At 39.9% G+C, this 569,433-nt stretch overlaps 1 protein-coding gene across 13 annotated transcripts; it reads right to left on the bottom strand.

Annotated features, from left to right (window-relative positions):
- Positions 1 to 94,503: 94,503 nt before the first annotated feature.
- On the bottom strand, positions 94,504 to 563,018 carry LOC105491716 (ecto-NOX disulfide-thiol exchanger 1). 13 transcript variants are annotated; one of them, XM_024796026.2, is made up of 19 exons: positions 562,953 to 563,018; positions 447,979 to 448,054; positions 445,395 to 445,501; positions 378,241 to 378,384; positions 321,380 to 321,440; positions 308,497 to 308,640; positions 307,577 to 307,714; positions 251,224 to 251,397; positions 249,800 to 250,006; positions 245,887 to 246,120; positions 234,735 to 234,947; positions 216,848 to 216,954; positions 212,795 to 212,912; positions 188,423 to 188,607; positions 160,026 to 160,133; positions 155,952 to 156,008; positions 117,005 to 117,107; positions 104,402 to 104,487; positions 94,504 to 94,844 (listed from the first exon to the last, which is right to left on the bottom strand). In XM_024796026.2, the coding sequence occupies exons 6-19, from the start codon at positions 308,564 to 308,566 to the stop codon at positions 94,713 to 94,715; spliced, it is 1,932 nt and encodes a 643-aa protein (XP_024651794.1). In that variant the 5' UTR covers positions 308,567 to 308,640; positions 321,380 to 321,440; positions 378,241 to 378,384; positions 445,395 to 445,501; positions 447,979 to 448,054; positions 562,953 to 563,018; the 3' UTR covers positions 94,504 to 94,712. The 13 variants fall into 13 exon arrangements, with proteins under 13 accessions (XP_024651794.1, XP_011756649.1, XP_011756640.1 ...); XM_011758347.3 differs by lacking the exon at positions 562,953 to 563,018 and adding an exon at positions 542,142 to 543,746 and having other exon boundaries at positions 307,577 to 307,711; XM_011758338.3 differs by lacking the exon at positions 562,953 to 563,018 and adding an exon at positions 542,142 to 543,741.
- Between the last annotated feature and the right edge of the window lie 6,415 nt (positions 563,019 to 569,433).

Here is a 569,433-nt window from a genome sequence, read left to right as displayed (position 1 = left end):
TTCATAACAATTTTTGGCCTTAGCACTTTTGACTGCATGAAGAACTCTAAACATAGGCAATGGTAATAGAAATGCTGACACATCTGAACCGTCGGCCCCAGAATATATTATTGAATATGACTGCACAAATGCCTGGGAACCTATACTTAGCGTGAAGAATAAGGCCACTGTTTTCAACTTCCAGCAGGAGGAGAGTACAGACAGATGAGCCTTCTGTTTCCCCTCTCTGGCTCTTCCATTGTCTTTCCCTGGCTCTTGTGTGTGTGTGTATGCAGGCAGGCACACACACGTACAAACACATCCTTCCCCATGGAGTGGTCACATCTTAATATCTACTGAGGCCAGTTAGACATTCTGTGGGCCGAGTATGTATTGCAGTTGCTTAACCGGCCTAGAGGTCTTACGATGTCATGGGCACCATCAAGTGATCTGTTTCCAAATCTGTAGAAGGAGGAGGACTGGTAGTGTTGGGCTTACATGACATAAAGGAGCTTGGATTTGTTTTGTCAGGAGATGAATGTGTTTTTCACAGCAGTCTGGTGAATTAAGAACAATACACAGAATCCCACAGCGAGCGTGTTCTATTTGACTCTGTTGATGGGATTTATGTATGGAACAACAATTTTCTGTATAGACATAATTGAATACATATTACCATGATCTGAAACCATGCAAGAATATGTATGGTGTGTGGGAAACCTGAAAACAGACACAACTGATGAAATTATTAGTTTACATTTTTTACTCAAAATATTTGTGAAGCAGCTATTCCCTACATATGCTCTATGTAGAAATGCAGAGACAAGTAGATGATTGTAATGTGTCACCATCTCTTTTTTGGACTGAACTTTTTTTTTTTTTTTTTAAGATGGAGTTTCGCTCTTGTTGCTCAGGCTGGAGTGCAATGGCACAATCTTGGCTCACCGCAACCACCACTTCCTGGGTTCAAGCGATTCTCCTGCCTCAGCCTCCCGAGTAGCTGGGATTACAAGGACTGAATTTTTAATAGAGCAAGAATGCCAAAAGGGAAGTCCCTCAGATCTGGTGTGTGGCTCAGTAATGCCCTCAGCTCCATGCGGCTTCTTCCCTTAGGGCTCTGAGTAAAGTCTGTGGGTGTCAGAAGGTATGAGGGTCTCTTGTATTTAATAATATCAAGGGAGTACAGTGTTCTCCCTCAAATCCTGGCCAGCAGTTACTCCTGGAGAAAGAAGAACAATCTGGCTAACAAATGTGTCACCCACGTAAACTGACCAGAAATATCTGGAGCCGTGAACACCTAGTTAGTGGGGTCAGCAATAGGCCCGGCAGTAATTGCTCAGTGCCTCGTGCACTAGCAGCAGTGGGAATTGCCGTAGTGTAAATTGGTTTTAGGGGCCAAATTGATCAACCAAAAGAGGCTCAGAGATTTTTGGTGTTCGGGTTACTGACAAGGGTTCCGACTTTCTGGATCACGTGATGAAATGCATGGCAGTTGACTCTGCTCTCCTCTAGGTTTTCTGTCTCCCTTCCAACCCCCATCAGCAACCGTTTCTTGTTCTTGAGGCTGCTTAGCCTAAGAACTTTTGGTCTTTGCTGTCTGGGAGTTACAAATCCACAATGGCAGTGAAAGCTTTTCTTTCTCCCTCCTCCATCCTTTCCTACTTTTGGCCTTTTTTCGCTTTTGCAGCAGTTACACTTGGATCCATCTGCTAGACACCCACAACATCAGGGCGCTGGGGCGTGGTTCCTGCTGGGCAGTCAAGGAGCTCTGGGTCCGTGACAGAACTGAGGCAGCTTCCCCCAGGTTGCGTCACCTTGTTTTCCCCTTCTAAAATATCACCCACTTACCTGCCTACAGAGAGAGACAGGGCATAGGGAGTAACAAGAAGAAATGCACAGCATGTTCTGGACTCCTCGAAGAGAAGTGTTTGCTCAAGGCATTATTAATATTTTTGCAAGGCACAGTAACATTGATTTTTTCATCCAAGAAGCATTTTGCATTTGCACAGAGTAGTCACTAGAGTGTTGAACCATTTTCTTTGGTACATGGAGGAAGTGGCTCATCCTCGGCCTAAGAGCACCAAATTTGAGTTGGTATTTTTTATTTCCAGTTCCAGGCGTGAATCTTTACTCCATTTTGCAGGTAGCTGGAAAATCTTCTGTTTGTTTAAATTCACGCTGGGTAATACTGCATCATTTTAAGTTTTCTATCTGGAGCTCGGTATAGGAGTTCACCAATGCCAAGCACGGACTCTGCATAGAATGCCTTGTATAGGCTCCATGCTGCAAGCCTCCCACACTGATGGATTTAATTTTTTTTGACATCCCAGCCAATCAGGTGTCTGACTATAACTTGAAGCCAATTAGTATTTTTCACAGAGCCAGGTGCAAAGCTGCCAGGTAACATCTGCAAGTGACTTGCATTGCTCTAATGGGATCTGCATATGTTCAGCTCTATATGAAGATGTCTTTCACTTGACATGAAGTCATCTTTGGTCTTGTTCTCCCTCGACTCCATGAAGCAGACACACCTACATGTGTTGCCAATTTGATCCACTTTCAAAGGAGGATTGTGCCTAGTGTTTCTTTTCATGATCTAATATTTATGCTGATGCCTCTTGGAAAACTGTATCTACCAATCCAAAGTGCTTTGAGAAGGGAGGGGAGGGGGTATGGCAACACATCTCTCGTTACCATCAAGGCATTTGCTGATAATATGTGGTCTAACCTAAATTATCCAGTAAAGATTTACTTGAGGACTTTGTAAATTTCTTTTAAAAAATAAATCTGATGGAGGCAATTTTTTTTCCCTCAAAGACACAATATATCTGAGTTCCTGTAACTTTGAGTCTCCTAGAATCTATGTGACTATGAATGACTATGTGACTATGAATTCAATGACTATGAATCTAGAGCTATGTGACTCTAGGCAGGACAGCCTTTGCTGAGCCACTTGCATTAGGTGCTCACTGGTGGCCATAGGACCTGTAGAAGGAGCACACGTTTCCAAGTCACACTGACCTAAGTTTGAATCCCCGACCCACTCTGTTAGCACAGTCATCTTGTGGAAGTTTTGTAACCTCTCTTTTGATTTCCTGACCCATAAAATGGGTATGATAATACATACCTCAGAGTTTAATGATTTCATAGATACAGACATGCCTGCTTAGTGCCTGTACATGATAGCTTTTCAAAAACTGCTCATTTTCAGTGCCTATCTTTTTGTCTCCACTGCTTTTATTTTATTTCAAGTACTGTACAAATATTCCAAGTGAATTTTTAAAAGAATGGGTAACTACCAGTATTTCCAACATTTTAACCTCAACTATATTCTTTTTTTCTGGGGTCTCTTCTAGTATATATTCACATAAAGCCTTAGGAATTGATCTTATAGGAAATGCCTGTAGACAAATATGCTCATCTCTAGATTGGAAATTGAACCAAAGTATTTTACGACAACACTGGAATGCAGTTTGAATATTTTTATTAAAGTAAGTAAATGACTATCAATACTTGTGGCTAAATAAGAATACATGTTTAACAGCTGAAAACTTTATCCAAGAGCATTTAGAGAAAAAAAATAAACAGTCCTTTGTCCAGGTTTGTGGCAAAGCAAGGTATGATAATATTAATAGCTGTTCATTACTGAGTGCCTGATATTTGTGTCAAACATTCTTTATGTTATTTCTTTCATCCTTACAACACCCAGTTAGCTATGAGTCTGTTTTCAAATGCATAACAAAAAAAAATTTCACAGGAAGCCAATTACTTTAAAACAGTACTTTTTATAAAACTGAAAAACATTTGTGATATAGTAATGTATATGGCTTATTATTAATGCATTAAATATCAAGATTTATTTCACAAAGAAGGGGTTCAAGAGCATAAGTACTTTTCATAGAACCACATGGTCAGGAAGGGGTAGGATTGGATCTGCTCCCATGTCTTCTACCCCCATAGTCTCCTCTTTCCCCCTTATCCTGCTGCCTTAAGACTTACGGAGCTTAAGACTCTTAGCCTAAGTTCCAGAAAACTTCTCTCCTGGCTTAAAGTGAATGCTGGGTAATTTATTTAGTCTGCTCGGGGTAGTCATTCATTCCAACATGATTGTAGTGCAAGGACCTCCCTTCCTTTCAGAACATTTGTCACTTGTCATGTTTCATTTAGGACACCAGAGGAGGCATCCAGTGAAATGAACAGGAGGCACTTTTGTGACAAATAGACTTCAGAAGCCAAAGCTGGAGCTGGAAAAGACCTTGCAGATCTTCAAGCCTCCTTGAGGTGCTGCCTGATGGATTTCCAGATCCGTGACGTTTTCTAAACACTTGATCACAGCAAAAAGAATAAAGACTGATTTAAAAGGAAGACCCCGGGCCTAGGTGTAAGAGAGAATGTTGCCGTTTTTATGTCCTCTTCACAGGGAAATAGCAGATTTCATGAACTCAGACTTTGGAGAAAGGCTAATGTGGATTTAAATTCCAGGTCATATACTTACTTATTGTGCAGCTTTCGACAATTTACTGTAAAATAGAAGTATATCACCTACTTCACAGGATTGCTGTGAGAATGAAATAAAGTGGTGTGTATCACACACTGAACATAGTACCTGACACATGGCTGGCGCTCTGTAAATGTGTGCACAATTCAATTCCTTTCACTAAACCAGTGATCCTCTGCTCTGCCTGTTTCTTACAATCCCCTGTGTAGCTTTTACAAGTTCTAATGCCCAGGCAGCACCCCAGACCATCAGACTTTCTGGGGTGGGAGCCAGGCAACAGTATTTCTCCATATCCAGCCAACGTTGAGCATCCCTGGACTAGATGCAGGCTGAGTGAGGCCCTGGTACAGAGCCTCACCTGTCTGCAAGGGCTCTGCGGGAACACAGCTCAGGGATCAGGGCCTGGGACAGCGTGGAAGGGACCTCTCAGCTCACTCCAAGGGCTGCAGGCAAGGCCATCCCCAGGGCCTAACTGAGGGCAAATCTCTCTGAGGGCTTTTCTTCTGCCACAGCACTTTTATCCAAGTGAAACAGAACAAAAGGGCAGCCTGGAGAAGGATTATGATCAAAGCAGGCAGCTTAAAAAGCGACGGTAAGGAAAGGGGGAAGCAGACAGTCCAACGCGGTGGTAAGAACAAGCCTGCACCAGCACATCTGACTGCGAAGGCTCTCTGACTGTCAGTGCAACTGTCCAAAGTGATCATCTCTTTCACCCGCTCAGAAGTCAAGGACTGGGTGACTCATTGCTTTGAATAGAGTTGCCCCGAATCATGACTGGGAAGTTCGGTGTGGTCCCAGGGTCAGCAGCACAGCATCATCAGAGAGCTGGTCAGAAGTGCAGAATTTCAGGCCCTGCCGCGGGCCTGCTGAGTCAGAACCTCGAGTGGTAGAGCCCAGGAATATGCATTTTAACAAATTCACAAGTGAGCATGATTGAGAAGCACGGCTGTGTATAGTGAAAACAGAGCAAACTTTAGGCGGCAAACAGCACTTCTGAGTTTGAGCCCTGGCTCTTTCACTTACTGTGTGATCTTTGAAAGATTGCTTAACTTCTCTGAACCCCTGTTTCCTCATTTGTAAATTGGGGATAGAAAGATTTACCTTAATAATGGACATCCAAGGAAATTGTGAATGAAATAGAGGGGGGTCTTCGGGTTTGGATTGGAAAAAAAAAATCACTTTTGTTTTTCACAAATTTCTAACTAAAATTTAGCATTTTCTTTGATGATGAATGTCAGTAACATTTGTTAGCAGCCTATGACTTTGTCACCAGAACAAACCACACATACTTCTATATTACATTACAGTTGTTACAGATAACTTCAAATATCATTTGTATTCATCCGGTTCAAAATTACAGTTGCTTTTAGACTTGCTGCTAGATATGTAATGCATTAGTAATGAGGCACTTACACCATGATATCACACATGTTTTTTTTCATTTTATAAAAACTGCATTTTAAATTAATTGGTTTCCTTTATAATTTTTTTATATGCAGTTGAAAACTTTATTTGACGAGAGGTCCATAGACTCATGGCACAAAACACTTTTAAAAGCCCTCCCTGCCTGGAAAGTTGTTGTGATGATTTAGTGATGGAATCAAATGTGTCCAATGCTTTATAGAGACTCAAATAACAGTGCCCTGATTGTCCTCCCCAACATTGTCATGTCTTGCTTTGTCCTAAGCCTGGGCCAAAGATTCTCTAGACTTTCCTGGGGATATGTCAGAATACCCACTGTCTGGTTAACTTTCCCAGCAGGCATTTCTCTCGCTAATCCTGGTTTTACGGAATAAGAGCTGTTGTGTGTTGAGTGGCTGCTCTTTGCCCCAGTGGCGAAGTGTGCTGTCTTGAATCACACAGCCAGTAAGTGGGAAAGCTGGCGGGTAGTCTCCACACTGCCATTTATATACCTGGGTGGAGCTAAGTCCAGATGTTGGGGGACAGGCTAAGGACTCCTGCATCCTCCTAGTTCAAGAAGATGACAGAAGGGCTATCTGTGAAATCATGAAGCACCTGCACTCTCTTAGTTCTTGTACATTCAATAAGCATTACTTAAGCACTTACTATGTGCCTGGCCCTTTGCTAGTCACTAGGATACGCAGCTGGGTAGGCCATGAGCCTTGGCTCTAAGAAGACTATGGGCCCTGGGAGCAGAGAAGGGTATCCCCTAACCCAGTGGGGCAAGAGGTGGGGACTGAAAGGAGGTTCCCCTGAGCAGATAGTTAATTTGTCAAATTGGCTGGATACTGTAGTGCCCAGGTGTTTGGTCAAACATTATTCTGGATGTTTCTGTGGGATGTTTTTGGATGAGATTCACATTCTAATGGGAGGACTTCAAGTAAAGCAGATTGCCTGCCATAATGTGGGTGGGCCTTATCCAGTCAGTCAAAGACTTTCATAGAACAAATACTGACCTCCTTCAAGCGAGAATGCATACTGCTAGCAGACAGCCTTCCGACTTCAGCTGCCGCGTGACTTCTTCCCTGGGTCTCCAGCCTGGTGACCCACCTGGCAGATTTTCAACTTGCCAGCCTCTATAACCTCCTGAGCAAATCTCTTAAAATGGATTTCCCCTTCTATCCGCACCTCCCATTGATTCTGTTTCTCTGGAGTGCCCTAATACAAAGTCCAACTGGCTATATTCATTTGTGATTATGCGCCTGTGTGCTTTACTTTTTATTTGATTATGTCTCATTACACAGCTCCTGTCCTGGGACTCCGGGCCCCTGAGGGATTTTCATTTTATTACATAGACCCCTTATGACAATGTTATATCTGGGCTAATGTAACCAGTGGTGTTTCATTGGGCATGAACCATTTGGGGTGCACTGGGAAGCATGAGTGTAGGAGGGAAAAGGAAAGACATTTATTGCTGCCTACTGAGTGCCAGGCACTGTGCATTTTACACTCATTTCAGCCTCTAATGCTCGGTGTACAACAAGGTACACAGAATTATTCCCATTGCACAGACAAAGAAACTGAAGTCTGGAAAGGGTAAGTGACGCGTCTGAGCACACCCAGCTAATAAGAAGAATCAAAGATGGCACCCCAATCTCAGTATCTGCTTGACGCCCAAGACACCCGAGACCAGGCTCTTTAAAACATAAAAGGCTGTTTCACACAAAAGGTGCCAGGCCCGGGGAAGAGGAGCCCCTTCTCAGGACAGCCGTGGCTCCATAGCCCAGTAAAGCTTCCCACCACCAAGGGGCCCTGCAGCCACACCACCCCCTCCCATGAGAGATCCTCTGCGCCTTGCTTGAAGCTCATCAGGAAGGTCACCAAATTGTAAACTAAAGGAACCCTTCAGTCTCAGGAGGATCTTTGAAACACTGCACCTCAATCCTTGGCCCCAGAGCCTAGGTTCCACCCAGGGCTCCAGGGCCTCAGGCATTTGGCCCATCAAGTGCTGCTTGACTCCTCTGTATCTCACCCCACTGTGACCCTGCCATTTTGCTCGCCTGATGAGGATATCCGGCGGGCAGCATTGCAGCTGTTGTGCAGCCCGGGAGATTGCATCTATTGCTTGTTTCCTTATCTGTGTGCTCTTTCATTCTATCAGACAAGGAAATTAAATTGGTCTGGCACCATTTGCTCTCTAGAAAGCTACTTTGGCTGCTAAATCCACCAAAGGGGGTGGATTTATTTGGGTGTTTCTTTCCTAAGTGAGTGAACAGGCCTTTTCAGAGCCGCCCACAATTAACTGAAAGGCCTGAGCTGCTGTGCCAGGCCCACCTGTCGTGGGGATGGAAGCCAAATGGGGCAGATGGGATCGAAGTGGGGCCAGAAAATAGCCTCTTAATTTAGCACCAGAGTCCTCTCCCACTCTGCTCCAGCCCCCCTACAATTGGAAAAATGTGGAAGGCACAAATGTGAGTCAGAGAAAACCATCCAGGAACCTGGGTGTTAAAACCCCACCTCCAGACTGCAGCAGGGAATGTTAGGAAAAAAGGGCTGAAAACCAAACGTCAATATTGGTTTTGCTCCTGATGCTTGGAAGGGTCTTCCTTGCCTTGTCCTCTTCATGAATGAACATTCACCTCTTCAGCCTCCAAAGGGGACCCTCGCAGTTTTCCACAGCCTCAGAGTCCCCATCTCTCCAGGCAGAGAGCCCACTGGCCCATCTGCATCTCCGGCATGTTGAAATGACCTGTTGGCATACTTATGGGCTGATACTATTATGTTTTTTTTGTTTGTTTGTTTGTTTGTTTGTTTTTTTGACTTGCCCCAAAAAGGAGCTGAGGTGGATTACAAACCTATAACTGATCTTTAAAATACATCACTCACTTGAAAGTTGGTGCCAAGATCAGGGCAAAAGGAAATACGAAAAATTTATGTAAAATATCTACTCTGGGGTCTTCTTGGTGGGCATTGGCTTTAGCCCTCAGCTTTCCAGCAGCCAACCCGAAGCTGGTGCCTATCAGTTCCTTGATTCACGCTGTTCACGGCTGGTCAGCCAAGGCATGGCATTTCCAGTTCTGAGGCCTAAGAGCAACTTCACTCATCGTTTCTCATAAAAAGGACCCTGTGCAGGGTCATGAACAACGTCCTCAACATGTCGTGGACATTGTTCTTAGGATAGACGTATGTTTCACGGGGCTGTGTCATATAACATCCTTTCTGTCCACCTATGGCACCACATCACCATGCCCTTCGGGAAGGGCAGTTCCACAGGGTGGCCAATACAATGGGCCTTGGCTCTAGTTTCCTGTTAGCCTGCCTACATTCACAATAGGCTTTCCGGAATCTAGAGGATTCAGGATGCAGTTCTCGTTTGCCTCAATGGAGATTTGAATGAGTTTATGCAGTAGTCATGAATGAATATTCATTCGCACCATCGCTGAGCATCTGAGCCCGCTCCTTGGCTTTGTGGAATTCCCTGAGCTAAGGCAGATCTTGCCTCCCATTATAGAGGCTGAAAGTGGCAGCTACTTGCTTTTCTAGCCTCCTTTGCAGCTAGCAGGTGGCCAGATGGCTCAGTCACCACCAAACAGACACATCGCCCCCGAGTTATAACCATGACAAGGGTGCTGGCAGTGGCTGCAGAAGGATAATCTTTTTAGGGCAGCACGTGCAGCAGCACAGTAAATGGGGGCATCCAGTGACTGGAGCTAGCAGTATCAGCAATGGAGACTGTGACCTCCTCACTTGACCCAAGCCACCGTCCAGTCCGTAGGAGCCTGAACTTAGTTCTTCTGCCCTCCTGCTGAATATGTGATCCTCTCGATGTCCTTGTAATGAGTGTATATCCTGCTTAAATCAGCCTGAGTTGGCTTGGTTGCAAGAAAAAAACCTGCTTGATGCAAGCAGCTGTTTTTCTCTGCCCCCCGCCCACCTACATGCAAGGCATAGGGAAGTCAAACTGCTGTGGAAACCAAGGATGCATATATGCATAAGGACATGAGCCGGGTCTTCTCAAAGAGTTCCTGTGATAGACAGATGGATAGAAACTTGTGGGCCCTGCCTGCAGCACAGACTCAGGGGCAGAAAGACTGTCCCAGAGCTGGCTAGCCCGGAATCCACAGTCTAGATTTATACTGTCCAATATGGTAGCCAGTAGTCACATGTTACTGTTTACATATGATTTTTAATTAGTTAGCATTTAGTACTATGGAGAACAGTTTGGAGGTTCCTCAAAACAATGCAACTTGGGCCACCATAGGATCCAGCAATCCCACTGCTGGGTATATACCCACGAGAAAGGACATCAGTGTGTAGAAGAGATATCTGCAGTCTTATGTTTGTGGCAACAGTGTTTACAATGGCTAAGATTTGGGAGCAACCTAAGCATCCATCAACAGATGAATGGATAAGGAAAATATGGTACATAGACCAGGCATGGTGGCTCACGCCTGTAATCCCAGCACTTTGGGAGGCCAAGGCAGGTGGATCTCCTGAGGTAAGGAGTTCAAGACCAGCCTGGCCAACATGGTGAAACTCCATCTCTACTAAAAATACAAAAATTAGCTGGGCGTGGTGGCGGGTGCCTGTAATCCCAGCCAGTCAGGAGTCTGAGGCATGAGAATCGCTTGAGCGCAGGAGGTAGAGATTGCAGTGAGCTGAGATCATGCCACTGCACTCCAGCCTGGGGAATAGAGCAAGATTTTGTCTCCAGAAACAAAAAAAAAAGAAAAAGAAAAAATATGGTACATATATTAATACTTAATGGAGTACTAATCAGCCATAAAAAAGAATGAGATCCTGTCATTTGCAACAACATGGATGGAACTGGAGGACATTATGTTAAGTGAAATCAGATAGGCACAGAAAGACAAACATCTCATGTTCTCACTTATTTGTAGGATCTAAAAATCGAAACAATTGAACTCATGGACATAGACATAGAGACTAAAAGGATGGTTACCAGAGGCTGGGAAGGGTAGTCAGGAGCTGGAGGCGGGGAGGTGGGTATAAAAAAGTAGAAAGAATGAATAAGACCTACTATTTGATAGCACAACAGGGTGACTATAGTCAATAATAACTTAATTGTACATTTAAAAATAACTCTAGGAGTGTAACTGGATTGTTTGTAACTCAAAGGATAAATGCTTGAGGGGATGGATACCCCATTCTCCATGATGTGCTTATTTCACATTGCAGGCCTGTATGAAAACATCTCATGTACCCCATAAAGACATACACCTACTATGCACCCACAAAAATTAAAATATAATTAAACAATAACAATATTAAATTAAATTAGTTTAAATTAAATAGAATTAAAAATCTGTTTCCGCAGGCACATCAGCCACTTATAGATGCTTGGCAGTCACATGCACCTACAGACTACCATTATGTACAGGACACATGGAGAACATGTCCAGCATCGCACAAGGTTCCATTGCACAGTGATGGCCTAGAACCTTGACATTCCAGGCTGAATGGCAGGATTTCTGCCTTTTTGAGTCACACCTAATGCTTCTAGTGGCTGATGAGGCTGGGAGTTCCCAAGCAATGAGGCAGCAGTTCCACCCTCCTGCATCCTGGTGGTCTGAAATCCGCATCAGCTGCCAGGACCACAGAGCACTGGGCCGAGGCTCCGGGAACCCTGTTTTCCCTGCTGCATCTTTGTCTGTGTCCCTTTTGCTGCTTGTTGTTGGCTGCTTCAGGGGGAAACAAAAGTAAAGACAACCTTGGGTCAAGTTCTCACCATCATTCTCATCATCCTGGAACCTGGACCAGGCTCTGCCTCCTGGGCTGGTGCAGAGGTCATCTCAGGTATGCAAATGAGTGTGTTATGCAAATAAGTGCTTTCTACAAATAAATGAGTCATGCAAATGAGATTTTGCATTCTCTGTCTCTCACACTGGGCTGAGCAGGGGCTTTGTACTTACTCCAGGACCTGGCACAGTGCTTGACACATCAAAGTACTCAGCAAACGTTCACTGGGTACACATGGATGTAACACAGATCCCAAGGGACGTGATGTACGACAATCATTTCCATGCAGAGTGTCTTCCTTTCAGTCCAAGGCAAGGGGGGGGCGATACAGTAATAATGATGATGAGAGTGATGACATGTATGTGAAAAAATGAAAATATGGAATATGAGTTTATTATAAAAATGTAAAGAAATTGGTTACATGTGTAAAGAAATGTGGAGATATGGGCATATTTTTCTTTTAAAATTCCTTCAACATTGTTGTTACCCGTATCAGAGTAGTTAAGAATATGCTCTGACAGACATGGTCCTCCTCTGTGAAATGGGAGCTGTTACCTCATTTGGCTATGTAAGGACTAAATGAGATAATGCATGAAAAAATTCAGCGCTGCCTTTGGCATATAATAAATGCTAAGTACAAGGGAGCAATTATTGTTATTTTTGCACTAGAAAGCCGTGTGATAACAATAGAGCGGAGCGGGACTCTGGGCGTCCCTGTCATTTTGTGGCTGTTGCTTCCCTCCCCCCTGGAGTGGGGATGGAAAGCTCTGGGCCTGGGCGTGATTTCTGTATCCTGACAGCCCAGCCCTCTGCCCAGAGGGCAACTGGGCCAAGTCCCCACTGTGTGCTCCCAGCACGAGGGCGCTGCCAACCTTCTCATACTTTTTCATGCTCCCAGGTTTAAGCCATGGGGGTTTGGAGGGATTTTTTTTTTTTTTTTTTTTTTTTAATTTGAGATCTGTCATCCTTGCAAATGAGTTTGCCCTTTGCAGCAAATCCACACCAAACAGGGACACTCTCCAGTTTTCTTTCGGTTGTCTTTTCTCCTCCCTTCTGTTCAAGTCCTGCAGCTACTAATGAGGGCCTCTGTCAGCTCCCTGGGAGGACAGGAAGAGCTGCCTCCACTCTCCTCCCTCTCCCTCTGTCTCTCTCTCCCAAACACACACACACTCAGGAGAGCTGCCCTTCTCATCTGGTCCTCCTTTTCCTCCTCTCCCCCATCTTCTGCCCTTTATCTTGCTGTTTTCACACTTTCTTCCTCCATCTCTCCTGTGACTCTTTTTCTCCGAATCTCATCATCTCTTCTACTTCCTCTCGCATAATAAGTGTGATATAAGTATTTGCTATGATTATGATGTCTCCCTCATCTCTTTCTCTCTTTCCCTCTCTCTCTTCCTGTGTCTATCTTTGTAATCTTTCTGTCTCTCTTGGTAACTGGCTATTTCTGTCTCTCACTGGCTCTGTCTATCTCCCTCTCTGTATGTATTTCTCTGTCGTCATCTTTCTGTGTGCATCTATTTCTGTCCGTCTCCTCTCCCTCGTCTGTGGCTCTTTGGCTGGCTCTTTATGTCCCTTAAATCTTCTAAGCCCCTCTGAGGGCTGTGGTCTGAGCACAGGAAGTAATAAGGAGGAGTATGCCCCACCCCGACCCCAACCACCCCAAGTCCTCACCACAGTGCCTGAGAAGTGGATCCGCTTCCCCTTGGCCTGAGATAAAAATGCATCTCTCTTCTTACAGCCCCTTTTCCTACAGAGAAAATACTGTGTATGGGGTCCTGCCTGGAAAAACTTCTGGTTGAGGAAGTCATTTTGCGATGCTTGCAACACAAACTTTCAAAAACCAAACGTCTTGAAACACAATCTTTGTGGCTGTTCAACTGACTTAGTCTACTGGTAGACACACAGAATAACGAAGAAGAAGAAAGTTTATGGCGAAAGCATTGCATTTTATCTTCACCCTTTCATAATCTACTCTTTGATACTTTAGCCCACTCTTCTTTGATACTTTAGCCACACTATAGCCCAGTATAACCTTTTCATAGTAGGATAGGTGCCATTATTATGATCTCCATTTTTAAAAATGGCAACTGATACTCATAAAGATGCAATGATTGGCTCCCTGTCAAGGAGTTATTTTCAGTGCCTCAGGGCACAGAACACTTATCCCCTACGGACCATGAGCCCCTCTCGTGCCCGTCCACGCCCCTATCAGCTCTAGGACTCTGTGATTTCCGCCAGAAATCCCAAACATCTCCCACCAAACCTGCCCAAGAGAGAATCTGTGTGGCCTTTTTGCACATCGTGTCCTTTGCACATAAGGCATCGTTCCCACTGCACGTGCCCCCACCATCCCCAGGCTGAACAGCTCAGAGATGTAATGACGTTCTCAGACTCAGGCCTTGGCACTGAATCTTACAGCCATGCAGCCAGAGCTGCAGCAGAAACCCTGGCGAGAGAAGCTCTCTGAGGGGTTGGTAGAATACATTACTCAAACACTTGGATTTCTGCAAAAGTAGTGACACTTAATTCCGGCTATGATATTGGGATAAACAAAATGTAATCTGTTGCATTGTCCTTGCCCATCCAAATCTTATCTTCTTTTTCCATCTAAGTAACTGGGGGAAAAAAAATTACAGAAACCTTCATATCATATTAGGACCCAATTTTAAGCAGAATGCTGAAAATTTCATACTGAAGGCAAGTGCATAGTTGCCATAAATGCAGGCGAACTTCAAGGTGAAGGAACTCCCTTGTACAATCACGAATGCAAATGTTTAAAGCTACTCAACAATTTTCCCCTTGCAGCTGCCCGTTTTATCTCTTGCAAAACTAGTAATGATACAAGCAGTTGATTATGGTTTACAATAGCAATAAACCTCTCAGAATTGGTTGTTTCCAAAATAAATAGCCATTCTGTTAAATGTTAAATAACAAGTCATAAACTGCTGAAAACAACCAATTTCTTGTGGATTATTGCCTGAATAAATTTCAGCAGGAACGGCAGATCATTAAGCTGTGAGCGTCACAGATCAAAACCATTGGATTAAAAAAAAAAAAATCAATTTACTTAAATCCATCCAAAGGAATTCCCATTTTACAAACCAAGTCACAGCACACGTTTTTACGTCTTCTTTTGGGCTTTTCCTTTGGTAGTCACGGTTAGCTCAATTCTGGCCAAAATCCTTTCATTCTTTTTCGGAAATTAAGGCATACCTAACCTGGGTGGTTAAATTGGCTCATTCTGAGAGAATGCAGCTTTCCTCAGCTGCATTTTCTACAAGTCTCCGTCTACGGTGTTCCAATTGATAAAACACAGACCTGTCCACTAAGTTAAACATTTGAGTCAAGGCTCAGTGGCAAATATATTCAAACTGCAGCTCTAATAGAGGCTGTTCTGGTAAGAGAAGCCAACTTCATCGGGATGATTGACAGAAGATTCCTCGCCATAGCAACCAGGGTTATCTCTCTGGAATAACAACATTAACCTCCTTCATAACCAGTTTTTCATCCCTGAGTATAAAAGGCAGCTGCATGCATCTTGTATAATCCTTTATTTTTATTTTTGAATGAACAGTTAACACTTCTATAAAAATGGGACAAGATGCAGCAAAATCAAATTAATTTTGAATTCCTCTTGAAAAAAAGCATGGCAATGGATCTTGTAGGCAGAACAGTTAAAGAACAGGAAGGGTTCCTCTCTCTTCTGAGCATAGGGCAATAGCAGGGATATTTCTATTCATCTGCTGCCTCTGAAATAGCCTCCTGCATTGATTTGCTTTCTGCTGCTGTGGAGGGTGGGAAGGGGCAAAGAATTTGTTTCTTGTTTTGTTCCTGTCTTATTCTTTGTCCTCACAACTCCCAACACACACACAGACACACACACACACACACACACACACACAATCTTAGAGGCTCTCAGGTGCAAAGCAATGAATGGTCTATGAGAAAATGGTGGGAAAATGCATATTCTTTCTGAAAAAAATACGCATTTTCCACCACTTTTTTTTGAAAGAAATTGCTAAATGGACCCCAAACCATCTCCTTTGACTTATATCTAATGTTTTGTGAAAGCTGTGGACATTGGTGCCTTGAAATGTCACTGAAGCATCTCACCAGCCCCTCACAGAGATGCTGTGCCATGCTCTGGACCTGACTTCTCATGCCAGTCTCTGCAAGTAGCAAGCATGGCACTCAAGCCACAAGGAATAAAAACTGTGACAAGAAAAGACAGATTGTCCACCTGGATGGACCACTGCCAAGTCATGTCCTTCCCTGCGTCATTCCATCTCGGATGTGTTTCCCATTGGCACCAACTTCATTGCAACTGCCACCTTGAAAGGTGGAGCCATCTTGGTTGAGGCTTCTGTGTCACTTAAGGTCACAATCTTGTTGCCCAAGGCCCTGGTTGTAACCTCAAAGAACGTCAGTCCTCTGCTGAGAAAAGAGGCTGAGCAGGGAAAAGGTGCCACCTGGGCCCAAGCAAGGGGAACCTGGGAACATGGCATTTACAAAGAGCAGGACAGCATGGGGCCTTAGAGGGGAAAGTGGCCATTCAGCAGAACCACTCGGGTGAATCTCTGGCCCGATCTCGATGTAAGCAGACAAACTAGCCAAAAGGCATGACCGGTGGATTTCAAAAGATGTTCTGTGAGAAATGTTGTTATTTCTGAGTTGGAAGTAGGAAGAACTCTTGGAGATCCCCACTGTATTACACAAATGTTGACAGCCTCCTTAGTTTCCTTCAAAACCACCTTATTTCCAGAGGTGCTGCCTCACACCCCTCACCCCACCAACAGCATCACTGTCTTTGCCAAGATCTGGAACCACCTGGAATCCAGCTGGGGCCCTGAGTCCGTGTGACCCTGTTACCAGAAAGCGGTCTCAATTCAGACCCAAGAGAGGGTTCTTGGATCTTGCACAAAAAAGAATTTGGGGTGAGTTCATCGAGTAAAGTGAAAGCAAGTTTATTAGAGAAGTAAAGAAACAAAAGAATGGCTATTCCATAGGCAGAGCAGCGGCATGGGCTGCTTGACTGACTACACTATGGTTATTTCTTGATAATATGCTGAACAAGGGGTGGGTTATTCATGAATTTTCCAGGAAAGAGGTGGGTAATTCCTGGAACCGAGAGTTCCTCCACTTTGTAGACCATACAGAGTAACTTCCCATTGTTGCCATGGCATTTGTAAACTGTCATGGCGCTGATGGGAGTGTCTTTTAGCACACGAATATAACAATGAATATATAATGAGCAGTGAGGATGACCAGAGGTCACTTCCGTCACTGTCTTGGGTTTGGTGGGTTTTGGCTGGCTTCTTTACTGCATCCTGTTTCGTTAGCAGGGGCTTTTTGACTTGAATCCTGTGACACTAGTCCTGCCGACCTCCTATCTCATCCTGTGCCTAAGAATGCCTAACCTCCTGGGAATGCAGCCCAGCAGGTCTCATCCTCATTTTACCCAACTCCTGTTCGAGATGGAGTCACTCTCCATCCCCACTGCTGAGCATCCCCATTCCAGGTCACCTTTCCACTCCAGGATTTGGATAAAATGCCACGGCCATGGGCGTGGGACCTGGCCTTCTGAGCAGCTCCTAAGGAACCAGATGATACCCAGAAATGCAGGGTGTTACCTCCCTGGAGTGTGATCCTGAACCCAGGTAACTGGAGGTGGAGAGTATGTCCTCCCTCCACCCTGAGGTGTGATTCATCCTGGCTAACCTTTTGCAGAAGTCCCACGAGCTGAGTGGACACACTCAGAGCAGCCTCTGTCTCTAGCCACTCACCAAGAAGCAGCATCGAGAGCAGCACCATTGCATCACCTTGATCCTCATCTTTTTTCCTTCCTCACGTCTCCAAGGTTACACCTCTCAAATAAAGCAGCCACACTCTAATCCTTGCCTCAGGCTCTGTATGGAGGACAGGGTTAGAAAAACTAGCTACACGAGTCACACTCAGAGTTCCTCCCTCTGGCGAGCATTTTAGGCAAAGGAGTGGGTGGTGAAAATCATGGCCTTTCTCTATGAATCAATCCAAAGACTCTCCCCTTCGTTTGCTAAATGACCCCTGATGTTACAGCCACCTCCGGAAGCTGCAAGTTTCCTGAAAGCTGAGGTTGAGGAAGGGTTGGTTGGTTGGTTAATTGCTTTTAAGAAGCAGTATAATGGGCCTTATTACTTAATTGACAAAGGGCTTGACTGGTGGAAAATGAAGCCTCCTTGCCTCAAAGATGTTTGCAATTAGTTTTCTTTAAAACAGAAGAGAAATGTTCTTGAATAATCAAAAGAACAATAGCAATAGTAGCAACACCCCGAGTTACAAATGAACTGAGGAGACCTAAAGCCTCCCTTAAACACACACTTAGAGGGGCATTGCCTTTCCCCGTCCGGAGGAAAGAAAACTGATGCTCTTCCCCTCTCACTCAATGCCCTCCTCACAAAGTCTTGCTAACCCTGCCTCTGTAAATATTTCATTATTTACAGGTGTGTTGGTTTATTCATGCACCTGCCCAGCATCCCGTGATCTCTCTGTTTGTGTGGAGCCTGCGTGTGACTAGTTGGTTGCAGCTGGTGCTAATGAGGCCCGAGCCTAGGTTCAATCCCCAAGGGGGCCAGTTAACTTCACCTGCTCCATGGCTAGAGGCTGCACTCAACAGCTCTGAATGAAGCTTGTGTTGTATGTACTGGGCGAAGGGCAAACGGGTAGAGGGAAAGGAGGAGATGGTTCAACGTGTAGTCCCAACGTCTGCTGGAGAAACAGCCACTGCCCTTAGCACCTTCAACCCCTGCAAAGGTCAGCACTGTTTTTTTGTTTTTTTCCCCAAGATTGCTTCTTTTATCCTAAGGTTAGAGGACGTGGGCATGTATGTTTTCAAATTTCCCCTTTTTATTTAATCGGCAAGTATTACATCTTATGAGTTAAAGAGTAAGGCACACTTTTTTTGCCTCAATTCCTTTGGGCATCCATTATTCATTTACTAGAACACACAGCCTATTGGAGAGGTGCATCTGTGGACATCAGAAAAAAAACTAGGTGGAGTTACAGATGGTGGCATAATGTTTAGTGAAAATATTCAAGAAAAAAATTATTCACTCAACAAATATTGACTGCCTATTATGTCTCAGGCACTAGAGATACAATAGTGAACACAATAGATTTTAAATTTTCTGCTCTCTGGAGCTTAAATTCCAGGGGGGAGAGGGTGGTACAATAGATAGTAAATAAGAAAAGGTGGTAAAAAAAATATGTATTTTACATGACCATAAGTTTGAAGAAGAAGAATAGAGCAGGAAATGGACAGAGGTCACTAGGAAGGGTACTCCAACTATAATAGGATGGTCAAGGTAGACCTCAATGAAAAGTGATGTTAGGGCAAGGACCCGAAGTGAGGGAGAGCGAGCTGTGTAGCTAGCAGAGGGAAGAGCAAAGGTGAGAATGGCAAGGAGGGAGCATGCGTAGTGCCTGGCGTGTTTGAGGAACAGCTAGGCAGGGGTGCAGTGTGGCTGAGGCAGAGGGAGTGAAGGGGAGGCGATGTTCCTGAACTGAACTGGGGTCTGCTCACCTGCTGCAATAAGGTCAAACATCCACAGTGAGGTTTGCAGGGGGAGAAAGGAGGGCATTTAGTTGCAGGGCACCAGGTAACGTTGATTGGGCAGCTCATGCTTAAGACGTGACCCCTTGCAAAGGTTTGCAAGCAAGAGTTTTTAAAGGCAGGGGAAATTTTCAGGAAAACAAGTTAATACAGGCAAATTTAAATCAAGACATGGAGGTTGTATATCGGTTTGACCTAAAAAGGTGAGATACCTTGAAGCGGGGGCTTTACAGATCTTAGGTGGGTTCACAGATTTTCTGATTTGCAATTGGTTAAGGAAGAGCAGCTTTGTTTAAACATTTGGGGTTAGCAGAAAAGAATGTTAGCTCTGGTTCACAGGTGTGACTTATTCCAGGCCCATCAGGAAGAAAGAAAGAACGAAGAGCAGCAGTCGGAGTTCAGTGCCCGGTTCCCCCTTATCCAAGGTCTGTGTGCCAGCAGATACATTTGGTGGGGGTCCAGGTTTTTGAAAAACAACTCAGGGACATACATCAAGAATTAATCTTTAGTTTCTCTAGGGAACCAAACATCCCGTGACTCTAACTTCCTTGGCTATTGTTTTAGGCTACTATTACCTTCTTGCTGATCAAATTGCTCATTTACTTCTCAGGGCCAGCTCAGTGCCTGCAATTTTCCTTGAAGGAACTTAAGATTTTTCATTCCATGCTTGTGGTGGTGGTGAGGGGGGCACAGACCCCTAAGAGGGATCCCTGCTCCATCTCAGGATGGGAGATGCAGCCAAGAAAAAAGGGAGGAAGGAGAATCAGGTGGTGTCTACAGGCCCTTTTCTAAGGCTTTGACCTCTTTCTCAAAAAGTTAGAAAAGCCTTCATCAAAGATGTTGCTTCTTAGATCCCAGGGGCTGATTAGTGTTAACTCATTCATCTGCACTCTAGCTGAAGCAGGTGTTGCCAGACTGACCGTGTAATTTGCGAGATAACGTGTGTGTACCAGGCTGTGTTTTCCGACTTGAAGACAAAGTGGAGTTAGCATCTGCTCCTGCCCCTCCCTCACCCTTCCCATCCCCACGCACTCATACACACTACCGGCCTGGGAGTCATATGAGGCTTATATGGTCCCACCCTGGGGGCCCACACAAGGAATGGGATTAGTTTGCCCACCAGCCAAGCAGGTGGGGGCTCAGAACAGATAAAGGGTTGTGTCATTTCTTGAGCCGTAGTTACAGACGTCGGCTCATGCTTGCTAAAGAAACAAATGAAAATTAACCGGCAAGGCAACCTCAGGGCAATTGAATGAAGGCGAAAGCAAACACTTCCCGGGTTCCAAGCAGGAAGGAGCCACGTGGGGGCTACTTTGAGGGGCATGGAGGAAAAGGTAATTATAGAAGACTTTGAGGAGCAGATAAGATTTGAGTGGGTCTTGAAGCACAGGTGAGTGTGAATCTTCAAATGGGAGCGAGAGCATGACAAGTCATTGTCCCTTTGTGAGGGGTGGTAGGAATTTTTGGAAATGTTCAGGAGTCACGAAGAGGACCGTCTAGGCTAGAATGGAGTGGCTGTGTAGGAAAAGGGCTGGCAGAGAGTGAGGCAGATTGTGGAAGTCCCGGAATGCCAGCTGGAGAAGTTTCGACTTTTGCTGAGGGCGATTCTCTGCTTTGGATGGCAGGACTGTAGCAGACAGAACCATGTCTGTTCCCGTATGCATATAAGTGTGTGTGTGGTAGCCTTGCCAGATATAAAATGCAAGAGAAACCCTGTTAAGTTTGGATTTCAGATTAACAACAAATAAGTTTTCAGTATAAGAATGTCCTGTGAAGCCAGGCACGGTGGTTCATGCCTGTAATCCCAGCACTTTGAGAAGCTAAGGCAGGTGGATCACTTGAGGTTGGGAGTTCGAGACCAGCCTGGCCAACATGGTGAAACCCCAGCTCTACTAAAAATAGAATTAGCTGGGCATGGTGGCGGGAGCCTATAGTCCCAGCTGCTAGGGAGGCTGAGGCAGGAGAATCACTTGAATCCAGGAGACGGAGGTTGCAGTGAGCCAAGATCGCGGCATTGCACTCTAGCCTGGGCAACAAGAGTGAAACTCAGTCTCAAAAAAAAAAAAAAAAAAAAAAAAATCCTATGAAATATTTGGGACATAAATACAGGATGCCCAGGTAAATTTAAATTTCACAAAAATAATGTACAATTTATTTTATTTTATTTTTTTGAGACAAGGTCTCTCTCTGTCACCCAGGCTGGAGTGCAGTGGCATGATCTCGGCTCACTGCAACCTCCACCTCCTGGGTTCAAGCTATTCTCTTGCCTCAGCCTCCTTAGTAGCTGGGACTACAGGTGCCCGCCACGACAACAGGCTGATTTTTGTATTTTTAGTAGAGATGGGGTTTCACCATGTTGGCCAGGCTGGTCTTGAACTCTCGACTTCAAGTGATCCGCCCACCTTGGCCTCCCAAAGTGCTGGGATTACAGGCGTGAGCCACCGCACCCAGCCAAACTATGTGCAATTTTTAAGTATAATTATGTCTTGCAATATTCGGGATGTTGTTGTGCTAAAAAAAATTCATTGCTCATATGAAATTCAAATTGAACTGGACATTCTGTATTTTTATTTGCTAAGTCTGGCCATCAGTATGTGATGCTGAATAAATGCTACTTAGCAATCCTGTGAACTCCAGGGCAGAGTCCCCACCTGTTACACGAACTAGCCTGGAGAGTTCTGCCACCAGAGAGCCAATTTCTCAGCCACCTTTGGGTGCTGGCTCAGCTCTGTGATGGCCCAAGTTTATGAGTTACCTGTGAGAATATCTGGGCCCCCAGTTTTCTCAAGAGTCAGCTCCAGATCCCCAATTCTGCCCCCCCCCCAAATCAAGGAATAGGAGCCCTGGATTTTTCCAGCAGCAGCTGGAATCAATAAGCAGCCCTGATGGGTGGGGTGGGCTGGAACACAGCCTGCTACCTTGAGCCCTGCGGTATTGATCGCGCAGGCGGCTGTCCGTAAACCAAGCAGGCATGCTGAAATGGGGTACTGTTGTCAGCCTTCACTTTCACAGGGATGACTCTTCAGATTTCTCTCAAAGCCTGCCGGGCTCAAAGGGAAAACCGTCAAGTTCTTTTTTTTCCCACTAATGTAATGCCTTGGGGAGCTGCTGCATTACATTCTTTTTTTCTTTTTTCTTTTTTTAGTGCATAGTTGCGGGGGTGGAAGGCAGAAACCACAACAATCCTCTGTCTTTTGGGACTCTCTCTCTTAAATGTGGTCCATCATTCAGTTTTAAGAACTGAAGCACAAAATATAAAAACTAAAAAAAGTCATTTTTTATCGAAAGCCTCAAATGTACTGGGCATGAGAGTGAGCAGTTTGTATGTCTTGTGGTGTTTTATCCTTCTGATGATTCTCTGAGATTGATATTTATTACTATTCCCATTTTACAGATTCAGAAATGGAGGCTCACCCAGGCTACGTAATTTGCTCAGGACTGTGCATCCCGCAGTGAGTCTGTGCTATGGTCCAAACCCAGGTCCGTTTGACTTCTAACACTACTGTCTGCTCAGTGAGCCCAAGACGTTGCAGACACGGCTGGCTTGTCATCCTATTTGTCCTTTCAGATTCCTGAGTGATGAACGTCCTCTGAGAAACTGTCGCTAGTTGCTCTGAAAAAAGCCGGTACCTCACTCTGCCCTCAGATGACTTTCTTCCCACCTGTGTGTTGTAGAACCTCCCTGTGGGGTTGTAAAAACACACCCACCTTTCTGTGTCCTCGTTAATCCACAAGGTCCTGCAGGGCAGCAGCAAAGCTGTTTTTCTACCAAGTGTGCTCCTCTCTAGCTGTAGGGACCAGACTATTGTTCAGCACACAAGCTCTGTAAATATCTGCTCGTGGTTATTACTGTTTTGAAATCTCTTTTCCCATTTGTTTAGGGAACTTCAAGGATGCTGTCCTGTAACCATGTTTCATTGTGATGCCGGTCTTCCGCATTCTTACCTATGTTTTTTACACTGAGTTTTGTATTTGCCTATCCTCATTGAGGACTCATCTGGCTGGTCCTTACCAATATTAATAGAAAGTTCTTCCATGGTTGAATGACTGAACAAGTGTGGTTGCCGTGATGATTGTATTTGTACAAATCCAAGTTGGTCTTCTCAATGGTTCTTCCTATGATTTGGTGGAAGGGTATAGCGGTAAATGAACCCAATGGGTAGCCAAACTTCCTGCACTTGGGATCTCAAGGTCATTTTTTTTTTAATCACAGTGATAAAGGCATCTCTTGGTGACTCAAGAGAAAGAGAGTTGTCAATGAGAGAGGGTGAAAGATGACAGAGTGGCTCTGATCCTACCTTCTCACAAAAGCTTCTTAGAAAAGTCAACCTACTTTTGAGAGGAGCACAGGTTCTCACAAAACCCCTTCCAGGAAATGGAGAGGCAAACTTTGCCGTGATTCTGCTTCCAGGAGTAAACATGTGATCTCACATGTACTCTGCCCCTTCAGGGATGAAAGAGCTCTGAAGCTGATGGTTGATCCTCAGGGACAGACATTGGCTGAGAGGATTGGATGGATTTCAGGTCTGCCCACCTGCAGCCCAAATGCTAAGGAAGTCTCTAAATGGGGATTAGAGCATCTAAAATTTTTTTATCTTTATGCTCTTCTGTAGGTCTGAGGCCCTTCAGACTAACAGTGATCCCCCTGTCACATTAATTCTTCTCACATAGACTGTTTTTCTTATAGGTCCTATCTGGGGCAAAGACGACTATGACAGAAATCTCAGCTTGTTCTTGCTGACAGAGTTAAATTTGGTCTGTGTTTCCTCTGCACAAGAAGAAAGCCTGAACTGTGCTCAACAACTGTCTTGAGGGCACATCCAGAGCCGAGTTTGTCTCTCTCATGTTCCTCCTTTTATTGTTTTTGTTACTGTACATATTTCAGTGATGTCAGGATTTTTTTTTTTTTTAAGCCTCCACCTTAGGGGAAGCTCAAGAAATGGTCTGTGTTAGCACTGGTGAGGCCCAGACAGTTTTATGCATATAAGCCTGGCTGTTTATTGATCCCTTGGAATGAGAAACCAATTGGAATATCCTGGCTGTGAGAAATATAACCCTTGACCAGCCAAAGTCATTTGTCTGCCTTCCCTGTTGAAAGAAGCACATTTAAAATTTCTCACCTGGGAGAAACTTCCTGGAAAGATTATTTCATGCAAAAGAATACACTTCTTGGACCTGAGTTGCAATTTGGATTAGAAAAAAATGACCTTGTTATGTCTGAGCATATATTTTTGTTAGAAGCCATTCTGAGAACAAGAGCATGTGGCCGGGTGGTGGTTCATGCCTGTAATCCCAGCACTTTGGAAGGCTGAGGCGGGCGGATCACTTGAGGTCAAGAGTTCGAGACCAGCCTGGCCAATATGGTGAAACCCCGTCTCTACTAAAAATACAAAAATTAGCCGGGCATGGTGGCACACACCTATAATCCCAGCTATTCAGGGGGCTGAGGCAGGAGAATCGGTGGAACTGGGAGGCAGAGCTTGCAGTGAGCCGAGATTATGGCACTGCACTCCAGCCTGGAGACAGAGTGAGACTCCATCTCCCCTTCCCCCCCCCCCAAAAAAAAAGCATGGGTCATGGGTTATTCAAGGGGTTGTTGAGTTGTTTATACATGATCTACAGATTGGAGTAGATTTTGGATGCATTTTGCTCCACATCCCGAATGAGGGGTTTGAAGCTTGAACTGCTCTGTTGATTTAATGCTGTGGTTGCTAGGGAAGAGGCCCCAGCAAAGTTCAGAATGTTAAAATCAAGTGTTAAAATATGCTGGGAGGAAATGGAGAACAGTTCTCAATTTCCATCATGAGAGCTTTAAGGATAGTCACTGGAAGAAAAAAAGAAAAAAAAAAGCTCCAAAAATTAAAGTCAGAGATTTATACTTTGTACACATTTTGAATTTTGGAGAATGTTACATCTTCCTCCAGAGGTTTTGTTTTGCTTTTTAAATTAGCCAGGTTCTATGAAATACATTCCCTAAGGAACGCTGAAGTCATTTCCAATCAGGATTCTTGTTCCTAGTGCTCCGAGGGCAACAATTGTACCCCAGAACTTTCTCTCTTTCTTAGAATCTGCCATTTCCAGAGGCCTGTGCTTGGAAGGCAGGTGACCAAGTGGCATTCGGGTACCTTGCCGGAGAATGGATTTTAGTACCTGCTCTGGGGTAACTAGGGTTGCCAGTTCTGCTAGGCAATTGGTTATGCATCTGTTGCAGCTGTACACTTTGCGAAAGATGGACGATGGGGCATGAGTACAGAAACCTTAGAAATTAAAAAAGATACATTTTATATATATCATCAGGGAGATCTTGAGAAATTGCCATTCAGAGTATGACTGGGAGAAACAAGACTATTTTGAATCCACAGGTTCAAATGCGTCGTAGAAGATGCAGGAAGTGGTATTTGGCCTGATGTTTCTCTCTGTGTCATTGACAACAACAAGGGTATGTGCTAAAACCAGATTGCAGTGCCTTCCTGATTTCTACTGAGGAAAGCTGTGCTTCTCGAATGCTAATGTGTACATGAATCACCAGAGGATTGTGTTAAATTGCAGATCTTGGTGCAGTAGGTTTGGATGGAGCCTGAGATTCTTGTTTCTTGAGCTCCCAGGTGACGTTGGAGCTACAGGTGCAGGATCCGCCTCCTCCCTCACTCTTGCCAGGAGAATACCCAACATCTTTCCAGTGTCTATCAGACTAGGCTGAGCACTTCCTCTGAGATCTGCTGCACCCTGGCTCAGTAAGCTTGCAGCACAAAGGAAGGAACCAAGAGGTGAAACCTCCCCTGGGAAAAGACGGGGTTCTCTGAGTTAGAATGGGGGAGGGAACCCGAAAGGAAGCAGGGACCCTGAAGGAGGGAGCTGGATGGAGAAAACAGAGCATTAGAAAGACAAAGGACAGGGAGGGATGTCTCCATGGGAAGCTGAAGCCCTTTACAACCTCTACCTTCCAAAGACTGGAGTCTGCAAGGCTGTCCTTCCACAATAGAATTCAATGGTTAAATGAAATCTACTTAGGACTTCTATTGCTCACTCATGGTAATGCTACTTTGAGCTACATCTGACCTTTCAATAAATAACTTTCTCCTAGCACCACTATAATCTTGTTATCATACCTATATCAGCAGGACACAGAGGGGTACCCACAGAAAACCCCTTCATTTTCTCTTACTGTTGTCTTTCAACCCCAGTCCTCCCCGGCCTTGGAAAGTATCTAGGGCCAAATGCATCGCTTTTCTGATTACTTCCAGGTACTGATGTACATTCTTATCATCCGATATTACAAACTTCAAAAACAACCTGATCTCAAAACTGTCATCTCTCATCCTGTTTCAAGCTTCTCCTCTCCCTCTAGCTCAGACCAGACTCCTGCAGAAACCTGCAGGGAAAGAAGGTGTGAACAATTCCTCGGCCTCCGCCGCTGCTCTGCTGCTTCAGGTTCAGGTTGGACTGGGAGAGGGCAGAGGAGCAGCAAGGGGAGTCAGGAGCTTTTCACCTGAGCCATTGGAATCTGCAGTTGGGAATCTGCCCTCTGTGTGACCCGAGTCCTAACTCAGCTGTCTGCTAGTTCCCAGGATAATTCCAACAAGAGCACTTACCAAGTAATGACCTAGATCAGCCCTCTTCTAGATGTCACAGGAAATGAACATCCTCAAAGCAACTCTCATTGCGGAGCAATTCGGAGTTGGCAATTTTTTTCTCGTTTTTGGTCTCATAAACGGTTCTCCCTCAAGGAAAGCTGTATAAATTCCCACTAAAAGTGGCCCTTGCGTTGAAGACTAGTTTGCAGGCATGAGACCTTTTCCTGGGTTACTGGCAGCCCTAGAATTCGCCTATGAAGCCTCTCTGTCCTGCAGTCACGGGTCCAAGAAGACAGCTCAGGACAGGCATCCCCACATGATTTTTTTGCTCAAGACATACAGATGACTGGAAGTGGACCCATTCCAACTACTAAAACTTTCAGACCCCTCTTAAGAATTTGTAGGATAGGCCGGGCGTGGTGGCTCAAGCCTGTAATCCCAGCACTTTGGGAGGCCGAGACGGGCAGATCACGAGGTCAGGAGATCGAGACCATCCTGGCTCACACGGTGAAACCCCGTCTCTACTAAAAAATACAAAAAACTAGCCGGGCGAGGTGGCGGGCGCCTGTAGTCCCAGCTACTTGGGAGGCTGAGGCAGGAGAATGGCATAAACCCGGGAGGCGGAGCTTGCAGTGAGCTGAGATCTGGCCACTGCACTCCAGCCTGGGCAACAGGGCAAGACTCCGTCTCAAAAAAAAAAAAAAAAAAAAAAAAAAAAAGAATTTGTAGGATAATGTCTACAAAGTACATTCTAGGTTTCGCATAAGATACCATGGGAAAAAGAAAGAAGACAAAAAGAGAAGGAAGAACAGTCCCAGAAGTCCAACTTCAGAGGCTCCGTGGCTTTGTGGTCGGGCTGCCCTGATGCTCAGAGGACAAAGATCAATGTGGGGCCATGTGAGGTGCTGACCCCTTGGTCAGATGAGCTGGATTATATTGATGCTTCGAGTCCTGCTCGCAGAGTAAGAACAAACCCTTAATGCTTTGCTGCCATTCACAAGAGGGCATCAGGTTTTAAAGATTCTTTTGCCGTGGTTTGAATTGTGTCTCCCCTTCGCTCCCCAAAAAGATAGGAAGTCGTAACCTCCATTCTACAGATGTGATCTTATTTGGAAATAGGGTCATTGCTGTAAACTGTAAACATAAACTGATGTAATCAGTTTAGGTTAGACTGGAGTAGGGCAGGCCCTGAATCCAGTAAAACTGGTGTCCTTATAAGAAGGCAGCCCTGGGCAGACAGAGACACACCGGGAGAGCCCCAAGTGAAAATGAGGCCAGAGCCAAGAAAGCCAGAGGTTGCTGAAGGCAGAGATGTAGGAAGGGACAAAGAAGGATCCTTGCCTAGAGCTTTCAGAGGGAGCGTGGCCCTGCCAACACCTTGATTTCCAACTTTTGGCCTCCAGAACTGAGAGACTACATTTCTGTTGTTTTAAGCCAACTGGTTTGTGGTACTTTATTACGGGAACCCAAGGAAATTAATACACCTCACATGGCCCTTACAGGAGGAAGGTAATTGCATTTGCTTGCGAGCATATCTGATCTCACGCAATAGACTGGAAGCTCCTAAGTTTCCCTGGATCCCATTGCCTAACACAGAACAAACACAGTGCGTGCAGTAAATTTTGGTTGAATGAACAAATGTAGGACTTTCAATCTTAATGGTGGATTAAATACAAACAAAATATAAGAATTAACAAGGGAGGAAGGCCTACCCAGATTGGTGTGTATATTTCATTCATAACAACATTATATAATCTTGTTTATGATCTGCATAAATGAGCTATTATGCCATAATTTGAAACTCAAATCGGTGGCTTCTCCCTGCAACATGAATGAGATGAAACAAGTCTTCCTCTCCTCTCTGCATGTTAAAGACGATTGCTGTGTTAGTCCAATGATAGATCCCTGTCTCCACTGTCTCATAATGTCTCGGCATCTTTTCTGGTTTCTCACTGGGGCTGGAATGGCTGCTGAGGCACTCTTCCTGCCCGTGAGATTTACATTATTTGAGATTTAAAGCAAACACTTTTTCAAAACTAGCGGTAACTTCAATAATTGGCAGAAGTTACTGCCCCAAGGCAGAATCTCAGGTCATCAATTTAACCTACCTGGTTCTTAATCTCCAGAAAACAGCTGGCCTCTGGATCATTGCTGTACACTTCAGAGGCCACGACGGAAGAGTCTTGGGGCCTTGGAAAAGATTTGTGGTGATAATCTCATTGGGACTATTTCTTCCTGGATTCCTTTCTGAATAACAACTTAGCACATACACAATTGAGAGGGATAACTGCATGTATGCGTGTGCATGTGTGTTCATGGATGGAGCACAACCAGCGGAAGAGAAGGACTAGAGGATCCATATTGCAATCACTTATGGAAGGATGTATAAAAAAATACATGGGAGATAAGAAAAAGAAAACCTAATTAATTAGAATTAATTAATTATGTTATTAACCAATTCCTTTAATAATTTTGCCTCTCTTTTCACAATATCTTTTGTATTTAAAGATTCTATTCCATTTGGTGATATCCATTTGCTTCTTATTCCAATGAGATGACCAGGGATAGTTTGAGGGAATTCTTTTTGGACCCTGACAGAGCTCATGTCTTTCAACCCTATCCTTAAATTCACACCCATATCTTCTTCAGTCCAGCCTTAATTCAGCCCAATACATATGGGTTGATTTCCTATCTTGTGCCAGGCTCAGTGCTTGACAGTTGAATACGAAGATGAGTAAGACACAGCTCCAGATTATGAGGAGTTTCTAATCTGGCAAGGGGATGAGATGCATTATCTAGGTGTGACAGGGACCTTTCATTTTCTGTCCTTACGGGTGATCTTTGCCAGTCCCTGGAGGGCAATCAAGAGGTTAAGTCATATTGCCTCCCAAGTCTGGAATCTTCTCTAGCTTCTCCCAGGTTCTGAGTCTCTTCTATGCAGCTGATCCTACAAGTGATCTCAAAAGCATCCCATCCAAAGGGTCGTACAGGCCCATTTCTCCTTGGGCCAACCTATACTGTAGACCTTGCCAAATTCAATACTTGAGACTACAATTTAGACACATGGAATTCTCTACCGAATGGCTATTGGTTTGGAGTTTCCATTTGGGTTCTAACCAATTGAGCAATGGTGCAAGCGTTCCCCAGGGGGAACAAAAAGTGGGATCTATTTTATTGTAGATGCAGCAAGTGCCCAGTGACCTCGAGAACGCAGGGCTCCTGGGCAACACTGGACTGCAGCATTGCAGGGCCCCTGGAACCAAAATCTTCCTTCTGATTCCCTCCACCAGAATTGAAGTTATGTGGCCCCCAGTGACCTCATCAAGTCGTAAATGAAGGAGAAAGATGAGATAGAAGAGAGAGAGAAGCCTGGCTGGGCTTCCCAATAACAGGCCTGTGTGGTTTGTGACCCAGCATGGAGCCTGAATACAAAGGACCCATCCTGCCTGAGCACAGATGGGCCAAAAAAGCAAGAGAGGGGCTGAGCCTGTTTTCTACTTTTAAAGCCAAGCATTCCACCCACGGGAATGTGGGATGTGATCCCAAGAATTTCTGCCTCTCTTGGATCATGAATCAAGCCAGTTCCTCCACCTTTTTTTTAAGAAAGGGAAAACAGTAAAAATGGGGATCAAAATGTACATTCCCATACTTCCTTCTGATCTTGGAGTGGAAATCTCCTTTCCTTTATGAAAACATGGATGTGCTATTGGGTAGGGGAAGCAGCTGAGAATGTTTCTGGCAATGAGACAAGCAAACAACTACTAGACAAAACCTCGCAAGACTATTTCCAAGTACGTAGGGGGGATTCGAGTTGAAGTTCTAGGGAGACATTTCCTTCTCTTGCACCTTCCCATTTTGGCCTTGCATGAGGAGGCTGTCCCCTCAGATGTTCTGTGAGTGCTAGTCCCGAATTTCTTCCCTCTGATCATCCACTCTGCAGCTATATCCTCAAGTCCGTGAGTGCAGGAACACCACATCTGTGCAGAGAAAATGTCGTGCTTCTCTAAGGGTTGATTTAAGATTCTTGTAACGTAGAGCTTCAGCTACATGTATAATTATGTTTTCTGCTCGGTCACCACAGCTGCTGGGTGAGGGTGGGCTGAGAACTCCTAAATGGGACCTAGGGAAAAGCTACAGGTGGGCTTGTCACCTTATGAGTCATCTATGAAGTTGCACCTTGCCTCAGAGATCACACAGCCTGACCCTATAATCCTACATGGAGAAAGGGGCATGTTTCCAATTTGCCTTTCTTTTAGCATTGCCTCTTAGGGACAGTGGACCCCTCGCTGCAGGGCAAGGAAGCACTGGATCCTCTTCGGCCCCTCCCAGGCCTGGCTGCCTTATGAGGCCATCAGAAGAAACTTGTTGTTGCAGAGTGAATGGTGATGTCAAGTGCAGGGCAGTGCCCTGGATTAAATTGTTTGTAGGTCTTCTTCTGATAAAAGCAGGCAGGAAAAGGGGTCTGTAGGTTGCTCCAATATAGACACATAGGTGAATGAGCTTATTCAGGGGAGGGAAGAGTGAGACCCCACAGGAAGTATCAATAAGCTTTTGAAAGTTTTCAAAGAGGAAAAACCTCAAACCTAACAGGCAGTAAGGGAGGCACGCTGGAGGCGGTGCTGGGGGAGGTTGCGGGAGGCAGAGGAAAGAGCAGAGGCCTCGGGTGAAAAAGCAAATTCAGCCGTGGTTTGTGTTCAGGAAAAGGGAGGGTCAGCTTTTGGCTGTGGTATAGAAAATCAGTAAGGAAGTGAGAAGACTGGAAAAGGCGAAGGGGCTGAAAGCCAGGCTGTGGAGTTGATATTTCATATGGGAGTATCCTGCAGTTATTGGAAGTGTCTGAGGAAAATGATTTGATCAAAGCAGCACTTCAAGAAGGCTAATCCGTCACAGTGTGTAGGAGGGACTGGAGGAGAGACAGGCAGGAAGGCAGGGGTGGGGGGACCGTCAGCTAGGACAAGGATGATGATGGTGATGAAAAGATGATGAAGATCATGACAAAGACAAAGACAAAGACGATAGCAACTAAGATTCATTGTTTATTAATGACATTCATTATTGTAAGTACTTTGTATCTGTTACGTAATCCCCACACCCTCCTGTGAGGTGAGACTGTGTTACACATAATAAAACTAAAAACCAGAGAAGTTAAGTAACTTGTCCAGGGTAACCTAGCTAATAAGTGGTGAACCTAGGGTACAATCCAGGTGCTCAAAGTTATTTATCAGGCAAAACGCAATGAGGAGCTGAGCAAAAGTGGAGTGGTGGTCACGGGAAGGTGGAGATGGGTTGGGATATCACAGGGTTGGAGGCCACCTGATCAGATGTGATGACATGAGAGAGGTAGGTGGATTGGGAGAAGGAAAAGTGGAAAGGGCCATCCAGCTTATTGCCATAGGTCACTGGGGACATAGTGGGAATATCAATTAAAATAGGGGTGCCCAGAAGAGGGACTGGTTTCCAGGCAAAGATGGTACACCAGTCAGCCACCAGAATCTCTGATCTGCAGTGCTGCAATTATGTCTCTTTGTCCCTTACAATCATTCTTTACATGGCAACTCTTACATGATGTAAAGTGGATCCTGCTATTCCCCGTTAACATCCTTCAATGTCTCTACAACTCTCGAATTTAAAATCCAGTCTCCTTACTCTGGCAGACAGATTCCACAAGAGCTGCCCCAGCTCTTTCTGGCACTGTGTCATAGCTTGTGGTGGCATCACTCTAACCCCCCGGGCTAGTACCTTCAAATCTCTCTATGCTCCATCATCACATGCTTTCTCCTCCATGTGTCGATGTCAGAATCTTTCTCTGGGCCAAATGTGGTGGCTCACACCTGTAATTCCAGCATTTGGGGAGGCCAAGGAGAGAGGATGGCTTAAGCCCAGAAGTTCAAGACCAGCCTAGGCAACATAGTGAGATCCCATCTCTACAAAACATTTTGAAAAAATTAGCCAGGAATGGTGGTGCACACCTGTAGTCCTGGCTACTTGGGAGGCTGAAGCAGGAGCATCACTTGAGACCAGAAGATGGAAGCTGCAGTAAGCCATGTTCACACCACTGCACTCCAGCCTGGCTAGACAGTGAGACCTCATCTCTTAGAAGAAAAAAATCTCTCTCTGCTTCTCAATCAGAAAGATACCTACGTTTGTACTTAGGGTCCACTCTGAGAATCCAGGATAATCTTCTCATGTCAAGACCCTTATGTAGTCAAATCTTCAAAGACCCTCTTTCCACGTAAGGTGACATGTATAGGTTCCAGAGATTAGGACCTGATATTTTATGGGAACCATTACCCAGCCTCCTATAATTTCTGCTGCCCTCCACTTACTCTGTGGGGGAAATCAGCTGTACCCCAGGTGCCTAGAAGGGCACGAGGCACATTGTAGATGCTCTACTGTGATTTATTAAACTAGCAAATAAATGAATATAGCCAAGTGTATTTTATTCTAAAAAGTATTTTTCCTTATATGTTCATAATTTCATAACAAACATCATATTGTTCTAAATTCTATAACAGTCAAATAGCTTTGATACGACAGTCATCTTATATAATGAAAACATGATTTAATGAAATGGCATTTTATAAGCTTTAGGCAAAGCAAACATTTGAATGATCTTGTTTAAATTAAATGGCTCTCTTGTGTTCAGTAGTCAGCATCACTAAGTGTGTCTATCTTGCTAATACAGTGGCATCATTATATTCTAAATTATACAATTTAATTACAGGTAACTTGAAGCTGAAATATTGATGAGGTACAAGTATGACCTTTATATCCACTTATTAATGTTTTCTCAAATGACATGATACTCAGAAAAATTTAACAAAATCTTATGTTTTTGAATTGGCTAAATAAAACCTTAAGAAACTGACAAACCCAGTTCCAACCTTTGCTTTGCCATTTATTGACTGCATGATCCTGGGTAAGATATTTGAGCACTCTAAGATTCACAGTCCCCACTCTAGAGAGTTCTCAAGAAGAGTGAAATGAGTTAAGCATCTAAAATGTGCCTCCCAATTATTAGCCAATATTAGCTCCCTCTTCCTCCTTCCTTTGTCACATACATACCAGGGAAAAAAAATTCTGTTTTAGATATGATAAATAATTCCTGAAACCCAGCATACCAGACATAAACACACTGGCCTAAAATGCGTGGGCAGCGTAGCGTGCAGCCATCATGAGCCCCGCCTGCTTGCTTTCCCACTGCATTATGCCCTGAGAAATTGCCCCATGTATTTTCTGGCGTCTGATGCCGTGCCAGAGCCATTAGGGTGGAAGAATGAGAAGGAGTTGAGTTGAGCCCTTTCAGAGAGGACACTCTCCTTTGGGCGTCTGGTGGTTATGCGGGAGCTTCTTGCCACAATTCAGGCTGCATGCCGCTGGCAGAACGAATGAAGGGACTGCACTGTCAGAAGGACAGAGACACCGAGAAGCAGACGGAAGCATGGCGATGGCCAAGTGTTCTTCAGGGAGAAACAGGCTACATATGGGGTAAGATTTTTGGAACATGAAAGAAGGGTCACCTGACCAATCTGAGGCTGCTCAGGCAGTGGTGCCAGAAGTCACAGAATATATGGCAAAGCAGAGTTTTTCCTCATGCAGTCATCCCTCAGGATCCATGGGGTATTGGTTCCAGGGCCCCCTCAGATACCAAAATCCATGGATGCTCAAGTCCCTGATATAAAGTGGCACAGTATTTGCATATAACCTACACACGTGCTCCTGTTTAAAACAACGACAGATTACTTATACCTAACACAGTGTAAGTGCGACGCAAATTGTTGTATTGTTTAAAAGTTGTATTTTTATTTTCTTATTGATATTTTTAATTGTTTTTTTCAAATATTTTTGATCCGTGCTTGATTGAATCCAGATCGCAGAACCTATAGATATTCCTTTATTCCAGCTCACTATTTATTTCGTAGAATCTCAGGTTTGGAGAAGTCCTTAGAGATATTTTGGCTCAACCTCCTTCTCCATGCAGAAATCTCCTTTACAACATACGACAGATGGCCATTGTGGTGTTGCTTTGTTGTAATTTATTTTATTTAGTAATTGGTTTTTATAGAACACCATTAAGTTAAACAGTTTATTTTTCAAGTCTCCATGGAAATGGCTCTCTTTACCATCTGTGTGTGCCTCTCATATGAGATTAGACCCTGGGACTTTCTGCCCCTTGATGGCCTGAACTATTAGTAAGGGCCGAAAAGGGAAAAGGACTTACCTCACTTCTCAATCAAGACTCCTGGTCAAGAGTCAGTGCCAGGGAATGGGGAGAGAAGGGTAGGAATGATTTAACAGATATTTACTAGCTTGAGAATGGTCATTCTGACCTTTGGTGTTGTTTCTTTAAAAATAATACTATTTGAGATTTTCTGATTATGCAAGTAACCCAGGTGCACAAATTTTTAAAAATTATTCTAAAAGCACACAAAATTCCTAAGTATTTGGGAGTCCTGGGATGATACTGCTTCTTCAGTTTTATATTCTGCTCTTTTTACATTATAGTATGTCATTACATGTTCTTCCATAATATAAGTCCTAGTTGCACATCATATTCTGTTTCATAGCTGTGGAATTATTTACTTAGCCCCTTCTGGTTTCATCTCACCTCTTGCTTCCTCATGCTGGTCAGAAAAACTGCCTCTGGCATAAGCACTTCTTAATCTGCCTTGACTTTCATCCAGACACATAAACGCTTGTCCCAACGCATTTGGATGGGATGATACAATTCCAGAGTGTTTCCTGGGAGTAATCATGGTGTTGCTGCGGAGTCCATCTTTGGGCTTTGTGTAGTTGATGTGTTAATTACACTCTGTCAAGCCACAAACTTCTATTCCCCAAGCCTCTCTAGGCAAGCACAATCATTTGTGTTTCATGCTGCAAGTGAGGATAAGTCTAAATGGACCCTTTAAATCAGCTTGGCTGCCAACTCTGGCTCTATTGACTTGTCAGGGCCCAGGCGATGGCACGGCCAGCAGTCTTGGCCCATATTGGACCAGAATGGGCTGCAGCAGAGCTACCAGCCTCACATCCTATGACAAACGACCCGGGACAAAGGGTGGCACCTGGGCTCCCGCTCTAGGAGCAGGCAGTCCTGCTCACATACCACTGCTTCCACCCCCGTCTGGCTCTCTGCTGGCCCTGATCCAAATGGGGCATTGTGCTTTGTTTTTGTTGCCATGAGAAATGGCAGCAGGGCCTGGAAGTGCAAGGTAAACACTTACGATGGGATTCCAGGGGCATCTCCATGGCCTGATGCTTTGAGGAGGACAGAAATAGTCAGGAATACTAATGTCCCAGAATCTGAATCTGTCTAGAACTGACTGCTTATTGATGTGGGTTATTCTACTCTGTAAGGGGACACACACACATACACACCTCAACCTTTTAGAAAAAATCCTGGGTCAATAAGACTCCACCTGCTGGTTCCATCTCTGAGTTCCCCACCCTTGGTCCCATTTGGTCCTGACTGAACTGCTGACCATGAGGCTGACCTTGGTCCTTGGTCCTTGACGTTCTTGAGTCTGATGACCTTCACCTCCTCTTCACGTGGCTGCACACCCTGGATATTGCCCTCTTGCTTCCTCTCACATCCTTTGCCTGATATGACTGCTGGTTTCAAGAGGGGCCCTTGGCTGTCAGGCTAGGAGTTGTTGCATAAAATAATTCTCTTTGGTTCTTCTTTGTGACGTGCTTTGTCACTGGGACTTAAGCAGTGCTGCTTGTTCTCTGAGTCTCATGACAGCAATGCCCAGGCTTTACCATGTGGCTCTGGAGGCAGCAGCCATGGGCATTCAGGAACCAGAGCAGGAAAGGAAGACAAAGGACAATGCTGTGGTGGCCTGTGGTAGCAATTGATTCTGGCTTTCCGCTCCTTCCTCCCTAGTTACAGACCTTGTCTCCTAGCTGAAAAGACAGGCTCCTGATCCAGGCCTGGCTAATCACGGTGCCCCTTTCCCTGCACGTAGCAACAGCCCAGGCATGGGTGTGAGTTCCACGTAGAGTTCACCAGTCCGTCCCTGGGATTGATTCATACATGTTGGGAGAGAAAGGTGCTTCCTTTCCATTGGGTTTGCTAAGCAAGGGCTGCCATGTGGTGTGCCATGGGTTACAGAGAAAACAAAGCTGGTACATAAAAGAGAGCAGAGACAGACAGAAATGAGAGACGGGAAAAGAGAAGCAGCACAGCGGAGGCGCTGAGCACTCGCATGGCTCTCGAGGCCACTGTGCCCTCCACTGCTACTTCAATTACATGAAAAGCTGCAGCATCTTTCTCAACAATGGGAGCCCATTATTCTCCTGTCTTTCATAAGTGAGTTTGTGATGGGCTCTGACACACATGGCCGAAAGGGCCCTGCCTAATGCACTTTCTGATGCCAGCAGGTGCCAGTTTGATTTGTGAATACAGATGAGACGTCCCTCCAGGAACTTTAGGAAATAGCATAAGGACACTTTGAAGAAGACCCGTTTCCTGCAGGCAAGCAGGATGAAGTCTTCTGCCATCATAATTTGGATTATAAAAGGGAAGTGTGACTTTGTTTGGTTATCGTAAGCTGGGTGAGCCAGAAATATGTAGGCCATTCTCTCAAAAATTCATACATGTCTCTTACCAGATGGGCTTCCGGCTGGACCTCCTGCCCCCGGCCCAGGCCCCAGGCCATCAGACCTGCTCAGATACTTGTCTGAAACCGAGCCGTGGAGGTCGCCTGAGCTGGACACACCCTATACCTCACCCAACTCTCTACAGAGAGAATTTCCTGCAAGAGAATTGTGAGGTTTTAGTGGACAGATAAATGTAGAGCAGGAGAAATAATCAAGGGTAGCATCAAGATTTGAGACTGGGGAGGCAGGTGTTTGGTGAATCCATTAACATAGAGAAAAGGTTATTAAGGGAAGAGGAGCTATGTGGAAGAGACTAACTCAGAGTTAGACGTATTACACACACAGTAGGTGCAGAATGCCTGGCTCTACTGTGTCTACTGTTTCAGGAGGTGCTTGGAAACACAGGTCTCCATCTCAAGAGAGAGCTCCAGGCCAGCACATAAGTCACTGGAGTGTAGGTGAAATAGAAGCCATGAGGTTGAATTAAGAAGAGCGTTATATTGGTTTCCCAGGGCTACTATAACACATTACCACAAAGCGGGGTAGCATGAAACAACAGAAATTTATTCTCACACAGTTCCGGAGGCCAGAAATTTGAAATCAAGGTGTCAGCAGGGCTGTGCTCCCCCGAAGTCCCTAAAGAAGGACTCTTCCTTGCCTCTTCCTAGCTTATGGTAGTTTCTGTCCATCCTTGCCATTCCTTGGCTTCCAACTACATCACTCTTATGGCTGCCTCCATAGCCACATGGCCTTCTTCCCTCTGTGTCTTCCTATCTCTCTGTACCCTCTCCTCTTCTTACAAGCACATTGGTCACATTGGATCTAGGGCCCACTCTAATCTCACAGGACCTCATCTTAACTATTTATATCTGCAAGATCCTAGGTCCAACTGAGGTCACATTCTGAGGTTCTCAGTTGGACCTGAAGTGCTGTTTAACCCACTGTAATGGTGAAGAGAGAAAAAGAGAAAGCTAAAGGCAGAATCATGAGAAGCACGAACATTCTAGTGGTTAAAAGGGAAGTGTTAGCAAAGGAAAGAGAAAGAGAGGGAGAGACAGACCACATTCATAGCTGCTGAGAGGCCAGGTGGGGATGCAAGCAGGTCACTGTGTATGACCATCAGAGAATACTGGTAACTGCAGTTGGGTGACTGACTAACACACTTTGTCCATGACTAGAGTGGCAGTCCAGGATGCAGAACTTTCAGTGCTAAAACCCAACAGTACCAAGCACACTGGCATGGTTGGCTACTCTACCTGGGCACCAGCGATTCTATTACAACTGAATGTGGGGAGAAGGCAGGGCTGAAGCTTAACAGGTTGGGGCATGAGTGAGCCTTAAGAAATGTACTTGCCTGGGGTGTGATTTTGGTTGCGCTGTTTTTCTGACAATTCAACCACATTTGGAATTTTCTTTTTTTTTGTTTTTTTGTTTTTTTTTTTTTTTTGAGACGGAGTCTCGCTCTGTCGCCCAGGCTGGAGTGCAGTGGCCGGATCTCAGCTCACTGCAAGCTCCGCCTCCTGGGTTTACGCCATTCTCCTGCCTCAGCCTCCCGAGTAGCCGGGACTACAGGTGCCCGCCACCTCGCCTGGCTAGTTTTTTGTATTTTTTTTAGTAGAGACGGGGTTTCACCGTGTTAGCCAGGATGGTCTCGATCTCCTGACCTCGTGATCCGCCCGTCTCGGCCTCCCAAAGTGCTGGGATTACAGGCTTGAGCCACCGCGCCCGGCCTGGAATTTTCTTACTTAGGATACGGGCTTGGGTTTTTAATTTAAAGTCTTCGGTAAGGTCAGCTCAGTCCCTAACCACCGGACATTGTGGAATAACCAAGTTATTTGAGATTAAAGTGTCCCTCAACTGTCGTGAATGCCACTCTGACCCTCCTTGTCTGGAGGGGCCCTCCAGCGCATGCTATTTAAATGAACTCAATTTTGAAAGTTCACCTATCTCTACTGAATGTGATAGCTATCTCGCTCTGCCTTCAGAGCACTTATCTTCAAAGTATTCAGCATCAAGCAAAAGCCTTGATTTTTCCTTGAAAAAGAAATCGTCAGGATGTCTGACTCCATCCACCCTTTGCATGTGTGATTTCATTATTCATAGTCAGCATTCCTCTTCTGGCTTTTGATCTGTAGTTTACAGAATGTGTGCATAAGGAGGCTCTCTTTCCCATAAACTGATCTCTTTACCCTCTCCGCCCGGAATAACTTTCCATTTATTCTTTTGATAAAGCGTTGATGCCGTGAGCCAGCATACATTAAATTTATCATGATACAAACACAGCACTACACTTTTATCCAGCCCAGATCAGCAACCAGATCACTGCCAGTGCCCCTCAAGTGTCTCTGATGATGAACAGCAAAGGGGACCTGTGGAATTTCTCACGACCATCAAATCTGAAGAAGGAATTCTTGTGAGAATGGTTTGCAAAGTCTATCACCAGTATCCAAAGTCTATTATTAGCTTGCAAGGTAGCTAAAGAAATCATCTCAGCCTTGACTCACTAATAAGCACTTTTAAATATATATCGAAAAGCCCTCTTAATTAAAATGCTTCAACTGCTTTCCACCTCTCTTCTGATAAATGCCAATATCATTAACATGGCTGCTTAGAACCCTGCCTGCCTCTCCAGTCTTGCCTGGTCCCAGACTCCTCTTTCCCTTCTGCTACTTCCCCTAAGTTGAATGTTATTCATTCTTCTTTCACCTGCTTATCTCCTACTCATCCTTCTCTTGTCACCTCAATTATCACTTTCCTTAGGAAGCTTTTCCTGACCCACCCCATGTGCCATCCACCTACTTGCCCCTGATCCCCAGGATATGTTAAATACCTTTATTTGCTTTCACAGAACTGCTACCAAGTCAAGATATGCTGACATGTGACCATAGCAAGCACCACCAAAACCTCAGGGTGGATGATGCTTGAGACACTCACCTTCCAAGGCCAAGTCCATGAGCCTGCCCTCTCCTGGGAGCTCATGGTATATATATAGATGTGTATTTATAACCCAATTATTGTAACAAATTATTTATTGGATATAGACATCCATATCTTATCTGCATTTTAAGATAGAAATACTTTGGAAATAGGAAGATACTGTGTCTGTTTCACCTTTGACTCTCCCACAATGCCTGTAATCTGCACTGACAGACATGAGATGTTCCATAAAGTTCAATTAATGAATGAAATCATGAGCAAATGATATTTGAAATCATTTTTTCTTACATATTTTTGAGAAATGTAAGCATCTTTGTCTTCTCCCATCAATATTTTTAGAAAGCTTCATTTTCCAGCAGCTCTGTTTAATCACGTAATTGAAAAGCAAAGATGTCTTTCTAAATATGTACAGTTTAAGTCTGTGATACTTTTGATCCCATAAAGAGTCAGTTCCATTTAGTTCAATTCAACAAGTATTAATTAAGTGTCTATGATGTCAAATGCCTATAGTGTGGCAATAGAATGCTTCATTTCAGTGGGATAATTTGGGATGAAAAACTTCTAAACATGTTTAGCTCCTAAGTCTGACTTCAGCAGTCACAAAGCAATTCTCCCATGTTTAGACTACAGCCATTCATTCATTTGTTCAATAAAACTTTATTGGACATCTATTAGATATGATCATGACTGCTCTGGATTAGAGCTCTTGAAAAGTGTGATACAAAAGAAGAGGTTGTGCAGGGTCTTGCCCACTTGGAAAGAAAAGTTAAACAGATAAAGCTCCTGAGTAAGAGTAAGCACTGAGTAAGAGACCTGGGTTTGGCCGGGTGCGGTGGCTCAAGCCTGTAATCCCAGCACTTTGGGAGGCCGAGACAGGCGGATCACGAGGTCAGGAGATCGAGACCATCCTGGCTAACACAGTGAAACCCGTCTCTACTAAAAAAAAAATACAAAAAACTAGCCGGGCAAGGTGGTGGGCGCCTGTGGTCCCAGCTACTCAGGAGACTGAGGCAGGAGAATGGCGTAAACCCGGGAGGCGGAGCTTGCAGTGAGCTGAGATCCAGCCACTGCACTCCAGCCTGGGTGACAGAGCGAGACTCCGTCTCAAAAAAAGGAGACCTGGGTTTAATTTCCCACCTCATTCTGTTGTTACATAGTGAAGGTGAGCTTAGCAAGTCACTCCATAGCTCCAGACCTCAATTTGTTATTTGTGTAGTAAGGGCATTAGACTGGATGATATCTAAAGAATATTAGGGATTAGAAAGTCATTGTTCTGGATGGCTCACACCAGTTACTGGAGTTGCTTGGCAGGAAGGCATAACAGCATTTTGTACTTCTAGAGCTCTGTTCCTTTCATGGGGCAAATGATGGAAGAAACCAGTGGCAAAGTTAGGTTTAGCAGGAAGTCCTCTCCCAATACCAGGGGCCTGAGTCCTGGTGCCATGCTTTGTTTACGTCCATCACTTGCAAGAATGAAAAAGCATCTCTAGGCCTGGCCCACTGTATGGAATCTAATTCATGGGACTAGATATTTTATTAGCACTTCCAATGGAACAAGTGATTTGGAGTTGGACAATGTGACAGTGAATAGATGATATATTCTTTAACTAGTGAACATGAAACTGCATAGGAATAAGATTTCACAATGTTATGATATTAATGTACTTTCTAATATTTTATATGATCCATATGAAGATATATTTTTTACAGTTTAGGGTAGATGTACATAGGTAACAAAAATAACTGGAGATTCCTTTTGGAGAAATCTGCAACTGGATCAGTTAGCATGCATTCCCTTACAAGTGACTCAAAACCCAACTAGCAGTGATGGAAATCTTAAGAACATTTATTGTTTACCCAGCAAGAGGTCTGGAGAGGGTGGTTCCAGGTGTCAGGGCCGGGATTTGTGTCTCTACCATTCTCTTGCTTTTTCCCAGTCACAAGATAACTAACATAGCTGCAGATATCAAATTCTCATGTGACTGATGACTGTAACTACAGAAAGGAAGCAGGGGAGATGAGCAGACCTCTCCCTTTGTACCTCTCTCCTAGTATTAGAGAGAAAAACACCTTTCCAGAAGCTTCCCCGGCTGACTTCTCCTCTGTCTCAGCAGCAAAGAAAGTTTGAGAAAGCAGAAATCTGTGGTTTTCAGCCTCTGCTGTGGAAGGAAGACAAGTGAAAAGCAAGTTGGGCATGTATGTGGATAGGCTGCCAAAGTGCTTACCAGAATCCATCCCGCAGGCCACCCACCATCTGTAGATATCCTTCCTCTCCCACAGCCACTGTGGGTGGAATGCTGTGGCCCATTATCTGAGAGAGAACAACTCCACAGGATCATCCAGTTACTGTAGCCAGCACCAAATCTTGCACATCTGGGTGATTTGTAGTCTCCACGCCATCACATCTCAGTGTAGATTCCTATGGTGTAGCAGTTGATAACTAAAAGAAAACTCGCTGGGCGCCATGGCTCATGCCTGTAATCCCAGCACTTTGGGAGGCCAAGGCGGGTGGATCACGAGGTCAGGAGATCAAGACCATCCTGGCTAACACAGTGAAACTCCGTCTCTACTAAAAATACAAAAAAGTAGCTGGGCTTGGTGGCGGGCGCCTGTAGTCCCGGCTACTCGGGAGGCTGAGGCAGGAGAATGGCGTGAACCCGGGAGGTGGAGCTTGCAGTGAGGTGAGATTGAGCCACTGCACTCCAGGCTGGGTGATAGAGCAAGATTCCATCTCAGATAAATAAATAAATAAATAAATAAATAAATAAATAAATAAAATAAAAAGAAAACTTATCTGCTTCAAATGCAATGATGCTGAAGTTTAATTTACCTTCCTTTAAAATTTGCAATTGGAAAAAAGAATGATAGGAAACACAATGGCCACTGTTTTTTTGTTTTTTTTTTTCCCACATATCTAGTTTTGTTGATCTGGAATAATGAGGTTGAGAAAGGATTAAACTCCTTGGTTAGCCTATCTGGCAGCCTATAATACCGATCTTTGGGAAAATATTCCTTATTCATGTCCCCTGTGACCCACCTGAGACATTAGAGAAGACACTCCACTTAGAAATTGCACAGCCTTTCCAGCTCACTTCATTTTAGATCAAGGTTTTGGGATCTTGATATTGTCTTAGGAGTTTAACAGAGCTCAATGGTCATAACCTGTTGCGGAGCAGCCTTAGGGTCTATCTGGCAATGCAATTGCTTCAAAATCTTACTGGGCTTTCTGATATCTCGCTTCAAGTCAATTCCTGCAATCAATGTGTCTGTTTGGGTTCTTTAGGAAGCAGAACACTGAGATGGAGTTAGGAGTGCAAGCGATTTATTTTTAGGGGGTGACACTTATGAAAGTTAAAAGTTAAGGAGGCTGGATTGGAACGGGAGAGCTTTCAGACTATGATGTAAATCTCACACCTGTCACAAGAGATGGGGTAGAAGTAGGATTGGGCAGGAAAATCCTCAGACTATGACACAGATCTGGCATAAGTCTTTGCCAACTCAACAGGGAACTGCAGAGCAAAGCAGCTCATTAGGAGAGCTCCACATTGGGCAGAAATAGCCAGGCCCTTGGATGCCTGCTGTACTTGTCATCGTCTAGAAGCTGCTCAGAAACAGTAAGATTTCCACTCCAAAGTGGAGTGGGATCCCAAAGGCTGTCAGCTAACCACTCTCACTGCAAGTTCTTCCTCGAAGGGAGATCTGATTAGGGCACCTCCATGGTGGCCATGGCCCAGGATCTGGTCTGGCTGCTTCATGTCTCGCCTCTTTATCGGCTTAATGGTGGTGGTTCTGAAGCAATTCAAAATAAGAGGTTGGGTGGGGAGGCTCTATTTTGATCAGACCTTTGCCAGCACACTTGCCCTCTTTGCCTGTCGAAGAATACTGGATGAGGGGAATTTGGGAACTTGGGAATGTCGTCAGTCTTATTTCTTGTTATGTCTACACTCCCCTGCTTCTGACTCCAGCATGTCTCCAAATTATGAAACTCTCAGTCAATTCAGACCTCAGACTACTAACAGAGAACATCTCAGAAAAGTTCCTTTTCTTCCCTCCCTCCTGACAGATTTTCTCTAATCTGCATTCATCTTTTTCTTGTAGGACTTTGCCAAAAGCTTCAAGAAGTAGCCAACATAATTCAACATCCAAAACATCTTCCGCCATTTCCCTTAACACTACAGCCTCAGCTGGCACGTGATTGGAATCTCAAGGCATGACAAGCAAGAGTCCAAAGCAAATGTCTTGCTGCCACCCAGCAAGTGTTGCAGACATCCAGCCTATTCTAGCTGGGCCCTCACTGCCCTCTGTCCTGCCACCTCAATTCGGCCATTCTGTGTTTTCAGATATTATCTGTGCTGCTCTATTTACTGCAACTAAATTCAAAGGAATGTGTCTGGCTACAAGTAACAGAGGATAGGACAATAAAAAGGGTTTTATTTAGTCAACAAGAAGTCTGGACAAAGGTGGTTCCAGGGTACGTTTAGCACTTCCATGACATGGAGGCACCAGCTTGTTATCGCAGCTGGTCTCCGGCCTTCCCCTCATGGCCACAAGATGGCTGCCACAGCTTCCGGGGTTATCCTCACCTAACAACATCCAAAGGCAGGAAGGAGGGTCACACAAGAGTGTTATCTTTGCATGCCTCCCACCTGTGATCGGAGAAGAGAAATCCTTCCCAGAGGCCTACTGGCATAGTTCTGTTACACTGCCTTCAGTTGCAGAGGAAGCTTGTAACATGAATCTCTGGCATTTTCATTCTGTAGAGTGGGAGGAGGACAAAGGCAGAGAGGGGTTTGGAGCACAGCCAGACAGCAGTGTTTGCCATGGGATCATGCCTATTGATCTTAGTTTTCCAACCTCCAACTTGGAAATAGATAAACCATCTGTCTTCCCTTCCTGGGGAGTAGCAGGTTATGAATAAATTATGCTGCCAGAGCCCAGAGAGTCCTTAAAACAAAGTACTGTCAATCCAAGGCCCTCATTTCATTAAATCCATATTAGTTTCTATTGCTCATTTGATGGCATCTGATTGTTCTCTAGGATGGGAGGTATTGGCAGAACAGGAAAAAGGGAGAAAATTAGCCCAAATCCACCTTCCCCACCACCCTCTTCCCCCAGTGCTGAATAGTTATGAGGTCCCCAGGTACTTGTTATTTCTGGGGAGCTAGTGAGCTGAGTACACAAGTCCAGGGCTGGGGGATAGATATGTTCCAGAAAACTCTGTGCTGGAGCACTGGAGAGGGCCGTTGGAGAGAAGATATATTACTGATGGAGCAAATTAAGCCACCATGAGGAGGCCGGGACAGTATTGGGGAGCACTACGCCTTCATTAGCCCCTGAACCTACACCTTATAAAGCTGCTGATCCACCTTTCCACACACATCATTGTTTTTTTTTAAAAATTTATTTTAACACGAATGCCACTTGCCAAATAACAGTATTCTTATCTCACAATAATTTTATCTTCCCAATTTCTGTAATCTCAGGATTCTTAAAAATGTTCTGAGAAAAGTCCCTTTAGTTTCCAGAAGATGCTGCTTCTGGAAGCAGGCCTGGCTGATGGCTGGTTGTAGACTCAGAGGTCTAAACCAGTCAGAGTGCCTTGAAAAATCAAATGCAACCATGTAATCATTATTGCCATTTCTGGCGGGAGCCGTTTAAATTGGCCCAGCCTTAACTATGCCAAAGGGCTGGGGAAGCAAATGCAAACAACTCTCACACATCCCTCCCACAGTTCTTGTTTTGGTCTTTGCTCCTTGGGTCCTCACTGCTTCGCCAATATGTCTCCACTACATCTCTCTGACACAAGTTTCTGCTTGCTCCCTGGTGGTTGAGGGCACACCCACAGACCCCCACTGACCACCCCAGGCTTCTAGAGACCCGACTTCTTGGGCCTCCCCAGGTTTCTCAAGTTCATCATTGCAAGCCAAGGAAAGAGGTGGTAATTGTGGAAACTGCCTGGACCTTAGAGGTCCAGCTCAACTTGAACTGGCTTCCTCAGGACTTTCCTGGATCTGGCTTGCAACTCTTCTAGATCAGGGTCAGTTCCTCTGCTCCCCTTTCACATTCCTAACATCTGGCTAGTGCTGGTCTGGCTCCCATAGATGGGAACGATGCACGCCCTCCACGCCAGGGCTGTCCCAATGGGCGCTCTCCTTCACGGGCTAATGGGGCTTCTGTTTGTGAGCACTGATCTGACTCTGGTTTCCAAGAACACGGAAACACTCTGCATTCAAAACTCAGCTCAGCCCCAAGTTCACTCATTTGAAAACTGTTAATCACAAGATATTTGTACCCCAGATATCATCTGGGATCCTTTTGACTTTTGAGATTCAAGTGACATTGGCTTCAGAGTATAGTGAGTGCTAGAGTCCATCCAACAAAAACGTGAGTGCTAGAGTCCATCAGCCCAGATCCTACATTTGGGTACTCTTCTTACTCACCGTGATCTGGTGCAGGCCACTTAATTTCTCTGGGTTTTTTTGTTTTTTGTTTTTTCTGTTTTTGTCTGTAAAATGGGCATAATAATACCTGTATAAGTTTGGGGTGCTGATTCAATAAACTATTGCAAGTGGAGCCTTAAGAACAATGGCGAGCATACAATGTTACCATTCGCCCTGCCCCATGAGGAAGAAAGACCCTGTTTGATGAATTTACATTTCTTCTAGTAACTCTTGGCTCTGAATTTCTGCTGCAACCAAAGCAGACCAGTTTCAGGAACTGTCTTGACATATCGTGCTCTCTGATTCTTTTCTGTATTGTCACCCCTTGTTCAGTGCCACCTTGATTCCTTCACTCTTTCAGACACTTTCTGACTGATAAAGTCAGGAATGCAGAGGCTTCCTGAAGTATTAGGGCAATGAGAAGGATTTCTATTGCGGCATTACACAACTTAGATTTGAATTGAAGATATTTAGTTCTTTTTTTTTTTTTTGAGACGGAGTCTCGCACTGTCGCCCAGGCTGGAGTGCAATGACACTATCTCAGCTCACTGCAACCTCTGCTTTCTGGGTTCAAGTAATTCTCCTGCCTCAGCCTCCTGAGTAGCTGGGATTACAGGCTCCTGCCACCATGCCCGGCTGATTTTTTTTGTACTTTTAGTCGAGATGGGGTTTCATTATGTTGGCCAGGCTGGTCTCGAAATCCTGACATCGTGATCCACCCGTCTTAGCCTCCCAAAGTGCTGGGATTACAGGTGTGAGCCACTGCACCCGGCCAGACATTTAATTCTTAAAAGTCCTTTGACTCTGCAGTCCCCAGCCTCTAGCCCTCTTCTCATCTCTTTTCTGGTTGTCTTTTTCCTTAAATTTGCTTATTTCTCTGTCTACTTAGGATAAAATTATTAGGGCCTTAGTTTCTACACCAAAAAATTTCTAGTACAGCACTTTCTTGCTCTTTTTAAAAAATTTTTTTGTTTTTATTTATTTATTTTAATTTTAATTTTTTAAATATACTTCAAGTTCTGGGATACATATACAGAACATGCAGGTTTGTTACATAGAGTATACACGTGCCATGGTGGTTTGCTGTACCCATCAACTGGTCATCTACATTAAATATTTCTCCTAATGCTATCCCTCTCCTAGCCCCACAAGCCCCCAACAGGCCCCAGTGTGTGATGTTCCCCTCCCTGTGTCCATGTGTTCTCATTGTTCAACTCCCACTTATAAGTGAGAACATGTGGTGTTTGGTTTTCTGTTCCTGTGTTAGTTTGTTGAAAATGATGGTTTCCAGCTTCATCCATGTCCCTGCAAAGGACATGAACTCATCCTTTTTTAAGGCTGCATAGTATTCCATGGTGTATATGTGACACATTTTCTTTATCCAGTCTATCATTGGTGGGCATTTGGGTTGGTTCCAAGTCTTTGCTATTGTGAATAGTGCTGCAATAAACACCTGTGTGGATGTGTGTTTATAGTAGAATAATTTATAATCCTTTGGGTATATATCCAGTAATGGGATTGCTGGGTCAAATGGCTGTTCTGGTTCTAGATCCTTGAGGAATTGCCACACTGTCTTCCACAATGGTTGAACTAATTTACACTCCCAACAACAGTGTAAAAGCATTCCTGTTTCTCCACATCCTCTCCAGAATCTGTTGTTTCCTGACTTTTTCATGATTTCCGTTCTAACTGGCGTGAGATGGTATCTCATTGTGGTTTTGACTTGCATTTCTCTAATGACCAGTGATGATAAGATTTTGTTCATATGTTTGTTGGCCACATAAATGTCTTCTTTTGAGAAGTGTCTGTTCATATCCTTTGCCCACTTTTTGATGTTTTTTTTTTTTTTCCTTGTAAATTTATTTAAGCACCTTATAGGTTCTGGATATTAGCCCTCTGTCAGATGGATAGATTGCAAAAATTTTCTCCCATTCTATAGGTTGCCTGTTCACTCTGATGATAGTTTCTTTTGCTGTGCAGAAGCTCTTTAGTTTAATTAGATCCCATTTGTCAATTTTGACTTTTGTTGCCATTGCTTTTGGTGTCTTAGTCATGAAATCTTTGCCTATGCCTGTGTCCTGAATGACATTGCCTAGGTTTTTTTCTAGAGTTTTTATGGTTTTAGGTCTTACGTTTGTCTTTAATCCATCTTGAGTTGATTTTTGTATAAGGTGTAAGGAAAGGGTCCAGTTTCTGTTTTCTGCATATGGCTAGCCAGTTTTCCCAACACCGTTGATTAAATAGGGAATCTTTTCCCCATTGTTTGTTTTTGTCAGGTTTGTCAAAGATCACATGGTTGTGGATGTGTGGCATTATTTCTGAGGCCTCTGTTCTGTTTCATTGTCTATATGTCTGTTTTGGTATCAGTGCCATGCTGTTTTGGTTACTGTAGCCTTGTAGTGTAGTTTGAAGTCAGGTAGCATGATGCCTCTAGCTTTGTTATTTTTGCTTAGAATTGTCTTGGCTATATGGTCTCTTTTTTGTTCTATATGAAACTTAAAGTAGTTTTTTCTAATTCTGTGAAGAAAGTCAATGGCAGCTTGATGAGATAGTATTGAATCTATAAATTACTTTGGGCAGTATGGCCATTTTCATGATATTGCTTCTTCCTATCCATGAGGATGGAATTTTTTTCCATTTGTTTGTGTCCTCTTTTACTTCCTTGAGCAGTGGTTTGTAGCTCTCCTTGAAGAGGTCCTTCATATCCCTTGTAAGTTGCATTCCTAGGTAGTTTATTCTCTTTGTAGCAATTATGAATGGGAGTTCACTCATGATTTGGCTGTCTTAAAGATAGTTCTAGTCCTGAAAATAACTCAAGTTGCAGCTTTTTAAATAACAAAAATTCTCCTCTATATATGTTGATGATGATAACTAATTATGACAATCAAAGATTTAAATGGCACTAATAATAAAATGGCAACTACCAGTCATCATTAGCATGTGTTTTACAGCTTAGAAAGCACTTTCCAATTCTCTATTATCTCATTTGAATGAATTTCCTTTTCAGTTTATGCCTGGAGGATTTGCAAATAAGGGCTTCATAACAGTGGATGGCTACGCACGCACATGCACACACATGCAGACTCGTGTGCAGCACTGTTTCATGTGATGCTCGCATAAAGCTCCCTGAGATACAAGGCTTCTGTCAACCCATAGACAAAGTCATTGGTTCAGTGTCTATTGATCCTGGGTCCTGGGCTGGTAACCCTGACACAACAGGCCACTATGACGAGACATTACGGCCTTACTTTCTTAGTAGATATATGTATTGAGTTTCTGAAAATTCAGAGAACGGATGGGCTCATCTTCCTCTGGGATTATTGGGTCATTTCTCAGCATGTCTGAAGCCGAACAGGAGTGAGGCCCTGATGAATCACAGTCAGCATGCACAGTTCAAGCAAGAGAAATCTGAAATTTCAACAATGATTTAAGTACTTCCAAGCACACAGCCTTTCATCTTTAAGGACTAATTCACAGTGTGCATTTTATATGTCTTTATAGGGTCATGTTGCCATTCCTGGACCCTTATTTCTTGGCAAATGAGGGGTGGAGTGACATTTATAAGTGAATGCATTCAGTGGGAGAGTTTGCCGTGACATGTATTTCATTGGGAGAGGCCATAAATATTTTTTTTTTTTTTTTTGAGACGAAGTCTCGCTCTGCCGCCCAGGCTGGAGTACAGTGGCCAGATCTCAGCTCACTGCAAGCTCCGCCTCCCGGGTTTACACCATTCTCCTGCCTCAGCCTCCCGAGTAGCTGGGACTACAGGCGCCCGCCACTTCGCCCGGCTAGTTTTTTGTATTTTTAGTAGAGATGGGGTTTCACCGTGTTAGCCGGGATGGTCTCGATCTCCTGACCTCGTGATCCGCCCATCTCAGCCTCCCAAAGTGCTGGGATTACAGGCTTGAGCCACCGCGCCCGGCCGGCCATAAATATTTTTTGCACACATCTGTATATCCACGTGATGCTTCACTTTGGAAAGCAACAATAACAACTGCATCATTAAGCAACAGAGAGGCTAATGTGTCAGCTGGCCTAGTAGGAAAGACAAACAAGGATCATCTTGTCAAATCAAAATGGATTGTGCTTTGGCACCAGCTGACTGCTTGTTTGTAGGTCCCACAGTTCAAGGGTTTGAATTGAACCTGCAGTTGTAACTTAGGATATTACCACATTAGGCAACTCACCATCATTGTTTCTGCCCTCCAAGGTCCCTGCCCTGACTGTGATGGGAAGTTCCTAGAAGTCCGCAGTGTGGGCCAATTATTGCCCAGGCCTTTTCAAAGTGTCCCTAAATAGCTGCTGAAATGGAACACACTAAGGCATGTCCCTAAGGCTCTTGGCTACTGTTACAGCTTTTAACACACTGCGTTGTAATTGTCTTGTTGAGGAGGAAAATATTTTTTCCTCTCTCCATCTTTGGTTTATGGGAGAGTTCCCTATTACAAAGGACAGATTAACAAGAGAAAAGCATACATATTTAATTAACGTGAGTTTTATGTGACACAGAAGCCTTCATAGGGAAATGAAGACCAAAGAAACAGTTAAACTTGAATGTTTTTATAGTCATTTTGATAAAGAGTGGAGCATCATGAAGAAATATGATAGGGCAAGGAGTATGATCTAATGGTAACAAATTGGGGGAACTTAGCAAGGCCTGTTTATTCAGTTTCTTCTCTGTGTCCCTTTGCCTTCAGAGATAAGGATATTCCTTTCCTCCTGGTATAGGGAGGGTGCCTCCTACATGAGGGTCTTATGACCTGCTTCAGAGGAATGTCAAGAAATCCTTCCTAGGTTATATGACCTGCTTCAGGGAAGAAGGGCAGAGGAAGGTGACAGTGATCTTCCTGCTTCTTCAGTTTTCTCAAATGTCTTCAGCTTAAAATACTGTTAAGTAGTGTGTCCTGAACCTCACTGTCAACTGGAGAATCATGGAGTTTGTAAATTTGGAAAGAAGAGCTTTTTTTCTTATAAAGAATTGCAGCTTGCAGGCTGGCTGTTCCACAGGCTGGGAAGTGTAGCCTCCCACAGAAACTGAAAGCAGGCACTTCAAGGGAGAGAAGAATGAGACAGAAATGTATGCTGAATGGGTTAGCTAAGTATATATATTCAACAGGTTTTAAGAGGAGCTATGGGCCAGGCACATTAGCTCACGCCTGTAATCCCAGCACTTTGGGTGGCAGAGGCGGGTGGATCACCTGAGGTCAGGAGTTTGAGACAAGCCTGGCCAACATGGCGAAACCCCATCTCTACTAAAAAAAAAAAAAAAAATACAAAAATTAGCCAGGCATGGTGGTGGGAGCTTGTAACCCCAGCTACTCAGGAGGCTGAGGCAGGAGAACTGCTTAAACCTGGTAGGCAGAGGTTACAGTGAGCCAAGATTGTGCCATTGCACTCCAGCCTGGGTGACAAAAGCAAAACTCCGTCACACACACACACACAAAAGGCTGTAAATATTCATGAGGGGCATACATATGCATAGTAAGCAAACATCCATCCATCCCATGTTTGCTTTGGGGTGGAGAGTTAACATTTAAATGCATTAAAATTAGGCTTTTTACATCAAAAGGTGAAATAGAGGACACAGAAGCACATAGTGTGCAGCCTCTGTAAACCGGCCTGAACCAGTCCATGGTCAGTGGCCTCTTATCAGGAAGGAACGCTGGTTGTTTGTTGTGTTGAAACTACAAACAAGGAGGGGAGTCTGGCAAGTCTTTCAGAAGGACTTAGAAACCCTTGGAAAAGAAAGTTTAACGACTGTTAGTGGAGGAGGGGGTATACGGAGGTGTGTATGACTTCCCATCCTATCATGGCTAGGAACTCAGTTTTAAGGTTACCTTGGGGTTCTCTTGGCCAAGAGGAGATCTGTTTAGTTGGTTGAGGGGGTTAGGATTTTAGTTTTATTTCTCACCATCAATCTGATCACATCTCAGTCTCCATTATTAGATCAAAAACTCCATGAAGACATAGACTATGTCCTATTTATATCCATGTACCCCAGCATCTAATACACTGCCTGGCATATAATAACTAATCAATAGGTTTGCTGGTTGAATAAATGAATAGTCCTGTCCCAACAGGGCAAAGGAATTAATATTTTTTTTCTGAATGAAATTATTTCTCTATGACAAAGTTCACCTCCTCAAACTTCCTTTGGATCACTTTGTCTCTTGCATTGCATGTAGATGATAAATATTGAGAACATTTACACTTCATTTAGTCATTTTCTCCCCAAACAGATATGACAATAATTTTATCATAAAATCAAATAAAAAGTGAAAGGGAAGTATATTGGGTTGGTAGCATAGAAGAAAGAATGCCTGGGATTGCCACGAGGCTGGGCTTGATGGAGATGTATCCTTCAGCTGAGAATGGGCCTCAGTCATCTCCTAGGGGCTATGAAATGTGGATGACTGTGTTTATCATAGAAGGAACTTGTATCTCTTAATCGGTGACGCTCAGGGATGTTAAACATCCTGTAACATTCCAGTCAAATCCTTACGAGGAAGAATTTTCAGACTTAATGCCATTAATATGCAATATGGGAATCATCTTCGTTTGTTTGTTTGAGATGGAGTCTCCCTCTGTCACCCAGGCTGGAGTACAGTGGCGCGATCTCGGCTCACTGCAGCTAACCTCCGCCTTCTGAGTTCAAGCAATTCTACCGTCTCAGCCTCCTGAGTACCTGGGACTACAGGCGTGTGCCACCATGCCTGGCTAATTTTACGTATTTTTAGTAGAGACAGGGTTTCATTGTGTTAGCCAGGATGGTCTCGATCTCCTGACCTCCTGATCCGCCCGCCTCGGCCTCCCAAAGTGCTGGGATTATAGGCATGAGCCACCTCAACTGGCGGGAATCATCTTTTATACTGTAAGTTAGTTTAACTTCAGGATATGCTGTTTGTTTCCTCCCTCCACCTTCTTTATTCTTTTTTCCCTTTCTTCCCTTTCTTCCTTATTTCCTTCTTTTCTTTCCTTCCTCCTTCCAATACTTACTGAATATCTACTAAGGGAAATGGATGGTGATGCTTATGAAAATGAATCAGACATAGGCTTGACCTCAGGGATTAAAGTCATGCAGAGAAAGATGTGACATGTGTTTAAAAATCAAGAGAATTGGGCAGAAAGAAAGTAAGTGGAGGGAAAGTAAAGGTAAAATGTTATAGATCAGAGGAGAGAGAGATGTCCCTGATGTCTTACATGAAATGCATCTTATAAATCAACACTTCATTATGTTTTGCAGAACTCTATAGTGTACAAAGGCCTTTCCTATATGTTCTTTGGTTTACATTAATACTCACAGTAACCCTACAAAGGTACTTTATTTGCCCCCAGATTTATTCCTCACTGTTTCTCTGCTCTGCTTTGTATTACCAGGGGCTAGACCTTGCAAACTATGCCCCCATCCTTATTGGCTGGCTGCCAGTTGGGTTTGGCTAATGGAAAGCAATGGGTGATAGGGCCTTCTCCATTAAGCAGCAGGTAGCTGCTTCTCCTCTGGGAGTCCACTTCCTATGAGACAAGCCTTCTGTGTCTGGACTCCAGAACTCTGCTTCTTCCCTTTTGTCTCCTGCTGAGGAGTAGTATAGCTTCCTGTTGTTGAAATCTCTGGTTTACTTCACCATTTCCTTATGACTCTTAAAGTCTCCACCACCTGAGTAAGCAATGCTTTGTATTAAATTCCCTGGGCTGTAAATATTTGAATGGGATTTTGTTTTCTTAATTAGATACTAAGTAGAAAGAAAGCATTATTCTTACCACGTTAGAGATAAGGAGAAAGTTAAATGACTTTACCAAGGTCAACCAGCAATGAGAGGCAGAGTCCAGGTCTGTCTCCTGACTCCAAATCCAGGCTTTTATCCACTGCCTCATAATGCCTCCCTTAGAGATTATAACAATGAAAACATAATATAAATAAAGACTTTTCCAAGATCATATAAAAGACATATCAGATTGGAGGATTTTTTTTTTTCCCCTGTGTGCTTTTAAATTGAGAAGAGCTTCTTTTGTTTTTATTGTTCTTGGGAAAAGTTAAAATATTAGCTAGATTAGGAGAATGTAATACAAGTACATATGGATATTAGCCTGACATTTGAGAAAGTCATTCACGATAGCCTACTGGAACAATGCATGTTGGTATAGTCACATGGATTAGTAAATGTTTGATGCAACGTTTTAAAAAGTCCACATAGTGCCTTATGCTGTCATATCTCATAATATTTCTATGATTATCATGATGACTTCACCTTGGAATGAGGAAAAGTAAAAGTCATATTGAAAATGTTTTCAGTTTAGAAAGCTTTCATAAATATATGAATCAGAGATACATTTATGGTCCAGGCTACCATACCCTGGCTACAAGGTTATTTTAATTATCAAATATTACTAAATTAGTTACTGAATGTTACCAATCACCAAAATAACTAATTTAATAATAATTAAAAGGTCTGAAAAGACCTTATGGGGATGGACCAGGATCTGAAGTAAGGGCTTGGGGATATGGTCCTGGCAAAGACAGGAAGTGGGGCTCTGTGAAAAGGCTCAGTTTGGAGGGGCTGCTTGTTCAGAGGCTCATTTGGATGGGAGCTGCTTGTTCAGATTTTGCTATGACTTGAATCCTATTATTCCTCCTGGAGAACAAGATTCTACAAATGGGAATCCAGAAGCATCAGGTCACACTCCAAGACTGGTTACTTACACCACATCTGTCATCAGCCAAATCTATTCTGCCTTGAAACAGAGGAGAGAAATAGGAGGAAGGGCATTTGAGCCTTATTTCGTAAAGTGCATGGTGTTGAATGCTAAATTGTCCATGTCTTTGAAGGGTTGAGTTTGAATGAGTTCACATATACATCCCAGTGATTCTCAGTTGTGGATCCTAGATGAAAGTGACAGTTTTCTTTTTTTTTTTTTTGTCTCTCTTCTCTCTTCTCTCTTCTTTCTCTCCGTCTCTCTCTCTCCCCCCGCCCCCATGCCACCATGTAAGATGTGCCTTGACTCCCCTTGGCCTTCCACCATGATTGTAAGTTTCCTGAGGCCTCCCCAGCTATGCAGAACTGTGACTCAATTAAACCTCTTTTGTTTAGAAATTACCCAGTCTCAGGTAGTATCTTTATAGCAATGTGAAAACGGACTAATACAGGTATATACTTAGGAATGGAAATGCTGGGTCATGTGGCAACTCCATTTAACTGTTTGAGGAACTGCCCAGCTGATTTACGAATCAGCTGTACTGTTTTACATTCCCACCAACAATGACAACAGTTTTAATTTCTCCACAAACTGTCCAACACTTACTATCATCTGTATTTTTTATTAGAGCCATCCTAGTGTGTGTGAAGTGGTATCTTATTCTGACTTGATTTGCATTTCTGTAATGATTAATGATGTTGAGCATCTTTTCATGTATTTATTGCCATTTGTATATCATTTTTTGAGAAATGTCTATTCAGATTATTTCCCAATTTTTATTGGGTTATTTGTCTTTTTGTTATTGAGTAATACTTCTTCTAATATTCTGGGTACTAGACCCTGATCAGATATATAATTTGAAAACACTCTATCCCATTTTGTGGGTTCTTTCAATTTCTTGATAGTGTCTTTTGATACATAAATTTTTTAAATTTTGAAGTCCAATGTTATTTTTTCTTTGGTTTCTTATACTTCACGTGTCATCTCTAGGAAATCATTGCTTAATGCAAGGCCATGGAAGATTTAACCTAAGCTATCTTCATTGTCCATAACTTAGGTCTTCAATACATTTTGAGTAAACTTATATTTGAATAAATATATTCTGAGTAAAAATATGGCATAAGGTACATACCCAACTTTATCTTTTTGCATGTACATATTCAGTTCACTATTTGTTGAAAAGACTATAATTTATTTAGACCCTGATCTATTATTTCCTTTCTTCTGCTTGCTTTGGGTTTAATTTACTATTCTTTGTCTAGTTTCTTAAGGAAAAAGATTAGATGATTGATTCAGGATCTTTTTTCTTTTTTAAACTACACTTTTTTAAACTATACTTATAGCTATAAATTTCCTTTTAAGCACTGCTTTCATAGCCTCCCTTAAGTTTTGGTATGTTGTATTTTTGTTTTCATGCAACTCAAATTAATGTCTCTCGTGTTTTATTTTTTAACCTATTGGTTATTCAGAAGTGTGTTGTTTAATTTCTAGATATTTATAAATATTATAAATTTCCCTCTGTTATTGATTTCTAATTTCATTCCATTATGGCCAGAGAATATACTTTGTATGATTTTAATCCTTTAAAATATATTGAAACTTATTTTATGTCCTAACATGTGTTCTATCTCAGAGAATGTTTTATGTGTATTTGCAAAGAGTTTTTATTCTGCTACTTTTGGGTGGAATATTCTATAGATGTCTGTTAGCTCCTGCTGGCTTACAGAGCTGTTCATGACTTCTATTTCCTTGTTGATCTTCTGTCTAGTTGTTCTGTCCATTATTAAAAGTGAAGTGTTGAAGTCTCCAGCTATTATTGTTGAATTGTCTATTTCTTCAATTCCTGTCAGCTTTTACTCCATATATTTTGGTGCTCTGTTATTAGGTGAATATATGCAAAAATTTTGTTTTGTATTGCACTGAATTGATAAATCAATTTAGATAAATTGTCATCTTGACAGTATTGATTCAATATGTGTATATAAAGGTACTTCAAAACATTTGTGGAAAGTATAAACTTTATTTCCAATATAAACTCCATCAAGTTCAAGACACCTTTATAAGTGATGGTATCAGCCATTTAGCTCATCCCTAAAGAGTTGAGGGTCTTGGGAACTTAATCATGTCAATGCAGTCATTTTTTGCAATATTAACTGAAGAATGGTAGGTGCCCTTTAAAGATATTTTAAGATAAGAAAAAAACAAAACAAAACACCTAGAAAATGTCAGAAGTAGCCAAATCAGGTCTGTAAGTGGATGCCTGATGATTTCCTATAGAAATTCTCACAAAATTGCCCTTGTTTGATAAGAAGATAGGAGCATCATCATGGTGGAGAAGAACTCTGGTGAAGCTTTCTCAGGCATTTTTCTACTAAAGCTTTGGTAACTTTCTCAAAATACTCTCATAATAAGGAGATATTATTGTTCTTTGGCCCTTGGGCAACCCAAAAAACTGTTGCCATGACCTTTGCTCTTGGCCAGTCTGCTCTGGCTTTGAGTGAACCACTTCCACTTCTTGGTAGCCATTGCTTTGATTGTGCTTTGTCTTCAGGATCATACTGGTAAAATCACGTTTCATCTCCTGTCACAATTTTGCAAAGAAATACTTCAGGATCTTGATCTCAGTTGTTTTAAAACTTTCGTTGAAAGTTCTGCTCTTGTCTGCAGCTAATCTGGGCACATGGTTTTGGCATCTGTTGAGTGGAAAGTTTGTTCAACGTTATTTTTTTATTTTTATTTTTTAGTCAGGATTGTGTAAGCCGAACCAATTGAGATGGTATTGACTATTGTTTGTGCTGTGGTTGGTCTTCTTTGATTAGAGCACAAACAAGTTTAATTATTTCCCTGAAAGAAGCTCTTTTCAAACTGACATCTTATACTTCTTAGTGCATCAAATAGGATTCGGTTCAGATATGTTATAACAAGTTAGTACAAGTTTATTTTAGTTTTTTCATAATACACATTTTTCATGAACTTTGTGAAGACCCCTTGTATGGTATATCTCTCCACTTATTTAGATATTTTCTAACTTATCTCAGTAATGTTTTATAGTTTCCTATGTAAAGGTTTTACATATATATATTTTTAGATTTTTTTCATATTTATTATAAATGGGATCTTATTGCAAATGGAATCTCTTTAAAAGTTTTGTTTTCCTTTTTTACTAGCACAAAGATATATAATTGGTGTATTTACCATGAAACTAGTACTTATAAATTATAAATTTTAATAGCTTTAGGTTACTTTGAACTTTCTACATATATAATCTTACCTTCTAGAATAAAAAGAAAAAAGCAACTGGTTGTTTTATTTCTTCCTCTCCAACTCTCAAATATTTATTTCTTATTCTGGCTGCATTGTACTGGCTATAACCTTTATTACAACATGAATATAAGTGGTGATGGCAAGAGTCCTTGATTCATTTCAAATCTCAGAGCAAAATCTTTCAACAATTTACCATCAGGTGTGACGATTGCTGTAGGTTTGGATAGGTATTCTTTAATAGATAAAGGATATTGCTTTCTATTCTTTGCAAACAAAGAGGTTTTTGTTTTGTTGTTTTTGATTTTTTTGTTTTCAGTCTCCCCTCTCCGACTGTCATTTATTTCTATAACTCCTTGAGAGAAGCAGTCATAAGTGGCCTGTTCCATCTTCATAACAGAGAAGGGCATAGGATACTTAAAGCCTAGCTATTCAAAGCATGAATTACCATATATTCCACAATGAAAAAGTGATGACTATCTCAATTTTGAAGTTGATTGTTAAACAACACAGGCTTTTAAAATAAAACAAAAACCCATTCCAGGGGTTGTAAACTGGTTACCAGTAGGGTAAATCGGGCTGTAGATGGTTTTATCTGCTCCAAAGTAGTTTTAAGCTTTTGTTTTTTTCTTAATTCTTCACCAAGGATACAACAATTTTACATTTACATCTGTGATTTCTGCCTTCTCTTTTTTAAAAAATTGGTAACAGTGAGCCTTAATGCAAAATCAGCTGGAGAATAAAAACCCCCTTGTTACAAGACGTGTATTCTTAAATTTGCCACTGATACTCACGTATCAAATTTCTCCTTCTAATTATGTTGTATAGTTTTGAATCTGGGCAGACTATCAGGCATTTGGTGAAAATGTTGCTAGGTATGTAAATAAGCAAAAACACCTGAATTTTACATGGCTATAGAATGCTGAATAATATAAATTGAATGAAAATAGAAAAGACGAATTAAAGGATGAGGGGTGGGGGGGGGAAGTTTGAACTTAAAGATTCCAAAGCAAGCGAAACCATGGTACATAGTTTAGAAAACGTTATATGTGTACAACATAAGGTGGACTGTGAGGCTAACTTTAAGAAAACATCAGTAATTTGTGAGGGAAACTGACAGACTACAAAGGTTGCTTCCTTTACCTTCCTAACCTATCAATATCCCACTTTGATATTAATTAAAAATGTTTAATGAAATGACTTCTCTGATAGTTAAGAAAATTTACATATTAAAACACTTATTTCTGTAGGATACAGTCTATCATTTGAATGAGAAGACCCAAAGAATGCCTCACTAAACAATAAACTGCCTTTACGTATATCATCCGTGATCAATTCAGTAAGACTAAGTTTATTACACTTCAATTCCAGGCATAAAATGACTATCTGGTAAACTACAAAGAGCTCCTTACAAAAGAAGTCCATATAATTACAGATATTGTAGAATTCTAGGCTCTTCTCTGAAAAATGCAAAGGAATCGATCTTCGAGTACTACGGTAATCCACAGCTTTCTGAGGTCAGACTATACCATATACTGCAGAAATGTTTAGTCAATTTTGGCAGCTCAGGCTGCCCCACCACAACATCCTGAACTGTTAGAGTCTAACTCTTGGGTCACTGTCAAGAACTGCAGGATCTTCAAGGCTTTCTGGAAAGCTTTGCTCAGTTTGCAAATCACACAAAAGGGAAGAGTTGCCTCTTCCTGTTTGCCTGACTTCCTCTCTGGGTTTGCTTCTCTTAGCAGTTTCAGTCTCTTTGGTATTTCTCTATTTTGAAGATTTCAAAGGAATGTGTAGGGCATGAGTCAAATGACACATATCCACCACCATATGAGGCCTGATGTCCCGCGTAAGGTGGGTTGTCTCAGAATCCAGAAGTCGCTTATAGTCTGTGATAGAATTCCAACCTTCCGCAACTGCGGGGAGCACCACTGAGGAGCCACAGAACGCCTTGTAGTTCTCCAGATCTGTCACCGTAGGCAGGCCCCACAAGCACGCTGCAACTGTATACTATGGAAACACCCTATGAAGGCATCTAAGAATGAGAGGTGAAGCCAACTGGACTTCTGGGTCAGCTGGGGACTTGGAGAACTTTTCTGTCTTACAAGAGGATTATAAAATGCTCCAATCAGCACTCTGTGGTTAGGATTGTAAAACGTGCCAAACAGCGCTCTGCGGCTAGCTAGAGGTTTGTAAAATGGACCAATCAGCACACTGTAAAATGGACCAATCAGCACTCTGTAAAATGGACCAATCAGCAGGAGGTGAGCAGGGACAAATAAGAGAATAAAAGCTGGCCAGCCCCCCAAGCCCCCAGCGGCAACCCTCTAGTCACCTTTCAGGCAGTGGAAGCTTTGTTCTTTTGCTCTTTACAGTAAATCTTGCTGCTGGTTGCTCTTCGGGTGTGTGCCACCTTTAAGAGCTGTAACACTCACAGGGAAGGTCCCCGGCTTCATTCTTGAAGTTAGCAAGACCAAGAGCCCACAGGAAGGAACCAGCTTAGGACACAAGAGCAACAGGCTGCTACTGCGAAGAGGCCCAAACAGCAGAGATCTCAGCACTTCCAGCATGGGCAGACAACCCAGCATCCCATTACTACACGTTGACCCCCGTCTCACCGCCACCCCTGGATGTCCCCTGCCCACACTCCCTCTGCCTGGTTGGAAGTGGTTTGGGGGAAGACGAAAGGATAGCAAATGGTAGACTGTCACTTGATCCTCCAAGCCCAGGAGAGGCTGGCCAGCATTTATTAACCATGTGGTGATCGGCCGGTTGTCCGAACAGTCACCATCAGGTCCTAGCGGCCGGCCAGGTCAGCGTGGTGTCTGGTGTGAGGGCCTGGATTTAGGAAATGCATCCATGGCCAAGGTGAGGCAGCAGAGGCAGAAAAGGCCCAGGCCCAGCAGCAGCCAGCCCTTCAAACTGCAGCCCGCGCTGCTGGTACATAGTCGTGCGCAAACTTCTGCACACGCCAGCGCAGGCAGCACTAGCTGTTGGCTGAGCGCAGTCTCGACTTGGTGGCCGTCCGAAGACAGAACCAGGGGCTCAGGCTCTGGCTTCTGCTTTGCCAGAAGCGTCCATGGGCGTCTGCTTCCGCGAACTGAGCTCCTCCTCCTGCTGGGCAGCTTCGGCGGCAAGGTGAGTGTCCCCTTCCTAGAGGCCATGGTAGCCTCTTTTGGAAGTTATTTTAAAAATACATTGATTTTTGAGTGTGAAACCCAACTTTTTTTCTTAAACCCAAATTGTTCATGGTGTATTATCTCTTTTGTAGGTGGCTACATTTGATTTACTAAAACTTTGTATATCATTTTTTGCATCTGTGTAAATGTGAGCGAGCTGGAGCTCTAATTGTCTTTTATTGTAATGTCATTGGCAAATTTTGGTTTCAGTGTCATGCTGTCCTCAATGATTTGGTGAGGATTGTCTCTTAATACTTTACAGAATTTGTCTATTTTAGGTAATTTTTTTCCATAAATATTTCATGGAAGTCTCTGGTGAAATCTGGATCTAGAATTTTCATTAAGGGAAGGCTTCAATAGATGGAGAACTATTTTGAGTTTGCATTTGGTTTTGATAAGTTGCACTTTCCTTAGGGTTTATTTCATCTAAAATTTTAAATTATTTGGCCTAAAGTTGTTCACAATGATCTCTTATGAGCTTTCTAATGTCTAATAGGACCTGTAATGATGTGCTCTTTCTCAGCCCTAATTTTAGTTGTGTGAGCGCTCTCTCTTCATAGAAACTCACACCCCTGACCACGGCTCATTTTGTTGGGCTGGCCAGCTCCAGCCCTGGGCCAACTCTAGCCTGGGGTCTGTTTTAATAAAATAAACTTTTGTTGGGACACAATCACACTTATTCATTTGTATATTATCTATAGCAGCACCACAATGCCAGAGATAAAGAGTTTCACAGAGACCGTAAAGTCTGCAACGACCAAAAAAAAAAAAAAAAAAAAAAAAACTTCTTCTGTAAAGGACCAGATAAATTTATCTTATTCCTGATCTAGGCTATTAGTCTACTGAATGAACCAACTTTTTCCCTTAGTTTCTCCTCTCCTATGTTTATTTCAGTAATATCTTTTATTTTTTATTTAAATTTAATTTGCTTTTTAAAAACTTCTTGAAATAGTTTCTCAGATAAATTGATTTCCAGTTCTTTTTCTTGACTAGATTATTAGGCCATAAATTTCCCTCTAAATAAGGCTTTGACTGTGATTCATAAGCTTTGATATGTTTTCATTATCATTTAGTTCAAAATATTTTCTAATTTCCATTATAATTTTTTATTTGAATCTTGGGTTATTTAGCATTGGATTTCTTACTTTCCAAATATGTTTTCTAGTTATTTTTTTGTTGTTAATTTCTAGGTGAATTTTGGAGTCCCCTGGGAATATAGCATGTATGATTTTTTTTCTTTGAAATTTTTGAGACCTGCCCTATTCTCCAACATATGGTCAATTTTGGTAAATATTCTGTGTGCACTTGAAAATATGTGCATTCTGAAATTATGTGCAGTGTTCTAAATATGTCAATTAGGCCCGTTTTGTAATCCTGTTGCCCTAATCTGTATCCTTACTGATTTATTGTTTGCTTGTTCTTCTATTATTGAGTTATGTTATAATCTCTCATTGTAATTGTGATTTTTTTGCATGTCCTTTTACTTCTGTTATTTTGGCTTTATATATTTTTCATACAAATATGGGTTAGGTGCATACAATTTCAGAATTGTATATGATCCTGGTGGATTGACCATTTTATCTTGTGAAACATCCTTATTTATCTCTGGTAATTAACCCTGCCTCAGTGTTTATTTTCCTGATACTTAATAAATTGTAGCAGCTAATTCTTTGCTCAGCATTCCAGTATCCTATCTCTTCCTTCTTTTTTTATCTGACCAATGGATTCACACATCACACAATTCTTTACTTTCAATATTTAAATGCTGTTATAATTAGTACCTGTTTCCTATCAGCCGTATATGGCTGATTTTTATTAAGTCTAATCTACCAATCTTTATATTTCAATTTGAGTATGTAATATAGATATACTGTATTTACTGATATATTTTAGTAAAGGCTATTTTTCCCACTTGTTATCTTTCTTTTTCTAATCTTTATTGGCTCTTGTGAATTAATTATTTCTCATAATTCAAATATTCTCTCTTAATATTTATATTCTTTTAGTAGTTATCTTAAATTACTGACTTTTTAAAAAATAAAACAATGCCTTACCTCTCCCAAACAATGTAAGGACTTTAAATCTACTTCCCTCCCCATCAACTTATGTGATATTGTTGACATATGTGTTGATTCTATATACATTTTAAATACTAGAGGATGCGATTATGTTATAGAGTCGGTATTCTTTTACATTTACCCATATTGTCACTAGTTCTCTTGGTTGTTACTCCTTTTGGCATCTCCTTGCTTCATTGAGAAGTCATCTTTCTTCAACCTAAAGAATATGTCAGTATTGGCCGGGTGTGGTGGCTCACGCCTGTAATCCCAGCAATTTGGGAGGCCATGGCGGGCAGATCACCTGAGGACAGGAGTTCAAGACCAGCCTGCCCAACGTGGCAAAACCCCATCTCTACTAAAAGTACAAAAATTAGCTGGGCATGGTGGCGGATGCCTGTAATCCCAGCTACTCAGGAGGCTGAGGCAGGAGAATCACTTGAACCCAGGAGGCGGAGGCTGCAGTGGGCCGAGATCCTGCCACTGCACTCCAGCCTAGGTGATAAGAGCAAGACTCCATCTAAAAACAAACAAACAAACAAAAAGTCAGTATTTCCTTTAGTGTGAAGCTTCTGTGGTGATTTTTTTCCCTTAGTTTTGTTTGACTGAAAAATGCCTTTATCTTCTTTTTTTTTTTTTATAATGAGACTTTATCTTCCTGCCTTTCTAATTTCCTCCTGGCTTTTATTTTCGAAAATGTAAGTGTGATATTTTCTAGGTGCTATTTCCTTCTATGTATCTTTCTTGTGGCTAATGGAGCTTGGTTAGTATCTTTTTTCTGTTGGAACATTGAGGGTCATGGTTATTTCTTCAGCTGTTACTTTTGCTCTATTTTTTCCCCCTAGAACTCCCATTATAGGTCTGTCAGACTTTTCACCATGTCCGTATAGTATAACTCTTAAGTATTTTTCCTGTATTTTCCATCTTTTTGTCCCTTTGTGTCAGTCAATACGTTTTATTTTGGCCTATATTCCACTTTACTAACCATCTTTTTAATAGTATCTTTTTCTTGTATGTTCTTTTTTTTTTTTTTAGAGACAGGGTCTCACTCTATCACCCAGGCTGGAGTGCGATGGTGTGATCATAGCTCACTGTAACCTCGAACTAGTGGGCCCAAGTGTTCCTCCTGCCTCAGCCTCTCAAGTAGCTGGGTCAAGAGGCATGCACCACCACACCTGTCTTGAACTGTACCTAACTGACTTTTAAATCTATCCATTTGGAATCATGCTATGAGGATTTTTTTAAAGCAGCTTTATTGAGACATTAATTCACACACTATACAATTCACCCATTTAAAGTGTATAATTCAGTGGCTTTTAGTATATTTACATGGTTGTATATCCATCACCACATTTCTTTTTTACATTTAGAACATTTTTAGAACATTTTTATTACCTGGAAAAGAAACCCTGACCCCTTAGCCATCACCACTTAACCTCCCATCATGCCCACCTCTGGGCAACCACTAGTCTCCTTTCTTCTATAGATTCGCTTGTTTTTGATATTTTCAGTATGTGGTATTTTGTGGCTGGTTTCTTTCATCCAGCATAGGGTGTTCTCAAGGTGGATCCATGTTGTACCATGTATCAATCTTCATTTGTTTTTATTTCTGATAATAATGTATACATGTACCATATTTTATTCATCTGTTGATGGATTATTATGTTGTTTCCATCTATTGAGTTTTATATTTCACCGATAGTTTTCAGTTTTAGAATGCAATTTGATTCTTTTTTATATTTTCTGGTTTTAACTCTTGTTAGAACTTCTTGTTAATTTATTGAACATATCTAGCTGTGTCTTATATCTACAGTATCTGGATTGTTTTTGTTGTTGCCGCTCTGTTTCTGTTTCTTTTTCTCTCATTTTCTTTTCTCTTTAGCCTTGTTTTTTTTGTATACCTATTTATTCTTTATTGAACTTTTCAGATATTCTTCATGAAAAATGGCAGAGATAATTTGTGGCTCTGGATTATCCTATCCCTTCCCAAGAGGATTTACTTCATTTCTGGAAGGCATTTAGGCAAGGAAGCTGATCACCTTAATCCAGTCATGCTTGCCTTAACTGTGAGGTGTGGTCTATTGCTGGTTAACCCATACATTTTAGGCTTCCAATCCTGAAAGCCCAGGGTGTTTACCAGGGTCCCTCCTTCTTAGTGATTTCCAAGTTTTGACCGTTAAATCTGGAGCTGTTAAAAGCCTTTCTCTGTTTCTCAGACTCTTAGCTGCCACTTTCACTTTGAACATCAGTAACAGCCGTGTATCAAAAACATCAGTAACAGCCGTAAGTATCAAAGTGACCCTGAATTGTGGGTTTGCTTTTTTTTGGTTTTCTCCTCTGCCATATCTTTGCCTCACAAGTCTTACTTTCTTGATAGGTCTCATGTCTTTAAAAATATTTTAAAAACATGTATTATCCTGCTTCTCTGGTTATTCTCAGCCAGAAGGCTTCTTTGAAACAATCTAGTTGGCCGATGCTGGAAACAGAAGCCTACCCACGAATTTCTTTCAAGGATATGGTAAAGCAAGCATTCTTACACATGGCCGATTAGAGTATAATCTAGTTCACCTCTCTAAAAAGCAGTATGTCAGTTAGCCCATGGTCTTAAACACATTATACCCTTTGATTCAGCCATTCTAATTCTGTGAGCAAATCAGAAATAAATTATTAGGCATAAAATATATTTACATACAAGGATATTCATTAAAACTCTTAATAGAGAAAATTGGTTCTGAACTAAATATTCAATGATAAGGATGATAATTATGGTACATCTATGAGATAGAATAGTATGTGGTGATTCAAAATCGTGTATTGAAAAGTATTTATTGATATAGAAGAATAAGAGATATAAAGAGGAAAATGATATATACTTTTCATGTAGCGTGATTCCAATTTAAAAAAAAATTACATGTTTAGGGAAAATGCCAGAAAGATACAAACCAATTTTTAATGAACTTAATGTTAGATGGTGAGATTAAGGGTTTTTAAACATTTTCTTCTTTATACATTTTTGTATTTTTCATATTGAGTATGTGCTATTTTTATAATGAAGAAAAAGTCACAAAAAAACCTAAACTCACTTTTAATCTGGCGGATTACATTCCAGTCTTTTAATATAGACTTTAGCAAGCTAGAAATTCTTTACATTTTTTAAATCTTAGAAATTAAGACAAAGACACTTGCAGAAAACCACATAGGATGTTGCTGGAGAGATGACGGTGAGCACCTTCATCATGCTCCAGGGATAAATTGGCTGCATGAGTCTAGTTGTCCTTTCAATAATTGACAGAGGTTTCAGCCTTTGCAGACTTGGTGGTCTTCAGATTCGTATTGATTGAAAAAATACTTCTCTACATAAGTACAACAGATTGTGAAGTCTTTTTCATTGTGAAAGGCATATATCCAACCAGATTTTATTAGCTACAATTTTTGTTTTTAAAACCTCTTTGTGGTATTAGGGAAATTCTCTTCTTGAAATTCCAAATTGATTTTCCAGCTGAGTATGGTGGCTTACGCCTGTAATCCTAGCATTTTGAGAAGCTGAGGCGGTCGGATCACTTGAGGCCAAGAGTTTGAGACCAGCCTGGCTAACATGGTGAAATCCCATCTCTACCAAAAAATTAGGCGTGGAGGCGTGTGCCTGTAGTCCCAGCTACTTGGGAGGCTGAGGCACGAGAATTGCTCATACCCGGGAGGCGCAGGTACAGTGAGCCAAGATTGTGCTGCTGCACTCCAGCCTGCGTGACAAAGCGAGACTTTGTCTCAGAAAAGGAAAAAACAAAACAGAACAAAAAAAAAACCCCAAAAAAACTTCAAATCAATTTTCTAAGAACCGATTTTTCCCACTGTTCTTTACAGAACAGGTCATTTATGGAGGGATCTTATCTTCGAAGAGGGAGGGTGAGAAGGGGCAGTTTGGTTATTTGACTGATTACGTAGCAACTCCATATGGGATGTTTTATTTCACATTCTTGAGTTAATCCTTAACTGATTTCTTATATCTGACCTCTATTTTCTTTGAAATGTTGGTGAACCAATCTTCTTCCCACCCACCCCAACACTTTACTTTCTTCCCCAGCTTGGTTTCAGATAACTGGCAACCTTATGATGTTTATTGCTTCAGATATGGACAGTTTGGGAACTATCGAAAGTTTCTCATTGCTCACCTGTAATAATACTTTTCATGATGGCACTAGGATCTTAAATTCTGGTCTGATTCAGGAAGGTGGTCTATTTTCATATTTAAATTGGCCTGAAAAAAGTAAGGCCTTCTTGATACAGGTAAGGGTCCACTGCCCTGAAATGTTGCTCAAAAGCACATTTCAATTTTATTCAAAAGCTTCTTTTATGTGTATTCCCCCAAAGCACCTTAGCTGAAAATCACATTTTATTTTAGAGCTTTATACAGACCAATGTCTCTTTCTTACTTCCTGTATACCAATAAAATTGTGTATTTCAATTTAACCTCAATCTGCCTGTGTTTAAAATATAAAGGTAAGGTTAAGGGCTTTCACTGCTAGCAACCCTACCTGGACATCTCTATTTCTAGAGAAAACCTTTTACTGAGAACATTTTATTGGTCCTGCAGCTCAACTCTGCTATATATGCCAGCCTATCCTATTAATCCTTAGCTACAAAAATATCAGAATCATTTATGAGCTAAAGTTTTTTTTTTTAGCTTTTTAATTTTCTGAACCTTTGTGGTATTATTTGGGTCAGTTTGGTTGCTGGCTCTTCCCCGCTGCCCCTCAACCCAGTGTCTCACAGTTGGGGAGAAGAGTCTCAGGACTATGGGGACCAAGAGGCTTTAGGACTGACCACCTACTGTAACTGGCTGTCTCATGCTGGCCCCTTGGCCTGATTTGAGACACAAGATGCCCCATCACTTTCCTTTTGTGTTGTTCTTCAAGTCCTGGAATCCCACACCAGCTCACCTTGTTTTTTTTGGTCTTCTTTGGGGCCTATTGCACTATTTCCAAATTTTATAGTGTGTTTAGTGGGAGGAGCTGGGAGAAATGGCTCTGCACCATTTTGTGTAGACTAGCTCTTTTTAGCTGTGTAAAAGGTTTCTTCTATTCAGACTTCTCTTGTTCATAAAGTGATACTCTACCTTCAGAGACCACATGTGATTTTAATGCCAGGATTCCAAGGCTTGTTCTCTGCTTATATACAAAAGCAGTGATTGGGTTGAGGTGGTGTAGAACCCGTGAAATACTGTCTGGACCAGTTCTCCAGCTGAGACTCAGACTAGGACGCAGTTCCAGATGTCATCTTCAAACTTCAATGTCATACTCAAATGAGTTTGGCAGAAATGTGTAAGTGTGTTAGAATTAGGGCCTGAGGAGCCACTGTCATGCTTCATTTTGCCCTTTCATGGTTAACAAAAACAGACTGACTGCTGAGCCAGGGATCTTTGTTTCTTGGAAGATTTTGCCTCACCTGGGTTCTTGCCTCCTGACAGAAGCTTGGCTGTGTCCACATTTTTGTTCATCAAATCAGGGGTCTCAAGTGAAGTGTGGATGTCACCACTGGGCTTTAGGAATGTTGGTGGCTCCTGGAGAACTGGTAGAACAGACTGGAAACCTGGGTGTCTCCTGGGAAACAACTTCAGTCACGTCTTCTGCTGGAGTTCAGACAGAGGCATATGCTGTTCTTGACTCTTCTCTTTCATTTAGCTTCCATATCTAGGACATCCACAAATCTGTTACCACAATCTTCCAATATATCCAGAATCCAATAGCTTCTCATTATCTCCGTTACTACCTCCCTGACAAGCCACCATCCACTCTCAGTGGACAACTGCACTAGCCCACTAGCTCATCTTTCCTCCTCTGTATCTCCCCTCCCCTAGAAATGCAAGTCAGACCATGAAACTCATCTGTTTAAATCCATCCAATGTTTTCCATCTCATTCAGGGTCAAATGCAAAGTTCTTCAGTGGCCTATAGTGCTTGGCACGATCTAGCCCTGATACTTCACTAGTTTCATTTGCTGCTTCTCTCCTCCTTGCTCATTTCTCTCCAGCAATGTCAGTCCTTGAACGTGCCAAGCACTGCCCCACCTCAGCACCCTTACCCTCAAATCCCCCGACTGCAATGTTCTTCCCCCAAACATCTGCATGGCTAACTCTTCACCTGCTCAAATGGCACCCCTCTCAGGTTTTGCAGACCACTCTGTAAAATTCGTTCTCTACTCTTGGGTTGTTCTTAATCCCCTTATCCTGCTCTATTTTTCTTCATGGCACTTGGCATCACCCAATATAGATAGGTATCTGTTTGCTTCTTTGCCCCTTATGGAAATGAGAGATAGGACTTTAATGTGTCCTTCTTTGTATCCAGAACCTAGAACAGAGCTTGGCTTGTGATGGGATTCCACTGTTTAATGAATAAATGAAGGAGTAAATGAATCAAGATAACCTCATACATCTCTTCAATGTGGAATTGGAAAGCCTTCCACAGGAACTCGTCAGAAAGAAATAAGGCCTACAAGAGTTTTAACCAGTAGCTGAGAAAGGTAATTCTGAAAGCAAAATAATGACTATCTTTAGGCCCAGTGCCCACTGGACACATGTCTGGTCTTTGGAAAACAATGAGGTTGTAAATAAGATCAGAAAGATTCATTTACCCGAACTATAAAATATGAGTGCGGGCACAACACTGCTCTGGGAGTGCTGTTCTTCCCCTTTCGCGAGGCATTAGTTTTCTATCCTGTGTAACACAATACCAGACAGCATCATTACGTCACAGTTCTGTAGGTCAGAAGTGCAGGCAGGCTTGGCTGTGTTCTCTGCTTAGGGTCTCACACAGCTGATGTTAAGGTCTTGGTTGAGCTGGACTCTTATCTGGAGGTTCTGGGGAAGAATCTGGTATCAAGCTCATTCAGGTTGTGGCAGAATTAAGTTCCTTGCAGTTGCAGGGCTGAGGTTCCCATGTTTTTTCTGGCTGTCATCCGGGAGCCACTTTCAGCTTCTAGAGGCACCTGCATTTCTCCCCCACGTTGCCCGTCCATCTTCAAGCAAGCAGTAGCACCTCAAGTCCTTCTTGTGCTTTCGATCTCTCTGCCTTCTCTCTCTACCATTAGCTGGAGAAAACTCTGCTTTTAAAGAGTTCCTTAGGTTTATGTTGGACCCACCTGGATAATCTTTCTTTTGCCAAATAAGGTAGCATAATCACAGAAGTGATTGCTCATCATATTTACAGATTCCGCTTACACTCAGAAGGACCCACACTGTGAGTCATTCCTAGAATTCTACCGCACATCACAATCCAGCTAGGCACTAAGAGGGTTCCTGGGGTCAGAGTGCTACCTGATGGAGGAGCAGTGGTCCCCACTGTACCTGCAAAACGGAGACCGTTTTGCCATGGGGCATATTGAAGGGAAATGGGCTACTTCTGGGAGAGGCAGCAAGATCCTTTAAGCCTGGTAGGCTAGAGGCACTAGCAGGAATAGACCCGTTTATGCACCTGTGATGATGACTTTATAGAGACCTATAGAAAGATTTCCAAAGAATTTCCAAAGGTTAAGTGATCCTGCAGGGCCACAGAGGAATCAAATGTGAGTTATTACTGTTCGAGTGACCATGTTTGTGTGCATTCAGTAGTGAGGACAGGAAAAATGTTCCCCAGGTCAGAGCAGATGTTAGTGACTCAGGGACTGATGACCCTTCTATGGCCTTGTCCTTTCAATTTCAAGATTATAAACCTGGTAAATAGCTAAGCCAGCATTCAACCACAGGTTGTCAAGCTCAAAAGCCCATGAATTTTCTCAAGAACTCTGCCAGGGATGGGAAATGGGTGGCATGCTTACTGTGACGCAGCACTCCTGTACCCTATCACTGACCACACACCACCTTCCTGCAGCCTAGGAATCATCATGACTGCTGTCGACTACCACTGGCAGTTAAACGGAGTTGAAATCCAGCGCAGAACTTAACTCCCATCCCTGGAGACCACACTGTATCTCAAATTCCGGCAATGCCAGAAACAGAAAGATTTCTGCCAATTTCTTACTCAGCTGCAAAATCCTATATTGTAAATGTCAGAGGAATACCTTGACTCCCTCTATTGTGTACCTTTAGTTGAATCTGACTAGGGGAAGGGAATTTAAAAGAACTGAAATCTTTTATACATTTTTGGACTATTAAACTTATAATTCTGGGATTTTCCTCTCCTAGCTTTTCTTTTTTTCTAAGTATTTCACTGATTAAAATGAATGAGAAAGGAATTAAAATGAATAAATGGCAGGAATGTAGACCCAAAGAGGATATACTAAAGCCATTTGTGCTATTAAACCTTCTTAGAGGGAACTGATGATGTTAACATTAAGAGGCTGTGCTCTCTTCCCACAGAGAAGCAGGGCAGCCTTAGGTGAGCTGTCAGGAAGCTCAAGTTAATGGAAGTTACTGGAAGCTCTGAATGCATTGCTAAGAGAGGCGGGCAGGGGTGGGGTGGGGTCTTTTGGATGGTGCAGCAGCTGTATTTGGAACTGAGAAGGTAGGGAAGGGTCTACTGGAGTGTCATGTAGTCCTATATCTTTAAATGCAAAGGTTGTCTTCCTTGTATTGACATTTTTAGGATGCATTCACATGACACAGCCATCTCACAATAAAGATCAGGTACTTCTTTCTAGATATTTCTTGTTCAGACAACCGAGACGAAAAGAAAAACCATACTTGAGACTCAAAGACAGCAAACGGAGCTTACTCTTAAGTTGGCCTTATGAGCCCGTGATCTAACCCCCACATACTCCACCATCACTTCTCAGGATCTGGGTGTGGAAGTCACACTGGCCTCAAGGTTTTCGGTGTGGCTGTTCTCCCTTTGGCCTGCTCTCGCCTACCTCTTTGTCAGACTAACTCCTATTTAGTGGTACATGGTAGACACATCTGATAGCAGTAACATAACTTAAGCATACCCTGAGAATGACCCTTATGGCAGACACATCTGAATGTGGGTTCCAAGCTCAGGAATCTGGGAGTGGCCAACCCGGAGAGTCATTCTTTATCAGTGAGGAACACCTGAGCCGCCAGCCTGTTCCCTGGGAACCTGGGTCATACAGGGGATCTAGGCCCTTTGTGTTGGGTTAAATTAAGGTTGCCAGGTGGGGATTGTTGGGAGAGGGTTCTAAGTGAAGGTGCTGTACAAACGGCATGCTTTTTAACAAGCAGCGTTGGTTCTCTTGTCTAGCCTGCTGCCACCGCCCCATCTCTTTGGGTAAGTTTCCCACTGATAAAACCCCGTGTCTCGTTTGCTGGTTCTGGGACGCTTCTTTGGTTTCTTGAACTTAGTGCCGTCCCTACTGAAGTGAATAGGGATTCAACATGACAAGTTCTCTTGTCTTAATTTAGGTGCGTGCCTTGTGGGGCTCTTCTCTGTCTTGCAAACCTTATCAGATGCCCCAGTTACACACTTGGCCTAGAGCCTTGTACTTTGCCTCAGTCACACTTGTGGTTACTACTCAGTAATCCTTACTGAATAATTAATTTATTGTGTGCTGTAGTTCTTTTTATAAATGAGATTGTCAATTTCTTGAGGCCAGGAATTAAGTTTCTTTCGTTCGCTGCTGTATCTGCAAAAGCTCGTTCAGTATTTAATACTCAGGCGAGGGCTTGGCAAGTATGTGTTGAATGAATTACCATGAGAAACAAAAAACTAGGACCTGGAGCGCTGGCTGTGATAAAAACATGCAGCAGGTGGGTTTTGTTCTGTTCATTCTCCCTCTTGTAGCATCTCTCCTCCTGCATACGTCCACACACGCCAGGTCATGTTGATAGGGTGTAGCTCCCAGTTGACTGTTAGGTTATTTCCTCAGCTAACAAACAGAGTTGATGATGACCAGGGCTGTTTTCAGCTATATTTGGAGAATTTTAAACAACAGAGATGTTTCTAAGTTTCAGCTGCTTGGAAGATTTTAAATTGGTAACCAAGGTAGTGATCGAGGAAATGTCATGTGCTATAAGAAGATTCTCCCCCATACTATTAAAGGAATCTCCAAAATGAGGCCGCATAGCAGATGGGGGTAGGTAGGAGGGAAATTTTTGTGGCCGTGGTGATGCAGGTGGAGTGAATTAGATCAGCTGTTTTTGTTTTTAACAGAAAATGGTGATGGTTGAAACTGACAAGACAGCTGGCATTTTTATTAAAGCCTCCAGCAACTACATACCTTAGTAATATGAGGAGGGACCCTGCCTGGTTGATTGCTAGGTGGATGGGCGGATGGTTAGTTGGTTGTTCTGGTCAAGCTTGACTTTCTAAATGTGTAATAAAGTCATAAGACTTCCATGCCTTTGCCTGAAAGGAGCCTTTCTGGTCAGAATTAACTGTGTACCTTGGTGCTCCCAGAGTGGTCGGTAGACATTTTATTTCTTTTTTTCTTTTTTTTTTTTTTTTTGAGACTGAGTCTGGCTCTGTCGTCCAGGCTGGAGTGCAGTGGCCGGATCTCAGCTCACTGCAAGCTCTGCCTCCTGGGTTTATGCCATTCTCCTGCCTCAGCCTCCCGAGTAGCTGGGACCACAGGCGCCTGCCACCTTGCCCGACTAGTTTTTTGTATTTTTTAATAGAGATGGGGTTTCACCGTGTTAGCCAGGATGGTCTCGATCTCCTGACCTCGTGATCCGCCCGTCTCGGCCTCCCAAAGTGCTGGGATTACAGGCTTGAGCCACCGCGCCCGGCCGACATTTTATTTCATTTTGTGCTCCCCCAACAGGCAGTAGGCCTTTTAGGACAGGAAGCCCATTTCCAGAATCTGTGTCCAGAGTCTCAAGCCCAGTGCATTGCGAGTGTCAGTCCTTAAGACGAATGTGTTCATTTAAACCCAAACGAATGTTTTAGAGGAGCCGCCTGGCCTGGCCTCGCCTCTCTCACTACCAAGCGTTAGTTGACCATAGAGAAACAAGTCTGACGCGTCTGGTGTGCGTGTGCATTCGCGCCCTTTCTCCTCCTTTTTTCCTTCTGAGTTTTTCTCCCCTCTCTCCTGCCTTTCTTTCTCTTCTTCCTTCCTCCTTGGCTCTATCTCAGGCATTTTGTCTGCCCAGAGAAGGCGTCTTTTTCTAACGGACACAGAAGTGTTTTGGGGGCTAACAGCGGCCCTTTCCTTCCCTAGAATATTACCAGGAAAACAGTCATTTTCTACTTTCTTTTTGATCTGGGCTTCCTCGTATCTCAATAAACCCTTCATTACCCACCTTCTCGCATCTGCTGACCAAACCTGGGCAGGTTGGAATTGCATTTCTATTAGAAACATATCATTAAAAAAGTGTTTTACAGTATTTAGGGCTTGTATCTTTTTTTCTGCTTATCTTTTATTTTTGTTGGGCTCTTTTGAGTAGAAGAGCTAAACTTCCAATTATTTTCCTTAGATGTTTCTCTCTAATTTTCTCTTCCCAATTGTCTGTATCACTAAACCCTGCTAAGCTCTTGTTGATCCACTGGCAGTCAAGGTGTGTTTATATAACAATGGTGTTTGTTCCATAGTCTCTGACTGAAAATATTGAGGATGGGAAACCTTTGCATCTGCAAGCTGCCTGACAGTCAGAACTGTAGACAGGGAAGTTTGCGTTTTGGGAATGCTCTTGAGATTGAGGTCCATTTCTAATTATCTTTTGTATCTGTAGTTCCTGGCACATTCTTAGCACATAACAGGCATTCAAAAAGACTGCTGAATGCCTGAAGAAGTGAGTGAATAAATCCTCCCCTAGCCACAGGCTATTTAGGAGACTCACACTATCGTTAGTAGCCAGTATAAATCCAGGTCAGGGCAGGCACTGACCCTTACATTCCGCTGGCCTTAGCTGTAGTGAGATGATACTTGTATTAGGCTCTTGTGAGATTCAAGAAACAGGAGCATGCTAAGGTTAACCCACTTAAAAAACACAAAATACATGGAAGCCAGGGAGACTGGAAACCAGTTCAGTATTTTATAGACAAGGTCTCCGCAAGGCCGGGCAGATCAAGAGAGCAGGACAGATTGTTCCCTGACCTGCCTCTCCACCATTGTGATGACAGTGATTTTGGTCTGCCTCTGCTATTCCCATTGACTGCTTCTTGCTGTTCTCCAACCTCACACCTCTGCCTGGTGTCTGGCCTTGGAGTTTCTCCCAGTTTCTGTAGATTCTCCTTTCTGGTGGCTGTCACTATAGGTCCTATTGTCCAACTCTTCTGACTAGGTTGTCCAGCCATGTCTGAAAGAGGTCCTGCTGTGGAATGCAAAGCCCTTGTATCGGGCTGCATCAGGGACAGTGTCCTGGATGTGTCAAGCCCTGGCAAGTCAGACCGGGACTGTTGGGGCTAGCATTTGAGGCTTCCCAGAAGCACATGGGCTGTGCACTTTGTAAAGATTGTTGCTGTATCTTGAGTGTCAAACCAGAATGCTTTTTCAATTTACAGTCATGCCTGATTCACTTAGGGCTGGCTGTCTCAGGAATACTTTTATGATACACACAAATGCAAATCCATTATGGTGCCAAATCATGTAGTCAGTAAAAAGACAAAAGAAGCCCAGGTTGACAATAGAGGGAGCACTTTAAAAGCTCTCAGGCAGTGACACTTGCAGGTCATAGAGACCTAGCTCTCCTTGATTTAGGGTCACTTTTCCTCAGCTGTGATCTCTCCTTATGTTCTTCACCCACAATGCCTGACAAAAGACGCTAGAGGTGCCTCAAAAGTGCCAGAGGTGGTTTTACAAAGTTTCAGTCTCTTTCAAGAAAATGGTTGTGGAAATAGAATGAGGCTATTAGGGATGGGCAGAAATTCTTTGACAGCATTAAAGAAGGTCATCATAAAACTCGCCGCAGCCTGGGAGGACTGCCTGATGATCATACAGAATTGTAAGGAATGACGTTGGGGTATGTCAAACTTCAGGGTATTTGATGAGGACAGTCACTGTCTCTTTAATGATTATGCTATAAAGATGGTGCGCATTGCTTATCTCATTTTGGGGAATGCATTCTCCCCACCCTCAAGCTATTTCCCAAGAGATGAACACAGGACAGTTACCAGGGGAAGAGCCCTCATCTTTCCTCTGTCTTCACACAACTGGGGCTCGCTAACATTTTCTTTGCCAATGTAAAGAACAAACGGGGCTGAATCTGTTTTCTTATTCCATGGTGTCGCCCTAAGTCCATGTACTGTTTCCCTTCTGGGGACTTGGCATCTAGCCTGAACCTCCTGCCTGGGATTAGCAGGGGCAAGGGGATGGAGGGGAGGCTGCCCAGGTCATTGTCCTTGTTCCCATTGATCTCTCCCTTTAAGCAGTAGACTCAGTCACTGGCACCATCAATCTAGCACATTTCATAAACAGTAAATTCATTTGAAAAACCTGCTGCTGAGCAGCCATCTGTCTCCATTTTTGTCAGTCTGCTGTTGCAGCAATGCTAGTGTACTCTGAGGTTGTCTTTCATTAAAGACTCCTTGATCTGAAGGCGAGCACGTTAAACACGGAGACAAGAGCTGTGGGCAGCTGAGAGCATTTCTGACCACTAGCCTTTCATCACCAGAACCTGGAATGTAAAACTTATTTTTGACCTAAAATGATGATATTGATGGTTTCTGTATCTTGCTGTGCTTGATTTACCTCCTTTAAGATTACCGAGTGTTCTAACATCTTAATTTACTACTGATAGGAAGAAGACTGACAAGTCTTATTACCATTTAAGTATTAAGTAGATAAACCAAGGCACAGAGTAGTAAAGTACCCAAGGTCACATAGCAAGGAGGAGAACTGGGAATATATCTGGAGCTATGGTCTCCCTCCTGAACAACTGAGTCATCTCTCTGTATCTGTGTGTGTGTGTGTGTGTGTGTTTTAATATGACCATTTCACAAAATCTCTACACATGGACATTTTGCTCTCCAGAGGCCAGTGTGAGCATAGCAAAGAGAATTGGAACCAGCTTTGAGCAGAGTTGTAGTAAGAAGCTGACACCTGGATCCCAAGCCAGTTTTTAATACATAACATCCTACAATGTATTCTCTTTGCAGCACACAGGACCTCTCTCCACTAATCATTTTTGTTAGGAGGAAAACATAAACAACGTAAAATCACTGAACAACGTAAAATCACTGAAAGCAAGCCAGGGATGCAGACAGCACCAGACGGGACTGTAGGCAGTGGAAACTCTGTCTTGCAAAGGAAGCGTGTTAACTTACCCTCAGGCCCCATAGGCTTGTCACCAAATGAAATGATCTGAAGGAGCTCAGAGGGTATTTTCCTGTGCTTACCACCCCTAAGCACCCTTACAAGCCATTTTGGATGATAGAAGAGTCTAGGTGGGAAGCTGGTTCAGAGCCCATCAGGATTCCATTATGCCCATGATGTTGGCATGCCCTGTTAACATGTTAACATTTAGACCTACCTAAAATAAGTCAGATCTAATCTCCAAGCATAGATTTCAAGGCAGTAAGCCACCCTGTTGTTCATTCCTGTGGCATCCTGGGTTGTCACTCCCTGCATTGCTCCCCTCCGCCTTCCTTTGAGGAAAGTGCTGGGCTTTGACATGTTCCCTCTAGTGTCTGTGACAATCCTCTTTGTGGTTCTTCTACTGCTTTGTTCTTATTTTTGACACATTGAGCAAAGCACCTGGAATTGAAAGGGTCAGCTTCCCTTTGAGCAATCAGTGGATGCCAAGAATAATACTTCTGCCTTATTCTTATTTCTTGGGGTGATGGTTAGTTCTGTGTGTCAACTTGGCTGGGCTGTGGTGCCCCATTGTTTGTTCAAACACTTGTCTAGATGTTGCTGTGAAGGTAATTTTTAGATGTGATTAACATTTCAATCAGTAGACTTGGAATAAAGTAGATTACCCTCCATAAAAATGGATGGGCCTCATCCAATCTGTTGAAGGTCTTAAGAACAAAGACCAGTTTCCTAAAGCAGCAGCAATGTTTGCTTCAAGATGGCAACGTAGAAATTCTGCCAGTTTCCATCCTGCTGGCCTGCCCTGAAGATTTTGGACTCAAGGCTGTAGCATTGACTCTTATCTGTATTTACTGTCTGCCTACCTGCCCTACAGATTTTGGACTTCCCAGATTGCATATTTGCATGAACCATACCTTAAAATAAATGTCTGTCTACCTATCCATCCAACTACCCACTCAAACTAGTTGTTCTGCTTCTCTGGAGAGAGGCACGAATACATTAAGTGACTAATACACTTAGTTAATTTCAACATTTCCTTCTCTACAAAGGACTAGAAGGTAATTAGAACATTCTGGAGCTTCCCCAGCCCTGCCTCTTATTAGCCCTGCCTCTTGTGTGATCTTGGGGAAGTTGCAAACATCGCGCTGCCTCTGTTTACTCAACTGTTAAATAGGAATAGGGTATTTGCTGCTAGGTTGTTATGAGGATTAAATGAGGATGTGCCACAGAGTAAATGTTATGTTTTTAAAATTAAAATGTGTATATTAAAACATATCCAGCACTTTGGGAGGCTGAGATGGGTGGATCACCTGAGGTCAGGAGTTTGAGACCTGCCTGGGCAAAATGTTGAAACCCTGTCTCTACTAAAAATACAAAAATTTGCCAGGCATGGTGGCACGCGTCTATAATCCCAGGTACTCGGGAGGCTGAGGCAGGAGAATCACTTGAATCTGGGAGACGGAGGTTGCAGTGAGCCAAGATCATGCCACTACACTCCAGCCTGGGCAACAGAACGAGACTCTATCTCCAAAGAAATAAAAAAGAACAATTATTTGATATAATATCAAATCTATTGATTTCATGTTGTAGGCATGTAAAATTGTTCATGTGTGTTCTAGTATGTGAGGACGGCGGGAAGAAATGTGGAATGCCCTTCATGTTGTTCCTGAATCATTGCTTCTCGTTTTCTGGAGGAGTGTGGTTGGTGTGTTGGTGAAGGAAAATGCAGCGGCATTGGAGGTGGATCAATCCACCCTTAAATCCTTGTTCTCCCATCTTACCACTTTATGATTTAAAGCAAAGTATACTACCTTTCTGAGACTCAGGACTTTTTAAGACCCTCAGTTCAACCCTAGCTCTGTAGAGGTGGAGGTCTTGAGAATGTGCTTAGATGGGTCGACGGAGAATTCACCCTGAAAAGGAAGGAACTGGAGGACACATGCTTGGCCCATGACCTTGATTAGTCACCACTAGGACGCAAGACTTCAATGTGCCTATTCCCCAATTTTGCCACTAAATTCATCCCAAATCGGTCAAGAGTCACGGCTATAAAAGCTTGGAGAACATTCTCCCCACTGGAAGCCTAATGAAGAGCTATAAAACCTGGTGAGTAGAGCAGCAAAAGGTGTTGGCAGTCGAGGACAAGTGGAAAAGAGAAAAGAACAGCTGTTAAATGATGAGGGCTTTTAGTGTGAACAGCTGTTGAGATGTCTCAGCTGGACACAAGGGCAGGGGCTTGTAGGGAAGCTTGGCACCCCGCGGTCATTACCTGGTGGTGGTTGGGGGTGGGATCAGTTTTTACCAAAAAAAAAAAAAAAAGTTTTTTTTGTTTTTGTTTGTTTGTTTTTTTTTCTTCTCTCATACTCTGGAGCAGTTGTTCTTAGCCAGTGGAGATTTTGTCCCCCAGGGGACTTTTGGAAATGTCTGGAGTCTTTGATTGTCATGAAGGGGGCCGGGGTTGCTGTAGTCATCTAGTGGGCGTCTGGAGCTGCTAAACATCCCACAATGCACAGGGCAGCCCCACCAGAAAATACTCGGCTCAAAATGTTAGTAGTGCCGAGGTTGAGAAATCCTGCTGTGGCAGCCCTCCGTGCCTTAAAGGAAGAGTAAGCAGCCGTGGTATGGACTGTTACACTGGCGGCAGTAACAGCACAGGAGTCGCATTGCTCCTCAGAGGAGAACAGGAGGCTCAAATGTGTTTTGGATGTTTCCTCCAAGACGATGAATTTGCTTGAATGTCTTGTGTAGTGCTGTGGGCGCTGCCTCACCCAAACCAGGTGTATTTCAGAATTGATTTGGAAATGACTTTGGGACCAGTTCACCGATGGCCTCAGCATGATGGTAACATACAGCCAGGACAGAGTCCATGACGGTGAAATGGCTTTGATGAAGTGACTTTGTTCCCGCTGTTCAGCTGGGGCTTTCAGCTCCTCGTTTGATCTCCCCAGTTAGAGTGCAAACTCAGAGTGTGGCCAAGGGCTGCGGATCCTCCGTTTCCTGGACCTCCTTCCAGTCCTCACAAAGGGCAGGACCTCAAGAAAGAAATGTTTCATAGAGGAAAGTCACCCCCTACTTTAATATACTTCAACAACCTGACAACCTGAAAAAAAAATTAGGACAGGAAGGAGAAAGCCATCTCAGTGATGAATGTTCTAAAATTAGAGTCTACAATGCAGGTATTCTATTTCTTCAGAATATTAATATACCCTCACTGGAATACATCATTGAGATTTCACTGGAAAATTAGAAAGGACAAGGGAAGAGTTTCAGCCCGAAGGCTATTTTGAATATCTTAAGTGATTGAAATAAACAAATTAAAAAATGAATTTGTTATGTTCAGGACTAGATTTATGACAGGGCAGTACCTTGGAGGTCGTTTTTACTGTGGCACATGGGGAAGCTTCAGAAGATTTCTGTGTCCCAAAGACTGTTCACAAAAATCTTTTCCAGATTCTTCTAGCTGTATGGGAGCATAGAGAATGGTGTTTCCTATCGAAAGTGTTTAAGAGGCTGTCACTTGCTCAAGATCATTTAGTCAGTGGCTAAGCCAGGACTAAAGCCAGCTTCCTGGCTCAGACCATCACCCTGTGCTGCTCTGTCTGCCATTTCTCGTGGTGTCTGCCATTCCACCCTTGACAAGTAGGGAGATAAAGAGATGATGGGTGTTTGGAATCAGGCAGATGTGAGGATATAGCACGGCTTTGCTGCTCCTTTTCTGTGGGGCTTGCTTAACTTTTCTGATTCTTGGTTTTCTCATATGAAAGTAGAGAAAAGAATTATTATTAGTGGTTTACTTACCTGTGTCATGAAAACTTCTAGGCCTCGTAAAGCTCCTTATCATAATGCATTTATTACAGTGACTTTGTATAGCATAGACTGGTGTTACTCAGATTGTGATTCATAGAACAGTTCTCAAGATGTGTTTAAGATTTTAAATAACTAATGTGTTTCATGGCTAAATAATTGTAGGAGACACCAGTTAAATCAAGGTAAACAGAATAGGAATTCTTAGAGCCTTTGATAGGCTAATGGGTGTGACTTAATAAGAGAATGTAATAAGCAGCATTTCACAAATATATATGACCATAGAACTTTTTTTAAGTGGAACATCTGATAATGTCTTGTGGGATGCTAGTTTCCATGGGACACAGTTTGGGAATTATGGTAGGTTGATTATATTGATATGTCCACTCCTTTTTTCTGGGCTTAGATATGTGACTTATTTTGGCTGATCAGCAGTTAACAGGCATGATGCAAGCAGAGACTGAGAAAGTCCTTGTGCATTGAGGCTTGCTGTCTTGCTGCTCTTTATAACTACAAATCTTAAACTTCCCTGGCTCCTTCATCATAACTGTTGTACTGAACCCCTATAGACTGCACTGGGGATGGTACCGGGTTCAAGAGGCGGAAGAAGAGACCCAGAGCCAGTGAATGAGACATGAGTTTTACTGGGGGCTTACATACAGGGGAGAGAGTCCAGAGGCGATGGGCTGGACAGAATAATTGCATGGCCTAGTGGTGGTGGGCTGGGCAGGAGAACCACAACCGCTTGCAAAAAACATGTGGCTTATATAGCATTTTCACTTAACACCCTTTTCCTGACAGCCTCCACTTGGCAATTTTCATGCAACCCCAATCTCGGGGTCTCAGTCCCCCATACAGCCCATGTTCCACTGGACAGGCAGGGAGCTCAGATGTTCCTCATAGACAAGGAATGAATCTCCAGATTGGCCACTCCCAAACCCCCTAGCTCAGAATACACATTCAGGTGCACCTGCCGTATAGGGTCATTCTCAGGGTATGCTTAAGTTAATGCTGTCATTTGGCATTTACCATATGCTAACCATGAGTATAGGCTAGGGTTAGCCTGCTGGAAGAATGAGAAAGACGTGGGGGAGAGTGGGATTGACAAAGCTGAGGTCATTTGACCTTATTGCCCCAAGCCAACCACTAGCTAACCACCACCAGAAACGTGAGTCTCAGCTGAGAGCCAACTGACCTAGAAAACATTTAAGTGAGTCCAACCAAGATCAGGAGAAATTTCCAACTTAAATTACAAACTTGTAGGCCTGTGAGCCAATAAATGATGGTTGATTTAGCCACTCATTTTTGTGTGGTCAGTTATGTAGCATTATGTGTAGCAATGTAAGACTGATATAGGAATTGGAATGGAAACTGATAGGAAACGAATGTTCACACTCTGGCCCCAACTCTTTCTTTTATTCTCATGTATAAAATATACTCTCTCCCTCTTCCCAAGATCCTTAAAGGTCTCATCTAATCATAGCATCAGGCTCAAGGTCCAGGATCTCAAGGTGTAAAACAGGTCCTAATGCGGCTCCTTGGGTACAGTTGCTTTGAGTTGAAGATCTATGAGTGAAAAAGACAAGAAATTTGACCTTCAAACCTAATGCATTAGGGTAAGAAAGGACAGAATAAGTATAGTGGACAACCCCATTCAAAAAGTGGAAGAATGGAAAGCTAGTAAGAGGCACTGGCTCATAGCAATCCTGAATTCTATCCCTGAAAATGCTGCCAGGACCTTCTCTTCCAGAGGAGGGAATATTCTTGATTAGGCCTCGGTTCTGCCCCCTGGAAGTGACTCCTCAGTCTGTTGTTTTCTAAGGCTCTGTTCTGTACCATCTGGGTGGTCTTTTCTACCCCCTTGGCTACTCCTGTGTGCTTTAGACAACTTTTTTAGCCTGTTTCTGGATTGTGGAAATTAGAGACCTAGAGGTTTTCTTACATTTTGAATAGTCTCAGTATCTTTTAGTGTAAACTGGTGATCCTTTTGTCAATATAGTACCATCAAAACTTTTGTGAGTTTCTTATAAATCTAATGGGCCAAAAGCAACACCTACAATACTTTCAGAGCTAGGTCTCTCTAGATTCAACCATAGTTATTTGGGCTGTGAGATAGTTAAGTACTGTGAGATAGTGCTCTTAAGACTCCTAGTAGCACATTTCTTGAGCTTAGAGGATCGCTGTTTTCTGTCCTGTTTCTTTCCAGGGTCTTAATAGACGGTCTTAAAGACAAGTATTTGATTAGATCTTTGTCCCAGGCTATGTTTTACTTTGAGACTCTTTTGCCAGCTGAAGAAACAGATGAAAAGCAATTTTCTTTTCCAACCAAGAAGTCCTGTTTCCTCTATGGTCTCTCTCAATTTGCTTATGCACTGGACAGTTATTTTTCTAGCCCTTTCATTTCTTGTAGAATCTTAGCAGTATGCAGCAGACACTTTCAACATTATGCCTGGAAATGTTATTGCTCAAATCCCAAGTTTATTAGGCAGATTTTCGACCATCTGAATTGACACATGTAGCAGTTTTCTCATTTTTTTGTTACTGCATAACCCATGTTGTCATCTTTCCATCCTCTTGTAGCAGTTTCCTCATAATTTTTCTAGCCTCTGCCCATTTTTTTTTGTTAATCGCAGCACCCTAATTCTAAATAACAGTTTCAGTGTTAGTTGTTGCCACAAATAATGTTGCATGACAAGTCACTCCAAAATTCAGTGGCTTAAACAATCATTTAGCTCACAAGTCTGCAGATCAACTATTGAGGCCGAATTGTTCCTCTTGTCTCTGACATATTTTCTTAAGGAATCAACTGGCCATCAGCAGATCCGGATGGGCTTGGCTGGGGCCACTTGACTCAGCTGCACATATGCGTCATGGCTAGCCCAGTGAGCTAGCCCAATGCATTCTCATTAGTAGTGTCTGAGTACAAGAGTATGTAAACCTAACCATGCAAGAGGGCAAGCAGAAATGCACAGGGTCTTCTCCAGCTGTCTCATTGGCCAAAGCAGCATAAATGATCAAGTCCAGAGCTGGAATAGGACAAGATTACAATGTTACAGAACAAGAGGTATGGATATAGATAGACCATTAAATAGTGCCATTAATAACCTCTGTATGCCATAGAAATTATTTCTGTGTAAATATAAGAATTTCTGTCGGTTGTGGTGGCTAACACCTGTAATCCCAGCACTTTGGGTAGGCTGAGCAGGCGAATCACTTGAGGTCAGGAGTTAGAGACCAGCCTACCCAACATGGTGAAACCCCATCTCTACTAAAAATACAAAAATTAGCTGGGTGTGGTGGCAGGTACCTGTTATCCCAGCTACTGGGGAGGCTGAGGCAGGAGAATCACTTGAACCCGAGAGGTGGAGGATGCAGTGAACAGAGATTGCACCACTGTACTCCAGCCTGGGCAACAGAGTGAGACCCTGTCTCAAAAAAAAAAAAAAAAAAAAAAAAAAAAAAAAAAAAAAAAAGAATTCCTGAGTTACAACCTTACGCCGGTGCCTCCCTGGAACAGAGTTCTCTGATGTCCTTGTGGGTTAACTGTGTCAGTTTCTTTGCCTTTTCTGGCTCTTTCATAAATTTGTTAGAAATATTTTCAATCCTCCTACATTTCCTGCCAGTATCATCTTTTTAAAGTAAATTCCATATGTTTATTACCTACAGGGTTGAGTGTCACCTTCTGTTGTTTGTCCCAGGTTAGTCATCCCTATTGGGAAAAGTGAATAGCTGAAAGAAATAGAGGGAGGAGAGGGAAGAACCTGAGGGGTCAAAAATGATTGCCAAACCCAGAAGTATCTGGATGTCAGTGAAGTTGTGAATGTGTGTAAATGTGGCTACATATGTATATGTTTGTACCAGATGTAATATTTACATGAGTGTGTACAGGAATTTTTATTAGTGTGGGTATGTGTGGATGTGTATATATCTGTGTGTTAGCAAATGTATATGTGTGTGGTAATGGGTATTCCTTCCCAGTTCACTGAAAATCACTACACATGACCTGATTAATCAATGAGCCAGTTACATATGTACTCACAGAGCAAAGTCCTATGGGAAAAGAAGGAAGTGTGAAACACGGAGTCAAAAGGGTTGTAAGAACAAAGCAGGAGTTGGGGGCTCTTACACCCCAGCTTAAACTTCCAAGTTTGAGAAATTCCAAATGGCATTAAGAACCTTTTAACTCCTTCTCTCCCCGTGTCCTTCCTCCAGTCTGAACACTGGGGAAATATGGGATAAAGACATCCACGTTGCCTTTCCATAAAGTAATATGAAACCGAGGAGCACAAGATGGATTTTATCCCTTTGATTCTCCCACCAAAGTGTCCCATCCTTACTGGAGATAGAGGACCCAGGAGGAAGATATCTAGTCCCTTCTCTGTCTCAAGAGTGGGATGCTGTTCTGTTTCCTCCGAAATACTTTTATATTTGAGAAAACATACCAGGTATGTCTTTGCCAAGACTCTCTTCCAAGAGGTCTGGTTTGAGTTAGGAGCTTGCCTGTTATTCACTGGTTTCGTGAGTTCTCAGAATCTCTCAGTGAAGTGTCAGGAATCTGGGGTTGTTTGGAAGTCCTAATTCTAGTCCCACACTGGGCACAAACCTCTTTCGACAGGTGGGAGATTTTCTGTTATGTTGTATGGATGCATTTGTTGTTCCAGAGAGGAATCAGAAAGTGGATTCCACTGGATGTATTAGTGGTGATCTCTGAGGGGAAACACTTTTCAATTGGCAGGGGACGGTGAGGCCATGAGATTGAAAGCTGTCGCTTGAAGAATTCTGTAATCTTAGATGACCTAGTACTACTTAGTCAGTGGATCAAATTACAGAATTACTCTATAAGGGTGAGTATTATCCAGTTTCAGGATTAAACTTCAGAGATTAAATCATGTGGCCATGATCACTGAATTGGGATGATTCCAGAAGAATGCTCTTGAGCACCTCACTCTACTGCCTCTCTGGCAGGTGATCTATCCCCTCCAGACCAAAAGGCTGTGTACTTCATTTACCAGTGCCCTGTGGTAGAGCAGCAATAGAAAAATGGGTTGACTAGGCCAGGCGTGGTGGCTCAAGGCTATAATCCCAGCACTTCAGGAGGCTGAAGCGGGTGGATCACAAGGTCAGGAGTTCAAGACCAGCCTGGCCAACATAGTGAAATCCTGTCTCTACTAAAATGAAAATTAGCTGGGCATGGTGGCGGGCACCTGTAATCCTAGCTACTCGGGAGGCTGAGGCAGAAGAATTGCTTGTACATGGGAGGTGGAGGTTGCAGTGAGCCGAGATCGCACCACTGCACTCCAGCCTGGGTGACAGAGCGAGACTTCGTCTCCAAAAAAAAAAAGTTGACTATAGGTTAGCACAGTCTAGATTTCACACTGTCCCCCACTATCCACAGTCTAATTGCATACAAGGCTCAGCCTACAAAACCTTGTCTTAGATACACATTGAACCAAAGTTCCCTTTATCCCCTCAAGGAACAGACAGTGAGGTGCAAAATCCTACCCTGTTGTTGCTCAGCCTTAGACAGTGACAATTAATCTAAGAATTAATAGTACTTCATATTTGAAACTTGATTTACTATGATTGCAAGTCTTAAAAATGATGCATGATGTTGATTTTGATATAATAATGTCTGTTTAATAAAAGACCCACAATGGTTTTCATACATTATCTCCACCTGAAGATAATGTTTGACTTCCCAGACCATACTTGCTATTTTATCTCAAGAAATACTAGAGAAACAAATCCTCACTTATGCATAAACATATTCAAAGGCAAAAGATTTATTTATTGATGAGAGCCTCAAATTGGCCAATTTTTAGCCTTTTCTTCTGAAAAGAAAAATGTTTTCCAAAATGAGATTGCTACCAGATGTAGTGAATTACATAGCACTTTCTCAGATATGGAAAGCAGATGAAATGGAATATTCTGGTTTCTGATTCAGTCCTATTCTTATCTACACATAGCTCTTCTTAAGTGAACTTGACAGTGTTGTGGGCTGATATTAAGATGGACTACTTTAGTAAACAAGAAAAAGGGTTTCACTCCCTGCAATAGCAAATGAGCTTTATAATAGAAATTTCTTTGTGCAGGGGAAGATATTACAACTTTCAACACACACTAAATATATTTGCTAGGCAAAAAATGCATTTCATTACATGCAATGCACTTGTACGTTAACCACTTTTTTGCCTTGTATTGAGGACGTAACATTTTCTACTGTAAAATGTCTGCAATTTATTTTTATGCTTCTGTTTTTCCCATGAAGTGAATAGCCCTGTACTGACAAATGTACATTATATGAGAGGTGAAATGTGCAGAGCAAACATCAGAGCTTGTTGGGTATCTGTACAGTTTTGTGAGCAGGCAACAGTTAAAATTTTGGACCACAACAGCTAATTTTATTAACATAACCAGTCTGTAATTACTAGATTAACTGGAGTCCTTTACTTTGACACTCTCAGCAACTATAATAGATGTGTATGTTCTCTAAAATAATACTATTGCAGCTACAACTATAATTTTTCCTGACAATGTCTCTGCTGGGTTAAAAAAAAAACCATAATTAATACTTTATTTAATCTTTGCATACTGTATACCTAGTTGACCATCATTCAAAATGGCAGTAACCCAGAGCCATAGTTTCTTCACAGTTGAATGTATTTAACCCTAATTACTGCTTATTGGAAATATACCAAACAAGTAAAAAGGGAGCTGTAACAAAGAATTCAGGCTTTAATTTTTTTCTGTGATGAGAGAACTTTGATGGTCACTACTTATTTGTCTATAAGAGTTGCGGAAGTCTTTGCAGGTTAGAGAATTACAATTATCTTGCTAATGTCAGTCTTACACTTGAATATGTTTAATGGACTATTGGTGGGGATTATGCTTGTTTTATACTTATTTTATCTTGTATTTAGAAGCATACGATTGACTATTTGTCAATGGTCAGGATAGGAATAGGCTGATCGCAGGGAAAGGGTTTTTTCCCTTTTCTGGGAATGATGTAGTTTAAGTACTATTTTTGTAGAAACAAATGCCTTCGGTCTGCCTGGCTGTATGTTATGAGGTGCTTTATGCTTGCTTGCTTATTTAATCATCGCCCTATGACATAGGCATTAACGTTCCCATATTATCGATCTGGGACTAGCACCTCGGTGCGGTTAAGGGATGTGCCGTGGCCACAAGGTCAGTGAATGTTGGGCTGGGCTTGACCCCAGTGCAGCCTGAGTGCTCGCCTACACAGTAGGAGACATTTCCAAACATTTGAAGCCTGGGAATGAAAGAAAGTCCACTTGCCAAGTAGAGGAGGAAATTGGAGGTGGTGGAACTAGAGAGACAGTGTTTTAGTGATCTAATATGTAAACACATTCACTATAGCTTGTTGAAAATGCTTATTTTCAGTGTGCTACGCAGGATAGTTTCTTCAGTTACTTATGACGGGCTTATTTAATATACATGTGAACCTTTTACCATTTTGATGAAAAATAAGTCAAGCTATAAGATTTTGAGTGATCTGATGTCTCTATTTTCTCAGTTTATGAGAATAAACTGAGTACTATGGGAAAAGAGGTTTGGAGATAAACCACCTATTATTGAGTCCAATAAATAAATACAGTAGCCATTTTCTGAAAAGGGCTACAACCCCCACCAATAACAAAAAAAACCCCAAGAACCAACCTCAAAGTAAAACATCCCCGACCCTTACCAAGAAAAACAACTTGTTGTGAATCATAATTTGTTGCATGGATATTTGTTGAGTCAGTCTCATTTTCTACACAATTACTACCAACTTTTTTTTTTTCATTTCATTTTTACCCTCAACAAAAATGAACAGTTTATTGAGTTAAAAATAAGCTTCCCTACACTTTCAAATGTTATTTTTGATGCGGTATTTAGATAGTTTCCAACACTGATCAAGGACTTTTTCTTACTGTAATAGGTAAAAAATACCTAAGCCAGCAAGAAGAGTTCTCTTACAACAGAGTATTATTCCTTTTTTTTTTTTTTTTTTGAGACAGGGTGTCACTCTATCACCCAGGTTGGGGTGCAGTGGCGTGATCTCTGCTCACTGCAACCTCCGCCTTCCGGGTTCAAGCGATTCACCTGCCTCAGCCTCCCAAGTAGCTGGGATTACAGAAATGTGCCACCACACCTGGCTAATTTTTGTATTTTTAGTAGAGATGGGGTTTCGTTATGTTGGCCAGGCTGGTCTTGAACTCCTGACCTCAAGTGATCCACCTGCCTTAGCCTCCCAAAGTTCTGGGATTACAGGTGTGAGCCACAGTGCCCAGCCTATTATTCAGCCTTAAAAAGAAATGAAATTCTGATACATGCTACAGTATGAATGAAACTTAAAGTTGTTACGCTGAGTGAAAGAAACTGGACTCAGAAGGGCAAATGCCGTAAGATTCCACTTACAGGAGATACCTAGACCAGGGACATTCGTGGAGATGCAGGGAATAGAAGTTACCAGAGGTTAGAAGGGTAAGAGGATGAGGAGTTATTGTATAGTGAGTACAGAATTTTGTTGGGGATAATGTAAAAGTTTTGGGTATAAATAGTGATAATTGGTTACATAATACTGCGAATGCATTTAATGTCACAGAATTGTACACTTATGACTAGCTAAATTGTTAAGTATTCTATTTTACCACAGTAAAAAAGAAAAATTTAAAAATAAGGGTTCTGCCAAGGCATTACAATGGAGAGACAAAAGTTTTAGCCTCTATTGCTGGACCTAATACCTGAATAGATTCTGATTCAACAACTTCAGAAAGTTCCTGTGTGAGTTCTTCTTTCATTAATGTGATAAATATTTATTTAAAAGTAATGATATGTCATGTCAGACTCTGAGGGACTAGAGGGTTGAGTAAGGGAGGTCTCCTGCCTACAAGAGTGGAAAGACAGCCACATTAAAAAATGATTAAAATACAGTAAATGGGCTGCAATAGATATGTAATGAATAGTAGGGGAAGCCCAGGAGAAGGACTCCTGAGGGAATCAGGACCTCATAGAACAGTTGATAAGTGATCTGGGTTTGAAGTTTGAATAGGAATTGGGTTGCTGATTTTTTATTTCAATAATATGCGGTACATTCTCGCTCACATTTCCCACCTTGGAATCTTGGATCTAAGATATTTGCAGCCTTTTCAAATATTTTGTAGTATTTTCCCTTTGGGTAAGTATAGGCAGATTGGTCCCCGGAGGTAGAAAAACATCTTGGATCATTCTCTGTCCTACTTTCTAAATATTTGTAAACAAAACCACTTCGAGAAATGATTCCAAGTAAATGAGATGTGTTCAGGTCCATCAAAGAGCTTGTAATATAATAGGGCAAGGACAGCTGGGTGGCAGGTGCCTTCAGAAACAGTGTGGGATGGCTGTGTGCAGAGGCAGGAGGAGCGACTTCTGCTGGGGCATGAAGCCTTATTTCACATTTAAGGTTGGGTAGAACTGTGATAACTAGATATGATGAAGGTTGTTTCATTCAAATAGATGAACAAAAGCAGAAAAGCAAGAAAAAGGATGAATCGTTTTCAGGGAAACAGTGAAAAAGTAAGTTGGAAAGGCCCTTTGGGACCAGATCACAAGGATCTCCAAACCTTCAATATTTTGCTTATTCTAAGGAGAGAAAGGCGTGAAGAGTTTTCACCCCTCTACCCATGTGTAAGGGATGGTGGAGAATAAAGGAGGATAAAAAGGGATCCAAAGGCACTGGATGGCACTAGGCTCACAGTTGGGTGGAATGGGTTGAACTATTAATAGAAGTATGACTAGTGAAAAGGAGAATATGTTTTGGAGCCAGTTAGCCTTAGGCTCAAATCCTGATTCAAAATTTACTAACTGCAAAGTTGGCCAAATTACTTAAAACTTAGGAGCCTCGTTATCCTTGTGTGACAAATGGGTACAATAATATTATCTTCATATAGCGTTACCAGGAGGATTAAAGAGAATGGGGTGACAGATACACGTAGTCTCCAGACCACCCTCATAGGCACCGTTGTTAGTTCCTTCCCCAGGTGATCGCCAAAGTCCCATCTGAACTTGAGAGTCTGTGAAATAATTTATAGAGGATAAAAAAAATCCAAAAATCAATTATTCACATAATTGAAGTTAAAATATATAACCAACGTATTTCTAGACAAGTAATAGAATTCATTTCAAGTGTAAATAAAAAAATTACAGTCAAAATAGATTTTCCAAGTGCAGAAGCTTCTCTCCAGCAACGACTCTAATATTTTTTGGAAGCTGAATTAACCGTTTCACTCCCCCAAGTTGCCCCGTAGGGCTCATATCCATGTGTTTGGAAATGATATCTTCTTGTCAGATCTAATATGAGGTCCCTCAGCTTTGCGTGAGCACAGAGCTCAGTGTTAGGGGTTTACGCTGTGCAGGTTGTCTTTCTACTAAAGTGACTGCCAGTAATACTTGAAAGTATCAATGCATGTTTGAAAATATCCACCATGCTTTCCACTAGAAATAGCATAGGCTGTGGTACCTTCCCCTGTGTCCTTACTACACTTCATGACTTTATAGAACTAGCCACTTTACTGAATTCTTTTTTCCTTGTTTTCGGGTGAACGGCTTCGGTTTTCTATTTTATAATAATAGCATCACCTGTAAATGATGTCTTCCACTTTCTGGCTGCTGTGTCTTTATTTGTGTCTCCTGATATGGAGATAAATCTGTCAGGATGACGGTGGTAGTAGGCATGGACTGATGGTAAGGGAAGATGTGTAGGGTTTAATACGATATGGACATATAGTTTGAATGCCATAGCACCTATCATATCTTTCTTGTTACCAGAATCACATCATATAGAACCTTTTGGGAAAATGCCTTTTTTTCTTTTCTTTTTTTTTTTTTTTTTTGAGACGGAGTCTTGGTTCTGTCATCCAGGCTGGAGTACAGTGGCGTAATCTCGGCTCACTGCAACCTCCACCTTCCGGGTTCAGGTGATTCTCCTGTCCCAGCCTCCTGAGTAGCTGGGACTACCGGTGCCTGCCACCACGCCCAGCTACTTTTTAAAAATAGAGATGGAGTTTCACCTTGTTGGCCAGGCTGGTCTCGAACTCCTAAACTCAAGTGATCTACCTGCCTCGGCCTCCCAAAGTGCTGGGATTACAGGCATGAGCCACCGTGCTGGGCTGAAAATGTCTTTTTCACACTGAACTCTGAGCACATTAAGGAAGAGGGTCTTTTCTTACTTACCTTTATATTCATAGTGTTAGCCCTGAGCCTGAACAAAACGCATGTGTAGATATTTATGGGAGGTATGAGTAAGTACCTTAATTTATCAGAGATCAATAAAGGTACTTATCAATAAAGATATCAATGAAGGACAAAAAGTCCAATAGGAAATTATGAGTATCTTTTCATAATACCAGAGAACATAAACTGTTTAGCTGTCTTCCTAAAAAATGTTTCAATTATGGTTAAGGATACTTGTCTTTTTTGTGATTCTTATGTAGGATAGCAGGAAGGGGACAAAATTTTAAGTCATATCCCATTTGTTACTAAAATAAAGAGGGGAAGCCCAAATTCTGTCTAAATTGTTGGTCTGAGTGTAGATTCCTTCGTTTCTTTTCTAATGTGTTTTCCAGTAAACATACAGATACGTAAATCCAAGAATTAATAAGATTAATGGACTACTTTTTACCTGCCCAGGAGGACAAAAAACAAAGTAAAAATTTATTATTTGTGGATTCTATGTTCTACTATTTTAAAAAATCTACTCTAATATTGTATATTAATGCTGTATGATCTCCTTTCTTGGTAATTTCCAGTCCACAATTTTTATATATTCCTATTTGAAATAATGTTTTATCTCTTAATGTCACTCATGTATTTTATCATTTTTAAATGATAGGATATGAGGTGGGACTGAATAATGAGAAAAAGATTTCTTAAGGGAGAAATAAAATGTGTCAAAGAATAATTTGTAAAACCAACATGGTAGAAGTCATATTTATTGAAAAAAATTAACATCTTTGCTATAAAATTTGTAACAGGAATATTTACTGAATGTTTATTTTGATGCATAAACCTGAATGCTACATACCAAGTACAAGACAATAACACTAGTTTCTCCTTTATTTACACTTTATGAAAATTGTTACGCAGTCCCTGTTAAAAGAACTTATGATGGAGAATTGTTACATTAGAAAAATAATATTCTTGATAAAGCATTCTCAATGTGTCCAATCATATTTTCTGCCTTTTCAATAAGGCAAAAGTCCCTGGAACAGCATATAACTTAATTTACAAAATACAATAACTGTTTAGACACATATTCAAGTTTTCTTTTGGTATGATTTTCCCTCACTGTAAAATTATTTTTTCTTTTTTCTTTTCTTTTTCTTTCTTTTTTTTTTTTTTTTAACTAAAACAGAAAGACTTTCAGGAAAATGTCATTTAATGATTTCAGCTATACATTACATATACAACTCTGTAGCCTAGCAACAATCATCGCTACACCATCATTAACTTTAAATATTTTGCTTGGTGAGCTATTCTCAAATGTAGCATATTTTAAGATTTTGCCATCATTATGACTGTGGAATCATTGTTTGGTTTTCATAGGAAACAGATCTGTCACAGTATGAAGCTTTGTTTATTTTAAGGAACTGGTACACAATTACATTTCCACTCACAAGAGAACGCCACACATATAACTAAAGGCAGGCTTCGACGGCTCCACAAAGGTTGCGTGCTGGACCAACCCCACACCTCCTGCTCCCCCATCGCACAGCCCTGGCCAGGTTCACATGGTTTCACTTCCAGAGATGTTTAGGTCTTCACAGTTAGGTAGTTTTAATTCCTTCAAAGGCACACAACTTCCATCTTTTTTCCAGCGTGGCTCCCACACCCGTGAATTCCTGTTTGAACATGCGTGGCAGCCTCATCAAAAGCATTTCTATTTCATTTGCAGATATCTGTTAGAAAGGAAGAAAAGTCACTTTGGGGAAAGGAACTCATCTTAAAGGAGGAATGGATTGGGGAAGGATGAGCTTTCCCAGTGATCTAAACAGCATTTAGTTTTCTACTGGGTTGTCAGGGGACGTCCTTACAGAAGGAACATTCAGAAGTACTGAATATGGGTATCCCATCTCCTGAGCAGCTGGCGGGGTGGGGCATGAGTTGGCTGGGCGGAAAGTGCTGAGTTCACCCTTCATATGGATGGCTACCTTACTGGCAGCACCAGGCCTGAACAGCCCTCCCCTGATATAAAAGGAGATGGGGAGGGAATTTAAGAGGGCTCAGAGCAAATCCATCACTACTCTTGGAAAACTACTAGTGGCTTCATCCTCATCTATGAAGGACAGCAATTTTCTTTAATGCTGCCAGGAGCAGAGGACATTCGGGTGGATTTCTTGCCACCCACATTTCTTTCTCTTCCTTAATTTTCACATGGACTGGACACCATGAAGGTTTCGGAATGGAATCTAAACTCCAAAACCTACAACAATACAAGTCTTGATATCCAGTCATAAAATTCAGGTATATTTTTTAATGCAACTTCTTTCTTCTCCATATTTTTATTAGATGAAGTTTTACACCAATAATTCATTTTAAAGAGCAAATCAGCCATAGTCCCTCTGCTCTAGCACAGTGATTGCTTTTGTTTTCCTGTGTCAGTGTGCCAATCCATGTGTGTGCATGAGGATTTTATATCACAGGGTGGCCAATTTGGGGTCTGATATTCTGTTTGAATATTCCCAGAATTTGGGGTCTGATATTCTGTTTGAATCCTGTATCTTCAGTCTTACAAGTTAAATGACCTTTACAAAGGCAATTAGTCTCTTTAAGCCTCAGCAAATGGAAATAACATTTAATAAGGATAGCATGGAAACGACTGGCTTAGCACAGACTTGGGCACATAGAAATGTTCAATGAATCAGAGCTATTACACTTTTTCATGGTGTAATCACTGTAGAGATATCATTTTAGAGTCTACACTTTCCATTTAACAATATTAGGATTCATTTAAAAGAGACACCAAATAGACCAAGAAATCTAATCAACTGTTCATTTAATGTTCTCATGGAAAAGACTTCATATGATACATTCAATATTCCTGGGCCTATAATACAAAACTTTAGTTAAATAGAGGCAGTCCTGAAAATGGAAATAAATTGTATTCTAAAATTTTTTGTGAATTATTTTGAAATCTGAATGCATTTTCCCATAAACACCATATTAGAAGGATGGTTAAATTCCCAGGTCAACCGACAAAAGCCTGTGAGACAGATTATGTGAAGGTTCATAATAACTGAGAAGTAAATTTTCTTTCAGTGAGCACTGTGCAAAACCCCTTCACCACCAGTGTCCTTTCATCCTCATAGCACTCTGGTGAGATTTGGGAGCAGATACTATGATGTATCTCCACTTTATAGCTCAGAAAACTGTGTGAACTACAGACGGTTAAGTGTTTTATCAAAGACAAAACTTGGGAAAGAACCCAAGGGTTCTTTCATGGGTTGGGGCCTGGGCCTTGATTGGTGTGCCTTAAGCACTTCCCATGATTGTCAACAGCCAGGGGTGGACAACCAGGGGTGTTGGGAGGTCTTTCTCAGTAGCAGTCACCTGGGGCACTTGTTAAAAAAAATCATATCCCTCAGCCAACCTCTTCTCTGGAGACCCTGATTCAGCTGGTCTTGGGGGTAGCCCACATAATCTGTTTTTAACAACCGTCGCAGATCATTCTTATAGTCAGGCATATTTGGGTTAAGAATGGGGACTTATGCCAGGCGTGGTTGCTCACACCTGTAATCCCAGCATTTGGGGAGGCCAGGGTGGGTGGATCACGAGGTCAGGAGGCCATCTTGGCTAACATGGTGAAACCCTGTCTCTACTAAAAATACAAAAAAATTAGCCTGGTGTGGTGGCACGTGCCTGTAATCCCAGCTACTCGGGAGGCTGAGAGGCAGGAGAATCACTTGAACCCGGGACGCAGAGGTTGCAGTGAGCCGAGATGGCACCACTGCACTCCATCCTGGGAGACAGACAGAGACTCTGTCTCAAAAAAAAGAGAATGGGGACTTAAGCCAGACAAGCTTGGATTTTACTCTGGCTAGGCCTCAAGCTGTGTGACTTTGGGAAGATTACTTAACATTTGTAATTCTCAGTTTCTTCAGGTGTGTAATAGAAGTCGTATCAGGGCATTGTAAGAATTATGTGTAAAAGGTAACACAGTGCCTGGCACAAGTTCTCTCTTATGTAGATATGTATATGTGTGTGTATGGAATACTGATAGAAAATGACACTATTATCTAACCTTTTGTGGCATGGAGTGGTATGTGGTCAAACCTAGTTTTTCACTGGTCTAGGAGGACGTTTTCTTTATGCCTTATGAGACCAAGTTACCTTCTCAACGAGTTCCCTTCTTTTGGAGGAGTATAGCACAGATCATCTATGGTGGGCTGTAGTCTCCAAATTCAAGTGCCACCCCTGGCACGTCCTTCCCCAGATCAACGAGAGGCCATAGCGGAACACACAGGCCGAGGTGCACGCCAGCCCACCAGCACCTTGTTTCCTGTAACCGCCACCTCCCTTGGAAATGTAGGGAAGAAGCCCTGTGCCATTCATTAGGAAGGGGAGAAAAAGCCAAGTTCTTGAGGGCAAAATAAATATCTGATTTAAAGATAACGTGTAGGAGGCCAGCTGGGGTCAGGAGGGGCAGTCCCATCCAGCAGCCCTGCAGCTGGCTGTAAAAAGTTTGACAACTTACAACCACCAGGAAACTTTTCCTTGCCAGACTCTTCTGAAAACACTGTTTAATTCTCACCACACTCTCATAAGATAGGGAATAATTTACCAACAAGAAAACTGAGGCTCTGAGAGACCCAGTAAGCCCCACAGGGTAACACAGGCAATAAGTGTGGACCAGACCTCCTGGCTGTGGTGCCTCATTCTTAACCACCCCTGCCCACCTCCACCAGGGAGGGGATCATGAAGTAAGGACAGGAAATAATCCTCTTGGTCACTGCCCCTCTGGCCCTGGGTGGGTGTGGATGCCATGGAAGGCATCTGTGTATAAGAGGGCAGGGCTCTTCTGTGATGAATACTCTCAGACTGATATCAACATCAACAGCAAAACACTGAAAATTTCCAACTCAGCTGGCTCACACACATTCATATTGCTGATGCTTGGGCACCCCCACATGAACGATCCACCAAAACAGTAAGCAAATCGTGGCAAGTCTTGGCCAGCATGTACTGAAATGTGGCAACATCTTGTTTTCCGTGGTGTCTTTTGACCTGAGCCTAGACTTTAACCACAAAGGAATCAGGACAAGGCTTGGAGCAGGAGAGTGGTAGCTACCATCTGCTGAGTCTTCACTGTGGGGTAGGGAAGAATAAGTGCTTCACCTGCATTATCTCATTAGAAAGCTCAATAAACAAGCAATTGCACCCCTTACTTGCTGGAGTGAAGAAAACCAGACACAGAAGATTTGGATCACAGTGATAGAACAATCAGTAACCTCTTCCAGTTTAGTAACCAGTTAAGTAATCAGTCACTTAACTTCTTGGCACCTGTTTTCTCATTTGCAAGACAAGGGAATTGGAAAGAAACATGGGGAATGCCCTGAGGACTTGGTTTGAGTGCTGGCCTCTTCATATCCTAGCTCTAGTCTTAGGACAAGCCATTCAACATTTATCTGTCAGTTAGGTTGTGGCAAAGATCTCAAAATGAGAGGATGTGATAGGTCTTTTGTGCATCTTAAAGCACAAAACAAATGACAGTCCCCACTTTAGTAGCACTTACTGTGTGCCAGATACTGTTCTGGAATGCTTTGCATCTACTAAGTCATTTAATACAAGGATAACCCCCCAAAAACCATTTTACAGATGGTGAAACTTAGGCACAGAGATGTTAAATAAACTGCCTGAGGTCAAACAGCTAAGAAGTAGTGAAACTAGGATTTGAAATCCTCGTAATTACTTAATACATGCTTCAGATTTTGAGAAAGCCAGAAATTAGTACAATGGGAATTAATCTCAAATGTATTAGCTGTAGTTGCTGTTGGTGGTGTAAGGTAACAGCTGGGTTCTGCCACAAAGATGCAAATAATATAGAGTTGTGTCACAATTATGGAACAGACCACTTCAAATAAAAGTCTAAAATATTCATTTAATAAGGCTCTCAGCAGCTGGGCATGGTGGCTCACACCTATATTCCCAGCACTTTGGGAGGCCAAGGTGAGAGGATCACTTGAGCCCAGGAGTTTGAGACCAACGTGGGCAACATAGAGAGACCCAATCTCTACAAAACATACAAAAATTAGCTGATACGGTGGTATGTCCCTGTGGTCCCAGCTACTCAGGAGACTGAGGCAAGAGGATCCCTTGAGCACAGCAGTTGGAGGCTGCAGTGAGCTGTGATCACTCCACTGCACTCCAGCTTGGGCGACAGACTGAGACCCTGTCACAAGAAAAAAAGGGATCCCAGCTAATTCTAGAAGAATTCCTTAAAGTTCTTTAAAGATATTTCTGTCTCATGACAGAAGAAAGATCAGGGTGAAACCTGTATCAAGTAAGTTAGTTTTATGATTTTCAAACTTTTCCCCTACTCTGACAAAATAACCTTTATGATATCTTATCTTTTGGGATTTTTAAGACAAATTCAAGAGAAAATTCAATTTGTCCTTCATTTTCTCCCTATGGCCAAATAATTTTTACTTTACAAATACTTCCACTTACTTCAGTTTTGTTCTCTTCCTAATAATTTGTCAGCTATTATCTTGCCCGTCACAATATCCTTTGCCTTCCCACCAGTACATTCTTTGTCTTCAGAACTGAGACTCTGGAGTCATTACATAAAACCAAGCCCCCAGACCTCAGTGGCTGAGCTCTGAGTGAAGTTTATCCCTTCCTCATCCTGCACGAGAATCACTTCTGAAACCAGGGATTCTCTCTAAGCTCCTACTCCTGTTCACACATGGAGCGCCGGGGTCTAGGGAAGAGCTGTTGCTTGCCCAGCAGGTAAGTGAAGGAGTAGAACTTGGAGCAGGGCCTGTGAATCCAGCCCGGCTTTCAGAGTGACGCATTCCCTCATTCTCAAGCATATTATGAGGAGATTGCAATACATGTGGTTAAGGGAGCACTGTGCAGCACTGTGATATAGATTAGAGATAGATGCCATGACTATGAAATCTTTTTCCCATACACCATGTATTTGGTGCTCTAGCAAGTGCAGAGGATAGTCATAACCCTGAAGTTTTGATTACCCTCTTACCCAGCTGGCTTTTGTTCCAAGAAATTTGTGGCCTATATATTTTCAATCTTTGATATATATTCAATCTTTGATGGAAGTGGATTCTTCCATCTATTTTGTTTGAAACTTTCTTACACTTATTCTTTTAGGAAGGATTTATCTGCTATAAATACAAAAAAAAAAAAAAAAAAAAAAAACAAACATGAGAAGGAAACAGGCTCTGTGTAACCAAGGAGCTTGTGTGCTGTTAATACCACAGAGGTCATTTATAAAATCTGCTTGATATATGTTTTAATTTGCTGACTCTAGGCCAAGCCTACTGCCTCCTTGCCTGGCCTCTAAGCACATGTACAAATGGACACAAGCAGATGCAAATCAATTTGTTCTCATCATGGTTGGCTCCATACCCCATATCATCAGGCAAGGGAAGCCTGGCGAAGAGGGGCCTCTGTTTGGGCTACTGAAAAGACCCCAGCAGAGGCCGGAGCGTCAGGGAAGCCAGTTGAAAACCAGACTTCCTTCCATGGGCAAAACTGACTTTTAGCCTTTAAATGCACATTTAAATCTTGTTCATTCTTCACATCCTGGGCAGGGCACAGTGTTAGCACACACAGACACCTCGCAATAAATGTTCACAGAGAGAAATACAAAATGTAGATGGGGCAAAGGGAGGGGAGGAAGGAAGGGAGAAAGAAGGAAAAAAGGAAAGAAGACAAGAAGCCAGGAATTCGAAGGAGTGAAGCAAGAAACTGGTAGAGGAAGGGAAGGAGGGAGAAAAAATTGTGATGAAAGAAGATAAACAGGAGAGAATTAAAAGGAGCAAAGAATATGGAAGGAAAATGCGAAAGGAAGGAGAGAAGAAAGAGTGGGTAGAAAGGGGAGAACAGAAAGAAATGTTGGCAATGTTAGCTAAAGCATCCCCGAGGGAAGCCACCGGAAGAAGCGTGGACTTGAGGGTACCTTATGTTAAGTATGACTCCCACAGATTTCACCCTTCTTTAACTCCTGGTTCAGAGTATCTTCCCTACCCAGTTTAGCACTTCATTAGTTCATGTCTGATTCTCAAGTCATTTCATAACTAGGTGACAAGCTTGTTGAGAACAGGGTTCTATCTTAGATTTCTTTTGTGTCTTGGCCATCTCCTGTTCTTCTCTGGTCCCTAAGACAGTGCTGGTTACATGAAAAGCAGTGAATGATCCCGGCATTCATTAGGTGTTCACAGAGGTATGCTATTAGTACAGATGATTTTCCCCTCTGTGGGAAATGTAACACATGCCCATGACCTCTCAAGCTGGTCACAGTGGTGTCGTGCCAAAATAGCAGGTCATTCTAGATCCTCCAGCCTTTGTGGTCACATTACGCCAAGTCTGGTTTTCAGAACCGAATCTTCCACACCATGGGCCTTGGGAAGAGGCTGCAGGTGTGTAGAGGGGGCAACCAGACACGCTTGGAAAATTGGGCCTTCATCTCCTAAAGGATACATAAACAGGGAAGAGCAGATGAACCCTCCTCTTGACTGTAAGAAGTATTCACCTGCTAATGCTCCAGTCAAATGTGTCTTCTGGGCTGTTCGGACAGACAAGAGGTTGGACTTGATGGGCCCTGGGGCTGACATGGGAGATTCTATGTATTGATAGAAACCATTTTCATGATAGGGCTGCCTATTTTAAAGAGTTTGCCTGCTGTGCTCTGGGCAAGATTTTTGACTCAGCAAAGCTGCAGAAGCCATGCCCACCCCCCAGCCCTTACCCTGTCTTCCTCTGAATGAATCTTTCCTTTTCAAGTATTTCTGATACAAGAGAACAGGGTGAATGACAGTGGGTAATTTAGAAAAGGCCAAGAAGAGAAAAATATGCAAATATCAAGAGCAGGAATAATATTTAACTGGAAGATAGCTTATTATTGGGCTATATGGGTTTTAGGAAGCCATGTGCAATGTACATGCCCAGCATAATTTAAATTAATTTCTTCCATTCCTAGTCATTCTTATGCCCATATGTAGGCTTGGGGGAAATCCTAACAACAGTGACATTACAGGACTGGGTTAAGCCTGCTTTCCCTGTTCTCGTCAGTACAGGGTGGGCATTGGATTTTGCTGTCTGGATTAAAAAGTCTATCCTCTCGGCCTCACTGGAATAGAAAGAGCATGTGGTCTGATCCCTGGTGCCCAGCAGTTTTAGAGTTCTTTTTCAATATACTTTCTACCCCAGGCATGAGGAGGAACCAGACAGCTCTAGTGGGCATTTCATTCAGAAGATGGAGGGCTATCTGGGGGTAGGCAGGGGACACCTCGTGTGTTTCCTCTGTAAGGGAAATACTTTCTTCATCTTCCAAAATAAAAGTACCAGTCTGTGATGAGATGCACTTCCCTTGACTGAATCCCATCCAGAAAGGCCCATCATCTAATGGCCAGGGACCAGGCATGTGAATTCTCTCTCCTCAGAGACTGGTAAGGGAACATCACAAATCTTACCTGAGCCCTGAGGATAAGAATAGAACAAGAGCTTCCACCATTCCCCGGCCCCCAACCCTAGCCAAAACAAATCAATTCATTACTTATCGATCCCTCCCTGCCCATTCCCAGGAGATGATTTTACACACACACACACATACACACACACACACACACACATGCAGGCACACACACTTGTGATCATCATAGATTGTCAGCCTGCGATGATGGAGTGGAGGAAACAAAGAGTCCTGAAATTCTTCGATAAACGACAAGTGGATTCTTGGCCATTTCGGCTTCTACTAAAACAACAACTGCTTCTCAACAAAGGCTTCCCACTTGGGACTTCCAGAAAGGGGAGAACAGAAATGTCAACAATACAAGGGAAGGATGGTAGCAACAATAGGATTCATTTTTTGAGGGCTTATTGTTTGCCAAACACATTGGTGCAAGCAGTGTTTTGTTTAATCCTCCAGGCAAAGGTGGCGGTGGTATTAAGGAACAAGATACCAGTAAAGAGGAAACAACAGCAGAGAAATCCTTCAAATCTATATGACAACAAAGGAACACTGTGCAGCAAGTCCTTCTCATTTCATCTGAGTTTAACATGAGTGCTTTCTCTTACTTCCCTGTGCATGTGAGGGGAAACTACAGAGAAACAAATAGATGATTCTGAAGCTCCAGAATTTTAAAATTCTCTAACTCCTTTCACCCTGTTTTGTTCTACCCTGTCATGAAAGGCATGGATCTGTATAACTGAAAAGATTCCTCTCAAAGGGGAAGTGTTAGATTTATTGAAGAGGTTAAACACTTTTGGGATCACGTATTGGGAAGATTATTTGAATCAAAATAAGAACACAAGGTAGTCATTTGGTGCATGCTAGCCATTGAAAATTTAGCATGAGGTATCTGTATCTGTTCAGGGACACAGCACTGCAGGCTGCTGGTCTGGTCGTACCAATCCCATGCATTTTGCTGTGCTCTATAGAGGACCTTCTTTCTTTTTTCCATTTTCTTTCATGACCAGAAATTTGACAGGCGACTAGCTGGCTTCTCTAGCTTCTCTGTTTTGCTTCTGTGTCCACCCCGCTCCTGGGCTTCCCTAGTATTGGTTAATGATGTTGTTTTATTTTGTCACGGCCCCTCCCATTGTTCACATGAATTTGACACATAAATCACATTCTTTTTGTCTCTTCTTTTTGGGCACACCAATACTGCAATGGGATAGGAGTACAGCTAATTTGTGGATGGGAAAAGCTGAGCTTCAGGGAGGTGAGGAGTGATGTCTGGCTCTGGATGTGAGCCTGGAGGGGCACAGCTGAGAAGAATTTTGCAGTCACTTTTTTCTACTTAGAGAACAATGCTGGAAAACAGCCATTAATACAGCTTTCTTGAGTCATATCAGATCTTTATGTTATTTGGGATGATTTTTCCTCAATTGTGTGAAGTCTAGAACATGGAATCCTATAATAATATGGTCTGAGGGTGATGCCCTATTAGCCACACTCACCTGATTTCACCCTTATTTTGGGAACTTTCAGGTGAATCTATATTTTTAGATATCTCATAAGCTTTCCAAATTAATTTGGCATCTGCTAAAAGTCATTGTCATTTTGGATAACTGCTCTTCTTTTTACAAAGACAAAAGCAAGCAAAAAGAAGAGAACAATCTGCCAAAAACTGAGGTCCTTGCAAAAGAAAAGGGCTGATCAACCCCCATAGGCTGCTACAGCCCTAGCGCAGCTCATGCAGAGTCCACCTGCAGCCAGCAGTCAACATGCTAAATTTTAGCAATGAAAGTTCACTTGAGCAAAATAATTTACCTTGGAGTCCAGCTGCTGCATGTATGACCAAAGATATTCTATGTTGGCTCCAAAAGGATGGACGTGAAGAAACGTTGATATGATACCTGAATTAAAAAGGCAAACACTGGAAATTATTCAGAGGCAAATGAGAGTCTCCATTAAATAATGCTATCTAACCCCAGTGACTGTTTTCTCATGCTGAGTTATGGTCTTGCCATTTCTAGCAGCACTCAACAAGCATTCAATAATAGCACATTCTGAAGGCAGTAAGAGTAACATGGTAAACAGAACACTTGATCTCCTGGAATGATAGTAGTTAGCAAAGCTAGACTCTGAGATAATATACAGCTGAATAAAGGTATTTCAAAACAAAGACTCCTGGAAGCATTTCAACTACCAATTTTATGCTTGATTTACCAATATAAAATTATAGTTATTGGAAGGATAAAATTATCTTTTCTTTCCCTCAGTGGACTTTGCAGTATGAAAATGGCTCATACAACTGTGTCAGAAATCACACCGCCTCAAATTTTCCTGATAATTACAGTTGCTAGTTATGAAAAGTATTTAATCTCTATTTCCCCCAACTGCCATTGAAGGAAGCCCAAATTCTTCCTGAAACATTTGCTGTTCTTCCTGGTTGTCGCTCTTGTCTAAAAGGAGCCAGCTCTTTCTCCCCTTCTTGCTGCTGTAATTTACAAGATCATTTTAAAAGGTCTGGGAATGGATGGTTTGGCTGCAGTTTGATTATAAATTATAAGGCTTTTCCATTGTGAAAATCAGCTGTCAACATTGTACTGACAAATGAAAAGTTGGATGTTGATGTCAGGAATGAAGTAAAAAGCAGTACCTTCCTCTTCTCCCTGTTCCTGGATCCAAAATCAAAATAGTGAACATGAGGAAGTCAGCTCCATAGACTGCAGACTGCTCTTTGTTAAGAAGCTGTGCACTTGTTATTCACAATAGCAAAAACATGAAATCAGCTCAGGTGCCCATCAGTGGCGGACTGCATAAAGAAAATGTGGTATGAACCATGAATACTATGCAGCCATAAAAAAGAATGAAATCATGTGCTTTGCAGCAACATCGATGCACCTGGAGGCCATTATCCTAAGTGAACTAATGCAGAAATGAAACCAAATACTGCATGTTCTTATAAGTGGGAGCTTAAGAGTGGGTACTCATGGACATAAGGAGGAGAACAGTAGACACTGGGAACTGCTAGAGGCGGGAGAGAGGGATGAGGGAAAGGGCTGAGAATCTACCTGTTAGGGATTATGCCATTACCAGGGGGATGAGTTCAGTCATACCCCAAACCTCAGAGTCATGCAATAGACCTCTGTAACAATCCTGCACGTTGTACCCCTGGATTCTAAAATAAAAGTTGAAAAAGAAAAAGAAAAGTTGTCCTCAGACTGATAGTTTTTAGCTTTCTGTTAAATAGGTTTCATAGGTTTCAAGATGAATTAAATCTGAGGATAAGCCTTCATGTTCGGTTTTTTGTGAGCCTTCATGCTTGGGAGCCAGGGCAGACCCTCACCTGTATGAAATGCCATCTGGGTGGGCACAGGTGCACACAGCATTCTTGTACTACGTCATCCTATATTTGTAGGTGACCTTGGATTGATCTGCCATAGGGTTTCATGGCTCCCTGATGCTATGGGATGAGTGGCAAGTTTTTAAAGAAAAGTTCCCGGTTCATCCTCAGGCTGAGAACAGAGAACCAAAGGGACTCCCCAAGACCTATCCTCAGAACGCTGCGTTTCCAGGGCTTCTAGAGGTTGACGGTGAGATGGGGAGGTAGAAACAATGCCCACATTTCCCCGTAAAGGTAGAATATCTGTTTTTAAAGACTGACTTGTTCTTCCTGAGATACAAAGAACTACCATTTCATTCTGAGGTTATTATATTCTTCCTTTTTTCTTGTCGAAATGTCCTTTTTTGAAATAATGGCAATGGTAGAAGGCAATGATGGTACTTAAAAAATATCTTTAAGTGGAAAAATAGCCACTTTTAATGTACTCAGGGCATTGTGTTGTCCCCTCCCCTTATTTATGTACTTATATTTTAATTTTAGAGACCTGGCAGCTACTTCCCTGGGTCTGAAATTCTCAATTCTGGTGAAGTGGCATTGTAAGTAATTCTATTACTAATAAGAGTTAAAATATAAAAGCTCATGAGTGATTTCTTTAAAAAAATTAGAATATAGTAGAACTATTTAAAAACAATTATTTTCATTTGCATTTCCTTTTTTGTTTTAAAAAATTTTAATTGATATATAATATTTGTACATATTTTTGGGATACATGGCATATTTTGATACCTGTACGCAATGTGTAATGATAAAATCAGGGTAATGTGCATGGCCATCACCTCAGACATTTATCATTTCTTTGTGTTGAGAACATCCCAAATATTTTCTTCTAGCTATTCTGAAGTATACAGTAAATTATTGTTAACTGTAATTTCCCTACTGTACTATCAAATACTAGAACTTAGTCTTTCTATTTTTTGAATGAAAGAGTAAGGGCTGAATCACAGTTCGTGTAGAGGGAATCCCCTGTTTCAGGATGGTGAGTGGGGCTTTCACTGACCATCCCAGGTCCTATGGCCACTGCTTTCCACAGAGAGCCTCCCACAAGTGATGGACAGGAGAACGACAGGGGAGGGAGAAGGAAGAGTCAGCTTTGGCTTTGTGAGCAGGTGAGGGGGTGCTCCTAGCCGGAAGCTTTTTTCTCCTCCTCTATCGCGGGGTTCTCCCAGGGAGGTGAGGGCTGCTGCAAGGTGGGGAGCAGCATTCCTTGGGTGGAAAATACGCAGCAGGGCTGAGACAGGGAGTGGCAGTGGCACTGCAGCCTTTGGGGTGACAAGGGTGTATAAGTCTCCCATGGGGAAAGAGGGCATAAGACTTGAGCAGTCTTAAGTAAACTACCCCAGGCAAATAGGTAACAACATTTTTCATGGAGAGTCTTCAAAATCTCCTGCATAACCTACAGCCTTTTGTAAATGTCCATGGGTGTATGGTTATCAACATAAATGCCTTTAGCAGGATGAATAGAACAAGTCAGAGGAGGATGGGGTGGGTTGGGGGGAGGTTGATAAACCCTTAGCCTAGGAGATAAAGTGTTGACATGGGTCATTTAGGAACACCAGAAATGGGAGGACCTAGAGTAGCCCCTTTTGTTGCCTCTGTGAAGTTGGCACCCTCTGTGAACACGGATTTGCTCCTCCACTGTCTGCTCTCTCTCACCCCCAATCCTGGGTCTGCAGCCCAAGGAGCTGTGCTCTTGGTCTTTGTGTGTTCTGGTTCCATATCCACAACATAGTACACATTCATAAGAGGTATATGTTGAATGTATTTATTTGCCAGAACTGGCAATCGCCAGTATACTTGTTTAAAAATTCTATTAGTCTATTATTGAAAAATGGGAATAAATCAGAACCTTAAACATTTCTACAAGCAGTAACAGATCTTTCAAAAACCAGGTAACTTTGAGGTATTATTCACTGAAAATTCTTATTCTTAACCCGTCCTGTCATGGATTTAGAAGGATGGAGTAACTTGGATGTTTTGAGCAAGGAAAATTTTCATTGAAACTATTTTGCTCATAACTAAGGGGGAAATCAGATTCTAAAATCAGATTAGAAATCCTGACGTGGACCTGAGTATTCTTTTAGGAGGGTATTCAGAACCATCCCTGTGGTAGCTGATATTAAGAAGCCATTAGCTTTTCCTTATAAGAGTTCAGCAGTTGCCACTAGATACATGTAGAGCCAAGGCAGGCAGTCACAAATAGGCTTCCCAAGCTTTTCCTGTGGATGACAACCCAATTATCCAGTGTTGTTAGAGACACAGCAGAAAGGAAAGCATGAGTCATCATCCTCCCCGGTACCTTGCCTCTCCTCAGCCCACCTCCCACTCCTGCATCTGTCCATCCCTGTAGCACCACAGAAGCATCAGTCATGCCACTTGAGAAAATGTTTCTAGGCCCTGTGATTTTGGATCAGGTTCATTTGAGGGGATCTTTCTAAATAAACAAGTAAAGCCTCTTTGCAGCTTTTTTTAAAGGAACTGGGACATTCCCTGCGGATGGAAAAAGGATGGCTGTAACTCAGAAGTTAATGAAAAATACCACAAACCTGGAAAACGGAGACTATTTTATGGTCCTCTGGAATGGACCTAAAGCTTGTGGTAAAAGGAACACTAAGGAATGGAGGGTGGGGGATTTAGCTGTTACTGAACTGGTGGATCTCCAAGGGCATGGCTCAACAATTGGACTTGCTTGTTTCCATGGAGATGTAGAAGGCCTCCATATTTGAGAATGGGTTTCCAAAAGTGGAAAAAAAACATTTTAAGTGCCTAATTTAAAAAGTTTTTTAAAAGAACAAAGGAGGTTATCAGTACTATTGGGCTTTTTGCACATCTCAGAATCTTAAAAAATTACTTTAGAAAGAGAAAGTAACTAGCTCTAGATGCCTGTGGCCAACCTCGTTAGGAAGGCCCATTTAAATTGTCTACCCAAAAGCACTCTGAGTTTCTCTCATCAAAACCATCAAGTTTATTTTCATTATTGGGCCTCACTAAGACTAAGGATGCAGTATTAAATTAACCAAATAGTGCCAGATTTGTGCTGCTTCCTCACTTATTTTAATACTTGAAACACTTAGCAGCCAGGAGGTGGCAAGGTGCTAGAGGCACAGCATTGTATAAGATAGGCAAGGGGCTGGTCCTGTGGAACTTTTATTCTAGGGGAGCAACACAAGACAATAAACACAAAGATGAAAAATAAAAATTTTTAGATAGTGCTTAGCACAATGAAGAACACACAACAGGGAAGAGGACAGGAGAGACAGCAACCTGCAGCTTGCTGGAATGCTACCTTACACAAAGCAATTGGTGTGGTTTGGCTATGTCCCCACGCAAATCTCATTGAATTATAGCTCCCATAATTCCCACATGTTGTGGGAGGGACTCGGTGGGAGATAACTGAATCATAGGGGGCAGTTTCCCCCATACTGCTCTCATGCTAGTGAATAAGTCTCACGAGATCTGATGGTTTTATAAGGGGAAACTTCTTTCACTTGGTTCTCACTTCTCTCTTGTTTGCTGCCATGTAAGATGTGCCTTTTGCCTTCCACCTTCTGCCAGGATTGTGAGGCCTCCCCAGCCCTGTGGAACTATAAGTCCATTAAACCTCTTTTTCTTTATAAAATACCCAGTCTTGGATATGTCTTTATCAGCAGCATGAGAATGGACTAACACAGTGATTATGTGAAGGCCTCTGCCTGAGAAAGCAGACCTTCTCAAGTGTGAGATGAGAAGGAGCCAGCCATGGAAAGCCTGGGGGAGACCATTCCAGGTACAGGCCACAGATAGTGCAAAGGCCCTGAGGTGGAGGTGAGGTGGCGGAATACACTGGGCTGGAGAGTGGCACGTGTTTAGAGGTAGATGGGGGCCAGATCATGCAGGACCTTGTGTGCCAGGTGAGAGTTTGGATTAGATTTAAATTCTAAATATGGCAGGAAACCAAAAGAGTGGTTTTAAGCAGGTGCTTATCATGATCTGAATTACATTTTAAAAACTTCCCTCAAGCTGCTGTATGGAGAGTAGAACAGAGGGGAACTGGGAGGCTAGTCAAGTGTTTGCTTGAGACTGGAGTAGTAAGTCGTGCTCTGGACTGCAAAGGGAGAAGCAGACTCCAAAGGGAGAGCCAGGGGGCTGGTGTGAGAAGTGAGGCTGGGGAAGAATGAAATACGAGTAAACAATTTCTCACTTGAGCAACTGGGTGGGACTATTTTCTCAGATGAGAATATTGGGGCAGGAGCACATTAGGGCAGGAAAAAGGGGAATCAGGAGTTCTGTTTTGTCCTCATTAAACTTGAGATGTGCATTAGCATTTAAATGAAGAATATTAAATGGCACCTGGAGATGGTATACTTTTGCAATGGCAACAAAAAGGGATTTGAAGCCAAAGTATTCATTGAGATTTCCTAGGTAGAGAAGGGGCCTCAAGACTGAAGCCTGAAGAAGCCCAAAATTTAGAGGTAAGCTGAAGAAAACTCATCAGAGGACTCTGAGAAGAGGGTGTGATCAATAAGAAAGTGTGGCATCATGATGGCGGAGAGAAGGAAGTATTTCCGGAAGATGTGAGTAGTCAACCATGTCAAGTAGCTGCCAGGTGGACGGAGTTGAGAAATTGGTGACATAAAATTCTCTGGTGATGTGGAAAAGAATGGTTTTGGTGTGAGGATGCAAGCCAGACTGCAGTAGGCTGGAGAGAGAGGGGAGGGAGGGAATGGTGACCGTAAGCATAATGCGTTGGAGGGATCCTGCTTTGGACAGGGGCAGGAAATGGACTGTCGGTGGAAAGAGGTGATAGTGTCAAGACAGATTTTCCTTCTTGTTTGTTGTAAAGGTATAAGATAGTAGAGTTCATGTTTATATATTGATGCACATGAGCCTCTACTTACATACAAGATCACTAAAGGGCAATGCAGCTTTCCTAATAGTCCTTATATATTAGAGAATTGAGCTGAAAAAGACCATCTAATCAAACCTCCTAATTTTATACAATATGAGGGCTTACACACTTATCACAGTGGTTTGGATAAGTGATTTGTGTTAGATTACCCAGTGGATGAAATGCCTCAATCCACAAATATTTAGGACCCCTCCCACTCCCCCACCGTTCAGGGCTGCTTAGAGATCATTAGGTATTATGGTTTCTCCTTTGCATCCTTATGCAAAAGATGGGAGTGGGACAGGTTAGCCCTGATATAGTTTAATTATATTGGTTACCCGATGAAACTATCACTTTGTGCATTCAGTTTGGTCAGCATATTATTATTCTCTTTGAGTGGAATGAGAAATGGAATCTTTCTAGAATATACTTCCCCCTTCCCCCAGGCTGCTTGGAGTTTTTATTCCAAACTCTCTGTATCAGGTTCTAAAGTTCTGGCTGAGATTAGCTTTCTTTACACCCACACTGGTTGATAGTCTCCTAGGAAGCTTCAGAAGACCCTGGGCCCATCAGCTCACTGGGATAGAGGGGCAGCTTGGGCTTTCCGGAGACCTTGGCTCTGCAGATGAACAGCTGTGTCTCTAGACACAGTCACATCTTGCTGGGAATCACCAGAGGCCTGATGATAAACCAGCCTGAAATAGTCTTGTTTCATGTGGACGCCTATATAAAGGCTCCATGGATGTTGAACTGGAGAATCAGCGGGAAAAAAGCCACGTGAAATCTGGGTCTCCTAGTAAGCCATGAGGGGACAGTTGTCTGTGGGCAGCTGCAGAGTGATGAAGCGCATATGGGAAGTGGAGAAAAAACTGTATGAAACTGATCAAACACTTGTGGTTTGGGCTGATGCTTCTCAGTGCCTTGGGATTCTAAAAAGCTTTAATTTTCCAAAAAAGCAGTTTGTTCCACTTACTTGGTGAGTACAAAACCTGATCTTGTATGGTTGGTTAGTTAGTTTTATTTTGTAATATTTGTCTGTCTTATTTTTTCCATTAAACCCCTCAGACTGTATTTGGGCCTCTTAGTAAGTTATTCCTGGTACCTGAAATGCCCTTAACAACTTCTTTATCCATCCAGTGAAAACCTCTTCATCCTTTAGGACTAGCTCAGCTGTCCTTTCTTCTGACAAGGCATCTGTAACATAAGTAGCCCCTTCTCTGTGTCCCTGATTTTAGTACAAACCACAGTTCATTGTAATTAACTGCGTTCTTTCTCACTATCTATGAACTTCTTGAGGGAGGATCATCTTTCCACCACCAGCTAACGCATGGGTTAGCATAAACCGGCCAGCGTTTCTCAAAAACATAGTACCAGATATGCCTGCTTTAGTATCCCGTCAGGTGTTAGTATTGCAATGAACAGGATCTCTCTTTCTTTTTTTGTTTTTTGACAGGGTCTTACTCTGTCACCCAGGCAGTCGTGCAGTGGTGCTGCTCACAGCTCACTGCAGCCTGATGCTCGTGGGCTCAAGAGATCCTCCCACCTCAGCCCCCCAAGTAGTTGGGATTACAGATGCATGCCACCATGCCCAGTTAACTTTTCTTTTTAAGAGATGGGAGTCTCACTATATTGCCTAGGCTGGTCTTGAACTCCTGAGCTCAAGTGATCCTCCTGTCTCATCCTCCCAAGGTGCTAGGATTATAGGCGTGAGCCACCACACCTGTGTGTGGGGCTAAAGATTCTACCTTTTAAATAGGCTGCCTAGATAATTATTTTGCATGATGAAGACTGATTATTCTTATCGTAGGCTCTTGACAAATGTTTGTTGATTTATTGATATGGACGTTTGTGCCTTGGAAACAAGATTTAGGTCAATGACTCATTCTTTATGGTCAGTAGTTTCCAGAGAGGAACATTCTCCCAAGATTACTTTTCTCAGGTACAGCCTAAATATAGCCTCAACTTTATTCACTGAAATCACCAAAAAGTTATTGCTTGACCTTCTTTAAAAATGTTTTTCCATATTCTATTCAGCTGTTTCTTAATACCCACATTAGGAGGAGCATTCCGCTTCTTGTATAGTCTGGTTTTGTGCATGTGTGAGATGGTGACTGTGATGGAAATGATGTGTATGTCCTGATCTGCAGAGGACTCAGGATATGTAATGAAGTTTGCCCAGTCATTGTCAACCTGAGGACAGTTCTCAGGGGACCAGGGAGGTTTTAGAGAAAAGCTGCTTTGTTACAGTTAAAAGTTGTGGAGAAGTTTTTGACTGTATCTGGATAGTATTTACAATGACTAGCATCAACAGGGTGCCAATCAGAGCTGCTGGGATTGAAATCTATTGTGTTGGAATTATTATAAAAAGCAAGAGAAGATAGAGTGATATGGACCCAGAGAGTTGTACTCTCAGTTTTCGGCAGAACTATTAGCTTATCAATAAAAAAAATCAGATCCATTTTCCTTCATAATATCCAGCCAAACACAGCTCCAAAAATTGGCCCCAAACCAAAAGTAATGACTCATTCTATCCCAAACAACTTCAGTGTATGCCAATCCAACATGTAGGCCATATGTGAAATGAACTAGGAGTTCTGGCATAGACATTGAGCAATGTCAAGCTGACCTTATGTGTGGTTACTATAGCATTAGGAAACATAAAATGCTACCCTGCAATGCCCCCATAAAAATGGAAGTCTCTAAGGTCCAATTGTATGTCAACCTGTCTCCACAAAAATTGATTACAAAACGAATAACCCAGAAATCACAATAATAAAATATTTTCCAGGGGCCTATCTTTAGTTGAATTGGAAGACCCATTAATTGTCAAGAAGAAAGTCCGTCAGAATGGTCGAATTCTAACAATACTCAGGATCCAGATCTGCAAAATTCCAAATAATGTCAGTGAAATCCCACAGATCCTCTCTAATAAGTACCAACTTTATGCCTTGAAATAAAGACTCTAGTTTTATATAATGGTCATGAGACTGTCTGGACAGAATATACTGTTTTGCCCAGTCAAATCAGTGTCACAAATAATTATACGTAACTAGAATTGCTCATTGTTTAGGAAGTTCTAGCCTCCGCTGTATTCTCTCTGTAGATGGAATCCATTTGAAGAGCCTTTTTTCTCACTCCCTTTCTCTTCCAGGGAATGCTTTGTGCCAGTGTGCGTTTCTTATATAACATTTATGTGCCCCAAGAGGGCACTGATCATCTGACTATATTGGCATACAGCATACACTATAAGCATGCAGATGTGATGAAGATTTTGCCAATTAATGTTTCCAAGTTGTGGGAGATTTTCTGCTGTATCCTTGGCCTTCTAGGCTGGCCTAGAGCATGACCATTGTGTCCTCTCTACTGACTTTATTCCAAGGGAAGACTTCAGGGGAATTGCAGAGTATTTATGACTGCTCCAGATGTACCAGAAGGCCAGAGGGCTCCTAGAATCATTCAGTGTATGAGAATTCTTCAGTAAAGTGTAGCCCCAGCACCAGAAAATCCTTTTTCTCTATTCTGGTCCAGAGCAGTTTTATCCCTACCACAGTCTGTATCTAGATTCCAGAAGCTTCAGGGGAGCTCTTTATGGACCCAAGAGTCAGGTATCTACAAAGTATGAATGACCAAACTCAATTAGCAGATAGGATCATTTAGTAGCAGGCAGCAACTGCAGCTTTTGGCAGGATCCATTTTGCCAGTCTTGGAAACTCTTCCCCATTGTGGCATTCTTTTGGAGGGTTTTTCTCTCTTTGGAGGATTATCCTCTTTTGGAGGATTATACAAAAGAGTAGAAGCATATAGATGTTTTGGAAGTGGGTTTGGCCAGGAAATCACATCTGTTGTCAAACTGTCATTAAGAAGAATAAAATAAAATATCGAGAAAGGTAGCAAGGTAATGGATAACTGAAGGGAAAGTTAAACTCCTAAGTTTATTTTAATCAAACACTTAAGTCTCTGGCCTCCCTTCTACCTAAATATTCTCATATATTGATTCAAAATAAGTGTCACCCCCTGTTTCTCTTTTGCTCTACTCCTAACTTCAAATGCGAATATTGGTAAACTAGTTCAAAAGACCAACAGTGAGGGGAAAAGTCTTGGAAAGTTTAGTGTTGGTTGTGTATGCTTTTTATTGGAGATCCTGACTTACGAATATTTTTCTTTCTAACACACTTGAATTAAGTAATTTTATATATTTTTTGTGATACCAAAGACATCAGCAGGCATAGAATGTTACAAATGTAATCTTCCTACTTATTCCTATTAATGTACCGCATATAAAGCACATCATTTAAAAATATTTGAAGTAGCCAACTGAAAAAAGTACATGTATGTGTGCACATATATAAATAAAACCTAATAACTACTTAGAAAACATTGTAAATGAACTGTGTTCTCCAATTAAAACATAAAAGCAGCAGCAATCTCTAGTGAAAGGAAGGAAATAAAGAAAATAGAGATCAGTTCCCATTTTTTTAACCTTCAGTGGACAGAATTATTCCCACTTAAACAAAGAGGGAAAAGTTTACTGCAAATCATTAATTGCTTTGTTCATACCCTAAAAACCTTATAGGGAAAAATCACACCTTGGTCACACTGAGTGACAGAGAAACAGTTGTCAGAGTTAGACATGTTTTCCACTAGAAGAAAAATCCAGTTACCAACTACATATGGGCTCATTCTGGGTTCCTGGAACTGATAGCACATCAGCATGTCTTCTGAGACTCGTGCATGGCATGTTATTACAGCTGTATATCATCAGAGCAAAAAAAAAAATAATTGGTTTTCCTCGGAGTATCTCTAAGTTGATGTCATATTCAATAACCCTGTAGTTGAAAAATCTATATATGATGGATGGACTCTGGACTATCTTTTGAATTTAATTCCTCCTGTGCCAGCTTCTCTAGGCCCTGTCGTACCTGTCATTTTTAGGTGAGCACATGCAGTATTTACAAAATGCAACCAGGGACCAGGCATGGTGGCTCACGCCTGTAATCCCAGCACTTTGGGAGGCCAAGGCGGGTGGATCATCTGAGGTCAGGAGTTTGAGACCAGCCTGGCCAACTTGGCAAAACCCCGTCTCTACTAAAAATGCAAAATTAGCTGGGCGTGGTGATGCGCACCTGTAATCCCAGCCACTAGGGAGGCTGAGGCAGGAGAATCACTTGAACCCGGCAGGCAGAGGTGGTGGTGAGCCGAGATCATGCCATTTGCACTCCAGCCTGGGTGACAGTGAGACTCTGTCTCAAAAAAAAAAAAAAAAAAAAAAAAAAAAAAAAAAGCAACCAGGCACTATTTCTGCCAGATAACGAACTGCTGAAGAACAATTTGTCTTGCACGTACATTGGCCTCATTCAGTCTTAACCATGTCACCACGGAGCCAGTCTCACCTGGCAACCCCACACTGGGGTCAGTGCCGAGGTGCAGCTTGAATCAGTTCTGTGCATCACAGCATGAGGGTGGTGGCTTCCCTTTCTCTGAATTTGAGGGCTTCAAATACAGCCTTAAACATACAGCCATCTAAGATGGGCTTCCATGCGCACTGCCGGCACATCCTCATCAAGAATTCTTCCTTGTGAAAATAAGTACGACATCTGGATCCACTAAGGATGCTTCTTTTGTTCATCCTGGACAAAAGGATCCAAACTTGGACGGGGAAGCCTGGAGCCGACTGTCCTGGATTAGCCTAGCATCAGTACCCTGCATGGCCCTATTTGTCAGCATTGCAGGTCTAGCCTTGGGGGTGACTTTAGGATGTGGCCTCTGCTAAGGGGCTTAGAGTTTAATCTCAGGGTTCAAAGCTGCTCTTGAGCCTGGGGATATGGCTTGTTGGAACTAGATGCAACCTGGCCTCCAGTTGGAAGTGGCATTGCCCAAAATTTGAAATTCAGATTTGTGACACATGAGATGCAAATTAGTGTCTTCTTGAACTCAGTTTTATGTCTGACAATCAGTTAATATATACAGTTACAGAAAGGCAAAACCCCCATTAGTCTGTATGCCACTAATTTGAAATGTATATAATATAATCTTGACGAAATTAATCTCACCTTTTACCAGAAGGCAATGTTGTTTAAATTAATAAGTTAATAACGAAAATATTAAGTTAATTACTAACAATTATTTAAGAGAACAGATGAAGACAACAGAATTTCCTTACCTATTAGCAGAGCTTCTTTCTCTGATTTTAAGCCTTGGCTTCTTTTCTCAATATTATTCTCTCGGTCTTGGTTGACTAATGCAACTGTCAACACATTGATTTCCTATAAAGTTAAAAACCAAAAACCATATATAGGTTTATGTAGATTCTGTGCATGTCAATAAAAAACACCAGATCTCTTAAACTCTATAAATGAGGTCATCATTTCTATTTATAACTAAAGATCAAATCTTTTATACAATTGATCTATTTGCCCAACAGTAGAAAAGTAATTATGCAAAGTTAGGCTCCTAGATACTGCTCCCAGCATACCAAGTAATTCTCTGCACAACTGGCAAATTTGGCACAAATTACCATAGATTTTTGTCCATGTTTTCATTAAACTCTGTTCACTAAAACTGTATTTGACTATAACTACTTTAACATGTTTTATTTCAAATACGAATAATCTTTGGGAAAGCATACAGGAAACTGATTTATAATACCATGCTAAAAATTTGCATGAGTGTGTGGAGAAACAGGGCCTATTGGGGAGCTAAGATAGAACCGTTAGAAGTGTTTTTAAATTGAGTAGGTATGGATCCTCATGAATAAATGCAAGAGGCAGATAAAGCAAAGCTTGGAAAATTCTTTTTTGTTTTTTTTGAAAACTAAAAATGAAGAGTTGTACAACAAGCCAATAACATGTGAAACATTGAGGCTGGACTATTTTTAGTTCTTTCTGTGATCTTTTACATTTAAAAACAGAGATGAAGATTTAACTCATACCATCCTAGACTTTTGATATTAGGACTCAAAATGGAGAGTGACTTAATGGAAAGTCAGATTAACGATCCGCCTATATGACCTGCATATATGGGATAGTAGAATCCTATTGTTGATTGTGTTTCCATTGAGGCTGGCTCCCAATATCCCGTTTTTGATTTGTAAGAGCATCTTTTGTCTCTAGTAACCTTTGATGTACAGCTGGCTCCAGACTTAGCGTAGACCATTCCCCAAACTCAAAAAAGAAGTTGAGTCTTATTGGAGGAAAGTTGCTCACTGAAAGATGGCTCCAAAGAAGGACTAGTATATTGAGCAGTGGCGGGGAACCTGCAGGAATGATAGAGAACAGGTAGGGAGAGGCAAATGGAAGAAGAAGAATTCAGAAGGTTTGAACAAATGGGTTGACAGATGTTCCCAGAACAGAAAGTGGTTATAGGAGAGATATTTAGATAGTTAGTACAAAGCAACAAAACTGGTCAGATCCAAGAATACAGGAAGTATTGGGAGCATGCCGAGCCTGCAAAAAGTGAAAACCACACCTGAAGGCATTCAAAGAAAAATAAACTCAGCACATGCCATCAAAACAGATCTATGAGCTTAATTTAACTTATGAGCTACTACTTTGTAATCCAGGGGTAATTAGAAATTGCCAAGAAAGAAGGCTCTACTGAGAAACTGCAGTTGGTAATATCTGATGAGCATTTTAGAGGCTCCTCTTAAGGTCCCACTTATTTGCTGAAGACCAAGTGATGAAGACTGAATGAGAAATGAAAATGGATAAGGTAAAGAATTGAGAAAATCACAATGATGTGATGATATATCACAGGGAAGACCTTGGTTGGCTAGAGGGTATAACAGGCCTCAGGCTGATGGTAGGAAAATCCCAATAAGGACAGGAGTCAGAAAGAGTTTGGGGAGTGGTCTAAGCTAAGTCTGGAGCCAGCTGTACATCAAAGGTTACTAGAGATGAAAGATGCTCTTACAAATCAAAAACAGGATCTTGAGAGCCAGCCTCAATGGAAACACAATCAAGAATTTTAAAATAGAACAAATCCAAAGGCTTATTATGTATATGGGATTAGAACATTTATAAAGAGGAATTGCAGGAAAGGAAATAGAAATTCCTCCTATAATAAAATAACATTTGGTACTTTCCGATTAGGCTGATTAGGCACTTTCTGGATTGGAGCAGAGCAGGTCTGTGTGTACACATCATCTTTCTGGGGTAGTGGGGTCAGTGGGCCTGCTGAATTCTGTTAGTTATATGCCCTAAGGACAAATAGGTCCCACAGGGACTTGGCACTGGACTTCCGGGCCTGGGAGGTTAAGATTGCTGAGCAGATGCAGGCTGAGGCTCTGTAAGGTCTCCCGAGAGAGGTGTAGGAAGAAAGAGGATGGAAGAACATTAACCAGGATAATGACTGCATCATTAAAAAAATACAAAAAATGAACCCTGGAGCTGAGTGGAAATAATATCTCCAAGACAGGGTGATCTGTTCACAGCCTAGATGATAATTGGGGCCAAATGAAATTATTCAGAATGAGTTTAGCAGATAACAGGCCCACATTAATTGCCAAGACTGAGTGGTGTCCTGGGGCCATCACACAGTTGAAGATCCAGTTTCATTGAGGGAAATGGACTGCAGAGGGCAGGCAGATGTCAGGAGCCAGCAGAGAAAGGCAAGGGCAGAATAGACAGACCACCTGAGAATGCTGTTTTCTTCCCAGGTCCAAAAGTAGAGTCACATAGAAAGGGGCACTCTGAGCAAGGCTCAAAGAAATGCTGCTGAATCAACAGTGTCTACAAGGAGCCAGATAAGACTCAGTGATTCTTGCTTTGATGATGTTTTAGGGTTGGAAAAATTAGTATGGAAAGATAAGAGTCTTAGGGTCACCGTTCTGTGGAAGTATTTCTTGAGATTGGATACTGGAGTGTGTGCTCTGCTGACCACAAATGGTGTGCTCTCACGCAGTCATGGCCAGTGACTGGAGTGGACACATCTCTCTGCATGGTTCCCACAACAGTCCAGCAGGCCTGGGCTTGACGGAGACCCAAGGCTTGGCAGATATCCCAGCTTATGGGGACATCTGTGAGTTTTGTTCAGGTTGGAGACGGAGTTGTTTTTCTGACTCCTCTAGGAGGGAGAAGAGCTATGCTGGAAGTGGTACAGGATCATTGAAGCTGATCAGGCAGGCTCCAAGGAATGTTTGCATCTTATAATAAACTGGCCTTAAGAATCTCCAAAAGGGAAAACATCATTTCCATTAGAATCAAGGGTGTGCCCAAGCATATTAAATAATCTATAGCATCGAGTGAAGTGGACCAACTTGTGACCACTCAGAAGAGTCACTACTGACTAAGCTCTAGATCCTCAACCTGCCTTGGGCATGGTATAAGCCCAGGCTCTTGCTGACAGAGTCACAGAGCTAATTAGATGGGTGAATGCTTATGTCATCCGTTTTGCCAAAGAGCACAGTTAAAGTTCATATAATTGTGTTTCAAGGGATAGAAGACAGGATAGTGATTTTAGACAGCCACATTATATGTTGTGGTTTTACTTTTTCCAACTATTAAAAAAGGAGAGTTTTGTTTTAATGACTTTAATCATGGGTTTAATCATGTGTTCCTTAGAAAAATAAGGTTAATTTGATTTGTTTGTATTTATATTGGTATTGTTCAGTTGAACAAGATAATGACAAGTATTGATAACCTCCAAGTTTGGGGTAGTCTACAAAGTAGATATAAGCAACAACTGTACCCTCTCTCTCTGTTTTTATTTAATGTCTAGAAATAGAGCTCCATCATCATGATTGGTTAAGGTGAAGGGAATACACAGAATGTGGAATTAATTAATTCCCAAACCAATTCCCTGTTGCATTTAAGCTAAGTCAGTTTTTACTTTCAGCTACCGAATAAATATTTATGCTACATACAGACATCACATGCCTACTATATGCCAAGGAGTTCTAAGTTTTTAAGAATATGGCATTCAAAATGATCAGAAGTGCAAGCTTACCCAGGGACCAGCAAGCAATTCTTATAAAAGGTCTAAAAGAAAGAAATATGAGTAGATGAAGCTGGAGAAGTAGGTAGATCATGGTAAGAAGTTTAGATTTTATCTGGGAGGCTTGACAAGTGAAGAGTTTTCAGCTCTGTGTTTTAGGACATTGGTTTGGAGGCAAATGAAACGAGTCAGCCTACTGCAAAAGTGTATCCATTTTTACCTTTTGATGATGACAGTCAAAACCCAAAATCAATGGTATGCAAAGTGCAAACAGCATTTAAGAGGTAGAACTAAAAAAAAAAAAATCTGGTGACCTGGCGGCTGATGAAAACATTGAGAACAAGTAGGTGGCTCAGTGAATAGGAAAATGGAGAAAGAAGTTAGTCTGGAAGAAGATTGCGTGTTCAGTTTTGGAAATGTTCAACTTAAGGTTTCTATAGCATCTTGTCAAAATATTTTGGAGGAAGTAGGATGTGCACGTTTCTGAACTTAGAAGCAAGGCTCTGACAGCTCTTTTTATGGGGCCTTTCTCTGGTTTTGTTTGCAGCAGGAAATCTTGATGTTTTCTTGTGGGACAAAGAGCAGGCTTGCTTACACTTGCTATAAAAAATGTAGATTCCCAAGCTCAGTGTTTCTATCTTGTAACACAAACCACTGCATGTACTGGCATCCTTCTGGGCCCCTCTATGGAGATGCTCAGGTTATAAGATCCATGAGAGTAAGTCTGGTGAAGCCAAAATTCTTCTGGGAACAGTCTCTCAGTTGGATTTAATATTCTCTACACAGGACATTCCAACGAATCTTTTTAGTAATTGGGGAACACATATTATGGGACACTGAATCATAAATTATGCATGGTTTTGCTCCTTTCTTAAAAAATTCATGGTCCTTATTACTCTCTCCACCCCAAGTCTCTAGAGAATGGAAAGGACCTTATCAGAATGGGAAAGTTTTACCATTAGAAACATAAAGTTATGAAGACCCTTTATCCTTTTATCACCTTAAAATTCTTTAGCCTGATAGATGCAACATGCCCAGAAGAATGATGAGTCTACAGATATTCCGGAAAAGAGGTTCCAAATGCCTAGCCATTACAAAGTAGAAGTGAGTGAGCGGGGATGGGATGGGAGGTGAGGAAGGCTACTAAGTACAAATTGTTAGTGGTATACAAAGTACACAGCAGGAAGGGAACATGAGGATGGATACCAAGAGTGTCCTCCCAGTGAGATCTATTGGATTATGAAGTAGTCTCCCAAAGGAAGTGGCAGGAACACAGTAAAAAGCACCCCAGACTAGAAAATGCACTGCAGGTAAGTAACAATTCTGCACTTGACATGAGATTGGAGATTACCTAATAAATCTTTTCTCAGTCTACGTTTTAACTCTAATTTCTGTGATACTTAGAAGGAGTCATTAAAGGGGCTGGAGAAGAGGTTTTCAGTAACTGGAAACTAGATATCACAGACTTTTAAAGAGACTTCTTAAAGAGTTAGCTACTCGAAGGCAGAAATTTCCCTTCTAAGAGTCCTCATCACTTACTTTGAGAAATGATCAAAGTAATTTACCATTTAGAGGAGCTCTTTTTCAATAGTTTACTGAGCTAGAATAGTGCTTTGTTATTTTTTGTTTCTCTCCACCTACCCAAGCCCCTAAGGACCAAGAAAATGGCTTCCCCGGCTTGTAAAATCCTTCTGTTACTGCTTTCACTTAATTATTCCTGTGGTTTCCTTACCTTTAGGGCTGTTTTCTTTCTGTTGCAAAGCTTCTTGAATACATGTTGTCCACCTGTGTGTACTGCCTCATCATCTGAAATCTCAGCTTTTTCATCAGTCACGCCAACAAATCTACTCTGAAATATTTCCAGTGACCCTCTTCTTGCCAAATGATTATTTTCTCAGTCCTCTGACCAAGTGATATTTGACACTCTTGACACTGGCCCCTCTTAAACCATCTGCCTCACATCTGCTACACAGGAGGTCCTGGTCTTTTTCCTCCTAATTTCTTGTTTAGTCTTCACTGGCTTTTTTGTTCCCTCTGCTGGCCCAGTGAATGTAACGAAGAGGCTACTCTCTTCCTCCTCTTCTCTAGCTTTGGCCCTTTCCAAAGTGTGGTCCCCAATTTTTCTTCTCTATTCCCTTTTATTAGAGTTCTTTCATTCTCATGGATTCAGCTATCATCAAACTTAATTCTTTAAGCTTCTGTTATTTACCACCAACTGACCACTGGGCTTGTCTGCTTGAATTTACCAATGCCCAGTTCAAATTCAGAATGGGAGGTGGCCATGAGGCAGTGGAAGAGACACTAAATACTTGGGTTTCAGACTTGGCTCTTCCTGCAACAGCTGGGTAACCTTGGCAAATTATTCAGCATCTTCAAGACCCAGATCACTTGTCTAAAAATGAGGGTGCTGAGTAGGGCTAATCATCTTTGAATAGTAGTTGATGGAACCTCATTAGCTTTATAGAGGTGACATGGAAGGCCCACGGGGACACATCTCTGGAATTCTACTCTTTTATTCCTTTCTTTTGTTTAATGATACAGGGCTCCTATGTAAAGCTTCATTTAAAGAAATGTCCTTAGACGGGGTGCAGTGGTTCACGCCTGTAGTCTCAGCACTTTGGGAGATGGAGGCAGGTGGATCACTTGAGGTCAGGAGTTCGAGACTAGCCTGGCCAACATGGTGAAACCCTGTCTCTACTGAAAATACAAAAATTAGCTGGGCGTGGTGGTGCAGGAGAATTGCTTGAACCCGGAAGGTGGAGGTTGCAGTGAGCTGAGTTCCACCACTGCACTGCAGCCCGGGGAACAGAGTGAGACTCTGTTTCAAAAAAAAAAAAAAAAAAAAAAAAGTCTGAGTCCAGGTCTTTCCTGATGTAATTTTCTAAAATTCTATAATTTTATGTCTAAAACCCAGTTCACCTCACTCATCAAACTGCATCCTCTTTTAACTTTTCTGTTTTTATTAATGTGAGCATCATTCTTCCACTTGCTGGTGCTCAAACCCTCATTTTGTCTTTGGTTCATTCTCTACTATCCCCTAAGTGCTTTTAAGATGTCTCTAAATCCAGATTCTCTCAAGTGTCTGTGAGGTGTCTCTCGTGCCGCATTCCCATCTCCGCAACTGGTGCTCTACTCTCAGTTCTACTTGTTTCATACTTTGTTTTAGGGATGTGGTCTCACTGTGTTGAGCAGGCTGGTCTTGAACTCCTGGCCTGAAGCGATCCTCTTGCCTCAGCTTCCCAAAGCACTGGGATTACAGGTATGACCCACTGCACCTGGCTGATTTCACACTTTGACCACTTTGACTGCTGCAGGAACCTCCTACTTTGTCTCTGCCTGTAGGCTCTTCCTCTTCCGGTCTGTCTTACATAATACCACCGGTCAATTTTCTAATACGTGACTCTTATCTCATCCAACTCTGGTTTAAAACTTCAGATGCTTTCTGACAACCTACAGAAAAAGTCAGATGCTACTGCTTGGCATTTGGGGCCTACTCCTATCAAACTAGCCTATCTTCTTTCTATGCTATGTCCGGAAATGCTCTTAGAAAGCTCTCTCCTTTTCCTTGCCACTTCCTACGTACATTTTACACACAGCACAAGTCCCGTATCTCTCAGAGGCATCTGTTTCAGGCCACTTGCAAGGCTTCCTTATCTGCACACATTTCCTACGCCACTTATATGGCAGTTCATCGCTTATATGTCACATTTCACCTTTTTGTTTCCTCCATAAAACCACTGCCGCCTTTAGACAGTAATCACAGTGATCTAAGCACGTGAGGCAGAATGGCCGAATGGAAGCTGTGTTCTAAATCTGTCATATTATTTACATACTAGATAACTTTAGGCAGGGCATTTCTCTAAGCCTTAACTGTTTTAAATGAAAAACATGGATAATACCCTATACCTCTTCCCCATGGTCGCTGTGAGGACCAAATATAAGTGAGACAGTGCTTTCACAACTATAAATTTCTAGGAATATATTGCGGCATCATTATTACAACCATTACTCACTTTTATGATTCACAGGATTGACTGGATACAGAACAAGCGCTGATATATACTTAGGGTACTGAATCCATGCAATAATTCTGTATAAGACTTTGATTAAAATTATATAAAAATATTTTTGCAAAAATGATAACTGTAGTTGTGTTCAAATAGTCGATATTTTCTATTTTCTCTTTTTCTGTGTCAGTGTTATTATCCTTATAATTAAAGAAGAAAGAAAAAGAAACCAATGATATACAGTTGTTGTTTTGAAGAGCTATATGTAAGGATAGCCAGTTGCTGAATACTTAATTAACATACTGAGTGACACCACCCACCCCCTAAATAGAGAAACCACCGCCAGGTGACTTCGCCTGTGACCCTCCAAGGGCTGGTGGCCTCCATAGCTGCTAGTGCAAGGTGAGTGGGACAGCTGATAAGATCTGTGTGGTAAAGATTCACCATGTCACACCTGACTCTGCCAGCAGCATACCGCAAGGCTCGTTTTCTTTCCCTGCCCGCTTGTTCTGTGGCTGTCTTTTGCTGTTGGCTCAGTTCTGCTAATTGCTCATAGGCCCTACTCTTAAACATCACACTTCTTGAAATATGTGGCCCTATAGATAATTGTCAAGATGTCTATCAGCGACATTCTTATCCTTTACTCCCATTTTGCAAAGTATCAAAAGCAATTCATCAAATGATATGCCAGTTGCCTATAACCTACAAATTATTCCTTATATGATTAGAACTGTGGTTGGGGGAGGATGGAGAATGGAGATACCCCTCACACTTTCCTTTATGAGCCAGAGACTAGCACATAGCAGGTGCCTAGTGGCTGATACATGAAAGAATGAGCCACAAACAATGGCCTGGAATATTGTAAACATGATGATTTGGACATAGAAGACACTGGTTCTATTTGCCACTGGCCTGCTGTGTTCCTTTGTTTCATTTTTGCTCTTTGTACAAAGACAGGATTGAAGTGGATGACCTCCACAGTGTCTTCCTGCTCCCTGATTCCATGCCTGCTCTGTGCCCTTTTCCCTGACTTGGACCTTCCCTTCAGATTCAGGTAGCCAGCTTGGTACAGACCATATAAACTTATCCTTTATTTCTGATGCCAATAAGAATTAGAGAGGAAAGAGGAAGCAGAGTGAGAAAAACAATTAAAAACCAAATGGATGAGGAAAGGATTGATAAGCATGAGTGACTAAGCTTTAGAATTTTTTATGGTTTCTTATGGGAACATAAGAATGCACCCATCCCCAAAGAGTGAGCAGGATCTCAGGAATTTCCTGTGGGGCAGAAATCCTGAGGCCTTGATGATCTGTTGTGAAATCTTGGCACTGCCCATCCCGAGGGTCATGGGCTCTCACCACTTCTGCCCTTTCCTAGAAGCCTTTGATGATCAAGGTCTGTACAAGGGGAGCCTCAGAGGCCCAACAGTTTTCAGCACCAGAGAGACAATCTGAAAGCAGATGTGTGGGGCTCCAAGATGCAGTGATTCATCATGATGTGACCATATTTTACATTCTGAGATGTTCCACCTCATTGGGGTTCAATTGCTGGATCGGGAGCACATACATTATGTCTTCAGACAACTCCAAGAACTGTGTTTTCTAAGATTTCCAATTGCAAAGATTAAAATAGGCGAGAACTAGTTATGGGTCACATAAAGGACCCTTTAAAGAAAGATGAAAACAGTGTAGTTTAGTGCCAGAGATACCCAGATACAGCATTTATCCTGGTGGCCGCCTTTCTAGGTCATCATTGGTTATATTTATTTAACAAACACCTGTACAGTACTTACTATATGTAGGAAGTGTTATAAGCACTTGACAAATATAAACTCACTTAATTGTCATAAGCGCTCTTCGAAGTCAGGCTATTACATTCTCAATTTACAGGTTAAGAAAATGAATAATGAGGCTAATGACTTGTCCGAGGTCACACAACTAGTTAGAAGTAGGCTCAGGATCTGAACCAATGTTGTCTCACTCCAGAGTCCTAACCACCGCACTAGGTTGCCGGTTGCGTGGGTATTGAGTGCCTGTGGCGCTCTGTGACCAAATCCCTCCTGAGGGCTGTCTATAGTCCTAGCTCACTCAGGAGCCAGCAAGGCTCCACGCAGGCCTGGTGAGCTGTGCTTCTTGCACAAACATGAAAGGAAAGGGGAGCAGGGAGGAAGCCACCCAGGGGCTGGCTGAGGAGCAGCATTAGCAGGGACTGAGGGGGCTGGCTGGCTGTTGCTGTTGGTGGTGACGGACTTCTTTAGTGTGACTTTTAACCACAGTCTGTGCAACGGGGAGGGATTTCAAAGGCAGGGTGCTGGGGCCAATGAAGAAGAAGAGGTGGGACACATGCTTTCTTGACTTGAAGGCTGTGGGTGTGGGAAAGCCAAGGTCAAAGCAGCACTCCAAAAGACTGTGGCTGGGCCACATGCAGGATTGGCTGGGCAGGTGGAGAGGCTCAGGAAAGGAGGACCCCAGTGCTTCTCCAGTCACACCCCAAGGATGTGGCAATAAGATGGAACCACAAAGGTGGTGGGAAGAGAGAGAAAAGGTGGATACAGAAGCCATTCTGAAGGAAGAATGGAAAGATTCTATGTGTGAAGCAGAGAGGGGCGAGTTAAAATCATTTAAACAAGTCAAGTCTACATAGCTAGCAGAATATGGATACCTGAATCAGAGATCACGAAGAATTAGAAGTATTGCCTCTAGGCTGGGTACGGTGGCTTGCACCTGTAATCCCAGCACTTTGGGAGGCCGAGGCAAGTGGATCACCTGATGTCAGGAGCTCGAGACCAGCCTGACCAATATGGTGAAACCCTGTCTCTACTAAAAATACAAAAATTAGGCATGGCAGCATGCATCTGTAATCCCAGCTACTTGGGAGGCTGAGGCAGGATAACTGATTGAACCCGGGAGGTGGAGGTTGCAGCGAGCCGAGATCGCGCCACTGCGCTCCAGCCTGGGCAACAGAGGAGACTCCGTCTCAAAAACAATAATAAATAAATAAATAAATAAATAAATATTGCCTCTAATATTTTAAAATATTGGAGTTGAGGTCTTAGAAAGGCAGCTGGAAATAGGGAAGATGAGGGTCATGGGCTCTCACCCCCTGTGCCCTTTCCCAGCAGCCTTCCATGGTCAAGGTCTGCCCAGGGGAAGCCTCAGGAGATTTTTCATGGTGGTACTTCAGGCTGTGAAGGGCGTGGACTTGAGTAGCTACAGCAGTGTGAGTTACATTTTCTACATACTGAAGAGAAACAGCTATTTTTGAGATCGAGTGTATTTTTTCCTTTGGTTATGTCCACAGTGGCATTCAGGCTGGGAATACCCCTTTCTGGCCTGCCTCTTGCATGGTCCCAGTGCACCTGTTGTCCCTACAGAAGTAGCAGCAGTGCTGCCTTTCACCCTCAAAGACATCGGTTTGAATTTTATGTGATCACTGTACCTACAGTCTCTACACAGCAACTCAGTACCTGGCACAGTGCTCTGTACACAGATGCAACTGGTGTTTTTAAAAGAAAAAATATCAATAGTAGACCCTCTAATATTACATCAAATGAATCTGTTACTACATAGAGAGGCCAGACCTCATGGGTGAAAATCACTGGCCATCATAAGGGTTTGGTCAGTACCCTGGGCCTGGAGTCAGCTAGAAGTCTATGAGGAATATATATGTATAGCGGATAGGGAAAAAAATTATGCAGTCACTTTGGGCATGTAATTTTACAGCCTTTTGGTCCCTAAATGCATTTATTGTAGTATCATTTTAGAATAACACAATTTCTTTAATCTCATAGACTGAAGGAGGTAAGGAAGTTAATTTTTCATTTGTATCTACTATTAATGCTTTCAGTGTTTTAAGTATTAACTTTTAATTTTTTTGGAGACCAAACCATAAACTTATAACCTTTTTCCTTTCTTTTCCAAAATATAAGATATATTTCCTACTTGACTTTCTTAGTAATAACCTTTGTTTTCTCATTACAAATAAAAATATGTATTCACTGTAGAAAATATATGAAATAAAGATTAAAAATTAACTGAAATTCTACTGAGATATAAATGCTATTAACATTCAGATATTTGCCTTTTATAGTTTATATATAACCCCCTCCCACATATATATAACATATATATGTGTTTGCATATATACATGTATGTATATATTGTTTAATTCTTATTTGAAAAATAGGATTATGATACATATATAGTCCCCAAATAGAATATTCTACATAAAGAACAGAGACTTTGATAGGAAAGGATCATTTCAATTTCTTAATGTTTCCCATTAAATACTAAGAGGATCACTGCTGCCTGGATCATAACTTAATAATGACTATCACAGTTCACACCATGCTTAAATTGTGGTCTCAAGCTGGCAATTAAATGACTTTCTTTTGGTCTAGTTTTGTGACAGTCATGTTAAAAATGATCTAAAAACGAGAAAAAAAATCCCTTTGTGTCCAGTAACCGCATTCATTATTTAAACTGTTGTAGTATTTTATTTTTAGTTTTACTATATACCACTGTAGACATAACCAAATGAAAAAATACACTTGATCTCAAAAATAGCTGTGTGTTTCTCTTCAGTATATAGAAAATGTAACCCACACTGTTATAGCTACTGAAGTCCATGCCCTTCACAGCCCGTAAAAGTACAAACATGAAAAATCTCCTCAACCAATAAAAATAGAGCAGCAAACAGAAGAAACTAAAGTGAAATACTTTTTTAAAATGTATGTATGTGCATCCAGAATTAGTCGGTTTGATTTATCTTGTATGATACTAACTCTATTGCTGGGAAAGATTAATTGTATTATGGTGCTCTTGGCATGTTATTTTCTCAGTTCATTTCTCAGCATGACATTTCTTCTTTTTCTCTGCTACAAAGCACCCACCATCATAACTTTCACCTGCTGAGTTTGTTACTAATGATAGTATTAAAACTTAGAGGGTTGTTTGACCTTTATAGTGGTAAATTAGGTCATCAAAATAGATGGGACACAATCTGATAAATGGGAAAGAGAAAGATTTGATTATTATTAAAGTAAAATCAAATCTTACATGGTTTTCCTGGCATACTGTGAGATCTTAGTAAATACTGAATATCTTCATTCTCTCACACCCCCAAATTGAATTCTCTCTATTCACCGCTGCCTTGCATATGCCACATATCACAACTGTTTCAAGAACCAAGTGTTCCTGATTGCTCCTGCATGGTGCATTGGAGATCCTCTGATTATAAACCAAATAATACAAATAATAGTGGTGATAATAATACTAACAGCCCTTATTGAGTGCTGGGTAGATGACAGGTGCTGTTCTCTTACTATCTCCATTTTACAGATTAAACACTGAAGTACAAGTATGCCTCACTATTTGATCTGTAAAATGGAGATAATAATAGTAACTTCCTTAAGTTTACACACCTAGAAGTTAGTGGCATCATGACTGGGCCCCAGGCAGTCATACCCCAGGGCCTTTAGTCCATGCTGCCTTCTGAGTGAATGACCTCTCAGGAAACTATAGCTTCTCCACTTGGTTCAAGCCCTTGATCCCACCCCAAGTCTGTTCCTTACTGAGAAGTCTGCAGTCAGTCTTGAGTGAGTCCCTTTTCAGTTGTGTGCCCTCTCTTCATTGGGCCATGTGCTCCTGGAGGACAGTGACTGCTCTGTGATCCAATGTGCTCCCAACAGGCGGCACTGTGCCTGTCATGTGGACTTGGATGGACCTTGTTAGGAGTGGCTAGTTATGGGTACAGTGATTTTTTTTGTGTATTATCCAAATCAATGTGATTTCTTAATATCCAAATCAATGTGATTTCTTTTTTTTTTTTTTTTTTTTTTTGAGACGGAGTCTCGCTCTGTAGCCCAGGCTGGAGTGCAGTGGCCGGATCTCAGCTCACTGCAAGCTCCGCCTCCCGGGTTCACGCCATTCTCCGGCCTCAGCCTCCCGAGTAGCTGGGACTACAGGCGCTGCCACCTCGCCCGGCTATTTTTTGTATTTCTTAGTAGAGACGGGGTTTCACCGTGTTAGCCAGGATGGTCTCGATCTCCTGACCTTGTGATCCGCCCATCTCGGCCTCCCAAAGTGCTGGGATTACAGGCTTGAGCCACCGCGCCCGGCCGTGATTTCTTAAGAACCAGAGTCTCACAATTACTAATGATGTATTTTCTTTTGGGGTTGAATGGCAGCAAAGTGCAACATTTGGATTAAATGAAGTATCTGTACACCTCAGTTCAGTATAATTTAATTGGAATTTATTGAGCCTCCTCCTCTTTTCATTTATTGAGCACCTACAATAAGGGTACATTTTGTGTTAACACAACAAGATTCAAAGATGAATAATAGTGGTTCCTGCTATCAAAGAATGTAGGAGTCTAGAGGGCCGCCAGCTATGTAAAATGTATTAAAATACAGTATGACATAAGCCATGTAAAATATATTAAATACACTATGATACGCGCCATGATAAAGAAGAGCCAGGGTGCTGGGGAAGCCCAGAGGGGCACCTAGCCTGTCCTGGGGTGGAGAGTCTGTGGAAAAGTATGGTCCACAGGCTGGTAACACTGGCATTATCTGGGAGCTTACTAGAAATGCAAATTCTCAGGCCCCAGCTTGGACCTGCCCAATGGAAAACTCTAGGGTGGGGCCCAGCAATCTGTGTTTTAAAAAGCTATCTTAGATTCTATTGCTTATTAAAGTTTGAGAAGTACAACCTCAGAGAACATAAGACTCACAGATACAACAATTAGACAAGAAAACATATCTAATAAAAACCTGTAAAATAAGAAAGTTGGATGATGTGATCTCTACCACCTCAGTTTTAACTGTCAGTCCACAAGACTTTTATACACATCTTAAAGTTAACTGGAGTGATGTGTGTTTATCATCAAGATCACCTGCAGATAATATGCAGAAGGGAAGTTTGTACTTCTCACCTAACCTCTCCAAACAGATTCACAGAGCCAACTGAGGCTGCTGTAGTTCCATCAATGCAATCATCAATCAATGAGTATTACTAATGTACCCACCTACATAGGCTTATTACTGTGTTAGGTTCTGCAAGGAATACATACAAATTCTCCACTTTAAGGAACATGATCTGAGCTGGGGAGATAAGCCTTTCATAAGTGGGTTGTTCAAGGTGGTTGGAATGATGATAAATTGTAGGAATCTGGAGAAGATGGTGATTGATTTGGACTGATTTTAGGGTAAGGACCTAAGAAATGGGAATTGAGCTAGGCTTAAAAACAGGCAGAATTTGCATTGCAGACTAAAAGGGTGATAAGATAGATGGAGAAGCTGAGTTATCAATACAAAATCTAATTATTTAGCATTTTTAATGAATGGTGCACCAAGCTGAATTTGACCTGTTGACTCAAGCCATTTATTCAGGAAATCAGGCCAACATTATTTCTGAATACCAGGCTGATAGTTATTCTGTTTTTACCAAGGGGACTAGTTTGAATACTGTCACATAAAATGGTCAGGAATGGTATATATGCTTACAGCTGTGAGGCTTATATGTTATGCCTATATGTGTGTGTGATTGTGCATGTGTGTGGTGAGGGGGCCAGAGAATTATACTGACACAGGTACTGTGGCTTGATGTAGATTGTACTTGTATATTGTTCCCATAGTTTCAAGTCATCTTCCTAAAATTTGGCATGAAAAGAAATTGCCTTTGCAAATTAGATTCTGCGAGTCTCATAAACATAAGTAGCTCACCAGCATACACTGAACAGTCTGGAAATTGTCCAGACAGAGAAAGCCACTCTATGATCTCATAGAGAGGCTGACAGAACAATAGAAACGACATGTTAGTGAGCATCACGGCCACAAGTCTCCCCTGCAAGGACAGTTTCAAGCTGGGAAAGCTGAGACTTTGAGGTTTTTCTTGGAAAAAAATAATGAACAGATTTCTGTTATATTAAGTGTTCCAAGCCTGGTTGAATGTTTTCAGGGGAACCTAGAGTTTTCAGAGAACGGCCTCCATATACCTGGCAAGGGGCTGCTGCCCAGAGAGGGTGACTGACAGGCAAAGACTTCCCTGGCTCTGACGTCTGCACAGCTTAGAAATGCAGAGTCTTTTTTTTTTTTCTTCCTTCAGGAAACTCTTGCGGTCTTTCTATAAAAACATACTTTAAAACTGTAACAAAACATGTGAATGCCTTTTCCTTTGGGCAACAGCTTTCCTTCCGAATTCAACTTTTGCTCTGCCTGAATTAGGAACATGTGGAGGAGGTGAACACTGAGGTGCAGTTTGCTGAATTTCTGACATTTTGTGAGACCCTAGGTTAGATTTAAAGCCACTAGTGTGGGGTTCATAGTCTTGGAGGTTGGATTTAAATTCCAAGTTACAGGTGGTTACAAACAGGACGTCAGGCCCCCCTGGGCATGGTGGGCAGGGCAGTAAGGAGGGAAGGTGTAGCTGCATTTGGTGGCCATGAACTCACACCTGGGGATACTTCTCACTGTTAGGCCCCAGCAAGAGAAGGGGGTGGGCACGGAGAGGGGGGTCTCCATCAGAGCTGGGAAGAGTTTTGAGGTTGGAAGGATTAGGACACACTTCAGTCTGTAGCAGGAAATGTAAACATATTTATTGCCAAGTCGAATCTTTGTTTCCCCCAGGAAGCCCACCAAAAATGTTACTTGTAGACTGACATTTGAGCTTTTTTGCTTCCAGTTCAAGAGCCTTATTTTAGGATAAGCATTTCATTAAGTGTAGATATTTGTGCAACTGCAAACATACCTTTGATGCAAGCGGATTTCACAGCTAGAGTTGGCAGGGCAGTTGCATGACGGTGAAAACTGCTGCTCTGCTGCCTGCCAGGGTCAATTTAGAAGGGCTGACGTGCACAGCACCATGAAACTTAGGCAGCTCTTCCTGTTCCAGTCTTTCCCACCTTTGTTCCCTTTTTTCTTCATTCTATCTTTGTACCTACTTTTTTCCTTGTCATTTTCCGACATATTTCCTCAAAGAAATGCCATATCCCAGTGAGCTATGTGTCAATGAGATGGATGAGGTTGGAGACGAGCAGTGTGTGAAGAAATAGAGAATGACCGCCCTTTGCAGCACTGCAGAACCATCCTGGGAGAGCTGGAGAGTACCAGGCGAGGAATCCTTGTGGAAGACTAGCATCAAGGACAGAGTCAGACCAGCACTGGCTGGTGCATTTCACAACTGTCCCCTTCCTGGTCTCATGTGTGGTTAGCAGAAATGAAGTGGTGTGGAAATCACTATGGAATATTTAATAATCTAAATCATAAAAACAAATGTCTAGGAAGCCCTGTGGCTCCTGAGTGACATACAGAACTAAGAGGAAGGGGAGTTCACCTGCTGGTGCATCCTTGCTCCTGGTGGTTTTTATACCACTAATCCTGGTGCCTTGTCAGTGGAGACTGAAGGTGCTTGAGGAAATGAGACTCCCTCCCCTCCCCTGCTGTTTTATGAGGCACTAGGGCAATCTTCTGCTTCCGTCTACCTTTTTGGCTCCCAACTCTTTCCATAGATGCTACTGTATGTTCCTCCTGTTCTTTGTTGCTCAGGATATCAGGCAGTGCTAAGCCATACCTCTTGTGCTATCAAAATACCAGTGACATTCTTCATAGAAACAGAAAAAAGTCCTAAAATTTATATGAAACCACAAAAGATCCCAAATAGCCAATGCAATCCTGAGCAAAAAGAACAAAGCTGCAGGCATCACATTACCTGACTTCAAAATATACCGTGAAGCCACAGTAACCAAAACAGCATGCCACTAGCATAAAAATAAACACATAAGACTATTAAGAGTAGAGAACCTAGAAATAAATCCATGCATTTATAGACAACTGATTTTCAACAAAGGTGTCAAAAACATATAATGGGGAAAGGACAGTCTTTTCAATAAGTGGTGCTAGGAAAACAGTATGCAGCAGAATGGAACTAGACCCCTATCTCTCACCATGTACGAAAATCAAGTCAAAATGGATTAAATACGTAAATATAAGACCTGAAAGTATGAAACGACTAGAAGAAAACATTGGGAGAAAATATTTGCAAACTCTCCATCTGACAAGTGATTAAGAACCGTAATATAAGGAATTAATAACATAAGGAACTCAATAGCAAAAAGACAAATAATCTATTAAAAATAGGCAAAATATCTGAATAGACACTTCTCAAAAGAGGACATACAAATGGCCAACAGTTGTATGAAAAGAAAAAAAAAAGATGAACATCACTAATCATCAGAGGAATGCAAATCAAAACCACAGTGAGATAGCATCTCACCTCAGTTAAAATGGCTTTTATCAAAAAGACAAAAAATAATGGATGGCAGTGAGGATGTGAAGAAAGGGGGAACCCTAGTACTCTGTTAGTGGGAATATAAATTAGTACAGTTGTAGAAAACAGTATGGTGGTTCTACAGAAAAGTAACAATAGAGCTACTATATGATCCAGCAATCCCATTACTGGGTATATATTCAAAAGAAAGAAAATCAATATACTGAAGAGATATATTGATATATTGCAGTGCTATTCACAATACTCAAAATAAAGAATCAACCTAGTGTCCATCATCAGATAAATGGGTAAAGAAACTGTGATAGGGGGTGTGCCCAAGATGGCCGAATAAGAACAGCTCCAGCCTCCAGCTCCCAGCGTGAGTGACACAGAAGACGGGTAATTTCTGCATTTTCAACTGAGGTACTGGGGTCATCTCACTGGGGAGTGCCGGACAATCGGTGCTGGTCAGCTGGTGCAGCCCGACCAGCCAGAGCTGTAGCAAGGCAAGGCATCGCCTCACCTGGGAAGCACAAGGGGGACGGGAATTCCTTTTCCTAGCCAAGGGAAACTGAGACACACAACACCTGGAAAATCAGGGAACTCCCACCCTAATGCTGTGCTTTACCAAGGGTCTTAGCAAATGGCACACCAGGAGATTATATCCCACACCTGGCCCGGAGGGTCCCACGCCCACAGAGCCTCCTTCATTGCTAGCACAGCAGTCTGAGAGCTAACTGCAAGGAGGCAGCGAGGCTGGAGGAGGGGCGCCCGCCATTGCTGAGGCTTAAGTGGATAAAGCCACAGGGAAGCTCAAATTGGGTGGAGCCCACCACAGCTCAAGGAGGCAGGCCTGCCTCTATAGACTCCTCCTCTGGGGACAGACCATAGCTAAACAAAATGTAGCAGAAACCTCAGCAGAGGTAAATGCTCCTGTCTGATAACTTTGAAGAGAGCAGTGGATCACCCAGCAGGGAGGCTGAGATCTGAGAACGGGCAGACTGCCTGCTCAAGTGGGTCCCTGACCCCTCAGTAGCCTAACTGGGAGACATCCCCCACTAGGTACAGACTGACACCTCACATGGCAGGGTATACCCCTGAGACGAAGCTTCCAGAGCAAGAATCAGACAGCAACACTCACTGTGCAGCAATATTCTATCCTCTGCAGCCACCGCTGCTGATACCCAGGCAAATAGGGTCTGGAGTGCACCTCAAGCAAACTCCAACAGATCTACAGCTGAGGGTCCTGACTGTTAGAAGGAAAACTAACAAACAGAAAGGACACCCACACCAAAACCCCATCACCATCATCAAAGACCAAAGGCAGACAAAACCACAAAGATAGGGAAAAATCAGTGCAGAAAAACTGGAAATTCAAAAAGCAGAGCACATCTCCCCCTCCAAAGGAACGCAGCTCATCACCAGCAATGGAACAAAGCTGGAGGGCGAATGACTTTGATGAGTTGAGAGAAGAAGGCTTCAGTCGATCAAACTTCTCAGAGCTAAAGGAGGAACTACATAACCAGTGCAAAGAAACTAAAAACCTTGCAAAAAGAATGGATGAGTGGATAACTAGAATAATCAATGCAGAGAAGACCTTAAAAGAACTGATAGAGATGAAAACCATAACATGAGAAATTCGTGACAAAGGCACAAACTTCAGTAACCGACTTGATCAACTGGAAGAAAGAGTATCAGCGATTGAAGATCAAATGAATGAAATGAAGTGAGAAGAGAAGTGTGGAGAAAAAAGAGTAAAAAGAAATGAACAAAGCCTCCAAGAAGTATGGGATTATGTGAAAAGACCAAATCTATGTCTGATTGGTGTGCCTGAAAGTGATGGGGATAATGGAACCAAGTTGGAAAACACTCTGCAGGATATCATCCAGGAAAACTTTCCCAACCTAGTAAGGCAGGCCAACATTCAAATTCAGGAAATACAGAGAACGCCACAAAGTTACTCCTCGAGAAGAAAACTCCAAGACACATAATTGTCAGATTCACCAAAGTTGAAATGAAGGAAAAAATGTTAAGGGCAGCCAGAGAGAAAGGTCAGGTTACACACAAAGGGAAGCCCATCAGTCCACTAACAGTAGATCTCTCAGCAGAAACTCTCCAAGCCAGAATACAGTGGGGGCCAATAGTCAACATTCTTAAAGAAAAGAATTTTCAACCCAGAATTTCATATCCAGTCAAACTAAGTTTCATAAGTGAAGGAGAAATAAAATCCTTTACAGACAAGCAAATGCTTAGAGGTTTTGTCACCACCAGGCCTGCTCTACAAGAGATCCTGAAGGAATCACTAAACATAGAAAGGAACAACAGGTACCAGCCATTGCAAAAACATGTCAAAATGTAAAGTCCATCGATGCTAGGAAGAAACTGCATCAACTAGCGAGCAAAATAACCAGCTAATATCATAATGATGGGATCAAGTTCACACATAACAATATTAACCTTAAATGTAAATGGACTAAATGGTCCAATAAAAAGATACAGACTGGAAAATTGGATAAAGAGTCAAGACCCATCAGTTTGCTGTATTCGGGAGACCCATCTCACATGCAGAGACACACATAGGCTCAAAATAAAGGGATGGAGGAAGATCTACCAAGCAAATGGAAAACAAAAAAAAGCAGGGGTTGCAATCCTAGTCTCTGATAAAACAGACTTTAAACCATCAAACATCAAAAGAGACAAAGAAGGCCATTACACAATGGTAAAGGGATCAATTGATCAGGAAGAGCTAACTATCCTAAATATATATGCACCCAATACAGGAGTACCCAGATTCATAAAGCAAGTCCTTAGAGACTTACAAAGAGACTTGGACACCCATACAATCATAATAGGAGATATTAACACCCCACTGCCAACATTAGACAGATTAACGAGACAGAAAGTTAGCAGGATATCCAGGAATCAAACTCAACTCTGCACCAAGTGGACCTAATAGACATCTACAGAACTCTCCACCCCAAATCAACAGAATATACATTCTTCTCAGCACCACATCGCACTTATTCCAAAATTGACCACATAGTTGGAAGTAAAGCACTCCTCAGCAAATATAAAAGAACAGAAATTATAACAAACTGTCTCTCAGACCACAGTGCAATCAAACTACAACTCAGGACTAAGAAACTCAATCAAAACTGCTCAACTACATGGAAACTGAACAGCCTGCTCCTGAATGACTACTGGGTACATAACGAAATGAAGGCAGAAATAAAGATGTTCTTTGAAACCAATGAGAATAAAGATACAACATACCAGAATCTCTGGGACACATTTAAAGCAGTGTGTAGAGGGAAATTTATAGCACTAAATGCCCACAAGAGAAAGCAGGAAAGATCTAAAACTGACACCCTATCATCACAATTAAAAGAACTAGAGAAGCAAGAGCAAACACATTCAAAAGCTAGCAGAAAGCAAGAAATAACTAAGATCAGAGCAGAACTGAAGAGATAGAGACACAAAAAACCCTCCCAAGAATCAATGAATCCAGGAGCTGGTTTTTTGAAAAGATTAACAAAATTGATAGACCCCTAGCAAGACTAACAAGAAAAGAGAGAAGAATCAAATGGATGCAATAAAAAATGTTAAAGGGGATATCACCAGTGACCCCACAGAAATACAAACTGCCATCAGAGAATACTATAAACACCTCTATGCAAATAAACTAGAACACCTGGAAGAAATGGATAATTTCCTGGACACTTACACTCTCCCAAGACTAAACCAGGAAGAAGTTGAATCCCTGAACAGACCAATAGCAGGCTCTGAAATTGAGGCAATAATTAATAGCCTACCAACCAAAAAAAGTCCAGGACCAGACAGATTCACAGCCGAATTCTACCAGAGGTACAAGGAGGAGTTGGTACCATTCCTTCTGAAACTATTCCAATCAATAGAAAAAGACGGAATCCTCCCTAACTCATTTTACAAGGCCAACATCATCCTGATACCAAAGCTTGACAGAGATACAACAAAAAAAGAGAATTTTAGACCAATATCCCTGATGAACACCCATGCAAAAATCCTCAATAAAATACTGGCAAACCAAATCCAGCGGCACATCAAAAACTTATCCACCATGATCAAGTGGGCTTCATCCCTGGGATGCAAGGCTGGTTCAACATACGCAAATCAATAAACATAATCCAGCATATAAACAGAACCAAAGACAAAAACCACATGATTATCTCAATAGATGTAGAAAAGTCCTTTGACAAAATTCAACAGCCCTTCATGCTAAAAACTTTCAATAAATTCGGTATTGATGGGACGTATCTCAAAATAATAAGAGATGTTTATGACAGACCCACAGCCAATATCATACTGAATGGGCAAAAACTGGAAACATTCCCTTTGAAAACTGGCACAAGACAGGGATGCCCTCTCTCACCACTCCTATTCAACATAGTGTTGGAAGTTCTGGCTAGGGCAATCAGACAAGAGAAAGAAATGAAGGGTATTCAGTTAGGAAAAGAAGAAGTCAAAATGTCCCTGTTTGCAGATGATATGATTGTATATTAGAAAACCCCATTGTCTTAGCCCAAAGTCTCCTTAAGCTGATAAGCAACTTCAGCAAAGTCTCAGGATACAAAATCAATGTGCAAAAATCACAAGCATTCTTATACACCAGTAACAGACAAACAGAGAGCCAAATCATGAATGAACTCCCATTCACAATAACTTCAAAGAGAATAAAATACCTAGGAATCCAACTTACAAGGGATGCAAAGGACCTCTTCAAGGAGAACTACAAACCACTGCTCAGTGAAATAAAAGAGGACACAAACAAATGGAAGATCATACCATGCTCATGGATAGGAAGAATCAATATAGTGAAAATGGCCATACTGCCCAAGGTAATTTATAGATTCAATGCCATCCCCATGAAGCTACCAATGACTTTCTTCACAGAATTGGAAAAAGCTGCTTTAAAGTTCATATGGAACCAAAAAAGACCCTGCACTGCCAAGACAATCCTAAGCCAAAAGAACAAAGCTGGAGGCATCACGCTACCTGACTTCAAACTATACTACAAGGCTGCAGTAACCAAAACAGCATGGTACTGATACCAAAACAGAGATATAGACCAATGGAACAGAATAGAGCCCTCAGAAATAGTACCACACATCTACAGCCATCTGATCTTTGACAAACCTGACAAAAACGAGCAATGGGGAAAGGATTCCCTATTTAATAAATGGTGCTGGGAAAACTGGCTAGCCCTAAGTAGAAAGCTGAAACTGGATCCTTTCCTTACTCCTTATATGAAAATTAATTCAAGATGGATTCGAGACTTAAATGTTAGACCTAAAACCATAAAAACCCTAGAAGAAAACCTAGGTAATACCATTCAGGACATAGTCATGGGTAAGGACTTCATGTCTAAAATACCAAAAGCAACGGCAACAAAAGCCAAAATTGACAAATGGGATCTAATTAAACTAAAGAGCTTCTGCACAGCAAAAGAAACTACCATCAGAGTGAACAGGGCAACCTACAGAATGGGAGAAAATGTCTGCAATCGACTCATCTGACAAAGGGCTAATATCCAGAACCTATAAAGAACTCAATCAGATTTGCAAGAAAAAAACAACCCCATCAAAAAGTGGGCAAAGGATATGAACACACACTTCTCAAAAGAAGACATTCATACAGCCAACAGACACATGAAAAAATGCTCATCATCACTCGCCCTCAGAAAAATGCAAATCAAAAGCACAATGAGATACCATCTCACACCAGTTAGAATGGCAATCATTAAAAAATCAGGAAACAACAGGTGCTGGAGAGGATGTGGAGAAATAGGAACACTTTTACACTGTTGGTGGGACTGTAATTCAACCGTTGTGGAAGACAGTGTGGCGATTCCTCAAGGATCTAGAACTAGAAATACCATTTGACCCAGCCATCCCATTACTGGGGATATACCCAAAGAATTATAAGTCATGCTGCTAGAAAGACACATGCACACATATGTTTATTGCGGCACTATGCACAATAGCAAAGACTTGGAATCAACCCAAATGTCCATCAGTGGCAGACTGGATTAAGAAAATGTGGCACATATACACCATGGAATGCTATGGAGCCATAAAAAAGGATGAGTTCGTGTCCTTTGTAGGGACATGGATGCAGCTGAAACCATCATTCTCAGCAAACTATCACAAGAACAGAAAACCAAATACCACATGTTCTCACTCATAGGTGGGAATTGAACAATGAGATCACTTGGACACAGGAAGGGGAGCATCACACACCGGGTCCTAGTGTGGGGAGGGGGTGGGGGGAGGGACAGCATTAGGTGATATACCTAATGTAAATGACGAATTAATGGGTGCAGCACACCAACAAGGCATATGTATACATATGTAACACACCTGCACATTGTGCACATGTACCCTAGAACTTTAATAATAAAGAAAGTGTGATATATATATATATACACACACACATACACACATACACACACACAATGGAATACTGTTTAGCCATACAGAGAATGGAATCCTCTCATTTGCAGCAACATGGATGAAACTGCAGGTCATTACGTAAAGTGAAATAACCCAGACACTGAAAGTTAAACACCACATGGGCTCACTCATATGGGGGAGCTAAAAAAGTGGATCTCATGAAGATAGAGAGTAGATTGGTTGCCATAGTCCAGGCCGGGCTAGGGTTAGGGATGAAGAGAGATTGATTATTGGGTATAAGAATACACTTAGATAGAATAGATAGAGTTTGATAGTTCAGTAGGTTGATGAGTTAACAGTAATCTATTGTATATTTCAATATAGCTAAAAGAGAAGAATTTGAGTGTTCATAGAACAAAGAAAAGCGTTTAAGGCAATGGATATCCAATTGTCCTGATTTGATCATTATACATTATATGAATATATGAAAATATCATAGATACCTGAAAATATGTACATCTACTATGCACTGATAAAATACATTTAAAAAACCTATTTAATAACATGAGCAAATGCTCATTATTGATAAAAATGTAGGTTGTAAAATTGTCCATATGATATGCTACAAATTTGGTAAAAATGTATATACATGCACATAAACAAAGATAATGGAAATACAAAGAAGTGGAAACTAATTTGTGAGTGGTGAGATGGCAAATGGTTATCTTTTTTTTTTTTCCTGCATTTCTACATTTTTCACAAAAAAAAATGGTACTTTAGTGATAATGGTATTTGTGCATATTTATATGTATGTATATTGGCTCTATGAAAGTTACTAATCTCCATTCTAAACAATTGCTTTTGCATTTATCTCTGGTAGGATTATGAGCCTTTCTGGGGACAGAACATTCTGTCTCCAAAATGGGTAACTTTTGTTCAGATCTTGGTTTTACCTATACAGGTATCCATGTCCATGTCAGACCATTTCACACAGCATTGAAATTTGTTTCCTTTGCCTGATTTTCTCTAACCTGGCCTGGAGGAAGAAGGTGTTTTCAATTCTCTAAACCCAATCTGTCAGCTTTATTAAGCCTGCTAATCCTGTTACATGCTCCAAATTCACTAATGACCAAGCAGGTACCACTAACTCCTGCCCTTATAAAAAGGACAAACTTCTAGCCCCAACCCCCAGCAGTGGAAACATAGTCAGTTGGCATTGAGGTGTCTGGGAAGGAAACTTCTCTGAGCCTTGACTGGATACAAGAGCACTCACCATGAGCCAGCTTCTGTCTGTTTTTGACAGCACTTTCCTCTCTAATCCTTCCTTGGAGCGCTGTACATGCTGGGATGGGAGTGTCCTAACAGGGTCCCTTTGCAATCATTGACCTTTTCAAGGGTGCTGGGTTGGGATGTGTGTGGATTTTTTCAGATGGAACTATGGGTTTCACAGTGAATTGCAGCACATGCAGCTAATTCACAGCAGAAAACGTGGTGAAACAGCTGCAAGAAGGCTGCTGCATAGGGGCAGGGGGTGTAGAGGTGAGGAAGGAAGCACTGGCAGGAGAAAAGCAATAATGTTACAGGGCTATAACTGGGGGAAAAGAGCAAGTTCTGGGTATGAGCATTTAATATGTGGACAGGGTAATATATTCAATAGGGTAAAGGAAATATTAGTCCATGAAAAGTTCACCTTCTTGACTACAGGCATCTGTAGCGCAAAGGTGACCTCAGATATCTACAGATATGGACCCATCCCTCTCTAAAGGGGAGACAAAGTAGCTCCTAATTTTCCAGTTGAGCTTTCTGGAGGCCGTAAAGTTCTCTGTACTGCTCATTGTGCCCCACTCCTACCAGACTCTCCTCCCAAGCCTACCATGGAGCCAGTCCTTCCAAAAACGGTCTCGTCTCCAGAGGATTGCTGGAAAAATACAAATAAATTACTGCAAGCTCATCGTGCCCACGGTGATACTGACCTGCAGGCAGAGGATGAGTCCTGATGGAATCAAACAAGACTAGCTGGTTTTGGTAAGTGAAAGGCATGAGGACATGGAGTCAGCTCCATGCGGGGGCAGAAATCACATCTTTATTACTCACCACGGGGTCTCCACAACCTTGCCCAGTGTGTCCAAGGCTGGGTAACTGTAATGTCTAACATGTGCTGATCACATCAGCACTGCAAAGCAAGGCTCACGGTAACCCTGTGAGGTATGGTTATTACCTTCATTTTGGAGGTGAAAAAAATGGAGGTGCAGGGATTGTATGCCTCAGGGTCACCCACACTGAAACTGGGCTGATTCATGTCTAGATCTGTTCTTAACCTCTACACTCTGCTGCCTCCCTCAATGAATGTTTGTGGGTGTACCAAGTAGAAAGTGATGTCAGGCTGTGTGGGGACACAAATGAGGTCTCTGTACAGGTCGAGGGCAGCAAGGAGGAAGGCTGGAAGGAGAAATGTATGGAGCAGGATGCAAGAGCTGTGACACCTTTGGTCCCATGCCACTGTCTGCTGGGCTCAGTCCTGGTGGGTCTGGGCTCATTTTCCGTTTTTTTTTTTTTGTTGTTGTTGTTGTTTTTTTGTTTTTGTTTTTTGAGATGGAGCTGCACTGTCACCCAGGCTGGAGTGCAGTGGTGCGATCTTGGCTCACTGCAAACTCCGCTTCCCAGGTTCATGCCATTCTCCTGCCTCAGCCTCCCGAGTAGCTGAGACTACAGGCGCCTGCCACCATGCTCGGCCAAGTTTTTGTATTTTTAGTAGAGACAGGGTTTCACTGTGTTAGCCAGGATGGTCTCGATCTCCTGACCTCGTGATCCGCCCGCCTCAGCCTCCTAAAGTGCTGGGATTACAGGCATGAGCCACCGTGCCTGGCCTGGTTTTTTTTTTGTTTGTTTGTTTTAGAGTCTTGCTGTAGCCCAGGCTGGAGTGCAGTGGCACGATCTTGGCTCACTGCTACCTCTGCCTCCCGGGTCCCGGTTGAAGCAATTCTCCTGCCTCAGCCTCCCGAGTAGCTGGGATTTACAGGCACGCGCCACTATGCCCAGCTAATTTTTGTATTTTTAGTAGAGACGGGGTTTCACCATGTTGGTCAGGCTGGTCCTAAACTCCCGACCTCGTGATCTACCCGCCTCGGCCTCCCAAAGTGCTGGGAATACAGGTGTGAGCCACCACGCCCGGCCTCATTTTCCTTTTGATAGAGCTGTGGGTGGGGTGTGAAACCTTACATTTGTCCCTTTCTGTTTTGTCTGCTCCTCTCCCAGTTCAAGATCGGGACCCCTAAGACCAGGCAGCAAGTTCTGGGAAGAAAGAATCCAGCCTGAGTTGCTTTTTCCTTTTGAAGATATGGTCCCATTCTTTTGTAGAAGTGGTCTTTTTCGCCTTGTTTGGTACATCAGTACGTATTCTCTCTCACGCCTCCGTGCCTGAAGGGTGGAAGCTATACTCAGAAACTGAGCAGAGGACTCAGCACGTGCGGAGGTTCCTTACATACATCATTAAAATACATGGTTAACGATAGCCCTCAGCTGTGCTGTACTAAACTTGAAGAATGTTCTTTGCACATATCTCTTCCATACGCTCCTAACGTCTTTACTCTGACAGATTTAAAGACAGCTCCGAGGATTTACTTTCTTAAGGAGGTGACGTGAAAAACTGAAAAGCCTTTTTTCTTTTGTGTTTTTGTTTTATTGGTGGATGGGAAGGGTGTTCTGTTTGGCAGTGGCAACCTTCAGCATCACCCATTAAACCTCTTTACAAATTGCCAGTGATTTCTTTAACCCCAGTGTGGGAGTGTGAATTGAGCAAATAGAGGAATGTGAGGTAGCAGCTTTCCTATAACAGAAACAAGGATGGGAGGAGAGAAAATTCATGGAAAGCTTTTAGATCAAATTCTTTTAAACATTGCTGGCTGAAGCTGTCACTGCATTTCATTCCTCCTAACTGATCCTACAGTTCTTCCTCCCCATCCTTCCCCCGCACAAGACACACACGCGAGGATCATAGGCCGCGATCCTGCTGGGAAGAAGGTCATCCAAAAAGATGCAAGATAAGAATATGATATGTATATATTTTACAATTTAAGATGTTGATATCTGTTATACATAATTACCAGGGACCAGGTTAGTTATTCAACAGTCCTAGGAACGTGGAGATAGCTCAGAGACAGATGAAGAGAAAATTTATAGGTTTGCTTTCCAGGAAAGAAAATTGGGTCTGAAACAACTGAAATCCTTAAAGAAACTGGCATAAAGGTTAGTTTTAAATTTGGTTACACTTAAATGGTTGACTTGCCTGTCTGTCATTAATATATCCAGTTCCAAATACAAAGAGAAAACAACCAGCAGGGTGAGCGTGAACTGCACAAGTCCTCTTGGAGAACAAGGCCTTTGCAGTTGACTTCAGTTTCTGGCCCTCACAGTTTTAAATTTGCTTTCAGAAAACTTTTCTGTTGGTCATGCGTTCACAGAAGATCTTGTGGTAAGTTGGGGCAAGGGTTGGGTTTTTTTAGGGTGTAGCTGTTCTGAGACCTCCAGCATGCTGGACAATGTGTTGGTCATATCCTGGTGGTACACAGTAGAACGTAAAAACAACAGAAAAGTAATACTAACAGACCATAAGCTAGATGAGTCTTGAGACTAAGACAAATGAGGAAATTCAAGACTCCACATATCCTTTAGTGGATTCCTTCAGGACGACTAATAGATACTATAAGTGTGCAGCAGCCGCACCAGCATTCTGAATGCCAGGCAATTCCAGAAGTTTGAAGCTCCCTGCCAGACTCCACCACACAGCTATTAATATACAGAATCCCCCAGAAACAAATATGAGATGCAACCAAGATTTATGGATATGTTAATTACGGAATTATTTATGATAGCAAAAACAGGAAGTTAAATGCCTGACACACAGGCGTGTGGTTCAGTTATTTCATATCTACATTATATAGTCATTAAAAATCATATCTTTGAGGAACATTTGGTGACAAGAAAAATATTTATGCTATAATGAAAAATCAAAAAGGTATAAAACTGAAGACAAGATGATAGTATTTATTTATTCATTTATTTATGGGTTTTTCCCTCTGGTCATATATATGACTGGAAAAACTAAAATAAAGTGTTAATGGTGGTTATCTCTGAGTAATGAGATACCAAGATTTTTTTTCCTTATCCCTGTATTCTTTTCTTTCTATAATTTGCAACCTCCAAACATACTTTTGTTTTTTACTTTTATAATAAAACATACTGGTTTTAAAAAAACAATTGTCAGCTCTCACAAGAACACTCAGCTAAGTTGGCACCAGTCCACTGTATAATTGTTATTAATAAATGATAATGCATAAAATTCCTGCCCCTGATATAAATAATTATAATGAAAAATAATTTATTTGTCTCAGTCAATAGCCTTTGGGCCAGAGGCTTTAAACCTTGCGTTGTGCCTTAAAATTCATCCTGCCAAAAGTCTTGTCTGCTATATTAAATACTTTTTTTTGTTTGTTTCTGAGACAGGATCTTGCTCTGTCACCCAGGTTGGAGTGCAGTGGTGTGAGCTCAGCTCAGTGCAACCTCTGCCTCCTGGGCTCAAGGGATGATCCTGCTTCAGCCTCCCAAGTAGCTGATACTACAGGTGCGCCACGTTGCCCAGTCTGGTCTTGAACTTCTAGGCTCAAGAGATCCCCCCAACCTCGGCCTTCCAAAGTGCTGGGAATACAGACATGAGCCTCCGCACCCAGCCTATATTAAATACTATTGATGCATGAAGAGAGAATTAATACTTGTTCAGTATGTACTCTAGGCTCGGTGTTAATGTACATGGTTTCATTTAACACACAAATGAGGAAGGTGAAGTTCAGAAATAACTTGCCTCAGTCACATCTACTCAGTGATCAAAGTGGATTCAAACCCTCTCAGTCAGGTTTGAAGGCCTCATCTCTTTGAACCACCACAAGGCTGGTGGCAACTTCAGATGAGACTAGACTTCATTTCAGACATTTAAGAATAGATTTGCAAAATATGTTGCCAGTGCTCCTAATGTGAGGGCAAAATAATTGATTATTTCTTTTCTTTCACATACCCTGTGGAGGTATTGGGGAAACTGCCAAAAGGAGACAAAGTTCAGACAGAAAAGAGGATGAGTGAGTAATCCACCAACTGGGAAACCCCTGATAAAACAGGCAGTGATTGTAAAGATGAGCCCAGCCCTCTGCCTAGGGAGAGAGGTGGCCACGCGCAGTGACTGGCAAGGACGGTCAGGCTCTGTTACTTTACAAATATCTCCCCCACCCCCTAGGTCAAGGTGCTGCTCTTCCCTCCTACTGGGCCAGAACCCCATCTCTCAACAGTCATTGCCTTTGAGTTGATTACAAAGCCTATGTCATAGACTCTAGACAGGTATCTGAAAAAGCTGAAACCTTTGCTGTAGAAGGGACAAAGACCTCAAAGATTATCTCACTTCACTTTTTCCATTGAATAACAAAAGACCTTTAAAATTTTTCACAAAGGGCCTACGGGCTAGATATTGTGTTAGGCCTGTCTTTACATGTATCATCTAATTCAATCAGCAGATCAATATATAATCAAAACATCTTAGAAACTCACAATTACAAGTGCTTCCACACATATTATCTCATTTGTTTCTCACAATAAGCCTTAAGGAAGGCAAGGTAGGAGCTATTCCCATTTTACAAACTAGGAAATTGAGGCCCACTGCCACTTTGGCTTATTGGAACAGACAGCAGCTTCCCTGGAAGCCACAGAGGGGCTGGCCCTGTGTGGAGTGGATATGAAGGTTTTGGTTGAGAATGTGGCAGCCATGTGTCCCTGGAAGACAGGGTGCTGAAGACAGGTTTTAGGGTAAGGATGGGGGTCATGAATATCAGAGTGGGAAGATAAACTATATCTCACAACATTGCCTATGGAGAGCTCTATATGAATGTCTTCCTCCTCTGGCTTTCCACTTTCTCAATCCTATTCACTCCCCAAAACCAAACCCAAGTCCCACAGATCCAGGAAACCTTTCTTGATTATCTAGCACAAAGAAACCATACTGGGGGGCACACCCAAGATGGCCGAATAAGAACAGTTTCAGCCTCGAGCTCCCGGTGTGAGTGACACAGAAGACGGGTGATTTCTGCATTTTCAATTGAGGTACCGGGTTCGTCTCATGGGGGAGTGCTGGACAATCGGTGCTGGTCAGCTGGTGCAGCCCAATCAGCCAGAGCTGAAGCAGGGTGAGGCATCTCCTCACCTGGGAAGTGCAAGGGGGAAGGGAATCCCTTTTCCGAGCCAAGGGAATCTGAGACATACAACACCTGGAAAATCAGGGAACTCCCACCCTAATACTGTGCTTTACCAAGGGTCTTAGCAAACGACACACCAGGAGATTATATCCCACACCTGGCCCAGAGGGTCCCACGCCCACAGAGCCTCCCTCATTGCTAGCACAGCAGTCTGAGAGCTAACTGCAAGGAAGTAGCGAGGCTGGGGGAGGGTTGCCTACCATTGCTGAGGCTTAAGTGGGTAAACAAAGCCGCAGGGAAGCTCGAATTGGGTGGAGCCCACCACAGCTCAAGGAGGCAGGCCTGCCTCTATAGACTTCTCCTCTGGGGACAGAGCATAGCTAAACAAAATGCAGCAGAAACCTCAGCAGAGGTAAATGCTTCTGTCTGATAACTTTGAAGAGAGCAGTGGATCTCCCAGCATGGAGGCTGAGATCTGAGAACGGGCAGACTGCCTGCTCAAGTGGGTCCCTGACCCCTGAGGAGCCTAACTGGGAGACATCCCCCACTAGGTACAGACCGACACCTCACACCTCACATGGCAGGGTATACCCCTGAGACGAAGCTTCCAGAGCAAGAATCAGACAGCAACACTCGCTGTGCAGCAATATTCTATCCTCTGCAGCCACTGCTGCTGATACCCAGGCAAATAGGGTCTGGAGTGCACCTCAAGCAAACTCCAACAGACCTACAGCTGAGGGTCCTGACTGTTAGAAGGAAAACTAACAAACAGAAAGGACACCCACACCAAAACCCCATCAGTACGTCACCATCATCAAAGACCAAAGGCAGACAAAACCAAAAAGATGGGGAAAAAGCAGTGTAGAAAAACCGGAAATTCAAAAAAATCAGAGTGCATCTTCCCCTCCAAAGAAACGCAGCTCATCGCCAGCAACGGAACAAAGCTGGAGGGCGAATGACTTTGATGAGTTGAGAGAAGAAGGCTTCAGTCAATCAAACTTCTCAGAGCTAAAGGAGGAACTACATAACCAGCGCAAAGAAACTAAAAACCTTGAAAAAAGAATGGATGAGTGGATAACCAGAATAATCAATGCAGAGAAGACCTTAAAAGAACTGATAGAGATGAAAACCATAACACGAGAACTACGTGACAAATGCACAAGCTTCAGTAACTGACTCGATCAACTGGAAGAAAGAGTATCAGCGATTGAAGATCAAACGAATGAAATGAAGTGAGAAGAGACGTGTGGAGAAAAAGAGTAAAAAGAAATGAACAAAGCCTCCAAGAAGTATGGGATTATGTGAAAAGACCAAATCTACGTCTGATTGGTGTGCCTGAAAGTGACGGATTAATGGACCCAAGTTAGAAAACACTCTGCAGGATATCATCCAGGAGAACTTCCCCAACCTAGTAAGGCAGGCCAACATCCAAATTCAGGAAATACAGAGAACGCCACAAAGATACTCCTCGAGAAGACCAACTCCAAGACACATACTTGTTAGATTCGCCAAAGTTGAAATGAAGGAAAAAATGTTAAGGGAAGCCAGAGAGAAAGGTCGGGTTACACACAAAGGGAAGCCCATCAGTCCACTAGCAGCAGATCTCTCAGCAGAAACTCTCCAAGCCAGAATACAGTGGGGGCCAATAGTCAACATTCTTAAAGAAAAGAATTTTCAACCCAGAATTTCATATCCAGTCAAACTAAGTTTCATAAGTGAAGGAGAAATAAAATCCTTTACAGACAAGCAAATGCTTAGAGGTTTTGTCACCACCAGGCCTGCCCTACAAGAGATCCTGAAGGAATCACTAAACATAGAAAGGAACAACAGGTACCAGCCACTGCAAAAACATTTCAAAATGTAAAGTCCATCGATGCTAGGAAGAAACTGCATCAACTAGCGAGCAAAATAACCAGCTAATATCATAATGATGGGATCAAGTTCACACATAACAATATTAACCTTAAATGTAAATGGACTAAATGGTCCAATAAAAAGATACAGACTGGAAAATTGGATAAAGAGTCAAGACCCATCAGTTTGCTGTATTCAGGAGACCCATCTCACATGCAGAGACACACATAGGCTCAAAATAAAGGGATGGAGGAAGATCTACCAAGCAAATGGAAAACAAAAAAAAGCAGGGGTTGCAATCCTAGTCTCTGATAAAACAGACTTTAAACCATCAAACATCAAAAGAGACAAGGCCATTACACAATGGTAAAGGGATCAATTGATCAGGAAGAGCTAACTATCCTAAATATATATGCACCCAATACAGGAGCACCCAGATTCATAAAGCAAGTCCTTAGAGACTTACAAAGAGACTTGGACTCCCATACAATAATAATGGGAGACTTTACACTCCACTGCCAACATTAGACAGATCAACGAGACAGAAAGTTAACAAGGATATCCAGGAATCAAACTCAACGCTGCACCAAGCGGACCTAATAGACATCTACAGAACTCTCCACCCCAAAGCAACAGAATATACATTCTTCTCAGCACCACATCGCACTTATTCCAAAATTGACTACATAGTTGGAAGTAAAGCACTCCTCAGCAAATGTAAAAGAACAGAAATTATAACAAACTGTCTCTCGGACCACAGTGCAATCAAACTAGAACTCAGGACTAAGAAACTCAATCAAAACCGCTCAACTACATGGAAACTGAACAGCCTGCTCCTGAATGACTACTGGGTACATAACGAAATGAAGGCAGAAATAAAGATGTTCTTTGAAACCAATGAGAATAAAGATACAACATACCAGAATCTCTGGGACACATTTAAAGCAGTGTGTAGAGGGAAATTTATAGCACTAAATGCCCACAAGAGAAAGCAGGAAAGATCTAAAACTGACACCCTATCATCACAATTAAAAGAACTAGAGAAGCAAGAGCAAACACATTCGAAAGCTAGCAGAAGGCAAGAAATAACTAAGATCAGAGCAGAACTGAAGGACATAGAGACACAAAAAACCCTCCCAAGAATCAATGAATCCAGGAGCTGGTTTTTTGAAAAGATTAACAAAATTGATAGACCGCTAGCAAGACTAACAAGAAAAGAGAGAAGAATCAAATGGATGCAATAAAAAATGTTAAGGGGGATATCACCACCGACCCCATAGAAATACAAACTGCCATCAGAGAATACTGTAAACACCTCTACGCAAATAAACTAGAACACCTGGAAGAAATGGATAATTTCCTGGACACTTACACTCTCCCAAGACTAAACCAGGAAGAAGTTGAATCCCTGAACAGACCAATAGCAGGCTCTGAAATTGAGGCAATAATTAATAGCCTACCAACCAAAAAAAGTCCAGGACCAGACAGATTCACAGCCAAATTCTACCAGAGGTATAAGGAGGAGTTGGTACCATTCCTTCTGAAACTATTCCAATCAAGAGAAAAAGAGGGAATCTTCCCTAACTCATTTTACGAGGCCAACATCACCCTGATACCAAAGCCTGACAGAGATACAACCAAAAAAGAGAATTTTAGACCAATATCCCTGATGAACATCAATGCAAAAATCCTCAATAAAATACTGGCAAACCAAATCCAGCAGCACATCAAAAAGCTTATCCACCATGATCAAGTGGGCTTCGTCCCCGGGATGCAAGGCTGGTTCAACATACTCCAGCATATAAACAGAACCAAAACAAAAACCACATGATTCTCTCAATAGATGCAGAAAAGTCCTTTGACAAAATTCAACAGCCCTTCATGCTAAAAACTCTCAATAAATTCGGTATTGATGGGATGTATCTCAAAATAACAAGAGCTATTTATGAGAGACCCACAGCCAATATCATACTGAATGGGCAAAAACTGGAAACATTCCCTTTGAAAACTGGCATAAGACAGGGATGCCCTCTCTCACCACTCCTATTCAACATAATATTGGAAGTTCTGGCTAGGGCAATCAGACAAGAGAAAGAAATGAAGGGTATTCAGTTAGGAAAAGAAGAAGTCAAATTGTCCCTGTTTGCAGATGACATGATCGTATATTTAGAAAACCCCATTGTCTTAGCCCAAAATCTCCTTAAGCTGATAAGCAACTTCAGCAAAGTCTCAGGATACAAAATCAATGTGCAAAAATCACAAGCATTCTTATACACCAGTAACAGACAAATAGAGAGCCAAATCATGAATGAACTCCCATTCACAATAGCTTCAAAGAGAATAAAATACCTAGGAATCCAACTTACAAGGGATGTAAAGGACCTCTTCAAGGAGAACTACAAACCACTGCTCAGTGAAATAAAAGAGGACACAAACAAATGGAAGAACATACCATGCTCATGGATAGGAAGAATCAATATTGTGAAAATGGCCGTACTGTCCAAGGTAATTTATAGATTCAATGCCATTCTCATGAAGCTACCAATGACTTTCTTCACAGAATTGGAAAAAGCTGCTTTAAAGTTCATATGGAACCAAAAAAGAGCTCTCATTGCCAAGACAATCCTAAGCCAAAAGAACAAAGCTGGAGGCATCACGCTACCTGACTTCAAACTATACTACAAGGCTGCAGTAACCAAAACAGCATGGTGCTGATACCAAAACAGAGATATAGACCAATGGAACAGAATAGAGCCCTCAGAAATAATGCCACACATCTACAGCCATCTGATCTTTGACAAACCTGACAAAAACGAGCAATGGGGAAAGGATTCCCTGTTTAATAAATGGTGCTGGGAAAATTGGCTAGCCATAAGTAGAAAGCTGAAACTGGATCCTTTCCTTACTCCTTATATGAAAATTAATTCAAGATGGATTCGAGACTTAAATGTTAGACCATAAAATCCCTAGAAGAAAATCTAGGTAATACCATTCAGGACATAGGCATGGGTAAGGACTTCATGTCTAAAACACCAAAAGCAACGGCAACAAAAGCCAAAATTGACAAATGGGATCTAATTAAACTAAAGAGCTTCTGCACAGCAAAAGAAACTACCATCAGAGTGAACAGGCAACCTACAGAATGGGAGAAAATGTTTGCAATCGACTCATCTGACAAAGGGCTAATATCCAGAACCTATAAAGAACTCAATCAGATTTGCAAGAAAAAAACAACCCCATCAAAAAGTGGGCAAAGGATATGAACACACACTTCTCAAAAGAAGACATTCATACAGCCAACAGACACATGAAAAAATGCTCATCATCACTCGCCCTCAGAAAAATGCAAATCAAAAGCACAATGAGATACCATCTCACACCAGTTAGAATGGCAATCATTAAAAAATCTGGAAACAACAGGTGCTGGAGAGGATGTGGAGAAACAGGAATACTTTTACACTGTTGGTGGGACTGTAAACTAGCTCAACCATTGTGGAAGACAGTATGGTGATTCCTCAAGGATCTAGAACTAGAAATACCATTTGACCCAGCCATCCCATTACTGGGGATATACTCAAAGGATTATAAATCATGCTGCATAAAGACACATGCACACATATGTTTATGGTGGCACTGTTCACAATAGCAAAGACTTGGAACCAACCCAAATGTCCATCAATGATAGACTGGATTAAGAAAAGGTGGCACATATACATCATGGAATACTATGCAGCCATAAAAAAGGATGAGTTCATGTCCTTTGTAGGGACATGGATGCAGCTGGAAACCATCATTCTCAGCAAACTATCGCAAGAACAAAAAACCAAATACTGCATGTTCTCACTCATAGGTGGGAATTGACAATGGGATCACTTGGACACAGGATGGTGAGCATTACACACCAGGTCCTATTGTGGGGAGGTGGTGGGGGAAGGGATAGCATTAGGAGATATACCTAATGTAAATGACGAGTTTATGGGTGCAGCACACCAGCATGGCACATGTATACATATGTAACAAACCTGCACGTTGTTCACATGTACCCTAGAACTTAAATTAAAAAAAAAAAACCAAGAAAAACAGAAACCATACTGGTAACACCTTAAGGTCTTCCCAGGCCTTAGCTCATTACATTATGACATGTTTTTGAGATAGGCTTTGCCATTCTTTTTGCAAGTGAGAAAAAGGAAGCTCAGAGAGGTTAAGTAACTTGTCAGCCTAACACATGTAATAAGCAGCGAAGTCTGGATTTCAAACTACATCATATCATAGCTGCCTCAACTTCCTGTACACTTACCATGTCCTATATATTGTCATGTGTTTCTTAATTCCTTAACTCAGTTATAAGTTCCCCGAGGGCAGACAACTAGTCTTATATTTCTTTGTAACCCCCATTTCTGTTCCCCTAGAACTTAGCAGAGCACTATGAACACGTAAGTCCTCAATAAACATCATATGTTAAATATCTGCTGGGTAGGAACAATAATGATTAAGTGGGATTTTTTTGATACTCTGAATATTAGGCTCTCTGTTGTATATAATTAAAACAAGAGTGAACAAGAAATATATAATTTCTCCTAGCTCTAGTGTAATCAGGCATTCATTATCATGTCTAATTCTGTGTTCTGTGAAAAGAACTGCTTAGTAAGCATTTTCTTTGATGAGGATAATCAAATACATACAGATATCAGAGAGATTTAAAAAAGACAAAATTATCAAACATATGGAGAGGCAATGATCTACATAGTGTAATATTCCATCTGAGACTAAAGAACTTTCAAGGCAAGAAGAATACTTGTTTACTTTTTGACAATTGGATATTCAAGGAACACTAAGAGAGGAAGTCACGGTGTAACTGGGATCTTGTACCATCACACATTATTCTCTATCAAGGAGATGGATGCACTGTGCTACTGTTCTGGGTGAGGAACAGAGAAGGAATACATTTCAAGGGCTATTCTGAGAGAAGGTGTTTGCTCTGAGACCTTTTCAGCATGTCAGTCATTTAGGTACCACCTTCGCTGGCAGGCAAACTTAATGAATATACATGCAATGCACAACTGATTACCCTGTCGGGTCTCTTTCCATTTCCCTCCCAGTATATCATCAGTTACAGTTTTGGAAATACAAAGAGCTCAAACAGACTCACTGAGATTAGAATTTTCGATGGTGGGGATTAACTCATATACTTCTAAATTGACATTTGATAAACCACGCTAACAATAGCAGTGCCTGTCAATCACATTTTCTTGCCAAACCCTATATATTAATCTTAAGCTGCTGAGAGGCAGAGCTTCTGATTTCCTTTATGTGGTAGATAAAGTGCCACATCCCCATGTGTTCAACCAACATCAAGCAAGAAGAACAAATACCAGGTTTGTGGTACCTACATTTGAATCCTCATGGCTGTGGCCATTGGTCTCGACCAATTCCTTGGTACCTTTTAACTGCAAATTTTAAGGAAAAACAACACAAAACAAAAAAATGAATAAGCAAGCAAATCTCTTAAGTACATCATCTTGTTAACTGATTTATCTGAGGTTGTACTTTATAAAACTTCCAATGAGGTAAAACAGATGGAGCACATATTTTTAATGAGCCTTACTGGAGCCAATTTCAGACCAATATTTCATGAAGTTTGATGCCTGGCACAAGAATAAATGGGTCTTGGTCATTATTTTTTAAATAATAAGATTAGAAAGCAGTTCCATAGGCATAAAATGTATAAAATCGGTTCTTAAGAATAATAAATGATTTCATTTCCTAGTTGGATTGCTATTAATTTAAACCCTGCAGTGTTTGCAAGTTGCCACCAGCAAAATGATGTTATATTAACGATTATTCGTGAATGATACATTTTCAGCTGCTTTTAACATGCTACTGTGTTAGACATGTCCTCCTTGAGAATATATTTGAATGACTGACATCTCTGGAGGACTAAAGACGGTTGCTTCTTTGGTAGAGAAAGAGTTTGGATGACATCTCCTTGGCCACAGAAGCATTAGAAGAAACGATATTTCTCAAATGAAATTTTTAACAGTGAATATTTGAAAACACTTCTTTTTCTCAGAGGCTTAGGAGTAATCAGTTATCAGGAGGTTTCAGGAAACCTTTAATTGTCATTTTATCCCAGCCTGACTCAAAACAGATATTTAGTATCAGACAGCAAAGGAAGAGGGTGAGATGTCTTGAAACGGTTTTGCCAGTATTTTTTCCTGATTTAGGAAGCAGCATCTCCTTCATTATCTTGTTTATGCCTAATACAAAGTATTCATGGCAGGAAAAAATACTTAAGATTTGAAAGAAAATCAATGCACATATACCACCAATGTGTTTGCTTCAGAACATTGGTTCCTTCTGGCTACTTGTGCATATTAAAATGAAAGCTTCTTCAGTTTTTGAAGGCCAGTATTAAACTCCCAGCAAAAAACCCTACCCACTCCATGCCAAAGGAGGGGTTTTGCCAAAGGAATGGGAACATGAAGACACTGAGGATCGGGTAGTTGATTATGCACAAGCCTCTTTGACTCATTTCCGTATCACTCCCAATTAAGAAGAAAGTCTGCCCACTGTTCTTTAGGGCAACATCATTGATGTTTCTACACAACGACAGACACAGGGGAGCATGGGCGATGTATGGCATATATGACAAGGCAGAGGTGTGCCACAGTGATAGGAATACTATCTATTATCACAGGACACAAAAGGACTTTTTAAAAATCGCCTCGCTCTTTTCCTAGCTGAGTGTTTCTTATTGAGGTATCCCCTCGTCTTCCTCTTCATCAACCCCTCTGCTCATCCCACCTTAGGTCCTGTAGCTGGTGCTCCCATGAGTTTGAGTGGGGTTAGCTCAGAAGGTCTTGTTCTTTTTCAGCAGAAGTAAAGGGCTATTGTATGAATGTCTGTTCCACCTTTACGTGTTTACCAACATGATGTGCCAGTTGCTCTCCTCCCTTTTAAATAAACTCCATTCTTCCCATTCCATGATGTCATCTAACTCTGCCCTTGCTTTATTCTGCTCCTGTTTCCTCTCCCCTCACTCCCTGTCTCCTGGCATTGTTCACCCTGCTGTGCTCTGTGGCCAGAACCACGGAGGAAACCCCTCCCCGCTGCAGCCCGCCCCTCTCCTTCCTCCAGCTGCAGCTCCAGGACAGCTGCTGCTTTGTTCTCCTCTCTGCCCCCTCTTCTTCTCTCCGTTAGCTGCTCCTCTCCCCCAGGTAGGGCTGCACATCTTGTCTGATGAAACTGAGGTTTGTGAACAAGCTCCAGAGGTAGGAAGCTATCCTCATTGTAAAGGAGATGAGAGGCAGGAGTCAGTGGGGCCTGGAGGGGCCCAGAAAAGCTGCATCTTCGCACATGGGAAGACTGAGAGCGTAGCGGGTAGCCTGGCCTTCCCTGGAGGGGCTGGGGCCTGAGGGTGGGAAAGGTCTGCCCTCAGGATCTGTCCTTGCCTGTCAGGATTCCCAGCACGAGGCAATTGTGTGAATAGCAACATTCCAAGTCTGCAGAGAAGGGTGTATCTTTCCCTGCGTGTGTCCATTTGTTTAGGCCACATCTATGTGGGCACTGAAACTGTTTACACATGGAGTTACTCTACACAAATCCAAAGACAGCCTCAAAGGCCGTGGTCAGTGGAGGTGCGAGGTGCCGTCAGTGCACATCTGTGTGTGGGTGCAGGGGCATGGAAAGAACCTGTACACTGCATGGCCCCTTTTGCAAGAACCACCAAGGGGTAGCAGGGGAGGGGCTCTTGGACAAACAGCTTGGTAATGGCACCAGCACCCACATACATTTGGTGTCTCAGGCTTAAAGATTCTTGGTATCTTTGCTTGGAAAGAGCTATCCCATTTTAATTAATATTTCAGATTTAAAATTCTTCCTTCTCAATTGTATTTTCTAGGTCTTTACTGATTTTAGCTCTTTCGAATCTTCTTCATGTTCTCTGTTTTTTAAATAATGAAGAGGGAAGTGTGATGTTTCACCCATACCTGTGTGTGCTCTTCTCTTTAAAAATGCATGGCATCACAAGATATATCAATACTTTCTGCAAAACTCAGAATCTATTTTTATGACTAGGGTTTGGACTTCAAGATCAAGGATTTGAGTCATTTAGAGAAAAGAGAAATTCACCCCTCCCCAGTCCGGTCAAAGCTATCTAAAAGAAAAAAAATTGGGGTGAGAGAGCAGAAAACAAAAGCTCAGAGCTATGTTAGTTGATTTGGAGCAAATTTGGACCAACTCAGTTCCACTTTGCTGGGAGTCTTTTCATAATATAACAGTGGAAAGGACAGTGATTTCAGGTCTCCTCAACTGCAGGTCATTGTGAATTCAGTCAACTAGATTTTTCACTTCAATCTCTTATATCTGAAATCATACAGCGTCAGCCTCAGTACAAGTTACTGAATCTATATTCATCACATGAAGATAACTATTAGTTTTATAAAGTATTTTCTTCCAAAGCTATAAAAGTTTATAAACTAATATCTGTACTTTTCTCTCACAAATCAATCATACCTTTAGGAGAAAATAACTAAAAAGATATTTCTGGGCCCCAAACCATTAAATAAAATCAAAAATCACTCACAAAGTGACATAGAGCTGACTTTATATTTTCTCAAATGTCACCTTTGAAGTTATATATACCGTGTAAGGTTATTTATACAATGAATAACCTTGATGTGTCAGTGAAAAATTTAAAACAATCTCATTTGATTACCCACAGAGGGTTGGGGTTACTGTATGCAATTTTTTTCCTTCAAATTACCATTCATACATTGTTGGCAGCAAGTGAAGGCCAGAAATAGGAAGGCATTTCAAGAGCTCTCCTGGTTCCTCTCATGTAGATAGTGGGCTTAGATTTCCCTCTGCTGCCTGCCGCGTACTCCATCTTACCCTGCTGTAAGACAATACTTTCCAATCCACTTACCAATGTCACGCCACACTTTTGTATCAAAGAAAACCACAAGGAAATGATCAGATTTACAAACTTCATATAAAAGGTCTGTTGCTCACCACGGTTAGATAAGTACCCTGATGCACAAGGAGGATAGTTTTTAAATGTTGCTATGAATCAGTCCTTGTTCATGTGTCTGCAGGAGTCTCATGGGTTATGCTAAACTCATTTTCCTCACTGTTAGACTTAAGAGGAAACCAGCTGCTTACTTTGAAACATACCTCATTGCCAGTATTTTGAAACTTTTATCAAAATTTGGTTGTCTTCTGGAAGAAACTTTCACACAACACTGGCAGGCTTGGGCAATCTAAACAGGTACAGGAGTGAGGACAGCGATGCTGGAAATGAGGTTATAAATTCCATACAGCAGAGCTGCTAGGAGGTTTGACAGGGTTCAGGCTAACTGTACTGCAGATTACCTTCGTAAATGTTTGCACGGGTGATGCACGAGGCAGGCAGGCATTGGGGTGTTTGGACTGATTCTTAAATCGGAGCTGTTTCATTCACTTACTTGTTCCTGCAGGACTTTTAATAATGCTTGCGTATGGGACTGCTCTTCCTTCGCTTGTTCCAGTTCTGACTTTTTGTTGTTTAACTCCTCCTGGATAGTTAGCAATTGCTGTGAAATTAAAGGATATTTAGCATAAGTAGGGTCGAAGGCCAGGTGATTTAAAAATATCCACAATATCCATTCAGAATTATCAGTAGAAGATGTTTACATGTCTTGAAGCTTAATTCAGACCTCAGTTGACCTCGTGTGTTTCCACACTAAGTATCAGGGGCATTGCAGTTTTGACACACTGTTAGGTTGTTTGTGATAATGATGCACAAAACTCATTTTCATATTTGTGAAGGCATCATTATATTCCTTTGAGCAAATGCCTATTTGTAAAAATATATAGGATAGTGCTAATACATTACATTGACAGACGAAAAAATTACAATATAGTCAACTTGTCCAGTGTTGCTTCATTTTACATATTGCAGTAAAGCTAGCTTTACAGAAACTCTATAAAGCTACTTTGCCAAGTGTCTGGGACCACAGAAGATCCTTTTGCTTTCTCTGTTATGACGGTGATGTTTTATTAGATCAGCAGGACTGAAGTCCAAACTGCAATCAATATATCAGCCGAGAAAACTGCTGATATAAACTGTCAAAACACTAAGCTATGGCCTACACTGCTATTTTTAAGCAGGGCCACTGAAGGGATTTTTGTAAGCCCTGAGCATCCCTTGCCCTATCAACTGTAACTCATGTGAAGGCTTTTCCTTGTCTGCCAAAAGCACAGTGCTGTGCAGTGCGAATTCTTTGGGACCTGTTGATGTGTTAATATATACATAGGCCGGAGAATACATTCAAGAGCTGCAAACCAGGCCCTGGAAACAGCTCTGACTATTCAAAGCTTCTTGACAACAAAGGACTAGTTCGAAGAGACAGAAGTGCATTTCTTCTGCTACCGTGCATAACAACTGCTGTACTAATGATCTGGAAATGTTAGTGGATTCCTGCCATGAAGAGACCTGTCTCCAACAGCCAGGCTACGTCTTCAGGGCCTTGACAAGCGGCTGCAGAGCTGCCTGGCCAGTTCCTAACCATCAAAGCCTGGAGAAACACTGGCACTGGATTTCTCAGGCTTAAACCTACCAACTGGAAGGATTACATTAAATCTCCAAAACTACTGGTTTGGGGGAATCTTGCAGGGTAGGAAATACTCAGAAAAACACACCGCGCTTTCCCTTGGGCTTGCTTGTTCTGCTAACTGCTGTAAGAACCTACTTTGGTCCTGTAGCATAAACAGTGATTTCTTGCAATTTTCTAAAAGCTCAGTGCATCCTATTTTACCACCTGCTCATGAAATAATCAATCACATGTGAGGTAATGTACACATTCCACATTCTCTCACTTAACAATGTATGGGATTTAATTGTGCATCATTGATTAAAGTACAGAAACCAAGGAGCCTATATTGCACTTTGGCATAGTGACAAGTACCTACATTGTGTCTAGACAGTGGGGAATGGCTCTGTTCCTTCATTCACATTCCTGACTGGCCCCAGAACAGTTCCAAAGGGAACTGGTGCCCTGACTTGGATAATGCTGAGTGGATTTTACTTTATGAGACAATTTCAAATCCAATCCTTAAATCTCTTTTGAAAAATGAGCCAAATGAAAGATAGGAAGTTGTCTTCAAAGGTAGGTAGCTTATGTTTGCTTACTGCAGCGCTTGAGGTGGCAAAACCAAATATAACTGATGTCCAGAAGAAGGGAGGTGGACATTAATAATGGTGTATCTGTATTATCAGACATTATGCAGTTCTTTAAAATGAAGTTGCACAAATGTCTTCTAATACACAGAAGCTCAAAAAGCACTGCTCAGCAAAAAATACATTCAGGTTACAAAATTTAACTTTGCAGCATATTCGTAGGAAAGGATCTAGACGCTGTCTCTAGGTGGGTGGGTTCATGGATCTTTCTGTTTTGCTTGTCAATTTTCTGATATATCTGTAACAAACACACACTGGTTTAGTAATGAGAAAAAATCAAATGAATTTCAGATTGGGGAAGAACAAAGAAAGGAATACTACTTGGACACATCTCTCAGCTATTACCAATACTGTGAATAAATAAGAGGGAGAAGTGCATTGGAGTCTTCATTTCATGCACACACTTACAACTCTTCCTTCTACTAAAACACACACACACACACACACACACACACACACACACACACACACACCCACCCCTTTCCCTTGACCACTCTTCTTCTTTTAGTCTCCCTCTTATCTCATCCATTCTTGGATTCACACTTTTTAAATGTAACGTCTTCCCTCTCATCAGTGCTTCCTTTTCTTCTTATGTGTAGGCAATCACTTCAATGATGTAGTGTCTAGATTTTTATTTCAATGTGTTTTTCCAGAACATATATTGTCGTTGTTTTGTGTGTATTTTTATGTGATATGTTTCCTATTGTTTACTATATTTTAAATTAGCATTATGTTCCCAAGATCCATCCATGTTACTATTTTTTTAATAAATGAATTTATTAAAAAACCTAATGGATTTTCCCTTTTTAGTCCCAAAATGTGCTATACATAAGAAAACTTTGAAATTCCCTTGAGATTTTACTGAGCTTGATTTATTATTATTTTTATTATACTTTAAGTTCTGGGATATATGTGCAGAATGTGCAGGTTTGTTACACAGGTATATACACGTTACTATTTTATGTATCTAATCCATGCTTCTGATGGGGTACATCCACCCAATTTTACCCAACCCACTCTCACAGTGAAGGCCATTCAGATTACCCCAGTTCTTCCTGCTGTATACAAGCCTGCAATGGACCATGCTAGTGCAAGTTCCCTTATGGCCCTATGGGAGGATTTCCCTGGGATGCGTATCCAGTGGTAGAACTCTTAGGTCAAAGAGTGAATTTGGCAAAGCTGCTCTCCGGGATGGTCATGCCAGTCTATCTGCCTGTCAGTGGTGTGTAAGAGCTGCTGTACTCCACTGAATAATAACACTAAAAGCATTGTTTAGCTTTCTAATTGTTGCCAGTTTAATAGAACACCAAGATTCTTCATCTTTGAAAAATTTTATACTTCTTTGATTCCCTGTGAATATAAGCATCTTATATGCTTGCTAGCTATGGGGGTTTATTTATAATCCTTAAAACAGTGAAGAGCAGTGGTTTTTAATTCTGACTCTGCATTAATATTATCTGGGAAGATTTTTTAAAAAATACTTATTTCTGGGCTTGACAGAAGACCAATTAACCCAGAATATTGAGAGGTGGGACCCAGGCACTGATCATTTTTAAACACCTTCACAGGTAATTATTCTGATGTGTAACTGGGGATGAAAACCACTGTATCCTGAAATGCTTATTTAATCTTCATTCTACTATAATGTGACTTTAATCCCTAGTACTGTACTCAAACTGCTCTCACTACAGTCACCGGTGCCTTGCTAATTGCCAACTAGTATTCCAGGTTCTTTTCTTCTCACTACATGCTCTCTCCAGGGGATCCTATTCACACCCATGACTTTAACTACATATCACATGTGCTGGTGCTTTACAAGACTGCCTTTACAGCCTCTGCCTCTTTCTTACTACCTACCAGACCCTTCACTTCCTGTGTTTCCAACTGTGCCCATTAGCGCACCTACCCTTCCCACCCCAACCAGTCTAAACCTCTTCCCCTGGCATCCAGAGTTAAAACCGTGAAGTCAACGCTGGCCCTTTCATCACTCTCACAACCTCTTTGCCGGTTCCTTGACCTTTCCTCCATCGCATCCTTGCTGTCGTAGTGAAGGCTACCATCTCCTCTCCTCTGGGTTCTTCCTGTTCTCCGTGCCGTTTACCCGACACTCCTGAGAGAGCTGACTTCCCATGAATTAAAGTGCTCCCATGATTAAAAGTACTGTAAATCCTCTAACCCCTACAGATAAAATCTAAACCACTAAACTCATCGTTCCCCAGACATGCCAGTTGCTTCCATGACTTATGATAAGTTTCCTACTCAGAATTCTGTCTGGCTGATTCCTACTCATGCTTTAAGCACCACCTCAAATGCTGCTTTTGGCCCAAGATCAACTCAGATGATGCCTTTGTAAAATTGAAAAGAGCCCCATCCTCTCTAGGTGGACACAATCCCTCACCAGGCAGATGGTTGGGCACTGGCTTTGAGGCTTGATTTCATTCCCACTTACCCCTTTGGCCTGCTGCTCTTGTCCAGGGCAGAACCTACACTATGAAATGCGGTAGCCTTGGGTTCTTCCTCCATAAAAATGTTCTCTAATCACTGAAGCAAAGTTAGTTCATCTACCTTCTTGCTCCCAAAGCACTTAATACGGTATACCATATTTCATATCTGTCTCCCCAACCAGACTACATTCGCCAATATTAAGGTCAATGATTAGGTTACCTCGAATATATAATAGGTGCTGAATGAATAAATGAAGGGATAAATGAATGTTTGCTCTTGTTTCCCCACTTCTATGGGATTAAACCATGATCCAGCAATAAGAACAACAACAAAAAAACCCACCAAAACAAAAACAACCCCCCACAAAACCACCTGAGGAACGATAAACTACTAATGTATTGTTCTAAACATAGGGATATATAAAACTTTTTGAGGAAAAGAGCAGTTTCATTTAAGACGTTTTGATTCATTACTTGGCAGTTCCAGATATCCTTCTTAATCTGAAAAGAAATATTTCTCAACAGGCTAAGGAAATCTAATCAATGAATTTATAATTATGTAATTTATTCTTCAAGTTTCACCACAATAAGCACAAAATCACCACTATCAGAAAAATAACATCAACACTCCTAGACTGTTTTCTGCATTCTACAAAGTTAATGCGCTCTTTTGTTTTCAAGGTATAAACTCATAATCTAATATTTATATCTTCAAAACAACGATGATTCAAAACTGCCACTCATTTGACTAGAGGTCCTATAAAAACAGGGAGGTAGTTCACAACTAGATCATTTAAGTCAGCCTTTCAGGTCTTTTTCACTTGAAATGTATGAGTGTCTATAATATTCTTTCTAGTTTGAATTTTTAAGTACTAAAGTGCCTCAATTATGGAAGTTCATAAGCAGCTAGAACTTAATCAGAAGAGTCTCTTGGTTGGATTGGCTGATGGCAGCATAATTTTAATTTAACATTTGAGAGTGTGGTGTTAAACAGATGCACTATTACATTCTTTGGTGGTTTCAATTGAGTGTGTTCCGATTAGACAATTATCCATATGCCAATCAAGTGGAAACACTTGGGCAGACCATAAGCAGGTAAATAAATGCTGTACCTGACACATCTTGATATTTCCAGGCCACTGATTTAATGGTATCATCAAAGAGCATTACAAATGTTATTTGGAGACCTAGAATAAGTGAGGTCACATTTCCATTTTTACAGGTTGAAGAATCATGGGCACACAGAGGTTAAGTCAGGTATCCAAGGTCATGCTGTCTGGGAGAGACCCACCACTTGCACTACTCAATTTTCCTCCCTCAACCCGTGGTTTCTAGCCTGGAAATCACACTGCGCTGTGAATTTGGAATGGAAATCAGCACATGCCAAACGTAAAATCCTCCTAGCAACGACTTCTATCTAAACAGTCATCATTTCCACGTAGGAGCCAGGCTCCAGGCTTGTTAGAGACATGCTTTTGTGTATACTTCTGTGAGCGGTGTGGTAAATTTGACGTCCCTTTAAGAATAATAATCCCTTCCTTGTCTTTTTTCTTAAATTGTATAATTTTGTTACCAAGGTGAAGTTTTTATGTAGGTAACAGATTATATAAGGTTGGTTCCATGAAAGTGATAGATGACAGTGCAAATACCCTATGTGAAACACATCAGCCACATCTCGTTGTAAGCTGAAACTCAGGATTGTGATAATTCAGGAATCTTTGGCAGGATAGTGTGGGGTTAGGGGAACTTCTGTGGGAGAGAGGAAGTACCCTTCCTAAATTTAGGTTGGTGGTGGGTCAGGTAAACTAACACAAGGTCACAAGGTAGATATAGACAGTGACTGACACCAACACACACACACACACACACACACACAATTTCTTCTTCTCCTTGTTTCAGGATTTCCCCAGTGCTTGGCTCTTCATTTAGTTCTAAAACAATCTGCTAATATTTATCCATTCATTCCTTTAGTCAACACTGAACTCCTGCTGTGTGCATGGTACGGGGCTGGGCAATGTGAAGGACACAGAGGAAACAACAGTTAAGTAGCCTCTTCTCTAGATGCTGGGTCACAAAGATTCTTGTACGTACATGATAACTAAGTCAGGACAGTACAAAGTACTCTTATAATGGCTATAACTGGTGTGGTTTCCATAGGAATCCAGGAGATTTCTGGGGATCAGTTTAGGGGTCAGGAAAATGAGCTCAGGGGATCCATCTTGAATCACAACTTATTCTGCTTACTGGAAATGAGCCACTGAATATTCACGATAATAGTCTGGAAATAGTTGAACTCACAGAATGTTATCAATTTAAATTCAATGTGTTTTTACTCTTTTGGTTCAGTTTTAATAATTGTTGTTCCATCTCTATAACTTTGCTATAAATCAGACGTCCTACTCAGTGGGATAATCCTTTAAGGATAGTAGAATATCACCTAAGGAAATGAGGCCCAGAGGTTTCCAAAGGGAATTCTCACCAAAGGCGATAGTGGGTGTGACTGTGTCTGATGATCTCATCCCAGCAGTCCTTTTACAATTTGCTCTACGTGGTGATACCCTGAGAGTGTCCTGCCCCATCCTGCCTCTGTACCCTGTTGCCAACCTGATTTTTCCCAGTATTTCAGCCAGAAATCTGAACTCCACCCGTGACCAGCTCTGCCAGATCCCTGTCCTACTGTAGATGGAAGTATCCACCCCTTCATCCCCTTTCTCTTGGTGGGATCCTGTTACATCCCACCACCCACAGCTTACTATGTCTTCATGTCTCCCCAGGACTCTCCAGACCGTCCACTGCTCCATCAAGTTTTGGTTCTCACCGACTTCAGAACTCTTTAGGAATGTCAGCCGTAGGTCCCGCTGATGAGGTTCTACCTATGCTTGTTTTCCATCTGACACTGAATCCTGAGCTAATGCCTGATTGTTAGAGAAAGTTTGAGATGTAAAAAATCAAGTGAACATGATCACAACCTAAGAGCAAGGCTTTGCCTAAAGGCAAACACATCTAACAGGGTTTCTGACAAAGGAGAGAACCTGTCTCCGGGGAAGGACAATCATTTACCACCTGGTATCTACAATGCTCACTTTTCTCCTTGGGAAAAAAGGAATTGAACTAGCTTGAATTTTCTTGTTACATGGGCTGGTAAGACTACTCAAGATCTATTCTGGTTTAAAATGTCATCTGCTTCCACCTGGGGATGAAACTGCACTCGATTTACACTAAGGTATGAGGGTATCCAAGCCTATGGCCAGTGTATTAACCCTGGTGCCCCCCTCTCTGCCTCAGGCATGGTGACCCCTGGGGGAGAAACATCTCTTGGAGAGAACTCCACCATTCAGATGACTGATAACAGGAACGCTGGATCATAGAAATGAAATTGTGTTCAGAGCCTAATATCCTATTACACTAGGCTATACATATTTAATTCCTTGGGTCTTTCCTCATAAATCAATTCCTCTAGGCCTTTAATCTCGTCAATATCTTTTCTGATATTGAATTTTAAATGCCATTCTCATTGCTAGGCAGAAAGGCAATCTCTTGTTCGTGATGAGATCAGGCTTCATTTATAGCTGGGAGATGGTGGGAGAATGGCCCTGTTCTCTGACCCTGCTGTTAAGATCCTAATGTCAGCCAGACCGCACAGCCCAGGTGCAGGCCTGCCTGGGTTGATCTCTGAGAGGTCAAGGCAGTGATCCCTGGGGTCATGCCTATTATTACTCTGGGAGCCTGGGGCAGCTATGGAGAGGAGTGAGAAAGCTCAAGTGTTTCCAAGGGTCTGGCTTCTCATGGGGGTGCCTGAGGTATGAAGGACCCTGCTGCCCCTGACCTGGCAAGGATTCCTGTGGAATGAGGAAGGCACGAGCTGAAGGATGCACACCGTGTGCATACATCCGAGCAGTATCTCCCAGGGCAAGGGTGAAGGGAGGGCACAGGCTGTGTGTTCTCTAGGGGAAGACAGGGCATGGAGGAACTCCAGAGAACGAGGACTTAGAGCTGAAATGTTTCCAGGTTCTAGGGCTGGCCTAGAATGCAGTGGGATTTCCTCAGCTGCAGAGAAAAGGAAAAAAGTCCAAGAATCTTTGAGCCATGAAAAATTTCCAAAGGGAGGAGTGAGGTTTTTAGGACCTCAAGAGGCACAGAGAGGTTGAGAAAACACAGGAAGCCATCTGAGACGCAGATTTGAGGGCCTGAGTCTGCAGGAAGTGGTGGGGCACCAAGGACAGGGCCTGGGCTACCTGCCGCGGTATAGGAGTTAAGCAGGTACAATTGTACAAAATGTAAAAACAATAATAATTCTAAAGGTGTATCCATCTGTCATCACTATGCACCAGCAATTCTAAGCAAAATCATTGAAAAACTGTCCTTCCTCACAGCAATCTTTTGCTGATCTTAATTCTAATTGTTGCCATTCCTGTTGATTTAATAATATGTATGTAATCTTCAAATCAGCATATTCTGTTGCTTGCCTTTTAACAAACATTTTATGTGGAAAGTGATTTGGAAAATTTCTAGCTTTATACAGTCTGCCCCAGCTCTCTCTCACACATGGACTTAGCTGCACACATTTGTTCTGATTTGAGCTTGCTTTGGCTACTGTGTCTCCAGCCTCCTGTAGCACTACATATATTCTGCATTTCTATACTAGATTCAAAATAAACAATGACAGCACAGTTTTGTAAAGACGATGAACTAGAACTTGAGTTACTTCCGTTCATCCCACAACACCACTCTGAGAATTTTTATGTTTAAAATTTAAAACAATGAAACATTTTTAGTTGGCAAGTGAAAATTTTAGTTCGTATGTGAAATATGTTTATGTTTCAGTATTTTTAAAATTGAAATTTTTCTTTATAGATTGCTAGCTTTAAAACTAAAAGACAAATCAAGAAAATGTTACATCAGAGACACAATACTTGTCTAAATTGTGCCCTTTGCATTTGGTTTTATTAATACTTATGATTTACTGGACAATTATTTATATACAGCAATATGTTAACTATAATCAAGAATCAAAGTTCAAACTGGTAGGTAAAGAAAACTATTGAAGAGATAGTTGCAATTTTTTCCTTTTATCACACTATTTTATTTTCTTACTGACATAAATATACATGAAGTTCAAAAGAAGAAAAAATTTAGTCTGCATTTCTTTCTTGGCCATTATTATTCATTCCATTTTATGATAGTTAATGAAAATAATGTTGTCTAAATTTAGAGGAGGAAATATTTAAAAAAGGATCCTCTGAGTGTTAAATTTCACTAGGCACACAATTATCAGGCAGCCAGTGCCTGAGACGGGGAGAGTCATGACCTTGGCCTGTTGGGCTGGGGGCTGGGGAGAACTGTTTCATCAGACAAGATTTTAGAGACCATTTCCTTTGCTTGAATGTGCCCCTGGGAGGGACTGGTGTGAAAGACAGATGCTTCATGGCATTCCCATAATCCACTGGAGTTACTAGTTATGATATACTATATCCCAATATGGCAACATGATTCTGAAAAGAAATATGGTCAAGGACTGGCAAAAAGGCAAAAATGAAGCTGCTTGTCGGCATTTCAAAGGCTAGCATGATTAGCTCTATTATCGGCTTGCTGTGCAAGCTTGAACAAGCTACTTTACTACTCTGGTCTCCTCTTTTCCCTAAGCCTTCTATCCTTACAACTGTCGCATGATGAATTATTGATCATTTGCAAAGCAAGATATCGATGAATTTCTTGACTACAGAACAGAGTAAAGGTGGATGTAAAAGTGGTTTGGAAGGCTCTAAAATCTATTTTCTCTTCTACAGATGATTTTCTTAACAGTGTAATTTGCAGGGTCATCTTAGGTTCCCTTTTTTCACTTTCTTCATATGTTAAATAAATATAAAATGCTTACCAGTGGGATACTGTATGACTAAAGAACATGCGTTAAGTATGTGAGGCTCCTTGAAGGGCAAAGGGTGCCCACTGAGTTAAATGAAAGTGCTGCCATTATCCTCTTTGCAAAAATGGAGACACTAAGACCCACAAGGTGAAGTGACATTTAAGTCATATGAGTGGGCAGTACCGGGGATGAATATTCAGAGAGAAAGGTCGATTGTTCAGCCCCAGCCTAGCCATGCTGGGTGTCCTCCTCCAGCTCATGTTTAAAACATAGGCCAGCCAATTTGAATTAACACCATTCATGCAGTTCACAAGAGAGGGTGTCAAATACCTTGCTGAAGTAGGAACATGTATCAGTGATATTCTGTCCTTTGCCTTTGCTGGCAGTTCTGCTGCAAATGATAATCCAATTTGCTTGGATTTATTTATTCTTATCACTTTTGTTTTTTGCAATTATGTGAGGTGTTCATCACCCAACCTCTGGGCATGTGTACAATTTTTAATGTAGAAATTTAAAATATTAACATGCTTTCCAGCCAGGTTGGCCCATTTACTTCAATCAAATAAGAACCTGATTCAACAGCTGGGTCTTGCACTACGCCCTGAAGGCCAACAGAAATTTATTCTTTCTTTACAGATTTTATAACCTAGTCATGATCAGAGATTACGGCTAGAAAAACCCCTATGGGTGACTTGTAACCAAAGGCCCGTGGCCCTCTTTGGAGGTGCCTTTTGCAGAGCGATCTGGGCCTCATTCAGTTTACATTGGAGAACCAAATAATAACTTGTTTTAGCATCATTAACAACAGATACTACCATCATCACTAGTCTCTTTGGTTGCAGTTTTAGGAAAGAAGCTTTTGCCTTAATGATTATGAGTAAGAATATGTATTGGAGTCCAGAGAGCTTTTAGTTGAATCTTAATGGTGAGAGTTGCAGTGATCTAGCCTGTTTTGCAGATCAGTGAAGAGAGAAAATATAGCTGAAGGTCTGATCCATCAGCCATAGATGTCTGACTAAGGATGGAAAACTTTATTATGGATCTACAAGGTCTGTATCACCTATATTACTTAACTCTTGATAATTGTAGAACTTTAGTGAAGTTAATCCAATGATTACAATATTCCCAATTTTTCTTTGTTAACACAAGTAAACATTTTTATGACTATGAGAATCAGACATTTAGGGGTAGGGTAAAGAGAGAATAGCCCTGAACTTAGCACATTGAATCTTTAGGTGGCTCTGGAACCAGATATGTAAATGGCACATTCATCAATCACTAAGGGAAGTGAGAGGGAGAGGAAGTTTGCTCCTTCCCTCAAAGTCTCCATGTTATTTAAACACATTTAGGCTGGTCTGGAGCCCAACATTTAGTAGTGTCAGAGTAACTAGAACCTTTGGAGGTCTCCAAGTTTCACCTATTCCCTACTCCAGGTCAAGGCCTGGATAGACAGGTGAGGGCTGCATTAGACAGGAACAGTTTCCCCATAGGCTTTCAACCACCTGTAGCAACTACGGAACCTCTGAACTATCTCAGATTTGTCCTGTTTTTGAACTTCAGACTCCTTGTAAGGAAAAAAAAATAATAATAAAAATAGCAGCAGCAGCAGCAGCCAAAAACCTCAACAAATACTGTCATTGTGAAATGTGCCACATATTCTTAATACCTGCTGCTGAAATCTATCTGGCAAAATACAATACAGCAACACCATCTTGCATAGATTCCAAAGTGCAGAAAATTATCTTAAACCAATCTTCTCTGCTTCAGAAACATTAAATATAGAAAGCATTAAAGAAGTGAACTGAGTTAGTCAGACCCTTTGCAATAAATGGTGTCAGCATGGCCATGAATAATAACAGCAAAAAAGGCTTCCAAGATATGAAAATTAAGAGAAATTAGAGCCCCAACTTCACACTTATTATCAATATCCATGTGCCTGTGATGTAGTGCTTCTCTAGCTTTAGCAATCCCCCTACTCTCAGTTGGCAATTGCATACATTTTAACATTGCATGTGACATTTACCCGTGAAAATTTCCAATCACAAATTTTGCTGAAGTCATCTGAAAGTCCAGCTGCTCACAGTGATGGCACAGAAAAGATGATCATTTGTGATATATGGGTACTTAAGTTTTCACTGTAGAAATAGGGGAGGGATAACACCAAGGTTAGTGTTGATGATTTTTCAAAAGTGAAGAATAGGAAGACCACATTTTTAGGGTCTGCTACTAGACTTCATGTAGCAATCTTTTTCTGCTTCCAGGGACAATCTGAAAATGTGAATCATGATATAAATCAAGTGACATAAATCAGTTGCATTCTAGTCCAAGTGATTATATGAGGATTGAGAGAGATTATATTGGGATTAATCTGGGAAGGTTAAAAAAAATCACATTTTGTCACTGAAGTTGCTGGGGATAACCTTTATCAGGATAAGAAAGTCCCTTTCTATTCTAAGTTGTTAAAAACTTCATTTTTCTTTGCTTGTTTTAATTTAAAATCATGAATGGATATTTGGTGGCCATCAAAGTGATTGTATTATTCTGGTTTTGCCTGTTAATGAGATATATTACATTGATAGATTTTTCAAATGTTGAACTAACCTTGCATTCCTAGAATAAATCCAGTTTGGTGATTTATAAAATACCAGATTAATTTTGCTTTTCTAAAGGAATTATAAATCTTTGTTCATAACTGAGCCTGGCCTATAATTTTTCGATTTTAACTTTTAACTGTTCTTGTTTTATTTCAGTATTAAGTATACTAGCCTTATGAATTAGTTGGAAAGTGTGTCTTCCTTTTGTGTTCTTTGAATGAGTTAGTTAAAGATTGGTATTCTTTTTCTCTTTTTTTTTGAGATAGGGTCTTGCTCTGTTGTCCAGGCTGGAATGCAGTGACTCGACTGCAGCCTCAACCTCCTAGGCTCAATGATCCTCCCGAATAGCTGGGACTACAGGCATGTGCCACCATGCCAGGCTAATTTTTAAATTTTTTGTAGAGAGAGTTTTGCTATTTTACCCACACTGGTCTCAAACTTCTGGGCTCAAGTGATCTGCCTGCCTTAGCCTCCCAAAGCACTGGGATAACAGGCATGAGCCATCACGCCTACCCTTGGTATTATTTTTCTTGAATGTTTGGTAGAAGTTGCCTAAAAAGCAATTTTTGGTCTGTTGCTTTGATGTAAAATTTTAAGCTATTGGCCAGGCATGGTGGCTCACGCCTGTAATCCCAGCACTTTGGGAGGCCGAGGTGGGTAGATCACGAGGTCAGGTGTTTCAGACCAGTCTGGCCAATATGGTGAAACCCCGTCTCTACTAAAACAATACAAAAATTAGCTGGGCATGGTGGCACACACCTGTAGTCCCAGCTGCTCAGGAGGCTGAGGCAGGAGAATCGCTTGAACCCAGAAGGTGGAAGTTGCAGTGAGCTGAGATCATGCCACTGCACTCCAGCCTGGGTGACAGAGCAAGACTCGGTCTCAAAAAAAAAAAAAATTAAGTTATTAATTCAAGCTTTTAATTTCTTTCCAATTGAGTTTTGATTATTTTTTCCTATTGAAATTTCTCTGTATCCCCAAAGTTAAAAACTTTTGTCATAAAGCTATTCCTAATATTCTTATATTTCTTTAGTCTCTGTTGCATCTATAGTCATACCTCATTTTTAATACTGTTTTTAGGTTGTTCTTTTTTCTTGACACCTATTGCCAAATATTTTCCATTTTATTTGTCTTTTCAAACATTTGGCTTTGTTGATCTTCTCTATTGTATGGTTGGTTGCTATTTTAGTTATTTTTATTCTTTGTATTATCCCCTCTACTTTGTGTTTATTATTTTTTGTTTGTTTATTTGAGACAGGCTCTCACTCTGTTACCCAGGCTGGAGAATACAGTGGTGCAATCATGGCTCACTACAGCTTTGACCTCCCAGGCTCAAGGGAATTATCCCACCTTAGCTTCCCAGTTATCTGGGATCACAGGCAAGTGCCACTATGCTTAGCTAATTATTATTTTTTTAGAGATGGGGTCTCACTATGTTGACCAGGCTGGTCTCAAACTCCTGGGCTCAACCAGATCCTCCCTCCTTGGCCTCCCAAAGTGTTGAGATTATAAGTGTTAGCAACTGTACCTGGCCTCTTGTTTTTTTCAATAGAAATGAGATGCTTACCTCACTGTTACTTGTTTTCTTTTTTCCTAAAACAAAGTTTAAAATTTTTCCTCTAAGTTCTGCTTTAGCTGCATCCCACAAGTTTTGATATATTATGTTTTAATTATCAATTACTTCTAAGTATTTTTAAGTTAATTCTAATTTCTTTTTGAAGCTGTAAAAACGATGTATGTTTTAAACTTTCCAGATATATGGAATTTATTTTAGTTATCATTTTCGGCACTGATTTCTAACAATTTAGTGTGATCAGAAAATACAATACCATTCTTTTGACATCTGTTGAGATTTGCTTTAAGGCCTAGTATGGGATTAATTTTTGTAAATGTTCCCAGTATATTTGAAAAGTATGATTTTCTTTATATGTCCTACATATTGAGCTTATAGTAGCTTATAGTTACAATGTTATGGACTTTACAGTTAGGCCTTTACAAAAACTTCCTGAAATAAACTGTAAGTGGCACTGAAGATAAGATATACAAACCATCAGGAAAGAAATGTAAACACCAGAGAGAAGAGGACAAGGTGCACAGAGAATGAGAGAACAAAATCATAGCGTACCACCCTATGTTTAAATGACTGAAAAATGCATAACACACTGGCTCCGCAAATGACTTAGTATAAAAATGTAAACCACAGGTGAAAATATACATATAATGCCATGAAGGAGAGTTCCAAAGCTGGCCAACGAAACCCACTCTGACTGAATCCCCGAGTGGTACCTGGTTTAAAATAAATTAAGATGGTAATGGTGGTGGAGGGCATAAAAAATAGAATGCAGTTGTCTTATGGGTCAGCAGGATGAATTAAGAGAACAAAAGGAAGAAGAAAATAAGATAATTTAAAAAATCTCTTTGAAAAGTCACTGTGTTGGTCTTTCATTTATAAGCACTACTTATTACACTCTTCCTGGGAAACTTACTGCCAAAGTTCAAATATACTTTCTTCTTCATTCTCTTTCCCAGTAAATAAGGCTGTTGTGGCTATTTGTGAAAGGGATGTGTGTGTGTGTGTGTGTGTGTGTGTGTGTGTGTGTGAAAGAGAGAGAGGGGAGATAGGAATAAAGACAGAGACACAGAGAAGAAACAGAAAGCACAAAAACTGGAAACTGGAGAGGTAATGAGAGGCAATTATAAAAGAGGAGAAAGAAATATGTAGAGAAGGAGAGTCAGAGACACAGACAGAAGAAACAGAAAGTACAAAAACGAGACAGGTAATTACCAAATGGAAGAAGTTGCATGTAGATAAGAACTTGGCGATGCAGGGTGTATTTACTGATCAATTGAGTGAAATGGGTGGTCTGTAAAGTGAGGACCAGATTGGGCCCTAGCTTGTTTAAGTTTCCCTTGATGACTATTCAGGGTGCTTTGTTAAACAGAGGAGAAAACATAGTCTTTAACTAACCATCTAACATCTTGGAACTGAATTCCCAATTCCACACTTTGGTTCCAATTCCAGACACTTTAACTGACTAAGTTTGGCTGTTTGATTGGACAGTATTTAAAAATGATTAACACTCTACGTTTATATGTATATGGAGAAAAAGACTGAAAGGCTCTATGTAAATGTTAGCAATAGTTACATCTACGTAGTGACACCATGAATGATTTTTATTTCCTTTTATATATTTCTTTTATGTTTCCAAGTTTTGTGCATTGAGCATAAATTCTTTTGTAAAATGAAAAAATAAAACAAAAATTTAAATGACAAACCTAGACCCAGGAAAACTGCTACACCTACGTTTCTCTTCCTCTGTGTTTTCTCTTAGTCATATAAAGAGGATTTTTTTGCCAAGGCAGGCAGATCACCTGAGGTCAGGAGTTTGAGACCAGCCTGGCCAACATGGTGAAATCTCGTCTCTACTAAAAATACAAAAATCAGCCAGGCGTGGTGGCAGGTACCTGTAATCCCAGCACTTGGGAGGCTGAAGCAGGAGAATAGAATAGCTTGAACTTGGTAGGCAGAGGTTGCACTGAGCCGAGATTGCACCACTGTACTCCAGCCTGGGTGACAAGAGTGAGACTTTGTCTAAAAAAAAAAAAAAAAAAGAGTTTTTTCCCCCTCTAATTCTTCTTTCTTCTTTGTTCCAATGCTGTATTTCTTCACTCCCATCAAATTTCTCCCTGCATTTTCTTCACTGCTTTCAATTCTGATGAGAAGGGAATTGCCTGGTCTTCCTAATCCTCATGTTGCCTCTCCTAGCCAGCTGCATGAGAAAGCCCTGGAGCATGAAGACCTCCAACTGTGGTGGGAGTTGAGATGGGTAATTACATCAGTTTGGCTGGGAGCAGGACACCTGCTATAGACAGACAGCCATGTTGCTGGCAGGGTTCAGGGCTTCAGTGTGAATGAGTCGGCTTCTTGGCATTGGTAGACTAGAAAGAAATGAAGTCAAAGCCAGACCACAAGGAATCATTTTAGTGTCTGTAGCTGGAGGGAGAAAGATGACAATGGTCAGCGTGGAAGGCCAGTGTGTGTCTGCAGCAAAAGTCCGCTTTGATGTATTACATTTAAGAAAAGATCCATTTCACTATAAATCTGGTACTCATAATGTGATATAGACTCTAAGTCAGAAGGCAGTTTCCAAAAGAGGCAGTGAAAGGGAAGGTCATTCAAAGGTCATCCAAAGACTGCCAGGGACACAGTGTTGGGAAAAGCAGGGTTCCTTTATCCTGGGAATGGAAGTCTACTGGAGAGTCAGGATTTCCCATTGCAGACATCAGGGAAAGCAGCAAAAGGCAGAAGCCAAATGATTTGAATAGTCTGCAGGGCAATGCCATTATTTCTGCCCCTGGCTCCTACATTGATTCGTCTGCTAGCCTCATTATTTTGAGAAGGAACGATTACTAATGAGGATGCATTTGATTAATGGCAGAGCAGGATAACTAATGATGAGACGAAGCCTCTCATAGTTAAATTTTATTAGGGCTTCTCTTCCCCTTCCCAGAAGTGAAGAGATTTGTTTTCATGACTCAAATTTAATCAATAAAAGCTGCATGTATGTTACTTTCCTTTCGCAGGCTCTTACTCTGCTAATGCAAAGACCGAAGTAGGGGCTATGACACAAAGTCAGAAAACAGGCAATGAGTTTTTGCCAGTAATATTTTAGCGATCTCCAAGCATATGAAGGATGGAACTTCCTAGTCTTCTGCTGTCTTGATGATTGCAGTTCTGAAGCACTGCTTTCAGGGTACACTCTGGAAAGCCATGGTGTGGGGTTATTGAGGGAACAAAGGGGCTGGGGCCAGACAGGCCTAGGCTGCAGTTCTGACTCTACGTGGTATACCTGTGCCCTAGGCCAGTCTCAGGTCTCACCTCTAGGTCTCAGTTTCCTACTTGACACACTGGGATAGCCACATACCCCTGAGTTGTTGTGAGGACCACATAAAATAATGTGAAGGTGCTTTTGTGAGTTAACTATAGAAACTGGGCCTTCCTGTTGTAAGGGGCATTGGAGCAAACAGCACAGGCCACCCTGTGTCAGGAAATTATGACCTGGACTTGTCCCGACTAACTCTGTGATCCTGAGTCTTCTTTTAAGTCTCAACATCTTTTCATACTTTCACCTGGAATATGGCAATGACAGTTCACATTTATTTGTGAAGAGCTTTTCAAAATGTCCTCACATACATGATCGCATGTGATGTATGATTTTATCATAGCAAGCCCTTAGTGAGGTTGGCGGCACCTAGTCTCCAGGAGAAGAATTGGAGGTCCAGATATCCTGACTTTCCCAAAGAAGTACAGAAAACAGTGAAGCTGGAGTCACATTTTTCTTCTACTAGTTCAGTGTTTTCATTTCATTATTCATGCCCTTAGGTGGCATGAGTACAGCTTATCTTCTTCCTTATCTTATGACCTCTGGTCAGTGAAGACGGCAAGATACTCAGTGACCCATCCTCACTCAAAACTGCTAAAAACATATAAGGAGGGTTCCTCTCATCTTCATTTTAGTCTTTGTATCTTGTCCAGAATCAAAAGGGAAAGTGCTCTGGAAACTCCCAAAACTCTAACAGATGTCATGTGTGATCATTTCAAACAGGTAGGGCTTTGTAATGTAAAGCCCTGGGCCAAGAATTGGAGAATTGGTTTCTATTTCTGTTTCCAAATGGAGCCAACCGTTCCTTCAAGAGTCTCACATTGAAGTGAGATACTTACCTTCTTGGGATGTACCAGGAGTGTAATCTGCAAATGTCAGAAAATGCACACACTGCCAGCAGGAACCCTACAAATGACCTTGAACAGCCTAAGGAAAGGTGCCAAGGAATTATGAGAATTATCATCTTGTGGCCTATTATTATAATGCACCATCCCAATATTCTTGGCCGAGGAATGGATAAAAAATGAAATTACAAACCCTGGGGTTGTTAAGAGAAAGGAAGACCATGGTGGACCCCAAATTTGGCAACTCTTGTGAACCTTGATGTTTAAGTCACTGAACCTTTTTAAAGCCATGTAATCTGAGAGATATACATGTTTTATGATTTCTCTGATTCTAGTAAAATGTCAGTGACTTTTAATATGAATGTGGGAAATGTCTTCTGCATTTCCCACATCCATATTCTATTCTATCCTATTCAGAAAGAAAGAAACTTAATTGGGGTTGTCAAAGAATCAGATAAACATGGGGTATGTCTTTGCAGCCATAGCTTGTAAAGACTCCAGGTTTTTATATGTGCATGAGTGTCTATTTATATATACACATTTTTATGTTTTGAACTTTTTAAAGCTGAATATTTGACTACTTGTACACGAGAGTCTAAAAGCTCCTTTCTCTACACTGTAATGAGATTTTCTTGCCCTGTCCAGTGATACTGAATTATTTTCTGTACTGATGTATAATCTGTCATATATTAAAGATATTATGATATCATTCTTTCTGAATGAGCCAATAACCACATCATTATGTATGGGCTATTCCTTCCTTCTAATTGAACATTTTTGAGGTTCATGAACTCTACTTAGAAGGTAGAGCCTCCTGATATACTGCAACTTAATTTCCAAACTTTCTATCTTTGGTTTTTTTTTTTTACATTCTACGTCTAAGTATTTAAATCTTTCATAAAGGACCTTAAAATTAGTAAAGTTTCAGGATACAATAACTGTACAAAAATCAGTAGCACTTCTATTCACCAACAACGTCTAGGCTGAGTGAAATCAAGAATACAACCGCACTTACGATAGCCAGAAAGACGATGAAATACCTAGGAATACAGCTAACCAAGGAGGTGAAAGATCTCTACAAGGAGAACTATGAAGCACTGCTAAAAGAAATCAGAGATGACACAAATACATGGAAAAACATTCCATCCTCATGGGTTGGAAGAATCAATATCATAACAATGTTCATACTGCCAAAGGAATTTACAGATTCACCACTATTCCTATCAAATTACTAATGTCATTCTTTACAAAATTAAGAAAAACTATTAAAAAATTCATATGGAACCAAAAAGCCCAGACAACCAAAGTAACTTTTAAGCCAAAAGAACAAAGCCAGAGGCATCACACTACCCAACTTCAAACTATATACTAAAACAGCATGATACTGGTACAAAAACAGACACCTAGACCAATGGAATAGAACAGAAAACTGGGAAACAAAGATGCACACTTAACAACCATCTAATATTTGACAAGGCTGACAAAAACAAGCAATGGGGAAATGACTCTCTATTCAATAAACGATTATAGGAAAACTGACTAGCCCTAGACAGAAGATTGAAGCTGGACCCCTAACCTTTCACTGTCTACAAAAATTAACTCAAAACAGGTCAAAGATTTAAATGCAGGACCTCACACTATAAAAATCCTAGAAGCCAATCTGGAAATTCTCTTCTCGACTTTGGCATTGGCACAGATTTTTTGGCTAAGTCCCCAAAAGCAATTGTAACAAAACCAAAAATAGACAAGTGGGACCTAATTAAAGAGCTTCTGCAAAGAAAACGAAACTATCAACAGAGTAAACAGACAACCTACACAGAGTGGGAGAAGATATTCACAGACTATGCAGCTGACAAAGGCCTAATATCCAGAATCTCTAGCAAACTTAAATCAACAAGCAAAAACCAAATAACCCCATTAAAAAATGGACAAGGCACACGAACAGATACTTCTCAAAAGAAGACACACAAATACTCAGCAAACATACGAAAAAATGCTCAGTGTCACTAATCATCAGAGAAATACAAAGTAAAACCACGATGAGACACCATCTCACACCAGTCAGAATGGCTATCATTAAAAAAGTCAAAAACAACAGATGCTGGTGAGGATGTGGAGAAAAGGGAACACATACACTGTTGGTAAGGAGTATAAATTAGTAAAGCCACTGTGGAAAGCAGTCTGGAGATTTCTCAAAGAACTTAAAATAGAGCTACCATTTGACCCAGCAATGCCATTACTGGGTGTATACCTAAAGGAAAAGAAATCATTCTACGAAAAAGACACATGCACTCACATGTTCATTGCTATGCTATTCACAATAGGAAAGTCACAGAAGCAACCTAGGTCCCCATAAATGATAAATTTGATAAGGAAGATGGGGCATATATATACCACGGAATACAAATACAATCATAAAAAAAGAATGAAATCATGTCCTTTGCAGTAACAGGGATGTAGCTGGAGGCCTTAATCCTAAGCGAATTAACATAATAACAGAAAATCAAATACTGCATCTTCTCAATTATAAGTGGGAGCTAAACACTGAGTATACATGGGCATAAATATGGGAGTGACAGACATTGCAGACTACTATAGGGGAGAGAGGGAGAAGGGCATGGGTTGAAAAACTACCTGTTGGGTACTATGCTCACTACCTGGGTGATGAGATCTGTACCCTAAACCTCAGCATCATGCAATATTCCCATGTAACAAATCTGTACATGTACCCCCTGTATCTAAAATAGAAGTTGAGGCTGGGTGCAGTAGCTCATGCCTGTAATCCCAGCACTTTGGGAGGCCGAGGTGGGCAGATCACTTGAAGTCAGGAGTTCAAGACCAGGCTGGCCAACATGGTGAAACCCTGTCTCTACTAAAAATACAAAAATTAGCCAGGCACAGTGACACATGCCTGTAGTCCCAGCTACTCAGGAGGCAGAGGCAGGAGAATCACCTGAACCTGGGAGGTGGAGGTTGCAGTGAGCCGAGATCACGCCATTATACTCCAGCCTGCACAACAGAATGAGACTCCATCTCAAAAAAATAAAGTTGAAAATTTTTTTTTAAAAGCTCTTAAAATATAATTTATCATTACAAAATGTTGAATTTCTGCTTTTAAAGGGATTTCGCTTTTTCCATTTTTCTTGTCCTTCTATGCTTGTGCATTTTCCTTTGAAAGCAGTTTTTAACTGGAGAGGAAGAACTGTTTGTTCTTCTGCATCCCTCACTCCTTCTGCACATCCTTCCCACCCCTGCATCTGGAACGGACTCTACTGTTCTGTGCCCTGCACAGGCTTGGGAACTTAGGCGTGCCCTGCTCTGGACCATTAGTTCTGCCACCTTCTCTTCTAGGACAAGGAAACAGAAATAGCGTGGAGAGCAAGTTCACTATTTATGTGTCTTTGTTCCATATTTCAGCCTCTTCATGTCACCTTTTCCTATTTGTCTTCCTTTCTTGCTTTCAGAAACTATTTTACTTTGTGCATCTGCCTCTTCTTGCTGAGACAGCTATCTTCACTCCAAAGTATGCTACCTTAAGTTCCCTTGTCCTTCCTCCTAGACATTCACGAACCTGCCTGCTGTTCCTCCTTTCCCTGTATGTTTCCGGGCAGCCAGAACAATTTGCAATACTCCCCACACTTCCCACTGCACCGCCCCACCCCACCCCGCCCCGGCCACATGGCAACCAAGAACTCATTCAAAGACTGGGTTAAAGTGAAAGGTAAAGGCCCCTGAAACAGGCTCCTGTTCAAGATGTCAGAGGCAATGTGTTTGTATTTTCTTCCTCCAGAGACTCAATTAAAGTGTCTGTCGATGAATACACTTACAAAAACAAGGAGAAAGGAAAGTGAGTTCCAGGAGTTCCTTGTGTATGACAGGTTCTGGCATTCAAGGGATCCCCAAATCTCCTTAAAATGAAGCCTGCCTGACAAAGAGCTCTTGGCTGGCCACTGCCCAGGAGAAAGACGCGGCCATGCAGGAGATCCAGACACAGCAATGAGCAAAGCCACAGAGCTTCACAGAAAAGCAAACCAAGCCCTCCCCACCTAAATATACACAGGCTGCCAGCCATCACCTTGCTCGTGAAGAAGCCTGTACATAAAAGAGAAACTGAAACACAATAGCTAAACAACCAATCCTGAAGTAAAGACACATGATTCAGGAACCAAAAAGATCTTAAAAATTCTACTTAGTATTCTTAAAAAGATTTGAGAAGATACTGCACCCATAAGATACGAATTAAGATTGTATGAAAAGAATGATTAGAGGACAAAATAACCTCTTGAAAATAAAATAATATTATTACCAAGCAGAAACTTCAATTGGAAGGATCAAAGATAAAGTTAAAATGGAAGATAATAGGAAAAAGATGCTGGGCATGGAGCATCCACCTATTAGGTCCATTATCGGACTGGTGGGTATTTCAGATAGAAATTAAAAACAGAAAACAAAAGTGCAAAATGATCAGGAAAAAGGAGAGCCTCCTGTCACAAACTCTTGTGACACTTCTCTGTGCTCTTGCCTGCAGCCCTGCATTTGCTCAGTGCTCTGGAGCACTACCTTGTGAAGTTGGCTGGGAGCATCTGGTCTGCTGCACTTTTGAGGATTTCTACAATTTTTAAGGGACAAGGTTTTAAGAAATAAAAAAAAAATCCCATAAAATATTCATGAATGTGCTCATTCTATCTCTTTCCCTAAGTTTTCTAATCATTAAAAGCACCAATAATGCTACCACGGCCTCCTTCACCACCATAGCCACCAACACAGCCATAGCCACCATTGCCACTATGACCCCCTTCACCACCAGTCATCATCCTCACCACAGCTACCTTCATCACCACAGCCAACATGACCATCACAGTCACCATTTCCACCTCAGTCACCATTTTCCATCACAGCCGCCTTTAATACCATCCTCACCATGGCCATCACCACAACCACAGCCACGAGCACCAACATGGCCACCTTCACCACCACAGCCAACAACACAACCACAGCCACCATCCTCACCATAGCTCCCTTCATTACTACAGCTACTACAGCCATTTTCACTACCATAGCCACCATTCTCACCACAGCCAGCAACACAACGGAGGTTATCATCCCCCTCACCGATGCCTTCATCACCACAGTTGACATTACCATCAGTCACCATCCTCTCACTACAGTCACCATCACTACCACAGCCACCACAGCTACCTTTACCACCATAGCTAACAACACAACCACAGCCAGCACCCCCACCACGGCCACCTTCGCCACCACAGTTACCTTCACGAGCACAGTTACCTTCTCCACCACAGCTACCTTCATCACCACCCCCACCACAGTCACCAAAACAACCACAGCCACCATCCTCACCACAATCACCCTCACCTCCAGAGCCAATATCACTACTGCAGTCACCTCTACCACCATGGCAACCATCACCTCCACAGTCCCTTCATCTCCACAGCCACCATCACCACCACCGCTAACATTATTATGATCTTGATTTTGACATATAACATCAGACTTAATTACATGTGAATTTTGGGAAGGAATTGAATGCAAGCTTTTCTCCTTCTCTTAAAAAAAAAAAAAGTACTTACTAAGCAACTAAATAGTTTCAACAAGATTGCAGAAGACAGGCTGAACTTACCCAAGGGGTCAGATGTAATCACTATGTTTAATTTCAAGACTAGTTTCATTTACTCCTTAATAGATATTCCAAAGTCTGACTCTTACCCAACATGCTGACAAAACTAAATGGGGTTACTTTGTATTTTAGGAAAGTAGTAATGTTATATTTCTTCATCTTCCATAAAATTAGTCTAAGTGGGTGAGATTTTAACAATGCACACACAGAAAATCACACGTATGTTCTACTTTGACTCTAAAGAAAAAAATGCTTGTCACTTAATTTCTAAATGCTTTTGATCATAATCATCCTACTTTTCCCATTTTTTTTTCCTGATCCTCCCTTGCTGAAAGTTGTCAAGACAGTGGACCAGGCCTGCGCCTTACTAATGTCAAGCTAAGAGTGTGAGAGAGCCACTGCACCATATGGGCCAATGGCTTGCCGGTCTAAGACAGCTGGTCTTCAGACTAGATTTAATACTGTTCAAAAGCATCCCCTTAAAGTATTTAGGAAGAAGCCTTCTGACATAATCATCATTAGTCATCCACACTTTCACGATCAGCAGTTTTTAATGGTATCCTGCTGTTATCCAAATATTTATTAGTCCTGTCAATATGATTTACACAAGGCTTCGAAAAGAATTCTGATTTTTAAGCGGATTATTCAAAAATTATGACATGTTGACCTAGCCTCATGAATGAAAATAAAAATACTGCAAATTTACGTGTGAATAAAACCATAATGAGATATCACTACAAATGTACTACAGGGATGGAAAAAGACACGCTGACCCTGCCAGTGCTGCCTGATGAGGACGCAGAACGGGAGTTTGCAGACAGTCCTCAGGGAATGTATGATGGCACAGACACTTGTTTCTCCGAAAGGAAAACATGCTTGCCATATGACCCAACAATCATATTCCTAGGATTTACTCAAGTAAAATGAAAAATTATGTCTAAGCAAAAAGCCTGTAAGTGAATGTTTATAGCAGATTTATTCCTATTTGTCCCAAACTGGAAACTATCCCATCCACTAACTATTGACTAGACAGACAAACCACAGCTCTTTCTTATGGTGGAATACTACTCAGCATCAGAAGGAATGAATAGCCTGATACGTACAGCAACATGGATCAGTCTCAGATGTATTATGCTAAAGAAAGAAGCCCAACTCAACAGGTTGCATACTGTTCAATTCCCCTTATAGGATATTCTGGAAAAAGAAAACCTGTAAGGGTAGAAAACAGAGCAGTGGTTGCTGGGAGTGGGGTTGAATCAAAAGGGGCAAGAGGGAATGAGTGATGGAACTGATTTATATATAGATTGTGGTAGCGGTGGTTATGTGACTGTATGCATTTGTCAAACTTCACAGAACGTATGTCTAAAAAGAATGTATTTCATTGTATGTAAATTTTACCTCAGTAAACCTAATGAAAGAATTCAGCGTGGTAACCTGAAGAAAAATAAGAGTTAAAAATATGTATAGTCTTTCCTTGTACACCTAAAGTTACAAATGAAAGTCAAAAGCCTCACTATCCCTGAGGCAGAGACAAGTTAACTTCACTGCCAGTTTATGATCAGGTAAAGGCTACTGTGTTACCATGGATACAAGCTGTTATTCTCTTTTGTATGAAACCTTTCATATCATTAAATTGTGACTCACATGGTGCAGGGGTAAACTCAGAAACATCCAGGCAAAGTCACCCAAGGGTTTTTCCATGTTAGGAACCCTGCCCATAGCGTTTTCTTCATGAACACATGAAAAACTGTGTGATGTCAGTGATCATATCCTTAAGGGGTTAAAGAAAGAAAGGTTAGAGACTTTTTGGCTAAATTTGAAGGCGATTCCAAAAGCTGTCTGCTAGTCCTCAGGTCATTAAGGCTGTTTCTTTTTTATTGTTTGTTACAGAAATGATTTCCCAAACATAGACTGTGGAAATGGTGACATATGGGAGGCTGACCCCTCCTCTCTCTGTCATCTTTCATGTGAAACCATGATTTTCTGATTTATAAAGTAGATAGTGTGGAGATTGAAGGTAGGTTTTAAAGTCAGGCTAATTCTTTGTGGTGGGATTCAAATTAGCGAATTGTGGTAATTTATTCACACATGGTAGGTCATGATAGAAATAAGACTTTAAAAAGCACCTATATTTTAAAACTCTGTTAAAAATGTTCTGCCGCAGAGATAGCCATACATCCGCCTAACAACCAGTAAATATTAAAATCACAGCAGCCACCAGGGACCTAGTGCTTTCTGTAGGCTAAGGAGGCACCACACACACCTCTCAGGCCTTGGCTCTCCCGCTCCCTGTCTTGCTTTTCATGATCCAGGATCCCACACAGTCCAGAGCTCCCACAGGCACCATGCTAGGCCTGCCTCCAGGCCTTTGTCTATTCATTGCTTCATCTGACATAGATATTTTGACTATCTACTATGTGTCTGTTACGGATTGAATTGTGCCCTGCCCCCCAGCCCCAAATCCAAATGTTGAAGTCCTAGCCCCTACTAGGACCTTATCTGGAAATAAGTCCTTGCAGATATAAGTAATTAAGATGAGGTCATACTGGAGCAGGTGGGCCGCTAATCCTGTATGAATTGTGTCCTTATAAAAAGCAGAAATTTGGACACACACACACGGAGAATGACACAGGATGATGAAGGCAGAGAGCAGGGTGATGTGTCTACAAGTCAAGGAGGGCCAAAGATTGCCAACCAACCTCCAGAAGCTGGGAGAGAGGCAGGAGTCAGACTCTTCCTTACAGCCTCGGAAGGAGCCAACCCTGCTCTTGGACCCCAGATCTTGGACTTGTAGCCTTCAGAACTGTGAGATAATATGTTTCTGTCTCAACTACATTTTTAGTTATATAAAGTACATTTCCTACTGACAAGGAGATGCTGAAAAGAGATAAGAAGCTCCCTTAACTGAATCCCTCGTTCAGGAGGATGGCTCAGGTGGTGATTTGGAACACTGCTCCTTTGCGGACCAGGCACGTGGCTCCTCAGTGCTTCTGCAGCCCTGACCGAGCAGCTCGCCCTCGCCTCCTCTGACTTCTTTTTGATTTGAATCTGCAATAACCTAAAATACTTTATATACCTTTAAAGCAACTGGGGTAATCTTTTCTAGAGGGAAAGAGGGAGAGTTGTGTAAAGTGTGGCATAGTGGCTTTTGGGCTAGGTCTGGCGTCACGGCCTTTGGGGAACTCGATGGTCTCTAATCTTGGCGAGGGCACCGACAAACACCCAATGTTGGGGCATATGGACAACCCCAGAAGTCTCACACAGCAGCTGTTACATCGATTTCCAAGTACAGAGACCTAAGCAATAACTGTAGTGACATTTTCCTGGCTTGCTCTGACCTCTGAATCTCACTGATTAGTCTAACACACACTGTGAACATCAACCAGTTAGGACTCTAAGCCAAAACTCAAAAATTGCTTTAAAATGGCAGGAGATGTTTAAGACATAATTTGTGCGAGTTGGTCATTAACTTTCTCACTTCCCAATCCGTGATTCTTTTTTATACTCTCCCTCTCAATTATTTTTCCCTGTTAGGCTGATGTTTCTGTAGTAGTTACCTCTCATCACTAAGATACTTCTGTAGGCAATCCATGCTCTGGATGTTACAGAGCAGTCAATATGGATGGGGAATTAAAAAAAAATTGACTCTCTGCATATTAACTTTCCATCATTCTACTTATATTTCCCTTGTTTAAATAAAAACAATCTTTTTTAAAGAAAATATTGATTGGATTTGTATATTCAGAGGAGTAATTTAAAAATCCCCATGATGATAATTTATGCTCTATTATTCTAAGGTAACTCAAAGGCCCAAACACCTTAAGAATATCATGTACCAGTTGAGGTTTTCAGATACAAATCTGGCTGTGAATCTTTGATTCTATTCCCTCACTGCCAACAGTCAATTTTCCCCCTTGTCACCATTTTATTTCCCACAGTACCTGTTCGTTTTCCATCCTCCAAAGCCCTCAACTTTCACTTCCTTTCTAACAATTGCCATAAATACACATCTTTAAATTCAGTATGCTAGGATGAAGTCTGGCACTCTTCAACAGAAACACAGCTATTGTCCTCTTTCTAAAGTTACCTGTCTCCCAAAACTCTGATGCTTCATCTGTTCCATCAACAAACATTTCTTAAACACGTAGTGTGCTCACAGAACCTGACTAGATCCTAAGTGCAATACAGGAAAAGTGATTGGCTTGGCTTTTCTCTAGATTCTACCCTTCCACAAACAGTCATTAGCACTTTTCTGTCCTAAGAACTTAGCTTTTTGGTTGTCATTTCTTCTCCTTCACCCTTTCCAGCATGCAGCCTTTCCATTTTCATTTAATACACATATCCCTTTCTCTCACAAAACCATCTGGGCCAGGTACCTGCTGCATGCCTTGCATGGTTTGCTGCAGGAACTGCAATTGCTGGTCCTTGGTGAGGTTCTCTTCTGTTCGGAAAAGCTGTTCTTTTTCTTGTTTCAGCAGCTCCACCTCATTCCTGTAGGCATCCAGCTGCCAGCGGAGACTGTCATTCTCCTCTTTCAGAGCGTAGGCCTGAGCAGCCAGAGCTAAAGGACAAACAGAATGAGTTCAAGTGAGTTACCTTCTTGCTTAGCTTGAGGAGGCCTTCTGTGGGAAAGGGAGTCTGCCACCCAAGTTCTTAATGTTTGCACCAGCTCAGAAATAAAAGCAGAATGCCTTACCCCGGGGCTGTCTGTTTTGTAGTCAGTATGCATCACTTCTCTCGGAACTTTTATCTATTCTGTTTGTCCTGTCTTACGTATGAATGTTTCTTATGGGCACGGGATTAATTCCTCCCAAATTCTTGTCCCTTGACCTCCCTCCCTCAATGCTGGACACCCTCACAGACATTGGTATGTGGTGCTAGGTGGTGACAACATTCAGAATTCCAGGCAACGATCATATCTACTAAATATTGTCTTCCCCCTTTCTACAGGATTGCTTAGCTCCTTGGAGGGCTGCTTTCTGTCAAAGAATCAGCAGTTCTACAGGTTGAGACATGCGGCAGCCTCCCAGGGGACAGAGGAATTTATATGCACACCGTTCCTTCCTGCTCTACTGCTGGGACAAATTGCACAGATTGTTTTCCTCCAACTCTGATCAGAATGGGAACCTAGTTCCATCTGTTTCACCAACAGATTAAAACTCTTTTCCTCTGCAAGGCTGAGTGGTTACTCTAATACCTCTCCCTGAAACCCCCAATTCTCCACATTTAGATTCAGACTTCATTCATATGTCCATCTTGTTAAGAAACCAAGACAGTTAACTCGGGGTCTCACACATCTCAAGGTTTCAGAAATAGCCGAAACTGAAAAAGAAAACAAATGGTACAAAACAAAGATTGAGGGTAGGGAATCCCTTTCCCTAGTTTCTATCTTATTGCTTAGGGGGCTCTCCAAAAATCAACATAGCCTGCTGGGCACTCACAAAGTACTGGACCATGAGCTTTGTATGAACTCACTCACTTCATAGCCCCATCAAGCCTGTGATGCCGGTGCTGGTCTTATCCCCGTTTTTACAGATGAGAAAAATGTGGCACAGAGAAATTACGTAACTCATCCAATCCCACAAAGTAAGTAGCAGAAAGCCTTCACACCCAGGCTGCAGGCAGGCTCCAGAGTCTCTGCTCTTGATTACGTCGGTCCATGTGTTCAGTTCTTACCAGGCTGTTCAAAACCAGTCTCACATTCCCCCACCAACTCTCCCACCAGTCTCCCTTTGATCTTCCCCCTCACAGAAAAGCCATTCCCCACTTGTGTAAGCAAGAGAAAAGTGAAAGCAAATTTGAAACGCTTGTTACCAGAAACTTCAAACATGTAACTTCCAGTAGATAAGGGCACGGTGTGGAGCCCACCACACACCAGAGCGTCAGTGCATTCAAGTTTGCAGCCCGTTTCCCGTGTTAGAGGACCAAATCAAGGTCGCCTCCTGGGTGTTCTACCCGCACATTACAGTTCCATGGTGATAAAGCTTTACCGAGGTGCTCTGAGACCATAGTGAATTCCCTCCTCAAATATCAAACGTCAAATTATGTTAATAATAGTTTTATCGTTGAGTGTTTTACAGTATTCCATCTTGCAAAATAATCTCTGTGTGGTACACACTGAACTACTAATCAAACAGAACATGCAATTACCCAGACATTTCCCTACCTCAAGTCAGTAGGGATCAATTACTTAACAGGCATTTACTGCATATTTACCTGTGCTCAGGTCTGTGTGGGCATCTCAGACCACAAAAAGAGGAGACAGAATACATCTGTTCTCTCAAAGAGCTTAAAATCTAGTAGAAACTGACACATTTAAGAAGAAACGATTGCTTTCAAAGGAAGAAAGGATAATGTGATGTCTGGAATACAGCAGGCACTCAATAAACGTTGGTTGAATGAATAAATGAATAAATGAGTCTAGATGCATGACAAAAAAAAAGTATCCTATAGGAGTTCAGAGAAGAGAAAGAAAAATTCAGACTGAAGGAATAAATGAGGGCTTTGGAAGATGAAAAACCCAAGAACTTGGGAAGGATGTCTCTCAGTCAGGAGCCAGAGCATAAGCAAAAGCCCAGAGATGAAAATCAAAGGTAGAATACTTGGGGCAAGAAGGAGAGAAACTTGAGCAAAAGCCAAGTGTTTGCCTGGCAGCAGTGAGAGAAAGGTGATCCACGTCAGGTGATGGGAGACGATGGGGAAGGTTAGGTTCAATGGAGCGGCCAATTGAGAACCACTGACAGTGCTTGGGGTGCTGGAAGGACATGATGAAATTGGGATTTAGGAACATTAGTTTGGCAATGGTGCATGGAATGAACTGGAGGCTGAGAGAATGAAAAAAGGAGATTTTATTTGGTGTATGTGTGTGCAAAACCAAGGAGCAGCCACTTTTACAGCTTTCAGAGACTTACTCATAAAATCAGAAATGATCCAGCATGTACCCCACGGCATGAGCCAGTGCCTTCTAACACTGTGCAGCCCAGCTTCGGATCTTGTCCACATCCTGAGATACCACCTCCTGACAGCTCCGTTTACCAAGCCAGAAGGAACTGGTTATGAGGAATCATTTGTGAGAGGGATGTTGTAATAGGGCAAAATCACAGAAAATGCAAATGATGAAAAAAGTGTTGGCACTACACAGGCACATTACTACATTTAGTAGCATTCAAAGACACTTAAGTCATTTCCTTAGGAAGCTCTATTTGGCCCTTTTTCAATTCAGAGTGGCATTTTTATTATCATAACTGATAGCAGGTGTTTGTGAAGAAATCGATTAGTATGCAGGGATGGAAATTACATTTTCCAAATGAATTGCATAGTCTGCAAGATATGCTGAAATCTGTATAGCAAAATGCAAGCAGCTATAAAGCATGTGCCAGCAGCATTATTTAAATAAATTATCTGAACATAAATACATACAGGAAAGTATACCATCCATTATTTTAGGGGATCTCTTATAAACCTATGGAATGGCACTGCTGAGAGTTCTTATTCTTGGCTAAGCCAAGTGACCACAGTGCCTGCCAAGCAGGATATAATATTGTTTGCATTCCTGGAATAGGAATGTGATATCATCATATTAAAAAAACCTGTAACAGCTGTAATTCCCCCCACCAAAAAAATAATAAAAAAAAAATCAATACCATAGCAAATCCCATCAAAATTTTTATAATGGGGGCACATAACTGATTTACATTCTTGATTAAATGATTTCAAGCTTGATTTTTACAAAAAAATGTTCGTTACTCATGTGGCAGCAAGTAGTTATTTTCTAAAGGGTGAGAAATTGTATATTGACTCCACTTAGCTTCAGGCCACCTGTTTGTAAACATCACTCAGTGTCATACTGCAGCCCTGAATCTATTCCTCAGACAAGCCTGCCTGGAGGAGCCTATATTATGTTTCTTGGGCTAGAACTCTAACAGAAAAAAATCCTAATAATTTCTGACTTAATGTAATTTCTCAGTGTATTAAAAATTCAGAAATTGGAAAGGGCAACTCTTTCATTTCTCTCTTTCTCTTTAGTTCTTTCTGGAATACTGTACTAAATTAAAGAGTTTTGGAAAAATGTGTCATTGATCTTCCATGATAAAATTTACCTTATAAGACAGTACAACGAATCCACTATCCAAATAAGCATAAGAATTTTTTAAAAAGTACAGCGTGCACCTTTCGGTAGGAATTCCTAAGGAGTGCACCGGGTGCCAATAAATGGAATATCTAAGAGACACCCCATGTTACCAATTTCCGCTAATAAAAGAAGAATAGAATTAGGCCGGGCGCGGTGGTTCACACCTGTAATCCCAGCACATTGGGAGGCCGAGGAGGGTGGATCATGAGGTCAGGAGATCGAGACCATCCTGGCTAACATAGTGAAACCCCGTCTCTACTAAAAATACAAAAAATTAGCTGGGCGTGGTGATGGGCACCTGCAGTCCCAGCTACTCGGGAGGCTGAGGCAGGAGAATGGTGTGAACCCGGGAGGCAGAGGCTGCAGTAAGCCAAGATGGCACCACTGTACTCCAGCCTGGGTGACAGAGCGAGACTCCATCTCAAAAAAAAAAAAAAAGAATAGAATTAGACACCTTAAATGTAAACTGGACTGAAGGTGATTAAATCTTTTGTTGGTGATTTTAAAGGCACTGGTGAATCTAGTGGTGCCTCTGGATTACATCAATTAATTCACCAACCATCCATTTATGTATTTATTAAGAAAACATGGTGAGGAGCTATAGCATTCACAAGAAGCTTAAGGCCAGCATAGTCATCCATTTCTACTTACTGAGTACTTTAGAAAACTTCTGAATACTGGAATTTTCTGATTGGATCAAAAATGAAATAATAATGTTGGAAAAATTTTGCTAGGCAAGATTGTTATACTTCAAAAACTTAGCACTAGACTAAAAAACGACCAAAGTGACACTAGTGTATGAAAATCAATCCAAAGATTGAACTGCACTGCTGAAGAAAAGGCTTAAAGGTATTGCAGCATCTTGTTATATTCTTTACTAGATTCTATATAAACCATTATTCTTTACATTAATTATGGCCAAAGTGACCTCGTCTTCTGTCTCCTTACTGTGTTTCCATGGGAACAGATAATGCCATGCTTAACTTCTTTAAGTAAATAATCTGGTGAAAGCCTTGAAATCTCTCTTACCAGCCTGAGTCAGCCTCAGAAAAATAATTAGCAATATATGAAACATGTAAGTTATTTTGGGTTATGTCCCAGTAAGCTGCCAGTCTGTTAATATTTTTTTCATGCTCAGGCAAGATGTAACTAAATAATAAAACATTTTAACATATTGTTTCTAACAATATCTGTGTTTCTCCAGAACTCTCAGTCTTTGTGTGTTTGGGGAACTCTGTGTTTAACATTCCCCCTCCACTTTGCCAGATGTCCTCCTGAAATGCTGGAAGGACAATGCTGAACTGTAGATTTCTTTCCCACATGCGAAGAAAGTCTTTTTCAAGAATTTCATTGGCTGCTACCCAGGGAGGCAGTTGTACCCATAGCCCCTGAACACCTGAACACAGGAGGACGGAGGCAGGCTGGCCTGGCAAATGCCACCACAATATCTGTGTGCCTTCAACGGCTGCCTCCTCAGTCACGATCCTGCCTCCTGCTCCCCTATGAAAGGGAGCTGTAGTTATGGCCCAGAGACAGGGACTCTCTCCAGCTTCTATCTGCTTCTCTGCATTCCGAATCTTCTTGTGAGGTGCCTTGAGGCCTTTAGATGCAGTTCTGTGGCAGAGACATTATCACACTGTGTGCTCAAACTCATGCTTCTCTTTGTGTACAGCAGCGTTGCTCCTGAGAGGTGACTGCCCAGAGGTTGCCATGTGAGCAGTTCTCATCAATGGAGTGTGAGGGGGAATGGGGATGCCTTCTGCACATTCCCTCATTCTCTGCCTGCTGCTGGAACGAGCTTGGGTCTCTGAGTCACCACATGGAGGAAAGGTGCCCACAGGCCCAGAACATCTGCTTTGGACTGTTGTGTGCTGAAAAAGTAACACTTTTTTTTTTTTTTTTCTTGGTTAGGCCACTGAAAATTCAGGACTTCTTTATCTAGCAGCTGGTGTTACTCTAACCCAGTGTTCTCCAAACATTGGTATGCATTACAGGCTCCTGACGGGCATATTAAAACACACATTTCTGGGCCCTACCCTCAGAGTTTCCAGTTCAGTTTGTCTGGGAGGAAGCCCAAGAATTAGCATTCTTCCAAGTCCCCAGGTGGTGCTGATGCTGCTGGTGCAGAGACCACACTCTGCGAGCCACTGCTCAGACTGCTCCTCATTCTATCCCGATTCCTAAACTGGGGCTGTGGTTGGCTTATTTGGAGAAATGCTTCTGAAAGAACCACATGTTTGGCTTGTCATTCTGGTTTTATTCCTTGATCTTCTTTTGTATGAGCCCCAGCTCCACGTTCTGCACCTGGGAAGGCAGCCCTGTTGCATCCCTGTGCCCAGGTCCCATGAGCTCAGCTTGCCCCGTGCCTTGGCTATCTTCTATGGAAGATTTGGGCAAAAGGCACAGTCACTATTCTGTTTTCCTCAAATAACAGTAGCAGGAATGGGAATAGCAATAGTGGTCGTGACAGCTAATGATTTTTATGTGCCAGGCACTGTGGTAAGCATATTATTTACACAGTATTCTTTCACCCTCATGAAAACACGATACAGTCAATATGATTATTATTTCTATTTTCCAGATGATGGAAGTGAGTTTCTGGGAGACAGAGGTTGCTGGTTGGAGGTACAAGGTGTGGCTCTAGAACTGTATTCCTCGATATATTGCCACCATGGTAGCTCACGTAAGTACTACCCATCCCAGGGAAAGGAGTGAACCAGGGACCCTACTGTAGTGGCTAGTTTGCTCCTAACAGAAGTAAAACATTCAGTTTCTGGCTCTATCCTGGGAGTGTTCTGCTGGAGAGAGACTCTGCTACGAAAGCAGAGAGGATGATCCTCTTTTAAAACAAACATGCATGCATTTTCTGCGGGACAAACTTGGGGATGATTTATGGAGAAGTTAAACTCACCCTTCAGGAAATCTTGAGGCCTGGCTTGAACCACTTAGGGATCCTACTTTCTTCCCTGTGTCTCTCTTCTCTCAAACGGCCACAGTGATACCCACTAATCCCAGAGCTCAAGAGCCTGAGTTCCTAATAATGCTTTATTGAGAGAGTTTTGTCCATAGACCCATGCTGATCTCAGGATTCCAAAGATCCAGTATGAGACTATTCACCCCATCCATCTGAACTCACCTATGTTTGATTTTTAAAGTGTCTGTGCCTTCAGTTAGAATAAAGGTGACAGAAACTCCTCTCCTGTTGTGCTAACCTCCCATGAACTCTGTCTCCTGAGTCTACTTTGCTTGGGCTAATGAAGGCCAAAGACAAGCACCAGTGCCATGCTCAGAAGACCAATAGAGGCTTGGGGTCCCTCATTGTTGGTGGCCTCATTCTCGATGGCTGCTGTTGCCATCAGTGCCTCCCAGTGGCCAGGCACAGAGCTGGAAAGTATCCTGGGATGACATCTGCCAACAGCCAGTCTCGTGCTGGAGAGCCTCTTATGGTACCAAGAAAGTACAATCGACCTGCTTTTCAATAATACCTGTATCACCACTGAAGCAGCAGTCTTCCTCAAATTGCTCACGGAAATTTCTTCTGCTACATTTTTGCAGGATTATTATTATTACAACTTAGCATTGATATAACATTTCATATGTGCAGTGTGTATTCGAATCTGCACATTAGCTATTCTTAGGGAAAGCTAAACAGAAGCACAATGCAGTGTCTATTTTCATCTTTGTGTGAGGCCAGTGGAATAAGGATAATTTGGAGAATGCAGGTAAGTTAGATCCTGTTATTATGATGGCTTAAATGTGAGTCTGGAGGCACAACGGGCAGCAGGTGGCTCAGGAAAAAAAATTCTCTGCTCCTTCCTCCCTAGAGCTCTTCCTGAGGAAGTAGTCTGCACCAGCAGCAAAACTAGGAGGTGCCGCTGGGCTACTGCCACTATGGAGAATTCACGTCAGGCCTTATCACTTTTCCATTTACATTATTATCCTCTGATCCATCCCAAACCATCCCCATTTTCCTCGGAGGAAAAGAAGCAAGGGAAAGAGACATGTTCACTTCTTGCAAAAGCAGGATAAGTCTGTCATTTAAAACGCTGTTGAAGGATGCTCTGTCAGGTGAGGATGCCTTTAGAGACCTCCGGGAAGCACATCAGAAGTGAATGCTGCAAGCATGAGCTGAGCCCCCTACTCTAGATCAAGCCGGGGACAGGGTGGGGAAGCAAGGCTCTGAGCCCCTGCCCGGCCTGGCCTCAGCAGCTCCCAGCCCAGCTGCAGGGAGAGCTACAGATATGGAACCTGGTAGAAGCTGGTTAGAAGGGCTCCAGGAGGGGCCATCCTCACACTGTGTAGTGGGAGTCAAATGAGGGAGAGAAGGCTTCTGGCTGGAACTTAAGAGCTGGAGGAGGCTCTTTCTGGAAGGCAGCGGTTGAGCTCACACATTGAAAAGCTGAAGGGAAGCAGAGTGGGACTGCTGCACAGTGGACACTGCTTTACCAAAAGATTCAGCGATCTCCAGGAGGAGGTGCCACGGCTATGGAGGAGAGGAGAGCAGCCTGCTTCCTACTGAGCCCCAAGGCCAGGCAGGAGCTTCTCAGGAGGGGGCATTTTCCCCCACTCTTCCTTTTCTTTTAATTAGATTTTAGTTTTCTTTGTCACTTTCAGTCCCTATTTTGATTTCCAAGATTATAGGGCCATTTTAAAAAAAATCCTCTAAAGGCTTTAAAGATTCTTTTTTAGGAAAGTCAGACTTAGCTAAGCCAAGCTAGATCATAAAATGACACCGGCTTTCAGGAATGGTACCCCCTCCCCTGCAGACAGTGCACCTCCCTTGGGTGTAGTACTCTACCACGGGCTCAGCCCTGTATGACTTCATCCTAACTAGTAGTTGGTCTTGTCCAAAGAGAGAAACTTAAACAGCAATCCTTCCCTCCAAAACAACTGCTCTGATTTTCTCACCCGTCTGCAGTATAAAAGCAGTGACCTCTTTTTCCTCCCGTCTTACAAATGTCCTTCCTTTTAACAAGTGGTCACTTCTAATTTTCATCAAGAAACTTTCCCCTTAAGAAGTGATAGTTCCCCTCTCCTGCTCTACCCCCGACACAGAAACACACGCATGCGCGCACACACAGTTATATTATATTTGAACGGGTGCTTCTACCGTGTAAAACACATCCACGCTATGAAATGTGAAAGGATGGCCAGCCCAAACCTAAGGTGTCTTCTCAGTTCTATGCATTGCTCTTTGCAAGGAGTAGCATCTTTTTTTTGTAAAGCTTTTATTTTATAATGCCAAAGACTTGTGATAACGAGTTGAACAGAAAACTTTTTTCGAAAGTTACTTCCGCCTTAGGTTAACCCTAACTATCCAGACTACTAACTGGGCACCAAGACTTCACTTTTATTGCTTGGGCACTGACTGTGCTTGGGCTGTCTCTGAGCCTCCTCCTCGCCACTGTTCTCATTACCAACATTGAAACTGACTTATGAATACTTACTTGTGTCTGGCAATAGGACAAAAAGTATCTGCATCCTCTCTAAATGTATAACCAAGGTAGGAGGACCCAGTGTGAACAGCTAGCTGGCATCTGGAGCTATCTGTACCACTCTGGTATCTCTTAAATGAGAAACCTTGGACTCATCCCAGATGTTATGAATCTGAGATTCTGGGATGGGGCCAGGGATGTGCCTTTCAGCAAGTTTCTAGGGTGATTCTGATGCATGCCAACATTGTAGATTCACTTCCCTGGCCTTTAGGGACCAGCTCCCCACTTCCTAATGCTTTCTTCATGACTTTCTTCTAGTCTTAGATTTCTTTCATTAGTTTTCACACTTGCTTTCTTTCAGCCTTTTCCAACAGCTGAAAGGACCTTCTCTCCTGCTTTTACAACCCAGCACAGCCTTCTGGGCTTCTCTGCCTCTGCCATGTCTTCTCACATTCCATTAACCTATCAGCCTGCTCCTTGCTGAATACTTCCCTCTGACTCTCCTGGAATGACACTGCCTGTGACTGAATGCTTTCATAAATCCTACAGGCAGTGTCTCCAAAACACATTGTTCTCATCCGCTCGATGTTGTTGTGCATTACTTTTCTTTGCAGCCATATGTCTGGAGAAAGTTTCTGCTATGGCATGTTTGTGGTTTGCACCCAGGAGAGGCCAGGCTGAGCCTCTGGAACTAATTGCCCTTGACCGGGCCCCGGGATCAGCCTTTTCACTGTGGGAGATGAGGCCGCTCCTGTGTACACGTGCTTACCACACCAGTCTCTAGATTCGCAGAGCCTTTTCTCCTTGGCGAAGGGCCAGGCATGCCTGCTTCCCTCTCTCACTGCTGATGGATGAGCAGACAGTTCCTGTCTATTCTCCTAGAGGTAGAGAAAGGCAGGGCCTCTGTCCTTGGCTTGCATCACCACTCACATCAGGCCGCCCTCCTCCCCAGCCCTCGCTTTTCAAGCCGCCCTTTGTTCCAGTGAGCCAGAGGATACTCCAAATGCACCCGACACAGACCTGTGAGGGGACTTCTCCACCTGGGTCTTGCCTGCTCCACTTAAACTACCTCCCTCTCACTTCTCCTTTCTTTGCTCCTTTATCATTGCCTATGTCAGTCACTTCCTGTCCACTACAGATTTTTATCCTTTACTCCATTTTTGTTTTCTTCTCATTCCCACATTACCTTACCTCAACCCGTTTTGTTCTTCTTTCCCACCTAGGTAACCTTTCTCGCATCCTCACAAAAAACCAGTTTTTGCTTTGTTCATTAAAATGATTTGTTTTGCATTTCTGGTGAGTATAATTTTCCAGGTAGCAATGTTTTATTCTTACCAGTGCCTCCTTAAAAAGCCTCTGCAAGTGCTGAGGTGCCAGTTAAGCACTGTCTGACAGCCATCCATCATCCTCACGTTACAGGCCAGTGGTTTTCAATCCTTTGTGCAGTAGCATCACCTGGGGACTGTTTTAATAACACAGATGCCTGGGTATTAACCCTCGGCCATTGGTATGTGTATAAAGTTGCCCAGTTGATTCTCATGTGCAGACGGGGCCGTGAACCACACATTCACACCTTCTGCTCTACACCAGTATCAACGCTCCACATTGCCACAGTGCCTGGTATTTGCAAGATACCACAGAATCCCTTAATTGTTTATTTCTCACAGCCTTATTGAGAAACTCCCAGGATGAGCCTCATGTCATTGCTGAGAAAGCTGAGGCTTAGAGAAGGGACATTATTTGCCAAGCCATGCCAGAAATAGAACCAAGGCACCTCAAGGGCCCTCTGACCTCATCTGCTCAAAGTTATTTTTAATTTTTTTAATTTTTATTTTTTAGACAGAGTCTCGCTGTCACCTAGGCTGAAGTGCAGTGGTGTGACCTTGGCTCACTGCAACCTGTGCCTCCCAGGCTTACATGATCCTCCTGCCTCAGCCTCCCGTGTAGCTGGGATTACAGGTGTGCGCCACCACGCCTGGCTAATTTTTGTATTTTTAGTAGAGACGGGGTTTCACCATGTTGGCCAGGCTGGTCTAGAACTCTCGACCTCAAGTGATCCGCCCACCTTGGTCTCCCAAAGTGCTGGGATTACAGGTGTGAGTCACTGTACCCAGCCTCATAGTTACTTGTTTACTGCATCAGTGACTCTAAACTCCCCCTGCCAGCAACACTGGTCCTCACTCATAGAGGTCCCTTTCTCAGAGCCATTCTAATGCTTGACCCCCAAGATGAGCCTCTCTTCCAAAGAGATTATCATAGTGAGCTTGGCGGTGCTCAGTCAGGCCCGACAGTGGGGAGGAAATGCAGAAGAAAGCCAAGGACTTATTTTCGGAATTCTGAATATTTCAGTGATTCAGATGGCTTCAGTTCACATTCTTCAACTGGACACATCATCACTTCTTTTTATCCCCAGAGTTTGAGTGCTACAAAATCTTGCTTCGACAAACTCAGCATTAGTCTTCTTGGAGTCCTTGGGCAGGGGAAATGCATGTATTTTATAAAGTGTCTGGATGGATAAATTACAGCAATTTTTCCCTGGGAGAGAGTTGTTCAGACATTTAAACCCTCTGTATATTGAGCATGATAACCTTTCTCATATCCCCACAAAAAACCAGTTTTTGCTTTGTTCATTAAAATGATTTGTTTTGCATTTCTGATGAGTACAATTTTTCAGGTAGCCATGTTTTATTCTTACCAGAGTCTCCTTAAAAAGCCTCTGCAAGTGCTGAGGTGCCAGTTAAGCACTATTAATCAAACACTAAATGCTTTTTAAACAGCTCTACCTTTTTTTTCTAATTGAGAAACAGAGCTGTTTGGGCAAGTTTACGAGGTGACCTTGATTGAATTAAAGAGGTCAGCGATGGAACAGACCTCAAACCCATATTCAATGATTTTTTTAAAAATGACTTCCTTCCAATTAAGCAGAAATTAGCATAAAATATTTTGTTTCTGAAAGGTTAAAAGAATTCCTCTGAGAAGGCAGCTCTCTTGTTACTAGCTTTTTATTGAACATGAGAGGGAAGGGACTATGGATAGTTTCATATAAAGTGCTTTGTTAACATGACACTGATGATCGAGCATCAGTTACAATATTCCTTAGGAGCCTAAGTGTGACTTAGAAGGGTCAAAAAGTCCATTGTAAATTTTATTTCCTATTTCAAAGTCCAAGAACCCAATGACTTTCAATTACGAAGAAAGAAAGGAAGAAAAATTAAATCAAGATATAGTTTATCATTTGCAAAAATTGCAACCTAGTTCTACAGAAAAAAGCTTCAACTGCTACCTATTTCTTTACACATCTTCCTCTTAGCCCCATCCTTCTCCTTGCCGTAGTCCCCCATGTTTTAATGACCTGAAAGAACATCACATTCTTCCTGCCAAAAAAGAGTAACATACAGAGTGTCTGATATATAATGATAGAAGCAGAATTCCACAGAGGGGAAGGGGCACCACACACAGGTGATACTTTGGGGACTACTGGGTGTGTCTGAGGCACAGTCACCCTGAGAGACACACATGACATAACATAGTCCTCTGCATCCCACATATCTACCCCTGCCAACCTCAGAGATTTGAGGGGACATGGATTATATAGAGAAGAGAGGCACAAGTGTGCTAGAGAAAGAGAAGGTGCTCTGAAGCCAGATACCAGCTATGAGGCTTGGGGCAAGAAACTAAACCTCCAAGAGACCTCAGGGTCCTCCTCCAAAAAATGTAGTCAGTACTTTGAGGATTAAATAGGTGATAGGATTTTTTTTTTCTTTAAAATGAAAAAAATATCCCCCAACAGATTAAAAATTAGTTCTTCCTAGTTTTAATTTCCTATCCATTCATTTAACAAAATCTTGCCCCCCTACCATGTACAGTGCAGTGGGCTGGGCATTCTTTATGTTAAAGTTTATGCTCTCACACTTCTTTATGTTAGAGTTTATCTACTAGTTTTTGGCTACGACTTTGGAGGGCACAGTGGGCAGAGACTGTGAGGACCCATGATCTGACACTATTCCAGGAAAAGCAGAACTGATGTTATGCTACGAGGATTTTTCAGAGGAGATAAGTAACCTTCTCACATCCAAGTCTGCGTCTCAGTCTCTCAAGGCTTTGTTAGCTATTCTTTCCCCTTAATCTGGCACTGTAAAGAAGACAAAGGACTGTAATAAAGGACTATAAACTAGTTCAACCATTGTGGAAGACAGTATGGCGATTCCTCAAGGATCTAGAACTAGAAATACCATTTGACCCAGCCATCCCATTACTGGGACATACCCAAAGGATTATAAATCATGCTGCTATAAAGACACATGCACATGTATGTTTATGGCAGCACTGTTCACAATAGCAAAGACTTGGAACCAACCCAAATGTCCATCAATGATAGACTGGATTAAGAAAATGTGGCACATATACATCATGGAATACTATGCAGCCATTAAAAAGGATGAGTTCATGTCCTTTGTGGGGACATGGATGAAGCTGGAAACTACCATTCTCAGCAAACTATCACAAGGACAGAAAACCAAACACCGCATGTTCTCACTCATAGGTGGGAATTGAACAATGAGAACACTTGGACACAGGAAGGGGGACATCACACAGCGGGGCCTGTTGTGGGGTGGGGGGAGCGGGGAGGGATAGCATTAGGCAATATACTTAATGTAAATGATGAGTTAATGGGCGCAGCACACCAACATGGCACATGTATACCTATGTAACAAACCTGCACGTTGTGCACATGTACCCTAGAACTTAAAGTATTAAAAAAAAAAAAAAAAGAAGACGACAAAGGATATGCTCCCATACACATTGTGAGAATTTACTGAATATTTGTTGTTTTAATTTTATCACTGCTTTGTATTATGACATTGTTTAAGACAATTCGTGGAGGCAAAGAACTGAGGGTAGAGAAATGGATGGTTTAGGATGCTCAGTAGAAAAACTGCACTAGAAAAGTCTAGTATTGCAGGTGCAGACATTTCATAAACAACTGACTGGTAAATCACTATAAGAAAAATAAAATCTCTCATCCTACCTCCAAAAGATTTTCCAAATACATGATGTAGATAAAGTTGTGCCTGAAAACTTGTAATCACAAAAAAAATCACAAGTATCCAATATAAACTTGTGGTATTTATTCAGCAGCTCAACTGATCATTATTTGGAGGTACCAAAATTCATTTTTCTCATTAATTTAGGACATTGGGGGAAGGGAGAAGACATATTACTTCCAAAAATCTCTGCCAAATCAGAATTTCCCTGAGTCTGTGAATCTCAAGAAGATTGATATTACTGTAGATGCTGTCCCTCAGACTCTTATTTTTAAGTTATATTGAGAGGTACATCTCATAAAGAAAAGCCTCGGGAGCAGAGAAACAGGGAGAGGCACTTCAGTAAGTCTTGAAATTAGATGGTGAGTCAATAAACTGGTGATCCTCAGGTAGGCTCTCCTAGACCCTGAGGGTGCAAAGAAAACATGGGATGAGACGGGAAATCAAAGGGCTGATATTGTAGCTCAGATCATTTCAGACCAACCATCAAGCATGTGCCTCAGGTTTGAGAAATGTCTTCGTTCTTCTCTTTATCTTTTTGGGGACTTGCTAAATGGAAAACGTGGGTTGTGACAGTGTGTATGGTTACCAAAGGAAACAGATAACACGGCAATGAACATTCCCTATGCACTTCACCTCTTCAAGGCATTTCCTTTTCTTCTTTTTCTTGTCTAAAGCCATACAGCAGACTCTGCTTTCAGGAAATAAATGTCACTCAATTAGGAAATGGGTGGTACCAATTTCCTGAATATTTTTTAAGGGCAGCATTTCTGTTGGGATGGGCTTACAAAGAGTTTGCTGGGTGCGTTGCTTATGTTGAAGCAAATCTCCTTCTAGTTAGTGGGAAAAAAAAAAAGGTTGGGAAGACCAAGCAGAAGCCCCAGCTGGCTTTGTGTGGATGAACATTTTAAGGTAATAAGCATCTCCAGGCTATCTTTGCCTCCAAAAGGCATTATGGCACCACGTACCCTGCAGGCACTCAAAATCCTTGGTTGATTTTATTTGGTTACTGACTCTTATGATGTCACTGAAGGCATTTGAAAGAGATTCTGGAGTCCTTTTCCCATAAAATTCAGTAGTGCCATAAAAGGATTATTAACCTCAAAAGGAGAAAGCTAGTATTGAGCTCTAGACTTTCCACTTACAATCTTGGGTAAATAATGTAACTTCTCATCACCGCTAATCTCTCTGTGGGTAAGAACTCAACATTTCTGCCTGGTTTAGAACTTGAATTATTTCTTGTATCCATTATTTAATATTTATACCAATATGATTAGCTCTTAGAATAGGAAATTGTAAGATTATGTGGTCTGGGAAGGTAAGCATACTATGGTGAGTTAAATGTGGAAATTCCCTAATTTAAAGCAAAAGAAGGCAATTCAATAAACTATCATTATCTGATACTAGTTACTATTCCTTACTATTCTTGACTTTCCAGAATGACTGAAAGTGTCTAGGTAGTATTCCTCAACAAACATGGATTTTTTCATAGATTCTCCTAGGTAATTTATAAATTAATATTTATTGTAGTTTTAATTAAATAATATGTGCATATATTGAGGACATTTTTGAAATGCACAGAAAAAAAAACAAAAGTCACTTGTAATTACACCATTTGGTGATAATCAGTCTGAATATTTTGACCTATATCCTCACATATTTTTCCCTAACATAAACTGTGAATATAACACATACACACACAAATGGAATTATCCATGCTGGTTTGTAACTTCTTTTATCACTTCACAATATATTAAGAACCTTCTCTCATTCCATTATGTAGTCTAAACCATGGTTTCTTTCAAGACTGCTCATGGATATACCATTAATTAACCAATACCCTAGTGTTCAATGTTTAGATGTTTCTAAACTAACTCTGAGAACTGAAAATTTAGGTAACTGCTTCAGGCTGCAGTGACCAGCATGCCCCAAGTAGAAAGCAAGGGCGTTTGGGATACAGCAGCTCTAGAACTTAAAGGGGGCTCATTAAAGATGCTGCAATGCCCTGCCGGAAATGCTACAATTAATAGACTCTGTCTTGCAACTTTCACTCCAGAAATGTTTCTTCCTACTTCTCTGCTAGTGACGGAAGTCTAAAATAAAATTTTCTGTCTCTAGCCACTTCCTAGAAGGCTTCACACATTGTGTCCTGGAACTGGGGAGAAGAGCTGCTGAGCTCTTGCTCCCTCTTTGATATCAAGAGCATTCAGTCAAGTGAAAGAGAAGGGTCTCTAAGCCTTTGAGATGTGGGAGAGCTTAGTATAATAATAATTTCCTACAAATTTCAATTTCCAGGATTTCTAAGTATCATATAACGGCAAGTGGAATTTCCAAGAAAGGGAAGGAAGTACTTACTTTTTAAATTAGTTATGTGGCTCTTAACTACCTATGGTTAACTAGAATTCTACTACACATCATCCTGTCTTCATTTTCTGTGTTCATGCAGTATACCTGCCATCTTCAAGTCTTTGATTAACGAAGCTTATGTGCAACAGCGTTAGGAGTCAAGCTATAATAGCTTTATGTACCTACTGTGTTTTGATGAACAATACAGTATAAAAGCAGAGGAGAATTAGGACAATGATGTTCATAAACAGCACATCACTGTGCTAAGAGGCTGGTAACAGTGTATGTTTTAATATGGCCTAGTATTGATTCTTTTGGTCAGTGTCCTACTTTTAACAATGCTACAGTCACACTTTAGGATTTCAGATGGAGAGGTAGAGAAGAAAATCAATAGATACTATTTTTCCATTACCACCTGGCCTACATATCTATAGCTTCTCTGCCATAATCACATTCAAGGGACCTAAAAAATGCCTTTGGAAAGTCTGGCCCAGTTACCACGCTTTTAATAACCTCAGGAATCTACTCTGACCACCTCAAAGATTTTAGCTTCAACTCTCAAGGTCCACAGCAAAGAGCCTATGACCCAGGAAGAATACAAATTTATTTGTTCTCTATTTTCTGTTTCATTAATATATAAAAAGAAAACTTTAAAAAAAGCCTTGTTACACAAGGACTCTCGTCTGAAACCAAAATCATGTAGAATTTTACTACCGAGCCTTAAAAAAATACACGGAAAAATACTTATATAGCTAACTGTGAAAAGAAAAAAATTAGAAGCCAAACCATTCTTCTGTAATATTATAACACAATTTTGTTTTCTTCTTTATGTATTATTCTTAGTTGTTAGGTTTTTCAAAAATGACCAGGTATTATTTTTATTCAAAAAACAACTTTTATTTTTTAAAATGTGACATGCTGTCAAATGCACTAGAGCGCAATGAGGTGACCTACTGAGTGTTTTCTATAAGCATCTGCTGGAATCACAGGGGAGCATTTGACAACATTCACTGATGTTGTAAAGGATAATCCCTTTTTCATAATCAGAGATTCTTGCATATTGCTTATAAATGAAAATGGAAAATCAGGAATAAATTCTACTGAAGAATTCTCTCCTTTATTTAGGAAAGAACAACAACAACAAAAAAAGCTTACAAACTTGCCCAGATTCTGTCATCTAAACTCCTTCAAAAAATATTCTGATTTTTTCTAGAAGTTGTGCAAACCGCACTTAAATTCCAACAACACTGTGTTAATTTTGCTCAAATGCAAGCTGAAAACATATTTTAACATCCTGTCAGAATGAGATACTAAGAGTGTCGATAAAATGACACTAAAATAAATGTAAATTTAGATTGCTGTTACAAGTGGCTGCTTGGCTCTGGGAAGACGTTAGGTTGCTATAGTATTTTCCATAGCAACTTTGCATCTTATTACATAAATATTCCCTCAGTGTCCTTAAAACCTGCTACAGAAACAGGATTAAATCCACTCTCCTATGTAATGATCCTGCATCAAACCTTACCAGAATGAAATGCCCAGAAAACATAATAATCTGTAATCTAGATAATGGTGTTCCTGGCAGTCAATAAGCATCAGGGTACTTTGGGCTGCACACAGGCGGCAGTGCGGTGACCCTGGACTGCTTCCTGGCCATGTGTCTTAACTTTTCCCAGGTCAAGACCTCGGCGGCTCTCCCTTTCTGAAGATTGGTTGCTAATGTCCTCATTCTTCTTCTCTGTCCCCAACTGCCCATCAGCCCAAGCCCTCCACCAGGCTCAAGGGACTCATGGCGCTAAGCAAGAAGCCAGGGCCTGACAGGAGCTGGGAACATGGTGGGCTGCCACACAGGAAACCTTGTGGAGACCCCATCCAGGTCTAAGCTAGGCTCAAACAGGTATGGATTGTTTAAGAACTTCAGCCAGGCCTCAACTGAGTTTCACGGAGGTGTGGCACAGTTGAGTAGTTAAGAGTATTACAGAAAGCCCTTGGTCCCGTAGACACCAATGTCAGCAACACAGATTAATCTTACATAAAATACCAGATTATGGAAAGTTTGTGCATATATGAGAGAGATGTCAAGAATCATGGCATTGATAGGTGCTACATAAAAATAGGATTATAAAGGGGCTTAGCTTGAAGACAGTTTAGGCTCCAAGTGTGAATTTACAAAACAGTCTGGTTGGGCAGAAGGAATGCTTCCATTGAAATGGAATCTTCTGCGACAGGATCAATTTAAATAGCATGTTTTCTTGCATTTAAAAGGTGAAGCAATTTACAAAAAAAAATGTCTACACTTTTCAGAAGCATATCCATTATGGAAAGGGAATTGTAACTGCACACGAAATTAGGGAACTTAAAAACCCACCCAAAATAAACATTTATTTGAATTCCTTGGGTAAGATTAGCAAGATTTAAAAAAAAAAAAAAAAAGAAAGAAACAGGAAAGCCTTGGCTCCTTTGCAAATGAAACTCTGTTTAGAGTTTAGGAAGAAAGCAGGCTACTCAGCCCACCTTGCAAGATTTCTTTTATCCTCTTTAAGCTACATTAGTTCTGATTCATCACATCTCCTTGTTTGGGCCCCTTGGGTTCCCAGAAGAAAAAGAGCTTGTCTTTAATTCAGCGGTCACTGATGGACACACCCCACTGGTCTATTTCTCTTTCAGGAGATGGTGCCCTGGGCTGTCATTACATGTGAAAACAGCTTATCCTTCTATGCTTCCACTCAGCACAGACACCCCTGCCCTTGGGGTCTGCAGGTGCCCAGAGCTTGGATCCTGGCATGTGGCCTCAGACTGAGCCATCTCACTTCAGTGTCTGAATTCTCTTGTCCTTCTGCCAAGTTCTGAGCCAGTCTTGGGTGAGCCTGCTTTCGGTTACATTCAGTGTTTCCTAAAAGGAAGTTTCTACCAGTGTGAAGGATGGAGCCCCCTGCAGTGGGCCCCTTCAGTCAGCTGCTGCACCCTGGTCTGGTATTTAGTAACCCTCTCCTTCTTCTGTGCATGGCTGGTGATGGGGTAGCAGTGAGACTCTTCTTAAGCTTGTGCCTGATTATAATCTGCCTGATGGGCATTTTTAAGGATCTTTCAGAAGCACTATCACACAGAAAATACTTAATCAGAAAAAATAGGTTGTCCTGCTATTCAAAGAAATCAATGGGATGGTCAGAGAGTCCTATTATTATTATTATTATTACTTATTTTTTTAACATAAAGCTTCCAGCTACATATATAACTATTCAGGTAAGCCGATACTGCTAGTTCCAACCAAACCTAATTATGAGTTCCTAATTTGATTTAGTGGCTGAAAGATTTGGAAAGTCCTTGTTTGAATTCTTAGTGAAATTAAAACAAAATTCCTTTGTACCTATGTTACGGTGAATTTTCATGAAAAATTGACAACTCAGAAAACTTCATAATTAAGAGTGTCTGCTCCTATAAAGAGCTCAGAGTTTAAATGAAATGCAGTTAAAATCCAAAAACATTTGTTTGTGTATTATGGAAAGGAATTATGATTTGTCTACTGAGCAAGGGACTTTTTAGTTTCACTCTTCCAAAATTTGTGTTCAAAGTACTCTCATCAAATATTGGGTGAGGTATACACACTATGTAGTGATGTTCATTTTGGTTTATAATAAATTTAATTTATTGGCTTTAGGACATCCCTAATATTTTTAACTTAAAACACTTTTTATAAATGAGTCTTACACCCTGAGGACAGGGTACCCTGTATCTAACTAACTCTGTGTCCCCTGGGTCCACAGCATCCTGAGCATACAAAATGTAGACAGTCAAAACAATGCCAGGTTACAGCTCTCTGGGCCATGGCCTGTTTGCCATGTGACACTGAATTGTGTACGTATAAAGTTCTGAACATTTTGTTTGAACATGCCTCTTTAATACTTGCCATTTCAATTTAATTAGAGCAAATATTCTCAGGGTTATCATCTTCCTATCAACTTCTGGGATAAAGGCATCAAAAACATTAAGATCAGAAGAAGGGGAATGTGAATTGAAGTCCATAGACTTTTATTGATTACGTACTTGGGGAAAGGCCCAGTGCCAGGTGTTGGAGGATGACTAAGGTAACAAGCAGAGTTAACATTTACTGAGTACTTACTAGATGATCAACACTGTAAGTGAAGTCAGAAGTACCTTACATGCATTGACTCATTAACTCTCACAATGCTAAAATGTATCGGGTTTTGCCATCGGAGACCTTACAATCTAGGATAGCCTTCCTCTTTCCTTTCTCCTTTTTATTTCTTGTGAACACTATCCTGCCCCACAGAGTCAACCTGGAGGGAGAGAGGGAGGAAGGGAGTGGAAAAGGGGAAGGGAGAAGGAGAGAGGGAAAGAGAGGGAGGGAGGAAGAGAGAGAGACAGAAAGAGAAAAAGGAAGAACGGATTTGGATTTTAAAGTCTGGCTTCATTTCAGTAGGAGGCAGACTAAACAACAATAAATTTGAATTTTTGTCAAAAATTATCTTCACAGGCTTCAGAGCAGGATGCCGATCTTCTTGAATGAATGCTTCAATAAATCTGTCATCATTTTAAAATTTATTAGCAAAATTCATTTTCATTTTTATAAGCATCTTAGTTTTGCTCCAGTGAACTCCTTTTCCCCTTTAAGATTCAACTGATGAAGAAGAGTGAACACTCCACCCCCTCAGAATTCTATTGTAGGTACTGGAGAATTATAGCCAAAGATATATTGCAAATTATTATATATGGTAAAAAGCAAAAGTACAATGAAATATTCTTCATAACCAAAAAGCAGAGATATATTGAAACATTCTGATTATTTTTTAAAAAGTAAACCCAAGGTATCATATAAGTCCTTACACAATAAATTGCGACTTTTCTAAAAACCAAGCAAGTCAATTCTTTCCACCTCCTCCCTGTCCCCCCAGATAAAACCCATTACAGGGTACTTTTTGTCTTAGTATGGAGACGACAAGCAAAGCTGGCCCTGGGGGACCAGAGACAGAGCACCCTGCAGTGGGTGCAGCCTCAGCACCTCCTCCTGGCACAGGCAGGTGACAACGGAAGGATATTCTCTTCTGGAATTTCCAAGAATTCCTGGGTCAGCTACTACCCAGGAGGTCTGAGGCCAAAAACCCACTGTTTGAGCAGAGAGGAAATAGGCAGGGGACTCCTTAAAGGATGGAGGGTTTCACTGCCACTTCGGGACTGGCAATTCCCCTGTTAGTGAATTAGAGTGCTACATTTTGAGAGGACTGCTCCTGTGTAGGTGACTGGCAGATGCAAATGTGTACCTAAAAACAAGTGATGTGTCACCTCAGAAGATAGCGCTGGAAGGTGTTTCCCTCGGGCAACGGCCTCCATCCTCCCCTCTTCAAGCAACAGTTAGCAGGGATTTGTCTGAGGTTTGAACAAAAGACCAGATGGGAATTCTTGCTGTCAGGCTGTGTCCTCAAATATGCAGGGCTGAAAGCAAAACAACTGCCTGCCTCTGGGCCAGATCTTCAGGGCCCCGTGGAATAAAAAAGGTTAGTTGCCTTCCTTTCCCTTTAATCAGTCCTGGGCTTTCTTCAGAAACCTCATGCCACATTCTCTGGTCCATCTCATTTTGAAAAGTACGAAAAGACTTTGAACTCCTCGGGGCCTGGCATTTGAACTCCGGTTCTTTCATCTCTTCCCTCAGAACCTGGTCTACAACATGCCCTGCACTTTGCTCATTAATTCTGCTGACCAAGTAACAAGACTGGTGAAAGTTTTTTAAAAGTTCAGGCTCCACTTCACGCTCTCATCAGATGCCTGGGGAATACACCGAGAGAGGTGTCAGGGGATCACATCTCCACTGATGCTTCTGCAGCGGAGGCCAGGCCCTGATCCAAACAGGCATGTATGTGCTGCAAGACCTCCTCAGGGAGCATACAGTTCATTATTCTGGTCCTATCCTAAGCAGACTGTGAAATGATCCACAATTCTTACTTGGGAAATTGACAAGTTATTTGAAAAGAAACATCACCAAAACAAACAAACAAAAAAGCCACAGGTTCAAATGAGAATTTCTGACTGACGCAATTCTTTTCTCCTACACCTACCTTGTCAGGATATTAAGAATCCAAGTTTCATCTCAACTTGCCCCTCATCCAGAAGCTTCACAAAGGATGAAAAGTGCTTTTGATAGAAAGAATTTATTTCTTTATTTGAAGATCTTGTTGAACTTAAGAAATTCACACAAATCCTTGCTCTCTTGTTTTGCTATGTGAAGGTTTGTAGAATAGAAATCTTGTGAGGAAGGTGGTCTCCTCAAATAAACAAACCTGAGAGTAAAGCAGTCCTGAGGAATCTGCTCTGGGTTTAGTAGGAGACATATGTCATTGACACATAAGTGCTGGGTTTTTTTCAGACAAGGGATATATGGCTTCAGAAAATAGTGGCATGGTGCCTACTTGTATGTTAAGCTTCTGAAAGATTAAAATGAATGGAATTTGAGGGTGAAAGGGGAAGTTTCTAAGGCAGTGGTTCTCAAACTTTGGCACGCATCAGAATTTCCTATAGGGCTTAAATCAGATTGATCGATGGATTTCACTTCCCAACACCCCCGTAGCCACTAGACATTTTTGATTCAGTAGGTCTTGGGTGGGGCCTGCTAATTTACATTTCTAATAAGTTCCTAGATGATGCTGGTGCTACTGGACTGAGAACCACACCTTTGAGAACCACTACTTCAAGGAAATTAAAGCCCTTTCTCTATATGCCTGTATGCAGGAGCTTTTTCTTATGATCATCACTCGCACCCCTGACATTCTCTTCTACAGCCCTGGAGAAACAGAGCATCCTGACCACCCTGCGGTCTTGGTGACCTGATCCTTTCAGAATCTTGATTTTGGCTTCTTAATAAATTAGCAAAGATCCTCGATTCCTGGTCACCTGTAATCTTTCTGTTAAAAAGTCTGTAACAGGTGTGTGTTTTATTCACTTGTACAGATGAGGAGACAGATCAAATCTACACCATCTCTGTAATTTTCCTTTTTGGCAATGATGGCAATTATGGTTCTTCCTAGGTCCTTTGGACAATGCCCTTCCACTCAGACAAGCAGTCTCCCTTGGTGTCTCATGTTTTGAATGAGCTTTTCCCTTGCCTGCTTTTATAATACCAATGGATTTATACATAATTCAATTATATATAAAACTCATTGTAAATTCAATTATATATATCCATTGGTATTGTAAAAACAATACCAATGAGCGTTTTAAATCAGCAACTCCCAATAGACAGAGCACACAAAGCAAGGTTCTCTCTAAGCTTCTCTTCTTTTCACAACCCAAGGAGTGACACCCCTAGCTTGGTACCAAATGGGGCCAGGCTTTTAATTACAGGTTAGGTGACAGAAGATTTATGGGAAAAGAAGTCTAATTCCCCAGCATGTTGGCTCGGAAGCTAGAAAGCTTCTTCAGGGATTAAACAATTCCCATGTAAGAAGTACACTGACTAAAACCAAGTTTTACCCATATTTTAGCATCAGCTGTGGCTGCCATACTCTGGAAAAGGATTTTTATGGAAACAGGCAAACTTCCCTGAAAGAAGCATCATGGCCCCAGATCTGCGTACGGAGAAACAACTGGAGCAATTTAAATCACTCTGTTCCCAAGAAGGAGTTTAAAGTTCTATTAATAAAAAGCAGAGTCACTCAAAGATGAAAGTTTAGTATAATTCAAACAAAAGTGAGTTATAGGGCCATTTCCCAATACTTATGCCCCATCTGAGATTTGGAAGATCATGATACCTCATGGGTCTGTGGTAGTTATCAGCGTTACCTGATTCATCGACTCTCATTTTTTTGGTAGGGCTGTCACAATTCTCATCGTCAGACATTTCCATTTCTTCTTCGCGGCGGATGCCCATGAGCTGCTCACTTTGGGCATTCCGGAGCTCCTGCAAGTAGAGGATGCACACAAGTCAGAGTCACAGACACGTACGGCTTTCCCCAATGGTCTTTGGGTATATATGACTGGCATATTAACGTTCAGAATCCAAGGCTTTTATCTCCCAAATACAACCTCACCTAACCTAAAGGAGGTTCTGAGGGGTGTGGGGTAGAGAGTAGACCAAGGTCAGGCTTAGATTAATCCCTGCTCACCCATGACTAGTTAAGGGCTCTTTAGCAAATAATTTAATCTCTCTTGAGTCTCCATTTCCTCATTTGTACAAAGGGGATAATAATTTCCACCTAAGAGGGCTGCAAAGATTACACAGAAATACCTGTTACATGGCTGGCCCATGTGCAGTAAGGACTTAGAAATTATGGTTAAGAACATGAACACTGGAATTTTAAAGAAGGACTGTTCTGCCATTGACCTATGGTGTGACATTAGGAAAGATTCTTCATCTCTATTAACCTAAATTGCTCACTGGCGTATTATGATTAAAAATAGTTTTGAGGATGAAATGAATTAATGCATGTACAATACTTAGCATCATGCCAGACACTTGGTTGGTCAGTTGATAATGCTGGACATTATTATTTCTCATGCAAACATAGTGCCCCTGCATGTGTGTATGTGCTCATGTGTGATCACACACACACACACCATTCAGATATCCAAAATTTAAAATCAGTAAGATGTTAGGGAACAAAACACAAACAGATGCCTTTTCTTTTGTATTGCACATGGTCATGTAGGGGTTATTGTTTTTGTTGCAGTGGTTGCTTTAGCATCATGTTTAGAGCCACAGATCTTAAGATCACATCTTACTTTCTCCACTTATTAGGGGAGTGGCTACAATCAAGTTATTTAATTTATTTGAGACTTTGTCTATTCACTCACAAGTGAGGAATAATAATACAAGCTGTTTGGATGCAGTAGCATATGTGAAAACTCATTGTAAAGAGTAAAGAATCACACAGTACATTTCTTACTACTGTGCCTAAAATCAGAACACTGTAATCACTTATGCTAAGTATTTATATTATTATTTTGTATCAAGGTGTATATTACATATTTGTGAATCCTTCCTTACTCATTCTGTTCTCTCACATCTACTATCTTCAGAAATACTTAAAACAGGGAAAGCCTCCATTATTCTTTTTTCCCTCTGTAAAGTCTCCAAATAAAAATCAAATAGTTAAAATAATTTCACGTTGTGATCAATAAACATATGAGTAACAATAAAACTAAATTATTACAACTAATTTATTAGGGGCGTGACTTTAAACATGGTTCCAGTGCCCATGTGATGGACATGCATATATCACTCCATGTTGTGGGTTCTCTCAATTCTTTTCTCTCCTTAGCTCACAGATTTTAACTACCGCATGATGGAGAGGAAACTATTTATTGCTAACAGTATTTGAATGGTCAGCTCTGTACCCTGGGAATCACCCTTGCAGAGGACAGGGAAGGGAGAAAGCAGAGAGACAAGGTCCAAGATGGGGTGCAGGGGCACCAACCAGAGGCAGCCCTGAGAGGCCAGAGGGATGGCAGACAAGGCCTCCTTATTTGATTATGCCACCCAGAAGAAAGAGGTGCCAATTCCATCTTAAATAACACCATCAGGCATTGGAGGCGGGTGTCACATGTGATTAGTGGGGAAATTTTTAGGCTGTGGACAGCTAATTTTTCTACTGACAAAGAGCCCAATTCCCAAAGAGGTGGCTTGAAAACACTTGAAACAAGGAAAAGTCAGGTGGAAAGAATAAATGAGGCTGAAAGGGCCTGTTGTTTAGTCCCTGCGATTAATGACAAACTGTCATATGGTAGTTGTTCTTGTGGGAAAAGGTGGTGGAAAAGAAAAAAAAAATTGAGGAGAAAATGCTGAGGCTGTTTCCACAGGGTGCCTCTGGTTCAGCATTAAATCACTAGTACACTCTAATAAATCTGTAGAGGTGTTGCAGATAATTAACAGATGCTGTACATGGGAATGTGGGAAAAAATCAAGCCAATTATCAAGCTTATACGCAACTGAGAAATCATCCACAATGTTAAATTACCAACTGGTATCTAATCAATTAAGCGACATGCGAGAGAAAAATCACAGCTAATTTAGAATTCTGGGTCCTAATGTATATCAAAAGAGGTGGGGAAAGTACCAGGAAGGCACAAAGACCCTTCGCAGGAGCACCTTTGACAGCTGCACTCCATGTGTCCCTCTGGAGCATCATTTCTGTCTCCTAGTACCGAACAAAGCAAGCAGGCTTCCTTAGACCTGCATAGAAGCCTTCACACATCCTGCTCCCCACCACACGCACGCGGAGGAGGCAGGGTGAAGCGAAGGTGAGAAGCTGAGGCAGACGTGGCAGGAAGCGTGATTCGGATCAATATGTGACATTTGCTGACACTCACATTCTAATGATGGCCTTTTTATGCTCAGGTTTATTCGGTAGCAGGCCACCGGCCTTTCTCTCAACATTCCTTTTAATCACGTTTGGTTTTTATGTGAAGAAATAAACAATTCACAGATTGATCATTCCCAAATCTGAATCAGAGTTTATGGGCTCCAATTTGTGTTTTCATAACCCTCAGTTTGTATATTGCATCACAAACAGAGGACTCTTTTTTTTTTAATCTTGAAAATCAACCTTGACCTGAGTCTTAAGTCAGAGTCAGGGAGAACATCAGGTAAGCACCCTGCATTTTTCTGGTCCCTGAAAAATTAAAGAGAAATCCCACCTCTTCCTTACTCATAATCTTGAACAGAAAAACAGAACTGAATCAGTCACCAACCACCATAGGCATTAGTGAACAAAATAAAAAATGTCCTTCTTAACAATAAATTGCACTAGCATTTTAAGTGTCACATTATTGTGAAGTCATTCAGTATTCACCATAATAACAGTGATAATAAAGAATTCATTTGGTATTCATGTGGATGTTACATCTAGTGCTATTGGTATTCAACTGTAATTTAGCATTAGTTAATGGGCACTTAAAATGCTACCCAAATGATTGATCCCATAGTACTTTGTGATTCCTCAAACTCTATATAAAATACTTATTTTACAAGTGTGAGTCAAAATCATTAAATAAATAAACCTTACCTTCCGTAAGTTTGGGATTTTGAAAGAGGGGAATATCATTTAGAGAACTTTAATATTAACATGCTAGAGATGGAGCGGCATCCAAATGAAAAACATTCTTTCATTAAAAAAAAGAAGCAAAGACAGTATACTTACTTTTAAATTACAGGTTCAAAGCGTACACTACTCTGTGGGGTTAAAAATAACAGCTGGACGACCAATGACTAATGACACATTTTGGTCCTTCTAAGTGGCAAGGAGGTCAAATTCTCGGCTGTTCTCTTGGGGGTAGATACTCACACTTCACACATGCATGGATGCTGATGGGTGGACCCAGCTGGCCTAGATATTCACTCCCAACACTTACAACACTGGCTCTGGAGAGAAGTGTAATAGGACTTAACGGCTAGCACAGGGGACTCAGATGCTCCTTATGATGAGAAAATATGGACGGAAAGGCATCCTTGTCCAAAGAGCAAACTGTCATCATCGCATAGAACACTAAAAAAAACCCCTCTGTATTTAAAAGCCAGTTTTCTATTGTAAGTTTCATTTTTCTTTAAAATAATTTGCTAGGGAAAGTGTCTTGGTTGATTTCTGAGATCTTTATTATGAATGGGGAAAGTTATTTTCTCCCATTGCAGGGGAGAAAAACACTCTGTTCCTTAAGTGTTAAGTCAGCTGCTTTTCTGGACAAGGAACAAATCTCAGCTGCATTTGGAACTGACAGTGAGATCAGACAATGGCAGGCGGACTGCCCACTGTAACAGAAACCATCATGGCTGCAGCCATGCTACTCTCTGCCAATCCAGCTGTGTGATGGTGGTTAAAAAGTAATAATAAAATCACCAACCTCAGAATGCTTTCGCCAAATGTCTATGTTCTTGCGCTGGGCTTTCGAGAAATGGTCCCAAGCTTTTTGTCTGGTAGAAGCGTTGAAAACGGCCACAATCTGCTCAACTTTGGTGAACAAGGAAGTCAAACAAGACAAGTAATTTATGTTGTGATCACTATAGGGAAGCAAAGCAAAGACACTAGGAGTCTATGGATGATGTCACAATAGAAACAACATCATCAATATCCATCCAATTTGTGCCTTTCGTACTTACATTTTAGCAAGGTTGGGGATGTCTCCCTTCAAGTCTGTCTCCATAACTTTAGGTTAAAACAAATTCTAAGTATGACTGGGAAAAGGGCCTGGGCATCTACTTGCAAGCATTCTTTAGCTGTTGTTTCAATATGTGATTTGGTCTATCTATATACCTAGATCTATAGATATATAGACACTGGTGTTGGCATCCAGATATACAGACAAAGTAATGCCAGGGTTGGGTGCAGAGAAGTGAAGCCAGGGAGAAGTGGCTGAACAAGGAAGAGCCAAACATATATCATTTTCTCTTTTGGTCTCTATCTCAAGGACTCAGTCACAGTCCTCTCAAGACATTATCATGTCCAAGTTCCAAGTTGGGACAATGAATAGCCGTGCCATACCTCCCCTCAATCTCAGGGGGTCATTTTTCCTCCTTGGCTCCTTTTTCTCCCCCTGTTGCACCTACTGCAGCCAGCCCTCCAGCCCCCTGGCAGGGAACAGGAACCATAGCCTCTACCTCAAGACAGACCAAAGCTCACCCAACCAGCGGCAATGGCATGCGGTCTTATTTCAACCACCATATGGCGCCCTCCATAGCTCCTCATGATCACATTCCGTTATCACTTTCACAAGGCTCCCCGCCCTCTGGCTCCCAAACCACTAGAAGTTCTAACTCTATCATCTTGACTTAATTTAATACTTCTGCTGCTTCCAGGCCTGGTGCCACTGGACTGGTAAATGTTGAGGGTTGTGAACAAAACTACATAGACAAAGGTATGGGTTCTTAGTAGTGGGAATTATGGGTGGGGCCAAGTAACTGTGGACTTAATCTTGTTTAAACAGTTACTGATCCAGTAAGCATGAGATTAAGGAAATTAAAGCACTGAATTAATCATATGATTAAACCTGAACTTCTAAATTTTTAGTTAAGAAGGCACACTTAAAATTAGCTTCTCAAAGATTCTAACACCCTATCAACATAAATCTTTCATACGTGATTCCCAAGGCTCTATTATAAAAAAGGACATCAAAGCTCTTCCAAATCTTCTGGTGTCCAAAGAACGTTAAAGAGCAATAGATTAATCCCCACAGAAGAACAACACTTGGTGCCATAATTTTTAAAATCAGCACACAAAATAAGTGTATGATGCAGCAGAAGGAAAAAAAGCAGATTCCATTCACTTACAATATCGTGAATACTTTTCTATGCTGATGAGCAACTACTTCTCAATCTATGGCTGATTTTCACAGCGGGCTTTTATCTTTTTGCTATTAATATTTTTTACTATTTTCCACTTCAGGAGAATCCCAACCCCAAATCTCCTTATTTAGCAAAACCTGTCATCATATCACATGATGAATTTATTTCACTCAATTTTAACAGGAGGATTTGCCTTCGGTTTGGCTCATACTCTCCTTGGGCACACGTGGCTTCCCTCCTCGACCTCAACTGGGAGAACTAAACACCAGACTAAACACCTGGGGCTGCTCTCAGTGCTGGTCTTCAGCTGACCACTGACCCTTAGTGCTCTGGTTGGCTGCCCTGCAGCACAGCCAGCAGAGGAGAGAGAACCTGTTCCAGTGGACTGCTGGGGCTTTCTGCATGTTTTGTCTGTACACAGGCTGGGATAATTGGGAATTTCAGCTGCCTTCTGTAGAGGCAACACAGAACAGTCAGCCCCAAATTTAGGCTGGCAGGGGTGGTGATCAAGAGGTTATTAAAGAGTAATGGGCTTCGTTGCTTATAATAACAGACCTCTTTGGCATCATTTAGAAGAGGAAGAACTATGATGTCCTGACAGCAGTCCTGAGGGGAAAGGAAAATACGGGTTGAGACTGAGTGTTTAGGTGGTAATAGTGAAAATTCTGACATCAATCATAGAAGGCTGTTAATAAAAATGAAACACTAAAGAAAAGTATATCTGTTCATAAAAACGTGTAAGGGGCCACAGAATGAAGGTAAGGAAGACCAGTAATGCACCTGGAGGAGTACAGAAAAGAAAGAACTAAGAAGAAGGACCCAATGGCCCAATAGGGCACAGGTTTAGGGGTAAAAGGAGATTCCCTAATATCTACTCAAGCCATGTGCTATTAGATATTTGCTGTTTGTGGCTAAGTGCCTCAGTTACTTAGAGCACGTTATTACCATATCCCAGGGCATAAGTTCATTCATTCATTCAACAAACATCTGGATTCCTACTAGCTACCAGGAACTTGACTAATTGCTAGAAATATATGATCAAGGCCCAGTCCTGTCCTTGATGCAATCATAGTCTCAGAAGAGAAAGAAAGACAAGCAGATAATTATTCTATGTAAGAGAGGTGCAGACGACAGCTTTGACGACCCAGAGAAGAGAAGAGAGTAACTTAAGTAGATAGGTGGAATGAGAAAACATTCCACAAATAAGGCAACATTTCTGCCAAGTCTTAAATAGTGAAGTAATGCTTGCTTGGCAGAGAAGGCAGGGGTGGCCTGTTCAAAGGCTGGTGTAGAGTTGTGGGAGGAGGAGTGAAAGTAGCTGTGGGGCTGGGGCTGGGGCTAGTGTTAGGTATGAATCAAGAGGGACCATGTATGCTAACTCTGATTGGGAACTTTATATTGTAGGATTGGCTTGGGAGAAATTACAAAGGAATGAATTAAAGCAGAGGCTCTGGCGTGGAGTGTGGCACAGGCAGTCATGTGACAGGAAGACTGGATAGGAGGAGGCAGCTGATTTGCTACATGGGAGGAGGAAGAGTAGTGGGAGGTACCACGATGACTGGAGCTGGGAAGTACATCCCAAACTACGAGAACAAGCACCGGTGGAGGGCTGAGAAAGAAGATAAGGAATTTGCTTTCGGACATGTTGAGTTTGAGATGCCTGAAGACCATCCAAACGGAGCTGAAATATGGATTAGGGGTTCAGAAAGAAGTCAGAATTCAAAGAAATATGTCCAACATTTTCTGGGCCATTCTCAATTTCTTGTATTCTTTTTCAATAGGGTAATGAATTAGATGTAAAACTCAGTGGGATTTAATTTTATACTTATGAACTTACACACTTTTTTCCCTATACCAATCAAAAAGCAAAACAAAAACAAAACAAAAAAACCCAACAAAACCCCAATAACTGTGTAACTCAGCTTATATTTGGAAACCACCCACAGTATTCACAAAGCCCAGTTTGCTTCTCTCATTGCTGGACACATTGTCTCTGAACCAGCCATTTGTCTTGCAATTGAAAGTTCTTGGGCACACATGAAAAAGGACTCTGGAGAAGTGCTTGGATCAGCATTAATTCATCATCATTAGGCAAAAAGCACCTCTAAGAGTATGCCCTAATGAATGTCATTCAAAGACAGCATATTTTTAAACTCATAAATCAAGATGACTACTAGTATTGATGTAAATACACTATTCAGTGCTTATAGCAGGAAACACCAGAGAGGAAGTCCGTGAATTAGATGACCACTTACTACCTCTCTGCTATAATTCATACTACTTACTCTATCTATATACAATAAAACCTGTTAAGTAGTTACTATCTGAACAGGCTCCTCAAAACTTTGCTTCTCAGAGAAAGATATAACCAGCAAACAAGGTGGCACTGGCATTTGTCCAAAACAAGCAGCTTATAGAAGTTGTGCTGCAGGTAGAACAAATTGAAACCAACTCCCTACCCAATGCCTTCACCACCTTAGTGGTCTACAGAGTGGTGGCCAGAGGCCCCACACAATCCTGTATCAGACAAAAAGCATAGATTCTGTTCTGATTGCCACTTACTTATGCAAGAAAGTAAACTCAAAAATTTTGCAGGTAAAGGAATGTTTTTTCTTTGAGGGATAACATTTTCCCACATCTTCTAATAGCAACTGAAAGAGCTCTCCATCAGAAAATTTAAATTTACCCCTCACACTTTGCAAATCTTTCCCCCCAATTCTGTGTTTTAATTGTTTTGCCTAAATTAGGGATTTGAGGATCATAAGAAAATTAAAAATGATAAATTCTTCAGAAGTAGGCCTGAATGCCAGTCTTAGATATCACAGTAGAGTCCCTAGTATACTCAGCAGCTATCAATGACCCTAAGGGCAGGATAAACAGAGCTTTGATGAAGTTGCTAATCACTCCATACAGCTGCAAACCCTCACTAGTGGTTATTTATTAGCTTACACATGTGTATGAGTGGAGATACATACACTCACCTAGCATACATACATTACACACACATATGTATATATTCTTCCAATTTTAAACAAATCCATAAGACTAATTTAACACCTTTTTTTTTGCGCTTTTCCCCACCCCAAAATGTTTGGACATTTGCTGAGTTTAGAGCATACTTCTTACTGATAGAGAAATTTACAGACTATCATGAGAAGCACTGGTCCTTAACCTTCTCAGGGAGGGAAAGCTCAGAACAGGAGGACATCCATTTAGCCAGGACAGACCACACTGAAGCAAGCCCCCTGGGAAAAAGCAGCCACTGGGCACACAAGCTCAGATTTCTGGGCTGCACAAGACTCCTGAATTTTGAGCTCTGGGCAGGAACGCATGGGAAGTGATGAAAGAGGAAGGTTAGGGTCCTCCAGAGAGCACAAATACAGCCCTTTTCCCTTCATGTCCTGCTGACTGCATTGTTTCTCACAGGCCCGGCACCTCTTGTATTCCTTGCTCCAGCTGAAGAGCGGTGAAAGAGCCTTAATTCAGTTCGTGTCCCAAATATCTGGAGAAACTGATCAAGTCCTTACAGGCAGTAGGCTTGCCTAAATAAAGTACCTCAAACAAATCTTCCAAGCTTAATTTTTGTTTTTTAATGCTACTTGGGCTCATGATAGAGCCTCAAATCTGTAGGGTGAAGAGGAAATTTTTTCCCTTTAAGGAATAACCTTTTCCCAAATCCTCTATGAATAGCCCATGAGAGATTTTGAAAGGCATATGACACAAATGAAATTGTTGACCACTCCCACCCCAGCTTGTTTTTGTTGTTTTAAAATACTCATAGCTAGGGAGGAAGGGACAGAAGAAAAGTGTAAGGCTTTAGATGTAGTGCTGGAATCGGTGAGCCTTGGCTCTAGACTGAAGAATTATAATGGAGGGAATGCAGTAAGTGATTCTAGTTCTCAGGATACCCAGAGGAGCAAGACAAAGTCCAAGGGAGGAGCGGTAAGTGTCAGACAGCACGTTACAGGAAGCTGCTGCTGTAAAAGAGATTTCCAGGCAGAGTCCTGCACAGATACTCAGGTCCTGGGTCCTGAGCATGAAGGAGCTGGCAGTCAGCCTGGCAGAAAGCCCAGGAAATAGACAATGAATACGGTCAAACCCATACTTTAAGGAGGCATGGACCGGAATTTCAAATTGAGCAGGAAAAGGGCATTCTGGGGTTTTGTCTTGAGATATGTAAAAAAAGCTTCATGTGACATTGTGAGTCCATTACAGCCCTCTTAAAACCGAGGCCAAAACACCAACAGCAGACATCATATTTCTGAGCTTCCCAGCTAGAGGAGACCAGATACTTGTTTCTTTTAGGGCAGCATCCCCAATGTTTTTGGCACCAGGAACTGGTTTCATGGAAGACAGTTTTTCCATGGACAGGGGGTTGGGGATGGTTTTGGGATGAAACTGTTCCACCTGAGATCATCATTAGTTAGACTCTCATAGGGAGCGCGCAGCCTAGATCCCTTGCATGCACAGTTCACAATAGGGTTCGCGCTCCTACAGAATCTAGTGCCACTGCGGATCTAACAGGAGGCGGAGCTCAGACGGCAATGCTCACTCACCTGGTGCTCACTTCCTGCTGTGCGGCCCAGTTCCTGACAGGCCACAAACAGTACTGGCCCGGGGGCTGGGGACCTCTGTTTTAGGGAATGGAATTTGAATAAAGAGAAACCTACTGATCACAGTATATAAAAAATAGGATGTTTTAAGCAAATTTCAAGCAGGCAAGAAATGATCAAATTGTTCAAATAAAACAAAGATATTAGGCATATAGTGACTTTTAAAGTTTTGCATCGCTCCAAGTATACCCCAGGGAATTGTAGAGCCCTTTATTGATGCATATATTTAAAAATTTTGAAAGTAACAAAGCAATCCATCAGATTATAAATCTAATAGTTCCTCAAAATATATAGCATTTATTAAGCTTTTTAAATCCAATAAATCTCCTGCCTAGATTACCCCTACTGACTAAATGAAAGTAATGTATGTACAGAAGAAAAAAGGGACAATCTAAAAAACAAAAGTCTACGTTCCCATCTTGACAACTCTACCAATTTCTCTTTTTAAAGGTAACCAGTAACCACTATTAACAGATCCTAGCACATCCATCCAGAAAATAAGGTTATGCATCCAGTACAAATGGTGTGTATTTTTCTATGAGAAACCTTTTCACTTACACAAAGGAGCTAATATTATATACACTATTCTGTACCTTGCTTTTTCCACTTAACATATCTTGGAAATCTATTCATATGTATGTTATCAACAAGGCTGCTATAAACATCTTCCAACATATCTTCTGAAATCCTTACATAAATATCTTTATAAAAAATTCTTAGCAGTAGAAAGGCTAGATAAAAGAGCACCTGAAGTTTTCATTTTAAAAGGTACTGGCAAGTTGCACTCTATGTCCCTGAAGTGTTTTTCAGTTTGTTTCTCTTACCCTTTGCCAACAGTGCATAATCAAATTTAACTTTTGCCATTCCTCATAGATGAGAAAAGGCACGAATTACATGGTGACCAACTGTCTGCATCAGTAATATATATGTTTGCAGTTTCCATTACAAATAACAGAAACAAGTCCAGACTCATTGAGCCTGCCCTGTATTCAGTCGTTGGCTCGATGCTAAAAGTCATCACACAGCTGTAGGAGGAGAGACCTGGTTTCTGGGGATCTTTTCTTTTTTGTGACCCTCAAAATGGCAACCCTCATCTCCTCTGGGTCTCCACTAACTCCCTTAATGGTTATGAAAATCATATAATGGTGGTAGGAGATTTCTTTCTTTTGGAGACGGAGTCTCACTGTCACCCAGCCTGAAGTACAGTGGCATGATCTCGGCTCACTGCAACCTCAGCCTCCCAGGTTCAAGTGATTCTCCAGCCTCAGCCTTCCAAGTAGCTGGTATTACAGGTGCCTGCCACCACACCCGGCTAATTTTTGTATTTTTAGTAGAGATGGGGTTTCACCATGTTGGCCAGGCTGGTCTCAAACTCCTGACCTCAAGTGATCCACCCGCCTTGGCCTCCCAAAGTGCTGGGATTACAGGCGTGAGCCACCGTGCCCAGCCCTGTGATAGGCAATTTCTAATTACTTAGCCCTTACTGGGCCAGGCACCATGCTTGATGATTTAAAACAGTAGTTATCAAAGTGTGGCTCCTGGACCAGCATCATCAGCATCACTTGAGAACTCACTAGAAAGGCAAACACTCAGACCCCAGACCTACCGAAGCAGAGACTCTAGGGATGGGGCCCAACAGACTCTGCTTTAACAAGCTCTCTGCATGATTCCAAGGCATGCTGAAGTTTGAGAACCTCTGGTGTAACACATTATCTTAGCTAAGTTTTCCAACAACCCTCTGAGGTAGGTGCTAGTATGAATGCCCATTTCACTGATGAAGAAACTGAGGTTCACTGAGATGAATATTTACTTGTTCAAGCTCATATATTTAGAAGTGGTGAAGTTGGGAATGAAAATTACATCTGTCCAACTTCAAATCATGTATTTATACCCATTTCATGACGGACCAAAGTCTTATGAGCTCTGTGGTATGTGATGTGCTAGACTTTGTACATATTTGGATAAAAAGGGCCAAATATGCAGCTGGTCCTTGAGCTGCTCAGAGTCCCTGGGGAAGACAACACATACATGATTGAATCGCAAGATGAGAACTGCTTAAGAGAGCTGCAGAGGGCACTGAGGGAGGCCAAGAAAGACTTAAAGGACCCCTTGGCTGAAACTTGCAGGTAAGTTGAATTTTCAATGCAAACAAGCCAAACATTGGAGGTTGTGATGGGGCAGGAAGCTGCATTTACCTCTCTACAAAAGTGTATTGAGGAACATGAGAGCCACAGTGCAGAAGAATCAAAGTGTCTGGAAAAAAAGGTCCCTACTTCTTTTGTGTCTACCAGGATGGAACCAATTTCTCTCAGTGTATGCCCTCAGCCTTCTCATTTTGTCTAAAATCCAGTCTGTCCTACTTTTTTTGAAATAAAAGTCACTGAATAAGCCTCAGCAGGTGAAACTTAGACAGGTGGGGCCAAGGGAGTGTTTTCACGAATACAACACTGTTTTGGGGTTGCATGTAGAGGGGAAGAGGGAGTTGGGAAACCTGTGTTGGTCAAGTCTTAGCTCCATCACTAATTAGCTGTGTGACCTGAAGAAAGTGTCCATCTGTTTGAATCCCAAGGCAAAGGGGGCTGGACTAGACCATTCTGAATCTTCTTTCTGGCTCCGGGAGCCTTTAGAACAGGGCTTAGCAAACTTTATAAGGAAAGGAACAGACAGCGATTATTTTTGGCTTTGCAGGTCATACATCTACCTTGCTATAGAAGGTGTCTACCCATAGAAGTAGTTTGTCTCCTTAAATAGAAATCCTCTCACTTTGTCTGTGGCTACTCTTTCATGATTCTCCCCAGGTACAGTTTTCTTTGGTTGGAAAACAAACACTAAGTTGTACTTCTCTTTCGGTTATGCAAAGAGTCAAGAACACATCACCTCTGCTTTAAAGTAACTTTACTAACACCTCACTTTTCCTCAATTTGAAAGTGTCCTGGCTTTAAAAAATCTTTGTAAATTTTTTTTTTTATGCATGGATTTTGTCCAGTGTAACTCAGAGACCGTTTCCCAGAGTCCCCCAATGCTATCAACACACACTCCCCTCGCCTGACGTTGGGCAGTGGCTAGAGTCCAGTCCTAGACCTGGGCTCATATCAAAGTGACAGTTTTCATCTTTAGCTCCCCGAAGTTATACCTTTCCTGAATTGCTGTATTTTACTTAACATGCACTCCAATTCTTTATTGTTCCGGAGTGTAAGACTTGATTTCTATCTTACATTTTGGTTTTATTAAAGATATTTTTTTAAAAACATAATGATTTGACTCAGTATATATATTTTCCATGAGACTGAAAGGAAGGATACCAAAAAAAAAAAAAAAAAAGATTCAGTTCTGGCAGACATAGTGTCCTCCACCATCACCTTTGGCATCCTGTGAAATAGAACATTCTGTGCTCATCCTTGATGTTGGAGTTTCTATACAAATTATTTTCTCTGGATATTTATTCCCTAAGACCAAAGAGGTATTTTTTAAATGGAAATAATGTTTCCAGCACTTAATGCGTTGGCAAATACAGCCATCAGTACAATTTTGAGGAGAAACAGAAAACCTGTCACATTGCTAAAGCAGTTACGGGGAATTTTTTTTCCCATGGATGAACTACAGCAATGACTGCTACAGACATGGGAAAACATTTTAACACTTCATAAAATTCCTTTTTGACAGCAGGGGACATAGAAGCCAAATTTCCCTTGATGGAAATAAAAAATGTTGGCTGAGATGTTCCTAAGAAGTAAATGATTTCAGAAAGCGTTTTCAGGCAGAAGAAATGTGGACGAGGACACCAATCTGCCTAAAAGGGGGATCACAGTACACAGAGATCAGAAACCCCTCACATTTCACTCTAGCACTTAGCACACAACCTGACACTTGACAAATATTTGTGGAATGAATTTAATCATTCATTCAGACACTCGAGGCTTTTACGATTTTACCCAAGAAGATAGATGAGGGCGTGACAGTGGAGAACTGTCAGTGCCCTGCGCAGCTGTCTTTGACAATAATTCTGACCAATCTTCAGCACCTGCAGAATCCAATGCACATAATCTCAGGGTCGAAATGGGGCTTAAAATTCACAGAGTAGCCCAAGAGGAGTAACCTTCACAGCAAGGTATAGGCAGAGCATTTGCACGGATTAATATCTGATCACCTGTTCTATGATCACTTTAGGAGCTTTGAACCTCATGGTTGGGTCCTGGAAGATACATGTATTTAGATATCCAGAGATGATAAAGGATTCACATGGTTGATATGATAAGAACTGTAGAATCTTAAGGGTGGAAAGGAACCTTAGGGGATTATATGATTAAACCCTTTTATTACAGAGTTGAGAAAAAGGAGACTTTAGTTGCTTAAAAGACTTTCCCAAAGTCACAAGGCTAATTAATGGTCAAACTTGGATTAGAACCAGATCTCTCTGCCTAGTCAAAAGTCTTTCCACCATCTGCAGTTTTTAAGACCTAAGATGAGGTTGATGCCATTTCCTATCACAAATGTATAAAGCAAAGTTGCATGATAGTTCTAACCTTTCCAATCTCCAGGTTGAAATAATATTGATAACAGTACTCTAATACTCCTACTGTAAAATTCTCAACTAAAGTATATGCTGTGTGCTCTACTTTAAAGAGAATGGCATATTAGAGCTAAGATCATTGAGATCATTTCACTAATGATCTAAAATAAACAAACAAAAAACACTTAGGTAGTGTTCTGCAATTATTAGGTTCTAGCCCAATTTTCAGCCCCGCCTTCCTTTCCACCTGTGATTGGTCAACAACCAGTTTTTTTTTTTTTTTTTTCCCTGAGGTCTTCTATGTGCTTACAAGAATTATGCCAGGTCCAGAAGTGGCACAGTGAAGTACAAAAGAGAATAGTAAGTGGCCCATATCTCTATTTAGCCTAAAATCTTGCTAGAGGGAAAAGCAAGCAAACAAACCAATAAACTTGACGCACATAAAATAATTAGAAAATAAGTGCTCAAGTAGATAGTCTTAACAAGTGCTGCAGAAGGTAGGGGAAAGGGAGATGATTATGGGTTATAATGGATGAACAAGGTTTCAAGGACGAAATGTGATAGAAGTGGGCTTCAATTTTGGCACTTGGAGGAGGGGAAATATTTCAGGCAAGGGAAACAGCACAAGCAAATGTGTGGAGGTAGGAAAGAGGGTAAGTGCCAGAAGTAAATACTTCATTTTCTAGCCAGATAGCAGCATTTATACTCAGTGTCATGTCAGCACACCTCTTCAACTCTACCTGTAAGCTGTACTTTCACATTTATAATATTCTTAATTTTCATTTTACACACACACACACACACACACACACACACACACACACACACAGCAAACTGTACAAGGAGCCAAGAGTCTTGATTCTAATCTGCCCATAAACTACTAAATACCCAAGGCCTCTCACGTCTGCTCTCTGAGCCTCAGTTTCCTCCTCTGTAAAATGAAAGGGTTTGGCCCAACCCTTTAAAGTCCCTCTTAGCTCTAACATTCTATAATTTCTGCTTTTTATCCATGCTCATTATATGGATGGCACATATTCTTAAATTAATATTAATCAACCCTCTGCACTGCCTCTGGCTTTCCCATTTGCCTTTTCTCCAGTTTGTTCCCTTCTCTCTTACTAGGAAGCATGTTGGGAAAGTAGCAAAATGGGGATATCATGGAGTGTTTAAATTTTTATTAGAGATGTGTGTGCTGTAATTACAAAAAGGCAAGCAAAACTTATCATCTTGGCATGCATATTAATAACTGAATGCGGTAGTCCATGCTTCTTGAACTTTATAAACAGCTCCTGTATGAGCTTTGAAATGACAAGCTTTGTTCATAACTGAGAAACTGAAAGTGGGCAGGTCTGTGGGGAGTTCCTATGAAGCACAAATTTTTAAAAAGCGAAGATCAAAACTCCAACGTCTCTGACTTGGAAAACCTGGGGAAGTTTCTGGCAAATGGACGGGTTAGGAAATGGCAAAAAGATGAGATTAGGATGCTAGTCTAGTGACATGACAAAGATGATTTACCTGTGCCGAATTTTTTTTTCCTCTTTTTTCTGTATCTAGCAAATGAGGTCTATCCAGCTGTCCCAGAAGGGAGGAGAAAGCCCTAGGTGCCACAGCAGGATAGACGATGTCCTGATTTAACGTCTTTCATACTTAACTGGACATCCATGGTCAGAAGTGAAAAATCACCCCACACAGAAGCGAATGGATGCTGTACTCCCCAAACTTCTGGTGGGGTTTAGTTACAGTCCCCTGACACTTTAAGCCAAGGCTTTGCTAAAAACAATGACTGTTTGACATTTAATAGCTGGTCCTGGGGTGAAGACCAGAGATATAAAAAAGGTTAGAACTTTTGCAAATATGGACGAAACTAAACACCATCAAAGTTAGAGCTGCTGGACTTTGATGGAGACCTTTAAATAAATCACAGCTTATTCTGTATGTTATTATTAATGACTTGTGGTGTTTTTCAAAAAACTTTTGTAAAGCACTGAACTTCAGGAGTGGTATCTCAGCTTTCTTTCTCCTCAATGGCTGGAGAGCAATCTAGGCCACACATGTGAGCCTATGGATCCTTTCCAAATGAAAGCAAGAACAAGTACACAAGCACGGAAAGGAGACAGGTGCATCTAATCCAGCTCATGGATCACACCTGAAGTTTCCCTTGTCCTATACGACCAACTGGTTATTTCCAGCAAAATCCATAAGGGGACCCACATGCTTTTACCGTGCTTTGAACTCTGCAATGTACCTGAACTCTGCAATGTACCTGAGGGCTGAGTGAGCCCTCCGTTTGGGATACCCAGCCTGCTCCACTAGTTAGCTAGTTTGCCAATACACGTGCTTCCAAACCACCTAACAACAATTTCCCAACATTCCCCTCCTGTCCCACGAAGTCAGGAGATCAAGACCAGCTTGGCTGTTTAGTGAACAGGCTACCATGGAATGCCATGAAGGATGGCACTGACACTGGAAAGATCTTTTGGCACTGACTCTGAGGAGATCCCTTATGTGGGAGGGAGCAGTCGGGGCTGCTATGGAATAACCAGGAGATTTCCAGCCACCTGGAAGAAGGAAAACTGAGGTGCAATTCCTGAATACTCATGCTTAACAATTCTAATCTCGTTCTAAGGGAAGAAGCCAAAATGTGGTTCCTGTGGTGTTTGCCAGGAATATTAATGCAGACAAATGGGGTGTGACTGGTTCTGCTTTCGGAAAATGCAGCAAGTGTGTCAGTCACTGAGGACTTTGGCAGTTATTGTTTTACCAGCATCCCCAAAGTCCTGACACCAAACACACCTTACCACACTGAAGAGAGCTGTGGAAACAGGAAGTGCAGTTGAAACACAAATATAGCTTCACTAGAGAGAGGGAAACTTGGGACAGGAAAGGAGATGCGTTCGGATTAAAGGATGAAGAGATGTGTATGTACCTACCAGGTTAGTCAGGTTACTGCTAATCTTTTCACAGATTGGGTTCCTTTTGGCAGTCCTTTTTGTAAAAGCACATAGAAGAGAATGGAAAGTTCTGAGGTTGCTCAATGAGATATGCAATCGTTCGGTTCTGCCTCACAGGCTTAATTCTAGCCCAGGCTCACATTTAAGGTATTCCCCATCTTCAAGTCATCCTGAAAGATCTTGGCTGTCAAAGATTCACATGAAGGCTCCTCAGAGTCTCCATGGCTGGGGTGTGTATGCCCTGGTCAGCACTGTAGGATTTTCAGTCTTGGCTATTATCTGCCAACTGCTGAAATACTTCTCAGAACCAAATTACAGGGCTAAGGGGGACTCCCAAATAGTAACAGGCAGATGGTAAATACAGAGCCTGTTGGATGGTTACAATTGGGAATACTACAACATAAATTTTTGATGATTCTTTCACCCAAACTCTCCTGATATTTCCTAGCCTCTGACCAAGAATTTGGTAAAGTGTGGCAATTTCCAATAAAAAGTATAGCTGTTGAGCTTTTTCTCTGATTTGCTTCATTACACATGCAAGTCGAAACCTCGTTTCCTGCAGATGATGCTAACATCAATGCCAAACTACTCAATGAGGTCACCAGAAATTTCTGAACTCACGGTTTCAGGGTTCCCTCCTTCCTGTCATCTGATTTACTCATTCATTCACTCACTCATTCACCCAATATTTCTTGCATATTTCTATGTTATAGGGCTTGATATATATTGATAACTAAAAAAGACATGTCTCTTCCTTTGTGAGGCCTGCTATAATAACTAAAAGCAGACATATCATGAAATCACTACTCATTTGGATAAGTGTTACAAGGGACCCTAATAAAGATGCAGGGGGCGGGGCGCAGTGGCTTACGTCTGTAATCCCAGCACTTTGGGAGGCCAAGGCAGGCGAATCAGGAGATCGAGACCATCCTGGCAAACATGGCAAAACCCCATCTCTACTAAAAATACAAAAAATTAGCCGCGCATGGTGGCACATGCCTGTAGTCCCAGCTACTCGGGAGGCTGAGGCAGGAGAATCATTTGAACCCGGGAGGCAGAGGTTGCAGTGAGCCGAGATTGTGCCACTGTACTCCAGCCTGGGTGACAGAGTGAGACACCATCTCAAAAATAAAATAAAATAAAATGCAGCGATGGCAGATCTACTAGAAGAGGGTGGACCAGAAAGACCTCTCTGAAGGGGTGGCCCCTCATCCAAGACCTACAGGATAAGAAGACGTCAAGCACACAGAGTATGGGAAAGCGCACCCCAGGCAGAGGGAACAGAAAGTGTAAAGACCGAATGGTGGAAGGTGGTTTTGATGGGCTCAGGGGAAGAGAGGTCAATGGGGATGATGCATGGTGAGTCTGAGGATAACTGAAGGTAAAGAGGTGGGCACAGAGAGCTCTGTTGGCTAGGGACAGTGAATATTCTCTAAATGCAATGGGGAGCTACTCAAAGGGTTTAGTGGGGAAGACGTGATCTAATTTGTATCAGATGGAATGTGAAAATAAATCAAACTAGAGTAGAAGTAGAAAGGGAGGCACTCTGTATGACAAAAACTGCAAAATTCTTCCTAGTAGCCATTCTCCCCTCCTGCCTTATTATGAGAACTCCAATTTTACTCTGAAGAGCGGTAGGCCCAGTAAAAATTGTATTTCTCACATTCTTTGTAGTTAGGCATGGCCAGGTATAATAATTCTGCCTAATGAGACCTACGTGGAAGTTAGCTGGGAATGGAATTTTGGGCAAGTTTTGCTTTCTTGCTATAATGACCCAACTCCTTCATGTGTCTTTCTTCCTCTTTCCTTACGTGATTTCAGCCTGGAAAAAGAAGATGTGATGGCAAGTGAAGCAGCAGCAACCATCATAGACAACTATCCAGGTAAAGCGAACAGCACCAGAGAGAGCTCAGCCATGGCAGCCTTGAACCACTGGACCAGTGCCAACAAACCCCACATCTGGATTTTACTGTGTCCCAAGAGAAAATCTTCTACTTGTCTCAGATGCCGTTTGGCAGAATTTTCTGTTACTCACACGTGGGTGCCATGTCTAACTGACACATCAGGTAACCAAAGCCTGACTTGGGTGGTGGCGGTTACAATGAAGAAGAGTGGGCTGAATCGGGGTATATTTTTGAAGGGAGAAACAACAGGACTTCCTGATGACCTAGATGTCGGTTGTGGTGGTGGGAGATGGCAATTATAAAAAGTACAAGACTTTGGCTTGAGAACTTATGAGAATGGGAAGGAAAAACCAAAAGAGGAGCAGGTTTGAAGATTAGAAGCAAGGATTCCATTTTTGATATTTCAAAGTTGAGGTGCCTAAGAGGCAGTCTCTACTCCTGTGGTTTCCAGGAGACAGGATCTTGCTGGCCCTGTTCCACCCCTTCATTCACTCCTTCTCAGGGAGTGATGAGCCAGCCTGCCCAGGGAGAGTGCCTGTTCTGCTCACCTACTCCCTTGCTTAGGCATCCAAAGTGTAGCCTCCAGGAATGTGGCTGGGGTCTTCAGTACCGCCTGAAGCTGGATGCTCAACACAATGTCCAGCATTCAGAAGCCAATTATTGCTGTAAATCTCCACATCACTTTCCAATTTGGTTGTTATACCAAAAAGTATTTGTAGTCCCACATGCTACACTTTTCTGTCCATCTCTCAGTTGCTTCAAATATGGGCCAACTTACACCTATATAATGACAGGTAGACATTTCGTGTTCTTTCAGCCACATCATAGGGGCCTCATTGTAATAGGTGCCTCTTTCAATAGTTACTGCCAAAGAAAATGAAGTTCTCGCCTATTCGTGGCTGCCCTCTTATCTTTATTGTTAGAGTCAAGGGTTGAGTCTTCCTTGCCCGTTGGGACTATAAACTGCATGGGAATTAGAACTTATTTAAAATTGATGCCAGTGAGCAAAAGGTAAACATACTGTAACCATTTCACTGTTCAGGCACATGACTTCTTACTATAACTCTGAAGAAATTGTATGATTAGAATTGTTTTACTGTGCTGTCTCTTATTTTTCTCCACTACCAGTTCACTCTTACCTTCCCTCCATCCACAGATCCATTCTTTCCTTCCCTCCTTTAAAAACTGCTGTTAATGTTGCTTTTCTTTATTCTATCCCTAATAACCTTAGAGTTTCTAGACATACACTGTTAAAGAAAGGGTCATTCATCAGGGCCTGGTGAATCTAGGTAATGTGGTCTGGTATCAGTCTGTGTAAGGACAGAGCAGTCTTATTTTTCCTATTCCTTTTCTTTAAAGACAGATTGGTCTTATACTGGATATTAGATCACTTACCAGAATTTACATTTGGGAATTTGTTATACAATATGCTACGCTGCTGTAAAACCTGTCTTTTGATAAAGTCATATAAGATACTTTTACATTTAAGATCTCGGTTTTGCCCTCTCTTCCATCCCATCCTGACAGATACATTATTCCTTGTGTTTGCACTGATGAAAGAGGTGATAGGCATTTTGGCACACTACATCACAGAAAATAGTACTTATCTTCAGAATGGAAATATACATCCCACATGTCACTATCGCGTAGGGCCCTGCACCTGGTATGGAATGGAGCGTGGCATTGTTACAGTGTCATTCAGTGGCTTTTACCAAGCAAGAGAACATCGGCAGCTGTGATGCATGATGCCGCTGTGACATTAACTACAGACACAGATAGAGTGCCCATAAAAAAAAATACGCCCTTTTTTTGAATAGAGCCCTGGGTAATTACCCTGACTATTGTTCTAAGAGAAAGCCCCATTTACACCCCTTCATCATTTAGACTCTGGACATAAAAAAAAAAATCACTGGCATTAAGTAGTTAAGGCAATTTGCTTTCCAAATGAAGAAAGGACAAAAAAAAAAATCCCTGCTCTTGAGTTGCTCATTTTGACAGCCACAGCTCACCCAAATAAAAGATCCTGAGGAGTTTTTCTGATAGTACCCTTTTCCTACACAGAGCCCAAGGAGAACGTGTTCAAGTTTGCTTTCTGCTGTCAGCACTAGGAGGACACAGGGGGCTGTGTGGACAGCCTGCGGGTGAAGGGTGGCGGCCCTGCAGCTATGATATGAACTGTGGTGGGTCCAGCAGGCACAGATGCATCTAGCTGCCCTGCCCTGGTGGCCAGGCTTGCTGTTCTGAGGAAAAGCTACAGAAACGTTGCTCACCTTGAGAAGTAAACTCTCAGGGCAGGGTCCGTGTTCCTCCAAGGTGCCACAGAACATGAAATAGGTTATGAGGTTTGCCATTCAATGTGGAGTAAAAATGGGAGATTATTGAACTACTTACCCCCAAATGAAAAAATAAAATTAATCAAAAAGAAAAGGCAAAATCACAACAAAAGAGATGGCCCCCAACATTTTACTTACATTGAGTGAGAATCCCAGTTAAGGCATTTTTGAAATTCTCCTTGGCTTCCTCCATCTCCTGCTCATGTGTGGCTTTTTCGTTCATGAGCCGGCGGACGTGGCTGTTGGCCGACTGCACCATGGAATAGAACTGGTTTGCGGAACGCCGATTCACCTCCCCTCGTTCAATCCAGGAAAGCAGCACTGTGATCGCCTCTGAAAACTTGCTATCATCTGGAAATGGAAAATCACCAAGTACAAATCATGCCAAGATGAGAAAATACACTTTATTCGTATTCCTCTCAAAAGACAGAGCATAGTCCAACCTAGTGGATATATTTTCAGAACTCAACAAATTAGCTTTCCTGAGACTGACTGCCATATAATCACTTAATTTCTGTTTTCTCATCTAACTTCAGGGCACCATAGAACCACTCAGGAGGTTCACATTCTCATCTACCAACTCCATGAGCTCAGCTATAGGAGATTCGTTCTGGGCATTCTTAGGAATAAGGTACAGCCTAATTCTTCCACCAAACCTTGTTTTCTCTTTCTTAAGATGGACTTGAAAAACTGTTATTAACCTACTTGGTCTCTACTTCATTTCTTTGTTCCTTTAACAAAAATATGACACAGTGTTACCAGTTTTCTGATTTATAGAATCAGCTGACTTAGTGTTAAAATGTGGAAGAAAGATTGGATTACTTTAAAACTGGTTGTAATGTATGGTACTATCCCTAAGGCAGGTAGTAGGAATAAGTCAATTCTTGTTCTACTGTAGTTCAAAACGAATTCCATTTTAGGGCTAATACCATATATTTAATTAGGCTGAAAAACAGAATATTTCCTAGTTTTCCACAAAAGAGAACATGTTTCCTGAGGTGTTCAGTGTTTGCTTTGGATTGCTATGGAAAGCCCATTTGAACCCAGTTTGAGATGTGTGTGTGTGGTGTCGGGGGGGGACAGGAAGTAGGAAATGCAGTTCCATCTGAAAATAAGTGATAAATTCTATTTCAAAGAAAACAGACTTGCCTCTTTGGGAATGGTTACTGAACAAACCTGTGTTGTGTGGCTTGGAGGTGGAGAAAAAGGAAGTTTGTGGGTGATTAAGTTAATTAGAACTGGAAGTTGTATGTCAGCTGTTACAACATTAATCGATCTGACTACTGCTGAAGGCTCACTGCCTACTTTTCAGGCAAACCTGAGGGGAGAATCCTTTCATTTGTATTCTGCAATCCCTAGAAAATGTGCTTTAGGGGAAAATATCCTACATTTTTACAAGTAAACTAGGTAGACTCTGAATGCTAAAACTAAGGAGCAAAATTAGATTGAAAGATTCAGATTCTTACCCATTCGTTTAAAAATATTGAGGGTCTACTGTGTGCCAGGCACTGTCCCCTCCACTGGAGGGGCATCGGAGACATCCTTATGTATTGTTTGCATATAAACATACATACAGTCCACACGAATAGACAGGGGGAGATTCATACTTGAGAAAAAGATTTCATTTCACTCAGCAGATTTTAAAATCAATCATTGAGTTCTTATTAGTATTTTACACATCATACGAAACCTTCCCACCATTGAATGCTTTGTAAATGTATAGGGTGCTTTACAAACATCTTTAGTGTCTTTTCTCCCAAAGACCTCCTCCCAGACCAGTACAGCTTCCTTAGTATGGCTGCTGCTTGCCCAGGAGGTGCGTGTCCTGAAAGAAGGTAGGGCTGAGCCTAATTCAAGGTCCTGCGGTTGAGCTCTGCCTTCCCCAGGGAAGAAAGCAGCTTTTAGGGATGTGCTCATGCTCAGCCACCATTCTAAGCCCTCTCCGGCTGCACAGCGGCCTTCTAGATTTGGGGATCAAAGCTTTTTTTCTGAGCGAACCTGCCCCCCTGCCCTCACACTTTAACCAGAGGAGACAACTGGCCTGGGAGTGCTCACAAAACACCCTGTGAATGACAGACTCAAGTTGCCTTGAAAATCTCAACCCATAGCCACAGAACACACTTACTGAGTATTGTAGCTGCTTATACCATTTTGTTAACTCGGGAATTTCAGTCTAAGTTCAACCCTCAGTGAACTCCAGCTGCAATGGTTTCTTATCTCATTTCATGGACTGAAGCGGCTTGTATAAGATAAAATCCATCACACAACTTAACATTACGTTCAGTCCATGGAGAGGCCCATAATTTAACATTATGTTTGTGAGAGGCCCACTGCTACCGTTACTGGCGGAATAAATTTTGCCTCCCTCCACACTCTCTACCTCTCTTCCCACCAATATATGTTAGGAGAATGGACCTCAGCAAAGACAGCGGAAATAAACTTAATGCTCAGAAGAAATCTTTTTTTTTCCTCTGAAAAGATAACAACAGAAAAAGAGAACACTGATTTCATGTACTATTTTTTCCCCTTTGCTATGAGTTTCATGTCTACATAACACAGAGAAAGAAAAATCCTTAACATTTTTGTTATGAGCTTTACAGGGACAGAGTGTAATGCTGTTCTCCTCTTTCTCTCATATACAGGTAGTTTTTCCTTCTCTTGCTCGTGGTGGCTTAGTTCATAAATAGACTAACTTTACTATCAGGAAAAAAACACTTCAATTTTAAAAACGTATGTTTGCTCAAATGGTCTGAAAGCCACATTTTATTGCTCGTCACACCTAGACCTAGAGCACAATACATTCACCTGCAGATTATAGTTTCAGAAAGAGGAAACAATATGCTTAGGATTAAGCCACTGAAAATACACGCTTTCAAAAGTAAGTAGCCAAGAGATTTTCTAACATGTTAACAAGTAGTAGGAGACAGAATTCCATTAGCTTAAAAGAGGAATATAGTTTCACAGACTCCCAATTTCATCTTCATTTCTGAACTTTCTGAAACTGACAGGCCGATATATGATTGATGTACTGACATTCAAATTAAATTAAAAAAACATTAGTTAAGGCATGCTTGATAACTCCAGTCAATATTTGTTGCCATGTAAGAAGTGACTTTAATTTATATTAATTAAGACTAAGCCAGTAACTCCCTCTGGATGGCTACAGGAGGATATTGGGAGCGGTCATTTTCAATACTCAACTGTAAATTCAATTTTGTATTCAGTGGAAAGATCACTGAGAAGGCAGAAAACAATATAAACTAATTTAAACAGGATTTAGATTGCAGCATTATTAAAGCTATTCATGTGGAAAGAAATTAACACTGCTCATAAAAATCACATCAAAGACGCACTTATAAAAATTCCAAATACTTTCTGTGAACATGCTCAGGCATAACTCTGAATGTGGATGCAGTTTAGAAGCTAGAATGTGCAGATGTGCTTTTTCCACAGTAAGAATTGGGAAACATTGGTATATTATGGAGGAAATATAAATCATTTGCTCATTAGAAATTGCCCACCGTTTTCTAATCAGGATCCTCACAACCTTAATGCACCTGAGTTAATAGACAGGTTCATTTATGAGTCTTGCTTTTTTCCTTTCCATCCATCCGTCCCGCTTCCTTTTCCAGAGCCCTCTTTGTTAAACAGCACGGCATGCCTCCCTGCATTTGCTCATGCTGTGCACTTATCCTTGGGTCTCTCACACTCCTGGTCCCCCAGGCAGCTTTTATTCTTCCCTGAAGATTCTGCAACCCTAGGATGCATTCGGTGTCTCTTTGCCATGTTTCCACAATACCCTGCATATCCTGCTATTAAAGCATTAGTCACTCTGTACAGTAATTGTTGGTTTACAGATCTGTCTCCAGTTTTGAGGGGCTAATATGAGAATAAAATTTCCAAAACATATTTCAGTCCTCTGGTGACTCTGAGTTTTTTCCTTTGTATTTTATGTCATTGCACTCTACAGTAGTTCCTCCTTATCCACAGTTTTACCTTCTGGGGTTACAGTTACTGTAGGTCTCAGTTAACTGGGGTCAACCGCAGACCAAAAATAATAAATGGAAAATTGCAGAAATAAGCAATTCATCCATTTTAAATTGCACACTGTTCTGAATGGCATGATGAAATGTCACGCTGTCTCACTCTGACCTGACCCGGATATGAATCATCCCTTTGTCCAGGGTTGATTGTCCATCCACATTGTCTACACTACCTCCCTGTGAATCACTTAGTAGCCACCTGGATTGCCAGATCCACTGTAATGGTACAGCAGTGTTTGTGTTCAAGTAACCCTTATTTGGCTTAATAATGGCCCCAAAATGCAAGAGTAGTGATGCTGGCAATTTGGAAATGTCAAAGAAAGGCCACAAAGTGCTTCCTTTAAGTGAAAAGGTAAAAGTTCTTCACAATAAAGAAAGTAAAAAATTGTATGCTGAGGTTGCTAAAATCTAGGGTAAGAACAATTTATCTGTGAAATTGTGAAGAAGTAAAAAGAAGCTTGTGCATAGTATATGTAGTGTTCAGTACTATTCATGGTTTCAGGCATCCACTAGGATCTTGGAATGTATCCCCCAAGGATAAGGGGAAACTACTGTATTCCCAATAGATTTGTAGCAATTGATGCTGGAAAGATACAAATGCAATGGTTAAAAGTTAGGAAACATCATAGTTGATAATAAACATTTAAATTTCATGTCAAAGAGTATTTTCACATATGCCATTATCTACCAGAGATAGATGTTCTCATGACAACTAAGCTGAATGATTCTGTTATATACTTCAGGCTTCAGAAGTCGTTATCACTGGCAATGAAAGTTAAGAGTGATGTCAGAGAATCCCACAGAAGCAAGGCCCTCTGTAGTGAGGCACTAAACGGTTTATCAAATAACTCAAAAATGTTTTTGAAAGCCTTTTTAATTTTGGGAAGGTAATTGCCCTTTAGCTTTGTGAAGAGTAAATAATGTTATAGTGATACTATCAGATGTCACCGCTGGAATCCACGCCCATCTCATTTCATTTCTGGTTATTTCAGACTTTGTTAACCTCCTTCCCTCTCCCTCTCTTCCATGTTTCTTGAGAACTTGGCACACAGTAGGCATTACAAAACTGCATACGGGAGAGCTCTTTGCTATTCAAAGACCAGGCGCGGAAGCAGCCTTTGCGAGCTTGTTAAAAATGCAGACTCTGCCTTTCCCACACCTCCAGAATTGGAATCTGCATTTTACTCCAGGTGATTTCTATGCGCGTGGAGGTTTGAGAAGCACTGAATTAAGGACTCAGTGAAGGCCAGGTAAACTGGTTAGGAGCTGACCAAAGTTAAGAGATAATGAAAACCTGAAGTGGAAAGTAGCAGCTGAGATAGCAGAGACTTTCAAAAGGAATAGATGTGATTCTTAAGAGCTTTGTGAGTCTCGGGCCGGGCGCGGTGGCTCAAGCCTGTAATCCCAGCACTTTGGGAGGCCGAGACGGGCGGATCACGAGGTCAGGAGATCGAGACCATCCTGGTTAACATGGTGAAACCCCATCTCTACTTAAAAAAAAAAAAAAATACAAAAAACTAGCCGGGCGAGGTGGCGGACGCCTGTAGTCCCAGCTACTCGGGAGGCTGAGGCAGGAGAATGGCGTGAACCCGGGAGGCGGAGCTTGCAGTGAGCTGAGATCCGGCCACTGCACTCCAGCCTGGGTGACAGCGCGAGACTCCGTCTCAAAAAAAAAAAAAAAAAAAAGAGCTTTGTGAGTCTCTATCCCTGTCCCCATGACCAATTAAATAGCTGTCACTTCTATTCAGGAAAAAAAAAAGTGTTCAAGACTTGGAAATCGGCACAGAGACTGTTACAGACCCTTTCTATGGAATGCTGGGCATGAATTACCTCGTTCTACAGGGGGTGGGAATCTTTAATTCTTTGGCTAATCTCTGACTAGGCTATTTTACAACTTTGTAGGAGTAGAACATAAATCGTGGCAAACTGATTACAATACAAATAATTCCTCTCTGTAACAATGCAAATTAATTTTTGTTCAGTAGAAAGTGTAAATCTTTATAAAGTGAATTCTCCTTTGAAACAGTTTTAACATTTTCTTGGTCTCCTCATTAATTCGTGAGTTAAATAACATCATTAGCACATGTTCGTTTTATATTTGTAAGACAGTCATGATTTCACTGCCACAGTATCCTTTAACAGAAGACAGGGCCCATGCTACAGTCACATCTGAAAGTCCAGGGCATGGCACAAAGTGGTGGGTACCTGGTGAATTTTAATTAAACTGATATATAGATAATGATGGGGAAAAGGAACCAAATTGGTAAGTGTTTTTTGTTTTTGTTTTTGAGATGGAGTTTTGCTCTTGTTGCCCAGGCTGGAGTGCAATGGCGCGATCTCGGCTCACTGCAACCTCCAACTCCAGGGTTCAAGTGATTCTTCTCCCTCAGCCTCCTGAGTAGCTGGGATTACGGGCATGCACCACCACACCTGGCTAATTTTCTATTTTTAGAAGAGATGGGGGTTTCTCCATGTTGGTCAGGCTGGTCTCGAACTCCCGACCTCAGGTGATCCACCCACTTGGGCCTCCCAAAGGGCTGGGATTACAGGTGTGAGCCACCACGCCCGGCCGTTAAGTGGTTTTTTTCCTCCCACTTTGTGTGCACAGGAAGAGGCAGCCCTGAATTTCGAACAATAGATAGAATAAGAGCCAAGCCGGGAGCACTGAATATGAAACTTAGGTGGGCTATAGTTTCCTTATTTACACCTGGGTCTATAAAGGAACAATGAGGAGACAGGGATTTTATGTTTGAACAGAACGTGGGAAAACAAGGAAGACATTCTAAAATGCTTTTCTTTCCAAAGAAATGGAGGGACACACACATGTGTACACACATACACACACAAGTAAAAGTGTGTCTGTAGTTATCAATGATTTCTGGCTCCAAAGACAGCCGGAAATTGCTCACAGTGTACAGTCACATAGTCATCTAAGCAGATGTGGAATTTCAGTATGGTCAAAGCATTGCTGCTATCACAATCCCCAAATTTCTGTACATGTCCCTAAACAAGTCTCCTTTTCCTGGCTGCTCAATTAACCCTGCATCAACTAACCAGCATAAAAGGCTAAACAGACAGGTAATGTTCCCTTCTACCCCCAAAACACACACGCAATCTTCTTAACTAGTTAGTAGCTGTAAAAATGAGAAAATTAAGGCAGCAATATGGAAATGCACCGATTATTCCTGCTTCAGGGTCAAGCAAAATGTTTCTAAATAAAACGGCCTATCTTACCTCTATGAAGGTCAATAACACATAAGGAAATAATTTGCAAACAGGCTCCTATGTTTCATATTTCCCTTACCCTATGAAGGAAGTCTGGCTTTTAGCTAATGGGACATCCACTTGGCTCATAACATTATTGATTTTTACTTTCATGGAACCATAAATATTGACAACCATCTCAGCAAAATGCTGGTACCACATCTGCCCCTTCCTCTGTCTGGCAGGCTGACATGGGGCCATTCTATATGCAAATCAGAGTCCAGTTCTCTGGAAATTATAAATGTTGATCCCAGGAGGATGGTACTTTTGTTGACACATTAGGGAATCCCAAAGGCCCTGCTTGCAAGGCTTTGTCAGGACTTCACCTGATTCAGAGAGAAACTCTTCATTTCATCACAAAATGAAAGATTATGTGAAGCTTTCTAAGGGGGTACAAAATACACAAAAACTTTTAAATGCTCTTGCCAAGAGAAATCCCAGTGAATTAGAATATAATCCTTCCTCACTGTCTGATCAATCTCTTCCTTCCACAGTCCAAACACAGGGTTCCTCCAGGGGTGGATGGTCTGTGTTAGACACACTGAAATTCATTATCTCATCTGCCTGGTGCCACTGTTTCCAATAAAGTGTAATTATGGTGTTATTGAGCTCCATCTCACTTTCTCAAAGCCATGCTATAAACTTTGGGTTTCTAAGCAGTTGCTTCCCAGTCGGTCTTCATTAAGTTGAACTGTCTCACAACGATGTCTATGTAACCAGCAGGATGCCTACTAATTTTCTTTTTTAGAATTTGCATTAATGTAACAGGCACTGGATGACTCCATGTCTCAGACACTACACAAACACAATAGTGTTACCTCTGGTTTCAGAAGGTCAAGTAGCCAGTGAATGGGATAACCTGGTCCTGGAAGATCCTCCCTCTCTCACTCCAGCACTGCCCATCTGGGCTGGCTCTCTCCCCTGCGACAGCACTTTGCACTTCCACATATAACAAGGGGATTAGTATATTTATTATAATAAATATACTATTATAATAGTGCACTATTATAAGTGGCAAACGCAAGGTGATTTGTTATTGCCTCTGTCACTCAAGACATCTAAACTCTTTGAGGCAGGGGCTTGTTCACTGTTGTCCTTTCCACCACTGGCTAGGTCAGTGCCAGGCATATGGTAAAATACTGATTAATGAATACTTCTTGAGTGATTGGAAGGATGGCTGAGCACACATCGCATCATTTCCATGTACATCCGGTCATGCCCAATAGAACCACTGGCCAGAAATTCAATGTGCTCATAGATCCAAAGAGCAGAAGAAGAGAGAAAAGAATTATTTTACTGAGCACCTACTATGTGCACAGTTTTAGCATTGGACAGGACATGGAGAGGGCATTGTGGGTCGTAAGAAAGACTTGGTTTGTACAGATTTTGCTAAATAAAGCTGAGTTTCAAAGAGAAAATTGTAAGAATAAACAAGTATGATATAAAATAGAAGAAAGTATCTGTAATAAATCTAAGTAAGATTTCTCAGGGGAGGAAAAAAATCAAATCCAATTAGGTATTTTCAGATTGCATTTCCATTTCCTCTCTGACACAGATTTCTTTACCTTAGGTCTTGACTGTATTTTATGTCCCCATATCAATGAAATCATCTTCAGGGAAACAGGGTCCTCAGCATTTCCTGTCTGGCTTTGCAACATTATAAGGAGCATGGAGTGGATTTCCTCTCTAAGGCAGCCAATTTCCTAAGCAATTAAATGCTGTTTATATTCCAAACTCTATGCTTGGGTTGAAATTGTCAAGCTTGATATTACCTGACTCTTGCCTAAGATGTGTCCCCAGCTAGTTCATTCTACTGTAACAGCCATCTATTAAGATTTCCAATCTGTTCTTTCCTCAAGGGATCACACAGTACTTGGCAAAGGTACAGCTTCTGAATTCTGCAAATTATACTCATCTATATAAATATATACTTTTGAAATGGCAAGGCTTGCAAATTACTTTACCAAATTGACATCCCAATCTGTTATCCTCTAAAAGGAGAGGCAAATGCCACATACTTCATACGTGCGGAGACACTTCCGTACTGGGTTCTTAAAAACAACGTAACTAGATGATACACTTTTATGAAATTCCTCCAGGAGGTCACAGATCAAGGTGCTAGTTTTTGTCACTTCTCGGTGTGGACAAACTGAATACAGTTAGTCTGTGTAGATCATAATCTGATACCACAATACATTGGATATTAAAGAAAAATTATTGTTCCAGTGAACACTCCTTGTTGAGAACATTGCTGCTATATCTCATTTTGGCCACTCCTTGCAGTTTCTAGGCTGGAGGGAAAAGTGAGATGATGTCTGTATCTGCATTGCATATGCCCTTTATTAAAGGGACAGCTATGGCCTATGTATTTACATCGGTAAGACATGGTTTCTCAAAGCAGCAGAACACACCACAAGAGCCTCAGCAAGAAGCATTCCTTGGTTACAGTGCGGGTATTTCAGTGGCAACTGCAGTTGATTAAGGATTCTCAAGCCCTGGATGGAAGATTGGAAGCACAGCGCCCCCGCTGCCACCTTTTTTTTTTTTTTTTTTAAAGTGTAGAATGTCAACTTCCTATCTTCCTAAAATAGGTGTTAGGCAGCTTTTCATACATTTTTCTTAGTGAAAACATCCAATCCACTTTATACACTGCCAGCAATACACCAGTTATGTTCTAAAACACTTGAAGGATCAATCACATCCCTCTTCTCGTCAGAAATCTGTGATGGCTTCTCCACTGTTTACGGAATAAAACCAAATTCCAGCAATAGCCTTCGGGGCTCTGCCATCTGGCCCAGACTGCCATTCTAGCTTTACCTCGCTCTAGAAAGGCAGCTTCTATGCTGAATTCCTTTCTGCTTCTGTGGGATTTTATTCTTAGGTTTCCAGCCTCTAACTAGAATGGCTTTATGCCTCTTTTTCTCCTGGGGAAAAACAATCTAGTTTATTCTGCAAATTTCAAATTATGCCTCCTGTATAAAGACTTTCTTGACACTTTCATCAACATTATTTGCACTGGCCCCTGAATCCCCAAAGCACGGTGCATATACGTTGGTTGACAATCATGCCACTGACTTGGTATTACAGTTAATTGTTTATCTGTAGACACCCACATGTGGCCGGCAACTGTGACTTACGTTCTCTCATCAAATCCTGATAGCACTCAATGACCTGAGGAGGGTCTGACCATCATTTTCCTGTAAAATGCCCATATATTTGCTCAGCTCACACAACTTTGGTCAGTAACAGAACTGAATTCACATGTCATCCTAACTTCAAAATCTGGCATCTGTAGTTCACGGGGGCAGGTACTAGAGCCTTCCTATGTCTTTATTTCCCACAGCATAAGACACCAGGGAGGGCCTCAGAAAACATTAGAAGAAATAAAACATACGCTCTTCTCTTGCTAATCGTCCTGTAAATGTTGCATGTATCCCCTCAACTGCATCTCTGAAGCAGGGATCCCATTCTGTGTTTCTTTTCTATTCTCGATGGACCCCAGCACCATGTCTGCAATTTTGCCTGATGAAGGCTTTCGGAGTCTGGTAAACACGCACACTCTACAGGGCTGGAGGAACACTAAGAACGCCCCACCAATGGCACAAATACTTGCCTGGCTCATTAAACACTGGGTCAGAATAGCCTGCTTTGGGGACCTTTCTGTCCCCTCATTCAGTGAGTTTTGTTGAGTGACTGTACATATACACTTTAATGGAGAACATGGGTGAGCATTCTGGGAAGGGGCAGGGTTCTGTCCCAGGCAGAAGATGAAGCCCAGGTGTCTGCAGCTTCCAGGGGACCTCCCAGCGACCCCACCCCAGCTCTGTAAAGAGTCTGTGCTTACACCAGACTCTTACGGCCATCTTAAGGCATAGCAGACATTGTACTGAAGGGACAACGGTGAAGAGGCAGGAGAAACGCACAGGGGTTCCGTGTCTGGGGATCCCTGTGCATGAAGAAAAGCCAGAGTGGGTGGCCCATACCTTTCAGCTTTTCAGCTAGCAGAGCGGCTTCGTGCTCTGAGTAGTGCATTATGGCGGGCGGGGATGGGGGCCGGAGCCGGTCCTCCTCCAGCTTGCGCCGGTGCCGCTCCTCCCGGGCACGCATCCTCTGCTTGCATTCCCACTCATAGAAGTCATCCCTGGCCTGAGCAAAGTCCACATGAAGGCGGCCTGAATCCTTTTTGTCGGTGCTAGACCCTAATCGCATCCTGTAACCTGAAACCAATGGAAACTCTGGTCACACCATAATGTCACAATGGCCACATGTTTTTGGTCCAGACCTTCAAGGCACACTTAGGCAAATGCTCACTTATTTCTTTGCTGTTACTACAGATACATTTCCCATAGGAGGCGGGAAGCAATTATCCTTTTCCCCAGCAACCTTGAAGCTTTGTAAAGTTAGGCCTATTACAGGTTTGGGGATAAACACACCTTGGAGAGTTGTCTCCGAGGGCTGCTTACCCATCATCCAAACCGGTATCCCCAAGAGAAGATGATCTCAAGAACTAGGGTCTTATCATGATCATTCCTTCTTCCCCCTGGCTTCTAGGAAGCTCAGAAACAAATTTGGCATGAAGCATTTTTTTTTTTTTATGTTCTTGGTTTTATTATATTTTCAGTTTACTATAATTCTATTGTATAGGTGAAATATGAGTAACTAAAGAGCATCTATGATATTTAAAAAGATCTACAAAGTGAATTCCAGAACATCTCACTCACAGGCTGTTGCTACATTCCCCCAGAAAATGCCGCTGCTCAGTTCTCTCTCAGCAGCTGCAACAGGCACAATTACCAAGGCAATTTTGCAACGCTGTTTTATTTCCACTTATCCTCTGGGGCACGCGGGAGAATATTTTACCTGCAATCAAGAGGCCTCACCGCTGCCTTCCTCACAGCCCTGCAGCACCTCATCTGGTATGCATCACCACACAAATTGTTCATGTAATATTTTAAGGCCACAGGAGCCCAGTGCAAGAGCCCAGAGCTAGACAAAGAAAAAAATGGGCCTGGAAATCTTTAGGGGATTCACTGTGAGCTACCCAACTTATATAAAGATTATGAGCAGAAACTTGATCTGAGAAATCAACACTAACAGAACTGAAACCAGTCAGCTGGCCTAACTTCAAATGAAGAAGAATTGACTTTGAGGTTGCTCTTCAGTTTGGGGTACTCAGATTTTCAGAACATAAATCCAGGTCCCAGCAGGACCACAGCTGCTGGGGGCTGCCAGAGGAGAGAGCAACATAAGCACTTTTCCAGTGTGGGGGCTTTGCAAATGAGATACAGCTGTAAAATGCTAGGCTGCACTGTGCTGATGTTCAAGATCTCATGGTAGATTTCAATGGATTATTTTAGCATTTGGAGATAAAACTCAGCTGAAAATCTCTGTAGAGGCTGGCTCCTCCCAGGAGGCCACTTCACACCTTTGAAAGTTACAAGTAAGATATTGACCTCACATCTGGTTTCTGTGATGCCACGGAACCCTTCTCACTGCTAGATTTTCAAGTGTTATCTAAAAATGGGAAGACATAACAATACCAATCAAAACCAAAAACATCTGATCACAGATGTGCAGAATTAATGCAAAAGCAAAATGTATCTTGGTTGTGGGTCATGGGAACTTAACAAGTCAGCAGGCCACAGTGATACAGGCATAACAGCTGAGCAGGCAGGACTGTTTCAACTGGCCAGCTATCCCAACTGGCCAAGCACCTTTCCCCTGCTCATTGTCCAGAGAATCCGTTTTCAAACATTTCTGGCTCCAGAAACACCCTCACTTTCACAGAAACATCATCATTAAGGACTTAAAAGAGACCCTGATGAGGCCGAGTCTAAAATTAGCTAGGCCTTCAAATGTGAATGTGGTCCTAAAATTAGACAGGCCTTCCAGCTGGGCTTGGGCTTGCTGGAGCCCACACACAGGAGGGGCCGCCTGACTTCCTTCCTGCCTTTCCAGTTAATTGGCCTTGCAGATCTTCCTGGGACTGATGCTGCAGCCTCTCAAGGGCAGGGAGGCAGAGTTAGGAGGCTCTTCTGCACCCAGGTAGGGAGGCTGGAGGTGAGGCTTAGCTGTGTTCTCCTCTTACAGTAATGGGGCAGACCAAGGAGCAATCAGGGGCTTGCTGAGGGAAGCAGGACCAGCCCCCAGGCTGGAAAATCATAGGATCAAGGTATAATCAATCAAGGAGCACCTTTCATATGCCTAAATTTGGGACTGTTCATCTTTGTCAGTGTCTTACGAGACTTCTGATTGGGTGTGAACATTGTGTTGTATTAGAGTTGAAATGGGCCTTTGATTTACTCTAACCTTCTCATTTAATCAAGTAGGGTAAAGAATACAGTCGACCTGTGAACATGGGTTTAATCTGTGCAGGTCCTCTTATAGGTGGATTTTTTCCAACCAAATGTGTATCCAAAATATAGTATTTGAGGGATGTGAAACCCACATATATGGAGGGCTGACTTTTCATATACATGAGGGTTCCGCAGGATATACATGGGGCAGGGGCGGGGGTTCCTGGAACCAATCCTCGAGTGTACTGAGGGATGATTGCAGTTTTATTGGTACAGCTGTGATTAGAACCCAGGTCCCCAGGACAGGGTTCTTGAGATAGAAAAATCAGTCCTTTATCATGATCAGAATATTTATGTTAAAAACAACCATTTCCTGAATGGTTTCTATGTTGCAGGTGCCCTGCTAAGCACTTAATATCCATTATTTGATTTATTCCTCCTCACAGTCCTACGAGGTCCTACTGTTACTATCTTTATTTTGCAGATGAGAAAACGGAGGCAGGCTCTAGGCCATGAAACCCAGTGCCACGAACTCACCAGAAACCCTATTGTCTAACAGTGGATTGTGTGTTATGAAATGTCTTCATTCTACGCTTTGTCTTCCTTATCCATTTTCAATTGCTTTTAGTTTTTATTTTCTACTTTGTAAGGTTTTACTGAAATAAGGGGTTTTAAAGTTCTCCATATCACTATCTACCTCAGGAGAGTCTCTGCATTGCTGATAACCTCAAGGCTTCTGAGGTTTGCACAGAATTTCGTGGCAATAGAGGCGGACTGCAGAAATTAAGTAAAACCTGGCGGGAATGTTCAGATAGGTACCCCCAACACCACCCCCCACCCCTACTGTTTTCCCACCTTCCCTTATCAGCTTTGCCTCAGGAATAGGGAGGTGAAATGCAGAGGGACGACTGAAAAATGGAGGTGGGGAGTGTGAGGGAAGGGCAGTGAGTTCAGTCTAAGAACGTGTCCTTCCAAAACCAGCCCCTAATTCTTCGATTTGGCAAGGCCTTGTGGACAGACTCCATCCACTTGGCCCAACACTCACAGATGGGAAGGCAGCACGGGGTCTAATCTCAGTATCTGTAAAAATCGCCTATAAACATTGGCACCAAAGGACAAGGCTTAATGAACCACCAACGAGGCAATGATCCTGTGCCTTTCTCCTAGGGCCCCTAAGCCACTTTCCTGCAGGGAACTGACCTTGCTTTGGTACCCTGGTGTCCAGAAAGTGAATCCACTTCCAAAAACCTGAAATTATTCTGAGAGAGTACTTTACTCTCCCAGAGGATTACATCCAGTAAGAATAATGGTCCTTAGTACTCATAATATTGCTTCTCATCTAATAAGCACTTGAGAACATTAATTAGAAACTCGATGGAATTCCTAAAGACTGGATGGTGGGAAATTGCTCCTGCAGTGAGGCACCTTCACAGACTTAGCACAGAGCTTCTGGCAGCCAAGGAAGAAGGCAGAATTCCTCCCTTTCCAGCCCCGAACTGTGAAGACTTTATTTTGCATTAAGGCCAAAGGGAATAAGCTCATATTAACATCACAAAACATAACAAAATGCCTAGAAAACTCCTTATGTAATGCAAAGTACCAGAAAGGTAAATGGCTTTATCAACCATGAATTCCTCTGCAAAGCGAATGTGACAAAAATTCTTCTTGCTTTTCCGAATTGCTGTAATATCACCGCACTGCTCAAAGACTTCTTGAATAATTTCCTCGGTAGCATTTTCTGGTAATCCTCCGACAAACACAGTCTTACACCCAGGAGGTCGTTCTCTTGTGGAAGGAGGTGGAAGATCTAATAATCACAACAAAACAGAAAGTTTTGTCTTTCATTTATTTGCTCTCTCTGGTTCTCCCGGCAAAACTAAAGCTTGCAGAGTAACTTTCTCCAGACGGAGTGACGATCAACTTCTGTGCCAACTTACATTTATCCCAGGCTGTCTTGTTTCTAAGTTCCTCTCCCCTCCCACTCCCAACCTCTACCTTCTGTGTTTATTGCTACGCAGAGTGGCTATACGCTTGTCCATGAACAAACGTAAAGCAAATGTTTGCATAATGTCATTTCTCCTTTATACTACAGAAGCCCAGAGAAGGGAGGGAAAAAACTTCCCAAAGTACAAAACATGATGAAATGACAACATGATGAAGAACCTCAGCGTGTTATCTGCTTTGTCTTGTTTCCAGATAAAGGAGCGGCAAAGCGGAATACAGGAAGCACAACCCACAAAAGCGCGCACAATACTTACTTGGCTGTGCAACACCGGGCCTGAAAAAACCACTTTGTTATTATTCACATTTAAATGAGCAAACGATTACATTTTGGGGAGGCTGTATAAAAAGATAAAATGTACACTCTCACAACGTTTTACCTAGTTTATATGTAGATTACTAAAGCAATCTCCTGAAAAGTCCACTTAAAAAAGGCAACCCTGATTAATATGAACGACCCAAAAAAAAAAAAGTCCTAGCTTTTTTAGCCCATACACTTAGTATCTGAGGCAAAATTAAAAAATAAAATTCTGGCCCATTTACTTCATCAAATGTATGTTTCCTTCAAGCAAATGCAATTTGGTCCAGAAGCTCTGAGATGCAGCCTCCCCTCTCCTCGGCCCCCAAATTGCTAACTGTCAAATTAATTCAATTTTCCATCTAGCAAAACACATTTCGGAGTTTTTCTCCCACATTTGTGAAGATGGATGGAAGTGCTCACATATTTCACACTGTGTTCTCCAGCAAACACTAGGCTTCACTGCATGCAAAAGTCTTACCGCCAGATACACATCCCCAAATCCCATGTACTGGCTTGATAGTGGGGACTCAGCTTCTGGACAGACACGTGGCCACATCCCTGTGTATTTATTCTAATCGAGAGACAAAAGGCCTCCTGTAGAACGGATCCCCACTCTGCGCATTTACGTGTGAGTCACATCTGAAAATGACTGCAATGCCATTTTAAAATTTAAAAAGAAAACAATTTAAAATGCGCAAATAGCTCCCATAGGCGTTACTCACTTGGATTTTGAGGAAAAAGAGTACAGCTTTTGCAGTGGATTATTTCTTTGACAACAGCCACTTCTGTTGGTGGTGGGGGAGGTACCAGTCCAAGGCCTGGGATCATTGGGTTAATGGGGGTGATTCCAGTCATCATGTTGAGGCTTGGATCAAAGCCTGGGACACAGATTGAGTCTGTAAAGTATACAAGATAACATTTTGACTGGAGATTAAATCCATTTTTGTTGTTGTTTTTGCCATTTTCCTGCAAAGATGTTTTGACTTTATACTTTCTATGTTTCGGGAATTTCTCCTGGCATAAGATGTAATATTATAGAAAGCTATGCCAGAAGGGTAAAGAGAAAAAAAGGAAAAGATGAACATAGAAATACACAAAGGAAATTATATTACTTAAAATATTAATACAACAGAAAGAACACAGCATATTAAAGTGTAAAAGCATGCACCATTAAGCTTCACTATTACTGTGAATACAATTTTCTACTTCTTAACATTGGTGTATTGTTTATACCACCTTATGACCCAGAATATGGGGAGAATATCATTTAACATTGAAGTGCCCTGTGAATCTAATTGTCAACGTGGTTTCATCAAAAGAGCCTTCTTACCCAAGTGACCTAGATTTAGGAAAGTTCAATTTATATGTGCATACTTTATAATGATGTATTCAGGTTCCACCTAACCTATTTCCCCCGAAATTTAAAAAAAAAAAAAAAAAAAAGCAAAACAAAGAGTGATTACAATTCCTATGGCTGGGTTAGATACATGCAGGCATAAAATTAGCTATATACATTTCTGGATTCTATTGGATAATTGCACTTTCTTCCTATAATTTAGTCAACAAATAATTGACCCACCCTTTTGAAATCTTTATGCCCTGTATTAAAACGCACACACACAAACTTGAAAATAGAAATAGAAAGTGTGCAAAACAAATGGGTTTTCCAGCATAAACCCGGTTTTTTTTTTTTTTTTTTAGTGTGATAATGAAGCAAGTGATTTCAAAGGTGACATACAGACACTAATAAGTAAGACCTTTCTAACAGCAGGGACTATGAAAACACCGTACTGAGTAGCCACAAGGGGATCCTGTTCAGGAGGGTTTCCCTGTTGGCAGAAAACAGTCTCACGGGTGGCGTGAAAATGTTCCCAGGTAGACAGGCCAGGATAGATCATGGTGCCCTCCTTTACTCTGCAAGGATAAAACTTCCTTCTTGTCTTATACTCTCCTATCTTCTCCCTCCTCATCTTACATCATTTCCATTCTTCCTTCCTGCCCATCCCCCTGCCGCCCCCTACAGCCCCCTTGTACAGTTCTCCTGTACAGCCTGTGCCTTAGGCCTCTACATGCTCTCACTCTTTGCTTACCTGTGCTGAAAGGCTGGAGGAGCCCAGAAGCAGATGTAAGGATAACCACACCCTTTGTTTACTAAGAAGCTCCAGAGGATACAGAAGGTCTAGCAAAAGCGTTTCCTTTCTGGGAAAAGGTTTACAGATTCCGCCAGCTACTTTGGACATTTCCACTCCTCCTCTGGGCTGAACAGAATAAACAGTGTGATTCTGATCTATAACCCCAAGAGGACTGCTGTCCCATTTATTTAAAACTCCATTTAATTTCATAGTGTACCAGTGTGACTTCAATAAGTTTTTTTTTTTTTTTAAAAGAACCCTAAACATAAATGACAAACAAGCATTTTCTTTCAAAGTAGTCACCCTGACGTTCTAGGTACTTCCTCTACAATTATGGCTCTCAGTTTCTTCATCTGCAATATGGGACTGTTTGACTGGATTCTCTCTCGGAGTGCTAGAATTCCAAGACTCCAGGATTCCATGCTGATGTTGCGCAGAACAAACTGACACACAAAAGACATCAAGTTTTGTAAGTGACAGAGATGCCTCTGTTTATTCTGCCAATCATCAGAAAGTTTCACAAGTATGATTTCCATTTTACAGAAGAGAAAGTAAGGCCTAAAGTGCTTAAGTAAAACTTCTAACATTCCAAATCAAACAGATGGCAGAGTCAGAATGAGGGCCCAGGTCTTTGTCTCAGTATTTAAACACGTATTAAGTGTGACGATTTCAAAGTTTCCATCTAGAACGACCCAACCTGATTATTCATCTAATACATGCCACTACTTCTTAAAATGTACCTTACTCGTAAAAAAATCAAGATGGGTCCCGCTGATCAATTCCAAAGAAGTTCCAGAACAGAATGGTTTTCAACATCATCATCATTAAAATAACATATTGGCCTCCAAGGTGAATATATTAGAAAAAGAAATATTGGCAATGGGAATATTGGCATGCTTGTGCTTTTATTTAATCTCATTCTGTACATAGGCTTCATCTGTTTCTTTCCTGGCCTGGCCCTCGCTATTATTTGCCAACACAGGATGATTTAAGGCTGAAACCACTCAGGACTGCAAACCCTGAAATGAGAGCCCTGTGAATTATAATCAGCAGATGTTTCCCGCAAATGAGGAGAGAAGCCCAGTGCTTGCATTCTCTTTAGTTGTTAACAGACTTCTGTTTTCTTTCTGAAGGCTAAGTAAATAAGTATATGTCCAGAAATGGGGACAGACGATACCACTCTTGTACAAAATATTTTAATATACAGCAAGAGTGACTTTGCTTTTTCTGAGACATCAGTATGAGGAGACTATGAGGTTTAATGAAATCTGCATGGCAAGTGCAGTAGCTTCAAAAGAGCTTAGAAAGGAATTAACACGTAAATTATGTTGGACCTCAAAGGATTGGAGATTCAGTATTTTAGAAGAGAAAGTAAGGAAGGATTAGACTTTAAGGGAAAAAAAAGAACCCATTACTTTTTAACAATATATATACAGATGGAAATTGTTTTCTCAAACAGCACAGGAGCATATGATGTACTCGCTCATTAAAGCAAACGCACAAACTGAAAATCGAGGAAGACATAAACACAGGAAGACAAAGGTGAGAAGGTGGCGCAACCCCGAGAGTCAGTTCCATGCCCTAGTAGGAAAAGCTGCCCCTGTGAGCTTCAGAGATAATGAGTTGTAATTCTACTCAGCGCAGAGAGGAGGACTGCTTAAATCACAGCAAGAAAGAATCCAATTACATATACAGTAGAACTTTATTATCAAAACTGTACTGAAACGAGAGGAAGGAAGGGTTATTCATCGCCGACCGTGGCCCTGTCTGGCTCCTCTCTGTGTTGCTGGCTCCAAGCAGAGAGTGGCCACAGCCAAGGCTCGGCAAAGGTTTCTTTTTGGTTGTCTGTTCCCAATTGGACGAGACGAAAACAAAACAAAAAAATCCTTTTTACTGATTCACAGGCCAGTGTTTTATCAATTGGATGAGCATTTTTCAGAAGGCAGGTTGGGGCTTTGTGTTTAGGATTTTAGAGGCATGGCAGTTGAATTAATTAAAGCACTCATTCATTTGAATTAAAGCATTCATTCAGCATTTCCTAGGCACATACGACTGCCAGGATCTGGAGTTACAGAGGTAACAGTAGTAAGTTCCCCACTTGAGTCTGAGGAGAGGATAAAGGATGGGAACCAAACTCAGCAAGAGTCGGGACACAGGAGCTGAGGCTCCGAGGACACAGAGAGAGTCCAGGAAGGGAATTGCTGGGAGAGAGCCTGGTAGGCCTGGGGAATTCCAAACAATTTTTCATGGCTCTTTCATGGTGTGCATCTGGCAGTGTGGCCACAATGTCTGGAGAGACTGCAGGATTTAGATCAGATCAGAGGGACCCTGCTGTGGAAGCTAGTGAGTTTCCACTTTGCTGTCCCTGGAACTCAGAGTCAGAAATGCACCCTGCCAGGCCAGGGCCCCGGTGCCTGGGCTGCCCTTCCTCACTCCTTCTCTCTTTGTCTGCTGCCCGCTAGCCATGGCTTGTTCCTTTTTCTGCCCTTTCTAGTCAATGCCTCAGTTAAGAGTCTCATATTTGAGACAAGAACTAGATTTCATTTGAAAGAAAGGCAGCTGAGGCCTCTTGCCAGGCAAGGCTGGGCATACTAACTAGGTTAGGTGTGGGCAGGGAGAAGGGACACAGATAAGTTGTCAGTACCAGGAACAAGTCTGGCCTGGAAGGAAGAACATCGTGTTTTAAGAAAATAATGAGAAAGAGGCGGTAATCAGCCTAAATGGTTGCATTACAGGTGTAGTCCTGGGCTGAGGGTGTCCTGACAAAGTGGCTGAACACAGAGATTATTAGCAGCAGATAAAACACAGGTCCAGGCAGGGCAGCTGCCCAGAGGACTCTGTCTACAGGTCACAGGGCCTGTACCCCCGGTCCAGGGTTCAGACCTAGCCCAGGGGAAATAAAGTTTGCAACAACATCATGGGGTCACAAGTTGAGAAATACTAGGCCAACTGGCAGGTTACCTAAGCCAGGATTCAGGCAAGAGAAGCAAGACAGGATCCAGACACCAGAATAGAAGCCTGGGGTTTGGGGGAAGGACATAGACCCCTCAGTTATCAGACACGCAGCACAGGTCACAGCCTGACCAGCATAAAGCCTGATTGGAGGCTGAGTCTTAGAATGCAGGGCTCCAGAGCCCTCTTCCTCCTGCCTGACACCAGATGGACCCTCAAGTCCAGGGACAGGGTGAGTGTGTGGGGCCAGATCCCAGGACTTGTGCAGAGCACAGAGACAGGCTGGAAGGGCTCTAACAAACATGCAATTGTGCTGCTTCTTTTTTCAGAATTACTGGGTTAAAATTACTGACCTATCATCACTCTGCAGAGAAGCCATGTGATACATGAGGACATTCTGTTTACCAGTTTCCAATGGAGAAACTTTTTCAGAATAGTCTCCTATTGCAATTGGCAAGTCTTGTTGTTCTATAATATCGTTAAATTTGTGAACTATTAAAGTAATGCTCTTTTTCATTCCATGTTTTCCTTTTTTCAAGCATTTTTAAAAAAACTGCTTTGTGAACAGCAGAGGAAAAGTGAACATTTTATAAAAGGTGATCTTAAAGTCAAGGGATCGGGCACATCTGAATGACCTAAGGCTGACCAGCTTTTTTTTTTTTTTTTTTGAGACGAGTCTCACACTGTCACCCAGGCTGGAGTGCAGTGGCCTCAGCCTCCTGAGTAGCTGGGACTACAGGCGCCCGCCACAACGCCCGGCTAATTTTTTTTGTATTTTTAGTACAGACGGGGTTTCACCATGTTAGCCAGGATGGTCTTGATCTCCTGACCTCGTGATCCACCCGCCTTGGCCTCCCAAAGTGCTGGGATTACAGGCGTGAGCCACTGCGCCTGGCCGGCTGACTGGCTTTTTAACCTCTCTGGGCTTCAGTGTCTTCACCAGGGGAAGGAGAACATGAATACTAGATAGACATACTGGTCTTCATGCTCATCCAAGAAGAACATCTGGGTGAAGGCAGTATATCAAAGTGTGGAGACTCCAAGTCTGCACTGGCTGTATGACTTTGGGAAATTTAACTAATCTTTCTAAGCCTCATTTATAATATCTATAAAATAGAATAATATTTACTTTTTAATGTTCTTGTGAGGTTTTAAAAAAACAAAACCAAAGTGTTTAGCATAATGTCCAGCACATGGTAAATACTCAATAAATGGTAGCAATTACATACAGCATTAATATATTAATATTAATATATAGAATATTTACATAACCTTAGAGAAATATGTTGTCAACATAGAAGACACACAATCATAATGATTAAAAAGTCTTTCACTTGACAAACATGAGTATTAATATATAGAATATTTACATAACCTTATAGAAATATGTTATTAACATAGAAGACACACAATCATAATGATGATTAAAAAGTCTTTCATTTGACAAACATATGAGTGCCTACTAGGTGTTGCGTGTTTTGCTAGGTACTCTGTATTCAAAGACATTGCAATGTCCTTCCTTCAAAGATGTGGAAATCTAGTGACTGAAACAACTTAGCAGAAAATACCAATACAGTAATGACACCTATTTTGAGACATTTAAATAAAGGGTGCTATGAAAACACTGAAAAGGGGACATCTAAACCAGTCTGGGATAGGGTTTGTAAGGGTTGACTTATGTCCCCCCAAAAGATATGTTAAAGTCCTAATGCCCCGTACCTATGAGTGTGACTTCATTTAGAAATACTGTGTTTGCAGATGCAATCAAGATAAGATGAGGTCATACTGGATTAGGGTAGGCATGATCTAATATGACTGCTGTCCTTATAAGACGAGGAGAAAAGACACACACACACAGGGCGAATGCAATGTGATGACTGGAGAGATGCACTTGCAAGTCAAGGATCCCCCAGGATAGCTGGCAAACACCAGAAGCTAAGAGAAAGACATGAAACAGATTCTTCCCTGGATCCTTTAGTGAGAACGAGGCCCTGTCAACAGCTTAATTTTATACTTTTGGCCCCCAGAACTGCAAGACAATACGTTTCTGTTATTTTAAGCCACCCAGTTTGTGGTACTTTGATACAGCAGCCCTACCTAGAAAACAAATGGGGTTGAGGGTCGGGGGTCGGGTGGGTGCCGGGGAAGTGTCAGGGAAGGAATACTAGAGGGGGTGACAGCTGACCAGGTTCTTGAAAGGGATGACATCTATATATGCAATGGACATGTAAAAAGGTATCCCCAAAATACACTTACTGGGATCATAAATACAAAGATATTTCTAAATGTTCTCTTAGGAGAAATGTTCAAAACCAGTGCCCTGGAAGCAGAATAGCTCTTAGGTTTTCCCTTTGTGAAATAAACAAACTCTGAAGATGGCTATATATTTGTTAAGAACAAATTAACCACACAGATTATGTTAATGTAACAGAATACTTTATAAGATGAGTGAATGTCTACAAGCTGGATCTTTAAGAAAGTGAAATTGAAAATGCTTTTATAATCTTTCCAAAGAGTTTCAAAGGCAGTGAGGTATGTTTTCCATCTGAACTCAAGACGTATATCCAGAGTGAGTTCCTGGTGCCCTGCTGTGCACGCTTTATAAACAAAGACCTCATTCCATCAGTAAAACCCTCTGTCTCCTTTGACCAGGATGCAATGCTGGCAGAACTGAGGAATGCAGCCGTCAACAGCTATTCTAAGTATTGTTGACTTGGGTGAGGAGATTTGTGTTCATGTTTGCAAATATGACATGACATGAAGCAAAGAGAATTTCAAAACTCCTGACCAAAGCTGGCACGGAGAAAAACTGACTGCTCAAAGAACTCCATCAGCTCTTTCCAGCAATCTGTGCATGGAGCATGCACTTGAAAAGCAAGCGTGTTTTGAGTGAGCAGGAGGTAAGAGCTCATCAAAGTTTCTGTAAAATTCACTCACACTGCGGGCCAGGAATTCAAGGGCAGAGCGGTTTCTGTGCAGAGGCCTGGGCTAACACACTCAGAGCAAACTGCTCCATGTTTCCTGGATCTGCTGAAACACAGTCTTAAGACACAGTGGGCCTCACAGCTGAGCCGTGAAAACCATGCTGGCATAGGACAACCAGGTGTGGAGGGGTTCATTTTGACAAGCAGGCAACGGACACTGGCCCTAACCAAAGACTAGGAAATTTCAAAGCTGAAAGCAACCTGGGCATTACCTAGTCCTATCGTCTTGATTTAGAGATGAGAAAATGGATGCCCAGAGAAGTGAAGTGATTTGCCCAAAGTTACACGGCTAGTTAAGAGGAGAGCTGGAATTAGAATCAAGAGTCCTGCCGCTTCTTCACTGCACCTGAGCTCTCTGTCTCGATCCAGCCTGCCTTCCTTTGGATGCCTCTAGTGACACTGCACTCATGAACTCCTGACATGGCCCATTCCATTTTTTAACAGTTTTCACAGTAAGAAATTTATTCCTAATATGTTGACTTCGGATTTGATAACCTGTAGTTAAATCCATTGTCCTTATTCAGTATTCCTGGGTTCCTGTAACAAGTCTGATTCTCTTTCCCACCATTCCTGGTCAAACCCATAAAGAAAGCTCGCAACAATACCTGACTCTTCTGTCATTCAGCCTCAGCACCCTCTTCCCTCAGTCCTACTATGACCTAAAATCCACCTTTTCTGAGGTCTAAAAATTCTAAAAATCCACCTTTTCTGAGGTCCAGGGTTATCCACAGAAAGAGGCCAAGCAGAAGCTGATCAACCAATTAATGGTGGTCTCTATCTTTCTTATTTCTGAACTTGTATGTATATATTTTACTAAGTTGTTATGTTATGATTAAAAAGCACGGTCATGTTTACTCCTTGCATTGTGACAGGCCTGTGCTGAAAGCTTCATGTCATCTCATCATGTCATCTTTTTGGCAGTCCCATCACAAAGTTGACAAATGCTAAGTGACCTCATTCTACTAAAACACACACGTCTTGTCTTGCTGCAGAAGGATGAGCTCATGCAACTTTGCAGTTGACATTTTGAAACTAAATGAAGGATTTTGCATTTTCCATTTAATTTTCCAAAATCTGTCTTCTTACTTCTCCTCCTGTCTTGAATTTCTCTTCCCTTGTCCTCAATAGCTGTAAATGGCTAGACAATTGTCTCTTAAAGTTCCTGTCCCTTCTAATTCACCAGCAAATTTCTTCTTGCAGGACAGATTCAGCCACAGAGGGCAAGAAGATCCTCCTGTTGCCACATTTGGAAGGTGAACCATTAGCTGCCTTCCTGGCAGATGCCTACTGGGGGTCTGGAGCTTGGAGGTAGCACATGGAGCATGTTCTCCTCCACTTCCTCTGTCCAGGTGGTTGTTGCTTTGCTTTCATCACAGCATTGTTTCTGTTCTTTCCCCTCTCTACCTTCACCCCTTGGTGTGCGCCAGGTTCCCTGCACCCTCAGGTTTGTGAACTCTAGCATGTGCTTACAGAAATATCTTCTTAAGCAAATCTTCTTAGACTCCTTCCCCAACACTGATTTCTTCTGAATCGTCTGTTGTAAATTTCCAGTTTTAAGGGCCATTGCCAGGTCTCAGGGATGCACACAGGGGTCACTGTCAATTCCTTAGGCTGGAAGCTCATGTGTACTAAGTTATTTTCCCTGCTCCCTCTCACTCGTTTCTCCATCTTGTCTGAATGTACTCCATTCTGCTTACAGTACATCCTGCTTACAGGATCCTGGGCATCTGTCCTACTCCACTCCTCTTAGACACTTTTAGGTTAAGTAACTTTAGGGCTTGGTTGTTTCTTTTAATGGCACCACTTCTTCTCTCAGTCCTGGTTTAAAACCTCTATAGGTAACCACATCTAGTCACCCGCCAAGCCCTTTCAGATGGAGCCACCTTAGAAAGGATTTCTGGATCATTTTCTTTTTTGTTCCCATTGCTAATTTAGGTCCTCATTAGCTCTCATCTAGAGTACCGCGAAAGACTCTTTTTGTCCCCACAAACCGTAGCTTCTATATCTCCCCTGTCCCCGCTCCCTCCTGCTCTTCCTCCCTCCACCTCCTCCCTGCATGCCCTTCCCACACCCCTGGAACTGGGATCAGCCAGCGGTGCACACGGGAGAACCATGAGAACAGGCCCTAATTGGGGCCTCTAAATTACTTCTTTCAGACTTCTTTTCACATCCCTATCTCATTAGCCGATGATTAATTTTCTCTCTGCACGATGTTATGTGACTTTGTACAGCAGGACTGTTATATAATGATAGGGAGGGAGAAAAAGACTGAATTGGCTCTTGGTGTTCTCTGCTTTGTCCTAACTGACAAGCTCATGGTGTGGGAACAGACAGTAGAGGCAAAAAATGATTAAATCTTGAGAAATATTTTTGAACACTGAGTCAAGCCCCTAAGAAGTCTTTAATTTTTATACTTCTACTTCTATCTTTCTGAGGAGTGGGGACACTTCAAATATATGTTGAAAGACTAAATTAGAATTTCTTTCTGGCATTCAATGCCTCCTTGCTCTATAGAACTTCCTCTTTATTTGAAGTCAGGTAATAGCTTGGTGACACCATATAGATATAAAGCCCACTATAGTCAGTATTTATAACAGCAGAGATGGTATTTCACAGCCTGTAAATGTCTTTATAGGAATCTTGCCTTTGAAACCTGCATCTTTCGGAGGCAATATGCAGGTGTTAACCTTTTGATTTTATTTATCAACCTTCATTTCTGTTTACAAAGGCATGTGAGAGATAGGTAACGTCTCATAAATTTTAAAAAGAACAAAGAAAAACATTCAATATTTAGTTTCAAAGAAAACATGCACATCATATTATTTTAAACAATTTATGTAGGTTTCAATTTAAACTTACTGCTTGAAGGGACTGAAACAACACAGAACTGGTCTGTTTAAATAATATCAGTATATAGCTGTAGACTTGGAGAGAAAAAATAGGGCCTGTTTTAAAGGTAAACACATCATGAATATTCCTAAAGGGAACTGCAAATTGTATGTGGTTTGTAAATCATAGACTGATCTAATATTAATTTAATTTTTCTACTAGACTGTGTGGGCAAGGAGAACTGGCTAACATAACTATCACTTATCTCAGCTCCAACATTGCCCTTGGCATAGTGTCCTTTTTCCGGAAAGGTCAAGGTCAAAAGCAGAGACTATCCCCCAGATTTTTCATTTTCTTTCTTTTCTTTCTTTTTTTTCTTCAACAAGTATCAGTGAAATGAATGAAAGAAATTATAAAATTTACAGAATTTACAGAGTTCTTCCTAAAGAGACAAGGCAAAGTGGTATTTGGTTGTTGAATCCACAATGTCATAGCATAAATTCATATAGGATTCTAAGCAAATGACATGTGGTATTCTTTCTATTTGTCTTATTAACTGAACAGTAAGAGCCATGAGCATTCTTGTTAGTTGTTCCTTTATTATAATCAGAAAATTATGGTGACGACGACTTACATTTCACAGATAATGAGGCTAAGAGGCACAAGGAGTAAGAGTGTGTTCACAGAATAAATGGACAGAATTGGTCTTCGAACGCTTGTTAACATGGCATCTGGAAGGCAGACCTCATACTTCCCTTCCCTTCTGGCTACAAGAACCCAGACCTGAGATCAAAGGAATAACATAGAGGGGCAGTCGGGTAAATATGGTCTCATCTAAATCCACACAAAGTCATCTCATACCATTCAGCTTGGCAGTGCTTGAAAAATTCAGGACAGGAACAGGGACAGGAGAGGAGATCGTAATCCCATGCCTCAGGGGAATACTACAACCTAACAGGAACATAACTGAAAGGCAAGCCAACCAAAACAAGTTTATGAAAGAGGCAAAAATAAAATTTCACTCATCTACTATTAAAATTTTAAATAGGAAGCATAAACCATATGCAATAAACTCAATCTTCACTTCTATATTATGGTAAATTAGTGAATTAAGGGAAAAATAGAGAAAATACAGGAGCTGTAGATTCTGAGTAGAGATTAGAAATAAAAGGAAGAAATAAAGTTGAAGATGGAAAGAAAAGAAGTAAGTCAGAGGGAGAGGCAGCAGCAGACAGATGGAGGGACCGTCCGAGTTCTAGTTCAAGGGTAGACAAACAGAAACTGTGCCTCAGTTCTTCATCTGTAAAAGAAAGGACTAAACAGAGTATTTACCCTGACAGCATTGTTCTGAGGATTAGTATTATGAATTAAAACATGTACAAGGCTTCGAAGAATACCTGGTACAGAGTAAGCACTCAACACATATTACTATCACTTTGATGAACATTGTTATCATTTGTGTGTGTGAGTGTATGCATGTGTATATTAGAGTGTATATGTGCTACAAGACTGCTTTCGTGTCCTTCCTTTGAAAAAAAAGCATATCCTACTTCTCGGTGGCTTTTTAAGTTCATGTTTTATTATCTGTCCTAACTTCTTTGGGTGGAAACCAGGAGGCCTTCTAGCAAAACAGCTGAGGAGACAGTGCCATATAGTTTCTCTACAAAAGAAACTTCTCCAAGGGAAATCAGAAACCTCCCCTCTCTTCTCCCCCAGGACCTAAGATATTTTTCATGCCTGGAAATGAGAGTTGCAGCACTGGGAGCTGTTTCTTCTCTGCTTTTTCTGCCAGGAAGATCAGGTGTTGTACCCGACACACCAACTGCACTTGTTCGCATGTTTGGCATACCTGCTTTCCCCTTAAACTGAGTTTTCCCTTTGTAATTCTATTTTATTCAGCCAAATGAATATGTCTATTTTGAGCTTTTTTACACACACACATACACATACACACTTGCGTGCATACACACACACACGTCTTTTTAATAAATTAAAACTGAGCAGTACCAGAATTTTAAAAATACTTCCTTACATCCGAGGCCCTGGCCAGATTTACTTATTTACATGTTGTTTTGCATTTTAATTTAGAAAGCACCAATGCCAACCATATCCCCCCATGGCTTGTCATTTCTGGCAACATCCTGAGTAATTCCAGGGGCGAGTTTTTCAGAGAAGTAAGCTAAGAGGGAATAATTTAACTAACAAATTGCCATTTAAAACTAATTTATCCTTTTGGGCTGAGTGCAGTGTACTTGGAGGAGCATTCCTTAATGACTTGTTTGGATAATGTTTTTCTCCACAGTGTTGATCCTTCAACATTAGAAACTCAGAGAGCTAATTTCTCACATAAAAAACATATCCCAAACGTTTTTTTCTGGAAAGGTCAGGTCAAAAGCAGAGACTATTCCCCCAGATTTTTCATTTTCTTTCTTTCGTTCTTTTTTTTCTTTCTTTTTTTTTTTTTTAAAATTTATTTATTATTATTATACTTTAAGTTGTAGGGTACATGTGCATAACGTGCAGGTTTGTTACATATGTATACTTGTGCCATGTTGGTGTGCTGCACCCATCAACTCGTCATTTACATCAGGTATAACTCCCAGTGCAATCCCTCCCCCCGCCCCCCTCCCCATGATAGGCCCCGGTGTGTGATGTTCCCCTTTCTGAGTCCAGGTGATCTCATTGTTCAGTTCCCACCTATGAGTGAGAACATGCGGTGTTTGGTTTTCTGTTCTTGTGATAGTTTGCTAAGAATGATGGTTTCCAGCTGCATCCATGTCCCTACAAAGGACACAAACTCATCCTTTTTGATGGCTGCATAGTATTCCATGGTGTATATGTGCCACATTTTCTTAATCCAATCTGTCACTGATGGACATTTGGGTTGATTCCAAGTCTTTGCTATTGTGAATAGTGCTGCAATAAACATACGTGTGCATGTGTCTTTATAGCAGCATAATTTATAATCCTTTGGGTATATACCCAGTAATGGGATGGCTGGGTCATATGGTACATCTAGTTCTAGATCCTTGAGGAATCGCCATACTGTTTTCCATAATGGTTGAACTAGTTTACAATCCCACCAACAGTGTAAAAGTGTTCCTATTTCTCCACATCCTCTCCAGCACCTGTTGTTTCCTGACTTTTTAATGATCGCCATTCTAACTGGTGTGAGATGGTATCTCATTGTGGTTTTGATTTGCATTTCTCTGATGGCCAGTGATGATGAGCATTTTTTCATGTGTCTGTTGGCTGTATGAATGTCTTCTTTTGAGAAATGTCTGTTCATATCCTTTGCCCACTTTTTGATGGGGTGGTTTGTTTTTTTCTTGTAAATTTGTTTGAGTTCTTTGTAGGTTCTGGATATTAGCCCTTTGTCAGATGAGTAGATTGCAAAAATTTTCTCCCATTCTGTAGGTTGCCTGTTCACTCTGATGGTAGTTTCTTTTGCTGTGCAGAAGCTCTTTAGTTTAATGAGATCCCATTTGTCAATTTTGGCTTTTGCTGCCGTTGCTTTTGGTGTTTTAGACATGAAGTCTTTGCCCATGCCTATGTCCTGAATGGTACTACCTAGGTTTTCCTCTAGGATTTTTATGGTATTAGGTCTAACATTTAAGTCTCTAATCCATCTTGAATTAATTTTCGTATAAGGAGTAAGGAAAGGATCCAGTTTCAGCTTTCTACTTATGGCTAGCCAATTTTCCCAGCACCATTTATTAAATAGGGAATTCTTTCTCCATTTCTTGTTTCTCTCAGGTTTGTCAAAGATCAGATGGCTGTAGATGTGTGGTATTATTTCTGAGGACTCTGTTCTGTTCCATTGGTCTATATCTCTGTTTTGGTACCAGTACCATGCTGTTTTGGTTACTGTAGCCTTGTAGTATAGTTTGAAGTCAGGTAGCGTGATGCCTCCAGCTTTGTTCTTTTGACTTAGGATTGTCTTGGAGGTGCGGGCTCTTTTTTGGTTCCATATGAACTTTAAAGCAGTTTTTTCCAATTCTGTGAAGAAACTCATTGGTAGCTTGATGGGGATGGCATTGAATCTATAAATTACCTTGGGCAGTATGGCCATTTTCACGATATTGATTCTTCCTATCCATGAGCATGGTATGTTCTTCCATTTGTTTGTGTCCTCTTTTATTTCACTGAGCAGTGGTTTGTAGTTCTCCTTGAAGAGGTCCTTTACATCCCTTGTAAGTTGGATTCCTAGGTATTTTATTCTCTTTGAAGCAATTGTGAATGGAAGTTCATTCCTGATTTGGCTCTCTGTTTGTCTGTTACTGGTGTATAAGAATGCTTGTGATTTTTGCACATTAATTTTGTATCCTGAGACTTTGCTGAAGTTGCTTATCAGCTTAAGGAGATTTTGGGCTGAGACAATGGGGTTTTCTAAATATACAATCATGTCATCTGCAAACAGGGACAATTTGACTTCTTCTTTTCCTAACTGAATACCCTTCATTTCTTTCTCTTGCCTAATTGCCCTAGCCAGAACTTCCAACACTATGTTGAATAGGAGTGGTGAGAGAGGGCATCCCTGTCTTGTGCCAGTTTTCAAAGGGAATTTTTCCAGTTTTTGCCCATTCAGTATGATATTGGCTGTGGGTTTGTCATAAATAGCTCTTCTTATTTTGAGGTACGTTCCATCAATACCAAATTTATTGAGCGTTTTTAGCATGAAGGGCTGTTGAATTTTGTCAAAAGCCTTTTCTGCATCTATTGAGATAATCATGTGGTTCTTGTCTTTGGTTCTGTTTATATGCTGGATTATGTTTATTGATTTGCGAATGTTGAACCAGCCTTGCATCCCAGGGATGAAGCCCACTTGATCATGGTGGATAAGCTTTTTGATGTGTTGCTGAATCCGGTTTGCCAGTATTTTATTGAGGATTTTTGCATGGGTGTTCATCAGGGATATTGGTCTAAAATTCTATTTTGTTGTTGTGTCTCTGCCAGGCTTTGGTATCAGGATGATGTTGGCCTCATAAAATGAGTTAGGGAAGATTCCCTCTTTTTCTATTGATTGGAATAGTTTCAGAAGGAATGGTACCAACTCCTCCTTGTACCTCTGGTAGAATTCAGCTGTGAATCCATCTGGTCCTGGACTTTTTTTGGTTGGTAGGCTATTAATTATTGCCTCAATTTCAGAGCCTGCTATTGGTCTATTCAGGGATTCAACTTCTTCCTGGTTTAGTCTTGGAAGAGTGTAAGTGTCCAGGAAATTATCCATTTCTTCTAGATTTTCCAGTTTATTTGCGTAGAGGTGTTTATAGTATTCTCTGATGGTAGTTTGTATTTCTGTGGGGTCGGTGGTGATAACCCCTTTATCATTTTTAATTGCGTCGATTTGATTCTTCTCTCTTTTCTTCTTTATTAGTCTTGCTAGTGGTCTGTCAATTTTGTTGATCTTTTCAAAAAACCAACTCCTGGATTCATTGATTTTTTGGAGAGTTTTTTGTGTCTCTATCTCCTTCAGTTCTGCTCTGATCTTAGTTATTTCTTGCCTTCTGCTAGCTTTCGAATGTGTTTGCTCTTGCTTCTCTAGTTCTTTTAATTGTGATGTTAGAGTGTCAATTTTAGATCTTTCCTGCTTTCTCTTGTGGGCATTTAGTGCTATAAATTTCCCTCTACACACAGCTTTAAATGTGTCCCAGAGATTCTGGTATGTTGTATCTTTGTTCTCATTGGTTTCAAAGAACATCTTTATTTCTGCCTTCGTTTCGTTATGTACCCAGTAGTCATTCAGGAGCAGGTTCTTCAGTTTCCATGTAGTTGAGCGGTTTTGATTGAGTTTCTTAGTCCTGAGTTGTAGTTTGATTGCACTGTGGTCTGAGAGACAGTTTGTTATAATTTCTGTTCTTGTACATTTGCTGAGGAGTGCTTTACTTCCAATTACGTGGTCAATTTTGGAGTAAGTACGATGTGGTGCTGAGAAGAATGTATATTCTGTTGATTTGGGGTGGAGAGTTCTATAGATGTCTATTAGGTCTGCTTGCTGCAGAGATGAGTTCAATTCCTGGATATCCTTGTTAACTTTCTGTCTCGTTGATCTGTCTAATGTTGACAGTGGAGTGTTGAAGTCTCCCATTATTATTGTATGGGAGTCTAAGTCTCTTTGTAAGTCTCTAAGGACTTGCTTTATGAATCTGGGTGCTCCTGTATTGGGTGCATATATGTTTAGGATAGTTAGCTCTTCCTGTTGAATTGATCCCTTTACCATTATGTAATGGCCTTCTTTGTCTCTTTTGATCTTTGATGGTTTAAAGTCTGTTTTATCAGAGACTAGTATTGCAACCCCCGCTTTTTTTTTGTTCTCCATTTGCTTGGTAAATCTTCCTCCATCCCTTTATTTTGAGCCTATGTATGTCTCTGCGTGTGAGATGGGTCTCCTGAATACAGCAGACTGATGGGTCTTGACTCTTTATCCAGTTTGCCAGTCTGTGTCTTTTAATTGGAGCATTTAGTCCATTTACATTTAAGGTTAAGATTGTTATGTGTGAACTTGATCCTGCCATTATGATATTAACTGGTTATTTTGCTCGTTAGTTGATGCAGTTTCTTCCTAGCATCGATGGTCTTTACATTTTGGCATGTTTTTGCAATGGCTGGTACCGGTTGTTCCTTTCCATGTTGAGTGCTTCCTTCAGGGTCTCTTGTAAGGCAGGCCTAGTGGTGACAAAATCTCTAAGCATTTGCTTATCTGTAAAGGATTTTATTTCTCCTTCACTTATGAAACTTAGTTTGGCTGGATATGAAATTCTGGGTTTAAAATTCTTTTCTTTAAGAATGTTGAATATTGGCCCCCACTCTCTTCTGGCTTGTAGAGTTTCTGCCGAGAGATCTGCTGTTAGTCTGATGGGCTTCCCTTTGTGGGTAACCCGACCTTTCTCTCTGGCTGCCCTTAAGATTTTTTCCTTCATTTCAACTTTGGGGAATCTGGCAATTATGTGTCTTGGAGTTGCTCTTCTCGAGGAGTATCTTTGTGGCGTTCTCTGTATTTCCTGGATTTGAATGTTGGCCTGCCCTACTAGGTTGGGGAAGTTCTCCTGGATGATATCCTGAAGAGTGTTTTCCAACTTGGTTCCATTTTCTCCCTCACTTTCAGGCACCCCAATCAGACGTAGATTTGGTCTTTTTACATAATCCCATACTTCTTGCAGGCTTTGTTCATTTCTTTTTCTTCTTTTTTCTTTTGGTTTCTCTTCTCACTTCATTTCATTCATTTGATCCTCAATCGCAGATACTCTTTCTTCCAGTTGATCGAGTCGGTTACTGAAGCTTGTGCATTTGTCACGTATTTCTCGTGTCATGGTTTTCATCTCTTTCATTTCGTTTATGACCTTCTCTGCATTAATTACTCTAGCCATCAATTCTTCCACTTTTTTTTCAAGATTTTTAGTTTCTTTGAGCTGGGTACGTAATTCCTCCTTTAGCTCTGAGAAATTTGATGGACTGAAGCCTTCTTCTCTCATCTTGTCAAAGTCATTCTCCGTCCAGCTTTGATCCGTTGCTGGCGATGAGCTGCGCTCCTTTGTCGGGGGAGATGCGCTCTTATTTTTTGAATTTCCAGCTTTTCTGCCCTGCTTTTTCCCCATCTTTGTGGTTTTATCTGCCTCTGGTCTTTGATGATGGTGATGTACTGATGGGGTTTTGGTGTAGGTGTCCTTCCTGTTTGATAGTTTTCCTTCTAACAGTCAGGACCCTCAGCTGTAGGTCTGTTGGAGATTGCTTGAGGTCCACTCCAGACCCTGTTTGCCTGGGTATCCCGCAGCAGAGGTTGCAGAAGATAGAATATTTCTGAACAGCGAGTGTACCTGTCTGATTCTTGCTTTGGAAGCTTCCTCTCAGGGGTGTACTCCACCCTGTGAGGTGTGGGGTGTCAGACTGCCCCTAGTGGGGGATGTCTCCCAGTTAGGCTACTCAGGGGTCAGGGACCCACTTGAGCAGGGAGTCTGTCCCTTCTCAGATCTCAACCTCGGTGTTGGGAGATCCACTGCTCTCTTCAAAGCTGTCAGACAGAGTCGTTTGCGTCTGCAGAGGTTTCGGCTGTGTTTGTTATTGCCCTGTCCCCAGAGGTGGAGTCTACAGAGACAGGCAGGTTTCCTTGAGCTGCTGTGAGTTCCACCCAGTTCGAGCTTCCCAGCAGCTTTGTTTACCTACTTAAGCCTCAGCAATGGTGGGCGCCCCTCCCCCAGCCTCGCTGCTGCCTTGCCGCGAGATCGCAGACTGCTGTGCTAGCAATGAGGAAGGCTCCTTGGGTGTGGGACCCCCCCGGCCAGGTGTGGGATATGATCTCCTGGTGTGCCTGTTTGCTTAAAGCGCAGTATTGGGGTGGGAGTTACCCGATTTTCCAGGTGTTGTGTGTCTCAGTTCCCCTGGCTAGGAAAAGGGATTCCCTTCCCCCTTGCGCTTCCCAGGTGAGGCAATGCCTCGCCCTGCTTCAGCTCTCGCTGGTCGGGCTGCAGCAGCTGACCAGCACCGATCGTCCGGCACTCCCCAGTGAGATGAACCCAGTACCTCAGTTGAAAATGCAGAAATCACCGGTCTTCTGTGTCGCTCGCGCTGGGAGTTGGAGACTGGAGCTGTTCCTATTCGGCCATCTTGCTCCGCCCCTTCTCTTTCTTTTTTTTTTTGCAAACAGGGTCTCATTCTGTCACCCAGGCTGGAGTGTAGCAGCTCCATCACAGCTCATTGCAGCCTCAACCTCCCGGGCTGGAGTGATTCTCCTGCCTCAGCCTCCCAAGAAGCTGGGACTACAGGTGTGTGCCACTACACCTGGCTAATTTTTATATTTTTTGTAGAGATGGGGTTTCACCATGTTGCCCAGGCTGGTGTCGAACTCCTGGGCTCAAGTGATCCTCCTGCCTCAGCCTCCCAAATGTTGCGATTATGGGCATGAGCCACCGTGCCTAGAAAGGATTTTTCATTTTCAATTAAGTATTTTCTGCCCAGTTATAACTTCAAAGAACATTTTGTACTTCATTCAGGGGTCTACATTTCATTCTTATTCACAGAAGCATCTAGTTTTGAATTGTTACTATGTTTTTCTGTAGGGCTATATTTTCAAAATCCTTTTTTGGTCATTTAAAAAGCTGGTCCTCATTATATCTCCACAAGATTTTTCCCCCTCCACAGATGAAGAAAGAAGTTGAGGTTTGGCATACTGAAGACATCTGCCCACAGTGTCACTGGAATCATAGGGAAATAGGCTGTGGTTCATGCTATCCTGCTGGTGATGAGAGTCTAACTGTCTGTGGTCTCCAGGGTGGCAAAGAGCAGAGGGGAAGAATCAGGAGGCACAGTATTCAGGGCTTCGCTGAATGTCAAGTTCAGCTTCCTCATCTCAGATGTGAGGCTGCAACCTGCCTACTTACTTCACATTGTTATTGTGAGTGCCAAACTGTATGATGGACGTTTATGTGCCAGCAATTTACAAACAAGCAATCAATACACAAATGTAAATTATAGTCAGCATTTTTTCCTGTTTTGGTGGCTTCTGAGACTCCACAATGGTGCTAAGTTCCCACCTTGTCCAGAAAGAGAATTCGATATATTATTCAGTGTATTATTATGTTTTAACAAGTATACAGAAGTGTGACAGGTGAGAGGCAGAGAGGGAGGAAGGGAGGGGGCAGAGACAGACAGAGATAGTGTCTATGTATGTGTGTGTCCTCAGTGCTTGTAATCCATGGTTCTCAGCAGAACTGTGCCATTCTCCACGTTAGGGTCAGCCAGTTTTTCTAGTTGGAAAAATTGAGAAGCAGAGTGGCATGCCGCCCTAGGTCCTTCTAAGATATTTGTTCAATCAACATGTATTAATTACATACAAGTTTGCTAGGCAAGACGCTGGGGGCATAGAGGTAAGTCAGGATCCCTGACCCTAAGGTACTCCCAGTCCATGGTGATGCAGACACCTGGGCACACAGTTGTGTTAGAAAGTGGCAACATTATTAGCAAGGCACACAAAGTACCTATGTCATCAACCTGAAAAGAGCCTGACCATACTCTGAATTGTATGTGGCCTTCCTCAGTGAAAGCATCTATGTAGCCAAGCCACTGTATCCCCAAAGCCAAGCACAGAGCATTTTGTAAACACACACCTAAGTCAGAGAGTGGCTACCCCATGGGCCCCAGCCACACTTTCAATAGCAGTCATTTTCCTGCATTTATCAAAAGACATTTTGCGGGAAGAGGATTGTTGGGTGTTATATTATTTATCTTTATCTGTATTATTATTTACCTTTCTCCTCTTCTTAACGCAGGAACATTCCAAATCAGTAGGCCTCTTGCAAGCTGAGTCTACACCAAAAGTGCACATGTTGTGGAAGACTGAGGTTATAAAGGATAAATCTGTCACAGAGACAGAGTACAAGGGCTGGCTAATCTATATTTGCTTGTTGTAACTGAACGGGGAATTTACATTTGCCAGAATAGCAGAAAAGAAATATTAGCTTGGGCATTCATGCCCTTATTCAATTATTTTCTTTTTACTGTAGCAAAAACAGATCTTCACATTTTTTCAAATACATTTGGTCAGTCAGTCAAAAGAATTTGAAAAGCATATCACAAGTATTTAACTTCCTTCTATCAGAGAGTGATGGGACTGAGACAGGAGGGAAGTGAATCATTTCAGCATAAAGCTTCTGTTAAACACAGCTAAGTCAAACTGAACTAAAATAGAATAAATTGGATGTATGAAGTGTGTATTATGGGAACTTATCCTGGGACCTCTTCTGTTCAGTGTCTTTTCTTGATGTCTTGAACAAAGAACGCTATAATACACTAAATACCATCATCAAGTACTTGCGCTGAAGCATGTTAGGTGCTAAGAACACAGAAAGTTTGAAGACAAGTATTTAGGCTTCATGCTTCAAGAGAGACAGGAACTTTCAGAGTAAAAGTGACAAAAAAGTACTTTAGTGTATTGAAAAGCATGCTAAAATGAAATTAAAGAGCTGAAACTCTACCCAGAGTTACATGACTGACACAGTCACCATAGATTATAACAGAAAGTCATACATGTAAGAGGTAAATCCTAATTCCACAGGATAATGTCAGGGAAATGAGGTCCTATAAAGCATCCCTCACACTGTTGCCCTTGGCCACCATCTGTCCAGAAGTGGTACCAGGCCAGCTCTTGTTATTACCATAAGAAGCAGAGAGATATGAGTTGGAAGGATCCAGGTCAGATGGACTCCTACCAACCTCTTCCCATTGAAATCTGGGCATTTCTACCCTGGCCTCACCCTTCCACACCTGGCTTGGCTGGCCTGCCTTACATTGGCCTCACCTGTGACCATGCACAAGCTACCTCTTGGACAGACTTTATACTAGCCTGACCAGAAGGTTTTCTTAGCTATGATGCTCACTGCCCAATTTTTCCTTTTGTCCCACTATAGTTTGTATTATAAATTTCATGGTTAGAAATTTAATGTTGCCAAGCATTAAGAGGTGAGGCTTTTCAAAGGTGACTAGGCTATGAGGGAGGTTATGCCCTCATGAAGGGATTAATGCTGTTATTGTGGGAGTAGATTAGTTTTTGTAGGAGTGGGTTAGTTATTGTGAGAGTGGGCTCCTGATAAAAAGATAAGGTCAGCCCCCACTCTCTCTCTGTCTCACATGCTTACTTGCTTTTCTGCTTTCTACCATGGAATGATGCAACAAGAAGGCCCTCACCAGATGGCTGAGCAGATGCTGGCACTGTGCCCTTGGACTTCCCAATCTCTAGAACCATGAGCCAAATAAATCTCTTTTCTTTATAAATTACTCAGTCTGTGGTACTCTGTTAAAGCAGCATAAATGAACTAAGATACTCCCCACCTCACATTTGTGATTGTTTTGGATCACTTTCCCACAAACAAAACTCCCAGATATGATCCTTTTTTTCCTTGAGTGAATTACCCTCCGAGTAAAAATCTAGCTTTTGGGACTCCAGATGAATTGTGGAAGAAGCTATGGGAAGAGGTAGAGTAATCATTTTAACCGAGTATTCTAGGCGCCAGGCAAGGTGCTAGGCATTTTTGCATACCTTATTTAATTTTATCTTCAGGACAACAATGCAAGGGAAGTTAAGATATGGAGAAAGTCAAGTGTCAGCTAGAAGCAGAAGAGTCAGAACTCACACTCAGGTCAGTTCTATTGCAAAGCTTTTTTGTGTCTCACCAGGGCTATCAATGATAAAACCCTAAATTGGATGGATTATAGGGTCTGGCCAGGACACAGGGCAAGATGGACCTTTAGCTGGTAAACACCAGTATGGCCATATCACAGTTTTAGGCCAGCATCTGTTCTGTTTGGTCAGTGCTCAAGACCTATCAGTTGTTAAATATTTAGGCATCATTGTTGCCCATATCAAAATGAAATGTTTGGCAAATACCAAATGTTTGACTTTTACTCTGGCAAGGAGAGAGTAACAGTGACTGGATATGTTCTTCCACCTGAAACAACTAAAAAGTCAGATAAAGTATATGAAACATGGTTTTCAGATACTGGGCATGAGGTAATGCAAGACAATGATTCATGAAAGAAGTAAAACAAACAAAGTGAGCCATATGATTGCCCCAGCTTATTGCCGGGAGAGTTTCTGGACTATAGCACAGAGAAAAGGAACTCTGGAAAAGTCTGACAGTCTCCCCGAGTAAAGAAATAGTTGGCAGTTTAGGAAGGCAGCTTAGAGTTCATAGGGTGAAGTACCAGAGAGAAAAGAATTGCACACACATGTGTGTACACAAACGCATCTCTCCTTGGAGATATAAAGAGGGTCTACCTCAAGTCTTGAGTTGAGAACTAATCAATGTGTGTGATAAAACTACACTAAGCTGAAGAACCACCCAAAAGTTTTAGAAGGAAGAATCCATAAAGATTACAAAAGACTATTCTCATCAGTCAGAGTGTCAGAGTAGAAAAGCCTCATAATTCATGAGGTTATTGGGTAGAATACTCAGAATGGTATCACCTTTGTAGTAGGACAAAATTAGCCCTAGACAAAAGGCTGCTGTAATCTCTCATAACAAAGCTTAAAAGCAAGTCTCAAAAGGTTCAACTGCTTCCCAGTAAGTTAAATGGGTCCTAAAATAAACTTCAAGGATATAAGAATACAAAAATACCCAGCACCTAACAAGGTAAAATTCACAATGTTTGGTAACCAATGAAAAATTACCAGGTATGACAGGATAATTCCAAAACCTCTGAATATATTATTTTACATGTCAAAGGAATTAAGGATACATATGGCATTAAGATTGCTAATCAGCTAACTTTATGACAGATTATTCTGGATCTGTCATAATCACAACATAATCACAAGAGTCCTAAAAAGGGGAAGAGGGAGGCAGAAGAGAAGTCTGGAGTAATTTGATGTATGAAGAATTCAACCCTCCATTACTAGTTTTGAAGATGGAAGAGAGCAATGAGCCAAAAAATGGAGGTAACATCTAGAGGATGGAAAAGGAAAAGAAATAGATCCTCCTCTGGAGCCTCCAGAAAGAAATGCAGCTCCAATGAAATCTTGATTTTAGCCCAGTGAGATTTGCATGAGATTTCCAACCTACAGTACTACAAGATAATAAATGTGTGTTGTTTTTAACCCACTAAGTTTGTGGCTACTTGTTACAGCAATAGTAAAAAATAAATAAAAAGGGAAATTACACACCAGGCATACAAAGAAGCAGGAAAATGTGACCAATAATAATGAGAAAAATAAAACAGTAGAACAAAAAAATAAATAACACATAGATGACAGAATTAGTAGACAAAAATATTAAATAGTCATAACTGTGTTCCATGTGTTCAAGAAGGCAGAAGAAAGATTTAACATATTAAATAGAGAGATGGAAGATTAAAAGGAGACTCAGAATGTACTTGTAGGGATGAGAAGTACAATGTATGAGATAAAAAATATACTGTATGAAATTAACAGCAGATTAGATGATTTATTTAAAAAGTTAGTAAACTCAAAGAAAAGCAATAGAAACTATTCAAACGAAACATGGAGAAAAAAGACAACAACAAAATGAACAGAGCATAAAAGCACTGTGGGACAACTGCAGGGAGTCTAATATATTTGTAATTAAATTACTTGAAGAGGGTGAGGCGAGAACAAATATTTGAAGAAATAATGGCTGAAGATTATCCAAATTTGATAGAAACTATAAGCTCACAGATCTAAGAAACTCGAGAGAAGAAGACAGAAGAAACATGAATAAAAGTATATGAGGGCACACCATAATGAAGTTACTTAAAATCAATGATAAAGACAAACTCTTAAGAGCATCCAGGAAAAAAAAGACATTACATACAGAAGAACTAAGATAAAAATAAGAGTATATTTCTTGTTGGAAACAATGTAAGCCAGAAGACACTAGAATAGCACCTTTAAAGAACTGAAATAAAAAAAAATCTTTTCTTTCACTTTTTCTTTACCCAGTGAAAATATCTTTCAAAATGAAAGTGACAGAAAGACTTTTTCAGACATAATAAGTTGAAACAATCTATCACCAGCAGATCTATACCATAAGAAATACTAAAAAGGAATTTCTCTAGGCAGAGAAAAATGATGAGCTGTAAATCTTGATCTACACAATGGAATAAAGAAGATAGGAAATGGCAAATATATGGTTGAATAGAAAAAAATATTTTTTACTTATTTTTGAACTCTTTAAAAAATAATTGCCTGAAAAGAGCAAAAATACTAACAATGTATTTTAGGTTTATAATATATGTAGAAGTAAAATATATGACAGCAAACATAATACGAGAGTATATAGTTCTTACACTATATATGAAGAGATAAGCCAACAAAGGAGATAAAATTGAAATCATAAAGATACTAAATCCAAAAGGTGGCAGACAAGTAGAAAATTGGAATAAAAAACAGAATAAATAAAATCAATTATTAAGACTGATTTTAACCCAATCACACTGAAAATCACATTAAATATAAACAGTTTAAATAAATATCCAGTTAAAAGGCAGAGATCAATCCAATATATCAGATTGGATGTAAAAACTATATGTTACTTACAAGAAACTCACTTTTAATATGAAGTCATAAATAAGTTAAAAATAAAAGGACTGAAAAAAATACACCATGCTAACATTAATCAAAAGAAAGCTGGAAAGGGGGCATGCTAATATTAGGAAAAGTGAATTTCAGATAAAATATATAATTATGAATAAATGAGTCATTTCATAATTATAAAGAGGTCAATTAAACAAGAAAATATAACAATCCCAAACATTTATTCACTGAATAACAGGACTTCAACATATATGAAATAAAAACCAATAAAATAGAAAGATGAAGTAGATGAACCCACAATTAACAGTAAGAAATTTCAACAACCCTCTCTTAATAATTGCTAGAACAAGTACACAGAAAATCAGTAAAGATATAAAAATTTAAATAATATCAACCAATTTGACCTAATTGATATTTATGGAGTACTTCACCCAACAAAACCAGAAAACACATTCTTCTCAAGATTACATGGGTGTATTTATCAAGATTGGCCATATTCTGGGCATAAACCAAACCTTAATAAAATTACAAAAACATAAATCATATAAAGTATATTCTGAGACCACAATAGTATTAAATTATAAAATAATGATGAAAAAACATCTAGAGAATCAGCAAATAATAAGAAAATACACAACACATTTCTGAATAGCCTATAGGTCAAATAAGGAACCAAAAGGGAAATTTAGAAGTATTGTGAATTAAAATAAAAATTCATGATATGCAGCTAAAACAGTACTTTAAAAATGTTTAAAGAACTAAATGCTTATATTAGAAAAGAAGAAAGGTCTCACATCACTGACCATGGCTTCTACCTTACAAAAAAAACCACTTATATTTAAAAAAAAAGAGCAAATTGAGCCTGAAATAAGCAGAAAAAAAAATTAAGAACAGGAATTAGTGAAATAGAAAAACTATAGAGAAAATCAATGAAACCAAATGCTAGTTCTTTGTGAAGATCAATGAAATTGATAAGCCTCCAGCCAGCCTTCGGAAGGAAAGCAGAGAAGATACAAACTACTAATATTAGACATAAGGAATGTAACATAACTACAGTTCCCATACATAAATATCAAGGTATATTACAAAAATTGTATGTCAATAAATTTAACAACTTAGATGGAACAGATTTCTTGAAAAACACAAATTACCAAAGATCATTGAAAGAAAAATAAATAATCTACATAGCATTGTATCTATTAAAGAAGTAGACTCTGTAGTTACAATTATTCCCACAAGGAAACTTCATGTCTAAATGATTTTGCTAGAGAATCCTACTCTAGTAGAAGTTAAATATTAATGAAAAAATATTACTAATTCTACACAAACTCTTCCAGAAAATTAAAGAAAAGGGTATACCTTCCAATTTGCTTTATGATTCCAGCATTACTTTTGATAATTAAACCAGATAAAAACATTAGAAGAAAAACTTATAGACAATATTCAGCATGAACTTTGATGTAAAATTCTAAACAAAATTTTAGCAAATTGAATACAGTATAATGAATAATACATCATGACCGAGTAGAGTTTATCCCAGAGATGCAAGGTTGGTTTAACATTTAAAAAGTAATTCATGTAATTTACCAAAGTAGTAGACTAAAAAAGAAAAACACACACACACAATCATCTCAATAGATGCAGAAAAAGCATCTGATGAAAATCTGACACCCATTCTCTTAGTAAACTAAAAATCAAAGGAAATTTCCTCAGTAAAGGTCATGTACTTTAAAACTACACAAATGATCATACTTAAAATGGTATTACTTCATAAGGTCAGAAACAAAGCAAGGATATCCACTCTATTTCTATGCAGCCATCAAGATACATGACAATGAGTGACTTTCAGAATAACTATACTGAGTGAAAGAAACCAGAAACTGAGGACATTCTACAGGTATATAAAATTCTAGAAAATTCAAAATAGTTTGTAGAGACAGAAGATCAGTGGTTGTCTCAGGATGGGGATGAGTAAGAGAGGGGGTCTGAGTAGGCAGGAGGAAGAGATAAGAAAGGGAACAGGAAATGTTTTGGTGTGGTTGATACGTCCGTTATTTTGATTTGATGATTTCACAAGTATATACATAAGTCAAAACTTACAAAATTGTAGAATTTAAATATGGACAATTTATTATATGCCAATTCATTAAAGCTATAAAATATAACAGATTCTTTAGGTCATAGGTAAAAATGAAAACACTGCCACAGTGAACCAAGCTATATCCAGCCAAGGTCTTGGTTTCAACTAGGGAATGCATGATAGGAGGGCACGGTTGTCCTCCCTGGCATCAACTCAAAAGCCTCAGATATGTATATATAAAGCTTTTTAGTTTCCTAACAAGAGATACTTAATAGATCTCAAATTAAACAAACACAGCCAGTTATATGCCAATTCTACAGTCTTAGAAGTCAACAAGCAGCATATTGGGGATTATGGATGAATTGAACAAAATCTAGCATAAAACATAGTACCAGATCTCAAAGGGTTTTTGAAGACTAGATGATTTGGTAGAGTGATGCTAATTCTCACTCTCAACACAATCCAAGAGAGGAAATTTCTCCAAAATAACATAAAAACTTGCAGGGTTTTAGGTGTCACTGTATATCTGAATGTACTCCACAGAAATTCTTCTCCCAACTTGTTAATTTCAAGACTTCTCTTTGGAGCCATGAGCAGAATAAGAAAAACACAGATGGCTCAACTTCACGGTAATAATGATTCAAGGCAAGCAAACCTCAAGCTGTTTGTATTTCAGATTAAAATAGAATTGAGGAGAGAAACACCATCCTGGGTGCTGAAATGAATATTAAGATAAAGCTAGTGTAAGTATTATTAATATTGCACTCTTATTATTTTGGGTTTGCAATCCATAGGAAATCCATGTATGCTTCTGTTTGCTTCCCTTAGAACTGGTATTTTAAATAAATTCTGCATGCTCAATAAATAGGGTCTATTTACTCAAAGGCGACAGACCCCATGGTACTCTCCACAAAGACTTCCCTCATGGCCTCCTGCTGCTGTTGTTTAGAGAGCTGCAATTACAGAAAGGATTCTCAGCAAAATGAGCAATGACACCATTACCATCAACAGGAATTCTCCTGGCACTGCGGAGATTCTTTATGGAAAGAAATACAAAGCCAGTGTGTTGCTAGTAGAATGCATGCATTTGTTTGGCAATGGCTTTCTCCTTCTGGACACCACCCTGCAGGTTAATGATTCTCAATTCTGAGCATCCTTCTTCTCTCCTTCCAGCAGGTGTTTTCACACCTTTCTAAGTTAAGTGTCCCAGAATGTAAAGACTGCCGCTACAGGGAGGCAGCAAGACACAATGCATGAGACTGATCGGCAGTGGAGCCGGACTCCCTGTGTTCACATCCTGGCTGCACCACTTACTAGCAGTGAGACTTCAAACAGATTACTTAGCTCCTCTGTGCCCTGGTGTGCTTATTCCTAAAAATGAAGTAATAACAGCACTGATTTCACTGGGTGAGGATTAGATAAGGATTGAGATGCTTACAAAAATGCCTGGCACATACAGAGTAAATGCAAGCAATTATTATTATTAACACAGCTTTGTTGACACAATAACATTTGTGGAGAATGAATGACAGCATCTACTCTAAGCTGCCTCCTTATGGCAAGCACAGTAGGAACAAGAAATAGAAATACCTCCTCTAACAATGCAGCAAAATCTTCTGGGAAAGAGAACCATACAAGACCAGCCTATCAAATAACAATAATTATATTAATACCACCCATTACTGAATACCTTCTACACACTGCAGTGTGTAAAATGCATCTATATATTATCTTATTCATTCCCACAACCTCACGAATTAGATGATATAACTTCCATTTTCCAGATAACGAAACTGGGACTCAGAGAAATTAAATAATTTCCCTCAGTTCACGTGGCTGAGACAAACATTTCTGCATAGAACCACCTGGCTCTTAGCCAGGTTTTTCCACTATGCCATGCACCTTTTCAACCCAAAAGGTAGTGGTGTGTTCTGAGCAAAGGAATTCAGGAGAAAACAGATCTGTCAGGAGGCAGAGTTTCCAACAGCGCACTGTCTTTGAAACTATTAGTTTCGCCCGGGCTAGAGTGCAGTGGCCGGATCTCAGCTCACTGCAAGCTCCGCCCCCCGGGTTTACGCCATTCTCCTGCCTCAGCCTCCCGAGTAGCTGGGACTACAGGCGCCCGCCGCCTCGCCCGGCTAGTTTTTTGTATTTTTTTTTAGTAGAGACGGGGTTTCACCGTGTTCGCCAGGATGGTCTCGATCTCCTGACCTCGTGATCCGCCCGTCTCGGCCTCCCAAAGTGCTGGGATTACAGGCTTGAGCCACCGCGCCCGGCCAAAAGGATAGTCTTAAGTACCGCTGGGTGAAACATAGTTTCCTTGTCACACCTGAACACAGAGATAGCAACCGTCATTGCTGGGTCATCTCTCAGTGTCAGGATAATATACTTGAGAGGATGATCAGTTGTTTCCCGGTTTTTTCCTTGACCCCTATTAGGTACCCTGGTTCAAACCAGGCTGTTCATTGGTTACTTTCTCAAGAAGGACATTGTGCAGAAAGCTCACAGAAAAAAAGTGTGTGGTATGTTGGCATCATGGCATTACTAGAACTGGAAGGACTGTGGCACTGGGATTTAGTGGAAGGTGCCCCACTTTCTGGATGGGAGGGAAAGGTTCTCTGATCCTTAAATGAGTCCTTTTTTCTGCACATTTGGGATATTTCATAATTAAAAATTAAAAAGTAATTATCTATAAGCAGGAGAAAATTTTATGTTATAATATCAATAAGTAACTCTTAGAATACTCTCAAGATTAATTTTGAGAGGAAACTTATAATCATTAACTTTTATATTAAGTAATAATTCTATAAAAACACAACAGTCTAAATCAATTCAAACCTTAAGGTAAAAATGTTTGCTATATATATGACCTATTTTGTAAAGGGGCAGAATCCACAACAAAGAACCCTAGTAAATCAACAAGAAAAAAAGAGAATGTTTCAACAGATAATAAGTAAACAACAAAAGGGAAATTTAAAAGAGAAGAAATAGATATGGTAAATTAAGATTTGAAAAAGTTCAAATAAAAGCAAGATATTTTTCACTCATTAGCAAATATTTAAAGAAACAATAATAGTTTTGGTGAGAATTGGAGGGCTGGGCTAACAATATGTGTAGCTAGCATTCAACGGGTATTTATTGACATGAGAAAGTTTTGCCATTTTTTCTTCATTGGTAAGAAAAATTGATGAACAACTATATATTTGGAATGATATCAAGTTTTTAGGATTAAACACATTTGTTTATACATTTGTAGAAAAAGAAACTGGAAGGAAATACATCAAGATACATGTAGTGGTTATTTCTCCATCTTCAGATTACAATTTTTTTTCTTATTTATACCTATGTGTATTCAATTTTTTATAAAAAAATTATATTATTAAAACTTTCCTTGGGGCCAGGCACCGCATACCTGTAATCCCAGCACTTTCGGAGACCAAGACAAGCAGATCACTTGAGGTCAGTAGTTTGAGACCAGCCTGGCCCAACATGGTGAAATCCCGTCTCTACTAAAAATACAAAAATTAGCTGGGTGTGGTAGCTGGTGCCTGTAATCCCAGTTACTCTGGAGCCTGAGGCAGGAGAATCAATTGAGCCTTGGAGGCGGAGGATGCAGTGAGCTGAGATTGTTCCACTGCCCTCCAACCTGAGCGACAGAGCAAGATTCTGTCTCAAAAACAAAACAAACAAACAAAACTTTCCTTGGTACATTCGAGGTTCTTACAAAAACAAAACAAAACAAAACAAAAACAAAAAAACACTCTTTGATGGAAAATGGAAGAGACAGGATTCATGTTACACATCCTTCTGTGTTCTTACAGGGACGTGCTGAGGATGTATGAAATTTCTTTGTAACAATGTTGTCGTTGTTTTCCCAAGAGCATTATTCAAGAAGAATGGATAGGTCTATGGGAAAATTTAACGTTATACCAAATGATTTTTAGGTCTAAAAAGTCTAGTTCAGCCTGGGAACTCTCTTCTAAAGAACACAAATCACAATATCATATTAAGGTTAGTTTCCTAAGTTTTCCTGTGTTTGACAGCTACTCCCCATTCAGTATATCTGTAAGTGAAGAAAGTCAGTTGAAACTAACGTTCACCAAAGACCACTTTTAGCCACCCATTGTTGATGTGGATGTAAAATGGCAAGCATTTTGTCTGAACAATTAAAAAATCAGAAATAAAATTACTTTTTGATATTATAACCTAAATGGTCCAAGAATGAGATTGTCTTGGGGATTCTTTTTGAGAAATTAACTTTGACATTTCACTCACTTTATAAATAGAAATTTCTCCTTGGATATTTTCTTAAAATGTTTAGAACTGATGTTCGCACACTTTATTCATTGGAGCCAACTTTTGACCACAAGCTTTCAAATTCTGAAGTTTAAATATCAAAACTTGATCTGATAACATTATAGAAAAAAGCTAGTGGAACACCTTTAAAAAATAGAATGTTGAAAAACAACTCCAATTAATTTAGAAATGGGAGAAGAAAATTATATGAAAAGATTTGGAGTCCTCTCAAGCAAGTGATTTATTGAAATATTTTTCACCCAGCAAGTATCAATAAGTACCTTCCATATGCCAGGCATTGTTTTAGGAACTGGAGACAAAACTTTGAACAGGACAGACTTGCTTCTTACTTTCTGGAAGCTTACCTCCCAGTGAGGATTGATAGACATAATCAAAAAGTAAAGAAAGAAGTTACTTTCAGATTGTGCTAAGTGCCACTCACAGGGATGTAGGAGAGTTACCTGGGGTGAGAGAGGAGGGGGGAAGGAAGCTGTTTGGTTGGTTAAGATGGTTTGTCTGGAAAAGAACTTTTGAGTTCAGTTCCTAAAAACAAGGAGCTGGCCTGTGGTGGGAAGATATGGAGGAGGAGATTATAGGCAGAGGGAAGAGAGGGAGCAAAGGCCTGAAGGCCAGAGCAAGCCTAGCATGTTTCAGAACTAAAAGGAGGCCAGTGTGGACAAAGCCTGGTGGGTAAAGGGTACAGTGACAGAGGTGAGATCCAACAGGGGGTTCCCAAGGGCCTCCTCATCCCCACTACTCAACTGGATAACTACTGTCTTTTATGCCTATTGACTTTCTGCTTGAACAGGCATTTAAAAGTTTTGAAAGGTGAAAAAGAAAGGTTTAAAAATCTCTGTAAGTAGTTTTAATTTTATTCTGATTGCTAGAGGAGATATATAAAGATACACATGCACACTCATACATATATATAAACATATATACACATATGTATACAAACATAAATATGTAAATACATATGTACATATATTTAAACATATGTATATATACATATATGAACATTTATAGATACATATATGAAACCATAGACAGACTATTCATAACTGATGCTTTTGAATATTTGACAAGGATTTATACTAGAGAATCAGTGGCATAGAAATTGAAGTATATGAGGTTAGACTGGATATTAATGTTTGGAAGTACTTCAGACTGCTCAGGAAAAGTTAACCATAGGTGGGTGGAAGCTTTTCCCCAGCTGGAGAAGCTCAGTATGTCAATGAAACTGGAGGTTACTAATAAAAACATGAATGACATGAACAGGTCTATTCTGAAAATAGCAGAGTTGGAAAATGCTATCATTAGAGACAGAGTAACAACAATGAAGCCTGCCAGAATTAAGTGGATTGGTGTCACTTAAGAGACATGATCTAAATAGAAAGAAACTCAACCCACTGCATGAGGATGCTTAAGTTATTTTGTTTGAAGAGAAATTTATCTTGCTCAGTGGAATAAGCCAGAAGACTAAACAGGAAAAGACCATCAGGGAAAGATACCTAAAAAGCAAATCAGAACAATATGAAAACAATAATATCTGAAAGCCACCTGTATTAATAAATTTGGTTTGCCTGTTCAGAGTTCGAAAAATGACTTGTGAGGGAGAGTACAGTGTTTCTTTGTACTCCTTTACTCTTTGGGGTAAAACCTGTTTGACAAGGAACTCAGTTCAACGTGACTGACAGTATTAATTATGCACCTATATGTAGCTACCACTGTACCAGGAAGTGTCTCTGCTCATAAACAGTGAAACCTACTAAAGAGAAAAGGCATGATGTTGACACCACCTGGGATATGGAGTGTATCTATTTCACAAAATCCTATCAGCAGAGCAAATAATGGGAACAAATTGACTACAGGCCAGGGCCAAATCCTATGGTAAAAGCAATAACTGCCTACGGGTGCGTAAGAAAGAGCATCTCTGAAATTGGCCAGAGCTACCAGGGAAGGCTATTAGAATGAAGTGGGACTTGAGGCTGCCCTTGGAGGAGCTGGTAAAATTTTGATAGGTGGAGGCAGAGGAAAGTGTCTCTGAATCATTAACAGCTGAACAAGAGCAGTTCAATCTGATCCAACTGTGAGTCTGGAAATACTGCCTAATTATTAACTAGCAGGTGAAAAGAACAGAAAACAAACCACTGGTGCCACTGCCAGGCTTCCATCTGGCTGTGGTATCATTAGGAGGCCCTTAAAGTTATAGTTCTTGGGCAATAAGAAGGCAGCATCTTTTACGAAATTAACAAAATTAACTTACTAAACAACAAAAGCAATTTTAATTACACCCAAATTTAGCAGGGATACTAAAAAGCAAACATTCAAGTCAGTGTCTCTGTTGATAAGAATATAACTAGAAAAACTCTTTTGGAAGCAATTTTGTGATATCTCAAGAGTAACTAAATGACCATGTCATCTGTTGACCTGGCAGTTGACCTTAAAGAAATAGTCCAAATGGGAAATAAAAAGTCAAAGATACTAATTGCAGAGTTATTGATACTATTGAAAAACGGGGAACAGCTCGAAGACGACCAACAGAGTAGTCAAAGTCATGGACACAGACGTGTGATATCATCCATCCATGGAGTTAATAAAAGTTAAAATTATGTTAAACAGCCCCTATTGGTGTGAGTGTAGAATGGGTTTAAATTTTTTACAGGGCAGTTTTGGAAATATCAACATTTAAAATGTGCATTCCTCTGAATCAGCTCCAGAAACGCCGAGAAGGGATTGACAGTTACAATCCTTAATCCACGAAGAGGGCTTTACTGACTCTGAAACATCTCCTTATTTCCTTTTTCAAAAATGACGTTATCCACAATACATACGAACTTTGAAAGAAAAGGAAGAAAGACAGATATTATTGACAGTCCCATTTTCTAATGAGGAAACTGAAGGTCAAAGAGCTAAAGGAATTTAACTTTCTCTAGCCCTAAGTTCATATGCCTGAAAAACCATGATGCAACTGGTTGGAATTTCACAAGGCTAAATACGGTCATCTTGTTTATGTGAAAATATCTATTTAGACATAGGCCCCATTTCATGCAGCCAAGCCAGTAGGGTCTAGGGAAGCAATGGCTCTCCTATTCTTCCTTGGGGATGATAACACTGCTTCTACTACACTTGACAGAGGGAGAGAAAGGGAGAAAAAAAATTTTTTGGTCTTCTGACCTAGCTTGTGTGAAAGAACATAAAAATAACTTATGTGCAAATATAAGATACAGTGTAAATGCTGAAAATGAGGTAAGGATTATGAGAGGCCTAGTATCTACACGTGTTGTATATACTTGGAGAGCACGTTTGAATGGGGGAGATGAGGCATTATTTCACAGCAGGAGAAATAATCATTCTCATCATTTCTAAAAGCCATGCAGCCTTCAGTTTCACAATAATCAATTAATTAGCCAAAGTAAATATTTAGAATGAGTTACGGCACAAAGATATGAAATCATGGCATATAAATGAGCTTTAGACATGTAAACTTACTCTTCAGGAGGAGAAATTACTCAAAAGGGAGAAGTGGTATTGCACCAGATGGCTGCGTCTAATAATAACTTCAATGGACATATACAATACTTGTTTAATTATTTATCAAGGAGAATGCCTGCAAAAATTTAGTAAGTTTATAAAATTTTTGGCAAGTACAAGACTGTGTCAGTCAATAATGCATTGTGAGTTTAAAATGTTCCTTCTTGGTGGCTTATTGGAATACTTAATCCTAGACCAAGGATTCACCATTTTTCTGTCTCAGTTTCACCATCTATATTAAGAACTAAAAAGTCTTTACCCAAATCAGGCAGTTTGGGACTCTTTAGGACTTTACTTTTTATATTAACCCCTGAATCAAATACTTCTTCCTACTTAAACCATTTCCAAAAGTATACTGTCATATCCTAATTTTCTTAATTCTGTCTCATTGCCATTTCCCCTTTAAGTTACCTCCCAATCTATCTGCCTGACTTCTAGACAAATAAGTCCAAAGAGTTGTCTATAGAAGGTTTCTAGTTTTCTTTTTCATTTCCCATTATTCTCTTTCATTTCTTCCTCCCTCCCTCCCTTCCCTTTTTTGGTTTTGTTTTTACTTATTGAAGGAGGGCCAATTCAAAAACAAAATGAAAAATAGCACATCCATTACTATCTGAAGGCACTGGCTACTACGAATCCCTTTTCCTTGTGCAGCCCTTTTGGCTTTTTGCAAGACCTCCCTATGTACCATCTCACCCGTTCCTTATGATATTGTTCAACCTTTAGCCCACCGACCTGCCTTCTATCCCCACAACTCCACCAAAATGGCCCTTGTGAAGGTCACCAATGACCCTGGTCCCCATTGCAGTCTTTCAACTTTGCCACTCAGAAGAAATCAATCATGCTGGCTACTACTTGGCTGAATATGTGACTTGGATCCCATAACGTTGTACACTTCTGTTTCTCTTCTAATTTTCTGACTACTCATTTCTTTTCAAACCCCTTTGCTGGCTTATCACCTTCCTCCTAAACTATAACTGCTGGAAGTTTTCAAAGCCTACTGCTGTTCCCTCTATTCTCTTTATGCCATTTCCCTCATGCCCATGGTGCCAGTCATGCTGATGAACACAGATCTCTCTGGATGCCATTATCTCTGGCCCACCCATCTCTTACTCCAGACCCATATATCCCTGTGTCTACTCAATATCACCACTTAGATTTCCCACAGGAGCTCCAACCCGGGAGGTACCAATCTGAGTGCATGATTTCTCCCTCTATTTGTTTCTCCTGTGTTTCTCACTTCATAAACCCCATTTACCCAGTTGCTTAAGCTAGAAACTTAGCATTCATCTTGATTCTCTCTCTCACTCCCCTGTCATCTAATCCATCACAAAATCTTAAGTCCTCTACCTCAAAAGCTTATCCCAATTTGTCCTTATCTCTCCAACTTCACTATCATGCCCTGAGTCAAAGCCCTACTCACCTGGGACCTGCACATGTGTGGCCTCTTAACTGATTCTCTTGCTTCTACTCCTACCCCACTTCCCAAATCCATTCTTTTTTAACATTAAACTCAATCATAGAATCCCTCAATTTCAGGGAATGAAAAAATAAGTCACCTTCAATCAATCAATTTTAGAATTAAGATCAAACTCTTTCCCGGGACCTGCAAGGCCTCTAACAACCACTTGGAGCTCTTCACATAACCAGTTCCACCTCAACCACCAAGCTGGTTGTCCAGGACTTCTCCAAGCGAGTCAAGCTCCTTCTGCCTCTGGGGTCCTCTTCCATGCTCTTCCTTCCCCACTTTCCATAGCTGGCTCCTTCTCATACCTCAGAATCTCAGCTTAAATTTAGTCTCCACAAAGACCCTGTTCATGGTAAGTTCCCCCGTATGGTCTATTATTGCAGCATTGTATTATTTCCTTTATAGCAATCATTACAATTTCTAATGATACGTTCATCAATCGGTTTACTTGTTTATTACCTGTCTCCACAATCAGAACATGAGCTCCGTGACAGCAGGAATAACTTTAGGTATTCACAATAAAAGATGGCTAATAAATATGGGAGTGAAGGAGGGATACTACTAAACTATGACATTAAAACTAGTATGAGGCTGGGTGCAGTGGCTCATGCCTGTAATCCCAGCACCTTGGGAGGGCAAGACGGGCGGATCCTCTGAGGTCAGGCGTTCAAGGCCTGGTGAACATGGTGAAACCCCGTCTCTACTAAAAATACAAAAAAAAAAAAAAAAAAAAAAAATTAGCTAGGTGCGGTGGCAGGTGCCTGTAGTCCCAGTGACTCAGGAGGCTGAGCCAGGAGAATCATTTGAACCCAGGAAGTAGAGGTTGCGGTGAGCCAAGATCACGCCATTGCACTCCAGCCTGGGCAACAAGAGCTAAACTCCGGAGGAAGAATATAATATTCATTCAAATACCCATTTTTTTTTCTTGAGAATAAAATTTTAGTTTCAATATTTTCTATATATTTTGGTTTCACATTTACACACATTTAAAATCATTAATATGTTTTTCTTTAAAAGCTACTGATTTTCTTATGAATTTGTTTTTTCATTCAAAGTGTAAAATGAATGATTCTCCTTAGAAGTATTTTGAAAAAATATCTTTGCTGTGTTCTTTGTGTTCAGCCACGAGAAATTGGTGTGAGGCTGCTGGAGTGGGACAGGTCCCTATCCTGACAATTATAAGTCAGTATCAAAAAGTCTGAGGCAAAACCAGGCATAGCTCTGCGGGCATTTTTGATATTTTACATTAGTCATTAGAAATAATTCATATAAAAAGGAAGATGACCAATAATAAGAGAAAATAATGTGAAGCATTGTATTTTTTAATTGCTGCTCGAAGAGAGTTCATTTTCAGCCAAAACACAATAGTACTTCACTCCTTTGGTTGGAAGTACAAGTGATTCCAAGAAACTTAAGTATTCTCAGAGCTACCTGCTATGGGTGTTTAGGCCTAAGTCCTGATAAAAGGTAATTACAAGCTTTTAAGAAAGGTATTTTTTAATTTCTTCTTTTCAAATTGGAAAGAAAGTGGGCAAATGGTTTATAGTGTTGTAATAAAACAGATTAGGTAAAAGGGGCAAGAAATCACAGGCTAAAGATTTTTTATTCAGTACATATTTATTGAATACCAATGCATAACAAGAATGGTTCTGGGAGGCATAAGAAACACAAAGATGAATAAAATATAGTTCTTTCCATTAAGTGACTCATCATTAGGCAGAACATACAGATTAGATAGATGGACGGATGGATGGATGGACTAATGACAGGTGGGTGGATGGATGGATGGATGGATGGGTGAACGGACAAATAGATACAGCATAAAGAGAGGATGAATGATTAAGTATGGTCTTCTAGCACAAAGAAAGTTACAAGAATTAAAAATGAAACAAGGAATAATTGAGACTCTACGAATGTAAAGAAATGAATGTGGTTCATTAATTTGATCCACATCTCAGTTGCCTTATTGATATGGTTTGGATGTGTGTCCCCTCCAAATCTCATGTCGAAATGCAATCTCCAGTGTTAGAAGTGGGGCCTGGTGGAGGTGTTTGTGTCATGGGAGTTGATCCCTCATGGATGGCCCCTTCTTATGGAAATGAATGAGTTCTCACTGTTATTCATAGAAGAGTTGGTTGTTTAAAAGATCTTGGCACTACCTCCTCTCTCTCTTGCTCCTTCTCTTGCTAAGTGGGCATACCTACTGCTTTCTACCATGACTGTAAACTTCCTGAGACCTCATCACAAGCCTAGAAGATGCAGGTGCTGTGCTTGTATAGCCTGAAGAACTGTGAGCCAAATGAACATCTTTTCTTCATAAATTGCCTAGTCTCAGGGATTCTTTTACAGCAATACATAATGAACTAATACACTTGTGCAATATCAATAGGCTTTTCCTTTAATATCTACAAAATTCTTACAGAGAATGAATGAAAAATGAAGTCTCCTCTTGATCAGCCCAAGGTTAAGCTGCTCCTGTATGACTAGCCAATTTCACTGAGTGAAAATTCAATGGCATCCTGAACTTGGCATGTTCTTCATCAGGCAAGGAAAGGAATAAGCAAGAGTGCCTACAGTCTTTCTCTCAAATCTATCAAAAGTGGAGAAACCAATCAAGACACATTGCTCTGTAGAACTAAACAAGACAATCTGCAGACCTGTCTCCTTGTCCATCCTATGAAAGTGCTGTGGCAGCCAATGATGAGCGGCAGCCAATGATGAGTGGCAGCCATGGCTCTGCATTACTCTGGGGCCCTGGGCCTCAAACAAGGGCCACGAGGTGACCAAGAACACAAGCTAGCCAAGGCACAGCTGCTGGCACGAACATCCCACCAAGCACACCAAGTTCATGGGAGATGTGATCCGAGAGGTATGTGGCTTTGCCCCATGCAACATGCCATGGAGCTGCCACAAGTCTCCAAAGACAAAGAGGCCCTCAAATTCATCAAGAAAAGGCCAAGGAGGAGGAAGAGAGAGGAGCTGAACAACATTCTGGTCATGGCTTCCATGAGGAAAGTGGCTGCCAAGAAGGAGGAATCCCTCCCCTCCACACGTAATAAAACCTTTACAGGAAAAAAAAAATGCAAGGGCTGGACCAGATCAGTGTTAGCAGAAAGACTGGCAGATAGATTTCTTCACATATGAACTGGTGTTGGCTCCTTGGAGTGCTATGTTGCAATGGAAGCACACATTCTACCTCAGTAGCAAGAATGTCCTCTGATGGACTAGCAACATCTGCCATGTGCACGGGAACAGCGTGACACATTCACTACTGTGGGGCAGATCACTAAGGTTTAAATGAAATATTGTCTCCAGGGCCGGGTGCAGTGGCTCACACCTGTAATCCTGGAACTTTGGGAGGCCAAGGCGGGCAGATCACTTAAGCTCAGGAGTTCAAGACCAGCCTGGCAACATGGTGAAACCCCATCTCTACCAAAAATATAAAAATTAGTCAAGTGTGGTGGTGTGCGTTTGTCATCCTAGTTACTCAGGAGACTGAGGTAGGAGGATCACTTGGATGGCTTGAGCCTGGGAGGTCAAGACGGCAGTGAGCTGAGATTGCACCACTGCACTCCAGCCTGGGCAGAGTAAGACTTTGTCTCCAAACAAAACAAAACTAGCATGAGATATTATTATCTAAAGTCCTTTCAAACTCTCAAATCTTATGATTTCCACAAACATTGAGTTGGTGTGATTATCTTCCTATATAGTGGACAAACATATCACAATACATTCTTAATTATCCATACTTTTGCTATTTTTGCCCCAGTGTTGCTTTCGTTCTCATGAATGTGATCCAAAGAAACATGGCCTTATCCACAAGCATGGAGCCCAGCAGGAAGCTGTTTAAAGCAGAATACTTTGTTTACTCATTCAAAGAAGAAGCCCATCCCACGTAGGCTGCGATGGGCTCAGGACCAGCAAGAGGTTTGCCAAGGGGATGCAGGTGAGAAAATATGCATTTCTTGTTCTTTCCTGCTCATATTTCCACAAAGTTTCTTTACAGAACTGTAAATTCAGTAATCAGATACAGCCATGATGAAAACAATTACAAATGAAAACAAACAATGGCCACTTATTTGAGATTTCAGATAGCATGTACCCCGGTTACCTTTTACTGATAAGAAAATCTCTACTTGTGCTGCTCTTTTCTGAAGATTGCTTGAACTGAGACCATCTAATCGCTAGCATCTAAATTACTATTCATTTTCGTGTTTGTCCTCCGGTACCGGTTACTCAGCAGATGCCACTGCTACGTCAAAAGCCTGGAAACTGGCAGGAAAATGTCCTTCCTTTTCTTGCCATTTGTTTCTTCAAAGCCTGGCAAGATTTGAGTTCCTTACAGTGATTCTCCGGCATCACTCACATGGTTGTATGTGTGACTGACTCTGTAGGAGCTCTCTGCATCCATTAAAGACCAGATATACAAACAAACAATATCATCCCCACCAAAAAGATTACCTTGATTTTTTTTTTTTTAGACAGAGTTTTGCTCTTGTAGCCCGGGCTGTAGTGCAGTGGCACCATCTCAGCTCACTGCAACCTCTGCCTCCCGGGTTCAAGCGATTCTCCTGTGTCAGCCTCCTGAACAGCTGGGATTACAGGCGCACACCACCGTGCCTGGCTAATTTTTTGTATTTTTAGAAGAGACACGGTTTCACCACGTTGGCCAGACTGGTCTTGAATTTCTGACCTCAGGGGATCCACCCACCTCGGCCTCCCAAAGTGCTGGGATGACAGGCGTGAGCCACCAGTCCTGGCCAAGATTACCTTAACTTCAGGAGACACACTCTTCCTGTGGTTCCTGTTAAAAGTCACCATATTGCTTTATTCCTTCCAGACATTAACCAGACGTTAGTCATTTTAGCATTGTGCATATTAATGTCTTATGTTCTTGATTTTTAAGATTTTTCCCTCTAAGTCTTAGAAAGTCAGAGCTTCAAGGGAGCCTGAATACCTGCCTTTGACAGCTAGGCACTGCAAGGCCCTTGAAGTCTGTGTAACTTGCCCACGGCCACTTCGCCACCAGGTGACAGAGCAGGGTAGGAGCAACACCACCTCTCCCGGGCGCACAGACCTGTGCTTTCCTCTTGCCATACTGAGTGGCCTTTCCCGCACTTTCATGCCCTTTCCAGTCTTCTCTGGTGGCTGAGGCCTGCTGCATACTGGGCTCCTCTGGTGCCCCTGCAGAATCTCTGGCCTGCCCCTCTCCTGGCGAAGCCCCAGCAAGAATGACATACAAAATTCAGACAGGGATGAAATCATCGTTTTCCTCTATTATTTTTCTAAATTGCCTTTTTCCTACCCATGACTAGGCAGTATTTTCTCACAGCTGGGGATGAACAAATTCAAAAAGATGTTCTCCAATACATGGTTTCCAAGACAGGCCACTAAGTCTTGAAAGTATAAAATGAACATTTTTGAGTGATTGCACAGTTCATGAAAATGTCTCTGGTTAGAACCTCATCAGCAGTGATTCACTCTGTGCATAGGGTCCCCATGGAGACTGGAGTCACCTCACATTAGGGTATTGAGGCTCATTTTTCCTGCTGAGATGGAATAAATGGCTAGGATGCATTAACTGACGGAGGTCACAAGGCGCCTATCCAGGGAAGTGAGGAATATTTCTTTAAAGATGCCCTTGTGGTCAGAAAGACTTAGTGAACTTTAAGACTACCATATTTCTCCTTCCCCTTAAAGAAAAGGAGTCCTTTTGCCCTATAGGCATAAACATTCGGAAGTAAAGCCTCAAGGTCAAAATTGTATCTTCTATGATAGATAGCAGGATAATGTCCCTGTTAAAGAGGAAAATATAGTTTATTACAGCTCAATCATGTCTGTCTTGATGACCAAAACATCTTTTTTCAAGATAATAGCCAATTAAATGAGATTATATACTGTGTGTCTTAGTCTATGGGGAGCTTCTGTAACTAATACTACAGACTAGGTAGCATATAAATAACAGAAACTTACATTTTGGAGGCTAGGAAGTCCAAGACCAAGGCACTTGGAAGATGTGCCATCTGGTGAGGACCCACTTTCTGGTTCATATATGGCCTCTTCTCATTTCACCTTCACATGGTGGAAGCAGTGAGGGGGCTCTCTTGGGTCTCATTTAAAAGGGCACTGATCTCATTCATGAAGCCTCTGCCTTTATGACTTAATTACCACCCAAAGTCCCCATGTCCTAATATCATCACCTTGGGGGTTAGGATTTCAACATATGAATGCGGGGATATGCAAACATTCAGACCACAGCACAGTGCTCCAGCATAGCAGATACTCAATATACGAGTTTTAATTTGCATATGCAACTATGTTTTAGGTACTTTACAGCTGAGCTACTTTTATTGTAAAATTGCATTGTAAGTAAGACGGCAGAAATGTAGCATCAGAGAAGCTTCCCTACCCATTCCAAGGCCAAATGAGTTTTTTTTTTTTTTTTTGTTTCTCCACCAGCCAAGAACCTGGGGTACTTCAAGGACTCAAACTTTAGTTGCAGTTTCCAGGCCTCATGTTTTAGAAGGTCTAAAATAGGCCCAGAAATCTACTTTCCAGAGGATGCTGAAACAGATGACTAGAAAATACTCTAATATAATTGACTCTTGAACACCATGTGTTTGAACTTTGAAGGTCCACTTATCACCGATTTTCTTCAATAAAAGTTATAGTGAGTATGCCTGCTTCTCCTGCCTCCCCTTCCAACTCCCTCATCTCTTCCACCTCTCACACCTGAGACAGCAAGACCAACTCTGCCTTTTCCTCCTCCTCCTCAGCCTACCCAGCATGAAGACGAGGAGCATGGAGACCTTTATGATGATCCACTTCCACCTGATGAACAGTAAATGTATTTTCCCTTTTCTTCCTTTTTTTTGAGACAGGGTCTCTGTCACCCAGGCTGGAGTATGCTAGCACAATCATGGCTCACTGCAGCCTTGATCTCCCAGGCTCAAGCAATTTACCTGCCTCAGCCTCCTGAGTAGCTGGGACTACAGGTGCATGCCACCATGCCCCACTGTTTGTTTGTTTATTTGTTTTTTCAGAGGCAGGATTTTACCATTATGTTGGTTAGGCTGGTTTCAAACTCTTGGACTCAAGCAATCCACCTGTCTCGGCCTCCCAAAGTACTGGGATTGTAGGTATGAGCCACTGGGCCCAGCCCCTTCCTTATCGTTTCTTAATAACATTTGTTTTTCTTCTAGCTTACTTTACTGTGAGAATATAGCATATAACACACATAAATATAAAATATGTGTTAATCAACTGTTTACATTATTATAAGGCTTTTGGTCAACATCCGGCTACTGGTAGTTAAGTCTTGGGGGAGTCAAAACTTACATGTAGGTTTTTTACTCTGTGGGGTCAGCAGCCCTAACCCTGGCTTTGTCCAAAGGTCAGCTTCAGTGTCACAGAGCTATGATTTGTGGGTGTGCATTGGGTACGTGTGGGTGCCTCCACATGGCTTGTAGAGAATGGTTGTCACTTCTCCTCCAATAGAGGATGTCAGGACAAGGGGATCATTTTTTACAGGGGCCAAGTTTTCTCTCTTCATTCCCTTAAAATAGGAAGTCATCCAAGGTCACTCTTCTCCCCTTCCCCATGCCATCCTAAACTGCTCTCCAACGAGGGTAACATAAACGAACACATTTGATCCCTTTAATATGTACCACACTTTACCGATTCTAGAAAAGCCAACAGTTCTCTGACGATGATTTTCCTCTCCTTTACAGACAAACTCAGAGAAGTTAACTCACTTGCCCAAGTTTACACAGCTAAGGGAACAAGCCTGGATTCAAACCTAAGACCTCAGGTTCTAAAGCCACCATCTGCCTGTTGCAGAGACAGTTCCTCAGTGTTGAAGGAAAAGTTTTTTCTCCTGAAAAGACCGCAGGCAGGATCCCCACATACTGCTGTAATGGGCTAACGCCCCTCTGTCCTTGCACTTTCCCACCTTTCCAACCCTTTGCTTGCCGTCCTCAGTTCTGCCCATCCAACCACCCCTCCACTTTCTTGCCCCATCAACCCAGCCCCTTTTTCATGGCTCCACCCCCACTCTTGTAGGAGTGTGTAGTCCAGCTCCAAAATTACTCTCCTGAAAATGCTCATGCCTTCTTCGTGTTCTTATCCTTTCATTCTCCCCACCTGTTAAAATCCAACCTTGGATAAACCCCACCTTCCCTCTCCGTGCCTGCCTATTTGGAGGACACAAAAGTGCTGGAGAAAACCATGCAGGGCTCTCAAAGAGTGTCCAGACATCTTACCGTATATTTCTGGTCAGCTTCCCGTCTCTCCCCCAGTGAAACCTTCAAGCGTTCTCCCTTCTCTTCCAACTTGCCATTCCTCATCAGCCTACTAATCCTCAGCAGATGACCTTGCCTGTCCTTTTCTGAGAGATGGAATCCATTAGCCAGGAACTCCCTCCACCTGAGTTACCAAATCAGCAATCCCACCTGCTCTGCATTCTGGATTTCCCATGCAGGATGTACGTAGGTTCACTCAAGTCCATCTCATTCGTGTTAAACATTAAAAATTCCAAGTTTCTGTTTTCTTTGAGAGAGTGTTACTTGCTTTCAGACTGCAATGTACATATTCTCTCCCAAACTGATGATCACTTTTTGGTTATTGTCATAAACCTGAGTACATGACCACCATGGTGTTACTCATAGAAGTCCAGTTTATGTTACTAAGTTGTTCCTGGTTCAACTTTAGTACAATATCTAGATCACAGGACCCAGGTTCGAAAACAGAAATCTGCAGCATTCAAGGACAACAAAAAGCGATATGCATAATAATTAAATAATTGAAATCTTTAAATTTCAATGTAATACAAAGAAATCTCTATGATTCTCCCCTACCCCCGCCACCAATGATGTATTTCCACCCAAGGTATTTATTTTTAAAAACAAAAGTGTAAAGATAGAGCTGGCCTAAGGTAAAAAACATAGGAGGTTTTGCTTTAACCATCTGCCCCCAAATCCTGATATAGTGGAAACAGTTCAGGCAGACAAACCTGGTTATCAATTCCAGCACCGTTTCCTTCCAGCTGAGTAACCTCGGGTAAGTTAATTCACATCACCTAAACTCAGTTCCCTCATCTATAAAATGGTGTTAATAACATTTAGCTAGCAGAAGCTTCAATGATGCAAGATGTTTAGAGTATTTGTCACATATTAGGTGCCAAATAATTATAGGTTTTATTGCTATTCTTTTTAGTATTCCCAGTAAAGTCACTCATATCATAGCCTCAGATTTTTAACTTCTTATATCCCTAGGGAATATGTACATTCATTTAAAAAGACTTTGTCTGTAAACTTCTGCTTCCAGCCACCAGGAAGTAACGAGGATAGAATTTATTCTCCTACTTTAAACAACTCAAACATCAAACAAAATATATGAAATGATGGTTTTCAGATACTGTACAACAAGAGGTGCAGGACAGTGATCATTGAGAGAGGAGAAATAAATGAAGTGAAACTTATGATAGTCCCAGCCACTGTCTAGAAAGTTTCCAGGGTTTAATGCAAGGAAGAGAAACCAGAACAGAGCTCGAGGTCTGTCTAAATTTGACATCTGGGAAGACCAATGCGCCTGGAAATTTCAGGGCAGAGTACAAGAGAGGAAGGGGCCAATCAGAGACAGAGAGCTTTCGAGATCTTCAGAGGTCCTCTCAGAGTCTGTGGCTGCATGTTGATCAGGAGAGGCTGAGAGGGAAGTGCGAAGGCTGGGGCAAAAGCCACCGATGGAACCTTTCTGAAACTCACAAAGGGCAGGGAGTAGCTCAAGTTCCCAAGATCCAGAGAGAAGAAACCTTGCAATATACCGGTAAAGAGTTCCCAGAAGTGTTTTGCCTCAGAAATGGGATGAAATTATCTCCAATCTAAAGGCTGCTTAAATCCATTAACCCAAGTATAAAATCAAAGCCTTGAGAGAATCAAACTGTTTCCAAGGAGCCTGACTGCATCTCAGAAAAAAAAAAAATCTTAAAAATATTTTAAGGAAGACAAAAAAGGAAAGAAAAAGAAAAAGTCCAGAACCTGACAACATAAAATTCACAATGTCTGGCAACCAATAATAAATTAGTAGGCATGCAAAGAAACAGAAAAATAAGACCTATCATAAGGATAAAAATCAATCAAGAAAGAGATTCGGAAATGTCGCAGATAATAGAATCAGTAGATAAGTACACTAAAACAGCTATTATAAATATACTCCATCTGTGCAAGAAGGTAGATGAAAGCATAATCATGATAAAGAAAGACAGGAAAGACACATTTTTATAAAAGAAGGAATCTGAAAACATAATGTTCAATTATGAGAAAAATAAATCATGGATGTCAAATAAGGGGGCTGGAAGTCATAGTTATTCTTCGTATCTAACTGATTGAAGACATAAAAACTATAGTTTAGATAGTCTAAGGACCAAGTATAAAAGTGACTTTTCCAGGTATTATGCATTTTATGTAATTATTTATATAAATGAACCAAATTACATATTCATTCAACTATATAGTTACCAAGCACCCAACTTTAATGATAGAGGAAATACAAAGATGATTAGCTACAGTTCTTTCCCATAGAAGAAGTCCAGCACAGTCTATTAGACAGATGATAGAGTAATTATATTAGCACATAAATGACATGTGCTTAGAATCCAAGAATGCAGTATGTAACACATTGTAAACTATAAGGCAGGCTGCAGAATAATAAAAGGAAATAAAAGCAAACAATGGATATGGAAGAGAAGTCCCCTATGTAATTAATCCATAGTTACAAATAAAAGACTTTGACATTGACCCAGTGCAAAAATCCAATATACAACAATTTACATGCATGCACACACATATATACACACACTTATATCAGTATAGGAACACTCAAACTCATTTTAATATGGGAATTTAATTGTCTGGCTTTTCTTTCTATTCTCTGCTGAATTAGAATGTCCACTCTGAGCAGAGGATACAATTTCCTAGTGTGGAATGCAAATATTTTCCCTCAGCTCATCGGGCTATTAAAGATACTGATCAAGAAAATTAGGGAATGTGTGTATTTGTGATATATACACACATAGAAAAATTATATATTGTAGAGTATATATTTAATACATGTACATATATACATGCAATTATTTAAAAATATTTTCTCTAGTTTTAGTCTAGTGAATAAGAATGTAGCCAGCATAGTTCAAAAGGCTAATGAGTAGTACATATACCAGAGTACAACAGAGCAAATAAAGATTAAGCTAATCAAGAGGTGCAAACTAGAATAAAATTTAAATATATATATATTTGTTGTAGTATACATAGGGCAAAAAAATTTTTACATTAATAATTCAGAAGAGGTCAACCTAATATTAAGCAAGTAACTTTATCTTATTCATTACATGGAATAAAAAAATGACAATACTATATTAAGCATTTAACAAGAAGTCTGTAACATCTCTAGCCAACAAGGATATAGGCTTTTGTCATTTGTGGAGAGTTATTTGAGAACAATCTTTGATTTGCTTTAAAAGATGTCAATTACCTTCTATAGTACATGGAACAGGCCAAAGCAAATCTTTTTCTGAAAACAGATTTTACACATTCTCTTATCTCTAGAAATACTGTAGACAGGCTGGGTGCAGTGGCTCACACCTGTAATCCTACCACTTTGGGAGGTCAAGACAGGCAGATTGCTTGATCAAGCAAGCCCAGGAGTGAGAGCCCAGCCTGGGCAACACGGTGTGAATTCTCATCTTTTCTAAAAATACAAAAAATTAGCTGGCACACACCTGTGGTCCCAGCTACTTGAGTAGCTGAGGGGGAGAATCACCTGAGCCCGGGAAGTTGAAGCTGTAGTTAGCTGTGATCATGCCATTGCACTCTGGTCTGGATGACAGAGTAAAATCTTGTCTCAAACAAACAAACAAACAAACAAAAGAAATACTGTAGACACACACACATCAGCTTAGCACTAGAATGCAAGTTCCAGGAGAGCATGTGTAGCACCTATGGCAGTGCCTGCACATGGTAGGTGCTCCATATTCCAGTCCCATTGGATGTATCTAGGCTATCTACCTCTGCCCCATCTACCTCTGCCATCCCTTTTTGGACAGCAGCCTTCTAGACATAAACCCAGCCTCCCCTCTTGCCATTTTTCAACACAGTCTGTATAAAACGAGTCAGATACTTTTTTATTAGGAGAAATAAAGAAACAAAAAACACGAGTCAGAGGTCACTTATCTCCTTAAAACTTCAGTAGTTTGCACTTCAAATAGAGTCTGTACTCCAAGCTTTGGAAGGCATGGCCTGGCCCCAGCCTATCCCACCAGACTTGTGTTAAGCACCAACCTGCAAATCCCACTCCGTCCGAACCATTACCTCTGGCCCACATACACCCACTCTTCTCTTCTTTAAAGGGGCTAAGTTCCTTTCATCTCAGGTCTTTGAACAGGACATTTTCTGCTTTTATAACTTTCTCATCTTTTCAAATTCTCCCTTTCTTCCTGCTCTTCCCTCCTGCTAACTAGATAAGTCTAATTTATCCTTCAGGTCTTAGTTTGAATATTACTACTTTAGAGGAACCTTTTCTGAAGCTTCTCCAATACCTCCAAACAAAGTTAGGCTCCCAATTCCTCTTTATAACATCCCATGATTATAATTAGTCATTTGTATAATTATTTGATGACACCTTCTTTAGAGATATGTGTTCTCCGGAAGAGCGTCACTGGTCGGTCATGCCAATTGCCGTTCCTCTAGTGCCTTGTAAAAAATACTGTAATACTGTGGTGAGTAAATAAATGTACAAATGTACTGTCCTGATGTCCTGGGGAAGAAAGGGTAACTGCATAGAGTGTAACAGAACTGTCACAAGTACATGAAATCAGGTACATACATTGCGAAACATAAGTCAAGGGTCTATTTGTTTTCTGACACTTGATAGTGAGAAATCTTTCAATAAGACGGAAGATAAAAACAAAAGAGAACTTTGAGCATCGTCCTTTAGAGACCCCCACTGGTACCTGCCAGGCTGTCTCTATCCCCTTCATCATGCTTGTGTCAGAGAATGCCACCATTAATATCTGAAGAGACTAAAGAAAGAACCTTTCCTGGTGTGAGTAGGATTTTCATTTTAAAAACAAGCATGTGGGGTGGTTTATCAACGGACAGTCCTGAGTGTATTTGTGAGCTGAAGAGATGGTTTCAGGCAGGATTTCCAGATTCCATTTTTTATTTCTGACCACTTCTCTCATTTCAAATCTTGGAGCCCTGCAATAGTGGGAATGTAGTGGGACACGAGAGAGGGATCTGGAGACCTGGCTGCAGGGTAGGCTGAAACCTGAAGGAGCATCTGAGAGCTTCCTCCTAATTTCACAGTAGAAGTGTGTCTGGGCATTACGGTCCCCAGGGCATCAACAACCATCCCTATGTTGTGGCCACCAAAGCCACACCATCAGGCCTTCCTTCCTGCATGCCAGGACCATCAATCTCCCTGCTCACCACAGCTTTTCTTTCAACAGCTTCCTCAAACTCAACATATCCAAAAGACAATGAGTCATCTTACCCACCCTTCTCTTTCAGCCTTCCCCACCTTCTAAGCAAATGGCTCTATGGTTAACCCAGCTTGCAAGCCTAGAAGCCTAGGGGTCACTGTTGATTCTTCACCCTCCTTATGTTCCATGTGGTCTTAGTCATCCATTCCTGTGGTTTTTACAATGAAATGTCTCACGAGTCCCTTCAGATCACTCCATCTCTACTGCTCAGGATAATCGCTGGCATTACTGCCGTTGCTGTCTCTTGTCTGGGTAACTCCTGTCTGGTTGCCAACCTTTCCACACCCCCATCAGTCCTCTATAGGGGTTACAAACATGCTCTGTAAAAATATAGTTCTGATCCTGCTACTCCCCTGCTTAACTCTCTTCAGTGACATCCTATAGCACCCTTTATCTATTAGTAGCATAACCACTTATCAAGTTGATTTGTATTTGTGTATTTACTCTTTCCTGTTTCTCCCACCACTCTAAAGCATGACAGTAAGGTCTATGTCCTGTATTCCCGGTATTTAGCATAACATCTGGCTCAATAAATCTCAGTTAAAAGAGTGATGCTTGAGGAGATGAAAGGATTTAACAAATCCCTCTTCATATCTGGGCATATTAAAGAGGATGAAGGTGTTCCTGTGAGGATTAAACAACCCAAGAAGGAAATTAGAAAAAAGTACTCTGAGGAAGCAGAGAAGAATGAAAAGAAGTGGAAATACCAGTGAATGGGAGAGGGTAGTGAAGGGGACAGAGAAGGACTTGTAACCTATCTTAGCCTTCCAAGAGTTAGAAAGCTAAGTTCTTCTCAGAATGGCAGGAAACAGAAGCAGCGATAGTGAACCCAGGGCTTCTGAAAGAGAAACGGCGAAGTATGAGCCAAGGAACACTTAAGGGTGCTGATAGATCCTTACAAGTGTGAAGACGTCTTTCGTTGGCTCCAAATTAGTCACTGCTTAAGGATGTGGCTCTATGTTGTTAATTTGGAAGTATGATGTCTTTCTGGAACATGTGTTTAAAATACCACAAATGGCATGCTAAGAAGCTTGGAGTAAAAGATGTGTATCACCCCAGAGTCAATAACGGCTAAAGAAATATTGTTGAGAATAAGAAAGGAGATTTCAAAAAGTTTATAGAAAAGCAAGGTATTATCTCATGGCCAGAGAATATTCAGAAAGCGCTATTAGTTCCCATGCAGGCCTGGGCAAGAAACTTAAAAGCTGGGCACTCAGCTCCTGCTTTTCAGCTCTCCTTCCAGTTGATGATTATAACTTTGGAAAAGAAATTAGGGTATACAGGAAGAGAGCAGCTGGTCACACAAGAGGTGCCAAAGCTCAGGATTTGGTATCCTAGATTTCAACTTGTGACACCAGAGGCGGGGCCCCTGAAAAGGGACAACGTGTGCCACAGAAAACTGAGAAGAAGGTTTCAGGCAACACCTGACCACAAGGGAGTTATTTTGAAATTTGAGATTAGGGAGTGACACTGTTCAGCACAAACATAAACAAACAAAATTGTAAACTAGATCATGCAGAGGATATCATATGAGGCACAGAAGGATGGATGGTAGTGGAGAAGGATCTCCACAGTGAATATTTTAGCATCTCATGAGAGGCTCACAAGTTTGTTTTTTAATTAATTTTTAAATTTTACTTTAAGTTCCGGGATACATGTACAGAATGTGCAGGTTTGTTACATGTGCCATGGTGGTTTGCTGTACCTATCAACCCATCGTCTAGGTTTTAAGCCCCGCATGCTTTAGGTATTTGTCCTAACGCAGGCATTTTTTAAAGGCTAAATTAAGTTAGGAATTCTACAGAGTAGATTCTACTCTTTGAGAACTACTTAGTGCACATTAGCATAGTAAAAGCCTTGGGAAAACCCACAAGGAAAGCAATTTATCTGTGTTTAACCCAGAGTTTGCCATCATTGTTAGGCCACTTAAGTATAATACTTATGCCTCCACTCTACCTTACAACAACAATGGAACACAAATGTTCCAACAGACTAGTTGAAAAAACCTGGATCTACACTAAGGCACACAGTATTGACAACAACAACAAAAGGCAAAGGCAACAAAAAAACTTCACAAAACCAAAACAAAGTATGGGAAATACAACAAACAAGAAACAATAATGGAGGTAAATATCATCTTACAGAGCAGCCAGGACTTTGGAGTATGGGATTTAGGATTAGAGTATAACAGTATAATGGTATATTTGGGATAAAAGGAACAAATTCAATGTAATGATCTCAAGTAGCACTTCCCATGAAGAAGGTAAACAGAGAAATTCATAAAGGTGGGAGCAGAATCACGGTGTGGGGAACATTTGGTGATGATGAAAGGGGAGGGAAGTGGAAGCGGCGTCGCTGGGGAAGTGCACGACAGCGCATCTGAAAGGTGTGCTACCACAGTAATGAGGGATTTGATTTCTTGGGAAACCCTTTTGATAAAATCAGAGGATATAAAACTTTTACGCCTTGCTTTGCTGATAATTTTAACCTCTCAATAAATTGAAGAAGCAGTGAGGAAAGGGATTTAGTGTCAGTTTAATTTCAACAAATATGGGAAGAGTGGTTGGTTATTTAGAAATATCAGAAACTTTGGGAGAAAGCCAAGTACTCATAAAATCCAGCCTCTCCATAATCCTGTCAGAAATGTTTTAAAGAGGATTTCTTGGAAGGAAGGTTATACTAAATAATCTTTAAGTCCCTTCTGAAACATTAAAAGGCTGCCTCTAACATTCTGCATTCACAGTGAAGAACTCCAGAGGTGGCCAGCATGACACCTGAGCAAGCAGTGGCATCCGTGGCTCTGTGGCCATATGGAAAATAAACAATAGTGGGGCACACCAGATATAGTCAAAAGGGCATCAGATATGTCATGTAAACATACCATAGAACTATAAGAACTGAAACAATGTGGTCTTTGAATAAAAATAGATAAATCAGTAGTACAGAATAGATACTTCAGAAATAGATAAAAATATGCCTAAGAATTTAATTTCCAATAAAAGGCAGATTTAAGTCAATGGGGGCATGGAAAATAGGGAATATAACAACTTCCAGAGTGGGCAAACCTTTCTGCATTTAGAAATGGAATAAAGAACTCATAAACGGAAAATTAAATATAAAAACCATAAAAAAGAACTAACATTAGGAGGCAAAACCCGGACTAGATAAACATTTTCAGGAAATATGAAGTCCAAGGATTAAAATGTTTAACAAATGCCCAAATATAAACAACAACAACAAAATTACCAAGTATCCATTTATCAGAGAATAATTATTTGCAAAAGAGAAAATATGAATAGAAAATGAAGGAGAATAAGGAAATAAACAAGGGTAGTTATAGAATAATTTAAGATAAAATAATAGGATGCCATTTTTGCATATCAAATTAGTAAATATTAAGTCCATATGTATATTTTGGGAATTAATCGACCAGTACTCAGCAAGAAACTTGAAAATGCTCATTTCTTTTGACCTACTAGTTCCACATGTAGGAGCCTATCCAATGGAAATAATTCTAACAGCTAAAAAGCCCCATCCATAAAAATGTCTACTGCAATGTTTTAAAGCAAAATGTTACTTGCTTTAAAAAAAGCAAAAAGGAGAAAGGAAGAAATAAGAACAAAGGAGTAAGAAGACTATTTAATGTATGCTTACCAGATGGAGGTTATATAAATTATCCCATTTAAATCTCAGCAGTTCCATGAAATAGATATGATCACCATTTTATAGAAAAGGTAAGATGTTTTTGCATGCTCAGGGAGACTAAGTTCTTTAAGGAAACTTGGCTAGTTAACAGTGAAAAAATGAAAACAGCCTAAATGTAAATAGTAGAATGGTTAAGTAATCTGGAGAGTTGATGAATTATTTAAAAAATTTTAATATAAAAGAATACAATGGAAAAATAGTTTAGGATGGCCGGGTGCGGTGGCTCAAGCCTGTAATCCCAGCACTTTGGGAGGCCGAGACGGGCGGATCACGAGGTCAGGAGATCGAGACCATCCTGGCAAACACGGTGAAACCCCGTCTCTACTAAAAAATACAAAAAATTAGCCGGGCGAGGTGGCGGGCACCTGTAGTCCCAGCTACTCGGGAGGCTGAGGCAGGAGAATGGCGTGAACCCGGGAGGCGGAGCTTGCAGTGAGCTGAGATCCGGCCACTGCGCTCCAGCCTGGGCAACAGAGCCAGACTCCGTCTAAAAAAAAAAAAAAAAAAATTGTTTAGGTAAGATGTTAAAACAGTTGGCTGGTGGCCCTGAGAACAAAGCAAAGTGCAGTTAAATTATCAGGCTGTGTAAATGATGAAGGAAAGCCCAGAAAGACCCTGAAAGGCTCAAAAACAGTTTAAGCAATTTGGCTAACACAGGAGATAGAAAAAGTAATTCAGGCAGATACGGTAAATCTTCTATAACGAGTAGGGCTGTAATTCTTTTCATGGCAAGTTGCTGGGAAAATCGTAAATTGGTCACGGTGAAAATGTCAGAAGACTCAAAATCACAAGAAAAAAATAATGAATTAGGAAGGTTTTGGCTTACTCTAGAAGTCGTACAACATTTTCTGAGAGAAGTAGGAGGTGAGACAAGAGTAACTTACTTCTGCTTTCTGAATATTTCAATTAGGCAACTGGGGAAACTTGGGTGGAAAAATAGAAATCTTTACTCTCAAGTTATTAGAAGAAAGTATCTGTCTAGGTAAGCTTTAGGGGAAAGGGGCCTGGGATAAACACACGTTCAAGCCATAGAAAATGTCATTTATGTATACCCACCTCCCTAGAGCAGACTAATCTTCAGTTGTATGAATTTGATAGCATTTTGAAGACTTTAATAAATATCCTAAATGTAATGTTTTAAAACTCAGCCTTTGTATTTCCTTTGTCTCCTACTTTCCCTAGTCTCTTATCCATTTTCATGTTCTTTCTTGTTATATTAAAAAAGAAACCATATATATATGTGTGTGTATGTATGTGTACACATATACACATACACACATGTACACATACACACACACACATATATATTACTATAATTAATTTGCAATTTTTCATTTGTGGCCACTATTGAACAAAAAACAAATGCTTGGTCAACTCAGCATAAAGTGCACAGGTATGTGGGAGTAAAATTTAGCAACATTCCAAAAGCGATTGGTTTCTACTTAATGAACACCATCTACCCTCACCTACCTTGATGGCCAAAAGTGAAGTCTTCTTCTGCCATTATAACAATGACTACTGCATAATGCCTGGTTGTCACCTCTCCACTATAAATTCTGAGAGGGCAGACCATACCTGTCTTGTTTACTGTGGGAGCCCTTGCACCAGGACAGTGGCTCAATGAATATTTGTTGAATGAATGAATGAGTGAGTGCATATATAAATCCTACTCATGTCTCCAGACTTAGCGCAAGCCCCAGCTTCCTGATAACATCTTTCCTTAAAGCCCCAGTGACTGATCTGATTACTACATTACCAGTCTGCACCACTACTTAACACACCTGACTCTACACATCATTTTTATCATTGTTTTTCAGGTGTTGGTGTTTTGTTTTGTTTTTTCAATTTAAAGAGAAAGGATCTTCAAAGACACTTATATACATATATATTTATTCTGTTTCTCAAAGCACTTTTTACAGGGCACATGTAAAATCCTCAGCAAACACCTGTTAAATTCAATGATTAAATCTTTTAGATGACTTTTGACTTTGTGATATTTCTAAACATTTTCTCTACTGAATGCTTGCATTGTATTATGATTCCACCATGTGGTGGACAGAAAACAGGGAATTTAGTGTCACCTGAGCTGTTTATAGCTCTGCCACTTCAATGTGGAAAAGATACCTAAACTCTGCTCTTCTGTTTCTCTATTTGTAAAATGGAAACATTAACAAGAGCAATAACAAGAAATATCTACCTATCATAAAGGGAAGACAGTGCAATCAAATGGGATAATATAGGTGAATGAGTTTTGCAAATTGGAAAACAAATATTAGCCATTCTATTTACCAATTTTAAGAAATGCAATTGATGTTGCAAGACTGTGTATAGCAATAATAGTTAGCATGTTTTTTTCTGAGAACAGCTATTAGGTACAAGAGAAAGGTGATGAGGAAAAGAATCTCAAGTACAACTTGCCAAACATGCCCCAGTCATAAATAAAAGACCATGTCCAACACTCGCAGTGCAGAGAGATTACCAGGCACCTGTCACCTACACCCTTCGGGACTGCTGCAAGCATCTCTGAAACCAGGAGAAAGCTTACCAGACACGAGCTGCTGTCCAGGCAACCCCACGGGAACCATGCCCAGGTTATTCATGGCTGTAGCCCAGGCTGTGGGATCTGTCACGGACATGTTGAGCTGGGTCGTGTCTATTGCTATACTCCCCAAACCATCAGCTGCTGTGGGGAAAAACAAACCATGATTTAGAGTTCATAGGCAAGGGTGTTTGTTTTAAAGAAAATCACATTTCTAGAGATGTGAGGCTTCATTTAGCACATTCCCAAACTACACAAAAATAAAAAATATAATCTACAGCAATGTTTTCTCCAGACATAAACATAAAGTGTTTCCAAATACTTTCTGGGAGAAAACTTAATGACATGTAGTTTATATTATACACAGCATGCTATTAAGGAGATACCCCTGGAAAAAAATTGAAGAATTGTTTGTTTCTCCCAGTGAAACAACATTAGTTAAGTCACAAGGCTGAGAGGCAAAGCAGTAATACTCTCTTGGTAAAACAAGTTAATTGGCTTACTGTTTCTAGGTGTAATTCTTGAGCAGGCAGGCCTTCTATCTAATAAGAAAATCGTTGTCAAGCAGGAGAACTGGTCCTGACTGAATTTATTAAGTGTTACCTCCTAACCTATTCCCTCCTTTACAAACTTTTACATTATTACGTTAAGAAAATGCAGGTGTCTACCTCAAGTGACTTTTCTGAAGGATTTCTAAATAAATAAACTTTGAAAACAAGTAGCACAAAGCTTAAGAAAACCCAAAACAAAACAGAAAAATGTGTCCAATTTGACTTAGTGCTCTTTCATTGTTACTAGTTCTACAGACTGATTTCTTCAAGGGCCCAGGCTCCTGGTTCAATGCATATTTTTCGAGGTGGGGCAAGTTTTCCACTAAGAACTCAAAAAAGCCTTGTTTGTGTCCTGTGCTGGCCACTGGCATTTACCTGCAGCCATCATCTGAGGAAGCTCCTGGGGAAGCTGGGTGATGTTCTCACCTCCACCTGCATCTACCATTGAATTATGAGCGTCCAGCAGGGCAGGAGCACTTTGATGGCTGAGTGCAGGGTCCCCTCGGAGGTCATCAGATTCTGCAAAACGGGACAGAAGTGTGGTGAGAAACCTTAATAGTTAACTGAGATAAAACGTCAAGGAGCAAACTGTTATCTATTCAAAATCAAAAACAAAGACCGATTTCCAGTCTCGGGCACAGAAGAAAGGCTGCTTCCCACGGCTCAGCGGCTGTCTTGTGGCTCAGTTATTAGAGCCCTGTGAGATGTGTGGGCCAACTCATGGAATCACCAGGAGCCGGGGCTGGCTGAATAAACAGCGCCATTTGTGAGTGCCTCAAAGGCCTTGTGAACTGAAGCACCTTCACAAATGGGGGCTTATCAGTCTCTGCACAGCCTCTTCCACACACGCTAGACATCAATGGAGAGGGCAGAATCAGGGCTAAAGAAGATTTTTTTTAAGTTAAAAAATTAATTGATGCTGTTATTTTGGAAGATGGTCGTCTGTGAAATGTATTCAGAGAGGATCAAAAGTTGGGAGGAGGAAGAAAAAAAGCAAGAACCCATTCACCATGCAGCTGGAAAAGGAGGGTACCTAAATTACAATAGTCCGGAAAGGCAAAAGAGAAGAATGGCATGCTGTCCACAAAGGAAGATCTAGAGGGTGCTAGGGAGGCAAAGGAAGAGCATTTGTTTTTTTTCAGCTCATTGGAAAGATAATTTAACTGGCCACAAGGTTTTTGGTTTGAATTTTCCTTAGAATTGCCCAGCTTATATATATATACACACACACATATATATAAAAAATATATATTATATATAATAAAATATATTCTATATTTATAGATTATATATTTATGTATAATATATAATATATGATATATAAAAGACTATATTATATATAAATATGTATAAATATATTAACATACTTATCTAATAAATATAAGTAACAAACATTAAAGTTACAAAGTTCTTCTCAATCTCACACAATTTATAAAATGCTATGCCTTCTCTCCACCCTTAGAAATGCAAAAACATAGAGCTTTCACATATATTTTAAGTGTACTTTCACCAGTTCAAAACTGGTGACATGACAAGTTTGATCTTATATAGATTAGATATAACAACTAAGTCTAAATATTTATTTTTATTTTAGTATAAATTTAGAAGTTTTTCTAAACTATGTTCCTGTTAACGATTTTATAATTAGATCTTATGGTTTGAAATTTGAAACTTTTATGGCATCTCTAATGTGAAGTTTGAACCTTTAATGGCATGTCTTTTTGTTTCATTCTTAGGTATAAGAATCAGTAATTCCTTGAGTACTGTACTGTCAAAAAGAACTTCTGATCAGTTGAGCAGAAGTTTAATTCAAATGGAAGCTAAGGGTTCAATTCTCAAGGATAGGTGAATAATGAGCAAATAGTTTTTATGGTCTCAACAAATCCCTATCCCTCAACTACAGGGGTATGTAAGATAGTGTGGAATTTTTTTCCAATTGTCTATCAGGAAGACGAATCATCATCATCATCCAACAGTGAATGATTCTAACTTTGGGAGCAAATTGTACTGAGAAGAAATATTTTATTCCTTCCCACTATACTATCCAAATGAACTCAGACCCTGCATGTGTATTGTGCATCGATTACCTTAGGCTATGAGTGCCATCAGACAAAGAGATTCTCACCATAGAAAATAAATTCAATAGCATAAGAAATGCAGAGCTAACCTAAATGTCTGGTCCATTCACCAACGATCTTTCTACGATGAAATCTCAAAGCACTTTTCTCTCTCCACTTTGAACCATTTCAGAGTAGCTTGGCAGAGTCAGGCTAGAATGTGTTCATTCTTTTGTTCAAATGGCCCTGTAGCAGAGCTGTTTCGGATCTTTGCAAGGTCACTATTTGTCTTACTTATCTCCCCAAATGAAGTTTAGCTGGCTAGCCTCCTTCTGCCTCAGATTCTTCCCAAATGGGCATTAATCACACATTTTTTTTTTCTCTCTAATAACTGCAGTTCTGGAACACTGTATCAGAGAACATCCCTCTACTTTGTAGGCTCATGACTTGTGCCTGACCCACCACATTTCACCTTGACTTTTTGCTATACTGTTTTAGGGATGGTTTTAGTTTTCCCTGACTCCATAACAGTCTGTTCCAATGGGAGTTTTCACCTTAGTGATTACAGTCGTATAAAGGGGCATCAAGTGTCCCGGAGACCCATAGTTTCTACCTAACACTTTCATGGCCATCTTAACAGACTGCAAGTGTTTCACTGAAAACAGTAACAAACTGCTACTGTTCCATTGAAAACAAAGCATTGTTCTGTTGGCAAGATGTGGTGTATAAACCTAGATTTATCCCCCAATCAAACTGTTGTGACATTCAATGTATTACATCTCTTCAGTCTCCCAATCCAATGGTTTTAATGACATACAACTTCGTGTAGCTACCATGTGCCTGGGATGGTGATTCTAAAGCAAGCTCTGTCACATCTTAGGAATTTCCAATAGTCTCAAGGCTGCCGTGACATTGTTCACAAAATTTAAATTGATTCGGTCACTCATTTCGGAAGAAAGGTAATACTTTTAATTAATTACCAACTAGTAATTTATGGATAGTTGCAAGAATGATTTTTGTACTTTGTTAGTATCTATTGTTCCCATTGAATACCTGCCTCTTTAAAGGATTCAAGGCCATAATGCCTAATTCATCATTCACATCAATTTCTCTGCCTTAGTTTTACTATTTCTAAAGTATAGAAAAGATTAATCTCCTTAGCGATGTTTATTTACACACAGAGATGTGGGGAGTTAAAAAATTATAGCTAATAAAGCACTCTGAATACAGTAGGTGATAATTATTATTATTTTATTTGGAAATGTAGTGTTTCCATTAAGGTACCCTGGGATCTTTGTGTTCTGGTAGATAATTATGTAATTAATTCTAAAACAGTGAATAACACTTGATATTTCTAAAAGTAAGTGTTGCCCTAGTTTTCCATGCCACACCTCAGTTGGAGCACAATATTTCATTTTCCACCATTCCTTTATAAAATTACATGACGTAGGCTGGGCGTGGTGACTCACGCCTGTAATCCCAGCACTTCGGGAGGCCGAGGCAGGTGGATCATCTGAGGTCAGGAATTTGAGACCAGCCTGACCAAAACAGTGAAACACCGTCTCTACTAAAAATACAAAAATTAGCTGTGTGGTGGCGCATGCCTGTAGTCCCAGCTACTCAGGAGGCTACAACAGGAGAATTGCTTGAACCCGGGACACAGAGGTTGTAGTGAGCCGAGATCACGCCACTGCACTCCAGCCTAGGTGCCAGAGTGAGACTCCATCTCTAAAAAACTAAATACATAAAATAATATAATGTAATTTAAGGCCAGGCACAGTGTGGCTCAAGCCTGTAATCCCAGAACTTTGGAAGGGTGAGGCGGGCAGATCACCTGAGGTCAGGTGTTCGAGACCGGCCTGGCCAACATGGTGAAACGCTGTCTCTACTAAAAATACAAAACTTAGCTGGGCATGGTGGTGCATGCCTGTAATCCCAGCTACCTGGGAGGCTGAGGCAGGAGAATCGCTTGAACCCAGGAGGCAGAGGTTGCAGCGAGCTGAGATTGCACCACTGCACTCTAGCCTGGGCAACAGCAAGACTCTGTCTCAAAAAAAATAAAAATAAAAACAAAATAAAAATAAATAATATGATGCAATTTAAATAATGTATAAATATTTTCTCTCTAGGATTTTTCTGCCTCTGTAACTACAAAAACTTTCAAGTGATTCATGACCATTTATGAAACTGGCAGTTTCTACTTATAGCTTTTAATGAAGTATGAGCACCACAAAACAATCTGATATACGAACTGCCAAGGATAAAAGTACAGCTTTGTTTGGCCTTAACCGATATCTAACCTGTTTCCTGTTAAGATATATTCAAGTACAAAATCTCATACCAATTTCGTAACTGTTCAACAAAATATATTTATGCTCAGTATTTCATTGGGCTAGATAATGGGGCAAATAGTTTTGGAAACTTATCAAGTCTATGAAAATACTATTTGGCTTAAAAAATGGCACAGGTTTGGGAGGCCGAGGCGGGAGGATCACAAGATCAGGAGTTTGAGACCAGCCTGGTCAATATAGTGAAACCCCGTCTCTACTAAAAACACAAAACTTAGCTGGGTGTGGTGGCAGGCGCCTGTAGTCCCAGTTACTCAGGAGGCTGAGGCAGGAGAATCGCTTGAACTCGAGAGGCAGAGGTTGCAGTGAGCCAAGATCGCGCCACTGCACCCCAGCCTGGATGACAGAGTGAGACTCCATCTCAAAAAAAAAAAAAAAAAAAAAGGGGGCACAGGCTACTCCCACTATTAATAATAGAACTTATTCTAACCCTCTCCAATTTCTATAGGTAGCAAGGATACACACGTCATGAAGAATAAAGCCTACCTGTAATTGTCCACAAAACACAGATTCCTATTAAAGGAGGGTAGATATCAGTTAGGTATTGAAAATCCTTCTTATTAAAAAAAAGAAATAGACTGGGTGTGGTGGCTCATATCTATAATCCCAGATATGAGCTCATATCTATAACCCACTTTGGGAGACCAAAGTGGGAGGATTGGTTGAACCCAGGGGTTTGAGACCAGGCTGGGCAACATAGGGCGATTTCATCTCTACAATAACCTTAAAAAATTGGTAAAGCATGGTAGTGCCCTCCTGTCATCCCAGCTGCTCAGGAGGCTGGGGTGGGAGGATTGCTTGAGCTGGGGAGTGGGGGGTGTAGAGGTTGCAGTGAGCTGAGATTGTGCCACTGCACTCTAGCCTGGGCGACAGAGTGAGGCCCTGTCTTAAAAAAGATAAAAAGCATGATTTTGTTTGATCTAAGTCCTTAGGTTTATACCTACTTCAATAACAAAATAATTATAGCAAAAATAAATCAGATTTGTTAATGTCTTGTAAAGAGTTGATACCAGGCCAGGCACGGTGGCTCATGCCTGTAATCCCAGCACTTTGGGAGGCCGAGGTGGGTGGATCACTTGAGGCCAGGATTTGAGACCAATCTGGGCAACATGGTAAAACCCCGTCTCTACTAAAAATACAAAAATTAGCCGGGTGTGGTGACATGTGCCTGTAGTCCCAGCTACCTGGGTGGCTGAGGCAGGAGAATGGCTTGAACCTGGGAGGCAAAGGTTGCAGTGAGCCAAGATCGAGTCACTGCACTATAACCTAGGCAACAGAGCGAGACTCCAACTCAAAAAGAAAAAGAAAAAAAAAAAAAAAAAAAAGATACCAAAGGAAGCTTATTTCATACAGGATCTGCAACTTCCTTATTTTATAAGAACTCTCCATTAGCATTATCATGGTATCTATTTATAGTAAAAGAAAGATACATTTCCATCCAAAGTTCACTCTCCTCTTCCATCACTAAGGAAATACCTAACTTCAATCTTCACATAGTCAGTACCATCCTCTCTTGAGGTTATGGAAATGTTCCACGGTTTAAAACAATATAGAAAACTGTGAAATAGGTATGCTTATGTATTAACTCTTCGATTTTTTAAGCAACTGTCTATGACTAGTAAGGGAGATACTTCTGCTTCCTGTAATGGTAAACTATGTAACTGCAGATCAATCTTCCCACTGAGGAACAACTGAAAATCTTAATATCTTCAATCAATTTTGTAAAATTCTCACTATCATCTCTTCAAATACAAAAGGAGTCCAAAGGACATTCTCTGATTATTGCAGCGGGTTACTAATCTGGCTTCTAAGGAGAATGGGTCCTGTTAACTACTGGTGTTTCATTTTATTGTTAAGGGAGGTGAGTGGAATCTGCAAGTTTAGGGACAGAGTAGGAATTGCTCTGTAAAGTGTGGTAAAAGAAAACACAAAAGCTGAATGTTTTGAGGGGAAAGAAAGAAGGGATGTTTGGTGTCCATCCATGAAAAAAAAGACAACTACAGAGAAGATCAATGACTTATGAACAATTTCAGGTGGTTTCACTGGGAAGCATACAGTGTAAATCTCTCCTCAGTCCCTCCTCAGAAATGTCAGCTAAGTCTACAGATTCTTAGACAGGAGTAAATTTTGGGGGATTGGGGAGCACTTAGAGGGGAGTTTCAAGAAAAGAATGGAAAGGTAGCTAATAATGGGGATTTTTATAACATCCTACATGATAACGCACGATAAAGTCTCAAATCTGTTAAATACAGAGGATGGTGGTTATCTGTTAATGATCAATGTCAGCTGATTAATGGGAAATAATAAGACTGAGGTTTTGAGGAATAGATTTAGATTAGGCATATCATGGGGAATTTCTGATGAGATGACTGTAAAGTAGGAATATTATATCAAATAACATTAAAAAGCTCTTTCTCAGGGATGGCGAGAAAAGCCATTTCTTGGAAACAGTATGGGCAGAAGATGGAGTTGGGCAAAGATCAATTCAGATAGGGGTGAACCCGACAGCACTTAATATCAAACCCATGAAATCAAAAGGTCCTCTTTAGTATCTAACTACATTGCACCTAAAGAGAGATGCCCTTCTTATTCTTTTTCCAGTTTTCTGTTAAAGTAGAAAGATAAAGGAGATATATACTCTTTCCCACATGCTCTCATAGCACTCTGTACCTTGCTCTAGCCCAGCACTTTCACTCATATTCTAATTAGTTTATCTCTATCTCCCTAATAAACTATAAGCTTAGGATGATCAAGGAAACTAGTCATCTGTGCATACCCTGCAGCTAGCAAGCAAACTACCTGAAATGTGGTAGGTGTTAAATATATATATATATATAAAAGTTATATAACTTATATATATAAGTTATATATAATATATATTAGTTATAAATTTATAAAACATATTTTACATTTTATACAAAATATAAATATTTTACATGTAATCTCAAATTAATTCATGCAAGGAGAAGAGAGGAAAGTAAAAATGAAGAAAAAAAAGGAAAAGAAGGAAATAATAAAGGAACCAAGAAAAACAAATCTCAGTTCCAGAGTTCAGTCCCAAAGCTTGGAAGTTTAAAGCTAAAGAACACAATGAGGGTGGAGGGATTTTTCTTGTATACTAGAACAAAGATGAATTCAAAGTGTCAAAGAATGACAATTAAAAAAAAAATCTGTCAGATCTTTCAAGATAAGCTTTAGATGCACTTAACAAGTCACCCTCTAAGCTTTAAGATTCCACACCTCCCTGGCAACCAATGCAGGGTCATAAGCAGGTTACACTGATGTTCACCTTTTGTGAGACTTCTTACAGCTGCTCTTTGAATGAGCTGAAATCTATAAATAACTGCATCTCCAGACCCATTAAGCAGTACATTAGTGTAACAAAGGCATATATGTACAGTACGAAAGAAGTGAAATTGTTGGAAGGAAGGAAAAGTTTCCATTTGGCACGCACCACAGAGGATGAAAAGCAGACCCAACCATTTCTCAAACATGAAATTCCATTATTGGTTTGTGATTACATCCTCCACTTTTCTACTTTGTATGGCAGCCAATTTTAAACTACAAATCATCATCTTTCCGTCTTAGAGAGGACATGGTTACTAAATGGGTAAGGTTTTACCCACGGCATGTCTGTCTTTGAAGAACTCCATATTGAGAGAAAGAGACAGAAAGAACGATGACCTGAAGGCTCCCCTGTAAAATCATGCAATCAAACAAAATGACCAAATTTGCCAAAGAGACAACTCAACTAGCATGGGCAGGACAGCAGATAAGAACAATTTTCTTTTGGCACAAAGAAAAATATCACTTGGCATTACATATGTAAGCATAGAGAAATGACAAGTAAAATTATTTTTCTCAGGAAAACTTTGCTTTTGGAGAAAAATATGCTTTATATTTCTAAATTGAACAAATAACAAAATAAATCTTGAGACCTTACGTATAAAGTACCCTCTTTCCATTAAAAACAGAAAAGAAAAGAAAACAGGCCTTGATGCTACTATGGTAATATGTAGACAAGGATTGGTACCATCGGAGGTTTCCGGAAGCCACTGGAGGTCTTGCCACATATCCCCTGTGGGGAAGGGAGGCTACTGCATGTAATTTTAAAGTCTTTGTATAGGCAGGTTTTAAAACATAGGACCTTTCACATTTAGACTTCTAGAGATTTTCTGAAAAGGGCAACATTAGACTTGAAGACAGTTTATGAAATACGTAATGGCTCAACTCCTTCCCCTCATTCATGGGTATCAATCAACCACATACACAACCTACTGTCATATGTTATTATTTTCTACTTTCCAAAATACACCGACCATAAAAAAAACGTGATCACTGCTAGACTTTGCTGGCGAGTAAATTATTAAAGAAAGCAATATCATCAGTAAACATAAGCCTGGATCTATTAAAGCTAGAAGAGTCCCACTTTATGCAAAGCTTTTCTAAGCCCCTGGGATTCAGGGCAAACACATACAGGTTCATAGAGTAATGCATCAAGGTTTGAAGAATCAGGTAAAATCTGAGTTTATCAATTCCTACTTCTCCCAGATAAACATGTTTCCAAAATGTTTCTGATGGGCAACTGTCCAGCCTCAGCTAGTGATGGGTGTGGCAGCTCACTGTGCCAAATAGTCCTAAGAGTTCACCGTTCTCCCTCCTGAGCACCTATCTGAAGAACAAAAGATCTAAATCTAAATTCTGTCCTCAAATCCTACTTCTGCAGTGATATGTGGCCTTGGAAAGTGACTCTTCTATCCCTGGAATAGGGATACTGAGGCTTAACTACCATCTTACCTAGCCACAGGCAAATTTATGAAAGTAACGGCATATCAGATCATTCTTGTCTCCCCTTGGTCAACTTTTTTCTGTGTTTGTTCTCTTCACATTCACATTCTAAAAGTTCTAAAGAGTAGACAATGTAAACAGAATGTTGTAACTAAATAAAAGCCTCAACTAATATGGCAAAGCTATGGACTCCTGAGCCAGAGCAAGAGAGACGGGAAAGAGCCATCTTGAGGAAGGGATAATGCCTCTGGGACAAGACTTCAGGGGGATGTGAGGCTTCAAAGATGCAGCCATCAAGAGAGGTGAATTCTATAAACCATACGCATGGCCACAAATCAAAGAATAATTTTGTATGCATACACAGTACAGAAAGGCAATGTTGGTCTGTTCAGCTGCACTGACACACAGAAAGCAATTTCTGTAAACATTATTGTCTTCTTACGAAAAGGAAATCAGACAATATATAATTCTATAATTTGTGCTGTTTTGTGCTCAGTTTTTTCATTATGTACTCATTTTACACCTTGACCCAACCGTGGAAAACATATTAAGCTACAAAGTGGAATATTTTAATTGTAGTGGATAAATAACTGACCCTTAAGTGGTGGCAAACCGGCAAATTAGTTATCTATTTTCCCAAATGCCCTGCTTAGAGCCCTTTAATTTATGGAAATCTACCTGCAATAAAACCCAGATCAGACCAAGACCAGCCTGAGCCAGTTGCTCATCCTGTTTAACATTTCTTCTAGTAGGGTCACAAATAACATGTTAGTTACTCTTTAAACAAATGTGCTCTTAATGATGCCACTGCAGCATGATGAATAAAGCATTAGCCCTGCAGTCCTGATCGCCCTGGGACAGGGAGCTTTAGCAGAACACACCCACCTTGCATGGATTGTCCTGGGCCAGAGACATTGCTTTATCTTTCTCTGAATGACCACCCACAGCCCTTGCTCATGCTCTGTAACCAGTAAGCAAGAACAGTGGAGCCTTGAGTCCCCTGTGATGGTCCTTTTTGCTTCTCAGGGCCTCATAAATGGTATGGCTACATTGTTGGGGGTAACCCAGAAGGCATGATGGGGTAGTTAGGGGAGGGCTATGGGAGCACAGGAGCCTGATGCAAATGCCTGCACAGCAGGACATCCAGTTGTAAAGTTCTAGTTCAGTAGCGAGCATTCTGAGGAAATGGGTCAAACCTTTAGTGCTGCTGGTTGTATCCAGCAAGATTTAAATGAAGGTGCTCAGAAGAGAAAAAGGCCTGAGTATCCAAAAGGTATTCAGGCTCCTGAGGCTAAAGGCAGATTAGGGGGCACAGAAAGGTCGTTCCAACCTCCAGGGACATACATGATTCAGAAGCTGAATCCCGGTTATTTCTTGGTAAAAGGTCTTTATGGCCTAGCTGCTTTTGGAGGTCAGGCACCATCAAAAGCAGGAATTGGCTACACCTAGTGATCTCAGCAGGCCCCCATAACCCAGATAACCTCCATGGAGCCTCCTACCTCAACAAAAGAGATGGGAGAATAAATGCTGATGGAAAGGCTCCAGCACTGAAGGCCAAGTTGAAGGGCACTACAAAACACTGCTCCTACAGACCCAAGGCCTTTAGCTTCTGTCTGTCTTGGTCACAGATTTGTATAAAAAAGTCCTCCACCCCTATTGTCCCCCATTAACATATTCTCCTTTTCAATAGGAGGAGATAATTGCCTCTCAAGAGTGCCACATAAAAATCCTTCCTTACAAGGAGATGACATTTGGAGGACTAAGTTCCTCAAATAGTCTCTTTTTCTACTATAGTTTTCCAGACGGAAGGATCCATCTGCCTCTGAGCAACTAGTCTATTTTTCTAACTAGGGCTGTGTTCTCAACTAGGCACTAGAGGCATAGGGTCTACAATAATGATGGAGACCTGAAAATATTTTGTGTCAACATGCAATGAAAAGCACACTATCTAAAACAAATATTTAACTAAATGTCTATAAATTGCATATTATGACAATTCTAATTATCAAATTCAGTATTCACATAAAAGTCATTATAGTTGAAAACCATTTGTAACTGGGCTATCTCACTTTGCAGAAATTACTGAGTCTGTACCATTATGGAGAAATCAGAGCTGGTTTTAAATGAAAGAAATAACTTGTAAGCAAATAATTTCAAAAGCAAAATGATTACAAAAAATCCTCTCCAAAATTCCTATAAACAAACTTACACTACACATCAGATGTGAACGCACTTGTTATGTTTGATCTCATATGGAATAAATAAATCTGCTGCTGCCTAGAAAGGTTTTAAATGGCTGTGTTCTGAGGTACTGTCTCCTTCCTGCCTACTGTGTGTAAGATAAAGCTATATGTCCTCTCAAATCTGCCAAACTCAGTTCAGGATCGAATGCCATTCCATTATTTATTCATGGATTACATAAATAATTGTGGAAAAGAAGAAGGAGGCATGAACAAAAATTGACCTTAAAGAATATAGATGAGAGAGAAAAACATCTGGCTCATGGTACCAAATGCAATTTCATGTTAGCTTAGAGTCATCGTATGTATTTATGGTTTTATTATTTATAAAAAGGAAATCGTGCTGAATGTGCTTTGTGGGAATTGCAGTATATTGCTATTGCTACCATGGTTTATTATTTTCACAGCTAGATGGCTTAAACCCAACCTAAACAAATATTTTAAAAGAATTCCCACCAGCATTATTACTTTTTTTCATTTCTAGTGTTAATGAAAAAGATCTTCTGCTTTTCAAGCCCTCTGATCTCTTTACTCTTGAGCAATTCTCAATTTTATGGCTTATGATGAGATAATGTTTATTGAAAAATAACAACTTAAGAAAATAACCAGCAACTAGTGGTGGTTAAACAGTGCAGTGTGTGAAGCGAGGGCATTTGAGAACTGCAGTGGCTGTCAACTCCAAATATTCACCAGGCCTTGACTATTATGGCAATTAGGATGATGATTTTATTACTTGCACACTGAAGTAGACACATTTTTGTATACCTGTCCAAGTTATCAACTTGACACAATGTCTACTACACACAGAATTTTGCTAATAAGATAAAAATAAGGTAGACGTAACAGTGAGACACACAATCAACATAAAACAAAATACACCATCATGTCCAGACTTCTCACTGTATGATCAAACCCTTACTTTAACAGGGGTCACCACCTTCATTCAAACACACTCCCCAAACTCTTGCTACCATTCTTAACTACTGGCTAATTCACCATCCTTTTCTCTAGGCGTAAAATTTGCACAGAAATGCAATGACACATTTCTCTTCAATCTGAGAATAAATATCAATATACACTAGAGAGGTGGAGAATTTTTTATTTTAAAAGTACTATTGCTGATACATGTAATGAGTTCAAACAAAGCTAAAGTCTATAAAGTAAAAGGGGATTGCCATTCCCTTACTCCTTATCTGCCAGCCAACCATACTTATCAGAGGCAACCGCTGGGAAAATAGCTCACTATATAGCAGCCACTGTGGCAAGCAGCTCACATCCTCAATCTCATGAAAAAGACTCACAACCACCTACGAGATAGATGTTATTCCAACTTTTTACAAAAGAAAATAAACTAAGGTCCAGAAGGCTACTCCTTCGGATTTTTACCCAAGGTCAGAAAGCCAATGAATGGCAGAGTCCAGGACTCAATGTGTCCTAGCCTGGACCTCTGTTTTTATAGATTTGGGGAACTCCAACTTTCTCCAACAAAAAGTCAGACTAGAAGGTTCCTCTGGGTTTAATTGTCTCTAAAGAGAGAAAGAAGTCTAGGGTAAAGGTTAGTTCCATCCCTGGGGGCAGATGCAGTTATGCAACAGATCTTTATAAGATGTTGACTGTATGTAGCACTGTGCTTGATACCAAGAACATGATAGTGAGCAAGACATAGACCCTGTCTTCAAAAAGTTTGCAATAATACAGTTAGGTAGCTAAACAAACTAAAAAGCACCGGCAGATACGAACTTGCTACAGCATGGCAAATTAGATACTCTTAGGAGCGTGTCTCTTACGAGAAAACAACGACGAGATTCTGTATAAAATCACTTACTTGTGTATTACTAGGCTTTCTGCTAGGCTTGGTAAAGGCAACTCTGCTAAGACATCTGCTTCTAAAAAAGAAAGAAAACAAAAAAGTTGGCTGAAACCAGAAAAATGAGCCAGGAGTAGTGAGTTGCTTGAGGGGAAGTGCCAACATCAACAATGCACCAGGAGACAGCCTGCCATGGCAAGGTCAAGCCCTGGTCTGAGGTTCCCACGGCAATCAGGACCTGAAGATTTATTGTACCTTTACAGGGCCCTTATCCCAGTCGGCCTTCTCAAACCCTCGACTTCAGTTCTAGAAGTAGGCAAGTGAAAGAATCTGGGCAAACCAGCAGAAATCACTGCTGAAAGACAACTCAAGACCCATGCTTTATTGACAGGCACATTTTTCTTAAATAAGTCAGAATAATAATTGTGTATTTAGAGAAAGAGAGAGAGAACAAACATATAAAGCGTCTACCTAGGGTTGATCTGTAACCCAAATTGGGCTTCACTCTGTCCAAATATATATATATACATATATTGAGGGTAAATTGGTGGTTTGAGCTGAGGGCTTGGGATAAAGAAGGTATAAACATCATCATTATCAAGGACTGTCCAGGTCCATTCTCCCCGTGTCAACAGCTTCTATTTGCAATCTCTAAATCACTCACAGCCTCACCACAACTGTACTGCCTGAAAGAATGCACCAGTGAGTGAGGTGGATGGCAAGGTAGAAAGGCTGGTCCCAGCATTATGTATAGAAAGGCTGGGAGGTGGAGTCGGGTTACTACTACTTTTTCTTACCTCACCCCCTTTCTGCCAGAACCTTTTTCTGTTCTACTTCTCTTACTTGTACCAAATACACTCTCTCTAACACAAGCTATCTCATCATGTTGGAAGCTAGCTACAAAGAAGGGGCCTGGAATGCAGTTCTCCTTTCTATCTGTCATTGGGAAGAGGAGCTATAGAAACTAGGGTCAGTTGTGAGGGGGAGGATAGGGGTGAGTACTATAGAGGTGGGTAAAGCCACAAGCTGAATAAACCAGAAAACCCAACTTCTAACTCCTATCCCAAGGGATCGCTGACATTCTGGAGGTGCTGAGAGAGTGAGGATAAATGTCAGTTATCACGTGGGACACTCAAATCAAAGTCCCCCCGCATGCTGATTAGAATCATCACCTATTGTGGCAGCTATTTTTTCATTCCCAGTAGCGATAAACTGAAACCCTGAGAACTGATCTGGGCAAGTCGCTTTCTCTGACTCTCCTAAGAAACCTGCACAGCAGTTTGGCAGCACAATTTGCATACCAGAGGAGAGCTCCTGTCACAAGTACCCTGTGGGCCAGTTTCCTGAGCTTTTCCACTTGATGCTTTCAATCCTCATCTCACGAGTCATTGGAGAGGCTAACGTATAATGCCTTTTGGAGGAGCTGAAAGGAATAAAACATTACTAGCAAAACTGTCATATATTTTGAGACTTAAAATCTAGATCCTTTTAGATAGGCCCTCTGAAAGAAATGCTTTTGACTACGACAGCTGCAGCAAAAACTCCATTAAGGACAGCTTCATGAGCACAACTTCCCAGCCACTATTCCCACCTGAAAAGTACATATTCTGGTCTACATTTTTTTTCTACCAGTATTTTGCTTTGATTCATTGTTGATACACATGAGAGCAGAATAATAAACTAGGTAGTTTGAGCCTGTATGTGACCGGGGTTCAGCACAAGCATCATGGTTTTGGTTTGTAAATTCCTCTGGTCCAGTAGATCAAATGGGGAAAGATTTGTGTAATGTGAAATTCAGAGCAATGACCAGCAATGGCAGGGATCTTTTGGATATGTAATCTGCTGTTGGAGCACATGCTTGGGAACCAAAGAGGCGAGCGGGCCATGTTAGGAAGGGCAGCAAGGAAAAGAGAAAACATGAGTTAATATTAAAAATGTGATGCAAAATAAAATGGAGGTTATAGTCATATCCTTCCAATTGTATTGAGCTGAAATTGTTTCTGGATTTGGAAGCTCCTTGCTGAGCTAAACTGCAAAAATAAGATTATATGAGGAGAAAAGGTAATTTCCGAAATATACTAAACATAATACAATTACTGTGCACTTATATATGAAATCCAGAAAGGTGTATTTCCTTCATGCCATGTAATCACAGTTGTGTTACAGTTATATGTTCTTATTTTATGCTATCCACTAGTTTTCTTGACTTTGCATATTCTTGACGCAAACCAGTGAATGCATATAAAGTATAAACAATAGGATCTCAACATAGAGCCTACCCAAACGATTTAACTGTGTAGCATTGATTGTCTTGTCCACTGTGTGAGCAACATGCACAAAATATGCATTTTGTATGTTACTGAGGTCTTGCTGATGTGGATGAAGAAGTGTGAGAATTAGGATGGAAAAGAAGCTAACTCCAACAGTCTACTCTTTAGTGTCCTCCCATTATCTACAACAAAACAAACAACTGATCAGCTGCTACTGAATAACACACTGAAATTTGCTGAGAGGAACAGTTAAATAGCAATACCAAGATGTAGAGGTTAGGGAAGGTTGTTTTGCCCCTGTCCATTGACCTACATATACTGAAGCGAAACTGGAAAACTGCAGCATGTTTGGTCACAAGGTCTTTCTATTTACATTCATAATTTCTTTTCTTTATTCCCTCTTTTTTTTTTTTTTTTTTGTTCTTCAGAGAACACCTTTCTTGATATGGGTGTTTTAAAATTCTGATCAGAACTGGCAGTGGGAAAAGAGCTGAGGAAATAATGGAGACTCATACTTATGTGACACATTCACAAACCCTATGAATTTTTAATGAAGGCACAATGTCCACAATTAGATTTGAAATGAGGTTTTCTTTGTAGGCACTCTTACAGTAAGTGGAGTGCGAGTGAATTTTACTTTATATTCAGTAAACGATACCAAGTACAAAAAACAGTACAATTTAATAGAAAATAAAAACAAATTGTTGATTGTTCATAGCTCCTTTTTCATCTCTTAGATTTACAAAAGTGTAGCAGTTAAAAAAATTGCATTTCGTTTTATTTAAATACCACACGGATGCCAAGGCAACTCAATGGTACAGAAAGTCATTTTCAGTCATGACCTGAAGCTGTCCTTTTGCATTGTGTGGAGAAGTTTTCATTTGTTTTAAACTGTAAAAATAACTTCTAAATGTAGATCTTTGGGGAGAAAGATATTAAGTTTCCCTATTTGCAAACGAAGCCATTTCAAATGAACATAAAAAAAATCTAATAGTGTAGAAAATAAGGAAATAGAGTGGGCTGATGGCTACTTCATTTGCATTTTGATTTTAAAGCTTAACTCTTGTCTTCATAGGGCTTAGGGTTTCAGCTTCGCAGAAACAGACACAGTTTCCCATCCTTCTTGGGTGGTTTCCAAAGTCCTTCAGCTTCTGGCCCCTGGTCACCTTGGCAACATCATTTCCTAAAGCTTCTGCTTCTCTTGGAGCTCCCACAACACAGGTATTTTTACTCTTCCTTGAGCCTAGCAAGTGTGATCTTCTCTTAGTGACTTTGCACTTGTGGTTCCTCCAGATAATTGTGCAACCACCCTGTTCCCTCACCTGGGCCCTTCTCTGACAAAATGTCATCCCTGACCTCTACCTAAAATGCAACTGCAGTTACCTTCTGTCTTTCAACTAACCTTATTTTCTTTCTCTCTAGGATTTCTTGGCATCTGAGGTTATACTACATAGTTATTTCTTTGATAAATTAGTAATTCATGAGGGATTATTTTTAACCTTTTAAAAATGTTTTTCTTGGTAAATTGCCATCAGCCAAAACAGTGCCTAGTACTTAGTAGACACATACCCTTCCCTCCCACATACACAAATTTATTGATTAAATATTATGAGTGAGTGGGTGTATATATACACACACACATAAATATGTAGAAACATGCTGCATTAATCATTACTGTTTGATTTTCTATATTCCTGATGTTCTGACATATGGGTTCTTGCTGACATTGGCGGGATCACCCCTCCCGGGGCTAGCCAATCCAAGAGAGCAAACACCTCACCGGGGAGCACACACGTTAAAGGCAAACCACCCAATCCAGAGCCCAGACCCTCGACCACCTCCTTCACTGGCTCTCAGATTCTCAACCACCATTCATTCCTCTGGCCTAATCACCCCAGAGCCAAGTATCATGTAATAGACAGAGCCCTTATACCCCAGAACTTAAATTATTCAAACTAACCCATCCTGTGCCTGTTTATCCCACCTTGCCTTGTCTCCTCTTTTGCAGAAATCACAATAGAGGTGCTCTCACTTCCTCTCCCTTCTGACTGAGCCTGGCGCCTCCCTGTGTGGCTCCTCATTGTGTGGCATGGCATGCGTCCTTCTCTTGCAAACTGTGAGTAACAAACTATCTTTTCATCTCCTGATCTGTTGGCCTTACCACACCCAATAATAATAAAAACTGCATTTTCAAATGCAAACAAATAAATATTCAAATAAAATTCACTGTATTTTCAAGGACAATGAAATATAGTAATTGCCAGAAGTTATGGTTTCCCTGGACTCACAAGAAATAAAATCAGGCAGGGTGCAGTGGCTCACACCTGTAATCCCAGCACTGTGGGAGCCCAAGGCAGGTGGATCAATTTGAGGCCAGGAGTTCGAGAGCAGCCTGGCCAACATGGTGAAACCCCATCTCTACTAAAAATACAAAAAAAATTAGCCAGGTGTGGTGGCGCATGTCTGTAATCGCATGTCTGTAATCCCAGCTACTTGGGAGGCTGAGGCATGAGAACTGCTTGAGCCTGGGAGGCAGAGGTTGCAGTGAGCTGAGATCGTGCCACTGCACTCCAACCTGGGCAACAGAGTGAGACTGTCTCAAAAAATGAATAAATAAATAAAAATAGAAAGAAAGAAAATTACTTTGACATTTTAAAGATCTGTGTACAGTTTCAATTCTGTCTCAGCCCTGAGATTCATTTATGGATTGCTTTTGTGGTTATTATTGTTGGTTTCTACTTTCTCCCTTTAAGTTTTTTTGTTTATTTATTTATTTTTAAGGGGGATTCAGACACTATTATCTTAAGGGAGCAGCCCTGCCTTATTCTTTTTGCTAGACACAAATCGTTAACCCTATTCACCAAATAGCAATTGTCAATAAAACACGTCTACTCTGTGAACTCTGCTGTTAACGTAGGCTTATCAATAGTAACAGCTCTGAGGGGGATGTTACTATGGGGGAGACCATGCATGTCTGAAGTCTGGGGGGGATCTACTATGGGGGAGACATGCTATGTCTTAGTCTGTTTAGTGTTGCTATAACAGAATACCCGAGGCCGAGTAATTGATAAAGATTTAGCCCATGGTTCTGCAGGCTGTACAAAAGGCATGGTGCCAACATCTGCTTGGCTTCTGGTAAGGCCGTTTCATGCTGCATCATAACATGGCAGAGAAGATCGAGGGGGAAGTGAACATGTGTGAAGAGGCAAAACCTCAGGGGCATCCTATTTATAACAACTCACTCTCATGAGAACATTCCTCGGTGAACTAATTCAGTCTTCCTTGAGCGAGAACTCACTCCCTACTTCAAGAACAACACCAAGCCATTCATGAGCGATCTGACCCCATGACCCAAACAGCTCCTATTAGGCCCACCTCCCAACACTGCCACACTGGGGATCAAGTTTAAACATGAGTGTTGGTGGGGACAAACTCAAACCATAGCAGATACATGGGAAATTTCTGTACCTTCTGCTCAAAATTGCTGTGAACCTAAAAGTGCTCTAAAAGAATTAAGTTTTAAAAAAAAATACACATATATGTTTATTCTCTTTAAATATAAGAAAATAATAAATCCTAGCCATAATTTCTTAAATTATATTGAGCTCTAAATGTAATAAGGACACACATTTCTATGACGTGATGCACTCTGAGTTTTTTCAACACATTTGTTCCTTTTTTATTCCAAAAACTATGGTTCATGTTGTTCCATGGCCAATTTGCCAGATGCTTCAACATTCCCTGCTGGAATGCACCTCAGACAGGGCTAAGTCAGGGCCTTCCAGGGGCATGGCAACCATGGAAACTGATCCTGGGAAACTGACCTTTAATATATTTTTATAGCAAGCGCAGAGGAATGTGCTGGGTGATAACCCATTACTTGCACCTGGTAAGGGCACAGGCCTGAGGCTGAAGTCTTTGCACAGTAGAGATGGGCCAGCAAGATATAAAGATGTCCACAGGAGTGGCCAAGGGAACCTCTAGAATGCACTGGAGGGAGCCTCAATTCAGTCAGTTGCTAACATTGGCAGTAGGGCCTTCCCTGGGATTTGATAGCCTAAGCAGCTGTCTTCATGCAGTTCAGATTCATACCTCCTTTACTTACCTTACAGAGCTCTTGCCAACATGGTCACCCTGGTGACAACCATGTGCTCTCTAGCAGAAGTACCTGATCCTGCTCGAGGTATTCGAAACACTAAGAGAATAATTTTTAGGAGATTTGAGAGAGGCCTTAAAACTGTGCTTATATGCTTTTTTTGAAAACATGGTTTTCAAATAAAAGCAAGGGTTGAGACATCAAAGGAGCTAGTCGCTCTCCCTCTAGTCCTTCGGCCTTCCTTTCTGCCTGGTGTTGCACGCTGCCTCCTACACGCCAGTGCTCACAGCTGCTCCACTGTGGGTGTGGCTGTTCCTTCTCTTCTCTATGCTTCTCTCTTTTTAGGCTCACTTAAAGGCCCACCTCCTCCAAGACACCGTGTAAGATCAATTCTCTACAACCACTTGCTTCTCTAAACTCCAGAGTTCCCCAAGGGTGGTATGTCAGAGGATTTAATGTGGGAACCAACACCATTATTTTAATTTTTAATAGCTATATTTGCTTTGAGTCATGTGAAATCGATGTTTCTGTGGATTTAAAAAATGGTCAAATATTGGCAGTTTCATATAGTTCAACCTAATACGCATCAGGGGAAAAAAATATTAAAAGAAAACCAGACATCATTGTTTAGGATGAGGTTAAAATGAGTACTTTATTGAACTGCGTAAAAATGAATAAGTAAATAAATGTTTTGATGGTACAGATACAGCAAAAATTATTAAGCTTGTATCCACCATCAAACCACTGAACAAATGTATTTTGACAACCACTGTTCTATGTGTCCTTTTAACATGTCTTCTTATTGTGTGTGTGTGTGTGTTTTTGTATATCTATGTATTTGTGTTTTCTCTTCCATTAATTTCCCAGATATTTGTACACAAGAGGCAAGGCGAGATTACAAACCTCTTAGCATAATACCCTGCACGCAGAAGATGGACTTGTCATAGGAATTTGTCTGGTCACTGATGATGAGATCTTACCAGGAAACGCCATTTGTTTTCCTTATGGTCATTCTAAAACTGGAAACTGATGGGCCATACAACGGAGTATGCCATTCCAGCCACGAAACCTACGACCTGGAGCAACTGAAAACGCAGGACTCCTATGGAGCACTCCATGCTGGGAGCTCACCTCACCACTGGGAAGCATTAAGGGGTAGTGTGGTCTGTTGGCCAGAACATGGTTGACCATCTGGACTCATTCTATTCAGCAGTGGGATTGTACATTATATCCTCCCCTTCTCCGTTCCAACTGACAATGCCACCAAGAGCTGAGAAAGCGGAGGCCATGAGAAGCTGGTACGTACTAGGATATCCTATTGGCACCTGTCCTCTCTGCCCAGTTACTGACCACTGCACCAAGCTTCAGATTCTGTTTAATACTGTCCTTTACACAATGGTGCCTGGGTCTTTTGAAATGGATAGGGATAATTATGATTCATATGCTTCAAAAAATAAACCACAGTACTCACACAACCTACATATTTCATTTCGATTTTAAAAACACAAAATACTTACATGCTGTTGGTATTTTGAAAGCTTTTGTCACTTGTGCTTTTTTAAATATAATGGTTCAGAAATAAACTTCTGCCTGCTAATCAGGCTTTATTTCCATTCATAAAAAAATGTGCCTCCATAATACCTTAGAGGTCAATAACTAGATGTTGAAACAAATAATATTAAAGAAAAACATTTATTGTAGAAGTGTGTGGTTGAGGCAGAAGAAAGGTGTTATTTTCATCTGGGGTATCAGGAAAGCACCATGAATAGAGAATAATATGGGCTGAGTCTCCAAAGATTAAAAAAAAAAACAACAAAAAACCTATGTGGGAAGAGAGAGAGGGAAAGTGTGCAGGCAGCTCAGGCAGGAAATGGTAAACTCAAATGTGTGAAATCGGGAGTGTTGGAGGCTGCTGAAAGGACATAGCTGCCTCTTTACTGTTTTACATTTAAGTCAAGTTATTCAGATTATATTGGTCTCCGTATGTATATAATGACAACGGGAGTTTTATTCTCTAAAAAGTTGCTTTGAGAAAAATGTCAAGGGATTTAAATTCATGCTTCCAAAGTACAATGTTTTCCTACATAAAGATGCTGGTTTATCAACTAGAAAACTAAAGTGAGCTTCTTTATAAAAGACTGAAAAGATTAGGAAAGTCTTGACAATATAAACATACATTTACTCACCAACTCATGAAATACTAAAACTAGGTTTTACTGCTCAAAGAAAGCATAAAATAGATCATTTCAGTAGAAAGAAAATAAAGCACATTTTTTTACAACATAGAAAGTAATCTCAGAATTCATTAACCAAGAGATCAAAAACAATACATAAAATATTATCTATTTTAAGAGAGCTTTAAATAAAGTCATGGAGAGCAGATTTACAATGCTTTAATTAAACCAGGATAGGAATGGCAGGAGTCTGTTTACAACCTTTCATGGCAGAGAAGAGCTATATAACAGCCTTGCTATTGACCAGCTGCAAAAAAAGTCAATAACAATATGAAGATGACAGGACTTTTGGAAGAAAGTTACTATGCAGCTTAGAGTTCATAATAGTGAGGATAGAGAACATTAATTCTAATCAGATCCACATCACTGACTTACAGAAAACATTTTTTTAAGGTTCAGAGAAAATATGAGTATGATATAAACACACAGGTAACAGGGCTAATAAGTGTAAGAGAGATTTAGAAAAATAAAATTTTGATTCTATAATTAGATAGTCATAATCCTAGCGAAAGAAAAGGAGGTGCCACTATAGGAATCACTATGACTTACAAAATGACTTCTCTGATGAATTCTGATTCTAAAATGACAAGTAATAAATGGTACCAAGGACACAAGAGTAAAGTCAAACACCAGTGTGTGGGAATAATTCCTAGAAGAACGCTGAAGATGCCTAAATACAGGACTAGGAGTGAACACTTTGAAAAACATACCAACGGGATGTTTATAGAACGTATTTTAAAATATCTTCAGAGGAAGAACAAGGAAAAATAGCAACACTTTTGGGGAAGGCCATTAACAATAAACAGCAAAGATGACAGAACTGTTCAACTCTCATTTTGTGAGTCCTCCCCTGCAAGCAAAATAATCTGCACATTGGGAAGGGTAGAATAAACAAAATACACATGGAATTTCAGGCTGAGGTGGTGATGGGGGGATTTACTCACCAACCCAGAGCTAGCATCAGACATTCACAGAACAAGCCAGTAAGACCCAGTCCTGGAACCAATATAATATGACACTAGGTTAAATGCTTCCACTTTCCTTTCTCGAAAATCTGAGCTTGTGGTAACTTTATTGGGATTCAATCATTTGACCTTGAGAACTTAGTGCAACTATGGAAATGGCCCATAATGACTACCAGAATTCCAAAGAGTTGGTGCCAGGTTTAGAATGACAACTTACTAGGTTTGTGACCTGGGGCCAAAGATACAGGATAAGACTGATCTTCACATATTAGAAGTAAAGCAGATATAGAAGGTGAACTAGATTAGTCAAGCAATTCGCCAAAGAATGGACTTAGTGCCAGTGGGTAGGGTTTACGGCAGACCGATTTCATTCCCATTCATTCAGTGAATACTTAGTAACTTCCACTGTGTGCACCACCATTTTAAATTCTAGGTGAATGAGAAACTCACTCCAAAGAAGGGAGGCCTGGATAAATACGTCAGTATAAAGCAGGTATACAGATACATGGGCAAATGCATTAAAACACAGGTTCATAGGAATAGCACGGAAGAAAAAACAATTAACTTTAAAGGTGATTTTAGATTTTCTCCAAGGTTAAATAGAGGAAAAAATTGGTGAGGAGGGATAATAAAACACCTTAAAATGTGTTTCAGGCATTGACAACACTATGATCAAAAATACTTCTGTGTGAAAAGTATGTGGCATGCTACAGAAAATGAGTGCTTTTGTTTGGCTGTAGTTTAAAGGGAACATGGTGAAAAAGTAGAGAATGATGCTAAAAATGTAGGCAGGATGCTAAGGAGTTTAACTCCCACAGGCAATGGGGACCAAATGGAATGTTTTAAATGGGGAGTGACGGGGTCAAATTTGTAATTTAGAGCGATAATTCTTAGAGAAGTACAGAGTAAGCTCTACAGGAAGACAAGCCCGAGGAGGGTAAATCTATTCGGAGGTAATTATGGGAGACCAGGCCAGATGAGGCAGTGGCAGTGGAAGTGGAGATGAAGAGAGGGAACAGATTTGAGAGGTACTTCTGGAGAGAGAAGAGGCAGCATTTGGTGAGCAACTGGAATGTGGAAGTGAGAGGGCCCAAGAAGGTAACACTCAAAAACGAATCCCAGGTTTCCACCTCAAAGGAATTGTTGGATAAAAATAGGGATTTCCATGGCACAAGAACACTTAAAGGATTAGTTTAGTTCAGGAGGAAAATGTAAGTTTTCCATAGAGCAATCAAATGCTTCAATATTAAACTTACAAACCATACAGAAATGTATCTGTCCTGTGGATGGCTATTTGCTTCTCTCAGTAGCCACAAAGCTATGCTGTGTGCCTGGCACACAGTGGCTCTCAACCTCTGATGGGCATTGCAATTGAATCAAATTGCCTGAGGAGGCTTTTCCAAATGCATATGCCTGGTCTTCACCCCCAGGGGATTTTGATGTCTGATGTGAGGTGCAGGCATTTTTAAAAACAGCTCCAAAGGAGATTCTGATATGCATCCAAATTTGACAGCCACTGTAGTATACAGTCAATCCATAGCTCTTTGAGTAATTAGTTAAAAGGAGGAAGGGAAGGAGAATGCTTCTTGAAATTTTTGAAGCAGCAGCTGGTTGACTTTTATGCTCAACAGTGTAGCACTGAGTGAGAAATTTACAAAATGAACTTTCCTGTCTTTTAATCTTTTTTCTTTTTGAGACGGAGTTTGTCTCTTATTGCCCAAGCTGGAGTGCAGTGGTACAATCTCGGCTCACTGCAACCTCCTCCACCCGCCTCCCGGGTTCAAGAAATTCTCCTGCCTCAGCCTCCCGAGTAGCTGGGATTACAGGCACCCACAGGTCACACCTGGCTAATTTTTTTTTTTTTTAATCACTTTTTTTTTTTTGAGACGGAGTCTCACTCTGTCACCCAGGCTGGAGTGCAATGGTGAGATCTCGGCTCAGTGCAACCTCTGCCTCCCAGGTTCAAGTGATCCTCTCACCTCAGCCACCATGCCTGGCTAATTTTCGTATTTTTAGTAGAGATGGGGTTTCACCATGTTGGTCAGGGTGGTCTCAAACTCCTGACCTTGTGATCTGCCCACCTCGGCCTCCCAAAGTGCTGGGATTACAGGCATGAGCCACGGTCCCTGGCCTTCCTATTTTCTAATCTTAAGGGTTCACAAATGTGATGTTACAGCGTTCCTGGCTTCAACCTGCAGACAGAACACTGGCTGAGAGATCACAGGACTCACTTGAAATTCAATCTTTTCTTACATTTTTTACATTATTGATGAACATCCTTTCTTACAGCAACTCGTTCTTTAACATTTTTTGTGTGCTTTTATATATTTTTCATTTACTTGTTTCTCAATGTCTATTGCTCCCACTAGACTGGCATTCCATGCAAGCAGGCATTCTGTTTCTTTTGTTCACTATCGTACATATAAGCACTGACCTAGCAAAACACACATGTTCAGTCAATAAATGAGCAACGAGCCAGATTTTTCTGGTGAAACATTTTAAGCCACAATGCATTATTTTCAATATGCCTATAGGTATGTCCGTGAGTGTATCATAGATTCAGAAAACGGTTGCAGAAATAATCAAAAGCATACAGCTATAGGCAAAACATGTTTAGATTTTTTTTTTTTTACCTCGAGGAAACGCTCTGACTCCCAGAACTTTGATGTTATGTGAGACAGCCCCTTACATCAGCACATAAAATTAAAAATAGGGAATAAATGTCTACAAAGGGTGAATTAGGCACAGAGGTTTAGCCTGAGAAATAGAAGCTAAACCTTGTTCCTATTCCTTATCTGTTAATAGATCTCAGAAGTCTGAACCTTGAAGTCTGATAAATCTAGAGCTTTCCTGTCATTTATATCTAATGATCAATTCTAACAGTTAGATAAAAAACCACTAAATGAATGAAAAGATGAATTATTGATAAATTTAAAGTGTCTTTTAGCAGGGCAATTAAAGAAGAAACAAGTAGCTAACTTGAAGAGCCAGAAATGTTAAAAATCTCTATATTAATTGTGATTATTGAAGTGTTTTTAGGTTCCAAGTTAAACATTTGCTGACAGTGCTTACTATAATATGTAGATAACTCATGACATTTTTTTTAGATATTTTACTGCCCTGAGATTGAATGTGATTTTTTTTTAACACAAAAATTACCAAAATCAGAATTCTACTTTACCTAAAATTTGCCAAGCAACTACTATCTGCTATCACTTTCTCATGTATCATCTCAGGTAGTTTCCATAAAAACTGTACTTTACCAATCGGAAAACTAAAAATAAGAGCAACCTTAGATGAATGCCTAAAACTAGAATGCTATGAAAAGTGTTAATTATACTACAAATCACTGAAGTATCATTTTATCCACAAAAATTTATACATATTTATAAAAGTGTATTTTTAAAAATACTAAATATGAACCTCAATCATAAGAATGACACAAGAATACTATGTTTGATTAATGATATAATTTGGCTAACTGGAGAAAACATTGTTTCAATTGATGTTATCAAACAGGCAGTAATAAGACACATTGACATGATATGCTTAATACACTTCAGAAGGTTATACCACCTCTGTGGCATTCTTGCCAAAATTTTATAACCTCAATTTAATCATAAGAGAACATCAGACAAACCCAAATCAAGGATATTCTATAAGATAACCAGTATGCTTCAAAAATGTCACAGTCATGAAAGACAAAAAAAGACTGAAGATCTGTCCTATTGATTTCTGATCTTTCTAATGTAAGATTAGTAGTCATTACATACTGTTGGATGTACAAATATAGGCTTAAGAAATTGGAATGATTCCATGTTGCATCCAGGGTATTAACTAAGTGTTATGATGTGAAGTTGTTTTCAAATTAGCTGCAATTTCCCCCAAGACTTATAAGAAAAAAAAATTCCGTATTAACTAATGACTCCAGTTAACTGATTGAAATTTCATTATACTAAGCTAAATACACATGTCATTTCTTACAAGGGGTGTATGTTTTTATAAATCAGTATCTCAGCTCGAATTGTTGGAATGATCATGGTTACTTCCATCGTTCAGAGAGGAAAAAAGACAGGAGGAGTAAAACAAAGGGAGAGGGGCCATTTGAAGCAAAGAGAAAGGAATCATGATTCTAAAACACGTTCATTAACCTAGGACTACTACTAGATGCTCTAGGCTAGAATGACCAGCCTGCTTCTAAACAGATTTTAATTTTTAATTCAGTGGAATAGGTCAGATACAGCTCTCCCACCTGGAGGTCCTGCCCTAGAACCTACCTGCCCCAAGGCAGTACTGCGGGTCTGCTGGTAATCATCATCTTTGGGTATACGCAATCTCCAGCCAGCTACTCCCACTCTGCATGTTGTGATCCCAAGAACCAGTAATAAAAGTTGGACAAGATCCCACAATGAAGTGGAGGTTTTCTCCTTAGATATTTTTTTTTAGGAGCAAGAAAAGACACTTTTTTTTTTTTAAGCCAATAGAAATGTTTTTAAAGGTACAGGTAGAAGGAGGGATGCTGGGGTTTGAAACAAAATTCTAATAAATAAAGATCAGTTTTACCACTTAATTAAAATTGGGTGGAGGCATACATGTGGGTCCAAATTTGATGCTCACCATACAAATGCCCAGACACGAGACAGATCTCCTGGGAAATTAAAACGCCTACATGTAGGGAGAATTGAACAGCCCAGGGCCCCAGAGCCTCTGCACATGGAGCTAAAACAAGCATAGAGGAGCCGAGTCGGACTGATTCCCCAGCTCTTCACAGCCCCCAGATTAGCTGGGTATTAGTGCAGGCTGGTCTCAGCTGCCCATGAAAATGAGAACACATTTGAAAACCTGCATTTGAATTTTAAAGGTACTCAACATTTCTAGTATTGTTTACTGAAAAAGGTCAACACTCAAGTGTTTTATTTATGCAGGGCAGAACCTCAGTCCAAAAGCACTAGGCTTTCCATATGGCATAGCCTGAGAGTGTGTTAAATATGTAGTTCCAGAGCCAAGAATATTATTTTTCAACTTAGTGAATGCATTATTAAAAGACCTCTGCTGTGCCCACCACGGGGAGATAGGGCGAGAGGCAGCAGTGACGCTGCATTCTGAATGCACAGAGACACTGACAGTCACTCACCAACGACAATATCCCCAAACCCACACTACCCTACCCCATGCCTGCTCTGAATTTGGCCAATCTGGAAAAAATGAAAATGAAAACATTTAAATAAAACTCATATAAAAACTTCAGTTCCAAGCACAACAGTTTTGGTTCTTTGGACAATAAGTGTTTCACTGAGATTTATGCCTAGGGTCCTTTTCTATACCCCGGCTCTGCGTCAGCGTTCACATCAGCCCTCAGTGCTTCTTGCCAATCAAGCGTATAATATACTGATTCCTTCAAATAATATTTGTGTTAAAATCATTAAATGCCCACGCCAGTCATCTTTTTGTTAATGGGATGAGAAATAATACATAATACATACCAATTTGATGACAGTAAGAGGAGTTGTCAACTTTAGAATATGTGTTGTATAAATTCAAAATCTTCTTAAGAATAAGTCCCGTGTTTTAAATATACTATGGAAAAACAAAATCAATACCAGGAGAATTTTGACTGGAATATACAAGTGCCTTTATCATTCTGGGAAAAATACTACTCTATAAAAGGCACATTCTCTGATAAGTTCAGAAATTATCCTTTTATATAAATATTATTCACTTGGAAAAATGTTTTCTATAAACAGCTCCCTTAGTGCATTTTCACACACACTTTTATTTACAGACATTAGATTTACACACGTTTCTAGTATAAATCTTTCGTATACAGCAAAGAGAATCTGTGACCAAAAATTCTGTCCAATTCAGATGTGGGGAGCAAATAAATGACCAGTGTCCCCATATACATAGTAATATATGGCTGATTTTATAAAACATGTTCACATTAAAAATAAGAATATAAAAATTTTTAAGTCTTCAGGAAATGTCTTTAGGAAATTTCAGAAGACTATGACTTTTAAATTACTCTTTTACATGATCCACCTTCCAAAAGCTCAGAATCCTTATATTAAAAGAACTGGCGCTGACATAATTTGACTTAATCCCGTAAATATGCATAGAAATCCTGATGCACATCATCTACTATGCTCCGCCTGCGTGATACAAGATGAGTCAGGCACCATCCACTGTCCCTCTTGTTAAGGAGTCCACAACTGTGCTGGCTGGACAGACACGTATATAACCGGTTGTAATGTACTTGAGATAACTGGTATATTCTGGTGGTAGGAATAAGAGGCTCTGGCAGCACGGAGGAGAGATCCTGGAAGGCAACCTGCGCGTAGGGAGAGTGGAAGCTCACCCGAGGAGGTGACATTTGAGCTGGTTGTAAAGGATGAACAGGATCAGACCAGGCAGAGGAGAGGCGTTCCAAGTGAAGAAAAAAACAATTATCCACACATGCCAAGATTTTCAGAGTGGACTTTTAAAAGCGTTTTACTTCAAAAAGGTTTAAGTGTGCAATGTCTAACATGGAGCAAAAATTACCATCTAGATTGTTTCTTTATGACTAGCCTGTTCTTCTCCCAAGGACCCTAGCTATTTAGGAAGTACAGGTAGTAAGAAGAGGATGTGAAGTACTTTGGTAGACACAGAGAAAGTGAGAATGCTGCAGTAACTGAACTACAGATTAGAATTAGCACTGTAGGCCTGTGAGCGGGGAGGGCTACCAGTGAACTGAGAAAAAGCAAAAGTGTTTTAAGCGGACTGCAATAGCACCCCTTTTCAGTCTGCTGAAAACACAGGCCTTAACCTTCTTAAGAAAGAGTCTGCTAAAACATAGTCTGCCAGGCTATCAATTACAGGGTCTGCAGATTTTGCTCTGAGCTGGGACCTGTTAGAAGCAAGGAGAGCAAGGAGAGCGGATCATTTTCTTTCAATAATTTAATCACACTGGTGTGAGTGGAGGTGAAGGCTGAGCTGCAGCCTTCATATTCTACTTCTTTCACAGAGGGCAAAGGAAGTGTAGAAAAGCAAGGTCCCCTGGGTGGACCTGAAGAGAGAAAAAAGTTCTGGGACTTCCCTTGTCTTCAGTTGGGTTCTAGGAAAAGGCCAGGGGTGACAATGGCTCAAGTGAAGATGACCAGTAAATGGCTGGGAAGACCAAGAAGACAGACAGTGACCTGTTTCACAGTGCCTAACTAAACCAGAATTTCAAATTCTTAAGTTAGCTAGAAACATATTTCCTTTATTCACATTTTAAAAAATCAAGTTAATTCATTCATACTGGCATTTAAAAAATGTGTGTAAGAGATGTACAAAAACTGAATTGTGTTCATTGTTCACCTTTCTTTGAGTCATCTACATACAGAGCCAAGTTGTAGGAGGGATGTATTCAGGAGGACAAGCCTTGGGGATTTCACTCTTTTATTATTCTCCGTATAAAAGAAGATGGTTTGTTGGATCCACGTGCCACCCGTACCTCTTCCCTGGGCATGTGGCCATGAGGCAGGCGGCAGGGGCTGCCCTGGGCTAGGGTGACGTGGGTTCTGCCTTCCAGTTCTGGGTCTGCCACTGACCTGCTACGTGAATTTGGGCTGGTCACAGTTTTCTCAAATAAGAATGAGAAGCAAGGACTGGACTGTACTCTTTTCCTGGCTGTTTTCTGCTCCAGTGCTCTCTGATTCTATAGAACAATATTATGTTCTAGAGAAATGTTTTCTTCTTTCTGGGTCTTATACATTTCCTTTTTTTTAAAAAAGCCACTGTAATAACAACAATGCCCCATCTAGTGTTAAAACAGGGAACATGGTCCAGGACTGCAGAATGAGGAATGGCGCTCAGGTCTTTCCTGGCTTGGGGGCTCTGAATGGCTATTGAAGGGTATGGATGCTGCCCAGGTGATTTTTGTTGGATCTCAATGACCCAACTTTGTAAAAGAGGGCATTTTTTTAAAAGACTGTGTTTTACAACTTTTATGTGTGATGTACAACACCAGCACAATAGGACTGTTACCAAGGGCCCATGGAACAATCTTCCCTATTATTTTTACTGGCAGCTGTCACCAAAAGCAAAAGAGCCTCCTGGGGATGGAGGTCATCAGGCAGCCCCTTCCTGATGGGAGATAAGAAGAGATTCTGGGTGTGACGCAAGCAATTCAGCTAAGCTCTGGCTCCTCACTGAAATCATCACAGACATAAACCTGGGAGTTCTGCAAGGTTTAATCACTTCAGCCTTCCCTTTTCATTGCTTTCTTTCTGAAAGCTCCCATGAGGAAACATCTCCAATCTGGGTAATAGCTAACCACACACTCTTAGAACTTTCCAGGCTCCACAGTAGTCTGTCCCCCTTCTTCCTAAATTCCATCCAACAAGAAAGGAAATCAAGGGAGGGAACAAATGTAAATACTGAGACAATGCAGGCATCTTTGAAACAAATGATCATCTTCCTTCTTGTGTGTTTGTCCTGTGCCTTTTTTTTTCATTAAGTGCCAAGACAATTTAATTTGTCTACTGCCATATAAAAATGGCCTCATTTTGGAATCTACCTCCCTTTTGGAACCCAGGTCAATTCAGTGGAATATTTGTGGAGTGACTACAGCATGCCAGACACTGTCTTAATGATGTCTGGGCTGAGAGAACAAAATGAGCCTGGACTCAAATTCTTCATCACACTGCCACTTGCTCAGAGCTTTGTGGCCAAGATTACCAGAATTTTCAGTGGCAAGGATTTCCGTTTTTTTTTTTTTTCTTCTTAAACCTGAGTTTCTTGATGGTTGAACATCCCAGTGGCTCCTTATCTCCTAGAATGCTTAAATGCCTACTGGGCCTAGGGCTTTAACTCACCCGCTTGTAAACCTCCGTTGATCTCTCCTAACCGGCTGCCTCTCTATGCCCTCCATGGCTATTCTGCCTTCTGGGCTTACCAGTATTCTAGTCAAATACTTGGAATTCTCCTGTTTATAAGCCCCATCTAACTTCTGCCCAACCTTCAGCCTTGGCTTGCCAGTTTAATCTGTCTCTACTGTGATCCACAACCCCAAATCAGCTTGGTTCTCACATGCCTCAAATTGCCCTTAACTCCTTCATCCAACAATCCCATATTCCTATTTCACAGTCTTCATGCCCATCCTGGGGGCACAGTACTCTTTGACTAAAGTTTAGAATGAGAGTCTCTGGTCAGTCCTGTCCTACTAGTCAAACCCTAATCTCAATCCAGGTCTGGCAGCTGCGATAATCTTGAGTACAATATGAACTGGCAATCAGCAAGTGGGGTAGCTCAAACAGAACACTGGCAAATGACATTTGCCTTAGAGGGCCATGAGAACAGTGGCCTCTGATTAATACCAAAGAAAGAAAACATCCAGAATATTTCTTGAACACCTAGAGCGTTGCCTAGTACACAACAGGAGCTAAAAAATTTGGCAAATTATAGAAAGATGTCTTTTAAATAACCTATTGCAAATGTTCAGAGATATGATTGCCTATTGTAAGCTTCTTCTGGATAAACTGTCTGATTCACGTGTATATCCCAAGGGCCCAGCACAGTGCCTGACATATAGTAGGTTTGATAAATATTTGTTGAACTGAAAAGACTTTGTTGAGAAAAGTATGTCAATGTCACTTTGTGGAGGATATCTACTTTCCCAGGAGTGTGGATGAGCAGGACATCTTAGGATGTCTACACTAAAGGATCAGCTTGGTTGGGCCCCTAAATTTACATGCCAAGGTGTTCTTAAGGCACTATAGTATGGGAGTCTATCAGATGGACATGGACCACAATAGGAGAGGGGTAGGAACCCTGCAAGATAGTCTGTGCCCTGACTTACCTTCCCCCTCTACTGGAATTCTCTGGACCTTTGGGTTTCATCCAGGATGCAGGAGATCTTTTTGACATCTTTTTTAGTCATTCATATGCAAAAGGAGAGATCTGGGTCTGGCCAAGCATCTCCGATGCTGGAAACATACACGAGCATAAAACAGCCAGCTCCTTCTAATGGAGACCTTCATAGCTGCCATAACAGCTGATGGACTGGTGTAAGGCTAGTGGTTTTGAAGTTATATTTTGTATTTATTGTTGAAGCTATCAGAAATGTAGAGAACACTGAGGTCAATCAAGAGTGTATGATTTTCCAAGTATATTAAAATGTGTTTGTGTTCCTTTCATACAAAATATAAAGCATTCATCTTTAAAATGTTCACAGCAATGTCTTTAATTGAGCAGAAAAGCATACACAGATATAGAAATGTTTAGTCCTAGCTGTGGCTCCTGACAATCATCTTCAGAGATAAATTTCTACAATGGATGTTTCAATTAAGACAGTAATATTTATTGAAAGGTAAGCCATAAATGTATAGCCACTGGAAACATTATTGAACAGAAGTAATTTATGCTGCGCCTGGTGCACTGCATTTTCCCACTGCTTTGATTTTATCAGCATTTGTCAATTAATCAACATGAACCTTGTAAAACATGTTCTCTTATTAGCTGGAACAGGCAATTGCTTGCAGACTTTGCAGGAGAGGTCATTTAATAATTTGCTAATTGTGCAAAGACAGATTTAAATTAAAAATAAAAAAGGTAAACTCTCATTACCACTGTACCTAAATAAGACTTTGTTTAAGCTTGGCCTTGCCAATTTAAATATCGTCAATGGTTTAATTTTTTAAAAAACTTCAAACGGCAAAGAAAGATTAAGACGAAGATCAACTTAGCTCCAGATTTTTAAAATTTAAGAGCATTTTTGTTTAAACCTTTGCCATTTCAAAGAGTTACTAGCCTTGAGGCTATAAGACAAATCGACTATATTTTATTGGCAGAAAAGTGAAGAGAAAAAAGAAAAAGCAAAAGAAACAGGAAATGGCAGCAGCCCAAAGAGCAATCCAGTGGTAAAGTTCTTTCTTTGCTTATTTTCCCTTTTTTGCCTCAACTCATTCTTCATTCCTCTAGATGAGATGTCACCTCCCCACTTTTGACTGCTGGTTCATTTTCAGTTCAGTAAGTGAGAAAGAAGCTGAGTCAAGCCCCCTCTTTGGGTAATCCATGCACCAGCACACTCGCCAACTCTCCTGGCAGCCAAGAAAGTACTTTAACCCTGAGCAGCGTCACCACCAACAAGCATTCTGCAGCCATCTAAACGGACGCGACTGAGTTTAAAACGGGTAACGTACCTTGGAGAGCAATTTCTACACTGGGGTCTGCAGGGCTGAATCGAGAAATCCGCACCATCTTAGAAGTGTCAGTGAAACTTAAAATGAAATGGCATGCCTTAAGGCATTTATAAGAGTAAGAATTTTGCACAGAGTTCACAGAGACAATGTTTGTTGAATGAAGATGGGCCTTGCCAGATACAGTGTGGGCAAAGTGCTTCGCTGCTGAGCTCCTTTTATAAGAGTTGAGAGGCCCAAGTCGCTTTCTGCCTGCTCAAACTGGCTTATCAATCCGTTCCATTCCATTCTGTTCTCAGTTCTAAATAAGTCATTATTTCAGGCACATTTCCCTAAGCAGACGCAAACACTGTTTTCCAGTGTGAGACTCCCTTGGGCAAATTAGGTTTCTTGGAAAAGGGTCAAGGAGTGATCAAACAAAATCCCTCCTAGAAACAAGCGGTTTCAGGGGACACTGTGATTCATGCAGGCTACAAGTCACATTTTATCCACTGCTTGGGCAGTAATGTTCAATCTGACAAGGCCAGTTATGGGGAGCAAAATCCTGCTACCTGCAGTTTCTTTTTAAGGTAATAATAAATGGGTGTATTTCTTATGGAAACAAAACTGATGATCATAAAACAATCAGTGGAAAGTTTCCTTTTCTAATATTTTGAATGAAAAGGTGTTAAACACATTTTAATTTCTTAATAAAACTGTAGTAAAATAACTTTCATAAGGCAAAAGTTCATATCTTCTATTCTCACAGTCTTCCCTAACAAACATGAAATACTTCTAAAATAGATACTTCTTATTGTATTTTTTTTTTGTTTGAGTCACAGAGAGAAAAGTCCCTTTTATGTTCTTTTAACACTTGCTTTTATTAACCTCAGCTTCAGTCAGCTCACTTCCATATATCAAGATTCTTTCTACAACCAAAGAGATAACAGGTAAACGCAAATGTGGGAAGGGAAGGGAAGCTGCTTGGTAACATAATAGCTGCGCCCTGGCAGGAGTTATTTCTCTCTAAAGCATATATGCCATATTAAGAGGCCACAGTGAAAGATGAAAGGATGGAATGGCAGGTTTTCACTTGTTTTTGACATTTCAGAATACCGTAAATAAGTCTGTTTCAATTAAAATGGTTCCATTACCTTGGAGGTAATGGAATCATTGTAATAGCAATGGAATCATTTGTAATAGCAAATGAGCAAAAATTGATCATTTGTAATAGCAAGTTTGGAAGTGTTCAAAGCTTGTGCTTAAGGAGTATTATTGGCATTCAATATAGTCATACGATATTAAGCAGATTTACAACCTTCTGTGCGGTTATCCCTGATCATCTTTATTTAAAAGTAAGTTCCGGCTGATGAGGTAGCTTAGTATCCTCACGGATTTTGGCTTGTTGGCCATCCCCAGCCAGAAAATCGGGCTCTGCTGGACACCCTCACACCTCTCCAAATAAACCTTAAATTTGCAAGGTGAAGTGGGGGGTGGCAGATGGCAGGAAGAGTTCAACTAAGAAGCTTACAAAGGCAGTTTTTTAAAAAAATGTACCTGGGGTTTTGGTTTTATTCAGGTACGACGAGGCCAACAGATGAGGTGACTGCCATTGAGAGGACAGTTTGTCACAGTTCCCAAGAAAAGCAGGCATGTCAGACCATACTGGGCCACCAGGGTCAGTAGGAGGCAGAGGAAAGAAGGGGAAAATGTGGGCAAGGGCCTTTATTATGGTTTCCATGGAAAGAACAGGCAAGACAGAGTAAGCAGCTTTAGGACAGCTAATTTGAGTCATTTCAGCAGGCTCTGTGGTATAGGGGGGTTTCCTAGACATGCAGTACCTGGCCCTGGAGTGATTCAGGGCAGGTAAATAGTGTTCTGGATCGCAGGAGCCTGATAAAAGGAAGCAGGTAGTGGCATGGACTCAGGATTGGTTGGCTTGAATATCAAAGGCGAGCTCATAGGCAAGACGTTTACTGTCTCTAGGAATCAGCTGACCCTGGAAGGTTGAGCATCCCAAGTCCACAAGGCCCCAAGATGTCAAAGCATTGTAAAATACAGAAATTTTTTAAACAGCAACAACATGATTAATAGAAGCCTGTCTGAAACACTGCTATAAGAAACCTGAAAACAGAGCTTTTCAAACTTCACTGTCCCCAGGGATCACCCGGGTATTTTGTTAAACTGCAGATTCTGACTCATTCAATTAGGTAAAGGTTGAGACTTTGCATTTCTCAAACTTCTTGGTGATGTTGGGACCACATTTTGAGTAGTTAGAAGGGAAAATATCACTAAAGGTGTTCTCTCTGGCTCATCTTCTGTCAGGAAAGGGGAAGGATCTTACATACTGAGTCCTACCTTGAACCAGATGCTGCAAGGCATTGAATATATATATTTGGTCTTGTTTTGCTTTAAGGGCAGCCTTTGCTAGTGGGAAAATTATCCCAATTTATAGGTAAGGGAACGCAGGCTGGTTAAGTAACCTGCTCTAGGTCATTTAGTTAAAAGGCAGAAGACATAAATGTTATCTGGCCTAAAAATCCAACTTTCCCCCACCACAATGTAAGTATACATGGCACTGCTCTGATGGAAAATAAAAAGTCTGTTAGTAAAGGCTTCATAAAATATAAAGCCCATAAACTTGAATAGTGGCCCATTTATAACCTGACTTCTGGAAAGAAGAGAAATTAAGAATGCTATTGATTATCCCACAATTAGAAGTAAATGGTGTTTATTAATAAGTTATTATTTTATCACAGCCTTCACAAAACACTTGAAATGGGATTCCCTATAAAACCAGTGTTTTTATTTAAAAAAAGATACATACATGTACATGGTAAGATATATACAAGAAAAAGTTAGTCTTGCTCCTAGTCTCCTACTTCTACTGCTCACAGACAACTACTATGAAGTTTGTATAGCCTTCCAGAACTGTTTCTATGCAAATAATAAATGTTTCTCATATAAATTCATTCATTTGGTTATTCTAGGCACTTGGGGAAAAGCAGTAAATAAAACAGACAAAATCCCTTGTGTACATTATATTCCAGTATGAAGATAGCATCACAAATAAACAAATAAGTTATCAATTATGTCAGATGGGGATAAATGCTAATGGAGAAAAAGGGGAGAGGGGACAAAACGTTTTCAAGTACAAATTCAGTAGTTAAGGAAGGCCTCATTGGAAAGCTGACAGTTGAGTAGAGACCTGAAGGAGGTAATCCTATTCCACACTTACTCTTTCCTTTAACAGTATGTATTAAATGCTTCACCACAGCAGGGCTTACAGATCTTTTTCTTTCTTTCCTTCCTCCTTTCTTTTCTTTCTCTCTCTCTCTCTTTTTAAATTATACTTTAAGTTCTGGGATACATGTGCAGAACGTGTATACACGTGCCATGGTGGTTTGCTGCACCCATCAACCCGTCATCTACATTAGGTATTTCTCCTAATGCTCTCCTCCCCTTGCCCCCCATCCCCGAACAGGCCCCAGTGTGTGATGTTCCCCTCCCTGTGTCCATGTGTTCTAATTGTTGAGCTCCCACTTATGAGTGAGAACATGCAGTGTTTGGTTTTCTGTTCTTGTGTTAGTTCACTGAGGATGATAGTTTCCGGCTTCATCCATGTCCCTGCAAAGAACATGAACTTATCCTTTTTTATGGCTGCATAGTATTCCATGGTGCATATGTGCTACATTTCTTTATCCAGTCTATCATTGTATCTATCTATTTATTTTGAGATGGAGTCTCTCTCTGTCACCCAGGATGGAGTGCAGTGGCATGATCTCGGCTCACTGCAACCTCTGTCTCCTGGGTTCAAGCCCTTTTCCTGCCTCAGCCTCCCGGGTAGCTGGGATTACAGGTGCCCACCACCACGCCTGGCTAATTTTTGTATTTTTAGTAGAGATTGGGTTTCCCTATGTTGACCAGGTTGGTCTCAAACTCCTGACCTCAAGTGATCCACCCACCTCATCCTCCCAAAGTGTTGGGATTACAGGCACGAGCCACCGCCCTAGCCTACCTTATTCTTTTTAAAGTCTCCATTGCACTCCATTGTTTGCATGTGTCATAATATTGCTGGGCTTTTGTTATTTCCATAGGCGGATGTTTTAGATTAATCCTGTTATAGTCTGTTAGATGATCATTTGAATGGTTATAAAAGAGACTTGGGGCTTGTGGTATAAAGCCTGATTAAATAGAAGGAAACCTAAACTAAGCATGGGAAGCTATGATTGAAAGTCCTAGCTGTGCTACGCTTGCTATTATCATTCAGTATTTGTGAACTTCCTTTTTTATTTTCCTGTTCTGGCCTCATGACAGGATTTCCATTTTCCTGCCATATCTTAGGCTGTGCTGTTGTCCACCAGGCCCAGGGTCATATGTAGGTGATTCTTCAGTTGGAGACCTAAGTGACATCCTTCCCACAGCAACATCAGTGCCAAGCTACCTGTAACCTTGCAGAGTCCAATAAAAACTTGCAACCTTTCCACATTCCCCACGAAGGAAGTATAAGCAAACTTTTAGGGTGCGGTTTACCCTCTGGGCTCTGTGCATGCTCTCCATGCTTAGGAGGAAAGCACATGAGCTTCCTTAAAACAAAAACAAAAAGCCATACATTCTAGTGATGTTTACTTTTGCAGATAGAGATGTGTAGCACTGGACCATATGACAGAGTGGATTTCACCTTTAATGCAAGATTAATTTATCCAATTGATTAATATCTGAGGCGATCCCTGGAATATGCCAGCACTCTGCCTGGCACTATAGGAGGAACAAATACCAGTGCAATATGGTTCTTGTCCTCTGGTGTTAAAGGCAATACAGCAGGAATGAAAAGAAAGGGGAGAACACTATTATCTGGGGTCCCTCAAAGATCCCTCAGAGAGCTTTTAGAGCCAACATGTAAATAGGTAGGGAAGTGTGCAAGGGATGGAGGTGCTACAAGGGGACCTTGGTAAAGGATAAGTGTATGTGAGTGTGTGTGTGTGTTAGGAATATGTGTGAATGGAAGGTGAACAATAACTGCACTACAAGCAAAGGCCCAGGTAAAGGAAAATACAGGTGTTGTATAGGAAACATGAAGTAGCCCTGCTTAGCTTAAAGAATGTGGGGAGTAGGTGTAGATGACAGGAAATGTTGATTGGAGTAAGACTGGCAGAGGGTCCTGAGTCCTACTTTGCTATTAGATAGGAGATAGATAAACGAGTTTTAAAAGATTAAAAAATTACCATCAGCTTCTTCCTCTTTTGTTTTTGCTTTATTTGGTGGGGGTAGGGGAGCATTGTGCATGTTGGTTTTATAATTTCTACTTCTTTTTCCAGTAATTTTTAAAAATCAGCTTAGCATTTGTTAAAGTAATATATGCCCATAGTTTAAAAAGGTGAATAGTAATACAAGGTCTATAATCAAAAAAGAATACTCCCTTCCCCCACTTTGCCTACCACTCCCCCTTCCTGCTTCTCAAGGGAAACTTTTTTTTTGTTTTTTTGCTTTTATTATGAAAGATGTTTATTTTCCAGATTATATAGGTAAGACTTTCGCTGCAACCAATTGTTCTTGGTTTGGTTAATCTATAGTCTTGTCCAGCACAGGAAAACTAGCACTGTCCAGCAACTGTAACTAGGAGGTTGAATTTCACCATGGGAGAGGAAACCACTTTGAACTATGCTATCCCTATACTTAAGTACTGTGTGTATACTAATATTTATTAAGTTATCATTTTTAGAGATTATCTGTCTTACTACTATGCAGAATGAGGAAAATTTAGCACTCTGATACTATCACATGCTCCCAAGTTTTCTTCCCTGATCTTTCCAGTGGGTTAAATAGCAACTTGGGTTTAAACTGATATTCTAGTTTACCTTACTATGACCATATAATATTGTTTACTACCGAGACAAGTAGTAAAAGAGTATGTGTTGGATGTTGTTCAACATCTTATTTTTCCTGGTGTTGTCTTTTATTTTGCTTACCTCTTTTGTGTATCTATCATGAACTGTTCATGAACTATCCAAAATAACTATAGAACTTATATTGAAACCATTTTTTTTTTACACAATTAGCCCACTGGTTAGGCTCCTGGATCTCTTTTTCCCTGGAGGAGCCTCCCGTCCAGCCCCTCTGGGGTCTAGGGGTTTTCCAGGCCAGATGCCCGCCTGTTGTCCTGGGACTTCTTTTTAACACCATCTTGCAAAATCCCTGTGCCTCTCTCCTGTGTTGGAGCCTCCGTTTCCGGGATCCCATGGTTTCCTCTTTGTTGGTTTACATCCTCATTTTTGTAGAGCACATTCTCTAGTAGCTTCCTGAGAAAAGGTACATGGGAGGTGAATTTGTTGAGACCTTGTGTGTCTGAAAATGTCTTAATGCTACTCTCATACTTGTTTGTGAGTTAAACTTGTAGTTGAATTTTAAGTAAAATGTAATTTTCCCTCAAAATTTTTAGGCTGTACTTCATTGTCTTCTAGCTTCCAGTCTTGCAGTCTCAGGCCACTACTATTCTTTTTACCAAGTATGATCTTTTACATGTGACCTGTGTTACTCCTCTGGAATGTTTTGGAATCTTCTCTTTAATCCTGGTATTCTGAAGTCTCAGAGTAAAGAACCCTAATGAGCTAACGAGAATCTTTTCTTACCCATCATTTTGGGCACTTTATAGTGTCTCAAAATCTGGAAAACAGCATTGTTCCATTTTGACAATTCTTCTATTATTCTTTAGTACTTGTCTCTGAACCATTTTTTTCTTGTTTTCTCCTTCTGGCATGCCTATGGTAAAATGTGGAACCTCGTGGATTAATCCACTACATTTCTCACCTCACCCCAGCTCCATCTAATATGGTTTGGCTGTGTTCCCATCCAAATCTCATCTTAAATTGTAGCTCCCATAATTTCCATGTGTTGTGGGAGGGACCCAGTGGGAGATACTTGAATCATGGGGGGTGGTTTCCCCCATACTGTTCTCATGGGAGTGAATAAGTCTCATGAGATCTGACAGTTTTATAAGGGGAAAATCCCTTTTGCTTGCTTCTCATTCTCTCTTTGCCTGCCACCATGTAAGATGTGGCTTTGTTCTTTCCTTGCTTTCTGCCATGATTATGAGGCCTCCCCAGCCATGTGAAACTGTGAGTCCATTAAACCTCTTTTTAAAATAAATTATTCAATCTTGGGTGTGTCTTTATCAGCAGTGTGAAAACGTTTGGACTATCTACTTTCTAGAAAGTTTCACCTCTGTACCTCTGAATCATTTCATATTCTTCTATACGTTTAATTTCCAATACCTCCTTCTTATTTTCTAATTGTTCCTGTTCTACAGAATACTTTTTATTTTATATATACAACAGTGTCTCTCATCTTTCTGAAGTTACTATAGGTTTTTAAAAGCTTTTCATTTGCTTCCTGAAATATCTGTATCTTCTCTGAGCCCCTTTAGCCCCTTTCTCTGTTTTGATATCTATATTTTATTCTATATTTTATGTCAGTGGATAGCCTCAAATATCGGGTGGCCCTTCATTACTCATTTATATTTAAGAAATATATATATTTATTTCATATATATCTATTATATATGAAACAAATAATTCATTTATATTTAAAAACGGTGGGTCCAGTTTCCAAGGGAAACCCTGAGTGTAGACAGGGTGTGCTTTTTCCTTGACTGGCATCCCTCTGAGGTAACAGAGTGGGGAATCTTACCATTTCAACAGAGACTCTGCCAATCAGTCATTTTCTGGACTGAATTTCTGCAGATAAGAATCTCCAAACCCTTGCCTAAGGAGCCAGTCCCTAGCTGTAGGTTCCCTGGGAGCTATGTCAGGGAATAGTCCAGGAGGGTTTCACCTGTTCTTTCGGTGGAGTTTCATCCTCTCTCCTGGGCCTAATCCCTGAGTCCAGAGTATCTCTGATTCAATGTAGCCGAAGACTATCCCTGATGCTTCACACAGGGATGGGGAATTGGTAGTGGCAGTGTGAGCTAGGGAGGGCAGGGCCTACCTACTCCATATACTAGGCTGCTCTGAAGCTCCTGGCAATCGATTCTCCTTTTTCCAGTCTCAAAACTCCAAAGCCTCCGCAGCGACCCGTGCATGAATGTGAAGACTTCGCTCAATGCACCTCAGCTATTCCTCCTCCATCACCGCCGTCTTCCACAAATTGCCTGACATCTCACGTTCAGTAGCCTCTCCTCTGTTTGTTCTGTCTCATTTGCTTTGTGTCCCTGCTTTATGGGTTTTGTTTTGTTTTGTTTTTTGGAGACGGAGCCTCCCTCTGTCACCCAGGCTGGAGTGCAGTGGTCCGATCTCGGCTCACTGCAAGCTCCGCCTCCCAGCTGGAGTAGCTGGGACTACAGGCGTCCGCCACCACACCTGGCTAAGTGTTTTGTATTTTTAGTAGAGACGGGGTTTCACCGTGTTAGCCAGGCTGGTCTTGATCTCCTGAACTTGTGATCCACCCGCCTCGGCCTCCCAAAGTGCTGGGATTACAGGCGTGAGTCACTGCGCCCGGCCGTTTTTATTTATTTATTTATTTTTATTTTTTATTATACTTTAAGTTCTAGGGTATGTGCACAACATGCAGATTTGTTACATATGTATACATGTGCCATGTTGGTGTGCTGCACCCATTAACTCGTCATTTACATTAGGTATATCTCCTAATGCTATCCCTCCCCCCCTCCCCTTGTTTTTTAAAATTCCTTACTCATTTCAGTGAGATTTATTTTTTATTATTTACTAATTTTAGTGAGATTTATTTTTTATTCTTTATTAATTTTAGTGAGAGTAATTTTAGTGAGATTTCTGGAACAGGAATATATGAAAGCATGTGTTCAATCTAATAAAACCAGAAGTTTCTAGTGTTATACATTTTATTTTGTAGTTATATGTACTTATGTATTTTGTTTTGGTCTAGTTTGTTCGTCCAGAGAACTTTATGAGTTACCTGAAATCAACTACTAACCACCTCACAACTACTTTTAAGGAGGTTATTGACAAAATCATTTTACTTCTTTGTTATTTTTCAGGGATTATCAGGCAAAGTCAAGTTGACTTTCCATAAATTTTATCTTTATCCAGATAACAACATTTTGTTATCTTGGCTGCAGAAGTTTGGACAAATAATCAATTTGAGGTAGACGCACATCAGTTTATCAAAAGAAGGAAGGAAGAATATAAGGAGGAGGGAAGAAAGAAAGGAGAAAGGGGGGGGAAGGAGAAAAAGGAAACAGACATAAAACATTTTAAAATAGAACAGCAGGAAGACTGGCCCAACTAAATACCTATACTAAGAAAAGCTATGTACGTTCACTTGGTAAGAGGACAAATTTCAGAAAATCATCTGACTTTAAGATAATTCCAAACAATGATCACTGACTTGGAAGGCAGTTAAGGAATTTATGTCATTGAATGTTAATGGTCAAACTACATTTTATCATTCAACAAAATGTACACAAATTCATATGAAAAGCAGTACAGCCTGCAACAAAACCTATCATATAATAAATTCTCACAATTACATGTCCAGATCAACTTTTAACTATATACTGACCCTTATCGCTCTGAATATATCTACTTTTTGGCTCAAGAATGTATGCATATATGTATGTACCAAGGTATATATGTGTGTATTCCTCCCCTCATCTCCCAAAGAAATTTATGTCTGCTTGCAGGTAATCCTTTTACTTGAATGTATGTTTATTTTCCTGATTATATTTCTTATAAATTTGTCTACCTCAAATTATGTAGTCCTCTATCCTCTGTCATACTCAATTGTGGACCAACAACTTTTTTAAAAAAGTTAACTATGTTGTCAACAACATCACTTCCAATGTAGCCATCATCATATCTTTGAGCTTAACAAGATGCTCAACTTTACAGTCAGACTGACCTTATTTTAAATCCCCCGCCTTCCATTTACTAAATAAACTCCTCAATAGGAAAATTGACATATTCTCTATTTTGCAGGATTTTATGAGAATTAAATCATACAATGCATATAAAGAACCTGGCATATTGTAGCTACCCAATTTAAAAAAAGCTATTCAAATCAGAATATGAGATGATATTGAAACCTTAAGCCCTTTAAAAGTACATCTTTTCCAAGTGACTAGTTTTTCATTTCCATTTTTAGGCATCACATCACTGGTAAGCTGGTCACCTGGAAGCAACGCATCAATTAGCCACTGAAAAGGGGTGTGCAGAGCTCTTATAGAAAATTAAGAAAATCATTATATTGATTATATTGATATATTGATTATATTAAGAAAATCAATATATTGATATCTACTTTTATATAAGTAGGGGAAAGGGATGACTGGACAAAAACAATAAAAGAAAGTATTTGTCCCAAAATCAATCAGTTTCTTGACCCCTTTGGAATTCTATTTGTTTAACTACATAATTAGGAGACTAGATGAAGTTCCTCCGAGTGTTCATGACAAAGAGTTCTGTGGTTAGATGATTTTGAAACATACCTTGATCATCTCATGCCTCCCCCTCCCCCATTCTTGAAGCTCTGAAACACATATGAGTATATTCAAGGCATCGGTCCCATTTTGTTTTACCTTCCATTATACAAACTTACTTGACTACAGACTCTCCCCCTTTTTTCTTTTGTTTCAGGTAATATTTATTGACATACTTTGGAAAAGACTGGATGAGATTATCTCAACTTCCCACTCTAACATATTTCTCTGAGTTTCTACAACTTCAGCTAAATGTTTTAAGGAAGAAAAGGAAAACAGAATATGTTATAAATTTTATTGATTGATGCTTTCTCCTATAGCAGCATACAAATTTTAGAATGGGAGAAAAATCTATTATGATTTCAATGAAATGAGCTACTTTTTAAGTATAGCTTAATATCTTGTCCCTATGTGGTACCATCAACATTTTAGACAGATGAACACCAAACCATTGACTGAATTGCTGCGTAGTGGATTTGATTTGATTATAAAGACAGTTAAATGACCGGGGTACCTCTGGCAATTTTGGCAATCAATAAGTAACATGAATCAACTATGTAGTGGTCAGACTGGCTACCCAGTGATCAATCAAAACAGAAAATAACTGAGATAAGTTAATCCTTAGGTTGCCCATGCTATCAGCATAAAACTCAAATGGACATTCATGATGAAAAAATTTTAATGCTATAGTTATACAACAAACTGCTAAAAGTATTTTTGTTAGCAAAACACTTTCATTTTTCTATCAATCTAACAACACTATTTTTATCTGAAAGGAGGGTACTATGCTAAATGTCACTGGGACTGAAAGGATGTGTAGTAGGAAAAGGGCCAAAGATCCTACCAGAAAATGATCTTGGAGCCATAGGTTAGTTCTGTCAGTAATTTTCCATGTAGCTGTCAATAACGCTTTGGTTTCTCTTTGTAAAAATAACTATCCTCAGCTGGGTGCGGTGGCTCCCACCTATAATCCCAGCACTTTGGGAGGCCGAGACGGGTGGATCACGAAGTCAGGAGTCTGAGGCCAGCCTGACCAACACGGTGAAACCCCATCTCCACTAAGACTACAAAAAAATTAGCTGGGCGTGGTGGCGGCACCTGTGGTCCCAGCTACTCGGGAGGCTGAGGCAGGAGAATCTCTTGAACCTGGAAGGCGGAGCTTGCAGTGAGCGGAGATCGCGCCACCGCACTACAGCCTGGGCGACAGAGCGAGACTCCGTCTCAAAGAAACAAAAAATAAAAAACACCCAAAAACAACAAGAAGAAAAAGCTATCCTCAAGGGGCTTATTGTTTAGTTAATTATATTTACAAGTTTGGGATTTTTGCTCCATGCCTTCTTATGTTACAAAATTATCCTTAATTTACCTACATAACAGAGATAAAAGTGAATGAATATGTTGATGTTCTTTAATTAATTACATGCCATAATCCCCCTCCTTCATCTTAACTGCAGAAATTCTATAGAACCTATTGCAATGTTTTCCCTTTTTCTCTTGATATGTCTCTTTCCCCTCAAGGCTGCTAAAGTTTTAAAGTGTTCTATTTTTTTCACTAAAAATTCTATCAGAAACCCCACTTCCTCTCATGGGGGAATTTATCCAAAACCACCTCTGTGGTATCCAAGTAATAAGTGTTGGTAATAGGATGACCAACTGTCCTGGTTTGCCCAGTAATAAGGAGTTTCCTACTACGTGGATCTTTCTGTGTTAAAAAATGGGATAGTGGCCGGGCGCGGTGGCTCATGCCTGTTATTCCGCACTTTAGGAGGCAGAGGCGGGTGGATCACGAGGTCAGGAGATCGAGACCATCCTGGCTAACACGGTGAAATACTGTCTCTACTAAAAATACGAAAAATTAGCCGGGCGTGGTGGCACACGCCTGTAGTCCCAGCTACTCAGGAGGCTGAGGCAGGAGACTGGCGTGAACCCTGGAGGCGGAGCTTGCAGTGAGTGGAGATCACGCCACTGCACTCCAGCCTGGGCGACAGTGTGACTCCGTCTCAAAAAAAAAAAAAAAAAAAAAAAAAAAAGGGATAACTCTCTACAAACCAAGATAGTAGGTCACCTTGGGTGTTAGCTTCAGAGAAGGATCAGATATGGCACGGAAACCAGCACCAGAGAGCTGCAATTTTCATCCTATTAGAAACACTCTTCTTTCATTGCTAAACAGCTGTATATAACAATCAAACACCAGATGGATATATGAATTTAATGACCTTTAAGTTTCCTTTACACTGGTGGTTCTCAATTCTGGTTTCTTACTAAAATTATCTGGTTAGCTTTTTAAAAAGTGCTCCCTGATTTAACTTATTTGAAGGTGAGTCCTTGTCATGGGCATACATGTTTGAAGTTCCCCAGCCAATTCTCATGTAAGTCAGGGTTACGAAACACTACTTTACACACATGCTGAGATTCAAACTATAGGCCTAGTAAGAGCTGCTTAAAGCAAGGAGAAATCTACTTTGTGATCTCTGACTTGTTAATTATTACATGCAAGTTTCTACTTCAACTTTAAAACAAATGTAAACCTGCAAACTGACTTTACGTATTCAACTACATTTATTTATTCACCTAGGATTCAAGATCTATAAGCGTCTCCCTTGTCATGTTTGTATTCTGAACATCAATCACCACCATCTATTGATATATATATTTTTTTCTTACAAGAAACTGTATTAGGCACCGTGGGGTATAACGATTTAAATTGCAAGGTCTCTGTCCTCATAGAGTCTATAAGTAGAATATACAAAAGGTGACTACATGATCAAAGCAAATGACCCCACTGCCAACCAATGAGGACGTGGTCATGGCCTGGGATGGTTAGGAAATCTTCATAGAGCAGGTATGATTTTTAAGGGGCTTTGAAGACTGGGTGGAATGTTAATTAGAGAGCCAAAAAAAGAACTACAAAAAGAGACAAAAGCAGTTTGAGAATGGGTAGGGAGGAATCAGTTTACCAAAGTTAAGTATGTATACAAATAATACAGTTCGCATTCTGAGCCATGCAAACTGTATCTAAGGATGCACAGAACGTTCTATGAGGCCAACTGCTGAGCAAGGGAATGTGATTAGCCCAATCACTTTTTTTGGTGCTAATCACTTAAGACATTGAAAAAGAGGATTAGACTGACGGATGAAACAATTGGTTCTGGATAAACATACAAAGCTTGGTCTGTAATGTGGAGAACAAGCCAATGAACAGCAATAGCCCAAGCCCCTTCCCTCTGGTGCTGGGTCCACCCAAGAGCCCTGATCACACAGTGAGGACCCCGGGGGTCCCACTCCATCTGATCCAGTGAGACGACTTAGGGTTGAAGAAATAAATTTAGAACACAAGTCATGTAAAAAGTACATGTTACTTTATATGTGATGTTATGTGATATCAGTCATTGATTTTCAATTACTTTTATAAGGCAAAAGCCTTTCCTCTGGATTTCAGAATTAAAGAATTTCTGTGCCATTTGTCTACTAAAATAGCTAATTCTCATATTTATTCCAATAGCTGGTCTTCATGTAAGATATTAACTAAATGCCCATTAATGGTCTGGGTATGCAACTCAGGAAGTCAGTTGGCAAAATTAACATTTAGAAGTAGGCACCACTGGTTATTTCACACATTATTAACTTATATTACAATTCAAATAAGCTTACAGCTGGCAAAAAAATCTCTTCTGTAAAGTGATCTCAAACATAATAGGCTTAATCAGAGATAAATTAAATTAGGCAGCCATGCATACTACAGCATATTAATTCTGAGTAGTTATTAAATACATTTTCTGTTATCGCTGGTGTGAACAACATCATATGCAAACAAATTCTTCAAGAGGGTAGCAAATAAAGTTTATGTTTGGGATGCCATGTGTCTGGCATTTTCCCATGTTTTCTTAAAATGTTAAATAATCTTTTTTGCTAATAACGGCACTAGGTTAAGTCCCCATAAATGAGTCAACCTCACTCCTAGGAAATTAAACAAATGAACCTCAGACGAAACTGCTAAGTGTGGTTTTGGATTTTTCCAAAGGGAACTTCTCAACTTTCTCTGGCAGTTAAAAAAAATTTCATTAATGAGTCATAGCTAGAGCAAAATTGTCCAAAATGTAAGGTAGTGAATAGTTGTTACGTTAAAATTCGTGTCTCTCATTCTCTGTTTTGGGTGACCTATGTTGCCTTAGAATACTCAAAGAAGAAAATTATTAAGGTAGAATGCTCTTTTCTAAATAAGATCCTGCCATTATCTCTCTCTTTCTTTAAACGATAGTAATCTAAGCCAGCAAACTAGCACTCAGATCCCACATGCTAGCAAATGATGCTTCGCTAGCAAATGATGCTTTTGTGAAAGAAAATGAAAAGATGCATCTAACCTTTATACACACACACTCATGTTGCCTTTTTTGATGCACTTTTGTCAGATTATTTTATTCTTTGTTAATGAACCAGGCCCTTTAATTTCTGTATCCAGGAGTAATTCAAGTTACTAGGCATGACAGCCACTACCACCCCCAAGTCTGAGAAACATGTTTCACATTCTTTGCGCTTTGCACATTTAAAACTCAATGTAAGGTGACAAGAACATTAAGCTGCCCAGTGAGCAGAATGTGAAACTAATCACTATCTGTTCTACAGATAGTGGGTACAATAATTGGCAAATTAAAGTGCCTGGGAAGAGCTGGGCCACCTGCATCAAAAAGCATCACCTTGGAATGGCTAATGAAGATAAATGTATGCAGCTAGCTTTACTGACAACTACTTCCAACACCAGCAGACTGAAAAAGCAACACTACAGTACCTATTTCATTTACCGTAAAGTACGTACCATGTGAAATTTTTGTTATTTAAAGGAAAAAAATACTCAACCACTCTCAATATGTTGTATACATGCTGGCTGAATTGAGGCTAGTACTTACTCCTAAAAAGCCAATGTTTTTCTTTTAAACCAGCAAACTGGGATCAATTTGCTTATTAAAACGTTGAATTTGTATTTTCATGACAACTAGATTCAAATAAATTAAAGGGCTACAAAAAAAAATCTAATTTCAATAAAATTGCTACTCTTATTCATCCATTCATTCATTTATTTGACAGTTATTGAATACCTACTATGTGCAGGTACTGTGCTTGACATTTGGCAAAGGGAGACGAATGACATCTCCTTAAGGAGCTTGTGGACTATTTGTAGGCAAGAGGTCTACAGGCACACACACACAGACAACTAGAAGGAACTATGTGCTATTATAGAAATGTTTCAAAAAGGTGTCCCTTTGCCTTAGAGCCTTTCAAGAGAAGGCTCACTCTTAAGTTGAATTCTAAGATGAATTCTGAAGAGTTTTTGAGGGTGAATAAGCTTGAGAATGTCTTCCAAGCTGAAAAAAAATAGTATGTTCAAAATCAACAAGAAGATCAGGATCTGCTTGAAGAAAAGAAAGTGCCTTCAAAATATATGAAAGAAATAAATACAGAAATAAATATAGGAGGCAAGAGGTCAACAGATGATGAAGATGAAAGCTAGACAAGGGTGAGAATATGAAGGGCCCCAGAAGACATGTTGAGGAGTTTGCATTTAATTCTGCAGGGCAGTACTTTTCAGAATATGTGACAGAGGACCCTGGGGACCTGGGGAAGGAGGGAGGCAGCCTGGAAGGGAGTGAGGAGTGAGAAGAGGCTGAGCATTCAGGACTCAGGCCCTGCACCCCTACTCATACCACAAGAGCTTCACCAATATCTGTTTCACCTTTTGGGCCTTCTTACTATTACTGTCTTTGACAATTATTTTTATACGAGAATAATCTTAGATTTGCAGGAAAAATTGCAAAGATAATACGAAGAGTTCCTACATCTTCCTCCTCCAGTTTCCCCCAATGTTAACATCTCACATTACCATGGCCCAGCATGTTTGTCACAACTAAGAAGCCAACATTGGTGCATTACTAGTAACTCAACTCCAGACTTTACTTGGATTTTACCAGTCTTTCTACTAATGTTCTTTCTCTGTTCCAGGATCCAGTCCAGTCTAGATATCACATTGCATTGAGTCATCATGTCTCTTCAGTCTTTTTTGGTCTGTGACAGTTTCTCAGTTTTTTCTTGCTTCCCATGACATTGACAGTCTTGACGTGTATTAGCCAAGTATTTTTAAAGCATGCCTCACTTTTGGCTGATTAGGGTTATTGGGAAGAATATCACTGAGGCAAGGTAAACTTCTCATCACATCACATCGGGGGCAGGCAAATGACATCAACCTGACTTACTATCGTGATGTTAACCTTGATCACCTGGTTAAGATAATGTTTACCAGGCTTTTTCACTGCAAAGTTACTATTTCCCCTCTTTGGAAGTCAGTCATAAATCCAGCCCACATTTAAGGGGGAGGGTAAGCTTCACTATCTGAAGGGGGATATATAATTTGAAACTCTTTTAGAAGAAAGACTCTATTTATTTGTTTGATCATTGATTTATATTAGGATGAACTCAGATATATTTATTTTATATTTTGGGTTATAATCAAATACCATGTTATTTATATTGTGACTCAAATTGTTCCAGCTTTGGTCTCTGGGAGCTCTATTAAATTGGTTCCTGTATGCCTTTCACATGCCTACATCCTTTTTGTTTTTGAGCATTTATTTTTTAAGGGCATACCATGTGCTCCAAGATCTTGTATTTTACTGTCCCAGCCACAGAGTCAGTTATTTCTCTGAGGATCCCTAGTTCCTAATATTGGAGAATAATATTTAGAAACCACGGTCTGGGCACTGCATGTGCTTGATGCTACTGAGATATCACTGCTCCCAGGCCCCCTCAGCAGAAAGAGCCAAGAAGTATAAATACATATTCAAACCCAGGTATACACACATATCTATAATTGTTTCTGTATCTGCCCATATGTATATTTATCAAACTAAACAGTAGTTAAGCTAACATGAAGTTAGCTGATATGCCCAACTCTAATCCAGCATTATAGGGTTTATTGCAGCCCCCTCTCCTAGCTTATTGCAATTGCCCTGGCAATGAGAAACCTGGCTTGCACCACCCACCACCCATTCATTTATTTGTTCAACCTCAGTATGTGGGTCTTCTTTTGAAGACAGATTTCTGTTACTTTAAAATAATAATATATAAAAGGGCTTTATTTTTTATTCATTACCATCACTCTAATTGCTCTGTTTTCATCAAATCATTTCATGTTTCTCCTAGGCACCCAGGAAGACTATAATTCTCATGATCCCTTGTATTTAGGTATAGTTCCAGTTAAAGGAATGTGGGTAGAAGTGATACTAACCACTTGTAGCCCTAGCCTTTATAATCTGTTGTGGAATTCTCTACTTAAATTGTCTATTTCTTTGATATCAGGTATAAGACACAGTGGACAATCCCAATATTAAAAGAGAAAAATGATACGACAATTCAATGGAAACAGAAAAAAAAAACTTGAAAAAAGTAAAAATTCACTAAGGATTTAAAAACAAACACACACTCATCAACTGGAAATGAAAGAGAACTTCCCTAATACAATAAAATACACCTCTGAAAATTCTACAGTGAAAATTATACTTGATTGTTAATATAATAAAAAATTCCTCATAAAATCAGGATCAAGACAAAGATGTCCACTCTCACCACTCGTACTCAGGATTTACTCCTCAAACAGGAAGTCTGAATCATTATAATAAAGAAAAAGAACAACTACAAAAATTAGAAAGGAACAAAACTGTCTGAATGGTATATTTTATATAAAAAATCTCATTAAACCTACCAAACAACTATCAGAACTAGTAAGTAGATTTACAAAAATTATAGAGTACAACTTTATTTTTTTATTGGAGATACAATTTATATAATGTACAGTTCACCCTTTTAAGGTGTACAGTTCAATGCTTCCTAGTACATTCGCAAGGTTGTGCGACCATTCTTCTTATCTAATTCCAGAACCTTTCATCACACAAAACGAAGTCTTGTACCCATTAACAGTCACTCCCCATTCCCCCCCAGCCCAGTCCCTTATAACCACTACTCAACTTTCTGTCCCCATGAAGTTGCCTATTCTGGACTTTTCATATAAATGGAATCAGACAATATGTAGTCTGTGTGTCTAGCTTCTTAATGTTCTCAAGGTTCATTCATTTTGTAGCATGTAAATGTATTCCATTCTGATTTTAGGTTGAATAATATTCTGCTGCATGCCTATATCACATTTTGTTCATCCATTCATCAGCTGATAGCTATTTGGGTTGTCTATTCTTTTGGTTATTAGGAATAAAATTGCTATGAACACTCATGTACAATTTTTGTGTGAATGTATGTTTTCAGTTCTCTTAGGTCTATACCTAGGAGTGAGATAACTCTACGATGAACTTTTTGAGAAAATGTCAAGGTGTTTTATCAAAGTGGTTACAGCACTTTACAATCCCATCAGAATGCATGAAGGTTCCAAATTTACCACAGCCCTGTCAACACTGTTACTGTCTGTCATTTTTAGATAATTACATTACTATATACTATATTACTATATTTACTGTCTAAAAATGAGAGACTATAGTAATTCGACAGCTAAAACAGTAACCCAAGTGGGTATGAACTGGTACCACATTGTGGTTTTGATTTACATGTCCTAAGGGCTAATAATGTTGGGCAATTTTTCATGTGCTTATTGGCCATTTATAATATCTTCTTTGGACAAATGTCTGTTCATATCTTTTCCCCATTTCTAAATTGGGTTATTTGTCTTTTTAAATGAATTTTAAAATTTCTTCATATATCTGGTGTACTCGTTACCAAATATAAAATTTGCAAATATTTTCTTCCATCTTTGAGTTTTATTTTCACTTTCTTGATAGTGTCCTTTGAAGCACGAAAGTTTAAAATTTTGATAGTCTGATTTATCTATATTTTTCTTTTGCTGTACATGCTTTTGGTGTTTCACCCAAGAAACTATTGCCTAATCCAAGGTTATAAAGATTTATACCTATGCTTCCTTATAAGAATTTCACAGTTTTAGCTTTTACATTTAAATCTTGGATCATTTTTAAATTTTGTATATGGTGTGACACAAACATTCCAATTCATTATTTTGTATTATTAATACATGTGGAAATCCAGTTGTCCCAGAACCATTTGTTGAAAAGACTATTCTTTCTTCCATTGAATTGCTCTGGCACCCTTTTGAAAATCAATTGGCCATAGATATATAGGTTTATTCATGGAATCTCTATTCCATTCCATCTGTCTATCCTTCTGCCAGTACCAAAGACTCTTGATTACTCTAGCTTTGTAATAAGTTTTGAAATTGGGAGCTGTGAGTCCTCTAACATTGTTCTTTTTCAAGATTGTTTTGGCTGTTTTGGGTCTTTATATTTCCATATGAAGTTCAGAATCATAAATTTCTTTCTTTCTTTTTTTTTTTTGAGACAGAGTTTCACTCTGTCACCAGTTGGAGTACAGTGGCGTGATCTTGGCTCACTGCAACCTCCGCCTCTAGGATACAAGCAATTCTCCTGCCTCAGCCTCCCGCGTAGCTGGGACTACAGGCACATGCCACCACGCCTGGCTAATTTTTTGTACTTTTAGTAGAGACAGGGTTTCACCATGTTGGCCAGGATGGTCTCAATCTCTTGACCTCATGATCTGCCCACCTCGACCGCCCAAAGTGCTGGGATTACAGGTATGAGTCACTGTGCCTGGCCTATAAATTTCTTTTAAAAAGCCAGCCAAACCAGGAGCAGTGGCTCACACCCATAATCCTATCTCTTAGGGAGGCAGAATCAGGAGGATAGCTTGAACCCAGGAGTTCAAGATCTGCCTGGGCAATATAGCAAGACCCCATTCTCCACAAAAAAGAAAAATAAAAAGACAAAAGCCAGATAAGATTTTGATAGGGATGGCACTGAATCTGTAGATATATTTGGGGGGTACTGATATTTTGCAAACTTAAGTTTTCTATGAGCATAGTGTGTTTCACCATTACTTGGGTCATGATTCCTCTTTCAATGATGCTTTGCAGTGTTCAGGGTGCATGTCTTACATTGCTTTTGTTAAGTTTATTCCTAAGTATTTTTTATTGATGCTATTATAAATAATTTTCTTAATTTCATTTTAAATTTCTCCTGCTAGTGTATACAAATATAACTGGTCTTCCTATACTGATTTTATATGTTGCAACCTTACAGAACTCATTTATTAGCTCATAGTCAATAGTACATTATTGACTAGAAGTGGGTAGAGTAGAAATCCTTGTCTTGTTCCCAATCTTAGGCGGAAAACTTTCAGTCTTTCACTAATAACCCTAATGTTAGTTGTGGGTTTTCCATAGATGTTCTTTAGCTGGTTAAAAAGTTTCCTTATATTCCTAGTTTGTTGAGCATATTTATCATGAAATGGATTTTGTCAAATATTATTTCTAAGTTTACTGAGATGATAGTATGTTTTTCTTTCATTCTGTTAATATGGAGTTTACATTGATTAATTTTCAATGTTTAAGTAACCTTGTATTAATGGAATAAATTATATTTGGTTCTGGTATATAATCTTTTTTATATGTTGCTGTATTCAATTTGCTAGTATCTTGCTGAGAGTTTTTCTATCTGTAGTTATAAAGAATGGTGGTCTACAGTTTCCTTTCTTCTTATGTATTTGTCAGGTTTTGCTATCAGGGTAATACTATAATTGTAGTTTCACATATTAACAGGAAACTTTGAAAAATAAAAATTTTAAATTCTATTTTCAATTTTAAAAATAAAATTCTGAGAAATACATATAATAGTAGGTATTTAAGATGTTTATATAAAATATTACTGAGAGGTTTTAAAGAAGACCTATATAAATGCAGAGATAGTGCATGTTCATGGATTGGAAGGCTTGATATTGGAGAGAGGTCAATTCTTCCCAAACTGACCGCTAGAATAAATATATTCCCAATCATAATCCCGTTTGTCTAATTTCTTAGAAACCAGCAAAATAATTCTGAAATAAATACAAAATTTTACAGGAACTAGGATATACAAACCAATTTTGTAAAAAACAAAAAAAGAACAAAGATGGAAGGCTTATACCATCTGACTTGAAGAGTGACTATAAAGCTACAGAAATCAGTGTAGTCTGGTACACTGATACATAAAGAGCTACAAAACCAATGGAACAGAGCAGAGAGCTCAGAAATAAATGCACATTTATGTGGTCATTTGATCTTCAAGAATAACATTAAGAAATTCCAGTGGGGGAAAGGAACGTCTTCAAATAGAGCTGGAAGAATTAAATATCCACACAGAAAATAAAGAACTCCACACTGACCTCACACAACAAATAAAAATTAATATGGATAATAAATCTAAACATAAAAGCTAAAACTATACTAGAAAGCTTTTCAAACTACATATATGTGTGTGTGTGTGTGTGTATATATATAACTTAGAGATAACCTTGTTTTAGACAGGATACAGAAAATAATTAACCATGAAAGAAAAAAAAAGCCCTGATAAATTAGACCTCAAAATTTAAAACTTCTGCTCATCAAAAGACATAACTAAGAGAATAAATTAGCAAGGCACAGATTGGAAAGAAATACTTGCAAAATATACCTCATAAAATACTTGTTTATACATTTATATCCAAATATTTTTATATAGGGCTCATACACATAAAGAACTTCTATATCTCAATAATAAAAATACAAATAATCCAATTTAAAAATGTGAAAATAATTGCAATGAACACTTTACCGAGAAAATTATATAAATGACCAGTAAGCATATGAAAATGATTTCAACATATTAGTCATCAAGGAAAAGGCATATTAAATTATGATTAAACATCACCACAAACCCACCAAAATGGCTAAACCTAAAAAATCAGACTGCACCAAATATGGGTGAGGATGTAGAACAACTAAAACTCTCACATTTTGTTGGTGGGAATATAAACAATAACTTTGGAAAAGATCTGGCAATTTCTTCAAAAATTAAAAGTACACCTATCTATGATCAGAATCCTACTTTTAGATGTTGATCTACTATAAATGAAGACCTATGCCCTCAAAAACATCTGTACAAGAATGTTTATAGAAGCTCATTCATACTAGTTGAAACGTGGAAGAATGGATAAACAAACTGGTAAAATGGAATACAAGTCAGCAATAGAGAACTACCAATGAACTCAAGAACAGCTTGATCTCAAAAACATTATGCTATATGAAAGGAGCCTGACACGAAAGAGTACATAGACTATGGTTCCATTTATATAAAACCCTGAAAGAAGTGATTTACTCTTGGTGGGGTAGGGATACTGGGAGGGGTCTGCAGGAACTTTACGGAGTAATATAGATTTGGGTGCAACAGGGAGATACATTTGTCAGAACTCATGGAAATTCACTCATCAAAGTTGTGTGTTTTATCATATGTAAATTTTACCTCAAAAGAAAAAACAAAGAATCATAAAATTTAAATTCTGGTAATAATGCACATGTCCAAGTATTTAGGAGGATATGTACTAATGTCTAAACTTGCTTTGAAATGTGTCCAAGCTGGGTGCGGTGGCTCACGCCTGTAATCCCAGCACTTTGGGAGGTCGAGGTGGGCGGATCACAGGGTCAGGAGATCAAGACTATTCTGGCTAACATGGTGAAACCCCGTCTCTACTAAAAATACAAAAAATTAGCCGGGCATGGTTGCAGGCACCTGTAGTCCCAGCTACTCAGGCGGCTGAGGCAGGAGACTGGCGTGAACCTGGGAGACGGAGCTTGCAGTGAGCAGAGATTGTGCCACTGCACTCCAGCCTGGGTGACAGAGCGAGACTCCGTCTCACACACACAAAAAAAGCACTCAAGCCTGGGTGACAGAGCGAGACTCTGTCTCACAAAAAAAAAAAAAAAAAAAAAAGAAAGAAAAAAAAAAGAAATGCGTCCAAAAATAAGATTCATGAATGGATAGAGGGATAGAATGATGCATAGTGGTGGGTATATGAATATTTACCGTAAACTTCTTACCGTAAACTATTTGGCATAGTTAAACATTTGCATAATAAAATATTTAAATTAAAAAATCCTTCAAAACTGAGACTTTCGCACACACACAAAAAAAAAAAGAAAAGAAAAATTAAAAGAAAAAAAGAGAAAGCAATCCCAGCTTCGTAAGTTACTAGCCATGCTTCATAAATAGTCTAGGCACAATTTGCTCATTTATAAAATATAAAAAATACCATCTACTACACAGGACTGTTAAAGGACTCTACTTGCCAATATATGTAAAAAACAGTTTCTGGTATAAATAAGCACTGAATAATGTTTTAGCTACTATTTTTAGTAAGCATAGAACGTCTGTAGCCAGAAACCCACAAAAATAAAACTTCTGGAAAAAGAGGACAATGTTTGCACACTTTGTTAAAACAATTGTTATGTTTGTTGCATAGAAAAAAATCAGATTCACCGTGATTTTTTTCTACATGTGAATACTATTTATTAGGCTCCCTAAGTGAATGAGCTAGTAGGAAATATTATATTTAAAAAACCCCATAAGACATATTTTTAGAAATGGTATTTCCTTGACTTTCGTTCCAGGAAAATTCTAACACATGGCATGGAGCATGTGGAGCCCAGAAAAGAAAGCCTGCCAGATGCCACAGCAATAAATAGAGTAGGGCCTTGGAGACGAAGCGTAAAAGGAAAATGTGGAGCATCATATCTGCAGCACCCTTCTCCATCTGGTATTTAGCCCACTGAAGTTATGCGATTTTTGGAAATTCACCTTTGTAGGCTACCTTTAATTATTTTTCTTGTTTATTTGTTCAGCAAACATTTAAATCACAGCCTAATATGAGCAAGTTCTATGCATGTCTTCCAGGACCTCTGGAAAATGAAGTTGGGTATAGAAATTTCAGGAAAAAAAAAAAGTTCTAAGTACAGTGTAATGAAAGGTTAATACTATTTACATCTTGCCATCTCTTTTTACAATATTAATTTCACAAATACAATTTTAGCATTTCCAACCAATAAATTAAGCAACAGCATATTTTCTCAAATGGCAGGAATTCTCAGCCAGGAAAAAAAGGGAGTAGAATTTCTTAAGTGGGTTATGTCTCACTTTGCTAAGAAGGGCAGAAGTGAAAAGAGGTTTTTATGAATTATATTTTCTATGGGTCTTGTATTATCATTTTTATAAACAGATATTTTCCATGCAAGTGGAATTTCTTCACATGTTCTTTCAATTTAGTAATCTTTCTGATGAGCAAACGAGCTGTAGAATGTTGAACATTGTTTCATCCTACTATGACTGCCATCCTTTGGCTTGTTGAATATATATCCTTGTGATAATTCTAAGAAACTATGACTAATGGATTTTTATCCAGAATTTTAAAACAACAAAAAATTCTTTTAAATTAAATGAAAAATACATTCCATTCCCTTAACTTTTCTTTTTTGGGGGGATTACACATTCTCTGCTAAAATTTAGGATGGAATTTCTAACAGTGATGGCATTGTTCAGTAACTAACAGTCTTTTGTGTGTGTGAAAAATTCTAAATGAATGGAAATGATTTCAGAAATTTTATCTTGAAAATGTTTGCCTATAGTATTTATTCAAGTGTTGTCCATATTTTAGGAAAGAATTTCAAAAAATGTCCTTTTCATAAAAATACGCAGTTCTCTCGTGTCTATTTAAAAAGGAAGTCCCTCTCCTACCTCCAGCATACACACTCATCTCTGGGCTATCAATAGAAGCTAAAGAAAAAATTAAAGAAGCACTGGCTACATGTCAAATTCTGGGTTAATAGGGAAGAGAAAGCTGGTTGGCAATCTCCCTTCCTAGTCCTTATCTTTTCCTCCCCTTGTCTCTCCTGTGCTAGGGGTGCTGGGATGTCTGGACTCTGTAACCTCTTCCTCTGAATGGAGACAGAAGCAGGAAATCAGGTGCCCTGCACTTTAATGTCATATTATTCTTTCCCTTGAGTGAAACCTAACCGTTAAGAGGAAATAAAATGATATATGTAAATGAACATCATCACTTGGAAATCATCATTCTGGGTTACAGCACCAATACACCTGTAATCTTAAAACATCCTTTCAATAGTAATTAATTTGTCAAAAAAGTATATTAGAAGAGCTATATTCAAATTAAGTTCACCACTGGCTTAGGTTTTTTAAAATTAATACAAGTTGTTTAAGATGGTGAAAGGCCCAACTTTTATGATTCCTTCCACTATGTATCATCCTGGAGCAAAACTCTTAGGGGAAAATCAGGGATTCGTGAAGTAAGATAGCGAGGGTTTTTGTTGTTGTTGAGGTTCCCATCAGGAACAAGCTTATGTTATTGGATTTACTTGAGAGTGTACAACCGCCCTTGAAATGAAACATCACCTACTTCCAACAAGTGTGCTCTCCTCCTAGTTCACCCTAATTAAGTAGGCTTCCCTATATTCATTTTGTCTCTTATACAAGCATCCTTGAGACTCTTTGTGCTTAATTATTTATATCTATGTCTCAAGTATTCAGAGCACACTTGAAATTTAAGATTTTTCTAAGTTCCTAACACTTACTAGCTTTGTTTTTTGCCTAGACCTGTTAATCTAATTTTGTCTTCTCAACACTTTTGGGAATAATGCATTGATTGTCCTTAAATTTTGCATTGCAGTTTCTGTATGAAAGATTTCAAATTCAGGTTTCAATGTATTTGAAATGAAGTTGCTGATTCCTCTCACTGGAATTAAGACCTACACTTAAACTTTTCTCACTCTTCTTTATTCTGTTTCAAAGTTTCATGAGTACTTTCTCAAATTGTATTTGAAACATTTAGAATCCAGTACTATGATCAATCTTCCTTCTGCTAAGGCATTGGTGGTCTAATTATTACTTTCTTAAAAAAACTAATATGGACCCTGATATAAAAAGAAAAGAAAAATATAGAGTGATTTCAGCAGATCTATTACTAGACATGTTTTCTCACGTTCCTCGGTAGCTTGACCCTCTTGTCTGGTATTCCTGAGAGAATGGGCCTACCCACAGAGAAAGGGAGAGGGAGGGAAAGAAGTCGCAGGGTTTGCTGGTGATTTGAGCTGAGTCCACATGCAACAACTTGAAGGCAGACAGATTGGCAGAGCAGTGAGATGATTTTATAAAGTAAGATCCACCAGAAAGAGTTTACAAGGTGTTGGAATTCTACCACATTTATAAATAAATATGCCAGATGAGAACCCAAGGCCATCAGCAGATCAATCATTATGATGGCTATTGATAAATATAAAAATTTGACCATTAAGAAAATAGCACTAATAATCTCATACTGGGGATATAAGTACCACCACAGAAAAATTCTACTTAAAAACATATGTGAGTTAAGACTGAAAAGCATTTCCCTGCTGATTCCACATGTCCACAACAGCCTAAGCAGTGTGCAGATGGCCAGCGGGGCAGCGATAGGGAATATGTGCCAACATTTCTGACAGGAACTCTATTTTCTGAGGATTTAGGCTCAATTATGAAAGTCTGCTGAAAATGAAACTTGGCATAAATATTGTAGCTTAGTAGAATTCCATCAAATACAACAAAAATGAAGATTAAGGAGAGGAAAACCCTATAAACTCAACTTTCAGAAAAGACCAGAGCATTGCTAAGGAAAACCAAAGGAAGTTCTCACTACTTCTTAATTAATCTTTTCATAAAGCAAATTACACTTGGGAAGTGGTGAAATCATTTACAGTCTAATAATTTCCAGCATATGGAAGGGAATAAATAATTTAAAAGGGTAATGATTGAACCTAGGGAAGGTTGTGTCAGTTCTAGAAATAGTTGCTTTTACTCTTGAATTTTTCAAAGTTCCATTTTCTTAGCGGTGGCATTGGCCCAGGCCACAATCACATACAAAAACATAACTGACAAAAAAAAAAAAAAAAAAAAAAGGCTTTACTCTCTTAGAATAGTAAAACAGAATTTGAGAAGAGCCTAAACTCTAAGATACACAGCTCTTAAAATTTTACCATAAAGGACAGTTTTTTAGAGCCCTAAGCAAGTTGGGAACCCTAAACACAGACCTCCATTTTAATAACTCTTGGGAATGGATGTTCTCAGTTAACTCTAATCTTCCATTTGTTTATAGACCTCAGCTTTCAATTACAGGAGGTCTAAGCATTGAAGTGTTGGAGTGTTCCAATAGATGAAAGATGATTAATAGAAATTTTAACATATCTCCAAGTCAAATGACCATGTAACTTCTACAAATACTACTGTAATTTCTACAAATATTTGTTACTTTATTCATTTAATAATTCAAAAAAAGATTTATTGAGCACATCCTAGGTAAAGTACTCCATAAAACACAAGCCTAAAATCTACCAAAAATACAAATATATATTCATTCGAGAATTTTTGATAGCTCTCATTTCGTGAAGGTACCAGAACTAAACAACATTTAACTTGCGATACATCTGAAACCTTTAACAATATACTAAACTTTAAAAAAATGCATATTTTTCTAATGTGATTCTGAAACAAAGAGACAAAAAGAAATTTTTTATTCGTCTAACGGAAGAGAAAAGATCTCAAAAACTAGCTGACGTCCCAGATAATGAAGTGTAAAAGAATGTGCAAAGGCACTTCAAAAAGTAACTCTCCTGGACACCAACTGAACCCTTAGAAGCTAAAGGGGGAAAATAACCCCTTCTTCCTTCTTTTACTCTCTCTAGTTTGTCTTTGTTCTGTTTCCCTTGTCATTTCCTATTCTTCAGACACAATTATAGTTGACTGAGATATAACGCATAAAGCTACATTAGAAACTGCTCATGGAAAATTCAATAGAAAAAGATAGAGGCACATTCACCAGAAACAACAAAACAGAAACACTGTTGAGAAGAAGGAAGTGAAAGGTTCTTATAGCAGAATGCACAGAACAGATATTTCCCAAGTGCCTCTTCTGTGGTAGGTGGGACGCAGCAGCATCATACAGCCACCTCACATATCCACTGTAAAAGAGGAGATGTGTGGGTGCAGGCAGGTCATTGTCCAGAAAAAGCAACAGACTGGCTCCATTACGAGGAAGTGAACGTACTTCATTTGTGGAAAACTATATAACAATTAACCACTATGAATGAAACAGATCTCCATATATTAACAGAGAGAATTCTAAAAATACATATCTATATATATAGAGAGAAAAAACAGGTTTCAAAGGTATATATTCAGTATGTTCACATCTGTGTAAACTTAAAAAATACCGCGCATATATATATATATGCACACATATATATGTAAAAGTATTTTAAAATATTTAAGTATTTAAAAATACTGCACATATATGTGTATATATACACATACATATACACACACATATATAGAGAGATTAATTATAACTATATATGTGGTAAATGGTATAATATACAACAACCTTATTATCGTGATAGTACCTCTGGGAAAGGAGAAGTAGATATCTGAAGAACATTTAAAAATTTTTAAATATGGGGGTGAATACATATGCTTTGCTCTTTTCTGTAGGTTTAAGCTACTTGACAATAAATTTTTTTTTTTTTTAAATTTGTTGTTTAAAAAAAGAAAGCTGTAGAAACTGAGACAATTAGAAGGAGCTGTTCCAACAAAGTCTAACTTTCTTATTTCTGAGCTGAGCTGGGAATATACAGGCTGATTAGTTTCCATCTTCAGAAAGAGAAACAACGGAGACTTACTGCAGAAGAAAAGATTATCCTTGCAATGAGAAGTCAGTGGCACTTTTGGCAAATGAATGGTCATTTCTAGGTGGAAGTGAATTATCTGAATGTAGTTATATTGAATCCTCCAGCTTTAAAAGAATGTTTCAACTCATACATTACTTATATGAGTTACTCTTTTTCTTCCTTATGGAGTGTGAATACGAGGTTTAAGGGACACAGTTAATAGATGCCAAGTTTTCATTGTTTCTACAAATGTATATAGAGTCTGGATTTTGGAATAGCAATTTGCACACTTACAAGTAAGTGTTGATTAGCTGGGCAAGATTACAATTAATATTACTTTTAAAGCTCCTCACAAAGACTTCCTTTTCTTTCAAAATTGCCAATAAACATTTTCTAATATAATCCCCAAGGAGGTCATTCATTGGGTGCTGGGGGTCTCCAGCAGGAAGGAAACCTACTAACATTTTACTAATTTTGGATCATGTGTAATTCTTAGAATTAATGGCAAGAAGCCAGAGAGGTTTTATTTTTTTTTTCATTTTTAAAATCACAGTGGAAAATAAGCCTGAAATATTTCACTAGTAAGGCAAGAGTCACTTGAGATATATAATTAAATATAAGGGGTAGAACTAAATCACAGACACAAGTGGTATTATACAGTGTGCATTTTTCTGGAAAAAACAGACTCCATGCATGAGGATTAGATATACACCCACAATAAGAGGCCATACTGATCTATAATTTTCAATATTACATCCTTGTATTTTTTATTAGATGCTATTTTTCAACTAGTAGAGGAACGTGTTCTCATAAAGCTAATACTTATTCTTCCATGTTTATACAGCTAGTAGTGCATTTCAGGAAATGAGAAATTCTGAGAAGCCAAATATAACTTGATGTCCTATGCAAAAAAGAAGACAGGAAAATCCCCATATTTTAAAAACCTGACTCAAGAACTTACTCATAAAGCTTTAAATAATTAAATAACACAACATAATGAAAGTCTTTTGATACTATTTTTTCTATCCCTATAAGTGAAGCCTTTTCATAGATGATACATCTTATCATGTAGTATTCCTCATTTTACCAGAAATCAAAGAAAAGGATCTTTTAGTCCAGTTCTCATTTTCAACACTGTACTCATTGTGTGCATTTTGTGGAAGCTGAGGTAGATATTAAGTGTAATCCCACTATAAAAATTGAGATATCCCTACTGGAAACTGTATTGTTAATTTATGAATTCTTCTCATTTTATTATTAAGTAACCTATGTACTGGGCAACTCAATGATTTCTTAAATCAAAGGAAATGGTAGTGAATGATAATTTGGTTTTTCATGGAGAGGCTGTATTCATATTGTATTATGGTAAAAGTCTCAAGAGGTCAGAGCCATTTGTGGGGAGAAATTCCCTAAGCCTTTGGAGGAGAAATTCCCCAAAGTTTTTGGGGGAGAAATTCCCCAAAGGTCAATTGTTTCTATGTCCTCTCCTTTTAGTTTATAACTTTACTTGAACCCTTAGAGAAATCAGGAGAAACAGAAGTTGTCAAGTCATTTCCCCCATACTCTGCATGCATAAAGATGGAACTGGGTGTTGGCAACAGTAAGTAAGTGAGGCAGAAGGCAGAAATGTTGAGGGGGACAGCAGGAGGTGAGGCTAAGGATATTGGGACTAAAGGAATAGAGAGAGGTTAGGCTGTAATCGAGGGCTCTTTGAGCTCCCCACAAACTGATCCTTGAATTTCTGAGGCAGTTTGTGGCCTAGAGCAGAGAGAGCTGAAACTACGGTGCCTGTTGAAAAGCAAGTGAAAGGAAAAACAACAACAACAACACACACACAAACTACCTTATGACTTACCTTTTCCCAGTCTTCTCGCAGATTTCAGATTTTCTGCCCCTTCTGTTCTCAATAACTGACCTGCCACCTTTGCAGTATCAGCCCCACTACTTCTCCTGAGGTCCAAGCCCAGCTGTTCCCTCCATCCCCACAGCTGTCCTCCCTCTGCCATTTTCCCATACTGAGTTCTAATATTATCTTCCCCTCATCTATGTCCCTATATCGAGAAAAATGATCTCCTTTAAACACCAAACCAGAATTTCCGATTCTTCAAAAGAGTCTATCCATCCATTTATGTATGTTAGTGTATTTCTAGGCAGCTAAAAAATAAATGTAAGCTCAGAGTAGAAGTACAATAGAGTGGAAAGAGAATGGTACCCAGAGTTAGAGAAAGGGGGCTACACCCAGTTCCATCTTTCTGCCAATTTTGGCACTGTCAGCTTGAAGTGAAGTGTGTGTAGTCTGGGCAGTTGCAGACCTCTACTGCTGGACAAGAGAAAGAAGGTTTGAAGCTGGTTATTACAATAACTGGGGTTGGAGGAGATGTTGGCCTTTGGTTTCTGAGAACCATGGTTACTAAACATTCTTTTTTTTTTTTTTTTTTTTGAGACAGAGTCGTTCTCTTGTCGTCCAGGCTGGAGTGCAATGGCGTCATCTTGGCTCACTGCAACCTCTACCTCCCGGGTTCAAGCGATTTTCCTGCTGTAGTCTCCTGAAGTAGCTGGGATTACAGGCACCCACCACCATGCTCAGCTAATTTTTTTGTATTTTTAGTTGAGACGGGATTTCACCATGTTGGCCAGGCTGGCCTTGAACTCCTGACCTCAGGTGATCCACCTGCCTTGGCCTCCCAAACTGTTGCAATTACAGGCGTTAGCCTCTGCGCCCAGCTGGTTACTAAACATTCTAACATGCATGGGACAATCTTGCATCGCAAAGAACTGTCCCACTTAAAATGCCAATACTGCCCTGATGAAGAAACATCAATAGATGATTTTTAACGTTCCTTCAACCTATTTGGCCTTCAAAACTTAAGTGAAATGTAGGGAACTTAAGAGACTCAGGAAAGAACTGTGAGGATAATTAAAATGTTGGATTATTCAAATTTATAGGAAAAGTTTTAAAAAAGAGCTTATCTCTCCCAAAGAGAAAAAGGATGATTTAAGAATTGAGACTATGTTGATGATACAGGGGAAGTCTGACCAATAAATTTTCTTTTTCCATGGAAACATAAATAAATCAACATGCTATGGGGTCAGAAATTACATTGGCTTTCTTGAGAAAGACTTGAAATCACAGATGCAAGAGGGGACATTACAACTGATACCACAGAAATAAAAAGGATTATGAGAGACTACAAGGAACAATGATATGCCAACCAATTAGATAACCTAGATGAAACGGATACATTTTCAGAAACATACAACCTACAAGACTAAATAAAGAAAAAACAGAAAGCCTTAACAGACCCATAGCTAGCAAGGAGACTGAGTTAGTAGTTAGAAATCTTCCAACAAAGAAAAGTCCTCTATCAGATAGCTTCACCAGATAATTCTACCAAACATTTAAAGAAGAATTAATGCTAATCCTTCTCAAATTCTTCTAAAAAACTGAAAAGGATGGAACATTTCCTAACTCATTTTATGAGGCCAGCATAAGCCTGATACCAAAGTCAACTATGCCACAAGAAAACTACAGGCCAGTATCCCTGATGAATGTAAGTGCAAAAATTCTCAACAAAATACTAGTAATTTTTTTGCTGGCAACAAATACTAGCAAACCAAATTCAACAGCAGTATGCAGTACTCTCTCTATACTATATATATTATACATATATTATATATAATATAATATTTTATATTTTAATAATATAATTTTTTAATTTTTATATTTTTATAATTATTTTATATTTTTATTTATATAATTATTTATTTATTAATAATTATTTATATAATTATTTTATAATTTATAATATTATATTTTAATATTTTATATAATTCTTAATATATTATATATCATACATAATATATATTATATATCATACATAATATATATTATATTATATATTATATTATATAGTATACATATTATATATTATACATATACATTACATAATATATTATAATAGATATATTATGTATAATATATACATAATATATAATACATTATACATATATTATATATTATACATATATCATATATAATATACATATATAATATATAACTTATATAATATATAATGTATATGCATATATAATGTATGTAATATATAATATATAATGTATATGTATAATATATAGAATTGATATGTATTATATTTAATTAATACGTATTATATATAATTTATATAATTAATATATTATAAAATAATCTAAAAATACATGTTATATATAAATATATATTATATAACATATTATATATAAAAATTAATATATATTATATATAGGTTTTCAGTCATGCAAGATGAAAACATTGTAATATATAAGGTTACAGTAGTGAGAATGGCATGGTACTGACATAAAGGCAGATACATGGACCAATGGAACAGGATAGAGAGTCCAGAAATCCGCCCATATATAGAGGGTCAAATTATATTCAACAAGGGTTCCAAGACTCCACAAAAGTGTAAGAACTTATTCTTCAATAAATTGTGTTGGGAAAACTGTATATCCACAGGCCACAGAAAAAAACTGGATCCTTATTTTATACCATACAACAAAATCAACCCAAAATGAATTAAAGAATTAAATATAAGATTTGAAACTACACAACTACTAGAAGAAAACCCAGGGAAAAAGCTCCATAATATTTGGTCTTGGCTGTGATTTCTTAGACATCACAAGAAAAGAACAGGTAACAAAACAAACATAGACAAGTAGAATTATATGAAATTAAAGGCTTCTATGCAGCAAAGGAAGCAATCAGTAGAGTGAAAAGGCAACTAACAGAATGGGAAAAAATTTGCAAACCATATATCTGATAAGGGGTTAATATATTAAATATATAACAAACTCCTACAACTCAACTGCAAAATATGCAAATAATATAATTTTAAAAAGGGCAAAGGACTTGAATAGACATTTCTCCCAAGAAGATATACAAATGGTCAACAGATACATGAAATGATACTCAAAATCACTAATTATCAGGGAAATGCAAATCAAAACCAAAATGAAATGTCACCTCTTAAGATGGTTATTACTTAAAAAAATAGACAAGTGTTAGTAAAGTCGTGGAGAAACTGGAACTGGAGAAACTGGAACCCTTGTACACAGAGGGTAAGAATGCAAAATGGTACTTCTGCTATGCAGTATGAAGATTCCTCCACAAATTAAAAATAGAACTACCATATGATCTAGTAATTTCACCTCTGGGTACATATCAAAAAAACTGAAAACAGGATCTTGTAGAGATATTTGCACACTCATGTTCACTGTAGCATTATTTGCAATAGCTAAGATGTGGAAACAACGTAAATGCCCACTGACAAATGAATGAGTAAACACGGTCTATATGTAGAACAGAAGATTATTAAGCCTAACAAGGAAAATCCTGTCACATGTGACAACATGGACAAACTAAGGTCATTATGCTAAGTGAAACAAGCCGGTCACCGAAGGAAAAATACTGCATGATTTCATTCATATGAAGTACCTAAAGTAGTCAAACTCATAGAATAAGGTAAAATTATAGTTGCCAGAGCTGAAGGGAGGAGAAACAGGGAGTTGTTTTACAACAGGTATAGCATTTTAGTCATGCAAGTTGAAAAAATTGTAAGGATTTGCTGTACAACATGGAGAGAGTTAGCAACACTAAAGTATGCACTTAAAAACTGGTTAAAGGGTAGGTTTCATGTTGTGTGTGTGTGTGTGTGTGTGTGTTTTAATCACAATAAATTAAAAAAAAAAAAAAAAACTAAGAGAAAAAGGAAATTGGATCCCTGGGTATGAAGGTTTGAAAACAAATGGATTTTTATTGGTTTCAGACAGTTCACGCAGAATCTTGCTTGTAGACTAGGTAGGAGCATTTAGGTAACTTCTCACGTCGTGCCCAGCACTTCTGTTTCTATGGATACAGTTATTAGGTTCCAACACACTGTGATATCCTACTGAATTGCCAGGCTAGAAAGCTGAGGATGGAGGCACAACTTCCCATCTACCCCATACCCTAGTAAATACCCCCTGCCTCACTGTTCAATGGGGGTTAATCATGAGGCCCAACAACGAAGGGTACAGTGGGAAAACTGGAGTCTAGCCCAGCACTACAGTAAAATCTACTTTGATTCTTAGTAGAAATAAAAGAAAGAAAAAAAGTAGAACCACAGTAAAGGGCTACTAAGGGAGAAAGCATTTGTCACCGTGGACAGAATAAAAGTACCACCAAATGAAATAAATGCCTATGGGAAAAGATGTGTCATGCTAGAAAGTACTGTGCTCCTTCTCCTTTGCTCTTCATTTAGTTTTTATCCATGCAATGTACCAAGCCTTATCCTATATCCTGTTTCTTTTCCCAGCTTTGAAAGATGCATGGACTGAATTTAGCCCTTGGTTAGGTCTTTGTCAGAAAGTGCCTTCAAAATAAAAGTGTTTTACTTGGTACTATCTCAACAGCAAACATGTATTTCCAAAATGAAATGCTTGCTCTGCTAGCAAGCTTTTTCCTTGAGTAAGCAACAATACTGTTAGTAATTTTTCAAACTGTTAATACACATACACACACACATACAAAATGCCAAGCAAGTCCTGTTCTATCATTTATAAATCATACGGTGAATATCCTCTGGTAGAACTAAATGAAAACATTCAGGGCACTGAGTTTTATAATTTGAAAAATGATAATACTAGTTGATATTGACAAATTCAGTTTTGATTTTCAATGTTTCAAAATATAATTTATCCACAAGGTCTTAAACAATTGAAAGTACTTAACTAAATCTGATATATGTAGATGCTTGGCATAAATTTATTGAATCTATTCAGCTAGAATTTATAAACACAAAAATAAAATTTGTTTTAAGCCAACGTGGGGTGTATTTTATTTCTAATATCCTTGTTGCATTCTACAGAGTATACACAAATAAGTATGACAAGATATTTATTTTCATTTATATCTGACTTTCAATGAAATTAAGAAATGAAAATGTTTAAAATCTACTCCCAGAGTTCTAACTGAAATAGAGTATAAATATTTTCCATTAAAAAATATCCCTCAAAATTAATATCTTCAGTAAGAAAAATGAAAAAATTAACACAAACCTTAAAACTGCCAGCAGTTCAGAAGATAAATGTGTTCTTTGGGGACTTGATTGAAACCATGTATTCATAAAAGTCTTTTAAATGGATGCTCTTCACAAAGGAACTCCCATGGAAGACAGCGTGGTTCTGACATACCAGAGGCTTCTGGAAGCAAAGAAAAGCACACGGTTAGGAAATGTCTAAAGTACCATTACTGTCTGTAATGGTATTATTATCACTTGTATGTATTATCAGCATGATGTTATTAATGTCTATCAATTTTGTACCCTAAATCATCTTATTCATCAATGGCAGAGTGGGACAGTAACCTTTCAATATTGTATTTAGAAATTTCTAAAGGTCAGGAGTATTTATAACTAAGCAAACTTCTGCTTTTCCTCTTATCTAGGCTGGGATTGAATAACTGTGGGCAGGGTATGAGCACAAGAGCGGTGATGGTATTTACTGAGTGCCTACCAGATATAAGGCAGTGTGCAAGTGGCTTTTAAATCTGGGATCTTTAATATAAAAACACTGTGATTGAAAAGTATTGGCTCCATTTTACAGATGAGAAAACTCAATGCACAGATTGCTGACCTCAGGCTCAGAACTTGTAACCATCAAAGTTCAAAGGCCTCAGGTCAGGTACTTTCCCTCATCTCGCTCTGTAGCCTTGGTGATTTAGAAAAATATTTCCCAAACAGAACTGACAAGAGAACAGATAATGCTTCAACATACTAAATTAATTCAAATATTACTAATTAATTAAGAACTTGTCTTGCCTAATTTGCTTTAGTTTTATATTAAATATTGTCTCATTGAGTCAGGCCCACATAAATACAAATGCCCAGCTTTAAGCAGTATATGTTTTTCTTCCAACTTTTCTTCCTTAGGCAAAGAGAGAGAACTTGCTGGAAACTGAGAAGCTCCTTTGTGTTTGATGTGGGATTATGTGCAGCATTACATCAAGGCTGGCACTGCAAACTTCTCATTTTCCTCTGGCCCCTCCATGTGACCCACAGTTCCTCCACTGTCCTGATGAATGAGAACACTTGGTTTTCCTGATTGCATCAGGAACTGAGCCCACATCCTCTGTGGCTATCACTGAGTGATATTACTGTATCTCGTTGTGGCTACATCCACCTTAATGGCTGAGGGTGACAAAGCAAGGGCTCTAGTTGGGTTTCCATTCTTGTTTTTAGTCAACTATCTCTATGTTTGTTTCTGATGGTTCCAGTGCCAACACAGAGACCCCCCCAACTTACCCACCACCAGCTGTCCCAGTACCCACTCTCACACTGTGTTGCGGGGTTACTGCTCACCAAATAAATGCTTCAACACACCCCTTGAAATGATAGCTTTGGATGCCATAGACTTTGTCCTGAACCTTTTAGCTCACGGCCCCATCGCATGACCAAAAGTCCCTTAGATGAGACTAGAAAATGATGGAGCCAGGAAGGTCATGCATAACTTTTGAAATTTTTAGTTTATTGGATTTTTGGCCACAAAAGCTTCAGTCATGAATAAAGAAACAAGGGAAAATGATTGATGGTATTTTCAAGTTCTACAGAACCAGAGCCTAGGATTATTACGCAAGGAAAAAGGAAAAAGAACAAAGGAAAACAGAGCTAGTTTATCTTTGCATGAAAGAAGAAAGGTGAGCTTGAGAAAGAATGAGGAAAAAAGACTTGAACCAATGGATCTAAACTAAGTGACATGAATGTGAAATGAACAGCAACTCTTCTTAAAACCTCATACACTAGCATTCTGTTTACTTCATACCACTCAAAAACAAATTATCAGGCCGGGCACAGTGGCCCACGCCTGTAATCCCAGCACTTTGGGAGGCCAAGGCAGGCAGATCACTTGAGTCCAGAAGTTCGAGACTGACCTGGCCAAGGTGGTGAAACCCTGTCTCTACAAAAAATACAAAAATTGGCCAGGCACGGTGGCTCATGCCTGTAATCCCAGCATTTTGGGAGACCGAGGTGGGTGGATCATGAGGTCAGGAGATGGAGACCATCCTGGCTAACACTGTGAAAGCCCATCTCTACTAAAAACACAAAAAATTAGCCAGGCGTGGTGGCAGGCGCCTGTAGTCCCAGCTGCTTGGGAGGCTGAGGCAGGAGAATGGCATGAACCTGGGAGGCAGAGCTTGCAGCGAGCTAAGATCACACCACTGCACTCCAGCCTGGGTGATAGAGCAAGACCCCATCTCAAAAACAAAAACAAAAACAAAAAACAAAAATTAGCCGGGTGTGGTGGTACACACCTATTAATCCCAGCTATTCAGGAGGCTGAGGTATGAGAATCACTTGAACCCAGGAGATGGAGGTTGTAGTGAGCCAAGATTGCACCACTGCACTCGGACCTGGGTGAGTAAGTGAGACTCTGTTTCAAAAAAAAAAAAAAAAAAAAGTTAGGAAATAGTAGTAGTATTGTTGTATAGCAGATCATGGGTGATATCGGTGATGGAAAATGTGTTCTGAAGCTCAGAGGAATTGGAGATCCTCTCTGTTGGGGATGAATGGAATCAAGAAGGCTTCAGTGACGAAGATAGCATTTAAGATCAACTATAAGTAAACACACAGACATGATTAGGCATTTATAGAAATTTTATTACAATTGAAAAGCCAGAATATTATATACTTTAGAAAAAAATAGGTTCATGAAATTAGACATTATTTTCCAGGATTTGGTATGAAAATAGATACCTAACCTGACAACACAGCCAGGTAATAGTACAAAGAAAATCAATGTACTGCTACCAAGAGAGGCACACGATCCCATGGGGTCCTGTTCTATTCAACTGTAATCCAAAATGACACCATGGCTTTTAATGGAGCTTGGCAAGCTCTAGACATGCCAATTTTAAACTTAGCCTCAAATTTAAATCATAGGGCTTGAGACTCAAATCTCCAATGTGACCTTTCCTGTGTATTGTTCAAGAAAACAGGTCTGTCACTGTGGACAGAAACCACATGCCTTTTTACTCTGGAAAGTATAATGAAAAGATATACTGTACTTTTACAAGCACAGAGCCACAAAATGATGGTGGCTGTAATTCCCTAGAAGCAATAAAAGCAAAGACTGTTTGATTTGTAACATTCATTTAGAAATGTCTTATTGCATTAATGAACATTCTTATTTCCCCCATATTTGGGACTTTAATTCAAAAAAAGCTTGGCAGGAATCTCATCATTTATAAATTTAACATATAGTTCCTCTGAATACAGTCATTTTGCAAGGGTTCACTGAGCCACACTACTTCGTCCTTGCCAGACCCATACAATATTGTACTGAACAGAGGAGCTAAAAGCCCACAGTCACTTGAATTCCCCTATACCCTCCCTATTTCCTAGCCATGGAAGGTCTAATCAAGGAGAGTTCTAGGGTTGAAATGTGCTCAGGTTTGCCAATGTGATAGTATGACGAGGTACAGCCTTTAAGAGATGATTAGACCATGAGGACTCCTCCCTCATGAAGGTGATCAAGGCCCTTATAAAAGAGGCTTCACACAGCATTCAGGTAGCTGACCCGTCTGTCTTCCACCACGTGCAAACACAGCAATACTCCCCACTCCAGAGAAACCATCTTGGAAGTGGAGAGAAGCCGGCACCACAGACAACGGAATCTTCTGGTGCCTTAATCTTGAACTTTCTAGCCTCCAGGATTGTGAGAAAATAAAGGTGTATTCTTTATAAATTACCTAATCAATGGTATTTGTTATAGGAACAACAAACAAAGGCAGAAATTGGTACCAGAGGAATAGGATGATGCTGTAATAAATACCTAAAAATGTAGAAACAGCTTTGGAATCGGGTAATGGGTAGAAGCCGGAATGGTAATGGGTAAATGCTGGAAAAAGCCATACTGTCACGAACAGAACATTAAGGGCAATTCCGGTGAGGGCTAAGCAGCAGCAGAAGACTAGGGAAAGCCTGACTTTCTTATGGATTACTTAAGTGGTTGTGAACAGAACGTTGGTATAACTATGAACAGTACAGATTATTCTGTTGAGATCTCAGATGGACATAAGGAACAGGGTACTGGAAGTTGGAGGAAGGGCCGTCCTTGTTATAAAATGGCAAAGAATTATGCTGAATTTATAATATATTTTATAATCCTGTCCTAGGACTCTGTGAAATGCACAACTTAAGAGCAATTAACTAGAATATTTGGTGGAGTAAATTCCGAATTTTCCATTATCTCAAATTGTGAGCATTTGGGAAATTTTCAGCTTGGACATGTGGAGAATAAAAAATAAGTGTATTTAGAAGAGAAAACCAAGGGCATGACCAAGTGACTGTTTGGTAAGGAGATTAATAGGGCTAGAAGAAAGCCAGGTGCTATTCATCAAGACAATGGACCAATGACCTTAAACACATTTTGAAGATCTTTGAGGCTGCCCCTCCCATCACGGGCCCAGAGTGCTAGGGCTTTGAGGGCAGAATGGTTTTGAGGAAGGGACCCAGGGTGCCTGGGAGATCTGGGGACTCACTGCCCAGGGCAAGCTCAAGTCTCTACTCCCCACATTCTGGTACAGCATTCCTCAGCCTCCCCAGCTGTGGCTTGAGTGGACCCAGCTGCAGCTGTAAACCTTGGCAGCCTCCATATGGTCGTAATTCTGAGGCTTACAGAGTGCAAGAGCCATGAGGCACAGCTACTTCCGCCTAGATGTCAAAGGATGTCTCAGGAAGCCTTGGGACCTAGGCAGGAACTTGCTTGCCACAAAGGTGGGGCCATGGCAGAGACCCTTCACTAGTGCAATGATTAGTGGAACTGTGGGGTCAGAGCCACTGCAGAGAGGCCTCAGTAGGGCAATTGTTAGTGCAGCCATGGGGGCAGGTTCACTCATAAAATCCCATTATTGTAGAGCCACAGCATGCATCTCCAGTCTGAGAGAGCTACAAGGGCTGAACTCCAACCGGTGAGAGCTTCTTCATGGGCTATGCTCAACAATGTTGTCATAGAAGGGTCTCCTGGAGCCTTGGAGACCCAACCCACCCCACTGTGTCTTGAAGGGAAGACACGAAGTAAAAGATTACTTTCAAGTCTTAAGATGTAATGTTTGCCTTGTTGGGTTTTAGACTTACTTGGGACCTGTTACCCCTTTCTTCTTTGCTATTTCTCCCTTTTGGAATGGAAATGTCTATCCTATGTCTGTCCCATCATTGTATCTTACTTTATTTTTGAGACAGAATCTTGCTCTGTTGCCCAGGCTGGAATGCAGTGTCAGGATGTCGGCTCACAGCAACCTCCACCTCCTGGGTTTAAGCGTTTCTCCTGCCTCAGCCTCCTGAGTAGCCTCCTGAGTAGACAGGTGCTTGCCCCCATACCTGGCTAAAGTTTTTGTGTTTTTGGTAGAGACAGGGTTTCGTCATGTTGGCCAGGCTGGTCTTGAACTCCAGGCCTCAAAGTGATCCACCTGCCTTGGCCTCCCAAAGTGCTGGGATTACAGGCATAATCCATTACGCCCAGTCCCACCATTGTATTAATATTTTAGAAGCGCACAACTTGTTTAACTTCACAGGTTCATAGCAGGAGAGCACTTTGCCTTGAGATAAATTGTGCCTTGAGTCTCACCCATATAGGATTTAGATGCGACTCTGGTTTTTAGACTTTGAGTTGATCCTAGAACAAGTTTAGACTGGGCTACTGGGATGGAATCAATGTATTTTGCATGTGAGAGGACATAAATTTGGGAGAGGGGCCAGGGTGGAATACTATGGTTAAAATGTAGCCCCTTCAAAATTCAAGTGTTGCCAACGTGATAGTATTAAGAAATTGGGCTTTTGAGAGGTGATTAGGCCATGGGGACTCCTCCCAGGTAAATGAGATTAAAGCCCTTATTAAAAAATGTTTCACACAGCATTTGGATAATTGCTCTTCTGCCTTCTGCCATGTGAGGAAAAAGGGTTCCTCCCCTTCAGAATAACCATCTTGGAAGAGAGCTTCCCTTTCCAGAAAACTGAACCTGCCAGTGCATTCATCTTTAACTTTTCAGCCTCCAGACCTGTGAACAAACAAATTTTTATGCTTTATAAATTACCCCATCTATTGTATTTTGGTATAGCAGCACCAATAGACTAAGAGAGTGAGCCTGTAATAAATACAGAGTATCCTTCTTTATTCCTTTCACTGAAAACCTGTCAACACTATTTTCCATTCATTCCAACTCATGACATCACAATTTATGCACTACCATTGTGTCAGTTCATTCTTAGATTGCTATAAAGAAATACCTGAGGCTGGGTAATTCATAATGTAAAATTTATTTTGGCTTATGGTTCTGCAGCCTATACAGGAAGCATGGTGCTGGTGTCTGCTCCTGGTGCAGCCTCAAGAAGCTTACTATCATGGTGGAAGGCAAAAGGGAGCAGGTTCATCACATGATGAGAACAGGGGCAGGAGAGAAAAGGGAGAGGTCCCAGACTCTTTTAAACAACCAGATCTTGCATGGACTTAGTGAGAATTCGCCTATCACAAAGGGGATGGTGCTAAACCATTTATGAGGGATCCACCCCTCCGTGATCGCATCACGTCCTACCAGGCCCCACCTTCAGCATTAGGAATCACATTTCAATGTGAGATTTGGAGGGGACAAACATCCAAATCACATCAACCATAAACTTCTAGCTAGTATTTATTCTTGTAGTTCATCCTGAAAAGAGCCCAAAATGAGTCATCCTCAGGCTATAATGGAGATAAACATTTGAACTAAAGTGAATACGGCAGGGCACTGTGACTCACGCCTGTAATCCCAGCACTCTGGGAGGCTCAGGCAGGCAGATCACTTGAGGTCAGGAGTTCGAGACCAGCCTGGCCAACATGGTGAAACCCCATCTCTACTAAAAGTACAAAAATAGCCAGGTATGGTGATGTGCTCCTGTAGACCCAGCTACGCGAGAGGAGAAGGCAGGAGAATGGCTTGAACACGGGAGATGGAGGTTGCAGTGAGCTAACACCACTGCACTCCAGCCAGGGCAAAAGAGTGAGACTCCATCTCAAAAATAAATAAGATAAGTGAATGAATGCATAGATGAGATAATTCTTAAGATGTAACTCTAATTATATACATCCACTACTCAAGAACTTACAAGGGCTCCCTATTTTCCAAAGATCAGACCTAAGTTCTTCACCAGAAATATCTGCTCCCACCATCCTCTGTAATCTCAAAACAGACTATTTCTGGCCAAAACCCTTGGATCAAGTAGAAATAGTCTCCTCATTATGTTATATAGTGAATCTCAACTAGAGGTGCATCATAGGTGCATGGGGTGTCACCTATGACAAAAGTGACACATGACATCTCTCTTGCCCTCTTTCTCTGATCAGCTGCTACTTTGTGAACCACCCTGTGGAGAGGCCCATTTGGAAAGAAACTGAGGGATGTTTCCAAGACAACAGCCAGTAAGAAACTTGGGCCCTTTGTCTATTAGCCTATGAGAAACTAAATCCTACCAACAACCAATGAGCTTGGAAATATATTCTGTCCAAACTGAGCAGATGCTGCTCTAGTTGAGATGACTGCAGGCCTGGCCATGGCTTTGACTGAAGTCTTATGAGAGACCTGGAGCTGGAGGACCCAGCTAAGGCATGCTCAGATTCCCAACTGTTGTTTAAGCAAAATGAAAATAGGGGCCAGGCCTGAAAATTCCTGAGCAAACAAAACCAGAGGCCTTAAAAATAGCCTTAATCTTGCTTAAATTGCCAACATAAGCAAAACTTAACTCGGGTCACTTCTGAGAAATGCTTACGTTAGAACTAAAACTTAACCCCAGTGCATTATAAGCAGCTAACGAACATAATTACATTACTAAGGACTTTCCAAGAAGGTACCAAAGAAAAGTCCGTTTTGTAATTGCAAACCAGTCAAATAATTTTATTTTACCTTAGCACTTTCCCAATAAATACTTGCCTCATTCTGTCATTGAGACACTAAACCTCTTGCAATCTGGTGTTCTCCATCCATAAATTGTTTCTTACTCAACTCTTTAAAATTTTATGTCTTAAATTTTAATGCAGTGATAGTTAATTTTATGTTGTCAACTTGGCTAGGCCATGGTACCCAGATAGTTGCAAACACCAGTCTAGATGTTACTGTGAAGATGTTAAAATTAACATTTAATGAGTAGACACTGAGTAAAGCAGATTACTTTCCATAATGTGGGTAGGCCTTATCTAATCAGTTGAACTGCGTAAGGCAACACAGACTGAGGTCCCCAAGAAAGGGAATTCTGCCTCCAGACTGTCTTTGGATTTGAGCTGTAATATTAAGTCTTCCCTAGATCTCCAGCCTGCTGGCCTACCCTGTAGATTTTGGACTTGCCAGTGTCCATAACTACATCAGCTAATTCCTTAAAATATTTTAAAATTATCTCTCTCTCTTCCTCCTCCCCCTCCCTCTCCTGTTGGTTATGTTTCTTTGGAGAGCCTTGACCTTTGAGATAGAACTGATAGGATCTATATAGAGAGAGATGTATAAAAAGGGATTTATTAGGGGAATTGGCTCACTTGATTATGGAGGCTGAGAAGTTCCATGACAGGCCAGCCATCTGCAAGCTGAACAAGAGAAGCTGATAGCAAGGCTCAGTTCAAGTCTGAAGGCCTTAGAACCAAGGAAGTAGTAACTCTCACACCAAGCCCAAAGGCCTAGGAGCCTAGGGGCATTCCTGGTGTAACTCCTGGAGTCCAATGACAAGAGTCTGGACTTCTGATATACAAGGACAGAAGGAAAAGGGAGTTCTGACTTCCAAAGAGCAAGTATTCACCATTCCCCTGCCTTCTTTTTCCATCTGGGACCCCAGCTGATTGGAGAGTACCCGCCCACGTTGAAGGCAGATCTTCCCCATTCAGTCCACTGACTCAAGTGCTAATCTCTTCTGGAAACACCTTCACAGATTCCCCTGGGGGCAGCCCTATCATTCTAATCAAATGCCAAAACAGTCCATCCAGGTTTCCCTTTCAGCAGGAGAAGGACAAGCTCAGTGCCTACTGAAGCACTGAGAATAATTAATACTTTACCAGCTATCTGGGTATCCCTTTGTTTTAGTCTATTCTCACGCTGCTATAAAGAACTGCTCGAGACTGGATAATTTAGAAAGGAAACAGGTTTAATTGACTCACAGTTCTGCATGGCTGGGGAGGAATCAGGAAACTTATAATCATGGCAGAAGGTGAAGGGGAAGCAAGGCATCTTTTTCACAAGGTGCAGGAGGGAAAATGAATGGAGAAATTACCAAATACTTATAAAACCATCAGATCTCATGAGAACTCACTATTGTAAGAACGGCATGGGAAAAACTGCCCTTATGATTCAATTTCCTCCATCTGGTCTCCCCCTTGACATGTGGGGATTATGGGGATTACAATTCAAGATGCGATTTTGGGTGGGGACACAGCCAAACCATATCACCCTTAGACCAGTCACACTGACACCCAATCAACCATCACAGTAATCACAATTAACTAATATGAAGACCCACAGATACTGTGAGACTAATATGACAGCCCTCCCATCACACTTATCACATTGAATTATAATTTTTGGATTCTTCTCTAATATGGTAAGCTTCATGTTCTGTCAAGGCAGAGACCACGTACATTATGTTTGCAAACAAATCTTGTACTGTGTCCAGCACAGTGCACTACATTCTTATTAAACAAATGAGTAAAAAATAAAGCTTCACCAGCAGTGTCTTCATATAACCTAAGAAAATGATGGAACAGTCCCCCAACTAACTTATTGTTTACAATGTATTTGTACCTTTATTGAAGGTACCTTTAACAAATATTGTAAGAAGGCACATATATTCATTTTTTCACAATAATAAACAAAATAGTAGAGATGAGACAAATCATGACACATGATGAGTGACACACAGAGTGGAGTTTTATGGAGTTGGAGAATAAGATGAGTGTGAAATTGAGAATAACAAATTTGAAATTTTGTAGGCTGGTTTAGAGCTATCAGAAGTATCAGATTTGTATCAGATTTCAATTAAAAGTGTTTTTGAAGATGAATGTGGCATCAAAGTTTAGAATAAGAAAAAAGGCTACTACTATTTGAATAGGTCAATTAGATAGTGGTGGAAATATAAAGGTAGGGTTGGATGGAAGAAAAATGCAGAGAAAAAATTCCATCAATTAGATGAAATGGATAATGAGAAAAAAAGATGTAGTCAAAGATTATAGGAATATTTTGAGCCTAGGTGTGGGGGAGATTGTAAGAACACTGACAGAATGTGGGGAGATTCAAGAGGGGAGAGGGTATATGTCTGCATGCTTAGGGAATGTAAAATGATAGTGACTTTACTTTGAGATATGCCAAGTTTGAGAAATGCCACATTCCTTCCTATGTTTTATGAATACAGAAAATCTAAGTTTGATAAATCTTTCACCAAAGATCAGTAGAGACTATCAAAGACTATCTTTAATTTATTGTTCAGTGAGTATAATATATGGTAAAATGCACTGATTTTAGGTGTACAGTTCACCAAGCTTTGATAAATGTACCTTCCCAAGTAACCTACACACAAGTCAAGATACAAAACATTTCCATCATCCCAGAAAGTTTCCTTCTAGTCAAGCCCCACTCAAATGTGAAATTCCAATGTCTATCACCATAAATGCCTTTGCCTATACTTGAACTTTGTATATAATCATACAGTATACCATATAGTATATGTTCTTTTATGCCTGGTTCCTTTTGTTCAATGTAATGATTACAATTCTTGTTAAATCTTCCAGTAGTTAATTCATAAGTATTCCATTGTATAAATGACTAGTAACCTACTACATATAATATTACATTATATGAATTTACCATAACTTATTCATTCTCCTGTCTATGGTCATTTGGCTTGATCCAGTATTTGGCTATTAATAAACAAAGCTATTATGAACATGCTTATCAAGGCTTTATGTTCTTATACAAAGCCATATATCCTTTCATTCTTAAGTAAATAGGTGTGAGGTTGCCAGGGCATAGTTAAGATACATGTTTAAGTTTATTAAAGACCCACTAGTTTTCAAAAATTGTTGTAATATGTTATACCCTAAGGAGCACAGTACAAGAATTTCAGTATTACCACGTCCTCACCAATGTTTAGTGAGCTCAGTCCTTTTATTTTTAGCTTTTTCTAGTGGATGTGAAGTGGTACTTAAATTTGCCTTTCCCTTATGGCTAATGGTATCATTATTATGCCTTCAAATGTTTATTAAACATTCTTATCTTCTTTTGTGAAGGTTCGTTTAAGTAATTTGCCAATTGGAAGAAATACTTTCTTTGTATTTCTTGAGTTGTAAAGATTTGTTATATATTCTATATTCAATTCCTTTTTTATACATATGTATTGCAAACTATTAATATTTTCCCTCTCTGTGGCTTACCTATTAAAAAAATTCGTATAGGGCATCTTTAATGTTTGTGGAGTACAGTTTACTGATTTTTTTCTATAATGTGAGTGCTTTTAGTATCCTAAGAAATAGTTATCATCTTTTGACTTTTTCTAGAAATCTTACAAAGTTTACTTTCATGTAAAGATCTAATTCAAAGTATATACTTTGAATCAATTTTTGTGTATGTCCTGAAGAAGGTATTAAGGTTCATTTTGTTTCAATACAGTTAAAGAATTGCTCTAGCAATTGACTCTCTCTCTCTCTCTCTCTCTCTCTCTCTTTTTCAAGAGACAGGATCTTACTCTGGTTGCCCAGGCTAGAGTGCTGTGGAATGATCATAGCTCACTGTAACCTAGTACCCCTGAGCTCAAGCAATCCTGCCTCAACCTCCCAAGTAGCTGGAATTACAGATGTGCGCCACCATGCTCAGCTACTTTGACTATTTATTTAGAGATAGGGTCTCACTATGTTGCCCAGGCTGGTCTCAGACTCCTGGGCTCAAGCAATTCTCCCACCTCGGCCTCCCACAGTGTTGGGATTATAGGTGTGAGTCACCACACCCAGTCTCCATTTCTTAATGAGCCTTTCTCCTATATGTAACAAAATTGCTTTATTATTAAATCAATTTACTGTATAAGTCTGTGTCTATTTCATGACAACATATTCTGTTCCATTGATCTATTTGTCTATCCTTGTCTAATACCATATTTTCTTATCAATGCTTTTGTAGAAGTCTTGAAATCAGAAAGCTAGTCCCCCAGCACTGTCATTCTTTTTCCAAAATAATTTGACACTAATAAGTCCTTCTAATTCTGTATAAATTTTAGAACCAATTTATCAATTTCCACCGAAAAAAACCAAACTTTTGGAACTGTGTTAAACATAAACATATTTTGAAGAAAAAAATCTTAATAGTCTTCCATTTGCAATTTCATTTACCAAATATTTCTTACTGTATAGAAATAGCATTGATCCTTTACATTTATCTTGTATCCTGAAACCTTGTAAATTCAAGAAATTTTTGCTAAGTTCAAATAGATCTTTTTTAGATTCCTTAGGATTTTCTATACAATTTTTAAAGTAAATTTTTGACTTGCTGTCTCCAAGTATTTTTATTATTCTTTTACAATCTATATACTTTTTTTTTCTTTTACTGGCCCGACTGCATTGGTTAGGACCCCCTAAAATGTTGAACTGGTGAGAGAAAACACCCATATCTCTTTTCCTGATTTGGAGGGAAGGTATTCATTGTTAACATCATTAGTTGAAGGTTTTTCATAGATTCCCTTTAACAGATTAAGAAAGATACCTTTTATTCCTAGTTTGATTGAGTTTTTATCATGATTAGAGGTTGAATTTTATAAAATGCTGTCTCTGTAACTAGTAAGATAACGTTTTTTTTTTCTGTTGTGGATTGATTTTGAATATTAAAGAATGCATACATACTTGAAATTCATTTTTGTCAGGATGTATTATTGTATGTTAATACATAATAACACATCACTGCAGTGATTATGTGTTATTTCCTAATTGTAGGTTAAACATTTTTGTGTCTATGATCATAAATAATATCAATGTGTGATTTTTTTAAAATAATGTCTCTATCAGGACTTGGTATTAGAGTTATGAAGCTCTCAAACAATGACTAGAAGTGTTCTCCCCACCTCTATTTCCTGCCTTTGTTTAAGACTGGTATTTCTTCTTAAATGTGTGAAGGAATTCATTAGTGAAAGCATCTGAATCTGGAGTGTTCTTTGTGGGAAGGCTCTGAATTATAAATTCAATTTAGTTAACAAATACAGAGCTATTCCCATTTTCTGTTTCTTCTAATATAAGATTTAGTAAATTTTATCTTATAAAAACTTGTCCATTTCATCTAAGATGATTTTGTTTCTTATGGCTTCTCATAGCCTATAGTAATACTTCCTTCACTTGACTAAACCATATATATTTCCCTGGACCTCCTTTCTTGGTATATTAAACTCGGTGGTACTTTTTCCTCTTCTGAGAGCTTCTCCAGCCCTTACTGACATAATTTTTGCACTGCCATGTGTTTTGAATCATCTTTATTCATTTGTTTTACCTTTGAAAAATAGATTATAGTGTACTCAAAGGTGGAAATATCTTTAACTTTCATTGTTCTCCATGGAATTTAGCATAGTCTGTTAACATTTAATATGTGTTTCTGAGATTACTGATATGTTCACTGTTGGTTAGCTTGATATCTATTACAGATGTGCTTGGGGCATCTTATAGTAACACGAAACATGAAAATGTTAAAAAAAATGATAATAATAACTAGAACTGGACACATCAAAGTAACAGGAGCCAACCTTAAAGAGCTCCCAATGGCCAAAACTGCAACAATTTGAGAAACAATAAATAATAATACTGGACTATATACCTCAAAGAATAAAATAATTATCCATGAGTCCATAATATTGTCAATAGTCAACTGAATGACTGAATCAATAAATGGGTGAGAAAAGTATATTTCTTGCAGAATTCTAAATTAAAAATTAAGATGGAATGAAAGAAAAAATAATTAGAACATCTAGTTAGACCTGCTACAGGCAAAACTCAGTGATGAATACAAAAAATGAGTGGCCAAAAGTCACTCATTTAACAAGGAGTAGGACAGTTAAAATGACTCAAAGTAGTATCCCTAACATATTAATTACTATGGTGACTTTTAACATAGTCTACAATTCTTTCATATTCTTCCATCAGGAGATGGAATTTAATTTTTTTCCCCTTGACTGGATGATAGAATTAGTGACTTGCTTGAAACCAATATGGAAGAGGAAAGTAGTAATTGTGGAGAAACCTGGCAAGCACCGCCTTAATCATATAATCAAGGTTCACACATCACCATTTAAAGTCATGTTGAAGTCATGTACCTTTGATATTATGATAAATGTACTTTCCCACTGTGGTATTTTTCCCTAATATCCCTAATGCTCTTCTAACTGCAAAAACATATTAGGGAAATAATGAGTATTCCATGAAATATCAACCATTACTCTTAAACATTGTCAAGGTCATGCAAATCAAGGAAAATCTAAAACCGTCACAGATTAGTAGATACTACAGAAATATGATCTCTGTGGTATCCTAGACTGGATCCTGGGACAAAAAGGGGACACAGTTGAAAAACTAGTTAAAAAAAAGAGTAAAGTATAGATTATAGTTAATTGTATTGTATAAATATTAATTTCTTAGTTTGATAAATACACTATGTTTAGGGACAAGCAAGAGTAATTCAGAAACATCTTTGGTAACAGCTATAACCACTACTTCCAAAAAAGACACAGGTTGCCCATAGAAAAATAAATAATAAAGGTCAATATCCACCATACAAAGACCCTGGACACAAATCCACTTACCCACAGACCCTGACACCTGACCCACCCATGGACCTCATCAACAGCGTCACCTGCAGACCTTGTCAAATGTCCTGCCCAGAATCTCTTTCCAGGATTACTTGTGAAAGGCTTTCCCTGCCAAAGCCAGTCTATAAAGATGGAGAGAGTTGACTGCTTCTTCAGCTGCACACACACCAACACAAAGATACAAGGATCACAAAGAATCAGGAAAATGACACCACCAAAAAGACAAACTAAAGCTCCAGTAACCAACCCTAAAGAAATGGAGATCTATAACTGCCAGACAAAGAATTCAAACAATTATCTTAAAGAAGCTCAGTGAGCTACAAGAGAACAAATCAGGAAAATAAATGAACAAAATTAGAAGTTCAACAAAGAGATAGAAACCATAAAAAAGAACCAAATAGAAATTCTGGAGCTGCAGTTATTATGACTGAACTAAAAAACAGTTTCAACAGCAGATTCAATTAAGCAGAAGAAAGAATAAACTCAAGGACAAGCCATTTTGAATTACTAGAGAAGAAAGAAAAGTGTGAGGAAATCCCACTAGACTTAAGAGCAAGCAGACTAATCAGGAAGCAAACTAATATATGGATTAGCAAGCGACATCAGCAAGCAAACTAATATATGCATTAGGGGACATTCAGAAGAAGAAGAGAAAAAGGAACAGAAAGATTATTTAAAGAAATAATGGCTGAACTTTTTAAAACCTGAAGATGAAAATGGACATTCAAATTCATAAGAGAACTCAAATAGGTGGAACCTAAAGAGTTCTAGGAGAAATTAATCTTAAATTGTCAAACGTCAAAGACAAACTTGAAAGCGAGAGAAAAATGACTCATCACATATATAAATCTCCATACAACTATTAGCAGATTTTTCAGCAGAAATGTTGCAGGCAAGATGAGAGCGGGATGTTATATTCAAAGTGCTGAAAGAGAAAAAAAGCTTCCATCCAGAAATACTATATCTGGTAAAAATGTCCTTTAAAAATGAATGAGAGACAAAGATATTCCAAGACAAATGAAAACTAAGGAAGTATGTCAACACTAAGTCCTCCTTATAAGAAGTGTGAAAGAGAGTTCTTCAAGTTGTAACAAAAGGATACTAAACAGCAACATGAAAGTATATGAAAATATAAATCTTGGCTGGTAAAGGTAAATACACAGACTAATACATAACAATGTATATTGTAATGGAGATGTATAAATTACTTATAATCCTAATATAAAGTAAAAAGATAAAAGTTTTAATAAGTATAACCAAAAATATTAATAATGCACAATATAAAAAGTAAATTATCACATCAATAACAGTGTGTAATAAACATGAAGTTTTTGTATGTTATCTAAGATATGCTATCTTAAAACAGACTATTATAAGAAGTTTTATGTACACCTCACGGTAATTACAAAAGTATAGTAGATACAAAAGATAGAATAAAAGCTTATTACTACAAAAGCTCACATAATAAAACAGCAAAAAGGAAGAGGAACAAAAGAACTATAAAACAGAAGACAACTAACAATATAACAATAGTATTTTACTTATCAATAATTTAAGTGGCTCAAACTTAATATATGTAAATATATTATAAATAATAAACATAAAAATAAGATTCAACTGTGTTGTCTACAAGAGAAGTACTTTAAATTTAAGGACACATTGACTGAAAGTAAAAGAATGGAAAAAAATACTCCAAGCAAATAGTAACCAAAATAAAGCAGGGGTAGCTATTTTTATAATATACAAAACGCCTTTAAGTCAACTGTCACAAGAGACAAAGATCATTATATAGTGAAAAAAATAGTTCAACAGGGAGATAACAATAGTAGTAGACTTCAATAACTCACTTCAATATGGATTGATCATACAGAAAATTATTAAGGAAAACAGCAGTCCTGAATAACACTATGTACCAAATGGACCTAACAGAAATGTACAGAACATTCTACCCAGAAGAAGTAGAACAAACATTGTTCTCAAGTGCATATAGAACATTCTCTAGGATAGATCACATGCTTGGTCACAAAACAAATCTTTATTTTATAAAGATTAAAATCACACCAAGTATCTTTCTGACCACAATGAAATCAAACAAGATATCAATAACAAAAAAAGAGAAAATTCACAAATACACAGAAATTTGAAAACACACTTCTAAACAACTACTGGCTCACAAAAAGAAATGAAAAGGAAATTTACAAAATATCTTGAGAAAAATAAAAATAAAAAATATACTAAAACTTATTGGATGCATCAAAATAAATGAGGGAAGTTTATAAACAGCTACCTTAACAACAACAACAGCAAAAACTAAAATGACTGACCTAATTGTAAGCTTTATAGAACTAGAAAAAGAATAAACCAGGCCAAAAGCTAACAGAAGAAAGAAAATATTAAACGTTAGAATAGAAATAAATAAACTAGAAAACAGAAAAACATTAGAAAATGATAAAACAAATAGTTGGTTTTTTTAAAAGATAAAATACACAAGTTCTTGCCCAGACTAAGAAAAAAAGATTCAAATAAGTCAAATAAAAGAGGGGCCATTACAACTGATGCCACAGAAATAAATAATATCATAATAAACTATTATATATAACAATACATACCAACACATTGGATAACCTAGGAGAAATGAATACATTCTTAGAAACACAGGACCTACCACACTGAATCATGAAGAAGTAGAAAGCCTAATCGGATCAAGGACAAATAAGGAGACCTAATCAGTAACCAAAAACCACCTACTAAGTAAAAGCCCAGTATCAGATGGTTCCACAGGTAAATTCTATCAAACATTTAAATAATTAATGCCAATATTCTTAAACTCTTTCAAAAACTAGAAGAGGAAACACTTTCAAACTCATTTTATGAGTCCCGGCACCCCAATACAAACCAAGACAAAGATTCCATGAGAAAAGAAAATAGGCCAATATCTCTGTTGAACATTAATGTAAAAATCCTTAACAAAATAACAGCAAACCAAATTCAATAGCTCATTAAAAGGCTCATACACCAAGACCAAATGGGATTTATTCCTGGGATGCAAGGATGGCTCAAAATATGAAAATCAATCAATGTGATACATCATATTAATAAAATAAAGGATAAAAATCACATGATAATATCAATAGATGCAGAAAAGCACTCTATAAAATTAAACATGCTTTCATAATAAACACTTAACAAATTAGGTAAAGGAGGAACTTAACAAAATAAAGGCCTTACAGGAAAAGCCCATAAGTATCATCACACTCAGTGGTGAAAAACTGAAAGATCTTATTGAATCGGGAACAAGGAAGGATATCCACTCTTACCATTTATATTCAAATGAGTACTGAAATTATAGCCAGAGCAACTAGGCAATAAAAAGAAATAATTTTTTTTTCTTTTTTTTTTTTTACTTTGTAAAGGAAATAATTGGAAAGAAAAAATAAAATCATCTGTTTGCTGACATGATTTTACATATAGAAAACTCTAAGAAGTCCATACACACAAAAAGTGTTATAACTAATAAATTTAATAAAGTTGCAGGTTATAAAAATCAACATATAAAAATTAGTTCTGTTTCTATACATAAACAATTAACTATCTGAAAAGGAAATTAAAACAATCTCACGTACAATAGCATCAAAAAGAACAAAGTACTCAGGAATAAACTTTACCAAGGAGGTTAAAGACTTGTATACAAAAACTGTAAAACACTGATGAAAGAAATTAAATCACACACAAATAAATAAATAAAAATCCCATGTTCATGGAAAAACTTGGGATATCAAATAAAAATATTTTGATTTGAAGAATATCAAAATGTTCACACTATCCAAAGCAATCTACAGATTCAATGAAACCTCTATAAAAATCCCAGTGGCATTTTTTTTACAGAAACAAAAAATACAATCCTAAAATGTATATGAAACCATAAAGGACCCTGAATAGCCAAAGCAATTTTGATCAAAGGAAAATCTGGAAGTATCACATTACCTGACTTCAAAATATATTACAAAGCTATAGCAATCAAAACAGGATAACCTGGGATAAAAACAGGCATATATAACAATGGAGCAAAGTAGAGAATCCAGAAATAAACCCAGGCATCTAAGATCAAATGATCTGCAACAAGGGTGCCAAGACTAAACAAATGATGGTGGAAAAAGTGGATATCCACGTACAACAGAACAAAATTTTACCCTTACTCTTACACTGTACACAAAAACAACTCAAAATGGAATGAAGAGTTTAATGGAAGGCCTGAAACCATAAATTTTCTAGAAGAAAGCGTAGAAGAAAAGCTCCCTAATGTTGATTTCAGCAATGATTTACTGGATATGATACCAAAGGACAGGCAACAAGAGCAAGCAATAGATACGTGATATCACATCAATCTAGAAAACTTCTACACCACAAAGGAAATAATAAAAAACATGAAAAGGTAACTTTCAAAATGGGAGAAAGCCTTTGCAAAATGGGGGAAAATAATTTATCTGATAAAGAGTTAATGTCAAAAATATATCAGGAATTCCTACAACTCAATAGCAAAAAAAATCCCATAAAAATGGGCAAAGAAACTGAGTAGACATTTCTCTGAAGACGACATACAGGTATATGAAAACATACTCAACAGTACCAATCATCAGGGAAATTCAAATCAAAACTAAAACGAGATTCACCTCACATCTGTTAGGCTATTATAAAAAATAAAAAGATAACAAATGTTGGTGAGAACACAGAGAAAGGAACCTTTATAAGCTGTTGGTGGGAATGTAAATTGGTACAACCACTGTGGAAAACTGTATGGGGATTCCTTAAAGAATCAGAACTACCAGTGGATAGCAGAAACCCCACTTCTGAGTATATATCCAAAGGAACTGAAGTCTGGGTCACAAAGGGATTTCTGCACTGTCATGCTCACTGAAGCATTATTCACAATAGGCAAGATTTAGAAACAACCTAAATACCTGTTGACAGATGGATAAATAAAGAAAATGTGGTATATACATACAATGGGATATTATTCAGCCTTGAAAAAGAAAATCCTGTCATTTGCAGCAACATGGATGAATCTGGAAGACATTATGCTCAGTATACTAAGCCAGGCACAGAAGGAAAAATGCTACATCATACTACTAATATGAAGAATCTAAAATAATCAAACTCATAAAAGCAGATAGAATGGTGGTTGCCAAGGGCTAGGGGAAGGGCAAAATGTGGAGGTATTAGTCAAAGGGTAAAAATGTTTAGTTATAAAAGACAAGTCCTAGGACTCTACTGTACAGTACAGTGCCTATAGTTAATATTTTATAACACTTAAAATTTGCAGTGACATTATTTGCTAGATCTTATGTTAAATGTTCTTACTGCAAAATAATATGAAACTTTTGGAGGTGATTAATATGTTTATGGCACAGATTATGGTGATGGTTTCATGGTTATATACTTATCTCTAACTCACCAAGTTACATACATTAAATATGTAAAAGTTTTACATTATTCTTACCTCAAAGTGATTTCTCTTTAAAAAGATCAATATCCAAAGCCACTCTGACTTCAAAAGTCAGGTAGATAGTACTGACTCTTTTAGGAAATAAAAGAAACAGCTATCTTTTGGTGAGGTAATATCAAATTATTTTACATTTTAACTTTCAAGCAACTGTAAAGAGACATGAGATTTATACTTGTTCTAGATGCTTCCAGTTCAACATGGTAATCAGATCACATCAACTTATTCCATGCCTTCTCAGGTTCCCAAATAGCCATAAATCTACAAAGTCAAAGAAAATTGGAGAGGATGAGGAAATGCTAGAAAAATTCTACATGACAGAATTGAAGAGGACTGAGAAAGCTACAGCCTAAGTACATGTGAGAAGAAAGGATGATCAAAAGAAAGCAGAAACTTGAGAGAATTCTGTAGGGAAACAATCAGATTTCTAGACTATACCCTAAAAAGCAAGATATCAGGCTATAATCTCTGATACAAAGTTTGCAGTCAAATTTTCATTCTTAAATATAATTGTATAACACTTACTGACAGACATTTGAAGAAAGTTGGAAAGATAAAGAAATCTGCAATCAACAAACAAAAATAACCCTTGAGGAAATTTGAGAGTAACTCAGAGAATAGAACTTTTAAAACTCTAAAAACATAAACAAGATTTTATTAAATAATCAGACTATTATCAATTTTACAAAAATCAATATAAAGAAAATTGTGTTTAATAATTCTCCCAAAAAGCTTTTAAAAATTGAAAGAGAAATGAAAGAAGACAAAAGACAAAGGATATACAGAATCCAACCAGAAGACCTACTACTAAGAATGCCAAGAATTCCCAGTAAGGAAACCAATGAGAGGAATTAAAGAATTGAAAAGAAAGTTCCACAACTGAAGGTCAGATGTTTTCAAAATTAAAGGGCTCATCAAGAGGCAAACATAATCAATGAAGAAAAGAATCATAACCAGATATGTTTTTGTAAGAGTTCCTATAAATAAGTTTCTAAAAATTGAGGAGGAAAAAATTAGTAACTTACAAAGGGACGGGAATCAAATTTCTTGTCAACAATACTGGATACTAAAAAATAGAGCAATGCCTCCAAATTTCCAATGGAAAATTGTTTTTAACTTATATATCTTAATCTAGCCAAATCTAGCCAAAATATTAATCAAGTCACTTTCAGATATACAAAGATTCAGAGCATTTACTTCCCACATGTCCTTTTTGGAAAAATTCTTGAGGATGTGCTTTAGCAGTAAATAAAATTAAAGTAAGAAAAGATATTAATCCAAGCAAGAGAAAGGCAAGATGCCTAGGTACCAGTTACCCCAACCTGGCACAGAGGGAGGTATGTAGGAAAAAGGGAATTTCTAAATATTTTATTCTATTTCCTGAGGTGAAAGTACCTAAGAATGCAATAAAGGCAGATTACACAAAGAAAAGTAAAAGCAATTAGAAACTCTAGGAAAAACAAAATGTTAAACAAAATAAAGCAATATAATCATAGTATAAAACTTAGATCAGTAGTATAACTACATATTCATACCTATATACTGATTTTAACCATTAGAATCAACCTACAAATATTACAACTAGAGTTGTAATATATTTGAAAAACATTATATCAACTTCAGTAATTTAAAATTAAAAGCATATATGAGAGGAACTGAAAGGTATTAAAGGGAGGAGTTATAGAAAGAATGATTGTTATGGTCTGAATTTGTCCAAAATTTGAAACTCAATCCTCATTGTGCTGTTATTAAGAGGTGGATGGAGGCTTTGGGGAAGTGACGAAGTCACGAGAGCTCCATCCTCATGAATGGATCAGTGCCTTATAAATGGGCTGGAGGGAACTAGCATAGGTCCTTTTAGCTCTTCTGCCATGTAAGGATATGGCATTTTCTCCTTTTGCCCTTCCTCCTCTTCTATGTGAGGATGCCCCCATGAAAACACACTGTGGATAGAATAGGCCTTCACTAGAGACAGAACCTGCCAGCATCATGATCTTGCGCTTTCCAACCTCCAGAACTTAGAAGAAACAAATTTCTCTTCCTTATATATCACCTAGTATCAGGTATTTTTTGTTATAGTAACACAGACTAAGATAGTAATAGTCTCATCTTAAAAAGGAATCACTTGATACTATATATGACTGAGATAGAAATAAAGGAATAAGTATATTATTCAAACGTATACAGGTAACGAGAACCTTTGGGGTTTACTCTCTAAAATAATTAGAGGTTTTACTCTCTAAAATATGAGGGCATTTTAGCAATGGGGAGCTGGCAGTACAGATGAGCTAGATCATTATGTATCACAGTGATTATTAAGTCAACAGATAATATTGAAATTTTATAAATCAAGAAATTGTGATCACATATACATGCATATACTTGATTCAGTCAATATTATATAATTAGAACTATAAAGGAACTAAAACAATATAAACATAGAAACAGCTAAAAAAAATTATTAGTTTTTCTTTGGGCAGTAAGTCTGGAGGTGGGATCCAGGATTATGGTTTTTCATTATAAGCCCTCCTATACTCTTTAATTTTTAAAAGCATATATATGCATTTATTGATCAAATAAATGTGAAACATATATTAATGTTTAAAAATCCATCTGGAAATCATCCAGCTAGACTAATGCTTCATCATAATGCAGCTCTCAGCATTTAAATAAGGTCTTGTTGGTAATTCAGAAACTACTACATTTTAAAGCTCAAATAGCAATGTCTTCTACACATTCTACTCTGTGGTAGAAAATATCACAACAACATTTTAGAACAGATGATAAACTAGCCTATATCAGGGATATTAGGTGTTAAAGAAATAAAACTGTGGTTAAAATATTTGTTAAAAATATGAGGTGAATAAATGCCTGTCCTAATGAGTCTCCTCACTAGTATCTAATACATGTTAGAGAAAGGGGAACATTGGTCTCTCTGCTCACTAGTACAACAATGGACGACTGCTTAAATTGCAGCCATCCTCAAATACCTTGAGTTTGTCATTTATTCCCTCTGATTTCCCATGAGAAAGATTACAAATTGCCCCCTAGAATCAGGGTCTGTGAACACATCCTCAACTTTCATTTCTAGGACCTAATACCTCTGCCGTCAATCACGGCACAGCTCAAATTTTTTGAAGCATAGTGGGACACAACAGAATTGTCACTTAAAATTTGGAATACATCTGATGTAGCATGAACTGGACTTTCTAAGCGTGTTAACTACTCTGCAATATAGATTTGGAAAATATGAAAATGAAGTGGAAAACCTTAAAAAGACAAATGTCCAAATAAGAAAGATTTTAGAGTCTGTGGATGGTATTCTCATTCATCTTCAAATTTCCTTTGCTTAGTGTTTAAAACAGATGAAGAGGTTTTCCAATGTCATTTGATACAGGCAAACATCTGAAATTCAACAGCAAACTCCCCTTCTTGCAGGAGCCTTAAAAATGAAAGCTGGCTTGCTTTTCCTAAAGAAAGAAAAAAAATGTCTCCCCAACCCCCAATACCCACCCTTTCCTGAATGAGAATTTTCCAGCAGCTGGAAGTTTCCAGACCTATGTTCTCAGTGTTGGACAGCCTTACATTTACTCATTTTTAGCAAAATTAGGGCTCAGAAAGTTTCATGAGTGGTGTTACACATCAGACGTCTGTCCGAAGTCATTGTGGAAAGGGTTTCTCTGTACGTATATATAGATCTAAGTAGGAGATGGAAGTCACCAAAATAATTTTGTAACAGAACAACAACAACAAAAAGAATAACCTATAAATATTATAGGACTCTCTTGGTGTGGATCAAATCAAAGCTCAAAGAGCCTCCAGATCAATCCATGTGAGATTTTACAGGCCTTCTAGAATTGGTAACAGACAAGGTTTTGCTTTCCTGCCAGCCGGCACTCCTATTTCCGATGCATTCATACATAGTGATGGTTGTTACTGACATTATAATTACCTATAAAATCCTTTTAAGAATGTAAGTTCCATGACAGCAGGAATGTTATATCATCCACTACTGTATTCAATCATCTAGAAGAGTGTCTGACATATAATAGGTATTCTGTAAAATTTTTAAATGAATAAACACCTTGTGAATTTACTATAAAGAGCAAAGGAATAAGTACAGGTGAAAGTGCTGTGCAAATTACATTCTAAAAGGTGAGCAGTTGTTATTCTGTATAATCCAATTCCTGTTGGGGCCCACTCCTAAAGGCTCTGACAGAGCCATTGCCTGCATTTTGATTCCTTCTACTGGGCCACAGTTAGACTCATCTACATGGGAGAGGCAGGATAATGCAGTTGTTCAAAGTGTAAACTCTGAAACTGGATTTCCTGAGTTCAAATCCCACCTCTGTGACTGACTTACTAGCTATATGATCTTGAGAAAGTTATTTAACCTCCCTATGCTTAATTTCCTTATATGTAAATTGGGAGATGATAATGATGCTTAAGTTATAGGGTTGTGAGAATTAAATAGATTACTATCTGTAACTCATTGAAAACAGGGGCTGGTACAAAGTAAGCATTAAATACTGCTACTAGTGTTGTTGCTACCACTCCTATTATTATAGTGATGCAGAAAAAATATAAGGAAATTCAGCAATATCCATACTGCGAATTTTTTCTACTAATGCCACATGCAAGTTTAAGGCTATATTTTATATTGCTGAATTCCTCTGAAGTTTCAACTTCATGAACTATTCTTCTACATATTTAGTTCCTTAAAGAGCTCAATGGAGCTACAGCTCAGTAAGTTATGTGTTTTGGATAAAATAAGGATATGAGCTGAGGCATTTAATCATCGAAGCAGCCTCAGGCTCTCTATCCATTCTTGGCTTGTTTTTCAAAGCACATTGCTAAATGTGTTTTCTCTTTCATAAAGTTTTTTAAAAGTTACTTGGACATGACAAGCTTCTTTAAATATAAAACAATTTTAATTTTTATTGAGATTTGCTACAGGAACATTCTTAGTGTTGGTAATATTTTTAGACAATAATTTTATTCAGAAGACCTTGCTTTATAGATTAACTGCACAATAGAGTTTGTGCAGTTACATTTACGTGGACTTTGTGCTCCATAGTACTGAAATCCAAATATCAGTTTACTTCAGTATAAGCATATCAGATTGACCTGAATTGCTCTAGAACTTTTAAAAGGCAAACCCCAAAATGAAACAACACACCACCTCTGAACCATAAATTCTGCGCAGTGAGCAAGATCTTTCAGTTAGAACTTACTAAATTAGGTCAAGAGGTTCTCCTGGGATAAAGGAGTTTGCCAGAATAATTCTAAAATTCCCAAAATAAGGCATACAGCACTATCACATTTCACTGATTCTTATTCGTTCTTTCATAGTGCTATGGGAAATGTTAGACCATTGGTCTGCATCATTTCACCTCCTTGTAGGGGAAAAACTGTCACCAGCAACTGCTGCTTCAAACTGTAATAATCTTTCAGGTTCATTCTAGGGAATCCAAAAGGCGAGCACTAGATATTTCCTTTCCTTTCCACAGGCGATCATGCAAATTCCCTAGCTTAAGGCTGAGAAATATGCATGTGTGTGTGTGTACTTATGCATATTATGTATATATGGCCTATGGATATTATATATATACACACTATGTACAGTATATATATACACACACACTATCTATGGACAGTATATACAGTGTCTATGGATATTATACATATGCCATCCATGAATATTATATATGCATAATCTATGAATACTATATGTAGATGTATATCTAATATACATACATATACATGTATTCATTATTATTATTTTTTTTTGAGACGGAGTCTCGCTCTGTCGCCCAGGCTGGAGTGCAGTGGCCGGATCTCAGCTCACTGCAAGCTCCGCCTCCCGGGTTTATGCCATTCTCCTGCTTCAGCCTCCCGAGTAGCTGGGACTACAGGCGCCCACCACCTCGCCCGGCTAGTTTTTTTTTTTTTGTATTTTTTTTAGTAGAGACGGGGTTTCACCGGGTTAGCCAGAATGGTCTCGATCTCCTGACCTCGTGATCTGCCTGTCTCGGCCTCCCAAAGTGCTGGGATTACAGGCTTGAGCCACCACGCCCGGCCGTATTCATTATTTTATAGAATCAGGTCGAGCTTTTCAATTACTGGCAGATCTGCAAAGGCTGTTGAGATTTAAACCATTACAAACAGTTACATGAGAGTTGTCCCGGAGTCACAGAGCCCAGAAAGCTAATTCTAACCTGCTTTCCTTCTTATGTACTATACACTTCTAATTACCCAACATGGTTAGGTTCTCATACCATTTTGCATATTTTCATCCAAAAATTCAAACCTACTTCATCCTGAGAACAAAAGCTGGCAAGAAGCACTCAAGTGATGGGTGAACAAAATGTATTTAAAAAAGCAACATTCTGACATGGAAATGTCATGTGAGCTGCCGAATGGCACACAGCTCCAAAGTCTACCATAATATTTTGAAACACTTTGCCAATGAGCATATAATTGACTGAAAAACTTGCCAGCACTATTCCAGAGACGTTTAACATACTATATAATAAAACAATTTACAAAAAAGAATTAAATGTTAGAAGTACATTTTTAGAGAGCTTCCAAAACCAGTGTGTGTGGGTTTTTTTTTTTCCATTTTGGGAACAAAGAAATAACTCTGATATTCTCAGTTTTCACACTTTGCCTTCCATATTTGACCTGCTGCCTATCACTTGCATTTCTGCATAACAGTCACATCAGTCAGTAATAAACCTGTATTTATTGAGAACTTTAGAAGTACAGATATCTTGGCTCAAATTGCTATAAGATCCTGCCTCATGAGGTCAGCATCTGAGCTTTTTTATGAGCATATTCCCATCCATCCCTCTTTCTAACAAGTATTTATTAAGCACCTAAGATATGTCAAGTATTGGGTTAGATGCCAGAGAGATAATGATGGGCAATATAATATGACTGCCACCATGGAGTTTATAGCCTATCTGGGAAGGGTCATAGTTAAAGGAATAATAATCATAATTTGTGGCTGGGCGCAGTGGCTCACGCCTGTAATCTCAGCACTTTGGGAGGTCAAGGCACGCGGATCACATAAGGCCAGGAGTTCAAGAGCACCGTGGCCAACGTGGCGAAACCCTGTTTCTACTAAAAATACAAAAATTAGCGAGGCATGCTGGTGCAAGTTTCTAATCCCAGCTACTAGAGAGGCTGAGGCAGTAGAATGGCTCGAACCCGGGCGGCAGAGGTTGTAGTGAGCTGAGATCACGCCACTGCATTTCAGCCTGGGCAATAGAGCAGCGGAAGAAAGGGTGTAAAACATTTTAAAAAAAAATCAGAAAAACAATGCCTGGTATGTAGAGAGAACAAGGGGCAAAGTGATAAGAAAAAAGACCAGAGAGGTGAGCATAGGCTGGGACTATTACTGTTTTTCTAAGATCCATTCTTTGTCCTTGGTCTCTTTTCTACGATCATTTATAGTTTTAATAAATACTAGACTGGGTAACTAACAACACATCCTGAAGTAATAATATACAATAAAACTATTATTCCATTATTCTTAACACAGACCTCTCCTTGTAACCCAGTGAATCATCTGTAACAAAACCCAAAGCAACTGTGTATCTATTCCACCAGGAAATTTTGAGTTTTTTGTTAATAGATGATACGTCAGGCTTTATGACCATATCTGCATTTGTGACTGACATTTCCTTTACGAGATTTATTATAATGAGGACAAATCACACAAAAGCAATACATTTAAAACCAATAAAAAAGGAGAAAAATCACCAGTACTCCTTTACCTTTAAAGAAAAGTTAACACTTAGCTTTTTTTGTTTTTTGGTTTTTTTTTTTTTTGAGACGGAGTCTGGCTCTGTCACCCAGGCTGGAGTGCAGTGGTGCAGTCTCGGCTCACTGCAAGCTCCGCCTCCCGGGTTCCCGCCATTCTCCTGCCTCAGCCTCCGAGTGAGTAGCTGGGATTACAGGCGCCCGCCACCACACCTGTCTTATTTTTTTGTATTTTTACTAGAGATGGAGTTTCACTGTGTTAGCCAGGATGGTCTCGATCTGACCTCGTGATCCGCCCATCTCGACCTCCCAAAGTGCTGGGATTACAGGTGTGAGCCACCGCGCCCGGCCAACACTTAGCTATTGATCACATAGTTTAAACAACAACATAGGTTTCAAAGAAATATAAGGATCTCAAAACTACAATTCTGCATTAATTTATGATATAACTGTTTTCATAGAAAACATCAATATTTAACAGTGAAATATATTAATGCAATGTTTGTTTAGGTTCAGGTACATTTATATACACATTTGCATGTGCATTTATTTCTGTCAACAGGCAGTTACAGGAGCAGTAATAATTAGCTTTTATTCTTGTGGGTTAAGTAGAACAATAATATCTACTTCATGTTCACTTCTTGAGACAAAGAGGCAATTTTGTATTTCAGCTCTTTTCTTGTTGGATTCTATTAAAGGTGAGGTAGAACAAAATACAATTCAACCCAGTTTTACATATCTTTAATGTGCAATTGAGAGCTTTTTGTTTTTAGTCCTAAATATTTTGGCTCCATCACAGTAAGTCCCTATGGGTAGCTGCTAAATTCTTAAACCAGAAGCAATTATATTTCAGGAAAGAGTCATTTAAACGTTTGCATCAAGCACCAAATGTATTTTTGTCTTAATAAATTAGAACATGTCTTTCCTCTACCTTATTTTTCTAAGTCCACTCTTTCTTCTCTCTTGACTTTGGCATATGAACTTGTACTTGTAGCCAAACACATCGGTTGAGCTGGGAGTATTATCTTGAAGAGCTGGAAGGGAATGATGAAGAAGCTTGGCCAGCCCATCACCCAGTCAACCTTCCTCTGTTTCCTCCCCACCCACGTTCTAGATTTTGGCTTCACCCAATCCAACCAGCCTCTTCTAATTAACTCTTCCATACTCAGTTGTCTAAAGCGATATGGCAAAACTTACTGCCAGTCCTATTTTGGATTACTTTGTAGAATATTTGTGTCTTTACAAGTCATACCTTTATAACAGCTCTTGTTATATGAATATTCTACAAATTAACTCCCGTCACCTACGTCTGCTGAGCACTGGAATATTAGTTGGGCTGTCAAGATGCCATAGAGGAGACAGGTAGTTTCTATGGAGAAAAGCAGCTGCCAGAGGTCCAGCTCCAACTGCAGCCCCTCTACCTAAAATAACCTTGTCACCAGGATTGAGGCTTTCTATATGCCAGATTGTAGGGTGAGGCACCCACAGTTTCAACAACAAGACTACTTAGCCATGGTAGCTTCATCAGTAACTTTCAGACACACATTTTGTTTCATTTTCATGGGAATGCAACAATATTAACCCCACAGAAAGAAACGGATGCTCAGAGCATTAACTGATTTGTCCAAGGTCATGCAACCAGTACATGGCAGAGGTGGGACCAAAACACAAGGACTTCTGAGTGCCTGTGCGTCATGTACTCCAAAACAGCAAAGTCTTTGGCAATGTCTCTCAAAAATTCTCAGACTGTATCTGCATGAAATTGCTGTGGGTGATTTTTAAAATGCACATTCCTGGATCCAGCCAAGACCTAAGAATTACATTCTTTGAGAGTGGAGCCAAGAATCTGCATTTTAAGGAGGTCCCCAGGTAATTTTCATTCACAGTAGAGACATAGAAAGGCTAAGTCTTTTCTTCTATTCCTAAACTTTGGAGTATCAGTTTTTCATCCGAAATGCTTCTGGGATCTTTAAATTCATTGCCTGAGTTGTCTTAGGAACAAGTCAAATGCTTACATAATATTTTCTACATCCTAGGTCTTGTTAATTGATTAAATTCTCACAACAACCTTACAAGGTAGATAACAGTATTATAACACTCATGTTATAGATAAGGAGACTTAGGCACAGAAAAGCTAAAGGAGCTTCCCTCAAATCACACACAAGATGTGATCCCGGGCCATCTGGCTCCAGAGTCCATTTGTCAACCACTACACTATGCTAGAGCTGCTGCTTCAAAGAATCACAGTCATTGAAAAGTGCTGGAGAGCAACTGCTCATGGAAATCTTTGATCTGAGCTTCATGGAACAGATCAGAGTTCCTCCAGGATGTCCTGCTCCATACTCCAGTGCCTTCACAGCTGTTCTCCCTGCTAACATGCCATGTATGCCCTCCTAATCTGACAAAACCTGGACAGTCATCCTGTATGTCCAGAGTGAGCCCGATGTCCCTCATTTGTGTTCCCAGGGCCTAGTGCACACAAGCCTCATGGCACTAATTATACTAACCTATACCTGCAACTCTAAGCCTATCTTCCACAGGAAATTAGAACTTCCTAAAGGTAGATATTGAGTCTTATTTTCTGCCCCAGGTATCCAGCAGTCAGCAGGAACTCCATAGATGCTTGTGGAATAAGTGAAAGGTGGAATATACAGTAAAGAATGGTTATTCACTTTATAACAGAATTTACCAAAAGTTTCGGAATCCCTGTGTTCATTGACATATCATTAATGTCTTGACAGAAAGCCTTAAGGACAGAAAGTTAAAGCCACTGCCAACTGGAGATCAATCCAATATCAGATAAAACATCTTTGAAGTTATAATGAAAGCTTCTATGGGATCTAAAAATGTGAATTAGACACAGCTTTTCAAGGACACTCCTGTTGCACAAAAGGGAGTGTACATGTTAGAGAAGGTTTGCCTCAGTGCTATCAACATGTAAGCAGATGGGGACATGAAACTTAGCTTGTGGACTCAGTCCTTTTCTCTCCAGCTGGTAGAAGCAAAGATTTTGAGAACTCTGCTCTCCTGCCTACTGAAGGATCATGTTTCCCTGCTCTGCAATGACCATCAAAGCCAGCTGGGAAAAACAAAATTCTTTTGCACAAGAACATAGGGAGCAACAGGGAAGAACAAAGCTGTAGTACTTTGGTTCTTTGGCTCCTGCTTCTGGAAAACTCTACTTGGTGTTTTATCTAGCTTGTACTCTCAGTGGTGTAGTAAATCAAACAGGATAGTTGCACAATGTTCTACAGTGTTGGGGACGAATTTCTTACATGCCTAGAAAGCTACTAGGGTTGTAATTAAATTCCTCAAACAAAGCAGCCCCAAACACACAGAATATTAGCTTCCCATTTTGTGTAGCTTGCTGAGCTCTTGAGATTGTGTACATGTTAAACACATTCACTCCCATTTTTCTTCCTTGAGATTTTGAGTTTTCTGTCACATCAAAGAATGTATATCAAAAAAATACAAATGGAATTTGTGATAAGTAGAAACAGGGCATATTAATTTTTCCTTCTAAACAATACCCTAAGACGAAAACAGGCTAAAGTCATTATGCTAACCCAGTGATGGAGGGCTCAGATTACCACACAAATAAACAATATGTTTTACAGAATATAGACTACAGTGTGCCTCACAATTATATTTTATGGTGGAGTATATTTTTACAGAGCTTTTGGCCTGGTCATTTAAGAAAAATGTCCTTAGGCCAGGTGCGGTGGCTCATGCCTGTAATCCCAGCACTTTGGGAGGCCGAGGTGAGTGGATCACCTTGAGGTCAGGAGTTCAAGACCAGCCTGGCCAACATGGTGAAACCCCGTCTCTACTAAAAATACAAAAATTAGCTGGGCATGGTGGTGGGTACCTGCAACCCCAGCTATTCGGGAAGCTGAGACAGGAGAATCTCTTGAACCTAGGAGTTGGAGATTGCAATGAGCCCAGATTGCGCCATTGCACTCCAGCCTAGGCAACAAAAGCTAAACCCTATCTCATTAAAAAATGCCCTTAAGTGTGTAGTCCTCTACAAGTTGCATGTGAAATAAGGAGTTCTGTGAAAACCATATCTCATGGAATAAATCCCAATCAATGTCTTTGACTGGAAGTTCAGAAGTGAGTGCTCCCTGCCTATGGTCACAGGTTTAATCAACTCCAGTATGGGCCAATTATCTCTGCTACTATGGTCTGAATGTGTGTGTCTCCCCAAAATTCATATGTTGAAATCCTAACCTCCAAGGTGATATTCAGTGGTGGGGGCCTTTGGGAGGTGACTATATCATGAGAATGGGATTAGTGCTCTTATAAAAGAAACCCAAAAGAGAACCCTCATTCCTTCCACCATGCAAGGACACAACTAGAAGCTGTCATCTATGAACAACAAAGTAGGCCCTATCTAGACATTGAATCTGCTGGCACCTTGATCTTGAACTGTGGAAAATTCGGTTGTTCATAAGCCACATGGTTTATGATATTTTGTTACAGCAGCCTGAACAGACTAAGATATCTGCTCTGCCCAACGGTCAAAGAATGTACTATTATTTCCTTTCAACATGGGTCCTATGGGGCAATTAGTCAGGAAACATAGATGCTTGTTCAAAAAAACGGCATCCCCAAAACAAAACCAATCTAAGAAGTGCATTCCTCACCAAGAAGAATTTATCAACCATATTAACATGTTGTCCTCTCTTTAAAACTCCTATTTTTTCCTCCTTTTTACACAGCTCATTCTAAGGAAGTGTGTTGTGGGAACAGATCTAAGCCAATGTAATCATCAATATTCGGTTCCTTTTGGTAGGTGAGATATGTAGGTCTCCTCTTCCACACCTTACTATCAAATTTGTCCTACACGCAGATGTCTATTAGCAAGCAGACACAGCACAGGTAATCCGTTCCATGGTCACTGTCTCTGTTCTTTTCAGTGCCCCCGGGCAGTTTGCATCAAGAGCTCAGTGGAGGCAGATGCATTGATGTTCTAGTGCAATACTCAGCATTATTTTAGTTACTACAGAACAATCCTGCATGCAGAATGGCCTAGGCTATAAACCTACAGTGATATTAGAAAGGTGACCAGACTTGTATCGCTAGATTCCCAAATTTTGTTCAAGCAATAGTACAGAATCCACAAATCTTAAATTCCATTTAACCATTGTAAAAAAAAAATACATTTCTAAGTCTTCTTTGTTGATCAGATATGTTGATAATTGAAATGTTTATGGTAACCACCTTATGCATCTTTGAAATACTAAATACTCTGAATTGAATATTCTCAATTAGGTGCTTCAGATATTGGTTTACCATCTCTGAGAGATGGAATAATTCACATGTAATACACACACTCCACGGTGTCCACATGGAAGAATTTAAAAGTAAATTATAGAGAGTAAAAACAAGTGGAATCTCTATTTTTAACATGCTTTCATTAAATTCAGCATCAAAATGAGTGATTCCAGGCAGTACATGACAAAACTGCCCCCACCCATGTCAAGAGTCCTTAGCAAATCTCGTTTCCTTTCTACAGTATGTGAAAGCCTGGGGATCCAGAGCGCACAGATAGAGAACAACAACAACGACAACAGCAACCCTGAGTGTTAGTTCCAGGTAGGCAAAGAACCATACAAGTCCATTTAGTTAGGAAATTTTGTGCTAAAGTTTCCCTAAGAGGTATTGTCAGGCCAATTAAGATACATACTAGTTGTTCCTCAGACAAGTGCAACAGGTTCAATTCAATTGAGTTAAATAACATTACGGAATACATGCTTGTGTTTCTCCCAATCTCACCATCAACCTTATATGCCAACTTTGAACTATTGGCTTATAGGACTGCATTAATCACATGCATGCTTAAAAAAACATATTTGCCTACTAATAAGAAAAAATTCTTTAGCCTAAGAACAGAACTTCAACCTACCTCTACAGCCTGGTTGGTGACTGCTTTGACCATTTCTTCCCATTCCATTGAGAATGTCAGTGTGAGCTAGTCTCAATAACCAAAATGACTTTTCACACCTCTCCAAGAATCTACCCTTAGCTAGCTCTGAGGATGTGGTAAATTCATCTGTCTCACCACAGCACCTGGCAGAAAGCTTATACTGAATGTTGATCTGGCAGCCACACAAACTGGGCCACGCAAAGACCAGGAGACCCCAGACCCCAGGAGCAGGCCTGAGGTAGACAAAGTAGTGAGTCAGCAAGAGAAGGCAGCATCAAGCAAAGAAAGTCCGAGGAACTCTGAATCCCCTGCGATCTTCTCTGACTTACCCCGTCAAGCCTGAAATGTCTTGTGCCATAAGCAACCTTCTTGGCAGTCCCAGACTCATACTCAAAGCCTTTGTCAAGCTTCCTCTGCTCTGTATACCCTTGATTTAGACTGCAGAATTGGTCCGGACTTCCAGTGGGTTTAGTGTCCCTCCCAGGCCCCCGGTGATATGTATCACATCTCCCTCCTTGAATGGCTGACCTTGCTTTTTAAGTATCTACTAATGCAACTGACTCCCCACTGGGCTATACATTTCCTAAATGAGCCTGGGCCCCATTCATCTTAGTGTTCCTAGAACCCAGCAAAGTGCTTAGCTCATAGTAAATGCTTTTTAAAATGTTCATCAAATAACAGAATAAATAAGTGCACTCTCGTTTAGAAATGTAATAGCACTTCCTCATTGCTGCAAGTCTTCTCGATTGAGAGTCTCATAATCATGACCCTGGATAGTACCCATTCTCAAACTCTTCCATAGTGGATCAGAAGCAAGCCCTTGAGCCCCTTGCCCAACAAACTTTACTGGAATGTACTTCATTATCCCTAGTTTTCATTATCCTTGGTAAGTACAACAGTCAACCTGCACACACACAAGGTATCTTGATGTTTTAATTATCTTACTAATAAGTTCCCTGAAGTAAAACCATGTTTGTTTGTTTTTCAATTTTATGACAGTGTTTTATTTAAATTCTTAAAAGTGCTCCAGTATCACTAATAAATACCATATGCAAGAAACTAGGCTAGCTGGGTGGGGCCCAAAAATGATATGATATCATCTTTCTTTTCACAGAGCTTTTTATCTACAAGGGGAACAGGATATAGACCCATGAACTGAATCACCATCACACGAACCATGCAGATGGAGGATCAGGGAGGCTTTGCCGGGTGGGGGCCACTGGTCAGGTAGAGATGGCATGTGAGGATTTGAGAAGAAAGTGGTACTGAGACAGAAGACATAATTTAAGCACTTAAGGGTCAGAAAAGTGGCAGCAAGCATGTCTAGGCTCTAAAATGCTTTGCAACAACCCCAGCAGGGAGCAAGAAGAGGCCGGGATCAGGCCCAGCAGAAAGGCTGGGTCGAAACAGGCTCTATTTAAGATCAGTGGTGGTCACCCACCACATCTAAACAATATGATTCTTCCAACTTAGCTAAGGGAAGGGAGGAAGGGAAGCAGGGAGGGAATGAGGGAAGCTCTTAGTGTAATTACTTCTAGAAATTTGGTAATATATGTACACTATGCAGGAAATAATGGTTTTTCCTTAACATAGCGATGCATGAGGACACACCACTATGTTTCAAACAAAACCCAGAATAGCGTACTTTGCCCTGCTCTCTTATTTGGAGCTGTGTGAAAAGGTAAACATAACTTTTGTCCAGACCTTCTGAATAAGGTAAACTGACTCATGCCTGGAAACAGGTTTTTTTCTATAGTAAGAGAATAATTAAATTTTATATTTTATGAATATATTATTAAAAACACCAATCAATAGACTCCAAAGGATATGCTCAAGTTTAGACCAATGAGCTAGCCACTATAAGATGGATCCGGGTACAACCTGATGTGGTGACACATATGGTGCAGGGTACCACAGGCCCCTAGAGAGCAGCAGCCAGTATTATCCAAAGACTGATGGCAGAGGCTCAGCTCAGGCTGCTTAACAACCACTGAGTTGGACTGGGTATTCCCGCTCTCATCGCGGGGACTGTGCCCAAATCCCACATAAGGAGGGCTGCAAAGTCTCCCCTGTGCCTTAGACACACTGCACACAGGTCAAGTCCTTTGATGCCAAATTAATTTTGTTACTGAGCCTTATAAGACCACTTTCATGTCCTTCCCCCTAAAAAGTAAGAGATATAAAATCAACTTTGCCCCAGAAGGTCCTTCCTTGGAGTGAATGTAAATAGAAGGCTTTGAGTGCAAAGACTTACTGAAAACATAAATGTTCTAATACTGCATTTATACTGTATTATAATGATTTATTTGTAAGCCTAACTCTTCTACTGGACTGGGAGCTCCCTGAGGTCAGGTCTGAATGGTGTCTCCAAGGCTTCATTCAGTGCTCAGTGGACAGTGTAGGCTCACTACATGCTTTTTTGAGTATACAAAGAAACAAATGCTACAAGGCAGGAGAGTGGCCCCAAATGAAAATTTGAGTTTTAAAGTTGCTATGGCACGTAAGTACTTAAAAGACACCACAGAAACTGTACAGAATCATGTATGGAATCATGAATAGAATCAATCCTACGTGTATAACAGTTTATTTGTAGACAAGATCACTGGAGCAGCACTGTGGATATCAAGGTGGGCTCACTTTCTAACGTCAGAGGCTGGTGCTCATTAGGGTATGCCTCTCAGTCACATCTAGTTCTTGAAATCTGAGGAAAAACTCTATTTAAAAGTAGGGAGACTGAAAAAAATGAGTCTTGCATTAACTAGATTCAGATAATTCAATATTTTTACTACTAAACTGCAGAGATCTAGATTACTAGGGAACAGAAATTGCCTTGAATTAAATACCACTCTGGGTAAGCCCGTATTGGCTTAATCAGCTTTTTGTGTACTGGGCTTAATAAAAAATTGTATTAGTCATTTTATACAAATATAGTAGAGCTGATGAATTACTCATAATAAAGAAAAATAACCCCTAATCCATTTTAATAATTCCCATATTTCAAAATATAGAAATTTGTCCTTAAGCACACAGAGTCCTAGATGATAATACAGGCCCAGAGAAATGAAATGAGTTGCCAAAGTCACATAACTAATTAATGAAGGAGATAAGATTAGAACCAAGGTCTCGCAATGCCTTGTCTGGCACACATCTACCACATCAGTGATTTCCAAACAGTGTCCTGTAGAAGTCCTTCGAAGATCCTGGGACAGCAGGTGTGGGGACCTGGTGAGCACAGTTCCCCTCTTTGCATCATGCTGTCTTTTCATGCAGACCCTTGTGCTTTAGTGCACTGGTACCCAGATTTGTGGATTTCATGCTACTTTAGAAAAAATAAAGAACGACTACGTACAGTTACTATCATGTCATAAAAGAAAAGCTACTTTAAAACTCAAAACATTTGGAGGAGAGAATCTTGGAATAAATTATTTATAAAACACAGCATGGTTCCACATTTTTCTCATTTCACTAAGAATAACAGGAAAAAAGCCTCAATGTGGAAAGTCACTGTTCTGTAGACCTTCATTTGGGAAGCTGTGGTTTTGTGGCAAGAACACAGAATTCGGATTTCAACCACATCAGAGTAAGCAGTGCATCTTGAACAACTCATTTTGATTTCTATGTTTTGTTTCTTATGTATAAAGTTCAATAATAATTCCTGACACACACCACAGTCCCTCACTCCCATCCTCTGCAAGAGTTGCTCCTTTCAAAGATACCTAGCTCTGTCATTCTCAAAAGGTGGGCTCAGGACTACCTGCATCAGAATAATCTGAGGTGCAAGTTCCTTGAACCTAACCCAGATGAGGTTTCCAAGAAATGGGGTTGGTTTTAAGTAGTTTAGTTTAGAAGGCACAAAGCCTGAGTTGTTATTTTTAATGATGGTTTACAACATCTGCTCTAATTACCAGAGGCTGATGGTAAGATTATGTGGATAAAATTCCTTTGGAAAACTGCAATAACTATAAAAGTAGAAAAGAGAATAAGGGAAAGGAAGACAAGAATAAGGACTAAAGAGAAGATGTGAGGAGGGCAAACCATTTATTCTTAAATTAGTTTTCTTACCTGACGAACAAGTCAATATACAGTTCACAGTGTGAACTCTATCAGTGACTTTTTAACCTCCCCGTTAGCAGCTAAACTATTTTCAAAGAAAATCTTTTAAGGAAAGAAATCTTTTAAGAAAGCAATGTCTTCTGACAAAGGCAGAGCTGCTCTAGTAGAAGTGGCCCAGAGTTCTGTCCCATCAATGCCCTCTCCCATTCCCTCCTTTCTCCTGGTAGCCTCTGAGGCCCCCTATGCTAGAAGATAATAGAATGACCTGCTTGTTCTCTGAGGTACTGTTCTGATTCCAGAGAAGGTAGGTCTAACCATTAACTAATGCCATGTATTTTAATATAATCAGCACAGAAAATGTAGCCACCCAATCACGAGATTCTCCCTGAGAAGTGATTCATGTGCAGGACATCTTAAGCAGCGTGGCACACCACAAACACTATCAATAAGAAGGTACCAGACTTAAGTTTTTAGTCCATTACTGTTCTTCACCTAACACAGAGGTTCTTACCAAGTAATTTGCTCCCTTTCTTTCCTCACCAGACCCATGGAATCCGTCGCTTCCTTTCCATCCTCTGTGGCTACAGCCATTGTACAAGCTTCAGGAAGGCCACTCAACTGCCTTCTTCACGTCATCCTAGCCTTCAGACCCCTTTAGTCCATCTCAAATCTTCTTGCCAACTCATTGTCTTGATAGTGACATCTGAAAACAAGTTCTCACCCCATGGTCTTCATAGAGACAATTCCAACTCATTAACCCCAGCCACTCACGTTTCTTGGCTCCGCTCATTAAAAAGCACACTGATCTAGAGGTCTTTTTGAGTCATCAGGGTCCAAGCTGCTGCTCCACACCTCACACACGTGTTCCCCTCTGGGTTCCTAGCTCAGGAGATGACAGATTCCACCACTCGCCAAGGTGTTGAGATCAAATCCTTATAGTCATTCTTGACATGTTTACTTCTCTCAAATCCCCATCTCACCCACAGGTATGAAACATGGCCGCTCCTCACGCCCGTCACCCTGACCACCATCATGCCTGCCTGGCTTGCACTCTGCTCCCATCTTCTACTTTTCTTCTTGCTCAGCTCACTCTACTCCAGCCCCCTGGCTTTTTTGCTATCCTCAAATACACCAAGCACATTCCAGTTTCCGGGCCTTTGTACATGCCTATTCCTCTGCCTGGAATACTCTTCCCCAAGATGTCTACGTGGATATAGCCCTCTTTGCATTGAGGTTTCTGCTTCAATATCACTGCTTCAGAGAGGTCTTCCCTAAGCACCTTATTTCAAAGAGTGCTTCTACAACTCTACTTTACCCTGCTTAGATTTTCTTCATAACATCACCACCTGAAATTCAATTATATATGCATTAGTCGACAGATTTATTATCTGATTCCACTCTCATTCATAGTGAAGCAGCATGAAGTTTGAGTGGTAGCTTTGTTTCTGACCCGGTGTCCCTGATGTCTAGAAATGATACAGGGCACTCTGAAGGTTTTCAGTAAGTCAATCACTCAATCAAAAAAAAAAAAAAAAACCGAACTCATCTTTAAATCCCTCATTTTATCAACTACTCCTTCACATTTAATATTAAATAATGTATATTTTTAAAGTTTTTAAATTGTGGTAAAATACACTTAACAAAATTTACCATCTTAACCATTTTTAAGTGTACAGTATGGTAGCAGTAATTGCATTCACATTGTGCAAGCATCATCACCATCCATCCACAGAACTCTCTCCATTTTGCAAAACGGAAACTCTACATCCATGAAACAATAACTCCCCTTTCTCCCTTCTCCAGTCCCTGGCAACCACCATTCTACTTTCTGTCTCTATGAATGTGACTACTCCAGGTACTTCACATAAATGGAATCCTATAAACTACAAAACATTATTTGCAAAACTTGAATAATTCTCTTTAAAGCTTGCATCAATTCAATTCAATTTTTGACTGGCTTATTTCCCTTAACATAATGTTCTCAAGGTTCATCCAAGTTGGTTCTTTGACCTATATTCCCAGAAGTAGAACTGCTGGATCATATGGCAATTCTATTTTTGCTTTTTTGAGGAACTGTCCTGCCGTTTTCCACAGCAGCTGCATCATTTTGCGTTCCTAATATCAATGCACAAGGGTTCCAATTTCTGTACATCCTAACCAACACTTACTTTGGTTTTTTTGATAGTAGTCATCCTAACAGGTGTGAAATGACATCTCCATGTGGTTTTGGTTTGCATTTCCCTAGTCATTAGTGATGCTGAGTACCTCTACTTGTGCCCATTGCCCATTTGTATATCTTCTTTGGAGAAATGTCTTTTCCCGTCCTTTGCCCATTTTTTAATCAGGCTGCTTGGGTTTTTGTTGTTGTTGGGTTGTAGAGGTTTTTATATATTCTGGGTATTAACTCCTTATCAAATATATGATTTGCAAATATTTTCTCCCATCCAGTAGGGTTACTAAATAATTTATATTCTTCATTTCTTAAGTTGGTTCTCTTAATCCATAATGGTTTCTACTTTGGACAGTGTACTCATAGAGAAGAGAGATGGTGCCTGTTGATTTGATCATGCAATGCTTAACAAACAATGCTCTATGCAGGCTGGATGGTTAAAGTTTTTTGAAGATTATACAACAATATAGTATACTATTTGGTATCACTTTTCTTTCATTAGTGGCAGACAAATGGAAGTACAACTGTTAATTAAAAGCACATAACATTGCCTGATTATGAGTAAAATGTCCCAGCTCACTAGAGCATAATTCATACAGCATTAGTGGAGAATTAACTAGCTTTATTAAAGATTTGGAGGACTAGTCACTTTTTCATCATCTTTTAATTAAAACCTTCACATCTTCCACTTAAAAGCCTTTGTTTCGTGCCCATTATTTTCATTCTTTATTCTGGCCTTGAAAAACCAGGATGAAAAACAGTAAAAGCAAAAAAGTTTCTAAATGAGCTTTTCATGCTGTAATAAAAAAAAGGCATAGCTTTCTAAAATACTGAAAAAAATAAAATAAAATTTTAATGTTCTTTGAACTAGAAGGCCAGGAAAAAACATACAGAAAAGCAGTGTTTAGCAGAACATTTTGGAGTTAAATGGTTAAATGTTCTTTTATATTCTAAAATGAATGCATACTACTATGTAATTTCTCTCTACCTTCCCACTCACACTAACTGAAAGATACCACAGTTCAGGGGTACCAGCTCAAGGTCCTAAAGTGGAAAGCTATCGTTATACTCTAGCCTACTTTTCTTTTTTCTTAACTTGGAATCATTATTTATTTTGAAGTAAATGGCATGATGCAGTGGTTTGAATGTGCCCCCTCCAAAATTCAGGTGATGAAATTTAATGGCCAGTGTGATAGGATTAAGAGGTAACATGGTCATTCGGGCTTTTTCCTCATGAATGGGATTAAGGCCCATGTGAAACAGGCATTACACAGCATTCGGCCCTCTTGCCCTTCTGCCATGTGAAGACACAGTGTTCCTCCCCTCTGGAGGATGCAGAAACGATGTACTATATTGGAAGCAGAGTGCAGCCCTACAGACACCAAACTTGCCGAGCCTTGATCTTGAAATTCCCAACCTCCAGAACTGTGAGAAATGAATTTATGTTCTTCATAAATCACCCAGTTTCAGGTATTTTGTTATAGCAACACTAATGAACTAAGACACATGGCAAGACATAACCTCCCTCAACCTCAGCTCCCTCCTCCCAAAGATCCATGCATAAGGGTGTCCAGCACAGTCCCTCACAAATATCAGACACTTAATAATAAATTAATAATTTTTAGAACATTAGCTAGAATTTGGTGGATGTTCTGGGCCAAACCTCATACTGTGTGCTTCACATTCACAGTGTCACAACAACTACAGAGGCAGCTGTGGTCACTTGATGACCACTAAACAATGTTACACTTAACTGCATATTTCTCCCCATAACTCCCCCAACCCAAGTTACAGGCTTTCTCTCCTCTAAAAATACTAGTATATGCTACTTAAGGATAGGAGAACTTGATTTTTAACAAAATATATTGATTTTGAAGCCTACATTTCTAAATCTTTGTATACAGTTTATAGAGTTCATTACATAGCTCATTTCAATCCAGCTAAGAAGAAATCTAAAAATAATATGCTTTTTGGTTTCATCATTGAAACATTCTTTCTGTCATTGAATTTAGCCTAATGCATCTTACAAGAAGAGAAATCTGATATAATGTGTGTGAACAAGAATCTGACTGATGGAAAGGAATAAAAGTGAGCCAGTGCAATGTCTATACCAGAATTATTATTTCTATGATTAAAACATAAAGACACCTGAATTTATCTTTTCTGTGTCTGCTGTTTCAGTCTCATCAAGACTATGTTTCTGCTTTCTTCTAAATATTGTTTTCCATATTGCAAACATCTAATTAAGTAAACACAATACAAAGTGAGATATATACTGTTTGGAAAACCATAAAATTATAGAGTAGATAGACTTCCATTATAATCCAATTTTCATTCTGTCATAATTTTCCAAGAGAGTTTCCTTTGGGGTTAAAATTTTCTAAGCTTGATTTCAGTTCAAAACTGAATGTTTTCATTCACTTGTATGTAGAAAAAACTCAATTCAGTCTTTTCTTTGTTGATCATATGAGTGTGTTTCCTTTAAAAGTAGACCAAGCTTAATTTTGTTGATGAAACCTATGACAGATTTCTAGACACACCTTACTTTCAAATTCTTGGACACTTAAAATAATTACTTAAGTAATATAAATGGTACAGAAGCCAACAGAGAATATGTTTCTTTGCCTTATTCCTCCAGTCCTACCCTATGTACAACGTGCCCCCAGTATATACCCTTTGTATACATAGGACTGTTGTCTTACCATAGAAACCAAGAACCAGAATTGGTGGATCAAATGGAATGCACATTTTAAATAGTAATGTATACTGCCCAACTATCTTCCAAAAGGCTTCACTACATTATTATAATCTCACGAAAAGCATATAGATGAGAATACCTATTGCCTATATTTATTAACACTGAATGTCATTGATCTATTGGATAAAAATTATTTTAATATAAAATTTCAAAATTATTATAAGTTTATTTTATTGTCCATTTAAAAAATTGTATCTCTTATCTTGCCTTTGAATATTTATTTTTCATTTTGCTGCAGTAGTGCTGTAAGTTATTATTTTATAGAAGGTTTTGTACCTCTAAAAGTATTTTGCCATTATGTTTGAGAATTCTAGGTTCAAAAAGTGTTTCCATGAGAATTTTAAAGTCTTGTGCTTCACTGTATTACAGAATCCAGGGTGGCCAAAAAGAAGTCCACTAACAGAATCCTCTTTCTTTCTTAGGTAGATTTTTAAATATATAGGTTATTTTTCTTTCATCATGCTGGGAAAGTGATTGACCCACTTAATCTGAAGACATAAATCTATCTTTGATTTAGAGAAATTATCTTATTTATTTGATAATTGTTTTGTATTTTGAGAGGAGTGCTTCAATTTCTGAATAATAACAATATTGATAACAGAAGCTAATATATGTTAAACATTTCTGCTTGTTTTAAATATTTTACATGTATTAGGTCATTTAATCCTCATAGAAACTGTGTTACAGTAGTCCCTCCATCCTTAGTTTCACTGTTTTGTACTTTAGTTACCCACAGTCAACCACAGTCTGAAAGTATTATTGTGTGCTGTTCCGTAGCATGATGAAATCTTGCACCGTTCCACCCAAGACATGAATCCTCCTTTTGTCCAGAGGATTCTTGCTGTAGGCCCTCATTCCCAGTTAGTCACTTAGTAGCCCTCTCAGTTGCTAAATCAACTGTCTTTGTATCTCAGTGCTGCTGTTAAAGTAACCCTTATCTGACTTACTAATGGGCCCAAAGCACAAAGTAGTGATGCTGGCAATTTGGAGATGCCAAAGAGAAACTTGACAGTGCTTCCTTTAAGTGAAAAAGTGAAAGTTCTTAATATGGAAAGAAAAAATCATATGCTGAGGTTGCTAAGATCTATGCTAAGAATCTATCTATGAAATTATAAAGAAGGAAAATGAAATTCATGCTAGTTTTGCTGTCACATCTCTTCAAACTGCAAAAGTTATGGCCTCGGCGTGTGATAAGTGCTTACTTAAGATAGAAAAGGCAGTAAATTTGTGGGTGGAAGACATGTACAGAAATGAGTTCCAATTGACAGCAATTGGGTTTGGTACTGTCCGTGGTTTTAGGCATCCACTGGGAGTCTTGGAACACACACCCTTGGTTAAGGGGGACTACTGTATTCCCATTTTACCGATGAAGACATTGACAGAGGCTAAGTAACTTTCCTAAATGACACTATTAGAAGCAGAAGTGCCACGTTTACTCCTAGGCCAACTGTCTGTAGGCCCCCATCAATATAAAAATCCAATAACTAAAAATTATTTGCACAGCTATTAAAACAACAAACTATGAATGCAGCTGTCATACTAACCTGTCCAATCCAGGGTAGTCTGAATTTAAATGCCAAGAATGCCTCTGACTCAGGATTCTTCTGAATCAGTGACTAAAGTCAGATGACTCTCCTGTGTCCACGTGCTGTTTCAATATTCATCTAATATTTTATGTGGCATGTGAGTGAAGGTTACCTTGGAGAGGAAGGGAAGTAACTAAACAAAGCATCCAATGTTTATAGTATTTCAAACAATACCTATCAACTTTCATAAACGGTCTGATTCAATGGAGATAACAAGCTTGACATTGATATTGTTAAGAACTGAAGTATATGATCAGAGTAGACAATGTACTTACAGGATTTATTTCCTGATAGACAAGAGTAGAATTTTTCCAAAAGAATCAGAGCTGTACAAAGGAAACGTGCTTCCACCCAATTATTTCCTACTTATCAGCTCTGATAGGAACCCACCTGGGGGTGATCTGCAGAGTCTACCTGTGTTAAATTTCTTCGCATAGAGCTAGCTTATCATGCAAATGGTACTAAGAAATGAAAATTATATGGCTTAGAAAATGGTTGTAGCAGAATGCCAACAAGCAGAACTATCTCATGTGCAGATATTATGCAACCCCAGGATTTGAAAATAGTTACCTTTACCCACTAGTCCCATGCTGTGTGTAGAATAAACCAGGTTGAGAATGATCAAAAGTTAAAAAATTATAGCAACAATATAGTTATAGCAACAATCGTATAAAACAAAACTGTGTCTAAACTGAAAGTACCTCTGGCTACTTTTAAATCTTTAAGAACAGGAATTTGCTAAATCATTAAAATCAAATTAGCATAATTAAGGATCTAAAATTGTGAGAGTATTAATGTGATTACATTTATTTAAACTCGGTGAATGAAAAATTACTGCTACATTCCTTTAAGAAAAAAAATTACATTAACTTATATCATTGGGTACCATTTAGATTAGCCAGTTAATCTCAATATAACCAAAATCTGTATCAGTAATAAGAGTGCTAGTAATTTATATATAATTAGAATGAAAGCTTTTTGGCCATAAACAATCTGGGGAAGTCCTTATAAAATAATAAGTGGGAAAACAAATTGTCCTACTCTATAAAAAACATTATGCAAAATATACAAAAAAACTAAACTAAAATAATACTTTTTTTTACAAGAAGTAAATAATACTTTTTTTTTTTTACAAGAAGTAAAAATAGTATTATTAGGGTAACAGTACTGTAGGAGGTTTTATATTTTCCTTAAATTTTTAATTTAAAAAGTTTTAATTTTTAACATGTTAAAGACTGAATAAATAGCTCTGCTAAAATAAAGAAAAAGAAGTAAATGAAATGGTAGTATTTTCTATCCAGTTTAACATTTTGATATATACTTTTCCAGTTTTTCTCTTTATTATTCAGATTTTTAATTTAAAATCTGTAACTCTTAAACTATAATGTTAATAACAATTCTGTCCCTTTGTCACTTAACAATACATTGTGGGCTTTTTTCACATGTTAAAATGTTCTTCTTGACAGTGGTTCTCAAAGTACGGTCCACAGAACCCTAGATGTCTCTGATAGATCCTTTCTTGCGATCTGGGAGGCTATGTCTATTTTCATATACTACAATTTTTTTTGCCTTTTTTACTGTGTTGACACTTGCACTGATGGGGCAAAAGCAATGGTTGGTAAAACTGTTGTATGATTCAAAAGAAACAAGGCAGGTTCTGATTGTTGGTGTAGTATCAAAGAACAATATCCAAAGTTATCTAAAAGATTATTAAAATACTCCTCTATTTACAACTACTTATATTTGTGAGGCTGGATTTTCTCCATTTTCCTTAACTGAAGCATCATAACAGGCTGAATAGTAACACAGTTACGAGGATCCAAATGTCTTCCATCAAGCCAGAGTAAGACATTAAAAAGATCTGCAAAAATGTAAAAGGATACTAACCTTCTTGTTAACATGTTTGGTTTTCAAAAATACATTTTTAAAGAGTATCTTGTGTTAAACAATGTGCTTTATTTTTAAATGTGTAAATACATATACAAATAAACAAATATACATATATTAAGATTTTCTATTTTAATTTCTAATACAGTATTGAGGGATATAACCACATGAACAAAAGCTTTTGAAGCCCCAAATAATTTTTACGATATTAAGAAGTATTGAGAAAAAGTTTGAGAAGTGCAGTTTGTAACAGCACTTTTATAGAAAGCACAGTGATTATGGACATGCCTTAATTAATTTAGTCCTAGAATATACATACATTTCTTGAGAACAAGGACTACTAGGTAAATCCTAGAAGGCCTAGTGAAAACTGTGCACCCAGTGAGTAAGGACCTGATTTTGGAGCCACGGCTCATGGTCATCACATCTTCCCCCAGGAGGAGGGCTGATTGAAGAAGAGGATCTAGGACTAGATAAAGCTGCCCTCAGCTACGGGTGGCTACATTCATTCTCCTGCTGAGGGTTTTTCTCCTTTCTCAATATTTTGTGTCATTTTTCTAGGCTTTCCACAGAGATACATTGAAAGAAGTTGGAATACAAATTTATTTCAGTAAATCGAGTATTTTCCTTCAGCTCTCATGAAGTCTCTGACACATTTTTTCCATTTCCGATTGGCATTCAATTAGGTTGAGTCCTGGGTACATGAGTTTTGTCTCCCAACTACCTTCCCGTCCTCACTACCTCTGAGTCCATCACTGGTGATGCACATGGCGCTTAATGACATGGTCCAGTTTATATGTTTTCCAACTCTAGACTTGTTAAACCAGATTACCTACACTAATTAATTTTTAAAATTAATTTAGAAATTAAAAAAAGTCTGCCCAGAGTTTGAAAGCATACAAAATTCTATAAAATGCCATTCTCTCATGCATTATATTACTTCTTAACAAATTAAATATATACAGAGTTAGCCTCATTAAACTCGAATGGTCTCTGGGAGACCTACCTAAGTAACTCTGAAGCAGACTATATTCCCTAAAATGTATTCTGAAGTACTGAGGAATTTTCATTGTTATGGAGGCATTTGAGCACCCATTTTTTAGCAGGCCAGGATATCCATGCCAGAATGCTAAAGAGAATAGAACTAAATGACAGTACAGCCATGTAAGGTTCTCAAACTGTGAACACTGATGCTGTTTATTCGATAATTTAGTGTAAAATGAGTGTGGGAATCTTTATTAGTGATTTTCAAGTGCAAAAGTTGAATTTGCCCTCCAAAAATTTGCACTGGCTTTTACTGTTATAAACCAAGCCACAACCTCCTTAACCCAACGTCCTCTTTCCATTGTTTGAGTCCAACCACAAACATACTTTGGATCCTCAAGAAATAATTTCTCAAGAAAACATAGTGGAGTAAGTAGCAACCCACCTGGGTCCTTACCCAGGTTCCTCTGGGCCTAGGATAACTGCATCTGGGCTACAGGCTTGTGTTCTAAAGAATAGGCTCAGTGTTGCTGGCAATCACTGAGTTAAAATTTCCAGCCACCACACTCCTTGTCCACAGCCCTGATGTCTACCCCTTTCCTCTCCCAGAATATGTCAGTGATTTCCACACCAGGTACAGAGCCTGATCAATTTCCAGGGATAATATTTTACCTTCTCTCACTCCTATGATAAGAGGAAAAACACTGTCTGCTACCCCATCCCCTAACTTCTAGAGGGTAAATAATAATGCTATCACAGACTGAAGATGTAGATGTATCTAGGCTAGGTCTTCTAAGGATTGTGGAAAATGATGCTTTTAGTCTCTTTGCAAATTACAATATTCCAAGATGACCACAGTAGGAATGTGTGCTCCTAAAGCGCAGATGCCTTAAGGTGGTCTCTTCAGTCCAGTATTTGTTAACTGGCAACAATTTTGCTCTCTAGGAGACATGTGGCAATTTCTGGAGACATTTTTGGTTATCACAATGGGGTGGGGGGTGTAGTCACTAGCACCTAGTAAGCAGAAGTTAGGGATGCTGCTAAACATCCCCACAATGCTTAGGACAGACCCCCAAACGAAGTATTATTTAGCCCAAAATGACAACAGGTTAAGAAATCCTGCCCAGCCTAATGTAAAATGCATGCTTCTGGATCCATGGATTTAAATGAAAACATTGCTACATTACTTGATAGTTCATTGAACTATTTGCATTCGTGGACAGTTTTCATTATCGGAGATCTGAGCCTGGCTCTAACATCCGCTAGTTGTGTGACCTTGAGCAAGAAGCTTAAACACTCCACACCTGATCTATGAATAGAGAAAATAACTCCTCCACACAATTGTCAGAGATTACACTATGGAGTACATATAAAGTGCTTAGTGACTAAAGGTTAGCTGCTGCTGCTATCATCATCATCATCATTATCATGAAAGACTTAATAACTACTAGGTGCCTGACACTGTGTTTAGAAATACAAACACATTTTCTTGTATTCTGAAAATACAAGAAACAATAAAGACTTAGAACCTATCACTAAAGAGCTCACAGAAACACCTAGCCGAGCAAAAACATACAAGAAGACCTATCTGACTATGTAGCAAGATCCATCTTTTCATTTGCTCTAGCATCCCAAGAAGCAATGTTTGGCCCTCTTGGGTCTTCTTATACCCTACCTGCCACTACCTCTCCCTCCGTCGTAACTCCATGCACTGTAGTACCTCAGGCACTTTGTAGCAAAGAGTTACTCTCGCAAAAAGAGAAAATAGCAAGCTAGTGAATGACTTCCCGTGGACCTCAGAAATCTTCACCATGTTCAAGATTCAGAAGTTAAAAGTTTCAGCCCATAAGCAGCTATGGTCAGCACCTATCATCAGGCTACTTGCTCCCCATGGTATTTTGGGGATTTGTCAAGTAGAAACTCTTAATTTAGAAGAACTAAGCATCTTTCCAGGAAAAGAAAATTCCCTGCTAAAATATTATTCATCATTTATTTTCCTTATTGTATCAAGTGACTTTTACTTATCCTTCTTATATCACCTGATACAGTTCCGCTCCTTGTTCTGTGCAGGAAAGTTATAATTTGCACATACACATTATAATTTGTAACTGTAAGAATGACTGCAGTGTCACATTCACTAGAATAATGGCCTGTAGCATATAAATAGGGGTTATAAGGGAAGTATATGCCTTAGGAGAATATCCTTTAAGCTGTGCAGTTCAGAAATGAGGTTCTCTCTTGCACCGTTCTACAAATTCAGCGGCAGGAAAAATTACTTGGAAGGTAAAAACTCTATTTAGATGCTGTATTTTTTTTTGTTAATTTGGATTAAACCCAAATGATTATTTTTAAGTTAATGTAAAAACACTGTGGAAGAATGAATCATGTTTTAATTGCTATAATGCTGCATCATTTACTTAAACTAGAAATGATTGGTGAATCCGGTTTGATGGTATGTCCCAAACAAGTCAATTAGTACAGAGATTAACCTCTATAATCACTCTCTAGCCAATTGCTTTCCATAATTTTTTCGCAAAATTTGTTTGCATTCATGTTTTTTAATGAAGCAGGTAACTAGCCTTGCATTTTAGAATTTTAGTCCTTTTTCATAGAAAAGTTTACAATATTTGCTTTGGAGAAATTTATTGCTGATTTACTTGCATGTAATACAAAAATCCCATATTTTGCTGAGAGGCTTCAAACCATAAGAGGATACAAGATAATTACTTTTTGGACTATTTAGGAAGCAGGGAGTTTCATTTAAAAAACCCTCCATGGTTTCTCAACTCTATAAATGCTTCTTCAAGAAAAATATACATTCCAAACCAGAATGATAAAGGAGGCACAGAAGTGTCTGCATGACAGCCTTCTTCCTTCAAAATATATCACCACCTTCCGTAACATCTGCTCTATCATTCTGGTCACTCACAACCTTACATGCTCAGAAAGAAATATTTGTAAGATCTAACTGTAAAAAGTGTCCAGCTGTTCACCCTTTGCTGGGGCAATCCTAGTGGTATATTTGTCCTGTATCTGAGTGGATGCTCTATTTGTATCTGTCTCTATCAAATGTATCAGATACATATGGAGGATGTAAGGTGGATTATCTTTGGACCAATTTACATAAAAAACCAAGGAGCCTCCTCGGATGGAATGGAAAAAAATGCAGTTGCAAGGAAACAATTTGCTTCCAGGACAAGACACAATGATGCCAGAAAAACGAAGTAATGGTGAAAAAACCACACACAGGTAAAGTCTTTGAATATTGAGAGACTGGTTCAGTGGGCACTCACGAGTCCTGGGCAGAGAAACTGCAGTAAATACAGAGCTAAAAATTAAGAATGGTTTATCTGAAATCTCAGTGGGGCACTAGAAAGGCAAGACATTGGCACTCATCCACTGATGGGAGATAATACTCATCACTGAGCTACACATAGGTGCCACTAGATATGGGGCTCTGTCACCTTGGACGGGTATCAGTAGAAGTCACAACTCCCAGCTACCAATGACAAGTGAAGGCACAGCAACTGGAAACCTTCCCAGGGTAGAAGGGGAATAGCTTGCTGGTAATTAGTGGTAAATAAGAGGCCTCATTCACAGAATGTATGTGAGACACTCACTGGAGACTCCAGAGCTATTTGGGAGGAATCTGAGCGAGCCAGCTGGAGCCAAAGAAATGCTGTTTTGTAACTGTTACTGTGATTTGTTTTTATCCCTAGGATGATGTGGCTTGGGAAATATAGGAAACTTGCAGAAGTAATGATGATGACTGCAATAATAGCTACTTTATTTTCTGTGTAGTTCTCTGCATTGTTTCTGTGAAGTAAGACAACTGTATCAAAATATTTCACTGAAAATTAATAAGCTCTCAAGTGAAATTATAAAAGATGCTGTGATGTGGACACACTATCCAAAAGTACTGAACCAGGTGGAGGAAACTGCTGAAAATCAACGTCTCCTCTATTTTCTCACGATATACCGCAGACAGAGAACATTACCTAGCTTATTACTGATTGGAACTAAGGAGTAGAAAAAGCGCTATCTCATTTCCCTGGAGTCTCAGGGTTGTGTGGGGCACCCCCTGCACCTGCCCAGCCTTTTACCCAGGAGGAACACTCCTCAAACATACCTGGAGGCAGAAGACATCCTACAGGGTACTTAGCCTCTGTCCTCCAACCACACAATAGTCCTGCCTCTCAGTGAACTGGCCTTTCCTGGGCTCAGAGCCCAGCCTCTCTGGACCTATGACTGTCACAGTGCTCTTAGCACTAGCTTAGCTCAGCCTGTCCCAGGGTTCAACCCATCTGATCAGGCTGCCTCTGAGTCTGGCCCTCCTGCCAGGTGTGTACACATTGACACAGCCACTCTCTCAGGTAATGCCTAACTTAACATCATGATACATTTAATCCTCCCATAAAATGTTTCCTTCATTTCTCTTTCATTTCATCATTTTAAAAAAACCATAGAGAATATGAGAAACTAAATGTGGAACAGTATGTCACAGGTCTGAATAAGGCTAGAATGACCCTAATGTGACACATTTTAGATTGTAGACTTGGGGTGCACATATATAAACTATTGTAGACTTTGGGGTGGATTAAATAATATTCAGATTAGGAAACTTCCTTTCATTGGTTTTATACTAAAAATTACTATATTAATGTTGAATTTTAATAAATACTTCATCATCATATAATGAGGTAATCATGTGATTTTTCTTCTTTATAAAATTAGTATAAAAAATTACATTGAGTCAATCCTGTGTCCCTGGTTTAATTCCAATTTGCTCATGTATTAACTATTTAATACATCACTTGCTAATATTTTCATCAGGATTTTGTACTTATTTGACATAAAGTTGTTAATATCCTCTTATTATATTTTTAATGTCTGCAGGGAACTATAATGATGTCCTCTTTTTTCATTCTTACCACCTGGCTATAGTTTTAGTCTCTTTTTCCTTGTTTGAGCTTGAAAATTTTAATAGACTTCTCAAGAAAACGTTTGCCTTTTTTTTTTCCTTTTTGGAGACAGGGTCTCACTCTCATTTACACTGGAGTATAGTGGTGTGATCACAGCTCACCGCAGCCTCAAAACTGCTGGGCTCAAGCAATCCTCTCACATCAGACTCTCAAGCAGCTGGGACTATAGGTGTATGTCATGATGCCCAGCTAATTTTTTCATTTTTTAAGAGATGGTGGTCTCGCTATGTTGCCCAGGGTGGTCTTGAACTCCTGGCCTCAAGTGATCTTCCTGCCTTGGCCTCCATAGTCACTGGGATTACAGGCATGAACCACAACACGTGGCTCTTGGCTTTGATGATGATTTCTGCTGTACATTTATTTCTTGTTTCTGTTTCTAAATTTTCATTATTTTCTGTTCTCCTCTTTACTTTCCTTCTTTCTACTTTGCTTTAGTTTATTTTCCCTTTTTCTAAGTTTTTGAGATGAATGTTGTTTAATTTTTAGTCTTCCTTCGAACATATGCACTTAAGGCTATACATTTTCCTCAAAGATGGCATTAGCTGCATTTTATATATTTTGATATGTTGACATTTCAATATCATTCAGGTCAAAATATTTTCTAATTTCCATTGTGATTTAGCCTTTAACCCATTATTTATACAGAACTATGTTTCCTAATTTTTAAATACAGAAATATTCAAGATTTTGCTGTTGTTTTCAGGATTATTGTTATTGTCTTGTAGCTTAAATACATTATGATCAACTTTTGATTATAAGTTTTTAATCCTTTGAAACATTTTTAGATTTGCTTTTTGGCTCACAAGTTTTTTATATGTTCTATATATACTAGAAAAAATGATTTTCTGCACTTGTGTATTCAATATCTTTATGTGTTCATAAATAAAGTTAATCATATTATTTAAACTTTCTAAATGCTTATTAATGTTTTGTGTGCACTCTCAATTCCTGAAAGAGATATATCGCAATGTCTTAGTATCTGAATTTTCCTGTTTCTCCTCTTAGTTCTATCAATCTTTGATTTAAATAGTTTATATTATTAAGTAACTAAAACTTTGAGATTATTTTAACTTCTAGGTATATTAAAGCTTTCACACTTGTAAAATATCCTCTTTGTATCTAGTAATGTTTTTTGATTTAAAGTCTTATTAGAGTTAGTGTAGCTACCATCATCCTTTGCTGGGCAGAGAACATTAGTGTTTACATCTTATCCATTCTTACATCTTTTGACTTTCAACCTTTTTACATGCTCATAATTTAGATATATCTCTTGAATGTAGCTTTAAGTTGGACCTTATCCAGTCTTACAGTCTTGTCCTTTAATCGAAACATTACATCTATTGACAATTAATACAATTACAAACATATTTGAGTTTAAGTCTACCATCTTAGCATCTACTCAGCTATTCCGAACCAAGTATCAGATTCAGTTCAGAAAAATGTAATTTGTTTTTTTCCCTAACACTATTCAGTATCGAGTTCAAACGTGTATTAAGAGGATTAAACATATTTATATGAGATTTGTACAAGTGCTTTGAAAATCACAATGTCCTAAAGCAATCTTTGTGTTACTAAATATGCTTCTATTAAAGATTTTTCAAAGGTCTCTGACATAGGCTCTTGAATGCAGTTTCAGACAAGTAGGAAAAAAAAAGTATTGGCAGCGTGATAAGACTCCCAAGATGACCCTTTTAAAAGAAAGAGGGCTCATGACCTTTGGCATAGAAAAGTATGTTGGAAAGCTCTCAGGAGGGAAGGGCTTGGTGAGTTTAAGGAATGGTAAGGATGCCAGTGTGGTGAGAAGTGGTGAGACTGGTGAGATGGCTATGAGCTATGTCCTGCAGAGCTTTGTGGGGTTAACTTTGTTAGAAATGTACTTCCCAGTATGTAGCGCAATATCATGGTCAGGTTTACGTTTTTAATTGTTTATTCAGTCAACTGTGGCAAAAACTAATTAGAGGAGGCAAGAATGGAGTGGAGTGGACAAGGTAAGCATTCAGTCTTCTGAAGGACCCCCCATCAAAAAAGGTGGTGACTTTAACTTGAGAAATAGAAGCAGGTGGCTTTGAGATGCCTCTGAGGGTGGAATCAATAGCACATGAGAATCTCATGGGGAATAAAGACAGGGTGATGTCAAGGATGATGTCGGTAATTCTAAATCAATCAACATGCTGATGAGAGGTATTTGTAGTAAATTTATATCTACAGTAAATAAAGTCTAATACCTATAGACCATTTATCAAATCTACTGCTTATCATTCTGTTGTCTTATTTCCGTTCTTTAATACATTACAAATATCACAAGCTTATGAAAATCTCTCATAGTTCCATCCTCTCCAATCTTACACTTTTTCTCTCTGTGTGTTTTTTTTTTTTTTTTGCTAAAAATGATTTCAGGGACCAGATGCTGTGGCTCACACCTGTAATCCTAGCATTTTGGGAGGCCAAGGCAGGAGGATTGGTTGAGGCCAGGAGTTTTAGGCCAGCCTGGGCAAGATAGTGAGACCTCATCTCTACAAAAACAATTGAAAAACTAGCCAGGTATGGTGACATGCGCCTGTAGTGCCAGCTACTCAGAAGACTAAGGTGGGAGGATCACTTGGGGCCAGGAATTTGAGGCTGTAGTGAGCTATGACTGCACCACTGTACTCCAGCCTGGGCAAAAGTACGAGAGCTGTTTCTAAAAAATAAGAAATAAAAATATTTCAAATAAAACTGAACAGCGCACCACATACTATATTATTATTCTCACAAAAAACACACTGAACCTCAGAGGTTCAGACCAGGTTGACACTGTCTCTAAAAAAAATTAAAACATGAAAGTTTTATCATATTGCATTTTCACAAGAAAATAAATTGAAATAGGCAGTCCTTGCAAAACACAATTTGTTATTTCCCTAACACAATACTCCAGTACTGCTACTTACAAAAGAATCATTTCTATTATACAACCATCATGTTTGTAATTGAAATAATAATGTCAAATCATTATTGGGCCTGCATTCCATTTAGGTTTTCAAGTTCTGAGCTCCCTCCAAAATAAAAAGATAAAGTTTCTAATGGAATCATAAGACTGTTGAGTAACTGAATATTTTTCTTCTTTTTCTAGTTATAAAAGTTATGGCAAAAAGAATCCCTCCCAAAAAAAGAGAACGGTTTCTGAGCACTAGAAAAGCTTCACTCACTGTGGGGGGTTTCAGAAAATCCCCTTAGCAATCAATCTGCAGAACATCAATAACAAATGATACACTTCCCTCAACTGCAAAAACAAACAGTAGAGATGCCAGAGGTCCCTGGAATTTAACGCATAAGTGTCTTTTCTTTCTTTTTTTTTTTAAGATGGAGTCTTGCTCTGTTGTTCTAGCAGAAGTGCAGTGGTGTGATCTCGGCTCACTGCAACCTCTGCCTCTCGGCTTCAAGCTGTTCTCAGTCCTCAGCCTCCTGAGTAGCTGAACTACAGGCACGTGCCAGCACACCTGGCTAACTTTTTGTATTTTCTGTAGAGACAGGGTTTCACCGTGTTAGCCAGGATGTTCTCCATCTCCTGACCTCGTGATCCACCCACCTCAGCCTCCCAAAGTCCTGGGATTACAGGCGTGAGCCACTGTGCCCCGCCTTTTTGTTTGTTTGTTTGTTTGTTTAAATGAGACAGTGTCTCACTCTGTCGCCCAGGCTGGAGTGCAGTGTCACGATCTTGGCTCACTGCAACCTCTGCCTCCCTGGCAACCTCTGGCTCAAGCAATTCTCAGGCCTCAGCCTCCCAAATAGCTGGGATTACAAGCATCTGCCACCTCACCTGCCTAATTTTTTGTATTTTAATAGAGATGGGGTTTCACCACGTTGCCCAGGGTGGTTTCAAACTATTGAGCTCAGGCAATCTGCCCACCTCGGCCTCCCAAAGTGATGGAATTACAGGCGTGAGCCACCGTGCCCAGTCGTAAGTGTCATCATTCATTCAGACTGCTCTAATACAATACTGTACACTGGGTGGCTTATAAACAACAGAAATCAACTTCTCACCGTTCTGGAGGCTGGGAAGTCCAAGATTCAGTTCCTAGTGAGGGCTCGCTTCCTGGTTCATAGACGGCTGTTCTCCTTGCTGAGTTCTCACATGGTGGAAGGGAGCTCTCTAGGGCCTCTTTTATGGGTACTTGTCTCCTTGATGAGGGCTCCAGCTACATGACCCAGTCACCTCCCAAAGGCCCTACCACCTAATACCATCATCTTAGGGGTGAAGATATCAACTTATGAATTTGCAGGGGACAAACTTTCAGTCTGTAAGAACAAGTATGCTTGAGGACTGAGAGGAGGGGAGTATGTACGTTACACATGGGGACATGGAAGGGGGAAGGGTGTGAAGGAAGGTGAAGGTTGTTCTTTCTTCTACCGTTTGTTATAGTGATGTTTCTCCTGGGGTTGAGTGGTAAAGAGAGGAAGGAATAAAGAGAGGAGGGGAAAAAACTGGGGGTCCTGTTTTCCAAACATCATGTTTTGAGCTATTAGTGAATGGATCAGAAACATAAATTGTTTTGGTAAGCTAGAACAGAAGATATCAGAGTATACTGTATGTAATAGAGGTAATATTTCATGAAATATTTTGTTTCACATATAGATGAGTGTTACTGTGTGGGTATATATAAATTTGTGTGTGCTGATTTGTCATATAAAATGCTTTTCATATTATGGTTTGTAGTAAAAAATGAGTCACTGGAGTATTTAAGGTTCCCTGCCCCTGCTTCCCACAGTATAGGACTGTTATATTAAAGATGTGATGTTCATTTTTTTACTTGTGTTTTATGCCTTTAGAACAAAACAGTAAGTTTTTTCTTTATTTCTGTTACCCATAATGATGCAAAGACAAAAAAAAAAAAAAAAAACTCTTGCTTCTGACTTTTCAGAAATCCTGTCTTATTGTTCTCATTTCATGTCACACATTGATTTCCTGTTAAACAGTTTTCAAATCTCTAGCCATACCAGATCACTGAGCTTTCAAAGATTATGAAGATCGTCTCTCTCCTTTATCTCTTTTGTAGATAGTTTTTAAAACTGGCAAGTGGGCCGGGCGCGGTGGCTCAAGCCTGTAATCCCAGCACTTTGGGAGGCCGAGACGGGCGGATCACGAGGTCAGGAGATCGAGACCATCCTGGCTGACACGGTGAAACCCCGTCTCTACTTTAAAAAATACAAAAAACTAGCCGGGCGAGGTGGCGGCGCCTGTAGTCCCAGCTACTCGGGAGGCTGAGGCAGGAGAATGGCGTGAACCCGGGAGGCGGAGCTTGCAGTGAGCTGAGATCCGGCCACTGCACTCCAGCCCGGGCGGCAGAGCGAGACTCCGTCTCAAAAAAAAAAAAAAAAAACTGGCAAGTGAGGTGGCTTTATTTAAAAATACATTCCCATCTACATTACTGTCTTTTTTTTTTTTTTTTTTTTTTTGATATGTAGTCTGTCTCCTAGGCTGGAGTGCAGTGGCACGATCTTGGCTCACGGCAACCTCCGCCTCCAGGGTTCAAGCAATTCTCCTTGAATTACAGGCATGTAATTCAAGGATTACAGGCATGAGTCACCACACCTGGCTAATGTTGGCCAGGTTAGTCTCAAACTCCTGACCTCAAGTGATCCATCCGCCTGGTTGGCCTCCCAAAGTGTTGGGATTACAGGCTTGAGCCATCACGCCCAGCCTAAGTTACTGTCTACCGGAAAAAAAAGTACACAATGAATCAGAATCACTTTCTTGCTGTACAAACTTGGAAAGTTATTCATTCTCTCTGAGTGCCAGTTTCTTTGGCTGTAAGTTAAAGCTAATATTATCTCCTTAACTAGACTATTGTAAGGAATGGAGATGATTCATGTTAAGTGCCTGACCAAAGTTAGGCACTCACTAAATGATATTTTGAATTATAATAAAATGAGAACCCAGGAACACAACTGTTTCTTAGTAACCTCATATATAAGCAGGCCTCTTGTTGTCTACTGCCTTGAAGAGCCCACTGAATCTCCTCTCACCTCCACAAGGGTCAAAACGTGGCCCGACACACAGCTGATGCTTGATAAAAGTTGACAGAATTGAATTAAGGTGGGGTGCTGTTGTGTTATCCTGATAGGATAGTACACTTATTGCCAAAATAATTATAGAAATCAAGTTTTGTGCCCAAATTAGCTCATTAATTTAGGGGCTGGGAGCATAATCACAATAGAACCGTCTATCTCCCAAATGATGCAACTACAAAGAGAACAAAAGTCAAGCTTCATCCAGTAAGCGTCACCTTACCTGGCAGAGGTTTAGTGCGTCTCTCTGCTCTGGGAATAAGCCAGTAATTGAAAGCATCTGCTGGTCAAGACAAGCAGAGCATTTAGGCTGAAGAGGGAGTGATATTTCTGCTTATCTTTAAAAGGAAAGAACAAGTTGATAAGAGAGAACAGTGGTTTTGCTCTGAAACCAGCCTGACAAAGCATATTGAACAGAGGTCAGTACTTATTTTCTTTCAAAAAATTCCTTTCTTCTGCTCCCATTTATACATAAACAACACACATCCCTAAACTCCATCTATTGTTTTATCCTCGAAATTCTTAGCCCCAGTTGGCCTCACTGGCAGCACATGCTCTCCTGACCACACAGCTGCGTCCAAGGGAGGTGGGGGCACAACCTTCAATGGTATCTCTGCTATCTCAAAGGAATTCCAGATATTATTAAAACAATGTCTGTGCCTCTAAATAAAACAGGCCAGGCATGTTTCACTAAACTGACAGTCTTCTCTTAAGGACCCTGAGGTGTACGAAGCTACTGAGTTTTCCCATCCTACCGTCTTCAAAGTGATAAAGAAAATGCAATTCTTATGCAACTAGCCTTTCCAGCTGACCCTAGGGTGGCATTTGCTGTCTACTCTTCTATTAAACTACCTCACAAAAATCATCTTTTTGTGAAGTTTCTTTCTGTTTCCTCTCTCATACATACAAAAGAGGCCCCCGGGGTGGAGGCAGTGTTAGGATGGGGAGGGATGGACTGGGCTCCTGGGAATGGCCTCCATCAGAGGCCTGGTCCGTGGGCCCCAGTCACTGTGAGGGGTCGGTGGGGAGTGCAGAGCTTCCCAGGATCCTGCCTCTCTCCCTGTTTACTGCCAAGCAGCAGGAACACACAATTCATTAAAGCCAAACCAAAGGTCACGGACTGAGAAATAGCAAGAAACTTCCAGGGACTTGTTGATTTTGGAAACTTAATGTCCAAGCTGTGTAACAGTGCGCATGTTCCCCAGGGGGAAAGAGATTGCTATCTGTGTCAGAGAGATGCTTCAGAAGATGTCTCCTCCAAGCAAGTAGTATATGTCTAGTTGTTGGCATCTACTATCCTCTCTCTTCTTTTATTCAATAAAGTGAGCCACATTATCTGAGCTACAGAGACCTCTGATAGGTACAGGGGAGGATGTCGGAGGGGGTGCCCTTTTGGCAGGTTGGCATTTTCTCTGTAATGGCAGGAGGCAGTAGAACTATTTGTTTATGTTTCAAACATAAAAAATAATGAATCAGCACTCGAACAAGTCTTGAAAGATAAAATGTTCAGTGTTAATTGAATCTCTATATTGTGCCAGATAATATTTAAGTGCTAGGCACACAGTGCTGAATAAGGTCCCTGCCCTCATAGACAGGTGTTCTAGTAGGAAGAGACAAAACAGACAAGCTAAAACAAATTTTCAAAGTGTGATAAGTGCTATGAAGAAGGTTAAACATGGATAGAGACTGGCTATGGAGGGGGCAGATTTCAGCAGATTTAAGGAAGGCCTCTCAGATGAGTTGGCATTTAAACCAAAAGACTGCAATCAAATAAATCTCCTTTGCCACCTCACTGCCGGAGCCCTGCTCACCACATCTGAAGGATCCATAGCTTCCAGAGCTCTGCAGATTTTGACAGCAGAGATGTGCTCCTCACACCCCCATTTTCTGCTTTTTCATTATTTGTGACTGTCAAAACAGAACTTTGATGACAAATTATTTCTAAATAAACCAATCATTAAAATATGTAAGATCTCTCACCTATCACCATACTTCTCATTTACCATTCTCATGCATCCCAATGACTTGAACAAAAATAAATAGAACCAGAAAATAGTCAAAACAGTACAGTTTAATCTAAATTATCCTTCTCACAACATCCCTGAGATTGACTTGCCAAGTCCTGTTTGTTGTCAGATTGGATTCTCTGGAACTGAATGCCTTCTGCAAAGTATCTCAGACGTGGATAATGCAGGCAGGACTAAACTGCTTTTCTTCCCATTTGAGTTGTCAACACCTCCCTCTGGGCCAATTGAGGATTATTGTTTCAAAAATACATGTAAGTTAATTGTTTGTTAAGCCGGCTCAGCCAACCATAAAATCATAGGAGAGTCAGGCCTGGCCCATCCTCTTGCCTCTGAACTGGATCACAGTTAGGATCTCTGACAGCTCCACCCCAGGTTCACAGATCAACTGGGGAATACGGCTCTTGAGCAAAGTCTGAATTTTGTTTCCATGAAGACAGGTTTCTCCAACACAATAAACTACAATCACAAACAATCACAAGTTTTGACACATTCACATTCTTAAGTCTGTATCTGCTTTGGTTTCCTTAAATAAAAACATGCCAGAGATAAAAGTATGGAAATAAAATAGTTTCAAACATCAGAGAGCCCTGTGGAAGAATGCACTAACCTAATATGTACTTCCAGATAAATGACAAGATATGTGTATGAGAAGCAAACTTCTAGAAACATTCATTAATGATATGTGAAGATAAAAGTTATCTTTGATGGAAAAAGGTAGCTGATAAAGACATCAAAGAGAAAGATCTGAAAGAACGTTCTACATACTCACCAGATAAAACATATAAAGGGGCAATTTTGGTTTGTTTTATTGTTGTAGGTCTAAAATACTTTCATTTTGAGTAGTTTGTCAGCAAACAGCTCAGGAAACTTTACTATTTGAAATGAGTAGTTTGAGTTAACAACAGTGACCAGATATTATAAAACCGTGTTCTGCCTAAATATACCCCAGAATCTTCAGATTGCCTACAAACCCAATACTGAGGCTAAAAAAGACATGACCCCTTGAGAGGCTCTTCTGGAAAGTAGGGCTGTCTGGTACTAGGGATACAGCACTGTGAACCCCAAAAGAGAGAGAGCTGTGACCCCCAGTGCGATCAGGAAAGACAGATGCAAGCCCTAACTGGGTTTGCAGGTTTCATGTCCCCACTGCTGGGGGCATTCCTGTCCAGAAACCCAAGTCCTCCCCAGGAGAGTGGCTAGAGAGTATATACAAACACAATAAACCTTTCACAGAAAAATGATGTCTTTCTTTGACTAGAATTTGGCCAAAGGCTCTTCTTTTGAGTGTTAGTGATATAAAATTCTGCTCTAAAATAAGATAATAGTTTTAAAACTAAGCTTAAATTCCTGATTATTTGAACACATTAGAAAAAGAAAAGGAGTTTCTATTTCAGAAGACGTAGTTATTTGGAAACTGCCACAGTTTCTTTTTAAGTCAAAAATAACAAAATTTCATAAAAGCAAAACAACTAACATCCCCCTCCCCCACCCTCCACAGAAACCTTTCTTAGAACTATTCTGGTTCCACATAATAGAAACCAAATTCAACGCGGCTGAAGTAAAAACAGGGATGTACTGGCACACTTAATGGAAAGTTCAAGGGATAAAGGGCTCAAGTATGGGTAGAACTAGATGCTTAAATTATGAGGACCTTTCTCCATCTCTTAATTCTGCTGCCCTCTGCATTGGCTTCATTTTTAAGTAGGGTATCTTTAACTGGAGGCAAAATGACTATCAGGATCTCCAGATTTGTGTTACATCATACAGCAACCTCAGTTTTATAAAACACAACAAAACTTCTTCTGGGAGTTCAACAAATGTCTCAGGATTGGGTCTCCTTAATCTGGCTGGGTCCACATGCCATCCCTGTGGTCTGCTATTCCTCTGGTCTGAATAGCCAGCCCTGGTGGCCTATTCCTGCAGATGTACCATGTGGATTCCATAAGCTAAGAAGGGACAACCCAAGGTGCAGCTGGCAGGAGAGGAATGCAAGCTGACAGATATCACTAATGGAATGCCCATGGCTCTCCCTCCACTTACCTGTTTCCTCCTCTTTCAATCAAAAGCCTATCAAAACTGGGTTCAGATATTATCTTCTGCAAAAACCCTTCCCAAATTCCATGGAATTGTTTACTTGAAAATGGTTAATTGAAAAAAAAAAAAAAAAAAACAAACCAAAAATAACCTCTTCGTAGAGTCTCTCCTTTTGGTGTAGAAGCCCTTTCTGATCCTCCCACAAACTCTTATGTTTCCCTCTAACACTGAATTGATTACACTTTTTGAAACTCTCTGTCCATATGTTTGTCTTAAGTATAATAAATTCCCAAAAGGCATTTTATCCTTGCCATGTAGGAAAGTCTCTGGCACAAAACAGTAAAAATTTATGAAATTAGGCTGTTGTTGTTGACAGAGACAGTTCTTCTCTCTCAGGGTGTATCAATCAGTCCACTGTAATATCAGTCACATTGAATTTACTCTGAAATAACAATGAAACAATCTCTAGCAAAACTCCCATCTTTAATGTCTCTATCTTACCAACAGAAATTTGAAAACTCAGCAACTGAGAAATGCATTTTTACCTAGTCAATGGAATTCAAACTCAGACAAGAATAGGAATATAACAACTGCTAAAACTACTTTAAAATGACTCATTAGGAAGCACAAGTCCCTCTATTCAACAAAAAACCTAGTAAAATAACTAATTCATCTCTAACTTCATTTATATTTTCAGTTCATCTTCTGACTTCACAAGAATGGGAGTTTTGTATTCTACTATGATCAATACCTCATGTAAAAATAGTTACGGCACAGCAATGCATGACTTTTCAGATGATGTTATTTTTGACATTGCTGACATTTACCATTACTTAAAATATACTAACTGCATTAGTAGAGTCTGGAGAATACTCCTCTGTATCTTGCAAATGTATATATGCTCTGAGCCTAATGCTCGTATGGCTCCTCCTCAGCCTCCAATGAAAATGAGGTGTATCCTACAAGAACCCAGTTCCAACATGTCTGGTTTCAGAATCAACCACTTCAAGTTGGTCTCCTGTGATCAAGGTCTTAAAAGCTGTACTGAATTCTACATTCAGGTCCCAACGGTTCAGGAGAGACTAATATCAAGGCTCTAAGACAGTGGTCCCCAACCTTTTTGGCACCGGGGACCAGTTTTGTGGATGACAATTTTTCCACGGATGGCAGCGGGGGGGTGGTTTTGGGATGAAACTGTTCTACCTCAGATCACAAGGCATTAGATTCTCATAAGGAGTGCGCAACCTAGATCCCTCACAAGCACACCCCACAGTAGGGTTCTCGCCCCTATGAGAATCTAATGCCTTTGGTGATCTGAGAGGAGGTGGAGCTCAGGCGGTAATGCTCACTCGCCTGCCTCTCACCTCCTGCTGTGTAGCCTTGTTCCTAAGAGGCCACAAACTGGTATTGGTTCATGGCCTTGGTGCTGGGGACCCCTGCTTTAGGGTACAGGAGAAAGTGAACTAATATTAATAAAGGAAGGCAAACTAATATGAGTCGTGTGAGGCATGGTGCTGGGTATCCTACACACAGGTGGAGCCCCACAATACGCTATTGCTCATTCAACATGGCGTCTTCCTCCAGTGTCCATCAGCAGTTGGGTGTCATACTGGAGGGACATGCACTGTGAGGACATCCCAAGAGATGGTACAAGTAGGCAGAGAACCACATTTGCTGTTCTTTATAAAAAATTAGGCACATTTCAAGAATAGTTTTGCCCACACATATTTCTCATCTTCTACCTGACTATTCATCTAATCCTTGCTTGAGATAAGATGTGACTGCACTGCTCAGTGCCTCAGTCAGTTATCACAAAAACTCTGAGAGGGTTAAATTATTACTGGCCCAAATTTATAGGTGAGAAAACAGTGCCTCAAAGGGGTTAAGTAATTTTCCCATGATAATGTGCTCAAAAACTACAAAAACTCTCCTCCTCCTTACAAAGTTTCTAAGACCTATCTTCAGGGTATATGGACACAGCTAAGAAGTTGTACTTTGTATTGTGTGAAAGAATCAATCCTCTCTAGCCAAGGAGCTTTTTGTGACATTACAATAGCAATTTAGATCAGTAGTTTATGTTATTCAGGAAAGGAGTTCACATTACAAAACACGCTGCCTCTTAATTGTTTAAGACTTTAGAGCATAAGTAACCCATATTTAGAGAGCAAAACCCTGGTGTCATTGTGCTTTTTCCCAGTAGCATCCTACAAATATTATCATACCCAAGAGACAAAGTTTTTTTAAAGAAATTTTGCATAACTCTTAAAAAGATACACAATCCTAAACTTCATTTCACTGGGATTTTTAAAATAAAATAAAAATTACAGATGCTATTTCAAGATATGCTTTCTCAAATACTTTTCCAAGTATAGCATACCTAACACAGAACATAGTTTACATTTGTCCACGGTGAGGCTTCAAAATGAAGCAATTAGATCAAGTTCAGGGGATAATTTATTTTCTAAAAATTACGTGGCCTTTCTTTTTAATTCTATTTATGTGAAGTATCACATCTATTGACTTATACATGTTAAATGATCCCTGCATCCCTGAGATGAAACCAATCTGATCATGATGTATTATCTTTTTGAGGTGCTGTTGGCCCAAAAGCTATTGGAATAAAAAATATTATATAATAAAGAGAGAAAAAAATAAAAATTATGCAGAATATTTCTGCTTCAGGAAACTACTGACCCATTTTTTATCTTTTAAGATACAAACATTCTTGTATAGCAAAAACATTTATCTTAAAAGGTACATTATAATTTAGTCAAATTTGATAGTCATGGGTTTCATAAGCTGCAACAATTATTACATTTGATAATATGATGACTGAAAAGCAAAAGAACATTTGGTATCTTAATATCAATTTAAATTGCACCCAATCATGATGGCACAATTGCCCACAAAGCTGTTCTAGCTGTTCCTTACACCTCTCCTCTTCTACAGCACACCCAGCCAGTGCAGGAGAGGATGTGCCCAGCACAACTATGTCCACACACCAACTCGGACAAGATGAGGTTGTTTTGACTTAAAGGGTATGTAGTAAGCTTAATGAAATGATTTAAATAATCTTTATACAGGCCTTAATTTTTCTCCATTTGCTTCTTTAGTTTAGAAAACACTGGTTTTATAAGGAACTGGGTTTTGTTCTTAGCTTCTCTGTATTTTAATGTCCTGCTGGACTGACCTGGTCTCTACTTGATAGCCTGATGTCTAAGTCAACTCCAACCTCTGCAGAAAGAAGCAGGGACCTTTAGCCCTGTCACTCTGAGAGGTTTCCGATCTCTTGCCAACCCTCTTTGAGGGCCCTGACTTAAGAAAACAAAATGCTTAAAAATAAAACACCAAAGTATTCATTGACAGCTTCAACTTCATTGTGGGAGACATTCTCTGATGTCATGAAAGCAGCATGCCAGGGAGGCCACCCACCAATTGATTTTTGAAATTCCTAGAAGCCATAGAAAAGGGCTCACCTCTGCTCTAGGAGGTAAACAGTAATTCATAAGGTATTTATTAACCTAGAGGCTCCTAACTAAAAAAAACAAAAAAACAAAAAAAATGCACCTTTTAGTATATTCCTAGATCTCTCCTCATTCCCCTTTCATTCCTTAGTTTGTTCCCTCCCTTCTTCTTTCTCATTTACACAGAATCTCAGGGTCAGAAGAAACCTCGCTGGTTAATTCAACTCTTCTGGCTATACAGCTATACATTCTCCTCTCTTTTTATTTCTCTGCATCTCCGTGCCCCAGCTTGCGTCCTGTTCTTCCTCCTCTCATTTGTTCTGAAATTGCTACTGCCTACATGGTAGGCACTCCTGGGTATACATAGTAGGACCAAAATCAGCCTGACATGAATGGTTTTGCCTGGGTCATTAACTGAGGTCCAGGACTGACTCCCCAAAAAGAACGACCTAACCTTGTAGTCCTCTGCCTGTCTTAATACATGAAGGTAAGACTAGGCAATCAGTTATTTGTTGAGCTAATGAAGGAACAAATGATTGCTTATCCAAGCAAATAGTATATCTTATCATTTTCTGTTAAAGTGAAAATTCATCCCTAGGAGAATTAGGGAGGAGCTTCACGGGTCACAGATATCTTATTACCAATTAATTTAAGGATATTGCTCCTTCCTAATGGAACTAGTCATAATTTTTTTAAAAAGGGAGTTTGTAATAATATTGAAGAGGAAGAGGAGGTAATTTTGGAGCCTGGAATATTCTGTATGGGGAAATATGGGGGGTGGAGATGGGGGTTGGGAAATCTGAACAGTCAGAGGCAACCTAGAGACACCACTGGTACCTAAAGACAGGCGTGAGGAGGCACCAGGAGGTGGGAACGGCACACAAAAGTGAAATACAGCAACAAAATTGAACATGAATGCTATTTTTTGATGTAGGTTTATGTAGCTATGTCATAACACCAATTCATATGTGCTGAATTGGGAAATCTTGCATTGAGTAGTCAATAAATAAGTAATAACTAAAGTTAACAGTGAATGTAGGATCATCACCATTTCGCTATTTTAATTTTCCAAACAAAACAAACAAGAAAAAAAAAAACGCTATCCCATAAGACAGACTGGGCTTGACACTTGGTTGCTCTGACAATGAAGGCCCAAAGAAAAAGTTTAGATTTTACTGGTGTCAAAGTACTCACCGCTTCTTTAAAACTGGCTCACTTAAATATATCTGCCTTATCCCTTTTTGATGTCATTTGTACGATTCAGTTTTGCTTTGGTTTCTGGTTCTGCAAATTGTTAGTTCCTGCAGATAATGACAAGTAGAGGGATTAAAGGAAGTCCAGGATAATGAACAAACAAAAAGCATGATATAAATCAGGCACACAGTAATGTCTACTTAAGGCAGACATGTTGGAGAATTCACTGTTGTTGTTTTCCATTCTAGTCTGAGTATTGTGAGAAATAAAGTTCTCTTTCTTTCTTCCTTCCTTCCTTTCTTCCTTTCTCTTTCTTTTTCTGTCTCTCTGTCTCTCTCTCTCTCTCTCTTTCTCTCTTTCTTTCTGCTTTTAAGAGGGAATTTCACTCCTGTTGCCCAGGCTGGAATGTGGCAGTGCGATCTCCGCTTACTGCTTACGGCAGCCTCCACCTCCCAGGTTCAAGCGATTCTCCTGCTGTTTCAGCCTCCCAAGGAGCTGGGGTTACAGACACGCTGTCACCAAACCCGGCTAATTTTTGTATTTTTAGTAGAGACGGTGTTTTGCCATGTTGGTCAGGCTGGTCTCGAACACCTGAGATCAAGTGATCCACACACCTTGGTCTCCCAAAGTGCTGGGATTACAGGCATGAGCCACTGAGCCTGGCTGAGAAATCACAAAGTATCTTTCCAAGGGCACTAATGCTACTTGGGGAAAATATAAATAATTACAGGTGGATCCTAGATAAGGAGATATTCCTTGTTACTTCCAAAGAAATTCCATAATCTTTGGAGATTCCAAAGAGATTTTCCATCCCTCCCAAATCATATGGAATGCAAAAGGCAGGTATACATGAGAATCCATGTACACACTGAATCAGAAGGAACAACTATGGCAAAAATAGGGAGCCACATTAGAGACTTAACAGCAGTCTGGGCTAAAATCCTATTTCTGCCGTACATTTACCTTGAAAGGAATCCTTTGCTGCCCTTTATGTAAATGCAAATGATTTAAAAACATGGTTAGATCTGTATAGTGCTATACAGTTTACAAAGTACTTGGGCATTCATTATCTCCTTTGATTTTTGTAATTTTTTTGTATCTCTAGTTCCAAAATGAGAAAAGTGATGCCCAGAGGGCTTGTGTAGCCAGTACAAAAACATATGGTAACTGGTTTCAAAGCTAGGACTCCAACCAGGTTTTGATTTTATTTTTGAGACAGGGTCTCACTCTGTCACCCAGGCTAGAGTGCAGTGGCACCATCTTGGCTCACTGCAGCCTTGACCGCCTGGGCACAAGCAATCCTCCCACAGCCTTCCGAGTAACTGGGACCACAGGTGCACACCACCACACCCAGCTAATTTTCATATTTTTTGCAGGATGGAGTTTTACCACGTCGCCCAGGAGTGTGGTCTCAAACTCCTGGGCTCAAGCAATCCACCTGCTTCAGCCTCCCAAAGTATTGCGATTACAAGTGTGAGCCACAGTGCCTGCCCCCATCCATGTTGTTTGACCTCTAGCCCAACATACTCTTACATCAGCAATGTTTTCTTGTTTTCAAAACTGAACTAATTATATCTTGGACAAGAATTAACACTTTAAAGACATTCTAAAACTACAAAGTAGCTTTAAAAATAACAAAGTGATTCTTGCATTCTTATCCTGTCTTTCTAATAGCTCAAGTGTCAAATAATACCTTCCTATCTATTGGTATCCCAAAATAGTAAAGTATAAAAAAAAATTGGAAACAAATTCCGAACCCGCTAATATCCCAAACCTTTCATGAGTAAAAATACGTTAGGATTAAGGAGAGAAGCTATAGAGGAAAAGTGCTATCATGAAAACATCATCTTAGCTGTGTCTTAATAATCACACAAAGACAGCTAGCATCAGCCATATATGTGTCCTCAACCATCTGTGTTCTCAACCCTCGCTTTTTTGCCTTGTAGCAAACTTTGCTAATTTCACAGTACTGTACAATACTTCTTGGTATTATGTGAAGTACTCTATTTAGACATGTTGACTTCACTAATTAGTCTATAAATACTTGACTTTTAGCCACTGCTTTAGTAAGTGAGATAATTGCTGAGGAAAGGCCAAAGCATTTATGGTCAATCAGATGAGGAAAAGGGGAATATGGTCTTTCAGCTGAGTAAAATGTAAAACATTATGTAGCAAGGCAGAAGCTATTAGCAGGATCAATATCTCTCCTAGTACCTTAATAAATCATTACATCAAAGCCCCGACAGAGGATGGAGAAAACCTCAGTCTACCTATGTGGAAGCTTCCAAACTGGAAAATAAAATTCCATTTAAATTACAAAGACCCAATTCCTGTACAATGGCAATGACAAGCTACAAAAGGAGTCTCCAGATCCTGGATGTGCTAAGAGTTTTGAATCATTAGTGAAGGGAGAAAAGCAGAAAGACAAAGAACACTGCTACTCTCTGGGTTGCACATTCATAATTCGCAAATGGTAAATATGTATGAATCTGCTCCACTGCAGCTAGGGATGACATACTGCTTTTTAGAGACAGCACAGAGCAGAGAAATCAAAGTAGAGGAAGGTTTGGCCGTTATAACTTACCTCCTCCCACATTTAACAGTTCTCAATCTTCTCAAATCTCCCCTTACTTAAATTGCTCTCCTTTGGGGATGGCTTCCTAAAATGAAAAGAACTTTGATACCAATGAATGTTCAATGTATAGCAAAAAGTATCCCATGGTGAGCTCTCACTGTAACATGGGGCGTAAATAATTGTATTTTTCTAAATCTTTAATCGCTCCCATTCTCTTTGATGCTTCCAGAAAAACAAGCAAGCAATTAAAAGAAGTTACTAGGCTAACTTGTCCAGTTTTTTTTTTTTTTTAACTCAAGAACTAATTATTTCTCTTTTCTAACATGTAGCAAAAGACAAAAGAAACATTTTGCAGAGATTAATATTATAGAACATTAGGCTTTCCCTTAAGGATGCTGTATTTCCTTACTTACAGAGATGATAGTGAATATAGACACTATTTTGACTTCACCACAGCTTTTGCTTTGTAGTCATACTGTTTAATTAAAAACAGTTTTTTTTTCTTACAAGCTCAAATTACTCCACTGTAGATCTCTCAACCTCATAGCAAGTTGAAGCTGAGAACTAAGAGGTCACATCAGGAAATTTATTTACATAGGTCATAACTGGCAAATCAGCAACAAAAGAAAGCAGGGTTTCCCTACATCTTGAAACATTCATTCATGATTAATTAATTCTTTCTTGCATTCCACAATTATCTATTAGACACTTGAGTATCATGCTTGGGCTTGATGATAATTATATCAAAGAAAGTTCCCAGAAGGTTCTATTCTCAAAAGAGTCTGACCATCTAAGTGGGTACGTAAGTCACCCAATACTTAAAAAGTTAGATAACATTAGAAGATATAAATTATATAAAGGTTGATTGTCACAAGTGCCATACATGGTTACGTGCCAAAGAAGGGCTACAGTAAGCTTTTATAAAGAAACCTCTATTAGCAGGGGTTACCAGGGAAGGGACTAGGGGAGAGGGTGAAAGACCTGAGCTATACAGAATTTGAACAAGTGAAAAAGAAAAGGCCACACACCTCAATCAGTAGAAAAAGCCGGGGCGAGCCAGTGCAAGCACACAGTGCAAGCACACAGTGCAGTGCGAAGCAAGAGAGAGTTCACAATGCAGATGAGTGGTGGGTCCAGACAGAAAAGTCCCACCCCAACACCCAGGAAAGACAGTGGCTGGACTGCATATCTTAAGGTAGGAAAGTTTTTACTTCAGATGGGAGAGAAATAGAGACTCAGGAGAATTCTGATGCCATGTCCAAGTCCAAGACCATTTGGGGAGTCAAAACTGTATAGGAAGAAATATCTTCTCTAGAAGAAGCAGATTTCATTGATGGCCAGAAGGTGGTAGGGGTTTCCATAAAGCGGTCTGAGGCTATCAGGAAGCCTGTTTCTTATAGAAAAGGGGTTTCAGAAGACCCAGGGACAAGACACAATTTCAGGAAAGGGGCACTGGGAGGATGGTTCTTTTAGCAGAAACTTCCTAACAGGAACAGGGATGAGTGCCTAAGGGAGGAGCTCTTGCTTGGGAGAGGCAAGAAAGGCAGAAATGAGAAAAAAAAGAGAAAAAAAATGAGAAAGGCAGGGTGGCTTTGACTGATCTTCCTGTTCTAAATGGAACCTGGTGTCTTGCTGGTTCAGGAGCCTCATTCTGGGCTAGAAATAGCATCCCACTCCCACTTCACCAGCCAGGTTTGAAACTGCGTAAGAAGTTGAGCTGAAAACAGGATATTCGTTTTGCATGCTGCATACCCATAGTTCCAGCTACTCAGGAGGCTGAGGCAGGAGGATCGTTTGAGCCCAGGCATTCGAGGTTGCAGTGAGCTATGATCATGCCACTGCCCTTCAGACTGGGTGACACAATGAGATATTGTCCCTAACAGAAGTTTTAAAATTTTAAAAAATTCATTTTGTGGTTATAAGTACAAAAAACCCCCAATAATGATGAGAAAAAAGATATAGGAAGATTTGTTGGTTAGGAGATCATAGCTGACAGGGTGTGTACTACTTACTACAACTGCTATTCTCCCACACTCACACTATGTCTTGTCTTAAGAAGTTTAAGCAAATCTAGGCCCAGTGTCCCACTGAGGGAAATCACAAGAAGACTCAGAGAGGTCCCGTCCATGAGCGCTGCACCAGGAGTACATGCTACTTGGAAGGCTGCTGCTGGGGTCATTCTGAGAGCTGGGAAACCAGCCTGGTGCTGACCTGTCAAGAAGGCAGCATCTGCCGATTCTGGTACCACTGGGAAGAACAGGACACATCTTTACTAGGCAACTGGCTACTAGTCAGCAGCTGCCCCTTCTGCTCCCCAGTAAGCACCTTTCTGATTACTGTCAGTTTTTCAGCAGAATGGCCATCAGCTGTTGTGTTGCTGTTGGGGCTTCACTGGCTGGAAGAATTTTGCAGTCTCCAGTCTGAACTATTCCTCTGGGTGTCCTTATTCAAGCAGCAGTTAATTTGAAAACAATTAGCTGGTTGTTCACTTCCTTAAGGCAAAGTAAGACTGGATGGGCTATCAGGTTGGACTCAGATTCCAGCAGAACACTCTGAACGAGACAGGATGTTTCTAGGATGGGTCTGGTTTGTGTTGGCCTCAGCAGAAGTCTAGCATGTCTAACCCTGATCACTGTGAATTAGTCACTATTTCCCTTAGTTGCTCTGGCAGGCTTTCATTTATTTTTGCCTGGGTGACAAGGAGGCACTTCTGCATTTCAACATTAAACAGACTGGGTGATTCATTTGTTTTCTTCCTTTTTTCACTCTTCCAGGTAAAGGGAAAATGGATCCTTATGGTGAATTATAGATGAGAAATCAATGAAAGATACAGAGACTAAAGAGAGGTAGAGTTTTATTAAAAAGCAACTGGATTTGTTTTATAAAGTAGCAGATTTCCTTTTATAGGCTGGCCAACATAATCTTTGGGACTGAAATATCTTTCTGATAAAAGCATGTATTTTCTGTCACTGAATCCTCTACTTGCATCCCCTGCCACACTTCATCCTGTTAATGAGGACAAAACAATATGAGGAAAGTTTTCTGTTTTCCTCAATCTCCCAATTCCTCACCTCTCTTCTCTGCAAACCACTTGGCTTCCATAACAAAAAGGATGACACAAACAGAGTAAAAATATGTTACTAAAGACCTTCTCAGTTCATGGCAGTATTCAATCAGCTAAATCTGGCAAACTCACACACATCTGGCCTGCTGGCAAATCTGACTAGAATTCAGCTGTGCCTGTACAAGGAAGCAGGCGAACAGCATTTCGAGTTAGACAGCCCTATGGCCTGCTGACTCCTCAAATATGCAAGGGGCTTATTCACAAAATGCTTTACAATAAATGGCTCCTCCAAACACATGCATACTTATTTGGTGTTTTTATACTTTTTTTCTTTTCAGTGCTAAGCCATCTTCTTTAGTTAGAACTATTTTTATCCTCTGTCACTTTATAAACTGCACAGGAATTCAGTATTCCATGTACAACCTTACTTTTCTGTATGACATGGAAAACAATATGGGAATCAGAGGGACTTAAAACTAAGTCTATGGACCCCAATTCCCAAACTGCAGATTTAGGCCTTACTGTCTCTCAGGCTGATTAGACGACTTCTGAAAAGAAGTACTTATTTAAAAATGCTTATTTTATTGTTATTGAGGTATGCATAAATTATCCCAAGTTATAGCCATCCAAAACTGTGAACAACAGAACAAGACCTGAAACTGCAGAGAATATGTGGAATGTTTTTTCCATCAACTCAGCTGCAAAAGATAAGACAGCAGGAAAGGTGCCATACAGAACAATGCTGGGAGTTGGCATCGTGAAGAAGGTTAGCAAGATGTGTTTATAATACAACTTGCATTCCAACAGAAATTGTAACATGCTAAGAGCATGGGCCTTGTGGAAAAATATCTATTTTCGGGGGCTAAGTAACTTTTGGAAAAGACTAAAACACAAACTCCTCTAGCAAAATGCTTTAATATACTCTAGGGCTTTTCCTTAAAAGTAAGGTATGATTAAAACTTTCAAGTAGTTCAATAAACTAAGCAAGAAATGTTGGCTTCCCTCCAACCACAGTCCCACTTGCTAGAGATAATAACCATACAAGTTTCATGTGCAGCCCACACATATACAAGCATATATATCTGCATATTTACACATGTGTGTATTTGCTGGTACAGGCCTAAAATATGGAAACATTTGCTATTTTATTAAAAAGTGCTCAACCATATGTAATATTCATGCAACACTGTTCTGTATCATTGACATAGATTGGTTTGTTCGTTTTAATGGCTATTTTGTGTACAATTGAACAGGTATGCTATAATACCTATATTCCTATTGGTATGCTTTTAGGTTACTTCTGAGTTTTAACAACTAAAAATATGCAATATGCCTTCTTACAGTTATAACTTTCTAACTTGTATAGATAGAACTAAAACTTCTCCAAAAATTATTATTCCAAGCTACACTCCTTCCAACGGAGTAACAATTTCTCACCACCACTAGATAGTATCAACTGTTTAAATTGTGTCCAATGGACAACTGAAAAATACTCTTATTTTCATTTTTGCCATCATTAATGAGGCCAACTTTGTTTGGCTGTTATATTTTTCTTTGAATAGCCCATTCATATTCTCTATTTGTTTTCTTCTCTTGAGTTGTTACTCTTTACTAATTGAGTCCCTTGTTTCACAGAGAAATTAGCCCATTATCTGTCATATGTACTGCACATGCAATTCCTAATTTTTCATTTGTCTATTGACTTTGGTTTTGTTTTGGAATGAGGAGACAGTCTTCTAGAAAATAAGACACATTAAATAATATATCGATAACTGTAAAGCACAGATTGTATGGCGCCAGCCGTCATGTGCTTTGTTCAGGTGTTACGCTTATCTTAGGTAACAAGGTCACCAGGATTAATTAGTGAAAATCCTGCTGAGTTTCAGATCATCTCAGTGGCCCCCTATAAAGTGTTCCCACTCACCTGGCAGCCTCCTTTCTTAATCTCAGTTGGAATCTCAACCACAAAGTGGTTGCTCCTTGTATCTAGAAGTTATTTAAAAGACAGTAATCAAAATTTCTGTTCTCTTTTGTTCCTCTGCTTCCCTATCAATAATTCTGGGAGGAGTGGGAGAGAGAATGGTGCGTAATCAAAAGGCAGAACTAGCAAATTATTATTTTATTGATAAAATAATTCAGCAAATTCTCAATATTCCTGCTTCACAGTGATTACCCTAGATTTTATATTTTAGGGTTTTGCACCTACCTCTTATTACCACTAACTAGAGTGTACTCTGTGTAGGGCACTGATTAGATTCACCACTGGCATGGTATGCAAAGAATGCCAAGGCAAAAGCACAGCTGACAAAGAGATCCCTGTACTTGTGCAGATAGAGAGTCAGAGCATACCCTGGGGCTGAGTTGCGAGGTACAAATCCTCACCCTCCTACTTGGTAACTGTATTACTCAGAAGCAGTTAACCTCTCAGGGCCTCAGATTCTTAATACATATGATGCATATAGGAACAGTCCCATCAGAATAAGAAGAGCAGCTACATCACAGGACTGCTATAGGGTGAATGGAGTTATTATGTAAAGTAGTGCCTGGCATACACATAGCACATTTTAAGTAAATATGGCATATCAATATAATAATTATATATACAGCAATAGAAGAGTTAGAGTGTGATGAAATCCAATAGGCATTACAACAATCAAGTAAGTATTAGTACTACGTAACCACAGAAAAGGGAAGCCCAAAGGAACAGTCAAAAAATGCGGTGAGGGCCAGGCACAGTGGCTCATGCCTGTAATTCCAACACTTTGAGAGGCCGAGGTGTGTGAGCCCAGGAGTTCAAGACCAGCTTGGGCTACAAGGTGAAATCCATCTCTACAAAAATACAAAAATTAGCCAGGCATGATGGTGTGCACCTATAGTCCCAGGTACTTGGGACACTGAGGTGAAAGGATCACTGGCTGAGGCTGCAGTGAGCCATAATAACACCACTGCACTCCATCCTGAACAACAGAATGAGACCCTGTCAAAAAATAGGAGAGAAGGAATGAAGAGAGAGAGAGAGAGGGAGAGAGGGAGAGAGGGAGAGAGGGAGAGAGGGAGGGAGGGAGGGAGGGAAGGATGGACGGAGGAAAAGGCAGCAAGGAAAAGAGATGGGGAGCAACATGGCCAAATAGAAGCCTCCACCACTCATCTTCCTCATAGGAACACCATATCTTGAGTAGAAAGATGAAAAAATGAACCAATGCAAAATAATAGCTATAACAACTTTTCAAGATATAGCCAGTACAATAAGATATAAATAGAAACAATAAAAAGTTAAAAAGTTGGGGAATGAAGTTTAAACTGCAGAGTTTTTTAATAGTCTTCTCTATGTTTATTAGTTTGTTTGTTTATGCAGTAAGTGTAAGTTGTCATCAATTTAAAATAATGGGTTATAAGATATTTGCAAGCCACATGGTAACCTCAAATCAAAAAAACATACAATAGATACATAAAAAATAAAAAGCAAGAAATCAAAACATACCACCAGAAAAAAATCACCTTCATTAAAAGGAACACAGGAAAGAAGGAAGAGAGGACCACAGAACAACCAGAAAACAAGTAACAAAATGGCAGGAGTAAGTCCTTACTTATCAATAATAACAATGAATGTAAACGAACTAACCTCTCCAATCAAAAGGCACAGAGTGGCTGAATAGATAAAACAAAACTAAACTAAACAAAAACAAGCCCCAATGATCTGCTGCCTGCAAGAAACATGCTCCACCTATAAAGACACACACAGATTGAAAATAAAGAACTGGAAAAGATACTCCATGCCCATGGAATCCAAAAAAAGAACAGGAGTAGCTATGGTGATACCAGACAAAACAGATTTCAAGACAAAAACTATAAATGGAGACAAAGAACTTCATTATAGAATGATCCATGGGTCAATTCAGCAAGAGGATATAACAATTTTAAATATAACACTGGAGCACCCAGATATATAAAGCAAATGTTACTAGAGCTAAAGAGACAGACAGACCACAATACAATAATCACTGGAGACTTCAACACCCCATTTTCAGCATTAGACAGATCATCGAGACAGAAAATCAACAAAGAAACATCAGATTTAATCTGTGGTACAGACTAAATGGACATCATAGATAATTCCAGAACATTTTGTCCAATGGCTGCAAAATATACACTCTACTCCTCAGCACATGGATCATTCTCAAAGACAGACCATATGGTAAGCCACAAAACAAGTCTGGAAAATTTTTAAAAAATGAAATCATATCAAGTATCTTATCTGACCGCAGTGGAACAAAACTAGAAACCAACAACAAGAGAAATTTTGGAAAGTATACAAACGCATGGAAATTAAATGATATGCTTCTGAATAAACTAGAGGGTCAAAGAAAAGACTGAGAAGGAAATTGAAAAATTTCTTGAAACAAATGATAATAGAAACACAACATTTCAAAACCTATGGGTTACAGAGAAAGAGTTAGAAGAGGGAAGTTTATAGCTACATTATAAGAGAAGAAAAACTTCAAAGAAAAAACCTAGCAATGCATCTTAGTTAGCTAGAAAAGCAAGAGCAAACCTAACACAAAGTTAGTAGAACAGAATAAATAATAGAGACCAGAGCAGAAATAAATGAAATTAAAATGAAGACAATAGAAATGACTGATGAAATGAAAAGTTGGTTTTTTGAAAAGTTAAACAAAATTGACAAACCTTTACCTAGATTAATTGAGAAAACAGGGAAAGACCCAGATAAATAAAATCAGAAGAAAAAGGAGGCAAAGGACTGTTAGAGGCTACTATGAGCCACTGTATGCCAACACATTGGGAAACCTAAAAGAAATGGATAAAGACACATACAGTCTACCAATATTGAACCATGAAGAAACCCAAAACCTCAAAAGACAAATAACAAGTAATGAGATTGGAGCCATAATAAAAGGTCTCTCAGTAAAGAAAAGCCCAGGACCTGAGAGCTTCACTGCTGAATTCTCCCAAACATTTAAAGAAGAATGCTACTTCTATTTAAACTATTCTGGGGAAAAATGGAGGAGAGAATACTTCCAAACTCATTCTACAATGCCAGTATTACCCTGATACCAAGACCAGACAAAGACTCATTAAAAAATAAAATAAAATATAAAACTACAGACCAACATCCCTGATCAATATTGATGCAAAAATCCTTAACAAAATACCAACAAAATGAATTCAAGAAGTGAAAGATCTCTACAATGAAAACTTTAAAACATTAATGAAAGAAATTGAAGAAGTCACAAAAAGTGAAAAGATATTCCATGTTCATGGATTAGAAGAATGAATATTGTTAAAATAGCCATATTACCCAAAGCATTCTACAGAGTCAATATAATCCCTTTCAAAATGCCAATTACATTCTTCACAGAAACAGAAAAAAAATCCTAAAATTTATATGGAACCACAAAAAACCCAGAATAGACAAAACTATCATGAGCAAAAGCAACTGGAAGAATCACATTATCTGACTTCAAGTTATACTACAGAGCTATGGTAACCAAAACAGCATGATACTGGCATAAAAACAGACACATAGACCAATGGAACAGAACAGAGAACCCAGAAACAAATCCATATATTTACAGTGAACTCATTTTTGACAAAAGTACCAAGAACATACATTGGGGAAAAAAGTCTCTTCAATATATGGTGCTGGAAAAATTGTATATGCAGAAGAACGAAACTAGACCCCTCTCTCTCACCATATACAAACATCAAATCAAAAAGGATTAAGACTTAGTCTAAGACCTCAAACTATGAAACTGCTACAAAAAAACCTTGGGGAGACTCTCCAGGACATTGGAAATCAGTATTTCGAGGAGATATCTGCACTCTCATGTTTACTGCAGCACTATTCACAATAGCCACTTTGGGAAGCAACCTAAGTGTCTACCAACAGATGAATGGATAAAGAAAATGGGGTATATATACACTATGGAGTACTATTCAGCCATAAAAAGAATGAGATCCTGTCATTTGCAACAACATGGATGGAACTAGAGGTCTTTCTGTTCCTAGCTTATTTCACTGAACATAATGAGTTCTAATGAGATCTCTTTAGTTCTTTTCTCTAATGAGAAAATAAGTTCTCACTTATTAGTGGATCTAAAAATCAAAACAATTGAACTCATGGAAAGAGAGAGCAGAAGGATGGTTACCAGAGGCTGGGAAGGGTAGTGTGGCATGGGTAGTGAGAATGCGCATGGTCAAGGGGTACAAAAATATAGTTAGAAAGAATGAATAAGATCTAGTATTTGATAGCACCACAGGGTGATTCCAGTCAACAATAATTTATTGTACATTTTAAAATAATTAAAGACTATAATTAGATTGTAACATAAAGGATAAATGCTTGAGGTGATAGATACCCCATCTACCCTGCTGTGATTACTATGCACCGCATGCCTGTATCAAAATATTTCATGTACCCCATAAATATGTACACTATGTACATACAAAAATTCAAAATAAAAAATTATAATAAACAGAAAAGAAAAAAGAAATGCAAAGGAATAGACAGGATTTGAGGAGGAGGCCTAAAATAAAGAAAATCAAGTATTGTGTGTATTCCAAAAGAGAAGAGCCTTACAAAAACACTGTTACCTCAGGGACAATGAATAAACTAGTGGGAGTGCAGTGAAAGACTGCGACTGGATAGTAGGGAGGGATTACTTTAAAAATGCAGATTGCCAACATCTCAAACTCTGTCTATTTAAATGAAAATATTTACTTATTCTTTGCTCTCAATTAATAAACTGAATCAGCTGTTATCAGAGTAGTATTTCAAATGTTAACCTTTATAGCAAATATTTTACAAAAGAAACACCTTTCCCACAGAAATCCTGATGTCCAGGGTGGAGGACTTTCCAGGCTGGTCCGTGCAGCCCCTGACTACAAATGCAAAGGCAGAGTAATGATATGATACTATCATCAGTCCCATTCATTTCTTCACTCAATAAGCATCTGCTGAATGTCTACCACCAGTCCATCCCTCTCCTAAAAAAGAAGTGAACAAAGAGAAACAAGGTCTTTACTCTTGTGAGGCTTCTATTTTAGGGTGGGGAAGGGGAGAAGCAATGGACACAGAGCATAAAAATAAACAGATGAGTAAGATTAAGATGACTTCAGACAGTGGAGAGTGTAATAAAGCAAATAAAAGCAGGTGCTGTTGTGGGGTGGAAGGCCCCTTTGAGGAAGTGACATCTGAGTTGACAGCTGAATGATGAAGCAGAAGATAAGTGTCAGGAAGTCCCTGGTGGAGGCAACAGCAAGAACAAAGACATTATGGCTGGAAAGAGCTTGATGTGTTCACAGAACAAAAGAAAGGGCAGTGAGGCTGGAGTCAAGTGCCAGGATCCTAAGCAAAAAGAAATTTTGAATTCCAACTTTGAACATCAAGCACACATCTCTCCCTTCCTTCTGTTGACTGCCAGAGTTTTAGCAGCTCCTCAGCTCTGGACGCAAACTGCATGGCGTTGAGTTCCTCAGACGCTCCCGTGGCCTGGGGCTCTCTCTCATGGATCCAGGAGGAAGCCTTGGGATCAAGAGCCTGATGTGAGGAAAGGGAAAGGACTAGGGGAGGGAAGGATAACCAGGGTGGTCACAGCACCAGTACCCACAAAGACGCTCTTTAGAAAGTAGGGGATTTCAATCCATTTGGCAGAATTTCAGTTAAGTTTAGTTCATTTATTTAGATGAGGGAAGATTCTTGCCTTTTGTTTCCTTAGTTTGTCTGTGAGCTTCCAAATTAGCAGTTTGGACAAAATCAGGAACAGCAGGAAATCCAAGGGTGAGCTATGTGTAAATCAAGACCAGGAGAACTAGGACAGTTGCTAGTGCATCACTGATCTTTTAAGATTTATGTTAAAAAACAAGCAAGCAAAAACCCCACCATGCCATCCTAATAAACATCCCTCGGGATCATTCTGAAAAATAAAATAGATCCACTGATGGATAGAAAATGAATCTCACTGATTATGACAGTTTTTAACAAGATTTTTCTATTTGTTTGGCCTCATTTTTAAATTCTTGATCCTCGTAATCACCATGTGGGTTGCAGTAGCAAAATAACTTGTGACTGATGATAATTAAGAAAAGGAAATTTAAGAAATGCATGTTTTCCTGAGCCAAGTTTCAACTAAATGTTTTTGCTACTAAAATTATGCTTTCTTATACAAATGTTGAATATAAGTAAGTTGCTCTGGGGATGTTAGTGTTTACAGTTTTTCCCATTTGTTATTTATTAGCATGAATTAATATGCCAGTTTGTATTTGACACGATTTTTTTTTTCATTCTTGCAATAATAAGACTACATTTCTCTATGCGGTCATATTGCTTTCTTGAAAAGTATGATTATCTCACAATCAATGAACTTGGTGACAAATTACAGGTATTTTGATAATGCAAGTATAGTAATTTTAATGCAACCCATCAATGCATAGATCAATGAATTTTATACTTATTATACCATATATATTCTAGTGTACTAGTATTTCTAAGGAAGATGAACACCCAGGGCCATAAATATATTTTATTTCTGAGTTTGGAATATGCAAATTGTTATTTTCAGTGGCAATAGCATATCTATCTTCTGTTGGAATGTTATTGAAAAAAATACTTATATCTGCAGCAATACAGAAGGAACACTGGTTATTTGGGAAACAGTTATTTCTGAAAAAAATAGAGCAAAGACTAAAAGCTAAGAACCTTGAGTTAATTGTACTAAATGTTATCTAGTATCATTTGAGAGATGAATAATAAGATACTGTCTCCACTCTCAGAAGAGAAGGTATAGATCTTTGAAAAATTTAATAATTTACTGAATTATATTCTAAATAAGTTTCAATGTTCATACGTGTGAAAATGCTTTGTGAATTAAAAACTACCATCAAATTTAAGGGCATGACATTATTATTTTTGGAGTTAGTTTATCATGGCAATTCTTATGGCTAAAACCCCATCAATTCTTATTTTTTCAGTGACCAGGTCCAGACCATCAAAATAAGAATGAGCAGAACAATGAGCCCTCCCAGAGGAAGAGACAGCCAACGGAAACTGCTATTCCATCCAAGAAATCAATTTGTTTATTCATTATTTGAACAAAGTATTTCCATGCCAATTCCTCACTGGTCTCTCCAAGGTCTTTTTGTTTTTTAATTCACCATAGCAGATGGAGGAAAATATGTATACAACTAAAACCTGATAGCATAATTCATGGACTGGAAGTTAGGGTAAAAACAACATAACCAAATCCTTAACAGGAAGGTCAGTATCAAGAAATATTCATTATACTTTGAATGGTTATAGAAATACATGTGTTAATGCAAATCAGTACCATGTGCTTTTTCCGAGTCAGTACTTGTTTTTTATCTAATTTACCTATGTTATTATTTTTAAAATGTGATCTTCAGCCCGGTGAGTTCTATCACTCTCCCTTTTATCTAGTCCTGTTATAATAATTTTCAATGTTTAATATGCTTTAAAATGGGACAAATCATATCCAGGAAATAAACTGCTTGCCAAGAGGCACTTCGTTAAAAAAAAAAAAAATTAACTGCCTGAAATGATTAAATTAACTGTAAAAGTTCATTTCATCCTTGTCTACATGTGGCTCGATAATTAATTAATTAATCTTATATTTATGAAAAATAGGAGAAAGAGAATCATAAATGTTCATAATTTAGAGGAAAGGAACCGAGACACAGAGAGATGAGTACTTTGTAGATGAGGGATCAGTGCTTAATCTTCATGTCTACTCTATTCCCATAGTCTGCAAGGAAGAGAAACGGAATTTATAAAGTAGATTTGTAAATCCTGATGACATGAGTCAGGATATGATTATGTAACTTCAAATATCTTTGCATTTCACAAGCTAGAAACCCAGAGCTTGATATTTATTGAATTGCATACATGGCTTTTCCTGGTTTCTTGTTTACAATAAATTTTATGGCAGGAGATTTAGATTTGTGAATTCCAGCCAGACTGCTCTTTAATGAGACTACAGCTTGTTTGAGTTTTAAAGCTTTATGACATTTATAGATGTTTACTTTGCGTCTCTAAAAAACACAGAAATGCTCCCATACTACAAAAATACTGATCTCTAAACTTTCCAAGCATAATGCAGAAAATCCCTAGGTGACAAATCTTTCTTTGTGATAGAGTAATACGTTTTTCAATTCTTTGACAAGTGGCACTAGTATTTATAAACTTGAGTTACACAGGATAGTATATAACTACAGCAACAATATTTTGAGAGAAGGTGTCAGATAAATGCTTTGCCTGAAAAGGCTAATCCAGAAAACTTTTTTCCCCTTCCTTTTGCATAAAACCTCTTGAGCAGCCGACAGGCACAAGACAAATTGCCCACAGAGAGTGGCACACACTGAGAACACACAGTATCTGACTTAAAATTCCAGCTTTTGCCAAAGAAGAATTGTCTTCAGCAGCCATGTCAGGGTGCCCTGTGAAGAAAAACAGAGACTCCTCTGGTCTTTTCTGTCATTAAGTGTGAGAAAATAATACCTTATCTGAACTAGTGTCGTGGTGACTACCTCCTCCAAGATACATTTTGATAAAGTGGCCCACTCCACTTGAGCTGCTAGGGGTTAAGCCAGATCACAAGTTGAGAGGAGGCAGAGCAATGCAAAAAAGAAATAACCCTGAATGAGGCACCCCTAGCACAGTTACCAATTCCAGCTTCAGCCATTCTTTTATCCAGAGCGGGTCCTAAAATTCCAGAGTTTTTTTTTTCTGGGTCTGCCAAAATTCAAGTTCCTACACTAATTTGTTGATTTGGGTCTATTAGTATAATTATTATTTTCATCCCCACATTTGAAACTCATTCTATGAGACTAAACAGAAGAAGGCAAACAGATTTCATTTCAAAAGCCAATTTTTATCTATTACTAGTGGCTGTCTTAGGGGTCTGATTTGAGCAGAATTCTGAGGCTGAGCATGGTGAGAAAGTACAACCTAGTGATTTCATGATGTCTGCTAGCTACAGGTATAGGTGTGTCAGATCCCGAGGGCTTGCAGCATGTGTAGGTAATCAAAAAAAAAAAAAGTTTGTTGAAACTTTGGCTTTATGCAGAATGGCTGAGGTCTCTTTGGAAAAGAAGCTTTAAAAACATAGGAAATAGACAATCAATGGCTATATGCCCTTAGATAGAAATGCAGCCATCCACTCACTTACCTTTCATCTGAAACACCTCACTAGCCCTTCCTCACCTCTTTCCAAGCTACACTGATATAAAAATGACCTTTCTAATTTGGAACATGGTTGCTTTTTCCATCCCTGGTTCCTTATTCTCATAAGGCTCTCTTAGGACACATACCACACAAGCATTTAAAACCACCTAGGATGGACAGATAGATAGATAAATTAGACAGAGAGGTGAATGGATGGTAGGTAGGTGGGTAAGTAGAGATAGACAGATAGATAGAACTAGGGCACTTTCATTAATCAATTTGCTGGTTATTCTCTGAATTCTGTTCCCTTGCATCAGTATCTCAGACTCTTTGCTATGGCTCACAGACCTGGGTTCTCTTCTTGAAACCTTTGACTTCATTGTAGCCCATAGATTAAGATAAAAGAGACTCCTAGTGACACTCTCAGAAGAGGAAGGGTCCTCTGGCATTACTGCATGAAGAGGCAGATTGAGATGACAACTCATCCTTTATTAAAATACTTTCCTGTGTCTGTTGGCTGTATGAATGTCTTCTTTTGAGAAATGTCTGTTAATCGCTGGCCATCAGAGAAATGCAAATCAAAACCACAATGAGATACCATCTCACACCAGTTAGAATGGCAATCATTAAAAAGTCAGGAAACAACAGGTGCTGGAGAGGATGTGGAGAAATAGGAACACTTTTACACTGTTGGTGGGATTGTAAACTAGTTCAACCATTATGGAAAACAGTATGGCGATTCCTCAAGGATCTAGAACTAGATGTACCATATGACCCAGCCATCCCATTACTGGGTATATACCCAAAGGATTATAAATCATGCTGCTATAAAGACACATGCACACGTATGTTTATTGGGGCACTATTCACAATAGCAAAGACTTGGAATCAACCCATATGTCCATCAGTGGCAGACTGGATTAAGAAAATGTGGCACATATACACCATGGAATACTATGCAGCCATAAAAAAGGATGAGTTTGTGTCCTTTGTAGGGACATGGATGCAGCTGGAAACCATCATTCTTAGCAAACTATCACAAGAACAGAAAACCAAACACTGCATGTTCTCACTCATAGGTGGGAACTGAACAATGAGATCACTTGGACTTGGGAAGGGGAACATCACACACCGGGGCCTATCATGGGGAGGGGGGAGGGGTGAGGGATTGCACTGGGAGTTATACCTGATGTAAATGACTAGTTGATGGGTGCTGACGAGTTGATGGGTGCAGCACACCAACATGGCACAAGTATACATATGTAACAAACCTGCACGTTATGCACATGTACCCTAGAACTTAAAGTATAAAAAAATAAAAAAATAAAAATAAATAAATAAATAAATAAATATTTTCCTTAGAATATAGAGGGCAAGCTCCTTGGTGATTGGAAAAAAAAAACTGTCTTTCTCCATCTGGTCCCTGCTGTTTTGCTCGGCTTCATACAACCAATCCTCATTCTCCAAGAATGAGCCTTTTAAAGCTTCCTTACTACACCATGATGTTTCTAAAGTTCTACTTCTCTTCAGTAGTGTTTTTGCTTTTTTGTCTGCTTGACAGACTCTGACTTGGTTTTGAAAACCCGGTTCATAATCATCCCACACCACACCCTGGAAAAAGTTAATCATTCTCTTCTCTGGGTTAGCTCTGCACCGTTCCCACAAATATTTCTATAGTTGCACGAATCATGTGCTTTGTTAGTTTAAATTAATATCTGCGAACTGGTTGAGAGAGGAACTTTGTCTTAATTTTCTGTTTTCTTAGCACCCAACACAGTTTAGGACACATTGAATATAACAGAGGATAACTTTGAGATTTTCCATTTGGGAGAAAAAGGGAATAATGATGATATTATCCAAGAAAGGAAAATGAAAAACAGGAGCAGATTGCATTGTGAGATGCCATTTGCTTCATTTGGAGATATTCATGTTTCAAAGTTCCAGTTAGATGTGCCACAGAAGAAATTAGAGAGTTGGGAAATCTGGGCTTAGAGTTGGGAAAGGAGGTTGGAGCTGTAGATGGTCATCTGAGAGTCAGCAACATATAGGTAGTAGCGGAAGGCAAAGATGCATATAGAGAACCTAATGAAAGACTAGAAAAAGTGGCAAGAACCCTGTAGATCACTAAAAGTCTGGCCCCAAAGTTAGGAGCCAATGAGGAACATGTGGATAGATGAAGACTGGGAAGAATGATAAGGAAGAACCTAGAGGACCTCAGAGGCCAAGGACATTAAAATTTAAAATAAGAAGGGGTATTGATGATGTTAGCATCTCATAATGGTTAAGTGGGATGAAAACTAAACAGATGAGATAAATTTTCTAATATGAAGAAAGGGGTGTGCAGGGCAAAGCAAGACATCATTGAGAGCAATTTCAGTAGAGGAAAAGCCCAGGGTAGAACAGACTGCAGTCAGTCGGAGTGAATGAGTGCCTTTCATCCAGACTCATTACAGAAACTATGGCTTAAGCAGGAAGCCTTCAGTGGCCATCTGGGTGGGAAGTGGAGGGGAAGAGGGATGGAAAGGTGTGGTGAGAACGAATTAGCTAACGGGCAAAGCAGGAGGGATTCTACTGTTTGCATGACAACATTTCATATATTGTATATTTTAGGCAAGATGTCCCTAGACAAATGGTTCCATAATACCTTTTGTTGATAAATGCCTATTCCCTCATTCCTCATGTTTCTATAAAGGGGAAAGAACATCAACTCCACCAGAAGATACAGTCTCTGGCTTCTCATTCACTTCTCTTATGAAGGAATAATTTATCTGATTTTTGAGTTTGGGAGAAGAAACTGAACTTGTCTAGCTCACCATCTTCCTCCCTTAAATTCATAAGACGCACAGAATCTCCTATTCTGTTATGCTTTAAGCCACCTGCCACAGCAGGGGAGGATGATGGCTGTCTACCAATGCCTGTAACTGGGGGCTCAGTTTACATTGAAGAGAGTTGTATTAAGTCCATGTGATCACAGATGTAAATCACATTCTACAATTCAGTCATGTTAGTAATAAAGCTCATGGTATACACTCCATTTGTCTCACTCTCATGTTTGCTTCTCAACTAGATGTGAACTCAAGGTGGGAATTGGTGCTTAATTATCATTGCCTTAAAACCTTAAAATTAGGCTGGCCACAGTGGCTCACGCCTATAATCCCAGCACTTTGGGAGGCCGAGGCAGGCAGATCACCTGAGATCAGGAGTTCGAGCTTGACCAACACGGAGAAACCCCGTCTCTAAAAAAAAAAAAAAAAAAAAAAAAAATACAAAATTAGCCAGGTGTGGTGGTGCATGCCTGTAATCCCAGCTACTCGAGAGGCTGAGGCAGGAGAATCGTTTGAACCCTGGAGGCAGAGGTTGAAGTGAGCTGAGATCTTGCCACTGCACTCCAGCCTGGGCAACAAGAATGAAACTCTGTCTCAAAAAACAAAAAAAAATCAAACCTTAAAATTACACTTCAAGAAGATCGTTTAAAAGTAAGAGAAATATAAGACCTCCAATTCCTCATCTGTGAGATGAAGGGGCTGAAGTGGATAATCTTTAAGTCCCTCCCAGCAATCTCTATACATTTGTTTGCTATTGTGTGCGTGTGCATATCAGACAAGCAGTGGGGTGGGGCGGGTGGTGCAGGGGGAAGGTGTGGGGGTGGGCAAGGAGTCAGACAATCTCAGGCAAAAGGTAAGGGAGGATTCAAAGCAGGAGTGGGCAGTCACCAGAGGAGTGAGCAGAAAGGTCTCTTAGGCTGAAGAAAAATTAAGAGATTCGAGGGTAGCTTACTTATCAAGAGCATTTTCTAAGACAAAAATGAAAGTTGCTATATATAAACAAAAATATATATATATACACACACATATACATTATAATACATAGAGATAAACAAAAAGCAAAATACTGAATCAGGCTGGAAAAAAGTTCTCCCCAATTCACCAGCCCTTCCGTGCTCACATAAGCCCCTTCCCTCATTAGATTATAAGATTTTATACCTTTGCACCTAAACTTTCCAGGAGAAAAAACGAATAGGCCACAAAATGCCTAAAAGCAAATGCTAGGAATTGTTTGGCTCAAATAACAAAACAGAGACCCTGAACTAAGCTGAGGACGGTGGAATATTATTTTGCTCTCTTGCCTGTTGGAAGCACTAAGACATTTCCAATTCCAACATTCCATAGACCAAGAGGCTTACTTAGGTGAAGAGGGTTTCCAGGCTCACAGCTCAATGAAAACAATGATGATCCAGGGGAGTCATGGCACTCATGTCTTCAACACTAATGGATTTCAGCTGATTCGTCAGTGAACGTTTCTCAGACCAAAGTGGAGAAAGCAATTTTGTCTTCTATTAAACAGAAATCTCACTCAGTCTTGCACTGAATTCTTTCACAGAAAATCACCGCTCTTCTGCCTTTTGAGACACACAAGGTCTCCAGCGGGTGCTCTCCAAAGGTGGAAGGAAGGTGTATTCTGTGCAGTGCATCACTTGTTATGTGTTCCATTGTGGCAACTGTGATTTGCAAGGGCATAGCTGAGCCACCACAGCTTTCAGCTGTAATCCTCCTGGAATCCATCCCTGCTGTTACAGGGATAATGATCTGGTTATCCCTGAGGCCAGTTCTTGCCATTTTCACATAAAAATCACCTCTTGCATAAGACGTGGAATTTAAAATCATCTCCTCATACATATCATTGAGTCACTTCATTACCTCTGGGACATATATAAATTATGCATTCTTTGATTCTCTTTAAATTTTTAGAGGCTCGTAGGGACAGTGAAGGATCTCATTGGCACTAAAAATATAAGGCATTCCAGAAAGAAACAATAACTTGTGTGATATTAACTGCTACTAGTGTTCCAAAGGCTCCCTGCTTGGTCAAGGAAATCACATAAAGCATGGAAAACTAATAGCAGGCTTGCATGCTAATGACTGCCGCTGACAAGGACTCACTGAATGTCACTGCCTCACATCCTCATGCTATTCATTTTTCTTATCTCAGTGACTTCTCCTTTCACAGGACTGATTTATTTCTCTGAATTGACACCCTTCTGAGTGTCTGCAACCAAGAAGGCACTCAAAAATTAGAACCCACACGCCCTTATTCCCATTTCTTTCTCCAATCCCATGGAAGAGAGTTATTTGTCTGTACCATGGAAATAGTGTTTTATGAATTCTCTGGAGCTTGTTTGATTTTACCTTTAGATGCATCCAAGACTCACTATCATACATGCATTCATGTTAAAGAGAGGGGGTGACATTAGCATGAATAAAATGCAATGGCTGTCACTGCAAGAATGAAGAAATGTGTGTGTTCTCATGCCCTGCCATTAAGATGAATTCACAGATGTAAGCTGGCAACACAGCACTGCAACTATGTTACCCAGACACCCATGGAGGGCTACACGTGTTTCATTCCATAATCCCCATTCAATATAAATATGGCTAACATTCCTTAAAGATTCAAACCCATAGTATGTTGTTCACCTCCAAACTGGGAAAAAACCTAGTCCTGTCACAGAAGTGAATTCAGTTGCTTGATCTTTACAGCTGCTAAAAGTTTGAGGAGTTCCCAGACTTATGGGAAAAGTGAGATAAACTTCAGTATCCAGCATTAAAGGCCTCCCGAGGCAAAATACGTTGTGCAATATTATTTTTTCAAGTTAAAAATTGGAAGTATTTGAAAACCACTGTTTCCCTAAACAGGAAGGAAAACCACTGTCTGGGTGGTAAAATGTGCCAATTCTGTACAAAATGCCTTTAAGCCCTTGACCTAATGAGGTTAGTGACAGGGATATGGATGACTAGAACAGAAAATGAAACTCAGTAAGAATTTTGTTCATGAACTGCCATATTTCTCCTGTCATTTAACCAATTTTCCCTCTCAAAATTACAACATGGACTGCAAATCTTCAAGGCTAATGCTTCATATGACAGACTAAGTGCTATTTAAAATGTAATAATATATCTGTCAATCTGAGAGGAAAAAACAAGAGGCCACGCGAAGGACTTTTCAGGTAGACATGGGTCCTAAAAGGTTATGAAGATGGCAATCGGGAAAGCAAGCCACCACACAGCTTTTCCCCTCCAATTAGTAAAAGTGCAGTATTGTCAGCGAGTTCTACAAATGAAAGAATCCTTTCAGCCTGAGCACTCAATGGTGGATACCTACTCTATCAAGTGACCTTCATTGTACAATACATTAATTTCTACTAAAATTAATGTTTTGGGTTAAAATCAATGCTTAGAGGACATTAATGGAAATGATTTAATATGTGTGTCATGCATACTGTTTCAAAAGTTTTTAATCTTTGTAATTTGCTACAAACCTAAATTAGAAGAGAGGCGGAAGAACACTCAGAATTCTAACGCTCCCACTGCTGACTAAAACATACCACTTTTGTTTTCCACCTTCCTCTCAGTCAGGGCATCTGTGTTATTTTAATCTGCCATGCCTGAATTATCAGTAAAGAGAAAACACTGGTTTCCTACAAACATACTTTATCATAGTAGGGGACTTTCCCTCTAGACTCGCTGTGTGGATATTTTCAAGGATTCACAGCGGAGACACTGGGTGTGTACGACTGAGATTATTTAAGATCTTCCCACGGTGACTGGCATCCATGTGGAGAGACACCAAATTGCATGCCTCTTCTTAAGCAGTTCTGAGGCGGGGAAGGCGGGGAGGGAAAAGCAGTGCGCCTGGGGAGGCGGCATGACGAGAGAGCCACATTCTGCTTAGGAGCCTATTGCTTTAAAAGTTCACCTAAGATTGAATTTAAAATGTGTTTTAAGCACCTATAATGAAAGAACATTTTAGATCTTGGGAGAAAAGGCACAAGTGTCCAGCATGGAGTGAATCACTTGGCCCTTTAATATTTAACTTCACTGAAAAAGAAACCCTGTGAAGTCCTCTTAAAAGAACGCAGGGGACTGCACAGAACTTTCTCAATTGATGGTATAATGAGAACCATTAGGAAGTTTGACTCCATTTGACATCTTAAATCTCTGAGTCCTCCTTGCAAAAGGAAGCAAACAGTACCTGCTTCCCAAGTGAGAGCTGAGTGGAAAGTCTGCCAAAATGAGACAGTTTTCAGAAAACAAATTTCAGTTAAGTCCAGGAAGCTACACCACTACTGCTTTCTCTATTATCCATGCCCTGCTCCTGACAGATGGGAAATACATCCACTACATTCCGGGCAGAGGTAAGTGACACAGAAGATTTCAGTAGGTAGTGTTCAGGTCACACCTTCCTGAACAACTGGTGTTATTAAACTGTTCCTAAGAGGAACCTCTGCCTTCCTGTTGACCTTTAAATCTTCTCAAGAGGATTATAACACAAGATGCTTTTATATTGTGGTTATTAACAGCTACCATTTATCCCAGAGGCTCAAAACAATAGGATGAGGATTGTTACCAGAAGAATAAGACATAGATTCCTCGGTAATTTAGCAAGTTTCCAGCTGTAGTACTCCTTGCCCAATAAAATGCTTGGCTAACCCTTTGGTATTTTACTCCAGGTTCCTCTTCTGTAAAGTCAACCAACACGAGTGGCCCGACAGTCATTATGGTGACAAGGGATGAGATTCACTTTGATTGTATTTTCGAGGTAAATGCCTGGGCAAAGAATATAAGAAACCACATCCTAGCAATATGTTGTAATACATGTTTCTAAAAACTAAAAAACAACTAAAAGAATGTACATTCCATTGAAATGTACTGACCCTTGTGGTCTAATGAGAAATGCAACAGAAGACAATGAAACAAAAAATATTTTCTTCAATTAATAACACAACTCAGGAAGAAACATTAAGAATTAAGGAAAAGGACTCATAAAAAGCAACCAGAGTTAACTGTATGAGAAATGCATATCTAACCCCATCACTTCCCTACTTAGATTGGCACCAATCCTTAACGCAGACTGTTGCAATAGGACAACAGAAGCTATTAAAGGGTTTTGAACTGGGAGGGGAGGGAAGCATGCAATCTGTCTTCCTACTTCTAAGACTCAATCCACTTGCCGCTATTTTCTGCTTTCTCTAGGAAAGCTTCCCGTCGCTGACAAGGAACTTAGATTCCCTAGAGTATCATCTTGTAGGACTGTATACTTTTTCTTGACACTTATCACACTTCCAATTACTTTTTCAATGTCTCTCTTTCTCCTCAGACCTGTGATGAGCAATACGGCAGACAAAAGTCACATGTAGCTATTGAGCATTTGAAATGTGCCTAGTTCACAATAAGATGTGCTCTAGTGTAAAACGCATGCCAGATTTGACAAACTTAGTACATACTGCTACAGGAAAAAAAAAAAAAAAAAAAATGGGGCCCCTGCAGAAATCTTGATTTTAGCCCATGAGACCAATTTTAGTCTTCTTAGCTTTAGTAACAGGAGAGAATAAATTTAGGTTGTCTTAAGACACTGGTAATTGTAACAGTAGCAATAGAAAACTAATACGTGGCTTCCAGAAAGATGAAATTACATATGTAGATCGCATAGTATTTCTATGGAACAGCACTAGGCAAGAAAATGTCTGTTTTGTCAGCGGCTCCATGTTCTGCACCCAGCATGCTTCTTCATACATATAGTCAGTCCAAAATAGTGTGGATTAAACAAAGAAATGTAAAGAAGGTTTTATCCGCTTTATAATTCATAATTCAATCATTATTCCAATAAAAAATTATTAAGTGTTTACTCTGAACCACACATTGTGTAAGGCACTGAAGATAGAAGTATAATAAGAAGTGGTTGCCAGAAGATGGGAGAGAAGGAAATAAGGAGCAACTGCTTAAATGGTATGGATGTTCCTTTTAGAGTGATAAAAATATTTTCTTTTTCTTTTTTTTTCTTTTTTTCCTTTTTTTTTTTTTTTTTTTTTGAGACAGAGTCTTGCTCAGTCGCCCAGGCTGGAGTGCAACGGTGCGATGTCGGCTCACTGCAACCACTGCCTCCTGGGTTCAAGTGATTCTCCTGCCTCGGTCTCCTGAGCAGCTGGGATTACAGGCATGCGCCACCACACCTGGCTAGTTTTTGTATGTTTAGTAGAAATGGAGTTTCGCCATGTTGGACAGGCTGATCTCGAACTCCTGACCTCAGGTGATCCGCACGCCTTGGCCTCCCAAAGTGCTAGGATTACAGGCATGAGCCACCGTGCCCGGCCTCAATATTTTCAAACTAAATAGCAGGACCAGTGTCTGGAGAGGGCTGTCTCCACTTCCAAGATGTAACCTTATGGCTGTATTCCCCTAAGGGGAGGAACACTGTATCCTCATGTGGCAGAAAAGACAAAAGGGCAAAAGAGAGAAAAAAGAAATTCCCTCCATCAAGCTATTTTATAACAGCACTAACCCATTCATGAGAATGAAGCCCTCACAACCCCAAATCCTCCCAAAGGGCCCCACCTCACAACACTACTGCTCTGGGGACTCAGTTTTCAACATATGAATTTTGGGTGAGTCCTCCAGACCATAGCATTAACCATGCAAACTGCAGAAGGAGGAGTATTCCAGACAGAAAGCTCATTTATAGCATCCATAGATAGCTCTTCAAACTCTTGGCCTTCTATATTAACTGACAAGTTTCTGCTTCCTTGCCCCTATCCTGATTGACAGTTCTTAGAGAGTAAAGCCTGAATCCTTGAAGTCATAGTCACCATAATTACCCACAGTCACAGAGCCCAAGGAACAAAAAGCTGTTCAAAATGGGAAACTATAAAAAAAAAAGGAGAATGGGATCCAGAGACTTGATCAACTCTATGGGCAATCCAACAAAATATGCATGTAATATATAATCAGAGAGAAGAAAGGAAGAAAAAACCAGGTTTGCTTAGACTTTACCTGACAACACAGGACAGCCATTTGAAACAATGTGGCTTCTAATACAAATAAGATATAGAGCCCTAAACACAATTTGGGAAGGAAAACAAGAGGTCATAAAATCACAGGATACACATGATGGCGGATAGGGCCATTTGGCTTCTCTTGTGGCTGGGAAAGATTTAAAAACAACCTGGGAATATCAGTGAAATTTATTTCAACTAAGAATTGATGCAAACAACTGTACACTAGATAAAAAAGAAGTGGTAATTTGAGAAAAATGTATAATATTTGTGCTCTAATGTTGTTTACAAAATTTTTTGACACATTTGAAAACTTTTATCTCTAATTTTTAATAATGAAATGCTAGTAATTCATACTTACTATGCTTGTAACAAAATTTACCTAATACTTAATACAATGAAATTTATCCTCAGTTCATGTGTTATCTTCTCAGAAAGGCCTTCCCATCATAGTAGCACCACTCAAGAGGTACAATCAAATCCCCTTGCTTTATTTCCTTCAGATATTTATCTGACACTTTTTTGTTCACAATGCATCACTTTTCTGCTTACATTTGCCTCCTCTGTCTAGAATGTAAGCTCTGTTAGAGCATAGCTGGTATGGTCTTATTCACAGCTTTGTCTGCAACCACCATTAGTAGAGTCCCAACCCTTAGTAGGTACCTTTGTAGAAGGAATACAAAATCAAAATATTATTGTTTGACTTAATTCCACCTTTGATCTCCTCCCCCAATGATATATAAAACTTTATAACTGGAAAATCTGTTAATTCTATTTCTATTCTAGGAGTCTTACTAGATTTAATAGGTATTATAGAGTTAATTAAGCACATGAGACCAGAAATCATATTCCTAGATAGGAATTCTAGTTTCTTCATTTGTTTTTTCCTTCTACTTGAGTGGCCTTGGGTAAGCTACTTAACTTTCTTATGACTTAGTCACATCATTAAAATCAAGTGATTAATATTAATATTAGCTATGTCATAGGGTTGCTTGAAGACTCAAAGTGTAGAGAACAGTGTCCGGGATCTACTAAGCACACATTAAATGTAAATTCCATAATGGGTTGAAGTCATAAATGAGGAAGAATGGTGGCTTAACAAAATGTAGGATTTTGTATCGTCTCAAAGAAACAGATGGTTTTAGGAATAAGTTATCTGTACCCAGAGGTGTTCAAACAGAGATAATTATCCACTTGATGGGGATATTAGAAAGAAGATTTATATATCAGAAATCCAATTACATTAGATAACTTTTAACAGCTCCCTTTCTACTCTTGCAACGCTAAGCTCCCATTGTAAACTTAAGCTGAGAAGTACACAGTACAATTCCCAGATGCAAAGACAATGTGCATTTCAGTCTCCAATATCCAGCAGATGCATTTCTACTATTTTCACAAGGGATTCAGCGTCTTCTCTGTACTTTCAGAACTTCCTGTTTATCTTTCACTATCTGTGTCTATGTTCTTGATCTCCCCATAAGACTACAAGAAATCAGGGTGGAGGAACATGGGAAATGGAGCACAGGCATTCTGGGAGACAGAACACTGAGAGCTATGCTTGCTCAGAAGGCTCACGGTAAAGAAAATTGAGGGCAAACCTGAAGGGGAAGAACTGCAAAGACTTTGAGATCTTCAAATAAGTCAAAAAACAAAACGAAACAAAAACACAATTCTTAATTAGAAAGGAAGAATTTAAATGTATCCAAATTCAAAGCAGCCGGTATTCTACCAAAAGTAGAGAGATAGGAAATTGGAAACCAACTGACATCTCCCGAAGTGGTCCTAGAGTAGGAAAGAGTTCAAGTTGTTCCTCCAGGTGCCCACCAATATAGCCAGCAAGGAGGGCAGGGGTAGGGTGGAGAGGGCTGTGAAAAGGCGTGCACCCACATGCAAGCAGCTAGTAATCATGCCTTTCTCAAAAGAATAGAGACCTGAAAAATCTAAATCCAGGTGCAGACTTGAGAATGAGAATGAGTCAGTGGGCTTCTACAGGGACATCATCAGAACATTATCTGGGATATTCATGTCCTTGAGCTCTACAAAAAAATTCCAAAACATCTGCTATACCAGAAAAGATCAGTTAAATGACATTCTACATTAATATTTATGTTAAATGGGTTTGATCATATTCACATTATCTAAAAATCAGCAATTTATGTGTGCAAAGTTAGTTGACCCTTAGCCATTTGGTATTTTTTGGTGAACATTAGTGGACACTTTTGTCACCAACAAGTGATGTTACGTAGCATTCACAGACATAGCATGAATTAATTCTCACCAGTGGTAAATTTGGAGCAGCTTCTCTGTGAGGTATTTTCAAGTGCCGACCAAAATAGCTGCACTAAGAACAGTTCTTGTATGCTCAGGTGAATACCTAAAAATACACACTTATTCTTCTTTCTGCAGCAGTGAAAGCCATTTTCACCTCCCCTACAAAAGACTTTGATGTTGGTGTGTGTTAGCCTCAGTTAAGCTGTTGCAAATCCTGTGTATACATTTGGGGAAGTTCTTTCAAATTCTGATGAGCTAGACAAAAACTGATTCAAAATTGTTACAGTCCTTCCTCACTGTTTGCACACAATTTTTTGGTAAGCTCACTTTGAGTTGAAAGAACTTGAACGTTTATTTTTATAGGTAAGGTTCCACCCTCTTTTTTTTTTTTTTTTTTTTTTTGAGACAGAGTCTCGCTCTATCACCCAGGCTGGAGTGCAGTGGCGCTATCACAGCTCACTGCAAGCTCTGTCTCCCGGGTTCTGGCCATTCTCCTGCCTCAGCCTCCTGAGTAGCTGCGCTACAGGCGCCCGCCACCACGCCCGGCTAATTTTTTGTATTTTTAGTAGAGACCGGGTTTCACTGCCTTAGCCAGCCAGGATGGTCTCCATCTCCTGACCTGTGATCTGCCCGCCTCGGCCTCCCAAAGTGCTGGGATTACAGGTGTGAGCCACTGTGCCCGGCCTCCACCCTCTCTTAATAGAATTCTTATTTTGTACTGTATGTACAGACATTTGCTTGAGTCTTTAGAAGTTTATTTTAGAACCTTGAGAAGTTTTACATTTACATATATGTTATTTAGTAAGTCATATTTACATTCAAGAACTTGTCAATTTAATATAGCTTGTCCTTTAGGAGATTAATTGCAGCAGGTGGTAATAAAAGTAGGACCTTGTGTTGAAATACGATAAATGAATTTATTTTAAGGCTATTGGAAGAGCTAGTTTATTTGGTATACCTTGTATTCTCTTATACCTAAACATACAGCAAAATGGAGAGATAATCAGGTATCTGACCTAAGTTATTTTAGCACTACCTGATTCTTAATGACTTCCTCTGGCATCAATATTTCATCAGTTTTATTCTATCCCCAGGGAGGAAAAGTCCATTTCTTACATATACAATTAAAAATCACTTTCTAAAAATCTTAACTTTTAGCACAAGACATATAGAATTATCATACAAGTGAGATAAAAAGTTTTAAAAACATTTTCCAAATATCAGTGGTTATCAATTATGAGTGATACTTTCCCTACTCTCCTAGTGGGTATTTTTGATTGTCAAAATAAGCTGAAAGACTCTGTTGGCCTTTACTGTGCAGAGGAGCCAGGGATGCAAAACTTCCTGTAATGCTCATGGCAGCCATGCACAATAAAGGACTGTGCCACCCAAAATGTCAACATGGGGATACAAGAGAAAAATACAGAACCAATTAACAGCAGGAAATTATTTACCTCTTCCCATTTGTGATCAATCAAGTGGATAAAAAAAATAAGGAATTATACAGAGAATCCAGAAAACCTAACTAAAATGGTAAATCATATACAGTATGATCTTCATCCATGTATATATCATTATCTGCACCCTGGAAACACAGAACGCACCTTCTTTTCCAGTATCTACTAAACAGGCACAAAATTTGACAATCTATTATGCCACAAATAAAACATCAAAAAATTCCCCAAAATAGAAAAGTATAGAAAACATTCTTTATTATGATACAATAAAACTATCAATATCTAACAAAACTAGAAGAAATATGTCTTATCTTCTGAAAATTTTAAACTTCCCTCATAATTTTGAGGTCAAGGAAGGAAAAAATTAATAACATGCAGAAAAGAACTCTTTTTTAAAAAATCCACAGGATAGCTAAAGTCATGCTGAAAGGAAAATTCATAGATTTAAACAGTTTATTAACAAACATGAAATAATAAAAACTAAATTAAACATTCCATTTAGGGAGTTAAAGGAAACAAAACTACAGAAAACAGAAAAGTAATAAACATACACAAATACAAATTAATTGAAAGAAAGTGTATTATTTATTTTCAATAAATAAATTGAGAAGATGGTACCTAATTAGTTCACCAAATCAAGGGGGATAAGAAAGGAGGCTAAAACAATTACACAAAATAAAAATAATAAGAGCCAGATAATGCCAACATAGAAGACATTTTATTATTTTTCTCTTTTTTTTGGAGACGGGGTCTCCCTCTGTCACCCAGGCTGGAGTGCAGTGGTACCATCATGGCTCACTGCACACTCAACCTCCCAGGCCCATGGGTTGCTCCCACCTCAGCCTCCTAAGTAGCTGGAACTACAAGTGCATACCACCACACCCAGCTAATTTTAAAATTTTCTTTGAGGAGATGGGGTCTTGCTATGTTGCCTAGGCTAAAGACATTTTTAAAAATTATAATTGATTCCTTTGCTCAACTCTGTGCAAATAATTTCAAAACATGGATGAAGGAGATAATTTTCTAGAAAATATCATATGTCAACCTACCTCTAGCAGAGAGAGAAATATTACACTAATTGTCACACAAATAAAGAAAATTGTTAGAGTTATCCCCCAAAGTGGACACACATACATGCGCGCGCGCGCACACACACACACACACACACACACACAGCCTAGATGGTTTCATAGCACAACTTGCCAAACCTTTAAAATAATAAAAAATTCCAATGCCATTTAAACTCCTTCAAAGCATAAGGGAAAAAAAGACTAGGACAGTTTCCAAGTTCTTTTTATAAAGCAATAGTAACATTGATACCAAAACTTGACAGATTGCACCAAAAAGAAAATTATGGAGCAAACTCATCTAGGAATAGCAATGCTAAAATTCTAAATTAAATATTGACAAATAGAATCCAACAGCAATTAAAATAATACACCATAACTGAGTGAAATTTATTTTATTCAGGAATGTAAAATAAATTTTTTAAAAAGACCAAAAACTTAGAAATAAATCTATCAACACCAAATTACTTATTATGGCATTCAAAGCCTTTTATAGATGACACAGTTTTCTCTTCCACGTTAATCCCACTATTTCAATGACAGTCAAACAATATTACTCACTTTTTCTCATACTTATGCTATTTCCTATCTCTTAACCTCCGCTAATTTTGTATCTATGTTTGGAATGCCATCTGTCTAAACTTCCTCTCAGTTCTAAATATCCTATCTACCCATACAAAGCAATCTAAATATTAACTCAAAAAAGCTTCCTTGATTCTTCCAACAGACACCTCTCTTCTGCTGAACAACCAACACGCTATCTTTCTTGCAGCACTCATTATATATATTTAAAAAACATCAGGTCTTCTATTGTCATCAAGTAAACACTTGTTATTTTTAGCCATGTATTACAGATATTTGTGTAAAGGCTCTATGTCTCCTATTAGGTATAAACTTTTCTTTCCTTTCTTTCTTTCTTTCTTTTCTTTTTTTTTTTTTTTTAAGGTAAGGGCCATGTCTTATGTGCCTTTGTATTCTAATCACTCCAAGGACAAATCCTTCCTTACTTAAACATTTTGATGCACGAGCACACAAAAATCCAAATTGTAAAAGCAAACTGAAGATCTGCGAAGAATAGTTTCCCTTAAAATGTAACCACATGTGCATAGGATGGAGCTAGAATCTGAAAATCAGCTGGGCACTAGCCATGCCCACCCTGCTATCTTCCCATAGCTAGAATCACAGCAGCATGAACTGCACTCAAGCTCCAGACTAAGAAACTCTAATTACCTTCAGCAAGCATGTAAACTGACAGTAACAGCCATTGCAGGAGGCAAAAGCATCTACAATCTTCATTTCCAGGCACGGAAGTGGGAATAAGGAAAGAAGTTGGAATGGAACTGTTGGTTTCATTAGGTTGTTGGTTTGGAAGCAAGTATTTCACATACACACCCACCCCCCACTATACACACCCATCCCCTTCATATTTTCATTTTTCATACTGCCAAAATATTAACTTGTGTCCTAAAATTTCAGGGAAGATGTATAAGCTAGCGAGAGTCATAATGTCGAGTTTCAAAATGTATGTATAATTTGTTATGCGTGGCAGGGTCAACAGTCCTATCAGAAATGCACCCGAAGGTTTGCTAGGAACAGAATATTAAACAGAGCAGAGGCTATGGGATCTAACATGATAAACTGACATTAGGTTAGAACAGTACAAAAATGCCAGATTCCAACCATTGTTGATACACTTCTGGAGAACTGGACTTTCAATACAAAGCTGTTATTCTGGGTGCAATTTTAACAGCAATGAAATACAATGAAATGACAAATCTCTGGTTCATTCTGAATACAAGAGTTCCTGCTTGTTTTGAGACCATGTGAACCAAAGAAGTCGACACCACCAGCACTTTGCTTGTAGGCTAATCTAGTAGTGACTTTTCATTTCCTGCTCCCCGTTTTGATCCATCCATCCACAGCTTTAAGACCAGCCTGACTACAGTCATTCTTAATGTCACCCAAATCTCCATCTGCAGGCAAGAAGGAGATACCCAGCTGTCCCAGTTTGTTACCCGGATCACAAGCACAAACTAGGATCACTCTCTCCATCCCAACTGTGGCAGGCTGAATAAAGGCCTCCCAAAGATGTGAATGTCCTAATCCCCAGAATCTCTGAACATGCTGTCTCATAAGGCAAACAGGATTATGCAGATGTGATTAGGTTACAGATCTTGAGATGGGGAGAATATCCTGGATGATCTCATGGACTCTATGTAATCACAAGGGTCCTATAAAGAGGAAGGCAGAAAAATCAGTGTTAGAGTGACTCAATGTGAGAAAGCCTTGACTGGCAATTGCAAATTTTGAAGATGGAAGGGGGCCATGAAGCAAAAAATGTGAACAGCCTTTAGGAGCTAGAAGAGGAAAGGAAAGGTTCTCCCCTAGAAGGTCGGGAAGGAGGGCAGCCCTGTTGACACCTTAATTCAGCCCACTGAAACCCGTTTCAGACTTCTGACTTCCAGAATTGTAAGATAACATATTTATATTGCTTTAAGGCACTAAATTGGTGGCAATTTGTTACAGCAGTAATACGAAATTTATAGACAGACAATTCCATTCTTGGTCTATAGCACCACCTCGAAGCATCCTTATTCATTGATCACTCACAGTTTACCACCCTGCCACTTGACTTGCCAAGACCTATTGATTCTGCCTCCTAAATTCTTTTAAGTTTTGGTTTTTTGCTTTTGGTTTTTGAGATGGAGTCTCACAACTGTGCCCTGGGCTGGAGTGCAATGGCGTGATCTCAGCTCACTGCAACCTCCGTCTCCTGGGTTCAAACGATTCTCCTGCCTCAGCCTCCCGAGTAGCTGGGATTACAGGCTCCTACCACACACCTGGCTAATATTTTGTATTTTCAGTAGAGACAGGGTTTCACTATGTTGGCCAGACTGGTCTCAAACTCCTGAGCTCATGATCCACCCACCTCGGCCTCCCAAAGTGCTGGGATTACAGGCGTGAGCCACCGCACCCGACCAAGTTTTGTTTTATTTTTATTTACTAACTAATAACAATTGTTTATATTTATGGGGTACAATGTGATGTTTTGATACATGTGTACGCTGTGAAATGATCAAATCAGGCTAATTAGAATATGCATCACCTGAAATATTTATCATTTCTTTGCGGTGAGAACATGTGAAAGCCTGTCTTTTCCTAAAGCGTCTATGTTCCATCCATCTTTCCTTGTCTCCACAGCTACTCCCTGAGAGAAACCTTCAGCCTGTGGCTCCTTACTGTTCTCCCTGCATCTGCTCAAGCCACTCCCTTCTCCAACTCCAAGCTGGCCAGGCCATTCACCAAACTGCCCCAGAGGGTCTTTCAAAGACATAAATCTGAAATATCTCAAGACAAATGGTTTGCCGTTGACAGCAGAATGACAATCACCTTTCTTTACCTGATAAAATGTCTTTCACAGGTTGACACCTGCCTAAGCATCCAACTGTAATGTCTGCTTCCTGGTCAAACTTGCTGCACCACCAGCATGACGTTCATCTCCGGTGCTTCATCACGACTCTGTGCCTTTGTCTGCTGAGTTCTCTCACTGCTCCTCTAACTGCCAAACCCCTAAATATCTTTCAGTACTAAACCGTGTTGGCGGGCTCTTGACAGTGAGATCCTTGAGGGCTAGGACCTCTCTTCATCTCTTTGTCTGCAGTGGCTACCTGAGACCTCCCTCTGAATGAACAGGAGGGACAAGACTTCCTTTCTCATAACCACTAGCCTACCTTCTTTCCTGCTGCATTAGCTTACTTTACTTTCGGCTCATATTTGGCTTTGGAATTACTTTCAGAATTAACAGCTGATACCTGCCCGGTCAGACACCATGTCCTCACACTCCTATGTTTTCAGTGAGCAGATGCGAGATTTAAGAAACAGTGAAACAGGCAGTGGCTCACGCCTGTAATCCCAGCACTTTGGGAGGCTAAGGTGGGCGGATCACGAGGTCAGGAGATTGAGACCCTCCTGGACAATATGGTGAAACCCTGTCTCTACTAAAAATACAAAAAAAAAAAAAAAAAAAATGAGCTGGGTGTGGTGGCACATGCCTGTAATCCCAGCTACTCAGGAGGCTGAGGCAGGAGAATCGCTTGAACCAGGGAGTTGGAGGTTGCAGCGAGCCAAGATCATGCCACTGCACTCCAGTCTGGCAACAGAGGGAGACCTCTGTCTCAGAAAAAAAAAAAAAAAAGAAATAGTAAAAGAACAATCAGCCCTGATATCCTGGCCACTTCTTCTAATGCTAAGACCTTCAACTTAAAAGATAGATTTAGGGTAAGAAGCACTTGTCAGTCTCAATTTTGCTCCAGATGACGACCCACACAAAACTACTTCTATGCTTTCCTTTCTTGGTTATAAAGAATTCCACTTTCTTTCAATTTTCAGCATAGATAAGTTTTTTACTTTCAAATCATCCATTATTTTTCTCTGGCCCATCTCCAATTTCCTAAATATTGTGTTTAAAATATGGAGCTCAAAATTAGGCTCTAATATAGACCTTATCAATGTTGAACACAGTGAGTAAATTTCATGGTTCTTGTGTACTACATACATTCTGGTTAATGCAATCCCAGATCATGTTCACCTTCTTGATAACAGCCCTATATTGCTGACACATATCCCTGAGTGACAGGTGAAATGGCTTTTTACCTGTAGAGTACTTACATGTCAATTCCAATCTTTATGACAGCTAGGATAGTCTATCAGTAATTTTTTCTGGAATAATAAAACCTCACCTATTGCAAAGAGCTATCTAATGAACTGACAGTATAGCTCATCTTGACTTGATGTTCCACTCTATAATTGGAACCATTAGACTCAAATCAGAGCTTCTGAAAATTCTCTAAGAGTTTTATTTTTAAACATGTTATATATTTATGTGGGTACATAACAATTTCATTCAAAGTAAAAATAAACACACTTATTCTTCAAATATTAGTTGATACAACTTCACGTTAGAAGCCATAAATATCAGAAACAATGATTTAGATAAACCACCTGGAAATAGTTTTAGGAGGTATCCTCCAATTCCATTTATGGAATTCTCTTTGTATTTTCCAGAAAAAAATCTGTAACAGGAAAGACAGTTGAAGGCAGAGAGTGCGTTTTAAGTTATCTGCCTTTCTAACAAAGCAATGGAAAGGGAGACCCAAACTATGCTTCTGAAGTGAAAAGGGATTAGCTTAGCAAAAAATTTCATCTCTAATTAACTCCTTAAAAAGTTTCAGTCCAGATTAAGTATATTTCTGTCAATTTACATATATAATTTCACTTTCTCATCTTGACGTGGTAAAATTAAAGCACACAAATACATCTAAAATTTTTTGACATACTTTAATGACAGATTGAACATTATCTTATTAAAACAAAGAGTATAAATAACTGCTTTGGAGTGAAAACATCTGGATCATAGTCTTGGCTCATTCAATCACTATAAGATCAAAAAAGTCACCTTACTCTTTAAGATCTCCATTTCTTTTACATGATAATGACAATCAGTAATCATCATAATGCTTACAACAATCTACTTCTTCCCTGTGATGTGAGTGTGGCTGAGAAATCCATATAACCCTTAAAAAATAAGGAATAAGATTAAAATACAAGCCTGTAATGTGGACCAGTATGATTTCTAAAATACGATGACACTTCAATATAGGGAAGTTGAGGTTGAAATTTGAAGTTGAAAGTCCTACTGGAGCCTCATTCCCCTTATCTCCTAGAGATACGGCCTCTGAGCCGTCACTTCCTCATTACTGCATCAGATAGACACACTAGTTTCAAGTTTTTGTTCTTGGAGGTGAAATTCTGCTCAGATCCTCAATAAACGAATGACGAAAACAGGGCTGCTCTGGTGATGCCAATGTGGCAGATACGGGGCACTTTGCACCCTAACCCTCCATTCCATGGCCCCAGCAGCAGCTGCATGGAACAAAATGTTAAAACCAGTGGATGAGATTTAGATGTGATTGTTTTCAATCATCAAGTCTTGGTGTATCTTAACCATGTGCACTTGCCAGAGGTGGGGTGAGGGAGAAGTGGCATTTTAATGACAAAGAGCACTGGTACAGACTTGGACTTCTAATCCTTGGCAGGCTAAATATTCAGGAAAGCTCTCCTTTCATAAAACACTTGCATGATGGATGAACAACTAACTTACAGGTAAACACATTGTAGAGCTCTCCAGAAAACAAGGGAAGCTAACAAAAGATGAAACCTACAAACTAAAATAAGAATGCTAAGCAAACCCTTATTTTAAAGGCCCCTGCTGGGCCTTCCATGCAGGAAAATACATGACCAAACCAGGTACCCAGAGCTTTGGACATTAATGGGGCGGGGGCGCGGGGGGGGAAGAAAGGAAAAGCAAAGGGTCTGCAGAAAGTGGTGCTGTTAAGTCTGAGACCCTAAATTCAACAGGTACTAAAAACAGCCTCACCCTCAGTGAAAGAGAGCACCAAAAGCCAATAGCCTGCAGAAGAGGAAACAGATAGGAAGCCTACCTGTCCTTGCCTACTCTCAGGATAAATATAACAAGAAAATAATTGTCTCCCCTCAGAATCTACAACAGAAGACCAGATCTCGGATGGTGTGAAATTTATATTACTGAGGGTGTCAGGAAAACTCTAGGTCAAATAATAATAATTATCATTATCAAGACAGGGTATCACTGTCACCCAGACTAAACTGCAATGGCATGATCATAGCTCACTCAGCCTTGAACCCATGGGCTCAAGCAATTCTCCCACCTCAACCTCCAAGTAGCCAGGACTATAGGCACATGCCACTATGCCCAGCTAATTTTTTATTTTTCATTTTTTTTGGAGAGATGCAGTCTCACTGTGTGGCCCAGTTAAGTCTTGAACTCCAGGCCTCAAGCAATCATCCCATCTTGTTCCCAACACATTGGGATCACAGGCCTGAGCCACCATGCCTGGCCCAGGCCAAATAATTAAATAAAAGCTGTTCTAAGTTCTCTGCTTATTGAAGCCCTGGTGCCCCAACGAAGCATAGGCAAGTCTATTCTGGAAAAAAATAATATCCTTAATATACATCCCTCATAATTCCCACAGATTAAGTTCAGTCAAGTATGAGCTCACAATCAAACATTAATATATGTAGGTGAGGAACCAAGCCAACAGCAAGCTACAAATTTAAAAGCTTGATGGCCTCAGGTATTAGCATTAATTGACATAGAACAGAAAATTGTTATATTCTAAGTGGCTAAATAAATGAAAGGGGAAAAATTTTTTAATGATCAAAAAATATCCAGTCAGACTTTAAAAATAACAAAACAGATGATTTTATAAATAAAAAAGAAAACTTTTGAAATAAAAAACTCAATGATGGGTTACACCACAAATTAGAACTCACTTGAAAAAAAATTTCAGTGAACGAGAACAAAGACTTGAGGGAGTAACCCCAGACTGCCGCACAGAGTGACAAAAAAACAGAAAATGTAAATTAGAGGCTATGAGGCAAGGATGATCGAAAATGAGAAGAAACACATTACAATTAAAACTGTCTTTATCCAAAGACACCATAAAGAAAATGAAGAGTTAATCCACAAACATGGTGAACATAAAACTCAAAAGGATGCTACATAGAATACATTGAAAATGGGCCAGGTGTGGTGGCTCATGCCTGTAATCCCAGCACTTTGGGAGGCCAAGGCGGGCGGATCACGAGGTCAGGAGATCGAGCCCATCCTGGCTAACATGGTGAAACCTTGTCTCTACTAAAAATACAAAAAAAAATTAGCCCAGCATAGTGGCACGCACCTGTAGTCCCAGCTACTCAGGAAGCTGAGGCAGGAGAATCATTTGAACCTGGGAGGCGGAGGTTGCAGTGAGCCAGGATCATGCCACTGTGCTCTAGCCTGGTCAACAGAGTGAAATTCCATCTCAAATAAAATAAAATAAAATAAAATAAAAACATTGAAAATGCCTATGCATCAAAAGATAAAGACAACCCAACAGAGAAATGAGCAAATGTCAGAAATAGATATTTCAAAGAAGAGGAAACATAAGTGGTCAAAAAACTTATGAGAAAATGCTCAAAGAGGAACCAGGAAAACATAAATTTAAACCAGGAGATATCATTTGATACTCAAGATGGCAGGAAGTTAGAAAAGTTGTGGTTTCCAAATGTTGACAAGAACACAGAATATTGAATACAATATTCTGTGGGAATTTAAATTTAATAACCACTTTACACAGTAATTTAGCATTATATTTGAAGATGCACATACTCACTGGCTAATTATTTCAATGACTAGATATATTTCCCAGAGAACCACCTGCACCTATGTCTCAGAGATATGTAAGATCTTAGCAGCATTATTTGTAATAGCAAAATAAAAATTAAAAAACCCAACTATGAACAATGCAAATGATCAAGAGATCATTAAAAACTTCTGAATAGTCATATGATGGAATATTTCACAGCAGTGAAAATTAATAAAATGTAGCTACACAAATTAATACAGATAAATCTCAGGGAAAAAATGTTGAATAAAAGAAAAGCCAAATAGAGTATGAGTCCCTCTAGATAAACTCAGAAACACATAAAACAATATGTTGTCTACAGATCACACATGTAGAATAAAACCATAAGACAGAACATAAAAGGTACAGAAAGGAGGTTTGGTGGGAGAGAGATGAGGGGCAGCAAACTGGAGAAAAGTACATAGGAGGCACTCCATTTATTGGCAATGGTCTTTAGCTGGGCAGTGCACACACAGGTGTTTGTCTTTCTAGTCTTACAATGTAATAACCTGTTACATGCTTTCTTTTATATGTATGTAATATTCTGTTAAAAGTATTACAATTCTAAAAAGAGCATTGGGGTTGGGAATGAGCAGCAAACCCCGGGGAAAACTGGAGCTTTGGCCAGATCTGTCTCAGACTCCTCCCACCTGCATTTTGTCTCAGCCTCTTAACAGCTCCCATCCACGAATACTGCCAAAGGAGTATGTGATAATCCTGGTGTTGGCAAATAGAAGTTGGAGGTAACTTTTCCCACGGAAACTCTGAAGGCAAAAGACCAGCCTGGCTTTGACGCCCTCCCCAAAACACCCCTGTGCCAGGGGACACCTTCTCACAGCAGCCCACACACAACTCAGCTCCACCATGGGGTGACTGGAGGGCCAGCCTGTGGACCACTTACAAGAGCATCCCAGAGCGCCCCTAGAGGGCTAGTTACCCCTAATGATCACAAAGCTCTCTCTATATTTTTCACCGTGTGTGGTCAACAAGCTCCTAGTCATTCGCCTTAGTTGAAAAAAACAAATAATTTGACCAACTTTTTGGCTAGATATAAATGTGAAAGGAGTCCAACAATGTACACAAGTCACACTTCTTACAATTATATTACTATTTAGTGACTTCGGAATTTAAGAATTGTGTTACTATTCGTCAGCTAGTCAATATGTTTACTGAAACACTCAGTCCTTATAAGCATAACTTAGTGCATACTGCAGTAATTTAAAATCTTGAGCATCTGGGACAGGTAAAATATGTGATTAAGTAATTTATGGGAACATTCATGCAGCTTTATAGATAATGTAAAATACCATCATTGCATTTTTTTTAAATAAAAACAAGTACACAAAGAGTAGAACAAAGTTCCAAGAAAAAAAAAATCATAGTAAGGATTAGGCCACTAGAGGCTAACAGCTTGATTTATTCTTGTCAATAATACAATATCAATATCTATTAGAATGTGATTTAAGTTAATTCCTCAAAATTAGTTTGGCTGGATTTTCAATGTTTTTACATCAGAATGCAAAACTTATTGGTATAGATTTTTCTATGCTGCAAATGCTATCTTAATGAAATATAGAAGGAAGGGAGGGAAGGAAGAAAAAATTAAGATTTTTCTAAAGACAGGCTACATGATTCAACTAAGCCAATTTAACTTAACTGCATTGATATTTGCCAGATTGCTATGCTCTTCTGCAAAGAAAGACCCTGAAAGCACTAATGTTTATCACAAATTCTCCTAAAGTCAAATTTGGATCTGATAAAATCAATAATTCTTTGGCACACTAAAAATGGATCTCAAGGAGATATTGCCTTATAATTATTCCTTTGCCAGATACCCATGCAAAAACACTTTCATAAATTGTTGAAGTTTTACTTAGTATTCTGCATCCTTGAAGTTCTCAAAAATATCAGTAACTATCATGTTAGTTATTCGGCAGCAATGTTTGGCTAGTATTTCATATAGTAACAGAACAAACGCCAACTAATTCCAAGAACTGCTTGTATGACTGGATTAAAAATTTCACTAATAATTACTGTAGAGAAGACCAGCAGCCTAGAGTCTGACAAAGATTGTTGTCTGGAGTGATTTCTCATCTGTTTACCTTCCTACAGGCTTTGGAGAACATTTCACCGGCAATGAAAGAATTCTACTGATTTGCCCAAAATGCATCCTTAGGCCTACATCCTTTCAGGGAGAAGGAACGAAATGAATATATGATCCCATAGCCTTCTCTACATCAGAAATCAGAAATAAAACAGTTTGGAATTGAGGGTGAGCGGGGAGAGAGTGAGCTTGACAGGCCACTGTAGGAGGATCTTTCTAGGTCTCTGAGGCAGCCACAACTCCTCCAGCTTTGTTTTCTTGGTTACTCTGTCTGCAGTGAAACCCTTAAAACAAAACAAAACAAAACAAAACAAAACAAAACAAAAAAGGCCTTCAAAGCCTACCTGAGAGGTGAATAGAATTAAGGAGAGGTTATGGAGAGTGTTCGTACTCAGTAGGACTTTGAAACCATGGAGGTAGCCAACAAGGGCGTCCTCACCCCTGAGGGTCCATTTGGATTTGCAATTCTATTCCCCGACCCCAACCCTGCCACCAAAGCCCTGTACACACACACACACACAGGCACCCCCTTTGAAGCAATTTATCAGGTTTTCTTCTGGGGAAAGTCTTGGAGTGAATGTTAGTTTTCTTAACTTTTCCTCCTTCTTCTATTGACTATGACCTGTTTTGTACCAAAGAAGCTATTGAATAATGGAGTTATGAAGCACACTAAAACTGGGAGTTCATCCAGGTAAGGACACCCGGGATTTTGTGCCAGAGTCTAAGCCTCTTGCCCTCTAGGTCTGGAGGTATCTCTACAAGGTCAGGGAGATGTGCTCCTACCTAAGTGATTGTCTCTTACTGCGCCCAACAATGCCAGGCCCCACTGTGCTCGGAGGAGTGAAGGGATTACAAGGCAAGAGGGCAAAAGAAACTCTTCCAAGATGCACAGATACTTCCCTTCTACTGTCTCTGCACCATCCAGAGATATTACAAAGGAAGGAGAAGTTCCCTTTACAATTTGGCATGCAGGGTATCCAGGAATGGGGTATATATAATTCTTTCATTTGGGTGATAAGTATAAACAGCAGTGGTAAAAACAGCAAGCTACTTTGGTCTACAAACTGAGGTCAAGTCATCCCTTCTTAAAAACTGTTAGCTGGACTGTTCCTGGCTGGTATAATAGTGTGAATAAAGATTAGTCTGTACATACACACACAATTCCTCAAAGTAGTATCTTCATATAAGGAGAGTTATATTTGTATAAAAGAACGTGTTTGAAAATTACAGGCAATGTAGCAACGATTCCTGAATTATTCTTTTGTTTACTTAGCACTTCAGTTCAAAAGGCTAATTAGTATTTTGTTTAAGTCGAGAAAGAGGGGTTGAGGCTGACACAGAACCCACAGTATCTATCTTTGGCTTACTACATAGTAGGTGGTTAGGATATATCAGGTGCTGCGGTGCCCTCCCTTTATTTTCTCACTGAATTTTCACAACAACCCTGGGAAGGAGGTATTATTATCTCCATTTTGTAAGCGAAGAAACAAAGAGGGAGAGAACTTACTTAATGTCTCATGGTCCCATAGCTAACTATTAGCAGAGCCAACATTCAAACCCAAGCCTAACTCCAAACCTCATGACCAAAGTTGAACCAATATTTATTGGGAGATGGTGCATGAGGCAGCAGGGAGATTTCTGGCTCCGGTTTTCCTTCAAGAGACTCTGCTGCAAAGAGCATGGGTGATGAACAGCCTCCAGTTGCCATACCTTTGCATCACCACAGCTTTCACTCCAAGACCAAGATTTTCCAGGGCTTCTCTCAGCCCATCTAAGCATGGTGGGCTATTAGACTTAACCCATTGCTCGAAAGCTGGCATTCCTCTAAAGCTGCACTGTCTAATCTGGTAGCCACTAGCCACATGTAGCTACTGAGCATCTGAAATGGGGGTGGAATGACTAAGAAACTGAATATTTAATTTTATTTCATTTTAATTCATTAAAATCCATGTAGTCACATATGGCTATTGGCTACCATATTGGACAGCATAGACATAGGACATTTCTGCCACTGCAGAAAGTTCTATTAAACAGCATTACCCCAAAGAGAAAATTTTTGCTCAGAGAGATTACCTGGCTGAATGCACAGCTCCAAACAGGAAGTAAAAAAGACTTACCTTAGATGCACTTCCTTTTGAGACAGTAGTCTGGGAAAAACTAGCAGGCACTAAGAAGGCTGTCAGAGGTGAAAGGCTCAGGTGGTTTATCAGAGAGGTGGGTGGAGATCTGGAAGGACAGTGGTGTGGATCTCAGATGCCTCAGAGACACCAGGGCTCCCTGGGGGTGAACCCACAGCTAGGGAAAGAGATGGTGCCTCAGGGAGGGAAGAGTGGCATACCTAGATCAGAAGGGGCTTAGTATACCAGATTTTAAGAGGCTGTTAAGTGAGAAGGGAAACCAGGACCCAAGTGAGGTATAGATACTGGATGAATAGAAGTTTGTGGAGTAATAGCAGGTAGAAGGAATGATTTACATTTTCTTTTTCTTTGGTGTCTCCTGTTTTCTTCTTCCTCCTTGATTATCTAACTCTAATCTCCTCATAAAAAACTTACTCTTGTCCTTTTTCTTTTATCCTCCAGTCAGCAGAAAAACATAACTGTGATGAGCATTCATTTCTTTTTTTTTATTATTATATTTTAAGTTCTAGGGTACATGTGCACAACGTGCAGGTCTCTTATGTATTAGACTTTTATGTTCATTGTTCTCCATACAGATTAATTGAACATTAAAATTTTTCTTTCTCAAGAAGAGTTAACTGCTCTTTTAACATGTATCATGGCCCTCAATTAACATTCTTTCATAGGGTCATAGGGCCAATGGTAAGAAGTGGGTACACTTTTTACTTTCATCAGAGGTATTTTCATAAGAAAATACTGGCTAACATAAGCTTTATCCTATACAATTGAAACACTAGTGAAAATCTAATCCACTTAGAAAATACCTATATACAATTTCACTTACTAAAACAGCTATAATAAAGGCAAAGGTTTTTCTTAAAGCAATCAACTTCAGGAGCTACTTGCAAATTAGTTTCTGTTCTGTTCTTTACCAGTTATTAGCCTGAATTGGTACCCAAGCCATGTTACAAGAAAATAAAGACTTATACAGACCCTTTTAAATTCTGTAGTCTCAATTACCACATATGCTCTTATTAATTGTTTCTATGAATTCCTCTTCAAAATGTGTGGAAGTAATGCATCATATGGAAAGGCAACTGAGTTTTCATATACGGCTTAAAAATACAAACTTCAGAAACACAGATGTTATACCAAATTCTCACTTGCTTACTGCTAGCTAAACTCAATCTCCGAGCTTTAAAAAGATTTTCTAAACTGCTAAAGATAAAAAAAAAATGACATTATACATTCACATCTGGCTCTGTCACCATTTAGGGCATGTTAACATAGACTTTAAACATCTGGGGACACGGGAAAGGATCTATTGGGAGCTTTTCGCTACCATGACAACTGAAGTGTACTGTTGCTCAAACAGCTCAGTCTCTGCTCATCTACATTTAATACCACCACAGGCCATCCATTTTTCACCACCTAAAAATGATAATCATCATAGGAAGTAATACTCATATGTAGAAAGTTCCTAGGGAGGGTGTTTCTTCTGTTTCCATCCTGCTTTAATCCTGTGGGTAGGACAGATCCTTTCTCTTTGCAGCAATGCAGTTAAACCAGTTTATATTTTCTGGCTTTTAGACATGGAAGTCCTTCCTCTATTTCTGAGTCACTCAAGAGATGGCTCTTAATGACAAAGTCTTAAAGGAAATGATGAAAATATCCTATCATTATTTTTTCTATAAAGCAGCATCCTTTCTGTGTGTTCAAAATTTAATCAACATTATAGAGAGCATAGAATATGGTCAAAAAATTATAAGTTTCACGTGTTAATGTTTTCTGAATGGCAGATGTACAACATACTTTAGACATACTATTTTTCATTTATTTTTTAAAACTACTTATAGTTAGTATTATTACTTCGGAAAATTAAACTATGGAGAGAGGTACAACATTCACACAACCATGTACTAAGTGCCTATGCTCAGGCAAGTGCTGTGCTAGGCAACAGGAATGTAATGGTAAAAATTACAGCATGCCCCACCCTCATGGAATGTATTAGTCTATTCTCACACTGCTCTAAAGAAGTACCTGAGACTGAGTAATTTATGAAGAAAAGAGGTTTAATTGCCTCACAGTACCACACGCTTAACAGGAAGTATGGCTGGGAGACCTCAGGAAACTTACAATCACCTCAGAAGGCGAAGGGGAAGAAAGCATGTCTTACTATGGTAGAATGAGAGAGAGAGAGAGAGAGAGAGAGAGAGAGAGAAAGAGAGAGAGACTGACTTCTAAACCAAAAGCCTTGAAGTCACCTTTGACTCACCTCTTCCCGTGATACACAGTACATCCAATCCATCAGCAAATCTGGTTAGCTCTGGCACAAAATCAATCCAGATTACAACCACATCTAACCACCCAGGTCAAAATCACAACCATCTCTCACCTGGATTATTACTTCCACTCCTAACTAATCTCTCCATTTCTAGCCCTTTCTCTATTTATTCTGTTCTCAAGAGACAGTCATCTGGGTCTTGTTAAAATGTTTTGTCAAACATGTCCCTCTTCTGCTCAAAACCCTGCAAAGTCTCCCATCTCACTCAGAGAAAAAGCTGAATCCTTACATTAGCCTGCAGTGCCCTATACAGTGTAGGTCTGGGTCACTGTATCTCCCATTGCTCACTTTCTTCCTCACTCTTTTTTGGCCCATGGGCTTCTCTATTGTTCCTCAAACATATCTGGCCTCATCTCATATCAGGAGTCTGTACTTGCTGTTCCCTCTGCCTAGAACTCTCATTCCTTCTGAATGGTACCAGCTTAGCAAGCCCTATCCTGCCCATATGTATGACAGCAAGTCTCCTCTAGCATTCCCTATTCTCCCTTCCCTGCCTCATCACCCTCTGCAGCACACATCACCATCTGACATATATTTTACATGCTGAAATTGCTCAGTGGCTGCCTCTTGTGTCTCCCAGCTCTACACAGCTGACTGTGCTCATCTCTTCCCAGCTCCCATCCATTGATACCACATTGCTAGCCTGAAATCAGCTGTGATCAGCAAACACTACAAAGTAGGCGTTTAAAGAAAAAAAAAAAAAAAGACAGCCAAATTAGCATACAGCACTCTCCTCCTAAGAACACACAGCCCCCTCCAACAAGAAAATATGCTGCATGAAGCAGAGTTTTTCTCTATTTTGATCCATGCTTTCTCCACAGAACCTTGGTGCTTGGCACATCATAGGAGCAAGATAAATGTTTGTTAAATGAGTGAACATTTCTCCTATCCTCAAGCAGACTGAAAGTACTAGTACTAGAGCTCCAAACCTTCATTTTCAGAACTGCTCTAAGCACATTCTGTGGTTTAGAAAGTGTGGCCATTATCCTGAACCTACTCCATCTGTTCCTAACAGGGGCTCCTCTCTACTTGCATGGTCTATGGGCAGAAGACACAAGGATTGCCAGTGCCCTCCAGTCTCTGCACATGCCTCTAACTCACAGACAGCAAAGCAGTAAATTGGGAAAAGCTTGACAAAGCTGGTTTTTCATTTTTATTGTAACTTGTTAAAACAAATGTTAAAACTACAGATGATATGATGTGCTATGTTCAAAACTATAGAAAAATGTTTGTTAAAACTGTGGGTCATGTTTAAGAAGGCCCCTTTAAAAACATGTTGTTTAGAAAGTAAAACTTTTTTTTAGGATCCAAGGAGCAGTTTAACAGAGGCTCTAAAGGAAATAGCAAACTGATCAGGCTCTGCAGAGGAAACATGTTATTTTGTCACATACATGGAGGATAACTCTTTGGTAAGTAAAAGAGAAAGAATGTCACTGACCCACTTAAATGTGTTAACAGGGCCTTAATTCAATTTAAGTGGGAATTCTAGAATGTTCGTGAGCTTGGTGAACATGATGGAGGGAAGAGGTCAGAGTTCTGTGGGGCACGGAGGAGAGTTCGTGATTAAGATAACAATCAAAGTATTGAACTAGGAGAAAAGATGGAAGAGGCTTAATAGAAGCCTCCACCAATCATGCTTCCTTTGGGAACACAAAATTGGACAACTATTCACACACAAAAAAGCACCTTCAAAAGAACCAAAAATCACAGTACCTGGTTTTAAATTCATATCACTGAAAGAAGCACTGAAGAGGATATAAAAGACAATATTGAATTCCTGATGCCCCCCCCTCCCCATCCCATGGCAGTGCATCCCACCATCACTGCACTCTCCCTCCCCTAGACACACTTGGGAAAGGCAGAGTACAGTGATAGTGGGACTCTGCATTGAAACTCAGTGCTGCCCTGTCACAGAGGAAAGCAACACTAGGCAGAACTCAACTGGCACCTACAGAGGGAGCATTTAGACCAGCCCTAACCAGAGAAATACCATCCACCCCAGTGGTCAGAACTTGAGTTCCAGCAAGCCTCATCACTTCAGGCTAAAATGCTCTTAGAGATCTCAATAAACTTGAAGGCAGTCTAGGCTAAAAGGACTGCAATTCCTGCACAAGTTCTGGTGCTTTTTTGGGCTCAAAGCCAGTGGACTTGACCTAGCTGCATATGACCTAGGTGCATATGACCTAGTGAAACACCAGCCAGCGAAGCCAAAGGAGTGCGAGTACCACCCCTCCACCGACCCCAGGCAGCACAGCTCACAGCTCTAGGACAGACTCCTTACTTCTGCTTGAGAAGAGAAGAAGGAAGAGTAAAGACTTTGCAAGTCCAAGTTGAGGACTTGCAACTTGGATACGAGCTCAGCCACAGTAGACAAGGGCACCAGGCAAAGTCCTGAGGCACCCATTCCAGGCCCTAGCACCTGAATGACATTTCTAGACACATTCTGGGCTGGAAGAAAAGGACCCAGCCTTGAGTGATTCATCACATGCTGACTAAAGAGCACTTTGACCCTGAATAATCAGCAGTAGGACCCAGGCACTACTCACTGCGAGCTTTGCATAAGACTCAGAGACATGCTGGCTTCAGGTGTGACCCAGCATATTGCCAGCTGAAGTGGCTATGGGGAAGGACCCCTTATGCTTGAGAAAAGGAAAGGGAAGATTAAAGGAGACTTCGTCTTGCAGTTTAGGAAGCAGCTCTGTCACAGTGGCACAGTGGAGTATCTGTGAGCATCAAGCAGGCTCTTGTGATCCTCAGTTCCAGGTGCTGACTCTTGCACAGCATTTCTGGAGCAGCACTGGCCAGAGAGAAGTTCATTGCCCTGAAGGGAGAGTTCTAGGCTGACAGCATCCACCACAAGTTGAACGAAGAGCCCTTGGGTCTTGAAGGACCAATGGTGGTAGCCAGGCAGTACTCACTGCGGACCTGGAGCAGTGGTGACCATGAGGAGAGACTCCTCTGCTGGTGGAAAGGAGAGGGAAGATTCAGGAGGACTTTCCCTTGTGGCTTGGGTGCCAGTTTAGCCACAGTAGAATAGAGCATCGGGTAGATTACTAAGGTTTCCAACTCTAGGCCCCAGCTCCAGGACAGCATCTCTAACCTGGGGGGAACCTGCTGCCCTAACGGGAAGAACACAAACTTGGCTGGCTTTACTACCTGCTGATTGTAGAGCCCTAAGGCCTTGAGTGAACACAAGTGGTATCCAGGCATTGGTTACCGCAGGCCTTTGGCAAGACCCAGTGCTGTGCTGGCTTCAGATCTCACACGCACAATCCCAATAATGGTGGCCACAGGGATGCTTATGTCACCCCTCTTCCAGCTCCAGGCAGCTCAGTGTTGAGAGAGAGAGAGAGAGAGAGAGAGAGAGAGAGAGAGAGAGAGAGAGAGAGAGGAGACTCTGTTTGTCTGGGAGAAAGTAAGGGAAGAGAACAAGAGTCTCTGCCTGGTAATCCAGAGAATTCTTCCAGATCTTATCCAAGACCACCAAGGTGATAGCTCTGAGTCTGCAAGTGTCACAGCATTAGTGGGCTTGGGGTACCCTCTAATGCAGATATGGCTACAGGGACCAAAAACTTATAACACTAACATGTTTTCAAATACTTGGAGAGCCTTCCCAAGAAGGACAGGTTCAAACAAGCCCAGACTATGAGGACTACAATAAACACCTAACTCTTCAATGACCAGACTGGACGAATATCCACAAGCATTAAGACCATCCAAAAAAACAAGACCTCACCAAATGAACTAAATAAGGCGCCAGGGTTATATCCAGGAGAGAGAGAGAGAGATAGATATGTGACTATTCAGTCACAGAATTCAAAATATCTGTTTTGAGGAAATTCAATGAAATTCAAGATAGCACAAAGAAGGAATTCAGAATACCGTCTAATTTAACAAAGAGATTGAAATAATTAAAAAGAATCAAGAATAAATTCTGGAGCAGAAAAATTCAGTTGACACACTGAAGATGCATTATAGTCTCTTAACAGCAGCATTGATCAAGCAGAAGAAAGAATTAGTGACCTTGGAGACAAACTTATTGGAAAATACACGAAGGAGACAAAAGAAAAAATAATCAAAAAGAATGAAGCATGCCTACAAGGTCTGGAAAATAGCCTCAAAACCCCAAAAGCACAAACCTAAGAGTCACTGGCCTTAAAAAAGAGGTAAAGAGAAAGAGAGATAGGGGTAGTAAGTTTATCCAAAGGGATAATAACACAGAACTTTCCAAACCAAGAGAAAGATACCAATATTTAAGTACAAGAAGGTTACAGAACACCAAGCAGACGTAACCAAAATAAGGTGACCAAGACATTTACTAATCAAACTCCCAAAGGTCAAGGATAAAGAAAGGATTCTAAAAGCAGCAAGAGAAAAGAAATAACATATAATGGAGTTCCAATGTGTCTGCTGGCAAACTTCTCAGTGGAAACTTTATAGGCCAGAAGAGAGTGAAATGACATATTTAAAGTGCTTACAGGAAAAAACATTTTATCCTAGAAAAGTATATCCAGTGAAAATATCCTTCAAATAGGAGGGAGAAATAAAGGAGCAATAAACTATACAAAAACATGGAAATTAGACAATAAGCTCCTAAATGACTAGTAGACCAATGAATAATTATGAAGGAAATTAAAAAATTTATTGAAACAAATAATAAAAGAAAAACAATACACCAAAACCTGCTGGATACAGCAAAAGCAGTACTAAAAAAGGAAAGTTTTTAGCTGTAACAGCCTACATCAAAAGAGCAGAAAAATTTTAAATAAACCTACTGATGCATCCTAATGAACTACAAAAGCAAGAACAAACTTAACCCCAAAGTAGAATAATAAATAATCAGAATAGAAATAAATTAAATTGAAATGAAAAAAGCAATACAAAAGATCAATGAAATGACAAGTTGGTTTTTTGGAAAGGAAAACGAAATTGACAAACCTTTAGCCAGACGAAGAAAAAGAGAGAAGACCCAAATAAATAAAATCTGATATGAAAATGGAGACAATATATCTGATTGTACAGAAATTCAAAGGTCCATTAGAAGCTACTATGAGCCACTATACGCCAATACATTGGAAAACCTAGAAGAAATGAAGACATTCCTAGACACATACAACCTACCAAGATTGAATCTAAAGAAATTCAAAAAATGAACAGACCAATAATAAGTGATGAGATCAAAGCCAAAATAAAAGGTCTCTCAGCAAAGAAGAGCTCATGACCAGATGGCTTCAGTGCTGAATTTTACAAAACATTTAAGAAGAACTAATTCCAATACTACCCAAACAATTCTGAAAAATAGAAGAGGATGTAATACTTCCAAACTCATTCTATGAGGCTGATATTTCCTTCATACCAAAGCCAGACGAAGACACATCAAAAAAAGAAAACTATAGGCCAGTATCCCTGATGAACATTGATACAAAAATCTTCAATGAAATACTAGTAAACTGAATTCAGCAACACATTAAAAAGATCATTCATCATGACCAAGTGGGATTTATTCCTGGGATGTAAAGATAGCTCAACATAGGCAAATGAATCAATGTGACACATCATATGAACAGAATGAAGGATAAAAACTATATCAATTGATGCTGAATAAGCATTTGATAAAGTTCAACATCCCTTCATGTTAAAAACCCTCAAAAATCTAGGTATTAAGGAATATACCTCAATACAATAAAAGTCATACACAATCAACCAACAGCTAGTATTGCACTGAATGGGGAAAAACTGACACCCTTTCCTTTAAGATCTGGAACATGACATGAATGCCGACTTTCACCACTGTTATTCAACACAAATGGAAGTCCTAGCCAGAGCAATCAGACAAGAGAAAGAAATAAAGGGAATCCAAATTAGAAACGAAGAAGTCACATTTTTTGGTTGCAGATGATATGATCTCATATTTGGAAAAACCTCAAGACTTTACCAAAAAACTATTAGAAATGATAAATTTCAGTAAAGTTGCAGAATACAAAATTAATATTCAATGATCAGTAGTGTTTCTATATGCCAACAGCAAACAATCTGAAAAAGAAATCTAGAAAGTAATCCCATTTACAACAGCTACAGATAAAATGAAATCCACAGAAATTGCGTATTTCACAAAAATGTGAAAGATATCTATAATGAAATGAAATACATAAAAATTATGTATTTTACAAAAATACCTAAAATGAAAACAATAAAATACTGATGCAAGAAATTGAAGAGAACACACAACATGGAAAGATATTCCATATTCATGGGCTGGAAGAATCAATATGGTTAAATGTCCATACTACACAAAGCAATCTACAGATCCAATGTAATCCCTGTCAAAATACCAATGACAGTCTTCACAAAAATAGGAAAAACAATCCTAAAATTTATATGGAACCACAAAGATACAGAATAGCCAAAGCTATACCCAGCAAAAATAATGAGAGTAAAAGAATCACATTATCTGACTTCAAATTATACTACAGAGTTATAATAACCAAACAGCATGGCACTGGTATAAAAACAGACACATAGACCAATGGAACAGAATAGAGAACCCAGAAACAAATCCATACATCTACGGTAAACTTATTTTTGACAAAGATGTCAAGAACATACATTAGGGGAAAGTACAGTCTCTTCAATAAATGGTGCTGGAACAACTGGATATCCATATACAGAAGAATGAAACTAGACCCCTATCACTCACCACATACAAAAATCAAATCACAATGGATTAAAGACTAAAATCTAAGAGCTCAAACTGTAAAACTACTACAAGAAAACATTGGGGAAATTCTTCAGGACATTGGACTGGTCAGTGATTTCTTGAGTAATACCCTATAAACACAGGCAACCAAAACAAAAATGAACAAATAGGATCACATCAAGTTAAAAAGCTTCTCCACAGCAAAGGAAACAATCAACAAAGTAAAGAGATAACCCAAAGAATGGGAGAAAATATTTGCAAACTATCTATCTGACAAGGGATTAATAACCAGAATACAGACGGAGCTCAAACAACTCTCTAGGAAGAAATCTAATAATCCAATTAAAAAATGGGCAAAAGATCTGAATAGACCCTTCTCAAAAGAAGAGATACCAATGGCAAACATGTATGTGAAAAGATTCTCAATATCACTGACCATCAGAGAAATGCCAATCAAAAGTACTATGAGATATCATGTCACCCCAGTTAAAATGTCTTTTAACCAAAAGGCAATAGTAGATGTTTACAAGGATGTGAAAAAAAGGAAACACACACTGTTGTTAGGAATGTAAACTAGTATAACCACTAGGGAGAACAATTTGGAGGCACCTCAAAAAACTAAAAATAGAACTACCATATGATTTAGCAATCCCACTGTGAGTTACATACCCAAAAGAAAGGAAATCAGTATTTCAAAGAGATATCTGCACTCTCATGTTTATTAGAGCACTATTCACAATAGCCACAGTTTGGAAGTAACCTATGTGCCTATCAATGACAAATGGATAAAGAAAATGGGGTACATCTACACAAGGGGGTACTATTCAGCCATAAGAAAGAATGAGATCCTGTCATCTGCAACAAAAATAGATGCAAAGGAGGTCATTAGGTGAAATAAGCCAGGAATGGAAAGACAAACTTCTCATGTTCTCACTTATTTGTGGGAGCTAAAAATTAAAACAATTGTACTAACTGATATAGAGAGCAGAACAATGATTACCAGAGACTGGGAAGAATAGTAGGGGCAGAGGAAAGGGGAGTAGTTAATGGGTACAAAAATATAATTAGATAGAATGAATAAGATATAGTATTTGATGGCAGGGCATGGTGGCTCAGGCTGTAGTCCCAGAACTTTGGGAGGCCAAAGTGGGTGAATCATTGAGCCCAGGAGTTCAAGATCAGCCTGGGCCACATGGGAAAACCCCATCTCTACCAAAAAAATAGAAAAATTAGCTGGGTATGGTGGCACATGCCTGTAGTCCTAGCTACTTAGGGGGACTAAGGTGGGAGTATCGCTTGAACCCAGGAGACGGAGGTTGCAGTGCGCTGAGATAGTGCCACTGTACTCCAGCCTGGGTGACAGAGCGAGACCCTGTCTCAAAAAATATATATATCTGGCATTTGACAGCACAACAGAGTGACTATAGTCAATGATAATTTATTATACATTTAAAAATAACTAAGAGTATAGTTGGATTGTTTGTAACAAAGAAATGATAAATCCTTGAAGAGATGGACACCCCCTTTACCCTGATGTGATTATTATGCATTGTATGCATGTATCAAAATATCTCATGTATCTCATAAATGTGTACACCTGCTAGGTACCCACAAAAATTAAAACTTAAAAAAAACACAGAGTATTGGATTGGGCCAAGAGTGTACATACAGAGTTTGTGCTTATTGTGCATAGAGTTTCCTTCTTTATTAATGAAGCTGTTTTTTCTTTCTTTAGAGTTATGAATATACCCTAAGTAATTTATTTGTAACCGCATAGTTTGTTGGTAAAAAGTTCTGTACAATTTTCCTTATTTTCAAATATTACCTGTGGTAGTAAGTTAATACATTCATGGGAGCAAAGCTACAAAAATGTTCGTCTGGTCATACAGAAAACCCTGGCTTGATGTGTGTTTAGCGCTTACAAATCCCCAAATATATGAGATACATTATTTCATATCATCTGACCAATAATTTTGTAGAGCAAATATTGCAAATCTTGAATATTACAATACTCATTTTATGTGTGTAGTTAAGTATAAAAACTGAAGCTCAGAGAGGTTACTGCTCACCAATTAGGGTAAACACAGTTGCTGAAGTCCCAGCCTGCAGACTCAAGACCCTACTGCTTTTTCTAATGCATGATGCTGTTTCTCTTGAAGGGAAGTTTGGAATCTTCAGAGGTGTGTGTTAGGCATGGGTAGATATAAGGATTCTCTGATAAAGCCTCTGGTAGAGACATCCTGTGAAATGTCTGTGGCCTTTGTCTCTGGGTATTATCTGTCTTATCCTCTCTTGAGCTCAGGGAGTTGCAATGGCTTAAGGCTTGAAGCACCAAGTCCCTGAGCCGAAAAACATCCAGGAACAGGCGTGTACATATGATGCAGAATGGCTGGGAATTATTCCATCATGTGACACCACTTTACAATATCTTCCTGTGTTATGTGTTCCTGAAAAATGCTTTAGAAACATATCCTCTTCACTAAAGACATTTCAGTAATTGACTCCTTAATTCAATAAATGAAAGCATCATTATTTTGAGGTCTGAGAATGGGTACAAGCATGGGGAGGGCAAAGTGTCATTTCTGGTTGAATTTCCTGAGAATAAGAACACTGGACTTTAAACAATATGATATGATTTTCCCGTAAACTTAAGTTATTTCTATTCTATTTAGTGTCATATATATTTTAACTATTATGTAAAAAACATTGTGTTAGATGTCAAAGGATATGAAGATGAATGAGATCATTTCTTCCCTCAAGGAATCACCAATCCAATGAAAAGATGAAACGCATCTTTCTAGAATACATTTTCCCTGTGTTTACCTTCTTTAAAAGAGTACACTGAATATTACACAACTTCTCCTTGATGACTGAGGGTCATCATTCGGAGCCAGCTGAGGTGCTGGGTCACAACAATAAGCACAGCTGTAGCTAGAAACGAGTGTGACAGGAGCTCCGGGCTATTGGTCATAGGAGTTAACCAAGAACTGCCTTCTGCCATCTCAAATCGGGTGGATGAGGGGCTGGATAGATAGCAGATATAAATACCCCTGATGTCATGATTGCTTTTTGGTCTTTTCCCTTTTTCTTCCCATCCCATATACGAACCAAAGACCTGCTTTATGACTAATGTGCTTTGAACCAGCACAAAACCGCCATTAGCCATCATTGAGGTATACAGGTAGCAACAGCTGAAGACCTTTCCTGTTGGGCACCCTGCAGAGTGTCCATGTCTGACCTAAATGTCACTCCTTATTGCTGGGCCTCCTCTAACGTCAGTGTCAGCTACTCACCTCCTTTTCATCACTTGAATTTCTAAACTAACTGGCGTCACCCCTTCTAAGCTCTGCCAGTTATTCTGCTATTCAGAACTCTCTCTGTTCTCAAATTACGATGTGTATAAAATGTCCAGCACAGTGCCTGACACAGAGCAGGCACTCAGTAAGTGCTAGAGCCCCTTTCCTTGTATTTTATAGTCCAATCTTCGATCTGACATTTTTCCTGTCTCTGTGTCTTTTTATGGTCAGGTGGATACACATAGGTACTTCTCTTCTTTATGGTTAGCAAACCAAAAAATCACAATCCATTACTTTCTATTTGTACATATCTGCGAATGAAGCTTTTTTTCCTTTTGCCCCGGCGTAAGATACTTATTAGCTTATCTACACCTTAATAACTCATTTGCAACTGTATAGATAGCTTAAAGGTTCTTTTTTACTTTCATAAATTTTCTCCACCCAGTGGTTGTAATTGAATAAAGTAGTCACTGTGGCTGTATTTACATTTTGTAAGTAGTTTATGTTTTGGTATAACGAATAATTCTGGTTCTACGTTATGTGATTGTGAATATACAATTTGAGCTTTCTAGAATCTCTTCACCACCATTCTGATGCTGCCTCTTCACATCTAATGACAACAACCTCATAGAAGAGATAAAAGTCTACGATTCAAATCTAAAAGGCAAAGCAATTATAAAGTATAGCACATGCAGCATCTAATTATTTTTCCACATATAGTGTCACACATGCAATTGGAAAAATGTTCTTTTGTTATTTGTAACACAAACCATGTCATTTTATTTTATTTTCACTTCCTTGCAGACTCTCATTAAAGCCTGCACACATATTATTATTGCATTGAAAAGTAATAACTTCATTATTATGGCATAACAATTAATGTAAGGTGTATCAACACAAATATTTAAAATGACCATTACAAATGTAAGAAAAACATTAATCTACTACTAGGGACTTACTTCATTCATGTAAGAATTTTTTCATCTGGAGAGGAGCAAGATAAATTAATCTTTGGTTCCAAACATTTTTAGAGTTGTTTTATCAGGAAATAGCTTCCTATTTTCCCCCCAAGTTTTGAAATTTTGCGCCTTCTCATAAGTATAAAAGAATCTCAGCATTTCACTTTGACCCATTTCAAATTTATATGGCAGATTTCCAAATGCTGGGAATTGCAAAGTGCCTGTTCTTAGCACATGATATCTACCATCTGCCCTGGCCATCAGGATAGGGTCCAGATAGTTCTCCAATGTAATATTATAAAGTCAAAGTGCTCTTGGCATTTATGTAATATTTTTGCAACATTTTGCAGGTGATAAATAAATTGTAACTTTTTCAAACTAGGACTCATCTAATTACATGCATAGGAGCACTTTTCTTGTGCTGTGTATTCAACTGTGTATGCTTGTACCTGCTCACTCATCCTCCACACCCACCCCACACAATCCGTCTGACTGAGATTTGACCATGTGAGTGCTGAGAAAGCCTAAAGGTTTGGTACCCATTCAAAATGATATTTATTTTTAAAATACTTATTCAACATTTATTAGATGGAGTTGGGGAAAACTTAATTTCCATTAAGAAAAGTGTGTCTCTCTTTATGCTTAGTTAACAAACTGGGTTAGTTCATGCACTAAATGAGCACAGCACTTCCACTCGCATCAGTCTTTCACTTCACAATTTTGTGGTTTCTCATTAAGGGACAGCATCAGTTATTCATATTCAGGAGGGCAGAGGTAACTCTCACAGATATGGTTATAAAGTTACAAAACAGATTTCAAAGTTCTTTTATTTACTTGCATGTTGTTAAAACATTTCCCACTTTTCCATCGTTTTTTGTTTTTTTCAGTTCAGTTTTATGACTTACTGAGCCAGGAAAATGCTTGGATCGCACAGTAACAACTTTTAAACTTAATATTCAAAACAAATCTAATCACTCGTTGCCAATAAACACACCTACGTAAAAATACTACTTAGTGTAAGAATTTCAACCGACAGTGACCTGTCAAATTCAGGAAATTCTAAAATAGGATGGTGGTGGTGCTTGCTGTTACACTGTGCAAAATATTCAATAGAGAGAGTTCAAGAATGCCAATGAGTTTTTGTTATTGTTATAAAAACATTCAATAAAGATAGTTCAATAATGGCAGCAACTCTTACTGTTACCTCCTTCCTATCCCATCTTGGGGGCCTTGTAATAAATTTTGCTTGCAAATTGCCTAAGTGTTATATGTGGAAAGCTAAGTTAACAGGTGTCAAGTTTCCCATTTATACCACTGATGTTCCAATGCAAGGTGCCCGGGGAAACTGCCATCCCTTAATCCAATTATGCTCACCCAGACATACACATGCACCCATCAATCCATCTGTTAGGCATTAAGAATTATAATAGTATAAAGAACAGTCCTTTGGTGTACATGTTTAAATGTTAAATGTTAAATATATACTGAAGGGTTTGAAGCAAGGATCTGGCAAACATGACTCCATCACACATCTGGTTGTCAGAATGCATCAGTCATTTTGGATTTATGTATAATGACAGAAATCAAGTCACAACCCATGTGGTCTCAAAAGGCTACTTAGATGATGATGAAGATCCATAATACTCCCTAGAGTATTGGTGATTCTTCAACTTTATTAGGAATATACATTTCTGACATTTTAAATATCTTAAGTCAGTGATTTTGGCCACCTGGGAAAAACAATGTTGCAGCATGTAATTTAGGTTATTTCAACAGAGCCAGTTCAATCTTAAATCATTATTTCTAACACATTCTGGAAATACTTTTTTTGTAAAGTAGAATTACACAACACTTACAGAAACCACAGAATGTGACTTAACAACCCAATTACTCATACAGTTTGCAAAACAAGTAAACCTCTCAGCAGTTGGCAGCTTGGCTGAGAGGCCTAGGCTTGCCCCTGGCATGGTACCTTGCTTTTTTCCATGAGTTCACATTACTTTCTAGCCTGCTAATGCACTGGCCTTATGAACACATATTCCCTAAATGCTCTCCAAGAGTCTGATATCACATTCAGGGTTAACACATTTTTTCCTTTGTTGCAATTCTGCAGTTTTTTTCAGTCATTCATATCCAACTAACTGCTGTCAACAGGCATCTTCACATATGAATGTTAATACCGTATTATTAAAGAGTTCTTGGTAATTTGTTTTGTGGGTAGAGTTGATGAGGGGTGACTATAGGAAGGGAAGCCAAAGGAAAAACATTTCAACTACTCTGGAAGCTGACCTCTGGAAAGCAGTCAGAGAGAACAGACGAAGGAGCCAGGCAAGCTCTTTTTGAATAAGACGGTGTGTATTACAGCTAGGAAGAGCCAACAGAGTAGGTCTCACAGTGACCAGCCCAGCTAACAGCAGTTGAAAATTGTTAGTCATGAAAAATACAGATGCCCCCTGTACAGACTACCCTCATATTTTCTCAGTCACTAGTTTGAGAGTATCATATTTGAGAGACAGAGTTTTTGATAATTGAGAAAGATCAAAATGGGAACTGAGTTTGCATTGGCAAAAAGCCTACATAAACAGAAGCAACATCTTCGTTGGTGCCTCACTTGTCATCAGCTAGAAAGGTCAGATTTTTTTTGCAAAAACCTGAGGAACAGGATTCAGGGTAACTTCCCAAAAGAGTAAAGCAAAAGCAGACTTCATGGCTACTAGAAAGTTTACATTCAAAAATTCTCTGTAATGTAAACTTGAAAATTAGTGCTTTTTCCTCCACAAGAACTTGTTTCAAAAATTTAATCTGGTAACTCATTCTCATAAATTGTCCTCAGTACTTTTCTCACAGACTTTCATGATATGGTTCCCAAAATAAAACAGTAGCAAGCATTATGATCTGTGCCTTCTACTTCAGCATAGTACTTTGCTCCATAAACATAACATAAAGAACATTTATGTATCACTACCTTTCTTTACTCACTTCATCAATATCATCAACAAAACGTATTTGATGCACAGTTGCAAATAGATATTAAGCTTTATATTTTGTAATAAATACTTCTGAGTAATAAAAATGTTCCAAGTGATCAAAACATTTGATATTTCATGATGGCATCTGAAGTGATGCATGTTTATTAGCTCAATTTAGCCATTTCACATTGTATACATTTTTCAAAACGTGTTGTACATGATAAACACATACAATTTTTATCAATTATAAAAGAATTTGAGTGTTATATTTGAGTGACAACAAATTTAGACCAGTTGATAATAAAATACATATCTTAATAAATTTTATTGTTTACTAGTCTATCTTCAAAAGTTCATCATATTAACTACAGTCAGAAATTGGTTCCCAAAGTTCATTGTATTTATTACAGCCAAAAACAGGTTCTAGGAAGTCCACTGTATTTATACAATTAAAATTGACTCAACCTGTTACTGGGTACAAGATTTCTTTTAGGATGGTGAAAATGTTCTAAAATGATGGTTGTACACCCTGAATGCAAATGAAAAATTTATATACTGCTGAATTGTACACTTTAAATGAGTGAATTTTATGGTATGTAAATTATATCCTAATAAAGCTGTTTTTAAAATGGGTCAATCAAGGACACTAAGAGTTGTTTATTTGAAAAGTTCAAAAAATTGACAAACCATTAGCTAGATTAGTTAAGAAAAAACTCAAATAAATCAAATGAGAAAGAGGAGGGATTATAACTGATGCCACAGAAATTAAAGGATGAGAGACTAATATGAAAAATTATATGCCAACAAATTAGATAATCCAAAAGAAATGGATTAATTCCTAGAAACGTACAACCTACCAAGACTGAACCATAAATGGAAAGTATTAACAGACCTATAAGTAGTAAGAAGATTAAATCTACTAAAATGCCAAAAATTAGCCGGGTGTGGTGGCGGGTGCCTATAGTCCCAGCTACGTGGGGGGCTGAGGCACAATAACCGCTTGAGCCCTGGAGGCGGAGGGTACAGTGAGCTGAGATCATGCCACTGCACTCCAGCCTGGGCTACAGAGTGAGACTCTGTCAAAAAAAAAAAAAAAAAAAAAAAAAAAAAAAAAAAAAACGTATATCTCATTTCTTTCCACAATAACGAAAAATAAAAGTGTCAGCTGTCCTAGGAATGCAGAATATCAAAGGCGGGGCAACAGGGCATGTGGTGCTTTCCTTACTTTACTCTGACAAGAAAAACTCCTATCTCTGTTGTTGCTGGAATAGTGTTTATTGGAAATCAGCCTCTCAACAGTCCTCACCCATCAGGAATCTGCGATGAGCTTGACAGCACACAGAGCACCATAGCAGGGTTACTATGGGAAGACTCTATTGTGGCATCAGAAACACAGAAGCACTGGATACAGTTCGTTTCTGTTGACAGTTCCAGAAGAAAAGCCCACAGACTGGACAGGCTGCCTGCTGAAAGGGTTGTCACTACACACAGCATGCCCTGAACCCTGGAATGAAAGTACCCCTATCTGTGTGACCAGGACTGAACAACTCTGAGGCTTTTCTTCTAAGCTCTTAGATTCCCGCAAGAATCTCACACTTACTGCCTCACCTGTGCTTTGGACCTCAAGCTGAAAGTGCAAACAGTCTGCCTACTTTCCTCATAAACATTTCCCCAAAATAAAGGGCTTTTTTTTTTCAGCACTTGCTTACTTGTGTTCTTGCTTTCTCTGTCTTCCTCTCCCTCCCTCCTTCTCTCCCCACTCACTGTCATCAGCTGGGTCTCAATCCAGTTTCTATACCTACATTCATGACTAGTGACCCACCAGCAGCCCCTAAGAGCCACTAGGCTGTAACGAACATTTTCCCTGCCAGTTACATCTGGGAGGAGCCCCCCATTTCCAATGAGGGTATGTTAAGTACAATTAGAATGATGTGGGATGTGGACTCTGGAGCCTTGCTACATACAGAATGTGGTCTGAGGACCAGCAACAAGGCATCATGTGAGAACTTGCTAAATATGAAGAACCTTAGACCCCACCCCAGAACTATTGAATCAGAATGTGCCTTTTAACAAGATATCTTGGTGATCTGAATGTACATTAAAGTTTGAGGAGCCTTGGTATAAAATTTGAATATATTTTGAGAGAAGACTGAAATTTGGTGGGGGATGAGGAAGTGGTAGGATTCTTATGTACAGGGCTATTTACAGAGTAAATAAATAACATTCATTAAATACTGAATGAATAATTTACTTTCTTTAAAATAAGAGTCATAAATAAATCCAATTACTACATGTATAGGGCCTTGAGACATCAGTGAGCTTAATGAACCTTCAGCAGTAAGGCTTAAATACATATTCTTCTTATTTGTATTTTAATAAATCTGCCTGCATAAGAGCTTTAAATTATATCAGTGACAAGTAGGTATGTTTTCATAACTGAATAATAGTGAGCAATAATGCCCCCCAAAGAGGGGAAGCAAGGCATAAGTAAAGAAAATGTATGTGTGTAGCATATGTTTTAACAGGTGAATCCAGCATGGCATGATGGAAACTTAAGTTCCATAGGCCCGTACAGGCCCCTTCCAAGGACCAGGAGCTAACTTTGCATTCGAAATTTTGTTCTCTATTCTTACAGACAGCCTCAAAAATCATACAATCTTAAAACTTCACAAAACCTGGAACCATGCCTGATCTAATTACTTATGAAAACTCTTCTTAAGTTTTTATTATTATTATAGTTTAAGTTCTGGGATACATGTGCAGAATGCGCAGTTTTGTTACAAAGGTATACACGTGCCACGGTGGTTTGCTGCACCCATCAACCTGTCATCTACATTATGTATTTCTCCTAATGCTATCCCTCTCCTAACCCTGAGCCCCCTGACAGGCCCCAGTGTGTGATGCTCCCCTCCCTGCATCCATGTGTTCTCTTTATTCAACTCCCACTTATGAGTGAGAACATGTGGTGTTTGGTTTTCTGTTCCTGTGCTAGTTTGCTGAGAATGATGGTTTCCAGCTTCATCCATGTCCCTGCAAAGGACATGAACTCATCCTTTTTTGTGGCTGCATAGTATTCCATGGTGTATATGTGCCACATTTTCTTTATCCAGTCTATCACTGATGAGCATTTGGGTTTGTTCCAAGTCTTTGCTATTGTGAACAGTGCTGCAACAAACACACATGTGTATGTGTCTTTAAGTTTGACATATACTCTATATATATAGTGTATATATATGCATGTGTGTGTATATATACATATATATGTATACACACACATATATATACACACACACATACACACACACACACACACATATATATACACACACACACACATATGTTTTAGGCGGATTCTTACTGTTGCCCCGGCTGGAGTGCACTGACATGATCTTGGCTCACTGCAACCTCTACCTCCTGGCTTCAAGAGATCCTCCCACCTCAGCCTCCCAAGTAGCTGGGAGTACAGATGCTGCCACCACACCTGGCTAATTTTCATATTTTTAGTAGATGCAGGGTTTTGCCATGTTGGCCAGGCTGGTCTCAAACTCCTGACCTAGGTGATCCACCCTCCTCAGCCTCTCAAAGTGCTGGGATTATAGGCATGAGCCACCATGCCCAGTCAACAAATACAATATTTTTAAATCCTTTCAATGCGCTAGGAAACATTTAGAATTATATCACTACCATTCCATCTACAAATGAAAATAACAATTTAACTGACACATGACCTAGGAAAAATTCTGCTTATGTGTAAGAAAAACTGTTTGTAATGATATGGTTCATATCTTACTCTTCTTTCCATGTTATCACTTAACATGATTAAATTTAACAAATATATCGTTTGTTGACATTTCTCTCTCTTCCCTTCTTCTTTTCCTCCTATTTTATAAAAACCTAATTACTGCAGAGGCAGGGAGGTAACTAGAGGAAATATCCCAAAATGTTCCTCCGGAATTTTTGTTTGATTTTGTTTTATTATTTTCCTCAGGTTTGAAACTCATATCTACTTGTATTTTGTAAAGAATACAAAAGGCAAAACAAGAACACACACACACACACACACACACACAGAGATATATACACATACAAAAAAGATAAATTCTGGTGACATTTTAAGTGACTAGTATTTCAAACTATTTAGGTAGGATTTTTTTAACAGTGTGGTTTTCAGAGTTACATGTGAGTGTATGTGTAAGTATATATAACTGTACGAGAGAGAGAGAGATCTAGAAATTGCTGTCTTCCTCACCAAACCACTGATACACCTTTTCATACAGATAAAGTAGGTCTGCCTCAGCATGAGCTTGAATGTATTCCATACGTATGGTTATCAATATAAACAATCTGCTAATGCTGGGCATTCTGTGTGTTTCTGATCTTCATTTTATAAATGAAGCTGCTATGGATATCCTTATGCACACTCCCTCTTGCCCTTTCCTCATTTTGTCCTGAGGACAAATTCCTGTAATGAAAATTGCTGGATAAAATTTTGAAACACAATACCAGTGTCCCTTCTGAAGAGTTTCATCAATTTACAGTATAATCAAAAGACAATTTCACTTTTAAAACATCATTTGCTAACCTGAGAGACAAAAAAAAAAAAAAAAAAAAAATCTGCTTTTGTTTATATGCTTATTTTTTAAACTTTTAAAGTAAAATACACATACAGAATAGCACACAGCTTAATGAGTTATTACAAAGCAAACACCTCCCTGTTCTACCTGTAGCACTCTGTACTAGGTCAAGATACAGAATATTCACAGCTCCGTGGAGACTCCCTCACATCCCTGCCAGTCACTACTCCCTCCTTCCTCTTGGAAACTAACCCAACCTGATATTTAACACCATAGACTGGTTTTGTAAATAACTTCTTTGGCTCAACATTCTATGCATGAGATTTACCCATGCTGTTCCTTGTATCTGTAGTTTATTCATTGTTGTTGCTGTGGAGTAATCAATTATATGAATATATCACAGTTATTTTGCCATTTTCTTGTTGATGGACATTATATTACTAAATGTATTTTATATATTTGGGTGATGCTGCTTTGGTCATACAAAACCTTAAACTTTTATATGATTAAATTCATCAATCTTTTCCCTCTATGATTCTATTACTGGTGTCCCATTTTTAAAAGACTTTTCCCACTCCAAGATTATGAAATATTTACCTATACTTTCCACCATTATGTTTGTTTCCATTTGTTACATTTATAGCTTTACTTCATTTGGAATGTATTAGGATATATGGAGTAAGTATGCATATGTATGTGTACATACATACATATCTAAATGTGTATTTACGTGTGTGCGTATATATATATATATGTGAATAGGTACACTTGAGTCTGTTTCTGGAAATTCCATCCTTTTTAAAAAACATGCTAATATATACTTTGGTAATACAAGCACAAGGTGCAAAATTCGAGTGGAATAACAGGGTGTATAAAGCTAGTAAGTAAGGTTTTTCCCACATCTCCCATCAGACACACAGCTGTTTTCCCTAGGCTCAATCATGGTTTCTAGTCACATGTCTCTCAACCCAAAAGAACTCTATGCATATAAAAATGTACATATAAGCTCTTATTTTTTAACATTAACATGTCGTTATATAACATTCCATAACAGTTCTATATGTGCATTTTCATATAAATCAATACATTTGTATTATCTTACTCTTTGTAATATCTGCACAGAATTTCACCGTATGAATTTAGTAAAAACCTGTACCCCTGATGGGCTAAAACATTATTGGTAATCTTTTGCTACTACAGCTAATATTGAAATGAATATCCATCGAATGAATAATTGTGTACATGTGTGAGTACAAAATATTTGTAGAATAAGTTCTTAGAAATTCAATTCAAGATCAAAGTGTATGGTTTTTTGTTTTGTTTTGTATTTTTGTTTTTGAGATGGAGTGTTGCTCAGGCTGGAGTGCAGTGGTGTGACCTCGGCTCACTGCAACCTCCACCTCCCTCCCAGATTCAAGCCATTCTCCTGCCACAACCTCCTGAGTAGCCAGGACTATAGGTGCTCACCACCATGTCCAGCTAATTTTTTTGAATTTTCAGTAGAGACAGGGTTTCACCATGTTTGCCAGGCTGCTCTCAAACTCCTGACCTCACGTGATCCACCCATCTTGGGCTCCCAAAGTGCTGGGATTACAGGCATGAGCAACAGTGCTCGGCCAAAGTGTATGTGTATTTTTAAATTAAACTTTTTATTTTGAAATAATCCTATCTTCACATGCAGTTGTAAGAAACAATACAGAAACATACAGCGTAACCTTTGCCCAGTTTTCCCCAATGGTAGCATCTTGCAAAACTATATAGCACAGTATCACAACCAGGATATTGACAATGATACAGCTAAGATAGAGAATATTTCTATTACCTGGAGAATCTCTCCTTTTGCCCTTTCACAGTCATATCCACTTAACTCTCTTCCCATGCTCTTCTTAGCTTCTGGCATCCACTCATCTGTTCTCCATTTCTATAGTTTTGTCATTTCAAGAATATTACATAAGTGGAATCATACAGCACGGAATTTTTGGGGATTTGTGTTGTTCATTCAGCATAACATTCTCGAGAGTCATCTAGGTTGTTGTGTATATCAATAATTCTTTCCTTTTCTTTTTTTTTATTTTTCCGTAAGTCATTGGGGGTACAGGTGGTATTTGGTTATATGAGTAAGTTCTTTAGTGGTGATTTGTGAGATTCTGGTGCATCCATCCCCTGAGCAGTATACACTGCACCATATTTGTAGTCTTTTATCCCTCGGCCCCCTCCCACTCATCCCCAAAGTCCCCAAAGTCCACTGTATCACTCTTATGCCTTTGCATCCTCATAGCTTAGCTCCCACATATCACTGAGAACATGTGATGTTTCATTTTCCATTCCTGAGTTACCTCACTTAGAGTAATAGTCTCCAGTCTCATCCAGGTCACTGCAAATGCTGTTAATTTATTCCTTTTTGTGGCTGCATAGTATTCCATTGTTTACATATACCATGGTTTCTTTATCCACTCGTTGACTGATGGGTATTTGGGCTGGTTCCACAATTTTGAAGTTGTGAATTGTGCCACTATAAACATGCATGTGCAAGTGTCTTTTACGAATAATGACTTCTTTTCCTCTGGGTAGATACCCAGTAGTGGGATTGCTGGATCAAATGGTAGTTCTACTTTTAGTTATTTAAGGAATCTCCACACTGTTTTCCAGAGCAGCTGTGCGAGTTTCCATTCCCACCAGCAGTGTAGAAGTGTTCCCTGTTCACTGCATCCACACCAACATCTACTGGTTTTTTATTTTTTTGATTATGGCCATTCATGGAGGAGTGAGCTGGTATCGCATTGTGGTTTTGATTTGCATTTCCCTGCTCATAAGTGATGTTGAGCATTTTTTCATGTTTGTTGGCCATTTGTATATCTTCTTTTGAGAACTGTCCATTCATGTCCTTAGCCCACTTTTTGATGGGATTGATTTTTTCTTATTGAGTTCGTTGTAGATTCTGGATATTAGCCCTTTGTCAGATGTATAGATTGTGAAGATTTTCTCCCACTCTTTGGTTTGTCTGTTTACTCTGCTATTTCTTTTGTCATGCAAAAGCTCTTTCATTTAATTAGGTCCCAGCTATTTATCTTTGTTTTTATTGCCTTTGCTTTTGAGTTTTGGTCATGAAATCCTTGCCTAAGCCAATGTCTAGAAGGGTTTTTCCAATGTTATCTTCTAGAATTTTTATAGTTTCAGGTCTTAGGTTTAAGTCCTTAATCCATCTTGAGTTGGGTTTTATATAAGGTGAGAGATGAGGAACCAGTTTCATTCTCCTACATGTGGCTAGTCAATTATCCCAGCACCATTTGTTGAAAAGGGTGTCCTTTCCCCACTTTATGTTTTTGTTCACCTTGTCAAAGATCAGTTGGCTGTTAAGTATTTGGGTTTATCTCTGGGTTCTCTATTCTGTTTCATTGGTCTGTGTGCCTATTTCTGTACCAGTACAACGCTGTTTTGGTGACTATGGCCTTATAGTTTGAAATCAGGCAGTGTGATGCCTCCTGATTTGTTCTTTTTGCTTAGTTTTGATTTGGCTATGAGGGCTCTTTTTTTGGTTCCACATGAATTTTAGAATTGTTTTTTCTAATTCTGTGAAGAATGATGGTGGTATTTTGATGGGAATGGCACTGAATTTGTAGATTGCTTTTGGCAGTATGGTCATTATTCACAATATTGATTCTGCTCATCCATGAGCATGGGATGTGTTGCCATTTCTTTGTGCCATCTATTATTTCTTTCAGCTGTGTTTTGGAGTTTTCCTTGTAGAAGTCTTTCAACTCCTTGGTTAGGTATATTCCTAATTTTTTTTTTTTTTTGCAGCTGTTGTAAAAGTGGTTGAGTTCTTGACTTGATTCTCTGTTTGGCCACTGTTGGTGTATAGAAGAGCTACTGATTTGTGTACATTAATCTTGTATCTGGAAAATTCACTGGATTCTTTTATCAGTTCCAGAAGTTTTCTGGAGAAGTTGTTGGGGTTTTCAAGGTAAAGAATCATATCATCACCAAACAGTGATAGTTTGACTTCTTTACTGATTTGGATGCCCTTTATTTCTTTCTCTTGTCTGATTGCTCTGGTTAGCACTTCCAGTACTGTGTTGAAGAGTAGTGGTGAGAGTGGACATCCTTGTCTTGTTCTAGTTCTCAGAGGGAATGGTTTAAAGTTTTCCCCATTCAGTGTTATGTTGGTTGTGGATTTGTCTTAGATGGCTTTTATTACATTAAGGTATGTCCCTTGTATGCTGATTTTGCTGAGAATTTTAATCATAAAGGGGTGCTGGATTTTTCTCAAATGCTTTTTCTGCATCTATTTAAATGATCATGTAATTTTTGTCTTAAATTCTGTTTATGTGGTGTATCACATTTATTGACTCATGTATGCTAAACCATCCCTGCATCCCTGGTATGAAATCCACTTGATTATGGTGGATTATCTTTTGGATATGTTGTTGGATTCAGTTAACTAATATTTTGTTCAGGATTTTAGCATCTATGTTCATCAAGGATATTGGTCTGTAGCTTTCTTTTTTGGTTATATCCATTCTTGGTTTTGGTATTAGGGTGATGCTGGCTTCACAGAATGAATTAGGGAGAGTTCCTTCTTTCTCTGTCTTGTGAAATAGTGTCAAAAGGATGGTTATCAATTCTTCTATTCTTCTTTGAATGTCTGGTAGAATTCTGCGTGAATCTGTCTGGTCCTGGGCTTTTTCGTTGTTGGTAATTTTTAAATTACCATTTCAATCTCACTGCTTGCTATTCATCTGTTCAGGATATCTAATTCTTCCTGATTTAAGCTAGGAGGGTTGTATTTTTCCAGGAATTTATCCATCTCTTCTAGATTTTCTTGTTTACGTGTGTAAAGGTGTTCATGGTAGCCTTGAATGATTTTTTGTATTTCTGTGGTGTCAGTTGTAACATCTCCTGTTTCCTTTCTTAGTGAGGTTGTTTGGATTTTCTCTTTTCTTGATTAATCTTGCCAATGGTCTCTCAACTTTATTTATCTTTTCAAAGAACCAGTGTTTGGTTTCCTTTATCTTTTGCATTTTTTGTTTGTTTGTTTGTTTCAATCTCATTTAGTTCTGCTCTGATCTTGGTTATTTCCTTTCTTCTGCTGGGTTTGAGTATGGTTTGTTCTTGTTTCTTTGGTTCCTTAAAGTGTGACCTTAGAATGTCAGTTTGTGGTCTTTCAGTCTTTTTGATGTAGGGGTTTAGTGTTATGAACTTTCCTTTTAGCACTGCTTTGCTATATCCCAAAGGTTTTGATAGGTTGTGTCATTACTGTCGTTCAGTTTGAAGAATTTTTAAATTTCCATCTTGATTTTGTTTTTGACCCAATGCTCATTCAGGAGCTGGTTATTTAATTTCCAGGTATTTGCATAGTTTTGAAGGTTCCTTCTGGAGTTGATTTCCAGTTTTATTCCACTGTGGTCTGAGAGAGGAGTGCCTGATATAATTTCAATTTTCTTAAATTTATTAAGGCTCATTTTATGGCCTATCATATGGTCTACCTTAAAGAAAGTTCCATGCACTGTTGAATAGAATGTGTATTCTGTGGTTGTTGGATGAACTTTTCTGTATATATCTATTAAGTCCATTTGTTCCAAGGTATAGTTTAAATCCATTGTTTCTTTGTTAACGTTCTGTCTTGATGACCCGTCTAGTGCTATCAGTGGGTACTGAAGTCCCGCACTATTATTGTGTTGCTGTCTATCTCGTTTCTTAAGTCTATTAGTAATAGTTTTATAAACTTGGGAGCTCCAGTGTTAGGTGCATATATGTTTAGGATTGTGATATTTTCCTGTTGGACAAGGCCTTTTACCATTATATAATGTTGCTCGTTGTCTCTTTTAACTGTTGTTGCTTAAAAGTTTGTTTTGTCTTACATAAGAATTGCTACCCCTGTTCGCTTTTGGTGTCCATTTGCATGAAATGCCTTTTTCCACTCCTTTACTTAAGTTTATGTGAGTCCTTACGTGTCAGGTGAGTCTCTTGAAGGCAGCAGATGGTTAGTGAGTTCTTATACATTCTGCAGTTTTGTGTCTTTTAAGTGGAGCATTTAGGCCATTTATATTCAATGTTAGTATTGAGATGTGAGGTACCATTGCATTCATCATGCTATTTGTTGCCTGTGTACTTTGTTTTGTTGTTTGTTTGCTTTTTAACTTGTATTTTTATTTTATAGGTCCTGTGTGATTTATGCTTTAAAGAGGTCCTGTTTTGATGTGTTTCCAGAATTTGTTTCAAGATTTAGAGGTCCTTTTAGGAGATCCTGTAGTGGTGGTTTGGTAATGGCAAATTCTTTCAGCATTTGTTTGTCTGAAAGAGACTGTATCTTTCCTTCATATATAATGCTTAGTTTCGCTAGATACAAAATTCTTGGCTGATAGTTGTTTTGTTTGAGGAGGCTGAAGATAGGGCCCCAATTCATTCCAGCTTTCCAGCTTGTAAGGTTTCTGCTGAGAAATCTGCTGTTAATCTGATAGGTTTTCCTTTACAGGTTACCTGGTGCTCCTGTCTCACAGCTCTTAAGATTCTTTCCTTTGTCTTCATAACCTGATGACAATGTGCCTAGATGAATATCTTTTTGCAATAAATTTCCTGGGTGTTCTTTGTGCTTCTTGTATTTGGATGTGTAGGTCTCCAGCAAGGCCAGGAAGTTTTCCTCAATTATTCCCCCAAATATGTTTTCCAAGATCTTAGAATTCTCTTCTTCCTCAGGAACACTGATTATTCTCAGGTTTGGTCATTTAACATAATCCCAGACTTCTTGGAGGCTCTGTTCATATTTTCTTATTCTTTTTTCTTTGTCTTTGTTGGATTGGGTTAATTTGAAGACCCTGTCTTTGAGTTATGAATTTCTTTCTTCTACTTGTTCAATTCTATTGCTGAGCCTTTCCAGAGCAAAAATGTGTCCAAAGCTTCCTGAATTTTTGACTTTTGTTTCTTTAAGCTATCTATTTCCTTGAATATTTCTCCCTTCACTTCTTGTATATTTTGGATTTCCTTGCATTGGGCTTTGCCTTTCTCTGGTCTCTCCCTGGTTAGATTAATAACTAACCTCCTGAATTCTTTTTCAGGTAAATCAGGGATTTTTTCGTGGTTTGGATCCATTGCTGGTGAACCATGATATTTTTGGGGGGTGTTGAAGAGTCTTGTTTCGCCATATTACCGGGGTTGTTTTTCTGGTTCCTTCTCATTCGGGTAGGCTCTGTCAGAGGGAAGGTCCAGGGCTGAAGGCTATTGTTCAGATTATTTTGTCTCATGTGGTGTTCCCTCGATGTAGTGCTCTCCCCGTTTTCCTACGGATGTGGCCTCCTGTGAGACAAACTGCAGTAACTGTTGTCTCTCTTCTGGGTCTAGCCACCCGGCAAGTCTACCTGGCTCCAGGCTGGTACTGGGGGTTGTCTGCACAGAGTCCTGTGATGTGAACCATCTATGGGTCTGTCAGCTGTGGATACCAGTGCCTGTTCTGGTGGAGGTGGCAGGGATGGGGTCAGGGATGCAATGGACTCCATGAGGCTCCTTAGCTTTGGTGGTTTAATGGTCTATTTTTGTGCTGGTTAGCCTCCTGCCAGGAGATGACACTTTCCAGAGAGCATCAGCTGTGGTAGTATGGGAAGGAATGGGTGGTGGGGCGGGGCCCTAGAATTTCTAAGATTATATGCCCCTTATCTTCCGCTACCAGGGTGGGTAGGGAAGGACCATTAGGTCAGGGCAGAGCTAGGCATGTTTGAGGTCAGACTCTCCTTGGGAGGGTCTTGCCAAGGCTGCTTTCAGGGATGGGGGTAAGACTCTCAGGTCACTGGAGTTGTCTGCCTAGGAGGATTATGACTGCCTCTGCTGAGTCATTGCAGGTTGTCAAGGAAGTGGGGGAAAGCCAGTAGTCACAGGCCTCACCCAGCTCCCACACAAATCAAAGGGCCAGTCTCACTCCCACCATGCTCCCCTCAACAGCCCCATGTTTGTTTCCAGGCAGAGAGCAATATAAGTCTGAAAACCTGCCCCAGGATACCTGCCTCCAACTACAAAAGAAAAGGGCTTGGTTCTTCACCTGCCTGTGGAGTCTGCACACCGGATTTGCACCCTCCTCTGAATTCTGGCCAGGAGGCTTCTCAACCCATTCAAATAGTTACAAAGTTCAGCTAGAGATGTCCTTCTCCCTGTGTGGTTTTACCCCCTGCTCCTCTCCTGTTGGATCCCTGTGGTGCCAGGCAGGAATGGCCTGCCAGAGGACCCAGTGAGTTCCCAGGGCCCTTCCCACTGTTTCCTCTACTCCTGTATTTTGCTCGGCTCTCCAAATGGACTCAGCTCCAGGTAAATTTGGAAACTTCTTCCACAAACAGACCTTCAGCTTCTCCAGTGGGAGTGTGTGCTCGGGAGAGGATGGTCTCCCTTTTCCACTTTCACAGTTGGGGCACTCACAGTTTTGGGGGGTGGTATCCCGGGTCCACTTCCTTCAGAGGGAGTGTGGGTCCTCTTGGGATTGCTACTTTGTTCTTGCAGTCGATTTGGAGCTAAAATTCACAATGCGAATAACTGCACACTGCTCTGTCCAGAGATGCAATCTAGTCCTGCCTCCATCTGCCATGATGATCCCGCTCCTCCTTTCCATTGTTGAACACTATTCTATGATATGCATATATCACAATTTGTTTAACCATTTACCCATTGAAAGACATCAGGGTTTTTTCCAATTTTTGAATATTGTAAATAAAGCTGCTATGAATATTTGTGTACCAATTTTTGTGTAAACATTAGTATTCATTTCTCCAAGATAAATGCCCAGGAATGCCATTACTGGTCTGTATGATTGTTGCATGTTTAGTTCTTTATGAAACTGTCAATTCATTTTTCAGGGTGGCTGTACCATTTTACGTTCCCACCAGCAATGTACAAATGATCTAGTTTCCCTGCATTTTGGTAGCATTTGATGCTGTCAGTAGTTTTTATTTTACTCATTCTGATTCATGTATAGTGATACTCATTGTGATTTTAACTTGCATTCCCATAATGACTAATGATGTTCAGCATCTCTTAATAAGCTTATTTGCCATCTCTATATACTCTTCAGTAAAATATTTCTTTGTGTTTTTTTCCTATTTTTTAACTGAACTGTTTCTTACTGTTCACTTTTGAGAGTTCTTTATATATTCCAGGATACTTGTCCTTTCTCAGATATCTGCTTTGCAAATATTTTCTCCCAATCTGTAGCTTATATTTTCGTCTACTCACCAAGGTCTTTTGCAGAGCAAAATTTTTAATTTTAATGAAGTGAAATTTTTCCATGCTTTGGCATCAAGTCTAAGAACTCTTTTTCTATATTTAGATACGAAAGATTTTTTCTTATTTTTTCCAATAGTTTTATAGTTTTGTGATTTGCATTAAGTCCATAATCCATTTTGAATTTTTACATAAGGTGTGATACTGAGAATGAGGTTCATTTTTTGGCCATGGATATCAAATTGCTCCAGAACCATTTATTTAAAAGAGCATCTTGTCTCTAGTGAACTGAATTTGCACCTCTGTCAAAAAATCATATGTACTTCTGTTCATATTTGTGTGGGTCTTTACCTGTGTTCTCTATTTTCTTCCAGTGATATAGTTCTATCCATCACCAACCACAGTCTTGATTACTGTATCTATATAATCTCATAAAATTGCCTAGACTAAGTCCTTCTACTTCATTTTTAAAAATTCTTCAAAATATTCTAGTTCCTTTGCCAATCCATACAGAACTTAGAATAATTTTGTTGACATCCTCAAAAAATATTCTTGGGATTTTGATAGGAATTGCTAGCAATATCTACGTATCAGGTTGGGGAGAACTGACATCTTCCACTCCATAAACATGGTATGTCTCTTTGTTTATTTAAATCTTTTTTATTTCTTTCATCAGCATTGTATAGTTTTCAGCATGCATTTCTTAAACATGTTTTGTTATATTTATGCCTAAGTAACTCTTTTTAGAGCAATTGTAAATGGTATTGTATTCTTCAATTTCTGTGTCAATGTGTTCATTGCCAGTATATCAAAATACAATTGACTTTTGTATGTTCAGCTGGTATCTTGCAACCTTGCTGAACTAACTCCAGGATTTTTTTTATAGATTCTTTGATATATTCTATATACACAATCATGCCATCTACAGATAAAAACAACTCTTTTTCTTCTTTCTCAGTCTATTGCTTTTTGCTCCTTTTCTTGCCTTTTGGCACTCTGTTGAATAAGAGTAGTGAGACTGAATATCCTTGCCTTGTTCTTAATCTTGAAGAGAAAGCATTCAGTCTTTCATCTTTAACTAAAATGTTATTTCCAGGATTTTTTTTTTTTTTTTTGTAGCCTGTCATATATCGAGTTGAAGAAATCCCACTATTCCTTCTTTTTTTCCAAGAATTTTCATCATAAACAGGTGTTGAATTTAATCAAATGTTTTTTTCTGCATCAATCAATATGATCATGTGGCTTCTTTAATCTGTTAATGTGGTGGATTGCATAGATTGATTTTCAAATATTGAATGAGCATTGCATCTATAAAATAAATACCACTAGGTTACGGTAAACAATTCTTTTATATATTGCTGAATTCTATTTGCTAATATTTTGGTAAGTAGTTTTACTTCTCTATTTATGATTGATATTGGTAGATAGTTTTCTTTTTTGTACTGTTTTTGTCTGGTTCTAGTATCAGGGAAATACTAGCTTAATAAATTGTGAAGAGTTGCTTCCTTTCCTATTTTCTGGAAGAGACTCTGTAGAATTAGTATTAATTATTCCTCAAACATGTGATAGAATTTTCCAGTAAAACCAATAGGGCCTGGATATTTCTTTGGGGGGGGGAGTTTTAAAATTATAAATCATATTTCCTTAGTAATTACAGTACTATTCAAATTACAAACATAATGTTGGGTGAGTTGTGGTAGCTTGTTTTTTTCAAGGAATTGGCCCATTTCTTCTAAGTTGTCAAACTCATGTCAGTGAAATTGCTCACAGTGTTATCTTAATTTCCTTTTGATGCCTGTAGGGTCTGCAGTGACATCTACAATATCTTTGTTGATATTTGCAATTTATGTATCCTCCCTTTCTTGTCCGTCTTGCTAGAAGCTAATTGATCTTTCAAATAACCTGCACTTTGTTCCACTGATTTTCTCTACTATTTTTCTGTTTTCAATTTCTTTGACTTCTGCTCTTATCTCCCTTTTTCTGCTTCAAGTTTAACTTGCTTTGTTTTAGTTTTTTGGGGTGATAACTTATTAATTCAAGATTATTTCCTCATTTTTAATGTATTAATTTAGTCCTATAAATTTCCCTCTTATCACTGCTTTATCTGCTACCTACAAATTTTATGTTGTATTTTCATTTTCATTTAGTTCAATATATTTTTATGTCCCAGACACTCTGACCCATGCATTACTAAAAGTATATTATTTAGTTTCAAAGTGTTGGAGATTGTCCTCTTATATTTCTGTTATCTCTAGCTTGATTTATTTGGATCAGAGAACATACTCTATATGGTTTCAATGATCTTATATTGAGGGTTTTCAAAATCACTCAAGCTATTATCTTTTTTGGTATATGGTCCATAGGCATTTGAAAAAAAAAATATATATATATATAGTGCTGTTATTGGGAGGAATGTTTTGTAAATGTAAATTTGATCCTATTAGTTGATAGTTTTGTGAGATATTCTATATCCTTACTGATTTTCTGTATAACTGTCCTATCAACTTTTCAGAAAGGGGTGTTGAACTCTCCACATGTAATTGTAGATTTGCCTGTTTCTCCTTTCTGTTCTATCAGTTTTCACTTCACATATTTCGTAGCTCTGTTGTCTCGTGCATTAACATTTAGAATTGCAATATCTTCCTGGTAGATCGACTTTTGCATCATTATATTATCTCCAGTTCTGTCTCTGACAATTTTCTTTGCTCTAAAGTCTACTTTATCTGATATTAACGTAGCCACCTTTGAATTCCATTGATTAATATTTGTATATCTTTTCTGCCCTTTTCTTTTCAATGTGCATATGTCATTATATTTGATGTTTCTTGTAGATAGCATACAGTTGGTTCATATTTTTAATCACCCTGACAGCCTCTGTCTTGATGGTTTTAAGACTATCTGCATTTAATGTAATTATTGATATGTTAGAGTTTCACTCTGTTGTCTTACTTTTTGTTTGGTTTGTTCTGTTTTTTTAATCTCTGTTTTTTCTTGTGTTTCAAGTAGGTTAATCATTTTAGAATTCCATTTTGATTCACCTATAGTGTTTTAAATGTATTTCTTATATTTTAGTGGTTGCTCGGGTATCACATATATATGTGTAATTCAGACAGTCTACTCGTATCATTTGATCAGTTTGAGTGAAGTATAGAAACCCTATCTACTTTGATGCCTCTTTGCTTTCCCCACTTGAAATATAGTTCTCTTAAATATTTCCTCTGCATTTATTTACAACCTACATCAGACAGTGTTGTAATTTACACTTCAACTACCAAATATATTTATTAAATTCAAAAGGAGAAGGAAAGCTTAATGTTTACCCAGGTTTATGCATGCTTTTGCTTACCGTGTTCTTTCTTCCTTCCTAGTTTCCAAGAGTCCCTTCTTTTATTGTTTCCTTTCTATTTAGGGAACTTTTTCAAATCACATTTCTAGGGTAGGTATACAGTGACTTAATCCCTTAGTCTTCCTTATCTTGAGAGTGTCCTTATTTCCTCTTCATTCCTGAAGGATAATTCCACTGGGTTTAGGATAATGAGTTGATAATTTTTCTTTCGGCACTTGAAAAATATTGTGCCACTTTATTCTGGGTTTCATTGTTTCTCAGGAGAAATATGCTGTCCTTCTAATTGATTTTTCCTGTGTCATTTTTTTCTCACTTTCAAGAATTTTTCTTGAATGTAGTTTTCAGAAGTTTAATTATAATGCATCTTAGTGTAAACTTTTTTGTGTTTATTCTGTTTGGGGTTTCCTCAGCTTCTTGAATCTGTAGGTTTATATCTTTTCCAAATTTGAGAAATTTTCAGCCATTATATCTTCAGGTACTTTTCCAGCACTGCTCTCTTTCTCCTTCCTTCTGGGACTTCAATGGCATGAATGTTAGATGTTTTGTTATAATCCCACAGGTCTGTGAGGTGCTGTTCATTGTTTGTTTATCATTATTCTCTTTTCTCTCATTGTTGAGATTGGAGTTTCTATTGTTATGTCTTCCAGTTATTGATGCCTTCCTTTCTCCCCTTCACTATGTCGTTGAGTCTATCCAATGAGCATCTTATTTCAGTTTCTGTATTCTCAGTTCTAAAATGTTCATTTAGTTCCTCTTCATATTTCCTTGCTGAGACTTTCTATTTCTTTGCTGAGCTTTCTATTTTTGCATTTATTTCAAGTGTAATTGCTTGTTTAAGGTTTTTTGTTTTTTGTTTTTTGTTTTTTTTTTTTACCATAGCTGCTTTCAGATCCTTTTCAGATAATTCTGACAGTTATCCCAATGCTGGCAGCTATTGACTGTCTCTTCTCATACAATTTGAGGTCTTCCTGGTTCTTTGTATAAAGAGAGATTTTCAATTGAAAGCTGAACATTTTTATATTATGCTCTGAGATCTTGAACCTTATTTAAACCTTCTGTTTTCACTGGCTTTTCCTGACCTTGCTCCTGTAGGGGAAGGGAGAATGCCACCTCATATTGCCAGGTATAAAAGTCTGGGTTCCCCACTTGGCCTTCACTGACACCCAAGTGGGAGTTTCTTTTAACTGTTGGATATGGTTAGGGTTTCTGGATCTCTCTGTGGCCTCCTCAGACACTGATGTGGGGGTAGCCCCATGACCACTGGGCAATGGTAAAAGTCCTGAGTCTCCATTAGGTCTCCAATATCACAGTCCCAGCAAGGGGCAGGTGTACATACTTTTGTTAGGTGAAAGTGGAAATCTACACTCCCCATTGATACTGCAGCATGAATGAGGAGAGGGGACAAGTCGTTACCAGCCAGCAGGGATGAAAGTCCTAGCTCCCTACTTTGTCTCTGATATTACCCCACAGGAGAATAGTTATAGCCTCTGGAAAATGAAAGAAAGTCTAGATTCTGCACTCAGGCTTCCCTGGTATGGGTGAGAGTGGGGCCACAATTTTTTCTGTTGTTTGGTAAAGAGATTAGTGTCTAAAAGTGTTCTGTCTCGCAACAATGTCCCTTTTTCTACATTGCTGGCTAGAGAGAGTAAGGTTCACTGGGGGCTTTTTGTCTGTGCCCATTGGTATTCCTAGCTTGCTAGCTTCTTCAGTATCAAATCTTGGATATGTAAGATAAGAAGACAACATAGGGAATTTACCACCAGGTTATTCCTCTGGTTCTCAAGTCCTTAACCAGTATACTTCCTCCTCTCTGCCTTTCAGAATCTTGTGTTTGTTCTATATGGAATCTCCAGGAGTTTTTGTTGTATTTAGTGGGAGGAATAGGGAAATCACATCCACTCCAATTACTTGAAAGTGGAATTCTGTATTTTTAATTCACATAGCTGTTACCTAATTGTCTTTCATAGATGTATCAATGTACATTTACATTTCAGTTGAACCAATTACATTTTTGCAGAGTTAACATTGGTTTACACCACTGGTTTTCATTCCAGAAATTGCTCTTGGCCATCTGTTTTTATCCTCACATCTGCCATTTTAGAGTCAACTTAAGAACTTTTTTAATAGAAAATTCTTCCTATAGGGTAGAAAAGAAGTAATGGTGTTCAGGAGTGAGCTTCTAGTAGATGCCTTCCTTTAACTTGCCTGCCTCCCACCTAGCCCTAGTTCATCTAATTTGAAGGTGATTAGTGGAGCTTTTCCAAGCCTCCTCCACTTAACAAAAGTGAACACTACACAGAGTCCTGAGAAGGAAATTTTTATTCCAGTTTCTGGTGTATTCTGTTTTATTCTAAATCAGATTATATTAAACAAAACTTCCTTGAAGTCTGAGGTATTTTATTGGGACTATTCCCTAATTTCACCATTCTCACCATGTGTGCTTATTTTGTCTGTTTTAGCCAGTATTTTGGGAGAATGGGGTGGACTGCTATCATTCAAAGAAGCGTTAAGTGGATACCTTTTATAGGCAGCTTCTTTTCAGGGGCGGAAATAAGCCATTATATGTGCAAAAACTAAGGTTGACCAACAGCAATGTTGCCAGATGAGTATCCACTTTCACTGTTTAGTCCCTCACACTTGATTATACCACATCTTTATTTTCTGGGCTTGTTTGTATGGTAGTCCTTAAACCCCACATTCAACACTGGTATGAAAGAGTATTCCAAGAACAAGACAGCAGTAACTAGGAAGCCCTATCATTTTAGATAGGAATACAATTAAAACACTCTCCCCTCAATTAAAGCTTATTGCCATTAATACACAGTCCCCAGAAGGGTTTTGTTGGTTTTACTTCAAAAGCTGAAGCTCCTTCCCTTCACTACAAATAAACACATACAAATGAAGTAAAAGGATTACCTTGTGAACTTAAGTGTAGAATAGAGGGTGTGTGTATAGATATACTGCAACTTCTCAAACTAAAAAAAAAAAAAAAAATCTAAATACTTCTGATAAAATACCATACTTATACTAGAATATTTTGTACAAAAAATACATAAAAATGTAACTCCACATAATACTATCTAGCTATAAATTACTGTAAAATATTTTTGGAATATTTTGTTCTAGTCTTTTCCTAGGCATTTATATATACATACAACCACACATACATATATACATACGTGTGTGTGTGTGTATATAGATATAAAATACATATAATTAGATGGGCTCATACTGTAAATACCACTTTGAACTCTGCTTTATTCACTTAACATAATAATGTATTTTCCTATTTGGTTAAGTGGTCTTTAAAAACATGAGTCTTTAATGGCTGCAATAATAATATTCTGCCTTATGAAGGTGCCATAACTTAAACATTCTTCTATTTGTGGGTATTTAAGTTTTTACATTTTAGCCACTTTTAATAACACTGCAACGCATATGCTTTTCCATAAATCTTTGAGTTTATTTTCCTCAGGATAGACTGCTAGAATTTGGATTACTGAATTGCAGCTACTAACTGCACTAGGCTCCCTTCCACAGCAGGAAACCCTGTTCTGGGTTAGGGCCAAGTTCACGCTTGGCCTCAGCACTGAAAAGAGATTGCAGATTCTGTACCCCTCTAGCAAGACACTGTTGAGGTTCTCTTTAGAATACTTATTTCCTGTCAGTGGTGAGGCCAGGTAAGCCTGGGGGTCTTTCAGCTGGCACAAAGGTGAATTTGCTGCTTCTGCTCCTTAGAAGAACTGCTAGGAATCAGGGAAACTGAGTCATACGTGTATGTTTCCTCTGGTCTGTACTCTGCCAGTGTGAGTCAGTAGAAAGGTAAGAAACTTTTTTTTTTTTTTTTTTTTTGCAAGAACCCCTGTCTGCTAATTTATTTTAGGACAAATATAATAGTTTCCATACCACAAGGGAACAGTATCTTTAAAACAAAATCGGGAACACAGTATCTATACGCAAGTAGGCTTTTATTATTTTTTCTTTTATTGTTTTTTTCTTTGGCTAAAATTTTGGCACTATATTGTTTTACCACATTATCTGATTGTGATGCTTCATCTCTGATCACATGTTGCTGTCATTGAGGCATTTCTGAGGCTTTTTTTTTAAATCTGGAAAGTTATTAAATTGTAAAAATGTGGCTTGCTGTACACTACCTTCTAAAATTATTGAAGAACACTCTTCTTTAAAACAAGAGTGTTCTCCATTGTCATCAAGACAAACAGCAGTACCTTTACACAAAAGCAGCATTCATCTGTCACCCTACTTTAAAACACCCAATATTCGTCAGCTGTTTGCCCTTCTTGGAGCAGCCTGAGCAGGAAAGGGTTAATGTTTTACCCACTCATGCCCTTTGATCAATTTTCTATTGAGATGTTAGGGTTTTTTCCTTTTGAATTTGAGAAAGCCCTTTAAGTACTGATTATATTAACCCTATGTTTATGTCTGTCATACTTGTCTAAAATAATTTTTCCCACTTTTCATTGCCATCTGACCTCATAGTGAATTTTTTTTTACTATTCAGAAATATTTCAATTTAGTACATTATATAATGTTGTCTACTTTAGCATTTGTTTTTATTTTCAAAATTAGGACATCATCTCAACCTGAAAATCATGTATATTCATCAATTATATTTTATTTTCTAGTGTATTTCTTTTTCCAGTGTATTTTACATATATATAGCCTTATAAGATTATAATAATGTATTTCTATTATAATTATAATTTTTTTTTTTTGAGATGGAGTTTTGCTCTTGTTGCCCAGGCTGAGCGCAATCTCAGCTCACTGCAACTTTTGCCTCCCGTGTTCAAGAGATTCTCCTGCCTCAGCCTCCCGAGTAGCTGGGATTACAGGTGCCTGCCACCATGCCCAGCTAATTTTTTGTATTTTTAGTACAGATGGAGTTTCACTATGTTGGGCAGGTTGGTCTTGAACTCCTGACCTCAGGTGATCCACCTGCCTCGGCTTCCCAAAGTGCTGGGATTACAGGCATGAGCCACAGCACCTGGCCTGATTTTTATAATTTTAATTATAAAATTATTAAAAAATTATTAAAAAATTAAAATACTTTTAACTGTTTTATTATAATTTTAAACAGTAATAAAATATCATTTTTGAGAGATTTGAGTCTTCATTGGTTTTGATACAACTTTTATCATATACTAAATTATTTCATACACTAGGTTTTTATACCCTGCTAGCTGTACCACTGTGATGTCTGTTGCTTCTCTGTTTACTGGAGGTGTATCATATATTTAATATCTTGTAAAACAAGTATTTTCTTTTGCTATCATTTACTTTTTCTTTTCCTCAAAATTTTAAGTAGCTCACCCTATTTGTTCTTCTAAACGACTTTCGATTTGACAATTCAAGTTTCAAAATTTCTAAATAAACTTCAGGGTCAACAATTTGAGTTTGATTTAAATTTCATGACAAATATAATGTTTATAGCAGTAAAGATGTAAAAGGGTACTCAAACTCACTACTAACCATGGAATTATAAACTATTTGCCATCAAATAAGTAAAACATTTTAAAGGTTGATAATCTTCAATGTTGACATAAATATGGGTAAAATAGTCATTTTCATAGACCATTGATGAGAAAATAAATTGGTAGAGTTATTTTAGAGGAAATTTGCCAGTATCTATTATAATGCAAAATGTGAGTATCATTTGATCCAACAATCCCCATCTAGGAATCTGTCTCATAGACATTCTTACACATGTACACAAAGATACAAGGTAGTTCACCACAACACTGTTTGTAAAAACCCCACACTGGGATCCACAAAAACGTCCATGTGTAGGGGAATGATGAGGTATCCATAACAAGGAATGTTGTAGAGCTATTAAAAATAATGAAGTAGATATATGTATAATAATATGGCGAAAATCTTTTAAGATATATTATTACATAAAAAGACAAGTTTCAGAGCAATGTGACCAATATAATGCTATTTACATTTTAAAATGTGTGTGTGTGTATGTGTGTGCGTGTAGATAGGTGGGTTGCTAGTGTGTATAGGTATAATATATTTAGAAAGATAAGAACAAAAAGGATAGTAATATTTACTTTTGGGGAGGTAAGGGTAGAGAGTAAAAAGAGCTTATAACTTTTAAATCTAAGTATGTCTGTAGTATTGAGTACTATGTAGGTATTTCTCTTAAAAGTTTTAATTTAAAATATACTAGTTGTACATAAATGTAATCTTATAATAAGTAAAAATTTTAAATATATTTATATATTTTAAATTTAAAAACTTAAAAGCAACACCTACCTACTATTAACATCACCTTTACCTGGATCACCACTTTGTGTGTCTGTGTGTTTATTTACTGTTGAACTGGCAGAAAGTTCTTCATATTTGAACTGGCCAACAGATAATATGTGTACTCTCCTGCTGGTAATACCGCACGGGTGGTAACTTCTGACTCCCTTTCTGGGTTCCATCCTATACGGCAAGTTGGTCTGCACATTTCTGATGTTTCGCAAGTTTTCATCCTGGACTAACCTAAGCAACTGGGCTGAGGTGTATTATTTCCTGTTGTAGAATATTTATATACTCAAAACTCCCATCAAACGAAGAGTACAAGGAAAGCCACAATACATGCACCCAGTGCTAGACAAGCTCTTCCTGCTTCCAGTTACATACTTGGATGGTGTGTTACAGAGGAGTGAGAGCTTTACCACCTACGATAGATTTCATTCTTCTTCTCCAGCACGACCTACTAAACAAGGATAGTAAATTTCTGGGAGTTGCCGTCTATGTAGATATTTTAAAAAGGTGTTGTAGAGAAGGAGTTCTGCAACAATATTTGGAACAGGTCAAAAAGCAGGGCCCACAAGAGACGGATGCCCAGGCTTTCTAACTGCTACAGAAATCCAGTGTTGGCCAATGATAGTTATTCTCAATTCAGCTCCATCAGTCTTGTAATCAGCAGAAATTCCTCTAGAAATCCTGCAAAAGGCTATCAGTCTTATTTTCTACCAGCATGTTTTTATCTTTTTATGTCATCATGGGTATGTAAGTGGAAAGGTGGGAAAGGCCGCATCAGGGTCTATCAGCCAGATGATACTATAAACATGTTGTTTTGTAATTAAAAGTTCAAACATAAAATAACAATGTTAATGGGCAAAAGAGGCCATAAACACAGAAGGTGTATGTGGGCACACACCACTCTTAGAACATGTTTCCACACCATGGTGGCTGTAACTGCTGCTTACTAATCAGGCATGGTGGCTCTCCAGGGTATTAACTCCCCCAAGGACCAAGAACCCATTTATTGTGTATGTGTGCAGAGAACAGGGAAGCGTTTCTATGGCAGCTGCCCAGAAGAACAGAAGCAAGGGGAGAGAAAGGAATGAAGGAAAGCATTAACGAATACAGAAAGCCTGAAATCTGGGTAGAAATAAAGGTAGACAGTAGGGGATAAAAAGGGGATTAATACCTGTGAAGTGATAAAAGAGAACAGACTCCAAAAGGGGGTATGAGAGAAAAATTCTATAAATAATCAGTGGGAAATGGAAGCTCCACTGGAATAGTAATTCAGCTTAGTTTTATTCAGACTTAAAATCGGGATTTGGTGCCACCAGAAAAAAGTAGGTAAGCATGAAAGTTGAAGCAATTTATCAAAATTATCATTTCTACTGATAAGCATTTCTTTCAACAAATGTCCATTACAAAAAAAGCAAAGCCACAATTGTATTAATTACTCAGCACCTAGTGCTATTTCCTATAAAGAAACTAAGGAAAAAATATAATATAAAAAGAATGAATATATGACTTTTTTGGTCTTTGACAGAGATAGATGTGCTGGAAGGAAATCTTCCACTCTATTTGAAATGTAAAAATACATGTTCAGCTCATATATTTCCTGTAATTTCCACATGTGAGAAGTGAGAATGTCTAAAATTATCCAATATAAAATACAATGTATATCAGGATTTTGTTGGATCTTGTCAGCTACTCATAGGCAAATAAGGCAGGAAAGGAAGGGCCAAAACTTGCATTAGACTTGCAGTTAAAGAGACAGAGAGATAAAGGAGAGGAGGGAGAGAGGCGGGGGAAGAGAGAGCGAGAGAGCGAGAGCGCGAGAGAGAGTGAGCACAAGCATGCACTGAAATGGGCAAAACGTAAGGCTCACTCTGACCTCAATCCAGGGGCAAAAGAACAGCTAGTTTCAGGAAGTAGGGCGAGATGCAGAAAGGGGACCAGCAGTTCTCGTAAGCCCTCTCGCACCAGTCAGCACACAACTATCAATCAATGGGGGAGAAGCAGGGCCCTATCATGGGACTGACCTTCTGGGGAAGCGCAGCCCCACCACAGCCAGAATTGCTGCCAGCACAGCTAGGTAGGGCTTCATTCCTAGCGTGGGGACCAAATAACTAAGAGAGTTCTGACCTGTACCGCCTCAGGCTGCCTGAGCTTGGAGAACTCAGGCACAGAAGTTTTGCTATAATTAAGAGACAAGTGGGCAGAGCTGAGGATGGGTCATGAGCACTGGGTCCCATGCTTATGGTCACGTGAATAATAGTGACATACAGCAAATACTATAAAAGGGCCTCCTGTTATTGGTAGTAGCAGGACATCACATCCAGTTGCAAATGATAACATCTTCTTGAAGGTGAAGTTTTTGCATTTAAAGTCTGTGGTTAATAACTGTTTCACGGAATCACGGGAAGATAACTCCGGAAGAGCCAGCAGATTATCTGGTGTCTGCCCAGGTTCCAGTGTAACTTGCTGTTTGACTTTGAGCATTATCATTAAACCTTACACAGCCTTGATTTTCTCATCCCAACAGTCTCCCTGGCCTCCTTGGAAAACTCTTGTGGCCCATGAATTTTTGTCATGAAGCTCTTCTTACAAATATTCTCTTAGTAAAAATTATCCTATATTTGACACTTCCAGTTATTCAACAAATCTAGAGGAAATAATCACACTACAAAATAGGTGTCCAGAACATTCCAGCTTGCTTCACAGAAATCCTTTGGAAGGTAGACATGGCAACAGCATAACCCACGGCACGGGTGTCAGGAAGGAACAGTGCTAAGGAGAGGAGGAGACCAGCCACTGAAGAAATTCTGGGACACTGCAATCAATTACTAGCAAAGAAGGTGCAGCTTTGAGAATACACGAAGGAAAAGGGAGGGAGGGAGGAAGAGATGGTAGGCGGGCAAGCGCATATTCTGTGTTTCGTACTGCACTGGGGAAAACAGGACCATGAATGAAAGGTTTGGACCATAAGTCCTGTCATAGTTCACCGTGAGATTTTGATCAAGTTACAACTCTTTGAGCTTTGGGTTCTTTTCTGTAAAATGAGAAATCAGGATTGGTGAGATGACAGATAAGTGGACTTCAAACAAAATGAGACGAATGGAGCAGAACCACATTCTATATGGACCTAATTTTATGGAGAAGACAAACTGTACCTCTCAAGTTGTTCTGATTGGGAGTGCTGCTATGCAAAGCCCAGTGTGTTCAGCCCAGAACTCCCTACCTTTTATGGAATTCCAACTCTGACACAACACTCATAGCTTAGATTTAGTCAGAATCAACTTACCAAGAGCTCAAAATATTCCACAGAAGCTTTTGTTTTTACTAATCTATTAAGACTTTACAAAGTTTCCTTGTCTTTGGTTAGAAATGAACAAAGCAGGTTAATCTTATGTCTTGTTTCAACTGGTAAGCCATGATTTAAGGAGAGCAGGCTATCTGCCACAGATGATACTGAAAGTTAAGGATACTCAAAAACGCTGCTCCCAAATCAATGGCATGTCCACAGCCTTTGTTCCCTTAAGATCTGCAGCTCATACACATCCAAGGGAGGCCAGGTCTCCTCTCTGTCCTGCCTAGTTGCAGATACTGATATAGCAGAAGGCAAATTCAGAACATGTATGGATTAGATTGTTCTGATCTCAGTGGGCAGTTGCCACATAGAATTCAAGACTTAAAGAATAGCACTCTAACAAATTCTGATTATCTCTGCTTTATCCACTGAGATTTTCAAACTACCTTTTCGTCGCCCATGCCTCCCAACCTATTAAAAACAGCTTTCCCCAAATTTTACAGTTAAGTCTCTAATTGTTCCCTAACAAATAAATTGAAAATGACAGACACATTTCACCTTCGTCCTGCCAGGATTTCACAAAGTTGAGAATATGGGTTTAATTTGAAATCCATCATTACAAAACCATCCTCATCTGGCAATAGGAAAGACTCCCAGCATAATTTTCTGCTGGGAATCATTAGAAAAAGCCAAAGCAATAGAAAGGAAAAGGGGCCGAGAGCAGCTCTAACTTAAAAAAGCACAACCCACTTTGTTCAACAAATAAAAGCAGAGCCTGCTTTGTTCAACTCGTCCTCTAAGAGGATATGGACTAGAAAATATTGCTGCAGCCTCATTGTATAAAATAGGACTATATTTATCCATCTTTCTGGATGGCCAAGAAATAATGATACATCTTGTAAATATAGGTTGGTTACTTCAGGAAGGGATAGGAATTAATTTCAAATCTATCGCATAGTCTCAAGCTATTTCCCATGAGAGTTCATACCAGGCCACAGCACTGGAAGCCATAATTTCCATATTTATTGAAAACAGCATCTCAGCCAAAGTGGTGCATTGTGTCCTCATAGTGAAACCTCACCCAAGGAAATAGAATTAACGTGCACTATCATCATAAGTGTCTAGGGTTTTTTCCGAAAACTGTGATATTTGACCCCCTAATTCAGAGAAAGTTTCCTTAAACACACTGAGCTCTAGCAAAGACTGCAATTTAGGAAACTGATTCCTAACCTAGTAAACTTTCTTGCCAGCAAACCAAAAAGTTTAAATCAGTGCAGTGCATAGTAAAAGATAACAGAACCGGCGGGGCGCGGTGGCTCATGCCTGTAATCCCAGCACTTTCCGAGGCCGAGGCGGGCGGGCGGATCACAAGGTCAGGAGTTCGAGACCATCCTGGCTAACACGGTGAAACCCCGTCTCTACTAAAAAATACAAAAAATTAGCCGGGCGCGGTGGTGGGCACCTGTAGTCCCAGCTACTCAGGAGGCTGAGGCAGGAGAATGGCGTAAACCCGGGAGGCAGAGCTTGCAGTGAGCTGAGATCCGGCCACTGCACTCCAGCCTGGGCGACAGAGCCAAACTCAGTCTCAAAAAAAAAAAAAAAAAAAAAAAGAAATAAAAAATACATGTGTCTCCCAGCAGCATTGCCGGGTCTTCACTTATTTACAGTTGTGTATTTTATTCTCCAAGGCTGTTTCACAATCTGTTTATATAAATTGTGTGTGTTAAATCATGTGTTTGAGTGGTGGGGGGCAATGTATAGATTCATCTAACTTTAGACTATGATGAAATAACTGATGATAAACTGATGATGATATCTATATACATATAGATATATATGTGTAATATATCTAAACACTGGATTTTAAAACCACTTTTGATGGATGGCATTATATGATTAATTTTTTGAGATTGCTGGCTCAGATTAAAACTTTCTACAAATCTAAACATTTTGTTTTTGTTTTCCTTTCTTCTAGGAATATTAATACAATTTTGGGAATGACAGACAGCACAGAATTGGCAGGAACATTAGTACTTTCACCAGAAAACAAATGTGACATATACAGGCTGGGCACAGTGGCTCACACCTGTAATCCCAGCACTTTGGGAAGCCGAGGCGGGCAGATCACCTGAGGTCAGGAGTTCGAGACCAGCCTGGCCAACAGGGCAAAACCCTGTCTCTACTAAAAACACAAAAATTAGCCGGCCATGGTGGGCGCCTGTAATCCCAGCTACTCAGGAGGCTATGGCAGGAGAATCGCTTGGACCCAGGAGGCAGAGGTTGCAGTGAGCTGAGACGACACCACTGCACTCCAACCTCGGCGATAGAGTGAGAATCCATCTCAAAAATAATAAATAAAAACTATGACATGTAAAAACTTTCTCACTAAGATAAAAAAATTGGGAAATTAGGTAAAATTAATTAATGAGAACAAACTGTTTATTGTACCAAACTCTTAAGAATCTACTATTTTCTTAAGAAGTTTTGCCCTGAAGATACTTTGACGGTCTAAGATCACCAGTACCTGATTCAATTCCTATTTATCGACAGACCTGGATTGAAATAAAAGGCACTGATGCAGATAGTTTCAGTTAGGAGCAGGCACTTAATTATTGGAGTTGACAATTATGCCCTCCCACAATGCATTTTTGGTGTCACTGAAGAGACCACCAGCATTCATGACTCTAAGCCAACATGGTTTTTATGTTTTAAAAAACACATACTTCACATGTATATGTGAAAAAATTCTAAGGAATTTTTTTCAATGCTATTTTAACAATAAATAAAAATCTTGGCTGGGCACAGTGGCTATAATCCCAGCAGTTTGGGAGGCTGAGGCTGGCGGATCACTTGAGGCCGGGAGTTCAAGATTATCCTGGTCAACATGGCAAAACGCTGTCTCTACTAAAAATACGGAAATTAGCCAGGCATGGTGGTATGTGCCTGCAGTCCCAACTACTCAGGAAGCTGAGGCATGAGAATCACTTGAACCCAGGAGGCAGAGGTTGCAGTGAGCCGAGATCGTGCCGCTGCACTCCAGCCTGGGCAACAGAGCAAGACTCTGTCTCAAAACTAAAAATAAAAATATTTACCTATTGTTCTTCTTGATATTATTATATAAGAAATACATATTCTGGCTAACTTATAAAATTAATCTCACAATATTTTTCCTAAATTATTACGGTAAAAGTAGATTATATACCCCCTAACAAGGGCATCTGTTTTTAATCTTTGAGTAGTTGAAACCGTGTAATAAGTTTATGCCTATTAAAAAATGTAATCTTTCTAAGGAAAAAATTAAATTTCAGGGTGCTCATTATCATATCTAATTCCACTGCTCCTCAATTCCAGGATGCCTGCTTTTTTCACATTTGAACATTTTTTAAAATAAGATACATCTTAAAATAGTATCTACATTAAATGTGGCTCTGTTCTTTTTTATCTTCTAAAATGCTGTTATTGCATCCAGCAATCCATGGTGTATGAGACATGAGAAAATATGCTATTTTCTGCATGCCTACCACTCGCCAGGTTCTTCTAGATGCTCAGTACACAGAAACTTATAAGGACCAGGCTCACAACAACAGGCCAATTGCTCAGGAGGCAATGTATTTTACAGCGCTAAAGTAGTTACTTGAGTAATATGCACCAATCAGCTCAAATTCTGTTATATAATCCTTTATAACTCTCATTCTCAATAGGAAAAGAGTCTGTCCCCTCCACCTCCACCCACCTACACAAAGAATACCTACCCAGTATCACCTGTCTATCTCTGAATAACTCACTAATACTGTATATTAAAACTGCACAATCAAATAAGTATGGCTGGTGCTCACTGACTGAAGAAAGTGAGATATTTTAATTATTAAGATTTAAATTATTTAATATGCCTCCCAATTACTTGTTTCAGAACACACACACATGCACGCGCACACACACACACACACACGTAACCTACAGCAAAATCAACCTTAAGTAAAATATAGAACAATCTTTCACTACTTTTCCTCCAGAACACTGATCCTGCCTTGGACAGAGAAAGCAAATGATTTAGTGCATCTATTACTATACTACATTTTTATTAACTAAACATTGTTTCCCCCCATGCCTCCATTAAATAAATATTGATCAAATATTTAACTAATATAGATTTGGAGGGGCATTAAACTATATGTGATCAGGAAACCCCACGTAACTTGGAACAGCCCTCAGCAAAGCTGGAACCCAAACATCAGGCCTTTGGTTTCCAAACCTGGCTTTAGGTTTGGACCTCAAACTTAAAGGTTTAGGACCTCAAAACCCTGGGTTCAGAGAGGTGACCCAAGAAAGCCCAAAGCAGGTAACAAACAAGAACTAAATCCAGTCCTCTCAATTCCATGCCCCAGAGTTTTGTCCACATTTGTTAAGAACCTAATCTGAAACAGTGCCATCCCTATCTTGTCATATAATATACAAGAGTAAGACACGATCCTGCCCCCAAGGCCCTTGAGTCTCTATAAGGAATTGTGTGATTTAAATCAATACAACTGAAATTAGAGACACAAAACTAACACAGTAACATTCATTCTTAATTTTTTTTTTTTTTTTTGAGACAGAGTCTTGCTCTGTTGCCCAGGCTGGAGTGCAGTGGCGTGATCTCGGCTCACTGCAAGCTCTGCCTCCCGGGTTGAGGCCATTCTCCTGCTTCAGCCTTCTGAGTAGCTGGGACTACAGGCGCCTGCCACCACACCTGGTTAATTTTGTGTGTTTTTTAGTAGAGACAGGGTTTCACCGTGTTAGCCAGGATGGTCTCCATCTCCTGACTTCGTGATCCACCCACCTCGGCCTCCCAAAGTGCTGGGATTACAGGCATGAGCCACCATGCTGGGCCATTTTTTAAATTTTTTCAAAAGAAGTCTCATGCATCTATCAAGATATTTCCAAATAAAAGGAAGTTTTCAGTTTGACAAAGCTATAAAATACAAATAATCAATATAGAAACAACATGATGATAATAGTCATGTTAACATTTATAGACTACTTACTACATAACACTCACTTTGTTAGGTGCTTTTCATCATTTAATCCACAACAAATCATTAGATATTATCATCCTAATTTTACAGAAGAGAAAACAAAAACGCTTTGAGAGTTGCTTAATAACTTACCCAAATTTACATATGCTAATAATCAATTCAGCCTCTAATTTCAAAGATCCTGCCACCATCCTATAAGTAGTTCTTTAAAAAGGGATAATAACCCTCCAACACACAATCACACACACATACGAACACCCAGGTTCAGTTTTATCTGTCTCTCTTTATGGTCTGCTTGCTTTGAATATCTCAAAATTCAATCATATCAAGAAAGAAAGCTGGGAGCTGGAAGCTGAAAAAAATACTACCCACACTGAGTTGGTCATTGGTAATAAATAAATTAATCAATAAGGTGAAGAATAGGAAGAGCTTAAACAAGAAAGTTTTCAACATGTTATGCTTTAATTAATTGTGAATTGAAGTAATTCTTGGGAAAAAAGGACAGTATTTTTAGAAAAGCAATTAAATTTAGCCGATAGGTGTCACTGACACTAAGGTCATTTCAACAAAAAGGATTTTCGAAGTAACAGAAGCAGAATTTAGGCAGAAGCACCCAAGAGATGGCTTCAATAGAATCAAAGACCAATTTGCCCCCATGTTCAAGGAGAGGAACATATAGACTTCATTTCCCCCAAGATTCCGCTGGGATTGGATTCCTTTACTTAATTAACTACTCATCCATGATACTATCTAAAAAATGCTGACCCTACAGCTTTGTGCAGATAACATGCTATAGCGTCGACTACTCTATTCATTGGAATATCCATTTTCCTGCCTAATAGAGCTCAGAATTTGAAATTCCTTCACTTAAGCTGATATTCTACTTCCTGATTTATACTACAGCTATGTTTGTACTGAAAGGCGTGAAATATTAATATTTCTGTCCATGATCATACAGTCCAATGTAAGGAAAAATACAAGTAGAAAACTAAGAGGAAGAAAAAGTTATTTCACTGTCTTTCAAAGTAAAACAACTACAATTATGTGGGGAAAATATTACTTATAAAAATTAACTCAAAACATTTTTTATTTATAAAGAAAAATTGTTATCAATTGATTTACATAGTTACAACTGTCCTGTCTCACCAATGTGCAAACTTCCCTAGCATATTATAAGGTCCTCAAGGGCAGGGATTAGATTCAGAAACTTCACCTCTTACATTGGATGCCAAGGACTGAGGGTGGGTACATAGTGTTTGTGTTCCCCCACCGTCTACCTCCTGGCTGTGAATGAACTGAGAAGACAGGCTAATGATCATGATCAGTTTAGTCATGACAGATCCAGCACAGCACCCTGGCCATTCATGACAGATGGCTATTTAATATGAGTTGGACAACAGGGAAGTAATATCAGCGTTATCCAGTTATCTCCATGAACTACCAATTGAAACTAGATTTGACATATCCTCCCAATTGTTTAGTTTGTTTTCTTCCTTTGGAATAGCTACTACTTTAAAAGTTTAGGCATATGGTAATACTTAGCAAGAAGTAAATATTTAACCCAATCTCCACTAAGTAAAGCCCTTAACATTTTATATATAATCTGAAGACATCCTGGATGTCTATATATATATATATATATATATACACACGCACACATACACACACACATATACACATGCACATACATATAAATATCCATATATACATAAATATATATCTATGTAAGCTGGCACTGTGATATAGTGCTATTTTCTACATCGTAGCAGCAAATCAAGATTGCATACCAAGAGAAGGCATTTATCTTCCATCATTCCATCTGCTGAAACACATTAACTTTCCTCTCCCCATCTCCCTACCTCTTCAGTCATGTCTACCTTTATATGAAAAATACAGTAGCTACTTATTTTAAGGAGTACAGAATTTCAGTAAATATTCTTCTGCTCATTGTGCTTTCTCATTCCATTCCCATTGCAAAGCTTTTAAGTTGTTTGTCAAGTGTAAAGTCACTCTCCTACTTTTCATTGGAGAGATTAATTTGGTAAAAATAGAATCCCAAACTGCCATTGCTCTTTTAGTCATCTTAATTAATTGTAATTAGTTTTAAAATATTCAGTTCCTGATTTCCCATAAAACTGAGGGCATCACACACACGTGAGCTATCATTATTTCTTAATATAAGCATTTGTAATAGAAAGGTAACCATCCATTCTTTCCTGTGGTCTTTCATACTTTCAACCTTGATTAGTATGTGAGTGGCTGGTAAATAATTAATTTTAGAGTGAGTGACATATTTTGAAATCTACAAAGTATTTTATTCTGGGAATTTAAACCAACCCTTGCATTTCCCTAGATAGCTCTGTGTAACGCCTACAATTACAAGTTGAAGCAGATTCTTGACTTTCTCATTAGCATCTAACAATTTATGAGCTTTTGATATCCATGGGATGATTTTTAAATGATGACTTTAATTCCCCAATGCACCTAGATAACTAGAAAAATAATAGACAATAAGTGAATGCTTTAGCGAAGGAATTTAACTAAGAATTTAAAGATTCATCCAAGCTGAAAGTAATCAAAAAAAACTTTATGATGGTCCTGAACTGACTTCAATATTCTCTTTACATTTTTAAAGGAATGGAGCAGCTTCAAATAACTTATTTCATGTGTACTGTATAACTATCCTATTATGTAGTGATCATTATATACAATTTATAGGTGAGAAAACTGAGGCTCATATATTTTAGTTGAATTGCAGAATTAGGAATTGGCAGTTGGAGTTCAATCCAGATTCAGCTGCCTTTAAAGCCACGTTCACAGTACCGCACCACCCCAGGCACAACGTGGGTCCTTGCTCTTCCAACATTTACAGCACCTTTCGGGTCTTATACCAAGTTTAAGCCTAAAAAACATATTCGGGGTTTGGTTATCTCATAGATTATACAAGTTATTTGGGTTCAATTTGTCACTGACCACACACTGGGTAGGCGGTGATAGGTCTGTAATATTAACCATAACTAAAGATAACATATTTTGGAAATTAAGTAATTTTAAAAATCAAATATAGAGAAACATGTATCAAGTAATAACTTTCCCATTAAGAATTTTGCTAACAATTATGATGGAAATCAAAGAAAAGTGTGTGTTTTTCTTAGCCAAAAATATTTATTTATTTATTTATTTATTTAGAGAAGGGTTTCACTCTGTACCCAGGCTAGAGTGCAGTGGTGTAATCATCACTCACGGCAGTTTCTAATACCTGAAGCTCAAGTGATCCTCCTGCCTCAGCCTCCCTCTGAGTAGCTGGAACTACAGGTGCATGCCATGATGTCCAGTTAATTTTTTTTTTTTTTTAAAGAGAAGTAAGGTCTCACTCACTATGTTGCCCAGCCCAGCCTGGTCTAGAATTCTTGGCCTCAAGTGATCCTCCCACTAGAGCCTACCAAGTACTGGGATTACAGGCATGAGCCACTGCACTCAGCCACAAGTCTTTAATAAGATTCAATTGGTATCATCCATTGTCAAAGTATAAAATGTATACTTTCGTTTACTACTGCAACCAAAGGTGATTAAAGAGACAATCAATCATATGCCCTTTGCACATTCTATGTTAACAATCTTTCATTAAAAAACCAATTAATTACCAATTCATTGGAAGTTCTGAACTCCATGGAAATTGAGTATTTAAGCAACAAGTTTGGTGGAATCCCTATTCCAAATTATTTAGTAGAACTTGGTAAGTGAAAAGAATTAGAAAATAATTCTCCTTCTCAGAATTCAGATTATATAAATTCACTTGTAAAATTTTACATATTTAGAAAACACCTTTTATGGTCATTATTAGAAATTTAGCTAATTATGCACTAGTTTCTATTGGGAGACAATAGAATTCTCTACCCTTGGTACCTTTTGTCTCAGACTACTATTCAAGGATGTTTGTAAAGCAAGCAGCCTGGGAGGATAAAGATTATGTCTTCCTCCTCCAGGACACAGGATAATTTTGTTTTCTGGCAAGAGTTATAAACATAATGCCTTCCTCCAGGGCAAAGGTTGGGCAAGTGTGCCAGAAACAGTTTATAAGACTGGTTATTTCCTAAACTCTATGTTCCTCAGTTGTGACACAGACCCAACACCCAACAGGCATGAAGTAACCACCTGGGCCCCCTCTGCATTGCCCCCAAGGGAGTTTCCCCTCAAGGGGAACCAAGATGAGAGCTTGTAGCCCATGCTGCCTGATGTGCCTTTATGTGCATAAATAACATCCTTTATATCTGATCCAGGAGTTTCGTGTCTTCTGCCAGCATGTATGAAACAGGCAGGCTAACTTGTCACCTCACAGGCAGGGTAAAATCTCAGATCCCTCACTGCTCTTGACAGCTCTGTATGATTGATTATTTAAATAAGTGTTTGCAGATGTTGGCTAACTCCAAGGTACATTTTTACTCCTCCCTCCGAAGCCTAGAACTCACAGTTGTCACTTATGCTCATGCAATTAGGACAAAACTAAGGAATACCATCTTCATACATGAAATTCTTGGGATTGCCTGACGACTCTGCTGCTACTAAAATGAAGGAAGTGAAGACAAGCACAGGAGGCTTTTCCTTCTGGTGGTCACTGTTGGGTTATTAGAATCCTCATCTGTACACCAAAGACAAGCTATCCTTCTCATGCCCTGATTGATTACACGCTGTCACAGGCCAACCTGTACATCCCTGTCATCAATCACCCTCTCTCACAGAGGATACAGGAAGATTTCATGTCTCAATCATGCTCTCCAGTTTACCCCAGGGGGACAAAAGCCAGATGGATTCTTGGGGCACTGAGGTGATCGTACTCACTTTCCTTCCTCGCCTCATCATTTAGACATGTGGATAGTAATGGGCAACGTTTACAGAGCACGTCTCAATAATCGTTTTATCCTTCTCCCACACTAGAGATGCAGACAAGCAGAATTTCTATTTTCTCTTCACAGAGGCTCAATGAATTGAAGTGGCTTGATCCAGGCCCAGATCTGGTAACCAAGGAAGCAGAAGCTTCTGACCATTCCATGTTCTCTCTACTTCACAAAACCAAGGAGGCCAATAGATGGCCTCAGCACTCACTCTGGCCCTCTCAGAGGCTTCTTTGGCCACTCTCTAACGGGCCTCGTAAGGGGCAGGGAAGTGCAGTGGTTAGGGAGCACAATCAAGAGCTAGATTGTCTGAGATTTTAAGTCCTGTCTCATTCACTCATTAGCTAGTCACTCCTGGCTCAGTTACTTAGGCAATTTATTTAACCTTTATGTGCCTTAGTTTCATCATCTGTAAAATGGGGAGAATAACAGTGCTTCTATTACAGGATTATTATAAAGATTGAATAAAATAAATAAATTACTGTATCTGACACCACCATTGCTACTGCTACAACTGCTTTGAGTCCCTTTTAGACACACCGATCCCTTTCTGGTTAGAAGTCCAATTTCTGATTGTCAGGCTTGGGTTAGGAATTCAGGTGAACTTCCCCAGGGTTTCCATATCCAACCCCACAAAACAGCAATCTAGGCTCACTCTGCCATAAGGAACCAAATTATCAAGAAGAGCGTGATAAGTTCCACAAATATTTCTTGTGGAATGAATAAATGACTTGGGAAGCCTCTCTGTTTTGCAATATATATTCTGGAAGAGAAATGAGGCTTTGGGCTTGACTATCCCTATACCCCCTTTGTGAGTAAATCCACGTGACAGGCAGAATGCTGACTACCACCAAACCCCCAAAGATGTCCAGGGTCTATCTCCTGGAACCCGTGAATATGTTACCTTGTATGGCAAAATAGATTCTGTGGATGTGATTACGATTAATGACCTGGAGATGGGAGATTATCCTGTATTATCCAAGTAAACTCAATCTAATCACATCAGTCCTTAAAAACGGAGAACCTTTTTCAGCTACAGAGAATCAGAGAGATGGCAGCATGAGAAGGTCTCGACCCACCATTTCTGGCTTTGAAGATGGAAAGGGATCACAACCAAGGAATGTGTGTGACCTGTAGAAACTGGAAAAGGCAAGAACATGGATCTCCCCCAAAGTCTCCATTAAGGAATGCAGCCATGCTGACACTTTGATTTGAGTCCAGGGAGAACTGTGTTAGACTTCTGACCTGCAGAACTGTTGAAACTATAAATCTGTGTTGTCTGAGCCACTGGGTTTGTGGTAATTTGTTAGGGCAACAATAGAATCTCTGGATTCTTCCACTAGGGAAAGATCATAACCCAGTACTGGGACTATTCTGTAGGGTTAAGCAAGAGGACAGCACGTATTTACTCACCAATTCATTCATTGATTCATCTTTTTGATTCATACTGAGCACCTACCACAGCCCAGACACTGTTCTTTGGGCTACAGAAAACAACAGTGAACCAGAGAGCCACGGTCAGCTTCGGCAACCATGCAGCTTATAACCCAAAGCTGAGAGAGAGAGAGATTAAGCAAGCCAATTAATAAATTAGATAACTGCAAACAGTAGAAAGTGCTGTGAAGAAAATAAAATAAGATGATGAAATAGAGAACACACAGGGCAGAGCTAGAGAAACAGAAACCCCAGATTTGGGTGGATGGAAGGCTAAGAAATGACATTTGCCAGCCAAGCAAAGGTCCAAGTGAGTTCATAAGGCACTAACTCATGGCTGACCTAGCCTTCTTATGGATGCTGTAAGAGGTGAAATACCCGTTTTTGAGAAATTGATATGACTTCTCACTCCAAGGAAAAGTGCGCTGTGTGAATTGCTACTCTAATTTTCCTGTCTCCACTCTTCACAAGCGAGACTTTTAAGGCTTTATTTTTACCATATTTTATGAACAATGTGAAGGCAGCATTATCCCAGAGTCCCTGGATATCATTTTCAGTGAAAGCACTCGGTGTTCTCCTTATCTGAATATGGATGTGGTTAGATGCCCTGTGATGGCTACATTGCTGTTACTGTGATGGATTCCCCTGTGCTGGCTGCAGCCTGTATCAGCGACACTGGCTCCGAAACCAAATGCATTGCTCAGGGTTAGACCCAGACACAGTGCTAGAGCCTATGCAGACCACAGCTGGCTCCACTGCACATTTAGTTATAACAAAAATGTCAAAGTGTGAAGGTGGCAAATAAGGTGTCACATCATGTAGGAATGATGGTCTCTGATATCCAAATCATATACACACAAAACAGGCCACTCAATTCATTTATTGTAGTGTCTTGCTCTAATATCTACGGGAAAATAGTACAAACAACTTCGATTTTTATTCAGGTTGTCATAGTGTCAATAATTACTTCTCATAATTACTCCTTTCATAGGTTGCCTGTAAAAGTAAAACTAGGACATCCAAGTAATCTGTCTCAACCCAGAGTTCCCAGATACACACAAACAACGCAGGGCAGCACAAATTACCTTCACACTCTGGTTAGTTTGTTCTATAGATGCCTTCCTGTGTGAGTAGGGGCTACCCCTGAGGCATAAAATGAATCCAGTTCTGGAGCTACTCTAACCATTTCTAGTGTTGTATACATTAATATAATGACCTTACAAATAAGCAATATTTAGTAAGATGGCTTTTGTGTTGGGGGTGAGAGGTGCAGAGTTCACACTTTGATAATTCACTGATTCCAAGAATGGGGCTCAGGTTTTAAAGCCAGAGTATCTAGATTTGATTTACAACTTCATCATATAATAACTCTATGACCTTGAAGAAGACATTTCCTTGACATAGCATCAATCCTTTTTTCCTCTATGAATTGAGGTCAAAAGTAACACACACTCTGCCTGCTTCAGGGGGTTCTCACAAAATGAGAAAGACTTTGTAAACTATAGAACACAAGTGCAAACCAAAAGTCACCTGGCCTCCCAGTGCTACAGATATGTTGTATTTAAGGCAACAGCCTAAGTCCCAATCCTCTGAGCTCCATGAATGGACTAACAAGTCTGAGCTTTTCCTGGGACCCTCTCCTCAGTTACTCCCTCCAGGATACCCTAACAGTCAGACTTACCACCTGCTGCCTGATAACCCTCCTCTCCTACTCTCTTCAACTTTTCCTCTGCTCCACATGCCTTCATCACTCTGCCATCCACCAGTCACCATCAACACCTCTGACAACATTCTCATGGAAGACAACTTCTTCTATAGCACAAAGAAGGGTGTGAAGAGGGAAGGGAAGGAACCTCAAGGCCTCACCATCAGAGAAGCCATTTCCACTCTTGCATCTTGCTTTTTCAAAACAGGGCTGCCCAAGAAACACCACTAGCTATCACTGACCAGTTCTTGGCAGGGGTTGGCAAACTTTACCAACAAAGGGCCAGATAGTAAATATTTTAGCTTTTGAAGACCACATCTGTCTCTGTAGCATATTCTTTTTGGCTTTTTTTTTCTTTTCTTTTTACGACCCTTTAAAAATGTAAAAACAATCCAGAAGGCCATAGGCTGGATTTTCTTCAAGGGCCATAGTTCACTGACTCCTGCTTTATGACACAGCCATCGTTCATGCCATAGTATACTTGTATTTTGTGTGAGCAGGAGTCTGTTGTCAGTAGGGGGAATTGAGGGGAGGCTCATTAGGTCAAGGGAGGTACCTAGAACCACTGCTCCTTGGACTTTGAAACCAGCTACTCAGCTTGGCCGGGTGTGGTGGCTCACTCCTGTAATCCCAACACTTTGGGAGGCCAAGGCGGGTGGATCACCTGAGGTCAGGAGTTCGAGACCATCCTGGGTAACATGGTAAAACCCCATCTCAACTAAAAATACAAAAATCAGCCGGGAGCGGTGGTGGGCACCTGTAATTCCAGTTACTTGGGAGGTAGAGGCAGGAGAATTTCTTGAACCTGGGAGGTGGAAGTTGTAGTTAGCTGAGATTGTACCACTATACTCCAGCCTGGGCAACAAGCGCAAGACTCGTCTCAAAAGCAAAACAAAACCAAACTCCTGTAGTTTGGTCTGGTCCACGTTAGCAGAGTCTGGTCTACGTTAGCAGATTTCGTCACTCATGGCTTTTGTTCAGGGACCCCATCACATCCCTCGATCCAGCCTCTTTTGGGGAATCCTAAACCATGAGAGAGATCAGTGTATGTCTGAATGCCAAAAATGAGTCAAGCTCCAGTTCTTACACTCAGAGCCCCTAAGTTCTATGTAAATCTAGCATGTGACTTCCATGTTTCTATGACAGTTAAAAGGTTGCTCCACCCACAGCAAATGGGACCTCTGTGGTTAGAGTTTCCAATGATACAATCAAGCCTAGGAAAAATGCATCTCTGAGCCAGTAAGAATATTTTATACATTTATTAGCTACTATGATTATTATCTAAAAAGGAAGAAGAGGAGGAAGAAGAGGAAGAAAAAGGAAGAGCGGGAGGGAAGGAGGAGAAGAGGAGCAGGGATGAAGAGGGAAGGGAAGCAGAAGAAACTACTGCAGAAAATTTTGCCAGGATGCAATAATGATTACAAAATTATCCTCACCTAGTACTTTCTCCTTGTAATAAAAGACTTCACTTTGAGGCTGGGCATGTTGGCTCATGCCTGTAATCTCAGCACTTTGGGAGGCTGAGGCGGGCAGATCACTTGAGGTCAGGAGTTCAAGATCAGCCTGGCCAACATGTCAAAACCCTGTCTCTACTAAAAAATACAAAAATGAGCTGAGTGTGGTGGCAGGCACCTGTAATCCCAGCTACTCAGGAGGCTATGGCAGGAGAATCACTTGGACCCAGGAGGCGGAGGTTGCAGTGAGCTGAGAGCATGCCACTACACTCCACCCTGGGCAACATAGTGAGACTCTGTCAAAAAAAAAAAAAAAAAAAAAAAGAAAAAATCACGCCTGTAATCCTAGCACTTTGGGAGGCCAAGGCGGGCAGATCTCTTGAGGACAGGAGTTCAAGACCAACCTGACCAACATGGTGAAATCCCATCTCTACTGAAAAATACAAAAATTAGCCAGGGGTGGTGGTGCATGCCTGTAATCCCAGTTACTCAGGAGGCTGAGGCAGGAGAATCACTTGAACCTGGGAGGCAGAGGTTGCAGTGAGCCAAGATCACGCCATTGCAGCCTGGGCAACAAGAGTGAAACTTCATCTCAAACAAACAAACAAACAAAAACTTCACTTTGAATCTTTTTGATTGTCATATCTATTCTGTAAGTGAAGGCTTCTATAAGCCTATAAGGTACCCAGTTGCAAATTAGTAAATAATGCCTACTTGGCCCAAAAGTGAAACAGAAAATGATGCCTCTTCAGGTCTATGCCTGAGCCCCATTTCACTATCCACAGATCACTTTTTTGGAAGGAAAGGGAGTCAGGGGTGGAGGGGTAGAAGTCACCTGTTAATCCTGGCAGATCCAGCCATGCCAAGGACATAAATGAAGAGCAGAACCAAGGTGGATTCTCATCCCTACTTGAGCCCTTGACCAGACTGCACAATAACACAGAGGCCCTAACTTAGGTTTTGAGTCAATGTCCACAGGCCCATTTTCTGTAGCTACTTGTAGTATGCTAACATGCTGGCACAGAAATTAGTGATAATATTTACTGTGATGGTGATGGTGATGGTGCCACCAATAAAACTTGTCAGCTGAGGACCCTTGCTCTGGACCACTTAAAGAGGGCTGATTTTGCATGAGATGAAATAACTTAGAAACACAGAGGATACAGTGGTCCATAGAGTTAGTAAGGTGAAGGAGGGTGATTAAGTCATGAAAGAGGTACAGTGCAGACAGAAGAATGTTTTTAAAATGATTCTAAATAGTGTGCCAGAGCAGACTGCTGAAGTTGAGGACGAATGTTTGCACCCTGCAGAGAGTGCTGCACTCTAGAGTTTCACAGTGCAAGATGACCTGACTTTTATAGTAGGCAGGAAGGTCTGGGAGGCCTTGCTTTGGACTTAGGAAGAAGTAAGCAAGCTGAGTAGCCAGGATGCTGGTGATGAGCATTCATCTGTCCTAAGCAGAAAGACAAAACCAGGAGGTGGCCTGGAGATTTCCAAGAGAGAGAAAATCCAAAGCTGCCTGGAAGATGCATGGCAGAACCCTAAACAGACTGGAAAGGGGAAGAGAAAAGGTCATCGCAAAGTCAAGGATGCCTAGAGCTCCCTGCCTGGGGAAAGGATGGATGGCTGTGTTTTAGCTGCCAAGACAACAAGCCTCAATGGCAGGCAGAGAGGCTACAGAGTCCCTCTCTGGGAGTCTCCCGCCCTCAGTTGTGCAGCACAGGCAGGTCTTCTTCCACTGGGAAGTACAATGTGCTGCTCTGCTACTGGAGGTGTGTGTTTATCACTGAAAAGACTCACCCGCAAGTATACTGGACTGCAGTAGGCTGCATTCATGCTACAGAAACGTATTTCTCAGCATTGTTCGTGGAAATAAACACCTGCAACACCTAATTGGAACCCATTCATAGGAAAGATAAATAAAAACATTCCAACCTTTAGCATTATGCACAACTTTTTGAATCCAGAGAATGTTAGAGCAGAGATCTACCTTCCTGGTTGAGAGTGTGCTACATATTTTCCTTTGGAAACTAAAGATACTACAAATAAATTTGAAAACATATATTTCTTCAAAGTATTAATTTTTAAAGCGGCCAAAATTGCTAACAACCAGGGAAAGTACCAATTTATAATTTATGTTCTTGGCATATAGTATATATTGTGAATTTGCATGCATATTAAATGCAAATAACCAGAAGAGCATAACATTAAGGCTTCAAATTTATATGTGCGAAAGACAGTAAATTCTAACATTAAAATTCTTCCCAGAAAATATTAACTCCCACATCCCCTGTGACTGTCACATAGTCAGCTGAGCAGCCTCACTACAGAACTTTAGTCAATAACCCTGTTCAATGAAAATTTGCATTTCCCATACCTACTCTGCTTACCAGGCAAAGAAGACAAGACCATTTGGCACCATGTGGGACACAGGGGTAAGGTGCTAACATGGCCCAGCTTTTCAAACAAATTATCTAACAATCTGACAGAAAAAAAAGTATCAGTAAAAATGCCACCACTGAACCACTAACAGAATCTTCACTCCCTTATAAAGATTACAACAGTAGGGAAATGAAGCAAAATGCAGCTGACTCTGCTCTTTCTACTACAGTAAAAATATGAGATTTGTGATGGCAAAATCATCTGAGTCAACCTGACTGGGCTAGAGTGCTCAGTTCTTTAGTCCAACACTAGTCTAGATGTTGCTGTAAAAGTATTTGAGAGATGGAATTAACATCTATAACCAGTTGACTTTAGCTACAGGAGGTCACCCTTGATCGTGTGGATGGGCCTCATCTAATCAGTTGAAGGCCTTAAGAGCAAAAACTGAGTTTCGAGAGAAGGAGTTCTCCCTCAAGACTGTAACATAGACATCCTGCCTAAGTTTCCAGCCTGCTAACTTGCCCTACGCATTTCATACTCAAGGCTGTAACATCAACTCTTGCCTGAGTTTTCAGACTGCTGGCCTGCCCTATGATTTTTGGACTTACCAGCACCCACATTTGCATGAGCCAATTCCTTAAAATAAATCTCCTCATAAATACATGTTTATGTATCTACTATATAGAGAGACAGATTCTGTCTAGTGAGCACTGATACAGGATTCAAAGGGATTTTCAGTGTAGAACTAAAACAGTACACAGTATTATAATGCATTCTGGTGGATGTGTACGTGCTGGTTGATCTTGATTGCAATGTAAAAATTAATGTATTCTTTGTTTAAATAATGCTACTGCTTTGCAGTGCAGAATTTACTGGAGGATTTCCTTCTTGATATCCATTTAAAGCATTTCCATAGTCAACCCTAAGACAAATAAGGGTGAATTTTATTTGTAAAAGAAAAGGGGCTCATGATAATCTTTCTGGTGGCTGAGCCCAAAAGGTTTTGGGGCTCAGCTTGCTGCATTTATATAGTGAATTCTCTGTGGGTCCTAAGTCTTGAGAGATGGAACTATACCTTCATTTTTATGTATAATCTGAAAACACTAATCAGACCATTTACTCCAATGAAGCAGGTATCCACTTAAATTTAGATCGAACAATTCCATGAGTTTAATGCCACTCCAACCACTCTGTTTCTTTTTGTTCCTTGGCCTTTTTCATGAAGCATCTCACGGCATTTGCTTCCACACCTCTGTTCCTCCCTTTCTTCACTCCATGACACAGAACGCTCATCCATACACTCAGACCCCACTGCTGTGTTCACTGATGATCCCCAGACCTACGCTTCCTTCCCTGACCTCTAATTCCTATCACGCTCCTTATTTATTGCTGTCTGGATGATCTTCTGGGAATGGGTGGGGCAAGGGCTACAGTCATAGCACATCCAAAAGAGAAATGATCAGTTTAGCAAAGTTCTATGTTTCACAAACTGTTCCATGTCCACTGTTCCATGACTTGTAAGGTGGGAAAAGAACTGACCTGTTACACAAGGCATTTGGACATTTGCTGGATAATCTTCTGGTCACTTTGCTTTTTGTTTTTTTTTTTGACTGTTAAATATGGGAATTGTTCTCCAAGACAGCAATCCAGCCTTGACTTACACTGTCTATAACTTATCTTTTTCTTCTGTCTTCTCTATCAGCGCTGTCATCAAGTCCAATTCCTTCTCCTTCTCACTCTTCTGCAGTCCTTCTTAGCATGCACCAACTGTCTTCCTCCTCTCTGAGCTATTTTATAACACAGCAACAATCATCTACCCAAATGTCATGTTGATCATGTCACTTGTTGCCAAATGTTCCAAATGTTTCTTCTTGAATCAAATTTCAACCCCAGATCTACAAGTCCACAGCTGACTCCCTTGATGCTCCTCTTCCTCCCTGTGGTCTGCAACCTGCCCCACCGCTCCCCATACTCCCTTGCTCTCCAAGGCTCACTGTACCCTCTCTGTTCTCCACATAGCAGGACAAACTCTTTGCTCTCATTACCTCTCCCCTTAATATGTTCCAGTTCTGGAAAAGTTCAAGAGCTGGTGGTTTCCTTGATTCCTCCTTCCAAATAACTAGTTCACCATGGTTTTCCACCACTCCTGATTCGGGGATAATAAGGTTTGGGCTCACATTCAGAATATCCTGGGGCAAAACAGTAGTAACTGTGAGTAATCACTGTCTTGACCTCATCCAAAAGACCCTTAGCTTTGCCTTTTCTCATAATGATATCTCAAATAAGAAACCTCTCAAAAATTTAAATTTCTTCTTGGTGAATTAGACATATAAACTTATCCAAGCAAGTATTATTATGCATGTGTTTCAGAATATATTTCCCATTGTGATTTATGCCCATGTTACATATAGTTATGGATATATTTTTAGAAAGTTGTTTTTTAAATATTTAATAGCCATTAAAAGAGTAAAATAATAGTCCGCTGCTTATGGAACAGTGAGATGCCATTCTGGTACTTTTGCAAGTATTTGTAATTATAATCAGTAACGCGGGCAGAAAGAATGCCAGCGTTTTTCAATCATCACTGGCAAAAATGTAAATTTTTTAAAATTAAGACTTTAAAGATCACCTGCATTAATCTTCTGCTAATGCAAGCTGGGACTATTTCCTAGGATTCTGAGTGGTTTAACATCATCAAGACATGTCACAGGCTTCATCCAAATTATTCAATTCCTACCATACATTATGCTGAGCCCCTCAGAAGATGAATCAGGAAGAGGCAATGTAAGTGTTTAGAGAACAAAAGGAAAAATGAGGGGTAGAGACCTCAAGCTAAAAGTATGAACCCTTGAGAGGGTTTTAAGGACATATTATAGGACTAAAAAATGAGAACAAATCAGCAGGCCCATTAACTATGCAGCAAATTAAAGCACCATTGTTTCCAATTTCAGCCTTGAATCTGGAGGGCACCAAATAGACCACACTCTCAGTACCCTCTGTGAAAGAACTGTATTCTCTGCTATGTATTCTGAAGTGCCTTTCCATTTTTTTCCAGCTAATTTATCAGTTTCCCACCTCTTCTCCTAAATCATTATTACAAACTTCCCCAGGAACATGTTAAAGGGACAACAGGAAAATAATCAATTAAAGTTTCAAAACACAATCTATATTTATCATGAATTTCAACTTCTCTTTTTCCTTGTATTAAAAAATGAAGCTTGCTATCTTCAGATTTATATTCCTTTTATCTTAATCCTTGGGGTAAAATATGGCATGTGGATAATCCACAAACTAGCCTCTGCATTTAAGAAGTAGACCATAGTCCACAGTTGTATATATTTTGTCGTCTCATCTCATAAAAACAAAGTTGAAAGCAGCTCTGTCCAATGTTTTGAGAGGGCAAAAGGTCTGGAAGATCCAATAAGACTACACAAGAGATTTTTAAAAATTAGTTTTTATTTAAACCAATTTATTCATAATATAGTCTCAACTGTTAAATAGGACTAGGCCCAGAGATAACTGCTTTCAATTCTTTAAGTAATTATTTTGGAATTTGTTTCCACATGTGGACATCAGAGCTTCCCAACTGGTAGGTGCTGGCACACTATTTTGCAAAGAATTGATCCCAGGTATGCAATGAGGTATGGATGTCTCTCAGCCTCAGGGAATCAGGTGGGGTTCTGAGGTAGCAGGTGCCAGGGCAGATCACACCTGGCCATCAGCTTCCTCAAGGTACAAAGGCATAGTCCTCATGGCTCTGCTGACAGGCACTAGAAACATCCATGGACACCCACGTGTCTGCAGAAAGCACCCCTTCATTTTGTGCAGAAGCAGTCCATGTAGCCGCTGGAGAAGGTTTCATTCCAGGTATAGAAAGCACAGCTGGTTGAAAGTGGAGCTCTAGAAAGGTGTGGGCAGAAAGGCCTGGTAGGCAAAGCTACAAGTGATAGCCCCCCAAATTCTGTCTATACATACCAGGTATTTCTTTCCAGTTGAGTCAAATGCCCTCTTTTACCAGCATCCAAGCTACCTGTGGAGTGACTGCTCTAACAATAAACACACACTTTATAAATTCGGGCCTCATTATTATTTTTAATTACTTCATAGGAAAAAAATTAGTTGAATTGGAAATCTGTTGGAATTATCAGAGGATTGCATTTGTCTAGCAAAGAAGAAAGCTAAAACTATTAAGGTTTTTAAAGATAACTTTAACTTTATAGAATATGAAATGGTGGTGAAATGGCTTGTTTTTTTAAAAATCACTACTTGTGTAATATCTCACCGACAATGACTAAAAAGAATTTGAAGAGAGAATCATTAAGATATTGATCAAGAATTGTGTTCAGCCATTTCAGGCATATAAGAAATATAAAAAGTTATGTTTATGAAAGCAAGCTCGGGTTTTTCATTGAAAAATCTGAAAATATTTTATTTGAAGTTTTATATCTACTTAATATTCTACAAATGAATGTCTCCAGCTTCCTACCTTATCCAGTATCATCTTCTAGGCATGCCATACTAAAGACGAAAATTTATTTGCACTGATTTAAATAACATGTTTCTCTTACTACTCTTAGGTTTTCAATTTCAGGTATTACTGATTGACCTCCCAATGAGGAAGATGAGGGTTAGGTTTGTTACCACACACACGCATGCCTCATGTTCCCATCCTCTGAGAATAATTCTGGTTGTGTTCAATATCCATATTTACATTCTTAGAATCATGTAGTGTTCTATGATTATATCTCATTTTCTTCCTTTTTGTCTTCCTCGGAATTAATCATTGTTATATTTCATTTGTGTTAATTTCTTATGTACTTATCATGATGCTATCCTCAAAGCCTCCCCAAGATCTGTAAATCCCCTCTCAGCACAAACACATTAGATGTTCAATCAATTTTACCATCTTGAAGAACTCTCTCCTGAACCCCTCTACTTACTGCAATTCAGATCAGTTGATCACTAGCCCAGCGCACAGCTGCTGAGATCTCTTTTACCATCACCTGTGAATTCTTTTCACCTCACTCTTGTGTTGGTCCCATCTCTGGGATACCAGGTCTTTCTTTTTATTAGTTTACCATGTCATTTATTGGACCACATTCTAGTGTTATAAAGTTTCATGATCATCTATTGCTATTCCCTTTTAATCAGGACACTTCTGTTTTTGAGAAATTTTGTTGAATTATTCCTTTGATGGTTTTCTATCCTCTATTTTCTATATTCTGTCAATCTGGTGTACTATTTTTGGATGTATGAACCAATCCTCTAAGCTTCTTATTTTTTCTATGTTATTTTCTATTCTTTCTCTTTTTACTACGTTTTCTGGAAATTTTCCTTAATTTCACCTCCTAACCCTTATAAATCTTGTTGTGTTTCATGGTGATAATATCATGCCTTATCTGTCTGGAGATACCAATGATTTCTTTTTTCAGATTTATTCTTCTGGCCGAGCGCTGTGGCTCACATCTGTAATCCCAGCATTTTGGGAGGCAGAGGCGGGTGGATCATTTGAGGCCAGGAGTTCAAGACCAGCCTGGCCAACATGGTGAAACCCCGTCTCTACTAAAAATACAAAAATTAGCCAGGTGGTAGTGGCACGCGCCTGTAATCCCAGCTACTAGGGAGGCTGAGGTGGGAGAATCGCTTGAGCTTGGGAGGCAGAGATTGCGGCGAGCCGAGATCACGCCACTGCACTCCAGCCTGGACGACAGAGTGAAACCCTGTCTTAAAAATAAAATAAAATAAAAAATAAATAAATAAATAGATTTATTCTTCCTATTAAGGTTGTTTCCTCCAAGTTGCTTTTTTTTGTTTGCATGCTTTAGTTTTTGTCTCTCATGATATCAGACATTTCCTTAAATGTCTCACGACCCTTGGCTGTCTGTGATCTTTAAGGGCAGGGCACTAGAAGGTCCACAGAAAGGTTGGGAGTGTGGTTGGTTGTTGATAAAGGATTTATTTTAGAATTGTTCTGGCTAGGCCCTTCCTTGAGGGAATCTCTGATATCAGTATCCCTGAGTTCTTTTTTTAGGTTAGAGTCCCAGGGATGTTTCCTGGAGCTTCCTGCAGGAAAGGTATCCTTAGCTGCCTGTAGGCTAAGGAACAGAGAACAGAAGGTATTGTCATTCTTGGGATTTGGAAAATCAGTGTAATCCACAATCCATCTGATTTCAGGACCATATTATACCACTTTTAACCTTTCCTGATACTTCTCAATCCAGAAACCTTCTGTTTTACTATCTCTATAGAAAACATAATCTTCATCCCTCCACTGGAATAGAGGAGCAGTTTCCTCCTTGTATAAAGTTAGGAAGCAGATCTGAACTTTCAGCCAATACTTCTCAACTGTATCTTCACTCTCCGCTCCAGGGGTTCTTGTTCCTGAGTTTTTGCAGGGTTCATCAGTATAATTTGGGTTACCTTTTCCCTTTCTCCTCTGCCAGGTTAAAACTTCACTTTCTCAGGTCTGCTAAGTAAGTTAGCACTCATCCATCTATATCCCAAACCCCAAAATGCTGTAACTGTTGCCCTATTTCTTTGGTCTCATGGGTGTGTGCCTTTTAAAATAAAAATCCCTTAAACATCATTTTAATGAAGTTTCAAGAAGGGTCAGGAACTAACACATGTATTTATCCTTAATCTGAAAACTATCAGTCAGTCTTTACCCTTTTGCATTGACATTGAAGTGGCGATTACTCTTTTTTGTTCCCCCAAAAACATTAAGCCAAGGCCCAATGTTCAGGAGGAACAGGAAGTAGAGAAAATAGCAATTTTTGGATTTAGATGAAACTGAATTTAATAACTGCATGCTCTTATAAGCTATATCACTGCTCTAACAAGGTATTAGACATTGTGGGAAATAAAAATATGTCTCTATTTCAAAACAGTCTCTAAAAGTTCTCAAAAAGATGAATGATTAAAGAGGTCCTTGAATTGATAATTAACCTAAAAGAGAGTATTCAGAGAGAAAAATCACCAGGCAAGGAAGAATGCTAAAAAACAAAATCGTGGAGGAAAAAGCACCTTAAACTCCATTTGGAACAATAAGTGTTACAGGTATTTCTTCTGCAGAGCTTGCATAATGTGTATTAGGTATAAAGTGATCAATTGACTGGGGAATATGATTTATTTTATGCATACTAGGACTCCTGGCATAAGGGGAAAAAAAAAAAAGCTCCTTTGCTTACAACATAGCTGCTAAGGTCTTTATTCTCCATTTCTCACAATAGTGGATCATTAAGATGTTGAAACAATTTTTTTAAATATCAGCTTAGTTCACTACAATCTTATAAAAAGAGATACAACAAAATGCATTTTTTCGTGATATTCAGGTTTTAAAGTTATACTTTTACAGAGATAGAAAATACCATTATTATTTAAATAACTTCAGGTAAAACAACTCTGTTTATTGTGCCCCCGCAACCCTCAAGTCCCCAACACTATTTATGCCCCTGAAATAATTGTCTTTGTAGCACAGCTTTTGATAATGTGCAGCTTTAAGGACTATATTGCCTGGAGCAGAACTGACTTTAGTTGGATGGATATAGATATGGGAGGAAGGATCCAATGCAGAACACTGTGTGCACTGCAAAATGGGATGACAGAATGAAGAGACGGATCTGTCTTCCCCATAGGGTCTGGGCAGGAGGCTGGTAGAAGTTAAGTATGGACGGGTGTCTGGACAAGTCTGAACACACATGCTTTCAAAGTCAAGCAGTGGGGAATGAACTCTAAAGTACAATGAGCCCACAATTTTGTAGACAACAAAGAGACATTGACGTTTTCTGAATAGAGAGTAATGTTGTTAAAATGATATTTCAAAAAATGTAATCTGCCAATACTGTATAGGGCAGGAAGTCTGGTCACAGAAAACAGTTAAGACACTAAATAATACAGAGATCCAAAGTCATGTGAAGCTGGCCTGGACTCCTTGGCAGTAAAAATGTGAGAGAACGCACTTCAGAGCAAGAATCAATAAAAATGAGGAATCTACATTTACAGTACTACAGATATAGGCAGCCCAGTAAAAGAAATGGGACTGAATTAGGACTGATAAAAGGACTTACACTGAAGCAGTTTTTAAATTAAATCCATGATATCATTTGGTTTTCAATTCAAGAAACATATACTGAGTATCTACTATATGCAAGGCATACAGTCTTTTCTCATCATTTGTCTCATTATCTTAGAAGCCAAATGTAAAAAATTCCAGTTAATTGATTTCACAGACTGATTGATGTTCTTCTGTAAGAACAACAGATTGATTTTTTTTTTTATAGACAGCAATACTAATTCTTCCATCATGTCCTTCTCTTTCTGTGCACATAGTCCTATCGACTTTGGGGCCAACTCAATACAAAAGCAGAAGAAACGCATTAGGAGAACAAGGTCCATTAGGCCCAATATTGCCTCAATTACTTTAATTCCATTATTCCTGTTCATATTACTCCTTTAATCAATAACTCTTTTCAGTTTTTCATGTTTACCCTTTTCAAAATCACAAGTAATAGGATTACGGTCTTTTGAGCTCAGTGGCAACAGAGTTTCATAAATATATTTCTGAATTTGTGATTGTCTCCAGATCTGCAACTGAGAAGTCTTAAATTGAATCAAGTTTTCCAGAGGCCATTTTATTTAATAATGCAGAGCATCTTCATGCAATATAGGTGCTTTTCCCGGTTATTCCATTTGTCACTCACTGTCAAAGACAATCACACATGCTGAATGGCTTTCTAAGTATCTTCTTCCCATGTCTAAACCTTTGGGCAGTTTAACAGATTTTCAAATTGCATCTTTTTCTGTACATATTTCTGCCTTTTGTTTAATGTAATCCTTCTACCTTCACTGACAATTATTCTTCCTCTAAGAGTTTCATCTGGACATTATGTTAACTATACTCCTTCCAGATGACAATTAATCAATCCCTCAGTTCTACCTCTGTAGCAGCCTTTCAAATTAAAGGAACTCTGTTTTCCTCTACCATTTTAACAAACATCCATGCAATGTCTACTATTAATACATGCAAGAAGCTGCACTTCCAGCATACATAGGATACATGATAGGTAGAATGCCCTTCCCTTCAACATGTGGATAGTCTAAGAATGTTATAAAAATAACTTGTGACATATGAGAAGCATGCGAAGATTGCAATATGCAGTCTGTTCAAAGTTCTGGAATTCACAAGAGGTAAAATCATTCATGAGTAGAGAAAAGTTTTCACAAAGGATATGAATTTCAGTGAGGTCTTAAAGGAGGATTTTGAAAATGGAATCTGAGAAAGTAACAAATTCTGTGTGAAAAGCAAAGCAGGCAAATCTAGTGGAGGAAATGATTCAATGGAGTAAATTAAAGAGAGAAAATGCTTGACTTCCCTTTGGAAGCAGTGAGACCAGGACAAGGGTCATAAAGGAAGAGTTTGGCAGGATATAAGCACTCTTTCATACAGCCATTCTCCCTGCAAGGAGCAGGATGAACTGAAGACATACAAAAGAAGGCTCAACAACGTGTCAAAGGACCTTCAAGATTTGATTTCTGCCTTCCTATAGAGTCTCATCCAGCCCTATATCCCTCTTCACACTTTATGCTCCAGCAATACCTAAACAGCATGGAATACACAAACTTGCCCTGCCTCCTCAAACCTCTCTGCTAATCTCCCCTCTGTTTCCTTTAGAATGTTCTCTCTCTACCACTCATTTCCTATCAATTTCCATTCAAATACAATCTTCTCTATAAAGTATTTCCTAATTGTCCCAAGCCAATTTAGTTGCTCTGTTTCCTATATAAAAAGTATACTTAGTTTTATAGCTCTATCATACTCATGCAAAAATCATTGCTATCTCCCATATAAATTATAATATACTTGATACTATGCCCAGAACAATTTTTGGTACATGTCAAAAGGGTACTACATGAATGAATGAATGAATGAATGAATGAATGAACGAACGAACGAATAAACAACAAATGAACAAACCAAACAGAGTGGTCATATGAACAAGCAAGAAAAAGGTAAGAAATTCTTGGAAAGAATAATCGTAGATTTAAAAAAAGGAAAGTAAAAATATCAAAGAATTACAGAAATTTGACAGTTTAGTGGTAACTAAATGTAGATGAAAGAGAATTTCAAGCTTCTGAGTTCCCTGCCAAAAGCCACTGCTCTTCTTCATCACTTTTATATTACCAGCTCATAAGCACTTAACATAAACTCATGATTTAAATGAAACAAAGAAGGAACTGTCAGAGGGAGAGGCAGAAGATCCTACAGAAAGCAGATATTAAGATTCCTATTTTAATTGACTTGTGTACAAAAATTTTCTGAAAAATGTTGACAGAATCTTGAAGTATAATTTGTTTAATTAAAATACTTTCCATAATATAATAATTACATTCTAATGTCAGAGATCTAAGAAAAACTTACCATGTTAATTATTAACTAAAAGGACATCAGAATCATTTTTCTCATTTGCCCCTTTTTAAATCAGAGTTTAACAAGTTAGCAAATTATTATCAAGTCCATGAGAATCTTATAGCTGAGTTTTCAGAAATGTAAGATGAGTGAAATGAGAGAATGCAAAATGGAGTAAAGACAAAGCAACAATAATAAAACTCGTTTTCCATGTTCAAGGCACCCGAGGTTTTATTTCTGGATTATTTTCTCTTTAATAATAGAGAAGTGTTAGGTACACATAAGATAACTTAATTATTAAAATAAGACTTATTGGGATATTATAATTATTGTAGTGCACACTGCAGAGTACTTCACTGGCTATTCTGGAACAGCTGAATTACCAGAATATAATCGCTCACCAGGCCCTACCTGCAGCCAGCAAGGGCTGGCTCACCATCACTCTGTTTGATCACTGTATAACCAAAACGAATTAACGGTTTCAATTTTAATGAAACCCTATAGACACGCCCACAAGCCACACTAGGAGAGTTCACATGAAAAGTTATGGGAGACCTCTAATCAAAGGTAGTAAGCTCTTGCATAAAATGGAAAAGTAAAGTAAGCAAGGGAGACACAGGATGAAGTTATACATCTGTACCTGGCATTTGGTAGAACTGTGCCTACATGCATCACACATGCCATAAATATTTGCTGTTTGATTTACCAGTTTTCTTAGGACTAATGTCAGTGTGAAACATGCTAAAATGAATTTTCATTTTCATTTTCATTTTCTGCTGCCTGTCATCATCTTATAAATCCACTGCTGTCTAAGCCAATGCTATCAGTTGGCCATGGGACAGCCTGCAGCCCCACCCCCAGGAACACAAAAGCTCCTGTGGGGCTGGAAAAGCTTGTAAGTAAATGATTCCACCCTGCCTGCAGCTCAGAGTTCCTGGAGGCCTGGGCCTGACCCACACAGTCTATCTCTAGACATTGGCCTGCCTGCTTGCAGCAGCTCCACGCAGCACTAATCCAGGGGCTTAAGTGAATTTGCAGGGCTCCTAAAGATGCCTACCTCACTCCTAGGAGGAGATCTGCCCCTGGACTTTCACTCATCTCAGCAGGAGGCTCCATTTTGCTATTAAAAAGGTAATCCTTTCCTGGAAGTAACAGTAGACATGGCTAGAAAGCACTGCCCCAAGAGGAAATAAAGGGTTTCCCAAATAAGCATCTCTCAAGAACAGATCATTTAAGTGCTACCTTGAGACCAGTATCCTAATAATTTATCAACACCCAAATCTGAACACTCAAAAGATAACTTGTAATAATGTTGAGCTAAGGAAGCATAAAGAAGGAAGAAGACACGATTAGGGCAGATCTATTTCAGGATAGCATTTAGAGATTAAAGCCAGAGAACAGAACGTTAAATTTAATAAGTGCAAAGCGATGCAGCTGGAAAGAAAGAATAGCCTGGCTAAGTATGATTTAAATGGTATTGAATTACCTGGAAAGATATCTTGATGTACTGATAGAGGCAGCATGTAAATTGGCAGTTCAACCTGCGACGCCAACAGAGACAGCAGTAGCAGCTCACACAAAGGGCTATATTTTATACAAACCCCACTGGCTACTACTTTTAAAGGAAAACTCTTATCTCATTTATGAGGTTGTTTAGCCTGAACTATCCTGAAGGCAACAGTTCCCTGAGGACAAATGCCAGCATAATACCTGCCCACCTCTGGTCACTGCACTTGGCTTTGTCAAATTAAATTTGGCCATGGCCTTTATGGTCCTTGCCATTCACTAATTCAACAAATATTAAGCAGCAGGCACCATGCTAGAAGCTTTAGGGGTATCTAGAGGAATTCATTTCAAGCATGCCTTGAATATATTACAGACTCGGTTCCAGACCATTACAATAAAGCAAGTCACACAAACTTTTTGGTTTGCCAGTTATGTTTACACTATACTATACTCTATTAAGTGTGCAATAGCATTTTATCTAAAAAACAATGAACACACCTTAATTTAGAAATCCTTTATTGCTAAAACAGTGTTGATACAGGAACACAGTGTGAGCATGTGCTGTTGGAAAATGGTGCTGATAGACTTGCTGGATGCAGGGTTGCCACAAACCTTCAATTTGTAAAAAAACATAGTATCTGCAAAGCTCAACAAAACCAAGTGAAATAAAATGAGGTATGCCTGTACCCACATAGTGCTGTCGGCTGAATTATGTACCTCAAAAAGGTGCTACGATCTAAATCCCTCATACATATGAATGTGACATTTTTAGAAAGACTCCTTGCAGATTATTGAGTTAAGTTAAGGTCATTAGGGTGAGCCCTAATCCAATATGACTGGTGTCCTTACAAAAAGGAAACCTGGACATAAACACAGACACACATGTAGGGAAGTCAGTGGAAAGACACAGGGAGAATGCCATCTATAAGTCAAGGAATGCCCAAGGCTGCCAGAAGGTAGAAAGGCCTGGGACAGATTTTCCCTCACGGCCTAGAAGGAACCAACCCTGCTGACACCTGGACTTTGGACTTCTAGAATCCAGAACTGTGAAACAATAGGTTTCTATTGTGTAAGCCAGCCAGTTTGTGGCGCTTTGTTAAGGCAGTCAGATGAAACTAATACAGACCAGGTCACAAAAGAAGCAAGCCCAATAACAAAATTGCCATGGTCATCAGAACTCCTAGCGTGGGTCTACCTAAGGAAGCTTTGGCTCAGTTAATGGGTCCAGGTTCGGTCGGGCAATAGATCACCATCATCCACATCAGTTCTATAAAGGGCATCAAAGAAAAAGATGGCTCATATCCTAAGGAGAGACTAACCCAATGGGGACTGTTTAATCCTCTAAGAAGATGATTAGAAAGAAACAGAAGCAATAAAGGTTAATGGAAAATTAATCTCAGTGACCTGTTTGGGCAAATCAAATTGTGAGACATGCACTTATTTCAAAAGAAAATGCAAAGGAAATTTAGAAGGATAACTTTAGATAAGGGGACAGAGATAAGACTTTAATTAGGAGTCTTCAATATTCATGTATTTACATAAATGTTGAAAGATAAAGCCTTCATGATAAGGTGATAAAGATGAACAATGGTAGTACCTTTATGTAACCTGTGTAGAAGCTGGAAAGAGATTTCAAGTGACCAGTCCTATTTCCTTGCTGGCTGTTTAGAGGCCCTGTTGTAGGTACTTTGTAAATGCTCCCCCAAATGCATGTTAGTTCACTGAGATCTTCTGCCACAGGCCCTCTGAACCCCAGATATAACGAAGATGCACATTAGAGAATGATGCCAGAGGTATAATTAAACTACATCCCTTCCCATATGGTGACAACCAACCTGCTTGTTATTTATGGTACACACACCATCCCTTTACCTGAGCATGGTGAGCTCTCTCTCCTCCACATATTATAAATATGATATCATGCTGGCAGCAAAGGACCTGTAAAATAAAGGCCATCTTGTTAGAAAAACTTCAAACATGAATTTCAGAGAGCTGACTGAACATATATATGTAAGCTGATGCAAGGTTTCGCCTGCAAAGTTCGAGCTGAACATTGCCCTTTCCATTTCTGGCCATTGCAATTGAATACCCTTGGAGAAGGTCTCTGCATGGTGCTAACTTGGTAACAATCAATAAATGTGAAGGTCTCATCATAAACAAAGCCTTCGAACTGTCAATCTTTCAAAGAGTTATTTCTGCACTATCACAAGAACAGAAAACCAAACACCGCATGTTCTCACTCATACGTGGGAACTGAACAATGAGATCACTTGGACTCGGGAAGGGGAACATCACACACCGGGACCTATCATGGGGGGGGGGGGAGGGATTGCATTGGGAGTTATACCTGATGTAAATGACGAGTTGATGGGTGCAGCACAGCAACATGGCACAAGTATACATATGTAACAAACCTGCACGTTATGCACATGTACCCTAGAACTTAAAGTATAATAATAATAATAAATTAATTTTAAAAAAAGTAGTCTTCGTTGCTAAAGTAGCTACACTAAAGCCAGTGCTAGGGCCAGGGCCTCCCAAATCTAAGAAAGCCCAAATAAATGAAGCTGTATATTAATTAAGGGCAGTACAATCTAAAATGTCATTCAAAAGCAGTTTCAGGGGTTGACTGGTATCAGATGTACTGTTTTTAAGTGTGAGAAATTCTTGCAAGTTTCCAAATTGAAATAAGAGTTACACACTTACAAGCTTTCTCTCAGGAAATTTGTGGTTCTTCAAACTATAAAGTACACCTAGATATTTTCATAGGATAAATCCCAATTTTATTTTCTAGAAAGTATTTCAAAGCCTTGTTACTCAGAGTGTGGTCCACGGGCAGCAAAATCAGCCTCACCAGTGAGCTTGAAGTGCTGAGTGTGAGAACCCACCTGAGAGCTACTGCAACAGAATCTGCATTTTAACAAGATCCTCAGATAAGCCCTATGCACATTAAAGTCTGAGAAGCATGGTTTTAAAGTGCCTCATGCATCAGGCCTGTGAGTCCGAGAATCATAAGAAACAGGTTGCCCCAAACTTCAAGACCATCCTCTGGTATCTAAAACTGAAGGGAATCACAATTCCTCTATTATAGTTGCATGAATCTGGAACCAAATATTCCTTTTTTATATATATATACTTTAAGTTCTAGGGTACATGCGCACAACGTGCAGGTTTGTTACATATGTATACACGTGCCATGTTGGTGTGCTGCACCCATTAACTCGTCATTTACATTAGGTATGTCTCCTAATGCTATCCCTCTTCCCTCCCCCCTCCCCGCAATAGGACCCAGTGTGTGATGTTCCCCTTCCTGTGTCCAAGTGATCTCATTGTGGAACCAAATATTCTACTAAACTTTCCAGAAACACCTTACATCTGGCTAAATCTCTTTTCTTTCCAGAACATGTAGACTAACTGTAAACAGGTATCTAAAAGCATAGCCAAATTTAGAAGTATGTTACACTCTAAAGACCAGCATCTGTAGACATCCAAGATAGACATTATTTGTCCCATAACTAGGTGCTCAGTAGTAACTAATACTGTGTAAAGAGCCCCAAAGTGGAAGGATAAAAATTACCACATGGCATGATAGATCTAACAGGGAAAGGTCAGCACAAGAAGCCAGGGGCAGGGGAAGGTACTGGTACACACTTAGAAAGTACCTGACGCAGGTGGAAAATACTGGGAAGGTTTCCTGAGCTGAGTCTTGAGAAAGGATGAGGAAAGATCTTCCAAGAAGCAGTCTGCCTACAGGTATAGTGAGTGTGGCCTTAGGTTAGGGCAGATCACTAGACCAGCAAGGAGACAACTACCTTATTTCAAAAAAAATATCAAAATGTGATTTTACCGAGTTTTTTCAGCTTCTTTAATATTTGTATGCATGAGCTATAAATGTGACAGCCCTTAGGAACATGTCTCTTCCCTTTCAACTCTCCGACAAGACAAGGAGGAAGAGCAAACATCAAACACAAGATGCACTACTCAGAAGTCGGCTGCAAACTGCAAGGGGGCAGGAATAGCAGAACTGTACCTCCACATTTGCTATTTGATCACACAGAGTGTCAATGAAACTGCAACCAGCAATACAGGTACCATAAGGAGAATCACATTAAAGTTAATACAAAAGTCAGGAAAATGTCTTCAGCAAGGGACACTGGCTATTTGGCAGATGCCCTGCTGGGAGTAATTGAAGGCTCTCAGTGTGACCAAAGTATGCACTCCCCTCTCTGAGCCCCTCTCTTCTTCCTGAATTTAAACAGTTCTCATCCCATCTCCTTCCCCCTCACTTATTCCTGCGATTTCTCTGACTCATTTTCCTTCTCCCTCACTATCTCCAAGTGCCCTCCTATCTCTAATTCAACTCCCTTCTTTTCCCTTTCAACCTGCCCATTTTTCTACCCCTTCCTTTTGTGAGAAGAAGGAGCTAAGGGAGAGAAGGAAGGACAACCAAATATCTTTTTTCCTTTTTTTCTTTGCTCCTTTCCCTTTTCTTCATTAACATCCCCACATTTTTATTTCCCTCTTCTATCCTCTCTTTTCTTTCCTGGAATCAAATCTCTGTTATCAGTATATAACCTGTCTTCCCAAGCACAGAACTTAGAAATGATAGGAAAATGGCTCAACTCCTCTACTGTTCCATTGTAATTCTTGGGAGTTCTCGGATTCTCCTAACCCACTGCCAGGTCAACGATTGAGAGAGAAAAGAAAAACTTTCAAAACCTAGCATTTTCTTAGCATTTCCTAAAATGTAAAACAATTCTGGAGTATTCGGCTGCTGTACTGAAAAGGGATAAAGATGTAAAACATACTAGGTGAAAGGTTTCATTCTATCCCTGGTTCTCCCTAAGAGTATTTCCCTCCAACCCACCATGAAACCAACCCTTTTGTTCCTCTTATTCCTCTTTGTGCATATCCCCAAAACCCTCCTGGAATGACTGAAACATGCTTCATTACCAGTAAGAGCCAGATAAATGACTAGGCAGGAATTAACAGAGTGCTTCTTTACAAAGACATAGTGTAGCACACAAAGAGCCTCTATTATGCCCCATCAGGAAGCCTTACAAGTTACAGCTTAATAAATATATGAAGATTATCATAATATAGAAAACATCTGGTACCACTTCCCACATGAAATGCACTTATGGAGAACGCTACAGAGTAGGCTGTGATATGCCAATCTTGCGTAGAGTCTTTGAAATGCAGAAAAGCAATTTGGCTTCCTTTAGGTATTTCACTCCTTATTTTCAACATATGAACTATCAACGAAACTCTACAGGCAAATATGATTTCCCAATCTTTTTATCCCAGCCCCTAGATACCATATATGCCCCTGAAATAGAGTACATATTCCCAAAATATTTGCTGAATGAATGAGTTAACTAGTCAAACAATCACTGGCCAATCAACATAAGCCTTAAGACACAACTGAATTAAGTATTTGAAGGAAAATAGGGCCGGGAGTGGTGGCTTATACCTGTAATCCCAGCACTTTGGGAGGCTGAGGCAGGTGGATCACTCGAGGTCAGGAGTTTGAGACCAACCTAGCCAACATGGTGAAAACCCACTTCCACGAAAAATACAAAAATTAGCTAGCATGCCTGTAATCCCAGCTACTCGGGAGGCTGAGGCAGGAGAATCACTTGAGCCTAGGAAGTGGAGGTTGTAGTGAGCCAAGATTGCAACATTGCATTCCAGCCTGGGTGACAGAGTGAGAGTCCATCTCAAACAACAACAACAACAACAAAAACAAAAAAAAAACAAAAAAAACCCCACCAGTATTTGAAGGAAAATATCACACAATAATAGGTTTTGAAAATTTCCTCTAGATTTTTGGCATCGACATCTGATATGATCTGGCTCTGTGTCCCCACCCAAATCTCATCTCAAATTGTAATCCCCACATGTTGAGGGAGGGAAGTGACTGGATTAAGGGGGTGGTTTCCCCCATGCTGTTCTCATGACAGTAAGATCTCATGAGATCTCATGGTTTTATAAGGCAGTTTTCCCTGCTCTCGCATGCTCTCTCTCTTGCCTGCTGCCATGTAAGACATGCCTGCTTCCCCTTCCACCATGATTCTAAGTTTCCTAAGGCTTCCCCAGCCATGCAGAACTGTCAGTCAATTAAACCTCCTTTGTTTATAGATTAGCCAGTCTCAGTATCTTTATAGCAGTGTGAGAACGGACTAATACATCATCTAATTGTAAGGTGAATATAGGGTCTTGGATGTAACTCACCTCTAAGAACTAGAATGAAAAGAGGTGCTGCTTTGGGCCGAGACACTGAGCAGTCAGATGTGTCAACATCCTAACAGCAAATGAATAAATGGAAAACTCTAGAAAGCAAACAATAGTTCTCAAAAACTACAGCAGCCTAGAATAGCCAATCCCTCTGTTTGCTCCTATGATACTCTCTATACATACCCCATTATTACTGAAGGTCTCATTACACCATTACACTTCTTCAAAGGTTTCTGAGTCACACTGGGAAGTGAGGACCTGATCACAGCCCACTACAATTTCCTAGGCAAGCCAAAAAGAAACCTCCAGAATAGATCTGCTCTACAGATCAGGAAAGGGATTGGAATCCTATTTTGCAGAAGGGGAAGAGGAAACATGATAAGTTGAACTGTGTCTGGATAGAGCTCAAGGATCCCTGTCTCTCTGGATTCACCTCTGAATTCAGGGACTGGGCTAGCAGTTCCCCAAGAAAGAGGTGGCAAGTCACTCCATTTCAATCACCCAAGAGTTTAGTGGAAGAGCCAGCAGAGGAAATTTGTTATATCTTGCTCTAAATCCCTTAATAATTTAAAAAATATGTTTTATTAAATATCATCAATAGTGTTCCAGATATTGGAATCTACTTTGTATTTAAAAACTATGAGATTCATACCATTGACAACATTGGACTGAGATCATCACCCCTTCAGAAAAGAAGTACTTAGAAACCGACGCAATCTATCATAGAGAGAGCGAGCTTCCTGTTAACTTTCAACTCCATTGCCCCCACAGACTTGAGCCAGTTTTAACAAACGCCCTGCACTGACATCTGAAAAGGATTTGACCCTTTGAAGAAAAAAGAAGACATTTCTACGATATATGTATTTTAGTGTAACTCCACCCAAAGTAAAGTACTTTGTAAAAACTTTAGTATTTACTAAAGTAAATTTGATAGTGTATTTACTAAAGTAAATTTAATAGTATATTTACTAAAGTAAATTTAATAGTAAATTTACTAAAGTAAAGTAAAGCCTTTGTAAATTTCTCCTACTTTATTACCATGAGATAATATTTCCTTTAAACAATCCTATTTCTCCACAACTATCCACTTTTTCATCACCTAGCATAAAAATAAACAAGTTTAACCATTTCGTCAGGTCTTTATGTCCATACAAAGGCTTCTTTGTCATGTACAATTTATATTAAATAAATTTGTGTGCTTTTCTCTTGTTAATTTTTTTTAAGAGGGGCATCAGCCACAAACTTAGGATGAATGAGGAAAAAATATTTTCTCCTTCTACACCATTTTAAAGCAACCCCTAGATACTGCTCATATTATATCTGCACATAGTGAGACTTAGATTTGTTACCATTCAACGAACAGGGGTTCTAATAATAAGGAATTAGAGAAAAGGTAAAATGTTCTAACATTTTCCCCTTAAATTTCACTTTGAGATTTCCAACATAAATTTCCTACTTATATAAAAACCACCACTCTATGATTTCAGTCCAATAAGTCTGATTTCAACCTTATTTCATTTCCAGAAAGAAAAAAATAGTTGCATTTGCCATCTGAATTCACTACCTACAGTTCTACACTTTGTTTTTGTACTGGTGCATTGAATGACAGCAAAAAGTAGGGACAAAAAAGTCTGTTACCTCCCAAAGTCATCTGAGTGCCTTCTCACCCTGCAAATCACATGCCATATCTTTTCCAGATCAATTCTTTCTTTAGTTTCACCAGTACATCAGCATCTTTCAGTTTCTTCTATTCTCATCTCAATAAGCTATGGCTTACAGAAAAGATAAACCTATTGTTTTAAAAAGCAGCTTTTTAAAAACCTGCTTCCTTCCACAATATTTTTTTTGCGTGTGTATATACATACATGTTCGATTCTCCTATGATTTCCAAATTAGAACTCAAGTTCAAATGATCAAATCATGCATACAAAACGAGATCTATAAAATTAAGACAGATTGATGGAGGACCCCTTACCATCACTTCTACCATATCCCTGACACATACCACCCACCCAGAGGATCCACTTTTCAGTCCCTAAGTGCAGCCAAGCCCTCCACTCAACACAGCTCTTCCTGACAGAGGGACTGGGTGAATGCCTCTATAAGAGATCACCAC

The sequence above is a fragment of the Macaca nemestrina genome, chromosome 16 (assembly GCF_043159975.1).
Source record: "Macaca nemestrina isolate mMacNem1 chromosome 16, mMacNem.hap1, whole genome shotgun sequence".
Taxonomy (NCBI): Eukaryota; Metazoa; Chordata; class Mammalia; order Primates; family Cercopithecidae; genus Macaca; species Macaca nemestrina.
Note: the sequence above shows the minus strand (reverse complement) of the source record. Positions and strands in the feature narration are given on the sequence as shown.

Bases quoted from the DNA above. Each gene is read 5' to 3' on its own strand.
- LOC105491716 (XM_024796026.2), bottom strand. From the start codon at position 308,566: ATGGTAGATGCAGGTGGAGGTGAGAACATCACCCAGCTTCCCCAGGAG. The intron at 307,715-308,496 runs GTAAATGCCAGT...TTTTCCCCACAG, and splicing joins TCCTCAGATGATGGCTGCAG to CAGCTGATGGTTTGGGGAGT. The intron at 212,913-216,847 runs GTTGGTGATTTT...CTCTACTTGCAG, and splicing joins TTTGGCGAAAGCATTCTGAG to GAGCTCCGGAATGCCCAAAG.